Source organism: Stegodyphus dumicola, chromosome X2 (assembly GCF_044657685.1).
Source record: "Stegodyphus dumicola isolate Sdum_Otavi_A_Nest chromosome X2, ASM4465768v1".
Taxonomy (NCBI): domain Eukaryota; kingdom Metazoa; phylum Arthropoda; class Arachnida; order Araneae; family Eresidae; genus Stegodyphus; species Stegodyphus dumicola.
The window spans coordinates 129,388,270-129,905,475 of NC_140781.1; the positions used below are offsets into that span (position 1 = coordinate 129,388,270).

Genomic DNA, 517,206 nt, shown 5'->3' on the forward strand with positions numbered 1-517,206 from the left:
TTGGGTACTGGAATATAGCAAAAGTTACGATGGCTATCTGCCTAAAAGGTTAGGTTATGTTACTTAAACATGGCAAAGCCATGATGGCTTCTTGCCTGAAAGGAGGAGGGCCTTCGTGGAGGATATTCTAATGGAAACTGACTCTTATTCACTCTACACATGAAGAAAATCGCGAAAACCAACCATACGGACAGCTAGTTCACCTGGTTTCGAGCCTAGGATGAACTACTGGCATTCAATAGTTTTAACCACCCGGCCATTGGCGCAACTTCGTAAGTAGACAGTAATCTTCTCATAGTATTTAAATGACTTGCAATTCTCTTTCTACAAGGTTTATGTAAAAGTAAATACGTCCAGTTACAGTGATTGAAATCTCTTCAACCAAGAGAAATATTTCGCTGTTTGAAAAATAGGAAAATGCATAGTGCCTTACTATGCGACATAGTCTACAGCATTACGAAGAGCCCACCAGCGGCCGAGAGGTAAAATCGCTGAACATTGGTAGTTCGGTCCGATGTTCGAAACCCGAGAACGGGCTGGCTGCATGGGCGTTTTCGTGGTTTTCCCCACGTGTAACGTTATAACGAGCCAGTTCCCTTAGAAAGTTCTCCACGAAGGCATCCCTCCTCTTAGGCAGATAGCCCTCGAGGCTTTGCCATTATCACACACACACGCATTACGAAGAATAATAATAGAAAAATTAGAATTTGATGACCTACCGATTCGAAATACGACACGTCGTTCAGTCTGTTTAGGACTATTTAAGTACAGTCTTAGGGTGATTGCAGTTTTTTCCTCAAATGGTCTGTTGTTTGGTTTTCCGTCCTTGTGACGTATGGTCACCTTCTTTCCCCCCTTTACTCAGTTCCTCTTTTGCCATCTGTTATCAACATCCAACTGCCAGGTGCCATTACGGCAAAATTATCAGGAGTCGATAAAGTCGGCTTTACTTGTGACAATTCGGCGATAAAGATATGGATTGGATTGTAGTTTAAAAGGAAATCCTTTCCGTCGAATCGGTTTCTGTAACCACTCCTTGTCACCTTTGCTGAAACGATGTCGTATAGCTATTGTGTCGATGTTTACAGTAACGAATGATATTATCGATTCATAGTAATTCGTAAATCGAGAATGTACTTTTTCTTCTTCATTGGCTCAACATGGACTCTGGCCTTTTCCAGGCGTCACTGCTTTTTGCAACTGTTTCCAGTTTTTGACTTTTAAATTGTTTAGATCATTTTCAACACAATGGATCCCTCTCATCGGGAATCTACACCGAGGTCTACCTATGGGCTTTGCCAGAAAGATTTTTCTTACGATCTTCATGCATTCTGGTCAGATGACTAGCTCATTTAAGTTCCTGTAATTTGCAGAATTTTATTACATCAAGTTGTCTATAGAATCTTGTATAGCTCTAAATTAGATCTTCTTCTCTGCGATCAGTTCATATGGACTCCACCAAGTATGCAACGTAATATCCTTCTTTCAAGAATCTCCAAAGCTTCCTCATCATCTAAAGTCAGCCCCCAAGTTTCCGACACATATGAAGTAATCTAGTTCTCTTATAAGACTCTTATAAAAGGGAGTAATTTAGTTCTCTTATCAGACTCTTGCAAAGTTAAGTAATTTAGTTCTTAACTTGATAAAGTTGGATTTTAAATAGCTCTTCAGGCCATGAAAACATCTATTTGCAGCAGAGATTCTTTCAAGTAATTCAGAAGTTATCTCATTTTAACAATTCATCTCCGCTCCCAGATAAGTAGAACTGTAGATTTTTTTTCAAATTTTTTTAGTTACTAGTTTCTAAATGATTAAGCGGTAAGTCAGATTTTAAACAAGGCATATATTTAATTTTATTTTCATTAACAGAAAGGTGAAATCTAGCACTTTTTACCAATACCATGAAATCCTGTTAGAGCAGGAACAATACGGACAACAATCCAAATATTATTTGCATAAGCCAGTAATTAAATAGTCTTATTAAAAATATTTCCTCTAGTATTGATTCTAGAATATCTAGTTACTTTTTCGGGTGCAATATTAAACAGGATGTATGCCAATACATCCCCCTGTATCACTCCATTTTTGACTGAAGTTGTTCTGTAAGGTCACCTTGTAAACGAATTTGTATCTTGGTTTCTTTAAGAGTCAAAGCCACCAGTGCAGCAATTTTTTCTGGAATATTTAGCCCATGTATGGTCTCAATGAGTAATTCCCTATTAAAACAATCATATGCAGTTATGAAATCGATAAAAAGGTTTAGTGTTTCGACTCCAAAAATCTAGGTGTTTTTTCAAATCTCTGCTTAATAGTCGATTTTCCGTTTCTAAAGCCGCATTAATAATCGCCGATCGCGTTATCAACAGAAAGTAAAAGTCTGTTGAAAAGAATGGCTGAAAGCATTTTATAGGACGCGCACAGAAGACTAACTCCTCTATAATACCTGCAATAAAGTCCGTCTCCCTTTTTGTTTACCAAACAGACTGTACCAAGTTTCCATTCCGTTGGGAGGATTTTATAACCTCAGATAAGTTGAATTAAGTTCTTGATTAGTAGAATGCAGCTAGGTCAAGTAGCTTTTAATAGTTCTAAAGGAATATTGTCTATCCTAGGAGATTTATTGTTTTTTAATTTCTTTATAGCATCATTCGCCTTTCCCAGAGAGGGCATTAATAGGCTCAAAGTTTCTGTTTGTTATTTCACTATTCTCTGTATACAGGTCGGAATTCAGCAGCTCACCCAGGTGTTCCCTTCATCTCTATAGAATGTCATTTTTATTACTTAGGATAGTTGAGGCTTTCCCTCTACAAATTGTTGTTCTAGGTTTAAAATTTCTCCGCCCACTGGTGATTTCATGAAAGAAACCTCTGCTTTCTCCTACTCCTTTAAAATCTCTTAGAATCCAACATCTCTTAGAATTTTTTCATGAAAGTTCCTCTTTAGCACGGTGGATCGTTTTTCAATTTTTTCTAGTACATTTATATTTGCCAACAGCTAATATATCATGCTTTCTAAGCCCATCTTTAAAGTCAGTGGAAGCCCTTGTACAGTACATTTTTGATCAAAACAGTCGTCACTCATTCTTTTTTTTTTCCTTTTTTCTTTTTCTTTTTCTTTTTCTTTTTTTTTTTGTTTTTTTTTGCTCTTTCTAATACTCTGTTGCCCGTTTCAATAGCAGACCTTCTTAACAGATTCCATTTCTAATCGGTACACTCCAGCTCCTCCAAACTGAGGTTTTTAAATTAAATTTCCAATTCATTCTCTTATCTCTGCTTTACGTCTTTCTCTTTTAACAAGATATAGTTAAATTTCTCTAATTTCACACCCTGATTTTTACGGACATTAGAGATTCTTGCTCAGATTTTCATCATTACCAGGTCTGAGTCAAAATTCCCTCAACGATATGACCTGACATCCAATATGTTTGAGGCATGTCTGATGTCAATTAAGCCATGGTCAATCTGACTGATAGTGTCACAATCTGGATATCTCCAAGTCACTTTGTGAATACTTTTATATGAAAAGTAAGTACTTGCCACCACCATATGATGCTCCATAGCCCCCCCCAAAAGCAGTCTCTTCCTATTATCATTTGAGTCGTGATATAGGCTAGACCCACCAATGATAGGTGTGAACCGATTTTTCTTCGTTATCTTGGTGTTTGCATCTCTCAGAACAATCTTGATATCATGTTTGGCTAGCAGAATACAGTGCGCGGACATTTTAGTAAAACGTGTCCTTCTCCTCCTCATCCTTATCTTCATGTACATTAATTAAACTATTATTGAAGAATCTACCTCACAGTCTAATCCTGCATAACATGGGAGACTTCAAAATCGATAATAACATGCCTAATCCTCTTATGCACAATGAAACCCTTGCCAAACACATGTTTCCTAGGAGCACATCTATAAAATATAGTGTAATTTCTGCCATCCTGAATTCCCTGTCCAAGCCATCTCATTTCCTTGAGTGCCATCAAGTGAATTTTGTAATTATCCATTAATTCCATTAAAACAGAAAGCCCCTTGCTTCTATAAAGCGAATACAGATTCCAAGGTCAAAATCTCAAATCCCTAAAATCCTTTCCAAGTCGCCTCCTTCCTTTGAGTTCGTAACAAAACTTTGAGTTTTTACGGGCTGAAGGTTGCTAGTCTCATGTCCAACTCCCAAACTGGTGGACCAGTCCACTGATATGATCCCCAGGGGCAGAGTACCCGGCTATGCCCCCGGACAACTGGGTACCTATTTTAGTAGCCTTTTACAACACGCATAGGCTACGTTGGAACTATTCTTTCACACACCCTTACCACAAGGGTGCGAGAATCTGCTAGACATGAATTTATTTGGTTATTTTAATTCATTATGCTTTTACGTATTGTATAATAAATATCCTAAATATGTTTATTTTTCCTAATGCATAAATGTTAGAATTTACGTAGTGCTGAAATGTATGAGAAAGGCTCATTTTGTAATAAAATCTCTGACTTTATTCATTTCTGAAAAGTGAATGCAGGGTTAAATGTTTCGCAGGAGTTTCACTCAGACATGACGTAATTTTTTACTTAAAATCACAATCCCAGTATGCGAAAGGTAATACTTCTCATCTTCGGATATTATCTTAATGCAGATAAACTCTATTATAGTTAAAGTTAACTTTTGAAGTAGCAAAGAAAAAATGAACATGTTTACCTCTAAAAATAAAACTGACAGAGCGTGAATTGGAAGGACACTCATAATCATAGTAGCAACGGATAAAAACACTAAGCCATTAGCTACAGTTCGTTTACCCGGACGGAATTACCAGCATTTAGCTGTTTTTAACCTTTCGCCATTGGTAAGGCTGTTGTCTTCCCAGAAGTGTTTGGAAACTATCAGCAGAAGTGGTTGATAAGGCTCCTACTAGACTGGATTAGACTCAAAAGAAGTGGAATACACTGAGCTTTTTAAAATATATTTATGTTAATGTTTTGTAATGTTTATTAATACAAGTAATAAGGATTTTAATATCATAATTATAATTTAATATATTAAACCTATGTCATTCATGTCGTTTAGTTTTAGATAGATACGTTTATAGTGCAACTGTATTTATATATGTGGCACAGAAGTATAAATTGGTAGTTATATTTCCTCTGCAAAAATTAAATTTTTAATTTAAATACATTTTAATCTAGAACCATAAGAATTTCTCTCATACAATGAATTCACTTCTTTTATTATAAAAAATCTACTCCTTTATTCTTCTTCATATTAAAATGGAACAGAATCGGTATGTTGTTCAAAATGCAGAAGGATCTCGTTAATAAATGTGAGTGCCTCTGCGAATTCTCCATGCAACTAGTCCTATATGTAGTACAAATATAGGGTTATTTGCTATGATAACTAACTACGGTAATTTTTCGAATTATAGTTAATCTGAAATATTTTTTTCACAAATACGAAAAAGCGATAATGATTTTCACCAAAAGAAAGAACAAATAAAGCAGGTATGACGCAAACTTAAGCTATGTTAAATCAAGCCATTAGAATACTGAAGAAAGCAAGACTGTTTTAGAGTTAACCAATCAGCTATATAACGGTTATTGATGACTTCTGTGTATAATGCCGCTAAACTCACTAAAAAATGCGGAAGTTCATTTATGCCATGTCTCATCAACAGCTGTTAACAAAAGGTCTTCGCGGGTACTGGGAAAAGTAAGATAGAAGCATTTCACAGCGGTCATCCCCGTAAATTCTGAAAGAGACCAATATTTCTTGTAAAATGAACAGATTTAGCACGTCATTGGTAGGCATGTTCTCTTAGGCGATCACCTCTATGCAGAGCAAAGTTGTTTGGAACCACGGGTGGTCGTTTCCGAAATCTTAGCAAATAATTTTTAAGAACAGAAAAAGACAAATAGATGGGAAAATGTAACAGATTCGTGACTCTGTTTTCGATTTATTACTTCTCACTGAAATGGATTGGTGAATGTATTATTGAATTGTGCTAACTGTAATAAACAGTTTTGCTTTATTATTGCTCTTTAATTAGAAAAAGTTTATATTTTCAGACGACTGTGTAGTCACGGAGCAATTGTGACTTCGGAGACTTCATAAATTTTACAGCAGCGAAAACATTCACTAAATTTCTCAGTGCATATTTCTTCCGCTCATGTTTTTATGCAGTTAGAATTTTAATCCTTTTCATAGCCAGCATAACAATTAATGCGGAATTTTTCAACCTGCTGAACTTTTTTGACTATAAAGGCTAAACGTTTGAAATAGCTTTTTTGAGCTTTACTTTTTTGTCCCAATCACTTTTGTAATCGTAGAATTTTATGTGGTGTAAGTGCGATGAAAGTGATGTTTGATAAGCAAAGCTAAAATGAAAAAAATTTAATAATAAAAAGACACTAAAAGCTATGAAAATCATCTCACTAAGAAAACTGAAAATTGATATGATGAACTGAGAGTAAGTAGATTTGGTGCAACTATCAATGTGCGATTGCAGAAAAGAAAAAAAAAAAAAAATCAGCCAAAAACCTCTGCTATATCAACATATATTTTGAATTTAATTAAACCTACATGTATGGAGTTGACTACATAAACAAAAGTTATTAAAAAAGTGCATAAATGGCAAAACTCAAAATATCAAGAAGCGTTTTAATGGCATTTTATTGCAAATTGGTTCCGAAAGAAACATTCATAAACTTGCGAACATTAATGTTTGAAGCAAATGTAAGTGTTGTGTTATTTAATGATGGATTTATAGGTTTGCTTGAAGCATTTTAAAGGTTAGGTATGTGTCCTGAATTTTACACTGAGCAGCGAATTCGAAAACTTGATGATAAAGTGCAAAATCATGACTCCTGGCGGTATTCCACAAGTTTTACAAAAACCCAAAGAAAAAATTACGCTTTGTTCGAAAGAAAAAGTGCAATGTGTGTGAAAGAAAAACAAGATATCAATTACAAAGCAGGGAAATTTTAATTATTAAGGATGCTTCTTTCACTAAGAATTTATTTTATGAATACTTTAACCTTGTTTTCTGAAAAATGTTTTTTTCTGTAAATATTGCCAATGGTAACAGCCATAACTAAAACTTTTATGGATAAAATTAAATGATACTTTCTATGCATGTTTCATATAATCTGATACAGATTTTAGAATTATTAGCGGAAGATTTTAGAAAAATTAATTAGAGGTTGAATTGTTAATTTTAATTTTTAGATTTTGGATGCAATAATAGGAAAATATACAGTAATCATTATATATCTCAAGAATATATGAATATTTCTTAACTTGCTTTATTGCATACAAAACAAGTGTAAACATAAATACAAATAGAAAAAACTGCATATTTATGTATACATTGTTCAAAGTGGTTGTTGCCGTAAAGGCGAAATTTAAGCAAAAATTATCCCTTTTTTTCATTATTTTTCAAAATTAAAATTACTTAGCATTACGTTTTAAGCTGTTTTCACTCATTAATATGCTTATCCTCAAATTAATATGTTTATGGTTTAAATAAAAATCATTTTTTAAAAAAATGGCACCCGAACGAGGTCGGATTTAAGATGAGAAATTAGAATGTTGCTTTCTCACAATCCGTAAATTAACGGTGTGTTTTTTTATTTGATTATAACAAAGCACTCTAGGGCTATTTTCCTAACAGAAGGAAGGTCTTCGTGGAGGTGGCCCACCAGAGGCCTAGCCAAAGTTCCTGAATGTTGGTAGTTCGACTCCAGACGAACGGTTTGGCTGCATGGAGGTTTTCATCGTTTTCTCCATATGTATTGTAGTTATGAGCCAATTTCCTTTCCAAGTCTTCCACAAAGGCATCCCTTCTCTTAGGTAGATAGTCTTCGTAGGCTTTGTCAAAATAAAACAAACCGGCCTTCGTGGAAAGCTTCCTAAGAGACACTGGTTTGTATCGACATTACACATGGGAAAAACAACTAAAACGCACATGTTGCTTGCCCGTTCATAGGGATTAATCAGCAGTGTGAAGATTTCATAGATTCACTTTCACATGTTAAATGACATTACGTAAAATGAAGAATTTTAATAACTGCATAAAAATTTTTGAGTATCTTTGTTATGGTTGTACAAGAACAGCATAAAATATATAACAAGATCATTACTGAAATACTAGTTTGCATACAGCATGAAAACCCCTAAGTAATAGCTGGAGATGATTACCCAAATTTTACAGATATTTGATTCATCCTTGAATTTTATTCTATTGTTAATCGTTATACCAGCACATTGCGTCATATTAGTATTATTGTATAATACCAGTACTTCGAAACTGCAACTGAAAGTAACTAACTGAACCGATCATAATGATAATCAGCTTTCGGAAAAACTTCACTTCTAACTAATAAATTAGTTATCATTCATATCTCATCTACTTCGTTCTAATAATTAAATAATTATTTTTTCTTATTAATTAGAAGTATTTAGGCTGAGAAGTAAGCTATTAAGTGACTTAAAAAGATAAGGAGATCACCTATATCTTCAAAGGATCTTATTTTAGAATATAGCGTTATTTTTTTAAAAATTAGTTTTGTGTTTCCATTGCCTATTCCAAATTTTGAAATACTGATAAGCCAAAAAATAAGCATATTTTGGGCTAGAAGTATACCTGTCTTTGACCATGTAACGGTGAGGACAATGGTCCTGTCATTGGTCACAACGCACGTGCGTTGATAGCACGATTCTGAGCAACTCCATCTCAGTTTCGGTCGCAGACATACCAGAAGAAGAAATCTGATACCGTTTTTTCATGAATTTCTCATGAATAAGTGAAAAATATAAAATGCTTCTAAGTAACTTCGAATTATGTATTTCTATCTATGTTTATTGTTTTTTCGCTTCTTTAGTCTATCCGTTATAAATAAATAATCCCGTACAGTCCCATATGGTTGAGAAATAATCCGTATAGTTATGAAATTATAGAATAATCTTCAAAATAACGTCTAGTTGTCAAATTAAAATAATCCCATTTACACAAAGATGCCATATTAAATATGCAAGGTTAATGCAAATATAAGTAATTAACATAAAAATTTTAAACAATTATAAAGTAAGTTAGTATAAGATCTTTTTCAGAAGTGAAACGTTAAAAAAAGTTACGGCATTCTATGGATTTGAGCATGAAAAAGAAAAAAAGACGTAGATATGTTAGAAGTTATATCTCCTGTTGAGTAAGCTCCGTAAAAACTCGGTAAACCTCAGAAAATTTAAATACGCTTCTTATTAAATTTTCTCAAATGCATTAAACCTTCTTTTGCTCGACCCGCGAGCACGGTTAAAAAGAGCCCCTGCTATTTTTGTTGTTGCCCCCTAAGTTGTTGTTATTCTTTAGAAAGGAAAGAAACTCCATTATTCTATTATTTCAATTTTCTTGCAGCTAAATAGTATTATTTAAAAAAAACTGTCTTACAGTGCTATTTAATATCATGTTGCATTACGCTTAAAGTACACCAATTTATTAATGTTACGCTCTTATTTTACTTTGCAAGAAATTCCGATTTCTGCAATATTTTTTCATTAAATATTTTTGTACAATAATAATAATAATAATAATAATAATACGAAGAAGATTAAGATTACTCAAAAAAGTAATCATAATAAATGAAAATGATCAAATTTTGGCATAAAATGTATTATCAGAGTACTTTTTTTTGTAAAATTTTAACTGAAATTGTAACTTATGATCCATGATGCCTGTAGAATAAACATTTATTTTTGCGCTTCTACAAGAAAACAAAATTAAAAGAAAGACGACGACGAAAAAAATATGTATCTTAAGGCAACTGATGTTACGATAACAAAAAGGAACCTGTAGATGTTTTTGAAAAATAACTCATACGCGCATGAAGTTGTTATTTACCAGTAAAATAAGAAACAGAATTTGGAAGCGGGGGGGGGGGAATGCAGGAGAAAGCATCACGGCTGGAATAAAAACGTCGGAAAAAAGTTTTTATTGATTTTCATACTCATTACACATATTTTTCGGACTTTAATGATCTAGAAAAGTACCTTTATCTTTTTATCCTCCTTTTTTTCGGCATTCGAAATGCCAAAAATATTATCGCGAAGGAAAAAGCGATTTTCTTCGTCGCATTTTTAAAAGAAATATTTTGAAATGGCTTTAACGCACGAAATCGTTTCTATTCATGATATTTTCCACATACTTGCTTTTCTTATTAATTACTAATTTTTTATAACGAAAACTTTATAATTTGAGAAGGGGCAATGTTTTTCCTTTTTTTCACTTTATAAATGAAACATAGAGAGGAAAATAAGAAGCTATATTCATTATTTTTAATGCTGGCTTCAACAGAATGAATAATCACGAAAAACACTGATATTGCTGTACGTTAGTCTCGGTGAACATAAGCGTTATTTTTGACGTTAAAATCTATACTGTTATAAGCATTCGCACTAAATTGTGACTTCTTTAACTGCTTGAGAAATAAACCTTCAAAAGTAGTTTAAAAAGGTTTCACACGCACAAAATATTATTTATTATTTTGTAAAGGAAGCCAATTAAAAAATTACATTTGTTTCCCGAAGAAGCAATGCTTTATAATATGAAAGGTTTGTAGAGACATTAGGCAAATTGGAAAAGCCGGAGAGATGAAAAATTAGCAAACGCCTTCGCCGGGAATCGAACTACGGACCAGCGTGCAGAACCATTAAACCACGAAGGCACGCTAAGGAAGTGGGAGAAATACCATATAGGTTTTAAAAAATTAGCTTTTGGGGAACTGCATATAATACTATTAAAAAATAAAGAACGGTCGAAGGAGTTTACTGGAGGTGCAATTAAATTTCGTTTCTCATATAAGAATAAATATTAAAAATGTGCTATTTCTACCTAATTAATGAATTACTGGGTAGCATGTGCTGAATAATTTTTTTGCAGTTAAGTAAATTAGTCAATAAAATTAGCTTGGAAATTTTACAGAGAATTTCTGCAATAAAATGTTTATATGAGGGAGAACAGACTAACGGTAAGAAATGGGCTTTTACTAACAGTACTAAAATTCTACCTGTACCTCCTTCCCTTGGTAACGAATGTCGAATGTGCAATACAGTATTCAAGGTACCCTAAGATGATATTGCATATTACGTGAATCTTATTGAGTAAATTTACGGTTATGCGTATTTCTACAATTTATAGTTTCATATACATTTGAATTAAAACCTGTTACGCTGTAAAACAATGTAACATTTACCATCATTAGTAATCTGATAAATTTAAGTGTTTTGCTGAAAATGAAATTTTAAGAAGCATTTTTTAAAGCAATATAAGTGTGGATTTTTAATTGAATTCCCAAAAATGATGAAACAACAATGAAAAATTAAATTAGAATTCTAATGAAACGAATATAATTTGAAGTTTTTAATTATTTAAAATATTAATTACTTAAAACATTGTTTAGACAATTTATACGCTTTATCTACGCGGTTGGCAATGCTAAGTTACTTTTATAAAATTAAAAATTATTTTGCAAATTTTGAAGTTTAGGATCTTTTACACATGAAGCCAATTAGTTTAATTGCAGAGCTGTTAAGATATTAATTTACTTCTTTAATCAATTAAAATATTATGCCTTCATCTTGTGTTATTCAGTTACACTTAACTTTGAGATTCAGCTTTCTTCGTAATATATACGCTTCGACAAGAGTTCTTACCCGACCTTTATTTCGCAACTGTTTCTTGTAGCCATTCACTTTCAAATTATAAAATGCTTTCAAGGACGCAAATATTCATGTTTTGGCATCTTTAAGTTAAATAGAAATACCACTTTTGTAAAAAATTAAGAAAAGTACGATTCCCATTCGATAAAAATTGACGAATATATTTCATTTTAAATTTGGAAATCATATTCAGGGGCTGTATACAAACTGAAGAGAGAAATATTTGCATTTAACCAATTTAAAAAAGAAGGTCTGATGTTAATGGATAAAGTGACGAGCATATCTGTGCAGTTTGTTGTGAAAAGTATTGAACAATGCAACTTTTTTTTTAAAAAAAGTAGATCATATTACAGAAACTTATCGAATATTTGTTCTAGAAAAACAATGGCAGGACTCGGTATTGGCGTATAACCAATCGTAACACTTGATTAAATTAAAAATGGAAAATATTTCTAGTTTAATGAATTTTTTGAACGTTTATTAGATTGTGATTCTAAAGTAATAAAACTTCATGAGAATATTAGTAATGTGTCTTATATGTTTGAATACTTATAAATTACTCGTGAAAATTTATTTTGGTATAATAATTATAATGAAATTATAAATTAAAAAATGTTATGCAGTAGTAAATCAAAAAAAGAATATCGATGAATGGCATTTAAAGGGCATTTATTAAATGCAATTACTTTAATTTATTTACTTACCGACTTTATTTACAGGAGTAAAAAGTTTTTTTTTTTTTTTAATTTTTAAAATGAGTATAAAATGTTACTAATTGTTTATGGACCGGATAGATGTATAAAAATTAGATTGTGTAGATTTTTTTTAGTTAAAAGTGCCAAAACATGAATATTTGAGTCATTTAAAGCACCTTGTAATTAAAAAGGTATATCTATCAAAAACAATTACGAAAATAAAGGTTGAAGCCTTTGTACCCATGAGTAAAGAATTTTGTGGACACGGTGTGCATATTTAAATGCACTCATTCACTGTAAACCCTCTGTTAAAAGTATGTCCGTGATTACAAACCAATTCGATCTTCTTTAAAAGTGGTCAAGTTAGAGATGTTAAGTTCAGTACCTATTTTGTTTACATGTTATAAGAATTTTTTTTTTTTTTTTTTTTTATATTTGAGTCTTAAAGCACTTTTGTAATTAAGAGTGTATACCTACGACAACAGTTGCGAAAAAAAGGTTGGGTTAAAGACTTTTGTGGACATGGTGTACATATACATACGCACACACGCTTAATTGTAAACCCGCTATTAAAACGTATGACTGTGGTTAGAAGCGAATTAGGTCTTCTATAAAAGAGATCACTCTAGAGATGTTATGTTCAGTACTTATTTTGTTGACATGTTATAAGAAATGTTTATTTATCTGAACGAACTTCAATTCTAGGATAGGAAAATGTATTCTGTACATTCTTATCATTTGGTAAAAAAAGTGTCACAAGAGTATTTTAGTCAAAATACAAAGTTATAATTACAAAACTTATGTTTGAAATAATCAGTAACACCAAATTTTCTATAAAATACACCTGTAAAATTCAGCTGAATGTAATTTTGAAAACTGAATATTTGAAACTTTTTCCGAAACAGATAAAACAACTGAAGTACAGTCTGCTAAGGCTAAATACATCGTTAATGGCAGAAAATACCTGCTGTTGAAATATATATAAAAAATGAAAGCTATCATTGAATGTTTTCATTAATAAACATATGAATTTTACTTCGAATTTAGTGTATAATATAATAATAATATTAATTAAAACAGAACTCCCGATTCATCTAAAAACAATTTTAAATATGTGCATTGCTATTAAAGTCCCATTCTTAATTTAAAATTCAGGTTTTATTTCTTCATTATTTCGATTTTTACAAATGGTTCATAAAAACTGGAACCTAAGTAACCATCTAAACAGCAAAGAATTTGATTTTTTTACTACATGTTTTTATTGCAAATACGAATATTTTTAATATTCTTAATGTAAGAAAAAAATTATTAAAAAAAAACCGAAACCATGATGATGAGAAATAGCATGATAATGAATGAACTACATGATAATGAGGAAATTATTATATCTGTAAATAATGATTATATTAATTAATGGTGATATTAGGTTCAGAAAGAACTGAACTTATTACTAGAATTAGAATTAACTCTGAAACTAAATTTTAAAGACATACAACGATTGCTAAAATTCGGAAGATAAGAAAACTTGCGAATTACTTTCAATGAAAGGAAATGAAGTTAACAGAAAGTTTTGAATGTTTTGCTCAGTTCACGTTACTTCAGAAGCATTGCAAGTACCTGAGTTGAAGCAAGGAGCCCTCGAGCAAATTTATTTAACTTCGTTTTTTTTCCACTTCTCGTTCGACGCTAACTTCCGCCCAGGATGATAGGATATTATCTGCTCGGTTGAGATATATCATCTCAATTTCATACGGATGTTGGGTTTAGATTAGCAATTGGAATTCTCCATCTGGATACCGAATCTTTGAATTTAAATCTGTTTAAATTAAATCTTGTAGCTATATCATGCTAATATCCCGCTCCATTTTGGTATCCGCTAATAATGCATGACAATATTCAAGGACTGGCTAAAGAATACAAAATCTAAGTTAAAAAGAAAGCTTGCATTAGACTACACAGAATTTTTATTTCAAAAATAAATAATAGAAAAGGTAAAAGAAATATACTGAAATGAAATCAGAAATCTCGCATTTGTAATGCGTTTTGTATATTGCATTTAATAAAAGCTACAGGTAATTGTAATCTTATTCTCTATCGATTTCGAGGGCGGTCAGACAGCTTTTGAATCTGAAGAAGGTATATCTTTTTCAGAAGCAAAAGATTTTGCAAAGCTTAGGGAGCAACAACCATGTTTATGTTGTAATCAATGGGCGAAAACAAAGAGAAAACGAACATAGCGCCATCTATCGAGAAAAACAGTAATAAAACGCTGAAGAGCTCAGATGTTAGAATCTTGAAAGCGCTATAATCTGGGTTGAAAGCTCTTCCAGCGAAACCGAAAAGATGATAGGTTTGAAGACAAACAGTTTAAGATAAAGAAATCTACACCTTTTATAATATAGCAAACGATGTATATCATCAGTTTGGTTTCGATTTTCGCCAGATTTTCTAAGATGTTATTTAAATTATGCTATGATTTTGTAATGGCAATGAAGCTATCTAACTTCGTAGAGGGAAATACAAGTTTGGTGTCTAATTACACTCACGTGCAAAAGTTTAAGACCAGTAGCTGTTTTCCTGTATTTTAACAGATTGCATCATTTCGCTCGTGATTGCGTCATCTTATGCGTTGATTGCATCAGACGCTTTCTACTGCTATAAATATAACGTCTCTGTCTCGTTAATCAGTAGCTCGTTATTGGATTTTGCGTACACAGTGCTATTGTATAATTGTTGAAATGGGTAAAACACCTTCACTAACTATTGAAAAACGGGCAAAAATAGCGGCCTTGCATGAAGTAGACTTTCCTGAACGAACGTGAAATAAACTTGAAGGTAAATGTCAGCAAGACAGGTGTGCATCAATCTATCAGTAAATTCAAAATTTCGGGAAGTTATCCTGATCTTAAGAGAATCGTTCGCCCAAGAAACACTTGTGCACGTGATGATCATGTGATAAAAAGGATGGTCACTCGATGTCCAACAACCTCCTGCAATGAAATTAGAGCTGCTCTGGCTGCAAAGGTTACCAACATCAGTTCGAGTACTATTTCAAGAAGTTTGACTAAAGATTATGGTTTATTTTCATATACACCTGCAAAGAAACCTTGACTTACTCAAAGCATGAAAAAGAAACGACTGACTTTCGCCAGACAATATCAGAATTGGACCGAACAACAGTGGAGTACAGTGTCATTTTCCGATGAGTCAAGTGTGCAGCAATTTTCTGCATGTGCTAAATGTATTCGCCGCCCATTTGGAAAAAGGTAAGATGACAAATATACAATTCCAACAGTGAAACACCCTCCAAGCCAGATGATATGGTGTGCAATGTCTGCGTCTGGTACTGCTGCTCTATATTTCCTTCCACCTAAAAACACGATGAACGGCAATCGGTACCTTAATTTGTTTCGTGACAAATTGAATCTTCGTATGTATGTTCACAGATGTTCTATTTTCATGCATGATGGGGCTCCGTGTTACAGGGCAAGGATTGTTAAGGACTATCTGAGGGCTACTCAAATCCAGGTGCTTGATTGGCCAGGTAACAGCCCAGATTTGAATCCCATGGAGAAGCTGTGGTGTATTGTGAAAAATAAAGTCGCGGAGAACCTACCATCCAGTGCTACATAACTTGTTAGAAGCAATAAAGTATGTGTGATGTACAAAAATTTCTTAAGCTTATTGCCAGTCTCTTGTTCATAGCATGCCTAAAAGGATTGCAGCAGTGATAAAAAATAAAGGAGGTTCAACAAAATACTGACTATACTTCAATAACCTTGTAAGTCTATTTTGTTCATTTATAACATAAGTTTTTTTTGCGGAATTCCAATAAATCTGATTTTTCTATGTGGGGTCTTAAGCCTTTGCAAACGACTGTAATTCCCAGTGTTTTCAAAATGATAACATTCTTTTTTCATGTTTATATTCTTCTACAATCGTTTTCTCTTAGCTTCGCCCATTGGTTTCTGTATAAATATATAGTTATTGAGCCTCCAGTCTTTGCAAAAAATTTTGGTTCTGAAGAAGGGAAGTCCTATGCCTAATCACTATCAAAATAGAAAGTTTTATTCAAAATCTACTCCTATCTAAGGTTGCTCATTTTTCCTACTTTTAAATTCTACATCGACGTGTTTCTCTTCCCGTTAGACGTCTTGCGATAACTAATAGACTTCTTGCGAGAACTCGTATAAGTCAAATACTATAGAAATATTAAGTGATGTTTTAACATTTTACATATGCTAAAAACACATATAAAGTGCGATAAATATGAGCTATTTCATAAAAACTGCTTTGTTTAACCGGAGGAATAAGGGAGATAAAACAGAATGCAATATGCAATGCCCTTCGACTTACGCGAACTAGAAGTTACTCGGATCCTTATTTTCCGTATTTTATTTTACATATCTATGCTTGTAATTAATTGGCATTTGAAACTGCCCGTAATTTAGTAATTAAAACCTTACTCTGCCTATATATATTATAAAATGATAAACAAAACATTACTCTACCTGTATATTGTAACTAACTTTAAAGAAATAATATACACCAAAGAATAATAATACTTTACGCTAAATGATATAACATTTCACGCCCCTTTTCAAAAACTATAATTGTTATAATATATTTAAGCTATAATTGGGCTCACAGGAAATGCAGTTTTTCTACGTTTACGTACACAATGCAGTCACTGTTTTATTCTTTCATACAGAAAGTACATAGTTTATCATTCTTTATTTCCACGACTTTAGTTTATCATTCTTTATTTCCATGACTTTTTTCCCGCTTTATAATCATGAATTAAGTCGCCAGAGGAGTTTATTAAATTTTGTAAAGTCATCGATATTGAAACTCTATTTTATGTTTCACATTTATTTTAATACTCTTTTGTATTCATATGTTCTTCATTACACACTTTTCTTCTGAACAAGTATTTTTCAGACCTCATTCGTAATTAATTAAAGTATATTTATTATTTAATATTTAATTAAAGTAGGATTAAGGGAAAATGTTAAAAATCCGATTTTCGTAAGTCAAACTTACGCGCTTTTCGTCGGTCCCACCTTTCGCGTAACTTCGGGATATTACAGTATTACATACTGCATCTCTGTTATCGCTTTTATGAACTTTTGTCTATAAAATATTGTAAAATACGCTTCCTTAAGCATTATGTTATTAGTTTAAAACAAGGGGAAAATGCATTAATATAATGCAACAATAATTCTAAGAAATGCATTAACATAATGCAATAATAGTTCTAAAAAGTATTAAAATATACAGAAAACTCGATACAAATTAATATCGAAGTTATGGTGTCAAAATTGAGTACCGATGTTTAGAACTTCTGAAACTAATAAAATTATGATACTGGATTTATATGTGGTCAGTTTTAACGTAAATGCGGGAATATTTACACCAGTCTGAAAAAAATCAAACTGGGTTCCTAATGTGAATTTTCCTAAACTACTTCCATATACGGAATCAAACAACATCATCAGTATCACCTAACTACAGAATAAGCTAAATGACATTGTACGTATTTCATTCATTACGAAATCAAATGGATTACGTTCGTTGGGATTCGAACCCTGAACTACACTGCCAGTTTTACCAACTATGCAGTGGCGCCAGCATAAAGTGCGGTGGACGATAATTCGTCGCAACCTATATTTCGCTGAATGGACTAATTATTAATTCCTAATCTCCTTTTAATGGGGGAGAATATAAGGAATTAGTATCTCACCCTGTGCGGAGTTTTCTTAAAGTAACTAAAAGAATGGCTGGCTGGCTGGCTCTCTGATGTTCGAATTCCGGTCAGGGCATAGCTGATCTTTCATGTTTTCGGCTTCGAAAAAAATTAATTGCTCTGCAACTTTAGAGAAAGAAAGATGTGAAATCATATAATAACCACTTTCATTTAATAAACTCTTTCATTTAATAACCACTTTCAGGTTATTAAAAAGAAAACTCACCAGTCTACGAGAAGATAAGGAAAACTAGAGATGAATTATTTGCCACTAGGCATTTTTGTTTTTAAGTGCTATACACAAAATTTTGTTTATGCCATATTGAAGAATAATGCATAGTAAAATTATTTTCTGGTAGTACAAATAATAATAATAACAAAAATAAGCTCACACTGAAGCGCTCAAGCTGAACGATATACGTCTACAACAGAACATAATACTAGAGTACCAAAAATATTGATTGAATGATATCAATACATCGAGAATAACGGCTAAGTTATTATGGTAGAAGAACCAGTATTATTGAATTTTATTTTTGAGATATATCGACAATATTTGCTCATCTCTTAAACCCAGGCGCCTGTTGGACTTAGCGACGACAGAGGCATCTGTTTCAATAAAATAAAACAATTTCGTTCTTGTCATTGTTCCTTTTTCTTCTATACTTATCTTTTATCGTTCTATATAGTGCCTTCGAAATATACACTACGAAAAGAAAAATATATGGATTATTTTCAATTGATTGGATGCTCAAATCCGTCTATCGTTTTTGAAAGACTCCTACTTTTGTCAATTTAATTTCTTACGAATACTAAAACTTTTAAACTGGTTTATAAACATACACATTTATTAAACAGTTAAATTATCTGTGAGCACATCTTTAGCTAAATTTTCATTTCGTGGTACTATTGCTGATCAGATTTGCACTAAGAATACTTTACTTTAAGGAGAATATCAGGAGTATTTCTATTATAGACATGGAAACTTGTAGTGTACTTCATGTTGATTAACCAATTATTATGATTTAAACCAGGGATTCCCAACATTTCTCTTGCATCCCTTTAAATAAACGGTTTTCTTCATTGACCCCCTTACATTTTTCTTTCTGTAACATGCAGCATAAAAGACATAAGCATACAGTATACATATAATAATTATAATGCGAATAATTGCACATAAATAACTTAAAGATAACAATTAGACTTAGAATATGAAAAAAATGGTTTATTAGATTTATGTTTTATTATTTTTTATATTATTGTTATTAATTTTATAATTGTAAAAAAAATTCAGAAACAAAACACAAATTGTAGTTTCACAAGAGTTTGATATTAATTAATGTGTGGTTGCGCTCGATGCACTGATGCAATTTTCTAAATATTTGGCATAAAATTGCTTAACTAAATTCTTAAATCCCCCCGTTCCAAAATATTTGACACTTTTTTGCTTTGTTTTCCGTTGCAAATTATTGATTTGACTAAAGCCTGATTCTACTAGTTTAGGAGAGGGATCAGTGTTGGTTGGTAACAACTTTTATTCTGGGATACTTCTCTCGGATGATTTTTAAATTCTAAAACTTATCGCACCAATGTGCTTTTGATAAGACTTATGCTTGAACATCCTTTTCAATGGAATGCATTTTTCTTGCGCCATAATATCGAGAACAAATTTATCGCAGTTCAGCAGTTCTGTGAGCCATGTTGATTCAAATTTTCATTGCCTTGGAAGCGTAGAGCCAATAGGGTTCTAAGAGTTAAAAATAAGAATTTTTTTTTTGTTGGGCATTTCAGAGAACCGGAATTTCAGAGATTAAAGTGATGGATTCGCACATTTAGGAAACAGTGCCATATTAAAAATATTGATGAGAATGTTCGCACAGAAAGGAAGATCTAATAGGAGAAAGAACTAGCTGCATATAAGAAAATGACAAAGATAATAAAACGCCAAAATAAAACAGGATTTTTTGTTGAAAGAGAAAAATATTATGGAGGATTTCTTCGTCCGGCTAATGGTAAAACACATGTCTCAGAGATGATTGTGAGAGGAGAAGGTAAGATTGATATATGTAATTCTGAGGTTGTTAAAGGTTATTTTATCAGAAACTTTGGCTCTGTGGAAGATGTTTTTCTTTTGGGTGCGGATTTGTTACAAGATGATAGATGTTCTTTGGATGATATGCTGTTTAGTTTGGATGAAACTAGCAATGTGGTTACGAAATTGCGTAATCGGGGCCGGATGGGATCAAGGCTACAATGGTAAAATTTTTATTTTGGAAATATTCTGATTTCTTTATGTTATTATTCATTGAATGTCATGATTTATGCTATTTTCCTAAACTCTGGAAGGTTTCTGGAATTTATTTATTTCAAAGCCTAGTGAGGCGGCAAGATTTATGTTTGTTAAGATTTTACACAAATGTTTTAGATAAGTTACTTACAAATAGAACGGCTACTGCGTTAACCACGAGGACGATTAATATTGGCTAGGAGGGTTTCAGCTCTGTCGTATATTACATTACACTGCTCTATAGCTTATACACTGTATGTAGAATTAAGTCCCTATAAATTTCTTTCAATTTATATTATGTTGTTACCATGCGTGCGCCCAATTTCTTAACTATGTAAGGATTCATTTAGTTTCACTAACCAGTTATTTCATGTTAATTTGCTTTTCTGTCCTTCTCGTTTCCCATTTTACTGCCAGAAGGTAACATTTTAGCTCTCATGCATTCAAATAGGAAGGAAATAGTATTTAAAGGAAGGTTTTACAGGGTATGTATCAGAGCGTGTTCCGCCTGCTGAAGATCACATTGCTAATTTGATCCTCTTTAAAGCTGTATTCTGCGACATTGCCTTATTCTCGCCATTAGCCTAAGCCAATTTGCGCGTTTCGCTATATTTGTAGCCGTTGGGCTAACTAACATTTGCTTAGTTAAGTCAAATTTATTTTTGTTTCAAGCCATAAACGCTGGCTATTCTCTAAGCTTGAGTGGTGTCTTCTGTTAACTTTTAATTGAGTTAAAAAGTGTATTACACCCTTTATCAGGCTTTGTGGTATTTATAAGACATAATGATAATTCATTTAAGGTCTTAGAAGTTTCATGCATTTTTTTGCTATCAAAGAACGCTAGACTTCATAAATAAATTATGTCAAATGAGGAAGGAAGTAGAAACTTTTATTTTTGAAGATATGTGGCTTAAATTTTAAACTATTAGTCATGATGGCTTAAAAGAACAAGCAAGTACTAGTGCTAATAAAATTCATTTGATAAAGGGTGGTGAAGTTAATTGCAATTTTTTTTTTATTTCCCATTAATAAAGGTTTTACGAAAAGTTCTGCACTGGGCTAAACTCACGTATTTATATAATTGGGTCTGATAAACATATGACGAAAATTTCATAGAAAATTAATGCTTGACAATCGAAATTAGATAATCATATTTAATTACAAAGATTAAATATTTGGATATTTTGCGTGGTTGGGAAAAACTTAGAAGACCATTTTACTCTAGTATAGAATATTCGTTTTGAGTTTTCTAGCACTGACATTTGTATTTATCATATCTTATTAAAATTAATACTTATGATCAAATTTATTTCATCTTAAAATATTGAAATTTTTTATCCATTAAAATCTAGTGAAATACACTTTCTTTCCCTAGAAAGTATGAAAGCATTTTTTGTTACATACGTAAAAATAATTTTGTCATTATTATTTTATGAAATCGTATTTTCAGCTACGTCGTTCCAAATTTAAATTTATTTCAGTATGTTGTGCGTGTGGTATCTGAAAAATCTACGTAGTACTAATGAAATTCTGCGGCGTTAAAACAAAATGCTAATTATAGAACGCAGCATTTTTAGAATTCATAGAATATACATGTACTCATTATAACTTAAAAACAAAATTCTGTAAAATAACGAGTATATAAAAGGTGCAAAAATCTGGCTTCTGAAAAATATTTTTAGCATAATGTTTTAAGAATGGACGTCAAAGCAACATATACCTTGGGAAGTCTCCAGACTACTTTCGATCAAATTTAAATTTCCAATAAAGCAGTTAAAACGCTCATCCTGTTAACAGCCTTTGATGTAAAAAATCCCTAACCGCTCAGTAATTTTTTAAACCTAGATTGCGCATACATTGATATCAAAAGCTACCTATTCTTATTAAAATCCGTTTAAGGTGTAAATTTTTTCTTTCCTGTCATTCGAATTTGAAATGGGTTTGAGAAGTATTTTATGTTAATTACCCATTACTTTTTTTATTTGATCTCTACTATCAATTATACTTTTCCTTAGCTCTCAGCAGGATGTAAATAAAATACGTGTATATAATAACAAAGTTCTTGAAAGTTAGCCAGAGAGCTTTAGCTGCGACGCTGACCGTGAATACTAATATTTCCTCACCCAGCTCTGCGGCTAATGTTAGCCGGCGTTGTCCTTTTTGCTAGTCAAATCAATCGCGCGTTTAGTTAGAACTGAGCCGACGCTTGTTAGACTTCAGCGCTGCGAATCTCCAGCATTAATTTTACTTTGAGTTTATTTTCTGTGTTATCAGAAATCCTGCAAGCTGCGGAGGTTTAAACTATATAAGCATAAGCTCTGAATCTGTTAAATTAAACGAGTTTAATTTTAAAAAAGTTGTTTAAACTTTCTCCTTAATCTGTAGTTACTTTCGCAGACGGGTGATAACTCGTCCGGCAGTCTTAGTAAGGTTCAAGAAGTTGCAAGTGTTAGTTAATTGAGGAATGAAACCCTACAAGTTTAGTCTTTTCATCAATTTCTAGTTATTAATAATGTAGAAGAGGAAACATCAAATAAATTTAAAGAGACTGCTTCACAAAAAGTAAAAATAATGAAACATCCCAGAAGAATTATTCTGCAAATAATTCATCAGTTTAAAACTAAATTTGTTCGGTTCCCTCCCACTTTAATTACCAAATCTCGAAACGGTACACACAGACTTATTGCTCCGTCATAACTTCTAAATAAAGTAAGTACAAACTCCGGTAAGGTTTGAAATAAACCTTTTTGTTAACATGTCAGTCTGACAATTTCCTAAAACTTATTATAGTAACATAAAATCAATAAGAAATACACCAGAAACACTTGAAGTAAAATTAAAATATTAAATGCAAAGTAAACCTCACTAGTTTAAGTAAAGTTTCGCTCAAGACTAAGTATTTTCTCGAAGCAATTTCGGTTAGTAAAACTAAAACCGATATTACCGATTGTAATTCATTCAGTTATAGAGAGATGTAACAGTGAATCATTAGGGATGGCTGCCAAAGGCTTTCTTTCAAATTGAAGAACTCTGCTGTAAGTTGACTAATTTGCATCCTGATAGGATTTGATGAAAGTAGAAGTACAGGCAAAATAATAAAATAACTGGTTAATGTACATAAAGCCCTAAAAATTATCGCTTGGTATTGTTAAATACCGTCTGTTTTAGAAAAGATGCAAGTAAACAGGTTTGGAATCCAACGCAATCCTTTTGATATTTCCAATATTTCCAATGCAAATATTGCATATTTTGAAATAAGCTTTCCTACATTCAAAATAAACGATATTATTCATAAAAAGATCCCTTCTTCAAAGCATTACTTGTGAAAAAAAATCAATAAATGAACAATAAGTATGCAAATGTGCAACTATTTGAAAAGTAAAGTCTGTAGCTACGAATGAATATCCACCGGCACAAATTAAAACCTCAACTCTTAAACATCCCCTATATCAGCAATAAACAAATAAACCTGAAAACTGTTGAAAAACAGGTAATGTTCCTCTCATTTCTTTTAGCGGTCACTTTTATGCAGGTGATCCCTTGTACAATATCTCTGCCTTCACGAACAAGGGCAGACTTGCAAAAAGATGGTGCCACCTTTATAACGAGACGCCGTAACGAAGACATTGTAGAGACATTAGGTATTTTTTGGAAGCAGGCAAGATGAAAAATGAGCAATCTCGTTCACCGGGAATCGAACCATGGACCTCTGGAATACCGGCCGAGCGTACAGACCACCACAGCCCGAAGGCATGCTAGGCGGGAGAAATACCTTATAACGTCTCGTCTAAATCTACGCTCAGATGTATTGAAAAAGCAACAAAAAAGGAGATGATATATTTGTACTCATTTTTACGTTTTCATTTTATGTACGTAAACAGATGTTTCTTTTTTATTTTAGGATTCAGAGAAATATTACTGGAAAATATGACATGCCGCCTGTTCCTTATTTTGAAATTACAAGGGAAATACTCCATAGTAGATTTAATATTTTGTTGAACTAGAATTCGAAAAAAAAAAGTTGCATACTATTGACATAATCAATTTTTAAGCAAAAATTGAGAATATATAAATAAAATTGAAAAATTGAGCAAATATATTTTTAAGCAAAAATTGAGAAGAATATTTTAGGAGATGATTAAACTGATAAAAACGACGTAACCAAAAAGAACACAGAACAGAAAACCCAAAGTAAAGAAATCATCACTGATATTTGTAAGCACTTCTTTAAATTAATAATATATATGCAACGATTTCGCGTTTCTTTTCTTTATTATTTTATTTTTCTCATAAGAGCCACAATCAGTAATACTAAGCGATGCTACTGAAATTTGTTTCGCTAAATATTTTAACAAATATGATTGGCTTACTGATATTAGTTCGCTTTATATTGTATTTTAAATGAATTAATATTACGTTCTGGTAATTATCCTAGTAGCATAAATAACGTAATTTCTAGTAAGAACTAGAAGAAATATGTTGAAAAATGATGTTTATATCCGAAAGAAATTAATGAAGCTTGCGAAAAGGATAAAATTCTCCCATCACGGCTGAGAGGACAATTAATGAATGTCAAATGACATAATTCCAACCGCACATTAAGAAAAATGATCACGAAGCTCTAAAAACCCTTCTAAGATAAAAATATTAAACTTAAGTATTTGATATTAAAATATTAAACACGGGGAGCTCTGCATATTAATGAAAAATAGTTCATAAAAAATCAAAGAGTTATACGTAGAGAGGAAAAGAATTATGTTTTTATTATGCTAAAAAATTAAAAACCACTATTTTGCTGGATATTCTGAAATGCTTTACATTCCCACATTCTTCCTTTCTTTGCTCTAGTTTTGCCTGCAACTTTTTTCCATTAGGAAAGTTTTAGCATATTCTTCACTTGAGAGAATCACAACAGTACCATTTACTTTATACCAATTTATTTATGAATTATCTTATTTATACATCCTTATATTTTATTATATACAAGATATTCGAAAAAGATTCCTAAATACTTCGCTTCCTTAAATATTAATCATATATATGAGCTTCTAGTTGAGAAAGTTATTAAAATAGCCTAGAAAAATGTATTAAAAGAGTTTCAACTCTATGGGTGACATAATTTTGAAAATTTAACTTTTATATGATCCTCGCAGAACATAGTAAATCATTCATTACTTTTTAGTAGCCGTAGTCCACATATTTGAATATGAAAGTCGAGGAGATTTTTGCCTAATACGCGATTACTAATCACCCAAACGAGTAACCTTTGTTTTGTAGTTTCTATCTAAATTTTAATAAGAAATAGCCTAGTTATAGGTATTGAACTGTGACCTACGTCAGTAAATAGATTTTCTAATATTTTCTTTAATTTTGCATATAAAGTTATGAAACTTTATGCATTAATTTTATAAATGACCTAATGGACGCTTTCCTGATTTGAAACATTATCTGAGGGGGCATATAAAAATTTAGATTCTGAAGACTGTAGACGACTACTGCGTTAACCCTGCTTTTCAAAACACTTCTTTATCTTATTTCGAGAAACTTTGCAACTGAAAGTATAAAGAAAGAGAAAGTAAGCTACTTTTACTTTCTTAAATAATGATTCTGTACATGTAGTTACAAAGAACAAGGTTTTGTGAAAAACAACTCATTGCTATAGGTAGGACGGTTTCAGAAAAAAAAAAAAAAAAAAATCGGAACTACTTTTATATGCACCTTCAGGTCGCCAAATTTTTCCCCAAACATTTTTGGCGAGAAACTCCACGGTACCTTATTACTATTTAAATTTTGTGTCTATATTTCAAACTTTAAGCCTAAAATGTCTCCAAAAACGCGGTTTTCGCATATGCAAAAACCAACAATTTAAGCTAAAAATCCGAAACAAAAATAAAAAATTTAGATAGCAAAACGTAAAGTTTCTAACCAAAAATATTTGACAAGAATCCATGTACACAGCGATATATTTTAACTTAAAAAAAAAAAAAAATCTACGAATTGCACAATATAGGCAGCAAAGGAATCTACGAACTACGCACACCCCGCTTTAATAAATTAACATGACAACAATTTCAAAGAATACCATGTACGCAACATTCTGGTTAAACTTAAAAAAACATCTACGAATTGCACAATCTAGGCATTGCGCACAAATTACAAATAATTCACGGTGTCATATTACTATCTAAATTTTTTGTCTACATTTCAAACTTTAAGCCTAAAATGTCTCCAAAAACGTGGTTTTCGCACTTGCAAAAACCCCGTTTTGAACTCACAATTTAAGCTAAAAATCCGAAACAAAAACAAAAAATCTAGATAGCAAAAACATAAAGTTTCTAATCAAAAATATTTGACAAGAATCCATGCACACAGCGATATGTTTTAACTTAAAAAACATCTACGAATTGCACAATATAGGCAGCGAAGGAATCTACGAACTACGCACACCTAGCCTTAATAAATTAACATAACAATAATAAATTTCAAAGAATACGATGTACACAGCATTCTGTTTAAAAAAAAAAAAAAAAAAAAAAAAACATCTACGAATTGCACAATCTAGGAATTGCGCACAAATCAACAAAATAAACTAAAATAAATTACAAATAATTCAAAAAACAACAATACCAACAGAAATTCACAGTAAAAAAACAATGAACATAACATTCTACAAAATAAAAACAATAAAATAAAATGTGGATGTTTTTTCGGACAGCAGAACGTAGCTTTAACATGCCGCCACGTACTCTCTATGGTATTTATATGACAGCCAGACTCGCTATCCCCAAAATTCATACTATGGTTCACAAATAAATGTTCAAAACCTTCTTTTCCTAAATCCTTGTAAGATTTCCAGCCATCTAAAAAAATAGTTGTACAAGGCTCAGTCCACTCTTTAATACACTGCATCACCGTTTCCTTACTTCTATCATGCACAGCCACTAAAAATAATCTCCCAAACCCTCTTGCAACCACGTCTCTCATTGCAACATAGGCCATTTCAAAACACGCACTACACGAACCATTGAGCAATTAAACCAGTCCAGCAAAAGAGTTTTCAACGTCAAAAGGGTTGCCATACAACACGCAATCGCACCAAAAACTACCGCAGAACACACATCGCCACATTTGGTGATCTTAGGGCGCATATAAGAGTAGAGACAAAAAATCTAATGTTTTGTATCGTCAAGTTCAGAAAACCTTCAACCTAGAAAAACATTCGTTAAGATTAACAATTTAGTAAAGCTTAACGAAAACCACAAATCTCCATACCTTTACATGAAATGAAATTTCGTAAAAATATGATTAACAAGAACATTTTTCATTTATAGAGGTTAATTATGAATTAAATGACGAATACAGTATTACCTAAGTAAAATGATTAAACGCGAAAATAAGTAGCTTTTATTTCGTAACCGCTTCCTAAATTTTTCCTTAAAGTCTAGAATTTAAAGCTAGTAATAAAAATGAACTAAGTCAATAAACTTGTTCTTGACTGACGCTCTCAAACTGACGAAATGCCGAGTTTGCCACTATATTCCACAGTGTTGGTCCAAGGCATGACACCTGTGGGCATCCTCTAAAGACATTTTTGACATAAATGCCGCTGTCTGATGTTACTTGTACACTTCGATCTTGAAGGTACGAGCGAAGGATGGTAATAATAGCTGTTGGGCACGCCATGTTGTGCAGCAAATTTATTACGTCTGGCCACCAAAGGGAGTCAAAAAGGCTCCCTTGATGTCAATGGCTATTGCCAGTGAGTGCAAATTGTTATCCTTGTTCTGTTTGATAGTGGCCATTAAGTCTTTTATGGCATGTTCAGTTGAGTTGCCCATTCGGAATCCATATTGGTTGGGATGCAGGGCGTTGTTCCTTTGCAGGAAGAAGTCCAATCTGTAAAGAATTACTCTTTCCAATACCTTACCGAGCGCTGGCAGTAAACAGACTGGCCTGTAAGATGTAGGTTCTGCCGGAGTTTTGCCTGATTTCAGGAATAACGCCACTTCTGCCAACTTCATATTTTTAGGAAAGTACTGATGTTTCCAGCAAGCTGAAATGACCGCAAGGAATAGTTTTGGGAATTCCCGGTGTATCTCTCTAATGATGATATTATCAATTCCATCCGGACCTGGAGCTTTTTTGGGTGCCAGAGTACATATGATGTTATCCACTTCCATTTGCGTAGGAGGATGTTCGTCTCTTCTGGTAACTTGGCGAAATTTCATACTGTAGGTTTTTCTCGCTTCCTCTTGCTCCTCTAAGAAATCCTCTTCGTCATCATCAGGAAAAACACTGATTACTTCGATGTTGGATGAGGCAGTGCTATTCACCATAGGCGAAAGGGTCGTAGGACGAAACACCTTCTTACATGTTATCTTTTGAGTAGGTCCAAAGGCTTTAGTGACATTACTAAGTTCTCCATGAGATTAACTTGGCCTCTTTAATTTTTCTTTTATATAAAGCTCTGGCTTTATTGTATGTTATCATTTTGAGTTGCCGTAGATATGGATCTACCGTGGATTGTGCTTTTCTGCGAAGTGCTCGAACTCTGCTCCTCTCTGTGTTAAGCTCTGGTGACCACCAGGATATCGAGTGTTTTGCCTTTACAGATTTCAAACGATATGCTTTGTGGGCGGCTTGCACTATTTTTGTAACTAGTAAGTCGTAGAGATTATCTAAGGAGTTTCTGTCCTGGCAGTTGTTGAAATCTTTGATAAATTTCTCTACATGCGCTCGAATGTGTTCCTGTAAAACGGAATGTCGTCCAAATGCCGTTTTGAATCTTTTCTTTATTATGTAGTCTATAGGAGTATCCAGCCTGTAAGTAATAATTTTGTGATCACTGAGTGACGGCAGGTCACTCACTGTCCAATCTTGTATGTACGGAGTTGTATTGGGAGTTGATATTGTTAGATCTGGCCACCCTCGAGCTCTAGATGTTTCAAAGGTAGGCCGTGAGTCCTGAGCGTTGATGACAATGAAATGCTTACTCTCTAAGAATTCGAGTACCGCAATTCCCCTTCGGTTCTCCGAGTCAGCACCCCATAGTTGACTGGTGGCGTTAAAGTCTCCTGCTATGATACAGTGTGATGCCCTAGTTAGAAGGTTAGAATTAAGTTCCTCTAATAGAGAGGTAATATCTTCTCTCGGGGGTAGATACACAGCAATAATATCAATGCTGCAATTACTAGTGTCTAGTCTGATGGAGACTGTATGCTGTGTGATTTTCATTAGGAGAGGAGAGAGGGCCACTGTAAATAATCGCAGCTAGCTGATTCTTTGAGAGAAACGTTCTGCTGTGTGTTGGAACACTAGGAATCACTCCGTTGTAAACGTATGGCTCTTGGAAGATTCCGACATTGGCAGCAGTATGTGTCATTACTTGCAGCGTATTTATGGTTGCTGCATAGCACTTCTGCAGGTTACACTGTACTTCAAAACTAGAATGCAAACCTAATTGGCACAACCCATCAATGAACATAAGAACTTGGCAGCATATACTCTCTCTAAAGCAAAGATTCCCTGATGCAGTCATTTTGCATACTATGCATTAAGATAGCTTATTTTTTTGTATAAAATATGTAATTATCTTTAAGAAATGAAACAATGAAAAGTCGATTTAGAAAGTTGAAATGACTGGCCTTAGGACTTACTGAGTCAAATTATTTTTCTCCATCTTTTCCGATAAGCTAGATTCCAATTCAAACGAACATCAGTTAAGAGGAGATTTACTGCAATTTGAACTATCAATTAATAATACAATAATTTCGTGGCGCACTTTCTAAGGGAAACTGGCTCGTATACACGTTGCACAAGGGGAAAACCACGAAAACGCTCATGCAGCCAGCCCATTTGTGGGATTCGAACCTCAGACCGAACTACCAGTATTCAGCGACTTTACCGCTCAGCCTCTAGTGAGGCCTTCATTTAGACGGAATTTAGGTTGTGTGCGAATATCAAAATCTACAGAAATTCATTTTTTAATTGATTACCTAACAAGTATCTCTACAAATACTAGGACATCTTAATATGGAAAAAAGGAGAATCAGTTAAGAAAGGATTAAAAGAATTAAGGAGCTTTTATGAATTATATTGCATATATGTATATATAAATTACTACAATGTGCTGAGAATGAATATAGGGAAAACAAATCACACAAACTGGAAACAGAGGGTGAAATAAAAATATGGAAATGCAAAAATGGAAATTCAATGTTGAAGGAAAGCTGGTAATGTAATCTAGAATAGTGATGTATCTCAACCGTCGGCCTGCTATCCGTTATCGGATTCTGGCATTCGTGCCAGCGGGCTGAGAATATTTCAGCTGGAATTAGTCATTTTAGTTTTGTTATCATTTTTCATGAATAAATGGAAATATTCTTTAGAGAATAATACGTTTGTTTTTCCTTCGTAAAACTGTTTTCTTCTGATATGACAATGCTGAATAGATTTTTTTTTAAATTTTCTTTCAGCTACTGCTTTGGTTTATCATAGGATTAATAAGCCACAGACTTAAAAATGTAACAAAAGTATGTCTAACCTAATTAAGATTTTCAAAAATTTAGGTTCAAACGCAATTCAAGAATTAGTTAAGATTAGCTTCACATTTCAATAGGTGATGCGTTAAAGTGCTGCATTTTTTAATCCAAAATTTTAATGTGCTGGAATTAATTCCAAGAACTAAGAAATATTGTTTATTAAATGACATTCTTTGTCGCTCTAAATTTTTGATGTGTATGTGACAAAAAATGTTTCACAGATAAATTCTGATTATCTTTTGAACAGCCGGGCGCTTCATTTAATAGCCATTAGCCTTGCGCCACTATAAGGAGCGGAAGTGGTGGCCATTTCATTATGACAGCACCTAATAGGTAGCAACCGTTGCCTTCTATGAAAGGATGGATAGTTACAGCCCTGCCTTCTCCGGCATTCGAGCCCGGGCCTATGGCTACAGCAGTTAGGATTATTAACCACTATACCGGCTGGGCAGCAGTTTCGATTGTAAAAGTGCGGGTTAAAAGATGCAATATTTTACTTTAGTACTGTGGCTACAAAAATGAAAGGAATTACTTTGCATTTCGTTGAAAAGCGCAAATACTTCGTACCAGTTGGGATATAATAAATCAAATTTTATCGTAGGCGGTTGCGGGTGGAAGGCAAAAAGCTCGACTAGTAACTACATTAAATCCTCCGTACTCAAGTTTCCTTTACTTCGGGCCTCATATATTTAATTGCTGCTTTACGCTGACCGCAACATAACACAAAATGTAAAAATGACCACATATTTTAATGCTATACATGTAAAAAATACACCTTTAATAAATCTAAATGTTTATTTAAAAATTAACATGATTTTTGACATTGGTAAAAATCTTTTTCTATTTTTGACAAATCAAGTTTATATTTGCTACTTGCGACTTAACATATCGTCAAGGTGAGAATTAGTTAAGTTGATTTCAATATAATCTCTTTGCATAATTCATTTTGGAATAGAATGATTCGCAAAGATATGTTGATGCGAAAAGTGTGACCACAATTTTTGTACACTTTTGAACAATCTTGCCCTTTTTTAAGCACTAACTTGCAAAATTCAGCATATTTCTCTCTTATGTATTCTTTAACCTTAAAATTCGTATAATTTTTTAGCTCGATGAACTCTTCAAACAATGCTTTGTAATCGTGTCTGAATGCAACTAATGTAGTTTTCTGCAAATATTTGAATATCCTTTTACTTATCTTTGTTATAGATGGAAAATAATTCAGTATCTGCTTTCGTGTTTCCTCGTAATAAATAGTTAGCCTCCCTTCAAAAACAAAAACTTTGTTTGCCATCTGCGAAATTATTTTATTACCTTTTATAAACTATGATTGAGATTTTTAAGTCTTCTGCGATGTTACGCAGGATTATTACCAGCACTTTTTAAAAATTAGCTATAAACTTTATTAGGTACTTACATATTATCCCTTCAACCAGGAAAGTTGGCCACCACTGAGTCGTGAAAGCTTGCGGAGATTACACCAAAGCTGCGTCAATTGTTCCTGCGGAATTCTGAAATAAATAAATGATGCTTCTTTACTTAATAAGCTATCGGTACCTGCCCCGCTCCGTTTTTGCTCTTTAAAAAAAACGCTTTCGTCCATTTCCACTATTTTGTTAGAAACTCCGGTTTTAACGGAAGGTCTATTTAGAAAGCTATGAGTAGAAACTTTTCACAGGTAATTGTTGCACTCTATTACTGTTTTGTCCGTGATTTGTAGCTGATCAGATTTTGTCCATTAATACACATATTTTTTTAGTGATAGGTTAAACTATCACATTAAACTATAACTTTGAAAACATTTCGCTGCTTGCTGTTTTGTAGAAGGCAGATTCCAAACTTAAATAATTTTCTTTTTCAAAACGCAAGAAAAAATACAGCAATAACAGCTAATTCATATCCTTTGTGCATAAAAGTAAAACGCAGCTTATCGAGAATCAATCTTGCAAAAATAAAAAAAATCTTGGAGTAAGGGAAATAAACGATCAGGAAATTTTTCTTTGCTTAGGCATTGTATGCAAAAGAACGCTGGTTTGCAAAATAACACTGCTATAGTTTCTGTTAATTTCTTCTAACAATTTTAAATTGTCTATAATTCAGTTCTCGTGGAAGGATAAATTTCACTGTTTTTATTACAGTTTTCATCACGGCTTCGAGACACGAGCTGCCAGGTTTTCTTTTTGAATAATGCAATGAAATACTAAGAGATTTGTTACATTACATTCTAGTTTTAATAAGCAAACGAATCCGTTTTCAGATCTCGCCATCGGTAGACATCCAGCTTAGTGCACACATTCTAATTTCTTTATTTTGATATAAATATTATCCAGAAATGTACTAATAAAATCGAGATAATCTTTGCTTCTGGTTTGATTGTTCATCGGAAGAAATAGCAAAATATCTTCAACAATTAAATTATTTTCATTGCGATATCTGATGAAACGGAACACTGTGATATTGCTGAAATTTCGGGGAATGCCAAGCTAAAATATGTACAGCATTTTAAACCTTCTGTGATGACATGAGAAATGTGTTTTGCAGTATTTCCAGTGCGTCTAGCATAGGTAGAATATATATAGGTTCATATTTTTAATTTGTCTATTTATTTGATTTTTATTCCCAAATATATCAAATACTAACAAAGAAGTCTTTCGCAATTTCTGCGGCAGTAAATAGTTTCATATGGTTACCGAGCACTTCAAAAATTTCCTGTAAAGTTCCCGTCATTGCTGAATCTTTTGAAACTGCCACCAAGATTATATTTTGTTGCTGTTACAAATGCTTCTTAAGGAAAATTTAATCTCTTATTAAAGACCCGTGAATAAAAGTTCCCCTGAGTGATTTGTGTTTCGAAATAAATATGACGATTAACGTTATATTGTTATATTTTTTCAATGCCGTATTTTCACGAGAAAGCAAATATGTCGCTGAACTATTTTCATCTTTCACAGAAAAATATTCCTCTTCTCACTTTCCACGATTGATTTGTTTAATTATGGCAAAGTACGCGACGGCTGTCTGCATAAGAAGAGGACGTCTGTCTTCATAGAGGACTTTTTAAGGAAACGTGGCTCGCATCCTCCTTACACGTGAGAAAACCACGAAAGCGTCCAAGCAATTACCGTTCGACTGGTAATGAACCTCTTATCTTGAAATAATATATTTTCTATCAGCAGGTTTTCGTTCTTTTAAGAGTTCCTGCCATTATGGATAGTAAAATTCATGCACTTGAAATTAAAATAATATAAAACCGAAAACGCCACATATCGACATAACTACGGAACTGTAACAAATCGCCCCGAGGAATTACTAGTTCGGGTCATGCATATATGATGGTGAATCTACGATCGTATATTCGATAGCAGTCGGTATTTTAATAATTGTATCAGTGGTGGGACAAACTTCATGCTTTACAAAACATATAAAACCTACATGCGGTTGAGAAGTTTTCAATTTTGCAAAGCGCAAGTAGCATCATTGTTTACTTAGCGTCTTTGTTTGTAAGAGCTACAAATGAATTTCTTTTCGGGCAATATATATATGCTCAATGGGCCATGGGTTGATTATGAATGCTTTAGATAATACATATATGTAGAAAAACCGCACAGTAGATGTGTAGCTGTATTACAGTACAACCGCTCAGACGAGATAGTGAGAGGTGACGCTGACTGTCGTGGTTGAATTCCAGAGAAGACATGGGTATTTGTAAACGTATAGTGTCTGTGCGACAAGAGGACGCTCAAAGTACACAATGAGCTGAAATCCTCTCGAGAGGTGAATGGTAGGGAAAATGGATGGCACCCCTCCCTACCATTAACCTCCCGAGGCTCTCGGCCCGCATCCCTTTCTCGGAATTTCATCCGAGGAGGAAACTTAGCAGTTAGTGAGGCCCGGCGGTACCTAATATGCCTACTTTGAGGCACAAGTTCTGGCTTGCTTCAACCTGTACCTGCATCACGATATATGCAGGGTGACCACCGATATACGAACCTCTAGCGGCCTATCTGCTAAACCAATTCAAATGAAATTTCAAACTTTGTTATTTCAAGGTATGCGCTCGAGATTTTGACGATTTAAAACAAAATAGCTCTCACGGTTTCGGTTACAGAGAAAATATTTCGAAATATTTAAATGGTAACACCCACTTTTCTCCTGCGCAAAACCATCAGCTCATTGAAATATCATAAACAGCGTTGAAACGATACACGTATGACAAAACCTGCTGACATAAAACATTTGAGAAGAGTATTATAAAGGTCCAATGAGAGCACAGGAGAGGAATAAAAGACCTTTTATCATAATTATAAGTTTCCAGCGTCCCCACCTTCGTAGACGATAATGCAATGCATGCGGGAGTAACAGCGGAGGAGTAATCCATATAACTTACATGATGACATATCTCGTGGATTTGGTGTGTACATTTTAGATTCCAGTTAACTCCTGAACCAAAATTCCACTGATATGAGGCCGGGGAATTGCAGTGGCCATGAAGTTGCAATGTTACGGGAGATGACTCGATCTTGAAATGTTGTACATGTCAAAAACGTTTAATTCCCAGCAAATTTCGTCATACCTGTATCGTTCCAATGCCATTTATGGTTTCTCAATGCGCTGATCAATTTTCACAGAAAAATGTGGGTGTTATCATTCTAAAACTTCTAATTTCTTTCATTGTAACCACAACCGTGAGAGTTCTGTGGTTTTAAATGATAACAGTCCTGAACGCATACGTTCAAATAACAATATTTGAAATTTCATTTCAATTTCTTGAGAGAATAGACCACTAGGGCACATATATCGTGGAAGTTTTTTATGATCACTCTGTATATACGCTTGCTTAGCTATGCTACACTCATTTAATTCTGCCTTTAACTGATGGAAGCAATTCCCTTAGATTACTCGAAAAAACGTGTTACCCGAAATGGCAGTGCTCCAGATTATTCTGATAAACGAGGTTCTATTAGAGAACTATTTAAACAGGAAGCTCATTATGCGTCAAAAAAGCTATTGTTAGTCTTACAGAAATGCATTCAAATATTCGATAGAATTTTCTGTCAATCTAAGCGCACACTTAAAGATTTTCGTGACGCAGCTGATACTATATAAACCTCTTCTTGATCTTTATTGTAATTTAGAGGTAAAATATCTTTTTTGAAATGTTCCAGCATCTGTTATAACTTTAAAAAATGCTACTTTGTCATTTCAGAGCAGAAAATAAATAGGACGCAAATCAAATTAGTTTACAGCGCTCCATGAGCTTGATGCTTTTCATTCTTGATTATTCAATCTTATTGATTTTCTAAAGGCTAGATTTGTATGAGGTTGCTAGTGTTTGATATAGTATTAAATAACAATTCAACCTTCTTGTGGCTTCATTAATCTACAAGTCTTAGACCCTTTCTATAACAATCAAATTGATATATGTAGTGTTTTCGTAAAAGCTCTCGGTTCCCCTCTGTCATGAGTGTATATAGTTTTATTGGTTTAAAAAGAAGGTATGACGTATGTTAGGTATGAAGAAAAAAAGAGCGTAATATGCCACTTCTACTTAGCACGTGTTTCATAGACTGCTTCTACAGAAAATGAGCAGAAAGTTCTTTAATATCTTTCACAAACAAACAGTGATATACGAAAACACCGATGGCTCAAAATAGCATTTTGGGCGATGAAAGAAAGTCTCTGTTTGTGAAATTTCGGCTCAAAACGCCTCTTACTAATCTGTGTAAATATAGATCCAACGTCATACCAAGCACCGAGGAGAAAGTAAGAAAATGAAAGAAATAGACGCATCATTGTTTTTTTAAATAATTCAGTAACGTGACCTTACGAGAAACGCAAGCGACATTTGTTGCTGAATACCAGATGTAACATTGAAGCAGAATGCTGTCTACGAAAGAAAGTTATTTAAAAGCTTATGGAAAAGAAATTAATAGCGAGAAGATGCATAGTAAGGCTTAGTTATTTTTTTTTAAATGCTATATTTTGTCTTATCGATATAATTACATTTGAAGAGGTAATTCAATGAGACACAATCTTACAATTACACCGTACATATTGTTTTAAAATGATCGCGCAATTTTCGTCGCAGTTTTGTAGAGTCCTTAGGTTTCTTTCGGAGCAAATGGCACAAAATATCAGCAAAGCTTCTCCCGGACTCGAACTCTGGACTTCCGATTGCTAGGCGGGCTTGCTTTTCGATTACACCACGAAAGTGCACTGTAAAGGAAGAAAACATTTTTTATGTGCATTTCCTATTTAAAGGGCGACTGAGGAAGAGGGAAGCCAGTCGCCAAGTCCTGTGGTAATAAACTATTGCCTGCCATATTTTAGTTCGGGCACCAGTGTAAAAATAAAGAGAAAACTCCGTATATGCATTTCCCACTTAAAGGGCGACTGGGGAAGAAGAGACCCTGTGACAGTCTTGTGCTGACATACTATTGCTTACCCCTTTTTAGTTCGGGCGCTCCTTGTCGAGTCAGATTATTTCGGAGCAGGAAACACAAAAAATGAGCAATATCCTTCGATGGAATTCGAATCTCGAATCTTTCAACTGCTTACCAAATACATTTCGGTGGCAGGAAGTAAGGAAGGAGAAAATTTAGTACAAACTCATAGTTTCAGTTCAAAATTGTATCAGATAAAACGCACTTTTAGACTGAGATTATTTGGATCAAGGGATCCCTTTTAGTATGGATGTGACAACTCTAATTTTTACCCAAACCATCCGGCAAGAAATTTTCATTTAAGAAGTCATTCCCCATTCTACAGAAGCTCTTCTAAAAAAAGTATTTTCTCTAATATTCGTAACTGACCCAAAAAACTGAGAGTAAAGAGAAAACCATTTTTACTTCTTAGATGTAAGTGACACAAACGTTGATTGCAAGGGCCACTTGAAAATTAAATTCTGTTAAACGGAAGATTTCAAATATCAGCATTTCTCCAAACGAGGATCTGAAATCCATGCTTCCGCATCTCCTTTTTTCTTACGTAAAAGTTATATTTATAAATTTTCATTCTTGAAATTTGCAGCTGCTTTTAGCAATATTTATATACAGCTCTCAAGAAATTTAATTAATGATATTCGAAATAATTTTGTTTTTACTAAGTTGAGTTGTTTTTACTAAGTTCATCCAGAAAGTATGTACCCTTTGGGCATTAAAAAAGATTAGCAATTTGTTTTCATTTGTATTTTATTAAAGGAGAACCTACACACCTTAAACTACTTTTCGACATATTCACCATGCGAATTAAGGCATATGTCATATCTTGGCACTAATTGCATCATACCCGTTTCGCAGAATTCGGCCGCATGCGAAAATGAGCCAGTTCTAGACGTTTACTTTATCACTTGCAAATTGCTGGCAGGTAACAAATTTCTTAAGGTCAGAAAGCAAATGAAAGTCGTATAAAGCTAAGTCTGGATTATAAGGAGGGTGATAGAATTGTTCCTAGCTAAATGAATCAAGCAGCGTCGTCGTTACGTGGGCGGTATCCGATAGAGCGTTTTCATGGACGAATACAATACCAGAAGTTAGTAGTCTACGCCTTTTATTCTGTAAAAATGTTTCCAATACTCATTAACTCAGACAACCAAGCAGCCATACTCTCCATCCGAAATGCAGACAGCCGTTCTCACCTGGCCCATGAAATTAATCTCTAAAGATCTCAATACGGAAATACACATAACTTGGAGCAAAAGGCACAGCGGCAACGTTGGCAACGGCACCACCGACAATCTGACAAAAACAGCAGCTCTTTCTGAAGAAGGCGTGTCCCTCAACATCGCGCTTCCGAAATCGCAACTGCGACAAATCGTAAACAAACATCTAAACCAGGAGTGGCAAGAAGAGTGGAATAACGCCCTCAACAGGCTGGCGCATTCACCAGTTCTTCGCCAAAATAGGCACAGAAATCAGAAAGATCTAAAACCTTCCTACCTTGTTATTTCACAGGTCTTGGCCCATACCCAGATTTGTCTGTGAATTGCGTCTATGAAGTTAAAGGAAGTGCAGACCATTACCTATTCTTCTGCCCTCTTACAAATGACCTACACATTCGGAAAACCACCAATCTAAATCTTAACTTTAAGAGCCTGGTTATATCTCAAAGCCGCCTATACCCCAAAATAATCAAAATACACCAAAAGCTCAGTGCTCTAGGACTGGACCTATGCTAAGTCACACCTTAGGACAAAAAATGAAAAAGTAGAAAGAGCAATGACTAGGCTACACCCTCCTAATTGATTTCGAGCAACATTAACAATTTCCATAATGCTTCAAAATACCAAAATATTGAGCTGACCCTATGAACTTTGGACTTTGGACTGAAAGATCTGAGCTCAGTACAGTCTTTATCTGTAACAAATACTCTTAACACAACAAGAATCAGACTCCCAATATATTATCAAAATCAAATCCCATATGTTTAACTACTTACATAAAAATGCAAAAATTACAGTGAACAATCTCCAAATTATCAACTCTATTGTATTTACGTAATTCCAATATTCTAATGAGTCTACTCAACAGTTTGTGTTATACAATATTGTGTAACTTTGCCTAATTTTATGTTATTATCCTCTTATGTTTTAATGTAGCAGCTTCGATGTATAACTCCAGTATTAATTAGGAGAAAAAGCATACAGTCAGTTCCAGTTTTTAATACTCTAGCTGGTTAGTACTGGAGCAACACCTGTTCGATTTTGTAGTGAAGTCTCTGTTGCCCATGTACTTTTATCTGTTTGCCTGTATCATACTTCTTCGATGTCTCACAGTACGCTGTAGCATTGACTGTTGTGCCTCGTTCCATCAAGTCCATAAACAAAATTCCGTGACATTTCGAAAATACAGTGTACATGATTTTTCTTGAAGAAGGAGGTGGCTTTGCGTTCTTGGGTTCTGGAGAACCAATATGCCGCCATTCCAGTGACTCTGATTTTATTTCATATGTCACGTAACAAATCCGTGTTTCGTCACCTGTAACAATCCTTTTAAAAAGTCACTTCTTTCTGTTGCATAACCTTCATAACGTTGCAAAAACTCCGATTCTGCTCCCATGCTTTTCCATTTTCCAACATCCGTTAGTGTTTTCGGTAAGCATCGCGAACACAATTTTTTTAGCGCAAATTTTCACTAGCAATGTCGTCTGCTAAAGATAGTGAAATGTTTCGAAAACACACTGAAAAATTAAAAATTGCGAATCGTCTACTTTAACGAACTTCTCCATCGATGCAGTGTTCGATCATCGAAGAATTGGAGTCAATAATCAAAGACATGTGTCCATTCTGTCCTCGTGGTGGACAGTTTCCCTTCCTTCGTTAAGCACCATTTTCTTACCATACCTTCATTCATCGCGTTCTTTCTGTAAGTTTTACTTATCTGACGATAAATTTTGCAAGGTTGAACATTTCTCGCATTAAAAAACTCGATAATAACTCTTATTCCCCATCTGGCGGCCCGATCGAGTTAGATATATTATAAATTAAAGGGTTATTAAATTATAAATATATAGATTATGAAAAGTGAGTGTATTGCTTTTAAATTGCTCAGTCTGTTATGCAATCCAATTATAATTTATTAACGATCTTGAGTTTCACGAAATGGCAATGTTTTTTACGTTTGGTGGATGAAAAAAGCATGGTAGGGTAATGCAACGTAAAATTACGGTAAAAAATGTGGAAAGATTGTTCTATAAGACTTTTCTAACAGCAGAGTTGAAAGACTAAGTTCTAAAGTAGGTGTGGACAAACTTTCTCTCATTAAGATTTACTATATTAAAATTCAAAAAATCTGAAGAATCGCGAGTAGTTTTATTAAGAGTTAGAACTAGGCATTTATATCAATATAAAAGCAGTAAAAAAATGTTTGGATGTAGTGAATATTCCGAAAATTTAACAATTGCATTGCATTTTATAATAGAAAAAGTTAAGTAGTATGATTATAAATTAATAATTATTGTTACTCCTGTGCAATATTCAGAAAAGTACGAGATATCCCTGCAGCACACATATTTTAAACTTTTATAAAATGTACTGAATATTCCTTTTTATTAGGTAGGAAACCAATATTTTCTCCTTGTTTCAAAATTTTACTTCTGATTTTGATTGCAATTTGTAACTCTTGTGATTTGAATTTAACTTAAAACTGACATTCTAAGTGCTAACTAACAAAGTTGTCTAGCTGGCTTGTCCAGTATCACTCCCTTCCAGTTGTTCAATTGTTAATATAAACACAAATCTAGCTTTAAAATTCTAAAGAAGTATATATTTTCCATTCCTGGTGGTTTTACGAAACTTACAATGATAATACAATCTAAATTGAGTGTTTCTGGTTATAAAGTTATAAACTAGACGACTTGGGCTGGTTGATAAATTTCAAACGATTCCCAAAAATATTCTAATTTCAAAATCCATCATCTGGGTCTTAACTTACCAATCCTACTTATTTCTTACTGTAGTATCACAACGCTAATAAGTTGTAGAAATGACATATAGTTTGATATTGTATAAGGCAGGGGTCCCCAATCTTTTTATCACTAAGAGCACATTCCAGAATATCTGTTGGAAGGCGGGGCCACCATTTACTTATCAAGGTGAATTTATAGTTGGATAGAATTAATATTACCTGCACATAAAAAAGAGATGGGTGGCATTTCGCTTTGAGTTGGTATCTATGTTGGACGCAATTCCTATTTACCGGATTTGAGTGCGTATAAGACGCACTTCTATTTTTCTTTTTCTTTTTCTTTTCTTTTTTTTTTTTTTTTTTTTGAAAACAGGTCTGAAAAACGGGGTGCGTCTTATACGTCGATACTCAGTTTTTGATTACATTCATTTCTGGAAATTTCCTCTATTCGGAGTTATACGATTTTTTTTCCTTGTTTCCTTGCGGAGTGGGGGAATTTTGAAGTAACGCAGAGCTCAGCGAATGCGCATGCGCTGTCATCGACGCTGGCCTCGTTTAAATTTCCGAACTTTTATACACGATACTTATACTCGTAAGTGCGTGAAATTTCTACTGTTCAGTTTTTCTTAAATTTGTTGACAAGTTATGGCTCAAAAACAAAGTCGGCATTGCTATAACATAGCATACGTGTGATTGCGTACGCTAAAAAACATGGAAACAAGGCTGCAAAAGAGGCATTTCGGGCCTCCCCAGCTGAGAAACTCATAAGAACTTGGCGGAATTTTAATGATCAGTAATAAAGATTTTAGCCTTCAAAAATAATGTGTAAAAAAGGGGGTGCGTCTTATAGGCCGGTGTGTCTTATACGCCGGCAAATACGGTAATTAATAATGAGCATTTTATGAAATTTCATAAAAATTCAATCAAAATAAAAAAACTATCATATAGAATTTTATTGAAACCTAAAACATTTTTAATGTGATCTCACAGCGGCAGGCACACGTTAAACGATCGGCGGGCGCCATGGTGCCCGCGGTCATACGGTTGGGAACACCTAAGCATGCCTTCGTAATGTAAAAGTATCACACTCGGAGTTAATTCGAGAGGTCCAGGCTCGGGTCCCGGAGAGGGCATTCCTCATTTTGTCTCCTGCTTTCACATAACCTAATGACGCTACAACTGTACAAAATTATTATGCATGACTTACAGTTTGGAAAATTATATTATGGATTGTTAAAATGTACTTGTCCTAGCATTATTTGTGCTTCGATTTGCAATCATGTTTAAAAAATAAATCTGTTATTTGCTACGACGCGAGCCGCATTTATGAAACCAAAGACCTGTATGTAGCTCGAAAGCCGCGGTGTAACCATGTTTGTTAGAGCACTTTTATTGTCAAACTAAGATTCCCTGGCTTTTGAGCTTTTTTTGTGACAATTTCATATTACACCGTATTTCAGATTTCTTTAGGGATTTTGATCCTCGCATTTATTTACCCGGCTTTCGCTCCCTCTCAGAGGATTTCCTCACAGTGGGTAATGAGTTACAGCTTCTCTTAACAGCTCCAAATAGCTAGCAACAAAGAGCACATTTTCACTCGCTTTATTTAGCTTTAAAATTGCATTATGCCCTAGTTTTTTTTATTATATTCTTATTATAAAGCTAGCTGTTCTCATACTCAGAAGAATGTAATACAGCATCTTTATAATTTCCTCCCACGTCGTAAATCGTAATTATCTCTTTATGCAATTCAGCAGATTTGAAATCTGTACCGAGAAACTCACAGCTCAAAGAAGTGGAAGGTTTTTATGCAGTGTGTTTTGTGTTTTAATATGGTTGTTTAAATCGATATTTATATTCTCATCCCCTTTCATTCGCAAGCTAAATTTTTTCTTTTTACCACAATTTTGAATTTCTATGACTTAAAATCGATATTCCAGCTCTTTCAATCGATCCCAGCATAAACCGCGCAATACTTCTAAGACATATTTGAATTCAGATAAAAGCTCAAAACTCCATATCTAGACATATTTAAACCATATTTTCAGTTTGGAGAAATTATTCTTCTAATGCTGCTTTCAGTAACGAATATTTTTGTTTTGGTCACTTCTACTTTTGAAATCTTTATTATTTTCTTCTTATATCCACAAACTTTCCTTTGGCATTAGACAAAGTAGAACATAATTACTGAGTTAATTAATTCTTAATTTTATTTTTAATTAACTAATTATTAGATTGTATTACATATTTAGAAGAAAATATAATAACTCTGCTAATGTGAAGTCAGTGACATTTGAGCATCAATGACATAGATGACATTTGGGACAAAAATGCCTGAAAATAGCATATTCAACACAAACGCCTCTCTTCTTGCACTAAACGATTAAATTGTGCGTTTAAGCCTTTCTCATACATTTGCTTCCATAAAAGCATGCAAAATACATTTGCTTACATAAATTTATGGGAACAAATGAACACTTTGATTTTCTATTGCACAGAGCTACCAGAATTTTTAATACGAACCCATTTTACTCAGAAAGTCCTCTATGAAGGATGATGAGGTTATTTGAATATGGCAAAACACACGAGAGCTATCTGCCTAAGGGGTGTGATGTCTTCGTGGAGAAGGTTTCAAAAGAAACTGGCTCGTATGGAAAAAACGATGAAAACCAACCATGCAGCCAGCCCGTTCACCCCATCGAACAAATGACAAACTTCCATTATTCAACAGTCTTTTAAAGTTCAGCCACTAGTGACCTCTGTGGATGAATCCCTTTTGCTTAGACTGACAGTCTTAGTGTGTTCTGCTATAATCGAATAATCCAGTGTAGTCCAATCCAGAATTTTCCCTTAAGGCTTCTGATTCAATAAATTCAGAGCTTTTATTTTAATAATATGGTTGATTGATTGATCTTGGCACAGCATAGAAGAGTTAGAAGAGTTACCCATCTTAGGAAGAAAGACTTTCGAAGTGATAATTGCTCGTATTCTCTTTGCACAGTGTAGAGAACTACGAAAATTTTATAAAGCCAACCGTTCACCGAAAAGCAATTTACTAGTAAAGGCCAGCGTTCCTTAGTTTAATACACACTTATTCATTAGTAAACTACTATGTTTGTTTCTACCACCCTGACCGATATAGAGTTTTGCGATGCTGGCTGCCGTATCGATGGGTTCGGGTTCGAATCCCGAATATGTCATGGATGTTTGTAAGTGTACAATGTCTGTATTATCCAGAAGTCATTTTAAAAACCTGGGAAGCCTAAAGTCTTTCGGAGAGGTTTGGTGGTAAAGGAAAAGGAATGGGACAGCCTCGGATTCGTTCCCCGGGGTGTTGTTCTCCTTCAAAATATGAGCGAAGCTTTGCAGTTAATGCGGTGATACTATACCTGTACTATCATTTGTAAAATTCTGTGGCCCCGCCTACTTCTTTCTTCCCTGTCCTATATTTGTTTCCAAATACTATGAAATTTCCTACAAAATGCATCTGCTGGGAAAGCACATTTCGAAATTCCATCTTGTCTTTAAAGAATTCGTTCCTTTAATTCAAATTTATATACGTGAAGTTTTCATCAGAGTCTATATTTGTTCATAGTTATTATGAAAAGCAAAAACTTTTAACTTGAGTAGTATATATGTTTTTAGTGTAACTCAAAGAACCTTTCACCAGTTCTTTGATAAGATTGAAATACTGCTTAGTTAAGTGAATGTTTCTAATTATAAAATTGGGAACGTTTAGATTTTTCATTTCAAACAATGTTTTCATTTTCATTAACAGACTGAAATGGAAAGTTACAGTTATTGATTACATTTTAGCGATAAAATTATAACCTTAAATTTATTTGTAGCTTTTCATAAATTTATATATATTTTTATTCATAGATTTATATACACGAAAAAAAAACAGAATGCCAGTTCTGGTAAATTTAATAGAAAGGAAAATGCTTGAAAATATTTCATTTTGAATACGGTTATTTAAGTAAGATGTCAAATGTTAAATATCAACTTGAAATGGAGTCTAATGAATCCAAAATTTTGGTTAATTCGTACAAAACTGAATTCTGAAAATTCTCAGCAAGGAAAAATATTAATAAATTTTAATTTGCTAATGCTTGTTCATTAATGTAATTTCTTTAATGCTTGTTTGGAATTCGGAAAGAACCCGAAACATTTGTTTTTGTAACACCTAAAATCAGTCATTAATTTTTCTCACTAAGCGAAATCCGTGCTGTAACAAAATAGAAACAGCTGCGACCTCAAAAGTTGTCGCAAGGTTCGTGTGCAAGCATTTTGAACAGTTAATTTTATATACACCATGTCCTCAAAATTCCTTACTATAGATTAATAAAATTTATTAATTTACTTAATAAGATTTTATCAATAAAATGTCTTCCTTTATTTTTGCAACCCTTGGTCGCAAACATAAATTTCCAAATACAAAAGTGTTTTAAATGACGCAAAGGTTCTTGTTTTAGATTTCTAAATTTAAAGAAGCCTGTTTTGTCAAAATTACGAAATATAACTTTGTAATTCTTCTGGTCTCTATACTTATATTCAGGAAAACGTTATACTCTTTTCGAAAAATAAAATACAAAAAGTTTGATGCACGCAAGTCAAAAATTGACCGAGACATTTAATGATGATGTCGAACATCATATTCAGGGGCCGAACACAAATTGAAGATCAAGATATTTACATTTATACGCAACTAAAAATAAAATATCAGTTTAGAAAAGGTTTCTGATGTTAAAGAGATTAAGAGACGAGCATTTCTATGCAGATTGTGGTGAAAATATTAGTCAATGTAATAATTTTTAAAAATGAAGCACTTATTTACAGAATTCGTGTTCTGGAAAGCATTGGCCGGCTTCCGTATTCGCACAAAATAATAAAATGAAGACTTTAGTAAATCCCAAAAGAATATCATTAAATGGCATTTAAAGGGAAACTATCAACTTCGAGTTTTTCTAATTTATTTACTGAGCTCTGAATGCATATAAAAAAGTCAGAAATGATAAATTTTGAAATTAAGTATCTCGGTAAAGGTTTTTCGTGCGGTCAAACTTTTTGTGATTAATTTTTTATAAGGAGTATAAAATTTTCCTAACTGCAAGTACAGGGACTGGAGGAACGTATAAAAAGTTAGGTTTCGTAAGTTTTAAAACTGATGTCTTTAAGTTAAGAAATACCAGAGATGAATCTTTGCTTTATTTAAAATATTCTTGTAACAGGAAACATATATTTACGACAAGCGGTTGCAAAAATAAAGGCCAGATAAAGAATTTTGTGGACATTGTGTAAGACTTTATATTCTGAAATAGTTAATTAGTAGGCTTATCTGATTATTTAACTTTAAAATTATTTTAGGTGTTAAAAACAAATCTCAGTATGATGACCAGATTGGACTTTCTTTACCGTATATGTTAATACGGCACTCCATTCATTTTCGTCATAAGTCCAAGCGCTGTATGAGATGTTATTTCGTCTACTCCAGTCCACTAAGTTTAGTAGTAATAATTTCTATATTTCTTCTAGTCACTAACATAGAAAATGTTGATTACGCTTAAAAGACTTAAGATCTAAATCTTTTCTGAGTAATCAATATTTTCTGGCAGAAAATTTTCATGCTTGCTCATTCCAGTATTGTGTCGATGCATAAGTCCGGCCGTTCTTCATCGGGTTGCCGTTTTTACATTGCTATGATTTGATTAGCATAAAATACACTACAGTACACTACGAAATAATGACATGACGTTGATACGCTACGCCATAAATCAATAATCATTCACTCATTCATTCAGTGATGTAATCATCAGCTTTGTTAACGACCGCCTACCAGCATTCAGGTAGGAGGTCAATGCCCCTCCTGTAGAACTGTTGTGGTTACGAGCAAAACCACGGAAGTTCTTCTACAGGAGACTGATCTATTAGCCGATTGCTAAGAGAAGTTTCATTAAGAAATTCTTGTCCCTCATGCTAAGAGAAGTTACATCAAGAAACTCTTGACTCTTATTATTGTTAGAGAGAACCCGGAAAAATTAGTAATAAGAAGTGCGATTAATATGTCGGAAGTGTTTATTTTTCTGTACTTGAAACTCCATACTGATTAGCCTTGAAAATAGCCAAAACGAGCTGTTTCATACAAGCTCTTGTTCGAAACATTCAAACCCCAAATTGAAGAGGATCAACTGAATAACGTAAAACGAACGCTTTACAATGCAGTCTTGCCAGCCCAATGAAGAATGGCAAGAACGAAGTTAAAAATAGTCTTAAATGAAAATAGCATTCTTTGAGTTTTCAAGTGGGACACAACCTGAACTCTTTAAGCAGCAGCGAAAGTAATTAAAAACGGCTATGTGACTGACCTAAGTCAGAAAGAGCAGCTGATTATGAAATAAAAAATGATGCATTGTTCACTATGAGAAAAACTAAGACTTGATTCTGAAATTATGAGCTAAACAAAAGTCTACTAAAAGATGAAATCATATGAGAATAACGGTGAGTCTACCTCTTACAGTAACTATTATTCACTATTAGTGAGAAGGGATGTAAGAGCAAAATATTTACGCTTAAACGAATCTAAATTAGCAGCTAAAGCAAATGTATTTGCATAGCTTAGAAAGTAAAAAATCTACCTTTGAAATTAATCTTAAGGAATGCTTACGACGTTTAGAAATATTGAATTTTAATAAATAAACTTCAGATTTTTAAAAGATAGTCTGTTGTTATTGTTCTTATGGCTAATCTAAATATAGCAAGTATCCACAGCATATAAGCGTTTTGCCATAGATGAAACGACGTTTGTCACAACTTTATAGTTGATCATGAAAATGTTATTAAGCATCTTCTTTCAGAGAATGTATCGTGTTAATTGTATGAAACTCGTTATTTTTGACCGACTGGAGCATTGTGAATGTTTCGCTAAATGGAATTATTACTCCATGGAGGCCATTAAAAAATGAGTTCCTTTCGCAGAATCCTTTCTACTCACACCGTTAAAGTGATTTGCTTCTCCACATTTTGAAAGAAATATACTGTGACTGGAAGTTAGCTTTATACTTGAAAATTTTAAGCAAAAAATATGCTGTAATTGCTCGAACTCTGTTTCCTTTTCTAGGTCTATGTTAATAAAGCAGCATTCAGAGCTCTTCTCTTTCTCAAAATTTCAGTAATTTCTAGCGGCAATTGAAGCTTTCTGTTTTTTGGAAGAACTGTCGATTTATGGGCTATGCTGAGAAGCGTTAACCCAACGTAGAAGTCAATAGCTGTTAACTTTCAGTCTTTTTCATGGCTATGCTGGAAGTTATTATCTAAAAGAAAGTTTCAAATCGAGACCCCGAATATTCATATCATCACGTTTTTGAGAAATTCTTATTTGAAACATCTTCATTCCATTTTTAAACACTTTCCATTTACATTTTTTGTGTGAAAAGCTATCATTGTTAATTTCTAATCCTCCTGATCTAGATGCGCAGCAGATCAGATGCGCGAATTTTATCATGGCCACGAGGCAAAAGTTGTGTTTGTTGACGGCCTTGTTTTGCTGCGGGCCTTGTGTTTGCCTTAAGCACCATATAAGTGACATTAAGAGTTTGTCCAACTCAGTCCCGATTTCGACGGAGACGGAAGACGGTTCCTAGGATAACCTACCTCTTCTTTTCCTATCATCAATCTCTCAAGAGGACGTTCGGCTCGACAGTGTATTAAGTGCCCTCATAATGCAAATTACCCTATACTCTTATCCCTGCCCTAAAAAAAAAAAAAAAAAAAAAAAAAAAAAAAAACACGCACAATTATTTTTCTATGTAGGTCGTATTAGAAAAGATTGAAGGCAGAAATAAAAACATAACTGTGAGGATGTCAGCTGATTTCAACTGCAACTGAATTATTGAATCATTTCAAAGGACACTAGTGTTATCTGCTTACGGGAATGGACTGCCTTCATGAACTTTCTTAAACTGGCTCCTATTTTACACACGAGGAAATTAGAGGAGAGAAATATATCTGAAAGTCTCAGATGAAAGAAAACAGATGGTAGTAAATGATCAGGATTCAGCTTGAATTCCAAAGACGTTTGAAAAAGTTTTAATCTAAGCAAAGCTGAGTGATAACGAAATTTATATTTCCAAAAACAGAAATATGTCTCACTTCAATAAATTTAATGAAATGTAAAGCCATGCGTATTTTTCCCTCTAATGGCAAATACCGGTTCTGCAAGTGATCGAAAATGATATGTTATAAATGATAAAACCTGAATCTAACGCCCTTGCCCATTATCTGTTAGCTTAGAATGAATAAACAGAATAAAAGAAAAGAATTTTGTGTGTGTGGTTGGGGGAGGGAATAAAATTCCTATTATTTTTCAGTACAGCATTATGGCTTCTAGTCACATTCTCTTCGAAACAATGGCACTGAAGCAAAATCAGAAACATAAATAAAACGATTGTGAATTGATTCCCTGATTCAGTATGGATTACTGAAAACGGAACATTTCTTTATATTGATCTTAACAGGTCCATAATCTGAGGGTAAACATTCTTCAAGACAAAAAGACTTTACTGCACAAATAAATCAGTTGGCCATAAGATGACTAATCTTTTCCCTGGAATGTATTATTATACGGACAACACTTAAAACCTTTTTTATTCTTTCCTGGGTAGATTTTATCCCCTTTAAACCTCTCTTTTATCTGAGATTTAAGTAAATAACTAGTTGAATGAAAAATGGTTCGTAAAATTCTAGCAATTGTTAAGTTAATGCTAACTTACAATGCTTTAAAGATGTTGTAGATGGCTATTTATTGGCTACATAAGAGTTAACAAAAAGAAATAAAAACAAAATAAAATATTTATTAAAATTTATAAAGGTTGATATGGTAAATTAAAATCTCAACTTAAAGTTTCCACTGCATCGTGCATTGTCTAAACAAAAAGGAGAAGGTCATTAACAGAATTACAATAAATTCGTTCTGTTCAATAAGTTTAGAATTTTTCCACTGAGATTTGTAGAGACATTAGGTTGTTTAAGCAGGAGGGATAAAAAATGAGCGATGCCTTGGCCGGGATTCGAACCACCAACCTCTCGAATATGCGCCGAGCGTGCTGACCACTACATCACGAAGGCATGCTAAGAAGGTAGCAGAAATACCTTATATACTCTTTCTTTTAAAGGGAGACTGGAGATTAGGAGACCCCAGTTGCCAAATCCTGGAGAATCATCATCCACCAACCTTTTTTTAGTTCGGGCGCCATTGTAGATACATTAGATTTTTTTTGGGGATACAGAAGATGGGAGAAATGAGCAATGCCATCTCCGGGACTCGAAGCCTGGACCTCTCGAATACGCGCCGAGCGTGCTGACCACTATACCACGAAGGCATGCTAAGAAGGCGTGAGAAGTACATTATAGACTGCTAACTAATGCAAACGCCTGTCGTGAAACTGGTACTGCAAATAATGACACTTGCTAATTTACGTCTATAGGTGCGGTTTAAATGAAGTTATAGTGGTTTGGCTATCTATTTAACTCGCCAACATGCTTATGCAAAGTCGGTACTTTGTACGGAAAAAAATTATTTTTGTACGAAGAAAAATTCTCTGCCTTTGTATATAAAATTTCTACTCATTTTCTAAAATACTTATCACATTTTTATACTTCTACGAAAAGTAGAGTTGAAAATGAGAATAAAAAGATAGGCCAGATAAGATTGCAAGCTGAGACTTCAATCTGAAATTTTAAATTTTAATCTGAAAAATAGGACTTCTTTGTTATCTATGATAGTGGTCTCAAACTGGAGGTCCGCAGGCCTCATTCGGCCCCCGAAACAATTTTATGCACCCCACAAATACATTTCAGTTATGTATTTGTTTTAACTCAGTGTTTTTAGATTTCGATTTAGCACAAATTCATTAGACAGCGTACTGCAGTACAATGCTTATTAAGGAAACAGGAAAGCACTAGCAAACATTTCAGAAGGTATTACATTCCAATTTGGATCGAAGCTCGCATATATAGCAGCTCTTCGACAGAACCCGAAAAGAAACGAAGGGGGGAAAAACCACATTAATCCTCGCATCTCAGGAAATGGCAATTTAAAATATCAATATAAACAACATTAGAAACATATGGAATGTGTTTATATGCCAGATTTCAAGTGAATGAAAATTAAATAGAATGGATGGACTTACGATGTCAATTAAATGAAAAAAATGACAGTCTTTGTGTGCTTGTATACTAGACCGTATGACTAGACTAAGATGTGAAGTCAGTATGATCAATAAATTTATTCTCCGAAAACTTTATTACGTAGACGAAAGTACATAAAACGTTTGTATTCTGGTGTGTCTTTCCTTTTCGTAATGAGGTAGTATTTTACTTTGAGTCAGTCACTAGTTGCTTGAAAATTATCAAGTCTAACAAAAGGGCCCGATTGGCTAAACAGCATCTACCGTCGGGTTGAAAATAGTTTCCAGTAATTTTTCTCCAAGGCTTCAAACGTTATGAAACTCGAAACGTCATCAGGTGTCGAGCTATAGTAAAAAATCAAGAAATGTATGATTATTTACTTAAAAATCATATGTACTTTTTCTGCATGCGTCGATAAAAAAATTTAGTACATAAAGCAAAGAGAATAGTTTTGTAGAGTCATTAGTTTTTTTTTTTTTTTTTTTTTTTTTTTTAAGCAGAGCAGGAGACATGAAAAACGTGCAGCCCCTCGCCACTCAAGTCTCGAATAAGCGTCGAGAATGCTTCCAATTGCACCAAGAAGGCGTGCGGAAATGTGGGAGAAAATACCTTATGAGAGCTATGAACTAGTTTTATGCAACATTGATAGGAAACATTTTTCATTAACAAGCAAAAAGCAAATTATTAATAAAGATTTCAACAAACTTTTCGGGAATGGCGAAATGAATAAATCGTTTGAACTCTGACAGTTCGCTCCAGGTTTGCATCCCGGATTAGGAGTTGGCTGAGCGGCCATGTTTATTGGTCTTCTTATGTATAAAGTGAATGTATGCGAATTTCTAATAGGAATTCAACCGTGATAGCATTGAATCTGTTAGATAGGCTCTCAGATGTTTTGCCATAATCGATAATAAATAAACATACACAAAATTGGCTGTCGTGTTAGATATTGTTTTCTTTAAAATTATTAAATTTCTTCTTCCATTTGCAAATTTTTCTTTAATCTGGAACATTTATTAAAGCATTTCAACTTTCAAAATTGTTTCGCAAAATTGCTTCAAATTAAAAAAGTACCTTAGGAATGTTAAGCTTGGAAAAAATCACCTTTCTTTAAAAAACCTTAGTTACAAATAAATTTTAGCACGGAATCATTTCAAGAGTTTTTTTTTATTCGCAAAGAAAGCCCTTTTTCACGGTAATGTTGCTTTATAATGGACAGCTGAACAAAAGTTTAATTAAATTCAGATATTTTGGATTTTTTCAGTTTCTTATACCGCATATCTTAATGTCATATCATGGTTCGCATGCTTTATGAACTGATATGTACAAAAATTTTCTTGCTTTAAAATAGCTCTTCTAAAACTATATGCTTGTATTCCTACATATCTTTACAGTAAATAGTATATAGTAGAAAAATTTATTAAATAAAAATGAGAGAAAACGTAAGGTAGATGCATTCTACATAAACTAAAGAAATTTTTTTTGTTGCTGTTGTTGTTTAGTTTTGTTACAGGAATGGTTAAAATATCATTTCTTGATCGCTGCAGCTTTATCATGTCGGAGAATAATGTCTGGGTGGCACGTTATAAGGATGTATCATAAATCTGATCATTTTTATCAATCCACAAATGCATCTTCTGAATCCGTTAAAAATGGCATATCCTTCTGATATGATCTCATATCATATGTTCTCTCTTTTAAATATAATTACAATCAAATATCCTATGATTTTAAGCTCGGAGAACGAAAATGCTAAGTAGTGATGAAGTGTCCAGGTAACTGTTGTTTCTTCAGCGCATTCCTCAATGAAAATTGCTTATGCCAAATGCACGGGATCTGTGAAAACTTTGTTCTGATAATCATGTTACCTTGATTTTGCGTCAGTTTCACTTATTTGTTTTCTATCTCAAAATCCTGAACATTTAAAAAGATCATATTTGGGTGACTTGATTTATTAGATTAGATCGAGGGCTATTTACCTAAGGGCGAGACGCCTTTGTGGAGGACTTTCTGAGAAAAGACTCGTATCCAGTTATACATGGGAAAAATCACGAAAACGCCCTTACGTCTGGAACCTAATCCAGGTCAAACTAATGCACTTTTGTCACTTTTGTTTTGCCTGTTTTAGCTGTTGTCAAACAAGAGTCACTTTTGTTTTGTCTGCTCGTGATGCGCCTTAATTTTTAATCATTTCGTTGCAACCTTGTATATGGTATGCATTTAATTTCCATAATCTGTTAATCTAATAGTTTGAAGACTTCTGATATAGTCTTCTATGAATCGGATGTTACCTTCTAACTCCCATATACTCTTAGTTCTCTAAATTAGACGACTAATGCAAATCCTTCTTCTCATAAGAAATCTTGCTGTACTTGTTTTATAGTCTGCCATAATGAATCTTAGCAGGCTACGCTGCAGGCCTCCACAATCGAATAACTGTATCAAAATAAAAGCGTAAAAGGAATATTTTGGTTTTTTCAACGCATACGGAAAGCTATGTTTACTGTATTAAATTATAGGCATTGTAGTCCGCAGAAGAATTACCTTTTTCACTTTGCTGCCATTTCTGCGCTCGTTGAAATACAACTTCTTTCATGAAATTTTCCTCGGGGCGGAACGGGGCAAAGTCGAACTATTACCTACGAGATACTCAAGGGTTTACTAATGACAGACGCAATGCTGAGCTTCTCGTCACTGTTCGTGTTGACGGAACTTGAGATTAAAACTTAGTTAATTGTTGTTCTGACTTATCTCACTTGTTTAGTAACCTCAGGAGAAGTCCGCGAGTTTTATCGTGGCGAGGAGTGCCTGCCTGTGTTTGTGTTCTATCGGTGGCAAGGCCCTTGAGCCCTTACTTTATAGGTGAGAGTAAGAATTTGCCAAGCTTCGTCTCAGTTTTGAAACATAATTTACCTCCCACTTCGGAATAGATCCGAGGATCTTCATCCCCTGAATTTACAACTCAAGCAGCTCTTTATCATGAGAGATCTGGTTTTCTGCTTGTCTCAACGGTCAAGAAGATTTTCTGTCTAGGATTTAATCATTTCTAGCTTTTGATGTACAATAGACGAACTCTTTTCGTTTTGCTGGATCATCTAAAAGCAATTGTTATGCCACTAATAGATTTAATTTCAATATAACGCTTATGCCAGAGTTTGGGACGTTGCGGGAATTAGTAGTCTGCCTAGAAAATTTACAGAAATGTTGTAATAGTCTCATACATAGAGAAACTCATAAAATTAGATGTTTTATTAATAGGCATTATTAATTAACACATTCTGAAGATTTAAACAATAGATTAGTATCGGTAACTGAATAATCACATACCATTTAAATAAAAAAATTAGACGTTAAAAAATAAAAATGAGTGAGTCATGGAACGATTGCTTCATCAGAAGCCATTATCAATTTGAGAGTATGCAACTGTATCAGTCATTTAATAGTCTGAGATAAGAAGTACAGACCCCCAAGTGTGGAAATAGTATAAATGGCAGATTGGCTCTAATCGATTGCCAGAGCGGCAGTATTATCATAAACTTTAAATTTGAAAAAAAAAAAAAAAAAAAAAAAAGCATTATCTGGGAAGCTCATCAAAACAAAGCTCAATAAAATGAAATATCCCTAAATAAAGATAAACGTTTTCTGTTAGTCTTGCTTCTCTATGATCAGTTAATAAAACAGGTATGATTGTCTCACACGTATAGTATCTTAATTAGGGAAAAAGAAAGGACAAGAAAAGAAATAAAAAAAGTTGATACTTGTCATGCTGTTAATATATTTAAAACAGGTACAAAATAGGTAACTTTATGTTATTTGTTACTGTTTCAACTTCAAATAATAGAGAATTAAAATTTTCAGTTTATCCGTAATACTCATCGTCCTTTTTCTACTCCATTTTAAATCCTCTGGCATGAAAATCCCCTATATCTGTAACCTTTTCATGTTCTTCACAACGTGGCCCTCAATCTTTTTTAGACAAAATCGTTAGCTAATAAACAATCAAATGAATGAGCTCTGTGTAATGAATTAAATGAATATTTCCCTTATCCCAATGTTCAATATATATATCCTTTCTCAAATTGTAATTTTAATTTGCTAACACGCACTGTATCTAACTCGCTCGTCAGTTTCGATCTCGTGGTTGTTTAATTAAATCACCATTCAAATTTCGTCTTACAATGCTTCCACTCATTTTACTGGCTCCATCCGGATACAATGATTCCGGATGTGATTAGAATTTGAATAAGCTTTTGGTTAATATAAATGCAATTATGCGGTTTAAATTATGTAAAATCTATCTAATAATTTTCATTTAAATGACATATGATTTTTAATGACATTTAATAGTTTTAAATGATATTTAACACTGGAATGCAAGCACACAAGCGCTGTCAGTGTAAACAGTAGGCGTTGTAATTCAGGTAAACTGGTTTATCAAGTTCCCTATAAATCTAGAAAAATAGTTTAAAAATAGTTAATTGGTAAATCGACATTATTTTGCAGCAGATTCGGTTAAAAAATGCATCATTTTATCTGCATAGGTCTTTCTCATTAGGGTGGTGATATGTGAGAAAAACTCTCATAATAACTATAATATATAGTTTAATCTCATAATAACTATAATATATAATATAAAGTTTACAGACAATGACTGTTTTTCTCATAAAATGTTGGCGTTACAACCGATAAAATTTGTTACCGAAACACTGCTTTGTGAAACTCTAATTTATAGACATCTGACTGAATTACTGAAATTAAAGCCTAACAAACTAACAAATGTAAACGCTGTTTCAAGGAACTAAATTAAGATTGCTTTGAAGCCATCATATAAGATAAAGGCGAACTACTTAATTCAGAGGGTTTTCATTATCCTTTGAACCTGACCTTGTAGAGTCGTTAGGCGTTTTGAAACAGGAAACGTGAAAAATGAGTAATGCCCTGGCCGTGACTCTAACCTGGACCTCTCGAATACGCACCGAGTGTGCTACCGTAACATCACGAAGGCATGCAGAAATACCTTATAACCTCAGAAATTATAATTACGAGTTTTTATAAATGTATTAAAACTACAACTACGATGAAAGCCGAGTGATTAATTAATCACATATGGCGTATACAAGAATGAAGCAGTGGCTAGTGAAATACAAGAAACAACACCTTATACCGACGTCTGTACTTTATAGACGTCTACAATTTTCTAGGCCTTATTATCAGTTATTGTTGCGTTATTATTGAAGTAAAAGTTTTTAATTCCTAACAACGACCAAAGTCACGCATTCCATGAAGTATCAACGCTGTTAAATCAATAAAAGAATAAGTAAATAAGTGAATAAAAAGTGTGATCAAGATTTGAAAAAAGATTTGACTAGTTTTCAGCGAGAAAAATAAGGGGGATGTATTTTAAAATAGCCTGCGATTTTCGAATGACTTCCAGCCGAACAAGTACAGTACCCGAGACAACCTTCTCAGCAGCTAGCTTATGTTGTGCAGACATTAGATATTTTGTAAAGAGTCTACACTTAGGATAAAATATGTTTTTTGTGAGCTCAACTTTTAGAAAGAATTGATGCATAAAACTATTTAATTATATATGTAAATGAATTTTCAGAATTTGTTTAAGTGAATTCTACATTTGTAAATGAATTATTATATGTACATTGCGGGGGGGGAATGGGACAGTTCTATATCTCCCGTTCTACTGGGCCGATTGACAAATTTCAAATTGCGTTCTTCATGTCTCGAAAGCGCTACTTAGGATATATATTAGATTTATATATAACTCTATTCTAACATAGTTATTTTGACACGAAATCCCGACTTTTTCTGAAATAACATACCATTTTTTTTCATATTGCGACTCTACGAATCAAATTATGCCCAAATATTTAATTTTGTAAAATATAATGAGAAATTTACGGAGAACTTCACAAATTTATGTTGGCGCTTTTTTTTTTTCAGTTTGCGCCAAGAATAGTTGGCGAACTTCTTAATGTATGGCAACCTATTTTCCTTTCCCGTGAGAAAGAAAAAAATCACTATGTTCTTTCTTTCAAATAATGTTCTTTATATTATATTTTTATGTTATTATTTTAAATATTTTTTTCTTTTTAGAATTTCATTTTAATTGTTTAAGATTCATGGTTTCTTTCGAATAACTGTTTTAAAATTTTCTGTTTACCCATTCGAACTGCGTAGTTTAAATATAAGGGGCATCGTTTATATTTTTTCAAATAGTTTTCTTTATAATTTATTTTTTTTGTCATAGTTATTATTTTAGGTAATTTTTAAATTTTTAGATTTTCATTTTAATTGTTTGTGTTGCATTCAAATTTCAATTCAAATTTTCTATTTATTCATTCGAACTGAGCATTTTAAATATATTTATTAATATCAATTCTCCAGGATTTAATTTTATTTATTTGAATTGCGTTTCTTTCGGAAGAATACTTTTGTGTCTCAGACTACGATGCATCTGGAAACTGAATATATTAAAAGAGAAAATACAGTAAAGCACAGTTAACACGCCTTTTAATGTTCCGTTCAGAAAAGATATATAAATGAAAAAGGTGTATAACCGACATTTTAACTTAGGATGACTTGCATATATTGCTTTAAATAGCTTTAACATTGTGCTCATTGATTTACACAATTTTATCATCCTACATTTAGTTTCTTAAAATGTTATTCATATTTTAGTAAAATATTTTATTTTGAAATCGCAAGAATCAAACATCATAAGATTAAAAAGTTTTTAACTAAAAAAATACTAAATTTTATGCAAAATTTTTTTTTTCTTCTTAATGGCTTGCTCTTTTTCTTCACGCATTCTGCAAGTATATTAAAAAGCATCCAACTTTTTGAAACATCTTGGTATTTATGACATTCATTTTAAATAAAGTTATCGCCTTCCATTTCATAAAGAGGCCCACCAGCGGCCGAGCGGTAAAGTCACTGAACACTGGTAGTTCGGCCTGAGGTTCGAATCCCGCGAACGGGCATGGGCGTTTTCGTGGTTTTCCCCATGTGTAACGTGTATACGAGCCAGTTCCCCTTAGAAAGTCCCAGCGGCCGAGCGGTAAAGACGCTGAACACTGGTAGTTCGGTCTGAGGTTCGAATCCCGCGAACGGGCTGGCTGCATGGGCGTTTTCGTGGTTTTCCCCATGTGTAACGTGTATACGAGCCAGTTTCCCTTAGAAAGTCCTCCACGAAAGGCACCCCTCCCTTTAGGCAGATAGCCCTCGTGTGCTTTGCCATAAGTAAATACACCAACACCACCTTAGAAAGTCCTCCACGAAGGCATACCTCCCTTTAGGCAGATAGCCCTCGTGTGCTTTGCCATAATTAAATAATCCAATCCAATCCAACCATTTCATAAAGGCCCACAAACAGCCGAGCGGTAAAGTCGCTGAACACTTGTAGTTCGCTCCGGGGTTCCAATCCCAGCGAATGGGCTGGTTGCATGGGCGTCTTTGTGGTTTTGCTCATTGTAACGTGTATGCCAGCTGCTTTCCCTTAGAAAGTTCTTCACGAAGGCATCCCGTCTTTTAGGCAGATAGACCTGCTTTGCCGCAACTTAATAATCTAATTCAATCCATTTCATCAGTACTTGGTCTGAGCCTTTATCAGTCTTTAGAGGCTAAGCATTTTAAGGCATGAGATGAAAGGAAAGACTGGTTTCATCAAGAGGAAAAACGTCTTTAGGTGACATCCACATACATCAGTGGATAAATTCCTGAATATTCAAATAATTTAACTAAGAAATAATGAGATTCTCCGTTTATGATGATATGATGTTTTATAACGTAATTTAAATTTATACAAACATATAGTCGTAAACCAGTCGATTTTCACTTTAATCTGCAATGATATCGTTTTTGTCTTTTCTGTTAGCACAAGTTCAATTGATAGTATTTGCTGGTGTACACGTTCAAGTGTTTTCTCTTTGAACACCCAAATTGCTTGAAGTATTCTGAAAGTATATTCAAAAGCATCCAACTTTTCGAAACACCTTGGTATTTCTGACAGCCAAATTCCCCTTCAAATTTTTGTTTACTTTTCTCCCTAATTTTCTTCTTTCCTTCTACATTTATTTTCAGTGCTCACCACAAGAAAATTAAGATTTTTCGATTATTACACTTCCATAAATTTTTCATTCTTGTCAATTTTTTTAAAATATCAGTTACATCAATTGAGTTTCAGTTGAAGACAGTTTTCCTTTTCTAAGCATTTTAACTATAAATAAAGTTTAAAGCAAAGTCCAAAGGATAAATATTTTAATTAAAAGATTTTTTGCTAAATGACAAAGAAATAAAACAGTTCAGCAGTGTTTATTCTGTACCACTGAGTGACTCGATTATTATGTCGGCTACAAACAGTCTAAATCATATTAAAGATCATGTTTTTTTGTACACGAGAGAAAATTAGCTACTTAAAACATTCTTTCGAAGAGGATTAATATGCAAATTTATACTTATATATATAATTTGTAAAGCTGGGGCATGACCCAAACTGTCAACGTCCTGTTTGCTTAAAAACATTGTGAAAATAAACATCAAACGAACTTTCTCAGTTTTAGACAATTCAATTTAAATGCGGTCAAAATAAAGTAGCAAACGATAATATGGCGAAGGTAAAAATTTACTGTTAGAAATATTAAAAAAAGGGAAGTTCTTTTTTCCTTTTTTTAAAAAAAATTTTAAAAAGTTAAAAATTTTAATAGTATTATCTATAATTTAAAAAAATAGCTTTTCATGTAGTTTAATAAATATTTATTACGCCTCATTGAGGGAAAAATTTTCATATAATTAATTCTCCGTAAAAATTTATTTGAAATTTAAGGTTAAAAATAGCTGTGGCAATTCACTGTAACAAAAATCCATAACCACATTTGGCGTTATTATCGCTCAAAAAAAAAAAAAAAAAAAAAAAGGATGCCAAATTTCAAAATTCGAAAATATGTAGATTCGTGTATATCTTAGAAAATTTTGAATAAAAAATTCTAATCTTTTGCAGGTATGCTTAAAACTACACCTACTTTAAGATGATGGTAAGCATTTTATAGGTTATAGTTCAAAATTGTTTTCGAAAAATTTATAAAAATTATTTAAAAATAGAAACTTTAAAAATAAGACACAATAAATGGGTGAATTTTATTTGGAATGAACCTAAATTTTGAAATGTGAAAGAAAAAATCAAAAAAGTTTAATAAAAAAGAGATATTAATCAATATATGCCAAATTCAATTAACATTGAGGAGCTAAAATTTTGAAAGCTAATTTTTTAAAAACTACTCGTACAATTTTTACAAAACTTGGCAATCTGGCATTATTTGAATCGTAAAATCGAAATATGGGAAAAATTGGTATGTTATTTCAGAAAAAGTCTGATTTTGTGTCAAAATACCTGTGCTAGAATAGTGCTATATATAAATATAATATGTATCGTAAGTCGCGCTTTTGAGACATGAAAATCGCAATTTGAATTTTGTCAATCGGCCCAGTAGAACGGGAGATATATAGAATTGTCCCCCCCTTTTTTTTTCTTTTTTGCGCACTGCACATGTATGAAAGAATCTAGATACTGAAAATAAATATTGATGGCATAGGTGTTAACGATAACTGCCGATGTGTAAAGAAGTAATCAGAGTCATGACCGATTTTAATACTTCTTTATTTTTGGCAACCAATACAGATCAGTGGCACAATAAACGCACCTGTCCTTGAAGAACTACATCGATACTGAAATGAATTCGAAGACAGACAAGTTAGCAGAAGCGAATGCGACGTATCCAAGACGAAAGAGTGGTACAAAACGATTTGGTTTTAGTTCACAATTAATCCCCATTAGCGAATAAACTTTTCGGTTTCCAAATTGAAATTATTATTGGTTGAAACTTTTATGTAAGTGAATGCGTCATTAAAAGTATGCAAGAATTATATGACATAGATTAATTTTGAAATGACGCATTTTCGAGAGCTTTAGTTCAGCTTAGAGAGCAGTTAGGCAGCTTTATTATTTTTTCGGACAGAAAAGAGGAAATAGCCAAATTAAAATGAAGAGTTAAGGGTTTATTGGAAATTAAAGTTCAAATTTTGACTTACATGGATTTTTATCTTATATCCTACGTCATTTTATATATTATATTCAGAATAAAGTTTATTTTCACACACTTTTTTTGGTAATGCTGAAAATTTTGAATAAATCATTTATCTTTTTATTAATTACTTAAATATATTAAAAAAATAAAAAGTAAAATACTGTTAAATTACTATTTATGACTCTAGATTGGATTGGATTATTTAATTATGGCAAAGCACACGAGGGCTATCTGCCTAAAGGGAGGGATGCCTTCGTGGAGGACTTTCTAAGGGAAACTGGCTCGTATACACGTTACACATGGGGAAAACCACGAAAACGCCCATGCAGCCAGCCCGTTCGCGGGATTCGAACCTCGGACCGAACTACCAGTGTTCAGCGTCTTTACTGCTCGGCCGCTGGTGGGCCATTTATGACTCTAAATTGATTAATCTATCAAATCACAGATAACTGAAAAAGGTCAGTAAGCAGGATAAGTTGTGCATATTTAGGCAAAATAAGGGAAGACCATTGAAAAACTAGATTAATCGTTTAGGTTTAAACTTTTTTGTATCGTATTAATTTCACTTGATGCAAACATGAGCTTATAAATTTAATTTTTAAGAAAGTAAATCACACTTCTTTGGTTTCAAATCTACTGTAGATATACATAGTGAGTAGAGTTATAAACCACGTCCCGCAAAAAAGCTTCTTGAAAGAAAAGACAGTTTTATTTGTGATGAATGCTGTGAAGTGCTTTGCGTTTTTTAAATTCAAATAGCTATTCCTAGGTTTGTAATAAGTTAAATATGCAAGTGCATAGTTAAGTAATCGATTCATGTGTTTTTATTTATTTGTAGTCAATTTTACATGAAAGTTTTCGTTTCGGGTTCCTCAAAACTTCATTAAGTAATTGTAAATATTTTTTGAATAATGAAAAAGAAAGAGCGAATTTTATCTGTCAATAGCTTAAAACTCTATTTCTTCAAGATGTTTTCAACTTTTACTAAATTTTTTTTAAAAATCAACCTATCATATAAAGCCTTTGAAAGCACTATTTGATATTTTTCTGCATATGAATTTTATTATAGTAAGTAAGCATAGCTAATTTGTAAGTACAAGTATTCTGTTCAAAATATAAATATCCATCCTTCTGTCTACCTAAACAAATTTCAACCCAAGTCCTGGATACAGAAATTTATAAACCAAAACTTGTTGGAAATTTGTAACAATTAAATTATAGAGCTAGTCAAAGTTAGAACAGATGTGCATTTAAATTCACAATTATAAACTTACAAACCTTATTTATAAACTCAACTTCAAATAAAGTATCTGATGAATCTATCTGTTGTCTCAACCTCAAATAAAGTATCTGAATGATTTTTAAATGCATCTATATTTGTATTTAGAGAACTCTCTTCACCAGATTTTATATCATTTTATAATTATAGAATACGTGTTTATACTGTCATACATTTTCAAAGTTGAAAAGTATGAATCGCATATCTTGGTAAACAAGTATAAATTCAAATGTATAAATCGCTTAATAATAGGAAAAGCGCTATTTATATACTATATTCAGAATAGAAGTGGTCGATTCTGAAGTTATGAAGAATGTACGAATGCATTTTAATTATTAAAAATGCATGTATGCATCAGCATGAGTATTGCTGCTAAATAACACGTTGAACTCATTTATAACTGGGGCATTTTCTTGAATATATTCAACAACAAAATGTTTTAATTTTATATATTCAAGCTAATTTTTTAATTGGTTCTCGTGCCTTTCTCTTTCATAAGCATTATCTGTATTTACATAAAAGTGCTGCCTTAAGTATTTAATCCTTGACATAGCTGAGTTCATGTCTATACTGTCTTACATCCTCGACGTTCAGTTCATCAGTTCTTTCTAATGCAAAATTCCACCCAATATGCTTTCTACCTGCATTTTGTAAAATACAATTAGCCACATGAGAGATAAATAAAAATTTCAGAAATACTTTTGCGAATGTTTTAAATCACGATTGTGATACAATTGGAAGGCGTCTAGCAATCGAAGATTTCGGATCCTAAGTTCGAATACCGGTGAGGGCAGTGGATGATTCTTCATCTTTTTCGGCTTCAAAATAATTCTGAAAAAACGGTACAAATAGTGCCCGAGCTGAAAACATATGTTCCTGCGACAACTTGTAAATGAAAGAAATTCGCGATCTAGAATGCGTCTAGAATTCTTTTCATACCGTTTATTTTTATTTTAGGATCTCGTCAGAGCACATTATATTCTGATGATAACGAACTTTTATTAATAATTTTAATTAAATTCATTTCTTTTCTGGCCCTTTCTTTTGACTTATATTTCTAATATAATTCTCCAAACATAATTCAGAAACTTGGTTCTGTTGAAAATTCTTCGGTTGCTTCTTGAAAAAGCAAAAGAATTTTCAATAATTTGTTGCATTATTTCATTTTGTTACTTTATTGATTTTTTTGTTTTTGTTTCAATTTGTTCTCCCTGTTAAACTATTAAGCCCTTTTTGATTTGATTATTATCTTTTGATTATATATACATATACATATATATATTTCCCTCGACGTTTTTCTAAGCGACACTCACTATGAAATGGCAGCTGTGAGTTTGAATTCACAACAGCTGAAATTGGATGCACAAAATCAAACAAAAAATTTTATTAAATTTTTCTTAAGGAGATGATACCCTAAAAAAGTGCTATTTGAAATATGTTAGTTATTATTGTCGATAATTATCATCTGGCATACTGTACGACTGATTGAAAAAATACATTTTTGCAAAAGATAAACTTGTTGTATACCAACTAACCGCAACGCAGTGATAAATACTAGATGAAGCTTTTAATATTTGAATATTTTTTCTCATATAGTTTTCTCTGCTCATTTTAACTAGAGTTCCAGGAAACTATGTAAACAGATTACGGGGTTTGCTGCTATAAACTCCGAATACAGTTGAACACAGCTTTGTATGAGCAAAATGAATCAATAAATGAAAACAAACATTTTCCAGCAAGAGATTCCGACTCATATCTCTTCCTAATTAGAAAACAAATGCTATCGACAAGAACCTTTTGATAAACATTGTCTTTCCTGTTATTATTGTACGTTTTCATAATTTTTTATATTTTTCTTATATAATCTACCTGGAGAAGACGAATGTTTTCAGCAGTATTATGTTCACCGGTGTATTTAAATTAGCATAATTTTATACTAGTTGGAAGTTTATGTCACGCAACAAAGAGTTTGAGTTTGAAAATATTAATACGAAATGCAAGGTTTGTAAAGAAGAGAAGGATGTTTAGATAAAGGAAACCCTATTTTTACCTTGTTATTACTGCAATCATTTCAATTCTTACTCCATGAATCTTTCCATGTGTCTGCACTATAATTTCCTGTCTCTACCTGTTTTATATAATTGACGTCCTGTTTATACCTTACTTGATTCATATTCAGTGCATTACAATACTTCATTATCTTAATTGATTTAACTGAATTGATTTATCTAAGTAATTTATCTTAAGTAACGGAGATGCGAGCTTATTAACTTTGACACTCTATTTTCTGATGAGAGGGCTAATACAATAAAGTCGCTTTTTTTTGTATTTATGTCAACATTCAATCGGATATTGCACGGATGTAGCTAAGAATCTTCCGTTTCAACCGAATAACAATTTTTTTATGGAATTAAAAAAGAAGAAAGTATCTTTTCATAAAATAGGGTATAGTTATTTTTTCGTAGGGAAGGTGCTCAAAAAAGATAGCTGCAAGCCCTTAAGTTTTGACCCTAGACATGTACTTCCAGTTGCAAAGCCATTTAATACAGCGTTTTATTGAAACAGTATATAACATTGCCCGGAAGGATTCTGTAGAAATAAAATTTAATGCTTTATGTGGTATTTGAAAAGAAGAAATTACAGTAGCAACGTATTTATTATATTTTAATTAATTTAAAAGTGAGGGTTTCACAACTTTTTATGCAAAATCTGGGACGATAGCCTTACTAAATATTTTCAAGTGGTCAGCAATAAATTTAATAAACAATGCTATTTTATCCAAAGCGTAAGCATTAATCTTTAAAATGAGCATTTTTGTTTTTTGTAATCTCTTCTTAAATTTGTCTTGAATTGCGTCAGTAATGGACATAGAAAAGTAACAAGTTAGGAAATTTGTTCTTAAATAGCTTTGAAGATTTTTACCGCTAAATATATGGGATGTTTCGTTGTCAAACGATTGAAAAGATCGAAATTCTCTTCTCTGCGAAGACTATACATAAAAAAAAATTAGATATAGCTTTACAGAAAACTATGACACAAAGGGTTGAAACAGTTTTCATCAGACTAACTACCTTATTTTATCTATAAATGTTTGATGAAGACTATAGTTAAAGGAATAAAGCCTCTTCTTATCTTTCTCGAGCATTCTATAAATTTTTCTAATAAATGAACATGGATCTTCCATCATACACCAGTTTCGACAGAATGGGAAAATGAATAACGAAACGTAAATAAAATACATTTTTCAGCCAACATTTATTCGAACCTGTTGCATTTACGGTAATGTCTTCCAGTTTGCGTGCATCTAAAATATGAACAGAGTTTGAAATTAACCCCCCTGACAGAGCGAAATGTTATATGTACTGTCTGTGTTAGAATTTGATGTATTAATCAAATTTAGATTAAAACCGGCTAAGAAGCGGTTAACAGAATACGTTAAAAGACAACGGTTCTCTCTCTTTTTTTTTTTTTTTTAAAAAAAAAAAAAACCTCAACAAAGATTTCAGATTATGAATTTTGGCGAATTTTATTGCATGAAATAATTAGCTGCAAAAGGAATGAATTACACTGAAATATTTGCAAATAACTCTTAAAGCATATTTTCTGCATTAACTAAAGCAATAAATCTGAACTAATTACTGTAGACACAACGGGAGTTTAGGAACAAGCAGTCCTGAAAATTTTCTTTTGCCCTGGCACGAATCAAGCACGTGATTTCTAGAGTGATAATGTGCTGTTATAGTGCAACTACACAACAAGAGCACATAAGAGGAACGCTTTTCATTCCTTACCTTTATTTCTCTTCTCTTTTCTATCTCAAGGGCGACTGGAAGACAAGAGACGACCTCCTAGTTAATAAAGAATTACCTTCCTCCATACCCCCTTTTTTGACTAGATGTTAGAGATAAGAGTAGAGATGTAGGTACAAGAGGGCAGTGTGGAGCCAGATGTAGAGCTTAGAAGACAGCATTCTTGAAAAACTCATTGTGCCCTCACCCGGTATCGAATGCTTTGTAAGATTCGCATCTTAAATTCTTCAATCCTACTAAGACTGTCAGGCGATTTACTGCCCCGTTTGTGAAGTTACTACAAATTAAGAAAGAAGTTTAAACAACTTTTTTATTTGAGACTTTAAAATGAACTGCAGCAAATGATAATTTACAATAAAAAGATGTTTTAAATTTTCGCGTAGGAGGGGCTCAATTCTAACTAGATGCGCTACTGTATCGGTTAGCAAAATTTCATGCTGGATAACATAAGTATCAGAGCTGTTCAAAGGAATTATCACACCGGTCAGCATCGCTACCAGAGTTCTGTGCTTAACTTACAAGAGTTCTGTTCTTATATATATGTATCTCATTTACATCCTGTGGAGAGCTAACGAAAGGTAGAATGGACAGTACAGTTCAAATAAAAAGATAATGTGTTAAAGAACGTAAACACTCAACAACTTGCTGTCTGTGATGGCCAGTTTGATGTATTAGCTGTTGCACCACAAGAGGAGCCACGATAAAAAAGATTTTAATCTCGCACTGTAAATGTAATTATAATTGAAATAGTTTTAGATGAAATTAGCGCTGCCTCATTTGATTTACTTTGCATCGATGTCGACAGCCGTAAAGATTTCAAATTATGTTACTCTCATTCAATTTAAAAAAATGCAATTTTAATTAAGCTCAGTTAATATGGCATACAGGTAGAAGATTTTCTCAGCTAAATATCAGTAGCACCTAAATGTAGTCTTTGTTTGGCGTGCTATATTGTAAAGTCTGACATATTTTATAATACGTTAGATGTGCTGTCACGATTTTTCAAACGTGTACTTCAGTGCTCTGGAGCAAACGCAATAAATGCAAATAGCTGACGTCGTTGAGTTTCCGGGAGTACTTTTTTATTCCGATACGTCTCTTATAATTGGAATTCAGGCGAATATTGACCTCCCCTCCACACCGTTTCGGCAAAAAGTGCTTCTTTCGACGACACTTTCTTGGATCGTTTCCAAATTTGGAATCACTTTAGTACGCCAGAGAGTTTTCCATATAGTTGATATTATTTCTTGGCTACAATTCAAGAAAGTGTAGATCTGTGGCTCTTCGTCCTTTTATATGCATCCGGGAAAGCCACGACTTATAAATCCCCGAGGGGGAAGTAGAGATAGACAATTCTTACTCTTTTTAAAGAGAGTCAGAATGGGGGTCATACTACCCTTTTTTTTTTTTTCTGAAACTTACGGGTTTCATACCTAAATGTATTTTTTTGGGTGCTAGTAAATACTTACGAATGTGATAGGCCAATACAGAAAGTTAAATTGAATGCTATGTCAGGAGCACAGTGGTGGATTCCCAGGTTATCTGAAGATAGGAAACCTTAATCTTCTGATTCTTTGTGAAAGTAGTATACGAAGTTGAAAATATAAAAAAAAGTAATTTAAGGGAACTTAGAATTAACTAACTAATAAGATTCGTATAATAATTCCAAACATAATCATCTACTATTTTGATAGATATCATGCAAGGAATTGTAGCATTCTCCCGTGCATGCTCTTGCGATACAGGTAACATGTCCAGCTGCTAATTAGAAGATCTACAGTTCGAAACCCTTGCGAGTTCATGGCTGCTTTCTCGCGTTTTCTGCTAAAAAAAGCAAGGAAACCTAATGGATCTACAATATTTTTCGCTCCAAAAAATTTAAAAATTCTTTCCACTGGCACCAGAAATAAAACGCGATGGCTGATAATTCGTCATTTTGTCTTCATTTCCTTTTAAGTGGGGGGAGGAGATTATAAAAATTATCTCGTTACGGCATTCTCCTGTGCAAACTCTCGTGGTGCAGAAAACAGCATGTCCAGCTAGCTCGGTAGTACGAATCCCAGCAAGCGTAGAGCTGCTTTCATACGTTTCATGCTCTAAAAAATTCTAATGTCTCTAACCAATTTTCTCTCTAAAAATTTTGAAATGTCTCGCCAGTGGCGCCGAAACCCAAATGTGGTGGATGATAATTCGATAATTCTTCCGACTTTTATTGTCTAGGTGAGAGCTGTGCCTTTCCTCTGCTTTCCTTTAAGAGGGTGGAGGATGAATGTAAGGAATTATCGCATTCCCGTGCATAATCTAGTGCTACAAGTGGTAGGTAACTCCTCTAACTAGCAGATGAGTGTGAACGGATCTGACTTTCGCTTTGTTGCTATTCTGAACAAAAACTTCAACATCGGGAAATTTCTTAATTATATACTCAGTGAAGGAGACTTACTAAGGTAATTGGCCAGATACTAGTTTTAATCAGTTGTTATAAAATTAAGGACATTTCCTTACCTTCCAGTTTTAGCGCAACGCAATTTCTTAAGGTTATTTTAAAATTTAGATAACAATAAACATCTAAACATACTTTAAGTATATGATGTTAAAATGTTGCTTTGTAGTGAGTGATGCAAGTTGTTTTACCAACAAAATTATTATTCCGATTTGAGAAATGGAATTCCTGTAATTAATAAGTTCTTTCAATAAAACATAAAAATGAGTTACTTTAAACGGCTGTTTGCGAAATCCATTACCTAATTTTCAGTCTATCATACAAAGCTGCGCTGTCCATCCATGAACAGAAGAGCCGTAGTACACGTCTCAAAGATGAGTGAGTTTCTGTGGTTATGGGGATGGGAAGGTTTAGAAATATTTCTTTTTTTTTCTACAGTGCGAATCGAATTTTCCTGGCAACTTTCCAACTGTAGGTCTTATTTTCATGGACGGGCAGTAACTAATGCAATCTTTAAAACCTTTTTATATGGAAATTGTTTCAAAAGGGAGCAAGAGCCTTTATTTACTTTCAGAATTGTTATAAAAAAATAGGAAAATAAGTCATTCATTTTCTGATTGAGTAAAAGAATAAAGGTTTTCCTTCCATGTTTTTATATTCAATAATTAATTATTATCTAAGTATAAGTGTTCCTTATCCTTGCATTGATTGAAGTATGAAAGATAATTATGTGTTGCACCCTTGGCCTCCTAGACATCCAGACCTCATAATTAGGACTCTTCTTTTCATGTAAAGTGTTAAAGGTGAGACCTTTAACGCACATGCCGCTTCTGTCATTCAGATTGAGAACCTGCTATTTTAAAGGAACAAAAATTCATGAAGATCGTGCCAGATCATATAGAATTTCCAGAAACTGGCCCGAAACGGAGCTTTCTCAAGAACACATTTTCACCTGTCCGGCAATATGTGCAACTCTTCAAAGCTTGAAGGAATTTATTTTCCAGGGAGAGCTGAATAGTTAAAAGACTGTGGAACTGGCAAAAGCTATGAAAAGACTGTGGAACTGGCAAAAGCTGTGATTTCCACGTATGGATCAATTTGACTTCTTAAAGGACACAACACCAACCAACCAACCAAATGCACTGAATTTCGAACGCAGCAAACTTTTAGCTCTGTCAGATAATACATAGCACACTTTTGGGTTAAACAAAGTAACAGTTTTGCATATATGTTCATCTGCTCCTTTCTTTTTGAAATACCCTATAATTTGTTTTAAAATATGAGGTTCAATAACTATACTAGTCGAACAACGAAAATAAGAATTGTTTCGAATCCAGTTCAGAATATATTTGTTCCTAAATTATTATACATTCTTGGTTATTAAATTATTAAAACTATGTTATGCTTCACAATTCTGGCATAATTAATTTTTGAATGAAATAGATTGAAGAATTCTTGAGCAAATTTACTTTAATAACATAAGTTGCGAATAGTATACTTTTGTGTGTTCAGTATGTATGCCACTGATTAGGCTGCTATACCAATTACAGAGCATATCAGAAAAATATGTTTTTGCCGGCAATACTTTATTAGGTAGAACGAAATTAATTATATAGTGAATTATAAATATGTATGCTGATTCGCAAACTGGCCAGCAAATTATCATTACAGCTTCAGATTTTTAACACTTTTACATGCATCACTCCAAAACCTCTCCTAACATCCATTCATTAAAATTATTAGCATTCCGTTACTGTAATCACTGGTCATTAACCTCGGATGCTCCCAAGCATGTTTAAAACATAGTTCCAACAAAATTTAAGGAAAGCTACGCTGTAATTAGCGCAGTTTGCAAGAACAAAGCTTAAACTCTTTTGATTCTTCGTTCGGCTTCTGTAAAAGTTCTCAAGCATTTCCGGAGCCAATAGAATATTCAAAAAGGAAATACATTATCTGAAAGCCCTTTGTTTCACTAAAATTCCACGAATTCAACAAGGATGGAAAGAACTTTTGAATTTTGAACTAGCAAGTTCTTGACAAGAATTCTTTTAAAGTCACTAGTTACAATGCTTATTTCCATTTCCGTTCTTCACTTTATGCTTTACATAAGTAAAATATTAGTGTTTAAACCGAAATTTAATATAATTAATTGAACACCCAGAACAAATCTAAAAACTGAAAATATACTTTGAATAACTGTTATTAAAAAATACGACTACAAAATTTAATATTTCCTTTTGTGAAAAATTCCTCAACCATTTTACTCTATGAAATCTTAATACCCCCCGCTCATGTATGTAATTGAGCCAAATAAAATACAATTTATACGCATAAATATTCAGGATTTTTTAAAAGTAACAGATACTAAAAAGAAATTATGCATCTGTGAATGTGCAATGTGTAATAGGAAAATGAACATAAAAATGGAAGAAATTAAGAGCTATTCTGGGGGCGTTCTTCATTCATCAAGGTATTCTTAAAAAATTCAAAATTCAAATTAAGCTTTCTTCATTCATCAGAGCGTTTCTGTAACTAATTTTATTGCATGCATTTTTCAGTTACGGTCATCTCCAGCAGATGACGCTTTATCTGTAACAGGAGCAATAAAGAACAAAATGTTCACGCACGTGTTACAGTTCACAGAGATACCTATGCTGAAATACCAGTTCGAAACCAAACTTATCTACAGCGCCCTATTCGCAGCATGCCCTGATGCTGCCAACAGTGTATCTTAGTTCTATCAACAGTGTATCATATGTTTGTATCTGCAACCACTGTCTTCCACTGCTTTGAAGCTATTCCAAAGAGCCTCCCTCCTAGAAACGTCAAATTTATTATCAACGTCTTCAGTCCTGCAGTAATTACTGATATTTTTGTCCTTTACCACTTCCCATATTCTTAAGTTTATGCAAAGATCTCAAAATTATAGTTGTCTTTTACGTGTTAAATTAATAGTTTCGCAGCATTCTTTATCCTGTAATAACAGCATGAAAGAATATTTCATTGTGGTTTCTAGAATAGCTAACACTTCTATGATACACATCCTAGTACTGCGCCATCTACTGACCTTAACTATAACTAAAATATTTGGTAGTAAAGTTCTTAGAAAAATGAAAGAAGTAATTTTAAGCATCTCTGTGCTAATTTTGTTACTTACTATACATTAAAAATTCATGAAAATCTTTTTTTTTAAATGTATACTGACATTTGAATCTCCCCCTATAAATTTTTATTCACTTTTCGCTCAATCGAACAAATAATAAAATTATTATTAAAAAAGATATCTTAAATGCATACAAAATGACTCTTGTTTGTATGCTGCGGGGCGAAAATCGGCATAGCTAAGAGCAAGTTAACGTATTTCTGGAATGTAACGTTTTCTTCATAATGGGAAGAGTAAAGTTCAGTATTGTGGAAGATTTGGGCTCAGTCCTTCGCGAAAGAATAGATTATTTTTAAAGAAATTTCACTCATATATATACAAAGCGTAGAACATTACATCACGGTATTGGGATACATATAAACGTTACAACACGCTGTTAAAGAACCCGTCTGGCTAATAATCGCAAAAAAAAATGTCACCCTTTTGTAAGACAATGCATTTCCTCGTGTTAGTCGTGAAATAGGAATGGGACCTCTTAAATGGAGATTTATCCTATGCAGTCTAGATCTGTAATCGTGAGATATTTTTCTGGTCTTTGGTCTGCTGAAAATTTCTGAAAAGAATGATACCTCCAACGGACAATAATATAAAAAGAGCTGTGAGTCAGGTTTTTCCATATAGCAGATAACAATCTTTAAAAAAAAAAAAAAAAAAAAAAAAAAAAAAAAAAAAAACAGAAGGCCATCTTTAATCTCGTTCATCAATGAGAGAACTAGCTAAATAGCAGAGTCAATTTATTCAAAACAACAGAACTTATCTGGCGGTGCAGGCTTAAGCGGAAATATTTTAAATATGCTTGTATTTTAAAATATGAGGGATAATTTAATGCTTACTTAAAAAGCAAGGAATTTATGTGTAACAATAATTGAGATGGTAAAAAGTAAGGTTTATTTATTTATTTATTTATTTGGTATTAGCTCAGATTTCAAAAGTATGTTTTCTCAAATTTTGTTATGCAATATTTCTAAATGTAAACCAAAAAAAAACTGACTACTGAATTCTTGCAGTTCTATGTTTGCGATGCAATGTGCATTAATGCCTTTCTAACTGTCCTACGAACGCATTAAGTCGTAAGGTGTCGGGCCGTTTGAAACAGTGAAAAACAGCCTTCGTAGCTACTTCTGACCATTATCTTTTTATTACTGAAACGGTGTATTCATTGAGAAGATTGTCTTCCTGTTCTTTGTTATGTTAAACTACAGAAAGTCCAGCGAATGCATACATTTTCTATTGACCGAAAAACCTTAGTTCATTATAGCCTTTGTCGAAAACCGATTAAAGACCTTGCTAAGGACGAAAACAATAGCTGCGGGAGTTTTAATTACCGCTTCATTACATTGTGCGCTAAGTTACACATGGCCAGTAACAAGTCGTTGAGTTTAAGTTGACTAAAATAACTGTTGTCAGTATTCAAAGAATTTATGAAAAGCATATGACTTTATGAAAGCATCACTTTCTGTTGAATTCGTTTCCTTGCTTTCTCCAAACTACAGCTAATTTATAAAAAAAAATGTCTTCAGAAATGGCTTGAATGAAATGATTACTTCAGTTTGAAGAAAAGCTACTACTACTATAATTTAATTTGCAGTATCTTGAAATGGAAGGCAAAAGCGCAATAACACAAATTCCCGTATGTTGCACCGTTTTTACAGGAGTTTTTGTTCCAAGATCTGAATTTGAATCTTGTAAAATTTATATTTTTAGTTAAGATTGCGATTTTTGTTTTTCAATTTAAAGGTAATGGAATTTAGGACAGATATACTTGCATGAAATTTGTCATTAGAATTTTATATCCGAACATGAGATGTGAAACACGTGCAGTGCCTTCGCCGGGATTCGAACTGATTGCCAAGCGGACATGCTTTCTAATTACACTCCGAAGACACGCGGCAAAGAAGGAGAAAAGCCTTAAAAAGTACTCTTTTGGGTGGTTTAATTATATTGAAAGGTTTACTTGTAGGCATCGTCAGAGAAATGTTGAAATTGGTCTCAGCACACTATTTTCGTCAACATCTGAACAATAAAATTTATTATTTTTCTAAAAATTTTTGTGCTTAGCATACCTCTCACGATAGCACACATCTGTGTAATTTAATCAGATGGATTGTTTCTGTGCAATATTGCAAGGAATTAAAGTCATTCTTTCTATATGCTCTCGTCATGAAACGTTCAAAATACAGATTTGACAAGTCCCACTGCAAGTGAGGGCATGACTAGTTTTTCAGATGACTTATTGACTTCACTCAGTTCGTTTCCGTAATGTTTTTAGAATTTAAAGTACGCGCTTTAAGAGGGTAAATTCTTTTTTGGCTTTAATTTGAAGCATTCATAAAAGAAATTAATCAAATAATTTCATAATGTACTCTTTCAAGCTTGGAAAAACAATTTTATATAACCTGAATTATTTAGTTCTCAAACTTTCTGTCTTTGCTCCTTCCTTTTATCATTGCAGAAGTTTTCACGAGTCCCAGCATGTACTCGAAAATGGTGCTGTTATCTTTGGATATGGAGAGACGAATATATTCATATAACTGTGTATGACTTAATACTACATATTAATATAATAAATACTAAATATAGGATTATAGTATATGAAAACCACTAACGGGATAGTTATTAGAATATAGTAAAGCACACAAGGGCTCTCAGCCTGAAGGGGGAATACCCCAAGTCACTCTAACGGAAATAGCTTTTATTCACGTCGCATTTGCAGAAAGCCACAAAAACGCCCCATGAAGCCAGCCCGTTTGATTGACATCGAACCCGGGGCGAACTTTCAGTATTCATTGGTTCTAAACACATGGCCACTGGTGGGGCCATCACTATAATCTGATTTTTTTAAAGGGGCACTTCAAGGCTGTTGCTACCCTCCCCCACTCGCGATCATAATGCATGCCGTCATCACCGCACAGCACATTTTTATTTTCTCCACTTCATTGTAGACTGTAGTTCTATTTAGCCTTCATCTGTGCGCTTTTTATGAAGGGAAACTTGCTAAAAATGATGTTCGAGGGGGATTAGGCAACTCGAATCATCGGCAGAAATTGTCGTTCCCTTAAGTTATGACGTAAGTCGGAAGCCTGAAATTAACCCTGTAGTTTCAATTTTGAAGTAATAAATTAAAATGTGATAATCGTTAAGAAATGAGTTATAAGTTAAGTAATCGTTAAGAAATGAGTTATAAGTTAAGCAATACGTATCACAGGTTCACACTACCGAAAGTTCTGAGGATTTATCATCTAAGCCATTGTGAGATCTGAAAGTTGAGAGCCAGTTTCCAAAGAATTAGTTTCAAGTGGGAGCTTATTTGTTTCATTGTATAGCTATATAAGTTTATACAAATTTATTAATTAATTCTTCATTATTAACTAATTGTTGATAGTTTTTGTATATATTATATATAGAAGAAACTTCGTAAAAATGTTCTAATAATTTGCTCCTTATATCTTCTTTCTGGAATTGTATTAAGTCAAGTATAGTACATTAAAATTTGGGATGAAATAAATATTAGAATCAAAAATAACAAACAGGAGTAAAATAAATACTGCAGAGGGCGAAAAGTGTTGAAGAGTACAAAATACAATAAAAATCAAGCAAAACGTAGTGTAATATTTCTCGCAACACCTACTCAGGACGTAGAGACATTAGGTCATTTCGAAGCAGGATAGATGAAAAATGAGCAATGCCCTCGCCGGGACTAGAAACCACGGACCTCTCGAATACTCGTCGAGCGTGCTTACCACTACACCACGAAAGCATGCTAAGAAGGCGGGAGAAATACCTTATAAGGAGACTGGCTCGTTGTGAGCTTGAACTTATTCTATTGTTATTATTTTTATTAATATTCTTTTTTGCAGAACTACGCAGTCTTGTAAACGTACCCGACAGATATGTTTTAAAATGAAGTAATACTACGACATAACCTGAATTATCTCATCTGCTTCCCCCCCCAAACACTCTAGTAGGTTACCTAAGCAGATTTAATGGGAAGTTTACGATTTAAAGATTAAAATTTAGTTTTACTCTTGGAAGCGATACCTTTCCTTGGAATTTCTTAATGTTCAGTTTCTCCCAGTAAAGAAGCTAAAGATTAAAGAGTAAGGAAATTTAAGAATGATGAATACTGGTAGTTCGACCCGGATTCGAATCCAGATGAACAGACTGTATACATGGTTGGTTCCCGCTGTTTTTCCACATGTGTAATGTTAATACAAATCAGGTTTCCTTAGAATGTCGTCTACCATTGACATCCTTTCTCTTAAGAAGACAGCCCTCTCGGGCTTTGGAACATTCTGATGACTAACCTCATTGTTCAACATTCAGATAGTTCTATTTTTCTCTTTTCTTAATGAAATATTATCAATTGCATTAGTTTAGAAGTCAGCTAGACGTTGCAAATTTCCAAGAATTTTGTTCATTTCCCGTTCTTGTTTAGATTGTAAAGTTGGTAAGAAAGACATAACTCAGTTGTACTTTTTCAGGCTTTTAATGCATGATCGAATTCTTTATAGACATTTTTTTTTGAGTGAAAGATGTAAAACGTTTTGAATAATTACACCAGAGAAGAATATAACTGCATGTATATAAAAAGAAAAATCGTTAAAAGCTAATTCTTAATGAAAAAATAGCTTTATATCGTATATTTAATTACGACAAAGCACTCGAGGAATATCTGACTAAGGGAAGGGGTGCTTTCGTTGAAGACTTTCTGAGGGAAACTGACTCTTACACATGGGGAAAACAACGAAAACGCCCGTACAGCAAGCTCGTTAGCTGGGATTCGAATCCCGGAACGAGCTTTCAGCGTCTTTACCGCTCGGTCGCTGATGGGCCAAGAAGCATCTTTAACAAATCTGTTTATGCTAAGAACATGGCGTATATCAAAAGCTTCTTAAAATACCACCCTTGCTGCTAAAGGCAAGCTTTTAAATTTAAAAAATACAAACAAGAAAGACATTTTGTGCATCGAACTTCGATGCATCATTAATCTAGAACTTAAACAAGCAAAATTCTGCAACGTTCCATTTCCGAAAAATTTTGCAAAGTAATTCATGTAGCTTGAGTCGAATCAATAACTAGTAGTAAAGTAAAACACGAAATGCAAGCGTATTTAATTATTCTTCTTTTCTTTAGACTAAGTTTTGAGTTTAACGAGAACTTTACATCATTTTCTAAATTCTCTTAATATATCATCTTTTAAAAATTCCCAAAGATGAAGCTGATCGATGTTTGTTTGCATGTATTTTAAGTTTATTGGTGTAAACGTAGAAATGTCTTCTTAGTTAGCCACTTCTATTATAACATGTTAGGGGGAATATCCCCGTAATCATCATATCTATATTGTGGGCTTACTGGGTCTTAAAGGTTAATAACTTTGAGCACACAGTTTTCTCCTGTGTCAGGATAACGACGAAAATGGTGACTATCATATCCTTATCAGCTAATTCCTTTCCTTGTAGGAAAGATATTTCCTCTCAAAGCAGACACAATCCTCGTATGTGTTGCCTAATTAACTGATCATCCAAATCCATGCATAGGGTGCCCTAATTAAACACCTCTTTGTGACAGCTACGATTAAAACAACTGCATAAAAATTATGCTTTCTGCAGTTCATATTTGTAACTCTATGAGAATAACATGCATTTCTTAAGAATTTGGTATCAAAAGCAGAACTATTAGCTGAATTAATTTGAGTTCTTGCGCAACGAAAACCGTTATCTTAGCTTTAAATTTCACATGTGTTGGAGCCCGTTGATATGCATATAGTTTATGTAAGATAGTTTTGACAGTTTCATTTTCTGTTTGGCTAATATTTTTATTCCAGTTAGACTTTAGATTTATAGTCTCGTGTTTCATTTGACTGTTTTCTGGTTAATTTATAAGCGTTCATTTTGAATTAGATTTATAAATAATTAATCTGCCTAAATGGAAGGATACCTTCGTGGATGAGTTTCTTAGGAAATTAAATAATCTTATAATTACGTTACACATTCTGCAACAAATTCTGGAAAGCAACAAATTCTGGTCTATTTATCAAAAGCAGTAGCAATGTATCACAGGGCAAAATAAGAAACAGAGGGAACTTGAAAGTTAAAATTTTTATTCTTAACATCTTACCTTATCTCCCCCGCCTACTGAAGAGTGCGATTATTGATAAGTTATAATATAAATATGATAAAGTGTAATACAGTTACTATTAAAAATGAACTGAGAATAATTACAAACTGCTAGGCGGACTGAATAATATAAAACAGTTCCTTTTTTCACTATAGACTCACCAGTGACCGAGTGATTAAAACCGTTGAAAACCGGTTGTTTTTTCTGAGTTCAAACCCGGCGAATGGGTTGCTTATATAGTTGATTTTCCCCACACGTAATGTGAATGTGAACCAGTTTCCCTTAGAAAGTCCTCCACCCAGTCTTCCTCTCTCTAAGCAGATAACCTATGTGTGCTTTGCTTAACTTTTTTAGTATAAGAAAGTCAGACGAATAAATTTTGCGCGTAAGGTGCATGGTATACACTGGTGTGCAAGATTAAGAGAATTTGGAAGTTATGTCCATTTTTGCAAAAAGTATTGAACCAAAAGCGTTAATTACGCCGCCGAAGAATTATGCAAATATTCAGAATCGAATAAGTAAGCGAAAATGTGCGTGTCTGCGAAGCTGTGACTACGGTTTGGTTTGGTTTAGATAATTACGACAAAGCCTCGAGGGATATATGCTTAAGGGGAGGGATACCTTTGTGGAAGACTTTTTAAGGGAAACTGGTTCATGTACAATTTGTACATGGGGAAAACCACGAAACCACCCATGCGGCCAGCCAGTTCGTTGGATTCGAGCCTCGGATCGAACTACCAATGTTCAGCGCCTTTACCGCTTGGCCGCTGGTGGGCCCTTTGACTATGGAGGGGATATAAGTGCTTGAAAGGTTCTTGAGCAATTTTGTGTGCTCGTACTCTTTCACGACAATTGACTTCTTGCAAGATCCGGGTGTTGACGGCGTGTGTGAAGGTCGTTCCTTTGTTGCTCCGTTTTCTACCCCAGCATTCGCGGAAATACGCAGCGCATCTAGCTAAAATCACCTGCAGTGGATAGCCAACATCTTAAGGAGCACATCGATGCAAAATTTTCAAGATTGGTCCACCGTTTAATTAATTACAGATTAATTGCTTCATCTACGCTTCGAATACCCAAGCAAGCCTTACAACGCGTATTTGAACGCCCGCCCAGCAGTCACCTTTCATCAATGAGCCTGGATTTTCATACTGCTGGACGCTCCACATCTTCACGAGTATTTTGATGGTAATTTCATAGCAGTGAGATAATTATGTGATTATAATTTGATGGTAATTTCATAGCAGTGAGATAATTATGTGATTATAATTTGATTGTAATTTCATAGCAGTGAGATAAGTCGCGAAATTAATTTTTATATGATTTACCACGTTTTAATTTGGTGAACTCTGACCTTTTCCCACTCCGACGGTCAACCGGATGTCATCTACCCCCCCCCGTCGTCCTCGAATTGAAACCAGTCTACAAAGGTAAACAAGAGGTACTGGAGTAATACTAATCAGCTTGCTAATTAAGGCCCTAATTGGCGTAGCATTCTGGAATAAGCGGCATTCTTCAACTCAAGCCCCAGGAGGTGGAAGTTTCAAAATTTGGAGAAAATCCGTCAATAACTTCTGAATTTACTAATTTCTTCAGCAATTTTCGGGACTTAAGAAATTCTTCAATTTTTGCGATATTATACAGTGCAGTGTGAGTGTGTTTACCTATAATTTCTGTGTTTTTCTCAATCGGATTACATTGGATTACCTGCAGTGCAAGCAACAGATGAAAACAGAAGAAACATAACGGCCAAGGTAGGCCTTTTGTTCTTTAAATTTTTAATTAGCAGCAATAATTAATTATCTCGTCTCCCAATTACTGCAAATATCTGCTATAGTATACAGACTTTAAAAAAAAAAAAAGAAAAAAGAAAAAAAAAAAAAAACACCTCTCTAGAGAAACCGGACTATTAGGTTTTCGCTTAAACAAATTAATTAATTATCTGTACTTATCGGTTCTACCAAATTTACTCCAATTTGCTATGTATCTCAGTCCTCCTATTATCTGTACTCAAGTATAATTGCTGTATTTTTCTTGCACTCTGATAACGTTATCAATCACAATGTATTAACTGGCATTTGCGAAAGTAATGATCTAACTTTGGTTATTCAAATTAATTAATTATTTGTGATTATCGGTACCACTTAATTAACATTTATCTTCACTGCACCTTGGTTAGCATATCTACTGTGCTCAACAGTGTTTTCGCTTTTGTGCAATATACAAGGTAGCGAATGACAATAATATATTAAGTGTATAGTGCCACATTAATTCAGTGTTCAAGTAATCAAAATTGTATCTGCACCACAGTAACCTTAGTGATTAGTGTAGTACAAATTGTATACAATTGCTTAAATAGTGTAATTAATTGCTTAAATAGTGTAAATTGCTTAATAATGTAACTGTGTAATAATGCTTAAATAGTGTAACTATGTGCACGATCACCAAGAATAATGTGTAGTGCATAATGCAACACTAATATAGTGCCGAAGTGTTAAAGTGTACAAATGTCATACTGTGATAATATACTGTGCAAGTGTTAGCAAAAGTGTTCCGGGCAATCGGTGTTTAGCACACAGCCCAAGTGTTTATAAAAGTGCTCTGTGTTCAAGTGTATAAGTATTTGCAACAGTGTTCTGCCCAATCTGTGTTTAGCACACAGCTCAAGTGTTCACAATAGTTTTCTCAGCGACAAAGTGATTATAATTTACTTTCTCCTGCAACTAAGCAATTGATGAAATATGCAAGAAAGTGACAACTCCATTTTAGCAAGGGACCTCGCCCTTACAAATCCAGCCCAGAGAGACACCCTAAGCTACTCGGAGAAGATTCATTCACTTGCAGACGAGGCTCTGCGCATCAGCAAAACAAAGTGCGGCAAACGAGCAGTACTTCCAGCTGACTTACGAGACCAAATAAGATTTATAATAGAAGCACTCAGAGAGCTGGCCCTACAGGGTCCAGACAGTGATAACCCTCGGCCTACTACTGAAATAGGTGTGAACACAGAGGAAGAAGTTCTCACAGCACCGATCACCATACAGACGGCAACTCCCAACTGCACACGCGTTAAATCTTACGCACAAGTTGCCGCCCCGAAGCTGAAGCATACTATTCTCATTTATCCAACAGAGAATACAGCAACCTCTAGCAAGGACCTGAAAACAGTCCTCAACGAGAAGTTTCCACTACAAAAGCTGGGAGTCAAAATTAGTACCATCCGGAACCTACAGAAGGGAGGATTAGCAGTAGACTGCGTAACCAAAGAGGACGCAACGAAATTAGTCAACACCCTACAGAGTAAACAGGGGCAAGATCTGGTCAAGACCAGACAACCACAGACCAGATTACCGAGAGTGGCCATACACAGTGTGTCACCTGATGTCCAGCCAGAAGAATTGGAAAAAGCGCTCAGCTCTAAGTTCCATCTATCCAAAGCATCAGCAAAGATCCTCTACCGCCTCAAAGACAGAGAAAATACTGTTAAATGGATCGTGGAGTGCCAGCCAGCAGCTTACCGAAGTCTCCTCCAATCGCCCAAATTGTTCATTGGTTGGCAAAGACACCGCATCGCGGAACACTTCAATACCAAGAGATGTTTCCGATGCTAAGAGTTCGGTCATACTCAACAAGGCTGCACGAATAAAATCTACTGCGCCTTCTGTTCGGGCAACCACAGCATCAAGGACTGCCACGCATGAAAGCCCACCTGTATCAACTGCGCAGATACAAATTTCCGAACACATAGTACAATGCCCTGCAACCATCCAGCATACGACATCCGATGCCCAACCTATGCACGGTATGTTGAGCGAATCCGACGAAGCACAATCTACGAATAACGCACAACGACCAAGTACCTCCGCACCAGCATGGACGCCACACAGAACGGAAAATCCACCCACTGAAGATCGACCAGAAACAAAAGTGGAAACCATCCAGCACCAGACACCCATACGATGCGCTCAAATTAATTTGCAGAGAGCAGAAGCTGCCTCAACCCAAGCCATACAACATGCAATACATCATAATTTAGACTTTCTTCTAATCCAGGAACCATACTGCCGTGAAGGCCAGGTGGCAATTTTTTCCCTGGCATGGAAGATCTTCCAAAGGAAATCCACAGCAGAGCAGGCACCCAGAGCAGCCATTGCCTGCTGTAACCCTACCTGGACACCTTTCCTGGTTACAATGGAACGAGATTTCGTCTCCGTACTAGTTATCTTTAACAATCAACAGTTCATACTAAGCTCCGTTTATTCCTCCCCCAGTGATGACCTCACTGACGCAACTACAGCATATAATCACGTTAGACTGAAATGTCCTACGGTACCACACATCATTGGAGGCGACTTCAACGCCCACAACGTCATCTGGGGCTACCGTGACACGACTCCTAAGGGCCACGAAATGGAAAACTTCATGGCGAGCAATAACCTGCATTTGCATAACAGCCCCCGTGCACAGCCGACATTTGACAACTCGTATCATAAATGCTGGCCCGACTTGACCCTTTCAACATCGGACATTGTCAACATTATTTACTCTTGGACTGTCATGGATGATGAAAGCAATTCCGATCATAAGTACATCCATTTCCTCATTCAAGTAGACACCAGCATTAGCATATTAAAAAGGTTTAAGCTTCCGGGTGGCAAGATTAGGCATCTGCATCGCATTCTCAGCGAAACTCTCAGAAGAGAAGAGATGGAGCTTAATACGCATAATGACCAGTATGATATGAATATCTACACAGATAATCTTCTCACCACTCTCAGGGACACATGCGAGCGAATTCTACCAATCAGGACTGCCAAGAAACTGCAAGGCATTACGTGGTGGACTAGGCAGCTGAGACTAATGCGCCAAAGGTACAGAGCCTTACGTCGCCGTCTCCGAACGGCTGTAGACGGCACAGAAACAGAAAGGTTGCTAACTGCATTCCGACAAGCACGGGCTACTTATAAAAAAGCAATTCTAGAAGCGAAAATAAACAGCTGGCGCAATTTTTGTACCAGCAATAGAAATCCTTACGGAATCCTGCATAAACTGGCCACGCAGAAAATCTTCCAGCCGGCACAAGTGCCAGTGCAGCCAGGGAATCTACCACAAACAATTGACTCAGCAGGGTCCACGGCCACAGCACTGCTTGATGCAATCTTCCCAGCGGATCCAGAACAGGATGACACGACGGCCCAGCGACTTTTGAGAAACGCCACAGAGATCCCAAGAACGCCAGAAGATGTCCCCATTACAATGCAGGAAATCACTCACATCTTCCGCCATCTACCACTGAAGAAGGCACCGGGTCCGGACGGACTTGATTATGCAATCTTAAAGGTCGCCTTCCGAGCACGGCCCACCTTCTTTCGCCTCTACTTCAATAAACTCCTGCACCACAGAGTATTTCCACAAGCTTTCAAGAAGGGACACGTGGTACTTTTTCTCAAAAAAGATAAGAACCCAATAGGCCCCTGCTCCTTTCGACCGATCTGTCTCCTTTCAGCGTTGGGTAAGATCTATGAAAGGATCATAGTTAACAGGCTGAAGTATCATATTCACAAAAAGAACTTCCTCAGTCCCAAGCAATATGGCTTCTGTTCAGGTTGCTCGACCACACATGCCCTTCAACGAATATATGATGAAGTCCAGCTTAATCGCTCACAGAATCTTCAGACTGCATTCATCTCAATAGACCTCCAGAGCGCTTTCGACACCCTTTGGTGGCCCGCCATCAAGCAGGCCCTCAGAGAGGCGCAATGCCCGGAGAACATCTACCAAGTCTTTGAGAATTATCTCACAGATAGGCAATTACTTATGGCAAGCAATAATGGCATTGTTACTAAGACCTAAGTCAGAGGCTGCCCACAAGGGTCCTGTGCAGGGACCTTGCTCTGGAACCTGACATTTAACAAAATCCTCGAAGCGACGTGGCCTGACCACACAACTATCATTGCATATGCTGATGACGCCGCTCTCCTTGTTAAAGGTCGCACACGAGACGAAATTGAAGCCAATGGCAGCGAAGCGTGCGCCAAGTTCGCAAGCCTATGCGAAGACCTTAAGCTGAGGATTTCTATCACCAAGTTTTCTGCACTCCTCATCCCGAGACCGGGCACGAGGCCTGTACGTCGTCCCTGTATCCGATTACTTGGCCGCAACATTAAATTAACGGATACACAGAAGTATCTAGGAGTGGTCTGGGACTCTGGCCTAACATGGGTGCCACATTTGCAGCAACAGAGAGCAAAAACCTCCGCTATAGCCAGAATGACACGGAAATTTCAAGGAAGGAATTGGGGACTAAATCCCCACATTCAAAAAGTGCTTTATAGCACGGTGGTGGAAAAGATTGCGCTGTACGCAGCTGCAATCTGGCCTGAACCGATGACAACGAGGAAAATCAAGCAGTTAACATCACTCCAACGCCCTTTTGTCATAACCATCTTCAGGGCATACTGAACAACAGCCACGAGCTTCGCCCTTACTCTAGCAGGTATAGTCCCTCTACACATCCAGGCCGAGCTAGAGGCGACATATACGAGAGTCCTTCACCTGAGGAAAGACGCCTCCTTCGCAGGTACTCTCTACAGTTCAGCACTTTATGAGCACCCCAAGACACCGCTGCACACACATCCAGCGTATAAAGGACTAGGGGTCCACACCCCCATCATGCAACAGCCCAACAAGGAAATACAGCACATCAGCAACCATACACTTTACACTGATGGTTCTAAACATGCTGAAGGCGTTGGCACTGCTTTCCTGCACTGTTGGCAAGGCCAAGAATTACATCATTGGAAAGGTCACCTAGGTGACAGCAATAGCGTCTTTCAGGCCGAAGTGATAGCAATTACAGCTGCTGTTGAATATCTAATAAGCCGAAAAATCTCAAAAGCTTATCTCTATACGGATAGTATGCCTGCCTTGCTGGCCCTAAGCAAACACAACCATGTTTCCCCGTTGATCATCCGCCTTCAAAAACTCTTAAAAGATAACCCACAGGTACACGTGGACATGACGTGGGTGAAAGCTCACGAAGGCAATGCAGGTAATGAGGCAGCGGACGTGCTCGCCAAAGAGGCAGCCTCAAACATCAGCGCACGTCCTATCGCTGTTCCGACGCCACCTTCCCATCTTAAAAGACTGCTGAAAGGCGCAGCAGTCCAGTGGTGGCAAAGAGTATGGGAACATGGAAACACAGGAAGAAGAGTGTATGGCTTTCTACCGATGGTGACAACGGAGAGACTCATAGCAAACGCTCCACTTACTAACTTTGTAACTGGGCACAGTCCCTTCCCGGACTACTTCAACAGACGCACTATTTCTAACACGGATCGCTGTGCATGCGGGGAAGAGGGGACACCCGATCACTATATCTTCCGGGGCCCACTCACAGAACAGTAGCATTTCCCAGAACCCACGAACATACCTGCCTTCCACAAGTTTGTCCTTAAAAATAAAGCGGCAATCAACACAGTGTGCAAAATCGTTAACATCATTAAGGCCTACGGCCAAGACCTTTGCCTCCCATTATAAAACAGTGCTATTCATAATGGTCTCAGTGACTGCATTCTGCCTTAACAAACTGTGCAACAACACGTACTGCATGCTGTATACCGCTAGTGCTTCACTTGTGGGTATTGCGTACATTCTGCGCAATGTGACTAGTACTGCCACTGTAAAGTACTTTCCCTGAAACTATACTGAACTGCCACTATAACTGTGCACCTTATAAGTAGTTTTATGTGTTTAATGCAATGTGTGTGTTTAACGTATGTTTATATATGTTTTATGCTGTTTAATGTCGTATTGTGTGTACTTTGTATCATTGTACTGTTATGTTTTGTATATTTTGTGTTGAACTGTGTTTTCTCTATGTATATTTATTTGTCATGTATTTCAAATGTGTGTGCTTAATTATGTATCATATTAATGTGTAATGTGTATATGTAATAATGTATGTATATAATGTGTATGTAATTATGTATCATATTGATGTATAAGTAGTATTTTATGTGCAAGCAGTAACCCAAGTGTAAGCAGTAATTTATGAGTAATAATATGTAATGTAATGTATATATTTAAGTATATTAATGTGTAAGGTAATGGGTATATGTAATTATGTATCATATTAATACGTAAGCAGTATTGTCTGTACAAGCAGCAAATCATGTGTAAGCAGGAATATGTGTGAGCAGTAACTTAGGTGCAAGCAGTAACTTACGTGCAAGCAGTAATTAATGAGTATTTTTGTATCACACTAATGTGTAAGGAGTAATTTATGAGTATTTATGTGTCATACTAATGTGTAAGCAGTATTTCATATGTAAACAGTAACTTATGCGTAAGCAGGAACTTATGCATCATCAGTAGGCAGCAATTCCTGTGTACGTAGTAATTTACGTACAGTGCAACTGAATATGTATGTAATCTTATATATGTAATTTATGCATAAGCAGTAACAAGGTGCAAGCAGTAACTTATGCGTAGGCATTAATGTATCATATTAATGTGTAAGCAGTACTTGTATTATATTAATGTGTTATCATGTATCATATTAATGTGTAATGTAATGAGTATATGTAATTATGTATCATTTAAAGTGTAAGTAGCATTCTATATGCAAGCAGTAATTCAAGTGTAAGTAGTAATTTATGTGTAAACAGTAATTTAGGAGTAATAATGTGTAATATAATGCATATATTTATGTGCATATGTAAGTATATTAATGTGTAAGGTAATGTGTATATGTAATCATGTATCATATTAATATGTAAGTAGTATCTTCTGTGCAAGCAGCAAATCATGTGCAAGCAGCTTATGTGTAAGCAGTAATTAATGAGTATCTATGTATCATAATGTGCAAGCAGTATTTCAAATGCAAGCAGTAACTTATATGTAAGGAGTAATTTATGAGTATTTATGTATCATACTAGTCTGTAAGCAGTAACTTATGTGTAAGCAAGAACTTATGTATCATCAGTAGGCAGCAATTCATGAGTACGTAGTAATTTATGTACAATGCAACAGAATATGTATGTAATGCAATGGTATACATAATAATGCAGTGTGTATTGCAGTATGTATAATGCAGTATGTAATGCAATGGTATACATAATAATGCACAATAATGTGGTCCTGATAATGCAGCTATGTAATATAATCCCTGACTGAAACAGCATGCTGTTTCATACTCCGCACTGAATAACCAAATACGTGTAAACTGTGATCCGAATGTTGCCATATGTACAATGCCATATGTACAATGTAATAATGTGACATATTAATGTGTAACCAGAATTTTAAGTGCAAGCAGTAACTTATATAAGTAATAATTTATGTGTCATCAGCAGGCAGTAACTTATGTGTAAAGTAGCAGTTATGTATAGTGCAACAGTATATGTGTGTAACGCAACGGTGCATTGCAACTATGTAGTATATTCTTTAACTGAAACAGCATTTTGTTTCATACTCCGCACTGAATAACCCAATATGAGTGAACTGCGATATGAATGTTGCCATATGTACAATGTATTATGCAATTGTGTATCATATCAATGTGTAAGCAGTATTTGTCAGTATTTGTATCATAATAATGTGTAATTATGTATCAAATTAACGTGTAATGTAGCATGTATATGTAACTGAGCATCATATTAATGCACCATATTAACGTAATCATATTAATGTAAGCAGTATTTCATGTGTAAGCAGTAATTTATGTGTAAGCAGTAATTCAGGTAAAAGCACAAGCAGTAACTTATGTGTATGCGATAATTTACGAATAAGCAGAATTTATATGTTATCAGTAGGCAGTAATTTATGAGTAAGTAGTAATTTATGTTGAAGTATCGATAAACTCCCGGTGCGCCCTTACGGGGCCACAGGGAGTTGTTGCGTCTGGATAGGGGAGGGTGTGGGACATATGCCTGTTTACCTCTGTTAGACGCCAGGCGTCCCCGTCCTCCGTCACCTGTTACCTGCAAGAGCCGGGTAAATTTTATAAGGTATCAGGTAAAATGAATAGCCACGAATTTGGTTCTTTCAGTATGACGACTCAGGGTTGTTACAGATACAGAGCTTTCACGTGAGCTATATGCTGCCACTGGAACCCGAGTTTCATGATCTACAATTACTCAAAGGCTTCATGAGATAGGCCTGTATGCTATAACACCTACCTTTTGAGTCCCGCTCACTATACCACACAAGAGAGAGCGTTTAGCATTGTGCAGGCAACATGTGCCTTGGACCAGACTTCAGAAGAGCATCATGCGTTTTACAGATACAGCCGAGATTCAGCCGGAGCAGTGATTCTCGGTGTATCTGCATCTTGAGACAAAGTGGAACACGATACCATATCTCCTTCTTCAGGAAAAAGGATCATTACGGGGATGAAGGTGTCATGGTTCGGGAAGGCATTAAGTTGAACTGCCGCACACCGCTGCATGTGTTTGAGAAAGGCTCCGTGATTGCTATGAGGTATAGATAAGAGATCTTAGAGCTGTAAATTCGACTTTTCAAAGGCGCAGTTGGTCTTGTGGTCCTGATAATGGACTACTGCGCTCGTCTACATAGGGTTCAGGTCGACGATTACCTGTAGAGTGATGACATTCCCGTAGGAATTGGCCAGCCTGATCACTTGACCTTAATCCTATACAGCATGTCTAAGGCGCTCTTGGGAGGACAATTCCATCTCGCCATCCCCCTCCGAGAACCATTCTGGAGGTAAAAACCGTCTTGCGTCAGAAGTGGAATCGACTGCTACAGGGACGCCTCAGCTGCCTTCTGTAGAGCATGCCGTCACCCTGCGTGAACTGGCTGACTGTGACCAAGGACCATATATCATAGTAGATTCATTTTCAGTTCGATATCCCGACGTGGAATTTGAACATTCCAGCACTATGAGCTTTACTGATGATCATGTGTACATAAAAGGGCTTTTGAATGACATGTCTCTTTCTTTGTTATACATGTACATTCATACGGAATTTCATTAAAATATGTCCATTAGCTTTTCAGAAATTTGACATAATGTGCAAATTCTCTTAATTTTGCATAGTGTATAATTCAGTATTTTGGGCATATTTATATAAAGCAGCGATAACGCATCATAAGCCAAAATAGAAAAAAGCAGCTTTGCAATTAATTAATCTGCCAATTAATGCGCGCTAAGCGAATACGATAAATAGCATAAATAACTACAACTCATTCACATATCAGAGTATATCAGAAATGCGTCGGATATTATAGAATAAAATCACCAGAGTTACAAAATTTATTTTCCTAAGCTTTTATCTAACGAGTAAAATTTTACTGAACTACATTCTGCCATCCTCCCCTCAAAAGGAAAAATCAGTAAATCTATTTTAAAGCATCCTGAAGTGCAATTTCCGTTAACTGGCGACAGTTAAAGAAGATTCTTCGGACTCCGTATCTTCCTTTCATATCAAGATCAGCAGCAATCTAAGTTTTTTTAGTTTGCTCAAAGTAAATGAAAATTAAAGTTCTCTTTCAATTAGATTCTTAGTCTGATCCAATTTAGGTTCCAAATCGGTGAATCTAAGTGAACAAACATTTCCTTCACGATGAGTGAACAAACATTCACTTCAAACGATAAGTCTAGTTTCTGCCTTTCTCAAGCTTTGATTGTCGTTTTTATTAAAACTGCAAGGCGAAAAAAGGAAAAGTAGAAAAAAAAGATCTTTTCAACATTTATTAAAATCTGACGCGACGTATAACAAACACATTCTCATGAAATATTACTTTAATAATTGAAACTAAACCATAAATGAGTAATGCTTAACCATTTTATTGAAGAGTTTGGAGTAAATAATATGAGTGGCTACATCTGTATTGTTTTTTCAATACAATGCTATTATTTTTTATAGAGGACTGTAAAGTACTTATACATTGCAACAGCTATCATTTTTAATCTGTGTTCTTCATTGCTTGTTTGCTTAGTTTATTTTCTCCTTTTTTATTGTGTGCCTTCGTGTTGTAAGTGGTAGCCCATTCGGCTAGCATTCGAAAGGTTTGGTGTTCGAAACTTTTGAGGTCATCGTTAATTTTTTTTGTTTCTTACTTCAGAAATGCCTATCAGACTACAAGCCGAGAATATCAAAGCACATGACAGCTATCTGCCTGTGCTTTTCGTGATGTGAGGGAACGGATGCTTTTCGTGAATGATTTTATAAAAGACTGCCTCTAGCCATGTTACACGTGGAGAAAGGTATGAAAATGTCAATATAGCTAAATTGTTCCCCCAGGTTTAAGCCCGGTAAGAACTACCAGTGTTCAGAGGCCTTACCACTCAGCCACTGGTTGGCCATTAATCCAGTACTTAAACAATGCTGAAAGGTTTCAAACAAATCTATCGCTGCAGACTGGCTGGCTACAAACAATTATGTCTAACTTAAGGGGACTCGTACACCTTAAAACCCATAAGATGTTCGAGTAAGTGACTGTTGGAAGAATTGAGATAATTTATTTATTTTAAAAGCAATTACTACCAACTTTTTACAGTTGACTACATAATATAGCTGCTTTCTGAAAGAGTAATCATAAAGTTTGTGTTGCCACAAATATTTTTATAATTTAATGTTATTTGTGACAACATTTTTCGTAATGTTTCCAACTTGCGCGCACAGTTTAAAACATTCTGTTTCATAATTTAATTCCATATTTAATATACAGCTTTTATAACATTTGGAAACTACTGTGAACCTAACATTCTAAAAATTTCATGTTAAATATTTATTTTATTTGGAGTTAAGTTTATAAAATGTATTTTGTTAAGAAAAATTTTAATGTTTTCCTCCATAAAATTTTTCAGTATTAAAATATTCATCAGATTGTTGGTTCAGTTAGAAAGTAGTGCTCATATAAAGAATTCCATCCAATTTCAAGTATGACCCATTAGCCATTTTTAAAATATCTTGCGCGCAAGGTGGAAACATGGCGAAATATTTTGTCACAAAGAGAATTAAATTACAAAAATATTTGTGGCAACACAAACTTTATGGTTACTATTTTCCAAAGCAGCTATATTATGTAATCAGATGAAAGAAGTTGGAAGTAATTGCTTTTAAAATAAATAAAATATCCCAATTCTTGCAACAGTCACATATTCGAAGATCATAAGGGGTTTAAGGTGTATGAGTCCCCTTAAAGGAATGGGGAAAAAAGTCTTCGCTGAGAATAACCTTTCTTTTAGAGCGAGGAATAATATTTTATTCAATAGCGCTAACTGATTATCAGGCATTAAATGGAGTTTCCTTGCAAAAAAAATGTTAGATAAATTAAAAGGATAAAAATATAAATTAGACAGCGATTTTAAGTAAATTTAATTTGTATGTTGTTATGAAGTGATATAATATAAAAAAATCCCGCCCTATTTTGCTGTGATTGGAGCATATCTGCATTAATTATTACAGCTCAGTTCACTTTTTTTAGTAGCAAGTGTTACTTTTTTTTTTTTTTTTTTTTTTTTTGGAAGGCTATGTCAAACTTTCTTTGTTATAAATCGGTTGCGCTAAAAAGGAAAAAGTCTTCTTTAAAAATTAATAATAAATATATAGCATCTTGACACTGCAAAATATATAACATTTTTTAATAAAAGGAGATCCAATTCAGGCTTGATCAATCGAAAAAAGTGTCCTACTGCTGAAGAATAATGAGTATTATTCATTAGTTCGTTAATGAACAATGTATTAAACTCACCAACGGCCAAGCGATAAAGTCGCTGAACACTGGTAGTTCGGTCCAAGGTTCGAACCCGCTAACGGGCTGGTTGCATGGGCGTTTTCGTGGTTTTCCCCGTGTGTAGCGTGCATACCAGCCAGTTTTTTTTAGAAATCCTCCACGAAAGAATTGCCTTTCCTTAGGCAGATAGCTCTCGAGGCTTTGCCGTAATTTAATAAACCAAAGACCAAATCAATGATGCGTTTCTTGATGCAGTGGGTTTAAAAAGGGAATAAGCCCACCTGGAGCAGAGTAGTAAAGTCATTGAACACTGGAATTTCGGTTCGAAGTTCGAGTCCCTGCGAATGGGCTGGGTGCGGCCATATGTAACGTGTATACAGGCCAATTTTCTCTAGAAAATCCTCCACGAAGGCATACCTTCACTGTAGGCAGATAGCCGTTGATTACTTTACCATAATCAAATAAACTAAACCACAAAATGTGAATACTAAAAAGAGGAATTAAGGAATTACACTGCATAAAATCAATAATATTATTTAATGTCACAAATGCGAGTTGAAAAGATAAAAGCATTTGTTAAAGAAAAACATGTTGCAGCACTATGAGGATTTTTAAAGTCCATAACAATTATGTTTATTTCCTATTTTCAGAAAATTTTGATTACAGCGTACTTTTATTAAAAAAAGGAAACCATATCTAGGGCTCTTCATTTTTCAGATTGGAGGGATTAGGAAATCCATTCATAATAAGTCTGAATTTAATATAATTTTTATGAAACTTAGGTAAAGCATAAAAAAAATAAAGAAATAAAGCAGATATAAACGTATAAATGTTTTAATGGAATTTTTACATTTTTAATAAACAATTTCCTGATCGGTACATTTTGGCAAATAATGTTATTTACTGAGCTTACATACTAAGCTCTTTTTCAATAACACTTTCATAATACGCGTTTCTCGTAATACTGAAACTTTTACTTATATTAATAAATGCGGAGATAATGATTTGTTTTTGAAGACTGGATATTTTTATAAAAATATCCAACCTTCAAAAACAAATCAAACTTTAAAGACTAGATGTCTTTAAAGTTAATCTTGTTATTTACTCTTAATTTTAAATATTGGGAAAACTTTTTAAGCAGCTGAAATAAAATATTGACTCTTTAAATTGTTATAACATTTGTGATGCAGATATAACTATCCTGAGTATTGTTACTGTCAACAAAATAATGTAGTTAAAATATTTATACCATATTTTGAGACATGGGATTGTTCATTTTTTTTGTGATACTTAAATAATTAAAGACTGTGTACCTGTGAAGCAAATATGTAAATTTAATACGTTAAAGGCTTATCAAAATTTCAGAAAAGAATTTCATTAGAAATTTGATTATGGGTGTTAATAAAAACTTGATATTTTTCTTGTATTGCAAACAAAATTTTACTTTTATAGCTTTAGAAGAGAAAATTGGATGGCCTTGAACCATTAAATCTCTAAAATTCCCACTGTATTAAATGAGAAGTGGGATATTAATTGGATGAGCGTAAATCCAATAATTATATGAACAGATCAGAATTTCGTAATTAATTATTTCAAAATAAATGTTTGTAATGGTAGTGAATTGGTAATTGTATCTATTGGGAAAAGATTTAAACATTAAATATGGGTATAAAATAAGTTTTTAAGTTTTCTTAAGTCCTAAAAGATAATTACAGGTGACAAGATTACTTAACACATGATTTCCTAACGTGAGCGTAATCACCTACTGGTCGGAGCTGATGTATATGAATAAGCGTTACTAGTCCGACAGGCAGTAAGAAGGTATTGCGAAATGAGAGAGAGATGATAGAGGCATTGAGAATGTTTCCTGCTCGGGGGAAAAAAAAGACGTTTCGTGCTCTAAAAACGTGTTTGAAAAGTTTGGCTGTTGAAATAATTTTGAAGCAAGCACTAAAATATTCACTTTGTTGCATAAATATTGAAGCCGAGCAATTTTACAAGAGCCATACCCTATTATGACAGTCGATTCCTCATACAAATTGGTTCTAGTAGCATATAGTTTTCTTTTTCTATTCCAAGAGAGAGACAGTTATAAATTGTAAGTCTAATTTTCTAAAAAAATTACAGTAACTTCATTTTTGAGCTTACTGGATATCATTGCAACTTGAGTTTACTGCAGTTATGTGCAGTATGTCCAAGTAATATGTTCTTTCAGTATGTACCACTGCGCATGATGTGGCAAAAATCTTAGCATGTTTTTCAGGTTAGTTACTTTGAATGTTTTGAGAAATCGTAAATCTTCGTCATTCTTCTTTCGTAGTACATGATGAATTTTAATTCATAATTTAGCGCAGTGAAAATGCAATAAATACCTAAAATTTTGCATGTGTTTTCTGTCAGTATCTACAGAATTCATTAAAAAGACATTTAATGTATCATTGTTGCAAAGGTAGGTGACGCTGAGTAAAATAAACATAGAGAAGAAAGTCATTCAGCTAAAAAGCGGTGAGAAAATAGGATTTAATATAAAACTGAAATAGCCTTTTGACATATGATCAACAATACATTTTGAGCTTTCTTTTATTGAAGATTGCGTGTTAGTGACGGATCGCGACGTAGAGGACAGATGTAAGACGAAAGAACTGAAGAGAAGATCTAAAGGCGCTGTATGCGGACGCATAAAAGTAAGACCAGATTAATGCACTTTTATTTTAAGATATCCACCCGGAAAAAAGGAGGGGGAAAAACAAAAATGAAAGACTCACCAAGCAGAAATTATCTAATTGTAATGATATTACGTAAGCGAAAAACCTCCTAATCCAAAACATGCAAATTCTTAAATTTTGACGGCTAGCACACAAATGATTTTTTTTGATTAAATACTGATTTTTAAAATTAAAATAATTGGAGATGCAGAGCCTCGCAAATGAACATCGGGATGGTGTATAAAAGAAGATACATTCTAACTCTAGGGCTCAATTTCCAATCAAATTTAATTCCGTCTACTCATTTGGATCAATGCCTCGCAAAGATCCAAGGTGAGCGAAATGTATGAGTACAAATCACCAGTTAAGAGGAGACTAGTAATCGGTCTAAAAGAAGCAAGGTAGTCAAGACAAAGGACTGTTCGTTTTTTTGGCTCGGAGAAATACCGCCATTCGACGATGTTGGAAAAAATAGTTGAAAGGAGTGGCAGAGGGCAACGTCCATGGCAGAACGCCGTGTCAAGAAATCAGGGAAGTAGATCTATCCCAAGCATGTCAAACTCGCGGAACATGGGCCGCATGTGGCCTTTTACTCATTTTTCTAGGCCTTCGGTCCACCCAAAGGAAAAAGCAATAAATATATAGTTATAATACATTAAAAAATTGAAATTACACACAATATCGACGCGTATATACCACCACGGATGCTAGAACGGAATCTTGAAACGGTACAAAATTATTGTACAAATATTTTTTCTCAACCTGCAATAAGTAAGTGCCAATCCATCTGTAAAGAAGTCATTAGGTTTATTTCGGACGAAGGAACTTGATAAATCTGCAATGCCCTCTCCGTAATTCGAACTCCAACCCTTCTGATTGCTATCTGGACGTGAGTTCCAATTGCATCACGAAGGATTTTAACGAGATTCAGCTTAACCGACTTCTGCAATTTTCCGAGCTTTTCTGAATCGCTTTTCTGAAAATCACTAGTGACAGCAACATGTCTGCAGATATCCTAAAGTTGGTTATAGGAAAAAGATGCCAGGTGTAGGGAAAAGAAACAGGTATCCACCTATATACTATCAATATTTCCTTATATTCCTTCTTAAAAAAAAAAAAAAAAAAAAAAAAAAAAAAACTACAGTATTAGTTAGGATTTCAGGTACTTACTCCTTTTTTAAATACATCATCAAGTATGAAAATGGCATATTTTCCAATTGTGGGCAGGTCTATTGTACACTGATGACGTTTTGGCGCACTTGAGATTTGGATTTTGATATGCCTAGAGAAATGGCAGAGCGATCGTTAGAGCGGCTCTCACAGTACCTAATTCTTCATTATCAATAATGTGCGTTTAGCCGAAACACTAGTGGACTCAAAGACGATTGACAGGCTACCCAATGTCAGCTTTCAAAACGCCAGTTGCCCCGACTACCCGTCATCCATGCACACTGACAGGAGTCTTTGTATTGGCGCCGGGCTCGTTTGACCTGGAATCTCACTGAATGGAGTAGAATTGTCTTTAACGACGAGTCGCGGTTCGTACTGAGCTACTGTGATCAGAGAAGACGTGTCCCGAGACACTCAAGATAACGGTAGGTTACTGACATGACTGTCACCCTTCATACAGTCTAACAATAGGGAGTTATGGTTTGGGGCACGTCGACGATATTATAAACCTCATTGTGTTGTCCTCCCTTTCGAAGCACTGTGGACGTACATTTCAATAGGTAAATATACAGCCGCATACGGCAATATTAGTTTGTAGTTGTCAAACACTTCCCTACTCAGACAGATCGCCTAACTCTCCTCAAAAGAGAATGTTTTGGATTTGGCAATCAGGTGCCTTCAACCACCCAAGGGGTTCTTTGTGAAGACATCTACCCCTTAGCTATATTGTTACACAGGATGAATCTGAGCAAGTGCCCAGAACTTTAGGGGGGATAGAAGGCAGCTATAGGAGCAATATTCATCATAGAATGTATGGTCGGAACGCAAGCCGCTAGGTGACATTTTGAATGGTATAAAAATGGTCGGGCCCCATACCCAACAGCATTTTCTACCGTGGATTTCCGAGAGGATGGCTGGTTATGCAAAGCACGAAATTTCCAGGACGTTGGATTGGTCGAGGTGGTTCCCATAGATTAGCCACTAAGATCACCGAATCTCTCGTATTTGGACTGTAGTGCCATATGAAAAGCCTAATCTATGAGTGACCCATTGAAACCAATATAGATCTAGTCGCCAGGATCGCCGTTGTTGCCAGCGATACTCGGGAAATGCCTGGTGTCTTCGCAAATGTGCGTCAGTCCCTATTCCGCAGGTATGGTGCCTGCATTACAGCTGGAGGAAGGTCTTTTGCGAAGTTTCTCTGAGAACATACATATTCCTGTTAAAATGTTTTCTGAAGTATCTCCTTTCATTCTTACGTTAATTCTTTAAAGTGACGGTGGAGAACTAGCCTTTAACTTCTCACCGCTTGCGTTCCGACCATGCATTCTATGAGGAATATTACTCACATAGCTGCCTTCTGTCACCCCCTTAAAGTTTTGCCCACTTGTTCAGATTCACACTGTATAACATAGGTGTGCTTTGCTTACGTAACTCAACCTAGCCTAACATCAAGATGAGCACAAACACGGAAGGCAACACTAGAACCAGACATCCTTAGCTGCCAGAGGAATTTAAATTCAGTAGATTAGAAACAATATATAGGTTGGAAAATAAACAAATCGGTGGAAATAATATTTTTTATTCCCTTCAAATTATCTAATGAGCTACTGGATAAAAAAATCTTACCATTTGATAATCCTAAATAATAACTCAACCGCAATGGTCATTAAAATTGCAACACCAGGAAGGAATGATCTGACGAACGTGAAAAATCACATGAAAGGAAGATGTTGGGATATGCAAACGATTAGTATTTCAGCGCATTTAGACGAAGTAACAGGGAGAAGAAACATCAGAGGCACTCCATATAAGAAAAGTTGTATAATGGATTTCTCATTCGGAAAGTGCTTTGTAAGGTTGGAGTTTGCTCAAAATAACGTGTTGTGCCTCGAATAATAAGAAGAAATGCTTACCAGTTAAGTTTCGAAATTCGATAGAGGCAGGATCGTTGACTATCGAAAGTGTAGAATATCGTTCCGTGATATCGCTGGTCGCACTGCGTGACATCCAACCACTGTCATGCGAATATAGAATCAATGGATTGCTGAGGGTCATACTAAACAGCATGCGGGATCTCAACCCACTCTTATTACTAACGCCAGAGATGACAGACATAGTCTGAGGTCAGCTCTGCAAAACCGTACGACCACATCACAGACCATTAGCTATGAAATGGGCATGTTTGCAGCACGCGCAGCATCAGCTCGTAAGGTGCGTCGACGTTTGCAGAAATGTGGACTATTAACTGGGTGACCATTACTTCAGCTTCCCTTGGCAGTGCAGCATGGAAACACACAGCGACTCTGGTGCGTCAAACGACAGAGTTATGTACAGGAGTGGCACGTCGCCTTTTCAAACGAGTCCTGGTTCTACGTGTATTATTCTGATGGCCGTATACGTGTGTAGAGTGTTCGAAGAGACCGCACGTAGCCTGCTTGCATTCGATGCCTTGTACCTGGTGTGATGGTTTGAGAAGCCATTGAGTGCATGAGAAGCACATCTCTAGTTAGGATCGAGGGTAATTTGTACGGACATCTTACCTCTAGTGGTTATGCCCTATCTGTGAGGCTTCCAAACGCCTTGTTCCAACAAGGTAATGCAAGACCATATGTTGCACGTCATGTTGCACTACCTTCTTCGATACACAGGGTCTTCGATTGCTGCCTTGGCGTGCACGGTCTCCAGATCTGTCACCCACTAAAACATTTGGTCATGGGTTCCTGATAGACTGGCCCGCCACCACTCTCCAGCTAATACGGTTGATGAAGTGTAGCATAAACTTGAAGCAGAATGGAATGAGTTGTACATTTTTGTCATCCAAGCCTAGTTTTACTCTATGCCTAATGGGATAAGGACTGTTTTAGCTGATAAGGTTTGCAGCTGTTCCTACTGATTTCGCACCCCTGTAAACCTTTAAAATGCTTACAAATTTAATCATTTTGTCTTCATGCCATACTGTTTAAGAGCAATAAATATCTTTTTTGTATTTGCTTTCTTTCGTGGTGTTGCAATTTTAATGACCAGCAGTGTAGCAAAGATAATGCTAGTTTCTTGAACTGGCAGCTAATAATTGTGAATTTCGATACTCTATAATCAAAGTATATCAAAAGTTCTCAAATACATATTCGCAAACATTACTTCAGTATCATAAGTAAAATTTAAAATAAAATTAATTAAATTCTCAAGATGAAGTCTTAATCTAAACGTTTTGAAGGTTTCTTGAAATCAAAGAGCTTTTTTTAAAACATTTTTTATATTTAACTGCACTTTTACATTGTAGCTACTAGGATTAATTTCAATTCATATTAAGACACATCAAATTAAATAAAAAAGTAACACATTATCAAAGAAATTATTTTAACGCCTTTTTTTTTCTCTAAAACAGATTAAGGCTTAAAACTTTTTTAACTGCACTAAAAGAAAAGGGCTTACATATTTGTACTTAATACGATCAGGTCCACGAATATGATGCAAAAATTTAATTACTTCTTCAGAATTAAAAAAAAAGTTTTAGTTGACATAAAAATGAACAGCCAATATTTAATTAAAATGTCGAAGCAAAATTTAAGTACGCACTCTTTTTCCTTCGATGGTTAAAAAATTATATAACATTTCTTTTCTTCAACCAACTAAGAAGGGTCTTAAAATATATCAAAGTTAAATTGTTATCTAATAATTTGTAATCTAACAGAGTTCATGCTTATAACTTCTTGAAGGAACTATCTCGAGGAAATAGGATTTTTTGCTTGAAATAGTTAGCAGAATAGTTCTTTTGACAGAAGCGAAATATCCAGCATATTGCTTCGAGAAGAAAAAGGTTCACTACTTAATGTTTAATATTCTAAGCTGAGTTAATCTCGCCAAGTTCTACAGACTAAAGTTTTAATATTAGCCTAGGCATGTGAGAATTTTAAATAACATAGACAAGATTTCCTAAAAAATAAATATCAGATAACTGACTTCATTATTTTTTAGTTTATGATAGTGCATAACAACTTTCTAAAACGTTAATACAAAATTCAAGGATAACAAGGTTCTGAGGGCAAGATAAATACTATCAGTGCAATATGCTGCTGAAAATTAATCAGTTAAGGAAAATCAGAAATTGAATCAACGATTGCAGCTGAAGAATTGATTATAATTTGAAATTCAATCAGAGATTTATATTTAAAATGAGAGATTATATAAGATATATGTAAAGATTATAAACAATGATTATTAATATGAGAGACTGATTATTGAAACATTTAGTATAAATGTAGTATTTAGTCGTTTTAATATCATAACTAAATGGGAGCTATGAAAAGTTAAACGAGACATCTTATGATTTCAGTTCCTAAGTAATGAAAGAGTAATGTAAAAAGCTTAAGTAATTTAAAAGACGCAACTTGTGACTTAGCACTTAAATATTCAAATTATATGTATGCTGCAGAAGTTGAATCAGAAATTGCCCGCCTTAAAAACACGCTTTTCAATAATTATATACTCTAAATCATTTATATCTTTCATTAATTATTCATAAACACAGCTTGTTCAGTCTTATCCGAATTTGGAAGCAAAGTTAAAAATACTTTTTAAGTTAACAGCTACTTTTTTTTAGTGAAAGAAGCTTTAGCAAACTTAAAATAATAAAAAAATATGCATGACCTTCACTTCGTTGAAAAACGTTCAAGCACGACTATTCTTTGTAAAGAATATCAATTAGGTAATCAAATACATATTGAAAATAGTACCGATGATTTTGCTTCATTAAAAGCAAAAAAAAAAAAAAAAAAAAAATTAAATTCTTAGTATACATGGTATGATATTCTTCTGCAATATTTTTTGTAATAAGTATATTAGTAAATGTATATATTATTTGAATGGCCGCCCAGACGGTATAGTGGTTAGGGGAGCCTGACTGCGATACCGAAGGGCCGGACTCAAATCCCGGAGAAGGCATGGATGTAAAATTATCTATCCCTTCAATAGGAGGTAGCGGTGGCCGCCTGTTATGTGCCTCCACAATAAGATGGCCACCACTTCTGGCTTCATTAGTGGCCAATGCTGTTATAGAGAGGTGCCCGGCATTGAAAAAAATATTATTTGAATGTCATTTGTTATTTATCAAACCTGTAAGTTTTCATATTTTTCCTTTAAACATTATATGTCATTATACGTGTCATTTTGTTGAACAAATAAAACCGCAATTATGATATTATAAGACTGATCTACAATAGCTTCCTTTGTTTAACGTAAAGGTATAGAGATGTAGTCAATTTGATTGTATACAAGGTGCTTTAGCAAATCAGATACAAACTTTTAGGAGAGATAGAGCTCACCTAGACGATGAAATATCACATAGCATTGCATGGTCGGAAACGCACGCCTAACGCGGTACGGTAAAAACACAAAACACAAAAAAGGAAGAAAGGAATTAGGCGAGGAAGCATCTTTATTATGCTTAGTACAGCTGAAATCAAGAAATAAGAACAAAAATAGACAACGGTCGTCATTAAAGAATGTATTCGAAATTACGAGTTCACATGGACGCATGTGAAGTCGTAATTTCGCATGGAAGATCACATGGACGATGCATGAAGCAAGGTCCGGGGTCGTAATTTCGAACACCTTCTTTGATGACGACCATTGTCTGTTTTTGTTCTCATTTCTGCGTTTCTGCTGTACTAAGCATAATAAACATCTTTTTTTATCCTGTTCGTGTCCTTCCTTTCTTGTGATTTGTGTCCTCACTACTGCGCCAGGAAAACGTTGCCGACCATGCATTGCTATATGACTTTCCATCGTATAGGTGTACTCTGTCTTTACTGAAAGTTTGTAACGAATTTGCTGAAACACCCTATATATAGGAGTGCGCATTTACTTCTTTGATTTGGAAGAAAATATATCTAGGAACGGTTCTAGATTTTAAATATTCATTCGCGACTAATTTCAACTTTGCCTGACAGAAAAGTGTCATTCTCCTTTTGTGTCGATGATAGTCTTTTAAAGCTAATGAAAATTAAATCGGGCCAACTCTAGACTTGTAGAACAGAAAGATGGCGTTTCTTCTCTGACAAAATTTCTAAAAGCTGTGGAACTTGATAACTAAAGCAATCCAAATTCATTGAATACAGTTGAATTCTAATATACTAATATGCATTTGAATGCAACCACATTTTAATACCAAAATTTTGCATTATAATAAAGAACAGAACTAAATTCGAATGAAGCTGCGATGGAAACTCAACATGATATACTAAATTTTTAAACTTCATCTATCACACATAATAAACCTGGCGTTTAAGAATCCAACTAATTTTACAGATATTTTGTGTTTTCATAAAACCCCGCTAAGTAACAATCTAATAAAAAAGTTACAGTAGTAAATTTTTAGAAAAGTTTTGTTGTTCATCTTTATACATCCTACTTTGGACAAAGGATGTAAAAAAATACAAAACACAGCTTTTCTATTGATAATGTTTAGGTAAATAAAAATAAAAGATATCTTCATTAGATTCTTTCGAAAAGCATACAGGATTTCTTACTACCAATCTAAGCTTAAATATTTGCTGATTTTGAAATCAAATTTGTCCATTTTTAATATATTAATATTTTAAAAATTATATCTCGTATCTTTTATTCTTATTACGAACTAAGAATATTAATGCAGTGCTAAAACATTCCTCCTGGAATGCTGCAACTTAAAATCCAGTTTTATTTTATTTCATAAAAAGTGTTTAAGGTAGCATTTTAAGGTCAATGGTTTATATCAGTCATTTTTGTTAAAAATATTCAACCAGGTCCAGGTCTGGCGCCGGTGCAATCTCTGTGGATCTCAGATTCTGCGGCCTGGTACCTCCTTAAATTCTAAAACTTTTGCCGCCCCTAAATTCTGCTACGCAGTGCCTTCCGTAAATTCGAAAAATTTTGGTGCTCTGTGCTTTTCTAAATTCGAGAAATTCCGCCGTCCTGTGCGGCTGCACCTGGCGACTGGCACCGGCCCTGACCATGCCTTATTTTGATAAATGGAAAAACATACGCGAGAACATCTTTGTAATTGGTCTTTTGAAACCGGTTTTCAATATTAGCTTTTAAAAAATGAAATGATTAAAATTTTAATAAGAAACTCATACTCATTTCCTCAGACAAGTAAATTGTGTCTATGAGATCAACTTCTTTCATGAACGTCCTATACGTAGTTTGCGATTCCTAGTCTCTCCCCAGATGAAAGCACGTCCAGAATTATTATTTAAATTGATCTTAAACCATGTGTGAAAACTATTTCTGCATTCTATTTTCCTTTCTGCATGCCTTCTTGGTGTAACGGTAGCACAGTCGACGCGTATTCGAGAGGTTCAGGTTCGCGCATTGCAGAGGTGATGAGCGCATTACTCATTTTTCATGTACTCTTGCTTCAAAATAACCTAATGACTGTATAGGATGTTTTCTTAAACGCTGTGCTCTGCAAGACACAGACAGCAGGACGCAAAGCAGTGGTCTTTTTGTTCATATAGGATACGCTTCTGAGTTCTTTGGTAGGCACTAGGGCTGCTTATTCAAACACCAATGGTTTCAGAGAACTCCCAAGAAAATGTTTTAGTTTCAGTGTCAGTTTTTAGATTCTGAAGTCACCCTCGAATGAGCTTAAAAAAGTTTTTTTATTTGAATAACAGTAATATAATATTTGCTTCGGTACAATAAAATTTCTTCTCCAAAACTTCATGCCTTATTAATTTTTTACCATTGTTCAATGAGTCATGAACTGCAAAATCGTTAAAATCTCTGCAATGCAGTGTAGAGAATCTTCGTGTAGCTTTAAAGGAATCATATGGAAAAGCAAACCAAACTTTTCTACGCAAAAAGCCTTTATTACTCAACGAATATCAACTAATCCTCAATAAGTAACAGATGATAATAATTTATTGCAATTTTATAAGCACGAAGGTAGTTTTCTATAAATACTGCAACGTATTGTTATATCAACGATTTTTAAATTTGCCAGTTGATTAACAGCTCATATGATTGTAACAAAAAACTATGCATTCTAGTAAAAGGGCAGAAAGTCTAACTTTGAAGTAAAATGTTGGATAAAGCAAAAAAGAATTAACAGATTAAAGAAACTTGTCTTTTTATTTCTAATCAATATGAAGTGCTTAACAAGAGTGACTGCCATGTTAATCCAATTAAGAAAAAGAGATAACAAGTCATTGTAGGCTATAAATCGAAAAACGTATGTGCTTTGCATTTATTATTTCTAGATATATATTGTTAGTAGTGTATGCACGTTGGAGTGTAGCCACAGGCATCTATTGTTAAATGGACTAGATTACATGTAAAAGCTTTTTCTTGTGATTCAAAAGCTAATTATTCCCATTATGCTCTTCCCTTTTATGATAACGCCTTGAAAGTTACTAATGGTCTTTTTTAAGTGCAGAATTACCAATATTTCGATCAAGTTTCCTCAAGTTATAAATAAAAACGGAAAATTTTCCACAGATGCTGTTTCGTGATTTATCTTGTTTTTTATATGTCTTTTTATACTGTAACAGTAACGAATCATAATAAAAAGCAAATATTGGAGATAATTTTATAGGTGAATTTATTTTTCTGAGTAATATTCCTGGTTCGAGTTTGTAAAAAAATATGAAAAAACTAGAAACTGCGATATATATATATAGAGAGAGATTGGTTAAAAATAAATAAATACGAAAATAAACACAATTGACGTAATATTAAATAACAGTTTATAATTCTTTGGCCACATAGTAATTCGGATAAAGCTGTCAACAAAGCCACATTTCTGAATTGTATCTGAATGTGCTGCAAAAATGCTTTTTCCTTTGAGCATTTGAGCATAACATATTTGTCGAATATGTTATACAAACTTTAAGTATTTAAGCATTTTTAAGAAATAACAAATTTTTAAGTCAGTAATGATGAAACCTGTTACTGTCAATCATTACGATATAACTTGCTCTGACTAGACTCGAATGAAATTAGGAACAAAATATATAAATAAGATTAAAAGTCAAAACATGTATATATATATATATATATGTGTGTGTGTGTGTGTGTGTGTGTGTGCGTGCGCTTGCGTATAACGTGCTTAGTTACATGTATATAGAATTTCAGTTAATTATTTTTATTCCAAGGAAAAAACACATTTTATATCCATATGGATTTGATCATTTCAGTGGCTGCCTTTTCGCCTCAGAGACCAATCTAAAGTAGATAATGGATACCTTCATTAAGTAATTCTAACTGCTTTTTTCATGCATATTTCTTGTATGCACCCATAAATATGAAGGAAATGCAGTTGAACATACGGAACTTTTATATCATAAATTTTATTATTATGAATTTCTACATGCTTTTTGTTTAGAATCATGGAAGCGAGTATTTCGACTTAGTTTCTATACCTTTTCTAAGCAATTACAGTTTAACGCTATCAAAGATTAAAAAATAAAATTCTAATTATGAAACCAAAACTGAAGTCAACGTAATTAGTTTATAACGTCTTGTATGCTTAGCTAACATAAAGTATTCTAGACTTTGAACACTGTTTGGTGAATTTTCATCAAATGCTTTAAAAGTATTATAAAGTTAGAAGGGTGTAAGGAACCCTTTATTAACTCAAATCATGTCTTACAGACAACATCTACTTGAGCTTAAAAAGGCCCAAGCTTTTGGCTCTAATCAAAAGATAATGAATAACTTAAAAATTAATGAAGTTAAGTATACAATAACGGCTTCACAGGCTAACTATCGCGCAAGCTGGCCCTGAGTCGAAAGTCGGTGTAAACAAGCCTAATGGCAAGAATAACTGAACGCCACAGAAATATAATCTCTGGAGAATCAAAGACATTAGTGTGGCCTTGAAGCAGGCAGAACATGCTCTGATGTCACTTTCCAAAACCTTCCTTTAAATACCTCATTTGAATACACGCGCATTAATCAATTTGTAGTGTGGCCAAAAAATATGAGTTGATAGCAAGAACGATAGGAAAGGTGATTGAACATAAAATAAATGTTAAGTAAAGTAAATAAACCCCCACAGGTTTCGATAGAAATCTTTGAAATATCTATAAGATATGAATATTATTTAAGATATTTCGTTTCAGTTTATGTTTTCTTAGTTTTATTGCGTTTGAATTCTGCCTGTACCAGTAGGAAATGTTAATCCGGGCAATACTATACTTGCACTAGTCCTTTCTTAATTATCAGTAATAATCCTTCTCCCTCATACCTGTCAATAAATGAAACTATTTAAGAACGTTAATTGCATCCATCTAGTCGCTAACATTCTGCATCTCATCTATTTGCCATGCGATTACTCCTCTTTACTAGATCAACAATTTTCTTCAAATGGAACTCCAAAATTGAACGGAATATTTTAAATGAGATTGCACGAAATTTTTCTTACTTGGACAACTTCTCTATTTAACCACATTTAACCCATTTCGAATAACCTGCGTTTGAGCTTCAATAGCCTATTCGCTTCATGCTAATACGTCAAGCTTTATATTCATTGTTCAATTAAAGTTACTTATTCTAATATAGCAAAATTACTCAAGATCTAGTACTCATGTCATACATTAAACCCCATTACAGCTATTTATTTATATATCTATTTCTTGTAAATTTTATCTAACTTTGCTTCATTTTTGCCCTGAAGTACAAAAGCTGATATTTAGATTGACTAAAGATGTTTTGTTAACACTTCCATTGAGCTGAATTTCTGTTGTAGCATTTTAATATATCATATCATTCGTAAGATTATTTATACCATTCTGCTATAATAAGTATTCCATTTTATTATTTTATTCGTAACTTTCTATTATAGTTCTTTTATTGCGCTCATACTGAAGAACTTTCTCTGATCTTTGTTAATAACAAATTAATCTTCAAGAAAGTAACTTAAAAAGACATATTTTACTTGAGAAAAATCATAGATTAAATCTTTCGATTATTATGATTAAAGTTATTATATCTCAAACAGCAAGAAATAAAAAATAAGATGTAGAAATAATAACATGATCATGAATATGAAGCACTATTATACTAACGCATAAAACATTTTTTGATTACAGTTTCATTTTAAAATTGAAAACATTCAAAATATCAAACATACATAACGTATGGATGAATTACACGAAGCTTGGAAGAAAGCTTCTCATCATCAAAGTTCCAAAGAAATATGAAATCTCGCGAAATGATATCTTTATGCTTTGAACAATGTTTTAAACCACTGGAATGTACGTATTTTAAAGGGCAAGCTATCGCCCTCCATTTATGTCTGTGCAAGAAGAAAATAATTAGCGTTAATAATTAAAACATAAATGTGTTGGATGGTCAGTCAACTTGCAAGTCACCTTTGTTGCAGCGCAATCCACCAAACTGCATAGGTTTACGTGCTCAAAGACCAGCAACCTAGGTGACGTTATTCAAAAAATGTCGTATAAGACGTTTGCAGTGGTGTGCGATTTACCGAAATTGGAAGATGCAGCCATCAGCCAATGGCTTGGTTTCCGGTGACAGTCGAATTACTCTGCAATCGAATTCTAGATGTCAGATCATCAGACGTAAGAGAGGAAAACACATCGGTATGAAAGTTAACTGGAGGTGATGAGTAGGGAAAGTATTATGTATGAATACTTGAGCTACAGGCAAGCCCACCGGCAGAGGAACGGTAAAGTCGCTGAATACTGGTAGTTCGGTTTGAGGTTCGAATCTCGCAAACGGGCTGGCTGCATGAGCGTTTTCGTAGTTTTCCCAATGTGTAACGTGTATACTAGCCAGTTTCTCTTAGACAGTCCTCCGCGAAGGCATTCCTTCCCTTAGGCAGATAGCCTAATCTCATAAAACCAAACCAACCGAACTGATGCACAGACGCTGGGCAGTGTCACCTTAATTGATGATCATTGTTATCAAGACGTTACAGAATGCCACATTCATTGTTATGTGGTGCCATTGACACCTTTTATGGATGATAATGCCACTCTTCATCAAACGAGCAATGTAGAGTCTCCAGAAAAGTGAAAATTTTCGTTTAATCATTTGACCTGCATGCTACTCAAACTTCAACTTCATCAGCACGCATGGGGCATTATGGAGAGATAAGCTGCAGTTCTCAGTGTTCTGCGGGAAAAAGGCAAGATCTTATCCCTGTTCTAGGAAAGGAATAAAAACATCTATCACAGAAACTCTTAAATAACCTGATAAGAAGTGTGTACCCTATTGTGATTGCCACATGAAAGTTCGAGGTGGGCTTATTCTTTATTAAGAAATCAAATTACTGAAAATTAATTTTCATTTATCCTTCACCTACACCTAACTCTTATGTGCAACGTTTCTGCAAAAGACTTGATACCATTGTTTGGATTTGTTATTTCTAACAAATCTTTATTTACTCTTTTATGCTAAAATAAATAGTTTATCATAAATAATTTGTCATATTTGTGCCTATTCGTGTACAATTTTAGCTAAATACAGGAAAATGGAATTAATTCGTAAATTAAAACTTAATTCGCAAGTCAAAGAAAAAAAAAAAAAAAAAACTAAAATTTTAAAGATATATTTTTTGAAGATTTAACAACTGCAATGAATAATATTGAATAATATTGAAATATGAATAATAGAAATATTGAGGAAGATCATATTTCCTGCTATAATTCCATATTTGCTAGAAAATAAGTCTCTCATCATAAGATAATTCCTTCATTTTAGGATAAATTTTCAGAAATAAAATTGCAGGTGAGTAATTCATTTGGTTCTGATTAGAATGTAAAGTAAACTAATTAATTAAATACAATCATTTACTGTGACATAAAAAGAAAACTGTGGGAAGTTAGTGATACATTGTCAGTTACTTCCTTTCAGGTGCACCGGTGACAAATATAATGAATGCTGGTCTAACCTCGAATCCCTCAGTTAGACGTAGACGTGTCTGTTATAATTTAAGGGAGTTTCATACATAGTTTATGTAAACAATAGCTACCTGTGTGATTTATTTAATATTTAAGCCGTGTAATTAATCTGAATATTATGGTAATTAAAGTCTGCTATTGAATTTATCAAAATACCCATTTATAAGACCTTCCCATATTTTGAACAGAATTATAGAAATAAAGGGATTCTTATTTTCGAATAAATGCAGAATTTGAAGTTATTTTAAAAGTCTAAAAAATTATTAGTGCAGTGTAAGGAGTATGTTAATTTATCTAACAGTTAAAATTTTGAGTTAAAGTTCCTTTCCTGTCTTCCTGAATTTCAACTTACAACTTCCGGCCAGAACGCAGTTTTAGAATCGCGTTTGAATGCAAATGAGAAGTATTTTACTGTGAAATTCTACAGACTTCGAGAGAGAGAACTAGTGATTCTGACTAGCACGCGTTCGTCTTCTTAGGCTATTCTCTCTTAAGACCCTCGATTGTACTTTAGACCTTTGATAGCTTCGCCGTTATTCAGCATTAAGGAGCCAACTCTGTTAGAATCTTGATAGCTTCGGCTATATCTTTTTACTTAAGATTAGTTTAGTTCTTAGTTTCCTAAGTACAAGCCCGAGTGGCAGCTTTACTGTAAAACTCCAAGATGGAGTTCTGTTAAACTGTATTGTAATAATTTAAAGTTGTTTATTGTAATAATTTAAATTTTATTGTAATAATTTAAACTTTATTGTATTTAATAAGGTCAATTAAGTGTTGTTCTCTATCTCACAATCTCAAGCGCTTATTCGCTGATCAGTTCTTAAGATTCTTCAATTTCAACTGTAACTTAAAAGTACACAGCACAGAATCTTGCAGCAGTAAATAATTTATTTGTAAAGAATTAACTTATTTCTCGTAACCCTTTGTATGCAATACCATCTTTTTCATATAGGTTTGGCACTCTGAAACATTCCGATCTACTGTTATTCTAGAAGATACACATTATTTTCTGCTCTCCTAAACTCAAGCTCCTTTTGGTTTCGATATCTTGAATAAAATGTTCAAATATTTTTTTAAAATGATGCATAGAATTTGAGGATTTAAGTTTGTTAGCATTAATATAAGAATTTTTTAAAGGCTAGAATTTGAATAATCTGAAAAGATTTTAATTTCAAGGAATTAGAGCAACAAGTGCGAATTATTTTGTAAAATAATTTAAGCATGTTTAAATATTTTAAAAGAATTTTATCGGAATTTATAATGTATGCATAAAACAAATAATATGGAAAATATATAGAAATAAAATGTAATTATGGATACGAAACATCATTATACATGCACATATATATCAATTTTCATTTGCATATTCCCTAGCCCGAAAACTAATGACTTCTTATTCTTTGATATGCAGGAAATGGAAACAAATTTGAAACCACACTGAAATGATCAGTTCTCATTTTAAGTGATCTCCATTTTTATCTTTTATAATTACAGCCAGACTCTTCACATCTTATTAGTTGTACACGGGCATTTTTAACTTAAGCCGTGTTAGACTTCCATTCTAACGTTTCGCTGGTTATTTATTCTACAAATGCACTTTCTCCTTAATTGCTCATTAAATCGAAAGCTCAGCTTTCTCAAACATATTTTTAAAATTAATGAACAAATTAGGTACCACTTCATCGTTTTCTATATTGTATTTATCCGGCATTTTATCAATAGGAAAGGTTTCCTGTTTTAAAAAAATAATATTCGCTGTTTAGCTTTCACTGCAATGCGAGCAATAAACGTATAGAATGCTCATTACTGATTGAAAAAAAAATTCCCCATCCAGCGTAAAGAACGTCACTGCAGGATTTTCGAAAACTGGATGTTCTTGAGCAATTAGTGGACGTAATTAGCTATTTATGAACATTTGGAGACGTTCCCACAGTTTTGTATAGCTACACATATGCAAAAATTTAAATTATGGTTAGATTAATTATTGGGATTTAGTTGTTAATTTCTAATAATTGCCATTTATACAAACTTCAAAATAAGAAATCGACCAAATTATAAAGCTACGTACATGTAAAAATTTAAATTACGGTTTTAGTTTAATTATTTATATTTAATTGCTAATATCAAATAATTGCCATGTTTACAAACTACAAAGTAAGACATGACTAAATTATAAAAATTCAGCTATGGTTTGACACTTTCAGTTATAGTAAATTTATATAATTGTTACAAATTCCTCTCAAGTTGTTTACTTCCTTTATCCTCAACGTGATGCGAAATTTTTGGCACCCTACAAAATCATACACCTTTTACCCAAAATGCAGAAAATAAATATGTCTTTACATGATACGCAAGATAATCATTACAATCGTAAAGTTAAGATTTTCCGACGAGCAGAATTCAAAATGTTCTATATGCGTTTGAAAATAACATTTTAAAATTTACTATAGGAAATTACTTACTTGTACTGCATTTAAAAACAGGTGAAGCAGCTGCTAAAGATGTAGTGTTACTGATCATACGGGGAATCTCTGATAAACTCAACTGATTAATTCTGAAATAAAATGCAAACTGATTAAAAATATTAGATAACCATTTTAATTTTATTATGATCTCTTGGTATCTTGTACAATTTATTTCACTGTATACAATACAGAGATCTCATTGCCTGGGGTGCGCATGATGGGCTGCTGAAGATTGCGGTGCTGGGGCTTGAAACAAACACAGCTTATAAATCGGAAAATCTCCGTTGCAGTCACTCCTAACTCATACATGAAGATCTGGTGTTTTCTTTACTTTTACCTGTACATGTACTCTGAGTAGTGTAAATTTTATTTCTATGTTTCGAATTACAGACTTCAAAAAAATCATTTCAAACTGAAAAACTTTTGAATAAAAATGAGAAATCGTTTATTTTTTTTCCTCTCAAAAATATTAAAATTTCTATTTACGGATAAAGTGATAATTCAAATTTTTACTAAAATGTGAATTTAAATTTTATTTTATTTTATATTATCAGGTTCAATGTTTCTTCTAACCTTCTTCGGAAACATACAATGACCTGACTAGAACAGAGAGCTTACTAAAGCTATGTTCCCTAATTGTAGTAAGTAGACAGGATACAGACGAAGGGTATACAAAACCCTTTATTTTTTCTTTATATACAATGACTTCCGTACTTCGGAATACAATGACCCTCCACTCGGGGTCTAACTTAAAAGATATCAAAATAACACTAAACTCTAATTTAACTTTAGAATAAGATTGGCCTTATAATAACAGAAAGCGTATGTAGCACAGAGACTGTGAACACTACAATACGTTTAATTTATCAAGAGGATTAAAACCTCTGGCCTGGAAGGCAAAGTAGCAACTGCGTAACTTCTAAGGTAAGCGACCTGCTTCGAACTCACGGCTTCCTCTCTTCTGCTTGGCAAAAAGGCCACACTTAAATACTTGGCGTTCGCCAGACAATTTTGCATAAACTCCTTCACGCTTATAATTCTGGCCGGAAGTAGAAAATAAGAAGTGATAGTAAAGATTTAAAATAAAATAAACGTTAGTAAAACTTAAGATCCTTACAATATGATCTCAGGAAATTTAAAAGTGATAATTTAAATTTTGTACCTAAAGTAATAATTTTGGACAAAATATTTTATCACAATACATAAGTGTTTTCAAGAAATTCAAGTAATTTTGAACATTTAAACAAAATGTATGCAAAACAGAGTAATAAATTTCAAGTAACAGCTTTATTTTGGACCCAAGGAGAATTAGTGACATTTTTAAAAGTATTTTCAAAGGGTCCAATTACAGTTTGCTTTGTTAAGACTGTGGTTCCACTTTCGATATGGGAAAAAGAACAGTAATACAACAATTCATCTGTCTTTGTGAAAGACAATTAAAAAAGGAATATTAAATTCTTGAAATCAACCAAAGCATGTCATTGAAATCGAGATTAAAATAATTTCGCCGCTTGAAAAGGGAAGGGGAGTTGGATGCGTTAGAAATGTTAAATTGCGCAGCGGCCAAAAGCTACTTAAAATAAACCCAAATTCATAAAAAGGAAAGTTATTGAGTAAAAGAACAATATTTTTCATAATAATATAATTATCGGAACTGTCTATGTTCTGTAATCGTTGAAAGATTCAATTTTCATACCTGCTTAACTTCTTAACAGGAAGCACACTGCGTGCTACATATTCAAAAGAAAATTTCATCTGGGGGTGCATCCCACTTTACTGTACATTAATTATTTTATTAGAATGAAGAATGCTGTGAAATGCATTACAATTTAATGCGCTGAAATAACTGCTTTAGTTATCAGAATTTCCTTCTCCAGTTTTATTTCCCTGCGCCGTTTGATCGGATCCTAATTTGTAATTCAATCTTCTTAAATCTCTTAGCAAATATTTCATCTGCTTCGCTGAAGTTCATGTATAGCGGAGAATCAATTACTACTATGGTGTAATGGTTGCATACTCATCTTTTGGCATATAGGTCCGAGGTTCGATTATCACTAGATGGAAATCTTTTTACCTATTTTGAATTCTATTTCGATCGAAAGAGACTGGATTCTCAAAGCTGCAGCTGAATTCAAAGCTACTTTTTCATACTGACATCAGCTTGCGCAATTTATTATAATATAGCTTTATATAATTCTTTTAAAATCCAAATTTGCACAGCATAGTAAAAATAATTATTTTAAAATACTGTTCCTTCCATTTTATTGTTTTTTGTAGTTGCATTAAAGAGAATGAAAGGTTAATTATTATAATCTAATTTATATCGTACGTATTGTTATGGATAGTATGTATGCATGCATATTTGTTTTTTCTGGAACCGCATACAAATACATAGATAGGTGGATAAACAGACAACTTAAAAATTTAATAACAAAGTGTGATGAGATTATAGATCATTTGAAGGATAAAAAATTTAATGAAAGTATAGAATTGCCTTTTGGAAATTTAGGTCCTCGAAATTTCCTGTTTTGAGGCGTTACAAATGCGTGACTTTGTTTAGTTTCTTTACATGCTTGAAAAAAAAAGCAGCAGAAGAAGAAAGTATTCGTTAGTTGTCTTCTTCTCGATTCTATTCCTATATAGATGTTGATGCCCTTCTCGATTCTATTCCTGCACTTAAAAAATTCGTGATACTGATTTTTTTTCTGTGGTTCCTACAGTCAGCTTGCTCATGGTAGCCAGGTTTTTCAGCTGCATCCAATGTTGAGTACTTCCATACTGAAATCCAAATATAACGCGCCGGAAAGTGGGAACTTTTAATCATTTCTGCAGTGATTGTGATGAATTTGATGAATATGTTCCACCTGCTTTAATTATGTACCACCTGCGGGCCAACTCTCCAGGAAAGTGAAAATGGTTACTCCCATAAATTATCGTCTTTGTAATTTCTTCAAGAAAGTTAGGTGAAAATTCACTAAACTAATAAATTTTACTTGAAGAGTAAATATATCTTACTTTGAGTACTCAGGGCATTTTTGATTAGGGCAGTACCAAGTATATAACCCAATTATATTTTTAAATCTCTTACCTAGAAGGAACTAAAAAATAGTAAAATATAATTCCAAGTTGTATAGGAGTAAAAATTAAATGTTTAATGAGCATTTCCAAAGTGGCACAAATTGATCTCTTTGATGTCCCGTTTAATAGGAAACAGCTATGCTCTTAAAATGCAATGTTTATAGTTACGTGTAAAAGTTTTAAGATTCAATCTAATAAAATGAAGGCTTCTGTAATAATCAATGACATCAACGCGGAAATGGCTTTTCTGAGAAGAAGTTATAAGGTATTTTTCCCTTCATAGCATTACCTGAGATCATGAGATTTTTTGTCACCTTATCAGGACTTGTGTTTTTCTTGATTTGCTTTGGAAACATGAATGATCCTGAATAGGAACAGGGAGCTTACTCAAGCTATATTCAGGAAGGTGTGAAGTAGATAACACAAGCAGGAAGGGTATACGAAACCCTTTATTTTCAGTCTTTTATAGGTACATCCGAACTTCGGAATACAGAGACCAACCACTTGTGGTCTGAACGTAAGAATATAAAATCTACTAACTAAAACTCTAACTAAAAAAGCTAATTTTGAATTAGTATACAAATGCCTAGTACTAAGACTGGTCTTTATTAAAAAAAGGTACGTATGTAGTACGCCGAGCTGCTGAAACTACGATACGTCTGCAATATCAAGAGTGCTAAACCTCTGGCCTTAAAGGCAACCAGCAACCGAGTGAAAACTCGTAAAACTACAGTGGCAAGCGGCTTGCTTCCGAAAACTCCTTCTCTCTCTCTCGCTTGGCAAAAAGCCACAATTTAAGGAGATGGGCGTTAGCAAGACAATTTGCATAAACAAAGTTAAAGCATTTAATTCTGGCCGGAAGTAGAAAATAAGAAGTGATAGTACAGTTTTAAAATAAAATAAACGTTAGTAAAACTTGGGATCCTTACAACCTGAAACATACAAACTTATAAATATTTTGCCTTCTTACTTGCGCTTTCCCTCCTTCCAACATGCTTTCGTGGTTTAACGGTGGCACACTCGACGCCTATTCGAGAGATCCAAGTTCGAGTCTCGGCGAGGGCATTGCCCATTTTTTACGTTTCCTGCTTCAAAAAACGCCTGACGACTCTACAAAGTGTCATCAATGCTTCTAAGAAATTTAAAAGAAACTCGTTTTAATAATTCTTTTCTTTTCCTTGATCTTAATTCAAGCTGCAATATTCTTAATGTGCATAGTGCGACTTGTTTTCTCCATAATTTTGTTTTAGTTCTCTCCGTCTTTGCACTATGGTCAGTACTTAAGTGTTCAAAAAAGTTAAACTACTCCGTTTATGTTATTATTGTCAGTATTTAAACTTTAAGTGCTTACTAATTATTTATTACCTCACAGACTACTACTGCAATGAAATATTTTCAAGATGTAAAATGCGAGATCCTTTACACTGTTATCGTTTTTTCTCCAATGATGTAAAGACATAAATGGAAACCAGTACCTAATTAGCGGATTATATACAGAAGCAGCGATTGAATTTCGACTCTCACTTTACTATTGACATATGAAACTATGATAATGTGAGTACCGTTAGGTGCAAACTCATTAATTTCAATTACGTAGAGCGTGATATGAACTAACTCTACAATTCTAAATTATTCTAAATGAATGTTTGTAGCAAGAGGAACTGCATACCATAAACATGTGGTCGAGACTATGGCTCATTATAAATCGGGATAGAATTGTAATTGAATTCCTCTTACGTGCTTCAGCTGCAATTTTAGACTAATATTCTATACCAGACAACGCTCAATCGACTCTCTGTCAACAACTGAAACGCACTTTTTCGATGGTCTTTGTGAATTAGCTGAATTTTCTCTTGTAAATAAAGCTTATTCTTAGATAATGTTGTTCTTACTCCAGTTTTAAAACAAAAATTGGATTAAGTAAAGGCAGTAAAAATTGGATCCATCATTTTGACAAATTTTTATTGAAATGAAATTCTGTGTTAAATTCGGCAGATTTCAGTCAAAGTTCTGTACATTTTCTGTTTGGTGCATAATAACAGCCATAAAATAGCTTTATTTTACTGCTAGTTTCCAACCGTTACTTTCTAAACTAAACACAACGCAAAAGGATGTTATAAAATATATTTTTAAATAATAGTCAAACAAATTTTAAAATAATTTTTTTTCACAAATGCTCATTCAATTTATAAGCCATTTTATGTCAATTAATCAGCTATTGTGAGTTAAAACTACTAATCATACTAAACGAAAAGAGAGATGAAAAGGTTTATAACTTGACTTCTGTAATAATCAGTAACATCAACGCGGAAATGGCTTTTTCTGAGAAGAAGTATTTTCTTCCTCCTTCCAGCATACCTTCGTGTGTGTAACGGTAGCACACTCGAGTCGTATTCGAGTGATCCAGGTTCGAGTTCCGGCCTTACCCATTTTTCACATCTAATTAAAAAAATAAAAAACCTGATGACTCTACAAAGTGTCAGCAATGCTTCTAAGAAATTGAAAAGAAACTGGTTTTAATAATTCTTTTTCTCCTTTCCGTAGTCCTCACCAGAATGCATATTATTTGTTTGTGCGTTTAAGCTGAGTATTTTGAATGTTTAGAAGATTAAAGTTTCTGAGAGACTCTTCTTACTGTTACTTGGTGCAGCCAGCTCTGCCAAATTTTATTCTGGCTTTAGCATTTTGCTAGCCGACGCATAAAAATACTTGCCGTTACTTATCTTCAGCGAGCTTAAAAGGCCTATCTTATGCTTACTCTCCGGTTACGTTAACGACATTTTGAATTTAATTTTATCTTATGTTAATTCAAATACCCACAAGTAGCGAAGGTTCGTCTGTGGCACAAGCTATGACTTTATGTTAACCTTCTTTGTGATTAGTTTGATATTAAACGATAACTCGCTATTAGTCTAGTAGGGTCTGCAGGACTTTGAAACAAGCGTCTAGATACAGTGGAACACTACACATTTAAGAAAATAATGAATAATTTTGTTATCGGTTTCACAATTTGAATTTTTGACGAAAAACGAAGACTCGGTTATCTAGGTCTGACTGGTTGACCTATATCGTCTCATTAAGATGGAACAAAATTTCTCTGAAAATATACATTAAATCTTTATGATGGCAAAAATAAACTTCATCTCATGTCTGACAGATATTGTACTGTTAAACTATAGTTTATTAACTAAGAAATATTTCTTAAATGTAACCAGTCCTGCAGAACATTAATTTGCTTTTGTTTAGTCAGGAAATTCATCTATCTACAAGTACTCGCATTGAATAGCATATTACTTGAAAATAGTTTAGCAATATACCGTTACAAGATATAATTCGGAAATTAGGTACTAGAAATTTTAAGAGTCGTATGATAGAACTACATACAAGAATGAGAAAAGCTTGAAAGTGTTTTTGCATTTTCATTTGACTGGATTTAGATTAGATTTGTTGTGCTGGCAACAAACATAAGGTTTATATGTCTAAGGGGAGGCACGTCTTGTTGAAGGTCTATATAAGCGAAACTGCCTCGTAGTCATGTTAACTGAATTTAAAAAACATCCTATAAATTTGCACATACCTCAGAGCCAGCTCGTCAGGCGGACTGCCGGACTGCGTCCTAAATAAATAATAAAATTCCTCAGAGCCATTCAATTGTTACAAGTTTTATACTTGCTGAGAATCAAAACGCGTCCAAAACTTAAAGATGAATTTGCAAAAGTATAGCGAAGGAAATTTACAAATGAAATAGTGATCTGTATAATTAAATTATTTGTAGTAGAAAGGAAGTTAATGTGTGGATTTCCTATTGCTACTCCTGTGTTTAAATATCCCGGTATTCTTCCAAAGTAGGTAAATAAGAAATTAACACTATCGACGAAATGAATTTGTCAGAAACTTTGAAAAGGAAAGACCAGATCTACAAATATAAAAATTTCGTCATGTCCCAAGGACACCATTTCAGTGTCATTACACGCAGGAATTTGAAAGAAATTAGGATATTTGAAAGAAAGCTTCCCAATCATAAAAATTGCAAAGGAGTTGAAAATGATTAAAGTTGTTTTACTCTTCCTTCAGGATTTCTGCAGCGTTTCAGACAACCGGAATGTGTTCCAGACGCATTTCCTGAAATCTCTCATTTTTCTACAGCTCTACCAGAGGATACATATTTAGCGGTAATAGCTAAACGCAATCAACGCTTCATGGCCAGCCAATTCGTAAGTTGCCTTTCTTGCAGAAAAGGAACAAAATTATAAACTGTTGCACGGCGTTAGAATAACGTATAAGACTAAGTTCCGCAAGACCGAGACCGATTATCTACGTGACACTCTCCAAACAAAATATTAGATGCCGTTTACTTGTTTTCAGATCCATTTTGATAGTGTTGTAATTATTAATGACTATTACCTTTTCTTCGAAGACAGTCGATTCAGACTACATTCGAATTTGAGACGTCAGTTCATCTGGAGTGAAAGGAGTAAGTCACATAACAGAAACTTAATCGAGAAAGGTATCTTTATAATGGTGTAGGGCATTCTTATGACTGATGAATGTACAGGTGTTAACAAGTGGCATCACGACGGGCACCCTTATTATAACCAGCCTGCGCTGCTAAGTATTTCTTGAAGCAGTAGTCTTAGACCCATAATTCAAGTTTGAAAGATGCGTAAAATACTAAATGTTTAGACTAGAAAATTCTGATCACGTAATGCACTTTAGAATTTTTTAAATTAAAAAAACTTAACCTTCTTGCACATGGCCTTCAGAAACAAAAGTTCCACTTAGTGGAACCTACAGGGACCTTACAGAGAACTCCTTAACCTGTAAAGGGTTACAGGGAATTCCTTACCCTGTACAGGTGAGTAAGTGAGTGCACCGCTATGACCGCTTGCCGCATGGAAGGTCCACAATTCCAAACTCGGAAAGGACATAGAACTTTTTTCATGTCTCTTGCTTCGAAGAACCTATATGACTTTACAGTGGTACTTGAACTAAAAGGCGCTGCATGATAATTCTTCATTACCAGGATTTGGCGACGACGCCCCCTTCTTCCCAGGCACCCTTTAAGTGGAAAAGAATGTAAGGTATTTCCTTTCTGCTTTCCTATGCCTCCGTGGGTGATTCGAAAGCACGTCCGACTAGTTATCGGAAGTTTCAAGATTCTGGTCACTGTGAGGGCATATCACATTTTTCACATCCCTTGCTTCGAAAAAACTAGATCACTCTACAAACCCGTGAAGGATCGTTTCAAATATACCTGGTTCTGTAATATTTAAACTGATCGGGAAAACACTGTTAGAATTATGCTTATATTTTGTCTGCTCAGAAAAAGCAGAGAAATGCAGATTTCAAAATCCGTCTAAAACTGATTTAAGCTGCCCAAAAGTTTTTAATTTTAGCATGTCTATAGATGGGAAATATAAACTTCTTACTTTGCTCTTGTTGTTTATTGGTATTTCTCAAGTGTAGTTCTGACGTAAAAACTATTTTTTAAGACATCTACATTTGAAAAAGTACATAACTCTCTTCAACATACATGCATAGCTACATAGTTGTCTTTAATTGTACATAATACTATCTACTAATTGGGTCGGGAGAAAACGAGCAAGTAGCCCAAGACTTTTCAGTTAACTGTTCTTAAGTAGGGCATTTGTTTGAAGTCTTAATACAGATTAAACCTTTCTCTTTTAATCCTCTGGTCGAAATCATTTCGATTCATCCTCTCCGTCTCTCGTTATTTTCCTGCTTTCCCGTTCCAACTTCTTATCGAAAAATCACCTTTAGAGTCAGTGACACTGGATTTTAACAGTTAAAAATGCTTAAGTGAGGAATATCTTACTGTTTTCTCATCGCTTGGGCTCTTGATATCTAATATTTATTTATCACTTTCTTCTGATAATTTATTCTGCTCGTAGTATTGAATATCAAGCATATTCAAAATACGTGTGTCTTAATTATTTTTTGTTATGTAATGCCCATTTTTGGTGTCACTTGCTTTAAAAGCAAAGAAACTATGGTTGTACTCTTTAAAAAAAAAATCCAATATGTAACAAATGTGGCTTTAACGTTAACAGATATGCTTTAATAAAATCGCAGTAAATTCACTTTAAAATGACTAACCTCGGTTCCAGGGGACTGAAATCTACCATGGAAGTGGTAGTCTTAGAAAGGTAATGTTTAATATCGATACTTATTTGTAATCTTAAAAATACTAGTCACTTTTCAATGGTGGCCTCTGTAAAAGGGTTCATTATAATTATTTTCTAAGTGAAAGAATTAATTTAATTTAAGATCAATTAAATGAACGACGTATTATTCTAAAAGTGTACTGTTCTAAAAGAGCTTTAAGTACAGTATAACTGTACAAATGAAATTTTTCTTTCATAGTCAGCTGTTACATAATTTTAAATGTCTTCTTAAAATTATCTTTTTATATTACTGATATGTTTGAAATGCAAAGAAAATTTTAAGTATTAATTTTAACTTTTATATTAATAGATTTAATGCTGTTTTAAGCTAATTATTTAAAGCTATTTTGTTATGAAGTTAAAATTTAAATTACGAAAATTGTGGTTCATTTGATTCCATTTGTAAATTCCTTTACACTTTTTAAAATTTTCAAATATGCTAGTAACATCTGTTAAACAAATAAGGGTGATTCGCAATTTTTTTCACATTAATTCTTGGACTATTTGATCTTGATAGAGTGTTTTTCCTTTGAATGTGAAAGTTTAATGCCATTTATGAATTTCTCCGTGTTTGATATGTTTCTGAAATAGACTTTTTTCTTTATTACATAATAATTTTATTACTGATACATTACAATGGTCTTTAAATGCAATCGATAATAATAGAGAAACGTTTTCCGCTTTAGATGCAGTTCATCCCAAGTAAACCTCCTGATTACCTTATGCCTGTGTCTGTGCATGAAAATTTCAGTCTCAAACCTAAGAATTTCCGTAACAACGCCTAGTCCCAGATCTCGTGCTGGTAATATAATGTATTTATTAGTTCGTTAAAATGGAGTAACTTCGTCATGAAATTTCCTTTTTTCATTTTGTAATGCACACTGAACACTCTTCGACAACTTCCCTAAGACTACCACCTCTGAATGTGACCAGTATTTTTTAAACCATAATATTTAAACCATAAGTGTCAAACATCGCCTTTCTAAGAAGACCATCTCCACAACAGAACAAAATCAACTGAAAAAGTGGGTAGTTGTCTTATAGAGGGCACCCTGTATATCTCTCTCCATCTTAGTCGTGTTAGGCCCATATCACACGGCGTTTGTTCCACACGAACAACTGTTTCGGACATTTTTTCTGCCTGGTTTACTATTGAAAGAAAGACGCGCGACTTTTTCCTTCCTTTCCAAAAAAAATTGCAGGTTGTTCGGTTTCAACCAATCAGCTATCAGCTTCGAATGCTATCAGCTTGTTTGTCATGGAGGTAGGAAGTAAGATGGAGTCGCCCTAAACAAGTTTCTCCGTACCCTGCTCTGAAGCACCGGCGATCCCTACGTGGTGACCAAAACATTGGGTCATTTACCATTGAGTTCTATGGGATTTGACGCGTTCGGGTGTAAATATTTTGTAATTACGTCGCAAATATACATATAAATGTATATATTTTCTTTTTCTACAACACTTCAGAGTCCTAAGTATGTGAAAACAACATATTTTTAAACAACATTTCATTCTGAACGGAATTAAATGCTATTCTTTTCACAGGACAGTTTTCTCAGAATGGTTTAATTTGAATGAAATATTTTCACAAGTTTTCGTTAATTACATTAGAAAAAAAAATTAAGGTAATTCGATTTTATTCGGTTAAGGTACAAAAATAAAGATCAAAGTTTATTGTATTATTAATATTAAAATTATGCATTATTTCTTTTCTATTTATAGAGCTTCTTCCTAAAATACTTTCTTAAATATGACATGATTTTTTGGCTTCTTTTAAATCGAAAAATGTAAGTCAATTTATAATTAATGCTCTATTCGGTTCATTTTAAATTAGAGAATTATTAGGAAATAGCGAAATACTTATTTAAAGTATTTCGCTAATTCCTAATAATTAAATAGGTATTAAATAGTATTTGACTTTCTCTGAACATTTCTGAAAGGGAATAAAATAAGTTTTTTTTTTTTTTTTTTTTTTTTTTTTTTTAAAGTATTATTTAAAACTTGTAACTGAATTATTATAAAATGTAAAGGGAATAATTCTTTTAATTATACTTATCAGATTTTTTTTTACCCTTCATTTCAACAATACATATTCCAAAACTCTTTATTACGTTCTTAAGTGCGCATCTCATAGCATTTGCTTTACAATACCTTTTAACAGATTGCTTTCCAATACGAACAATTCTTGCTTAAATAGTTTTATAACGTATTTGTCAACAGGATTTCAATTTATGTTTACAATTCAATATTAAGGTTATTATATATTTAGATAACATTTATAATCATTATAAATTAGATACATTTAATAAATAGATTTCTTCACAGTACTTTCACAGTTAAGTGAATAAATTCTTCATTTCAAATACATTTATAAATAATTTAATGAATATTTAAGTATTTTGTCAAAGGCAGATACATGATTTTTTCAAGCACATGCATAAATACCCATACATATTTCCTATTTTTCATTTCCGGCATGTGCAAATCTTTAATTTCTGTGCATTCACTATATTTTTCGTTTAAAGTAATTTACACTAATTTAGCATACATCCGAAAGTTTTACATAAAAAATATATATGAATATAATTTGAATGAAAATTATAAGTATTATTTTTAATACCCACTCAAAGGTCAGTTTTTCTTCAAAATTCCTCCACGATGGCATCTCTCTCTTTAGGCAGATAGCCCTTGCATGCGTTACTCTATTTAATAAAAACTTAATCTGACCTATGTGCCTAATTACAAATATTTTAACATACATAATTTTATATTTACATTTAGCCATCAAGTTTCAAACTTTTCAAATCTTCTAGAAAATAAATTTTGGCAGATCTCTTTTAGCAATTTTCTTAAAATCTATGTTTTTGTAGTGCAACAGCTTAGAATTTCATAAAACAAATTCATAATCAAAATCGCTGTTGTTAGTTATCGAAAAATAACCAAGATGTGATTTTTGCGTAAATGTCAGTAAACTATACAAATTGCTATCATACTATGAATGTTTCTTTCATGCGAGAGTGTCCCTTTTTCGATTTCTATGGAACTGTCGTGTGTCGAAATACTATCAGAATCTTGTCAAGCGAGCTTCTGAATGTAAACAAAGAACACCCCGTCTGGTGACCCAAGCTTCAAAGCTGTGCTTCACTTCTAGCGCGGAATGGCCCCTCCTCCCTTTCCTACCTCCATGTTGTTTGTAATGGGGAACCAGTTTCCCCTGTGTTAACCCCAAAGCGATCTGTGGTGATTGGCTGTTGTGACAAAGCAGAAAAATTGTTCCAAACAGTTGTTCTTCCGAAACAAACCGACGTGTGATAGCCAGCCTTATGAATACAACTATGGTTTCTTTTTAGCTATGCAGCATCTTCAAATTTGAATAGTAAAGTTTCGTCGCAGTATCGTTTCGAAAGTTCCAGCGTCAGCTGTCATTTTTGAAATTTCTTTCCATGGACACCATCTGCCTTGGAATATCAGTATTCGATACCGCGTTTGGTTTCATGGCATAAGAAGACAATTTAGAATAATGATGCTTTCCAAATAAATGACATTTTAAGAAGAAGGATATAAAATACAAAAGATTTGGAAAGCAGGCATACTAAAGAGGAAAATGGGGATTGGCAGAAGATGAATCGATGCAATTTTGAGTAGAGGATGAAACGGGAAAAAATTAAATAATGATTCTTCTTTTTGATTTTGAATCATTTTAAGGCTGAACTGTTCCTACTCAGCATTAGTATAATGTTTGTAAAATATTCAGTAAAGGCAGTCGTAGAAAATTACGTATTTCTTTAAATACTGGTCATAGCCATATACCTTCAAAACTTCTTAAAGGTAAATTTAATAACATTAATATCAGCTCTGTGGGTAGAATGATTCCATAAATATAAAAGCGATTTGTTATTTGATCTAAGTAAAGCAAAATTTCAATTAGGAAAATTTTCATTGTCCATTCATATATATAAAAATGCAGAAAGTTTTAAGACTTTACGTGCAAAATTTGCGAAGATGTGTGTAATTAATATTTTCACGCGGTAAACTGCAAAATTAATTAAGAATGCTATTTTGGTTGATAGGAAGCCATTAATCACCAAGGCGAGCAGCTTTTGTTTTGTAGTCTTTTTCAGTTTAAAGCTGGTCAAAACCTAGTCATAATCGCTCAGTATCAGGCACTGAAAAGTTATCTAAATTCATTCTAAAGGCATGTAGAGGTATGATTAAGTTGTTAAAGCATAATGAACTATTTTCTAATTTGAAGGTTAGCCGTAAGGGGCCACATAATAATTTAGATTCATTTGTAAGGTTCTTATGTTAATCCAGCCAGTTGTTATGATTTTGATTTTTACTTTAACTTCCCCTTTTCGTATTCCTCACCAGAATGCAAATTAGCTTGTAATGATTTCAATTTGAGGTTTTCTACATCTTAGTCAGAGAGAGAGAGAGAGAGTTTCTGGCCTTCGCATAATGTTGTCAGGTTTCTGCCTGTTGCAACTAAAGGTAATTATCCCGGCTTTTGCATTCTCTCGTAGCCAATTAAATTTACGCGTAGGTGAATTATTTGAATCAGCTTATTTATTCCCAGTGTAGGCATAGACTAGTGGTCAAGATTTAAATATCTGTTATTGTTTATTTTACATTGGAAAAAGTAGTGGTTATCTGTACCACGAGCCTTGCCTTTTATGTTAAAAGTTGGGTGTAAGAAAAACAATTGCTAAACCTTTGCAGGTCTTTCTCATACTACTTGAGACATAGTGATAATTTCCTACTCTCTAGTAGAGTCAAATCTGTAAGTTCAAATACCTAGCTGAAGTATGCGTCGAGCCTGCTTCATCTTATACCTCAAAGGCATGAGGAGAGGAGGGAAAAATGTCTGATATGCTACCCTTTTTTAAAGGGCGACTGGGGCTGAAGGAATCCAATCTTCAAATCATGGTGGTGACGAATTATCGTCCACCATCTTTTTGGTACGAGAACCACTTGCAGTCTTTCTATAGAACGTCTCGATGTCGGGAAACTGAAGAAATCCACAATGCCTTCGTCGGGATTCGAAGTCCGTACCTCCCGAATATGCGTCGAGAGTCCTTCGAATTACACCACGAAGGCATGCAGAAAGGAGGGAGAAAATACCTTACACACTTTCCACTGATGTTATCGCATAATTTAGAAAGTAAAACTGAGTCATCGCTTGAGAAACAATGCAACTGGAAATAAGTCTAGGATCAATATTTAAAGGAAAAAATCGTGTAGCCTTTTTTTTTTCAAACAGCGCGCATAGTAATCAATGAAAAATGAAGCGCAAGTGGAATTAGGTACCAATTCTTGTACAAATAATGCTTTGTCAAAATTGAAAAAAAAAAAAAAAAAAAAAAAAAGAAAAAAAAAAAAGAAAATCTGAAAGTTTTTAAGATTTTAAATTACGTCCACAGGGGCGTTTTTTTAACATTTGTGTGTTACTTTTATTTATTAAATATTATATTCTACCTACTCCACCTATAAAATTCATTTCAATAGTAATATCGCAAATTAATTTTACAATGAACATATCTTTAGAATTTTCGATTCAGAATCTCGCGTCCTGGAGATAAAAATGTTTTTTTTTTCGTACAATGTTGCCATTGCTCGCTTTGAAATCGTTTAGTTCTTTAATCAAAAATTCGTTGAAGTGTTTCAAAATTTGAAATAGATAATAAAGCAAATTTCAAATTCAAATAAGAGCTTCCACGGGCCCATATTCTATGGAAGATTATGTTATTAAAATTTGGATGGATCTAGGTACCGTTGTTTTATCACAATGCGAGAAACATACATACATTTATGCAGATTCTTCATCATTTAATTTCTTTAAATATAAAACGGGGCGATAATATACGGTGGCAACGATTTGAAAAGTGATAAAGCTTTTTAAAGTTTTCATCGCAAAATGCCAAAACGAAATTAATAGCCCTTCAAGGCAAATTGCCCCTTTGGACTTAAAAAAAAAAAAAAAAAAAAAAAAAAAAAAAAAAAAAAAAAAATTAAATTTTATCTTGCGCTCAAAGGGGCTTTTTTAAACGCTTTGTGTGTTACCTTTATTTATTAAATATCATGTTCTTCGCGCTTAAACCACAAAATTAAATTCAACAGCAATATCGCAAAATAATTTAAAAAGAGCTTTAGAATTTCCGATACACAGTCTCGCTCGCTGGAGATGTTTTTTTTTTCATTCAGTGTTGCAATTTCCCGCTTTGAAATCGTGGATTTTCTTAATCAAAAACTCATAAATGCTTTACAAAATATGAAACATATAATAAAACATATTCCAAATTTGGGCTTCCAGATGCCCACATTCGGGTGGAGGATTACGTTATTCAAAATTTGATTGTTCTAAGTGCCGTTGTTTTATCAAAATACTGGAAACATACATACATTTATGTAAGTTCTTCATTATTTAATTTCTTTAAATATAACACAGGTCGATAATAATTGGTGGCAGCAATTTGAAACGCCACAAAACGCCACAAAATGCCAGAAGGAAATTAATAGCCCTTGTGGGCTAACGGTCTTTGAGCTAAAAAGAACCGAAAGGCGATTTTAATTTTGCACTTTTTTCAAGTTTTTCTAAGCATTTTTAAATTGCTAGATCACAAAAGAAAGTTTTAAATATCAATAAATGTAATTTAAGCCCGAAGGAGTAGGGACATATTTTTGGTCGATATTATTTGCTAGATTGAGGATATCCTTAACTTTTTTTGCTATATTTTAAATATGTGGTGTGGTCAGAATAAAAGCATATTTATAGTTTGTTTAAGTTCATTGCTAACTGAGTTTTAATACTAATACTGGAAGTTTTGATACAAATTTATCAAAAAGCAACTAATTTGTTGTCACTTTGTTGACAGTGAACCTAATATATTTAAGTGGCAAAGTATTATTAAAGGATTTGACTGACAAATTAAGAATTTGAATCGCTTCTTAGTATTATACAACAAGTAAAGATTAAATATCTTAAAAATTTTGAATTTTCACCGGTTCTTTCTTTCTTTTAACTATTCTAATTAGTTTATATTGGAATATGGCAAATCACACGAGGTCTATCAGCCTGAGAGGTAAGATGGCTTTATGGAATACTTTCTAAGGATAACTAGCACATATTCACATGGAACAATTTTGGTACGCTGCGAAAAAAAAAGGGGGGAGGACAGTTCTATATCTCTCGTTCTACTGGGCCGATTGAGAAAATTCAAATTGTATTTTTCCTGTCTCGAAAGCGCGACTTCAGATATACATTAGATTTTTATATAGCATTGTTCTAACATAGGTATGTTGACACAAAATCGGATTTTTTCTAAATAATATACCAATTGTTTTCCATATTTCGAATTTACGACTCAAATTATGCTTAAATATTACATTTTGTAAAATTTGGTGCGAAATTTACGGAGAAATTTAAAAATTTAACTTGATGTATTTTTTTAAGAATAATTCACTTGGCGAACTTCTTAATATATGGCATATATGGCAGCCTATTTTCCTTTCCCTTCCATTGTGTAGGAGTGGAAAAAATGTCACTTCGTTCCTAACTTTTTACATTGCGGATGAGCGGGGGAAAAAGTCACATTATTCTTACTTTCAAAGAATTTTAACAAATTGCGTAAATCACATTTGATGTAATTATCGCTTTCAACAAATATGCCAAATTTCAAAACGCACCAATATATATATATATATGTTCACGTATATCTTCGGAAAGTTTGAATAAAAACCGGTAATGTTTTGCAGGTATGCTTAGAAATACGTCTGCCTTAAGATGATGGTAAAAGTTTTATATATTATAGTATTTCAAAATGTTTTTTGAAAAAATTATAAAAATTATTTTAAAATACAAATTTAAAAAATAAATCATAAAAATTGGGTGAATTTTATTTGGAATGAACCTGAATTTCGAAATGTGAAAGGAAGAATCAAATAAGTTTAATTAAAAAAAGAGAGATTAATAAATATATTCCAAACTCAATTAACATTGAGAAGCTAAAATTTTGAGAGCTAATTTTTTGAAAAACTACTCGTGCGATTTTACAAAACTTGGTAGTTTGGCGTAATTTGAGTCGTAGAATGGAAATATGGCATATTATTTCAGAAAAAGTCCGATTTTGTGTCAAAATACCTATATTAGAACAATGTTATATATAAATCTAATGATATCCTAAGTCGCGCCTTCGAGACATGAAAACGCAAGTTGAATTTCATCAATCGGCCCAGTAGAACGGGAGATATAGAACTGTACCCCCCCCTCAGTCGAACTTGTGTACACGCTATTATTTAATTTCTTTCATTATTCTGAGCAGTATGGTATGGAAACAAAATAGAAGACAATGCTATAATGATATGGGTAATATCTGAGTTCAATTGATTTTTCTGTTCCTTTGCGGTCAGACTATGTTATCGACTGAACTATTCGGAGTTGGCATCCTGCTAGTTTAAAACTTGAAACTGCTCTATTGACGACGTGACTCGATGCACTTGAAACTGATCCCTGATTTTCGTTTCGCAAATCTGATCGAGAATACCATTTTCATTGTTTAAGCTTTTGCGTTCGGAAAGATGTCTTTAAACATATTTTCGTTTCTCAAATGTAACCAAGAATACTCTTTTCATAGTTTATGATCCTACTTCGGGAAAAATGTCTTTAAACATATTTTTTCAATTTATCTAATTTAATAATTTCTGAAGGCTTTTAATGTAAGTGTTTCAGGACACAACTGTAAAGTTCTCTCTTTCGGTAACATTTATATTCCCGGAGCTAGTTTAATGCGCTTTAAATGATTACAATCAGTGCAAGGACTCTTAAGTTAATATTCATTATTTATTCAAATCTGAAATTTTAGGCAATGCCGTTAAAAAACATTACTTGAATTAAAATAAGGAAGACTGTTACCAAAGTAAATTTTCTAGATTTATGCACTTTTTGCTTCGCCAATAAATCTGCGTGAATTCAAAACGCTGTAACTACAAATTAAATTATCACTTAATTAAAATCCGAAATAATTTAGCAGCTTGTGTCAAAAAATCTACATTTTCTGGAAGGAGTTTGTACAGTTTGATTTAGCGTTTTCAAGAGTATGTATTCACATACAAATATTTCTAGATTTAAGAGCGTATGAAATGCTTATTTTAAAAGAAAAAATATTTTAAAAGACGGGAAGATAAATGAGTCTTGAGTTATTAAGTAGACATCGATTAATAAATGTAAATCTGACTTTCTTACGTTTTCTTTGGATAAAAAGGAAACACGCTTTGTCTTTGTCACAGCAGTATCTCCTGCGTAGTTGCGTAGTTCGTGATTATGGCTTTATCAGTGATGATGAGCAAGCATATCCAGTCTATTTTATCACATTTGTGGTTCAAGGCTTATCTCGTTTTCGTTCCTTTCAATATAATGACGTTATCACGTTAACTACCAGCAAGGCGCATGTGAATAAAAAGTACTAAGACGTAAGATTATAATGATTTCAGTGATTGAAATGAATCTATATACCGACATTGACTGACAAATTGTAACAAACACTGAAGAAAATATTGCTGCGGAATGCTTTCATACTGGTAGTAATGATTGTTTTCCTTACTTTTTGCAAGTTTCATTGTACTGCAACTGCGCATTTTCGTGCTTTTCCCCATGTGGAACGTAGGTACGAGGAAATTTAACTTAGAAAGTCCTCCTCGAAAGCATTCCCCTTAGCCAGATAGCCCTTGTGTGCTTATAACCAAATAAACCAAAACCATTTTACTACAGCGAAAAGCAAAAGTGTAGCCAGGTGGCTTCATATACGTTTGTATTTAATTTAAACCTTATAAGGTATCTCTCCCGTCTTCTTAGCATGCCTTCGTAGTGTAGTGGTCAGCACTCTCGACGCGTATTCGAGAGGCCGGTGGTTCGAGTCCAGGCGAAGGCGTTGCTCAATTTTCACATCTCCTACTTCCAAAAAATACCTAATGGTTCTACAACCTAAATTTGAGATTAATAGAAAATCTAGAGAAAACCGGATATTAGTTCTCAAGAAAATTATAAGTGATAGAAATGCTGCTTTTATTTCTTCAAAATTTAAGCATTTTTTGAGAAACTATAGTGTTACTTAACTATTGCTAATAGACCACAAACTAATGGCAAAATGAAAAGAGTTAATAAGTTATAATTAGATTTTAAAATGTAAATTAAATTCTAATGAGGGTAATATCGCAAGGACAAAACTATTGTTTCATAATCCTGAAGAATACAATAATGCAGCAAATTCTGTTACAGAATTTCCAACCTCTTATTTATTTTTTGAGTTATTAACATATGATCCTTTAATCGAATATTAAGATCTGTATCCACCAACTGAAGAAGCTAGAAAAATTGCTCAGAAAAGGCCTGATGTAAACAAAGAAATGTAAATAAAGAAGGATGTGACAAAGTGTAAACAAAGAAGGACATTTTAAAACAAGTAATTTTAAATCTGGTGATTTAATAATGTATGAGAAATTTCAGTAACACTCTAAAACTTTCTCCTCCTTTTCCAGGCCCTTATAAAAAATTTTAACAATATTCTGAACTTACTTTGAAATAAATAAACCAAATTTTCTTACTAAAAGATTTCAGAAATTGTCCATTCTACTAGGCTCAGAACTTTTAACCTAGTAAATGAATTTAAATTAACTGTTAGATATATTAAAATACCTGCTATTAAAAATTAATTTGAGTTTTCAAATTATTCAGTAAAATTGCTTTAAACCTTTAAAAGTATTTGTAACCCAAATATGACTTTTTAATTCGATAATGGCTCTAAATCTGAATATGACAAATTATTCCTGAATTTGACATTTTTTTTCAATCTGGCTTCTTTCCTATCTTACCCCTTTCCTTTTTCCGATAGATCTTTTGTTCAAAATTTGTTATATACGTCCCCCAAAGCCTAGAGAGGAAGAATTCTGAACCACGTTTTGCAATCTGGCCAGAATACCAGATTTTTAAAGCATGAAAGTATATTTAGTTGTGCTCCGAACCGAGAATAATCCTATGTGTATGAATTCTTGCATTTTCTCCTTAGGGAGGAAATAAGCAGTAATAGCACACGCCCGTTGTCCCCCTAGGTACACTCCTAATTTCTAAAATGAATATTTTTTAGGAGTGTTAGCTTTTAGGCTCTGAACTGGCTGAATACTTTACCAGTCACATTCTTCTATCCATAATTTTAGCACAAAATGCTACCAGATGCACACACACACATTACACACATTAATTTTTTTTATATTAATATTGAATGGTAATGTAAAGATTTTCTTCACTAAATTTGTAAGACCTAACTCGAGTATTACAAGTTATTCGTCTTGATTTGATTTTGAATTTTCGTATATTTAAGTTTTTACTACAGTTATATAATTTGAAGAATTGTATGGCCATAAATCATAAATAAAAATTTTACTATATTTATACAATGCTGAAAGCCTTGTATAATGAACGGAGGTTTTTACTTGCTGTTGTATTTAAGCATCGCACAGCGATCAGCGCAGTGTTACGCTGATTCGCTTTTACTGCCCATTTCATCAAAGTTTATTTTGTTATTGTATTGTATTTCGTTACTTTTCTGTGTTATTAATTTCCAAAGTGCATTTCACATTTCTTTACTATAAGGGAATGTGGATTGTTTTATAAAAAGTAAATAATTAATTTCAATAGAATTTCATAAGTATGTAAAAGAAATATTTTGGGTATATATTGACTACAACAGAGTTACAAGAACTGTGAAAATTACATAAATGATATTCAAGCAAAGAGTTTCTAGGACTGCGAATTTTTACAATTACTTCTTGAAAAAATTAAAACTCCAGCTTTAGGACAGTTTTTAAAATATTTGGAGAGAACTTTAAAAATTTATTTCAAGAACTTTAAAAACTTTTTAGAGAAAACGAAGTTACAGACTTTTAAAAATTCTACTTCACATTTAGGTTAGATGTTGTGTAATATTTATTTTAAATTCTTGTGTGTAGTTTTTGTAATAAGTTATGAGAAAGTTCACGAACAAAATAATGAAGCCCAAAAGGTTGTGTCTTTGAAGAAAAACAATTTTTTCCCATTGAAAAAGCACATATTGTTTATATTGTGCAAAATTTATCTTCAATTCTTTTTTTCTAAGAAGGCTTTCTATAGCCAAGCCTTTTTCTCTTTAAAGGAGGGATATGCAAGATATAAAGTATGAAGGAAAACTGCTAACTACAGCAAAAGTCCTTTAATTCTTCATTTTAATTTGGCTACGTCCTCTTCCTGGAATCTAAAATGTGTCATCTGGTAACTAATCCATATTATGTCATTTTATTTATCCCGCAATGCAATAAGCTCCTGTTCAATCTGAGACCAAAATTTCAACAAAGAAGTCAACTCTACAAATAACCCTTGCTAAAATGCGCGCTCACTTTTCCTGTTTTTCTTTTGCTATGTTAAGATGTGCTTTTGCATATCTAGTCTGTGTGTCGTTTATTGTCTGAAACAATGTGATATGCATGAAAAATTGTGAGTTGCTTGTGATGAGTAAAAGAGAATATGCATCCTCTGAATTAGTCATCAAGAAATAAAATTGTGTTTTGTTAATTACTCCAACATCTGCAAGTTTTTCTTCTCTGTTCTTATGCATTTACGCTATGTTTAAATCCTTAAATCAGCTACGCAGAATTATTGTATTGTATTGTACAAAATAAATAAAAATAAATAATGCGCTTAAAATTCATCCCATGTTCAATTTGAAATAAACATGTGAAAAAACCAAAAACCAGAAATACGCTGTCAACCTGCAAGAAAAAGGAGCAAAATTTGTCAAAACCAAAAATGAAGTAAGAAATTTACATCTTTCGATGTATCATCATCAGAGTGGTTGTGCAACGAAAGAAGTAAATAAATTAGCCTTTTTCTGAATCGACAAAGATACAAATGAAAGTTTAAACTCCAAATAATCTCAGAAAAACAATTAAAGCAATATGTATCTTTAATTACTACAACCCCTACAGGCCAAAGGGAGCAGTGTAAAAAATTACAAAATGTTAGTATAAAAACGCAAACAAATTCACAAATTATTATTATTTTGAGCGGACTGAGTCCAAAAAATAAAATAAAGCATGCAAATATAAGCAACATGAAAAAATAAAAGTAAGTTTTGAATCCATACAGGTCGGGTTAAAATCTTTTTTTATATCAACAAAATAATAAACAAACAAAAAAACTTAAATTCTAATAATGATAACTTCAGTTTAAGTGTACCGAGCCCAAAAAACGTGTGAAACAGAAATAATCGAACGTATGAAAATTTGAAATAAAATTTTAAAATAAAAATTTAAAAATAATCTGAAAGGTTTCAGATTTTAAATTACGTCCAGAGGGGAGTTTTTTAACATTTTGTGTGTTACCTTTATTTATTAAATATTATGTTCTTCGCACTTAAACCATAAAATTCAGCTCAAGAGCAATATCGTAAAAGAATTTTAAAATGAGCATATCTTTAGAATTTCTGATACAGTCTCGCGCGCTGGAGATAAAAATATAAAAATGTTTTTTTTCTGTACAACGCGGCCATTTCTCGCTTTAAAATCCTTCAGTTAGTTAATCAAAAATTCGTTAAAGTCTTACAAAATATGAAATCGATAACAAAACAAATTCCAAATTTCAAATTTGGGCTTCCAGATGCCCATATTCGCAGGAGGATTATGTTATTCAAAATTTGATGGCTCTAGGTAGCGTTGTTTTATCATAATGCGAGAAACATACATAAATTTATTCAGGTTCTTCGTTATTTAATTTCTTTAAATAAAATACAGGGGGATAATATTTGGTGGCAACAATTTGAAAAGTGAAACGCTGGTAGTGAATCGACGCAAAATGCCAAAACGAAATTAATAGTCATTCTGGGAAAATTGCCCCTTTGAACTAAAATTTAAAGACAAAAAATAAAAACAGCAGAAAATGAAAGAAAAAGTTTTAAAAAAATAAAAATAACTGTTATTTACTTTGTGTTTATTCTTATACATACATACATTGTATTATTCTGAACCGATACCTTTTCTGAATTGATAATGCTAATTCTAAACGTTATAGAGTACAAAAATTAAATGCAATAGAACAGAGGTGAATTTGCCTAAAAAATTCCTGTTGTTTAGAGTTCACCCTATGCTCCACCAGCTACGGCATTTCCTCAAGCAGCAACCTTGAGACATGCAAATTCTGTAATATCTGCACTACGTTTTTGCTTCTATTTTATTTTTCTGCACTATTTTTGAACTACTTTTTTCAATATTTGGCACCTTTTTATGGATTAGTGAACTTAAGCCTCAATGCAGGAAACACAGTGGTTTATTGTATTTGCCAACAACTTTAATTTTTTTATCCGCGAGTTTCTTGTTCCAGGTTGAATATTTTGGATTTAAATATTTCTAAACATTGCAATATATTACTATCAGTCATTGCAACTCTCAGCGCATAATTGGATAATGGTTTATGAAAAAGACCAAGGGAAAAGTTGGTAATCATTAAAACATACAAGAAAATATAAAAGGCAAAAATATAAGTGAAATAACAATAATAAAACCAATAAATTGTTTGCAAAGGTAATTTAAGTGGAACCGAAAAGAAAGGCAAATGGTACAAAGGTTTTTTTTTGAAAAATAAAAGCCTTGGGCTAAATTTGGGTAGAAGTCATAGCCAAAAAGCTAAAAAATGTAGCATATTACAATGCTTCGTGCTGGTACATCGCATCGTCAGAGATGAGAACAAAACTCGAGCATTTTGATTTGTAACATTTATAAAATACAAACACAAACACACACACAGGTACACATATATATATATCACTTATTTTTGTCAAATCAAGTATATATATGATTTGCGTACTTTTATCTTACATACATATTTATATACCTATATATATATATGTGTGTGTAAGATAAAAATATGCAAATCAAAATTCTAACCTTAATTTCGAATAATCCTTTAACTCATCATTTTAATTTGGCTACTTCTCCTTTCTGTCCTAAAAATAGTAGCTGCTTATAATAAAACTCCCTAAACTGCGTTACTTAAAAATTGATCCATGTCATCTAAATTGTGCGCAACACTAATGAAATAAGCATAAAAGCTTCAGCTAGTATTGATTTCAGTTTGGAAGGGAAACTTTTCAATTAACCAATAGGATTAAATATGAACTGAAACTAAATCACTCCCAACCTCCATTTCATCTGGAACACGTAGCATTACTGCTTTTGCTTGCTGTCCTGCCAACATGTCACCCCTTACCACTTTTTCATCAGTTGTATGATTGACGATGTAAACAAGTACAAATGTGATCAAAAGTGGCTTCGAAGATGCTCTCATTACGATATACAACTCATATTAAGAATTAAAAAGAAATGTTTAATCGTCACGACTGCTAACAGCTTTTTAACAACATCAATTTTCAACCCTCGAAATTATTTCATATATACAGCTATATTCTTCAGAATGCTGTAAATCATTTTACAGGAAAAATGCCCTCAAAAGCACAGAAGCAATTAGTTTCTCTTTTATTGTTAGACAGAAAGCAACAATAAGCTGTTTAGGCTAATAAATGGATACCTACCTAACTCAATTTTCATCCCGAATACTTGAAACGCGTTTCTTTCTATAAAGTATTAAACTGGCTTCGTCGTATTTATTCCCCTGATGATATGAAATGTCTAGACAGCTTAGTAATTTTTAACGGCTTCTCATAGAGGTACTAAAAATTAGAAATTCAACTTTTCTTTTTTATTTTATGTTGGTTTATAATTCTATTTTTCATTCTCCTTGTATATATGCATATATATCTGATTCTGCAACTCTTTCTCTTTTGTTTTCTTTACATATATATATTGGAAAATTTTTATTCATTTTTAAACTCTTTCAACTGTTTCAACTTTAGAGGATTTTCCACTTAACATTTCCATCTTCTATATTTAATTATTTCTGAATGCTTTTTGTTTTTGGTTCTAATTAGCGACATTATTTCTTGCTCTTTTCTCTTCAGAATCTCTTAAGGGAGAGTTACAGAAATTAAACTTAAAGTCTGAAATACATATTTTTCTGCAGCTCCTTAACTTTCATTTATGCGGGAATAATTTTGAAAGTGTCATGAGACAGAGATAATGTAAGAAGGTGCAAAAATTTTAACTTGATCAAAAAGTAATGACTTGAAACTAATAACAAACTAATAACTAATTAAAGAAACTAATAACAAATTTTCCTCTAAGGTGGAAATTAATGAAAACATTTAATCTTATGAAAAATTCTCTCTTCTAGATTTTAATTTTAGCTGTACAGCCGTCTTATCCTTCTTTGTCACAACTTGCTTCCTCTCCATGCCTGTGAATATCATGCATTATACACCGTGTCCGCAAATGCCCTTACTCAGCTTTTATGTTCGAAGCCGTTGGTCGTAGACATATTCTTCAAATCACAAAAATGTTTTAAATAACGCAGAGAATCATATTTTGGAATGTTTTTAATTTAAAGACATCAGTTTTGCAAAAATTATGAAATCTAACATTTTACATTTTCCTCTAGTCTCTATACTTATTTTTAGGAAAATTTTGTACTCACTATATAAATGAAACACAAAATGCTTGTGGAGTCTTACTCTTCTAGGTAATAAGTCAAGACTCTTTAAAAGACGTAAATGACTTTTCCTCACCCAGAAACATAACAAGGATGCAAAAGATCCTTTTATTCAGAACTCAAACAATTGGACAGAAGGCACTTACCTATTGTGCTTACAAAACAAGTCAGCATTCATGGCATAACTCAAAAGGTAGAATTTCAAATTAAAGCTAAGTCGTAAATTAGCCAAAGACTGTAGAGAAATAATTAGCGCCCAAGTTGGCTCAGAACTACCCTGGAATGACAAGCAATACTGGCGAGAATAAAACTGAGCAGAGGACGGAATGCTATCATAGTTGTTCAACTAGAAACGTGGCCTTCAGCAGGCAGAACACGCTCTGAACTAAAAATAAATATCTTTTAAAAAAAGGTTCTTGATTTTCAGAGATTACGTGACAAGCCTTTCTATGCAGATTGTCGTAAAAAATATTGATCAGTATAATTTCGTTCTTCAAAAAGGAAACTTTATTCACAAAATCTTATAGAATTCGTATTCTAGAAAACACAGCAGGCTCTAGTATTGGAGCGTAGGCCACTATAATATTATTTAAAAATTAAAAATGATAAATATTTGCGCTTTAATGAATTTTTAACGACTACAAGATTATGATTCTAAAGTAATAATATATCATGAGATTACTAATAACGTATTTTTGGACTTTAAAAACTTATAAATTACTAGTATGAAAATTCTTTCGCCATATTAACATGTACAGCATTATAAATTAAAGACACTAGTAAATTAGAAAAGAATATCATTGAATAACATTTAAGGGAAAATATCAACCTCGAATGATCGTAATTTATTTATTAACCGAACCCCTTCAACGCAAATTCAAAATGACTTAAAATATCGCAAATTTTGAAATTAAATATCTCTTTCAATTTTTGCCAATCGGAAGTCGAACGTTTTGCATTTTATTTGTTTATGAAATGCAAAAAAGAGCATAAAGATGTTTTTATAAACTACGAAAACAGTACAAAACTTTTCTATACATAAGTGTAGGGACCGGAGAAACATGTAAAAAGTTAGATTTCGTATATACATAAAATAATTTTTTTAATTTATAAATACGAAAACATGAATCTTTGCATCATTTAAAAATATTTCTGTAGTAGGAAGTATATCTACGACCAATGCTTGAGAAACTAACGCTGTCAAAGGACTTAATGTGGACACGGTGTATACAGTGTTTTAGACGCGATATACAGATTGGTTTAAAACACGAAATGTAGTAAAAAAGGACGTAATGACTGTCTTTGTAATCTTCAAAATGTTTCTAATTTAAAAATGAAGTTACAGTAACATAAGATAAGAGTAACATAAGGCAGAGCTGCACGCTAGTAACTAGACTAGGACGCTGACTAGGAGCTGCACGCTAGACTAGGAGAAGTTACTACTGCTACTTAGACTAGGAGAAGTTACTAGGAGAAGTTACTACCACTAGGAGAAGTTACTACTGCACGCTAGTAAACTTCTCCTAGTGTACTAGGAGAAGTTTGATAACATGATGATTTTAGTAAGCACTTTTGTATGGGCATCATAGCAAAAGCCTATCTAATTGTTTTCGTAGACGAATTTGACAAATAAAAACATTTCCCCTTTATTTAATCAAATCTGCTTGTGATATTGTTACCTAAAGGTGTTTGGCACCGTATACAAATATTGGTAAAGTTAGTTCAACTCCTGAGTTTTCGAATGCAGATTTCTAAAATATACATATTACGTCAGAAAAGCATTAGTTCTGAAGCGTTGCTTTCAAATATTTACTTGTACCGTTGCTAATTAGAAATTAGGGAATCTGAGCTGAATGAAATTTTATCTAAAGTTTAAAAACTTTTATCAAACGGAGTTCATTTTTTTTCAATCCCTAATATAGTCTCCTTTTCATCAGATGAAAGCGGTTTAAACCATATAATTTTAATGCCAATTTTTTTATTTTACAGGCCGATATTTTTTCTAAAAGAAATTGATAGGCTATCCTGTATGGATTTTAAAACTTTGCTATCCTCTCTTATTTTCCCTTTCCGACCAGAATAAGCGCGCTTAGTTTTGTTTATGCAAATGAGCTTGCAAACTGTTAAGTATTTAAGATATGGCTTTTAGCGAAAAGAGAGAGTCAGAGAAAGGCCTATCGCTGCCTTATCACGCGCGTACTTTTCAGTCAGTTCCTGTCTGCCTTTAAGGCCAGAACTTAGTTCTCTTTGATACTTGACGTATTGTAGTTTCCTGCATTCTGCTCACTACATACGTGGAATTAAAAGGCCAATCTTCGCGTTACTAGTCTTTGTAAAGTATCTTAGTTTTTACTTCTTATTTGCTACGTTTTAGACCATAAGTGCTGGTCTTTGTTTCTCGAAGTTCGGGAACGGCTGTAAACTGTGAGAAATAAAGGGTAATTTAACATTTCGCATACTTGTCGTATCTTCTACACACACGGGCATAGTTTCAGTAAGCTCCCTGCTCCCATTCAGGATTTGCAGATGTTTCCAAAGGCTATTAGAAGGAACAAAAGTCCTGACAATCTGACAGCAAATTTCTTCGTTGAGACCCATATAAAATTTTAATTTTGCCTCTTTTTATTAATAGGTATCACCTGCCAACACATTTAAAGTTTGAAAGCCTATCTTATTTGAGTGATAATCTGAAGCCATTGATCAACGATCAACAGTACGAAAAATATTGGATGTCCAAGAAATACTGCAGACTTTTTGAAACACTCTTTATATATGTGCTCATATATTTATATGTAATGATAGAAAATGACTGTGGTATATGCTTAAAATTAGAATTTTTTCTAGTTATTCATGTTCAAATTGCTTAAAGTTAGAATTTTATTCTATATATTTATGTTCAAATTTTTTGCGCGTTCCTGAAAGATTACATTAGCAATTCTGGTAAAACACAGTTCATATTAGAATCTTCAACAGACAGAAAATCGAGTAACTCATATATTATCATATATATTGCGAAAACTAAATTCAGAAAAGGGTTTCTTATGCAAATTACAAATTTTAGAAACGACCTTTGGTCCTAAACGTTAATGTTAGAGGTTTCTAGCTTTTTTTGTATTATTATTACACTTGCCTTCATTTGTTTTTATTTTGTTCTCATTATTTCGAAATTTGTAAAAGGCAGTAAAAATGAAAGAAAATATAAATTAGAACTCTCATATTAAAACTTGTGAATAAGTTTTCTAAATTAATATTTCAAATGCTCTAATCATTTGTGAGAGGAACGAATAAATAATATCTAACAGTCGGTAAAATTTTTTTCGGCCTTCAGTTTTAATTTCCTAAGTTCTAATTTTATTGCTTTCTAAGGAGATCAGGCATTTATCGGAGCAGAAAATAGGAAAGGACCGCGATGCATTTTCGACGGGTTTCGAATACCGAACCTCCCGATTGCTAGCTGATCGGGCTTCCGATTACTCCCAAAGCAATGTAAGTAAACATTCATAATGAACTTTTGTCTTCGTTATCTTTATCTTTTCTTCCTCCTATTCGCTTTTTCTTTATTCTTGCATCCAAATCCAAGTTAATGCTTGAAACTACCTTTAAAAAAAATCTCCGATTTACAGGAAGCTATGCCTGCTGGTTAAACTGTTTTAATACTTTAACTATCGTCTTTCCTCTCGTTCTCTTTACACTGTTCAAACGAGCAATTATTTACATCACCTATTTTCATTAAGTTTTCATTCCACTCGTATGTTAAGTAACCTAATTTCCAAATAAATTCTTTATAGAGATTATCTTTCATAACCTTGATGAAGATTTCTTCATCTTTTTATCATTCAATAGTATTTTGTATTATGTTAAATGCTAAAATTTAAATTTGCTTTTACAAATGTATTCAAATATTCCTGAAAAATTTAATCGCCATTACGCTAGAACTTCTATTTGCTTATGCAAAGTTTGTTGTACTGTAAATATTAAAAAAAATCGCTAAATATATAATATTCAATTACAGTTAAATATTTACAACTTTCAGTAGGACTCTAATTATCCAGATCTCAGCTACTCGGATCTCTGACTATGCGAATCCTTTTTTCTTTTTCCTAGGCCAAATAAAGCTAAGCTCATTTATTTATTTATTTATGTGTTTTATCGGAAAGCTTTATTTAGCAGCCTCTTCAGTTTGGACGCAGTTACGTTACGCTGGCATAGCATTTACCATCCATGAAGCGCAATACTGTCATTCCGAGACATAAAATTTTCAGTTTAATGTAACTTGTCAAATAATCAGTTTACAAAGCGCTGCCATTCAACTATCCATAAAAACTCTCAAATTATAATTATTGTGGCATAACAAAACGAGATGTTTAAAAGCAATTAATGCGCTTTTTAAAAAAATTGCCTCCCTTTCGTTTTTCAGTGCAATAGGACCCCGTTTATTTGAACAGAACGGGAAGAAGCAATTTCACAATTCGCCCTCCAATTAGAATTTTTCTAGTTATTCATGTTCAAATTGCTTAAAATTAGAATTTTATTCTATATATTTATGTTCAAATTTTTTGCGCGTTCCTGAAAGATTACATTAGCAATTCTGGTAAAACACAGTTCATATTAGAATCTTCAACAGACAGAAAATCGAGTAACTCATATATTATCATATACATTGCGAAAACTAAATTCAGTAAAGGGTTTCTTATGCAAATTACAAATTTTAGAAACGACCTTTGGTCCTAAACGCTAATGTTAGAGGTTTGTAGCTTTTTTTTAATATTATTACACGATCTTGCTTGACTCACGGTCAAGCTTGCTGTTATAAAAAGTAATAACTGCTTCTTTTTGCAAATTTCAATTTCGCCAATAATATTATTTTTGAAAGTATATAGAAAAATAAACTTCAAGATTACATCTTAATCATCTATTTTGACATCCACCATGGTGCCAGTTTTATTTAATCAGAGAAAGAAAACAATATGCAGCTGGAATTACAAAAAAAAGTTCAGATTTTTTGGCTGTAAAAGTTGAGACTTAGATAAGTGGCACATGGATACTTTCGTTAATTGAGAAAAACTTCTTCGCAGTGCCCAGATTTCTATGGAAACAAAACCTCAATTATCATTGTTTCCAGATTTCTATGGAAACAAACCCTCAATTATCATTGGTACTTATAATTTATCTCGGAACAAAGACTTAACAGTCAATAATTCTTGTATGAAATTAGTGTATAACTATGATAAATTATTTAAATTAAAACACGTATTTATCTTTTATTAACGAAAAAAGGGTAAAAATAATGAAAAAGAGTTGGAAATGACGGTCTTTGTTTACTTAACCGTTTCGGTTAAAATGATTTCGATTAATCTAAACTCGGTTAAACTGTGTTTTATTGTAATATAATTGCTTAGTGTAATTTGTAATATTTGTTAGTAGTACTAATCTGGCATTATTTATTATATAGCTAGCATACATTAGCATACATATACATATATAACATACATTTATCCAAATATATACTATATAACGTTTATGAATAATCACACCAACAATCAGATCATTGTGAAAGATACTCACGTCAATGTAAAATATAAAATTAAGCAAAAGGCATCCTTAGTCAGGATGTAGATTTTTTTCAAGGGTGGGAGAGTCATTTTTCTTGAATTATTATTTAATTAATAAAACATGTTAAATTACATTGTCCATAGTTTTGCTCATCCAAATTGTTATGTATAATCCCAGTCTAATCATTGGCCCGGGGTACACATTTAAATAAAAATAATAGAGTAAATATTTCTCCCAAAAAGAATATTTAGGAATGATATATCAACTTTAGTCCACTATACTTTGTAGTGTTTGCTGGTGTAATAATGTAGTAAAAATAAGTTCATCTTCGGAGAATAGCGGCTTCATTTAAATTATAAAACATGTATTTATTTTTCAATAACGAGAAAAAGGGAAAAGACCTGAAAAATTAAATGTGTCGTCATATGCTAAGTCAGGAGTTCTAGTCTTTAGGTTTTCACTTTTACAAAAATATGCTAAATAAATAATAAGAGAGAAAGTTGCTGGACTGTGTGAAATTTAGAGTTGATCATAATTTGAAAACTGAAACACCTTTTCCAGGGTATTAAGCTAAGTGATGCACAGATTTATTTTTAGTTGCTTACTTTTCGCTTTCCGTTATCCGTGCTGGCCTGTCATCTCCATCAAATAAACGTTATTTTATTTTCAAATAAACTCTTTGCAATATTTTTATTGTATGATTTTGTGTTCCTTTGCTAATGTAAATTAAGAATAGTATAATAATTTTTTTCCAATTGTGGATTAATCATAAATACATTAGATAATTTTAAACAGTTTCGCTAGCGAGAGACGGTAGTGTTCCATGCTAATATTACTTCATTTTACTGATATCTGTATTTCTCAGGTGCAAATGGGCTTCTGCACATTAAATATTCAACTGCATCCTTACATCATCAGATTTTCTTGGAAAATCTAGCATCACCAATCGCAGTAACGTTTAGAAGTAAGCGTTCAACAGTATTCACTTCGATTCCTTTAAAGTTCAAGGCAAGTTCTTAAGCTTGAAAGACTAATAAAGTATACAAATGGATTTGGTCAATGGACTCAACCTTTTCTGAAAAAGATTTCTCGATCGGTCACCCCTACAGCACTTGTTTCAACTTTATAAACTTCGAGTTTAATTCTTATATTCCTACTAATGGAACGTACCTGATTTTTCAAAGCCTTTAAAATCCAGTGATAATTCCTTAGCCATGTCTCGGCATTTTTCATCTGAAGGTAGAGTGTACAAATTTTAGTAGTATTGTGCTTTTAACATGGCTTACGCGCTGGCAACAGAACACATTACAAGAGGAGAAGCGATTTAAAGGGAAAAAATTTCTTATCTTCTCGGCCAGCCAGACACAAGAATCCATATAATCCCACATGACCAAAATTACTTCCATTCTTCTTCCTTCTTTCTAAACTTCTCTTTTCGTGGTTTCTTTTATTCTTTTTATTTTTTTTCCTCGAAAAGCTTTTAAACTTTCCTACAAATAAAGTTGTGGATCATGAAAGAAACTGGGAAAAAAAAATAATGTATCTGATATACCATTTATAAAGGACGTGAGATTTGCAGTTTTAGGAAATTTTTATATTATTTTCGTGATTATATCTAAAGGCAATATACCGTAAATGCTTTTTCTTTGTTTTTAGCAAGCGTATAAATGTTTCATATGAAGAATTTTTTAATGGCCTGGATATCTATTTTTTGAGCTTTTCCCCGCATTTCTTCGATCAAAATTCTTTTTTCATTCATTTTCTTCGCTTCGTCAGAAGGAAATATATAAAAACGAAAGCCTAAAATAATAAAAATATCAAACACATAAGTGTTATATGGCTTCTTCTTCAACTGAAAATGATTGAACTTCTGTATTAAGGTTTTGTTGATATGCATTCTCATCAAACGAATTTTATTATTATGCGTGGGTTGATTTACATATATACTTGTCTTTTAAGGTTTATAATTCGTTTTTCTGTCTTTCCATGCTGTATGTTCTAGCGTTAGTTCATTTTTATACAGCTTGAGGTCATAGCTTATGTTGAATGACGTTCAGAAATTGAACTTCCTCGGAAAAGTCTATTTTTCTAAGCTACTAATGGATCAATATTTAAAAATGAAAAATTTGTTTCCGTTGCAATTTTCTACTAACGAAAGATTTACGTGCTTCATACCCCTTAGTAAGATAGAGCAAACTGAAACTTTGTCTAACCAGCTCACCCGTCAAGCTAACGAAACCATTCTAACTATATCATTCAATTTGTTAAAAGTTATATTAAAAGTGATAAACAGTAGTTCATTGTACGTAATATACGCAATTAATTATCACATTAGGCTTAAATGACATTCGAAGCACTGAACCTAAATTAACCGCTGTATCGCGAACATTTACTGTACCGCCTTTATTAATTTCTCTCTTCTTTGATGACGCCTAAATGAAGATGATTAATATAGTAATATTATTATAATATAGAAATATTATCAGTAGTTGATAACTTAGCAAGAGCTGATTAGAATATCGTCAAGATTTTAGGGTTATTCTTTTGGTTATTAATTTTTTTCTAAAGCAAGCAGCAACATCGTGTATTTGTTTGTCAGCGACATTTTTCGCATGCACGCCATATATATTTAGCGAATATTACGAAACCAGAAATACTCAGTATTATACTTGTAGTTCGGTATATACATTTGTGAGTCATTGAGTTGTAGCAGAAACTTTGACCCTGCACATGTCTAGATTTGAATTTCAGATTTTTTTATTGCCAGACTGATGTGCTGTCTATTGTAACATCCTAAAAGCAAAATACGGATGCCTTAATTCTATATGAGTTTCTCTATTGAATCTCATTTGGCATTAACCTAAAATCAAAACCGTCATAAAATCATCTGTTTAAGAATTTCTAAATGCTTGTTATTGAACCCACATATACACAACTACTAATCCTGTTTCATTCTGTGAATTTTCTTATCTCTTTGAAAATAATTTATATTTGATTTCTATTACTTTCAAATGACAAACTTGAAATTCAGTAAGCAGGTTTCAAATACTAGAAAAAAAATTTTATTAATAAATTTAGCTTTACTTGGTATCGCTGCAGGCAGAATATTACAAAATTTATAATAAATTTCGCTCTCGTAGACTGATGATTCAAACTTTTAAAACAAATAACAGATATTTCAGACTCTTAAAATTATTGATATCTAAAATCTATTCAGTGAACCCGAGCTAAACTTGCCACAAAATGTAATCTAAATCACTAAAAAAGTGGTTTTGAATAATTTTTAAAAAACTGATATTTAAATTGACAAAAGAGTTTTCTGTTTGCCTTTTTTCCTGTTTTTATTCGGTTTTTGTAATCACTCTTAACTCTTAAAACTGAAGTAATTATGAAATATTTCATGTACTAAAGAACTGAGATGAACCACTTCGTTTCCTTCAAACACAGAATGTAAAATTTTCTGAAGTCATTAAAGATCTTTCACTATTTCGAGCTTTCTAATCACTAACTGAGCAAACTACGAAGGCAAAATTTCCATCACAATCTATTTTCTATTCCGCTCACAGAAATTCAGAGAATTTTCAGCAAACTCACTCTAAGCTCAACTCAGAATAATGAAGACAGAAAATCCTTGCAGGTAGATAAGGCTTCCGGGGTCAAATTTAAACTTGCAGGCCAATTTAAATGAGAACGAGCTTATCAGCTTATTGTTAACCTAGCCGCACAATCACCACATGCAAGCTAAAGCCCTTCGGAATTTTGAGACCGGAACACAGAATATAACCGTGTTAAAGGAGTCAATTATAAATAGAAAGGCAAGCATGCGGATCACTGCTTAGTTTCCAGATTTCATTTTATTCTGTGCGTTAAGCTAAACAAGAGTTTCAACCAAATCTTGACTCTCAATTTAGAGTTCCGAAGAGGAATGATGAATTACTTCACAGAGAGGGATTAACTTAATGTAAATTAGCATAATCAAGCTGGTATACAATGTGTAAATGAAGAATGCTGTGCAGCTACCAGAATTATTTGAACAGTGGTCCATTTTAAAGCCCATTTTCATTATTACAGTTAATTTTGCTCTGCACGCTCATATACCTAACAAGCGAAAGGACTGACTGCTGTTGGTGTGTAATTAATATGATTGATAGAATTCATGCAAAGAAAGCTAATTCATGTTCGAATTGTGCCATAGTCTCATCAAAAATTTCATACACTTTGAAAGCAATTATATTTATATGTCTATGGATATTCTACGTTTGCCCAGAGGTCAAATGATGCTAAAGCAACTGAAGAAACGAAAGTCTGTGGGAAATAAAATAGAAAACACAGTGCTAATTATCAATGCAGAATAATGATGAGCTAGATGAAGAGATAAATTCTGGAATTCAAAGAATACTTTATTGCCAAAAATTACGAAAACATAAGTTACAAATATGTTTTTTTACCTCATAAGTAAAATTATTTGCAAAACAAATTGAATTGCCGTTACAATAGAAACAACAATAATATTTTTAGTAGAAAGAAAGAAGTGTTGTGGCAATGGTTAAAAACAATACTTTTAACAGATATGCTTGATTCCATTCGTACATTTGTCAATACGTGTATATTTTGTTTGAATATCTTTCGAATCTTTATTCAACTCCAATAAAAATATATTTAAAATATTTTGCTTACAAAATATCTTTTCTAAGCCGTAAAAATTAATTAAATTTCCATATTTTGATACGTTTGAATGTATAAGGAAATGTTTAGTGATGATATTAATTAAATAACGTTAATTTACTTTAAGTAAAACTGGGATGAAGAGCCTGAGCAACCGCTCTTAGCAACTGATTCCTCTTCTAATTTTGCAGCTAATTCTAATACTTCTTACTTTGCAGGCTTTTTGCTTAAACTATTTTGTTAAGTATTTTCATATAACGGTCTGTTATATGAGGCTATATGTCAGAGGGGCCAATTATCGCCTAGTAACTCTACCAAAAGGAACTTAAATATTTACTGACTAGAATTTTAATACCAAGACTTTTCGTTTGCAGTAGTTTGCAGTAACTTAATAGAATTTGCTCGTGACAAATAAAATGTACAATTAAAATGTAAAAGTTCTAGTTCAACAGAATTAAGTTTGTTAAGATACAGCTGCATTGTGATATTATTTACTCGACTGTAATCTGAGTACCAATACAAGTTCAGGATACGTCACCCTCTGCAATCATCCGTGAAAGCTCTAATTAGTGGATTACTAATTTCACTCGGCAGCAAGAAGGCGGAATACAATTACTTACAGCTACAACTCACTTCATATACGCAGCTGTATCATATCTGTTCCTATGAACTTTATTGCTTTAAATATTTCATATTTTCTTCCGGAGTTTGCTACTATGGCAGCGAAATCGAAATGTACAAGTCAAATCCAAAATTAAATATAGAAAGTTACAGAAATTATATAACTTCAGAATTATCAGAAAGTTATTTCTCTGCTGTAGTTGTGTCTGGAGTTTTCATTTGAGGCTTCAATGACATTTTTAATTTACGATTTTCAGTAATTAAGTGATGAGCTTTAGTAATGAATGCATGTGTTTATATAAAATGAGATGTCTAAAGATGACAATGCGATCAAAATATGAAACTGGCTTTCAAGGCACTTTTTTTGTCTTGAAAAATAGTAACTTCATTTCAGTAATCCCATAGTTTGTCAGGTTTATTATTATAAATTATTTACCAGACAGTACTAGAAAAGAACTCTAAAGTTGTGAGAATATGCGGAATGGCAGTTTTGCGCTTATGAAAGTTTTGCAAGTTTCTTCTCTGAAATTTTCGAAATTTCATAGACTCCTTCTATTTTTCTACCCTGAAGGAGTGCAAAATGGTTTTCTGAGGTGTGTAAGTTGGTAGAGTGTAATTCATAATTTTAATTTAAAAACACCTTTAACTGTATTTGCTTTACAAATTTTCTCTTTGCTATTATTACAAACGACATGTATTACATATCTAACTACTCACTTAAGTGTAGCTGACATGAAACATATATTTTATGTAAGGTATTTTTAAAATGTCTACTTAGGTAATTCTAAATAGGTGTTCCAAGCTTTTATCTAATACCACTAAAAGCCATTTATATCAAAACGATAATAGCAACATTTGAGTTAAACTCCTAGAAAGATTCAGGTATGAGTAAAGACTTAACTATAGCTTCCTTCGTTTGATTTCGAATAAAAGGGTATTTAATTTTGATTGCTGCTAATCATTTAGCGTGATTATGCACCTACATTCAAAACTGATGACTCACGTTTATGTGCTTACTTTTAATAGCCGTAGTTTAATAAATAAAAAAGTGTTGGCAAAGATTGTAGAGTAGTTAAGTTTGTTGAAGTGAGAAACATGGAAAACGAACAAAGCCCTCGCCGGAGTCTGAACTCCGGAAATCCCGATTACTAGCCAGATGGGCTTCCAATCACTTGAAGGCAGGCGGTAAGGAAGGAGAAAACCCTCATACAGAACTGAATAAATGTTAGCAGAATATCGTTTTAAACATAAAAAGGCTAAGTACGACGCATTGTATCCAGGAATACTGATGCAGTGGAATTTCTTTATGACGTAAAAGATATTCGAATGTATTGTCTGACAGCTTTTGCCTTCAAAGATATAAAGAGTAAGCAAAATTCAAAAATAACTGCGCAGATGATTACAAACATGTGATAAAGTAACATGCTACAGGTATGCAAGAATGTCTAAAGATAATTAGATTAGTACAGAAAGAGATATATTTAATCGCACGGCGAAAGATAGTATTAGGCATATCAATAATGTTTTAGGTTTATGAAACATATTTACAAATAGAAATAAGAAACACCATAAAATGTAAAGTTAGAGAAAGTACCTGCGAAGTAAGGTTTAATAATGAGAATTAAAAACAAAGGCTGATTAAGATTTACGCATATCATTAAAAACAAAAGCTTCAAGTGCAATGTAGTATGTATTATGCTATCAATAAGAAATGTTACAGAACTATTTTAAAACTCTCTGAAACCTTTCTTTGAAGGCAAACTAAAAACTTTGGAACTGAAACTAAATTGTCCTCAAGTTCCATATGTGTTCGTAATTTTCGGGCATTTTACAATGCATCAGGCTTATACATTACAAGCTAGTTTGAAAAGCAACTCGCAATCGATGGAGTCTGACATTCACAATTAGCTGTTTTATTTCTAATCTTTTAATTTTTTGCTCCGATACTAATATGTACATAGACATACGAGAAGAAATAACATTGAGAATACATATAAGAAATAATTTCGAGCCCAAACCCATATTTATTTTGCTGTTATCTGAATTAATATCTAGGAAAACTTTTTAAAAAATGTTGCGTATTTTTATGTAGTGAAATTTAATAAGCATTATTTATCCATGTCTTAAGCTAAAAGGAAAACACAATAAGGACTTTTAAAATTACTTTTGTAAAAATACACAGAAAAACATTGAGAACTGTTGAAATTATATTTCCAAAAATGTAGAATTCCTTACGTATGAGAAAACTTTAATCGCCATGGATGATTTTAATGTACTTTAACAATGCAATATGCTAGTGATAAACAACTATTGCATAATAAGTAATTATTGTAATACCGCTATTTACGTAATTCATAGCTTTAACATGTAGCCTTGGCTACTAATGTTTAAAATTAATTTATGACTAGTAACAGCATGAATTATAAACAAATAGCTAAGTTATTGCATTTTATTTTCCAGCTATCGAAATGCGACGCTACGAGCAACGTTTTGAAACCAAAACCTAGCAATCATGAATCAGAACTAGAACTAGTTGCCATTCAGCATAAAGAAATTTAAATATAAATATGAACTACTTATTGCCATTCAGCATAAAAGAAATATAAATATGAATATTAACAGAATATTAAAGTTAATTTTATAAAATAATTAAACACATGAACAAATATATGAAATAAAAAATAATTATTTCTCATGCAATAACTAGACCACTACAAACAAAAACTATGCAGCGAGCAAATAGAAAAAAGTAGTCAGAAAAGAAAAATTTCCAGTCAGTGCAGTGACATCTGGCGGCATAAAAAGTAAATAATTTGCTTAATTATGTGTAGTAGGGTGTTTCAGTTCAGTATTTCTTTGTTTTACCTGAAGTCTCACTTATTTTGGAGGAAATTATAATGCATACCATGAATTCCAGGAATGGTAGACTGAATTCAGAAATTTTAATGTGTTTGCTTATGTATTTAAAAATTATACAATTTGTAGGAAACAAGAGAAGATATTTATATTCTTTTCATGGAATAAAATAAATGTACTTGCGATAAAAATGCTAAATGTCATCGTATTATTTATATTATATTCATAACAGTGCTAAAATTTAAAGGAAAATGAAACCTTCCGTCTGTTTATTATTCCTCCATTATTCTTTATAACTACATCTACAACAACAACTTTACTATAACCAGAGAAATTTTTGAATAATTCACTCTTATCAGCAGTTTTTCATTTATCCGAGCTAGCATCTTCATCTGGCATCCGAGCTGGCATCTTCGTAATATTTAAGAAAACATGTTGTTCTCTAGAGTACCTTAAATTTACATGTTGAATGAAATCACTAATCAAACAGCTATTACACATTAAAATTGATTGATTACTTTTATGCAATTTACAACCTTCTTTTTTTAATTTCTTTCGGAAATAATGCCTTAAAATTTTCTCAGTGAGATATGAAAATCTAAATTTAGATTATTAATACTAAAAATGATAGCACATATACAAAAGAAAAATAATTGCAGAAAAGTTTAAAAAGAAGAGGTAACGCTAAACTGCACTCTATCAATATTAATTGTTAAACGAGCTAGATTAAATTTTACGTAAAGGAAAATATTGCGAGTAATTAGTGACCCTCCAAACGGTCCATGGTTTCAAGTAACTGTATTTTTATGTAACTGAGCAAAAAGGAAACTTGCTGTTTAAAATCATTTATGTTCGCAGTTTCTGCTAAAAAAGTATTTTTATGCCAGTTGTTTGAAGACCATGAAAAAAAGATTACATTTTACTTCACTTGCCACAGCTAAAAATTATAATAACTTACTCTATTCTTCTTCAAGAACAATTGCCCTTCGCTACTTTGAAGGGAAAAAAGAGAGAAAGGAAAAAGAAGAAGAAAAATATAGCAATTTAATAATATTATCCCGCGAAATGTCCTGAAGATCTTTTACTTCTAGAGAGTAGAAACCCAATAAAATCAAGTGGGAATTCAGGGAAAACTAATAGATTCCTGTTCCCTAGAAAACACCCACTTGCATATTAATGAGAAACTTCTCTAATGTGGTCAATTAAATGGAATATAACCCTTTTAATTTGTAAATACGTTTACTATTCATAGTGCTAGCCGTGATCAATGAAAGATTTACTGCGGCGTTAAATTTGCCACTGCATTTAAACCTCAGATTAAACAATTTCAAAACAACGCATTAAATTGTTATTGTCGCATGCTTTAGAAAATTGTAAATCTGCTTACATTTTCTAAACACTGCAGAATTTTTTTAAAGAAAAATAAAACAAGTAGAAAATTTAATGTACTAATGCAAGTTCGTCGCAATTTAATTGTTGCTAAAGAAAATTTAAGTATTAAAATGGTATATTATGTTTCGATGTTACATTTAATAATTATTGTAAGCACCCTTCTTCCTAAACAATTATAATTCTAATCAACTTTCATAAAAAAACTTTTTTTACTATTTACAGAAGTTACTTTAATATAAAGGATTAAAAAATTACTTTGTATAAAGTATTTAAAAGATTACATAAAAATCATCTCTTGAACATTTATGAAAACCAGTTTATGAAAATCATCAGATACTTTTAGACTATGACAGTTTTGCTCACATGATTCGTTTTAGTAGAAATTTGTGAAATTTCAGTTTTTATGTTAGCCACCGTTACAGAAAAAATGTTATCGAGAAAAAAGCACTTACCGTAGCCGAGTTAGTCAAAAAATAAAAGCTCTTTTGATGAAATAAAATTACATACAGTTCCTTGAGAAATATATATACAAAGATTATTAAACATTGCTATGCAAACAAATTTTCGAATGATAATTTCTAAAACATACCTTTCGCTTCAGACAAATATGAATAGATAAATAGGGGATTTGGAAATGACATTTTTAAAAATTATGAAATTCGGTAATTTTTTTATAACATAACTTAATTTATTTACGGTCACTAAAATCGAGGTGGTGCTCCCCTCTCATTGCTAGCCTTTCTTAAGAAACTCTCATAACAATCATACAACTACTGTAATTGTTTCGTGAGACTTTTATAACTGTCTTACGCAAGTTTTGGCATAAATTTGAAGCGATGGAACATTTAAACCAATGTTTTATTCTTTTTTTGATGGTTTAGTGAGATTTAATCTCCTAAGAAAATCTTTGCGTACTTCACTTCTCATAGTTAAGCCGTATATTGAAAGCTACTAATAAAGTGCATTTCCAGTAAACACACCGTAAAATCCTGCTCTATGACATATAGATTTATCATTCCAAAATTTGTCCCAGAGCAGTGCATTGTAATCAGTCTATGAAACAGGGATAGCTCTGAAAGATGTCGAAGAATTCTGCCCGACTGACATCTGAAGTTATCTAGATTTGGGCAATTAAACGCTTGAAAATGCACTTCATTTTTTTAAAAAAAACTTTTACAATGGCGGACACTAGCCGTTATAGGCGTTGGCTACTACTAAGGCCGGAACCGGTGGTCGCTTTATTATGAAGACATATAATTAGCTGTACCACCGTTACCTCCTATGAATTGACAGACAGTTTACATCTATGCTTCTCAGGGATTCGAACGCGGACCCTTCGGTACGGTAATCAGAGTCACTGACTGCTTTTCTGTCTGGGCAGCAGTACGTTTCACTACTCACGAGAATAATTTTGTGCATTTAGTCTGAAAATATGTTTGCTGTAAAAGATTTCCTGTGTTCCCAGTTACATTTATCTGACTTTTGCTCAAAGCACAGTTTTGCAGGGATTAAAATTCAGGTGGAATCCAGCCTTAAGTTCTTAGTGCAGCATGCCATTTTCCTGATATAAAACGAAGGATCTTTTCTGATGTTATCCGTATTTCCAGCATTTTACCTTTCACACATAAATACTAAAGCAATCGACCTATCCGTAAAAATTTATCCATTTTGCGCGATACTCATTTCCAGTGTTACAGTAAAGTCTATAGCTTGACTAGTCTATTTGCAGCAAACGCTTCTTTATGACAACCCACACTAAAATGCAAGTACAATTTTGCATATTTCAAAACTGAGTTTTTCTAAGAAAGATCGAAGAAGTCATTTACTAATTAGGAACTTTCTATGTAAGGGAAATGGAGAAAATTAAAATTTTGTATATTTTTCCTAAGAGATGTCATCTGGACAAAACTATCACATTCTGAAAACATGAACATATTCATTTCTAATGTGGAATCACTAATGCTATTTATAAACGCATCGGATAAAATTTTAGTGATTTTGAAATTAAAATTAGCCCTGTATTTTATACAAATAAAAGTATTTTTCTGCCAGCAGCAAATCATCTATGTATCGGATAAACCAGAAAATACCTGTTATTCTATCTGATAAGAAGTAACGTATCATGGCAAATTGATTTTCTCGATGTAGACCTTTATCTCTGTCTTAGGGGAGAATTCCTGAAAGATTAATATAATTTCGATATCAACTTTCTAATACACTGCTATCATATTTACATTTCCACAGGCTCTATTTTTGCACTAGATTTTTGGACTGTTGATTATGGTGATTATAGTCACTTTACTTAACCTGTTCCGCCAAACTAAGTTAATGGCACTACAGGGTTAGGAAGTCATCCTAGTCATTGCTAGCAATATGACGGTTAGGCTGCCTTTCTACATTTTACATTAATCTGTAGTTTCTTGGATATAATTATTTTCATTCACTTGGTTCATTATCCCTAAGATGCCCTTGTTGCAGTAATAGTCCGTGAACAGTCTATTCACAGGATATGTGATGTAGTCGGAAGGAAAGAACTGCTGTCGAAGGTGCTTTGTCAGAGGGCAGGAGAGCAGGTAATGAAGTGCGTCCGCGTCTTCCCCGCGAAAACCGCAAGAACAGTTGACGTCCCGTTTGAGGAATCGTCTGTAATACGCTGGGAATTTCCCGTGGTTGGTACAGGCTTGGAGGAAGAGTCGGTTGCATTTGAGCCTCTTGAGAGAAGGTATTGGGAAGATGTTGTAAGTAAATCTTTCTGTCTCTTGAATCGCCTGCCATCGTGATGAGCATGTCTCTTGAAATGCTGTCTGTCTTGAGGAGCCTTTTTGCAACTTCTGCGGAAAGCGGAACTTCCTTGTCAATTTCTGGTTTGAGAGCTGCAGTCTTAGTTAGTTCATCCGCTCGTTCGTTGCCTTTCTGCCCGGTATGTCCTTTTATCCAGTTGATCTTTAAAGGTATGGAAGAGCCTAACGTCAAAAGATCTCTCTAAGTGCTGGATGTTTTGGAGGAAAGGAATTCAGCGCATTCAGAACGCTCATGCTATCTGTGAAGAATGAAGTGTGAGCTGCTGGTTGCGTACCTAACCATAGTGCTGCTTCTTTGAGTGCTACGGACTTGGCTTGGAAGACTGAAGCATGATTGCTTAGACGGAATTGTGCTTGATAAATTTCTTCATTGTTCGAAAAGACCGTGAACGCTGCCCCTACTCGTCCTGAAATTTTTGAACCGTCAGAAAAAATCTCTCTTTGTTGTCCTGAGGGTGGCGATTTGCACCAGGAAAGGATGGGTAGATCTGGGTGTAAGTCAGGGGGATCTTGGAAGCTTTCTATGCTGACATAGGATAGATGTAAATCTTCTTTAGTGTGAAGGTCCTCTTTGTAGAAGTCGATAGATTGATCTTTTTAATTCTCCTTTTAGGTCGAGTGGGAGCGTGCCAGCTAAAACCTGAAGTGCTGCGGTTGACGTGGTGCTATACGCACTGGTGATTTTTAACAGGATTACTCGCTGTATTTGATGTAGTTTTTGACATATTCTTGCTGTGCCATTCATCCAGACTGGGCAGCCGTAGAGGATCATGCGTTCAATTGCATTAAGGTATAGATGTTTTAACAGGCGCCCCTTTTGGCTCCACTTGTCTGTGATTATCCTGTTTAGTTTATTGATGATTCGATGCGTCTTATCTCGGACTTCCGTAAGATGTGATACCCACGTGAGCTTCTTATCAAGCGTGAATCCGAGGTATTTAATGGTATCCTGGCGTCGCAGTGGATGCCCTTCCCACTTTATGCGTGGTGGATTCGCGTCTATTTTTGAACCTTTTGGAAAGACTATCATCTGTGTCTGATATCAATACTGAAACACAGTTTGTTGTCTTGACTCCATTTTGTAAGCAATTTGAGTGCTGCGTCTGCTTTACGCTCTATTGTTGTCCTATTGCCTCCGTCCATTATGAGTATAATATCGTAGGCGTAAGCTTGTATCTTGGCATTGTCTCCAAAGTTGATGTTCAGCGCAGAGTCTGCAATTATGTTACACAGGATGGGTCCGATATTAGGCCCCTGTGGGGCTCCTTTGTGGTAATTTCATCGTGATATTTAGGGCGTCTCTTTTGTAGGTCACTTGACGTTCTGTGAGGTAGCTTGTGATCAGTTGGTAAAGTTTCTTTGGACATCGCAGGTCTTTTAGTTTTGTTTTGAGCGCTGGCCACCATAGGTTATTGAATGCTGAAGCTACGTCAAGCGATATTATACACGTATGGAGGTTATTTTGTCTGTTATTTAAGATGATGTCTTGAATTCTCATATTCCCGTATGATCATAAATCGTTTTATAAATTCACTCACAAACGAGTACGTTACTGCTACTGCATTCGCATTTTAGACTTGCTTACTCTTCAACAAAGACTGCCTTGCGATCAGCAAGAAAACTTACTTTAATTTCGTCTTTTAGCTACTTTTCAAGGTGTTAAAGGACAATCTGACCCCTTAAACGCGCAGGATTACTGGGGAAAATGAATAAGGTTTTCAATATCTTAAATGTATAAAACTTTAGCTTACAGTATCTTTTCCTGGTTTTTAATTTAGTCATGAAAAATTACAGTAGCAGAATAAGAGAAGAATTTATAAGTCGGCTAATTGAAGTTAACAAACCCGGGCATGCGCAATAAAGAAGAGCACATAAGCTTATTCTGAACCTTAAAATTTTTTTTCGTCATTAAAAAAAATTTAAAAAGTCAGCTTTACTTTTCAGTGATTCGAGAAATCCGATTGCGAGGCCAAAAAATATATTTCAATCATAGCACAAGGGGGAGAGTTTTAAAAACATTTCATAGATTTTAAAATATCCCCTCAATACTCTATGCTATTATCAATACTTTTAAAGTTATTTTTGAAAGATTGTAGAGTTATTAGGTTTTTTCAAGCAGGAGAAATGAAAAATGAGCAACGCCTTCGCCGGAACTCTAACCTGGACCTCTGGAATACCGCCGAGTATGCTACTGTCTTACCACGGAGTGATCCTGACGGGGAATTAGGGAACCCAATCGCCAAATACTGGTGGTGACGAATTATCGTCCACCACCTTTCAGTTCGGGCTCCACTGTAGAGTCATTAAGGTTTTTTGATGCTGAAACGGTAAAAAATGTGCAATGCCCTGCAATAAGACCTTGCTCCGCTCGCTTCTTCTTTCCTTTGTAAGAATAGTTATGACGTCGAAAGCTGAACCTTATTCTAATTTAAATCATTATTGGATATGTAGTTTTTGGAGAATTTGAAACAATAATGATTTGCCATTTTAAGTAACTAAAGCTACGGAGTTTTAAAAAATGAAATATTTCGGTGTCATCATTTCTGTTGACAGCCACTCAGCCATGTCAGGATTTTGATGCAAAGTTTCATTGATGTGCCCGACTGCCAAAATATCAAATATATATATGTCAGTGCGAGTATGTGCAAGATAAAGAATGTGTACAATAAAATTCTAACTTTAATGTGCAAGCCCCTTAACTCTCCTTTTTAGTACGGTTATTTCCCATTTCTATCCAAGAAAGAGTACTATGCTTGCAATAAACCTTTCTGAACTGCATCATTTCAAAATTAATCCCCCCATATGATTCTTATACAATGTTCGTAACGCATGCACTTACATAACGACGAAAGTGAAAGTAAAATATTTCAACCGATAATAATATTAAAATTTGCAAACTTTAGTCAACAAGCAAAAGTAAATCGGAACTATGAAACACTATCCTGAATCTAACATCTGTATTGTTATCTTTTCTTTCTCTTGACTGTTAAGTCAAAACTTAAGTCAATTCTGTTAAGTAAACTCTGCTAAGCCTCTGCCTTTTCCCTGACTTTCTTTCTTTCCATCAACAGTGAGGCAGCCGATCCACTGGGCAGTTAGCACATTGGCCAGAAAGTTTCGCTGACGGAATTAACTTATTCCACATAACACTTTGGTGCATATTGTGCTCAAGACAAGTGCTGGGGGCGATGCAAACAAATGCTGGGTGAGTCGATAGTGCAGTGATGGAAGAAGGGTGCATTGCGGGTGAGCAGAAGAATTTCAGTTACATATTTACAGAGTTATAGATAGAGGGTTACAATAGGCATCGACGACGTGAACAATAAATGAGTACTAAAAACAATATATGAACAATTAACAGAGTGACTGATAAAACGGTAAAAATAACACAGAAAATAAGGCAAAATACTAATAGCAATACTAAAAATACTAAAAAGTGTGTTTCTTTGACTGTCCAGACGTTGCCCATCGCCTATCTTTTGTATCGTCAATTATGAAGCAAACATACGTAAGCTTGGACGCTATGTTTAAGAGTACGCTTGTACGCCCTGTACACTGCTGGCCATTAAAATTGCAACCCCAGAAAGGAATGATCTGACGAATGTCAAATTCATATGAAAGGTAAAAGAAGTTCGGATATGCAAATGATTAGTATTTAAGCGCATTTAGACGACGCAGGAGGGAGAAACGACATTTGAAGCACTGCATAAAAGAAAAGTTGTGTTGCAGATTTTTCATTCGGAAAGTGCTTTATAATGTTGGAGTTTGCTCAGAATATCGTGTTATGCTTAGAATAAGACGAAAAAATACTTACCAGAAAGTTTCGAAATTTGATACAGGCAGGATCGTTGGCTATCGAAAGTGTAGAACATTATTTTGTGATATCGCTGGTCGCACTGGATGACATCCAACCGCTGTCATGCGAATATAGAATCAATGGATTGTTGAGGGTTATACTGAACGGCATGCAGAATCTCAACGTCCTCTTATTACTAACGTCAGAGAATACAGATATATTCGGAGATCAGCCCTGCAAAACAATACGACCACATCACGGACCATTAGCTACGAAATGGGCATGTTTGCAACACGCCCAGTATCAGGTCGTAAGGTGCGTCGACGTTTGCAGAATCGTGGACTATTAGCAGGGTGACCTTTACTTCGGCTTCCCTTGACAATGCAGCATAGAGGCAGCTGGCGACTCTGGTGCGTCAAACGACAAAGTTGTGTACAGGAAACCAGATCTGGTTCTACGTGCATTATTCTGATGGCCGTATACGTGTCTGGAGTGTCCAAGGAGACCGTAAGTCGCCTGCTTGAATTCGATATCGGCATAGGGGCCGTGTACCTTGTGTGATAGTTGCGGCCGCCAGTGGGTACACGACACGCGCATCTCTAGTTCGGATCGACGGTAATTTGAACACCAGATGGGTACATTTCTGGCATCTTACGTCCAGTGGTTGTGCCCTATTTTCGAGCCCCCAAACGCCATGTTCCAACAAGATAATGCAAGATCACATGTTGCACGTCGTGTTCTGACCTTCCTCGATGCACAGGGTATTCGACTGCTGCCCTGGCCTGCACGGTCTCCAGATCTGTTACCCATTGAAAACATCTGGTCGGGGTTGCTGAGAGACTGGTCAGCCACCCGTCTCTAACTAATACGGTTGATAAAGTGGGGCATAGACTTGAAACAGCATGGAATGAGATGCCCATTTCTGTCATCCAAGCCCAGTTAGTTAGACTCCATGCCTAATGGGTTAAGAACCGTTTTAGCTGCCAGTTGTCGCAGATCTTTTACTAATTTCACACCCCTGTAAACCTCAAAAATGCATACAAATTTAATAATTTTTTCTTCATGCCATACTGTTTACGTTCAATAAATATCTTTTTTGTATTTGCTTTCCTTCATGGTGTTGCAATTTTTATGTCCAGCAGGATATAAGACGAAAGCTTGCAGTTGTGGATTCAACGAGTGCCCTCGTGTCTCTGATTTAGTGTGGTTTCATTGTGTTTCATTAAACGAAATATACTACATGATCTATAACATGATCAGTGACCATAATCTGTGAATTATACATCGAGCATCTACTTCTTCAGCATCTTCTATGTCACACTAAAAATTATCATTAATATATATCCAAATATACATATAACATAAAAACACACATACATATAATTATAGTCTAAAAATGTAATACATTTCGAACAAACTCCGTAAATACAGGAAATGAGAATATAAGTCTCCTTTTAATGAGACTTTTCTCCTAAGACAATGCATATTAAATAATGTGACGTAAATGCATTTTTCTTTGCTAAAAGGAAATGTATTTCAGATGCAAGTAGGACGTTAAAGAACACAAAGCATAAATAAATAAAATTTCCCTACGCCATAATTAGTTGAACTACTTCTCCAGAAGAAACTCTTTATTTTTGAAGTTTGCAAATTAGAAGTTATTTTTTGTATGGGAAGTGGCAGTTAAATATTAAGCTTAATAAATAAGTTGAGGGTTTCATTTTCTCAACATTTAAAAAGATTTTATTATGATTAATTGCAATGATAACCTCCTTATTATAATACGCCATCTTTTAAAATCACACGCTAAATATATTTATCAAACAATAAAAATTTCTTAAGTTAGCAAAAGAAAGAAGCACTGTAAAGGAACAATACTATCCTTTTAAATTTAGAGAACAAGTCTACTTTACTCTGTTCTGAAACAAATGCATTATTTAATTAAAGGAGGAACTTTGCCAATTCTCTTTCTATACTTTTCTAAGCATTTCCTATTTTCCAAAACTTCAGAAATGGAAGCATTTAAAAGAACCCAAAAAGAAAAATTATTTTTCCCTTGGTTAAAAGTGTAACTCATGTTGTAGAACATTCTAAAACGCACGTCAGTTACATTCAAACGTGAAGCAGTAAATCTCACTTTGTTTATACACCAATTTAATGGAATATGGGACAATACATAAATAAGTTTCATTTAACCTTGGGATCAAAGAATGTTAGAATTTTTACCCAGGCATTTTAAAAATTCTTCTTCCCCGCCCCTGAAAATTTCAAATTATAATATATTTATTTTTAGTATATTTTTATCATGCTGTAGATTTATTAGGATTTCTGAATTAGGAAACGCGAAAAATGAGCAATGCCGGGACTTGAACCTAGTCTCCTAGAATACGTGCCAAGTGTGCTACCGTTACGCCACAAAGGCATGCAGATAGTAAGGAGAAAATATCTTATATACTTTCCCTTTTAAAGGGTGACTGGGGATCAAGAGACCCAATCGCTAAAAACAGGAATATTGCCGATTCATATCATCTGAATAGTCAATAAAAGAAGAAATCTGAACTTTTAAAGGGTGACCTGGAGATTAAGGGACCCAATCGCCAAAGACAGGAATATTACCAATTCATGTCATCTGAATAGTCATATGTAAAAGAAGAAATCTGAACTTTTAAAGGGTGACCTGGGGATTAAAGAGTGACCTGGGGATTTGGTCGTATGTAAAAGGAGAAATCTGAACTATATTTGTATCCTTTTACCAGAAATTTTCAAGCTTAAAGCTTCTGAGAAAATTTATTCGTATTCAAGAACGCTTATTGTTTTTGAGCAATTCAGATTAAACAATGATGAAAAAAGATGATTTTGGTTGATAAGAAGTAATTAAAAGTAGCTATTTTTTATCAGTACAAATAAGTGGGAAAGAGGTGGGGAAAAACTGTTCTTATTGTTTACTTCTTATATTATATAATTCATATAGCTCAAGTGATTTTTTCTGAAAGAAGCTGTTAGTTAAAAAAAGAGAAACCGTTTGTGTGCATTAAAAATAAATGTTTTCGGATATCATTTAAGAGATTTAAAATCACTTGGAATATATTAATACGATAAGAAAATGAAATTTTAAGAAAACAGTTAAATAGTTAAAGATCAGGTATAGTATATATCAGTTAAATAGTAGTTTAAATTAAGTATTTTATTCAAATTCAGTATTAAGTTAAATTACTATCCTGTGTTTTTTTTTATGGAATTCCGTTCAATATGATGCAGTCAGTCACACGAATTAAAAATGCTAGTCGAAAAACTGAAAATATTACCCGAAATCGTTTACATTTTAGTGTGGATTCGTATCTATAAATTCTTGTAGTAATTAATAGTCATATGTAATTTTGATTAAGTATTTTATTCAAATTGATAAAATTTTTTTGAAGGTATTTTAATGCGTTAGAGTTAAAACAGACCAATAAATAATTTAGAAATGTAGAAAATGAATTATAAGCATTAATTTTTAATCATTCATAAAGCAAAGAATGAAAGGCTTATTTATTTGGATTAAAATTTTTTGAATGGCAAAGCAAGTATTTTTCAATTTCCTGACAACTCATAGAAATCGTTAAATTAAATAATATTTCCTTGGTTAAATTTCAAGTTTTCTGATTACACGTTTCTGAGCTGTTGACATCAAGAAAAGACATATTAAATCCAGATTACGACAAATTTTATAGTAAACCCAAACTAGTAAAACCACTAAATATTGGAAAATTAAGTGTGAAATGAGTCTACAAGATGAGCTAAAGATACAATTAGTTTTATATTATAACGAAGAATTTGAAATAGTATGATTTGTATTTATACTAACGAAAGAGACACAAATAGAATAGTAATAGTTCTCTTGTTAAAGCTTTTATTTAGAAACATGAAAGATGCTTGAAATCCAATTTTAGACAGAATATATACCTTTTAGTAAACTGTTTATTTCCCATTGAGGCAGGAAATGCGAACGATAAAAATCAAACTGTTCCAGCTACTTATAATGGAGTTCAGACGTTTCAACACTTTCCGCGGCAGCATTAGGCCGAATGTAAATTATTCTAAAGAAGCAGACAGTCCCTGAAGATCAGATGTACACAAGCATCAGAAAATTTTCCACCACACATCAGCTGCTTTTGCGACTGAACCGCTAATCCAATAATAAAAGGCAACTGTCTCATTTTAGCGATTATAATTAGAACGCGGATCAGTTTTGTTAATTAAGTGTGGTTCGAATCCGTGGAAAAGTCGGATAATGGTTCGAAAAGAGACACGCTTCGAGGAGCATTTTAATTTTCCGGGTCAAACTAACTAATGGCTAGCTGATGAGCTTTTGCTTTAGTTGGTGTCATGCGGATAAAATGGAAATGCATGGATTTTGAAAGTGCTTTCAAGATAGCCGCAACCAGATCTTTTTACTATCTTATAAAGAGATTCCACCACAGCTCAATGATTGTACAAAGCATGATACAACAAAATAAATCCCTTGGAATTTAAGGACAAGAAAATAATGAATGCTGTAACTAAGTCTTTTACTGATGCAAAATCTATAATACTGAGATTCATCTTAAAGGTAAATACTTCACGCATAAAATATTACGGAAATTTCATGTAAACACTAGCTAAAAAGCATGTTTTGAGACTGGTAAAGATTTTTTACGTAATGCATAAAGAAGGTTTGCTGAAAGAGACTTCTTATGCAAAACAGTCATGTTCGTGCATTAAGTTTAAGTGTTATATAAGAAGTAAATGATGCATTAATTAAATTGTTTCTTTTAAAAACTACATTGTAGAGTCATTAGTTTAATTGTAAGCAGAAAAGATGAAAAACATGCAACCGCCTTCGCCGGGAATCGAACCACGGACCTCTGGAATACCGACCCAGCGTGCTACCGTTACACCACGAAGGCACCCTAGGGAAGTGGGAGAAATACCTTATATACTCCCCTTTTTAAAGGGCGACTATTGTTTTAGGGGACCTAGTCGCCAAATCCTGGGTGGGGAGAATCATCATCCACAATCCTTTTAGTTCGGGCGCCACTTGTAGAGACATTAGTTTAATTGGAAGCAGAAAAGATGAAAAATATGCAACTGCCTTCGCCGGGAATCGAACCACGGACCTCTGGAATACCGACCCAGCTTGCTACCGTTGCACCACGAAGGCACGCTAGGGAAGTGGGAGAAATACCTTATAACATTACTTACACCTTTTTAAAGTTTTGAAAATTTATGAGAACAATAATTTTAACTGTAGCCAAAGAATGCTTTTTAATTGCCCAATATTATGAGATCTTAAACTAACTAGTTGAATTTTTATTCTTTTTTGTTCTTTCAGTTCTCATTTTTCTGAATTCTCTCACTCTCTCCAGGGAAAGCAAACTGAAGAATTATGAAAGAGAAGACGGGCAGGGTTATAAAGAAGAGTAAAACTTAGTTATCAATTTTGGGCAAAAGCATAAACACCGTACCCAACTTCATTGTCAGAAATGAAGCCTAAGAGTGAGATGTCGTCGGGAGACATTATAGGTATAACTGAAAGAAGTCAAATCAAACATCTGTAAATAATACTTAGATATTTTCCCTTTACATTTATTTATTATTAATAATTCTGTGTTGTTAATTTTTAAAATTATAGAAATCTGAAGCCGGATGATTCTTTCTAAATTATCTCGTATTTTAGTAATAGTCAACTTCCGATAAGCCGGGATCGAATTAACGAGGTCCTGCCAAAAAAAGTGAAATTTAAGAGAGAAGAGGAACTCGCCAAAACAAAACAGCAACCTTATGTTTGGTCTATATTTTAATTAAAACTCTTCGCTTTCGAAGGCGAAAAAGTACGAGTCCCTTTTCGTCAGAAGCAACAAAAATTCTGCAAAGAAGGGAGGAACTACGACCATACTTATACAGAAAATAAAGAACAAAGCGAATACGAGCGTAGAGCCATCCCTTCAGGGAAATATAACGAAACATAAAAACTAAGCTATTAGAATTTTGAAAGTGTTAGAAAGGACTGGATTGGAATTAATGTCATTAACTAAATAAGAGAAATTTTTGTGGACGTCAAAAGCTTCAAGGAATCCCAGTTCATCAACTGATGAAGCTTTATGGATAATTTCTGCAGACTCAAAGACAAAATTGTGATTAAATTATGAACTATGATTAGCTATATGTTATATATGTTATGATAGATATGTTAATTTCTTTTTTTCAGACAGAAGATTCGTGTTCCTTAGCGTACTTTTAGTTTGGTGACATATCTCAAACCATACTGAGAAGATACCCTATAAATTACTCAATAATTAAAGTCAGAGATGATGTCTTTAAAAACCGATCAATGCATTTTATAGATAGGTGAGAAAATACTTTTAGGCTTCTTTTATAGAATCAGTACAATTTTTAACTGATTGAAGGATGAAATGGAATGAAGACAAAATTATTAATGTTATTCCTAGCAGCGAAATGTTTCAACGACTTTACCAATGATCGTGGGAGAAAACCTTCTGTCAATGGCAACTGCTTTCAAATAATTGAGCTTATAAAAAATCAAACATTCTGGGGAGCAACTTTTGTGAGCTCGATATGCATAAGAATAAACAGAAGCTATTTTTTTTGCTTATCATTGTGGTGTGGTGGTGTATTTAATTATGGCAAAGCACACTAGGGCTATCTGCCTAAGGGGAGGGATGCCTTCGTGGAGGACTTTCTAAGGGAAACTGGCTCGTATACATGTTACACATGGGGAAAACCACGAAAGCACCCACGCAGCCAGCCCGTTCGCGGGATTCGAACCTCGGACCGAACTACCAGTGTTCAGCGACTTTACCGCTCGGCCGCTGGTGGGCCTTCTTCTTCTTTTTTTTTTTTTTTTTTTTTTTTTTTTTTTTGCTTATCAGAGTGACATGATTTAGCATGGGGTGGCAAACAAACAGAAAATTGGTTCGCGGTAAACACTAGTGCCGAAATCAAATTCAATATGAATTACTGGAAACGAAGAAAATTGTCAGATTCAATTTCAGTGGTGAACTGAACTTTTAATTAAAAATCTATAACAAACACATGGTTGCTGTTTCACCTAATTTAGAAGAAACGCTAAATTTATTTATTGTGTAGCGGTGAAAAAATTGCTATCACAAACCATCAACGTAAAACAAAATATGCTACGGAAATTACAAAATTGCTTTTAAAAACACATAATGTAAAAGCATTTTAAGTTGCACTTATCCACAACAGCAAGAAATTTTAATTTAGGTAGTCCGGAATATATAAACTTTCTCAGATTACCCGTTAAAAATAAACTCCTTAACAGTAACGGTATGACGAGCGTGCAGTAATTAACCTTCGGTTTCACATTGATTTCTTAAAAATTGTAATAGTTATCTAAACAAAAACATTTTACATTTTTTGAAGTATATATTTAATGCTCTAACATACCTGGCACGATTATATTATTTTATCTTAAAAAAATGTTTTTGTTATTATATATGTATAGTTTTGTTTTAAATACGCATTTGATTTAATGCAACCTAAATAAACATGTTCTTCACATTAAACTTTGTATTTAATATTTTTCTGCTAATTATAATGTGGGTTATTCTCCTTTTCGTGTTTTTGTAACTGTCCTCGTGTTGACCGTGATTTTGAATTAACCGTGGAAGCCATTTCTCATATTACCCCGAGTAATCTGGATTTATGTACCTTTGTATTAACAATTCTAACTATTCAGTGTAAACGTTTCAGCAACTATATCTATGAAAACTATACCTCTACTATTTGCATCACTTCGCTACTTAGCGATATTTATTATTAAAGCTTAGTTTTATAGTCTGTAAATTCCGTACATCGATGCAAAAGCACCATTGCTTATGAATAATCGCCGCTGAATTGAGCAGAACTCGTGGTTATGGTAAACAGTCTAGTAGCAAATTGCTGGGAAGTCATTAGGCCAAGAGCATTAGTCAGAACGTTTCCCCGCATAATATTATAATGTTATAACAATCTCAATAATACTCAACGCAAAGCGTAAGCCCTGTTATTAGCTATTTACTGTGCAGTTTTCAGAAGACTTTATATGCATAATATTAATAAATGTAGATCTCAAAAAATTATTTTCTTCTCAAGAGTCTTATTAATCGAGCAATTAGACGCCTTTTTTAAGTCTGAATGCAGAAACGTTAAGAATGAAACTACATTTGAAAAATATGGAAATAATTAGTAATTAGAAATAAGCACGTTATAATATGTTTTCATTAGAAGGTACATTACAACATAAACAGAAACCTAACGTAAATTATACATCAACAACTTACATGTGAATTAATTCATATCATTATTTTACTATCCATCATATGACACCTGATTAAACTAAGGCAGGGCTTAATTTCTAAAATCAGAGGTGCCGGAGCCGTATGGAAGACTGTCAAGAAAGAGGAAAAAGAATAAATAAATAAAATGACTAATAAAATCATTAATAATTTAAAAAAATTAATTATTAAAACAATTAATAATCTAAATTAATTAATTAATTATTAAAGTAATTAAATCATTAAAATTTAATAAAATGAAGAGATAATTTAAATAAATGATTTTAATATCATTTATTACTAAAAATAATATTTTTGACATTAAAATTCTAGTGAAATTGTTGATCATTTACATAAAAGAAGGGATTCTTATTTAGGGCTCGGGTGTGCTCCGGCTAGAAGTGTAATTTATCCCCAAAACTAAGAAGTACCGGAGCTGAGCTCCGGTGTGCTCCGGCCCAGTTTAAGCTCTGGATTAAGGCATGAAATAGAAGGGTTATCTGCCTAAGGAATGTGGTTTTCAAACTTTTTTGCCCCATGCGTATCTTTCATCATTGCTAGACAATCATTACCCCGCGCCCTCCTTTCCAAAACTCAAAAAATACGCATGCATTTATTTAAGTTTAGATAATTTGTAATGCTTATTATAAATAAAACAAAAAAAGTATAGAAAACCTTGATACATTCCAAAACTTGAATGAAAGCAATTTTTAATATTCATAAACTAAAACTAAATGCTTAACAAGTGAATAAAAGGCTGACCGCATTCGCCCTCCCTGAAACTACGAAATTCACCTAGGGAAGAATTCTCTTCTGGTGTAGAACCCTTGACCTAATAGGGCGGATGCCTTCCTGGGGAGTGACCACCAAGGCAGAGCGATTAAAATCGCTAAACACTGGTAGTTCTGGCCTGAGTTCGATTCCAGGCAAACAGGCTGGCTGCATGAGCGTGGTTTTCCTCATGTGTAACATGTGTACGTGCCGGTGTCCGTTTAACAGTCCTATACGAAGGCATTCCGTCCCTTAGGCAGATAGCCTTGGTGTACTTTCCCAGAATTAACTAAACCAAACTAATAAAAAACCTTCCTGGAGAACGTTTTAAGTAAAACTGTATCATATTGATGTCACATATGGGAAAAAAACTAAAAACGCCCACGCAGCCAGTCCTTTCGCCGGGATCTGAACCCGGGTTAAATTATCAGTACTCAGCAATTTTTCCGCTCGGCCTTCGGTAAGCACAGAATTCGATTCGAACTATCAGTGTTCAGCGATCTCATCCACAAGGCCATATGGAGGACCTTTAATGCATGATTTAAGGACTATCATTTTAGTGGTGAGGAGCATAGGTATTTTATCTAAACATTATCTGTAGTACATCATTAAAATGAAGGAGACCAAGAAACGAATTTAACGTAATAACATTCTATGGTGATTTTTGGTCTACAGTTTACCATGCACATAAATCTCAAGTTAAAAACTACAAGTTTCACTAGGAGTTTTATGTCGGTTCTGATATAGAAAGGTACATTTAAAAAATTTCAGAAATGTAACTGAATGTATTGTACTTTAATACAGCAGCTTGGCAACTTCATATTTCATATTTAACATTGATGGTTGTCAGAAATAACTAATTATGCAATATTAAGAGTGAAGATAATCATAGTTTTTTAACATTCAGCTTATTCAACATTGAAAAATTGCTTCACAAGCTTGAGCAATGTTAACCAATTAACATTAACATTAAGTTGCATAATATTTTATATTAAATAACGTTATTTTTTACATTAAGCTATTAATGATAAAAAAATTATCACTAAATTTATTCTTTTATTTCATTGTAATATTTATCATTAAAACGTAATAGTTATCGTAATATTAATCATAATATTTATCATTAAACATTAAACGGTTTAATTTCATTTTAATTCAAGGCGTTATTAAAGAATTAATCTTAAAACTGAGCTGTTATTAAAGAATTATCGCACAAATACACTAGGCTAGGACTCGAGCCTAAAGAACACATTATTCTAGGAAGGTTAAAAAAATAATACTGAATGTAACAATAACGGCAGATAGTTTCTCATAATTGCTTCGTTGTGATTAGAAGTTGAGCTTTTTTTCTTGAATTTCGATTTGACCGCAGCTAAATGCTCTTTAAAGTATATTTGAAATATCTGTATATTTGAAATTAAACCACCTTCTTGTATTAAGACACAATAACACGCTGAACAAATACTAATTCAGAAGTCACAGTACTGTGAAAATTTGAAAATATAACGCTGATTTTTGTTTTTTGACTTCTGAATCACCTTCTTGTACATTTGAAATTAAACCACAGAGCGTTCCAAAATGTATGGTTTGGTTAATCCTAAATTTTCGAGACTGCTTATCAAGGAGTAATAGCAAGGAAAGACAATCTCTCTTACATGGCTGACATTTGAAGGAGTTAAATTAATTGACCTCTGCTTCATTCAATAAATAAAACTTTCGATTAAAAGTCATTTTATTTGCGTCTGTGAAACTGAAATTTAATTTTGAAATAACAGTTTTTTAACCAGCCTGTTATATATTAAAGTCTTGCAATTATTCTAGGTAAATAACCTTTAAAAGAAACAACAATTTTGATGATGTGATTTCTAAAAGCCATCGCACTAAGTTATTAAGCTCCTCAATACCACACTGAACAATTAAAGTCCTTCCCGAAGTAACATCAATCATTCTACTGAAGTTTACCGCAAACACAATTTGATGCTCCAAACTCTTGCGTTCTGTTCGATAATGATAAGTCTTATATACTATATCGTGTTTATTCAACCATGAGTGTTGCTGGGTATAACATCGAAGATAATTAGGTCGTGCCTCTGTACACTAAGTTTATGGCTCCTGCATTACAATTAAAGTGCTATGAAATGAATCGCTAGCATAAGCTTTGCAGTCTATCAAAACTGAAAAGTTATCGACAGTAGTAGGAGGTAATTTTAGAGCTTCGCTGTCAGAACGGAGTTTTCCATATATGAATTATTCTTATGGCTTAATTTACTGTAACATTTGCATTAATTATGATTTAAAAAGCAAATGCATTTGTTGTAAGCTTTTCCTAGAACTGCATGACGATACGCGTAATGAGTTATTGGTAATTTTTCGTAACTTCGCTTCAAATAGTTTTGAAAGCGGCAACGAATGCGGATTTATGCCATAATCCCCTTTTATCTCTCATTTATCGGAAATGTAATAAATTATCGTTGTGCATAATTTACTTCATGGTGAGAAGTTTAAAACATGAGCACGTGATATTCTAAATATTTCTGTTTATATTTTCAGTGTATTATTAGCGCAACGCGGGTAAGAGCACAAGTGCTTGCAATTAAAATATTTATATTAACATATAAGACGTTATTAATTACTTAACTGATGGTAATATAATTAACGATGATTATTAATAACCTGCCTTTATTCGCTGAAAATTAACAGATTCCAGAAACATTAAACAATTCATAATTTTTTCTCAGTTTCTCATAATATCTTAAACACACACACACACACACATATATATATATATGAAAACTTTCCATATACCATCTCCAAGAAACACAAATTTAATTTAAAACCAATGGAAACATTTTTTACTAGAATTTAAATTATTATTTTAAATAGTATTCTAATCTCCTTGTATAAAAAAAACTGTTAAGAAAAATCTTTAATCGCAGAAAAACCAAAATCAAAAGTAAATTTTAAGTATTGAAAAAGTAGCTATTGTCATTGATCACAAATTAATCGACTTATCAAGGGAAAGAACCAATCTACTATCAATTAACAGCAACTAAATTAATAGAGAGTGTTTCATCTTACTTCCAAGTAAGCACCAAATTATCTGCTAGATAAAAACCATAAGTCACAATTAATACTAAATCCAAATTAATATCCATTTAAGCCAAAAGAATCCTGATAAACAAAAAAACAAATAATCTTAAAATTAAATTTTCTCATTAAGAACACGTTTAATCTGAACGAGATGCTTACTTTCTTTAGAAGACATATCCCTTACACTCTCATTTTCAAACTCAAAAACAGAAGTAAAAATATTAGAACATTAAAAATTAATTCAAAATCAAAAGAAGATAAAAATGCTACAAACTTAAAATTAAATTAATTAATTAAAGTTTAAAACAATTAGTTAATTAGAAATTTAAAGATCAAACTAGTAATTTAAAATTAACAAACTTGTCTTCTAAATTCTAAAACCAAATGGCTGGAAATTCAAGTGTTTAAGTCATGGAAGTAAAAGGGTTGTCGTAAAGATATATAAATACATACATTGCCAAGTAACACTTTTAATTCCTTGTGCAAATTATTTCCTGGTATAGGACAATCTTTTTAAAAAATTATTAAAAATTGTTCATAATTACTATAAATCTATGAGTGTGTGTTATAAGGTTATTCTCTCGTTTTCCTAGCATGCCTTTGTGGTATAGTGGTTCTGCACTCTGAATCGGTATTCCAGAGGTCCGTGGTTCGATTCCCGGCGAAGGCGTTGCTAGTTTTTCATATCTCCTGCCTCCAAAAATTCACCTATTGTCTCTACAGTGGCGCCCGAACTAAACGGATGTTGGATGAGGATTCTCCACACCCAGGATTTGGCGACTAGGTCCTTTAAAACCCTATTCGCCCTTTAAAAAGGGGAGTATATAAGGTTATTCTCCCGCTTTTCTAGCGTGCCTTCGTGGTGTAGTGGTTCTGTACATTGGGCCGGTATCCAGAGACCCGCAGTTCGATTCTCGGCGAAGGCGCTGTTAATTTTTCATCTCTCTTGCTTCCAAAAAGATCCTAATGTCTCTACAGTGTATAATTCCATAATAATACACTATATCAAATATATTACATTACATATATACATATTTTATTCCGTTTGTAATTACTCTAGTTTATTATGGAATTATTACATTCTGTAAAGTTTTTTTTACTTTTAAATTACTGCATTCCTTCATACATTTTATTTTATCCGCGTGCTTATCATTATTACTGATATTATTCATGGCTTCGCACATTTATCTGAATTGTTAAACTGGCTCGGAGTAAGGAAAGCTTACATTAATAAATGCATCCCTTCAGTTTGGAGGAAAAAATTTAAATCTTTATTGATTATTTTATCTTGTTGCAGCTTAAGCTCAGTTTAAAGTTAGTTATGTAATATAATTTATCTTTCATGTTTTGGTTTCATTTTTAAAAGCGTGTGAGTGTGTGCCAGCGTGTATAAATGAGAAATATGTAAGATAAAATTACATTTTTAATTTGTAATAATTTATTTTCTAAATTTGGTTATTTCTCCTTTCTGCCCTAAAATACAGAAAGGCTGAAGTGCGCCATTGCAGAATTATACCCTGTTATATGATTCTTGCATAAACCTAGCAATGCATGCGTTCACATGACGACAAAAGTGAAACTAGTGGTACGAAAAGTATGTAAACCAATAATTTTAGCTAACCAATAAAAAGGAAGCAATAATATAATTTCATTATTCTTAAACTAATGTCAATGATAGTATTTTCGTTTATGTTACGTTTGCTTCTCTGGTAATCTGTTTGAATTTTTTCGCGTTTTCTTCCCTTAACTTCTTCGTTCCTTTCGTTTCATCAAACACAAACGTCGTAATTGTAAAAAAGGCTGGTGCATCCATTGCTGCGCTTGTGTATTGCTTCAATAAGCTTTATCATTATCAATAAGCTTTATCATTAAAATTATTTAAAAAAGAAAGAGAATCAGTGTATATTCATAACTGTCTGTTATAAAAGAGATAATCGCTAACAAAGCGCCAAGTCTAAACATCATTATATTCCACTTCGCCATGAAAAAAAAAAAAAATTGCGGAGTATTTTGAATAGAAAAGAAATGAAACAAAAATTAAAACTAAAAACGAAGCGAAAATTAAAAAAGGAAAAAAATTAAACAAAAGTTATGTAATACGAAAGTGACTTTAAAACTTTCATAAATGCTGCAACAATCTAAAGTATTTAGTAAAGATTTAAACTTCTTACATCAGTTAATTAGTGCATTATTAATACGAGTTTCCCACACCCGCAGTTAAGCTTGAACATTATAAAAATTTTGATTTCGTGCTTGAAAATTATAAAAGTGTGTTAACACGAAAATAAAAATAAATGTACATGAAAAGGTTCAAATACGAAAAATATCATTAAACATGAAAATAAAAATGCACGCGAAAGAAATATTATAGAGGACAAAATGAAAAAACATTCTCAGGAATTCATATTTTCACTATTTTAAATCTTTTGTTACATATTTTTTAGAATTGCTAAACTAGCCGTGGTTGACAGAAACTCACATTATGAAATACATCCTATTTGTTTGGATGAGAAATTTTAAAGACTCCCTTTCTCTCTCTCTTTTTCTTTGTATATATGCACTGTACAATTAAACCCCACTTTGCATGCATTCCCGTGAAGCATTTCGTGAAGAAAGTAACGGGGAAGTTTTTAGAATTTTTATGTCTTCAGGTATTGTCAAATCATAGCAAACAACATTTAAAACCTGAAATAATGGTAAAAAATGCATATGATGAATCAACTTCTAGAACTGGAAAGACAGCTAGCACACTAACACATTTTAAAGATTGAGGTGGTAACGATGGTGTGTTAAGCTAAGTCGTCAGATATTTGACAATAAGAAATATGTACAGCCAACGATGTGTAGGAAAGGGAAGAAGAAATCATCTCTTAATACTTTATCATCATTTGTATTACTCAGGTCACCGCTTCTACAGTTTCTATACTTGTCTAACTCAGTGTCGGAAATCAAAGTTTATAAAACTGTCTGTTTGTTACGAAAGAGTATAAAACAATATGTTTATTTATTCATGTGGAAGCATTGTATCTATTGTACGGCCATGAAGAAATACCTCCTCTTAGGTAGTTCTTGCATGATCTGCTGTAATTGAATAAATGAATAAATAAATAATAGATTAGAATAACACGGAAAAGTAGATTGTTGGAGTTTGAGGAATAGGAATAAAGGGACTTCTGTGACTGTTTGGTCAAACCAAATATAGATTGCACACAAAGTTCTAAAGGAGCGCAAGTATTCGTAGTATACATGCTTGTGGCAAAGAAATAAGAATATTATGTTTCATTTAAAGGGAAACAGTTATATCTTCATTTCTTAAGTCTCTCGAAGTTAACTTCTTCATGCTGTGGATTTTCAGTTTCTTCATTCTCCATACATTGTTCCAGAGTTCTGCCTCAGAACCAAAATTTTCCAAACCGTGTAAACACTGCATTTTCCCCCTAAACTCTTCGTCATCTATGATATAATCAAAGTATAAATAATGATAACAAAATTGCTGATAAATCGTCACTGGAAAGTATCCCCTCCCCCAATTATATCAAGGAATTTATATAAGAAATTAATAGAGATATTTTCTAAAACTTCCTAATTGTCAAATGTTTTCAAACCATAACACACTCTAATTTTCATGAACACACTCTAAAGTTTGGGTTAAAACCCTTCCTTTGTTATTGTTAACATAATCACTAGGTGTAATAACAGCAAATGAAATGCTACTAAATTGTAGCTGGAAAATGTTTACCCCTTGCTGAAGATATTAACGAAGCCAGATAAGAAATTATAAGAGATCTTTTCTAAAATTCATCAGTTTTATATGCTAAAGCATTTGGGAATTATCATTAAACTCTTACAGTCCTTGCTTATTTTTAATACAGTCAGTCCTAACACTTGTATTTTTAGCTGTAGTACAGGCAGACTATAGAATATTCCCGCATAAAATATCTCTTGATTTACAGTATTCTTTTAAGAACATTAAAAGTATCTTTATGTAGTCCGCTCACTGTAACATATTAGATTTCTCTATTATGAAATATTAGCTAAAGGTAATATAAACATGATACAAGTAACATTAATGTCGCACCCACGATTGAAGAATTTTAAGAGCAAAAAGCCAATGATACATGTATTAATCATTATTCTTTGATCGATTATCAAACAGAAATTTACAACATTTAATAAACAATGATTGAATGTTTCTAGTTTAGGGCAACTTCAATAATCTGAACTGGAAGAAAAGCAAATTTTATAGAATTCGTAAATTAAATTTTTCATAAGATTTAAGCAATAGAAGATTCGGTTCAACAATTAGTGCCCTCATGTAAAGGAAGAATTAGTTTTATTGAAATTAGTGCAGATAAGATATTGTTACGTTAATTATTATTGGCTATATTATAATGCCTACTATATATGTTAAAACTAGAGTTTGTTTTAGCGTAGGAAGCTGGATACACAAATGTAAATAAACAGAGGTTTAGAGAAACGCTGCAAGATACTTAAACTCTGAAAATAAAAAATATTAACGCACCAAATTTTGATTTTAGACAGCCTTATGGTGGAAAAAATTATGCAAAAAACATTCTCGATAAAACGTAACACAGCATGTACAGGATTGCATTTTTAGGGCATTTGATGACAGCAAAGCTCAAGAGGATTATCTGCTGATGAAAAGGTATGCCTTCATGAACGTCTTTTTTAAAGGAATCTGGCTGGGACTCCCGTTACGCATGGGAAGAATCTGAAAGCACCTATACAGCTAACTCGTCTTCTCAGATTTCAAGTTGGGTCAAACTATGTAGAGTTTTGTTTTACCTACTTAGCAATGTAAGATCTAAGCAGATGAAGAATTTAAAAACTGGTTCCAGAAGTGAGACATACGTGTAAGTAATTTAAAATTATTTCAAATTTATAACATTTCAACAATAAATCTCCATTTTTATAGATTTATATTTCGACACCAAAAAGCAGAATTTTATTTTACTTGGTTTCTTTATTTACTTGCTTAAATGAAATCTTGCAATTAATTTTTGATCTTCTTCTATCAACGGGATTTTCTTGAACATTTTTCCCACATATATACTTATGACGAAAATGCAATTCGACAGAAATGCTTCAAAATTCAGAATAGACCTTTTTTAAAAAAAATTAGTGTTGAATTTGTCTCACATATCCTTGTTTAATGGTCAAACTAACCATTGCAGATTTTCAATCTTTACACCGTTATATATTAGATTGGAAAATAATATTTCAAATGAAGACTTTTGGAACTTCTGTCATAATTTACGAAATGTTGGAGGTTTTACAAACGATTTTTCGATCTTTTTTAGTTTATTGCACAGTTAAACCTTCACTGTTAGAAGCCCATCGATTTATATGGGAATTTGAATTCTGACAAGCATTTGAATCGGCTATTCATTATGTTAGATTATGTGAAAATAGAATATTTTCCGCATCTTAAAATATCATCAAGATTTTTTTCTTATATTTCATTTGAGTAAAGACTAAGAAAGGCTTTCCTTTGAGTAAAGATGTTAGAGATGAATGTTGCAGATACAAATTTTGAAATAAATAAGCGTTTTTCCAAAGAAGCCGAGAATTAATGTTTACGTTTTAAATTTTTCTTAAAATAATATAGAATTTGATACATGATAAAAAATAGTTGCAACATGAAAAGGAAGTTTTTTCAAATTAAAATTAAAACTGAAGAATCTGAGATGAAATTACAGTTTTTATCTTGCACGCATAGACTTATAAGCAGCCAGATTATATAACAGAGTGTAAAATTTATCTAATCTTCAGCTTCAAACGTTTTTTTTTTTTTCCCACAACCATCAAGTGCTTGCTCCTTTCAAATTTTTCATTTTTGTTGCTGCAATGAAATCGCATGTAGGACCTCAAGCTATTACCAGTATTACTGCTTCAAACGAGTTTTCTAATTTTTATCTAAAACTTTCTTTGGTGGGAACGTGGAAGAAAAATTCTTCATTTTAAATTATTTGCTGCTATTGAGGATGATGATATTAATAATAAAAATAATAATAATAACAATATACATTTAAAAAGTAATAACATTGGCTGTAATACACCAGAAATAAAAAAATCGTTATTAGATTTAGTTTTATAACTTACAATTAACATCAAGAAAGTGTATAATCTTAATTAAATTCATTAAACAGCTTTGCACACTTTATAGCTTTTTTATTCAATGCGAATTAGTCTCGATGGAATGATTTTGACTACGGTAATTATCTAAATGTATACTGAAATAACCAAACTCTGCAGCTGTTCTATGAAGCTCAGTTTTAATAGAATTTCAGCACGCTCAGATTTTTCAATAAATCACGCTGGCCTAAGAAGTACCATATTTCCTCGCGTATTCTTTCCCTTAGCATTTTAGTGCCAGGTTCTTGAAAAATTTTAAAATATCCCAGTTTTCCCTTGCCTCTATTGTACATAGGTTTTTCCACTGAGGGTTAGTTTATTATTAAACTCTACTCCTTTGAATATTTTAATTTTCATTCAGGGTAAATCAGATTTTTGTATGAGTATTTTGTCTATTTTCTCTTGCATTTATTATTTGAAACGTGGTTTATTCAGTTTCTTCGCTAAGCTACTCGGACGTGTTAGGTATTCTCACACTTAAGAAAATGTCTCATGTGATTTCACCTCACTTCTATTATTTACGTTCCTCTCATTGTAGCCTTATTTACATCTGTTCCATCTTTGTTAATCCAGGTCTTTTGTTCGCTCCCCTTCACCTTCTTCCTCCGATGTCCCTTTTGAGAACTGTGATCAGGATTCAATTATGTGAAGTGCCTCTGTTCCTCGATAAGGTCCTTGAGACGGACACGTCGCGCTTTCCTTATCTTTAACATCATAGATTCGATTAAATTTTTTATTTAAGATAAAGAACTCGTAGCTAGAAGGAACTTCTTTTGACGTGCGTTTACTATGAGCACAGAGTACTGTGAATTTTTAGAACCTCGTGGAAAGAAAATATAATAGCTATGTAGCAAAATTTAAATGAATAGCTTTAAAATTCATTGAAGTTAAGTGTTTTAAACTTGCTAGTAGACATTTTTGTGTTCAACCCACTTTAATTCGATACTGTAAGAAACAAAAAGATTCACCGAGGAAGATAAATTCAGTGCAGAGAGCATTTCGGGAGCCCAAAACGGGATTCACTAAGGAAGATAAATTCAGAGCAGAGAGCATTTCGTGAATCGAAAATAGGAAAAATCAACGGAAACTGATAGTGAAGTGTTGAATTATGTCACACAGCACAAAAACAATGACATAATTGTTCAATGGTACAAGTAAAAACGAGTGAGGAAACATATTACAGCCCAACAATTTAAAGCGAGTAAGTGATGGCTCGACCATTTCATGAAAAGAAATGAACTTAGTAAGGAGAAGAGCAAAGCTTGCACAAAAGCTGATATATCGGAAACGTAGATCAAACTCCTGTAATTTTTATATGTTTAATAACACTATAGTTAATCAAAAAGGGGAATCTTCTGTACTATTAAAATCTACACAAGCTGAAAAGATGCTTTCCACGGTAATATTAGTAGAGACATCTGACACTAAAAAAAATGCCGCATTTTGCAGATTTTAAACAAACGATGATGCCGAGTTATAGCTAGAGTACTCGAAAAAGGTTATAGGTCTTCCAGTTAAAGGAAAGAGTGGCTCAAAATTATATGGAATCATCGGCCAGGTGCTTTCCTATGTAAGGAGTCACTGTTAATCTTGGAAAAATTTCCCGGCCATCTCACGGATAATCTAAAAAATGCTGAATCGAACAAACACCATTTCTGCCATTATTCCAGGAGTACTTACATCACTTCTGCACCCACTGGACGTAACAGTGAATAAACCGTTCCAAGCCTATCTCCGAAAGTTTTATAACAAGTGAATACCAGAAAAGACGCACAAGTTTACAAGAGCCGGAAAAAATCAGAGAGCACCCATTGAATTGATTTTCTCGTGGATTTTAAGGATATGATTGATGAAGAAATAATAGTGAAGAGCTTCAAGAAAACGGGGATAAACTATAAAACTTCTGGTTAACCTTGTTCGTCAGAATTTAAGTTCAAGTTGAATTACCCAGAGTTTACCCTCTTCTATCCAATAGATCACTGGTGTAAATTTTGTTTTTGAATTAATTTTGCACATGAGGAAAACCACGAAGCTTCCCAAAAGCAAGGCTAATTGTGGCAAAGGATTAAACTTGCTTAAAACGAAATGACGGTAAGGATCCTCCAATAACGAATTTTGCAAACTGCAAAAGGATTAGGGTGTTTGAGAGAGGTTTTATCATTAAACTAAAAGGGACCACTTAGTTTAGTCTTCATATTCCCAATCGCATAGATTGATAATGCATGGCAATAAAACGAATCATATACAGTGAATCGAAACACATACATTCTGACAACATGCACTCGCTGGATGAGAGGGGGGAAGTTACATAATGCGGTTGATAGACAGCTTGGGAGAACCACACGAACAATTCCAATCGCATCAATTTTTCACAACTCATGTGTTACGGATTTTATACATAAGTAAATAATTTTATTGAAATTATAGTATCTTTTGTATTATGTAACATGACAATCTAAAGGAACGAAACTTTGCCTGAAAACTAACAATACAGGGGTAAGTCTATTTAACATTGTGTAACTGGCTGTCTCGCTAAATTGGCGAGATATAGTCAAGCTGGCGATGTTTTCGGTGACTGATTTTTTTCACCATTTTTGGCGAACAGTCGTCACTCTTGGCGACCATTTGATCTAATTTCTCTATAACTGCAATGGGTATTGTAATTTAATAACTGTCATTGATGCTATATGTAGCTTTAATTTCGAGAAGTTCGAGTTCAATAATTTCGAGAAGTTGAAGGTACTAGAATTCTATCGGCGGCTAGAAGAAAACTATATAAGACGGGGGAGAGCATCAGTTTTTGAACAGTAATCGTTTAGTTCAGCTCGGAATATTGAGATATCTCCGTGTTAGTTTCACTTTTAACATGAATTTGCTTTGAGTTGTGTCTAACGTTCTTCCTAGTTTCAATAGCAGTTTGAAATGTAACTGTTGATTGCACTCTGTGATACTGTGAAGAGTTGTAAGAGCATTTTTGTGGATAAGACAAATAACATAGATAAACAAAGATAAGCCTGTCATCTCGCCGTGTCTCTGACACCAGACGCAGCGGATATCCTTAAATAAGCGGATAAATCTTCCCCCAAACCAAAGGCTAGATTTGAAATCCGGCGCTTTGACGAGGACTGTTTAAAATACTATAGCAGGCTTCAGTTAAAACCTTATCAATAGAAGCCCACGGAAGCACTCCAGGAGTTCTTCGCGGATGTTGAAAGGTTGTCTCATCTCGCCTTTTCGAACTGCTATCAGATACAAGAGACATCCTGTCCCTGCTGCATTTTAGTAATAAAGTTTGGGATCCTGAGACCCAGAAAACCCTGCGGATGACAAGGACTTAAAAAGCGCTTTAGTGCATGACATGAAATTCGAAGCAGCCCAGTAAGCATCTCGTAGAGATTGCCACACAATCAGAGCTGCTCAAGTCCAGGAGCCAGTGGTTCAAATGACTGCTCGTCTAGGTGATTTAACCAGACAAATCAATGCCTTGAGACAGAAGGAATCTTCTTCATGGGACACATTATTGGAGTTCCTTGCAATATGACCATAGATACAGATGCCACTTTTACCATCATTCAAAAAGATTTGGCTCAACAACTGGAAGGTAAACTCATCTGGATGCTGCCCTGCGTTACTCTCCAGACAATGTGCGGGAATAAAATCAACATTTATGGAAAATTAAACGTCAGCATCACTTTTGAAAGTGCCGCCTACCATCACAGGTCACATGTAGCAAATATTACAGAACCTTGCAGAATCAGATTAGACTTTCTATGGAAGTAAAATTTTTCCTTGGTCTTTAAAACTATCGAACTATTCTGCCTCTAAGGACATAACTCTGTTTGGCATTAAAGATGAAGGAGTTAAATCCGTCCACCAGATAATATCTCAAGAGGATATCACATTACTAATAAGAACGTAATTTTTACTTTCTGGATCCATAGCTGGGAACAGAAATTTCCGGTAAGGCATGTGTATAAGACGGAATATCCCAATAACTCTAAGAACCTGAAAGAAGGACTAGTAGTGCTAGTACTCGCCATCCTATCAAAGACCGTCATCCCAGTGAGAGTTGCCAGCATAAGTGATAAAACGAAAGTCACTAGGAAAGGCAAAGTGCTTGAACATATACTTCAGAAACTGGCATTAAACGAACCAGTTGTTCTTCAAAATCTGTGTCTTCGGAGGCCTAACATTACTGCAGAACACACATTTAAGCGATGAAGAGAAGAGTGCAGCCGAACGTGTCATTTAAGAATTTCAAAATGTTTTCTTCCGCACATCTTCTGATGTAGGTCGAACCAGCTTGGCGCAGCGCAAAATTGATCGAACGGATCATCCACCAATCAAGCAACATCCAAGACGTCTTCCGATTGCTAATCAGAAAAAGGTAAGGAAACTTCTAAAGGACATGCAAGAAGGGGACGTTATGGAGTCTTCAGAAAGTCCTTTGGTATCTCGCATCGTCCTTGTCAAAATGAAAGACGATTCAACTAGATTTTGTGTTGAATGTCACCGGTTGAACGAGTTAAGAAGAAACCCAGCTCCTCTCTTCTTATCTTCTTATAACTGACTAATTCTGGGCACTATTCTGGACACTCTTTCTGGAAGCACCGTGGTTTTCGCCTCTTCATTTAAAGAGTGGATATCGGCAGGTAGAGATACACCTTGATGACCTCGAAAAGACAGTATTTGCTACCGGGCAAGGGCTTTAGCAGTTCAAGGTGATGCCGTTTGGATTTTGTAATGCGCCGGCAAGATTAGAACTGGAAGGTCTTTGCTACAAAGCCTGTCATACCAGAATGATATCAACATCGTCGGGAAAATATATGAAGATCATTTAGAAAATATTAAGAACATGCTTTAGAAATCAAAGGAAATCAATGTAAAGTCCTACCAAGTTCAGCTAGGAAGTGACTTACCTCGAACATGTCATTTCTGCCGGTGTGGTAACGGACACAGAGAATTGCAAGCAGTTAAAGATTGGAGACGCCCCGAAAATATCCGTCAGCTAAAAATTTTCTTGGTACTTTGTACCTACTACAGAAGATTTTTTAATTACTTTTCTGCCATCACAAGACCTCTTCACAATCTTATCCTCAGCTCGACAAGCCCTTTAATCTCGTCACAGATGAGAGCAATGTGAGTGTCGGTGCTGTTTAGTCCCGAGAAATAAAAGGGCTAGAACGTGTCATGGCATACTAGACCAAGTGTCTAGCTAAACTGGAGATGAATTCTTGTATCTCCAGAAAAGAATTAATCGTCATATATAAAGCCGTAGAATGTTTCTGTCATTTTCTCTTCTCTATGGAAGAAAATTCCTGCTCCAAACAGAACATGCATCGTTGACCTGGCTTTTAAATTTCAAGAATCATGAAGGCCAATTAGTAAGATACATACATAGGCTCCAGGAATATCACATAACTATCCCTCATCGGAAAGGATCACCACATGGAAACGCCGAAGTCCTTTCTAAAATAACCCAGCACAGAAAGCTACCGATATTCAAAGCGAAATATGAGCTGTTTAATCCTGTCGTATGTCAAGTTATAAATTCAATATCATCTAATCCAGAACCGTGGAGTGACGAAGAAGTCAGGACAGACCAGCTGGAAGACGGCAACATTAAATTTTTAAGACGTAATGGAATCTTCTAATATGAAACCTACCTGGCAGTACATCTCAATCTATATTCCTAAGATGAAACAGTATTTGGCTCGATGAGACTGACTCCTTATTCGAAACGTCATCTTATACTGGAAATTCGAATCAGATGATGAAAAGGCCTTCCGATGCAGCTGATAATTCCAATATCCCGGATTCCACACATCCTTAAAGAACTATATAGCATCCTCACAGGAGGTCACTTCGTAAAAACGATGACTTTGTATAGAGTTTGAGAGTGTTTTACTGGAATATTGCAAGCCTGACCGGAGGAAGCTGCAACTTTGCAATATAGGAGCTCCTTTTGAACGCATCGCCTTTGATATCGTGCGAAGTCTGACACAAACTACTGATGCCAAAAAATGCCTTTTCATTGCAATTGATTACTACACCAAGCGGCTTGAAGCATAGCCTATTCCTGATCAAGAAGCTGTCACGGTAGCAGAAGTAATGATACAGAACTAGATTTCTAGGTTCGGAATGTCGTCAAGTTACGTTCCGATCAAGAAAGGAAATTTATCTCGGCTGAAGTTGAAGAACAGACTAGTCGGCAAACTAGAAGAAACTACTCGGCACAGAAGCAAATTATTTGGCACAGACAAAACCCAATCGGCACCTTTACATCCGAAATCAGACGATATGGTAGAGAAGTTTAATCGAACCATCCTCTGAAACGTCTCTCTGATGGTTTCTAGAAACCAAAAGTATTGAGAACAGAAGTTATCCTTGTTCTCACTGGCCTATCGCAGTCCTGCCCACGAGACTGCCGGTATTCTCAATCCCAGATGTTCTTTGATCGTGATCTTCGTCTGCCTTGTGATCTCCTGTTTGGTAGCTCTCCTAATGAACCTTCATCGCCTGAGGAGTACATCCAAGATCTGGAGGCACGGTTTGAAGTGATGCTCAGCTTTGAATGAGACGAGTTAACTTGGCGACGGCGTAGATGAAGACCAAATACGACACGAAAGCTACAGCATCGATTCAACGAAGATGACAAGATGTAGTTATGGAATCCGATTTGATGGATATGGTATTCTTCTAAACTTGCAGTCACATTGGGACGGTTCTCGCACAGTCCTAAACAGGCTGAACAACGTCTTAGCTGGGATCCTCTAAGTCCTCGAATTCTAAGCCTAAAGTGGCTCATTACGATAGGCTAGCCACTTAGTTTGGCCATAGTACACAGTCCCCATAGTGTATGAATATAATGTATATGATGTAAATAGTATAGTAAGGCCATGGTCCTATTTGCATACGAATTTGTAAAATTCTTGCATTTAATTGTTGTTTAGTATTTGTATGTTGTATGCTGTTTATTGAAATTTTTGTTTTAGTACTGCAGTGATTTTCCTTAGTTGTAAGTATGGCTTGCTGTCCAGGGATTTTACTTCCCGGGACGTGCAGTCCTTGAAAAGGGAGTAATGTTTTTAACATATGACACAATTTTGCACATATGTAAATACTTTTAAGGAAATTATAGTATTTCTTTGTTGTGCAACATGAAATTCTAAATAACCGAAGCTGTGCGGGAAACTAACAATACGCGGCTAAGTCTATTTAATATTGACTAAATGGCTGTCACGGTGAACTGGCGAGATATCGCCAAACTGGCGATGATTTTGGCGATTAATTTTGGTTGCCAATTTTGGCGAGAAATCGCCAAAAGTCGCGAAACGTGGCGACCGTTTGGTCCTGTCTCTGTATAATTGTAATGGATATTATAATTTAATAACTAATTGATCTATATGTAGCTGTAAACAAATACAGCCCTCATGTCTTCCAGTAATATCTAAAAGTTGAAGGTACTAGAAACCTCTCGGGGACTGGGAGCAAACTATATAAGACCGGAGAGAACATCAGTTTCTAAACAGTAGTAGTTTAGTTCATTTTGGAGTATTGAGATATCTCCCTGTTAGCTTCGCTCTTTACATGAGCTTTGCACTGTGTTTAACGTTCTTATTAGTTTCAATATTAGTTTGAAGTGTAACTACTGATTGTATTCTGTGATACTGTGAAGAACTGTACTAGTATTTTTGTGAAAAGTTCCGGAACTGTGAAGTGTTTCTTTTGGTAACATAAATTTTATGAAGCTATCATGGGTTCTGTATACATTCAAGCTATTACAAACACCTACGCACGCAACACATGAATAACAATTTTCTCTCCCCATTTTTTTTTTAACAAGAAGCAGAACAGGCGTAGACTTTTGATCATAATTGTGACATTCCGCCAACTTGGTTCTCGTAAGTTCGGCCAGTCGTTGACAGATTTGTTGCTCCACCAATGAAAAAATCCAGACGAACCCCGAACTTCTCTTACCATGCGGATATATTAAAAGTCAGAGCTTTATTCAGCGAAGAGATGCTATGTTGAAAAGAAGAAACGATATATGGAGAAGATGCGAGAACCTGGAAGCATTAGTCGTTTCGTTACTGTTAAAATTTCCTTAAGAATCAATAGTGCAGCAAATTATGTATGTAAAAACTCGTAACTAATAAAATCCGTGACTGTTAAAAATTTCGATAAGAATCAATAGTGCAGCAAAATATGTACGTAAAAATTTACAAATATTAAAGTCATATGTATTCCAGAAATACCAACTTGTTTCCCTTTCCGGCTAATAACAATGGTCATATGAGGTTGCTTAAAGAAATATGAATATGTCCATTTGAACATTTACAAGAATAGTTGCGGAACGCCAGTACATTTCATCATAGGCCACTTTATTGCTTAGCAGTAAGCAAACAGTATCACTAAACTGTTTCTTGTAATTTCTGTACTCCTATAGGATAGTGTTCAGCTAGTCGCGTCATTCTGAGTCATGCGTGATAGTTTTCGCTAGGCACAGTGGCCCTCTAGATATAGAGCCCATAGCTTACGGAAGACCTTTTTATGAGAACCATAATTTCCCACGCCGAAAATTTGTATTTCGGGAATTGTTTTCTATGAAAGTCACCTGGTCCTTCGTGTCCACCATGCATAAGTTTACATTCCGCCTCTAGTTTTATTTTCATTTTTATTTATTTATTATTGCCATTTCCCTCACAGCAACCTGAGGCCATTTTTAAACAGGGCTATGCCCGGCCACGCACGACTCTGCTCTGTTAAGTCTGTTTCCATAATACTGTTACCCATTTAAGAGCCGTTCGCACTATAATTCACCCCAGCTAATAGAGATATCTGGTGCAACCGACTCTTTGAATGTTATGTGATGCACCTACGCCAATTTCAGAATGTCAAGAAATGACTAATACATTTGCCCATAACCTGGCACGTTACTCCTCAAGACTTTATTCATGTCATTCAACTGGTTTACGCTTTTAAATCACGGCAGATTACAGCTCAAATCCAGGTCTGACACAATACAGCAACGTACTGACTTATTCCCCTTTTGTAGTTGATTTATCTAAGCAAATGGCTTTATTACTCTCCAGATGATCTTCCGTGTGCTTCTATTCCCCATTTTGTTTTTGTGTATGTATGTGTGTGCGTGTGTAAGTGGTGCATAGTAGTTAAATGAGCATAATTGCTAGCATTAATCATTTTCATTACGACGTGAGAAAATCGGAAAAGTACATATTTACGCTTTTTTATACCCGCACATTATTTAAATGTGCAGATTCTGGAAACTTAACCTCTGAATTGGAATATATAATTAAAATATGATTAATATTTGAAACAGTATATCATGATATATATATATCGAATTATTTTATATAATTATATGTAAAATAGAGGGAGTTTTTACGTTACTAGCAATACATAGATTGTACTCATTGTTACCGTGTCTGAATATGTAGTTAGTTAAAGAGGTATACATCAGTAAAAGCTGTATTTCATTTAAAATTAGATTTAAAAAAATCTGTTTTGTCTATAAAATGGCTAAAAATACTTTAAATAAATTACTTTAAATAAATTCTAAAAGTGTAAATCAGCAAAAGGGCTCGAATGAGACTTAAAAATGAACACATGAAACAGGTCTACATACATGAATATAGCGCAGAATTTTAAATTTGAAGATTAACATTTAATCTTAGTTAGTTAGCTGAAGTACTTGTAGAGAGTCTCTTTCGCTTTGTGACTTGTTTGGGTCAAAACCTTTACTTAAACCTAGTTAACTGCAGTGCTGGGAAGTACCGGTACGAAGCAAACAGCGTTACGGCAAGCAATCGATTAGTTTAGAGAGCTGCCCAAAATTGTGTCAAGGTGAAGATGGGATGGTAAGGTCGATATTCTCGAGTGAGGTGATCGGCAGCACACCCCAGCTGCGATTTCCGAATTCGAAGTCACATTTTCATTTCTTCAGGTACAGCTGTGAGAAATTTCGTTTTCTAAGAGAGAAAAAGTAAAAATGTTTCCAGCTTCACAAATTATTACATAACTGCAAATAGCTTAATTATTAGTGTCACCATAATGTTACGTAACTAATTATTTTAAGTAATTAGATATTATTAAATTAATTAAATATTTTTTAAATTCAAAAAAATGTTTAGTTTGCTCTTAGACAAAGTGTCTTTTGAGATGCATGTTCGAGACTTTTTGACATTGAAAAATGTAAGGGCTTTGTTATTTACAACAGTACACTGTTCGAGAGTACTCTGCCTAAGGTGAAATACCATCATGGAGGAATTTCTCATGAAAATTGCCTCACATTTCATGCTTCACATTCTACTTGAGATGAATAGGGAACGCAGTTGGTAACTAGAAGTTTTTCCTACGAAAAGCGGATAGTTTGTCCCATATTGCACGTCATCTCTTCTTTTGAAACGGGACAGATACTGGCCAAGTGATTTGACGTTTAAAGGTGGGGAGGATTCCTGTTTCTCTAAGGATTGATTTTAATTTAAGAACTATTGTAAGTAATTTTTCTTTTTTCCAATAGCTCGGCGGCGGATTACTTGGGCATTAGCCGAACTGTAAAAAAGATTTGCTTCATTTAGAGATTGAACCTGGACTGGACCTTTATGTCTCTAGCAAAGTTCTTTTTTCCAGCTTAGAAATTCCTAGCTGTGGTGCAGCCATATTTGATCAGACCAGGTTTGCTTGTCGCAATGAAATTCTATGTTGCTAAAAAAGATATCACTCATCTGAAAGCGTTTCGTTATGATTACTGGTTTTTAATCAAGTGAACTTGTTTTATTATTTCTTGTAAAGCAGATACTATGCAGTGGTGGATAAAATATGCAGACAATTCATCGGTTGTGAAGCCACTAGATTTTTTTTAAATGGTTAGACGTGAAAAATGAGAAATGCCTTCGCCGGGATTCGAAATCTAGACCTCTCGAATACGTGCCGAGTTGCGCTACCGTTACACCAAGAAGGCATGTAGAAAGGAGGGAGAAAATACCTTACATACTTCCCCTTTTAAAGAAGACTGGGGATTAAAGGACTCAATCGCCAAATCCTGGAGGTGAAGAATTATCATCCATCTACCTTTTAGTTCGGGCGCCACTGTAGAGACATTAGAGTTTTTTAGCACTGGAGAAGTGAAAATTGAGCAATGCCCTCGCCGGGGTTCGAACCTACTCGTCAAGTGTGCTACCGTTACACCACGAAGGCATGTAGAAAGGAAGAAGAAAATACCGGTAAAAGAAATTTACGGATATTGTAGAAAACACTTAAAATATTTCGTTTCTTATTCCTTATCCAAATTCATTTCAAACACTAAACTTTTAACTGTAAGTATTATAAACTATATTCTACGAATCTTAGACAAAGTATAAAAGTACTTCAATAGCAAATTTTAAAGAGAATTCAGGGATCTCGTGATAAGTGAATTTTAGAGGAAAAAGAAGACAAATGCACTTTAGTTTCCCCCTACAATACCGCACGGATATCTTTTCGAAGATCGAAGGAATAATGAGTCACCACAACTGGCCAGGTGACTGAAATCGATTCGAGAGCTAACAGTAACACGATACTCGCAATCACTGCACACTCGGCCTACTTCCATGCACTCATTTCTATCGACTCAGCTTCAGCCGAACTTGGAATGTTAAGCTCCACGGAGATCGTCTCACGAAGCTGCGCCAAAACTAGTACGTGGATTTAAAATATCTCATACAAAGCCTTGCCCAATTTTCGATCAGTTTGAGATTCCAGGACTATTTATAAAAGTGTGTTGTAACTACACTCGTCTTGAATCAATTTGGTGTTCCAAAGGTTTGGAACTGAGAATATGGGAAAACCTTCGTTAAGGTTTTGAAAAATTTGGTTATAATTGAAGGATTTAAAAATCAAAGGAATTTACATGTCTAACAGATAATCAAATAAAAATAACAAATAATAATTAATTAAAGTGTATTGGCGTTAAAGGAAACTTTGTAACAAATACTAATGCGTAGCGGCTCTACAATTATATAGTTATATAGTAACTATCATTTATTTTAATGTAAATGTTATTTAGTAAGAGCAAAATAGGCAAAAGCTATATACTGTATATATAAGTTAAAAAGTAAGTAAATATAAATTATACTATAAATTAGCAGCAGCCCCTTAATTCCACTTTTTAATTTCGGTACTGTCTGTCGCCCAGACGGTATAGTGGTTAGGGGAGCTTTCTACTGTAGCGAAAGGCAAGGGTTTGAATCCCGGGTAAGACAGTATGTTTGTAAATGTATAGTGTCAGTGGGGCATGGTGGCACTCTAAATATGCGGCGAGCCGAAAGTCCTCTCGCGTGGATTGCTGGATGAGGAGAGGGGTGGAGGACCCCGGTTTGCTCCCCCAGGGTGCTCTCCCTCAAAATGGGGGGGGGCGGAAAATAGAAGTCCAAACTCTCTTCGGAGTAGTCTGTGGCAACCATTGTTCCGTGTAATATGGACAAGATAACAACAATTTGGGTGCGTTCCCTCTATATTCCAGAAATTGTAATAATTTTTCTCAAACTTAGTCACATACATTTGCAATGATCCGCAATGCCGTAGAGCTCTTGGCCAACCGTTAAACAAAGCATTCCGATCATATACATACAGTGGTGGCCAAAATTGTGGACACTTTTGAAAATTTTTATGTTTTTGAACTTTGTATGCTTATAGAAACTGTTACGTTTCGCAAAATGCAAATTTGTATATATCATTTTAAAGAGAATTTATTACTGAATTCAATACAAAACACAAAATTCAATTATTTGCAATACAAAAAAAGTTATATGTTCTTTAATATAAATAAAAAACACAGTTATGAAGTGTTTGTAATGTCTAGCTTTCCTGGCCAATCACTGTTCTGAGAACCAATCAAATGTTAGTAACTGCCATCAGTAGAAGCTGACATCATGTTTACACTTGAAACAATTCATTATTTTGCTTTGTTCTGTTCTGTAGAAGGAGGACCTGTTCTTATACACTGCAATTACAAGTAGGAATTTTTGTAAAAATTTTAATATTTAGTCAAGAAGCAATGACATCAAATAAAAGAGTAGATTGGACACCTAGAAAGAGATGTAATATTATTGTGTTACGAGAAAATGGTCTTTCCTATGCTGAAATTGCAAGACAGGTGGGTGGTTCAGTGACTACATCTGGAGTCCGAAAGTTTTGTTTACGATATCAGGAGACAAATTCAATAAAAAACAAAGAAGGAAAAGGCCGAAAAAAGGTGCACCACATCTATTTATGACAGAAGAATAAGAAGACTATGTCTCCAAGATAGAAAAATGTCATCAGCGGCCATCAGAAGTGATCTGAATGATGCTGGTGTTTCTGTCAGTTCAAGAACAATCAGGAGAAGATTAACAGATGTTGGACTGAGAGGTACAATTCCACGAAAAAAGCCTTATCTTAATTTTCAGCAACGAAAAAAAAAGACTACAGTGGGCACAGGAACACATTAATTGGACAGATGATCAGTGGTCACAAGATATATGGAGTGATGAAACTAAGATATCGTTATTCGGTAGTGATGGGCGAAAATATGTAAGACGTAGAATAGGAGACGAGCTACATCCTGACTGCATTCAAGCAAATGTGAAGAACCCAGTTAGTGTTATGATTTGGTCATGCATGTCAGCAGATGGTATTGGTCGCCTTCATGTCATCGATGGGACACTGAATTCCAGAAAATACACTGACACTATTCTAAAACCAAAACTTCTACCTTCCATCAGAGATCTCTTTCCCAACAATGCTTCGTTTATTTTTCACCAGGATTCTGCTCCTTGCCACACGGCCAAATATCGAAAGAGTGGTTTCGTACAAAGAGCATTAAATTATTGTCATGGCCAGGAAACAGTCCTGACCTCAATCCTATCGAAAATTTGGGGCACCGTTTGAAAACTCTTGTCCGAATGAGGCGCCCATCAAATAAAAGGGAACTAATTGAGGCTATAATTGTTTCCTGGCATCATGTAATAACGAAAGAAGAGCTTAAAACTCTTGTCAGCTCAATGAAACGTCGATGTGAAGCTGTAATCAAAAATAAAGGGTACCCTACTAAGTACTGATAACTCACTGCAATCATCACTATCTATTGTATATCGATAACTATTATCGTTTAACTTTTTTTGTATTGCAAATCATTGAATTTGGTGTTTTGTATTGAATTCATTAATAAATACTCTTTAAAATGATATATACAAGTTTGCATTTTGTGAAACGTAACGTTTTCTATAAGCATACAAAGTTCAAAAACATAAAAATTTCCAAAAGTGTCCACAATTTTGGCCACCACTGTATATATAGGCCCTGCTGAAGTGTTACATTCACTTTTTCTCTCTTCCCTTCCCTACCTAACATCGATCTTGTCACTCTGCTGTTTTCATTTATTGTTTAAAGATGTTATAAGCGTATATAAAATTGTGGGGCTCTTATATCACCCATAGTATTGTGTAAACCAAGAAGAGATGTTTTAAGACATGTCCAAGAAATTATTTGCCAAATAAATAAATAAATAAATAAAGTGATGACGGAAATATCAAGTATATGGGCTTTCTAAAGTTCCTGTCATCTAATTCGTAACCTGTATGTACATAAAATTACCATACTAATCAATATAATAGTATACTAGTATAATAGTATATAGTATACTATCAATATAATAGTATTTGTCACGCTGTCTTTATAAGATCTAAAGCTAATGAATAGTAACAAAACAATATAAAATATAAGGTATAATAAATTGAGTAATCTCATTAAAATGAGCTGCTAAGGCTGATTAATTAAAAAAAAAGACATTCCAGTAAATCTTAACTAAAAATGAAAACGAAATTAATATCGACTATCCTTCAGTTCTACTACTGCATTGGAAAAAATTCCGTTTTTCAGTTTAATTTTGGTCGCATGATTTTCCTTGCACATTGCTCTAATGACATTTTTGTAGGACTTGCTCTCCTATTTATTTATCATAAAGTAATTACTGTACCTTTTTATATATTTTGCATAGTAAGCTTTTCACAAAAAAAAAAAAAAAAAAAAAAAAAAAAAAAAAAATTACTTAATAATCTAAAGTTAGCTTTATTTTTTTCTCCTTTCTCCTTTTAAAAAACTTTAAAAATTAATTATTATTATATGGATAATTTTTCATAGTATCATAGTATATGTATGTTTTGTTACATATAGTATTGTACTAATTATGTTTTTGTTACTGTTATACATTATCTGTAGATTACCGTTTATTATACGGCAACAAATAATCTTGAATACATTCTTAAAAGTTTTGGACCTGTACGAAAACGGGTTGAGATACTCCCAGTCGCCTTACTAATTGTTGCCACTGCGTGAAAGTTAATATCAATTTATCTTCGGTCGCTCTGCTGGCATGGAGGTAAGGAGCCTATCGTCTTAGGCCTGTAATAGCCTTGGGTCCGTTATCGCATTCCGGAGAAGTCATAGCTAGTAGTGTCTTTGCAGCATAAGGGACACATAAATGTTGCTGAGCCGAAAGCTCCCTCGAGAGGTTGGTGTCAGAGGCAGAGAGGTAGATTCCGTTCCTGGGGTGTTCTTCATCAAAGCTGGGTCGGAATTTCTCCTTTCTCGAGGGTGTATTTCGATCGCCCCGAGTGGACACATTGGCAACTTTCTTGTGGTGAGACGATTAAATGACCGAAAGATTTTGGCCCTTTCCGATGAATACATTAAATTCCAAGGATCAGGAAATTTGATACGACAGCAATTTCTCAAAGTGTTGCTGTTAGAAAAAACGTAATTTTTTTAATTTAATCTTTCAACATTAGTCATTTTGTAATTCCTTAATAAGTTGCGCGATTTAAAAGTAATAGCAGCACTTTTCAATCATTTATAGCCTAACTTTGTGCCGGTCAGACGGTATAGTGGTTAGATGAGCCTGACTGCGATACCGAAGGGCCTGTGTTTGAATCCCGGAGAAGGCATGGTTGTAACCGGCCGTCCCTTCATAGGAGGAAATGGTGGCCCACCTATTAGGTGCCTCCATAATAAAGAGACCACCACATCTGGCCTTAGTATATATTAATGGACTCTGTTACATGTAACTGTTCACAATTTGCCACTGGGAAAAAAAATCTTAATTTTAGGCCGGTCGCTTTATTTAATAGACATTATCTTTGTGCCTCTACAAAGGCCGGAAGTGTTGCCTATTTAACTATGGAAGCATCTAATAGGCGGTCACCGTTGACTCCTATGAAGAGGACGGATAGTTACAACCATGCTTTCTCCCGGCTTCGAACCCGGACCCCTCGCTAGGGCAGTCAGGGTCACTAGCCACTCTATCGGTTGGGCTGTACAGTCTGGTACAGAATCATTTTTTTTGTTAGTGTTTAAGAAGTGTTATCTATTTTTCAACTGCAATAAAACTATTATAATACTAATAGCAATAAAATTGATAACATTAGTTCTAATTGATGAAGGGATACTAATAAAGAACAAGATAAACTAATAAGAAATAAGATAAAAAATTATGAATTCCATTACTACAGTCTAGAATAAGTGAAAATTTTGTAAACCTAACTGGTCTAATTTTTATAGGACATAATCGAATTTCGTGAAAATTATTGAAATAAAACTTTATGTGGATGTGTGGTTGAAACAGATGGGAAAATACTCTCAAAATATGCATCGGAATAAGAGAAAGGCGTCCCGGATGCGTAAATAATTTGTAACGTAAAGGTCTTGTGACAAGAGTTTTACATTTTTTAAGGTACTTGAGTAATTCTCAGTAGTGTATAAAACGTGGTTCCCAGCAAAGGAGAAAATAATACTTGCTGCAAGTTGAAAACACAAGATTTAATGGATGCTTTCCTTCAGTTTAATAAAGCAGATGAAGCTATCATGTCAGATTAGTAAAACAATTTGATGAATAACAGAAGAATGTACTTAATTGATACAACATAAGTTGAGTCTACTTGACAGTTAATTTAGTTAGGCATTTTTGGCGGCGTAGCAAATTATCAGGGATATTGTACTAGATTCCTGTTACAATCTAGCTATATTCCACTGCTGGTTTTCATGCCTTGAAATCGCCACGCCACTCTGGAATGATTCACGGCTGTTGCCATGTCGGTAAGGCATTCCGGGAGCACACACACAATCTTCACCTATTTCTGGAAGACACTACCATCTTCACCTACATCGGGAGGACACACTGTCATCTCCATTTGTTGGATTCCATTGTGAGATTATACACTTTACCTTATTCGGCTCAGCGCAGCCGCAAAGGAGGAATGTTTCTTAAATTAATAAAGTATTTCCTAGGAAAAAGAGATTACCATTTTCCTTAAGAAGTAAAACAACAAACAAGGAGCCAGTTTTGCCAGCCAGAATAGCACGTGGTGTGAAATTATCAGTGTTTCGTAGTTTTATCTTTTTAGTCACTTGCATGTTTTTAGACAAGTGCAATGAAGGTGTACACTCGTTTCCTGCTAGCGAATGTTTTTAGTCAATAGTAATGAGAAAAATTTACTAAGGTGTCATTTAAACTGAAACCTTAAGGAAACAGTAATAATATTAGATCACTTGCTATTACATATTTATTTAGCTTTTCCTTAATTCTTTGCTTTGAATTATTTTATTATGAAAGAAGAATGCTAAATGTCTGCTGTCTTCCTGAGAGGATTTTCTTTCGTTGAGGACTTTTTGGAGTGGATAGGTAATTAGAACAATAAATCAGGGAATGAGGGTTGTCTTCATGAAGGACTTTTAAGGGAAAGTGAAAACAATCCGATACCACCAGCTCTTTCAACCGGCAGTGGAATCAGAATGTACCTATCAATGACCTTTGTTTTCAGCACACTTTACAACTTCTTAAAACTATATTTGTAGAGACATTAGGAATTTTTTGGAAGCAGGCAAGATGAAAAATGGACAGTCGCCTTCGCCGGGAATCCAACCATGGACCTCTGGAATACCGGCCCAATGTGCAGACCCCCACACCACGAAGGCTCGCCAAGAAGGTGGGAGAAATACCTTATATACTTCCCTTTTAAAGGACGACTGGGGTTTTTAGGGTTCCCAATCACCAAATCCTGGGTGGGAAGAAATTACCATCCACCACCCTTTTAGTTCGGGCGCCAGTGTAGAGACATTAGGTATTATTGGAAGCGAAGCAGGCAAGATGAAAAATGGACAATCGCCTTTGCCGGGATTCGAACCACGGACCCCTGGAATACAGGCCCAGTGTGTAGACCACCACACCACGAAGGCTCGCCAAGAAGGTGGGAGAAATACCTTATATATTAAAGTTTCTAACCTGGTGTGTGAACGCAGCTTATTGTGATGCTCACAATCTGTTTGCAGAATGTGTTGTTCAAAAAACAACTACAAATATGTTGCTCCGTCGCCATAGAAGTTTTCAATGAGTTTAATAATTTTTCATAAATTTTAATAATTCTTTCTAAGTATTATTAAGTATCATCGTATTGCAATAATTGCTGACACTGACAATAACTGCTGACATAATAATTTCATAAGTAATATCGTAAGTAATAATTTTTAATGAATTTGTTGCCCAGTCGCCTCTAAAGTTTCATACTTAATTCTTCCTTATTAAATTGTTTAAATCGGATGTAACTAGGAGTGGAAGGAAGCTGAAATACTAATAATAATTGAAAAAGAGGTGCAATTGGTTTTCTTAAATGTCGTTTCCATATTTTCTAAGTGATGAGAAATACTTCACGTGGGCGTGCGGTTGAAAGTGGCCCAAATATATTTGAAGTTGAGAAAAGTATCACAGTAAACTTAAAAATGAATAGATATTATTTTCTAAGTGGGGTATTAGTATTAATATTTTTGAGACATTTATTACTTTAAGAAATTAATAAAATTCCCATTTCAGAATACTATTATTATGCATTAAATTCTGAATTACTAGATGAATTTTAGAGAATCCTAATTCGATGTATATAGTTCAAGAGTTATCTCCAGAATAGACATCAAATTTCCACCCATTCAGAAAACATTAGGAAATCTAGAAAGGTACTACAATTCCAGTATGTTCTTTCATGCTGTTTGGTGTATATAAATGCACAAACAGCAACAGTAAAAGAAAATTTTTGTAATGAATTTCTAAATCATCACCGTAGTAGTTTTTCATAAATAAAACAAAATTCAGAAAAGAAGTTTTTAAGGCAACATTTTACATTAAAAACTAAATTTATGATGAGAAAATACTAATGATTACTGTCAAAGTGTGTAAAAATAGAGTTACGATTTAAATTTTATGCTTTAAATTTTCCAAAAAAAAAAAAAAAAAAAAAAAAACTAAAAGATACAATTTATTTTGACGATTTATTCTTAAACATATATCGAACAATTCTAAAAGACTAGTCGAGAAATAATAGTTCATAAAAATTTAAGCCATCAGTTGTTCCACAGAAAACTAATTTGTATTCTTATACGGCAGTTAGTGGCATAGTTAGCTCCGCAGTTGATGGTCTAACTAGGGCTGCGAATAATTGCAATCTTCGCGCATATTATGTGAAACAGCTTTTTTTTAAATCAAATTTATTTAAATGCAACTCAAAATCTAACAAGATGTTAGTTAAAAGGTGAGTAAAAATATCTCTAAAACTTAACTTTTACTGCACAAATGTATTAGAGTCACATATTGAGATAATCCGAAGTTTCTTGCGCTTGAGTAGTTGAATCTTTTACAGTATATCTCCGGAAGATAACCCACATTCTAAGCTAAAATGTGACTATTAAACCAAAAAAAATAGCTGACATTAAAAACTAAAACTAAGTTTACTTACCAAAAACTAAAAACTACTTAAAAAACTAAGTTTCAGCTTAAATATTTCTTTGGCACATTTTCCTTCAGTGAAGAAAGTCTTACTCAATGTTCCTTTCATATCGCCTTAAATTCTTACATAAACCCAGTTTTGAACAGCTTCGAAAGGCATTTCTCTGGCATAAAAGTTTTACTTCAAGAAATGCGCTGCGTACGACATAAACTTGCCCTAGAAAATCTCCCGAAATATACGAATGTAAGATTAATCCTTACGTAAAAACATTCGCATTTTTCGGTCGTAAAAAAGAAGTGGTTGCAATGATATATGATCGGTACGCATGAAGTGCATCAAATATTTATCCCAATATCGCTAAAACGTGTTTGGTTCCATCAGTTCAGGGCTTTGAGCTTTCTTAGATGTTGAAATGTAATATTCTCTACTGTTAAATCTTATTATTTCGATAAAACCTTCTGTGATATAATGATGTATCTTTGGGTCAAAGCATAGCTAAATTACTGTCATGAAAGGGTAATTTTTGAAACGTGCTTATTATACTGTTTCCTCGCTGAAGGTTCCATTTTTATATTGGAGAAAATGGCCTCTCTGAAGTTTTTGTTTGCTGCCATTAAATTCTCTTGTTACTTCCAACAAGAGTAGAACTTACTAGGGAAGCTCTGTAATAATGTCAAGTATTCTTTCAACACAAATGAGGTTTTTTTTTTTTTTTTTTTTTTTTTTGTTTTGTTTTGTTTTACATTACATAAAATTCATAAGAGATTGAAATATAGGCGTATATTTCTTGTTTCCGATCAAATATCGCGTTTTTCTTTCAGATTGCAGATTTTTTTCGGCACCCATTAGCAGTAGCGTATCTTTCACTCTGCTGCCATACAGTTTTGTATAAAATATCCGTGTCAGGCACGATAGAAGTAGTATCTCAGTACGAACATTTGGTTTAGAAACGTTAGTTCAGTAAAGAATTTTATTTTTTACTTCATAAAGTGACAATGATTTTACATTATTTCTTTTTGGTTCACCTATTATAGATTTTGATTTTAATGTTATGAATCAAAGGAGAAAACGACATCAGATTCTAAAGGAAGAAGCTACAATAAATCCATTTAAATAGATTAAATTTTATTTTACTGAAAGGAGAATAAGTTTTGGGTGTCATTAATTCTTATTAATCTTTAGAATCTAAATGATAGGCTATTTCAAAAGAAGTTTTCAAACATAAAACATGAGAGCAAAGAAAGCTTAGAACGATCTGACCTTAGAAAAGCGATAAAATGCGAGCAAAAATTAACAGGATACTGCATGTCTCCTCTAAATTTTATTAAACATATGATGTGGCGTTACAAATGCGAAAACGCGAAGAAAAGTAAAAAGCACTGTAACAGGTTTCGGAGCCATAAGAAAAACTGTCTGTCTTCTAAGAGATCTAAGTATCTTCTTTTTCTTGCACACATCATTTAAATCCTATTATCCTTTTTCTTTAATAAAAAATCTGATGTGTACACCACATGACTTCCTTGCACGGAATATTAAATTATACGCATTTTTTCTTGCACATCATTTAAACTTATTGGATTGAATTAAATTTATTTCGTCATTAGCGCATAAACCCACAATAGAATAAATGCATTCTTTAAAAAAAAAATTCACCATATTTGTTTACCACAGCGACACTCTGGCCCTAGGTTCGCTTAACAGCGTTAAATTTCATTCATTTTTCAACTCAGAATGCATAAAAGCTTTATCATCTTAAGAATTATCTAATCGTTGCCACATATTCTATTCAAATACTATAATAAATCTAAAACGATGTATAAAAGAAATTCAGCAAACAACAACAAAAAAAAAGTTTTTCACAGACGATTCAGTATTTCTGATTCAATTAATTCAGCTTTCACTTCGCGACAAGGCAAAAATACATAAAAACTCAAAATATCTGTATTGAAAATTATGAAGTAAATCTTAAACACTTATTTCCTCGAATAAATTCCAGAATGGATTAAGCATGATTTAATTCACAATAATAAAAGAAGGCGTTATCTTTGTTTTTGCAAAGCTTACTTTCTCTAGATTGGCAACAAATCTACTATTCTGCTGTTTCAAATGTAAACAAACATTTCCGCCATTGCAAAAGGCTTAGCGGCACTTAAACAACTTTTAAATTGTTAATATCACATGCAGATTTACTAAAAGCATAGAAACCTTAACCGGAAGATAAGAAAAACGTAATTCAATCATTTTTAAAGCAAAAAGTGCCAAATTTACAAACATATGAGAATAAAGAAACTGAGATTATTGAGCCGAGTAACAGAGTGGATATATATATGTAAATATTTATGTACTTTTGGTGCGGCCGATTGCAACCAAAATACGAGGTGCACATCTACATGCTACAGCAATCCTATATACAAAATTTCAATGAGGCTGCTCGTTTTTGAGTTATGCGAGATACGTACACATGGCGTCACGCACAGACGCCCCGAAAATTCCTCTTCAGAATTCATTTTAAATCAGTTTTATATTTTTTTTGGGGGGAAAGAGTCCTTTATTCTGTCCTTACGTACGGATGTCACGCAAAAATATCGTTAAATTGCATTCGATAGCGGTCAAAATGGATATGTTCGTTGAAATATGATGCCTGAAGTTTCTCGAGATTGCAATACTTCCTTTTTACTTCGTACAAGGAAGTAAAAAGTGAAATTTCATAACATTTACATCTTAAGGAGTACAAATCTTCAAAAACGTAACACGTAATGTTTTCATATCTTTGCAATAAGCATTTAATTCATCTTTGCTACATGCAAACAAATTTTATTGAATATGGTAATCAAATTACTTATTTTTCACTTGTTCTCAAATGTATATCTGTAGTTAGGTTGCTGTAAAATATTGCTCACAGCTTTTCTTATGCATTTTTGGTTTCGTAACTAAATGATAATTTCACTTCTTAAACTATGTAACTGCAGTTGCTTCTGTAATTACAACAAAATAATAGCTGTGTTCTTTGTTCTCTTACTCAGTCTTCCGTCCTGATGAACTTAAGATTTGCTTTTTTTACACGACGGATGATGTTCAACGCCTTTCATCAGATTTGTAGTATTCTTGTTTCTTCTCTTTCTTTTAAATTTAGATTTCTTACAATACTGTATCACAGCTTTTAACAAGTGCCCAGCCTCAGCTTTTCGCATGGTAGACTGAAGCTCATAAATACAAGTAGACTTCAGTGTTATTAGGCATGCACTTTTTTCGACTCATAATCAGTCTCTCGAACAGGAAGCACCATAATACTACAATACTGCTTTTATTTAAAGTACTAATTATCCGCATCTCTTACTCCTTGATCGACACTGTCATTCTTTTTTATCACCTGTTGTTGCGTCTGCCAAAGACACTAGTCCTATAAAGCATGGATCTCGCGGTACACGTGCATGGACTTCAGAAGTCATCAGCTTCATGGTGGAATTGTCCTATTTATACTTTTACTGCATAAAGGTTCATCTCCAATCTGTTTTGATTTCCAAGACAAATAATTTTCCTGTTTTTTTTTTTTTTTTTAGTTACACGTTGAGCATGTGATATTAATGCTACACGAATGTAGCTTTATTTTCCTAAAAGTGTTTTGAAATAGTACCAAGTAACCTAAAACATGATGTTGATATTCTGTTTTTAAACACAGAAAATAATTGGCATAATTTCGCCACATTTTTGCGCATGTCTGGCAGATTATTGTAGATAAGATCCAGTTCAAAATTCTATTATATTATCAAAAGTCATTCAATTTATAAACCTGTAAGGTATTTTCTCCCTCCTTTCTGCAAACCTTCATGGTGCAACAGTGGTACACTCGGCGCGTATTCGAGAGGTCCAGGTTCGAGTCCCAGCGAAGGCTTTGCTCATTTTTCATGTCTCCTCCTTAAAAAATCCTAATGAATGTACAGTGGCGCCCGAATTAAAAGGTAGTGGATGATGATTCTTCACTACCAGGATTTGGCGATTGGGTCCCCTAATCCCCAGTCGCCCTTTAAAAGGAAGAGTACATAAATTAATTTCTCCTTCCTTCCTGCATGCCTTCGTGGTGTAACGGTTAGCAGACTCGGCGGTTATTCGAGAGATCCAGGTTCGAGTCCCGACGAGGGCATTGCTCATTTTTCACATCTCCTGCTTAAAAAATCCTAATGACTCTACAAAGACATACTATTTTACCATAATTATTAAATCATTCAATTTTAACCATTGTATTTTACGATCAAGAGTAAAAACTGTACTGTATAAATTCATTTTCAAAACGAAAGTCTCCAATTGCGTAAAAAGCACTCTGAAACTTACTGTATTATGGGGATTTATAATTGCTACTTATTCCATTATCACATTTTTTCTAATAACATCATTCATTTGGACCTGAGACCTTCAGTGGTACTATAAGGTATTTCTCCCACCTTCTTAGCCAGCCTTCGTGGTGCAGTGGTTTGCACGCTCAGCGCGTAATTGAGAGGTCCGTGGTTCAATTCCCCACGAAGGCATTGCTTATTTTTCATCCCCCTGCTTCCAAAAATATACCTAATGTCTCTACAGTGGCGCCCGAACTAAAAGGGTGGTAGATGATGATTCTTCCCGTAGAGAATTTGGCGTTTGGTCCCCTAAAAAGCCCAGTCGCCCTTTAAAAGGGGGAGTACATAAGGTATTTCTCCCCCCTTCTTAGCGAGCCTTCGTAGTGTAGTGGTCCGCACGCTCAGCGCGTAATTGAGAGGTCCGGGATTCAATCCCCGGCGAAGGCGTTGCGTAGTTTTCATCTTGCCTGTTTCCAAAAATATGCCTACTGTCGCTATAGTACTGCCGACAAATATTAAAAGATTCGGAATACTTTTGTCCTTTCTGAACTTCAATAAATGGTTGCATTATAAATCAGCAAAATGTAACGGGTATATGTGCTCTGCTTTGCTTGTTTCCATAGGCTTCTCAGAGGCCCACCGGCGGCCGAGCGGTAAAGTCTCTGAACACTGGTAGTTCGATCTGATGTTCGAATCTAGCACGGGCTGGTTGCCTGGGCGTTTTCGTGATTTTCCCCATGTGTAACGTATATACGAGCCAGTTTCCTTTAGAAAGTCCTCCACGAAGGCATTCATTCTCTTAAGCAGATAGCTCTAGTGTGCTTAACCTTAGTCTCTAAACCAATCAACCATAGGCTTCTCATAATTGCTGTAAGATACGAAAATGAGATTTTAGAACATTGTGTAAAAACTTTCATAGGATCTTTCAGATTTTATTTAATTTCTATGAAGGATAAACTTCATTGCACTTTGCTTGATTGATTGATGAACAAATTTAAGTGAGAATATTCAGAGGATGTAGTAGCCAATAAAATTCGAATACAGCAATCCTTGATATCTTAGGCAGAGAAACTGCAAAACGTGAGTCTTTTCTAGAATCTTGCAGGATTAAGAAGCGCTTGAACAAAAAAGGAAATTATGTTTTCCAAAAAATTTTGATAATCTTGCAAACAAAATGAGGCATTGAAAAAGCTGCCATATTAAATAGGATAGAGCAGTGGTCTAAACAGCTAACGGGCCAGATCTTATTTTTAACAAAATGAAAGCTTCTCATTTATTAAAACATGCATAACAAAAGAAAAATTCAAACCGATATTAATTTCCTATTGAAATCTAAAGTTTGGTACCTGCACTAACATTTTGGTTGGTCACACGTTGTTATTCAAATATACTGATAGCTAAATATGAAATTTTCGGACTGGCGTTTTTAAAAATAGTTCTGACATGCTTAATTTATCATTAAACAACTTACTTTAATTTAAATAAAAAACAAACAAATTATAAAAACTTTCTTAGTTTTCAAAAGAAAATTTTCCAATTGCGACAAAACTTGAAAATAAATAACGATAACCTATTCTTTTTCTCTTATTTTTAAAATTTTTCTTCAAGGCATAAATAAAAACACACTTTTCTGTGTGAATATTCTTAAACCTTTTCATTTCCTACGACAGCTTGACATTTTATGGCATTTAAATTATGATAAATTTGTAACCTTAGAGAGAAATTATCTTCATCACGGATTGTAGATGCTCATTGATTCATCGGGTTCTTTTCTTATTAATTTTAAACTGCGAAAAAAAGCTGTCCATATATAAATATATTCCCAAACAAAGCGATTATTTTTAATGAAAAAAAATGTATATGAATGTGTTTTTTTTTACAAGTAGGAATAAAAGTTAATAAAAATCTATATAAAATCTGTATCTTAATCTTTGAATGAGGTTTTTATCACAAAGTAAATTAATTAGTTCCGTTTTCAGATTTTTTAATGCCTTATTCATATTTGTTTTTAATTTTAATGAAAATAATGTAAACTCGCACTTCAGTAAGCAATATACTGAAACATGTTGTTCAATATTATGTGTTCGTTAGTTTCTGTCACGTTTTAAGATATTCACTTACCTGTATCATAAACAAGTAGTTCTGAGCATGCGTAAACGGTGTTAACAAATGGAACATAGTCAGATGGGCTTGTAATTAAATAAGGCTTCAAAGTATACAATTCCATGTGAATGCAGATACGCTGAAAAAAGCATACTGATTTGGTTAGTTGTGTTGATCATGTATTTTTAAGTACTTAGTAGTGTATGGTTTCGTTAACCGGTGTTAAAAGTAGTGTACTTTTAGATACTCAGTTGTATACGATTTCATTAGTAGGTGTTAATCCATGTCTTTTTAAGTAATCAATTGTGCATAATTTCATTTAGAGATGTTTAATTATGTCATTTTAGATACTCATTCATAACTCGGTTGTTACTTCAAGAATATATCAAAGCGTAAAATACCATCCTGTCATCAATTTGCTCAAAAAGGAAGTTTTCTGCTTAGCGTCAAAGACTGGATTGTTATAAATATTTTTGTCGTTATTCAGAAAGAGTAATTCATGCGAAGTTCAAATGTAAAGCTTTAATGCGAAAATTTATTGTGCATATGTAGTCTTCGTTTAAAATTTCTTACTCTATGACATAGTGCTTTAATATGAACAAAATTTGGTTGTGAACAATTTATCTTCAATGAGATAAGGCTGCTGTAATCAAAATGCCTTTTAAAATATTTTAATGCAGAACTTAATCACATAATAAAATATTAATGTTTTCATTTTACTGGAATAGACGCAATTATTTGGGAAATTGTAAATTAAGCCCTAATCATATGAGTACACTAGTTTCCGAAATACAAGTTAAATTTAAAATTCTATAGAAGATTAACACGGATGTGAAGTTAAATGGAAAGGAAAAGTACAGAATGAAAAGTACAGAATGATTCATTTCAGCGGAAAACATCCATGATAGCTTTAAGTTTTGAACAGAAATATTCAGTCATTTTATTACATATTTCAAATCTACGACTAACGTATAAATAATCACTGTGGTAATTCGGTTTCCTTAAAAGCCTAAATATGTTCGATAAAAGTCCCCCCCCCATAAATATCAAATTATTTCACGTAAAATAAAAGGTTTTTTTTTCAGTTTTCTGTCTTTTTCCACTATATGTGTCTCCGTCCGAAAGTGTGTAAAAATCCATTAAATAGTCGACGCAACTTCTGCTCTGAAGGGTGTTAATATTCTAAGCAATCTTTTCCAGAGACGTTTCAAGGAAAGCCTCTTCTCTAAGCACTGAGATTTTGCATTACCATCACGTTCCCATCGTTCCCGACTCAAAGCAGCCATTGCAAACTTTGTTAAGCATTAAGAAGTTTTGAGAGAATACCAAACAGGAGGTAATGGAGGATTGTGTCATCACTTGAGACATCATCAGTAACATTTACTGGAGACTGGAGGTGGCTCAACGAATGAATACATTCCACAGACAAACAGAGAAACTGAAAATTGAAATTTAGTTTAAACTGCGTAACACGCATTTTATTTAATAAAATTTATTTTAATAAATTTTATTCATATCAGTATCAAAGTCAATAACTAAATAATTTAGAGCTAAAGTTTGCTATGGCCGCCCAGACGATATAGTGGTCAGTGGAGCCGACTACGATACCAAAGCGCCCGAGTTCGAATCCCGGAGAAGGCATAGTTGTCACTGTGCGTCCGTTCATAGGAGGCAAAGGTGGCCACATATTAGGTACCTCCATAATAAAGTGACCACACTTCTGGCCTTAGTAGTGGCCAAGCCGAAGTCGATTCAGAGCCCGCCATTTGTTATAAAAAAAGGTATTGTAACTACAACTAAGGAGACGAATAGAAGAAGTCAAATTGGTTTGGTTTACTCAATTTCGGCAAAACACGTCAGTCCTATCTGCCTAAGGGGAAGGATTCCTTCGTGGAGGACTTGCTAAGAGAAATAGATTCATATCCACATTACACATCGGGAAAAACCATAAAATGCCCATGCAACCATTCCATTTTCCGAGATTCGAACGCTGACCCGAACTACCAGTGTTTAGCGACTTTACCGCTCGGCCGCTAGTGGGCCCGAAATCAAACTGAAATGAATCATTTATTTGATATTTCACCCGCCTTTTTAACATGCATTGGTGGTGTAATGGTCAGCACACTCGACGCATATTCGAGAGGTCCGAGGTTCGAGTCCCGGAGAGAGCATACCACATTTTTACGACTCCTGCTTCGAAATAACTTACTGACTGTACAGTGGCGCCCGAACTAAAAACACCGTGGTGGATGATGATTCTTTGCCACCAGGATTAGGCGATTGGTTCCCCTAATCCCCAGTTGCCCTTTAAAAAGGGAAATATATAAGGTATTTCTCCCGTCTTCTTAGCATGCCTTCGTGGTATAATGGTCAGTACACTCGGCGCATCTTCGAGAGGTCCGAGGTTCGAGTCCTGGCGAGAGCATTGCTCATTTCTTCGATTTCCTTTTTTCGAAAAATTCTAAAATGATTCTACAAATTGTGGTAAAATTCTGAAGTACTTTTATGGTAATAATAAACTGTATTTTTGCACACATGTGTATCTATAGTACTGAATTACTGTAAAGGTAATGTCCGTTGAGTAGAGTCAGGTTTTTAGAGATTGCAGAAGAAAGGAAGCACTGAAGTTTGTTCAAATTTTTTATGTCATGACACAGCGTCACATATGGGTAGCATTTTTTCTTAGAATGACCGTTAAGCATTGAGTAATACCCACATTAAACCTATCGTGGAGCCCAGTTCAGTTATGATTGATATACGAGTACAAATGAGTATTCTTTTACGAGTACAAATCAGAAATTCTGTAGCGAGTAAAGTAAAACACACCCACAAAGCATTCGGCAGTGGGACAGTTAATAAGGGATTCACTTAATGTTAGGTTCAAAATTTCGTTCAGGAGATTTAAGGCTTCATAAAGGGCCTTACGGCCATCGTCCTTCAGCTATAAATTCGAATCAACCTAAGCATTTAATCAACTCTGATTCATGGAAGACTTTTCAGCTGCTTCAACAGTACTTGGTAATGATAGAAAAAATAAAAAAGCTGGACAAATGAGTATGCGCTTCTCTCTTAAAAAGTAAAGAAAAAAGGATTCTAAGAACTAAGATAACGATAGGAAGAACCCCCAATGTTGGTTACACTATGGTTATTTTCTGCTGCTGTTCACTATTCGTTCCTTCACTAGGTGAAACAATAAACACAGTTTGATGGTCTACTGACATGTGGCTTGGGCAAATATGAATAACATAAGAGTCATTGTGATCAGGATAATTCCCGGCTACATATGATGCAGAAAATCAACTGTATTCAAACAACTTCAGAATTATGCCCCCTCGTCCATAACCTAGTACATTTTCCCAACAGATTATTTCCATTTTTCCGGCACTTGAGCCATTTTCTGCCTCAGCAAAGCTTTCTCAGCGAAAGATCAATTTGTTAGGCAGAGACCCTGATTTCTCCAAATGAGACACAATTCACACAGTAAAGTCTATCAGATTCTTCTAAATAGCAAACGGGAAAAATCATCAATGTCGTCCCCGAAATTTGAAATTCGTTTCTACTAATTTCTAGCTAGACATGCCACTATTTACACCCCGAAGGCACTTAGTAAGGGAGGAGAAAATTCCTCTAAAGCTTGGCACACTCTGGCAACAATGCATTGATTCTTATGGAGATTACTTTGCTTAAAGAGGCGTTTTATAATTATTTTTTTTAATTCTACTCTTTTTCAATCATCCTTAAAATCGGCCATTTCATGTGCAAAAACCCTGTGAGGTTTGTATTATTTTAACTAAGTTATTTTAATTTTTTAATCTTTTGTGTCATTTTTTGTTTCTCTCGCGTTTCCTTGGCTTTTTGGCTTCTTTGGCTGCCAAGTTTGCTGTTTATTATGGGTCAACAACTAGGCAATCATTAATACATCTAAAACTTCTAGTGTGCACGAGTGGGCATGCAAGCTACTTTCTCATTCCTCACAGCGTACCTTCGTGGTGTAACTGGAAGCATGTCCGGCTGGAAATTGAGAGGTCCAGTGTTCGAATCCCGGAGAAGGCACTGGGCTTTTTTCGTGCTCCCTGATCAGAGAAAGCCTGATGACTCTGCAAGTGGAGCCCGAAATAAAAGCCTGGTGGTCGATAATTCGTCCCCACCAGGATGCGGCGACTGCGTCCCGTCCTTTCCAGTCACCTTCAGAAAGGGGAGTATATAACTTATTTTTTTCCTCTTTCCAAAGTTTCTTAGCGTAGTGTAGTTAGAAGCACTTCTGGCTAAAAATCGGGAGGTCCGATAATCGAAGCCCAGAGAAGGCATGGCAAATTTTTCATGTCATGTCATTTCAAATTTTTTGCATATAAAAAAATTATAACTTTCTATCTTTATATATATATATATGTGTGTGTGTGTGTGCGTGCGTGCGTGCGTGTGTGTGTGCATGTAATGCGCAAGTATGCATAAATGTATACATATACGATTTTGTATGTGATTTACATACAAGCGATTCTCAATATGAATTTACATACAAGTTTGATTTGATAGAAGATCACTGATAGTTTAAATAGAAAGGCTATGTCTTTTATTTGATTTTTATAACTTTGTTCATTTGGACTTATAAGGTGTTTCTTCCGTCTTCTTAACATGCCTTCGTAGTGTAGTGGTCAGCACGCTCAACGCGTATTCGAGAGGTCTGTGGTTCGAGTCCCGGCGAGGGCAATGCTCCTTTTTCATTTCTCCTGCTTTCAAAAAATTATAATGTTTCTACAGTGGCGCCCGAACTAAAAGGTGGTGAATGATGATTCTTCACCACCAGGAGTTGGCGATTGGGTCCCCTAGTCCTCAGTCGCCCTTTAAAAGGGGGAGTATATAAGGTATTTCTCCCGCCTTCTTGGCATGCCTTTGTAGTGTAGTGGTCAGCACACTCGACGCGTATTCGAGAGGGCCGTGGTTCGAGTCCCGGTGAGGGCATTGCTCATTTTTCATTTCTTCTGCTTTCAAGAAAGCCTAATGTTTCTACAGACTAACTTTCAGAAGAGACATTTTTGTAATATTAAGCTTTGCTTTTTATTCAATAGCCTTTTTCATTTCTGTATGAATTATCTATTATATCAGCAAGAAGAATTTGAATTTTTATATAAATTAATTAAAATAAATTATTTCTCATTACAAGGCATGTTTCTCAAATATGAAAGATGCTAAATTAATTTTGTGCTTGAATCAAGCACATTAACATACTTTAACGTACTAGAAAAGATTTTATGTATTTATATTCGAATTCTGTAAATGTGCAAAATAAATAATGCTTTCATAAGAAGTATCCTACTGAACATAAACATAAACGTACTAGAAACTTTACTAGTACTATACTTTAACTTACTAGAAAAGATTTTATGTATTTATATTCGAATTCTGTAAATGGGCGAAATAAATAATTCTTCATAAGAAATATCTCACTGAACTTAAATTCTGAGTGATATTTAAATTTCTTTATATGAAAATTTGGTAACAATTCCGAAATTTCTCTGAAGGCAGCCTAGCATTTTACAGTAATGATTGCTTATTGCAGAGGAAAAGCTTGTTTAGCACAGATACGTTTGCTGTAATATTTAGCTTTCGTTTCAGATACTTATAGAGTTTGGTCTTCTTTTAGGGTGCATACACTCCACCAACGGTTCTCAGGCTTTTTTTTTTTTTTGCCTAAGGCGTACCATCTAAACAAAAATTGAAAAACTTTAATACCATCACTACATTTTACAAAAAATAAATACATTTTGCCATTTGCCCAACCTATTGGCTATTTGTGTTAAATATACACACATTAAAATACATTAGATTAAAAATTGGTTACCATTTTAATTATCAAAATTTAAGTTATAATTCTTTAATTCCAAAATTTTGTTTGAAATTTATTTCTGTGATTTCCCTGCTAAATTCATTTAAGGACCTCTCACTTTCAGCATGCCCTTCGGAGACTCTCTAAAGAGCTAGAAAGAACTGTTTTATAATAGTAGTGCTAGTAAATTGTCCTGTATCTAACACCTGTGGATCATCACTTTTCCTCTTAGCTAATCCTGGCCACTTCTCCATTTTGGATATCTAGTTTTGTTTTATTATTTTTCACAAATATTTAGATGCACAATATATTACGAGTTCTTCAAAACAAACGACGATATTCTCAAACCGCGTAGAAAAATAAGGAATACAAAGCAACAAGAAGACAAAATCATTGCTATTAGAGACAGAAAATCGGCGTAAAAAATTATTCTAATTGAAAATAGAGCAATATGAGCCCAGAATTGGCGGCGAAATAAACTGTAGACATGCTAATAAATCGATCAACTCTACGTAAAAGAATTAATGAGATATTATTATCTTTTTATAGGAACTTATTTTTATTTCCTGTTAAATACAACATCCATTTCTATTATTCCTTTTAAAACATCATTTATGATAAATTTTGTTATGTCTATGGCTAAAAGAGTACTTATAAAAATAGAAGCGGAGATTGAACAACGCTCAGATAGCATAAATTTACTAGTGTTAGAGAAAACCTTAAACCTTGTTGGGGTATTTAATTTTTGAATTTAATAATTAAACATACTTTGTTTCTTTGCGTACCACAGGTTGAGAATCGCTGAACTAGACCAAAATTCTGAAAGGAACAATTGGTGAATTATCGCTGTCTTGTAAGTACCACAGAGACAGGGAAATGGTGTAAAGGACACTTTTATTAATCCAAATAACGTTTAACAGATGGTACCAGCTCGTTGTTATAGAAACCAACGCTTTTGGCTTTAAATCAAAGATAATGGATAAGCGAAGTTAATGAAATTTAAGTCTAGTCTAACGGCTTCACAGTTTAAGTAGCGTGAAAACTGGCTCTGACTGAAGTTGACGTAAATAGGCTGAATGGCAAGAATAACTCATCGCAGCAGAATTATAATCGCTAGAGGATCAAACTTAGCAACGTGTCTTTCAAGCAAGAACCAAGCTCTGATTTCAACCTCCAAAATCTTTCTTTAAGTACTTCCTTCTTTCTATCTAATTTGAAAACTGTACGCGCTGGAAGTTTGCATTCTGGCAGGAAAATGAAACGAGACTTGATAGGAAAGGAAGTTAATATAAAATAACGGATTATAAAATTAAAACGAACCTTACATACTGTAAGGATCTTAAGTTTTACTAACGTTTATTTTATTTTAAATCTTTACTATCACTTCTTATTTTCTACTTCCGGCCAGAATTAAAAGCGTTAACTTATTTATGCAAAATTTGTCTGGCGAACGCCAAGTACTTAAGTTATGGCTTTTTGCCAAGCGAGAGAGAGGAAAGAATTAGTCGAAGCAGGCCGCTTACCTTAGAAGTTTTACTCAGTTGCTGGTTGCCTTCCAGGCCAGAGGTTTAATCCTCTTGATAATTTTAAACGTATTGTAGTGTTAACAGTTCTCTGTGCTACATACGCTTCCTGTTATTATAAGGCCAATCTTCCACGTGTATTATTCTAAAGTTAAATTAGAGTTTAGTTTTATTTTTATACTTTTTTACGTTAGACCCCGAGTGGAGGGTCAATGTATTCCGAAGTACGGAAGTTATTGTATATAGAGAAAAATAAAGGGTTTTGTATACCCTTCGTCTGTATCCTGTCTACTTACCACAATTAGTGAACATAGCTTTAGTAAGCTCTCTGTTCCGAGTCAGGTCCTTGTATGTTCCCGAAGAAGGTTAGAAGGAGCATTGAACCTGATAGTGGCGCCCAACGAAGAAGAATAACCATGGCCGAGTTTCAAGAAGAACCTGTGCTGCCTGCAGAAACGGCTCAGAATCCAGAAATGCCAGCTGCCGCCCTGGAAGGGTTCGGTTACATCGTCCAGACCATGCGCGCTTCGATGAAACCAGAAGCAACGTTTAACGGAAACTCACCGGTAACCAGTTTTTTGGAAAAATTGGATGACCACTTCATGCTCTACCCCGTGCACGAGTTTCAAAAAGTTACCTTAGCTACCAGCGCTTTGAGGGGCCAAGCGCTTAACTGGTTCAAATGTATCGGCAGAAGTCTCTTGGGTCAAGCAGGAAGTCCCACCTATACTTACGAAAATTTCAAGACTGCCCTACTAAAAGCCTTCCCTGTTGTAAGGGATCGTGCGAAATTAGAAACGGAACTTTTTAGTATATATCAACAAAGAATCGAAAACCTCTCGAGCTTTATTTTAAGAAAAATTCACGTTTTCAAGCTCTTGTATGGAAACCGTCCGGATCCTGAAATAATTCAAGTGATTTTGCCGAGGTTACTACCCCAAGTGCAAGACTTTATTGAATTAAGAAATCCGACTACACTAGAAAAGTTATTTGAGCTAGCAATCCAGTTTGAAAGTAGAAGAACGGCGGACGTCGAAAGAAGACGCCAATATCAACAGCGAAACCAATTTGGTACGCCAAGACTACAGCAAACTCAAGCATACGGCTACGGAGAAAAAGCGAATCAGTGGGCAAGGAAAGCCGAGCATTCAAAAACAGCCGGCGAACGTCGACAGTTCAATAGCAACCCAGGAAAAAAGTCTCAAGGCCACGGGAAAAAGAAGGAAAGCACGGAAAGGAAAAATAATTTAAACTAAAACGGATTTCTGCTGACGAGAGGGTGCGGAAATCCGAAGGCCACGAAAACCCCTCTTCCTACAAGATAAATACAGTAATGGTGAAAAATTTGACTCTTCCGAAGATTGAAGTCTTGGTGAATAATATCCCGGCCACCGCACTCCTGGATACCGGCGCGCAGTGTTCCTGTGTGGCAGAAATCTTTTTTAGAATGTATTTTCGCAAATACCGCATATATAATGCGGATAATACGACAGTATTAGCGGCGCAAGGAGAACAATGTAAGTGCGTAGGTAAAGTACCTTTGTATATCCGTATCAAGGACGAACAAGTAAAGGTGATGTTTTTTATACTAAAGAATCTGCAACCACATTTGATCTTAGGAATAGACTTTCTTTCAGGCGCACAAGCTACACTGGATTTTAATGAAGCGTCTCTTAAGCTGACAATGAAACCAGTGCGTGTAGAAAAGGTTGAACCGCCAAGGTTAAATCTTGACCACCTGCCTAATGACGAGCAAGATAGAATCCGACAAGTGGTAAGTGAATTTGCTTCGTTATTTAGTGATATTCCAGGATTTACTCAGGTTACTAACCATAGTATTGACACCGGAGATGCATTGCCAGTTCGTCAAAAACCATACCGGTATGATAAGAATAAGGAAAAAATTATAGAATGGCATATTACCGATATGCTACGTAAAAAGATCATAACGCCCATCTCAAGTAGTTATGCTAGCCCGGTGGTTTTATGTAAGAAAAATAATGATTATCCTTTGGAGCATCCAAAAAGGTGGAGATTCGCTATTGATTACCGTAAATTAAATTCCATAACGAAATATCCGGTATATCCGTTACCGATCATAGAAGAAATTTTAAGGAACATAAAATCAACCAAATTTATGACGACTTTAGACTTAACGACTGGTTATTTTCAAATAGGGGTGAGGCCTGAGGACGTGCCTAAGACTGCTTTTATAACCAAGTCTGGCACTTATGCATTTTTGCGTATGCCGTTTGGCCTTTCAGGCGCCCCGGCAACATTTCAGCGATGCATGGACATTGTGTTAAGACCTGTTCTTGGAAAGTCCACATTTATCTATTTAGACGATATCATTATTACTAGTGATAATCTCGACCAACATATACAGGATTTAAGACAGGTGTTTTCTTTATTAAATGAGGCCGGTCTAAAAGTTAATGTCGAAAAGTGCAAATTTGCAGCCCCTGAATTAAAATATTTAGGTTACAAAATATCACAAAAACGGATCGAGACAGATGAATCAAAAATAATCGCTGTACAAAAGTATCCGACTCCAAACACGGCAAAGAAGCTCTCTTCTTTTCTAGGACTTTGTTCATATTATAGGTCCTTTATAAAAGATTTTGCGGCTATCGCTGAGCCATTGTTAAAATTAAAAAGGAAAAAGGCAAGATTCTCGTGGACGGCCGAAGCCAATAGTGCTTTCGAAAAATTAAAACAAGCATTAACGCAAGCCCCTGTGTTAAAATTTCCTGAAAAGGATGAAAATTTAGAAATTTCAGCGGATGCTTCGGATTATGCGGTAGGAGCGGTACTTTCGCAAAATCAGCAGCCCGTGGCATTTTTTAGCCGAACTTTAAATCAAACACAAAGAAACTATTCCGCGACCGAGAGAGAGGCACTTGCAGTTCTGTTAGCAGTGCAAAAGTTCCGAGTCTATTTTGGAAAGGCGCCGATAACAGTATACTCTGATCATGCGGCGGTAACTAGATTGTACTCAGGGAAAAATTTATCCCCAAGGTTAATAAGATGGGCACTCAAGCTGCAAGAATATAATCTGGTAATCAAGCATACCCCCGGAAAGGAAAATATCGTAGCAGATGCCCTATCACGAATTAAATTAGACGAACAGGGTAATACCGTAAAAGTTGCAATGCTTACAGCGTGTACAATAAATTCCCGAGAAACTGTAATAACCGAACTGGGTAAGGATCCTGAGTTTGGAAGTATTTATGAGTATTTGAAGGATCCTGAAAATTTTAGCCACCAAGATATTGTGGCGATAAGAAATAGGGCGGCCCATTACGAACTAATAGATGGTCTATTATTCTACACAAAAACTACGAATTCCAACAACGAATTTCGACCTGTTATCCCAGCTAGTCTTAGATTAAATATCCTGCATGAGCTCCATGACAGCCCTTTAGCTTCTCATGCTGGTATTCGAAAAACTATCCAACGCGTACGCGAGGCAGTCTACTTTCCTGAACTGCAAAAGTTAACAAGGGCGTATGTCCAGTCCTGCCCAACATGTCAAGACGTTAATTATATTAATTTCCGCCCGGCCGGGTTTCTGAATAGTATTAAATCCGAATTTCCAAATGAAATAATTGGCATCGATTTATTGGGCCCTTTCCCAAAAAGTCAGTTAAATAAAAGTCGCTATGTCCTTGTTATGGTTGATCATTTTAGTAAATGGACCGAAATTGTTCCCTTAAAACGAGCCTCCGCGAAATTGGTTACCGATTCTATTTTAAATAAATATATTTTAAAATACGGGGCGCCCCTAAAAGTTATATCGGATAATGGTCCTCAATTTGTAAGTAATATATTTGAAGACATGTGCCAAAAACTGGGCATACGTCATTTAAAAATGGTCCCGTATCGGCCGCAATCAAATATAGCGGAACGGGTCAACAGAAATATAGTGAAAATTATCCGTAGTTATGTTAAAAATTTTCATAAAAGCTGGGATAACTATGTCAATGAATTTGCTTTCGCCCTTAGGACCGCAAAACATGATACAACGGGCAAAACTCCTGCTGAGTTATTTTTAGGTAGAAAGATTATAATGCCGTTAGATAAATTATTTTATGTGCAACAAAGAGCCCCAGAATTTAAAATGGGTGATATAGAAAAACTAATAAAAGAAGCAAAAAAGAATACGGAAGTAGCACAAAGAAAACAGAAATTATATTATGATTTGAAACGACGGGGAGTAACTTATAAAGTAGGGGATGAAGTTTTAAAAATTAAGCATTCACTTTCTTCAGCACCAGAAGATAAAACTGCCAAATTTTTTCCACGATTTGAAGGACCATACGTCATAGAAAAAATAACTCACGCTGTTGTAGTGTTAAAAGCCAGAAATGGTGAAACCTGTTCCGCAAACATTGATCAAATTAAGCCCTACTTCGATCGTAATAAAATGCAAATCTTTTCAGATCTTTTGCAGGATCCGGCACGGCAGACACCGCAGGTACAAGTTCCAGAGGTGGGAAAACGACAAGTACAAGGGCAAGCCAATGAGAGACAGAAACAAGTGAAAAGAAAATTGCCCCGCGGAAAAATTGAATGTAACAAGGAAAAGAAGCCGTTCCACCGTCCAGAAAACAGAGTTCACGAACACCCCCAGAATGAAGAAGGGAGAAGGACGACGTATGTGAAGAGGACCAGGAGAAATGACGGCAACTATAACCCGGCTTTAAAACGGAAGATCGACTCATCCGACAGAACTCTCCGCAGCAAAAGTCGCCGAACTGCGGAAGGGCCATCAGCGGCGGAGGAAAAAGTACAAGAAAAATTTGAACGGCCAACAACGAGGTCCAAGCAGGATCACGACAGAAGTTTCCCGGTTCCGCCAAGACCAGCTGCCATCAAACGGCAAAGACCACAAGCAGAGGAGAAAAGGAAAGTATTCAAGGGTGGCCGTACTGGTGAGAAAAGGAAGCTACCAGAGGAAAGCACTGAAGGGCTAGCCCGTACAAGAAGGAGGATAAACCAAGCTACTATCTCCAGTACCTTTAAAGACTGGGCCCAGAAAAGGATGTCCGAATATTACAAAGATAAGTAAAATTTTATGTTACTTTGCAAACTTAAGTTAATCTTTCATTCTTACTGCAAGTGGCAGATTTCAAGAAGTTTTACCTCATGCGAGGTCTACCTTTATCGCCAAAAGGGCGAGAAATGAGTTGTGACCGATTTTCGTATTATGTTTTTAAATTACTCGTGCGTAAAACTAAAGTTGATGTATAATAGCGTTGTGTAAAGACTTAAATATTGTAAAAAGTTATTGTATAAATTTTATTTAAAACATTCTAGGAAGAAAGAAGTTTTAGTCTGAAAGACTTTTTGAAATGTAGTATTATTTCAATGTAGAAAGAATTGGCACTTGCTTTGAAAAGAATAGAAGTTAACAATGTACTACTAATGTATGTTTTCAAATCTGTAAAATTAACGGCATGTTGATATGTTCTGTTATTTTAAATGTTAAGAAATACCGTGTTATGGTAAAAGTGAAAGTAATGTTAAAAATTTGTTATTCGTGTGACTGTAAAGATTAAATCATGGCGAATATGTGGTAAAGGTTGAATGATGTAGTTAGGCTCTCTGACGCTACACTTTAGAGTTAGCCACTTTTAGAATAGTACCTCAGGGTTTAGAGTTGAATTTAGGGTGTGTTAAGAGGTCTCGTTATGTTGAATTTTAACACGTTAGTGTTTTGATTGTAGGAGGAAGTGTGGCACACGTAGACAGAAACACATTCGTGTTTGGTGTTCTTTTACAACACATGTCAGAGAGCACGGGGAGAGATAATTAAAATAGTCATGAATGAAATAAGAATGTTAAGAGAAGTATATTCTATATGTTATTTTCAATGTCATTGTGTAACATTTCATTAAACTAGTTTTCCTTCCAGATCTCTGGAAGGAACCAGAATTGAATAAAGCTCCTGTTTAGATGCAGTACAGATGAAAAAAAGATTGTTGTATATCCTGGGAGCTGCTATTGTAACAAATTTCTTTCTTTTAAATTTCTAGTTTCTAGGGAAGTTGTGTTTGTAAAAGGTTGGCCTCGCGTTAGATTCTAGAGCTAAAAGTTTTCAACAAGGTCGTTTTAGACCTCAGTTTCAAACTAATTAACTCTGGCAGGAAGTATGTAAGGATCTTAAGTTTTACTAACGTTTATTTTATTTTAAATCTTTACTATCACTTCTTATTTTCTACTTCCGGCCAGAATTTTAAGCGTTAAGGATTTTATGCAAAGTTTGTCTGGCGAACGCCAAGTACTTAAGTTGTGGCTTTTTGCCAAGCAAGAGAGAGAGGAAGCTGTGAGTTCGAAGCAGGCCGCTTACCTTAGAAGTTACGCAGTTGCTATTTGCCTTCCAGGCCAGAGGTTTTAATCCTCTTGATAAATTAAACGTATTGTAGTGTTCACAGTCTCTATGCTACATATGCTTCCTGTTATTATAAGGCCAATCTTCCGCGTGTATTATTCTAAAGTTAAATTAGAGTTTAGTTTTATTTTTATACTTTTTTACGTTAGACCCCGAGTGGAGGTTCAGTGTATTCCGAAGTACGGAAGTTATTGTATATAGAGAAAAATAAAGGGTTTTGTATACCCTTCGTCTGTATCCTGTCTACTTACCACAATTAGTGAATATAGCTTTAGTAAGCTCTCTGTTCCGAGTCAGGTCCTTGTATGTTCCCGAAGAAGGTTAGAAGGAGCATTGAACCTGATAATACTTCTGAAATAAAATTAATTTTCATCTTGCAATAATTCTTCCTTTACATACTATTATATTGTACACAGTAGACTGGCTGTTTGGCTGTTTTTTAGTTATTTTTGTCTTTATTGTTAGCTTTTTAAAATATCTGATGTTTTATTTAAAAAAAAGATTTTCTTCGCTTAAAATGATTTCACATTTTTCCCTCGCTATTTCTCCTTTGTTCTCATATTGAAGTGCTCTCTACCTCTCAGTGGTTTCTACTATTCTTTTTACAAATGTTGTTGCTGTGGTGTAGCTATTTAATTATTTGTCTACCTTTTCCATTGCATTTTATTTAAAATCCCAGTTTTATTCAATGGATTTAAAATTTTACTTATTACAATCAAGATAGTAACATAAAAGATAATATAATAAACATGAAAGCTTCTTTTAAGCACGTAAAGGATTATGTGCTTTCAAATACTTGAAGATGATGCACTTTATCGTTAATTACGGAAATTCTCATGAGATGTATTATTATTCTACTCGTGTTCTCTCTATAAACTCGATTAATAAATAATTTTCATGAAATGGAATTAAATTATTGTATGTTTGTAATTCTTCCAGATTACTTAAATTTCATGGCCTTTACCGTAAACCATTCATTAAACAGGCATTACATTGTTTTGCAGTTCCAAATTAATATTAAGCATTCTTCTCGGGAGTCAGAATTCATTATTTCATAAATCAGGAAAGCCATTAATAATTAAATGAGTTGTCCTCATTTATAACAAGCGTCTTCTAACAAATGTGCACCATGCTGTTCAGTTTGCGAAGGAAAGGCGATATTTGCAATTTTTATCTTTTTCTCTGCACAGTACAATTTCTTGAATTAGTTATTAAGCCTTAATGTAATTTCGAAATGTCGTTGTAAGGCATAAATATAAGATTTAGGACTTTTCGTAACTCCCTTTTGTCAAATATGAACGACATGTTAATCATTTATCCGAAAGATTCTCATGGGATTGAGTTGATCTCGGTAAACAGATCATTTCTGAGAGTAGGTTTTTCTAAGTAGTTTTTGAAGGAAATTATGCATGCCTTTGGAACGGAAGGAAAAAGAGTCGTCTGGAAAGTATTGAAACTGATGTTCCCGCACAGTTGGATGCAGAAAATCATACGAAAAAATTAGTTTGTTCTTTCTTTTATTATTATTATTTATTATTAATTCCTTAGTATTTCCGAATTTCTTACTTGAAGCAATAGTTTAGCTTGATCTATACTTGAGAAAAAATAAAAAATGATGTTTATCTCTTATGAAATATATTTTTTTAATAAAAATGTTCACGAATGCATAAGAAAGGAAACTTTGGGGCTTTCGTTTCATTAGCAGATTAGTTACGAGATATACATCAATGTTCATAAATTTATAAGAAATTTTCGCCTACCCTACCTTTGAGATGTAAGAGCCAAGAAGTCTAGCTAACTTCGTAAACTTAGAAGTTTGAATCCTGGTGAGGACCCAGCTTTTATTTTACGCATTCTCCAGCTTCGAAAAATATAATAACTCTCTAAATTGGGTCCACCTAAACTGTGGTGAACGACAGTTGGTCCCCACCTAAATTTGGCGACTGTGCCTCCTCCCACTCTTTAGTGAGAACAGAACAGAAGACAGCCGTCGGAGTAGGTCCTTGCTTTGACGTAAACCCTACAAAGATGGTTGCCAATCCGGCGATTGTATTCTATATCTAATACAAGTTACATTAGAACGTTAAAATAACATTAGAAGTGCAGACGGTATGCATATATACTCGTATAGATATTATACACAAAGTTATATTATTCAGACATGAAAAAGTTTTCTTTGTATATACTTAGTCTAAGTATATACAAAGAAAGTGCTTTTACAGTTTTGAATACTAGTATGTGGTGAATGTTATAAGAGCAAAACGTATGAGCTGATTTATATTTAGGTACATTTCTTGACGCATTAATCTACATCCTGAGTTTTTAAGTAAAACTACTGTTCGAGGGGTGGAATCGCTTGTCGTAGCACAATAATTTAATTGATAATACAGTTTTGTGAGAGCACAAGGATTAGATTTTGGGTTTTCGCCGATGGTGCTCAGTTCGAAGTACTCGGTTTTGCAATATGCTGTTCTCTTTTATTGATAAAGCAAACGCGTAGCGATCGCGTTGATCTGATGTTTTCTTCTCGAATGGCTTAAGGTACCTGGAAAAAGGCACCTGACTCGTTAAGAACTGTGCCAGAAATTAGTTGCAGCTAAGTAGCTCCATTTTTACTTTTGGACAGAACTGAAACACACATCTTCCCGTGTTTCCAGATGGCCACTCATATTGCCGCTTATTCATAAAGGGCATATGTGCAATGTACTTGAGATACGACAATAGGAGTAGTGGTATATATTCTGTCATAGCTACATAATTGGCGACTTGCTTCGCAAGCTCATTAACAAGTTCATTTCCCTTTCGACTGGTAGTTCAGTCCGAGGTTCAAATCCCGCGAACTGGCTGGCTGCATAGGCGTTTTCGGGGTTTTTCCCCCATGTGTAACGTGTATACGAGCCAGTACCCCTTAAAAATTCATCCACGAAGGCATCCCTCCCCTTAGGCAGATAGCCCTCTAGGCTTTGCCATAATCACACACACACCTGTATTCGAATGTGGATAACTTTTAAGTGAGGTGAACCATTCGATTGCTGTCCGAATGTGCTACTACTTACATGAGTAAAGCACTCAGTGACGTGGCAAAAATTCCTTATGCTCTTCCCAATTTAAAGGAAGAGTATAAGGAAGCTTGAATCCGGGCAAAAGGGGCATACCTGAATTTTCAAGTTTCTCGTTCCGGGAAAAAAAGACTATATGCAAATTTGATATTTTCACGAGGAAGGTTTTTTGAATGAAAAGATAGAGCTGAAGATACTTTAGCATGAAATAAAATCACACTTAACGGAAATGTATAAGCCTAATATGCAGCTTTGCTTTTAATAGAAAAACATTTCTTAGCAAATAAAACATACCACAGTAAATGAATGGAAAAGTTAAATGTAATACTTGGCCCAAATAAAACTGTAATTTCCTTGGAGCTTAGTCCAGCATTATCAAAGGAATATTGTTATGGTATTTTACACAATAAAAATTGTAGTCCTTGGTTTGTAAGTTGTAGTGCATTTTAAGAACAAGACGGATGCGCTCATAAAGGGTTTCTCCACGCCTCTAAAGGGAATGATGGTGGAAATTTCGCCGTTAATGAGATAACTTTGCAGAAAAAGTCTGAAAGCTTTTAAGGAATCACACCTCCCAAATAAGAATAATAACTAAAAAAATCTGGAAGGTTTCAGATTTTTACGGTCGCTCAAAAGGGTTTGTTAAGGTTTTTTACGCTTTCGCTGAACTCGCAGTCTACTAGTTTGCTCTTGCACCCATTCCTGCCAAACCTTTTATTTATTTATTTATTTTTGTCTTTTTAGCTTTATTGTTAAGCATCGTTTTCTTCGTACTTACCCCCCCGTACAGTTCAACAACAAAAACCACAAAATTTTGAAAAGCATATATATAGAGTTCCCGATGCAGTCTTAGTGTTGGCATACACTTTTCTATTTTTTCAATCGTTTTTCACTTATTATAAATATTCAATTTTCTTAATAAGATGGCTAACAGAAATTTTTTTTCTTTTTATCATTAATTTTTAATGTGTTAAATTTATTATTAAATATCACCTTCTTCGCATTTAAAGCCACATAAAATGCAATTCAACAACAAAATCACAAAATATTTAAAAACAGCATATCCTTAAAATTCCCGAGAACGTGTTAGAAATTGCCGTATATTAGACATCTTATGATTTCAATACATGTTTATTTAAATCAGTCACACTAAAAGGTAGAAAAAATATTCTTAAGAACCGTGTTTATTGTTTTTAAATCGTTTATTTTATGACTGAATAACTTTTCGAATTAAATCTGAAAGTAGCTTAGGTTTTATTGACTGGCAATACGCTGCCGCGCGGAAGATAAAAGTATTTTATTTCCGGCCATGGCAACACATTGCTTTCATGAAGCCAAGTTTGTTAATTAAAATTGAAAGATAAATATCTCACACTTTCCCGAATGACAACAGCCTGGCGCGTTGGAGATAAAAATGTTTTATTTAGAATATTGTTGCCACTGCTCGCTTTCAAATCGCGTAGTTTATTAATCAAAATTCATTAAAGTTTTACAGAATATGAAATAAATACTGAAACAAATTCGAAATTCAAAATTAGGGCTTTCAGGGGCACATGTTTGGATGGACGACTAGATTAGTCAAAACTTTATGGCTCTAGGTACCGTCGTTTTTTCACAGGTAGAGGAACATACATATATGCACAATTCTTTATTATATAATTTCTTAAAAAATAATACAGGGCGATACTATTTAGTGGAAGCAACTGGAAAAGTGATACGCCGTTTAGAAAAAACCGACGCAAAATCCCATTTCGAAATTAATAGTCTCTTTTGGTATATCAATAATAATAATTGTCATTCACTATGACAACATAAGACAAAAGTCTGCAATTTAACATTCAAAAATCAACTCTGTCTGCATACCATAGTTCAGCATTCCTACATAACTTGATTTCTACACATCTTAGTAATTGCCAGGCCAACAGGTCAAATATTCATCGTGCTTTCAATAAATCGATCATCAATCATCATCAAGTCATATCAATCTTTCAACAACAGACATTTTCAACAAGTTTCTATTGTTAACGAACGATTTCAGAGGCCTGAAATTTGCACTTTTTTCTCTGACCATTAATTTACGTCAATGTAGTTTGCTATCAAAGAATATCCAAACACGTAAGACAGTACGGAATTTTTAATCTATTTCTAGTAACACGTTGTAAGGACAGCTGCAAAAATATTGCGAACAAATACATCGCGGAGAAAACATTGTTGCGCAAAATGTCGTAGCAGAAAAGAAAGCAAGGAAAAAGCTTCCTAACTTTAGAACATCATGGTATTAAATGAAACAAAGATAAAACTTTCACGGTTTTAAAACATCGCCTTACAAAATATCTGGTTAAAAAAAAAGCTCTGTCCAACTATCCCAGATATGATTCTATTGTAAGTTCGCTAATGCAGTATACAATATTTCGTAAGCGCAAGAAGACATTAGGAAATTTTTCCACCCTTATTAACTTGACTTTTGAATTAACTAAAAACTTTTGCTGAAAAATAAAAAAGGAAAGTTAAGCAGGTGGGTTCCAACCTGTTACAACTAAATGTGTAGGGACCTCGTGAACAGGTAAACGAATATTCACTTTAATTCAGAAACAGATACGTAAAACTCAAGAAGGATTAATTACCCTTTATTTCTCAAAATAAGAATTGAAAAGTCGGCTCCTTCCTCAGAGCGTAAAGCAAAGCCTCCACTTGGGTTTGAACTCAAAGTAATAAGAAATAAAACATAACTAGTTCTTAACAAAAAAAATATAGCCGAAGCTATCAAAATTCGAAGTAGTTGGCCCCTAAATATCAACTAGACTGGTGAAGCTATCAAAGCCCTGAAATAGGCTGAGCATAGTAATAGCTTAGAGAGAGTGTAGACAAAAGGCGAAGGCGCGCTACTCAGAATCTCTGGCTCTCTAACGAAGTCAATGGAACTTTGACTTAAATACCGCTCTTGCTCATTTGCATTAACCGCGATTCTAAAAACACATTCTGGTAGGAAATTGTGAGCTGAAATTAGGAGGGGTAGGAAATAAGCTTTAACTAAAGAAAACTGGATAAACCTTACAAGCACTCTTAATTTGAAAATTAATGAAAGTTACAGCTGCGTATAGCTATTAATAGAATTTAAAATTTATATAATTAGTGATTGAGGGTCATTATTGGATTAATGCTTGTTATAAAGATGTATTAGCAGATTTTCATTAAAAAAACGTTTAAAACATTTTAAAAAAGAAAGTTGAACTGTATATGATTATTTATACTAAAACTGTTCAATTAATTGTCACATTATAAGATCTTTTTGTCCTTTTCGGCGGTTTTTAACCTGATATTCCTTTTGTAAAGATGGCATTTTAATTTATTTCTGCTTATTCATCTTCTTTATGTCAGTCTGAATGCTTAGCTCGCATCGCAGCTGTAATTTAATTAATCATTCATCGTGAGCTTTTTCGTTACAGCGTGCAGCTGATCGTTTGATTATTTATTTGTTAATTACGACGAAAAATTCCTACTTGTCTTTCTGGTACTTTAATATGTGTACGTTGAAGGAAACAGCTTCGTATTTACAACATGGATTGGGAAAACATAATGTTTAATTATTCCCAGAAATTTGACAAACTTTTACAAAAATAGTTAAATTTTCAGAAAGATAACATTTTTTTTAATATCCACATTCATATATGTTTTATATTTAAGTTTACCAAATATTATTCAATTCTTTCGGAACTACTATTTTCTTGGAAGAAATTTTTAAACCATTGCTAACTTTCTGAAAACTATTAGAAACTACTTTAATTAGTGAAAGTCTGCGACTTTGCCCTGTTTTTTAACACAGGATTACGTTCCTCCATAATGGTCTGATGGGAAAGTAGAAGTTAAGACTGTTTGAGGTCTGCTTATATCTTCAAAACTACAAATGTTATTTCAATTTAAATTACATCATTAGATATTTGAAAGAGTATATTAGCAAGCACATCTTTTTTTAACTTGAAAAAAGATATGCGCATAGTAAAGAGTCAAATATAGCGCATTTTGGTGAAGTCAAAGCTACGTGCGCATGCGCGATCGGTTGTCAGTGGCAAAGTCGTCTGGTACAGTCAGTGTGTTTGGGTGGTATTTGCTGTATTTTATTTTATTATTATTTACTAGGAATGTAACTGCAGACAAATTATGTATATTATTTCTCATATCATTGACCAATTTTACATAGGTTAATTTTGAATGAATAAATGTAATAAATAAAAAAATAAAATGTATATGTGTGTGTAAAATCTTTTGTCTGTTTTATCTGTTTTATAACATCCTCACATTTCGATTAGTAATCCTAAGTATTAAACATCAGCGATTCTTTAAACTAAAAGAGAGAGTCTATACTCCATTTATTTTATTCCCCCCCCCCGACATCATTTTTCCTCGCGGCGTTTTCAGGACGTTCGTGTGTGTAATATTTTCAATAACAACTCAAAGTAATAATCAAAGGTTGCTAGCAAGTTTTTTTATTTGAGGATTATTTGATTATTTAATGAATTTTTCCCTGTACAGAGTTATTGTTTCTACATAGAGACAGCTTATGTTACACCTCTGATCAATAAATAATTCCAAATCACTATTTTCTGAAAAACAAATTTAATACTGTAATATACCCACGGGATAAAATTTTTGAAATAAAAATTAATCCAATTCTACTGCCTGCTAAAATCTTTCATTTTAAGAGCATATTTCGTGAATCAATCTTTAAAATTTAAGCCTTATTGTTTGGCTCTCGGAAAAAAAGAGAAAAGTGTACTAACACGATGGTGAAAAGTAATTAAACGAAATTTTCTTTCAGTATCATATATATAACACCGAAGTTAATTATAAAAAAGGGATCAGCTGGAGGAAACCTCCTGCGGTAACTGCCATTAATGGTTTGCCTTTAGCTGTAATTAAACTGGCTGCAAATAAAGGAGCTTGATTTATCAGACTCGACTTAATGCATCGATCTCTCAACTGAAAACCATTTCTTTGAAGCCGTTTATTTAAAATAAGTATTGTTATTCCTGTACGTTTAGTATTTAATCACCATGTAGGCATGAGAGTGAAATAAAAGAAGTAATTTATTTCTCTCTAGATGTAGGTTAAATTCAAAGCAATGTTAACTGGAATAAAATTGCAGATTATATATCTGAGATATTTATTTTATTAATGCAAAGTTATTGCTAATTATTGTTATTAAATGCTACACTGTTTAAGACACAATAACACGCCGAATAAATACTAATTCAGAAGACAAACAACAAAAATCAGCGTTATATTTACAAAATTTTCACAGGACTAGTTTCGATGGTTTTACCAAACCACCATCCTCAGCTTCAAAACCGCAAATGAACAAGATAGTTCTAAAAATAATAATTTTTTCCTATCTTGTTCATTTGCGGTTTTGAAGCTGAGGATGGTGGTTCGGTAAAACCATCGAAACTAGTCCTGTGGAAATTTTGTAAATATAACGCTGATTTTTGTTGTTTCTCTTCTGAATTGCTACACTGTTATTGCATCTATTTTAGAAGGTCGAGCGCCATGTCTGTCATAAATGATCGACGTTAAATTTCAGCTCAGATTGAGTCTGTCATAGGTACTCAGTGACAATAGATAGAAAAAATAGCAACATGATATTCAAATTGTTTATTTAAATAACTGTGAAAATTAGATAATTCTGTGTGATCTACACAACAGAAGGCCTTTGCTTACAACAGTTTAGAGCTTTAAATGAATATCCTATTCAACGTCAGTTCTATGGGCAATGTTGCGCAAAGTTATTCGATGGGAAGTTTACGGAGTTGATCACTCACCGTTTAAAAGCACTTAATGAGTGAGTGGTATCTCCAATTCAGATGAGTGATAGTTATAGATAGATAAACAGGCAGGATAACTTTAATGCTATAGATAGATAAACAGGCAGGATAACTTTAATGCTTTCTAGATCTCCTTTTATGTTACTGCATCTTTAGTCTCGTGAGATTTTTCTTTTGATAAGGTTTTGATAAGGGGGATTCTTTTGATAAGTGTGATGTTATACCTTTTCATCCACAGGAAGTTGTGATAAATTTACCCACAAGTTCTTAATATCTGATGCTGTTATTGGAGGTGTTAATGGCAACAAGAATCTAGGAAAGAATGAGTATAATATTCATAAATGTGAAGGCTAGTTTCGAAGGTTTTAATACAAAACCTTCTTCTTCAGTTTCTTCAGCTGGAGAAGCTCCATATTTTTTATTTAAATTTTCGAAATTAGTTCTGAGAATTTCTGAATATTGCGCTAATTCTTTTTGCCTTAGCACCTCCAATAATCGTTATTCGGGATGTTATTTTTACTCCAGTTTGCTGCTGTTGCTTTCTAGAGAAAAGTAATAACGGAATTTCTCTAGCAGGTTTGTTCATAATTGAGTACCATCTTAATAACGTTCAAATAACTAAATAAGAAACAGAGATTTTATAAGTAAAATTTGGATAGTTTTCTCTTCAAGACATGCAATTTTTGTCATTATATCTTCGCATATTTTTTAAATAAATCCTTTTTAAATCTAAAGGATAATTCATATTGATTACTATTAAACATTATTTTCTACAGACCAGAAAAAGACTTGGTTTACTAAATGATTGCATTAAAGATAATAAGCGATAAAATAATTTAAAAGAACTATTTTTTTAATGTTGGAGTAAGCTGTAGTTCGATGATGTCCGAAGGTTCAAATGGCTTAAAGTGTTATTCGAAAAACAAGCGTATGCTTACACTGGGTGAATAACAGCCGGAGTTAGGTAAAAGGTATATCTGAAAATAAACATCGCTCCTGTCAGAACATGGAGCATAGGTTCTTCCGCATGCTGAGTCAATATATGCTAATCACTGCTACAAAACAGCACATGGAAGGAATGCCTTTACCTCCTTACATCGTCTCATTTAAAGGCAACTAGAAAAGGATCTGGAGAAGACTTGTCGACCAGTTCAGGGCTGATGACAAGTTCTCGTTCACCATTTTATTTTAATTTAGGTTCACCATTTAAATTTAGAAGAAGCCTGGGAGCCAGGAACTCAGTCTTTAGCCCGTAGTCAAGCACAGTATCTCTGAATACAGTATTTCTTATGAAACACCATTGCATTACAAGAGCACATGGGTGGAATGCTTCAAGTTCACTGGAAACCAACATCTAAAATCAATTGGGGAGAGTGGAAGGCCTGCAAGATTTCAGTTCAAGCTGGTAATAAAATATCTCTACCACATTTAACTCACGAGTCATATATATATAAAGAAGAGAAGGCTTGAGAAATGCTTCCAGAACATACTGTGGCTGTTCAGAGTCTGAACATAAAATGCATTTGCCTGGATTCTAACACAACATATTAGATGTGTCGAACCAATATGCCTATCGTACCACTGCAGGATACATGCGAGGAATGTCTTTAATCCTATACCAACTTACAAATCCGAAAGCATATAAAACTGTTTGTGTCTTTGAATTTAAAACTACGAAAGTACCTTTTTTAATTTTAAAGCTATAAGCGTCCTTTTTAACCACCATATAAAGCCAGCATAACTTTCTCTTCTTACCCTTTTAAGTTTAAGTTTAGGATGTATTATTTCCTTAGTTTTTATTTTATTATTTTTTACGTGTAAACAATATTTATTTTTTTATCCTCTTAAATACTAGTATTATGTCTCATAAAATTTCTTTCTTGAATACTGAAATATTGTAATACAGCAATACTGAAATTTCTTCACTTTTGTGAACTTTAGGAATTATGAACGATAAGGTGTGCATTTTTGTACGATTAGCCTAACAGCGGCCGAAAGGTAAAGTCTTTGAACACACTGGTAGTTCAACCTGGGTTCGATTCCAGGAGAACGGGCTGTTTGCATGGGCGTTTTCGTGGTTTTCCAGACGTGTAACCTGGATACGAGCACATTTCTCTTAGAAAGTCCTCCGCGAAGATATCCATTGCCCTAGGCGGATAGCGCTCGTGTGCTTTGCTGAAATCAAATAAGCCGTCTTAATGATATGTGTAAGCTGATTTGATAAATCAATCTACCCTATTAAATGTATCAGTACATTTAAGAGTAATTCAGTCAAAATTGAATGCTCTGTTATTCATACAATCTTCGAAAAGTGAATCCGATTGGGAGAATTGGAAAATCAATCATTTTTTTTTTTTATTTCCAGTGAAACTTCATTTCTGAATAATATCAGTGAACAATATGTAGAAGAACAACATGCTTTCTTGGAAAGTATTTGCAGAACAATTTTTATACGTTAGTTAGTCTTTTACTGTCATGTTATTTCTTTAAGTTTTATGTTAGATTACAAAACCTCTAAGGATAAGGAACGGGGGACGTGGGCACTATGCCTCTACCATACGGTTAATTAGTATAGCAACACGTCCACCATGATCTAGAGAACCCTTAAGACAACACTAATTCAAATATGTGAGTACATAATTAAAAATGAATGATTGATTACAAACAATTGTGGTACACCTTGGCAGTAAAATTGTTGTATTTGTGTAAATAACAAGTTACGATACATTTACCATAATACAATGTAAATACGATGTCATATATGTTATTGCATAAGACTTCTAACAAGTGATATATTATTATACTTAATACGTGACACAGCGCGAGGATAAACTCCTGAGGAGAAGTCAAATATATAACTATAGAGAGATTATAATATGATAAAAATACGGTTCAGTATGATAAAAATCCAGTATAGGATGACAAAAATACAGTAGTTTACAGCAGATTACAGTAATGATTACAGTGCAAAACCTCTAAGGATTATAGCTTCGAGTGATCATTTTTAATAACACCGTCTAGGGATGATTACTATATCTGATTAATATATTATTCCCTTTCGGGGCTCATTAAGGGACATCCAAATTCTAGGCTTATTAATATTAACTGAATTTAACTCATTTTTTTCAATCCTTATAAGCAGTTACTTCGTCACCTGATTCCGTTGCTTTAATGCATAATAAAAACGAAGTATTTCTCCGTCGTTTTAATTTTCTTTTCTTAGCAGCTTGCTGAAGAACTGATTAGAATCTAAATGTATAAAAAAGAATATTTTTTTTAATTGTAGCATCAATTAAATTTCTTAAGTTTATTATACTTTTACATATCCAGTGATTATATGATTTAGATCTTAGTAGTTTGATGTTGAATCATGTGGATAACGATTTCGTGTCATTTGTTTGGATATTTCTCTAAAATGCTGCATGAACACAATGTAGTTGCTCAAAGTAAATAATTTCGCAAGTGGTTAGATTTGGAACAAGATAGATCCGATTGTTCAAACGTTCCTCATGACAAGAGATGAGAAATTAAAATTTCTCAGGTCAAATTCTCTTCCACGAAACCTATCAATGGATTTTTCGGCGGTCTTTTTCAGTAAGAGCTGTCCGCACACACACGGCATAAATTAATCTGGAAGCTTCTGCAGTATCGTTTTTTCAACTCCTGCACAGCGATATGCTGGAGATGCATCTTCATTTTAAGTTTACAACTACAGTTCCTGAAAAAAGTCTGATTGCTCGAAACACAGCCATTCCTGTTGACATGGATCACAATTTAATGCATACAACTCCACTGCCACCATCAGAGAAATCTAGAAAAAAATCGCTCTGGAGAAAAACGATATGAACTTATGCATCAAACTAACTTTTACTTCTTATGGACAAAGTTTAGAATACTAGCTACTAAAAATATTTTTATATAATGAAAAAGTTATAAAACAAAAAATTTAAAATATTATTATATGAAATTAATAAAATGCTAACGTTTGAGTAAGAGAGTCCAAAATTTTGGCTTCACTAAGAATTCAAAATTCACTAAGAAATCCTGATATTAAATGAAAACCAGGCTAAGGCATCCAAAGGATTAAAAAGGATTTCTCTTTTTTGGAGCCATTTCAAGCATCAAAATAATACTTAAACCTGAAACATTTGCCCAAGAAAATTTTTAATTCTTTTACGCACTCTCTAATTATTATTGTGTTTTGGGATTAGAGACCAAACATTATTCATTTCCAATCATTAAGCCGAGATAATTTGAGCCTTCACAAATAACAGAGGATGAGGAAAATTTTCTGAAATCGAGAATAAATTATAGCATTTCATATGCTTCCAAAATTAGCATAACCAATCCTCTTCCAACCTTTCCAAATGAGATCTTAATGACAGATGACGCCATCTTCTGAAACTCTCATTTTTCTCATTAGGGCAGAAAATTTCCAACTTTAAAATTATACTTCAAAAGCGTAAAAACAATTGAAAACAATTAATTTTCTGGTTCAAATTCTTTATAACCCTCTGACAAATGAGATTCATTTATTCATGGGTAAAATATGGGACTTTTTTTTGCGAAATAATGCTTTTTCACGAATTTGGGCTTCATCATTAAAAGGAACTTCTGTGAGTATTCACATGGTATTACGTTTCCAGTTTGATATCATCGTGATTCGTATTGAGTGCTTCTTAGATTACACTTTTTGTAATTCTTTTTTTTTTATTTCCTGTGAAGTAAATGTTTTTCTAGGGAATGAAGCTTTCACAAAAATAATGAATTAATATCAAATTAAAATTATAAACTCCTAGGCTTGGCTTATATTTTGATATCGCATTTGCTTTAAAAATCTTAACGCATCTTTTTAAAATCTTATATCTTCGATATCTATATATCTCTTCGGTATCCTTATATCTTCGATATAGGTGCAAATAAATATCCATATGAGATCTTTATTATTATTATAACAGCAATTGTATAATATCACAGTATATATGATGGTTACACTTGATATAAAATATTATTGTATTTGATTAATTTCTGTATGTACCCTGATCAGTATATGCACATCATCCAAGTTTTGAATTTTGCTTAGAATCTCGCAATGATTCATACCACTAACATCTGAGCTCAAATCGCTTTCCCAGAACAGTGCCGTGATAGCTAAATTGCAGAGCATTTTCAAGCAGCTATAACCATGTCACCATTAAATACCTGAAATTATCTATTTTCTAAGCCTCAACTTAATTACTTAATTTCATTTAATTCAAACTTTAATCGCATCAAGCAGATAAAGGTGTATTAAAGTTTATAGCTAACCGCATATTGATTTATCCTTAAAATTTTATTCATGATATATAATTTTGCACTAACTCCTCAGTAGCGTAGTACCGAAAGCCCGTTTTTAGTTTTAGTATGAAATTTGTATTCTAACAAGATAAGAAATACGCTTAAACTTCGCTAATTTTGTGAGGGAGCTTTAAAATCATACTGTGTTTTTATAGTATAAAATTAAGCAGAAATAAGCCTTCAGTCGTTTTTTGCTTATAGAAAACTATTAATTTCAAACGAATATGGAAAAAATTCCCTGTTCTTTAAAGTGAAAAAATATTCTCTCGGAAATATGGGCAAAATTTTATAAAATAAAATTTTAATCTGCCTTTGAGATAATATTCCATGCATTAACTATTTGTATGATTTGCCCTCAAATCCTATTTCTCTACAATCCCATTTGCAGTTTGCTTATATATGCCTCCCAAACGTTTATGTTAAATTTTCTGAGAAACGCGTACTTATCCCAACTCATTGATTGTTTCTTATAGAACGTGTTACAGGCATCTAGTTTTCTTAGTGTGTAGCTTTTAATCTAATCATCTAATTTTTCAGCGGTCATCAATCATCTAATTCTAAAAATTACGCAATATTCAAAATATTTTTATGTTGTTCGTAGTGTACTCATAAGAAATTGCTCTTACGTGATGTCTGCATTTACGAACCGCATGTTAAGATTCTAAATTCACATACGCTCTGCTTAAAACATTGGAACATTTCTACTCGTTGCATCTATTCTTCTAAGTGCATAAATTGTTAACACAGAAGAGTTTTATTGATTATGACGAAAACATGATGTGATAAATCATTTTGATTCATCTAAAAACTATAGCCTTTACCAAAACTGGGTCAACAGATTTCCACACCTGAAGAAAATTTCAGAATTGAACCTCCTAATTATCTTTCACCACTTTCACTTTAATGCTTTGTAGAGACATTAGGTATTTTTGGAAGCAGGAAACTTGAAAAATTAGCAACGCCTTCGCCAGGAATCGAACCAGGGGTTACAGCCGAAAACATCGCGGCAAAAACATCGCAGACGAAAATGTCGCGGAGAAAACAACGCAAGGCGAAAACGTCGTGCTACAAAACATCGTGGGAGAAAACATCGCAAAGAGAAAACATCGCAGTTCTAAAACATCGTGGTACAAAACATCGTCGTCGAAAATAAAGCGGTTCAAAAAGATCGCAGTTTAAAAACATCGTCGTTGAAAATATCGTGGTAAAAAATAAAGTATCTACAAATCATCACATGACGATAACATCGCAGACATGCTTTTTTCAGGCATGCTTTAATAAGTGTAAATGGATATTCCCATAATGATTTGTGAGCGCAAGATGGAAAGAAGGATAATTTTTACTTTCAAATTTTTTATTAATTAATAAATTTTTGCTGAGAAAATAAAAAGGAAACTTAAACATAAAAAATTAATGCAACTTATAGCACTTAATAGAATTTTAAACCGACACAGTTAACTAACAAAGGCCATTAATAAATCATTTTTATAAAGTTTTACTGGTAATATTTCATGAAAAGTATAATCTATAAGTTGCATTTAATTTTCTATGCATAAGTTTCCTTCTTACGTTTTCAGCAAAAATTTATTAGTTAATAAAATATGTGAAAGTAAAATTTATCCTTCTTTACACCTTGCGCTCACAAATCATTATGGGAATATCCATTTACAATTATTAAAACCTGAAAAAAGCATGTCTGCGATGTTATCGTCATGCGATGATTTGTAGATACTTTATTTTTTACCACGATATTTTCGACGACGATGTTTTTAAACTGCGATCTTTTTGAACCGCTTTATTTTCTACGACGATATTTTGTACCACGTTTTAGAACTGCGATGTTTTCTCCCACGATGTTTTGTAGCACGACGTTTTCACCTTGCGTTGTTTTCTCCGCGACGTTTTCTTCCACGATGTTTTTGCCGCGATGTTATCGGCGGACACTGAACCAGGTACCTCTGGAATACGCGTCCAGCTTGCAGACCACCACACCACAAAGGCATGCTATGAAGGCGGGAGAAATACCTTATATACACCCCCCCCCTTTAAAAGGGCGACTGGGGTTTTTAGGGAACCCAATCGCCAAATCCTGGGTGTCAAGAATCATCATCTACCACCCTTTTAGTTCAGGCGCCACTGTAAAGACATTAGGTATTTTTTGGAAGCAGATGAAATGAAAAATGAGCAACGCCTTCTCCGGGAATCGAAACACGGACCTCTGGAATACGCGCCCAGTGTGCAGACCACCACATCACGAAGGCATGCTAGGAAGGCGGGAGAAATACCTTATAGCTTTGTAGAAACATTTTTGTAAAGTAAGGAATTTTTTGGAAGCAAGAGAGATGGAAAAGTATGCAGCGCCTTCGCCGGGAATCGAACCACGGACCTCTGAAATACCGGCTCAGTTTGCTGACCACTACACCACGAAGACACGCTAGGAAGGCGGGAGAAATTCGTTACAGCTTAACAAAATATATTTAAAATTTGCTTCCCTTCTTGTTCTTTTATCTGGGACAAGTTCCTAATTTTTCACATAGTCCTATTCCTTATGCTGTTTATGTTTGCAAGTCTTTATGCTTTATGTTTTGCAAAGACATTTGTGCTTGCAAAGTAAAAGCTTAATGATGTTTCCTTGTGACTCCAGTTTGTAGGATTATCAGCTGTCTGTATGACATAGATTAGAACATAGGTGAAATGCAGTTCTACTGGATATTTGTTGATCATAATTTTATAATTTCTCTGGCAGGAAATAAATTAACCTTACCACCTAACGGTTATCCACATAAGTTAATTAAATACTTAGCAAATTATTGCCGCTGGTACTGTTTGACTATTAACATAGCATTCAAATTCAAATATAAAATCAAACAGAACTTTATTAATCCCTTGTGGTATGTTTACAAACTTACAATTGTAATGTAAATTAAAGCGAGTTCCTCTCGTACAAAATTTACAAAAATGAGCCAACTTACCTGCACTAAAATGCAGATTATTTAAACATATAACCTATAGTTAAAAGCTTCAAGCCCTTTAGTCGGATTTATTTCAGGTAACTTCTTAAACAACTTACCAAGCGCAGCCACTAACTCTTGGTAGCTCCTTCGCAACTATTATAGACAAACATACTGTGGCAAGGTGGCAATGGGGTAGATTCCAATAAGCTTTATTAACATCATATTTTTTACTTACGGGACTGTAACAATTTGCATAACCGTTCAGGTAGTAAATCGAATATGTTTAATAAACTTTCCAAAACGCACGTTGAGTACATTCGTGGATTACATGTTGGATATCTGTAACACATGCTGGATTCCATAATGTTTTTGGCTTATTTATAAGGCAAAATGCTGAGAAAAATGCAGCGTGAATGCAATGAAGTAAAGGACATTTATGGATATTTATTTTATGATGGATTATGATGGATATTTATTTTATTCTTATCTATTAGTGAAAGTTATATCTTCTTATTATCTTTTCTGTTTATTTACGATTGAAAAGACAATATGTTCAGTTGAAACAATTCGCTTCTGGTATCAAATGTTTAATGCTTTGTAAATTAGGTTTTGGCTGCATACATTTTATCGTAATTTGTATTTTAATACAAATTTTTATATTTACCAGTTTAATGCAAATTGTTATAAAATTTTCATGTCATAAATGTTATATATCATGGACCAACTTCTGTAATAAAATACATTGCTTATTATAATAAATAAGCTTTCTATTCTGTCTAACGTAGCAAATATATTTATCTCTTTCATCTCTAGAGCGCAGTATAAATACGGTTCACGCAATCCGTTCGCTACCGAAGGCTATCCTTCATTCAAAATGTTAGTAAATCGAAATTACTTTCCTCATAAGAATTAATGTAAAACAGGTAAATCAGTTTCGGGACCACACATATTGCTTATTTAAAATGTATTACATTAAATTAAATTAATGTATTTCATTAAATTAAAATGTATTACATAAATTCATAGTAAAAGACCAGTAAAAATCCTTAAATCTGAGATAAAAAAGGGTAAAACCAATATCAAACAGCTAAAATAGTCTAAACTTTAATTCAACTTTACCGTACCTAAGCCAAAACGAAAAGGAAACCATCTTATGGTTTATACAAGCGGTCTCTTTTCATGAAAGTCTTATGTAACTAACAGTCTCTCTGGAGCATTATTTTTTATCTTTCCTTAGTCTGTCAATGCCATTCAACTCTGTTCAACTAGGTTTTAAAAATGTTTCTAAAGTGAGATAAGCCATTATCTTTGAAAATGCTAATGAGGTAGCTTTCTTCTGTTTTATAAGGGTGAAACGTTTTACCTTACTCCATTTTGAAAACATAGGTTCACGTTTTCTTCCTTCCTCTTCTTCTTCTGAAAACATTTTCTCTACGATCACTTTTTATTGCTGCTTCAGAAGTTGCTCCAGCTTCCTACTGCGCTCATTTTTATTGGTCTTCTATTAAATCTTCTATGACTTCATCATTAACGTCCAAGTCCATGGCTTTGCCTTAAATGAGATATTATGACTAGCAAAAGCATCTTCTAAGATCTCAAATTTTCTGCCCCCAACGCAATATGGTTAACATTTCCTCCAAGCCATATTTCAGGTCCTGCAAGTCATTTGCTACGAGGGTCTGTGTATGAGTTAAGCAACAAAAATATCAAAATAAGGTTTCTGGAAGCACCTGAGCGTCAGATCTGCTTCGAGCAAAGTTCAAATCTACTACAACTCAGTCAGAGAGGTGCATCATTATAGCTGCAGCAAAGAAAACTTACAAATGAAAATCTTACCGGTTTTAAACAAGTGAAGTCCGTGTTATAAAGAGGATCGATAAAAGAAAAAACTTCTATTTTTACGTAGTTAATCCTGAGGCGTCAGAAATTAAAATAACTAAAGGCAACAAAGAAAAAAGTAAAATACGTATGGCACCGTAACGCAGTGGAAAGATCTGCCCTAACATGCTAGTACCTAAGAAATCGCTCTCACAACTGGAAGAATGAATGAATCTTTTTTCCTTTTATTATTAATATATTTCTTTGCGGAATTTAAATTAATTTGATGGTACAAGTTATAATACCATTGCATCAAATTGGAACTAATTTGCATTCTGATTGAAAAGTATGTGATATGGCCCCCTGTTTCGAACTAAATGCTAATCACTTATGGCCGATGGAATAAAATGCTTAGAAGCTGTACACTTCATTTTCTTGTGTAGTTGAGAAAAGGACTTTAGATTGTCTAGTCTTTATGTAAAATGCTGTTCATATATACCAAAGTAAAAATTTTTTTATTGCTGAGCATGCTTAGACACTTTTCACGACACGTATTAAAATTTATGATCATTTAGCTATAATTTTATTAACTGCAAGTTGTTCAATGTAGTTATTTTTTGATTGATAAACTAAATGAATTAAACGCACCTTAAAGCATTCTCCTCCATACATAACTAATGCATGAAAATAAGCAAGCATTCTAGGTGAAATTCAATTTATGAAGAAATTGACTTTTGACTCAAAATCATAACTTTCCGCAAATTTTTATCTATTTTTGCTTTAAACCTTAGGAAATTTAACATATTCATTATAAAAACCAGCATCCGAAAGTCTATTATTCAAATTAAGAGCTAAAACTGTAGACTCAAAGTATTTGCAGCCTTCTCTAACATGGCTACAGCACTTCCTAAAAGTAAACACACGATATTATAACTAGACGGGGGGAAAGTTAAACGCAAATCATAAAGAAGGCAAACGAAAGTCGAGTATTCAATTTAATTTTCTAGTCACCTCTAATATAAAGTAAATATAATAATGGTGAAAGTAATCTGATTTGTGAAACAGTCTCTTTCTGATTTTAATTTTTACTTTTGCTTCTGAAGTATTTTAAGTGCTGTGGGATAGCATCAAAATTCTCATTGTGATGACCTTACGGATGAATAAGGCACCATAAGGAAAACGACACCAACATTTATTAAAAAATTAACTTTCAAAGAATAAAGGTAAAAAAATTAACATTTAAAGAATAATGGCAAACTCGGAGCACTACCTCGCTCCTACAACATAATTAATCTACCAACTGCCTCCTCTGAGGCTAACATGCAACTGTTGTCTCTCTCACTTGCTGGGCTCTGCCAGGCAGCTGATTGGCTCACCGCTGCCAGATACATGACACCCCCCCGGTAAGATTGTGCTACGCCAAAGCGAAGCAGAATCTGAAAACTGAACCAGCAAATACAAACTTAAATTGTATACTTCACATACCAAATTAATTCAAAATATATGAACATGTATACATGATGTAATAACATACTTTGAAATAAATGCAATAAACATTCATCTCACAACAGATGAACAGATGGCTTGATACAATACCGGAGTTCTGTAATAAAACATATATGCAATACTATTTCAAAACACACTATTATAATGCAATATTAAATGGAAACCAGTAATTTGATTTTCAAAACAGATGGAAAGTAGCTCTCGGAATTCCGGAACAAAAGAAAGTAACTAATGCAAAGTTTTAAAACATATTAGTTCATACTTAGTTCACACTTATTTTATTCACCAACTAGTCTTGAAAGACCATCTGCATTTTTTAATTGTGCACCAGGGCAATGAGAAATATGAATATTATAGCGCTGAAGTGCCATTGCCCACCTCTGTAATTTGGCTGAATGCGGTGCCGACTTATACAAATATAATAATGGATTATGGTCTGTGATCAGCTCGATATTCGATCCAAACACCCAACACTCGAACTTTTTTAATGACCACACAACGGCATAAGCCTCGCGTTCAATAGTTGACCAGTTCTGCTGAGTTTTCGAAAGTTTTTGACTGGCAAAGCTGATAGGATGCAAACTGCCTTTGCTGTCTCGTTGTGACAAGCAAGCACCAACACCATATGAACTAGCATCACACTGTATGGTGTAAGGTTTTTCTGGTTCTGGAGTGTACAGTTTTGGTGCTTCACACAGTCGACGTTTCAGTTCTTGAAATGTTGATTCCTCAACATCAGTCCATGGAATTCTCTCAGGAATTTTCTTTTTCGTAAGCTCCGTCAATGGGCGAGCTATTTCTGCATAATTCTTTATGTAATCACGATAATAGTTGAATAAGCCTAATGCACTCTTTAGAGCAGTCTTTGTTTTAGGACTTTTTATAATTTCAATGGCTTGTAATTTTTCAGGATCAGGTTGATGTCTTCCAGCTCCTATTATATGTCCTAAATACTTTATCTCCGAACGTGCAAAAACACATTTCTTCACGTTCACCGTAAACCTGAGATCACTTAATGTAGTTAGCACAGCATCTAAATGTTTGAGATGCGAATTCCAATCTGGTGAAAAGATAGCAATATCATCAATATATGCTTTGCAAAAATCACTATGTTTTCTTAAGGCATCATTCATCACTCGCTGAAAAGTAGAAGCTGCATTTTTTAATCCAAAAGGCATCACTTTCCAACGATAATGGGAACGATGTGTCTTGAATGATGTTAAATCACGACTTTCTTCTTCTAAAAGTATTTCCCAGTAACCTTTCAAGACATCTAAACAGGTGATAACATTCGCGTGTCCAATTTTATTGATTAGATCACTCACATTCTCCATTGGAAAATCAACAGGCTTGGTTACTTGATTCAACAACCTGAAATCAATACATAACCTCATACTTCCGTCTTTCTTGGCAACACATACGACCGGGTATGCTATTTCAGCTTCACTTGGCTCAATAAGACCCAAGCTCTCCAATTCCTCGATCTGTTTATCTACTTCAGGTTTCAAAGATTCTGGGATCTTATAGATATATGGTTTTTTTCTTTCAGCTCCAGGTAACAACCGAATTCTATGTTCACCAACGCTGGCTATTTGGATCTCCCCAGAAAATAACGCGATGTGCTTGAGTAAGAGCTCGTGTAATTCCTTTTGTTTGCTACCCTCTAAATGACTAATATCCACCTCGATTTCCCTTCTAGTTGCTGCGCAATCTCCTTTATTTGGAGTTGCATGAATTTCCCCAAACTCAGAATCATCTTCAAATATCACTCCCACAGTTTGTGCTCGAACATAAAATTTTCTTATTTTGTTCACATGAACATGCCTCACACTTCCATCGGGTAATTTAACTTTGTAAGAATGAGGATTTACTCTTTCAACAATTTCACCTGGACCTGTCCACCTAGCATATAGCTTGTTGCTAGAGTCTGGTATAAGTAAATATACTAGATCACCATTTTTAAATTCTTTCAAACTTTTGCGACGGTTAAAATAATATGCATAAGCTTCTTGTTTTTCCGCGGCAGATAAAGAAGCGAGCTCAGATGCTTTCTCTAAATTTATCTTTAATTCTTGTAGATAATCAACTGCTGAATTACTCAGATTAAGAGGTAATGGTATTTCACCGGACCATGATGATTTTAACACAGCTAAGGGACCTCTAGCTTCACGACCGTACATAAGCATAAATGGAGATACACCGGTAGTGCAATTTGGAACTTCACGATACGCAAAAAGTAAATAAGGTATGTGCTTGTCCCAATTAACAGGATCTGTGCGAATTACATGATGTAACATTTGTTTAAATACCCGATTCCATTTTTCCACTGAGCCGTTTGATGCTGGGTAACCAGGTGTCGAAAAACGAGGATGAGTTCCTAACCTTTTTTCGAATTCTTGAGTTAATTGTGAGGTAAAATTAGTGCCTTGATCACTACAAATTATTTCTGGAATACCGGTTCTCATAAAAATATCTAAAAGAGCCTCACAAGTAGCTTTAGCAGAAAGACTTTTTAAAGGTATGACTTCTGGCCATTTTGAATGATTATCTATCAAACACAAACAATATTTATGTTTCCTTCCTGAAGGAGGTGAAATTTCACCAATAATATCTATATTTACCGTATGAAAGGGATATGGCGCGCGAACAATAGGAGTAATCGGAATTTTATCCGATTGTCTTTCCGGACTTTTTAATTAACATCTTTCTTAATACTACAATAATTTTCTACAATAATTTTCTACATCTTTGGATATGTTCGGCCAATAAAATTAAAGCTTAATTCTTTCTTTAGTTTTCCTCATACCTAAATGATTTCCGAATATGGAATCATGAGCTAATTGAAGGACTTTATTTCGATAATTCTCGAGCAAAACTAACTGTTGTATGTTTTCCCCACAAATTTTTTCTTTATGAAATAATAATTCGTCCTGTAAAAAGAAATTATTCTTCCCTACTTCTGCGTCCTTAAAAGAATTTATTAACGTTTGGCAGTTTCTCTGATCGACCATAATTTATTCGATTCCGAATAACTGTTTAGTCTTTCATCATTCTGATTCGCAACTGAGCTATAAAAAAGATTTACATTTGACAGTTCAACGGCGCCAACCTCAAGTTGTTTTTGTTCATGAGTTTCATGTTTCGTTTCAGGGAAGACTGTTGATTCATTCTCGTCTTCAAATATGCGATCCCATACATCTGGTGTAATTAAACATTGGACATTTAGCTTATCTGTCAACGCGAAAAGAGCTTCTACGCGCGAATATAGACAACTGTTTGGTTTTTTGTAATAAATGGGAATAGTTGCTAACGTTGCCTCTATGACGTCGCCAAATGCGGAACTTAAAATGATTTTACCCTTACTTTCTATTTTTAAATCAGGAATTAATGTAGTGTTCAAAATTGGTATTTCCGTACCTGAATCTTTTATAGCTTCTACTTGCTTCCCTGCAATGTAAATAGTAATCTTTTCCAAGGAATAAAAATTAAGTTTTCCGTCGGAACACTCGGGTTTTTGTAAATGTTTAGAATTTACATTTGTAACAACCGCATTGTCCTTCAACTTACTTGAAGTGTTAACTTTCGGTTTGGCCGGGAAATTATCGTTCTGTTTATTGGACCTCTCAAATTTATTTCGCCTGTTCGGGCAATCCTTAGCCAAATGTAAACTGCTACTACACACGTAACATTCTCGCGGTTTAAACGAATGTTTCTGTTCATTTACCACTAAATCTTTTCTTAGCGCTGGTGGAATATATTTAGAGTTTTTGTTGTATGAATCACGAAAATTAGCGCGTTTTTCACCTCTTTGTCAGAAATTATTAAGTTAATTAAAGACTCAAAATCATTGACGTTTCTACTTTTACAATAATGGATCCAACATGATCTTAAACGAGAGGCGAACTGCAAATGAGTTTCCCCCGTCAACCTTTGAGCTTGGCGAAAATTTTCTAAACGTATAATTGGTGATGGTTCATATTCCTTAAGAATTAAAGATTTAATTTTTTCATAATCTTTCAAATCATCATCTTTAATATATACTAGAATATTAGAAGATTTATCACCTATCAGTTTAAGAAAAATTTCAGACTTAAACTCATTTGGTACGTTCTTATGCTTAAAAGCCCTTTCTATGGGATCAAAAAATAAGTTCCATGCTTCACCCTTTTTAGGTACAGAAATCGATAATGCCTGTACAGCTTTCAAAAGCTTATCTAATGAAAGTGTATTTTCTACGTTATTACTAGATTCGTTGCTACTTTCAATTTGCATTAAACGCAATTTCACAATTTCTTCTGACTTTTTCCTTTCTTCAACTGTAGTATTAAGAAATTCAATAACAAAATCTTTATCTTTCAAATATTCTTTAGAACTTAAAAGCTTATCTTTTAATTCTACAACTTCCAAACTAGAATCGGCTTCTTCACCTAGTTCCTTCAACACCTAAATCAAATCACTTTTAACTACTCCTTTAAACATATTTAGAAGAAATTTTGCTTAAAGTTACAACAAAAATTTCTCACCTTTTCTCCAAAATCCAGTCGGCTTCGTTAGCTCTGGTTCTCGAAAGAGAGCGTGCTGTGATGACCTTACAGATGAATAAGGCACCATAAGGAAAACGACACCAACATTTATTAAAAAATTAACTTTCAAAGAATAAAGGTAAAAAAATTAACATTTAAAGAATAATGGCAAACTCGGAGCACTACCTCGCTCCTACAACATAATTAACCTACCACCTGCCTCATCTGAGGCTAACATGCAACTGTTGTCTCTCTCACTTGCTGGGCTCTGCCAGGCAGCTGATTGGCTCACCGCTGCCAGATACATGACACTCATAATAAAACGCTTATAAACATATTAAGAAAGAACTTCTGCGTTCTTTTCGCAAATCCTATAGCGTTTCTTTGCCACATTACGTTTATTTCCATTTGCCATATTTCTTGCAAACAGAAGTATAACAATAATTTCTTTAAGTAAACGCACTTTTTTATTGAAATTCCGAGATGTTACCAATATATAATGCGGAAATGGGTAAAATCTCATCTAATAATTTGTTTTTTGACCTACTGAAGGCAATACAATTTTTCCTTTCATATCTTGTTTAGCTAACTTTGAACTAATGTGCTACATTTGTAGAGTCATTAGGTTTATTTCGTGGTTCTGTCCCACTTGGAAGCAGCAAAGATGAAAAGTATGCAAAGCCTTCATCGGGAATCGAACCGCGGACCTCTGGAATACGCGCCCAACGTGCAAACCACCGCACCACGAAGACATGCCAAGAAGGCGGGAGAAATACTTTATATACACCCCCTTTTAAAGGGAGACTGGGGATTTTAGGGGTAATCGTCGAATTCCGGGTGGGGAGAATCATCATACACCACCCTTTAGTTCGGGCGCCACTTGTAAACGTATTAGGTTTATTTCTGAAGCAAGAGAGATGAAAAATATGCAACGCCTTAGCCGGGAATAGAACCGCAGCAGGAGAAATATCTTATACATTTGCAGAAATTCATGTAGACTAGGTCTCAAATAAATGAAAGCAAAGTAAACTGCATTCATTTGTGACCTATAAAATAATGTACACGTTTTCGTGGTGAAAGACCTGCGGTCTAAGAATGAAGCAAGTAGAATTATTGCTTGACTTGATTGGACTGCAAAATAATTTTATTGAAATAAACTTGCAAACTAATTCAGTCACATAAACTGATTAGCTAAAACATTGTCAATTAATTAGCCTTGCTTACAAATTGATACCGTAGAGCAAATAAAAAGCTTTGAAATTAGATAACTAAAACTTTCTCAAGCAATATTTCGTAACGAAAACTAAGCAAAAATTTCTTATCCGCTTTCAAAAAGCTGGGCCGTTTCTTGATCTTTCCTTATGTAAGGCGAGTACAAGATAGTTTGTCCAATTCAAATCATTCCTGAGAGTATTTCTTCACTTAGGCAGATAAGCTCTCATCTGCTTTGTCATGTTCAGCTAAACTAAGTAAACATACTTAGAGAGAAGTTTAGCAAAATTTAATTCTCTCACTAGCTTACATCAATGGCCTCAAACTTGTGGCTCTCGAAGCAATTTTATGCAGTCCGCGAATACATTTCAGTTACGTATTTGTTGCGAATATGGTGTTGCAAACATTTTAAGATTTGAATTACTTATATTATTCTCATTACCCTTAAAAAGAACATAAATAACGAATAAGAAAATGTATAAATTGTGTAAATTAATCTAGAATGCTATATAACTCTTATTCAAAGGTCTGACAGTTTTGATTTAACTTTCATTCTTTGCCTGTTGAAACCCAAGTAAGCTCAGTTATGAAATTTTATACTAAGAACAAGAACTTTGTTTTCTAATACTAACATAGTATGTGAGCAGTCTTTTTTTCCACAGCTGAAAATCGATAAGAAAAGAACCTGATTAACCGATGAGCATCTATGATTCGTGATGCAGATAATTTCTTTTCTCCATTTTGAATCGAAGCGCTATTAAGTGTCAAGCTGTAGTCAGAAATAAAGAAATTTATAATTATTTACTCACAAATATATGTATTTTAATTCATGTGTCGAAGAAAATTTCATAAATAACACAAAGAGACTACGTTGTCATTTATTCTTTAAGTCGTTGTCATTTGTCATTTTTCTATTATTTATTTTCTCTCACTTGGAAAATTTCCTTTGAAAGCTTAGAGAGGTTTCATAATATTTTGTCTTTTAATTTAAATTAAAGTGAGTTATTGAATGATTAATTATACATATTAGAATACATATTAGAATCGGATATATTAACATTTAGCTGTCAATATGTTTGAATTACGAACCAACAAATGTGTTTTGCTGGTGACAAACTTTAGATTTCAGATGGAAAATAACCATAAATTTTAATTTTTTCCCTTTCTGCTATTATTATTTACGTATTTTTTAATAAATATTTTACAAGCGAAATTTAAAATTTAGTTTATGCTTTATTCTGTTGATAAAAATTTTCAACTTTGGTTAAAAATAAATTATGGACGGTCAGCTGTTTTCAGATTGTTCTTTCAGATTTTATGCAATTTGTGTTTCCGACCACTGGCTTAGCTAGTTACCTTGTTAATAAAACTTAATTAAGCAAACTAAACTTCGGTGAATGAATGTTATATTCATTAAATTTTAAATTCAGCAATAAATATTAATTCTTTAAGTATTCCTCTGTTATTATTGCTTTCTTTCTGATTCAAAATAGATACTTGATGACTAAGAGATGAGTTCAAGTAGCACTTTCTCTAAAATATCCTTCTGGTGGCTTTGTCAGAAATTTTTATCTACCTGTTTTAAGTTCCATATGCTTCTGTTTATCTGCAGCATGCAAAGCATTCATGCAACATGCATTTATATATACTATACTTATATAGCTCACAAAGCATATAATATTGAATCAGAAACGAGTGCATATGCTCCTTGTTTATATCCATGTGATTTGGCGTTTCAGTCCTTCGTCTTGACTTAAGCCACCTATCTCACCATGTTATGAAATTTTTATTTCTGTATATCCTCAGGAATAATCTGTGTTAGATAGGTGAGGTTCGAATTCAGGTATTTCATCATCCTCTGGAAGTATTCTCTTCTAATCATCATTTCTAGATATGTGCATATCAATAAGCTTAAACAACTTACACAAAGTAGAAAGCTGTAGAGAATTTTATGTAAATTAACCAGTTATTTGTAATTTCATCCTTAACTATAGAAAAGTCATTAGGTTATTTTGATGTTGGAATTGTGTAAAATCAACAATCTTGTAAAATCAACAACGTCGGGACTCGAACATGGATCTCTCGAATTCGCGCCGAGTGTGCTACCGTTACACCACGGAGGCATGCAGAAAGGAGGGAGAAAATACCTTATACTATAACTTTCTCTTTCTGTATTCCTCACCATAATGCAATAGGCAGTATTTAAACTGAGGTTTCTGGATTTTAAAACAACATTCTGGCATCGCGTGCATGATATATGTAGTTTCTGGCCAGCTGTGATGGTTGCAATTATTCGACTTCGCATTTGCTCATAATTGACATTTTAATTCCGACCCTCCGGAAGAGTAGTGAGCCAGCTTCTAGTATTAATTGTTTGTGTAGACTTCTGATCCACGTTTAACTAAATTTTAACTATCCCATTTATTTGCTTCACCACGAATTGTGATTATATTATAGCACAAGAGCGTGCCTTTGTGTTCTAAATTCTTTTTCAATAAAAAGGTTTTTTAACCTTCTCACGACTTTGTCGTTATTTTAGGCTTAGCGATAATTCTCTTCACGTCTGTTAGGACTAGTTAGCATTACCGGATCAAGTGTAACCCTACAAAGTATGAGGACATATGAAGATCGTGCAAGCAACAAATTTTTAATTATTTTATATTGTATTGAAATAGCAAAGTTAAGGCGTTAAACTTGAAATAACAAAGTCACAAAGTTAGAGCCTTAACATGTATCGATGAATGTATCAAGATCGTCAGATATCGATAAATAAACGAAAGGTACTAATTTAAAACTAATGTTCTAATTTTGAGGAAATTAATCTAAAACTTGACTAATTTAAATAGAAGACAAAGAACTGTTTTGTTAGAGACAAAACAGAATAAAGTATTTCAACTGTCACTTACAGGAAATTAAGAAATTAATCTTCACAATAATGCTGGTATGAAAAAGGCTTTTCTAATTCAAATGAAAAGTGTGTCTATGTCAAAATTAATAATCTTTCATCAAGCACAGAAACGTAATGCATGTTATTTATTATGATTTAGCATTAAAGGGCTATGCTTTATTAATACGCCTCCATGAAAGGCTTTCTAAGATTAATTATTCCTGCTCTTAATAAAACTACAAAACCTGCAGACACCAACATGTTCAGCTGCCATGAATCAAATAAAGTATGAATGAATTTCCAGCGTACCAGGGGTCTACAAATTGACAAATGTAGCTACGACAAAAGGCACTGAAACATCAAAGCTAATTATGAATGGAAAGTACCTTCTGGCGCACATTCTTTGAAGCAGTAATGATAAATATAAATAAACTCATTTCTTGTTAAAATGCAAATAGAGGAAGAAACGTGTATTTTCCCAAAATGTTTCATTTATTTAAGTAACAAGCCTTTAAGATCCGGTATTAAGTCTATAATACCCACTTTCTATAATACCCACTTCTATAATACCCACTTCGCGCACAGAAATGTAAAATTTTGCTAATTCTTATTTTCTGCCATGTGTGCTTCATTTCCTTCCTATAGATTTTTGAATTAGTGCCGACGCTTTTCATCATCATATTAAAGTTCAATAAGGTTACAATCAAACCTGTATTTACCACTATTCAAAATTATGAAATAATTAGTAATTTTTCTCTCGGATTGGCCTGGATATTTCAAATTTTCTCCTTTATCGTAGTCACTGATGCGAAATAATCGAACTTGTAGAATACTGAACAAAGTAATTACTTTTATTTTCATAAGACATTCGGGCCAGTATGCTTAAAGTTTTCATGGTTTTCAAAGTTTATAAAGATCCTCAAATTTTTTACCTTGAACAGTTCTCTACTCGTATCCATATATTCTTACAGCTTCAGCTAGAAATTGCCGATACTCAACCTTTCTTACATCAACAATAAAAAGAAATATCCCTCTTTACTAAGGAAAAGAAAATCTAATGCTTTCTTCCATTCATAATATCCGTAAGAGGTCATTCTATGCCAGTTTCTAAAAGTTGACCCTTTACGTATCGATTACAGATTTTCAATATTCTTGATGGAAATTCTGTCAGTCGCAAATCTGAATTTCTAGCGGGAAACGACTCAGTAATTTTCTTTTTCGCAAAGTGTATATTAAGCGAGTTGATGGATAGTTTTCTCCAGCTGTATATCTGAACTACCTTGGGTGTAGAATAAGGATTTCGTCTCACAGATTTCATATCTTTAGAAAAACAAAACTGCTATCAAGAAGATAATTTGCAGAGTACAGTTTTCGTAATAAAACTCTAGATTTTTATCCCTGAATAATTTATTTAAGAATTCCAAAGCACTAAACTTTTTCATTCATATAACAATTTGAACTTGATCAGCGTTTTTCTTCACTAAAAGTAAAAAAAGCTTTTTTTCGAGCTATTTCATTACTTAAATTTATTTTAATACTCCTAATATTACGCATAATTTTTTTTTTTTTTTTTTTTTTTTTTTTTTTTTGTAATACTTAAGGAAAATTTTAAGAGTTTATCGATTTTTTTGTTTTTGTTTTTAGAAAAATACACTGGTGTGCAAAAATTAAGGACGAGACGGTTTTTTCAATATAACTTTGTACAAAAGCTTTCCAAATCAACACATTTAATACCGTAAGATCCCCAATACGTAAGGACATGAGTAGTAATGTAAGCAACACTTACTAAAAAAGAAATCAGAGGGATAAAAAGAAGCTTTATTGAAAAAGTACCATGGAGCGCAATGCGACTGAAGGCCGAAACATCCCTGTGATGGGTGTCCAGCAAGAAACATCCGGTCTTTAATAGGGGATATGATCTCCCCTGACTGCTAGGCAGGTTTCACAGCGTCTGTCCATGCTGAGAATGAGGGTGTCAATGAGTTGTTGAGGCATTGCTGCCCATTCGTCTTGCAGTGCCAATCGAAGCTCCGGAATCGTTACTGGTGGTAAGGTACGAGCTGCCAAGCGTCTGCCTAGAAAATCCCATACATGCTCGATGGGATTGAGATCCGGAGATCGTGCCGGCCAATCCATATGTTCAATATCCTCACTCTCTAAGAGCTGTTCGGCAGCTACTGTGCGATGACATGGTGCATTGTCGTCCATGAAAAGGAACTGTGGACCCATAGCGGCTCTAAAAAGACGCACATATGGAAGAAGAATCTCGTTACAATAACGGGTTGCGTTGACTGAACCTGCGTCGAAGATGTGAAGGTCTTTACGACTACCAAGCATGATGCCTCCCCAAACGAGAACACCGCCACCTCCATACCTGTCCCTTTCAATGATGTTCGAGGGATGATTGCGACTTCCCCGCTCTCTCCACATGAGTATGCGATGAGAATCGCTACTCAGACTGAATCTGCTCTCATCTGTAAGGAGATGGGCAGGCGTTAGAGGTACACACCGTACAGGGCGTCGTGCAAACAGGCCACCACCGTGCAGTCTTCTGGCCACGGTAAAATGCGATATTGGTCGTCCAGTCGCCTGTGTCGTGTGTCTAGCGATTTCTCCCGCTGTCTGCCGCCTGTTTCTTCTGGCCTGTAAGGCAATATACCGGTCATCTGCGAGCGTGGTTCCTCGTAGACGATCACTACTAAACCCTCAGATAGCTGTTCCTGTAGTTTGAAATTGTCTCCAAAGTCGTGAAACGATGCTGTGAGCAAATTCCGAACTCTGCAGCCACACTTGTCACACTGCGGCCTTCCTCCAACTTCCCAACGATTCGACCTCGGGTAAAAGCATCCAGATTTTTGTCTAATAGATTGATTATTCGCCATTTCTCGCTGAGGCAGCAACTCGGTGTGATTTTAACTGCTATACGGCGTGCAATCTCTTTGCCAGAAATGCTGATCTTACACCGACAACATGCTTTATACTACTCAGACGCTCCCCCATTACGTCCACCTGCATATCTGCGCATGTGCTACCGTACATCACCTTACTTAATCTCCTGATTGGTCTTTCTGTCCGCTCTGCCTCTTCCTTCAGCTGATATGCTAATTTTTCAACTTCGTCCTTAATTTTTGCACACCAGTGTATATTTTTGACTTTCTCTCTTCCAACGTATTTTAAGCATGAAATTTTATTATTGAAATTTATTTTGACAATCCTAATGTTATGTAAAATTTCCTTTCTTGTAATATTTAAGGAATATTTATTTTAAGAGTTTTTCGGCCGTTTTTTGTTTTCAGAAAAGTTTATTTTTTTACCTCTTTTATCTAACATATTTTATGTATATTCTGTACTCTGCGTATATATAAAAATATGTATAATATAGAACAATTTTCAGAAATCTATTCCTAGAATTATTAAAATATTATTTTAACCTAACATTGAAATGCGTTTTGATAGTAATAACCCCTCTTAAAACGAATAAAGTGAAAACGAATATTCTAAGTATCCATTCAATAAATTCAGTGCAGAAGCGTATTCGCGTTTGAGGCTCAATACTAATCAAGTCTAAAAATCAATACACTTTAATTTTAAATTTGAGTAATTAGAGTTTGGTAGGTTGAACAGATGTAAGACTTGCTCCGTGATTGAGAATGTTATGTAATATTTGATTTGTTACATGATAGACAGCCAGACTTATTACTAGGAAACACTTTATCTATTCACATCTATAAATCTTTGCACCAGTTTTATTACGACAGTTAATGAGACAGTTTTTATATTTATTACGACATTTAATGAGACTTCCTTAAAATAATAACCATTTTCAATTTAAATTTAATTAATCATTTCACAAGTGGTATTTCCTCATTCATTAATATTACCAATTTTTAGCATAGGGGATTTAGATCCGGCTGCTTTGAAGCATACGAAATTTACTTCAAATATTTTTTATTATTCAAGAAATATTTTGCTGTTTTTAAAAAATATAAAAGTATAGTTGTGGTTGTTAGGAAATCTAGTTGCGGTTCTTGAACATTCTTGACTTCTATCATACGGTTCCAACTGGTGTAAAGTTTAGCCATGAGTGATGTATAAGCTTATAAAACGCAGATATTCCGTATGTTCTTCCCCATAACCGATTAAACAAACATATAATTTGTTTATTTCTTATGTGAAATATTTTTATTAAGTCAAAAGAATACAAATCAATATACGAAGTTCTACAGAGGTAGCACAAAAATATGGAAGCACCAAAATAAAAAAAAACGTATTGCTGTGATTAATACAGTGTAGGAAAACCGTTAGCATTCAAAACAGTTTGTAGTCATCCCAGAATGTATAAATCAAGATCCTGTATGGTTTTCTAGGGAATCTTGTACTATTGTAAAACGCTGGCAAGTTCAGTTAACGGTGATGGTGTGGATAGAGCTCACGCAGAATTCTCTCCAAAATAGCCCACAAAGGTTCAATAATATTGATATATAGTGACTATGGTGGCCATGGTAGATGTAAACGTTCATCCTCGTGCTCATAAAAACAGTCCTGGGCCATGGAAGCTGAATGAACAGGAGGTCTGTCGTCTTGGAACATAGCATCACCATTGGGGAAGAAAATTTATACTATGGGTTGTATATGATCAGCAAGATTGATCACATAATCCTTGGAAGTAATGTGACCTTGTACAGTAATGATGGCACCCATAAAATACCACAGTATGGCTGTTCAAACCATGATCGAACCCCCGTTATGTTTCACTCTCGGCAGCAAACAATCTCTATCGTATGCTTGGGATGGCGTTCGCCAGAAATAAACTCGCCCAAAAGTCGGAAATAGTGTGAAGCAAAACTCTTCTGACCAAATGACTGTCTTTCATTGTTCCACAGTTCTTTCCCTCTCCTGAGATTGGCGCCATTTTCTCGTCTTACAAGCATTTTAATCACTGATGAGTGATTTTTAATTTCAGCTCGTCCCGAAGTACCGTGTTTGTGGAGCTCCCTTCACATTATTTTGGTGCTGACAGGGTTTGTGAGCGCGATATTCAGTTCAGCAGTCAATTTTGCGGCTATAGTCCTTTTATTTTTTTATTACAGTCCTCTTCAATGATCATCTGTCATGATCACTCAACATACTTTTCATCCGCTCTGTGATTTAGCAGTTTCGGTTTTTCTAGTTTTCCTATATGAGTTAAAATCTTAGCTATTGTGCCCCTTAAAACACTAAATACTTCAGCTACCTTGGTTATGAAAGCACATACCATACGAGCCCAAACAATCCATCCTACATAGAACACTGTATCGTTAACGAATGACTCTTGCAACGTATTTGATGATGTTGTACAAGATGACGTTAGTGAGCAAACACATCCGCTTCACGAACAGCTTTTGTTAGAATAAACATTTCATTTCCGGCATGCATTTTCATGATGTGTTTCCATATTTTTGTCCTGACCCTGCATATGATTGTATATTAAAATATAATTTCGAAATACTTGCGTAGAACTCTATATTTATTTAACTTTACCTGTCAACAAATAGCTGGCTGTGAAAGGAGTTTTTATAAAGCTGACATTTGAGATTAATAGTGTCTGAAGAATGTCTTTCTGATTTGGCGATGATACCAATAGAAAATAATATTATTAATGCTACAGATACTACAGACCTAATTAAAATATTGCAGAAGCTAAAACTACAAAAATAAAAGTGTAATGAATGGCATAACCATAAGAACTAGTCCCGAATGCTTTGTATTTTATTTTTTGAGGTAGTTGAGAAAATTTATTTGTTTGGTTATTTTTATGTATACATATGTATAACCTGTGTTTAATATGATAAATAAATCGAAATTTTCTGCAGTTTATGATGGTGCTAAAATATAACTTTGCACAAGGGCGCTTCGTAACCACGGAACGGCCCTAATCGTAAAAATAATAAAAATATTTTTATTTAACAGTGAGAAATAAAGCATTATTTTATAAGCGACGTTGTGAAAAATAAATAAGCAAAAACTCACAAAAACTGTACAAAAACCGAAGTAGATGTGATTCTTAAATTAAAGATAACGAAAATATATATAGAATTAATGACCTTAAAATCTGCATGTAGATGCACATTGCCATGCTTGAAGAGAAATTTTAGTTCATACTACTTTATATGAAGGGTAGTTCAAATAAAAAATTCCGACATGCATCTAAAGCAAGAAAAAGTTTCAAAGTACAGCGAAAAGAAAAGAGTATTTTTAGGGATACAAAATGCCAAAAACTAGCAATTCAAATATCACTATTCCAAAACCATCTGTTGCTTGCATAGAAAATAAACTATTTCTAAACCTAAGCGAATAAAATGATCTGTTAAAATATCTGTAAAATCTTTAAATTCCAAAATTTCGAATACCTTAAAAGTCAAGATTTTAAGTCTTTTCTTAGAATTTACTTGTCTTTAACATAAAAGATGAACAAATGTCCTTTCTTTCGTTCCCTGTTCTCTTATTTGTTCTAAAATCCCCTCATACTACAAAAAAGATTCAAACTTATTATGTAAGGAAAATGTCAAATACAGATAGTTGATTCATTAGCTGTTAGTTGATTCATTAGCTGTTAGTTGATTCATAAAATGTAGGTGAGTAAATCAATGAAGGTTTAGCCGAAATACTAATTTTTGAGGTAGTTCTAGTTCATCCAGATATGAAAATAAATTTCTTTAAATATTTATTATGAGTAGCTAAAATTAATCAATAAAAAATTTAAAATTTTTCATTTTTCATTTCATTTTAATGTCCGTATTTCTCTTCTCTCTTCTTTAAAAAACCTCACTTCAAAACTACAGGAGACTTTAGAGATGCTGATTAGAAAAAAAAAATTCTAGTATTTGCAAACAGATTAAGTAACTGCACCGAAAAAGAAATCAATCTCTTCTAGTTCAGTAAAGCTATACTCATACAAAAATTTTAATAAAGTAAAATAAAAAAAGTAAAATCTTTTCCTCTAGAAGAATTCCAATTTCCTGTGGCCTCATGCTCATTTTGATAATGTTCCCTTTCCGTTCAAAACTCCATTACTGACATTTTTTCCCATTTTTCCACGACTTGACTTCCTTCTGTTTCATTCCACCCATTTGACTTATTTCTGCCGTCGAATCTGCCTCTTAAGTTTGTCTCGCTAGAAGTTTAATTGAGCTAGAAAAATGAAAGAGAAACATATGCGGTCAAAGCAGAAGAGCAGGAGTGTATATAAGCGCCATCTATTGCAGACATATCGTAACTCATTCAGCGGAAGTAGCTCCAGCGAAAGACGTAAAATAACTTAGTTCATTCTGTCATCTGCATATTTTCATGCTGTAAATTCATGAATTTGCATCACACAGACCCTTACATTTCGATAAAATAAGCATCATAATTTCCATTTAAAGAAAAAGTTTTGTACGGGTATCTCCACCCACTTCGGGGCTTAAAAATGTAAAAGCAATATCTCGAACTACACTTTGCGCACTAATTCCTTTTATCTGACAGAAAGAATTAGCGTATGTCTGAAGCTGCGATGGCGAATAGACCAGATATAAAAAAGGAACAAACAAAACAAAACAAAACAAAAATATTACATTCGTGAGAAATCGTTTCTTTTAGGTAGCCCGAGGTAAACGTTTATTTTAAAATGAAGTTTATTAATACTGAATAATAATTCCAAGGAGCAAGAACTTACAAAATAATGTTTCATAATTTATGAATTTATACAGAGTTATTTTAGATATTTTCCCCACACAACAAAAGAATACGATTCATGTTTTTTACAGAGTTCAGATTTTAAGGGGTAACCAAAAAATCTTCAAAAAAATGGTGATTTCGGATTTTTGCATTTTCAAATTCTCTGCACTTTTATCTTTCTAAAAATACCATTCTCTAATCTCTATGAAAATTAGAGCTGTAAAAAATCTAGTTTTAGTTTGTCATCGAATGCTTTAAAAAATTAGGATTTTTACATAAAAACGCGTTTTTCTCCAAACGTGATTTTTTTATACTGGATGTACCTTTTCTCAGGAACTACTGCTCACAGGTATCTAAAAATTTTTATGCCTTATTTATTAAATTTCCTAATATTTACTGAAATGAGCTTTTTGTGATAAACTAAGAGAGTGCGAGAAAAGTGCTAAATTTTACTATGCGTAATAAAATATTCTGTAAATTACTCTAAAATTCAAAATGTTTCAGAAGTTCATTTCAGTATAATCAAATAGGTATACTTTAATTAAATAAAAATTTTCAAGCGAGTATCTACAGCAGATTTTGAGAAAAGGTACATCGAAAATGGCTAATTTAACGTTATCGGTATAGGGGTTGCTGATACCCCTTAAAGGAATGGAATTTATTAATTAAATCAAAAGTATAAAATGTAACTAAAAATTAATTGTTTATCAGTTAAGGACATTAATTTATTTTAATATAAATAAACAAATGTAAATAATGTTATTCCTATGAACGTAAAGGTATTTAACATAATGGATAATCATACTGTCTAATGCAACCATCTACGCAAAGGGCCAAAACTTTCGGAAATATGTGAGTGGTCGTTTTGGGGAGTTTCACAGCATATGTAAATTATATTCATGGTAACAGTCGGGTAATTATTTATTAATTAAATTATTAATTAATTAATTATTAATTGATTTATTAATTAAATTTTAACTGTTTATGCTTCAGTTTCATGTATTGGAACCGCGATAGTGAAATTATAATATTTTTAGAGCTTGTACGCAAAATGATAGTAGTAAATATTAATATTAATTAATAGTTAACACAGTTTTGATAAAGTCCAGTTAACAGGCTGTTAACAGTTCTATGCAAGGTAACTTAGAAATAAATAAACTCATAAAAAAGGAGAAAGTGGTCTTATCGCTATTGTGTGAAACTGAATTTTTGTATTCTGTTATCGGAAATTCAATCTAAAGAAATTGTTCATAACTATCGTACGGACATTCAATAAAAATAAAACTGAATTCAAGAAAAAGACATGTTAATGACTAATTGGGCTCTTCAGTCTTTCTCTTCTCTAAATATTTTTTGATAAAAGCATATCTAAATTCAGTTTTTCGATAGGCATACTAGAGTTTAAGTTCATAATTGCTTAATAATATTATACATACTTGGTTTAAAGTTTTGCGTTAGGGAAGTTGGGTAAGAAGAAGAAATTAATGAATTTTCCATTGTTCAGTAATGTTGGGCCTTTTTTAACTATTCTTTAAAATTTAATTTTTCTGAAAAGATAAAAAAATTATTATAATAATTTTATAATTACCAAATATTTTTACACAATGTATCTCAAAATATATAAAGATAAGACAATACAGACAAGGAAAATGTTTCGACGCATTCGTTTTATAATAGAAAGTTCATTTTACTTGCTATGCACGTGATGCTGTCATTTCGTCTGTTACGCATGTAAAATTTTCACATTGTTCTATGTCTTAAAATTAGAAATTCAAGTTAATGGCTTAAAACTGCAATAATATAATTACAGTACAAATAAAAATTACACGAGTGTGTCGGATTTGCGCAATGCTTATGGGGTCCCACAATATTTTCGTAAATATTATGGGGTCCTGGGGGTCGCGAAAAAATATCAGTGATAAAAAAAGGTCGCGACTGAAAAACGTTTAAGAAACCCTGGTGTAGCACATGCAAAGAGCTGGTGAAGTACGATTATCTGAAAGCTTCAGGAAGAATCTTACGCCGAGACCCGTGATGAAAAAAGGTGTTTGCCTAAATCCTGGAAAACACGCTTTTCGAGGGCCTAGAGGAAGATCTTGATTTCCATTACAATTTAACCGTTGTTTCACTCAAAACTGAAAAATGTGCAATTATAGATAAAAAATTAATATTTATTCACAAAACATCTGGCTACAAATACAAAATAAACACTAAAATTACCACCCTAAAACCAATAAATAAATAAATAGATAAAACAATACACATTGTTCCAATAATGCAATAAAAAGGATTTAAATTATTTATAGATATTTAAGTCAATGTCACAGCTTTCTCCTCCTTTCTTCTGTATTTTAACAGACAAAAATGAAGCTAAATGTTATTCCCTTGTTATTATTATCCTTACTATTATTATATACATATTTTTTTATTTTATCTAGATAAATAATCTGTTATTGGAAGAATGGTGTGGATTAGTTTCGCCTTGAACAAAAAATCTGAAGTGGACACCATGTAAATTTCTTGCACCTGTTAAATTATACGCATTTTTTGCTGCATTTTGTTTAAACTTATTTCCTCGAATTATTCTAACTTAATTAACCGATTCTTCAAGGCAAGTTGAAAATGATATAAAAAATTGCAAATTTTGAAATTAAATGTCTCGGTCAACTTTTGTCGTACTGAAGTCAAACTTCTAATTTTATTTTTATATAATGATTATAAAACTTTCCCAAATATAAATACAGAAACCGGTAGACCACATTAAAATTTAGATTTCATTATTTGTTGAAAATTATTTTTTTTAAATTTGACTTTTACAACAGATAAATATTTTTATTATTTAAAATACTTCTGTAATAGGAAGTACATGACTGCGACCAACGATTGTGAAAATAAAGAATGGGTAAGGACTTTTAAGCCATGTAAGGGGGCGTGTACTATGAATACATTTTAAATTAATTTTGGTATACATTTTGTAAAAAAACGGTCCTTTATTCTATCCATACGTAGAGAAATAACGCAAAAAATCGTCCAAATGGATATTTCTTTTGAAATATGACATTCGAAATTTTTTTCGATTGCAATACTTCCTTTACTTCGTACAAGGAAGTAAAAAGTAAGCAGTACCAGTTTTTCGAAATATGTGGAGTTTTCTATTAAGCCCAACTTCATCTTGAAATAGAAATTTGATTAATTTTAAAATTCCTATTACAGCTTTAATTTTTTTTTTTTTGTACGATACACAGTTGGAGCTGCTAAATGTGATCCCGTTTTTCTGTGGCTATTTTGATATCACCCGAATAGCATTAAAATATGAGGGAAATAAATCCTTCAAAAAGCAATGGAATTTAACTAGTTTAATATAAATATAATTATAAGCATATAAGTAGGTACATTTGCAACATTTTAATTAGGAAAATATCATTTATGAGCTGTTCATAAAGTTTCTGGAAATTATTTGATTGATGCTATACTCTAGTCTTAATATTCGGAAAGCATCCCTCACTAAAAGAAAACATGCCAATTTAAAATTTAAAATTACACCAAAATTCAGGGGAAAACAAATTCTGAAAAAAATCTTTTTGTTACTGAAGAAGAAAGATCCGTATTTTATCGCTTTAAGAGTTGATAGATATATTCAAAATCTATGTCAAACTGGGGTTACTTTTTTGCCTAATTTTAAATGGTTGACAGGAATTAAAATCAAACAATCTGGCGACTTAATACTTTACTTGGCGATATTTCTTTGTCACTTGGCAATTTTCGTAATCAATTTTGAACTTAATGAGGAATTTACTTCAGTTTAAAATTTTTATTCTATAATGTTTTGATTATATTAACCGAATTTTTTATCACAATAAGCGAAGTATTTTCTATAATTTCGTATAAGAGCTGCCGGTATTTGGGCAACTGAATAACAATATCCGAATGATAACATTAATCGCGATCACATTAAGCTGCGTCTCGTGTAGTTTCTCTTGTGCAGCACGTTTAGATCAACACTTCTAGAGTTACAAAAAGAATGAAATGATTTTACATCATTCCTCTCCAAGTACCATGGAGAGTCAACAAATTATCTTTTATACGATAATCTTTTGCCAGATCCTTTAGTACAGTGGTTCTCAGCCTGTTTTGTCTTGTGCACTCCTTTCACTACTGCTAGATGATCATCCCCCTCCTCCCCCATCCAATGTGAAAAACTCGAAAACTACATGCACATTTATTTAAATTTGGATCACTTTTAATGCGTTTTATAAATTGAACAACAAATAGTACAGAAAATGTTGATAAATACCAGAACTCGAATAAAAGTAGTTTTTATATTCGTTCACTAAAACAAAATAATTAACAGCTAAATGGCTAGCTGCATTCCTTCCCTAAAACTTCCGCCTCCCTTTGCCCCTGATTGAGAACCCCGTCTTTAGTAGTACGTAAAACAGCTGTTTTCGCTATCTTAAATATCACGAGGCGTCTTCTGTGCTAATTTATTCATAGTAGACAATGGCCCTTCATTCATGAACGCAAAAGACTTCAATAAATATTGTTTGGTTTTACTATCATTGCTTGAATTAAAGCGTACTAGTTTAGTTCAATTAATTTTTCCGTGAATTTTCTATGCGTAAGAATTTCATGCTTGAATACTTCCTGTGAAAATACTTCTTATTCAAATTGTCTATGGCTGTAAAAACCAATTTGATTTAAAAAATTGCTTTAGTTTATTTCTGAATATTAGTTATGAATTGCAAAGGGTAGATATATGATTATTATTAGATAATCAGAAATACCATTCAAAGATGTAATAAAACGACCGAATAGAAGCGGATTCAAACCAAAGATACTGTATGTGCACCGAGTTGCAAGAGAAAAGCGCCATTCAGGTCCAGAAAACTTCCCGTATGTTTCAGTATTCCCAATAAAGCAACACAGCTACCGGAAACTCGATAACTATTAGAAATAATTATACTATAGCTATCTGGGACAAAACATTTGCAAATGACATTTCGTCAGAATAGCACGTGCCATTTGTATATTTTAAACCTGAAGAAGGAGAAGCTGGAAATTTAAAATCTCTTTAAAATGCTGTCAGATGTTTCCCATAAAAATGATCGATGCTCCGCATTAATAGATCTTTATTTATTCAAAATTTGATAATAAATGCGTTATTTATGGATCAGAATGACACTAGTGTCGAAATTTGATGCCCATCATGACAAATGCCTACTTATTTCTATTTCGGTAGCTTCGGAACATCGTCCCTCGTCCATGTGCCAACTCTGTTTTGAATAATTCAAGGCATCGTTGCACCTGAGACTTGAACATTTTGACTCACCTGAGACATTCGAGCGATGCAACAATTGTAAATTCTCTTCAAGCATTTTTTAATATCTTATCTCAAACAAAGACAGTTCTACATTTCCCGTTCTACTGGGCTGATTGACAAAATTCAAATTGCGTTTTTCATGTCTCGAAAGTGCGACTTCAGATATGCATTAGATTTTTATATAGTATTGTTCTAACGTAGGTATTTTGATACAAAATCAGACTTTTTCTGAAATAACATACCAATTGTTTTCCACATTTCGAATCTACGACTCAAATTATGCCTAAATATGGCGCTAAATTTACGGATAAATTCAAAAATTTAACTTGGTGCATCTTTTTAAAATTTCAGCCAAGAATAATTCACTTTGCGAACTTCTTAATATGTGGCAGCCTGTTTTCCTTTCCCTTCCATTGTGCAGGAGTGGAAAAAATGTCGCATCGTTCCTAACGTTTTACATTGTGGATGAACCGGAAAAAAGGTCACATCGTTCCAACTTTCAAAGAATTTTAACAAAGTGCGTAAACTACATTTGATGTAATTATCCCTTGCCAAAAATATGCCAAATTTCAAAACGCGCCAATATATAAATTCGTGTATATCTTCAGAAATTTTGAATAAAAAACTAATTTTTTGCTGTTATGTTTTGCAGGTACACGTCTATTTTTAGATGACGGTAAAAATTTTATAGATTATAATTCAAAGCGTTTTTTGAAAAATTTATAAAAATTATTTAAAAATACAAATTTTAAAAATAAATCATAAAAAATTGGGTGAATTTTATTTGGAATGAACCTAAATTTCGAAATGTGAAAGGAAGAATCAAATAAGTTTAATAAAAAAAGAGAGATTAATAACTATATGTCAAATTCAATTAACATTGAGGAGCTAAAATTTTGAAAGCTAATTTTTTTAAAAACTACTCGTACAATTTTTACAAAACTTGGTAGTTTGGCGTAATTTGAGTCGTAGAATCGAAATGTCGAAAAAACTTGGTATGTTATTTCAGAAAAAGGTCCTATTTTGTGTTAAAATACCTATATTAGAACAATGCTCTATATAAATATAATACATATCCTAAGTCGAGCTTTCGGGACATGAAAAACACAAGTTAAATTTCGTCAATCCATCCAGTACAAGAGATATAGAACTGTCCCCCCCCCTTTTTTTTTTTTTTTTTTTTTTTTTTTTTAAGCGCAGTGTACTTAAGTCTGTTCATTTGTGGAGGAGTACAACTAGTCTGATTTTGGGTTGTGTGGTTGTATGTAAATGAGTGAAATTTAATGACTAGCCTAATGCACTTTAATTGTTTTTCATCTGTGTATTCCGTATCTATGATAATGTGCAAAGAACTGATGACTACAGCTGCTGCCGCTTACATGATCGTTATATCAATTAGAAATAATTTCAAATAAACTTCAAACAAACAAATGGCAATGTTCATTTTTGTATTTATACACATCTAAATAAGTCATATATTTACATACACATAGAGAGAGAGATGCTATTGTTTAGAAGCTGTTGATATATGTTTATTAGTATTAATGTAATGAATAAGATTTATATTAATGAATGTATATATGAATGTATTTCATTATTCATAATAATAAATCCATAAATTCCCATTGTTTCAATATGTAGCATTTATAATAAAAATATAGTTCTTAATGCATTTCATGTTATACATGAAGATAACAGCATACAAATTTAACGTATATCCTCATTATTACGTAATCTATGTTTCCCTTTTTTGCACACCTTATATATTGTTTACAGTATATAGCTGATTATGCAGTTTCAGTTTAAAAGTGGTAAAAGTAATTAGTAAAAGTTATTAGTAAAGTTAGTGGTAAAGTCGCGCATATACAAACAGATTTAAAAAAAATTATTCACCTTAAATTTAATAAAAAAATTCTATTATATAACAATAACATTTCTTTTCACACGATCAGCACGAAATACGACACTTTTGACGACAAATAATTTGCAAACAAATCGTCAGAAATAGCAAGTCATCACCAAGCGCGTCATAAAATACTGGCTACTCCAAAATTTTCACGATTATAAGTTTAATGAATATATAAACATTTTATAAATGACATTTACGGTTATACTACAACAAAATACAGCTTTTTCCGTATTTTTTTAATTAAGTCGGCTTCTATTTCCACCGTTCAGGATCTCACAGTTTCAGCCATCGCCATATTAAAAACTCCCCGTGATCCTTCAGAAGCAGAACTTTCGTCTGATTGGTTGATCTCTACGTGGAACACAGCTGCGAACGAAACATTTTCGGAAAAGTTTCAAATTTGTTCCTCATAGCCGGGTCATACCGTCCTCGGCTATATGGAACATTTCTCGGAAACCTCCCGTTTAAATCAGTGCTACTAGAATCTCGTTTCTCGGAAATGTCCCGCATAGCCTCGCGCGTCGCTAGATATGATAGCCCCTTTAACAGAATGTAGAACAGGCTGGAGGGTAACGAAAATTAAAAGGCTAACCCGTTAATAAAATAAGGCTAACTTAGATATACAACACAAAATCTCTATAAAACTTTGAAATGGTTTGGTAGAATATGTTTTTGTAATTTCAGAACATTCAGGAAAAACATTTACCTGCATTAATCTATGTGTTCACTTAATGACTCTAATGTAGACTTTATGAATAAAAGTTGTACTCTTACAGCAATCAATAGGTTTTATCATTTCTGGATTCATTTGGGGTTCAGAAAATCGTTTCAGCACCGAAGACAAATCTACATTCAGTGTGTAATACTCTTTGATAGCCAAAATATCAAGCGGAAAAAAGGTAGCAAATATTTAATGTTCTCCATAAATCTTTCAGCGTTCATCCCGACAGCTGCCGATCCCTAGAGTTAAGTCTAGTCTCAAAGCGGGAATCAATGCTTTATTTTTGTCACGCTTTTCTTTCCTTCTTTTTCTCTCTTTTCTATCACCTTTTAATACGAGAGCTCATACAACATGTTTCATTTTTTGCAATCGCTTTTATGGCTGTCGTCATCGCTTACAACAGAGTTTTTGACAGCACGTTCTTTCGTTTCTTCGCTTCAACTGGTCCGATTCTTCCTTCAGCCTAACGATATTTTTTATTGTTAGGATTGTTCTCTGTTTTTCACTTCACTCACATCTTCTCGCCATAATTGTACCGCTCTTTCGATGCCTCTTTAGATGCGACATCCACTCAGATTGAGTTGAGATATAGTGTGGGCAACTATTGTAAACAAGTGAGCTTAAGAAATGGAGACTGAAATTTATTCTTTTTTTGGGTTTTATTTCTCCTTAAACAAACTTCTTGAAAAACATTTTCTTTCTAATCGGCTCAGAAAATTTAAGATAACTTCCCATGTTACATTCCTCTTCCATCGTTTTCTAAAATCCATTTACTCTCAAACTGAAATTTATGATTTGATAAAGATTATGTGTTTATATATATCTTATTTTAAAACTCATGTTCGATTAAAGAAGTAGCAAAATTTCCAAATTTGCAAAACTTTTGTAATCTATAAGAATTTCTACATTATTTTATCTTTACATAGTTGAAATAGTTTACATGCTCCTTTTACTTTTTAAAAGAACTGTTTTTTACTTTTTATTCTCATTGTTCCGTTTTCGTTTAATGCGAACCTAGTTACGTAACTCGTTTTGTACTAATTTTACACTTAAATTTCAGTGTTATCCTTTTTCTTTAAAAAATTAGAAGCTGTCAAATTTTAGCGATAATGCCAATTAAACCATTATACTTTTATTTAAACTATACTATTACGTCTACTTTTCTTTAGCTCAGGATGTAAATCAAATACGTGTATATAAGAACAGAGTTCTTGAAAGTTCCCGTCAGCGACGCTGATTGATGTGATATTTTCTCGGCCAGGTTGTTTTTGTTCGGCCAGAACTTACGATATCCGGCTTTACCTTTTTTGTTAGTTGAATCACTGACGCATTTTGGTTAAAATATTGTCAACCCTTATTAGGCTTTTGCATTGGGAATCTCCAGCATTCACTCGAATTTTAATTTACTTTCTGCGTTATCTAAAATTTAGAGGAGATTTAAATTGCAAGAATTGACCGTGCATCTGTTAACTTTAAAGTTTTAAATATAAAGGTTGTTATAACCTTCTTCTGACTCAATAGTTATTTACTCACACGAGGCAATACAGAACGTGGCAGGTTTAGTAGGTGTCTAGAAGTTACTAGTAAAGCACTTCCAAAATTGAGCAGTCTATTTAACCTATAGGATTAGAAGAAACCTATTTTAGAAGTTTTTTATTTAACATACAGGGTGACGTAAAAGTTCTTTCACTTTTGAAAATTCAATAATTTATTTAATAATGTAGGTAGGGAGATAAAAACTAATACGCATGCTTGAAATATCATGGGGCTCTATTGAAAATAAAAAATGTGCTTAAACGGCCACCAGATGGCGCTTCATATAATAGCAAAAGAAATAATTAGCATAATAATTGATTTTTAGCAAAGACTATGTTCTTTACAATAAATGTTCAACATATCGGCCGTCATTCATCAACAATGCTCGTAGTCCAGGGACAATGTTGTGAACAGCACTGTACAGCATATGATGAGAAATTGCCTTCGGATGTTGTCTTTTAGCATACCTAATGAGGTCGAAGATCGCGGATTCAGGTAACCCCACAACCAATAATAACACAAATTGAGATCTGAGGACCTGAGAGGTCAAGCATGACGGAAGTGGCAGCTCAGCACGTGATCCTCACAAAATGATGGGCTCAAGAGTCTTTCACATGTGTAACAATATCGGGTTGAGCACCATCCTGCATAAAAGTCGTACCTACCAACAATTAAGGTGTTTATCAGCCAGGCTAGGAATGATGTGATTCTGTAACATATCAGCGCACCTCGCACCCATCACACTGACAGTCTGAATAGCAGAACCACGCATTTCCTCGAAGAAAAAAGGTCCAATCACGATTGATGTGATAAATCAAATACACATCGCATCGTGACCAACACTCGGAGACAAGGATAGAAAAGTGAAAAAGACAGGAAGGTACTGATTCCCTCTCTCACTACAGCTCATTGCATACACGATTCTTATGCGGTGTCCCTGATATTTTGCTGCCCAATTCCGCATGTTGGCTTTTTTTTTTTTTTATTTTTTGGGCTTTTGTCATCTTTTATTAAAACCTTATGTCATTTCAAGCATGTGTGTCAGTTTTTACCTCTCTACCTACATTATTCCGTGAATTATTGAATTTGCAAATGTTAACGGACTTTGGGGTCAGACTGTGAACTTAGCTTCCCGTATGTTCTTGATATTAACAAAGGGGCCAGTTTCATTTCTTGTTCTTTTAACCCAATTAAGGGGACCACTTCTGCTTTCTTCCCTTCTTTTCTAACTTTTCGTTTTCTTTACTCAAAGAAAGATTTTTAAACTTCCAGCAACACAAACAAACGTTGCATCTCAGGTCTGTGTTCAGATATCCATTACAACCCTTTTACCATGGTATAAATAGGTATGAAATCTTATTCATATCAAGTAAGCTTTCTTCCTTTTTATTCCTTGTTTAATTTTATCTTTTCTGCTTATTTTGATTTTTCGTTTTTCATTATCATTTTTATTTTATGTACGATTCACTGCGTTTACCAAAGATTACCAAGTAATATTTTAGTTATTAAGGGATTGGATTTTAAATAAATAACAACTGATTCTAATTTGTGCATTATTTTTAAGAAGTTGAAGAACAGCCAACAGATTAAATGAAACAAATTACAGTAAGAATCTCAGATTACGTGAGAAACACATTTATTGACTCAATTATAATGTTTTGCACAACATCTGCCGTTTTAATTCAGAAAGCACTTCAAATATTCTAAATATTTCTGAAGCATTTCAAAATCTTTTAGAAAAATCACCATCTTATAGTTAATACCAAACACTTATCCTTATAATCTCTTGATGTCTTTGTTCTAGGATTAAAATTAAACACTTCTTTTTAACCATTCATTAAATTAACTAAGAAAATGATATGTAAAAATTCAAGCTACGTGTTTTCCTATATCCACAAACAATGTTTTAGAGTTATATCTTTCCGAAAGCTATGAATATCAATGAACACCTGAAATCTTAAATAGAGTAAGCTAAGTAAAGTTGCAGAAACAGTTTCAAAATAGTATATTTATGCTTCACTTTAAATTCTCGTGATTACTTACACCTGTATCACTTTAATCTTTGATTTTTGCGATCGCTCTTCATAGATTATCTATATATCCAAATATTATAGCTGATTTTGCCAGATTCTTTCAATCTCTAAACAATATGCGATTAAATCACAGAATACGCTTAAAACATTTATGTCACATTTTCTTGCGTAAGTGGTGCTGTTATTTAAATACCATTCTGTTACTTATTTCATATTAACCTTATTCCGTAATAAATGTTGAAAATGTTCAGTATTTATGCCTTAGTTAAAAATTAATTAGTGTTACTGGTAACGTTAGCACACTTTTTGAACGTATCTCGGATCTAGGGATTTGTGAGGCTTAGGAATCTCACCACTATTCTTGACAGGTGTCCACACTGGTGTACAAAAAAATTCCACATTTGAGGCAGATAAGTTGAACGGTACAAAATCTTTGTCTTATAAACATGCATACAAGTTCTGAGTTTTACATAAAAGGATTTTTTTTGCTATTATTTTGTTCTGTATTTACTTTCACATATTGTTCATATATTTTGAAATATATTATGTTTGCGTGCTACTTGATACTTATTTTACGCACCATTACTTTTACGTGTGCGATGTTTTGCATTTATCGCTATTTAATTCATTTGTAATATTTGATTTGTTGACATGACCATTTTTAAAAGCGTTTGTTCGTTTGAGAGTATTTTTGGAATGAACAGCTGGCAATTTTATTCCATGTTGTTTAGAAATCTTATCAATTCTTATTGATTAGGGTTTTGCGATTTTTTTTTTCATTCCAGATGCCAGAAAAACCAACCGCTTAACACTTCTTCCTAACAGAGGGAACAAGACCTTTCATGGTTTTGATTATTTCTTACGATCATATTTTCTTACTACTTTTACATCTTCTAATTTATAAGTTCTTCTTTTCTTTTGTGGATTTTCTAGTTTTTCTCTTATCTAGCATCAACTGTGTATTTTAAGTTAAATTGTCAAAGATTTTAGCAATTTATTTTTCGCTTTTCTTGAGAAAAGTAGTTTGTTTTCATAACTTCAGTAACTTTTTCCTATCACGCTTTATATATATATGTATATATATGAGAAGAAGATAAATTGTATATATATGTGTATATACATAACTATAATACATTACAGCAGTTCAGTTATATAACTAAACTACATATAGTTTAGTTATACATCGCGTATAATTTATGTATTTGTATAAACTGTGTATTCAGTTCTGCTACTTTCTTGATAATTCCAATCACATGGTTAAAATTAACGGTAAACAAATAACTTGCCTAATAATGTTTTACTGTTTTTGATGTCGAGAGACTTCTAATTGAAGGAATGTTAAAAACAGCATATAGTATGTATTTGAGAAACAGAAGGATGCAAGAAATGGAATGAAATTATTGCTGTGTGTGTTCGATAGTTTTACTGCATGCTTCTTAGATACGTAAAGAAACAACATTTACAAGGCTACCTATTATTAACTGCCAAAACCCCAAGTAGTCTCTTTGGCCCACGAATACACTTCAATTATGCATTTGTTGCAAATACAGTGTTTCAAATATTTAAAGATTTTAGTTATTTAATGTCCTATTTAACATTATTTTCATTACTTTTAAAAACGAACAGGAATAGCGCACCATAATATCTATAAATTGAATTAATTAACTTTTTAATGTGGTATAAATCTTACTCAAAGATTTGAAGGTACAGATTTGATTAATTTGTATTCGTACTTATAAGAAAATAAAGTAAGCTGAAATAAAAATGTTTACCCTGAGAAAAATCTCTTTGTTTTGGAATACATTTACATGTAAAGAAATTCCTTTCACAGTTGAAAAGTAAAAAGAAAAAACTCGATTGACTGACGAGCATCTATAATCCCCATTGAAGATAATTTTTTGTAATTTTTCTCCAAACCTGCAAACATTATTAGACCGAAACGCCATCAAGTGTCAAGCTGTCGTTAGAAATGAAGAAATTTATAATTATTTACATACAAATACGTGTGTTTTCATTTATGAATCGAAGAAAAATTTATTAAATACGAGTAAAAGACTAGCTTGTTATTAAGACACAATAACACGCCGAATAAATACTAATTCAGAAGTCAAACAACAAAAATCAGCGTTAATTTGCAAAATTTTCACAGGACTAGTTTCGATGGTTTTACCGAACCATCATCTTCAGCTGCAAAACCGCAAATGAACAAGATAGGAAATAATGCTTAGATAAGATAAGAAAGCCTGGACAAGAATAAGCAAGTGGCGCCATCTGTTGGCGAAACCAGAACTAAAACATAATTTCTCTAAAAGCCGAAGGCAAATTTGGATTGGAATTAGGATCGTTAACTAGAACAGAAAGATTTTTATGAATGTGAAATGCCTCTAGAAAATCCAGTTCTCCAATGGAAGATGTTTTTTGAATAATTTTGGCAGCAGAAAAATTGAAAGTGTGATTTTCGGACCAACAATGTTGAGCAACAGAAGACTTCTGTGTTTCCTTTTTTCTAACATATGCTTCATGTTCTTTGACACGAAATTTTAAGGCTCTCTTAGTTTGGCCAATGTAAATTAAACCGCACTGGCAAGGAATCCTATAAATACCCCAGGAATTCATATCCGGAATGGGGTCCTTGAGTATAGAAGTTGGAATTTTATTGATGGGAGAGTAAACAACCCGAAAGTTAAATTTCTGCAAAATATGTGCAACTTTATGTTCTAGTTAACGATCCTAATTCCAATCCAAATTTGCCTTCGGCTTTTAGAGAAATTATGTTTTAGTTCTGGTTTCGCCAACAGATGGCGCCACTTGCTTATTCTTGTCCAGGCTTTCTTATCTTATCTAAGCATTATTTCCTATCTTGTTCATTTGCGGTTTTGCAGCTGAAGATGATGGTTCGGTAAAACCATCGAAACTAGTCCTGTGAAAATTTTGCAAATTAACGCTGATTTTTGTTGTTTGACTTCTGAATTAGCTTGTTATTATTTATTCTAAAGCTTTGTTCCTCTTGAAAAGTCTTCGTAATTCGTTAAATTTTAGTTCAGTTTTTAGCAGGTGCCAAACTTTAGATTATGCACTGAAAATAAATATGAATTTTGTTTTCTGTTATTTTCAATTATTATTATTGTTGTTTTTATGTATATTTAATAAAGATTTAGTGAGCAAAATTTAAAATTTAGTTCATTTTTCCTCTTTTGATAAAACTTTTAATTTGTTTAAAAAAAGGAAAGAAGAAAAGAAAATTCTGTTTCCAAGTCTTACAATCGGCGCGTATGCAATGTTTCAGTTTGTAACCACTGTCTTAACCAATAGCTAATATTCTTAATTCTGGAATATGTAAAACACTAGTAAAATATATTTTCTCTATATCCTGCTGTTTTATATTAATCTTTATAAAGCATTATATTAAACTTGAAGAGTCCACTTGATTAACTCCTGTGTGAGAATTGTAAGCGTAGTAGCTTACAGAAGAAGGGTTAAAAATACCCTTTATTAACTCTTTAAAATTTACAATCGCTAACAAACGCTCGACGCTAACAAACTATGTCTCTGCTTGGACGGTAATTGAAATCAAAGTACCAACTAAAGATCTGAAGATATGTACAAGTCGTCGAGCTAAACTACAGGGCTCAGAATAATTCCTGTTTCTTAAACCCTCGTCGAAAACTAGTGGAAGCAAGTAAATACAATTATGCCACGAAAACCCGCCATAACTCTGGGTGCAGATGCGTACGAAACAGAGGTGACAGCAATAGTCTAACTCTCTATCTTTCTTTCCTACTGAACCTCGATTTTTAAACTCTTTCTTCAAGATAGAATTTGCATCCCTTCACGAGCGCTACCAAATTTAAATATTCTTTAATTTTTTTATATCATAGAAACACACTACTTAATACAGAATAAAATCAGTAAGAAACATTTATTTATGTTTATAAATGACTGTTTTTCTATCAATCGGGGCTTCGTCCTGTCCTTAAAGTTTATCAAAGTACCTTTCGGCTCATTTTGAATAGATTTCTCCTTATACGTTTCGAATCCAAGGGATTGTAAGTGATTTATGTTCTTTAGATTTCACTGCTTGTCACATATATAAGCAGTTTACATATTGCTCAAGCAGTGGAATATCTGTTGATATGAAAAAATCACGGAATAGCAAAATTTTGCTTGTTCATGTTTTTAAGTTTTAATTTTGCAAATCCTGGGCTTTAACTGGGGTTTCAAGGTGTTCATTGTTTGCCGACAGCTACAGACACTGAGCTACCGAAGCTGACAACAGTCTTCAAATAAATAATGCTTAAAATAGGAACTGCAACTCAGTGATTAATAGGCGACCAGTATGAGCCAAGGAATACTGTTAACATTTCCTCCTTTTTTTTGGCTGACACGGGAATCGCGCAGTTCAAGTACGAAGCGACTGGAGAGGTCTTCTATTCTTTCAGTTATTTTACTTTACACGGACTTCAAAAGGGACTCGAATCCAATATCTCGTCTCCAATAATAATCTGTGGCTGAGCAAACCAGTTTCTCCGCTTCGAGTAATTTTTTCATGATTGATACAAAGCAGGTTCTGTTTTAAACTTTACCAGTGAGCGAATAAGATCTGTTAGGAAGCATTTTTTACAGCTAGAATGAAATATTTTTCTATTAAAAGTTATCATCTAGAGATAAAACACTGGCTACATAATGTTTTGTCTTCATTATTTTTTCCAAAATAAATTTTAAAACATGCATTCGATTTCAATACTGAGTACAACGTAGTACAACAACAACGTTGTACATAACAATAACGTAGTTACTTATTTTATTATAACTTAAAATATAATAATATAATATTGCGCTTCATGCTTAAATTGCACATTTGAAAAAAAATTACATAAGAAGTATTTAATCTAAAAGAATGAAGTGAGAAAGGTATCGAATTTCAAATTTTTTACTCAAACTGATTCACTTGTTAAAAAATTTTAGGTTTTATAAATTGTTAAATTATGGGAAACACTAAAACAATGGATCTCTCCTTGTTAAAATATTTATTTTTAATGACCGCTGTGATATTTAAAGGCTATTAATATTAAGTTTTAAATAAAAGTTGAGTTATATTAGGAGTTTATTACCGAAACGAAAATGCATTTTTGAATAGAAACAGTTGTAAAGGAATAGAAAATATTCACCAGCTTTAAATGTAAGAATGCTAAGTATCTGAAATAGACAGACAGTTTTATATGCTTATCAAAATTTAAAATTACTTAAAATTAATTTTATTTAAATAAGTTTCGATAACCTGGGAAAACTTTGGTTCCGGATAGAAGTATCTAGAAATTTCTTGTGTTTAAGCTTACTGTCACATACTGATCATTACATAATAATAAACTCGTAGGTAATTTCAATTCCATAGATCACTCTAGTTTCATTCCCAATTTACGTATTTCCGGGACCAAGCGATGACCGAATGGATAAGACCCCTAAAAATTTGCAGTTCAATCTTTATTCAAATTCCATGGTTACATGAACGTTTTCACAGATGGACGTGAATACGACCCGGTTTCCCTTAAGAGCGTTATCCACGAAACCATCCTTCCTTTGGCAGTTACTTTTTGTGTACTCTGCCGTTACCAAAATCAATTAACCAACTCAAATTAATTTCTGTTAAAGTGGGCCGGCAGTTTCGATTTTCTTCCCAAAATGAACATAGGCAGCTAGGAAAAACTTCCATAGTTTATTTAGCGCAAATCCAATCTACTCTGCTTTAGAATTTTGCATGGAAAGTCTTTGGAATGCGGACATGACATTTTAAGTTAAATGAAAAAAGCTTCATAAGCCGATTTCGGGAGTTTACTTGGTTTTCAATTCGTTTTTGAATATTAAATTGACAAAACTGCCTTCTTTGTTTGTCAGATTCATCATTTTGCAATGTTTAAATCAGGGTCCATCATTCAACTTTCCGAAACAATCTCTTGTTTTGCAAAAATTCTTTATTCATATTCGGGGATGGTCGAAAATTGCTTTCAGCACGAACGTGCGGTCAGTACTGATAGATTAAGAATCCTTGAAAGGAGAAATCTTTACTTTTCTTATAGCGCTGGGTATTCTTTTTATAGAACCAACAGTCAATTCAAAATTTAACTTTTAGAGTAAAATAAAATACAGCTTTGCTGTACACAAAGCCATGCTTTTGTGATTGTTAAGAAATGGAAATCAAGCTGCATGTGATATGCTATGAAAATCAGCTCTTATTCAAAATAAATAAAGTATAAGAAAGGCAGAAACCTTACCTGTTTTTGAAGCAATATATGTGAGAAATGGTTTATAATGGTCTTTATTTATAAGTCGCATTCATGTACCTCTGATTGGTTGAATATGCTTAATGGTATAATGTTAAATAACTGATTTATGCTATTTTTTCTTATTTTTAGTTAGTTTCATTTTAATGTTTGCTAACTTTCACTAAAGTAATTGCAAAAATTTCATTTATTAACAATGAAAGCAGAATAGATTTTGTCACCATATAAATTAATGTAGGAGCACGTAAGGTTAGAATTTTCTTCAACTGCTATTCTATTGAATAGTAGTTTCTACTATTGAATAATATTTCTACTATTGAATGTCTACTTTCTTTGTACTGTTGAATAGTAGAAAGATATAACGACATTTAAACACATGAATTTGAAATGTAAACTGAAATTTGAAATCTCACTTCCTTTAATTACGAGTATTCGTAGCTATGTCATGTGTAGGTGACAAAGAATCCCCAAACTTATAATCTTGAAATTGTGATTAAATTATATTAAATTTTAAGTGTTCTTTTGGAATATTACAGAAAAGAACTTCAGCATATTTTTCTGGGCTTTGTTGTGAAGTTTGCCAGTACACAAAACAGAGCTGAATCTTCAGAGGCCCATTGTAATATTTTCATTATGTTGATATCCTTTTTCGCTCTTGAATGCAAATTTCGTGCTTAGAGTCAGAAATAACATTTTTCCTTCCTTCATTCTCGCGTATGAATAATTTGTTTACCTGATTTTTGATATTATCCTGAGATGTAAATACTGAAATCTTGATAGCACAATTTTTAATTCCGCAACCCTTGCAGTTCTTCTAACCAGAGATAAAATTTGTAGCAGCTGAATTTTATCTGTACTAAGATGACAGAGTTGTTGTGAATTTTCATTTCAGTCGTAGCTGAAAGTCTTAGATATAAATGGAAGTCGTCGTTGCGGAGCCAAGAACAAATTTTATGGTCAGTAATGCTTGATGCTGTCCGCGCCAGACGGCTCTTCCTGGCGCCTCTGTTCTTGGTTTCGTCTTATGAACTTCTTAAATAGGCTCTTTGCAATCGAAATTTGAAGCTGCAGTAGCGTTTAATACTTTCGGATGAAAGAAATGCTTTTCAGAGGACCTTTTCCTGGTCTTCAACTACAGTAAAGAATTTAATACAGCCCTTTTTATCCTTAAAAGTGGCAGCCTTTAAATATGCATTCTAATATTCCTTTCTCTTTTCTTTTCCCTTCTTTTTTTCTCTCGAGAATGTGGGATTGTTGTTTTCCTCCGAATTTAACAACTTACGAACCTAACCACAAATATTTACATTGCAGGTAATTAGAAATTTGAAATGATTGGATTGCTTTTTATTATTTAACCGTTAACTTCTTAAAAATTTTCATGCTCTGTTTTTAGACATAAGGCTGTGTCAATAAACAAATGTTACATCCTTTTAGGTTATTTAAATTCAGAATAACTTTTCAAACAATTTTTAAATGATGGTTTTGGGTAATGATGTGGGAGTAAGATTGCTTTGATTTATGAAATGATGTTAGCTATCATCTCAAGTTAGGGAATAAGATTCTAGTTATTAGCTTGCTTTACGTAACAGGCGATAAATAACTTTTCATATTTGTTTCAATTCATGCATAATTGTCTCTAAGTTTTAAATTTTGAATATACATGCATTCATTCATACTAGGCTCAGCTGTTGTATTTTAAATATTCAGAGCCGTATCTTTAACAATACGAATTTAAATTCATATGATTGACTACCAGCCTCAGCTGCTGTATTTTAAATTTGCAAAGCCAGATCTTAACAAACCGAATTTAAATTCATCTGATTATATTATTTTTTAGGTAAAATTCGCTAATCATATTTAATAGCGTTTATTGGGCTGTAACTTAAAGAAAGCTAATTCGGAAAACAGTTAGAACCTTCACAGTAAATAAAAAACTCCAGTACATTTAAATTATATAATAATTTGGAGAAATAAAAATTTATGCTCTTATATTGCAAATATTGCGTGTAGGTTACTCTCCTTCGTATTCTTTATTTGTTTCTACGAGAAATCCTTTTTGTATAGTATATTTGTATGCTCAACAGTTCTTTTATTTCAAAACTTTATGTAGTAATTTAAAACATATTTTATTTGATAGGCTCAGCATTTCTTCAATACAATAATCATTCTTTGATGTGGTCTCATTCTTGTTTTCGTTTAAAGATCCGAATTTTAATCTCTGTTTCTCGTCAATAATTATATTAATTGAGCTGTACAATGGAGAACAGCACGCTGATTATAATGAAAGTAAACAACCTCATACTGTCTTAGTTAATTGGAAAAACTCTTGCAACGCATTGTTAACCATCTACAAATTACTCAACAAGCACAAACGTTGTAAAGAACTTTCTTCTTCATCACTGCATGTTCATTCGAGGTGTAATTGGTAGCACGTCTGGCTAACAATCGGATGGTTCGGATTTCGAGACCCGGAGAGACCATGGCTGATTTTTCCATTTCCTGCTCTGATAAATACACAATCGCTCCTCAGTTTTACTTTATCAGGTTCAATGTTCCGTCTTACTTTCTTTGGGAACATGCAAGGACCTGACTCGGAACAGGGAGCTTACTAAAGCTATGTTCAATAACTGTGGGAAGTAGACAGAACACAAGAAGGGTATACAAAACCCTTTATTTTTCTCTCTTTACAATAATTTCCGTACTTCGGAATACAAAGACCCACTACTTGTGGTCTAAACGTAAGAATATAAAAATAGAACTAAACTCAACTTTGAAATAATAAACGTGGAAGATTGGCCTTATATTAACCGGAAGCCGTATGGAGTACAGAGAATTGTTAACACTACAATACGTTTAAAATTATCAAGAGGATTAAACCTCTGGCCTGGAAGGCAACCAGCAACTGAGTAAAACTTCTAAGGTAAGCGGCCTGCTTCGACTAACTCCTTCCTCTCTCTCGCTTGGCAAAAAGCCACAACTTATGTACTTGACGTTCGCCAGACAAATTTTGCATAAATAAGTTAACGCTTTTAATTCTGGCCGGAAGTAGAAAATAAGAAGTGATAGTAAAGATTTAAAATAAAATAAACGTTAGTAAAACTTAAGATCCTTACATACTTCCCGCCAGAGTTAATTAGTTTGAAACTGAGGTCTAAAACGACCTTGTTGAAAACTTTTAGCTCTAGAATCTAACGCGAGGCCAATCTTTTACAAACATTTCTGACTAGAAACTAGAAATTTAAAAAAAAAGAAATTTTTTTTACAATAGCAGCTCCAAGGACACGCAATTTTTCATCTGTACTGCATCTAAACAGGAGCTTTTATTCAAATCTGGTTCCTTCCAGAGATCTGGAAGGAAAACTAGTTTAATGAAATGTTACACAATGAAATGGCAAGTAACATGCATATTTATATTTCTCTTAACATTCTTATTTCATTCATGACTATTTTAATTATCTCTCCCCGAGCTCTCTGACATGTGTTGTAAAAGAACCCCAAACACGAATGTGTTTATATATACGTGTTCAACACTTCCTCCTACAATCAAAACACTAACGTGTTAAAATTCAACATACCAAGACCTCGTAACACACCCTAACTTCAACTCTGAACCCTGAGGTACTATTCTGAAAGTGGCTAACTCTGAAGTGTAGCGTCAGAGAGCCTAACTACATTCATTCAACCTTTAACACATATTCACCATGATTTGGTCTTTTTACAGTCACACGAATAAAAAAAAAATTTTAACATTACTTTCACTTTTACCATATCACGGTATTTCTTAACATTTAAAATAACAGTTCACATTGTATATAAGAATATATTAACATGCCGTTAATTTTACGCATTTGAAAACATACATTAGTAGTACATTGTTAACTTCTATTCTTTTCAAAGCAAGTGCCAATTCTTTCTACATTGAAATACTACATTTCAAAAAGTCTTTCAGACTAAAACATCTTTCTTGCCAGAATGTTTTAAATAAAATTTATACAATAACTTTTACAATATTTAAGTATTTACACATCGCTATTATACATCAACTTTAGTTTTACGCGCGAGTAATTGAAAAACATAATACCAAAATCGGTAACAACTCATTTCTCGCCCTTTTGGTGATAAAGGTAGACCTCGCATGAGGTAAAACTTCTTGAAATCTGCCACTTGCAGTAAGAATGAAAGATTAACTTAAGTTTGTAAAGTAACATAAAATTTTACTTATCTTTGTGATATTCGGACATTCTTTTCTGAGCCCAGTCCTGGAAGGTAGCACAGATTCTCGTTTGATTTATCCTCCTTCTTGTGCGGGCTCGCCCTTTAGTGCCTTCCTCTAGAAGCTTTCTTTTTTTTCCAGTTCGGTCACCCTTGAATACCTTCTTTTTCGCCTCTGCCTGTGGTCTTGGCCGTTTGATGGCAGCTGGTCTTGGCGGAACCGAGAGACTTCTTTCGCGTTCCTGCTTGGACCTCGTTGCTGGCCGTTCAAATTTTCCTTGTAACTTTTCCTCCGCCGCAGTTCCCTTCCGCAGCCCTTCCGCAGTGAGCCCTTCCGCAGTTCGGCGACATTTGCTGCAGAGAATCCTGTCGGATGAGTAGATCTTCCGTTTTAGAGCCGGGTTATAGTTGCCGTCATTTCTCCTGGCTCTCTTTGCATACGTCGTCCTTCTCCCTTCTTCATCCTGGGGGTGTTCGTGAGCTCTCTTTTCTGGACGGTGGAACGGCTTCTTTTTCTTTTTACCTTCAATTTTCCCGCGGGGAAACTTTCTTTTCACTTGCTCCTGCCTCTTAATGGCTTGCCCTTGTACTTGTCGTTGTTCCAACTCTGGAGCTTGTGCCTGCAGTGTCTGCCGTGCCGGATCCTGCAAAAGATCTATAAATATTTGCATTTTATTACGATCATAGTAGGGTTTGATTTGATCAATGTTTGCGGAGCAGGTTTCACCATTCTTGGCTTTTAACACTACTACAGCGTGAGTTATTTTTTCTATGACATATGGTCCTTCAAATCGTGGAAAAAATTTGGCAGTTTTATCTTCTGGTGCTGAAGAAAGTGAATGCTTAATTTTTAATACTTCATCCCCTACTTTATAAGTTACTCCCCGTCGTTTCAAGTCATAATACAGCTTTTGTTTTATCTGTGCTACTTCAATATTCTTTTTTGCTTCTTTAATTAGTTTTTCTATATCACCCATTTTAAATTCTGGGGCTCTTTGTTGCACATAAAATAATTTATCTAACGGCGTTATAATCTTTCTGCCTAAAAATAACTCAGCAGGAGTTTTGCCCGTTGTATCATGTTTTGCGGTCCTAAGGGCGAAAGCAAATTCATTGACATAGTTATCCCAGCTTTTATGAAAATTGTTAACATAACTACGGATAATTTTCACTATATTTCTATTGATCCGTTCCGCTATATTTGATTGCGGCCGATACGGGACCATTTTTAAATGACGTATGCCCAATTTTTGGCACATGTCTTAAAATACATTACTTACAAATTGAGGACCATTATCCGATATAACTTTTAGGGGCGCCCCGTATTTTAAAATATATTTATTTAAAATAGAATCAGTAACTAATTTCGCGGAGGCTCGTTTTAAGGGAACAATTTCGGTCCACTTACTAAAATGATCAACCATAACAAGGAGATAGCGACTTTTATTTAACTGACTTTTTGGGAAAGGGCCCAATAAATCGATGCCAATTATTTCATTTGGAAATTCGGATTTAATACTATTTAGAAACCCGGCCGGGCGGAAATTAATATAATTAACTGCTTGACATGTTGGGCAGGACTGGACATACGCCCTTGTTAACTTTTGCAGTTCAGGAAAATAGACTGCCTCGCGTACGCGTTGGATAGTTTTTCGAATACCAGCATGAGAAGCTAAAGGGCTATCATGGAGCTCCTGCAGGATATTTAATCTAAGACTAGCTGGGATAACAGGTCGAAATTCGTTGTTGGAATTCGTAGTTTTTGTATAAAATAATAGACCACCTATTAGTTCGTAATGGGCCGCCCTATTTCTTATCGCCACAATATCTTGGTGGCTAAAATTTTCAGGATCCTTTAAATACTCATAAATGCTTCCAAACTCAGGATCCTTACCCAGTTCGGTTATTACAGTTTCTCGGGAATTTATTGTACACGCTGTGAGCATTGCCATCTTTACAGTATTACCTTCTTCATCTATTTTAATTCTGGATAGGGCATCTGCTACGATATTTTCCTTTCCGGGGGTATGCTTGATTACCAGATTATATTCTTGTAGCTTGAGTGCCCATCTTATTAACCTTGGGGATAAGTTTTTCCCTGAGTACAATCTAGTTACCGCCGCATGATCAGAGTACACTGTTATTGGCGCCTTTCCAAAATAGACTCGGAACTTTTGCACTGCTAACATAACTGCAAGTGCCTCTCTCTCGGTCGCGGAATAGTTTCTTTGTGTTTGATTTAAAGTTCGGCTAAAAAATGCCACGGGCTGCTGACTTTGCGAAAGTACCGCTCCTACCGCATAATCCGAAGCATCCGCTGAAATTTCTAAATTCTCATCCTTTTCAGGAAATTTCAACACAGGGGCTTGCGTTAATGCTTGTTTTAATTTTTCGAAAGCACTATTGGCTTCGGCCGTCCACGAGAATCTTGCCTTTTTCCTTTTTAATTTTAATAATGGCTCAGCGATAGCCGCAAAATCTTTTATAAAGGACCTATAATATGAACAAAGTCCTAGAAAAGAAGAGAGCTTCTTCGCCGTGTTTGGAGTCGGATACTTTTGTACAGCGATTATTTTTGATTCGTCTGTCTCGATTCCTTTCTGAGATATTTTGTAACCTAAATATTTTAATTCAGGGGCTGCAAATTTGCACTTTTCGACATTAACTTTTAGACCGGCCTCATTTAATAAAGAAAACACCTGTCTTAAATCCTGTACATGTTGGTCGATATTATCACTAGTAATAATGATATCGTCTAAATAGATAAATGTGGACTTTCCAAGAACAGGTCTTAACACAATGTCCATGCATCGCTGAAATGTTGCCGGGGCCCCTGAAAGGCCAAACGGCATACGCAAAAATGCATAAGTGCCAGACTTGGTTATAAAAGCAGTCTTAGGCACGTCTTCAGGCCTAACCCCTATTTGAAAATAACCAGTCGTTAAGTCTAAAGTCGTTATATATTTGGTAGATGTTATGTTCCTTAGAAGTTCTTCAATAATAGGTAACAGATATACCGGATATTTAGTTATGGAGTTTAATTTACGGTAGTCAATTGCGAATCTCCACCTTTTTGGATGTGTCAAAGGATAGTCATTATTTTTCTTACATAAAACCACCGGGCTAGCATAACTACTTGAGATGGGCGTTATGATCTTTTTACGTAGCATATCGCTGATGTGCCATTCTATAATTTTTTCCTTATTCTTATCATACCGGTATGCTTTGTGGCGAACTGGCATTGAATCTCTGGTGTCAATACTATGGTTAGTAACCTGAGTAAATTCTGGAATATCACTAAATAACGAAGCAAATTCACTTACCACTTGTCGGATTCTTCGTTGCTCTTCATTAGGCAGGTGGTCAAGGTTTAACATCGGCGGTTCAGCCTTTTCTTCACGAACTGGTTTCATTGTCAGCTTAAGGGACGCTTCATTAAAATCTAGCGTTGCTTGTGTCTCTGAAAGAAAATCTATTCCTAAAATAATATGTGCTTGCAGATTCTTTACTATGAAAAACATAACCTTTACTTGTTTGTCCTTCATACGGACATACAGCGGTAATTTACCTATACACTTACATCTTTCTCCTTGCGCCGCTAACACTGTCGTATTATCCGAATTATATATGCGGTATTTCCGAAAATACTTCCTAAAAAAATTTTCTGCCACACAGGAACACTGCGCGCCTGTATCCAGGAGTGCGGTGGCTGGGATATTATTCACCAACACTTCAATCTTCGGAAGAGTCAAATTTTTCACCATTACTGTATTTAACTTGAAGGAAGAGGGGTTTTCGTGGCCTTCGGATTTCCGCACCCTCCCGTCAGCAGAAATCCGTTTTAGTTTAAATTATTTTTCCTTTTCCGTGCTTTCCTTCTTTTTCCACTGGCCTTGAGACTTTTTTCCTGGATTGCTATTGAACTGTCGACGTTCGCCGGCTGTTTTTGAACGCTCGGGTTTCCTTGCCCACTGATTCGCTTTGCTTCCGTAGCCGTGTGCTTGAGTTTGCTGTAGTCTTGGCGCACCAAATTGGTTTCGCTGTTGATATTGGCTTCTTCTTTCAATGTCCGCCGTTCTTCTACTTTCAAACTGGATTGCTAGCTCAAATAACTTTTCCAGTGTAGTCGGATTTCTTAATTCAATAAAGTCTTGCACTTGGGGCAGTAATCTCGGCAAAATCACTTGAATTATCTCAGGATCCGGACGGTTTCCATACAAGAGTTAGAAGACGTGAATTTTTCTTAAAATAAAGCTTGAGAGATTTTCGATTCTTTGCTGATATATACTGAAAAGTTCCGTTTCTAATTTCGCACGATCCCTTACAACAGGGAAGGCTTTTAGTAGGGCAGTCTTGAAATTTTCGTAAGTATGGGTGGGACTTCCTGCTTGACCCAAGAGACTTCTGCCTATACATTTGAACCAATCAAGCGCTTGGCCCCTCAAAGCGCTGGTAGCTAAGATAACTTTTTGAAATTCGTGCACTGGGTAGAGCATGAAGTGGTCATCCAATTTTTCCAAAAATCTGGTTACCGGTGAGTTTCCATTAAATGTTGCTTCTGGTTTCATCGAAGCGCGCATGGTCTGGACGATGTAACCAAATCCTTCCAGGGCGGCAGCTGGCATTTCTGGATTCTGAGCCGCTTCTGCAGGCAGCACAGGTTCTTCTTGAAACTCGGCCATGGTTATTCTTCTTCGTTGGGCGCCACTATCAGGTTCAATGCTCCTTCTAACCTTCTTCGGGAACATACAAGGACCTGACTCGGAACAGAGAGCTTACTAAAGCTATGTTCACTAATTGTGGTAAGTAGACAGGATACAGACGAAGGGTATACAAAACCCTTTATTTTTCTCTATATACAATAACTTCCGTACTTCGGAATACATTGACCCTCCACTCGGGGTCTAACGTAAAAAAGTATAAAAATAAAACTAAACTCTAATTTAACTTTAGAATAATACACGTGGAAGATTGGCCTTATAATAACAGGAAGCGTATGTAGCACAGAGAACTGTTAACACTACAATACGTTTAAAATTATCAAGAGGATTAAACCTCTGGCCTGGAAGGCAACCAGCAACTGAGTAAAACTTCTAAGGTAAGCGGCCTGCTTCGACTAATTCTTTCCTCTCTCTCGCTTGGCAAAAAGCCATAACTTAAGTACTTGGCGTTCGCCAGACAAATTTTGCATAAATAAGTTAACGCTTTTAATTCTGGCTGGAAGTAGAAAATAAGAAGTGATAGTAAAGATTTAAAATAAAATAAACGTTAGTAAAACTTAAGATCCTTACAACTTATCATCATTCTGAGTTATAATATCGAGTTATATGGAGTCCCAATGCTGCATATCCTTCGGCAAGTGTTATTTTTTGTTCCTAGTAATTTATTGCTTAGTTCAAACTTATCATGGAAGGAGACGTACTTACTTTGGGAATTGACTTCCCTAAAATTGAATCTGTTAATAATAAGACAGCAGAGCTTAACTTAGAAAATCACTTCGACGAAAATTTACCTATAAAAGATCTTGAGACCAGAAATAGTCACAGGCAGAAAGCGATTGAAATCGAAGGCGAAATTAACGCATTAGAAATCCTTTTTAAAGAACTGAAAAAAACAAAAGAAAGTACAAGTTGATACTATAATTAAACCAAAATCATCCGCGTAAAAAACGGAAAATAAGGTAATAAAAGATTATTCTGCTAAAGCTAGCGAAAACGGCAAAAAACGAAACATCGCTGACAGTGATGGATTTATATCACCCAGAAATTCGGCCAAAAGATCTCTTGAAACTACTCCCAACGAATTAGAAAATTCTAATAAATACGAAAAACTTGATCAGGATCATCAAATGGAAAGAGATCCAGTTGAAATCATTCCAGAAAAAAGTAAAATGCACGTCCCACCCATTGTGATGGACGATTTCTCAGGCGACTGGGAAGCAATTAAACTCGAACTCGAGAAAAATAATATCACTGATTATTATGGTGAAATCAAAGGAGGCTCACTGACTATACGACATCGAGTCCACGATGGTGAACATTACCGATTCATTACTAGTTACCTCTCAGGAATAGGCGTACAATTCGATAGTTTTAAACCAAATAATGAAAAGCCATGAAAGATGTGATTAAAAAGCTCCCAAATAATACCAATCCGGAACTAATCTTAAAAGAATTACCGGAAAATCAAATTCCAGCTGAAAAAATAAGACAACTCACCTCCTTTAGCGGCGGAAACAAAGTTAATATCCCAATTTTCGTTGTGGATCTTAAAAGATCCATGAGATGAGATATTCATGAGAACTCCATGAGATTTCTAAAGCGTTAATTAAAAGATGCCCTGAGGAGAAGAAGATATATAATTTAGAAACCCTACGAGGATTAAATGTTCTTATTACTTTCTACAAAGCAAAGAAAGAACCCGTGCAGTGCCACAAGTGCCAACGGTACGGGCACTCACGGGAGTTATGCCACTATAAACAGCGTTGTATGAAGTGCGGTCAGTTTCACGAAACTTATACATGTAAACAGAAGAAAAAGAAGACGGTTTATCGGCTAATGTGTGAACTTTTCGGCGATTGGGCATGTTTCTTGTTACAAAGGTTGACTACATTCTGAAGCTTCTGTAATCTTTTAAATTGAGTATCACTAAGAAAACCCCTGACGGGGCAGGCCTAGCGTATGATGTGCCACAGCATGGTCTCGTAGAGGAGTAACGTATTGTCAAGAGAGAGAACGGAGTTTCGGGAAAATAAGCAGGCGAGTTAAATTTTAGAAGCCCGAAACTTGTTAATGATAAATGTGATGTGAGGAATCCATGAAAGTCTTTGGTCTAATATGACACCCAGGTATTTTCCTTGCTTCGTCCGCGGAATAATTGGTATTGTACATGTTGATGCTTACATTGATATTTCTTTGTCTGGTGAAGAGAACTGCTTCAGACTTTTAGACGTTAACTTTTATTTTCCATTTGATGAGCTGGGATTCCAGTGTATGTATATGTCTTGCAGTGATTGCGTGACTAAACGCAGAGACGCATTTTGTGATAAGATCGCAGTATCGTCTGCATACATACATAGTGTAGGGTTAGGTAATTGTGGGATATCCTTCACATAAAATGAAAAGAGAACAGGGCCAAGGAGCGAACCTTGTGGGACGCTCGCAAGGAGTTTCCTCCGTGTAAAATATGTGTTATTACAGCGAATGAAAAAATATCTATCGTAAAGATGAGAATTAATGATGTTAATGATGTAATTTGGGAACCACAGAGTAATTAACCTGTAAGTAAGACCCAGCAGCCATACGACTTTCGATATATCGAGAAAGAGTGCTCCAGTGGTTTCGAGATTTCGAGGTCTTTGTGTAATAAATTCCGTCACCCTGTAAAGTTTGTGAGTCGTGGAGCGTTTCCTTCTGAACCCATGCTGCTGTGGGGTGAGGGTTCTGTTGTCATCTATGAAGCTATTGACACGGTGGAGTATAACTGCTTCAGCGATTTTGCTAAGCGTGGGTAGTAAGTCAATCAGACGATATGCAGCCGTGTCAGCTGGGTTTTTTCGAGGCTTTAAGATCGGGGTAATGATGGCAGTCTTCCAGGTGGTCGGGAAATGTTGATGCTCGATCATAAGGTGGATAATTTTGGTGAACTTGCAAATCATCTTCACACCCATTTCCCTGATCATCTTATTACTGACTTCATCCAGACCCGTACTTTTGCGATATTTTCTCTTTTCGATATATTTAATCACCACCAAGGGCATGTCAACAGTAATTTTATTTTTGTGTGTTTTCGAAAAGAACTGTATATTGAGTAATGACACTGTAGGTTCTGCCTGAGGGTGGGATATGTTGTGAGTACAAATTTGAAATGCGTAGTGACCTGTTGAGACTCAGCTTTCTCAACTTATGCAGGTGTGTGCGATCCCGTTAAAGCCCTTAAGGGGCGGAATATTTGTGTTGCATGTTTTATACTTAGAAACAGCACTCCAGAGAGAACGATTATAGGCTGAATGTGGTTCTAAGTATCTGGTCCAGTCCACTTGTCCTTGTTCTTTGATTGGGGGTCCATACGTCATGATTGAGTCTATTCAAGAATCTTTTGTCTTGCCGACAACGTGATTTTTGCCAAGTTTTCCTAACATGTTTTTTTTAATCAAGTTCTCTTATAGCAGGAATTTATATCGTTTTTCTTCTGCAACATCCTAGCTGTTTTTGGTGAATGCAGCGTGTAACACGTTCGTAAATTATTTAGTAAAATCATCTAACTCATTTCTCGTATGTATATGCGGGAAAGGGTACTGGGTGTTGTCTGGAGTGTTGGGCACATCCTGCTCAGTTAATAATAATGGCTCTTCTATTTGGTGTACATTCAGTGAAGCTTGGGTCTCAGCTGCCTTTGGTAAGAAGCGGCGATAGAAGTTTATCGTGACTAAGAAACGTCTGAGCTCGACAATAGTGGTAGGTTTTGGAAAGTCGGCAATTTTTTTTTTCAGGCAGGGGTTTTACACCTGAATCAGTAATGAAGCAACCTAAAAAGAAAACAGATGGTTTTCCTAGTACGCATTTGTTAGGGTTTAAGGTCAAACCGTGTTTTTTCAAACGATCAAACACTTGACGAAGATGACGGTTGTGCTCTTCTTCACTAGTCGATGCAATAAGGATGTCGTCAAAATAAGGGATGCAAAAATCCAATTCAAATAAAACTTCATGTATAAAACGTTGGAAAGTTTGGCCTGGATTACGTAACCCAAACGGCATACCAAGAATTCAAAAGACCAAAAGGAGTAGTGACGGCCGTTTTCGGAATATCTGCAGGGTTAACAGGGATTTGATGATAGGCACTGGCTAAATCAAGAGTTGAGAATATGTTCTTTCCTGAAAACATTTGAGTGCAATCCTGAATATGGAGTACAGGATAATGATCCGGGATGATAACCGCGTTTAAGCGACGATAATCCCCTCATGGTCGCCTTACGAACCATATGCAGGGGGCTTGCCCAAGGACTTTTTGAAGGCTGAATGATGCCTTTTGATAGGCTAAAGTCAAACTCTTGACGTGCAGCTTGAAGTAATTCTGGTGATAATCTTCTAGGTTTTGAGAAAATAGGGGGGTCCTTGGGGTCCTTTAGTTTCAATGTGATGGGAAATTGTTGACATTGGCGCCCTCTCAAAAGTTTGCGAAGGATTTGTCAAGCTGGGGTAATTGGCAAGAATTTTGAGTTACCCATCAAAATATGAATGCTAGTACTGAGCGGGTTCAGATTGAGAAGTCTACCACAAGAATATAGTTTTGTTTGTCCATCGATTAAACGGTTGTTTTTAACATCTATAAGTAAGTTGAACGTCTTGAGAAAGTCAACACCTATGATGGGTTGATTGACGTCTGCAGGACAAAAAGCCAAGAAAATGAGCGACGTAAGTTTAAATTGATGGTCAAGAGTTTGGTGCCATACGTTGCTATTTTGGTGCCATACGTTGCTATTTTGGTGCCGTTAGCAGGAAAGGGTACGAAGTCAGCTGGGTTTTTGGCGTGCTGACTGTAACTCTTGGGAATGACAGATAAATCGGCTCCGGTGTCAGTTAAAAAGGTGAGTTTTGACGATGGATCGGCCAAAAGAATTCGATTAATGTGGCGCTCGCAACGTTGGCCGACAAGCGATCGCCGATCTAGTTTTCCAACTGCCGGAAATTGCATGGAGAAACACACTTCCGCGCATTGGAACCAAAATTAGTATGGTAGAAACAAATGTTGTTGCACGGTTCTTTATGCTGGCGATAGCGTCCATTGGATCTATTACGCCTTCTATTACATTGGGAATGATTGTCTGTTCGTTCACAGGAACGCTCACGACTGTTTTTGATGGCTAGCAAAAGTTCATTTAATTGCTTTGTCAGCTCTGCAACTTGTTGTTCAATGGGAGAAGTAGATGCCGTAGATGCACTATTTATGTTAGGGAGAGTTGTAAGATCTGTAATTTTATCAGCTACAATTGCGAGTTTTGGGAGCTCATAACTTAAGACAGCAAGAATACTCTGTGTATTTTTCGGGAGACGGGATACCTGTAGAGATTTCAACAAGGGTTCTTCAACGAAGTTTCGCATACGGCAAAGTAATTGGAAGGGCGTTGATCGCCAAGTTCAAGCCCCTGAAGAAGTGTTTGACTCCTCATTTTCAGAATGCAATTCAATTAAGCGTGTTTTTAGTTCATCGTATTTGCCAGTCCCTGGTGGGTGCAAAACGATATCACAAACGCTATTGAGAATATCGGATTCGATTGCAGATATCACATGATTGAATTTCGTGGAGTCAACAGTGATTCCGGTGATATCAAACTGGCCCTCCAGTCGTGGAAACCTTAAAGTGGGATTTACCTTCCAAAATGGGGAGGTTTGACGGAAACACATGAGATATTAAGATCGTTTGCGACGGTTTGTGGTGGAGCCATTATTCACAAAAACATATATATATTGCCAAATGTGAGATAAATAAATACACAAAAATAAGTCACTAATAAGTTCACATACGATACTTGTGCAAAATAGATAAAGTTAATGCAAGCATTAAAGTGAGAAAAACACTTTTTGTAGGTTTGCTATCCGAATATATGCATAAGTTTTAAAATATTACTAACTAAGAATTTGCGGGGCTTACCTCCGAATTATACGAGAAATATTTGCTCAGTCAGCGGTAGATTCAGCATAACACAATTCACTTATAGAATAAGATTCCGAAAAATTTATTTTGTGATATGTAATCACGTTGTAGGATATATATGTAAATCACTTCTAAGCACTTTGACGATTTGCGTGAGGCACATTCACAAGCACGTTGTTAAGGAGACACAACTGTTTTTCACACTATTTTGACGATAACACAAAAATAATGATGGATTACGATATTCGCTTGGGTTAACAGACAATACTTTCACTTCACAGCACTTTATGAGCACAGAAATTGACGATGCAAGCAGGTTCCAGGAGGCACGTGTTCACTAACTTGACGGGTCACGATTTATGGCTTTTGGATGCCATTTCTGGGTTACTGCAGATAAAACGATGATAGCTTGGTTTGAGGATTTTTAACATTTTTATTTAACACTAGAAAAAAAGATATATATTTTAACACATGTTCACTGATACACAGTCACATTGATTACAGTTCGCACGATAAGCATTTTTACAGTTAGCAAGTCCGCGTAGGTGAAAAATCATGAAAGTGAAGCGGAAGAGAGGTGAGCGCGTGCTTCACCGATAGCAGCCAGGTACAGAGTAACCAGTCCAAATTTTTCCCTAGTGGAGAAGAGGGAGAAAGCTGGTGCCTCTCTTGGGCCAGTGGACAAATAATAATAATAATAATAAAGAGTTCTCCACAAGCACTTCACTTAACTTTAAATTTACATCCTGGCGAGAGAATGTGAGGGGAAGTTTGAGAAGTTGAGAACAGGAAAACTTAAAATAAATTTGTTATGCAAATTAAGAAAAACCCTACATACAAGACCAGCAGGAAGGGTTTACTTTACCCTTGCTTTATTCTCTATAAGATCACAGGTGCTCCCGCACTTTGGGATACAGAGACCAACCACTTGTGGTCTGAACGTAAAAATATAAAACTACTAACTAAAATTCTAAATAAGGACCTAACTTTGAATTAGTTTACAAATGCCTAACACTAAGCCTGGCCTTTTAAAAGATTACGTATGTAGTACGCAAACTGCCGAAACTACAATACGTTTTAAATATCAAGAGGACTAAACCTCTGGCCTTAAAGACAAGCAGCAACTGATTGAAAACTCGTACACAATGCAGTGGCAAGGCGGCTCACTTTCCCTCTCTCTCTAACTCTTGGCAAAAAGCCACAACTTAAATACTTGGGCGTTAGCAAGTACAATTTACATAAACAAGTTAAAGCATTTAATTCTGGCCGGAAGTGGAAAGTAAGAAAAGATAGTAAAGTTTTAAAATAAAATAAACGCTAGTAAAACTTAAGATCCTCACAAGAGTACTCAACCCGAATTTTTGGCCTTTTTCAAAAAAACCGGAAATTTTAGCCTTTTTCAGGTCCCTGATGTATGATGAAGAAAAAATAGGAAATTTATGCAAAAGGTTCCACCTAAATGAACGAGAAACTTTAAGGGAGTTTACAGTTTTTAAAGACACTAACGGAAAACAAATAAAATCTTCAGTACGAAAACTCTTGTCATCAATAAACTGCACATCTGTTTCTAGTGCAGAGTGCGAGCGAGGATTTTCGACAATGAATTTAATATGCAATCCGCTAAGCGCGTCTCTTCATGTTAAAACTCTTTCTGATTTAATGTTCATTAGACTAGTCGGCCCTTCACTCAAAAAATTTCAGCTAGCAACTTATGTACGGTCGTGTGTAGCAGCAGATCATCATATCGCAGTGGACAGTCAGTCAAATAGAAGATCGAGATTTGACGGCATTGTGTAAAATATTTCAGTGACCTCCTTCATAAACGATTAGTAAGTGATTGATTAACAGTACTAGAAAAATTAAACTCAAACAAACAATTTGAAACTTATTAGCAACTCAGTTTAATAAAACATCAGCCTAATTTATTTGAAAATCTGAATTCTGACGCTATTAAAAATTTATGTTTTTAATAATATTATCCATTGTTAACTGATATAAAATAGCTGTTTCCATATTACATTTATATTTCATATTTCTAGCATTTATTATTAACAGCAGGAAACAAATTGCTTAATTTGTAATTGTGGGCGAAAACATACACTACATTAATATTCATATTCACATAATGTATATAAATTTTTATTCCCTTTTGTATTTCTGTGTTTTAACTAGTGTAATTTCTCAAAAATATAAAACTAAAAATGTCATTTATGTTTTAATTTATTTCAACAGTTACACATATTTACTTCATTTAACCTTCTTTTGATTTATGCGTTGGGAAAAGATCAGTTTAATCAATTTTCCTATATTGAAAAATGTAAGAATTGTTCTGATAAAGATATATATATAATTTCAAAATTCGAGTTGCTTTTCTGGAAGAAGTAGTATTATATAACATATTTTCTAACAAATGATGCAAATGTTAAATTTTCGATTTTTTTTAAATTTAAAAATAAGTTCTATTGAATAGCAAATTCATTGATGAAATTGAACTTGAGTAATTTAAAACGTATAGGCAATTCAGTTTAACAAACTTGAAATCAATTTATCAGTAAATCCGAACCTTATATTTTTAATTTGCATGTTTTTCCCATGTAGTCATAAGTATTTTTATTTTATTTCCATTTGTGTTATATTCATATATCGTTTTCTGGTATTCATAATTAAAAGCTTAATTACGTTTGCTTAATTAAGAAACTAGTAAAGAGCATTAAAAATCACTCTGTGCATAAACTTTTACATTATCTTTTAAATTTCTGCATATTTTAAATCTTTTAAACGATGTGAAAAACTGAACGTCAATACCATAAGTAACTTTAAGAACGAAGTCAATAATCAAAAAACTGAAGTCGACAAAAGAAGTAAAGTTTCTTCAGAAGTAAAGGTATATTTTTAATTTATTTTCCTCTATGTCATTTTTGCATTCAGTCATTTGCTTCTACCAAGAGGAGAGACAAATTCAAAGACTGCCTAGGCCGACACACTCAGGGTTCGCTCCGGGCGGCAAATGTTCTAGTTATGCCGACATATATATATATCACCTTCAATCTATGACTTATCATTTAAATTGAAGAAATTTACAGAACAGAATATAGCCTTTCTAAGACAATCTTCAACATGTCCAAAGAGATTTGGTTTTCTATGAAGACGATTGTTTAAAAGCAATGCTTTATGTAAATTTTCAGAAAGACTGGTCATTTTAAGAAATGGTCGTTTTAAGTCATTACAGAAAAAATTTGACTATAAAACGATTGAACTATATTTTTATTTTACCGCTCCTACTACTTTTAATCTGGTAAAAATTTTAAAATGTTCGATGCTGAATAGGCAAATCAAAATTCCTAAATAAGACAAGAATGAAAATATTACCAATGCAAAACAGTTACACACACACACACACAAAAAAAAAAAAAAAAAAAAAAAAGATAGCTTTGATTATTAAGCTTCAACTCTCTCTGACAAAAAATTCAATTTTCACCTCCGCGAAAATCCTGCCAAAGGTAGCAAGCAACCTGTAATTCTGACGTCAGAAATCCAGTGCAACGATCAACGCCATCTATTGCCAAAAGGCTGCACTAATGTTTCTCAAAATTTACTCTTAACTTTTCGCTTCATCGGACTTTTCGCCTCTTGGCAGAGTCTGTCACTTAAAGTGTCTCATTACAACTTCAAATGTAAAACTTTCATAGTTGTTTCAGTAACTCGGCACTTACCAAGTAAAGTGATTTCGAAAGTAATGACTAATAATTGCTAAAGGCTTAAATGAGTACCTAAATAAATATAAATTTCTCGAAATTCATTTCATTTCAATTTGCAAATTTTTATTTTATGGGGGGCGTTGAACTACGGCTTTGTACAGAAGCACCTGGTATTCATAGATCTGCCCTGATTTTTGTAATCTGATCTTCTGATATCTTTGAGAAAAGTAACAGAAATGCTTTTTAGGAGGTTTTCTTCAGTAAGTGTACTTTTGCTTCGCATTTTCTCAGTTAAGTAACTAGTTCTTTCTCTTAGAATTGCTTTCCAGAATTTTCCGAAACGTGTATTTTCGATGCCAGTGCTCCTCCCAACTTTGTCGCGTTTAAACAAAGGTACTTTGGAAACTCTTTTGATTCGGCTGCCTTTTTTGAAAGTATCAAGGTACGAGCATTTTAGCCTTCCATAATTTTATTTCATCCCTTTATATTCTCGCTGTCTTTCTTTTATACGAGGTAGTTGGAAAGTCGAAATATAATAAGAAATTTAGATCTTCTTTTACAGAGTAGTAGTCTTTCGATTGTAGAGACTAATTCTTCTTTACCAACTTTTGAGATCCGAAAAGTTTTCCAGTTTAGAAAATACCGACAATTCGCAGTTTGAGTTCCAAATTTTCCGCGTTCGCAGAGAATCATCGAAATGAAAGGAAGAAGTTAAGTTCTTAAAAAAATGGGTAAAATATGTAATTTTAATTCTTTAAGTGACACAAAAATTTACGTTAGCTGTATTCAATAATTTTTGGACGGTTCCTAAAGATCACATCATTCAATAAAGGAAAATTGAGCGGTACTGAAAACTTACCGGTTTCGGGAAAACCAATCGGCATAACAACAGTCACTAAATAGCGACTTCGCAGAAAATGCCATGAATATTTGACAAATTAACGTTCATCTTTAGTAAATGCTGAACATTTAATGAATTATGACGGTTAATTTACTTTTAACGAATTTATTTCATAAAAGTCAGACTTAAATTTCAAATGAAACAGATTGAAAAATTAAAGTAACAAAATGGAACCAACTACTTTAAAAGGATGGCAATATTACGGTAACCGTAGGATTTACTTGATGGGAAGAAAGTAAAAGGAAGAATCCGGCCAACGAGGAATAGATGAGAATCCAAAGTCTAGGCGCTTGTGCTGTGTACTGCAACCGAAAGCAGTATAACTGCAAACTAAAACTTTCAAGCCGTCCTGGCCTTTCGCTTTGTGTTACAAGCAAGGGTCCGGTGGGTGGTGGTTGCTACAGCAACAAAGTTAGTGTGTTTCAGGATGCCACGACAATATTAATACCGCAAGGGATGTGTCAGATTTCACTTGGCTTAATTTTATCCTGTTCCACGGATTGACACGGGAATTTTACCTCATATCCTTCCAGTAAATACAAAGACAGAACATTCAGATAAGTAGAATTTCTTTTCTTTAAACTAAATCAAATATCTGTCACTAAAGTACCTTTAAATTCATTTATTTATTACGCTTATTTTATTATGTTCTGGCATTAAATACTTATGAATTGCTTTAAATCATGTGGTTCTTTTTTTTGGTAACTATTCCGTAAGGACGCTATCCTTACAGTGGCAGAACTAGAACTCTAGGGCTCCTATGCAAAAAAAAAAAAAAAAAAAGAAAAAAAATTCTTGGGCCCCCTCTCCCAATAAATTTACAGTACTAACACTCCCTCCCCCGAAATCGAGGTTTCCAGGAGCCAACATTTTGACAATGATTTTATCAGATCAGGATTTAATAGTTAAAAATATGATATGAACACACATGACTCCCTTATAATTGCCTATTAAATCATACACACTTTTTGCTGCATTTCATTTAAAGTTGCTTCCTCGAATAATGTTAACTTAATTACCCGATCCTTCATGAAATTGACATCAAAAATTGCATATTTTGAATGAAATATCTCGGTCAGCTTTTGTCTTACGGCAGTCAAACGTCTTCTAATTTATTTTTTCATAACGAGTACAAAACTTTCCCAAGTATAACTATAGGAACCGGAAGGCCGAATGAAAAGTTAAATTTCGTTACTTGTTGATAATTATGTTTTTTAAATTTGACATAGCTAAAACATTTTTTCGTCATTTGAAACACGTCTGTAATGGGAAGATATGACTAAGACCAACGATTGTGAAAATAAAAGGCGGGCAAAGGGGTTGATGTATGTTAGGTAATAAATACTGCGCTGGTTCCAAAATAAACTAACTAAGTTAGGCCACGCAACTATTTAATTATTTACATAATGTACAAAGTTGCAAGTTAGGCGCTCTATTAGCACAGACAAAGTGGAACGAGCGAACGCACCATAGGTCCGCTGCGTACATTCTTCAACAACCAACTAAACTAAATTTGGCTCCTCTCACAAGAGGGCGCTGATCCTTGGAGGGCGATATATTAAACTGAACAATGTATATGTATATGTACACTGCCAATTTCAATAAAAAAGAGAAGTTCACAAATGGATATTATAGCAGCTCTGTGTGCTAAGTTTCAACGCTCTACGGCTAATCGTTTTTGAGTTATGCAATGCATATATACATATATGTGCATACATACGTACGTAAATGGGGCCCACCAGCGGCCGAGCGGTAAAGTCGCTGAACACTGGTAGCTCGGTCCGAGGTTCGAATCCCGCGAGCGGGCAGGCTGCATGGGTGCTTTCGTGGCTTTTCCCATGTGCAACATGTATACGAGCCAGTTTCCCTTAGAAAGTCCTCCACGAAGGCATCCCTCCCCTTAGGCAGATAGCCCTAGTGTACTTTGCCCTAATTAAATACACCAACACCGTACGTACATGGGAACATACAAATGTCGAGAAAAAATCCTTTTTGGAAAAAAGAGTCCTTTATTCTGCCTGTACGTACAAACGTCATTCCCCCCCCCCAAAATGGCTTCGGTTCGGTTTGTGCGATTATGGCAAAGCCCCAAGGGTTATCTTCCTAGGGGCAGGAATGCTTTCGGAGAGGTCTTTCTAAGGAAAAATACGGAGGCCCATGCAACAAGGCCGTTCAAGGAATTTGAACCTGGGACCGAACTACCAGTGTTCACTGACTTTTAACGCTCGGCCGCTGGTGGGACCCAGATGGATTCGAGAACGATCAAAATGGATATTTCCTTTGAAATATGATAACCGAACTTTTTCGCGATTACGGTACTTCTTTACTTCGTACAAGGAAATAAAAAAGATAATTTTTAATTTCATCCAAAAGCTTTGTTTTCAAACAAATGCTACCTAAACAATCAATTAACTCATTTTATGTTCCAAAATTCAAATATTTAGCAGTGCGTGAGAGCATATTTAACGTTGTTCTTCACAATGTCATATTCTTCCAATAATTTGGCATCAGACAAAAAATTAGCTATGTATGTAATCATTGTTAGTTTTTGCTAAAATTATCTGGATTTAACCTCTCTAATACTAACTGAAATAGATTTCATCTTTTATAGATTTTTCCAATATTTTATCAATATAGTTATTTGTTTCCCAGTTTTTCTTTTCAATGCAGCTTGTGAAATGATGAGGACTTCTCTCGCGATTTTTTTTTTTGCCTTATGGGTAATGTTTGCCAGTGCTATAGTCCTGCCGACAATATCTGTCCTTATTTGAAATTAAACAACATGGTTCGCAATACTCTTTGTTAAGTTCAAGTGAATTGCAAGCCAAAATCTGTCTCTAAAACGGAGTTATTAATCATTCTAATGAAAAAATAAATGAGAAAATGATCTGCTGTCTCTATTTTGGCGAAAATCGCAATTTAGCAAGCCGTAAATTAGAAGTGAATTAAATTACATTTCATGTTTTTGTTTAAATAAAAGCACAAATAATTTTGCTTCGTAAAACAAAATATGATGTTAATGTTCTCCAGAAATGCCTAATTATACTGCACTAAGCTCCGTACTGCAGTTTTTAACTTTCGCTAGAAACATTTTATCCAATCAGTTATTGGATTAGACAGGAAATAATAATATAAATTTAATACATAATTTATAATATTTTTTTCTATTTAGATAAGTCCTTGAGTTCCTTTATGTTAATTAACTAGTTATTTTATGATTTATACCTTTACTGTCATTCTTTCTTTCCGTTTCCATGCCAGAATGCAAATTAGCTCTCATGTGTTTAAGATGAGGTCTAAGACAGAGCGTGTTCTGCCTATTGAAGTCACATTACCAGGTTGTTAGATTAAATAAGATTTTTGTCTTCGGCCTTCCATGGTAATCGCCGATACTGAATCTCCACGCCGTTTCATTTTTAAATTTTCTTATACTTTGATGCTGAGGAAATCTTACACGATGCTGGGGGAAAGCTTTAATACATGAAAGTGCTTTTAAAATAAAGAAAAAGTTTAATAATTAGAATACATAACATTTATGCGGATAAAAGTTATAATGTACCATATCCGCGATTCAATTCAGCTATAGGTGGCGCTTTCACACATTAGTATGGCGGATAAAAATCGGTATTTTGATTTGTGATCTGACTTCCTACATTCAAAAATGAAGTTGCTTAGATCTTCTGAAATGTTTGATTTTGTTCAAGGAGGCGTAAATTCTCGCTGTATTACTGAAGCAGAGAGAATTTTAAAAAGCTGATCATTTGGTAATGCACGGAATTTTACTTGAAATCCAATGTACAAGTTTTGGCTTTCTATTTAAGGATAAGTTCTATAGCGTCCTGATCGCATGAAATCGAAAAACATTTCATTGTTTAAAAAGGACAAATATATTTTTTTTTTAATTCTTGTTCATGTAAAGGAGGAACTGTAAAGGAGGCTGTTGTAGGAAATTGTTTCGCTGTTTTATTGTATTGTGACAGGTAGCTGATTTTAACGTTCACTGATTGTAAACAAATGATTTCATATGTGTTTTACTTGGGATTTACAGAAAATCTGTGCAGTCAAAAGTGTCTTTTTTTCCCATAAAAATGATATTGAATCATTATATGTATACTAAAAATATATTGATCTATTGTATTTATTATACACATGATAGCACTAATTATCAGATGCAATTTTGAGAATATCAACAAGCAAAGCACTTAAAAATGAAAAACGACACTATTAATATTCTGTATGTATTATAGAAAATACTATTAATATTATAGAACTATTAATATTCTACATGTATTATAGAAAATACATGCAATGAATAATACCTTGACCAAACATTTAAAAAAAAAAGAGCAGATTCAGTATTACCTACCTCAGTACTTGAGAAAGCAATCCTGGCATATAAGATGTAGTTAACTGTTGATTACATGATATTACAAGCATTTTCTTTAGATTTATCCAACGAGTGGTTTAAATAACTCAATACTGGTAGTTTAATCTCAGCTCAAATCCTGGTGAACAATCTTGGTGTGCAGTTTTTATTTATTTATTTATTTTTATTTATTTATTTATTTATTTATTTATTATTTTTTTTTTGCATGTGTTTTGTGAATATAAACCAGTTTCCCCTATGAAGTTCTTCATAAAGGCATTCTTCTTCAGGCTGATAACCAATGTGCTTAGCCATATTCAAATACCCTAATGTAACCTTACCTTTCCTTTAGATTCTATATTCACATGATATATCTTTATCTGTTAAGATTTGTTCATAACAAGATCACCAGGCTTCTACCAATCTGGCAGGAGCATACTCAAAACATGTCAAAACTATGTGATTTATAACAAAATCGATCATGTTGTCCTTGCAAACCTTTATAAATGTTCCAAATTTTCTTAATAATCTTATTATTTAGAAATGTGTTTAATGTTGTTTTTATATGAACAAAAGCATTTAAATATATCAATTTTAAAAATAACTAAAGTGTTCTTTTAATCAGTTTTGCTTTTCTAATGCTGTTTTTAATTATTAACTTTATATCTGAGTTAAAAATTCAAGAATAAGTCTATTAAAAAGGTCTGTGTGATAAGTCTATTAATTAATTCCATTGTATGAACTTCAACATCTTTGAATATGAAACACCGAACTAACACTTTGAATATGAAACATCCTATATGAAAACACCGAGTCCATTCCAATCTAATAGAAGAATAAATTATACTTATCAAAATTCACAGTACGAGCTTCTCCGTATTATATTACACAAAGATTAGAAACCAAGTCTCCACCTAGGAAATCTTACACTGATATGATGGTTTTGCATTGAAACAGAATTGTAGCAACATAGATGATATGAATTACATTATGCCAAAGAATTATTTCATCGTAAATAAATTATAGCATTTAGTTTAACCAAAGACACACAAAACAAAATTTCAGATTTGTTGTAAAATTGGTGTCATGTCTTTCCCTATGCTATAATAACTCCACACATTATCTACATATTTTCTTGTCAGTCAAGAAGATTGATGGAAATATTTTCCTTTCAAAAATTATTCTAACAGATATTTCTTTTTAAGTTACATGATCAACAGAAACTATAGAGATATAGCATATAAAAAAACCTTGAAAAATTATTTGTGGGAATTTGGGAGGAATAGATTTATTTGGTTAGATAATCAACAGATAAAAGTGGTTTATTAAGGATTTCTCAGTGTTATATGAAACCACCGAGAATTTATGAGTACGTTTTGATATCATGCTTATCTATTATTGGGGCTAACGTACATTGTTATCAGTTTTTGTTAGCCAAAAATGTTAGGAGTAAAAACATTAGGAGTTTGAACATAATCATCAATATACCATAATGTATTTGCATAGAAATATAATACCCAACAACCAAAAATAAATTAAACTTATCAAATGAATTTTAGTATGCGATAATGGTTTCATGAGAAAATATAACATACCTCTTAAACAACTACAATCATTATATACAACAAAGGCATTTCATTAAAAAAAAGGCATAAATTATATTAATAAGATAAAATTTGTTGTAAGAGCTTCACTATCTGGTTATAATTCTTAAGCAAACAAAAAGCCATTTCAAGTACCACAATATAATTTTCAGAAGAGCTATCTGCCCAACAGCGGCCGAGTGGTAAAGTCGCTAAACACTGGTAGTTTGGTCCGATGTTCGAATCCCGCGAACGGGCTGGCTGTATGGGCGTTTTCGTGGTTTTCCCCATGTGTATACGAACCAGTTTCCCTTAGAAAGCCCTCCACAAAGGCATCCCTTCCCTTAAGCAGATAGTCCTCGAGGCTTTGCCATAATCACACACATAAGAGCTATCGCAGAATATTAAAAGCGTTTTGGTAGAAACAAGAAATTTTATGGTAATTTTCCAACCGTATTCTAATATTCAGATTGTAGATTTTAAAATTTTATCATTTAAAAAGTACTATTTCAAAGAATGCAAATTTTGGTATTTTTCCGTTTCCCCCTCGCAAATCTCGCCAAGCGGACTCTATTGGCGACAACACACAGTATACACATAAAAAATACAGACAAATGTTAGTTATAAGAATTTTTTATTTTAAAGGTATAAACATTTAAATGTCATTTGAAATTTTGTAAAAAAACCAATAAATTTGCAAAAAGACTTTAATTTAAGAATTTACTATGCTTTCAGGGTAAAACATCCTGATTCGCGGGTTCACATCACGTGACCCCAAGTGATCTCATTTCACGTAAAGTACACTACAAAAATTTAATTCTCTCAGTAATTATCTACATTAATTTCAAGTTAAATCTTAATTTGGAATACAAGTTTAAATGCAAGAATTATTTCAGTATGTACGATTTCAATAGCTTAATCAGAAATTATGTAAAACCACAGTGCTTTACTTTGCTAGTGCATTCTGATTAGAATTAATGAATTTAACCTTTGACTTTGCCTTTTCTATATTTTTGCCATCGGGTGAGCGGTGTGATAGCATCCTAATTCACATAATTACCGCCCGCGAACGCCACCAGCGGCCGAGCGGTAACGTCGCTGAACACTGGTAATTCAGTCCGAGGTTCGAATCCGGCGAACGGAGTGGCTGCATCGGTGTTTTCCCCATGTGTAACATGTATACAAGCCAGTTTTCCTTAAAAAGTCCTCAACGAAGGCATCCCTTCCTTAAGGCAGATAGCCCTCGAGTGCTTTGCCGTAATCTAATAAACCAAACCAAACGCCCGCGAATGACTTTAGGGCATAAAATTGAACTATCTGGTAAAAATTCTATGTAATTGTATGCCAGTATTGAAAGGAACAATCAATCTGATAAGAAATGGCTGCGACTTCTTTTGAAAATGAGATGTAAATAGTTACCAGCGAGGATATTCCGTTTGGCATTGGTTGTACCATTATTGACGACTTTATCGCCTGCGCCGGCAAAACGGAAAAGTACCCACATTTTTTATTCTTTGTTTTTAGGGATAACATTGTATTTGTAAAGAAATCCAACGTTTTCTTTCTTATAAGTACATAGACTCTAGAATTCTATTGTAATTCATTATGATAAAAAAAGTATTTGACAGTGAAATGACGTTTAACTATAAAATATGTAAATCCATTTGTATACGCTGCCTTTGGTCGCATTTGTTCCAAAAATGCATTAAAAAAAAAGAAAGAAAGAAGCCCCAGATGATGCAACTGTCACAATACTGCTGTCATGTCATCTGCAAATAATATTGCATTGCCATCAGTTAGATAATCAAATCTGCCTCTTTCTTTCTTTTTAAGAGCACCATCTGATTCCAGCAGACATTTGTCAATACGATCTTTTCGCACTATACCTGCTGCCTGAAGACCCATTGAAATGAGCTGATCGAGCAGTGAAATACTGATGAAAAAGTTATCAAATACAAAATGATATTGTCCAGATATTCCAAAAAATTCATCGACTTCACATGTTTACAACATATGAAGATCCAACAGATAAGTTTGCCAAGTTGCTTAGGAGAGTCACAACTTGGCAAACTTATCTGTTGGATCTGAATTTGCCTTGTCAGCAACATGTAGATGAGAAAATATAGTTCCAAATTGGTTACGTCTCATGACACCACTAACAAGTATATTATGTGCATCTATTTTTTGCTCCCAGAGTATGCGTTGTCTGGGAACCGAGACATAGCCACTAAAAAATATAATTTTCAAAAAGGACTCAAATTCGGAGTTAGTCAGTAAAGTCAAGATTTATAACCCTTACTTGAAGCATATAGATTAGAGTACAATACAATGAGTTCAATGACTTTGTCATCAAGAAAAAATTCAAGAACCTCTTTAGAGTTTCCACTGTTGTGAAGAAATCGTTTGTTACGTGTGTAACACTTCCCTTTCTGGGCTGTGTATTTAGATCAGCTTTTTTCTATTTATGAATCTTTGAGATTTTTTTCCTCTTTGATGGAGTCAGTTGCTGCACAGTAGATGTGGATGCAATTTCATTCTCAGGAGAATCATCTTCAGGTTTCAATAAAGGATCATCTGGTTCCGAATCAGCATTAGAACCCTCTTGAATAAGAAAAAACGCAGGTGCACGCACAAAGAACCTGGCAGATTATTTATTATTACCCCTTCTTCATCTCCAGAGTCCTCATCAGAAATGGGTGATATAGTATTTTCAGGTGGTTGTATGAGGACTGTTTCAGAACTATTCTGAGCTTGGCATATCACCCGGAATGACTAAATTATCTTTACTGCGTGATAGTAGAAACCTTTACAAGACAGAATAGAAGTGAGATATCAAAGTACATTGGCGACCTTGAGGAATATAGCATATAAATAATTCCAACACAACTACCCTTCCATTAATGAAGTGCTAGGCATAATTGTTTTAAAAAACTAGTCTTTAGTTGATAATCTCGCATACTTAGTTGACAACTGCCTATTTACAACTGATAATGCTATTAAAAACTCATAAAAAGAATTTTTCTTTACCTGTTTTTGTTTTGTAAAACACGTTCAAAACAATTTTAATACATTAATTAATTATAATATTGTTGCGTGCGTACGGGTTTGTAATAGATTGATAATAGTTCGTAAATGATTGCCATTGCACTCAAATACAATGATAGCTTAATTAAATTTATTTTATCAACATAAACACTTCAAAGTTCTGGAATTTTCCCCAGAAATACTCGTACAAGTGTTTAGAATATCACTAAGTATAATCAGTAGTTATGCTTCAATCTAATAAGAACGCTAAACACAACGGAATGCAAAGCGCATCTTAAGAGAAAGTTAACTCAGAAATATCTCCAATCTCACGCTGAACTAACAACTGGCAACAATAACAATTTATATAGCATAAATAATGACATAAAGATAGTGTGGTATAATGTTGATGTTGATGTTGATGTACTTAATTATGGCAAAGCACACTAGGGCTATCTGCCTAAGGGGAGGGATGCCTTCGTGGAGGACTTTCTAAGGGAAACTGGCTCGTATACACGTTACACATGGGGGAAACCACGAAAACACCCATGCAGCCAGCCCGTTCGCGGGATTCGAACCTCGGACCGAACTACCAGTGTTCAGCGACTTTACTGCTCGGTCGCTGGTGGGCCTTGTGTGTGGTATAATGAGATTATTACTTTGAAACCGATGTTTCGAATTGATGCACAAGAAGAACCAATATTTCCCATTCTGCTTCATTGCATATCTTTCAAAAAAGTAAAAAAATCATCCGATTAATTTCCTTTATCATTTTTTTAAATGCGAAAAGTTTGTTTTATAAGCTGTGAAAATGTCGGAAGTTTGTAACCGATATATTTTTAGATATGAAATTTTAAAACACAACGGAGTCAAAAAGTCTAAATATATGAACGATTTTTAAAAATTCTCCCAAAATATTTTTAAAAAAATTACGCTAAAAATTTCAGTTAATTTTTTTTCCTCCACAGTGTATTATCATGCAAACTATAATACTCTGTGATTCTCAGTTTATTTGTTAATATTTTCAAAAAGTTGTTTCAACTTTTGATTTTTAGAGGAATAGATTTTTTTTCAAATTTAAAGCGTGACACCACATCCACAAGCAGTGCATGTACAAAGTTGGAGTTCTGTATCTTATCAGGGAGCAGTTTAAAAATCCATGACCATCACCGACAAGCACCAAGAGTGAACTAAATAACAGCTTATAAAATAATAATAATAATAATTAAAAAGCATATATTTTTCAGGAACCATTACGAAAGTTCAGGTACCAGTTGCGAAAGTACAGATTACAAAATTAACTACAATAAACAACGTTAAAAATGTGTAAACAGTATTAGAAATCTGCCAATTCGGAGACGTGATTGTTCACAGAGGCTTAGGTGTAAAGGGGAAGGAAGAGGGTGGTCTTCTGAACGGGTCCTAAAGACGAAACTCTTTCATGTCTCCTTTTTCTCCTCTTGCTAACGGCAGCTGTGCGAAGGAGCGTTGCATGTGAACGGGGCTTAATTGTGTCGAGAATACCGACTAATTTGTCAATCGAAATTTTTTCGTTTTCAATAACCTCTGTGTCACTTTCTTCACTATCGGAAGCGAATTATAATGACGAGGAATTTGATTTAAATCATATCAAAGACGGAGTACATCGAGATGAAATACTACATTTAGTAAGGAATTATAAGCCAAATAAAATAAAAATATCTGCCCTGAAGATAAGGGTAGTGCTGACAGATCAACTTCCAATTCATTGCGCGCCGCGGCGTCCCCCCCCCCCTCCCCGCCGCAGAGCAGCGTGAAATTGATAAACAGATTTCGGAATGGTTAGATAAACAAAGGATATGCCTTTATCCATTTTTTGCAGCAATTCCACTTTTTGTTTGATGGACATCGAAATATACTTTCGCTTTGTAGATCCTTTGGGAGCTCCAGCATCGGAAATTCTATTTGACATAACCGGAAGTTCAAGCTTACTTTTATAAAATTGCTCTAACAGTCTGCAAAAAATAATAAGCCGGATCCAATTCGAAGATTAAGGAACAACGCAATCTGCAACATTAACTGAAATAGATAATTTTAGCTTATACCGTCCGTTATACATTAAACGCACATGCGTAAACGTATTATGCGCATGCGTCATTGCGACGCATGCGCAGAAAGCAAAGTTTGTAGCTTTGAGGTCCGGATTATAGATCATTCCGTATTATGTGTGTCCAAATTAACGACTTTTGACTGTATTAGGCTCTCTGTTTTGCTTAAAGTTCTGTTTAGAACGCTGTGAGTAAAAACTTTCCACGGGTGATTGTTTCGGTCGGGCGTATCCATCTGTTTTTTTCTGTCTTTCAACAGATGTTAATAATTTCATATCCAGCTGTTATTTTCTCTCTTTTAACTGATGTTAATTATTTCGACTAGCTGTAAATGAACCAGAGTTTGGTCATGAATGTGATTTTGTAGTCCTTAACCCCACCTTTTTTTTTCCAAAATTCAGGGGAAAAATAGCATAACATTTCATTTGTATCATTGTTTTTAAAAACAAAATATGACATATCGAGAACCAGTTGGGATTACATAAAAAAAGTGCGTATGCTATAATTGTGTTGTGATGTTTTTTTGGCTTGTCCATAATTGATGCAAAATCATACTGCTTGGTTACATTTTTAGGTTGGCAGGATAATATGTAAGTATCTGTTATTGTTACTTATATGTGCTTTTAAATTTAGTTTAGAAAATAATAAATCTTTGCTTCTAAGTTTGGGATTATCTTGCATTAATTGCGAAATAAAAAGTAGTTCATTTTTTTTTTTTTTTTTAAGGTTAATACATTGTCACGAGAGGTTACAGCAGAAGTGGAGCAAGTCATGAAAACTGTCTGGTCTGATCCTAATGTATCTAGCATTGTTTTAACATCAGAAAAACAAGGATGCTTCATTGCAGGGCCAGATATTGGGTTTGTTTTCTTATTAGTTTTTTTTTATTTATTTTTATAAATTTCTGTCATTTTCATGTTATTTTGTAAATCAAGGGTTAGCAACATTTATGTTACTTGGGGCTCAATAAAAATTTTAAAAGCAATCAGGGGTTCATAGTTTAATTGTGTGGAAAAAAAATACTAATTAAAATACGATAATAATAAATAAGCAAAATATTCGGATTTCTCTTTATGAAACAAAGATTTTACTTGCATGTAATAACCAGAAAATAAAGATATAAAGTATGTGCATAATCTAACATCAAATTTTAAAATTAAATTGTTGTTATATGCTTAAATTAAATGTGAAACTTGACACTGAAATTTTTCTAATATTGTAATCAAGATTTGCATCTATAAATTTTGTTTTGATATTTTTTTATCTGAAAAAAAAAAAAAAAAAAAAAAAGCATTTGCTGTTTTATGTGGTTGAACAACTTCAGTATTTCTTCAGAGCACATTTTTCTCAAAATAAGATAACTATTCTATAGACCAAGTTGCAAAACATAGTAATATGCTTTCAAAATAGGATAATTTTGCAAGTTTATTATTTCTAATTCTAGGCTGTGATAGTAATTTTTTTATCAAACATGATTTCAATAATGCTAGAGATTTGAATGCATTTACTGAACTCATCATATAAGTGATGTGACAGTTTCCTTGCAATTTTAGATTGCTCTTTTAAACTCCAGCATTGTATCACCTAAAACTCTGAAACTGGTTAATTAATTTTTATTTTCTAGCTGCTCATAAAATTCTCCACATCATGTAATAAACTTTGTTTCTGTTAAAAGAATGACAAACTGCTCCAACATTTTTTAGTATTTGCTCAAGCTATCTTTAGTTTATAAAGAAAAGTCTGTGAAATGAGTGTCTTTACAGTCCAGCTACCAAGAAACCTTCTTGTTTCCTATTTTAGAGGAGAAAAGAATGTTTCTAAGATTTCCTTTCCCATTTAAATAGTGACTTTCCATCTTTATCATTTGATGGAAATATTTTAATCTTTTTTTCTTTTGGCTTGTTGTGTTTTTATTTTTGGTTGCAAGTGCACCATGCCGTATTAAAAGAAAAAAAAAAAAAAAAGAATAGCTAAACATTAAGTAAACCAATGCATCTTGGCAAAACTGGCTGCCCTCTTTTGCAAATGGATAGTTTCTTTCCCACGTTCAGAACCATCAAGAGGGATCAGCTTGACGTCAGTAGACAGTATCTTTCAAAACTAATTTAATAACCCGTGTTGCAGTGTATAAATTACTCCTTTTGAATATATATACACATTTGTCTTTTTTAAAATTTTGAGTTTATTCAGCTAATACGTGTAAGGTATTTATTTGCATGCAACGTTTTAGACTTTAAATTCCAGCTTAACCCTTGTATCAGCTTTTTTTTTTTTTTTTCCTTTTCATTTCATGCCACAAAGAATCTGGTTTACATCGGTTGTGAATAATGATAAATTCTTAAAAATAACAGGTACAGAGATTTTCTTTTAGAAACATGGCAAAAAAAGGAAATATTTTAAAAATAAATCCAAAGTTTCTTTCCTTGCACTTTTTGGTAACTGCTAGTAATGTTATTAATCTAATTGTGCATGTGCAGGATAGAGGGGATTCTGTTTAGGGAAAACCTTACAGCTGAGGATTTTCTTAACAGAATATATATGTATACTTATTTTCTCATTTAAATGAAAAAAATATATATATTGAATGTAAATTTATTGGTGGACATAGTTTTCATACAGAAATGCTATTTTTTTACAAAAGAATCCTTTGCTCTCTGAAAAATTATGTAGGTTAATAATGTGAAAAAAATCCAGACTTAAATGTAAAAACTGGAAATGAAAAAAATTTTAACAAAAGTCAGGTAGATGTGGCTTATAATATGCAAAAAAACTGTGCATGCTATTACTGTATAAGCCACTTCCTCTTTAAAAATCCTTAGGAAGAATGTCTGTGGCAGGAAATGCTCTCCATGAAATTTCTTGGAAGAAAAACCTCAAATTAGATATGCCAACTTAGTATGACAAACCAACTATACTTCTCTGACATAATAAACAGTGGTTGAGAATACATTATATTAGTTTCTACTTAAGCATTGTGTAAAGGGTAAAGAATGAACTTGTCACACAGAAACATTATCTAATAGAGAAACTGAACTATTTTTAAATGGGATATTTGAAGTGAGATATGTGTGTTCTGAAATCAAAGAGACATTCAATATATTGCAACAGAATGAATGAATTCTGCATTTGAGGGCAGGGGGGGTGAATTGTTTGAAATATTTTAGAACATTTTGTTAAAGGATATATATTTTCACAAAAAGTGAATAATTAGATAAATACAGTAGTGAGAAGGAAATCAGCCTGTGTTAATCTGGCAAAAGATGATACAAGCAACACCTCAAATTTATGTGCTCATTTGTATTATTTCTTTCTAACTATTATGGCAAGTATGTTTGTTGTTTTATGAGCACTTGTTTTAAACCTTGCGTGTCTAATTTACAGGAAGGCAACAGTCCTAAACATCTTGATAAACTTACAAAAGAGTTCGGATTTCCAGTGGGAATAGCCGATGAGGTCGGTTTGGATGTTTCAGTTCACATTTCTGAATATTTGTCAAATGTCTTTGGTGAACGATTCATAGGGAAAACAAATTTAAATATCTTAAAAGATATGGTTACAGCTGGTTTCTTAGGTATACTTTTATTTATATTATCCTGAAAATAATTTATTCATAAAATCAAGTGTCTTTTTGTTTTAATATTTTTTATTTTCCCTATTTTGAGACAATAAATTAACTGAAATTTTTATTTCTATGTATAAAAAAAAAAATGTAGGTTGCAAATCTGGAAAAGGATGTTACATTTGCACACCAGGTGTAAAGGAGAGAGAAATTAATCATGAGGCAGAAGATATTCTTAAGAAATACAAAATTAAATCTCCCAAACCGTAAGTATAGTTTATCCTAACTTTTATAATGTTTCAAAATAATATTCAACATTTTAAAGATGATTTTATTCATTGTGGTCAAAGCAATACTTTAAAAGTTAGACTTTCATATATTTGAGAATGCCATAATAATAGACATTCACTGGAAATACAGTCTGTGTTTAAGGCTCACCAGCAACCAAGCAGATTTGTTTAATAATGGTAGTTGCAAACGGGGTAAAATCCTGGTGAACAGATTAGCTGTATGTAAATTTTCATGATTTTCCTACATATTGGGACTATGAGCTAGTTTTTCTAGTCTGCCATTATAGCCCTTGTGTGCTTTGCCTATGTTAATATATTAACTTTATGTGTTTATATTCTGCTATTATTTCTGTATAATGTTGGCCACAAATGCATTAATGTATGTTTAATTATAGGTCTACAGTTGAAGAGCAACAAATGAGACTTGTAACACGTATGGTAAATGAAGCAATTTTATGTTTGCAAGAAGGTATCCTGGCTAATCCTATATTTCTTTTGTTATCCAAAACTTATTCAAGAATGAAAAAATAAATACATATATACTTCTTGCTTGAGTTGTAAAATTCTTTTTCCTTTTAGTTGGAAGGTGATATAGGGGCTGTTGTTTGGCCTAGGATTTCCTCCTTTCCATGGAGGACCATTTTGATATGCTGATACATATGGAGCAAACTCCTTCGGTGGATGGAACAATTTAGTAAATTATATGGTCCTCATTTTACTCCTTGTCAATTGCTTTTAGACCATGCCAGGGATTCTAGCAAAAAATTTCATTCTAAATGATAATTATTAACAATTAAACAGAGAAATTTGTTGAGCCTTCAGAGAGTTCATTTATGTTTCATATATGTCTCATCTTACACATTACAGAGATAAAGTTTACAAACATTTTTTAAATGCAGGAATTCTCAAGTAATTTGTGCAATATTTATCCTTGCAAAATACTCTTTTCATAAATCAAAATGAAAGCAGTATTAAGATGGAAGAGGTAAATTATTTTGGAGTTGTAATTTTATTTTCTTTGTTTTAAAATTACATGCAAACAAATTTGAGCAATGATAAATTATTGTTTGTCTTAAGTTTCTACAATCTATGTTTTAAAATTTTGGCTCTCAAACTAATTTTCAAAAGTGTAAATAGTGTGTTTAAATAGCAAATGAAGTATGTTTATATAATATCTTATAATAGAGCAATATTTTTGTCTTGTTATATATGCGGTAAAATGTTTGTAAAAAAACCCATTGATTATTTAAGCTCTATGCAGATTCAAACTATTGTTCATAAAGAGCTTTCTAACAACTCTCTGAAGAAGCCTGACAAAGTTCACGACCCTTACCCCTGTAATACTGTGTGTTCACACTGCTGTCAACTGATATTCGTATATTCAGGTTAATGCCTCTCTACACAAGAATTTCACTTCTAAAAAAGTAACTCAGTTCCTCTTATCAAATCATAAATTTTAATACTAGTATTTCACAAAGATTACAACTCGCAGCTCTTAATTAATTCAGATAAATATGTAGATGAAGTAAGGAAGTTTCCTTGGAAGATACAAATGAACACATGTAGCAGCATGTAAAGAATGAAATGTTGAAGAACATCTAAAAAAAGAAGCATTAAGTGTAGGTTGCACGAAAGTACAAATAAGATGTTAGTCCTGAATGAAATAAAGTGGTATAGCTAGATTAAAATGAGCATAAATTTGAAACAGCATAGAAGAGTCAGATTGAAACTCATGGGTAAAGACATTTCTGAAATGCGGCTATTGCTGAAGAAGGGACTGCAATATGTAAAGAAGCCGAAAAAGTTATGACAATTGGATCCTCATCTAGTAAATGATAGCATGGTTGGTTTACTTCAAGAACTTTGAATTAATAGAGTGATTAACTAAAAGAAGACATCTTATAAAAAGTACCATAAAAATTAGTGTGAAGTATTTTTGCAGTTATTAAAAATTTGTAATATGTGGTTCACATATTTTTCCACTTTATGTATAAAATCTGTTTCTTGTATTAAAAGATATTCAGTTAAAGTATTTTGGATAACCATGGTAATTTTTTTGCAATAATTGTTACTTATATTTGGAATTAATAATTAAGGGCTATCTGCCTCAGAGAACAGATGCCTTCCGTGAGAGACTTTTTCTAGGAAACTTGCTCGTATTAATGTTATACACAACCCAACATTGGAAAGGCAAAGAAGGAATGGTCAGAAAGTGATGAAAGTCGGCAAACAGAGAGAGAAAGACAACAATGGGCAATAAGTGATCTTTATTTTGAAAAGGTATGCATAATAGAGTAAGAATTTATTTTGAAAAGACGTGCATAATACAGAGTAAGAATTTATTTTGAAAAGGCATGCATAATACAGAGTAAGAATTTGATTTGAAAAAGCATGCATAATACATAATATACAGTGCCAGCTCAGTAGGTTGTAGGACCACCTTGGACGGTGATACACAAAGCAACACATCTAAATAGAGTCAATGAGACTACAGATGGCATCCTGAGGAATGGCTCTCCATTCCCTGTCAACCATTTGCCACAGTTCACCATCTGAACATGGCAGTGTCTGCAAATGGTGCCCTAGCACATCCCAAATGGTGAAAAATCAGGAGAAAATGGTGGTCAGGGAAGCATCTGTACGCCTTGCAGAACAAGTTGGCTCTAGCGAGCAGTGTGTGGTCAGGTGTTACCTGCTGATAAACAGCATTGAGCACTCCCTGAAGGTAGGGCAGTGTCAAAGTCCGCAGCACATTATTCACGTATCCTTGCACCTTGCATTATCTTTGCCCTGAATACGAACTAGATGTCACCTGGAATTATACACAACTGCACCATGATGCAGTGGTGGGGCAGTTCACAACTGCTGCTGGATTGGACCGGTCCTCCACATTGATTCTACACTTGTACGTGGCGACTATCGTTGGAGAAACAGCAGCATGACTTATCCGAGACCACCACCCTGTGCCACTCCGTCATCCCCATTGCTTGAGCCCGGCACCATTTCAAATGTTGGTGTCTATGATGTGGGGTCAATGACAGTCTTAACACATGCCATGAGTGCCAACAATTGACGATAAATAGTTCTGGTCAATAGGGGAACATCCAGGGTGCCTTGAATGTACTGCAGAATGGAGGTAGAAGTGGCTTGCAAGTGCACCACCGCTTCACGGTAGATGCGTTAATCCATGTGTGCTCACATCACTCTGGCTGCACCAGCACCCCTCGAACTTGCCACATTGCCTTGTTCCAACCATCGTCGCCACAGCTGGCTGAGATTTGCTATGTGGACCAGCCTGCCCTTTACCACGCCCCTTGTAAAATCGTCTGTGTGCTGAAACTGCCTGCTTTGATGACAGCCTGGTAATCTCTGCTATTATATGCATCCTCTGAGACAATAACACATTTTCTATGATGATTTCTCAAACAGAAACAATGCATGAAAATTGAACATTCTGCAGGTTCCTTCCCTTATATCATCTTTAACGCATGCTAAGGAAAATGTAATAAATGTATTCATTAAAAATGTACATACATGCAGAGGTAATATAAGCAAGTCTTGAATGTACTCCTCACAAATGTTCGATGCTGGTGATAGCAGCTATGATATGGGCTTTCAAATCAGTCATGGTTGCTAAACCTGGAGGCACATACACGTGATTTTTACAAACCTCTACAGGAAAAAATTGCATGCGGTGAGATCTGAAGATCATGGTGGTGAAGGCACCATGATCTCCAGATCTCACCTCCAGACCATGGTGCATTGTCTGCGGTAGATATGCGACCAATCCACCATTGTGGTAATGTGTTCTTGAGTCTGCACTTCAGTCGTAAAATGTGATGGTGCAGAATAAAGCTGGACATATCCTTTTGTAGCTGTGGCAGAAGCCATAATTTGGGCCATATCAAGGTAAACTTTTCCTACCATAGTGGTTTCAGAAAAAAGAACATACCATAGATAATTTCATGGGGCATTGCACAAAACCCATTAACCTTAGGGGAATCATACTGGTATTGCACTGGTACATGTGGAGGTTCAGTACCCCAAATTACTATGCTTATTTACTAATCCGGAACTGTGAAAAGTTTATTCATCACTGAGTATTAACTTTATCACAAAAATTTATCATTCCCCATGTGCATCAGAAGTGTCCCACAGAAAGATAATGTGGCAGATCTTTGAGTTAAGATGTTACACCAACTGCAAATGATATGGTTTCATTTGCAAATGATATCTAAGAATTCTCCACACAGCTTTCTGGGCTACTTCCTGTTCTCGTCCGGCTTGATAATGATGATTTTTGATAACTTCTCACATAGCTGGTAAGAGTGAGATTATAGGTGCAAAACCAAAGATAATTATTATGCGCCAAACACAAGGTAGGAGGATCTAATTTGATGAAATCGAAACTATTTATTAGTAAATAAGAAACGGTGGACAAATGTACCAAATCCAGAGGATGAAGTCATATAAAAATATGGTAAAAAGCACACAAGTGGTAAAAGCACACATTAAAATACAGTACACAAACTTCAAAACAGATTAGATTAGGTAATAAAAGCCAGTCTCATTTAAGTAATAAAATTAATTACAAGTGACCTCTCTACCGATGAAATGGTCGAGAAGTAAGTTACAGCTATTAAAATATTTCTGACAAAGACTTAAAACATGGACACTCAATTAAAATATGACAGACAGAAAGACAAATATTACAATTTAAACAAATAGGCTCATTTTGAGCTTTCAGAAGATAGTTATGTGTCACTCTCGTGTGACCAATTCTGTGGCAAGTCAAAAGAACTTCCTTCTTATGATTTCTAGGAAAATTCCAATGCTCAATTCTACGATTTATACTTCTCAACTTGTTATGAAGCTAAACATCCCAAAGTTGCTGCCATTTTTATTGGATCTTCTCTTTGATGACACTCACATAGCTAGCTTCAATATGTTCAGTTGTATCTTCTCCTACTGAAAGATGACTTGTTGATTTTCTGTTACAAATGCAGCCTGTCTCTTGAAATTTTGCATACCTACGATGGACTGCCTTATCATCTGGCGCCGTCTGTCAGTATTTTGTCAGTATTTGCTCCGAACTGGCACTGAATGGTGAGAATGGACTTGCTAACATGAAACTGAAGTGCACAAAATGCTTTCTGCTGTTGTGTCACCATTTTATGATGGTGCTGCTTTACTGCCTGTTTTGTTTTCACAGAAACACTGATGACGATTGGACTTTCAGTGCCATCTATTCACAACTATTAAAATATTCCTTATATTACCTCTCCATGTATGTACATTTTTTATGAATACATTTATCACATTTTGCATAGTATAGCTATGAAATTGGGGCATTCATTTTGATTTACCCTGCACATTAATAAATAAATGCGAAATAATGTTAATTGATTATGGCAAAGCAGTTAAGAGCTATTTGCCTAAGATGAGCAATGCTTTTGTGGGAAGTACGAATTAACATAAATTTTCTGAATAAGCAAGATAAAAAATAATAAATGCGTAAGCAGATGAGGTATGAACCATATACGGTAAAAATTCAAATGAACAGCAAAAATAAATTACAGAGTAAGCTAGTTCAACAAAGTGGTTTTTACATATCAACAACATATTGTACAGAAACCTACAGCATGAATTAAACAATTTAAAAACAAACACGAATACACTAGTGAAAATGGTTATTTCTATTTCCCACATAAAGTTTACTGAATTTTGAGTAAATAAATTAGCACATATACTTAAGGCTTATCTGGCAATCAAATCAGTCATTTTTAATTCTAACGCATTAAATGTAATCTTGGCCTGCATATATCATTCACAAAATCTATTTTTTGCACATGAGCTGACTGCGATACCAAAGGGCTCGGGTTCGAGTCCCGGAGATGGTATGGTTGTAACTGTCCGCTCCTTCATAGGAGGCGATGGTGCCTTCATAATAAAATGACCACCACTTCTGGCCTTAGTAGCGGCCAAGCCAAGTCAGCTGAGGGCCCACCATTGCAGGAGATTTTTTGCACACAGAAAGTTCTATTACATGTCGTCTGTTAGTGCTCTGCAGCATAGCAGACTCTGTAACTGTTGCCAAGCATGATATCAACACAAAATGTTTCTACGCTTAATATATAAAAAACTTTTTTGTGCATGCATAAAGCACTAATACATTCATTTTGACAACAATGCACCCTTGTCCCACCTCCTGTGCAAAGAGTTCCCCTCTAGCCCTGAATTCCATTAAAACTTGTTTATTTTACTATAAAAAATAATAGTTGGTATCAGTAATAATTTCTATAATCATTTAAAACTTACTTGTGTATATGGACATAAAAAATTATAAACAAAAAAATCCAAATCCTGCATGAAGTAGGAATTTATTCAAACTATGATATTTTTCAAAGCAAGGCACACAAGCACAATGCAGGCTTTGATGTGCATGTTTTGCGCAGATATTGTGTTTCTCATAGAATTTAAAGGGAATTACACTACACACTTGAGTGTTGGCATAGCTTTAGCTGATGTGGGCACAGCCTGTCTCTGGTACTTCTCAATTTTTGACATAGACCTTAATTTAACCAGAGCTCTTAAATAAGATAGCTCCCGCACTTTGTTTGTGAAACTGAAAATTTTATTTTAATAATAAAGCTGACTTAAAAATAGATTTTAACTTCTGAATGCATAACTGTCTATCTCTGGGGAAAAAACCCTCTCATGATCAAACTGAGAGAAGAGTGCCCACTCATATGTTGAAGGCTTTTCTCCACAAAGTGCGATGAATTTATAACAGCAGGTAAATTTTTCATTCCCAAAAGCACTAAAGTGGAACATTTTGGAAGGATGTAATTAAATATGAAGGATTAAAAATGTCACTCATACCGAATTTTATTGAGTTTACAACTTGGACTTTGGAGGACATTTCTTATTGATAACATTCTGTTTGATGGCTAGAATTACATCAGCTGGAGTCATGTTTAGAAAGTGTAGGACTTTTTTTTCTCTGTTTTTCACACCCACATATTTCCTGTAGCCATGCTCTTTTGCCCCCAAATTCCTCCCCCCTTTTCAGGTGCCCATCAAACCTCTCATGATTCTCTCTCTCCACAAATCACTTCTAACTGTTCCTTCCCCCAATGCAGGAGTCACCCCTCCAATAGTACCTGCTTCCTCACTAGTTCATGAATTGAAATCTACGTGCTTGAAGTTATCTTACAACTTCTTTGCATAAAATATTCTACATAACAAGACAGCATAAATTACAGTATTTTCTATCATACTATTATGTATTGATATGATTATTACCAAACTCTATAAACATAGGCAATATTCTAAAATTTGAAGTTATTTGATAACTACCTACTTATTTAAAGCATTCTTACAACTTAAATATGATGTTTGTTTAACTCATTTATTAGCAATTTACACATTATATTATAATGATAATGGTTTGAAAATATCAAAAATGAAATTTTCCATTGAGGAAAAAATTCAAACAAATCCTGCTATTTATGTGGTAATCTTAGAGACAAGCCACTTTGAAATCTGTTCCTGATAAATTTTCTATGAAACAATAGTTTTTGAGTTCAGTTTCAGATATATTCTGATACAGTAGAATAGTTTCAATTTTAAAGCAATTTATTGCCACAGCATCCTGTGTCTCACAAATTATGATTTGAACTTAAAAAAATTGGTTTTTAATATTAGCTTAAAAGGAAAATGTTATGTGAACTACCAAAAATACTGCAATAACTTATTGGTAGCTCGCAATTGAAGTTTTGTTGAGCCATCTTCTAGATATTACTTAACGTAACTTGAACAAAAAACGTCTTATTATAAAAATTTGAAGTCTAAAGAAACAATTGTGAAGAATGCAATTCTGATTCAATATTTAATATAAAACTGAATTTAAATTGTTATATTTTTGATAGGGCTGTGTTTGGATTAATTGCAGGGCACATAAAAATTATCAGCATAGCAGAAGGGTTGTTTTCACAGAACATTCTTAGCCAAAGACTGACTCATCTTCATATTGTATGTATAGAAGATTCTAAGTAACAAGTCTTTTGGTTAAAAAAGTAACTTTGGAAATTTTTCCAAAACAATGATTTTTTAAGATATTATTGCTTTAAACTCAGACAAGTGGAGAGAAATTCATAACATTGTAATTCATTATTAAGCGATTTAAACAAAATCATAGTATTTGTTTAGTAAAAATAATTTTCTTTCCTTTGCGATATTCATAAATAGTAGACTTGGCAGCTATGTAATGGTAAGGAAACATTCAATACATTTATTTTATCCGAGAACATATATTTATATGCTTAAGACTATGCATGTGAATATATGAGATTTCCCAAAACAGCAGTGTACTGGAAAGCTTCATAATTAAGCACAAATTGAAATACCCTCAAGGTATGTTGCTTTATCATTATAATATGCAATAAACTTGATAAAAGTTACAGGAATGATTTTGGGGGTAACAGTTTCAGTAATATACTGAACATTAAAAAAAAAAAAAAAAAAAAAAAAAAAATCTATGCCAGGGATTTTGAACAAGAGGGGAATTTTTATAGTTTCAATGATGTCAGACTTTTATTTATCTGTTAAGTATTTAGTTTTAATTTATGAAAATAAAAAACTACTCTTATTCAAGTTTTGCTATTTGTCAACATTTCCTACACTTTTTGTTGTTTAGTTTATAAAACATGTTAAAAAATTATCTAAATCTAGATAAATATACATATTTATTTTTTGAGTTTTAGAAAGGAGGGGGGTGGTCTAGCAGTGTTGAAAGGGTAAAAAAGGTTGAGAACCCCTGCTCTATATCATTAACCTATGACACAAATTTATGAAAATAAAATACTACTCTTATTCAAGTTTTGCTATTTGTCAACATTTTCTATACTTTTTGTTGTTTAGTTTATAAAACACGTTAAAAAATTATCTAAATCTAGATAAATATATATATTTATTTTTTGAATTTTAGCAAGGAGGGCGATGGTCTAGCAGTGTTGAAAGGGTAAAAAAGGTTGAGAACCCCTGCTCTATATCATTAACCTATGACATAAATTTAACACTTTGTAGAGAAGAAAATGCATACATATTCTTAATGCATACAGACCATGATAAAATGCATACAGACCTCTAATTTTTAGACTATTAAGGTTTTTCTGCTATAAGATGGATAAGGTAGAACACAATACAAGTGACACATTATTGATATTATTGCCAAATTTTCGTACATGCTTTGTCAGCCTAAGAAATGGAAACTGACATTTCAGTAATGAAAATATTAATTTTGAATAAATGTTTTGTTATCTGAAGTATATTTGAACTGCTAAAACATTTTTCACTTTATCTCTTTTGATAACATCAAGATTTGCATTGATTTATATCCAATAAGTTTTAAATCTAGGTCGAATCACACTTTTTTCCCCTTACCTAATTTGGGAAATGATTATCTTACTTTTGCTTGCAGAGTTATGAGTTGTGAAAGTCTTGAGAGACACATTATGTAGAGTTATGGGACTCTGAGAGGAAATATAAACCAATTAAACCTCTCAGTATCAATACTTTTTAGACCGACTTGTAAAATGTTGTACTTTTAAAGCATTTCTCACATTTATTTGTAGAACTTACTTAACGGTTTCTAGATCATTGCATACTTAGTAGAAAATGTTTTCATGACACAATAAAAGTGGCAAAGTTGCTTGAAGGACTTAAGATAAATTAAAAATTGCACATACTGGCTGCCAAATAATCTCTTTCATGGGCTGAACAATATAAACAAGTAGAATTTTACATTAAATGTAAAGACTACATTATAAAAATAAAATTATATTATTTAATGGGAAAGTCTGATAACAAGGGGAAAACATATTTTGAACTCTTTTCCAGTTATGCAAACATAATGAAAATATTCTTAAAACATCCTTATACATAAAAATGAACACTTAATATACTTCAAAGTATGAAGGAATACTAATATAGTATTTCTTTCACTTTTAAAATTTTTTACCAATTAAAACTTAAACAATAGAAGAAAATTCCTTTAAAACATTTTGCAACTTAAGTGATTTTAGACTTGAAGATTTTCTAAATTCAGAAATGACACTACGGACCTAGAAAAATAAAAGAAAGAATTACATCTTGCAAAAAGCGAGCACATATGGTTAAACAAAGAATGCATATTACATTATTAAATACAAGAATATTAAGAATTCACGGGGGATACTTTTAAGGGTAGTACAGTGCACTACAACCTACATATTTTATGCATGAATGTATCGTGCAAGTGATGCATTGAGGCAAAAACACTAGCAATAAGACAAGAAATTAAAACAAATTGTTAACTTACAACACTGATGAGAAGTGCTTCTCTACAGCAGAGTTTATAGTATCCAGCAACAGTTATATGTGCCTGGCAGCATTGATAGTGTGATTGGCATATAGTTTCAAAGATGTCAGATATTTCTAGAAAGTGTCCAGCTGCAATGGATATTTAAGTGATGAGATCCTCTACAGAGTTCAACAGGACTCTCATAAATAGGATCCCTCAAAATTTTTCATATGAAGCACTTGAAGCTTAACAGATCAGGCATTCAAGGTGGTCAATTGCTTGATCCACCATAGCCAATCCACTGCACACCAAAAAAGGCATACAAAACTGGCACACATCAGTGCTGAGATGGGCTAGTGTTCTACCATACTAAAATCACAATAAATTAACAAAGGTAGTCAGAACATCTTAATTCAATTCAGGTAAAATCTCTTCAAGAAAAGTAAAATAATAGCTGCCACCGAGTCATATTGGTAGTATATACAAAATAATCAGGAAGTCATTCACAATGCCCACCCACACATTCTCATTGAATTGTTCTTTAATGCATATGGATTTGAGATGCCCTTATATGACAACAGTGTACACTGAAAATACTTTACTGTTTCTCACCTGCTGATGTCAAAGGAACCAGTTTCACAAAATTGGCAGTATAACAGCTCAAATTCATATTTTGTAATCCAACATTTGTCCATCGGAAAAGCATTCCTGATACATCCACAGTGCTTCTCTCCCATTACTGTTTGCAGCCGTGGATTCAATATTTGTAAAGTCTTTCATCATGGGTTACAGCACAGTTGCAAATGGCATGTTCTCATACATGCATAATATTGACTAGCAGCAGCATCTACCTGCAACAGTAAAAGCAATTCCTCTGTCCAAGCATGCACTATTACTGTTGTTGGATTCAATTTTCAGAAATTAATTCCTGCATTGCTATATAGAAGAATTTATTGATGGTGGCAAAAGTTAACAACTTATGCTTCCTTTTATGGCTTAATTTTTGTAGTTGTGCCTCAATGAATCACTTGTTTGCATGCCTTCCTATACAAGACATATTTATTCGAATGTGCTATACCAACCCTTAACCTTTCAACTGTCATGCCCGAGATTATCTCGGGCACAGCACTGGTGTTCGAAAATGTCACGCCCGAGTATTTCTCAGGGTAATTTTTTTTTTTTTGAGTGCATCGTATTGTCATACCCGAATATATATCGGCAGATGTTTATTTCGGCTACATTTGGTTTTTCCAATAAAAAAATTTGACAATTTGTGTACCCAAATCATCAAAATAACTTGACAGTTAAAGGGTTAAGTTCATTCTTGCAAAATAAAAGCATACACTTTAATTGGATGTAAAAACTCTGAAATTAAGCAGTTAAATCAATTTTAGACATAAGAATTTGTGGTTATAAATGACAATGTGTCTATGGCTTTTAGCATTAAACTATATCATTTTCTTAAAACACTACTGGAAACTCAAACATACAACTCTGTTTTACAACAATGTTTACAGTTTGCATTCTAAAGATACATATGAAATAAACTTATGCAAGCAATTAAGTGCAACACTTACCAGAGGTGTAAAAAATGCAGTTTCTATAGGTTTTTCAGTGTACCTTTCATACTGATCAAGATTGTCATATAACTTCAAAGTCAATGTGTCATAATTACTCCTCACAACATCCAACACCTAAGGAGAAAAACTGATCACATAAAATTTATAGCAACAATTCAAGACCAAATAATCTCTCATGATAGCAATTTTCCAGTTGATTGGACACAGCACAATGTAGTGCAGCAGTGAAGTTTATGAAAAAATTACAACTATGACATATTCTCAATTAAAAAGAACAATACACTTTGGAAAACTTTACAAAAATATTCAACCTATATGTTAAAATTCAAAAGGTTAGATTTAGACTGAAAATGGTGACCCAAAAGGCTCAGAATGAAAATTAAAAATACATATATATACAGCAAGTAATATGAAAATTTTGCATTTAAAATTTCAACATGCATTTTATTATCATTTTTTCTCCTATTTTTATATCCCCTAATGGTATTAAACTAGCCCATCAATGTCCAAATGGTCCCTCTGATGAATGCTCATGAGTTTTTGTGGTTTTCTCCATATGCATGGATATGAGTCAAGGTACCTTGCAAAGGCCTCCACGCAGGCATCCCTACCCTTGCTATATACCCTTGTGCATGTTGGTGCTATCCAAATAAATACAGGGTTCATAGCCACATTTTAGTTAAAAAAATAAGCACCTATAAGCACTTTTCAAGCACATTTTAAGAAAAAAAATAAGCACCTGTCTAATTACATTATACACAACTGCATAATCTTAAAAGAAAAATTAGACTTGCAATTTAAAATATGAGCAATGCAATATTATTAAGAGAATGAGCATTACCTCAACCATGGAAAACAATTAACTTTTTTTTTTAAATTTTAAATGACAGTTCAATTTACAGAATTAGTTTACAATGAGAGAAAAAAAAAACTATGCAGAACTAAAGTATATTACAAGATTTAATGATGAAATTTCAGTGCAAAATATAGAAAATAAATAATAATAAGCCACATTAATTGTACTCGCTTGGCACCTAATAATAAATACAATTTATTTTCCCACTCATATTAATATATAAATAATTTAACTTAAATCAAAATTCTGAACATTTTCTAAATTTTCATTGCATAACAGTTTTCCCTTAACATACATTCCAAGTAAAGTAATTTAAGTAAAAAAGAAGAACATTTCTGAAATCAGGAGACGGAAAATTGCTTCATGCCGTCATCCTTTAATAGTAAAAGCTTAACTAACCCGCATACTCGGAAATTGCCGAATATTCCATATAATCAAGCGTAACTGGAAAAAGAGGAGGGAGCTGGAGATTGTAGCCGTTCTTTAGATTTCTCGGCTAAATAAATGATTTTGACATTTCGATATGTGCATAATATAAAAATAGACAAACGGAACTGAGAAATATTCCGCTTAGAAAGAGCAGCAAAACTCTTTTAAGTGTTCATAAATAAATCTCAGACTGAACATCAAAATTAATTATCTTTACAAAATACCGCAAACGTTATTGCGCAATACGCGCGGCGTAATTCTTCCATACGTGATATTACATAATCGGAATCGCAATCAACAGCTGCTGGTATTCGGAGAATAAAGAACTAAATAAAGGAAAAGAAAGAGATTTACTAATCTGGGGTGTTTTCGATTCTAATTTTGAACAGACCATCAAATTTCCGGAATAGAATCATTCTTCGCTTGGGTTGGGTAGACCGCAAAACTTTTAGTCCTATTCAGTCCAGATTGGACATTGACAAAAAAAGACAAAAAAAAAAAAAAAAAAAAAAAAAAAAAAAAAAAGAAGCTGCTTCAATAATTAGCGATTTTGCGGAGAAAGGGGAGAACCTCCCAACCTCCGTACTTTATAATGTATTGGGGAAAAAAAAAAAAAAAGAAATTATTCTGAATATTCGATTACTTTCCTTTTATTTAAGCCATTCCGAATATTATTCCTTAGAAAGCTAATCTGTGTAAAAATAAACCCATTTTTGGAAGTTTATCTACACTTCAGCAGCTACTGCAACTATATTATTATAAATATTCAGACATATGCTCATAATATAAGCATAACGAACATAATAAACACGAATATGAACTGACCACACGGAACGAGAATGTAAATTATTAAAATCTTGATAGAAATTCAAACGTGTGTAGTATTTGGGTGGGAGGAAAAGAATACCGAATGTACCGGAATTTTGTACGGTTTTTGCAATTCTTTGACCAATAGAACGACGTGCACCTGTCTGTACACTTGCGCACACCATAGGTTACGTTAATGCAGGAAAAGGGGGAAAAGCTATTTCTGGGAGTATGATTCACCATCTGACATTCCATACAAGGAAGAAAAGTTGTTTATTTAGTTTCGGCTTTGGTACGGGGGGAAATATGCGTGTTCATTAAAAAAAGCACTAAAAGCAAAAAATAAGCACTAAAAACAAAAAAATAAGGGCTTTAAAGAAAAAAAGTAAGCACCTATAAGGGCCATTATATTTTATTTTCAAATATAAGGACTTATAAGCACTTGTAAGGACTGCTACGAACCCTGTAAATAAAAGAAAACCATTACATTCTAGGTCTTTAATTCAGTTCAATAATTATATTGTTTTCAGCAACTGCTACCAAACATAAACTGCATTTCCTTTGCACCACTCATGGTATTTTAACCTAATGAAACCTAAACTTTATTAAAAAAAAATAATATTTCCTCACATAGCAAATACAGTGTTAAGCAGTATGAAACTAATAAATTAAATCCTCTCAGTTTTCTGGTTCATTAAACAGCAGGAAAATATAATGACATTCGACTGTGCCCAGAAAAGTGTTAAGAGCAACATGTCACAAAATGAACAGCCATAAAAACAGCACATACTCTGTTCAAGAAATAAATTCAGTTCTGGTTAATGATCCCAATTCTAACCTTCCTTTTTTGAAAAGAATTAGTTTCATAGCTGCTTTTCCTTTACTTTTCAGTCAATTAGTGGTGCCAGCGACTTGCTTTCTAATATTTAGGTAGAACTCCTTGAATTTTCTCTTTATTGTTCTTACATAAGCATATTTATTTTTCTTCAATTTCACTTTTAAGCAGAGGAGGAAGGTTCAATTTAACCTTCGAAAATGTACAGCCAAACAAATTTACTATAATATGCTGATTATTTTTTCTTAAGATTTTTAACATTTAAGGTGATCAGATATTAAAATTAAGTAATCTGTTATATTAGAAGCTTGTATAAGACAGGCTAGTGAATTACTTAAGCAAAACCACTCTAAGGCTAGTCACACAAAGGAAATGATCTCTTTGTAGAGGACTTTACAAGAGAAACTGGCACACATGGGGCAAATACAGGGAAAAGCATACACTCAGCCAGTTAAGTCACTAGGTATAGAACATGGGCAGCCAAACTTCATGAAAGTAACAGCCCCATTTTAGAATTCAGAAAATTTCAAGAGCTACACGAAAATTTTCTAAAAGCTATATTTATATTGTTTTAAAAGTAGCGAAACAGACTCCAAACACAAAGAAATGTCTGAAGTAAATTAATAAAAATTCCACATGTTCATGTAATTAATGTTATTACATATAAATTAGTAATTCTTATTTCTCCTCTTTTTATTTAAGAATTATTGTATTGTATTGTACTGTATATATTGTAGGAATATATTATTGAATTTGAAACCGCTGTGCAACACAAATGAGAACTTCTTTCAGATTAAAACAAAATGTTCATATGATGAAATCAGAATCAAATTTATGCCCTCAATATCAATTTCATCATGAAAATTATTTTTAGAACAATAAAATCAAAATTTTGAGAGCTATATGTAACTAAATGGAAGAATAGATACAATGGTCAATCAAAATTAGTACAGACTCCACTGGCAAAATATGAATCAGATGATTCAAATCTGTATTTTACCAGCAAATACTTCAGTCGGATATCATAATCCGGCTTTTACTAATCATGGACCTTTTCAAATATATTACAGAACATCGAATATAAAATACTTTACACATCTGTGTTGTAGTAGGTTAGATGACAATGTTACAAATATTAATGTTACATATTCTATATTAATTTGAAATCCACTCTACTTCAAAGCATGTACAGAAACAATCTTCCCGCACTAATATCTAATGATCCCAAGAAACTTCAAAATGTGGGCAATGCAAGAGGAAGGATACTTAGGATAATTAAATACCTGAAAATTTTCAAATGTTACATATTAATTGCAGAATGAAGAATTGCGCTTTTTGTACATGTATTAATTTTTTTCTGTATTTCCATTTTGTTTCCTCTGACATAAACTGGCAGAAAAATTAAAAGAACACTTATAAAAACTCATGAAACTTAAATGATTTTTTGCAGCTAAAAATATGGAACACGCACAAGATCTTTATTTGTCATTACTGACATATACTCAAAATGCAGAAACTCTTATTTCTGCAAAAAATAAATTTAAATATGAGCATAAGAAACGTTTAATAAAATGGATAGTGAAAAGTTGAAATAAGAACATTTCAGAGATAAATATAATGAATTAGTATGGCGTGTGGTTACCTCTGATCTAAACACAAGCTTTACAGCTATGTATTAATTAGATCTTGAGTTCATATGGTAACAAAGTGTATTCATGATGAATGGTTCCTTAAAGCTCCTGGGGTTTCAGTGATGCATATCGGTGTCTTTGTGCATCCCACATTTTTAAATCTGAAGAAAATGCAGGCCGCTATCTGCTGGATCCATTCGCCATCAAGGTAATCGGTCACTGGTGCAAAGTGATGGGGATGAGCATTATTATCAATTAAGAGGAAATTATCAGTAACTGCATTATAAAACACCTAGCATAAGGATCAACAGCCTCATCTCTCAATACTTCAGCATTTATAATTCCATTGGTAAAACTGCATAGGCTAGTGAGGCCATTTAAAATAATGCTCACTCAATGAGTGAGTGATGTTAAAGTCCAGCCATAGGCTCTTTATACACCGTTGATAACTTTCATGGATATTTTCAAACAAGGCACATTATATTCATTTTGCTCCCTTCAGATAATAGCACATTTTGAATCACTCTCCAAGCAAAGACTTCAATAAAAAGAACTCACCTCCAGTCTGTGGTACTTCAGTTAGAATGATCTCTCCACAATTGCAACTGCTGCAGTTTGCAGCCCAAATGACTGCATACAAATAATGTCTTTCTTTGCATACAGCCCTCTTTTATGCAGCCTGTCATTTGTGATATATCTAGAGTCAAATTTCTGAAACTTCAATGAACTCCCTTGCAATCTGGGCTAATGTCAGTTGTTTACTTCTTTCAGCACTCGCTGCCAAATTTACAGTACTGAGAGACTGCTGTCTGCATACATCACCAATATCTTTAAACCATTTCAAGATTCTTAATGTGTGGCTTCTGGCTGCTTGTAGGTCTTTACAGACCTATGTCTGTGTCTGTCCTGCTTCCATTCTTCCTATTGTACACCATTTCTCACAATTCAGCAAGTGCCTTCTGAATGATAAGCTCTACCTTCCACCTGCCAAACTTTTATCCAGTTATTTATTAAGTGTTTGAAATGAGAATTCACAAATGCTGAAAGAACAGACAAAACAATTTGTATATTTCTATGTGGCAAAGGGGGATTCCATGATGACACTGCCCTTGAACTACCAACAAATCACAAACTTTCACTGGACTACACTTAAAGGAATCAACATAAAAGACCTTGTTATAGTTATGTTATAGTTATTCTTTTAATTTTCTCTGCCAGCGTATTATTCATAAGCTATGAGATATGTTTCGATATCAGCCTGTTTGAAATTGAAATGTTCGCGTTCCAGATTTTATGTCTCCACCAAAAATCTCCCAATCAGTTTTGATAGAAGCACTTAGCATTCTCGCTAAGAAGTCAAGTATTAATTTCTAGCAGCATATTTACAACCTACTCAACATCTGTATTATTTGTAGTTGAAGGTCTGAAGTGAAATAAAATATTAACTTGAGTTCTTTAAAGTAAGACCTCTTGAAATGACTTATGTTTAAATTGAAGGTTACAAGCATATGTTTTTTTTTTTTTTTTTTAGAAAGGATTATGGAAAATTCAAGATCATACTTCAAAACTGAAAGTGTACATGGCAAAACTACAACAAAATTTAACACTGCATAATATGATGTTTGTGGTGATGAGGCAGTGGATAGTAGTAGTCTACTGTTGGGATACATTCTACTGTGGACAAGGTGTCAGGGACAGAAGATTAAATACATTAACAAGAAAAGGAAGTGATAGTAGTGGCAGCCAACAAAAGATGATCATCAAGCAACATGACAGAAAATAACACAAGCTACAGTAATTTCACCAATATCAACATACGGTGTTTTGACAAAAGTTTTGCAGAAAAGATAGGCTTATGCCTAATGGGTTTCACACAGATTCATAGTGAAAGTTTTCTGTATCAAATAATCACTATTGGTGAAAAGTGAATTCCAGATTTAGATTGAAATCACTGTCAAGCGAATGGAAATGTCCAACTTTTCTGCAATCTTAAGAATTTTGATATACACAATAATAAGTAAAATAAATGATCATTTCTGCCTAGGATTACTAAAGATTCATCACTAAAAATAACAGTTCCATGTGGGAAAAGTGTGAAGGAGCATATTATTCTGAGTGTTTGCCAAGACTGTGCAGGACAATGAAGCAAAATAACTTGCTTTGGGATGGGCAACTCATTTTCAAAGCTAATGCACATCTATCTGTATATGGGAAGATTGTGATAAATCTGCTGATCAAGTACAAGTAGAAAATTTTACTTCATAAGCAAAATTTTTTTACAAGAATCCATTACAGTCTGAAATAACTTTTGTGCTGTCTCATCAGCATTAACTGCTCATAAACAGCAGACAGTTCAAAATTATAAATTTATTACACACATAATGTCATTTAAGAAACTAAATTATTGATTAATAAACAAGAGTGTTGTTATACAATTTTTCGCTTCAAAATGCAATTTAAAAAAATAAAACTACTGTTGTTGCAAGGCAGTTATGCTTAAGAAGCCAATAGGTGGCATGTGGCTTAAAGGTTGCAGTTTGTCATGCCTGGTACAGAACCTGGAATGAATTACCAGCACTCCATGTTACCTATTTAGTCACCTTTAGCATTTTATAATAAATTAATGTTAATCCTGTTAATAACAACCCTAACTAAATTTTCATTACAATCAGTTCTACTGTACTACTGAAAGACAATCTTTCAGCCCACCAGTGGCCTAGCGGTAAAGTCACTGAACACTGGTAGTTCGGTCCGAGGTTCGAATCCCGCAAATGGGCTGGCTGCATGTGCGTTTTTGTTTTTTGCATACCTGTAATATGTATACGAGGCAATTTTCCTTAGAAAGACCTCCATAAAGGCATCACTTTCATTGGCAGACAGCCTCCGAAGCTTTGTTGTAATCACATACACCAAACCAAACCATAATCTTTCAATATTCCATTTATTTAACACTCTTGTAAACAAACATAAAATAAGATTGTAATCAAATTTTGATACTTGAGTAATTAATCAAAATAATTCTGAAAGTCTGAGAAACGTATGGCATTTAAAGGAACTGGCAAAATTTTACTTGCCTTAAATATTTTGCTTTTTTTCAATAGCTTGTGCAAGCTGTTCACAATAATACTTAACATGACAACCTATCTCATATTCGATGTGGCAATAGATGTATTAAATTAATTAAAACATTTGAAAGATCACTATTTACACTTGCTTTTCCATTTTTGACTAATTTTATTGCATGGAATTTAAAGAGGGGAAAATTACAAGAAAATTTTAATTTCAAAGCATGTGGTTACTATAAGAATGAAATGTTCTCATGAAAAAACTACTTTTAACTAATACAATATTATTTATTTAAAAGGCATCCACATCCAAATAAGTTTGCATAATAATAGTAATATTACCTATAACTAATAAGACATGCTTTCTGTATCTTGAATCTTGTCTACTCTTATTGTTGTCCACTGAGACACCCTAGGTTTCAAACCAATTAATTCTGTTGGAATTTCTGACTGTGTCATCTGCTGGTGATAAACCCGATGACAGATGACAACAGCAATGACTTGCAAACTACAGGCCCTAGGGAGTAGCATCATATAAATTAGGTGAGATTCAAGATATAGAAAGCTCACCAGTGAGTGAGTGGTAAAGTTGCTGAACATTGGTAATTCGAACTGGATTTGAGATGAACAGGCTGGCTTTAGGGCACTTTTGTGGTTTTCTCATGTGTAATGTGGATATCAGCCAGTTCTCTTAGAAATGCATCCACGAAGGCAGACAGCCCTTTGCCATAATCAAACCAAACCGAAACCAATCAAGATATAGGGAAGTAGAAATGAAGATATCTTATTAGACACTCTTATGCTAATATTACTACGTATTGTTCTTGAAATGTGGGCTTCTTTTAAATAAATAATACTGTGATAGTTATCAGTTGTTAATCTATGAATAAGTTATATTTGTTATATTTTTGCTGTAACCCACGTCGTTCAGAAATTATTCGCACAATTTTCCTCTCTTGGTTTTCATGCATAAAATTAGTTAAAAAGAAGGAAAATGTGCAAGTAAATATGGTTAGTAGTTTTAAAATGTAATCAAAATTAAAAATCCCTTTAAAAATTCATTTATTATTTAAAAGGTCACACTGAAAATTTTCATTTTCATTTTATTTTTCTCAGTATCTTCCTATTTCTAAGTCCTATCTTAACTAATTACTATTACAAAGAATAAAAGCAAACTAGCTTAGAATTTTAAAAAAAAAATTAACAAATCTCTTTTAACTTGTTCCAAAGGAAATGTTTTTAGTATTTAAAGAATCACATTTGAAAGAAAGAAGAACAGTACAACGACATTTTTAACTGGATCAAAAGAAGTGGGTTTAGTCAAGACTCAAAACAGAGATCTTACATTATGAAAATCAGCATAAGGTTACACAATATTCGTCTATATTTTTTAAACTTGAATCTGCCCAGTGCTTGCTACAGTAAACTATATAATACATATCTTTAAAGGAAAGAATTTCTTGACACTTGAGTCAATGCTTTTATATCTTGTATGATTTCCCATTTGATATTATTTTGGTATAAATGTGTTTTACAAAATAATAGTTGTAAAAATAACATTATTTCACAGAATATATTTTCTAGAAAACTAATTGTATTATTCATGCATATCTAATTCTATATATACATTAAAGTGCGACAAAAATGGGTCTTTTAAATTAATACTTTTTTTTCAGAAAGCACCAGGGAGCAAAACACATAGCAATGTTACCTGCATGTCACCAATCGATACATGCAGCATGGACATCTATAATAGTTTATCCCCTGAGAATGACAAAATTTTATGATTTAAACATTTTTTAATGTAGTTTATTAGATGGAGCACATGAAAGAGATTCTAGTATTTTAAGCCATTGTGATTGAGATTCTAGTATTTATGCTATTCGTAATTTTATGTTAAAGTACATTCAAATTATACTAATAAAAAAGGTGCATCACCACAATTAATTTGAATTTATGACAACAGCCTGGTTTTAAAAAGACTGTGTAAACATGATGAATATCAACTGGCTAGAATCATTTCATATCAGAGGGATACAGCACTACCTCAAATAATACTGAAATTCAATATGGGTGCCTCAGTGAACATTATCAGGACAGTGAAACTTTCTATTCATTATTTGAAGTTTTGGAATTAGTGCTTAACCAGAATACTTCATAGAAATACCTGATCTGACAATCATGTTTCCAAACCATTTTGGGAAGCTGGAAGAATTTGTGCATGGAGAAAACCAATAAATCCATAGATCCTCTCATGTTAACAGGAGACTGTACAGATTGTAGTGGCTCTGCAATGGTATAGGACATTTTTATCTGGCATTTAAAGGGGAATTGTGGATGTGTACAATCATCTCTGACAGGTATACACCTGTTCATGTTCTACATTCATTCTGAGTAATAGCACCTCTACTAACACATCAGTCACATAAATTTAAAGTTGACAAACTTCATTTAAAGGAACCCTCACCTCAATTAAGTCTTCCCATGGCTACCTAAATCATGAAATGTGAAACTATTCTGCAGCAACTATAGTACTGACTGCATACTATAGTTGCTCCCATATACTAGTCAAGCTTATGTTTTTGCTGTGCTATGATCTCATGAAGGCTTGTTCAACTAAATCCTTCCCCTTCATACACATAATAATGTACAACAGATAAAAAATTTTACAGGAGGAAAAGCAAATTTAAATCAGTGATTTCTTTCTCACATAAAGCCAGTACAGAAATTTAACAACAGTGATAAAAAGCATAGAAGCAGTTTACATAAGAGAAAATGTTGAAACTGGATTACTGTAAACCAAATATCATTGGAAAAATAAAGACACGGGTTGAAAACTGATCAGCCTTTGTTATTATGCTTCAGAAGTGTTGCATATTTTAACCTTTCAACGCATTTTAGAAGTCTTCTATAATGGCCATGTTGCAAAATTTCATCAAGCAAATACACGTCAGAAAAAATAAAAGTAACGGGATTAAAAGACAATGAAATATTAGTGGAAATTTGAAGCTTTAACTTTTATTCAGAAATTTAAAACATTGCACATAGCTGAGCCAATTAGATGGAGCCGTTGCTTTCACCAGTGTAGGTAATAATGAATTTCTGCTTGGTCTTCATTTCAAACTATCAACTGAAGACAGTAAACCAACTATGTATACATTTAATCTAACTACAAAATGCAAAAGCCAATTATATATTTCTCCTACTGTTTGATTTATATAATCCAAAATCTTTCATGGGTAGCTCATATAAAATCATAAATTATGCAAATCTTTACAATTATGGCAGGTACTATATTTTCTAAACTTTTTAAATAATCATTTACTTATTTCTTACAATCACAGGTTATCAGTGAAATCCTAAATCCATTTTAAAATCCAGTTAATTTTTTAAATATGGGTGAGGAATTATCACGTCTGCATGTTCCCTTTATAAATTTGCTACAATATGCTTTCAATACTGTTTTCTTATTTGTTTAGTCTCCCTCTTGGATGGAAGAGGAGGATTAACAAATAAAAACAAAAAACACATATGCAAGTGATACTTTGACTATTGTAACTCACTTTCTTGTACACTGAAAATACTTTTTTATTACTTTAACACTTTTTAATTTTATAAATTTCTTGATCAAATATTTTTAAAACTAAACATCAGCAAATGAAAATAAGCACTGTCAACTGCTGAAATGAGATTTCCAACTTTCTTGAATCACTGCACCAATTAGATCGGCCACATCATTATACTGATCTCACATAATCACAAAATAGAAACTAAAATTTAAGCTTTGAGTATCATTTTATCCTTACCTGGTCTTCTGTTAAGGCAGATAGCCCATTATCTGCTAGCACTGAGTCAATCTTGGGGGTAAAATGGTTAATAATAGCCCTAAGATGGAAAGAAAATATCATCAGTTTTTTTAAAAAATCAAATGACTTATTTTTATGTATGAATAAGGTGTATTTACATAAAAATATCAGGACCATTAAATCACATGATTGTTGGAGGTAGGAAGCTGTCACTTTTAAGTTCAGCAGGTGCCTGGACTGGCATGGATATCAGGGTGGAGATGCTGCTGAGTTACAGGTTGCAAGAAAAAACTCACAAGTTTACCTGTACCTTGTATTAAGTTGGCTGAGTTCAGTTAATGCTCCATATTTATTATGGCACAATGTAGCATAAATTTCATAAGAAGGTACCCAAAGCAGTTAAAGCTGACTTGCTTCTTTTGTGCACTGCTACAGGGAATGAATTCTTCTGCCACTAGAACAACACTAAATCTACTTGAAAAAGCATGCGATGAAAATCCTAAGGATCTCTTCAACAGAAGTACGGGTCAAACACATACTCACTTTAATTATTATGAGCAACTACTCACCAAGTCAGGCTATAAGGGCCCATAATAAATATAAAAAGATACCTGAGCTAAACGGCAAATCATAAGGTAAAGAGCAATCCAACTTGTCCCATTACCAGAACCTGGAGCCTAAAAACTAACTTGAACTCCACTTTCACTCTAGTGACTTTGAAAATAATGGTGTCTATCACATGGTAGATAATCTTCCTTTTGATAATCATATGATTTAGCACATGGGACTAACTTCAAATTTACTACCCTTTATAATTTTTGCAACAGTTATCGAATTTCAACTTCATGCAGAAGAATTAACATTATGTATTTAAAATCCACATCATGAACGAAATAAAATTTGACAGCAAAATAAATTACTTCATATATTTAACTTACCATATATTCCGTCATATGGCGTACACTTTTAATACAAAGTACAAGATCCAAAGTAAGGGGTGCACATTATATGATGGATATATAAATGATAGATTTATAAATAAGGAAAAGATGAGCATACAAAAATTATATTTCGACATGTATCTAAGAGTTGTTTGTTTAAAAGAAATGACATTCTGAAAAAACTTTAAAGTTTTCCTTATCTGATAAAGATGAAAAGTTCCTCATATTCATATTCAGTTATATCCTCAGGCACATTATCGAATTCTGTTTCATCTTCCCCATCACTGTTATTCTGATCCATAAATAAATAATCATCTTGTTTCATTTAGATTGTTAGATATACTACATTTTTAATGACTTTTGATTAACATTGGGTTTATTTTCACTCCATGCTTTTATTATCCACTCGCATACTATTGCTAGACTGGCATGACACATTAGGCCTCCTTTTCCTTCCTTGCCTTCAATGTTCACTTTAAAATCACAGCTTCAATGACTACAGAAACATAAAATATCTAATTGGTTATTCAGCAAATTCCTTCAGATCGAAAGTGCATTTTTACCTCAAATAATGTCCCCACTTTCTCAAAACTCTAGAATAACATTCTTGTGCACATCTGCTTTGAATACAAAGCACCCTCTTTGTAGAATTATTTTTCCCCTGAAGCATTTTCCCTACACACATATTCTTCCTCTTATGGCTTTGTCAGTTCAGAATACCATTGTTTGAAAGCCTGGGAAAAATCTCTAAATGAAAGACTTCAGAAGATAAGAGCATTGTATCTTTCAGGCTTCTTAGTAAAGAAAAGTGTGTGTTTGTTATACACGAATATACCTAAAAACTACAAAACATAATTTGAAATTATAGGTGCCTATTATACACAGGAATATACAGTATATAAAACACACACATGCAAATGAACATACACACAGTTGAACCCCAATTACGACATAATACTGATTGCAGTCAATCTTGGCTACATATAAATAACATAAAGATTATTCCAGGAGAATTGAAAATAGCTGAAAACTTTAAAACAGTGTCTTTGAAGCTTTAAGACACATACACATATTTATTCTAAGAGAGAGAATTATTAAAATGAATTAGTAACTGTACATGATTAATAATTAGCATGAAATAAAATACATAATTACATAACAAGGTTAAAGAAACTTTAAGGTTTATAGAAACACACAAAAGTTGTTGGAGCGTACATTAAATTCTTTCTATAATTATTAAATACAATGTAATTATTAATGTGTATGAAGAAGTAATAAGAGACATTCTCCAAAAATTGGCTTGTGTTTATACACGAGAAAACCACAGAAATGCCATGCAACAGCCAGCAATGATTTAGGTGCACGTTCAGAGTCTCAGTGATGTGTGGTTAGTTGGCATAAGGGAATTGTCACTTTAGAATTTTTTTCACAAATATTGAATTAATTTTTATAGCTCATAGATTTAGCTTCCCATGGTTTGAAAATGTAGTTCTCGTAATATATTTGTAGAATCAGTCATTTTCACAAAGCAAATGATCTAGATTTATGTAAAAGTAAAGATGTTAATGCTAACATTCAAACCTGGTAACATGAATGGGCATGGAGGTCACATATTTATATTTTGCTACTGTCTCCATTGTTTCCTTTCCTTCCAGCACGCAGTTCATTAGTTGCTAAGTGTACATTTTCAAACCATGGGAAGCTAAATCTATGAGCTATAAAAATTAATTCAATATTTGTGAAAAAAATTCTAAAGTGACAATTCCCTTATGCCAACTAACCACACATCACTGAGACTCTGAATGTGCACCTAAATCATTGCTAGCTGTTGCATGGCATTTCTGTGGTTTTCTCGTGTATAAACACAAGCCAATTTTTGGAGAATGTCTTTTATGAAAGAATCCCTAGCCTTAGACAGAAAGCCCTTGTATGCTTTGCAATATTAAACTAAAAAATATAAAGATATGACTATTAGGGTACAAAATGGAATGAGATCCACCAAGCATGAAAGTGCATGAGAATTTTTCATTTGTCTCAGCTTGCTTTGTTTACTAAGCATTATTACTTGAAAGGATTAAAATGCTCCAAATAATTAGTGAAGTCTAAAAATTTTAAGGAGTGGCTTTAGAGCAGTGAGAATCATGGTTAGCACAAAAAGAACAACTACTAAGCAAAATCATTACTAAGCACAGTTTTGGAAAAATCAGAAAGAAGTGCTGTTTCATAATCACATGAAAAGGCTTGAAGTTCAATAGATACTCATATCTGTAGCTCTAAAATTGCAAATGTTCTGCACAGCCATTTGCAGATACACATTTGGATACATTATCATACAAAATCAAATTTCGAGAACTGAAAGATGGGGACTCATCAGTACTTGATTGATCTATAGAGACGCTCTTGAAATGAATGGAAAGAGAACATGATTGATCATAGAACATTTATTAGCATATTCAAATGGTGTGTCAGCTTCTAGGGACTGGATTTATCATTTTGCATTATGTTAATACAGCTATGCATTCCAGTTCTTGTGCACTGACTGTAACACTAAATAACTCATATACACAAAGTTAGCTATTGTTCAATAAAAGCCTTAAGTAAAGGATAATAATATTTTAAATAAAAATGAATGTAGCTCATGGAAAGAATTTAAGCAAAGGTGTAGTTTTGCTTAACAACTATTCCAGAAGGTTAAAACTTTTTATTGCATTTTTGTTCATGTTTTGGACTTAAGCTCGCACATCACATAGGTTGACTAGCAAAATAAGCTTAGCATTTAAGGTGTTAAATAAGATGCATTTTCAGGTCTGCAGGACTGTAAACACACATATTCAAGGTATTAAAAATTTCTATGGTATGCCAAACTATACCTGTAGTCAGAAAGTTAATCATAAGGTAGGTTTTATTACAATCTTACTAATCTGCTAAATTTTCTTTGGGGAAGCAAGAATGAGAACATAGGCCAATGACTTCCATGATAATTACAGCAATATCTGGAAGTACAGCTAGTTATTCCAAACCTGTAACAGCACGATTATCTTAATATCTTACAGATTATCTTAATAGTCTTTTTCCATGTTTGTGATTATGCATAAAAGCAACTGTTCCAGAATACATCTCATAAAGACTGGTGAAAGTTGGTTAGCTGGTTTATCCAGCAAAACATGCACATGCTATCTATTTAGTTAGAAAGATGATATTGTAAAGAATTTTCTAAGAGAATATAGTTCACATACATGTTATGTTACACATGCCAAAACCATGAAAATATCCCCCTGGGATTTGAAGTTGGGTCAGATTTACTGTGTTCAAAAGTCTTATCCACTTATACATTAGAGCACTTTGGTGCAACAATGGAGCACGGTATTTTGGACCTGTGGTAGTGTAATTACTGCAAAAATAATTCATTAAGGATATGTAAATCAGTAACAGATTTTCATTAACCTTCCGCGTATGGCCCTGGTGATTTCCATGGGATACAAAATCTGTCTTGTAATACAGGTTGTGTGAAAAATAGCACGCGTAAGTTTATTTCACTTAATTTAAACCTTTTTCCGGGGGCTGGGACATGTGTGTCCTGAAGTAAGTATACCTCAACTGGGGGCTCGGGACAGATTGTCCTTGGTGGCAGGGGTAGGAATTCTAACACATGAGGCTTGATGACTATTTTATGACACCCCGTCTGCTAATGGATTAGGAAAAATTGTCCGTGTTTTGAATTCACATGTGTAGTTGGCAAATTCGGTATCTTCAAGGAAATATTTTGTTGAGAGGAGAAAATAAAAAGAACAATTTGTTACTTCGATTCACACGCCTTTACAGGTTTTTTTCCTGTGCAAATACAGCTTGGAGGTCAAGTATCAAAGAAATTTTATTTTCGGAAGTTCGTCTGCTAAAATTCTTTGGAAATTATTTTAAAAGCTTGAATGTAGTTAAAAACGCAAATTTTTTTTCAGTTATTTCTGATTAAATTCTTTTTAATTTGTCTTTGTTTCATTCTTTTCATAAGTGTTTTTACCACTTTATTCCATTTTTAATAGGCATGTTAAGGCAGTGTAAATAAATATAAATGTTTCATGTGATGAAAATTAACTTTAATGTTATTTCTAAACGACATACGTTCCACGACTACTGCTTACTTGAGTGAAATTTTGGTTTGTTATGTTCTACATGAAAACTAGCGGTCGAACGGATAATATTTCTTTAAGTCTGATAATTTAACTTGGATTCAAATTCCGATGAATGGATTGACTGCATGAACTTTTCTTGTTCTCTCACATATAATTAAGGTATACCAACCAATTTCCTTTGAAGGCGCTAAACAATAGCCCCTTTCACTTAGGTAGCTAACACTTCCTTTAAGCCGACAAATAAAAATAAAATTATATTCAAAATAAGAAAGCTAAACTTATGAGCATTTCCTTTTATGAATAATTTTGATGACAAAATGAAGTTTAATTGTGTGACAAATGAAATACAAATTTTTACTATTACTAAGCAATTGGAACATTTTCTAATTCAAAAAAGTTTCAAAACTTATTAATTTATCGGTTGTTATATGTTTGCATCTATAATGTCATATCTATATCAATATATCAATTCATTCAGAAATTAGTCACCGTTTAGGTTAATTTAATATGGAAAAGTGCACAAAGGCTGCCTACCTAAAGAAAAAGATGCCTTCGTGGAGATCATTTAGAGGAAATTGGCTCGTATTCACGTTTCACGTGGGGGAAACAACAAAAACCGACCATGCGGCCAGCTCGATCACCTGACGTCGAACTAACAGCATTCAGCGGCCTTAACCACTCAGTTGCTAGTAGTGTTCAGAAAGTAATTAATTTTATATGAGAATTGTGTTTTGGAGGGAATCAAATTTAGATATTGAAATACTAAGCATGTATTCACGAATTCAGATGTGTACCACTTTTTAGTTCAACGAATTTAATCCTCAGTGCGAATCTTCATTAATATTCATCAACTCAGTACAAATCTTCATTCCCATCTTCATTACTCCCAAAGAAACGAAGTGTAAATAGCCTGAGATCTGAAAATTTTGCATAACAGTTTGATACCTCAAAGGTGATTTTAGCATTCTGAAAATATAAATCATAAAAAACTGAACAAATATTTCGCTATTCGACAAAGATGTTTACTTTCTGAAATATCAATGCGTTCCTGTATACGCAGTTTTGCATTCAAAGAAAAAAAATGATGTAGCAATATAAATTATCGAACAATTAGCATACAAAATAATATCTATCAACAAAGTAATATCTTATATTGCTAAGTGATAAAACTAAATTTTTGTTACTGAATACATTAAAACTCAACAAGGATTTTATTTTCTTAAGCTCCAGGGTTTGCATCTGCATTTCTTTCTTGAACCAAAAACTATGAAGCGGTTAAAAAAAAATTAAACATCTTATATGCCTTATGTAAAGGCAGATCAACTCTGGGATCGCTATTTGCAATGCCATATGGAAGAAAAATAAATAAAAAAATTCTTGGCTCATGCATTGTAACTTTTTAGTACATTACAAACACAGTGACCAATTTCTATTTCTCCAGAAGTGAATATTACCAGAGGTGTAAAAGTAATAACACTCATTTTGGAATCCGGAAAGGCTTTTTAGTAAAGTTTTTAGTTTCTTTGTAGTAAATAAACTCTATTTAATTTGCTCTTCAACATCAGAATAATAATGTTATTAAAAATGAAAATGTATATATTGTTTGCAGGAAATGTTTGAATATTTTAACTCACTGAATTTTCGATACGATGACAAGTGAATATATTTAATTCCAACTGCTTCGCTTATTTTTTAGTACATAATCTACGAGCAAGTTTAAAAAACTATTTTAATCATAAAATGGAACACTTTTTAGAACAAAATTTTATAGCTGTAGCATACATTTCATCTGAAGATAAAATAATATTTTTCCCCTTCGAAAAACTGCATTCATCTACCTGCAGTGTGAAAGCGATTAGTGCATCCTGCATTCTAACACGTAGGGCATTGGAACTGGATTGAAAGGAAATCATGACAGTTTCCTTGCCCACCCGACAAAAGAGCACTAATCACCTAGTCGTCAAGACTTGATTCGATAATTTTCCCCCTTTGCATAATCGCGAGCTAAGACCCCCCAGTGAAGGTACACAAATGTTTTTTGAGCCCACGCGAAAAGGTTAATACGGATCCCGCCTTTTCCTTTGTGTAGGTTGAGAATATTGTAATATTCCTATTTCACGTTTTGTTTTGCACCTAGATGGCACTACAGGTTTATATCATTGTAAGGCAGTACTATTGTTTCTTCACAGCCGAACACATTTAACGCTGTTGCTTCTTTCATTGTGAAATGATAAGAAAATAGTAAAAATAATTCATTAAGGATATGCAAATCAGTAACAGATTTTCACTAACCCTCTGTGTACTGGTCCCCCCAGGACTTCCTCGGGATACAAAACCCATCTCGTAACGTGGGTCACGTGAAAATAGCGTGCATAAGTTTATTTCTCTTATTTTTAATAAGGATCCCGCTTTTTCTCCGCATAGGCCGAGATTATTGTAATATTCATATTTCCCATTTCTTTCATCACCTAGAAGGCACTACAAGATTATATCATTGTAAGGAAGTAATATTGTTTCTTCACAGTCCAGCACGTTCAATGCTGTTGCTTCTTTCATTGTGAAATGATAAGAAAACAGTTCATGATGCATCATCTGCATCAACTTATTCAGGGACGACAAAAGAAAAACTAAAGCAAAAAGTGATTTATGATTATAACTTTAGAATGGGTGGTGTCAACATATGCGATCAGAAGATGTTGTACTACCCTAATAATATTACAAGTAATGTTACATTGCTTCATAAATATTAAAAGAAAATATTTTTCCATATATTGGATCAAGCAATGTGTAATTCGTACATAATATACAGAAAAATTACACACACGAAGAAAATCCCTTCTTGATTTCAATCTTGCTCTGATCGAGGAAATATTTGACAAATAATCTTCTGCTATATGCTCATTAATATGGTCTAGTGATGATAGTATTAACTTTATTTGCTTGTAGGGAGGCATTTTGCAACCCACATACCAACAAATTCTATAAAAAAAGGAACTGAGAAGGCAATGTGCTGTGTGTTGCACCAAAAAAGGCAACAATGGGAAAAAAATATGTAAAGAGAGTGGCATTTGGTGTGAAGAACATAAAGTGGATTATGTTTAGAGCCATGTTTCAAAGTTTACCACACTAAAAAGAAATTGTATAATAATAAGTGAGTACAAGTAATATTATTAGCTGTACAAATTAGTTAGCATGCATATTTATCAAAATCAAAAATATCCTGTGTATTTTTATATTTTTATTCCATGCACGCTAAAATTGTATGAGCCGTACTTTTTTTTTTTTTTTATTAAAAAACTACTAAAATTCCTGCATTATAATAATTTTGTTTATAAAGATGTGAATAGTAATATATGAAGATAGAGAAAATAAAACAAAAATGCCCTGTATTTCAGTACTAGAAAGTATCAAGCAGTATACGAAGGGTTAATATGGCTCAGCATCTACTAGATCTTGATAATTCAATTGATCTGAAGGATAGCATTAAAGAACACTCTCAAAAACTCAACTCGATAAAAAAATCCTTTTCCTGGAAGGGGATTACAATAAAGAAGATAAGATGCAATAAGTATTACAGTTGAATTTAAAGAAGTAAGGTAATGAAAAATATAAATTTTAGTGTTATTTTAAATTGAAATGCAATTCAGACTGTAAATAATTATTAAACATACACTCTCAACAGTTTACTAATAAAATGTTAATGTGTTTTACAAGTAAAAAATAAATATAACAATATGCGAATTTGCAATAGCAAATTTTTGCTTTATTTTACATTTTAGATTTAAAGGATGGAAGTGCAGTTACACTTCTGTATCTGCTGATTCAATATTCTTGATTTCAGTTGCAGCGAGGGGGGGGAGTGAGAGAGAGAGAAGGTATGATATTAAAGTTTCTAGCATTCTTCTTTCTCATGAGTACTATATTAACCATGCCAGTATTTTTGTTGCTTTGATAAAAAAAGGGGGGGTTATTTCTGTCAGCTCTACATTACAGTAGAAAAACTTAATTTCTTCATTTCTGATTCATCTTTTGTGAATTAGGCTAAAATACCCAAATCAATTATTTTTATACACAATGCTGAGTCTACAACACATTTTGCACTATTTTATTTAATAATATGTCATGAAATGCAGTCTAATGCACTGCATTTTCCTTTACTACTTTAGTCAATGTTATTAATATCTTCCAATGCATAATTTACCAACTAATCTTGATCTTGTGATGTACATTATACAAATATTCTATTTTACATAGCATTAGCTATTTATTACTTGTGAATATGGTAGTAGATCTGTATTAGATGTTAAGCAACATGCTACACGCAGAAAGCTGGTTTTATGTAGGGTGGCCCAAGATACACTTAAAACCAGGCAGGTGAAAAACACATGAACTGTAAGGCAATATCATAAAAGTACATAAAAGGTAAACTTAATGTGCATCACAATTTCCTGCATGGCATTTAAAATGCTATCATTTGTTGCCATGTCAAATAGATTAAAACTTTTCAGTTTCTCTTCTCCCCTGTCGATTTTGGTTTATTACAGACCATCTTGCAATATATTTTAGGAATTAAATGCAAAAATTATAGCAGATGTGAAAAATAGAGATACATTTCTTAAATATTAGAAACATATTTTACTATTTACATTTGGCCAGATAGCTATATTTCCTGGTTCATTACAATAAAATTAAATATAATAAAATTTTTATTTACTATAGCTAATTCTCATGGATTACCAAATGCAAAGAAAAGTGCACTATAATTCAAATAATTATCATATAATATTGAATTTTTTAAATGATTATTTACCTAATATTAACAAGACTGTTCATCAGTTTTGCAGCAAACTCTTTCCACTCACCATCACATGTACTATACTTTAGAGCTATTATTAAAAAATAAAATTTACTGCAGGACAAGAAAACATGAGGGAAAAAAAGGAAATTTAAATAAAATAGGAAATCAACAAAATTTACAGTACACATGCTTAAAAGTTAAGGATATACACTGGTGTGCAAAAATTAAGGACGAGACGGTTTTTTCAATATAACTTTGTACAAAAGCTTTCCAAATCAACACATTTAATACCGTAAGATCCCCAATACGTAAGGACATGAGTAATGTAAGCAACACTTACTAAAAGAGAAATCAGAGGGATAAAAAGAAGCTTTATTGAAAAAGTAGCATGGAGCGGAATGCGACTGAAGGCCGAAACATCCCTGTGATGGGTGTCCAGCAAGAAACATCCGGTCTTTAATAGGGGATATGATCTCCCCTGACTGCTAGGCAGGTTTCACAGCATCTGCCCATGCTGAGAATGAGGGTGTCAATGAGTTGTTGAGGCATTGCTGCCCATTCGTCTTGCAGTGCCAATCGAAGCTCCGGAATCGTTACTGGTGGTAAGGTACGAGCTGCCAAGCGTCTGCCTAGAAAATCCCATACATGCTCGATGGGATTGAGATCCGGAGATCGTGCCGGCCAATCCATATGTTCAATATCCTCACTCTCTAAGAGCTGTTCGGCAGCTACTGTGCGATGACATGGTGCATTGTCGTCCATGAAAAGGAACTGTGGACCCATAGCGGCTCTAAAAAGACACACATATGGAAGAAGAATCTTGTTACAATAACGGGTTGCGTTGACTGAACCTGCGTCAAAGATGTGAAGGTCTTTACGACTACCAAGCATGATGCCTCCCCAAACGAGAACACCGCCACCTCCATACCTGTCCCTTTCAATGATGTTCGAGGGATGATTGCGACTTCCCCGCTCTCTCCACATGAGTATGCGATGAGAATCGCTACTCAGACTGAATCTGCTCTCATCTGTAAAGAGTACTCGTCCCCATTCATTGTCTCTCCAATTCCGGTGTTCCAAGAGTACTCGTCCCCATTCATTGTCTCTCCAATTCCGGTGTTCCCGGCACCACAGAGAACACCTTCTCCGATGGGCAGGCATTAGAGGTACACACCATACAGGACGTCGTGCAAACAGACCACCACCAAGCAGTCTTCTGGCCACGGTAAAATGCGATATTGGTCGTCCAGTCGCCTGTGTCGTGTGTCTAGCGATTTCTCCCGCTGTCTGCCGCCTGTTTCTTCTGGCCTGTAAGGCAATATACCGGTCATCTGCGAGCGTGGTTCCTCGTAGACGATCACTACTAAACCCTCGGATAGCTGTTCCTGTAGTTTGAAATTGTCTCCAAAGTCGTGAAACGATGCTGTGAGCAATTCCGAACTCTGCAGCCACACTTGTCACACTGCGGCCTTCCTCCAACTTCCCAATGATTCGACCTCGGGTAAAAGCATCCAGATGTCATCTAACAGATTGATTATTCGCCATTTCTCGCTGAGGCAGCAACTCGGTGTGATTTTAACTGCTATACGGCGTGCAATGTCTTTGCCAGAAATACTGATCTTACACCCACAACATGCTTTATACTACTCAGACACTCCCCCATTACGTCTACCTGCATATCTGCGCATGTGCTACCGTACATCACCTTACTTAATCTCCTGATTGGTCTTTCTGTCCGCTCTGCCTCTTCGTTCAGCTGATATGCTAATTTTTCGACTTCGTCCTTAATTTTTGCACACCAGTGTATATCAAATGAAAATTAATCATGAAAACTAACCAGTGTTTCTTTTGAAATGTCTAAGAGCCATCTCATGTTTCTGGCGCCAAAGGAAATTGATGCCAGAAACATGATATGTGCAAATTAACATCTGGAAGCATAAAAATCAGCATGCACATAGAATAGAGGATGTGTCATGCATTTTAGCTATATGCTTCCACAAATCTATACTGATAACTGCTATATGTAACAAAATCTTCAGATCAGTGTTTAAGAAAACATTATGTCTACAAAATGATGTTTCAAGGGTATGACAAATGTTCTATCATAATATAAAAGTGTTTTACTTACAGCATAGGATGCCACACAACCCTACCAATTGTCATTTTATGTCACTGACAAATAATAAAACAGGTAGAGTATAATAAGGAAACTCAACAGATATCATTCAGCTGCAGCTAAGAACTATTGTTTCTATTCATACTACTACATGTAGCAGTGATTGAATAAGTATGGTCTATATGCCACAATACGCAGCCAGTCACCTTAAGCTAATGAAACAGGCATGCACCCAGGCTTAGAGGACATCATGTTTCAACTGACCATGCACAGACTGTGCTTTGTTTACTGATGAATCAAGGTTTAGTTTGGACAGTAATTCTTGCTGTACTTTCATCCGGAGAACATTTAACTCGAGAGGGTTACAACATGGTCAATTAGCATCATTTTAGTGGTGATGGTATCCTCAGTGTAGGTTGATTTCACACACATTCTTTCATGCATTCACGTAAGGAATTATGAAAACCAAGATATTCCAAATATGCTTATAGTGCTTGTTGCAAGATATCATTCTGCACTGTCTCTTCAGGAATGCAATCAAATATGCTTAGCATCTATAGCATTTTTCTTACCATCCTAAGATACAAAAGCTGAAATTTACAATATCGTCAATCTTTGAGATTGTCTGCATTTTAAAACATATGGATTAAGTGCATCAAACATATCTGAAACAATGTAAAAGAAAAAAAAAAGCTGTTTTTTATGCCTTATAAAGCTTGCTTACATGTAAAATATAAGGAAATTTTATAATAAATCAAAGATATCAACTTATTTAATTATCAGATAAAAATTTAAGATTATATCTTTAAATAAGCAGTATAAGAAAAACCATTCTTTCCTGCATATGCTAGAATAAGTACATTTCATGTGCAATAATCAGAAAATTAATACAATACACTTTATGCTATAAAGTGAAAAATATACAACTGAGCATGGTTGAAACATAAAATATTGGCATATTCTTTGCAAATTTCCTCCTAGAGTATGATGCTATTTGATTTTTTTTTTCATTTTATTACTAGCTTATATAATTTTTTATGGTATAAAATATACTGGTCTACAAAATTACAGGAGCATCCTTGTTAAATAATTTTACCCAAATCAGCTGAGTAAAATGTTATTAAACTATCAGTTTGAAATTCAGATTAGTTGGCATGTCTCCAGATTTGAATCTCACGGAACATGCATGAACACATAGAAACATGTTGCTGCTAGACTGCAACCTTCTCTGATATACCTTCAATTTGAAAAATTCTCTTCTCAAACAGTGAGGAAGAATCCTCCAAAACCTCATTAACTACATGATTAATTCAATGCCTCAGAGGTGAGAAGCTGTCTTGCACTACTCAAGTGACCAAACATCTCATTATACAAATGAGTGTCTTAATTATCTCATTATACAGTCAACAAAATGAAATGCTTACTTTTTCATCTCCAGAGGATATAGGGAGCAATGATCTTTTAATGGCACCAGGTGCATTTCTGGTGCCATTAATCTTAATATAAATAAAGCTATTTTATTTACATTAAGATTTCTCACAGTCTGAGTGTTTCCCTTTAAAAAATATAGTTTTATGCTGTGCTAGATATTTTCAAGCAGCTGACAGTTCTTGTTAGATTATCTCCTCCCTTAATTGTGCTGAGCACTATATTAAAATTTACAAAACTGATATAATAACTCAGTATACCATAAAACAGTATATTGTATACAGTGAAAAGTCATTAATCTGGACGCCCATAATCCGGACCTCAAAGTTACAAACTTTCTGCACATGCGTCAACGCATAATGCCTTCACGCATGCGCATATGCGTTTATGCAATCGCGTAATACCTATACGCATGCGCATAATACGTGTACACATGCGCGTTTAATATATAACGGACGGTATAAGCTAAGCTAAAATTATCTAATTATCGATTTCAGTTAATGTTGCAGATTGCGTTGTTTCTTAATCTTCGAATTGGATATGGCTTATTTTTTGCAGACTGTTAGAGCAATTTTATAAAAGTAAGCTCGAACTTTTGATTATGTCAAAAAGATTTTTTCCGATTCTGGAGCTGCCAAAGGATCTACAAAGCGAAAGCATGTTGCAATGTCCATCAAAAAAAAAGTGGAATTGCTGCAAAAAAAATGGATAAAGGGATATCCTTTGATTCTCTAATCATTCCGAAATATGTTTATCAATTTCACGCTGCTCCGCGCGGGGGGGGGGATGACGACGGGGCGCGCAATGAACTGGAAGTAGATCTGTCAGCACTATCCTTATCTTCAGGGCAGATGTTTTTATTTTATTCAGCTTATAATACCTTACTAAATGTAGTATTTTATCTCGATGTGCTCCGTCTTTGATATGATTTAAATCAAATTCCTCGTCATTATAAATATCACGAATACACATCAAATAGTTTTCTGGTTGCAATTTTCTAATTTCGTAATGTATGCTTTACGTGTGTGCGCATTGAAAGAAATGCTTAATAAAGTAAACAAATAAATATTAAGCTTTTTTTTTTGTAAATTTTGATACCCTTTAGATTATAATTCTTTATTTCATAAATTACGGTTTCATATTTTTAATTTTATAATTTCTGCATGCCATCTTACCAGATTTAAACTGATGATCTATAATCCGGAAAAAGCGATAATCCGGAATCGCCGAAGTCCCGACGAGTCCGGATTAAAGACTTTTGACTGTACATCTTGCTACCTGATCATCCATTTCTGCAAAATATTTCCTAATAATACGGTGAAGCTCTATAATATGTTAATTTCATCTCCCATATTTTCAGAGATAGTACTGCTACTTCCACATTTTTTCAAAATGCATTATTGATGGTCTCATTTTGCAAAGCAGGATCTCTTTAATATACAAATCCTTCACTTCCATAGTTGTAATACACATTATTCAAAATTTACAAGGGTGACTTACTTTAGAGGACATGCAACATATTGCAATAAATATAGCTATTAAATATCTCATGTTTTACTGAATTTAATGCAAGTATACTTTTAATATCTTATACTAAAGGTTTTCTGGTATTGAAGACAAAAATCATTAAAAGCTTACTTAGTGAATACAAGTTGTCAAATACATAGTTCATCCGTACAATTTCATAATAAAGCTCATCATAGCATGAAGGAGAAGGAAGGAAAGTATCACCAAAGGTTATGAATAAGTTAAGTACATTCATCACCTAGAAAACAATAAATATCTAAGATAAATCTGACATATAATGGAACAAATTCAGACGCTAGAATGAAATCATAATAATTTTATATTATTCATATTGCCATAGAATTTTAACTTATTGTGAATACTGGAAGAAATGCTTATAATCAATAACATTATTTGCACAAATATTATATCTACAATTCAATATATATTTCTCAACACAACTCCAAAGATCTTCATATCTAATTGAAATATTTCTAATCAGGCCTGGTACCAGCATGTTTGGTGCTAAAAAACTTCAAGATTCAAAACTTTTAATCATGCAGATCATTTAATAAATTTCCTTTGTACATCCTTAATATATATATATATATATACATATATTTTTTAAATCTCTGCTCTTAAATTTGTTTCTCATTGAACATTTGATTTCAGATTTTACTTTAATTAGAAGTTTTTAATGTTAAGTTTATTATTATTACTATCTTATGAAGGCTAAAAGAAATTTGACATTCAAGCACCCTTCAGGATTTGGATTCATGAATACTTGGGCGTTTTCTAGTATTTTAAAACTCAGCTAACATACTGTCATTCTCGAGATAAGCCTGGTTAGCATGCTCTGTAAATCAGTGCTATAGGCACCTGCCAATGTCATCTATATGTTTATGCACGCACTGACTATAATTCACGCTTGGGAACATATAACTATATGAAAATGCCATATAACAGGAAAATTCCTTATACATCTGTAAAATTCAGGAATCCTCACACTAGAGAGTTCAATACTCTCTAAATAAAACATTTGCTAGAAAATTTCTCTACAAGGTTGAAATTCTTCCTATGATAATTGAATTTAAAAAAAAAAAAAAAAAAAAAAAAAAAGGAAAGAACACACACAAAATACAAAAAACTGTAAGAAACCTGAATTCACTTTGATGAAAATTTATATTAAAATGTAACCAAATATTTTTATTACAGCAACATATATATTTCATTTGAGTTCAAAAATGAACTGAATTTTTATGGCAATTGAATATGAAATAGTTGCAGTAGGTATGTGTTCAATCTTCAGAATGTACATCAAATTTGCAACTCCAGAAATGCAAATTTGTAATTGCAGAATATGATGAATCAACTTGATATGACATGCATAGTTAAAATATGTTCAGTATCAATCCAAACACATAAACCATTTCCTTAAACTATTAATGCATACTTTTAAATTAAGAAGTATGTTTTAATAAATGACAATATGTCTCCTGTTTTGGATTAAGTTCACAATTTCTAACGAAAAGGGACATATGCTTTCCCCGAAATGCTATGAACATCGCTTTAATTAATATAAAAAACGTGACACAATGTAATATAAAACATTTTAGCATTTATTAAAGTTGACATCAAATCAAAATTATTTTGTACATCATTACAAAAATTATGAATGCATATATACACCTACCTGTATAGAAAGATGAAATATATTACAATTTTTTGCAAGCAAACTTTCTTGTGTTATTAAAAATTTTACCAAACTGATCAAGGCTGAAAGAGAATACAATTTATAAAAGCTTTGTACTTAATAAAATTAACCACAGTATAACAAAAAAAGTCCAACACCATGCACAAATCTAAACAATGATGTCAAATTAAAATAACTATTTTGCGGCAAAAAATCAATACACTAAATCACAAAATTAACAAAATATTGGAGAACACAACATTTATTTTTATGTTTGAACAGAAATAATAATTCAACTCAATTGCAAGTTTGCTGATTGATGGGTTTTGCTCTCTCAAGCATTCTTTTAATTTTCTTCAAATACTGGGAAGTAGGAAAACTAGTAAATTAGATTTACCTGAAACCTTTTACTTTTACCAAAATTTAATACTTTAGTTACTGATATGAAATCTAATCATCATTTAACACACAGCTGGGGCAACACAGCTGTATTAGAGACAATGTAACTAGAATGCATGCCCACAGTGCTTGCTTAAGATGAAATAAGATACATGCAGAGAACACACATATTCAGAAAATTATTAGGGAACAGATAGACTCAGAAAATCATATTATCTGATAATATCAAAGATAAACAAAGATCTAGTTTTGCTTATAAACTTTTCTCCACATCATAATTCTAGTTCTTAAACAGAGTTATTTTATAAACCATCATTTGTGAAATCCGTATACAAATCCTTCACTTCCAAGTCATTTACAAGAAGTACAAAAAAAGGCACAGCAAACACTATCCACAACAAAAGGGATATAAATAATAAAAGCAGAAAAATGATCTTTTAGTTACAGGAAATTATAGCTTTTAACTATCAACAAGCATATGTAGAAGCTTGTTTAAAGTAGGATTTATGCATCCTATCCTTAAAGGTGAATGGGCTGGCTGCATGGGCATTTCGTAGTTTTCCCCAAGTGTAATGTGTACAAGTGCCAGTTTAACATAGAAAATTATCCTTGAAGGTATTCCCCTCTTATGAAGATAGCCCTTGAGTGCCTTATCATAATCAAATAAACAAAAATCATCTTTAAAGTACAATATTCAAAAAGTACTTGCTTAAAAAATGAGCAATGAATGTGAACAAAACCAGCAAAAAAATTCTTCCAGTAGGAAACACAAGGTTTTTTTTTTTTTTTTTTTTTTTTAAAAAAAACCTCAGGTGGCCCTTGAGTTTAGTGCCCTTCTCATACTCACCGAGAATGTTATAAAATGTTAAAGCACTTGGAAATTAATCAAACACTATGTTTATTTCTGAATCAAAACTTTTAATTCCAACATTCTAAATGCTATTTTTCTTGTTTTGCTGCTAGCTGTTGATAATTTCATTATTCATTTGCACACCTACAAAAGTCTATTAAATTACTCAACTGTAGTTCTGGATATAGAATGCAAGATTTTATAAGCATGGGGGGGTCTTATTTATAGATTGTAAGCAATGCAGAATCAACTCTGAAAATTCCATTCACTACTACTAACAGTTAACTACATTTATGAGAAAAATCCAGTTATGGTTCAACAGTCAGAACTGGGCTGTAGAAAATATTTTTAAAAACAAACTGTAGAAGTTCAAAGCAACTTTTTTTATGATGCCTTTGCTTTCACTTCCATAGCAGCAATAGAAATAAAACTCTGAAGTCTTTCAATTTCTTCTCTTTTTCTTTCAATGAGAAATTCTTTTTTTATTAATATAAGTTTGCTGACAACCACATTTATAATTCAATAGATCTGACGAGTAAAGAAGACAAAGAATGAACAGCTTTTCAAATCTCATGACAGTTTTTGAAGCACTAGACTCAATTCAAAAATATTTCTCTTATTAATTCAATTTTATATGACAAGTTAGCATCCGAACTTTTATTTACTTGCAGTTTATTTATCCCTTTTCCTACAAACTCCATTTCCCTTCACATTAACATTACTTTCTTTGTGAATAAATATATTAAAAAAAATATGACAATTTTGTATTCAATAAATTCTTAAGATCAGAGTATCTTTTGGGTAATTATTTATATGCAAACAATCAACATTCAACATAAAAATTAGAATAAGAAAAATATAAACACAACTCAGAAAGTCTAACTTAAGAATAGAAAAAATTCCCTAATCTACACAAATGGTGGTTCCAAGCCATACATATCATTGGAATTCTAGGATAATATTATATACATATAACTAATTATTGGCTTTCCTGCCTCGTTCAACTTAACAACACTACAGGTCCACTCTCCCTTTAGGACAAGTCGCATAGGTTCAACCTCCGCTATTGCCCCTCCAGGAGAGCGGCATACCACCTGGCTTTTGCCAGGCAGCACTGGTTGTTTGATTTACTACCTGCCAGTCACTCGGGCTGCCCATCGCAGTGGGTCATTAACCAGCAAACTGGGAGGGCGCTACCCACCCGGCTACTAGATTTGCCAGACTTGCTAGACCCCGGGGCCAGCCAATAAGTGGCCTTTCCCAGGGCCTTCAGAACCACCAAGTTCATAAATTTTATACCCCCACGGCAAAGACTACCTAGGCACAGATCCTAGCCAGCAGCTTTGCAGAATTCTCTACGTCGAGGGGGAGATATATAAGGATTTCAATTAATAAAATGTTCATAAAAAAATAGAATTTTTTAATTTAATTGTTTTCATGTAATTCTTCAGATGCTGATAAAAGCATTACACAGGAAGTCTTGCATATTGAGTAAGCTCGAAACTGATTAATAAATTATCATAACTGATTATGATAATTTATTTACCAACTTCCAAATGTACTTAAGGTTTCCTCTGAAATTTTAATACAGCTGGATATTTAGATAATTCTATTTTCATTCAGAAGTAAATCATTAATATAAAAGTACCTAAAAAAAGCTCTTAAATGAAATTAAACAAAAAACTGGGGTAAGTGTGAGAGAGAAAGAAAGACAAGAATGTTTCATTAATCATGACATAATTACTTCCTGAAACTGGATGAAAAGCTGAATATATTAATTTTTTACAATTTTCAGTTTGCCCAGTATTTTCTTGTAGTAAATACACGCAAGTGTGCATGAATGAGCAACACTTTTCTGTTAAAGCTATTCCATGCAGTTAGGTTCATTCATTTACCCATGCCTTTAGCTTTACACAAGACAAAATGGAATGACCAGAAACAGCAACAAAACATTTTCTGTCTTCACTAAAAAATTCTCTAAAAAGCCACTGAGAGAAAAAACAAACCTATGTAGCTTTTTTTCTTTCTGTGGATAAGTTTGCATCAATTTCTACAATTTTGTAGTGTCCACTGATTTTAATCTTAGGACAAGATAACAAAGATTTAGCACATACCTTTCTCATGCAGCTGAAAGTTATTAAACACTGGTAGTTTAACCCAGATTCGAATCCCGGCAAATGGGCTGACTGCATGGGTGTTTTTATAGTTTTCACAATGTGCAACACAGATACGAGCCAGTTTCCCTTAGAAAGTCCCCCACAAAGGTACCCCTTCCCACAGCCAGATAGCTCTCATGTTATTTGCCATTAAACCAAACAAGGTTCTCTCATATAAATATTCCCAGCAACTATTGTGATTCCTATGAAAGGAGCTTTGGTTCAAGAAATTCAGCAGAAATTAACTAATGACACCATAACTAAATGAACTGGTGATAATGAAAAGAATGTTTGATCAAAGAAATCCTGTTTGTGTTTAGACATCCTTTTATCCCAATAGGGACAAATGCATAATAATCATTTTGGCTTCATATTTTAATTTCATGAGGTTGTTACTCAAAAGTAATCTTCTTTGTGAAGACTTATCTGTTTTTTGAAGAAGCAGTACAGCTGCTTGTTCATCTCTTGGCAAATATTTAAGTCATAAAATCCACTGTACTACATAGTCATTCAAATGATGGTCATACCATAATAAAAGGCAATTATCACCAAGAAAGAAGCTAAAACAAATATGCACTGAGGAAATATGCCAAAGCAAAATCATTTAAAGAAAATTTAAAGGAAAAGTACTGAAATAACCTATTTTCATACAACATACCACTTTCCCACTCTCTCCCTATGTATACTTATCTGTATCTGTGTGCTTACATGTACAGACATAAACAAGCCCACAGTATATAAAATCATCACCTTAGTCCATTTTTTGTTACCTATAACAAAGAATGCAGTTACATATACAGGGTATCTCAAAATGACCCCATAAACTCTGCACAGCTAGATTCCTCGTTGGGAGTACATAAAAACTGCCCAAAGAAGCATACTTGTATGATCCATAGTTTAAGAGAAAATACAAAAAACAATGTATGACGTCACTGCCGGTGCAAGAAAAAAAACCACTTTATTGGACATATCAACAACAGTATTGGCATATCTTTCTAGACGATGTAATGTATTTTGCAGTAATTGACAAAACAGATAATCTTCTTAGTAGAACATAAATTTTATTTTTATTTTACGGAGATAGATAATTTGAAGAAAATTATTTTGTGGCAAAAATTTCATACAACTAATAGCTGGAAAAAACTTCAGAATACTAATCTTAAAAACAATTTCTTATGTTGCTGAGCAATGGTTACATAATACAAATATGGCATTGCCACTTCAACAATAAATATAGTTATTTGATAAATAACAAAATATTACAATGATAATGTTTAACGTTCGCTGCGGTGTATCGCTACGGTGCATGCAGACGAGCATTGGTGTGACAACACCAATGCTCGTCTGCATGCTGCTTGTACTTTGGTGGACCCCACGATGCTGCAACATGTGATGACAGCCATTCCACGCCATGCTCAAGCCTGCCTCGACATGCACGGCAGACACTTTGAACATCTGCTTTAAATTGTGCATATACTGCTGTTGATATGTTCAATAAAGTGTTTTTTCTTGCACAGGCAGTGACAGCATACTTGTTTTTCGCATTTTTCTCGTAAACTATGGATCATACAGGAACGCTGCTTTGGGCATTCCTGTACGATCCATAGTTTTGGATTATCAATAACCAGAAAAATTTCAAAAAACTATCAAATTGTTTGGGAAAAGTATTAATTATAATTATGTGTTATTTTCAAAATATGCTATACTTAATAAAATATATTCCTTTCAAAATTTAAATATAGGGTATGGGAAAACTGAATAACATGATAAAAAAAACAATGCCAAGCGCATATTCCAGCAAAATGTATACAGCAATTCGGCATTGAGCAATTGTCATGGAAGCAACAGGCAATGTCTGTGGCATTTTTTTTAAATCAATGATTTAAATATTTAGACAAGACAGGAATTTAGGCAGCTTGACATTTATAAGAAGAAATTGAGTACTGACAAAGTGGAATGGTAGCCATTATAATTACTATACTATCTACAAATAAGTATTTACACATCCCTGCAAATGACGAGGCGAGCGGTGATAGTCGGAATGCACCCTGAGTGAGCAGACCCATGAAACTGGGAGACACCGACCAATAGGTGAAGTCCCAAGAAATTTGGAAGAACCACAGTCAACTGATGGCCCACATACTGCAAGAGTTACAACAGGCATCCAGGAGTGTTGCTTTGATGAATACCATCCGTAAAGAAGCACACCTGCTTGGTTTTCATGGTCGTGCCGCCACCCATAACACACAGTGCTGTTGGATTCTGATCACGAGGTCCAACCACGGTGCTCACTTAATGTGGTGCAAAGCACATCAACAGTGTACCCTAGATTAGTGGAAATCGGTTCTCTGGAGCAGTGAATCAAGATTCACCCTCTAACTTTTGGATGGCAGGCTCTGGGTCTGGCGTCTGCATGAAGAAAGTAGCTTACTAGAATGCACAGTAACCACAGCAAAGGTAGAATTATGGTCTAGGGGTGTTTCTCCTGGCATGGATTGAAATCCCTGGTACAGATTCATAGTAAGCTCAACCCCAATGCTTACTACACTATTTTGGATGACAGCGTGCTTCCTACATTGCAGCAGTTTTACGGGTTGAACCCATGTTACTTTCAAGATGAGAACACCAGCTGTCATGTTACAAAGTCCACCATGGATTGGCATGAGGATAGTGGGGTTAACTGAATGGACTAGTCTGCTCACAGCACAGACCTGAATCCCATTGAGAACCTCTGGGACAAGTTGGATCACCAAAGTAAGGGGTGCAACAACATTAACATCGGTGAAGGAACTTAGATGTCTTTTCCAAGCTAAGTGTATGAAAATATCAACAGCCGTCACCTAGCTTGTGGAAAGCATGGCCCGGAGTGTTGCGACTGTAATTATAGCTCGTGGAGGCTCTACAAACAATTGAATATGAATAAATTTTGTTTTTCTTTTCTATCACAGGTGTCCAAATCCTTATTGGTACACAGGGTATTCTGCAAATTGCAGTGGAAATGGTACAGAAGAAAGATGACTCCATGTAAACAGAACTGTTTCCAGAATAATGAAGTTGATGCCACAGATGTTATCAGTAACAACTAGTTATTGAATGGAATGCTTTTCTAGAGACTTCACAAACTTGTAATTATTAAATACATTAACAATAATTTTGTGCATTTTGCATAGTTAATTATTTAATTAAATTGTTATCTTCCACACCTGGTGAATTATGCTGTGTTGAAGAACATAATAAATTTAGAAACTCCTACCTGTCCACAGTTCTTTCCAATTATATTGTAATCTTACACGACTTTTCTTTTGATGGCAAAGAATCCGATGTATAACACCTAAACAAAGGCTATATGGGGGAAAAAGAGGAATTAAAAAAATCATTATTATCATATTTGAAGCCCTGGTGAAGCAATGAGTAATTAAAATTACAAATCAATATCTCTAATTAAAAAATTACATTTTTAATGTGAATGTAAAATGAAATGTTCATTTCAAAACTAATCTAACTGAAAAAGGTATTCCTTCTGATCTAATAAGCAACACTAGAGTATATAAAAATGTATCCTCAATTTACTTTACCAGAGTGCATATAAGACTGTTAAACTATAGTAACATAATGAGTGAACAAGAAAGTAGTAAAAAACAAACTGTAGTGCTGTTCACAGATTGCCTGGTTATTGTAAAAATGAAAACCAATTCTCATTTTACTAAAAATGTAATGAAATCTAGAAGAAAAATTTTAACAAGCCTTTATAGTCATAATACTGACTGATCAAAGTAGAAGTGGGATATAATATTCCGAGAGGGAATAACAGGAAGCACATATCAATCTTCATTATAGATTTTTCACATGATCTAACTAATAAGAGTTTGATATTTACCTCATAAATTTTACAGCTCGAAAATCGCTAAAACTGTATATTTGCTTCACTTTTATAAATATCCATAATCAGACAACAAAAATAGTAATTAAATAAAATATAAAAAGAAACTGAAATGGTTCAGATATTTACATGCCTGAAAGGACTCATTTTCCCTGCAGTATCCGCTCTTCTTCTCACAAAAGACATATGAATTATTTTCTAGGTCGTTTCGTTTTTTTAGACCAATATTCTTCATTATTCCAATTTCATTTGTTATCATGTAACTTTGTCAGTCACTTTTCACATGATAAAAATTCACCCTCTTCAGTTAACTAACATTGTGACATCCCTTTATCTGAAATGTGATACGAATAACAAAAGTGATATGATGCAAAAGAAACAATGAGTACAAACGGAAAAATTCAGATTTGAGACCAATAGCCCTTTCACCCTAAATAGCAGGCAATAAGGGCTCCATAAGATGAAACTGCATTTAAAGAAATTAACAAAAGTGGTAGCTCAAAACAAATATTTTTTGTAGACAACTTCCTACAATTCACTTAACTATGCAGCACAATTCGGAAAACCATCTAGTAATGTGTTCAGAAATTCACCATGAATGATGAATGATTTGACAAGAAACAATCATGAACATCATCCTTCAGTATTGGGAGAAGCCAAAAATCAATTAAGCTGTGACATCAGATCTGTACAAGGCATACAAAAGCAACTTTGATGTTGCTGTCACTAAAAAACATCTGACCAAGAGCATTCTGATGAGATGCAGCATTACTTTGATGAAACAGCATACCTGCACTTTTTTCAAAAAACGTCTGACCAAGAGCATTCTGATTTTGATGAAACAGCATACCTGCGCTTAAAAAAAAAAAAAAAAAAAAAAAAAAAAAAAAAAAAAATTCTAGAACTAAAACACTAAAGAAATAGCACAGCAAAAAACAGGAAGATTTAAATGGAATTACTAACAAAAGCAGAACTACATCTTTTTAAACAACAGCATTGTGAAACATTGTCTCCTAATGGCATTATTCGCTGTTACCAGAACTTATTAACTAAATTACATACTATTATTTGCTTTCTTTTTTAAAACATACTTAACACTTCCCCCTTGTGAATAAAAAAAGAATAATAATAAACTAGAAGAAAAAGTCACACAAGCTCCATCTCGTCACAAAGAATCAACAGTCGCGGTTTAAATAGAGGTTTAGTCATAATGTCAGCAGCTTGTTCCTCTGTAGTTACTTGCTGCAAAATAATTTGCTTTTCTAGAACTTTGTCCTGTATAAAAAAAGTGCTTGATAGTGATGTGTTTCATAAATTGATGAAATTCAGGATTTTGTGAGTCTCACTCACTATCTACTTGAATTACTTGGAACTTCATGTAACTTGATAACATCACTAAATAGTTGCTTTAACCAAATTACTTCTCTAGAACATTTATTAACTGCAATTTTCTCTGCTTCTGTTGACAAAGTTGCAACAACTGGCTGCCTTTGGCTAATCCATAATATAACTCCACCACTATATATTATCACTACGCTATCTGTAGGTTTTCCTCGTTCTTCACATCCTCTGAAATCTGCATAACACTCTAGTATAGTTTGTATTTATTCTTGTATGTAACACCTTTAGTAAGAGAACCTGTTATATATCTGAATACATATTTCAGTTTGATCCAGTTGTCTTTTGAAGGACTTTCAGGAAGACATGAAAGAATGCCGATACAATAAGCTAAATCCGGTCTTCCTAACACATCCTACAGCTCCTGAAACTCCTACAGCTTCTCTACAAGAGAAAATTTCTGTGTTTCCCTAATCTTCCTTTTTCTTTTCAGTTAAACTTTCCTTCAAGATAGATGTTAACATTGGTTTACAATCTTCCCTTCCTAATTTCTGAAGAATTTTTCTTGCATAAGCTTGTTGACTAACTTTGATACTTCCACCTTCAAGATGCTTGATTTCAGGTTCAAGAAAGTATACTGCCTGTTTAATTGTGACTCTGAACTTCGACTTCAATTCTCTAAGAAATTTTTCAAATTCCTGTAGACCTGTTGATGATACCAAACCATCATCTACATATAAGCATATGATTAGCTTTTTGCTACTTTTCTTTCTTATATGTATGCACAGATCTGCCTCACTTGTCTTGAAGCAAAGTTGCGACATAAAGTCTCCAAAATATTGATTCCAAAAATGTAATGTGCGTTTTCATTATATAAATTATGTTTCAGCCTAAGACTTTGTCAGAAACATCACTATATCCTTCTGGTTACTGCATATATACAGGTTCTTCAAGTGTTCTATATAAGAATGCTGAATAGACATCAAAATGAGAAAGATGCATTTTCTTGTTGGCTGTATACCGAGAATTGAATTAATAGTTCCTAACTTTGTTAGTGGACTATATGTTTCATTGTAATTAACTTCAAAACACTGAGTAAACGATTTGGCAACAAGTCTAACCTTGAATTTATCAACAGATCCATCAGGGTTCTTTTTCTATTACAAACTCACTCATATGGCATAGCTTTAGCATCCTTTGTTAATTTTTCTAAAGTCAAGATTCATTTTCTGTCAGTGATGTCATCTCAGAATACATAGCTTCTTTCCATTGTAAACTTTGTTTACAGCTGATCGCTTCTTCATAAGTAATAGGCTCTTCAGAACGAGCAATAAAAATTTCATCTATCATTATATAATTTTCAAAACACTTTAGCTTCCTTAATTCAGCTCTACTTCCCAGGTATCGTGATTGAGCATTATTTTGCAAATTTATATCTTCACATTATTGTTCTTTGAAATTCGATATATTTCTTCATTGTATTCTTTTTCTGAATTACCTTTTTCACTAAAAAGCTTTTCTGAATATTCCTGATACTCAGAACTAAAAATTAGTCTGCCTTGATCTTGAATAAACAACTATACGCTTTCTTCACAATTTCTGAGCTGCTCACTGAATATAACATCACGTGAACAGACAATACTTTTGGCTTCTTTAATACTTAGGGAGTATCTTTTGTTTCCATCATACCCAATTAAATAAGCTTTTGCAGCTTCATTATCCATTTTCTTTCGTCTTTGCTAAGAAATATGAGCATAATAAACAGATCCTATTATGCACAGATGCTTAATTCACCGTTTCTTTTTAATAATTAGCTCAAAAGGACTCTCAACCTAGTCCTTTTGAGCAAATTATTAATTACAAAATTAGCAAATCATCAGTTGAAGGCCTGATGCTGTCAACTGATGATTTGCAAGTTCTGTTTAGTACATACATGACTGTGTTAATTAGTTCAGCCCACATTGCTGCAGGAAAATGAGCTTCTGAATTCGAGCACTCAAACGTTCTTGCCATCTTCATTATTGCACGCATATGTTGTTCACTGAAGCCATTTTGCTTTGGAAAATAAAGTGCTCTTAGAGTTTGAATTATTTCTTTAGAATGCAAAATCACATGCACTTTGTCACTGTTAAACTCATCTCTGTTGTTGCTGAGAAATTCTTGGACTGTATGTTGCAAATTTTTAGCATGTGTAAGCACATGCTTTAACATACTTGCAACTTCAGACTTTTCCTTGGCAAAATAAATATACCACAACATTGTATACCTGTCTTTAAACACAACTAAGTCTCTTTTTTGCTGGAAAGATTCATCAAAAGGTCCACAAAACATTAACTGAAATTAATTCACCTGGCTTGCTCTCTTTCTTTCTTACGTCAAATAATAAATTATGGACTTTGCCAAAAATACATAGTTGACTCAACATTCCTTCATATGGCACTTTAATGCCTCTTTCTCAAGTGTGTTCTTGGTATGACGTTTATCTTGATGCCTCTGTCTTTGATGATATAACTCGAACAAGGGTCTGCTTTGGCTGCATGCACTTATATAATTTTCTCAGTCATAACTGGTTCAACAGGTACCCTTGTTAAAGTACCATATACAGGGTTATTAAAAAAAGAAAGCGCAGATTTCAAACATTTATTTCTTCCAAACTACAAAAGATGGAAACATGATTCTAAAATTAATGGATAGAGAAAAGTTTACAATTATGGTATGCATTCAATGTATGCATTCAATAACTGCAGTTTGTATGGTTTCATGTGCAGATGATATTTTAGAACTCACCATACCATTGGTTGAGAAATTTTAAGTTCTCTGCTTGCTTGCGATGTGGATTTCTTTGGGCTCCTTTCATAAAGTGTATGAATATGCTTGACATTCTCGTTCAAAGTGCATGGACGTCTCGTGCTTTTCCCTTTGCAGATGCAACCATCTTCTACGAATTTTCGATGCCACTCATAAATTTGCTTATGACATGGTGGTTGTTTTATTAAATTGACAGCGAAATGCTTGCTGAACTGCAACAATGGACTCTAGTTTTGCCAATTGTAGAACACAAAAAGACTTCTGCTGTGGTGTCGCTGCCATTTCACTACAGACTACAAACCGACAATACCAGAAGAAACAACAGCACCAATGCGGCCACAATTGGAACTTTCACCCGTACTAAATTGTACACTTTTCTCTATCCATTAACGTTAGAATCATGTTTCTATCTTTTGTATTTTGGAAGAAATACATGTTTGCAATCTGCTCTTTCTTTTTGAATAACCCTGTATAATGTGAGTACCGATCAGCCCTACTTGATCATTAACATTTAACCAGCATTCTGTAGGTGTTGCAATGAATTTACTATTCTGAATTTACTATTCTGATTATTTACTATTCTGATTTCTTGTTCTGAGCAGCAAGTAAAGAAAATAAATTTCTGTTTGCCTCAGGTACATATAAAACGACCACCTTCAGATTTTTTATGTATAATCGAGAATTGTGAAATAGTGCCAACCAAAATAGATCAAACAATTACATCTTTGCAGTTTTGCCATTGTGAAGATAACTGCTGAATACTGATAACTGATGCTGGAACAGCTACAGCTTGGTGTGTACCGAGAGTAAGAGGTGAGAAGAGTAAGAGGTCTACAAGGGCGAGAAGATACATCCTTTTCAAAAAATTTATCCATTAGAAGTATCAGCAAAAAATGATATTGATGTCTTGAAAGCTTCTAGAAAATGTGACATATCTGTCAGAACTATTCCCGACACTTCCATAGAGAACACTGAAGTGAGACACCCTCCCAAAAGTAAACCAGGAAAAACAATAACAATTCCTCATCGAATGGATTTATGAACATTGTTTTTTTTCCCCAACTCTTGCAGTTGTACAGGACATAAGGTTTACATTCACAAATTTGAAAATTATGCTTGTTCTAAATTTGAACTGCAAAATTCAATTAGTAAATTTCACTTTGCAAGGTGAGAGTATGTTAAGGATTGTACAATAAAAAGTAACAGTATTTAAACTTAGCTACTACTTCACCTATTATTTTTAAGTTATGTTTTGTTATTAATTGTCCTGTTGTTGATTGGCAATCATTATTATCATTGAGAAAAATATTCTTTTTCCTTAGAATGCAGTGTTCTCAGCTTTTTTTATGTTGTTTCTATTAGCAATGTTAATTTAAGGCTGCCTTTTCACTGAATAAATAGTTGCTAATTTTTAAAAGTATCATATTCATTCATCTGGAGAACTTGTTTGAGTTCTTTTGAGTGATTTAAAAGCTGTCCGTAACTTTTTTGTTTGCAGTTGTTTTTTGCAATATTATCATTCTCATTCCATTTGAATTGAAGAAACCATATGCATATATTATACAGGTGATTTTCAGAAAATGCTTTAAGTAACTTATGTAATTCCAATCACACTTTTCTAGCAGTCTGAAACCTCATAACGTTTTGAAGTTTCTTCTCTCATACAGTTTGTTAATACCATCATAGCATTTATATTTGCGTTTTGAAACTTTTTAATAGCTTCATTATATTTCTCTCATTGCACAACTGAAACATCTACGGGAAGATTTTCTGGTTTCACTGAAGTTCCTTCCACAATTTTTAAAAATAAATTTCCCCCTGTACTTCCATATAAGTCAATCACTTTTGCCTGATAAAGGCTTTACTTTGACCTTAGATAATTGCATTCTTTGATTTTGAAACAACTTTTAATTGCTATGATGAAAAAAACACGAAACACTTATTAGATTAGGCTTAATGAGTTTCGTTTTACTCTTATCAATTCACTTGACGCAGTATGGAAGCTTGGTTGACCCATAACAAAAACAGTGTTTCTAGAATTAAAACAGTAAAAAAATAGCAAAGTCAAAATTAGGGAGTTTAAATTGGAATTACTAAGTAAAGTCCAATTACACTTTTTGAACAAAAGCATTGAGAAGTGCATTCTCCTAAATACAACAACACTCATTGTTGCCGGAACTTATAAACTAAATTGTACATTATTTACTTTCTTGTTTTTTCAATTATACTTTAACATTTTCAGACTATTTTACTCGTGATGGGGGGCGACCTTAACTAACTTTTCAAAAACATTTTTAATCACTGTGGTGCCCACAGTCAATCAGCATCACTCATATGTTGAACTTACACAATTATGTGGTCCTTTTATTTTCTGTTTTTTGCTGGTTGAAATACTGGTTTTGAACAGTTTTAGCAGCAGCTGCACATTTTTACTATCTATCATTTCATTACCACAAGTCTCAGTCAACTGACTGTGAATTTTGACAGGCTTCATAGCAGAGAAGTGGGAAAAATTAACAATATGCTATTCTTTGACTGTAAATATCACCTACAATGCTACTACTATGAGACAGGAGCCTGAGGTTTCTGTAAGCCAGATTAGTTGAATCATCTGGGTTATTTAATATGCCCAATGATTTAAAAAATAATTTTCATATTTCTATATGCTTTCATTCCCAAAGGAAAAGAAGTTAAACTTATAACATGAATTCATGTTATGGAAACTGCTCCCTTCTTCTCTTCTTCGGTGCACCAGTGGCCGTGCAGTTAAAGACTGCTGAACACTAGTAGTTCATTCCCGGTTTGAACCTAGACAAATGGGCATACTGCATGGTCGTGATTGGTTTTCATCCTTTTCTCCATTAAGCCTTTTGACGTGCGGTGGTCACGCCTTGAAACCACCATTTTAAAATTTTTTTTCTCCTCTTCCTTCGGAAATTTTCAAGTGAAAAATCAATTGATTACTGATCTTTGACCTCTAAATAACACAAAATGACTACAGAATCATACATGTTTTAGGTCTTAGTACTTCAAATCAGATGCCTTTTAAAATTCGTTTTCAATGAGACAAAATAACTTCCTTTTATTAATATAAACAACTTTAAATTTCAAAAGTTATTCATCGCACATTATGATTTCTATCATAAACAATAACAAATAGCAATAATTAAACTACATATATAAAAAAAACCTCTATATGTATGGCATTTGCTTTGTGGTTTCAGGGTGCCACCACTGCCCCATTAGAGCATTTTGTAGAGACTTGGTGGTCGCACCTTGAAACCACTGCTCTTCACAATGGCATTTGCTTGCTTCTGAAATAGGAATGTTTATTTTTACCCGGATATAAATAAGGGGTTTTGAAATCACAGAGTTATTTTATTACTAAACAATACACACACCTGCCCAGTAAAAAGGTCTTTCTTTGCCAGAGACTTTTCTCTGACTTCAACACACTTGTTCCCCAAGCTAGTATTGTGATTTTATAAATTATTTCCTGTCGTTTAAATTTAATGTAAGTATACTATGCTATAATTAAAAATAGAAATTGCATAAAATTTTATTTAAATTAAAAATATTTTCTGAATATTTTGAGACGAAATACGAATAAAATAAGTATGAATGGGAAACGAATGATACATACCAAAGTCAAAAAGACCGAACCTTCCCCCCATTAACATAAAAAACGACAAATGTCGTGCCGGATGAAAAGAAACTAAATAACGTACATATACTGATGAAATTTATATCCAATCAGTGTACATTTTGTAGCACAAGGAAGAAACATCATAGAAGAAGATACATGTGCGAAACATGCAATGTGGGTCTATGCATGTACGAAAAAGACAAAACATGCTTTGAACAGTGTCACAAAAAATAGTTGTTCTTTGAAATTAAAAAAAAAAAAAAAAAAAAAAAAAAAAAAAAAAAAAACACAGAGTCTTTTTTTTTATCCTTATTTTACTGAGTTTTTTAATCCATATAGCCAAATGTCCTTATTATGTAGGTACTTATACTTTCACTGCTATAGAAAAATTACATAAATGTTTATTTTTTAATTTTTTCTGACGATTTAGTTTGTAAAATAATGTAAAATATATATATTATGCAATTCTTACATGCATTTTTTAAAAAAAATTAGTAAACTTCGTCATTTATTGGAAACATGCATGGAAAAAGGTAAGTTCCCCCCCCCCATTACCTAGGTAAGTTGGTAAGTTTACGCAATTTCTATTTTTAATTATAGCAAAGTATACTTACATTAAATTTAAACCACAGGAAATAATTTATAAAATCACAATACTAGCTTGGGGAGCAAAGGTGTTGAAGTCAGAGAGAAGTCTCTGGCAAAGAAAGACCTTTTTACTGGGCAGGTGTGTGTATTGTTTAGTAATAAAATAACTCTGTGATTTCAAAACCCCTTTATTTATATCCGGGTAAAAATAAACATTCCTATTTCAGAAGCAAGCAAATGCCATTGTGAAGAGCAGTGGTTTCAAGGTGCGACCACCAAGTCTCTACACAATGCTCTAGTGGGGCAATGGTCGCACCCTGAAACCACAAAGCAAATGCCATACATATAGAGGGTATTTTTATATATGTAGTTTAATTATTGCTATTTTTTATTTAAGTCCTAGATGCGCGATGGTTTCACAGTGCGACCACCACCCACAAAACAATGGGCAAGAGTAGATTTTTTTTAAATTCATATATTATTTGTCTCTAGGATCATAATATTCAATTTCTAGAGTTTTTAGTTAAAAAAATTATAAAAATAATATTGCGCGCATCAAAGGGTTAATACCAGGCATTTGTCTATTAAAAGCCATCCATGAAGGCATTCATCCCCTTAGGCAGATAGCCCTTGTGTGCTTTGCCATATTTAAACAACTACCATTCATTTTCTTTCTTTCACACACATCACAATGATTTTAATTTTAAAGCTGTCAATATAAAGTTTTTAGAAAATAATGCATACCAAATAATGTGTAACTAAATAATGATTTTGCATTAGTGATGAACACATATAAAGACATATTATTTGATTAAATTGTAACAAATATAAGTATGAAAGAAATGTCATATGTAAAGTAAAATTAACTAATTAAACTCTAATAAACTTCAAAGGACCAGAAGTTTGGTGGTGGCTCACTATTTTATTGCATCAAGCTAAACACAAAAAAATAATATACTATTTTACTTCAAATGGATCTGGCAATTATTTAACTACTTAAACACTAATAAAGTATTTGATAAAAATATATGCTCTTACTAATATAACTCAAATGGTAAACACTTTGTCATGTGACTCAAAATAAATTCCACCATTAGATCTAACAATGGACAAGCCAGAGGACGATAAGGACTGTTTCGACCAGATGCAACTTTTCTGTGTCTCATTGGCTATAATAGCAATGCAAAAAACACTCTATAATAACAACACAAACCCACAATGTTTTTATTGCACATTACAGCACACAAATTATAAAAGACATCAGAAATGAATGAGAATGTTCACAATAAAGATTACTTAAAAGTTGACCATAAAACATTGTATTAAGTAATGTGTTAAGCATTATATTAAGTAATTCAATGAAAAGAATTTTAGTATTTTTAAAGTACTTAGATATCTTAGAATTAATAAAAACCCTTCAATACACTGCAGTTTTTTTTTAAGGTTAATTGCAATGCTTCCACCCATATCAGCTTTAAAAATAATCTTCCAAATTTTTCTTTCAAAAAAATTTTAAGATTTTAAAATTATTTGATATTTAAAATGTTAAAATCTCTATCTTAAGTTTTTTTAATTACACAATTAGCCATTGTTTTTATGAGTATGCCCGTCTAGTAATCCTTCCCTATTAGGAGATCATCAACACACATTTTAAATTCAGTTGCAGACTCTTAAACGATAGGTAATTTACCATCATGAGATATCAAAGGGCAGTCAGGCTAAAGAAAAGTGCTTTCTGATATATAATTTTTATGAGAAACTTGGGAGACCCAATCCAATGCTTGCATCATGAAGCAGTTCAAACATCGGAAACTGTAACATGACAGATCTCTGCAATAGCAGTGCGGTATTTAACTGCCAATGTAGCTGATCCAGGATTGAATCCCAAGGTCATTTAATGCTATCAAAGACATCTGGGACTAGTATACTGCACTTCCTCCCAAAACTAATAGAGGGTCACACGAGCAAGCAACAGCAGACCAAGAAGCACAAGCAAGCCTTACACCTTAGGACTGCCAACAATAACTGCCATGTGGTAGATCCATAACTGAATTCCAAGGTCATTTAACATCAATAAGGGCATTGGGAACTCATATGCTGCACTTCCCAACAGTGCTAATATGGTGACATGAGCAGGCAACAACAGACCATGAAGCACAAACGAGCCTCTCACCTCGGTACTGCCCCAACACAATGGGGAAAACACAAAATTGCTCAGGTAGCTAACCTATTTTTTCGCAATACTCAAATCTGAAGTAAAACCATAAATATGATTTAACTTATCCATTTGAACACAAGTGGCTGCAGTATCTAAAAGGGCTGAAAAATGAAGATATTTTATTGATACCTTTCTTATTTAAATTAACCATACTGCATATAACAGCATACATACAGTACAGAACATAAACAAGGAGTATAAATTGTTGTTATCATTATACATACAGTATTCATCAAATACAATGTAGATATATAGCACAAGACTGTTCCTAAAGATTTTAACATCTTAGAACTCAAAAGATGAGTACCCTAAATATTTTTATCATTTTTACACTGATGTTTAATGATAAGTTCCCTTCTTTTTCATACCTTGACAGCCATTCTCAAGAAAGCTCTGAACTGAACAGACAACAATGCATATCATTATTCACAGTGAATATAACCCAGCAATTCATCAACATAAAATCATGCAAGTTCTGAAGTATAAAAATTAGGTACTTACGTATTATCGCAACCAGGTTGACGCTATTCGTAAGTTTTGACGCTATTTGTAAGTTTGAGTAAAAAAGTATGAATAGAAAGAAAATGTACATTTATTAATTACAGATAATTTTTTATACAGTTTTTATATTACTTGCTTTTAAAATATAAAATAGCAATTAAACCCTTCCGGTTTCGAATTTGAATAAGTTGCAGAATTATTTTTTCGGCGGAAATCTTTTGACTATTGCTTTTAGCACTGATTAAAAACCGCATTCGCCATAACCATGTACACGTCGACTTATTTTTACTTAAAAAAAATCCCAGAATTGCACAAAAATGGCATTGCACACACTTTTCACTTTATCCATGTACACTATTTTCTCATAAATTACAAAAATTTGCACGAAAATGCAGGAAAATTTTGTGAATCTTCATATGCTCTTTTTACAAAACACGTAGGGTTGCCGTAAGTAGGGTTGCCAAATTTCGCAATTTATGCGAATCTTGACCTGGTTGCGATAATACGTAAGTACCAAAAATTATTATACCTATCTTATACCTGTCCTAGGTAAAGATTAACAATCTTATTTGAAAAAGGTTTTACAGGATCAACTGACATCTGAAAATAAACATGTTTCGGTCATTATAAGGACCTTTTTTGCATGTTTTTTTCTCAAACAACAAAACCTTCTACTCAACAGATACCTGCACACATCATCCATTCCACTTAACACAAGTTCTAGTTCCTAGATTTCCCATGTTTTATCATCTTAATACTTTTTTTGAATGCTACTTTTAAAAATACTTTCTCTTATACTGTACAATATACCTAGCATCATAAAAATTGTACATATTTATTCATATCCCAAAGCTGCTACATTTAGTATCAAGACTGGAAACTGATTCTACATTTCACATGTATAAAAAAAAAATATTTCAGAAAACAGTTTACCATGGTGCCATACTTTTGTGAGTTTACTGATGTTATCAAGCAATGCACAAATCTGGCATGTAAGCATATTACTTTTATTTTATAGATCACATAACTGCTTTAATTTTAGATATTAAACAAAGTAGAAATTATGCATAGCTTAATTAAAAATTAATGAAAAAACAAGAATGTCACATGAACAAAGAAACTTACCATTCTGTGCAAATGAACTTTGTAGACTAAATTAACATCATGAATTATGGAATTTGCATACTGATCCTAAAATATTAAGAGAAATTTTTTAAAAAAATTAATGTTTAGAACACAGACACTTTTTATTTAAATTTTGCATTTACTGAGAAAATTAATTAAACCATATGATGATCAGTTTATTAAAATGTTAAATATTTTATGATAGTAATAATTATACAAACCCTACAGTGTTTCTGTTCATAATATTTTTTCTATTAGATATTCCTATCTGTTAAAACTGCAACACCATGAAGGTAACATCAGAGCTGAATGAAATTAATTCCATATACAATCCATTGTAATAAATTTGGTCAAGCTGACACATGTTGCATTACAAAGATGTACTTACCATAGAACTGAATCAAACATATTTTGAAATACTTCAAGAATAGGATTCCATACTCTTTCCATGTCAGCATAAACCTCATGCATACTGATTACGGGACAAGTGTCATAGCTGAACTCATGCTCCATAAAATCTCAAATGTGTTCAATAACTGACATGTCTGGCAAATGGACAGGACAAGGAGAAGTAGTATCTGGCAAGCTAAGAAGAACTGAAAATTTTTAACAATATATGGGTAGGCACTGCCTTCCTGAAATAAACCACCAAAAATGTGTTGAAAAAGGCTAAAATTTCAGGCTCCATAATTTTAATATAGTAGTTTAAGGTGAGAGCATCTTCAGTTCTTATCGAATAAGATAGATCATTATACCCACTGATACCCCCCGACCATCCCATTTGACAACTGTTCAATATGATGCTGAGTGCACTCTGCAAGATGGCATTCATTCTCTTGACCATCATTATATTCCAAATTGATGTGCGATTCCTCAGAAAAGGAAATTTGCTGCTAATCAACAAGCTACTTGCTGTGTTGATGAGCCCTCCATAGCCAAAGGCATTGATGATTTTACATCAAAGCCCTCCTCCATGAAGGGATGTATACACACAATCAACAGCACAGCAAATGCCAACAACTGGTTGAAGCTGACAAAGGCATACTTGTAGTGGCGCTCCAGTGTTGTGCCAGCTGTCATGATATAGCAACATGGTTTATCACTGTCATGAGGAAGAAGTGTCTGTCATTCTGTGTTGCAGTAACACTTGTAGAGACATTAGGTATTTTTTGGAAGCAGGTAAAATGAAAAATTTGCGCCTTCGCCAAGAATTGAACCACGGACTTCGAGAACATGTGCCCAGCGTGCAGACCACCACACCACAAAGGCAGGAGAAATATCTTATATACTCCCCGTTTTAAAGGGCAATTGGGGTTTTTAGGGGACCCAATTGCCAAATGCTGGGTGTGAAGAATCATCATCCAACACCCTTTTAGTTTGCACACCACTATAGAGATATTAGGTAATTTTTGGAAGCAGGAAAGATGAAAAATTTGCAATGCGTTCGCTGGGAATCGAACACGGACCTCTCGAATACGCGACCATTGTGCAGACCACCACACCATGAAGGTATACCCAAGAAGCCAGCAGAAATACCTTATACACTTCATGATTCACTGCCAGCTTTGTGATTTTTCCAATTATCTTAAGCCCACTACTTCCAAGGTGGATTACAGATGAAGTATTATGCCCCATAAAAGCTGTGATTTCACATTAAAAAAATTCTTGGTCTCATAAATTAATCATTGTTTCCATTCAAACACTATAGCTTGGGTTCTATTCCTGCCGTCAGGTGGGAGACCATTCCACTTCTATGATTCATTTTTCTCTGGAATCTGGTGTCAGGAAGAAGGGAGAAAATGTTCTAAGGCATCATTATTGTGATGGCCCCTTTCATTGCTGAGCAGCAATTATTTTTTGACAATTTTGCTATTTTTTCCTGAAATGTTTCAAGTTTTTTTCTGGTAAATATTGTATTAATAAAGTGCTTGTACCAGTAAGGACTGTAACATGACTGATGATTCAGAACAATGCCAGTAAAAATGAGACCTGTCAAATTTATGAGAAGAAATGTTAATAAATTACTAATGTTTTTTGATTGATTGCATAAATGAATGAAATATATTCTATATTTATGAAGATGTTTATTTAAACAATGTTACACTTTAAGCAGATATGTTTTATACTGATGAAATGTTTTATAATATTGAATAGAATATATTCTGTATTTATGAAGATCTTTATTAAAACAAAGTTGAATTTTGAGTACATATATTTTATACTGATGAAATGTTTTACAATATTAAATAGAATTATTTTCTACAAGTTAAGATTTTTTTCTAAATAATCTGAAGTTAGGGAAGAATGATATTTATCTTATCTGAATTTATGGCATTGTGTTTTCATTTAGTATACTTCCGATTTATGAATATTTGTTTAGGGAAATAAGTCTGGATCAGCTAATTAAATTGTGAGGCTCTTGCCAAGGTACTTTTACAAAATTTGCAGAAAAGGTGCGGGTATTTTTTAAATTAGAAGCCACTGACATTGATTCGGGTGCCGGATTTTTGGAATTTGAGGAAATTCTTAATATGTTACAGACCGATGATAATTGTTCTAAAAATATGCTGGATGATGAAATCTAAAGTACGGACAAGTACAGCAGTACATTTATTGATTTTAACCCTCTGAGCGTTACGGGTTTAGCCTTGAAATTTCAAACTTCCTCAAAATGTCATGAATAAGTGATATTTTCTTGATTTTAATTAAAAAATGACTCATTCATTTTGTACCTTGATTCCTTTTCTTCCAATATACATCCAAACTGAAATCAGATACATTAAAAGCTAGCAGAAATTTTCATGTATAATGAATGTGGAAGGCAACCTTCTGTATGGAATTTTCCGGCCTTAACGCTGAGAGTGTTAAAATGGAACTTCAATGACGATTAAATTCATTGAGAGATTCGAATGGAATACAGATTGAAAGGGAAACTAATTCTAAAAGAAATTCTAAAATGCCAAAGATTGAATAACAAAATTTAGATGGGAACTTAAAGCATCGACTTTCATTTTCGGAGGTAGACAAATTTCAGTATCCCCTCCAGTCTACTTAAAAGGGTTCAAGAGTTTCCTGTAACAGCTGACAATTATCAATATGCTGTTGGGTGTTTACACATGTTTTGGCAGAGAAATGTTCTTGTTTATGTCAGGGAATTGCATAAATTGCTTGCAATGAATCTAAAGTATTACTAAGCACAAGGTAAAAAACATTAGCTACCTATAGTGAAACTTAATGACAGATTAGAGACACAATTAAGATCCCTGAAAATACTTGGCATTGCTAGTGACAGGTATGCATCAATGTTGTACTCCTTAGTCAAATCTAGTCTACCAGTTGAGCTTTTATGCATATGGGTAAGGCACATAAATTCTGTTTGTCTTGAATCTGATAATAAAACTTTCAATAAATTAGAAACATTGATGCAATTTTTACACAGTGAAATTTAAGGGGATAAAAGAATTAATCAGTCTCTAAGTGGTTTGGGGTTGAAAAACAAAACAAAGAAATCTTTTGAAAATAAATCTAGATATTTTTCTAATCAAAATAAAGCAGTCACAACGGGTATGGAACTTTTAACCTCATTCCAGGGTAAACAGAGTAGAGAGCATAAATGTGTATTCTGCAATATCGCAAAGTATAGAAAGGTAGCATATTTAGCTTACAAACATAGAAAGCAATGCCTTATAAAACAAGGAGGCTGTTTTGAATGCTTTAAATTAAACTATATTTCTAGTTTGTTCAAAAGTAATTAACTGCACCATTTGTGGAAAATCCCAACATGGCATTCTCTGCAAAAACAATCAGAAATGAACTCCAAATACACAAAGTGTTAGGAGCAACAAAGCTGCTTCTGAGCAAGAGGAGACCTTAGCTAAAGTTTCTTCATTTCCAAGTGTTCTGTGGCAAACCCTCACTGTTGTTTTGGGAGGTGACAGCTAGAGTTAAAAAATCCGTGCTATAATCGACTCTATCTCCCAAAGATTTTATCTACAGGAAAGAACTGCAAAAAAAGTCAAAGAGAAGGGGAAAATTGAAACATTCAGATGTCAGTGACAACTACTGTTGTAATTTTGATGTTCTTTTCTAACTACAATTTGTCAAACTATGCCAATGGTTACACAACACTGTGAAGATGATTTGCCCGATATGGGTTATATTTAAAAGATTGCCTTGGCTCTGTAAAACTTCTTGTAGGTTCAGATGTAGCCAGTAAGCTAATGACAGGGAAATTGAAAAGATATAAATACAGCCTTTCTGCTGTGGAAACAAAATTAGGTTGAAGAGTTTTGAGCCATATGGAGGAATGTTCAGAGCAAACTGAAAACCTTAGTTACTTTGATGTCAGTTCCAGATATACAATTGCACACCTGTGGGAGTCAGATAGTCTTAGAATTAATGATCCTGCTTAAAAGCAATTAGAACTTGAAGAGGCATCCATTAAACATTTTGTAAAGACTCTAAAAAGATATGATGATAGCCGATACATGATCTCATTGTCATGGATAGAAGGACACTAGGTTCTCTCAAATAGCAAAGTTGGTGCTGCATGACTGGAAAGCAGTTTTTTATGGTTTTACTTCCCTTCACCTCAGGCATCAACTACGTAGAGTTTTGATCTGACCGATCAAATTTGCCGCATTAGAACGGCCATTCGCAGTTGTGAAAAAATAAGGGCATGTAATTTTACATGCCGCCGCCTGAAAATTCTACAAAGTGGTTCTTCCCACACTTCCAGCATCTCCCTGCGTTTGTACATAACTGCTGTGTGTGTCCCCATTCTTGGCACCTATAACATTGAATAGGTTGCTTCTTCGGTGCAAACTTTTCAATTCAGACATTGACACTGAACATACAGTTCAGGTTATGTATGGCATATCCTGATTTCTTTTTCTCAAGCTCCAGCAAGAAGATGGGCAGTTTTTCGAAATTATTTTTCTTACTTCTTTGGAACTGCTTTACTTTCAGGATTAGGAACTTCCTCCTCTCTAGGTCCTTGTATATTTCTTCAGTTATATTATCCAGGATGTTTTCCAGTACCAATTTCAGTGGTTTTTCCGCATTCAATTGGAAGGTATGGAAAGATATGTTCCTTTCTTTCAGCAGTTTTGTAGTATTCCTGTAATCATCTACAGTCTTCACAAAGATTGATTTTACCTTTGTATCAACTTGGAATTTCTCCTCGCATGATTATAATAGTTCCTCAACATTCAGCCAATCCATTGTGTTACTCTGAAGTACTATTGGTGTGGGGGGGGTCTCCTGCTGGGCAGCTCCTTCTTTAGACTCCTTCTCATTTATCTTTTAAAGTGACCGGAATCTGTTACTGTTTACAATTTCCATCAGCTCTGGCTTATCAGGAATTTTTACTGTCTTTTTTAGAGATATCCATGGTCCATCATTTCCGGTCAGTTCTGTAGATTTTTCTTTGGTAGGTTTTCCTTCAGTGCGGGGCTTTTTAGCTCCTTTTCCTCCATCAATGTATCCACATGCTTTAAGCGTGGTAACCGCTTCATCAATTCCCATGCCTTTGATAATTCCTTTGATGAAATTGATTTGGCCTTCATCAGTTTCTTTACTCATCAACTGTTCTATCTGCTCTTCTGATTTGGTTCTCTGTGTCCTTTTCTCCTTTCCTTCGGGCTTCTCAAGAACTCTTCTCTTCTTGAAATAACCGGCTGCGATACTGTTGACCTTTCCGAGTCTGCATAGTCACTGTAGTCATCGTTGTTAAAATCAGGTGTCTTAAAGAAAGACATTTTGTTACACTAAGGTAACACCAATCACAAAAATTATGCTATCAATATGTTCAGTACAACTTCGTTGACCACCTACGGTCAAACACTGAACACCTTGATGTGTGTTAATTATGTTAATATGTGGAAAGCAGTGAGCATAACGGTTGTATTTATACTCCACAGTAATGTGAATTGAGAAGATAGTGCCATCTATCGGTAAAAATATTCACAAAATTCAAACATTAAGTTAATAAATTTTTAAAATCATTAGGAAAGTGTGGATTGGGCTTAAAGTCATTAACTAAACAAGATAAATATTTGCGCAAAGATTTACCAGATAAGTTAAAGATAAACCAAAAGTTGTTAAAATTAATGTAATTAAAATTATTAAAGTTCTTTAAAAGTGCAATAAGTGAAAATTTTTAGAAGCCTTTTTAATTAGTCATCAAGATATAATTAGCTCTGATATGATCGTCCCCCAAAATTTAAAATTACTGCAAAAATAAGCATTATAAAAGAGTTCTTGAGTAAGAAATCAGAATAACCATTGGGTAAACCAAAAGCAATAAGCTAAATAAATATTAATTAAATTTCGAACCAAACATAAAGCATAATTTTTAAAAAAACCTTACAAATCAAAAGTAACTATTGTAAAAAAAAAAAATAAATAAAAAAAAAAAATAATAATAATTTCAAGTCAAAAACTTTGTTTTTTGGAAACTAATTTATTTAGAAGAAATTAACTAAAAGGAAAATAAGTAATAATTTAAAATATTAATTAATACTGAAAAGTTTCCCAATGAAGAGAAAAGAAAAATATAAAAATGGAAGGCTTATAGCTTAGAATCAGGGAAAAGGAATAATAATTAAAAATTAAAAAGGCAATATGCCTAAAACTGAAAAAATAAATAAAACTGAATTGATCAATTCAATTAATTTGAACAGAATTTGAAAAATAAAATAAAACCCGAATAAAGATAAACATCCACAAGAATTGAGTTGAAGCCACCTGTTTACAACTGAAGTTTCATCTAAAGTTTCACTTTATATAATTGACAGCTTACAGTTTTTCACCTGTAAATGACTAGGTGCTAATAACTTCTAAACCTCTCATCTCAAATCACATGACAGAGCAGTTGAAGTCATAATGAAATCATGCACAATCAGCAGAAGACAAATAAAGGTCCTTATTTTATAGATGAGCCCAAATACTGGACACAGAGTACTGCCATGTGCAATCTGACATTTTAAGAAAAATTAACTTGTTATCAGCTCTATAATATACGTCAAAGAGGCTGGCTATTAATTACAAATGCTACATGATTATTTGGGGAAGCATTCTTTTAAGTGAAATAACTCTTTTGGTGCTGACAGTTTGTGAACCTCAGAAGGTATTCTGAATATTCATATATGTCTTTGTGCCAGTCCAATACGCAAAGCATTCATATTAAAAGATAATATTTCCCAGCTACACTGGGCTACTAGTAGGGCAGAATTTAAGAGATACCATCACTTTAACAGCTAAAGCCAAAGGCAGGTAAGATGGACTAGGCAGTACTAAGAACTTATACTTGCTTTCAATGAAAACTAGTTATACTTCCTATACAGCTGTCTCACATCATCATAAGCAATACAAAATAATACTACATAGCCATCAGACGCTGCATTCTAAAATAGTTCTTTTCCCATCATACTGTTGTTTGATGAAAAAGGTTTATATATATATATATATATATATATATATATATAAAACATCTTACAGCACACACATTACCCATATTAAGTGAAACTTATTCATGTAGTTTTTTTACCACTAATTTTTTACGGGTGCTTAATTTATGGAAAGCAAATCAAGAATAATGAAAATCAACATCTATTGATTTCAGTTACATTTTTAAGATAGTGCTAATACTACAGTAATAGTGCTAATTTTCTATACACATATTTTTGATGTTACTATATTTATATTCTCAATATAAAACAATACTATAAATTATAAAATACATTTTATATACACAAACATACAAGCAATAGCAAATGATTCAATATTACACAGTTAAACAATAAAAAATTTTAATGGACTTATTATTTAAAACTCAACAAATATATTAGGCATATATATTTTTTAAATGAACAAAAATATTTTACAATACACTCACCTCTGTTATGCAAGTTAAAATAATAAAGCACAGTTTGCATGTGTTCATATTAGATTCATCTAAGAAGAAACTGAAGTTAGTATGCAAAATCCTAAATCATGACATACAGCAATTTATATTAAAACTTGATTAATTTAACACTTCCTTTTTATTTACAGAAAATAAGGTTTTCATGACACTATTAATTTATTTCATGTTAGTTCATTTTAACCATGCAACCTTAAAGATACAATCTTCCTACAGCAAAAGACAATTTTTACATTCTGCAAATTTAATAAACAATTTAAGCAATATTACTGAATAATTTATTTAAATTGGAAAAACATAAGGCAAAGATCAATTTGTAGAAATGCATTTATAATTTTTTAGGAAGAATTTCTTCATTCTTATTAGAGAATGAAGCAAGGCATAGAAAGTTACAGCTTAGAAAGTTACAGAATAAAATATAAATTGCAACAATTAATAAAATTCATAAAATTGCAACCATATAATAATTGCCTTGAATGATACAAATGGTTAGAAAGGCAGAGTGCCAGAACAAACTTTAGGGTACAACTTTGATTTCCGTGTAAGTTGTGGTTGTGTGTGTCTTTCCCTCTTTTTGCAGGTGTAATATTAATCTACCCTGCATTGCAGCCTGGGCAAAACTCTCAATGAAACTGGCTAAATGATCAAAGGGTTTGGCCAATCCCGAAAAATGCTTGAGAAACAAATGCTCTGCCATATGAAACAAAAACTACACAATCACAGATATTTGCCATTTTTGATATGAAAAAATTAAACATATACAGTACAAAGTTTGAAGGACCTTCAGACTCTAAGTAATTCTTTTCCTTCACAAACACCACGAGTGGAGTATGTAATACTTAAGACATGCAGGGATACTGTAAAATGAAATTTTCTCCAGACTAACAAAGATTCTTGCATGTCACTGGCAAACGCCTGCTTGCTAAGCAAATCACACCATAGCCAATGAAAATACATTGACTGATGTTGACCATGATCACAACTTTTGGCTTTTGAGTGATCGTGGGGAGTTAGCATTTTTCTGCCTCACCAAAATTGTAACACATATTCATTTGGAGTGGGAATGTTGCGTTCTCCCCTTTTTTTTGGCAAAGCAGCAAGGAAGAGAGGGAAAAAATTCTGAAGATCTGATGGTCAGTTTTAATGCAGCAAACTGTGCTCTTCCTTTCATTTCTGATTTGATCTAGCTTGTTATTTTTGGCACTTATCAAAACCAAAGTCTGAATTTTCAAATATGTTGAAATGAGTTTCTAATTTCAGCAAGATCTACAAATAGAATGTTTCAGTGTCAGCTTAGCAGAAAGAAAAGGATGGGGAAAAAAAAAAGACAAAGGAATATTTGTTTCAAAATTATGCAAGAAGTATGGCACTGGAAATTCAACTGCATATAATGTAAAAATCATAAAAAGGAACTTTTTGTGGAGCCTGTCACCCCCCTTATAACGAACAGCTGAAAAATCATTCACTGAGATAAAAGTTACAATCCTGACATGATTGAATGGATGAGAAAGCATTGCAGCGAAGATGTGAATGGGTGAGGCAGCAACGCAGTGAGGGTGTGCTACTGTGGCTGGGCTATCTAAGTCTCAAATCAAAATATTTAATAAGGAAGTAAGGCTTAAAAACTTAGTATACATATTCAACAGGTTGGTTAACCTAATCTTAAAATTGCCATGGTATAAGACAGTTAAAAATTTCAGGCTTAAAAATCTTCAGCTCATACTGAAATAACTGAATAATATATAGATTAAATTTCAAACTCACTAACAATGAAAAGTTACCTCCACAGCAAATTTTGTTATTGAAAAATACGCGATCTCAGAAATTTAAAAGAGTAAATACTTTTTTCGTCAGATACCATTCAAGTAAGGAACGTGTATGACACAAGCATTAATCACTGACTAGCATGAAAATCGTTTCATACTCAGTAACATATGAAATCATATGGTTTATTGAATGAAGCAAAAATTGTCATGAGAAGAGACAATTGTTTGGCTTATTCATCACTTAAATACAACGCTTTTGTGTCATTCTTTGCTCCCTGTATATTAATCATTCAGCCAATGGATGGCAGAATGCTGCGCACACTTAAATGCATGCAACACTTCTTGTCCAATTAATAAGGATATAACTATATTTAAATAAATGCTTGACATAATTTATAGCCAGCTACTATATTTCATGATTATAATGATGATAGCTACAAAATTTGAGATATCATCAGCAAAAGAATAAATTTTCAAGGATAAAATTTCATTTTCCCATCAACCATCAAAGCTGGTGGAAATCCCACCAAAACAGCACCACTGACTCCGGTGGAAGCTTGTTGTATATTTAGTTAAATAAAAGATATTGCATTAGGTTTAGTAAAATACTAGATATCAGATGTCAATATGCCATATAAAAAAAGAAAACTACCAGCTCAGTTTCTGAGGTTATGCAAGAAAGGAATTCATTTAAATTAGCACTGAATATTCAAACAGCGAAATATCCTTAATGGAATATAAAATAATAACAAAACTGCCATCTTTATAAACTGTGTAGAGATACTAGGATTTTATGGAAGCAGGCAAAATGAAAAACTAGCAACGCCTTCACCGGGAATCAAACCACGGACCTCCGGAATACCGGCCTAGCATGCAGACCACCACACCACGAAGGCACGCCAAGAAGGTGGCAGAAATACCTTATATACTCCCCTTTTAAAGGGCAACTGGGGTTTTCAGGGGACCCAATCACCAAATCCTGGGTGTGGAAAATCATCATCCACCACCCTTTTAGTTCAGGCACCACTGTAGAGACATTAGGTTAATTGGAAAAGCAGGAGAGATGAAAAATGAGCAAACGCCTTCGCCAGGAATCAAACCACAGACCTCTGAAATACCGGCCCAGTGTGCAAACCACTACACCACGAAAGCTTGCTAAGGTGGTGGGAAAATACCTTATATACTCCCCCTCTTTTAAAGGGCAATTGGAGTTTTTAGGGGACCTAATCGCCTAATCATGTGTGGGGAGAAATCATCATCCACCACCCTTTCAGTTTGGCCGCCACTGTAGAGACATTAGGGTTTTTTTTTTTTTTTTTTTTTTTTTTTTTTTTGGAAGCAGGCAAGATGAAAAATGTGCAATGCCTTCACTGGGAATCAAACCATGGACCTCTGGAATACCTGCCCAGCGTGCAGACCACCACACCATGAAGGCATGCCAAGAAGGTGGGAGAAATACCTTATGACTCAACAGTGCATCCTTTCATTTAAATATGCATCTAAGCAGTGTTGTGCTGTTCAGCAATGTCTTTTATTGATCTATTTTGTCAAATTCTGCAGTCTTCTATAGTTCTGTGTATATGCATCAGTATAACCAGTCCTGCAACTTTGAAACTTCTTGCTGCTCTGCAGAATGCAAGTCCCAGATCAATCCTTTTATCAAAATGCAATTGAAAAACAGACAAAAAGCAGTTAATGTATAACTTCCATACAAAATCTAGCCTGGTAAATGAAAGTGAAGTTTTTATCAAGGCCTCTAATAGGTAAGAATAGATGCATTCTGCCAATTTTAAGCTAAGCACAACTCCTTAGATGTCTTGGTATTGCACAATCTTTGTTGTGAACTTTTTTACTGACCACATTTATTGCTTACGTTATTGTTACATAAGTCATACTAATTTAGGACAAAAATGATTTTAAATTTTTTGGAGAATATAGCTTGAAGTTTTAATAAAATTAAATTTGCATGTATTTTGAAAAAAAATCAAACTACTGCCATACTTACTTTAATATCTAAGCCCCCCCCACCTACTGACTTGCACTGCACTGTACATACCACAGTTAAGAAATTCAATGATGCATATTATGCAGCTTATAAAAAACACAAAAAATAGCACATTCTCCCACTTATGACCTTAAAAATTACAGCAAGTGCCTACAGTTCTCTTAGAGAGGCACCAGTTCTTATCAGTGTGCTGTGATGTCATGCTTATCTATTACTGGCAATAAATTGCACTGTTTGGCAATACTTGGAGGAAATAGTTGGCGGCAAAAATGAAATTTGTTAATAGGAAGATGCAATAATAAATGAAGATGATATAGTAAAAATCTTCCATTGTAGTGATAATGCCTCAGTCATAAAAAACCAACTAACCGAAGAAAAAATCTGTATTATGGTTTTATCCAGAAAATATTGCTACTGATAGTTAAGAGAAAGATAAAGAGATGCTGAGAATGGCAACATTTTGACTGACAGTTCTTTATATGGCACTCTCAGAACTCAAATACTAGAACACTGAATAAAAAATTATTTTTATTGAAATATCAGTACAAATAAGAAACAACTTGTATTGAAAGAAATATTAGATAACTGTTAAAACAAGAAAACTGTTGAGCTGTTTTTATATATTCTGACTCCATGGCTATAAATGGTTCAATATTTCACAAACTATATGATATTTTTAATTTTATAATTTCAAATACCATCTCAGATTTGAATTGATCTAGAAACTTCTGGAATCTAGAATTGCCAAAGTCCCAATGATTTGGACTTTGTATGGAATTAATATTTGTCTACACCATTGGGAATAAAAATATTCTCTTTATAGCTTCAATCAGTTAAATTTGTTATTAAATCTGATTAGTTAAATAAGCATACATTTTAAACAGTATGGTTTTTTGCATATTATAGGCATGATCTTGTTACATATGCTAAGGTTGCTATGCATGTAGAGTCATACACTGAATTTCAAGAAAATTAGAAAGAAAATTTGCTAAAATGTTAATGTAATGTTCCTAAAACTTTTCTATGGCACATTATAGTAAATATACTTTCTATTTGTGCCATGCTATTTCATATTCTTTATTATAATGTACATACTTTTGTTCTTGCAATAACACAATGTGCAAACAGTTTGAAAATTCTTAATCTGTAGAATCAGCAATCAGTGGAGATTCATATCAAAATTTAACTATCAAAATCGCAGGCCAGCAAAAATTTTGGAGGTAACTACCTCTCTCTCACCACAGAAATCACAATTCACAACAATGAAGAACTAATTCCAGGCTTCATCTATCTTTCAAAGTTTTGCACATAAATTTACTGAAACATTTCTCAACATGCATGAAATTTTATACAAAACAGAATAAAGTGATGAAACATTTACAAACCTCGGGTATTAAGCATAATAATAGACGAAAATTCAAGAAAAGTAACAAGCAGATTGGAAGGTGGAAGGTCACTCTCTACCTGCAGTGCAGCTGCAAAATATAAATGTTAATCACAGCAGCCTTCACAGACAACAAACTACATAAAAAACTGGACATCATTAAAAAATACACATACACTTTTAGATATTTAGATTTCAAAACATAGCAAATGAAAATATAGTTAATTCTTTTTTGTCTTTATTTTGAATCATAGATTAACATATAAAATAAATCCCGATTTACTTTCATTAGTCTTTAGTAAATGCTCTTAAGGGATATGGGGAATAAAATTAATAATCAATAAACACTTTATGATAATTTTTATACTATTACAATCTGTTTTAATAAATGTAATGTACTAATGCATTCTATTGAAACTGCCTTAGTAAAACTAATCAAAAAATAGTAAAATATTTTGGCTTTGACTGCGATTTTCTGTTCTTAAATCAAAATATTCAATATAATATTCATCTCACAGACTTCCAAAGAGGTTATATATAAACCATATTCAGAGAGAATAGCAGGACCAGAAGGGATAGGTGATGTCAACCAGTGCTTTAGATCAGCAGTTTTGGCTGCATCATTAAAATCCGTGATGATTCTTTGGTTAAAAGAAATTTGAAAAACACTACAAATTTACACTTATGCTAAACTAACCTTTTACTGCTACAGGTGCCAAACAAAAGTAAAAATGAAATAAAGTAATAACCTCTTACTGTGGGGAAGTGAAAGTAATGCAATCTAGATCCAAAATAATTATTAGTTACATAACTTTAAAACAAAGTAAATTAATTTAAAATTTAAATTCAGACTCATTAAATCTACAACCTGAAAATCATGAGGAATAAATCTTCTCTGGTGCCTTGGTATGAAATTAAAAATAAAGAACCTATCTTCCCTCGATTTACACCTGTAGATTTTATTCCAGATGCAAACGAGCACATACAAGGTTGAAAACATTTCAATCGACAAATTATAGGTTGTTAGAAATCTATTTTATTTTGATGCTGATGGTATAAAACAAACTGTTATAAAAAATAGTTAAAAAGTTCAGGTAAATGACTTTTTAAATGATAAACATGCACTACCACTAAGCATGAATTTCGTTAGTCGGCAACAGCTACAATTTGCCATAGCCAGGATTTTATTGTGAAATGAAAAATATTAGTACTTAAGGTTTCCCTTCAATATATGCAGACCAAAAGGCATATAAAAAAGGAAATAATTGCAATTAAAAACAAAAATTACTTGGATAGAGATAGTAAATGGCTGATGATACTAAATATTACACTGAATACTGTGAAACAAAAGTTACTTGGAGAAAGCAGAGAAAATGTCACCACAATGCTTAATTTTTTAATAAAAATAAAGGCACTTGTCATGGTTAAACAGTGATTCACGACATTAAAAAATAGGCTTACAGAGTAATACCTCCTTTTCTGTTCAAAAGCATAATGTACACTGCTCAAAAAAAAAAAAAAAAATGGGACAGTGCTATATCTCCCGTTCTACTGGGGCGATTCACGAAATTCAAATTGCGTTCTTCATGTCTCGAAAGCGCGACTTAGGATATATATTAGATTTATATATAGCACTATTCTAACGTAGGTATTTTGACACAAAATCGGACTTTTTCTGAAATAACATACCAATTTTTTTACATATTTCGATTCTACGACTCAAATTATGCCAGAATACCAAGATTTGTAAAAATCGTACGAGTAGTTTTTGAAATATTAGCTCTCAAAATTTTAGCTCCTCAATGTTAATTGAATTTGGCAAATATTTATTTATATCTCTTTTTTTATTAAACTTTTTTGATTTTTTCTCTCACATTTCGAAATTTACGTTCATTCCAAATAAAATTTACCCATTTTTTGTGTTTTATTTTTTAAATTTATATTTTTAAATAATTTTTATAAATTTTTCGAAAAAAATTTTGAATTATAACCTATAAAATTTTTACCATCATCTTAAAGTAGGTATATTTTTAAGCATATCTGCAAAAAATTAGACTTTTTTATTCAAAGTTTTCTAAGATATACACAAATTTACATATTTTCGCGTTTTGAAATTTGGCATCTTATTTTTGAGCGATAATAACGCCAAATGTGGTCTACGGATTTTTGTTACACTGTATTGCCACAGCTATTTTTAACCTTAAATTTCAAGTAAAATTTTACGGAGAATTAATTATATGACATTTTTCCCCCTCAATGATGCGTAATAAATATTTATTAATACTATATGAAAAGCTATTTTTATAAATAAATTTTTAATATTTTTTAAAATTTCTCTCTATCTTTTTTTTCTTTTTTTTTTCTTTTCTTTTCTTTTTTTTTTTTAATAAGAGTAAATTCTTGTAAGAGTAAATTTTTACCTTCGGCGTTTTATCGTCTGCTACTTTACTTCATTTAAATCGAATTGTCTAAAACTGAGAATTTTCGTTTGATGTTTATTTGAATTTTATGACATTAACTGCACAATTTATTTCTAAACAAACTGATGCTTTTGAAGTGGCTGAAAGAGCGGCTGGTACTATCATCCATATTTTTAAAGCACAGTATATTTTTATAGAAACATAAGATTTAGAATAATCATTTTTATAAAAGTCAAATAATGATATAAATATACAACCCTCTAGAGACTGAATTAATGGAAGTTCAATGGTTATGTAGAAATGATCTGCAGCTGGATAAGTCAGCAGATTCCGTGGACAAGTAAGAATAATTATATAAACGACACCCAACATTCTGAATTCAATTAACAACGAGGATACGATGTTTATTAAATGAATTCAAGAAGTTTTAAAACATAAAAAATCAACTCATTTTTTATCCTAAAATGTATTTTTGTGTGTAGCGTATTTTCATTATTCTAATTTAAAATTCTAATAATTCTTAAAATTCTAATTTAGAATGTAATTGTCAAGAACTGATTCCTAATCATCAGTAATATAATAAGTTATTATTACGGTTATTAATAAATCCTTCTTATAAAGTAATTGCAAATATTTCAAAAAACGTTCTGTCTGAATGCAAATATTTTTCTGTGCAAATATTTTTAATTTTATATTAATAAAGATTGCACACAATATTATATATTTGCACTTCAATTCTTAACGTCAGTTCTAGTAGAAGTTACAAATCAATTATATTTAATTAAGGATTGGATTGGATTGAAATGTATTATTTAATTATGGTAAAGCACACGAGGGCTATCTGCCTAAAGGGAGGACTTTCTAAGGGAAACTGGCTCGTATACACGTTACACATTGGGAAAACCACGAAAACATCCATGCAACCAGCCTGTTCGCGGGATTCGAACCTCGGACCGAACTACCAGTGATCAGCGTCTTTACCGCTCGGCCGTTTGTGGGCCTTTATGAAATGGAAGGCGATAATTTTATTTAAAATGATTGTCAGAAATACCAAAATGTTTCGAAAAGTTGGATACTTTTTAATATACTTTCAGAATGCTTAAAGAAAAAGAGAAGAAAAATAAATTTTTTCGTAAAATTTAGTATTTGTATTTTTTTAATTTAAAACTTTTCAATGTTATGATATTTGATTCTTGCGATTTCAAAAATAAAATATTTGACTAAAATATGAATAACATTTTAAGAAACCAAATGTAGGATAAAATTGTGTAAAGCAATGGGCACAATGATAAAACTGTTTAAAGCAGTGTATGCAAGTCATCCTAAGTTAAAATGTCGGTTATACATCTCTCTTATTTATATATATCTTTTCTGAATGGAACATTGAAAGGCGTGTTAACTGTGCTTTACTGTATTTTCACTTTTAATATATGCAGTTTTCAAACGCATCGTAGTCTGCGTTACAAAGTATTCTTCCGAAAGAAACGCAATTCAAAGAAATAAAATCAAATTCTGGAAAATTTATATTAATAAATATATTTAAAATGCTCAGTTCGAAGGAATAAATAGAAAATTTTTAAATAATCACCTGAAGAGACAATGTAACACTAACAATTAAAATAATAGTCTAAAAAAATGTCGGTTATACATCTCTCTTATTTATATATATCTTTTCTGAACAGAACATTGAAAGGCGTGTAAAACTGTGCTTTACTGTATTTTCTCTTTTACAGAGTACCTGACACAAGCAATTAAAATAAAAGTATAAAAATTTAAAAATTACCTAAAATAATAACTATGACGAAAGATATATATAAAGAAAACTATTTGAAAAAAAATAAACGCTGCACCTTTATTTACGCAGTTCGAATAGGTAAATAGAAATTTTTAAAACAGTTATTCGAAAAAAAAAAAAAAAAAAAAAAAACGTGCAACTTAAACAATTAAAATGAAATTCGAAAAAGAAAAAATTACTTAAAATAATAAGTTATAATTAAAAATATAATATAGAGAATATTATTTGGAAAAAAGGAATGATGGTGACTTTTTTCCCTCTCACCGGAAAGGAAACTAGGTTGCCATATATTAAGAAGTTAGCCAAGTGAAGTATTCTTGGCGCAAACAAAAAAGTGCCAACATAAATTTGTGAATTTCTCCGTAAATTTCGCTCCAAATTTTAAAAAATTTCATATTTAGGCGTAATTTGAGTCATAGAATCGAAATATGTAAAAAAATTGGTATGTTATTTCAGAAAAAGTCCGATTTTGTGTCAAAATACCTATGTTAGAATAGTGCTATATATAAATCTAATATATATCCTAAGTCGCGCTTTCGAGACATGAAGAACGCAATTTGAATTTTGTCAATCGGCCCAGTAGATCAGGAGATATAGGACTGTCCCTTTTTTTTTTTTTTTTTGAGCAGTGTACATGTTTCCCAAACAATATGTTGCCGAGTTTAATATGATGAATGCATATGGTATGCATTTTGGCTTATAATAAACTATTTTTATTGTAAATGAATAAAAGCATAACATCAATATTACATTTAAGTATTTTTATATCAACAAGCCAGTTAAAAGATGATGTAAATAAATTAGCAGTAAACTTACTTTTAAGCTGCCTCAATAAAGGAAGAAACAATCAGAATAAATAGATTTCCAAATTATTACCACTCACATATACAGTACCAGCCGCATGTTAAACACATTGGTTAATAAATTCAACTACATATTATGTTCATATTCCCAGGAACAAAGCAAATATATACAAATTGCCATTGATTAAACTCATCTCCACTGCTTTTAAAACTCAAACTGGTAAATGATTGATTCTTTTTAAGTCCAGAATTAAATGTTTGTGGCTGATCAAAGCTGTTTGTAGTTCATGCATTTATCATTCAATTATGTAGTGCTTCAATAAAACTGATTTATCAGAAATTTTAACCAGTGCAGTTAGAACCAATTACCCTGTAGATTTTGGTTACTCTTCCCTATTCCCCGTCAGACACTCTTTTTAAATCTATTTGTCAGGACTAAAGCTAAGAGCGACAATGCCTTTATCTTATGATACAAAAGCAGTCCTCTAGAGGCATTGGAAACAAGTTCTTCGATTGTAGATGAGTGAGTACCAGGAATAAAATAAAAGCAATCCTTAAGTGAGCACAACTTTCCTTTCTCAAACACCAGTTAATAGAAAATGCAAGTGCAGATACACAATAAATTTGCAGAAAACATCATGAAATGCTTCCCTGCATTATCATACATTACCCACCAGTGCCGGAGCAGTAAAGTCAATGAACACTGGTTTGGTCTGAGCTTCAAACCTGGAAAATAAGCTGGCTGCATGGGCGTTTTCCTGTTTTTCCCCATGTGTAACCCTTATATGAGCCAGTTTCCTTTAGAAAGTCCTCCATGAAGGCACCCTTCCCTTAGGCAGAAAGCCCTCAAGAGCTTTACCATAATCAATGGAACCAAAATTATTGTACATTATCAACCTATGATTGGAAAAGCGAAGTGGGCATAGTAAGGCGAAGAAATCGACTTGACACACAAAATGCAATCTTTCTTTTGGCTAGAAATGGAAATTTTGGATTTGAATAGACTACTGGAAGAAATATTTATTTTATCTGTTGTGCATATGATTTGTAACATGCTGATAATGCCTTAACGAAACGATTTAAGCCTGAGAGAAAAGGATAAATTGCTGAGTGCAAGTTATATAAACAAAGAAATTGATAAAAGAAATTGAAATTGATAAAGAACTAGTGACAAATGCAAATGACTCAAGGAAGCTCAAAAGGGATGGAAAATCGAGAGATGCTGAAAATGCTCTTCTAGAACGGTTTCAAGTTTTGAGACTAAAAAGTATTTTATTTTTCCAGAGCTGTAGAATTAATTAAAATGCTAGGAGAAAACTTTTTGCCAACTGATGGATGACTCACAAGACGGAAAGGTTTGGTTTGGTTTTGGCGAAATACTCAAAGGCTATCTAGCCAAAGGGGAGGGATGCCTCTGTGGAGGACTTTCTAAGGGACACTGGTTGGTTACACATGGGAAACCACAAAAATGTCCATACAGACAAGCCCACTTGATGGGATTAGAACCCCAAATCAAAATTCCAATGTTATGTAACTTTACCACTTGATAATAGACATTTCACCCAAGCATCTGAAAGAATACAAACCACACGGAATTTTTAACACGTATGAAACTATTATCTTTTACAAAGCATTATTGGAGCATACATTAATGCCTAAAAGTGAAACAGCAACTGGTTTCAAGAAATTAAAATGACGAATTATTGTGTTTTTAACATGCAATACAAACACAATAATTAAGAAAACATCGTTGGTTATTGGAAAAAGTAGAAAACGTGAATGTTTAAGAAAACTAAAGAATTTACCTTTAACTTATAATAACAAGAATTCATGGGTGACAAGCAGTATTTTGACAGATTTTTTTTAAAAGTGACACAAAACTGAAAAACAAACAAACAAACAAACAAAACAAAAAAAAAAAAAAAAAAAAAAAAAGGCTTAATTGTTAGAAAACTGCGCTGCATACTGTTGTGATAAATGTTAAATTAATGTTTATTCCTACAAATACAACTTCAGTCATTTAGCCTTTAGCCTAAGATGTAAAAGCTTTACATCATCATGAAAAACTTGTACTCAGAAAAAGATTTATAAGCATTAATCTTAGGAAAATGCAAACACTTTGAAGTAGATAACTGAGTTACTATCTTTGCTAGAGACTATGCTTATTATATAGTCAATGCATGGAAAGCAGTATCCCAAATCACAGTCAGAAATTGATATAAAATATGTGGTTTTTATTTAGAAGGGCACAGTAGAATTAGAGCCCATTTCTAATATTTGAGACATTAGAGAGGGAAAATATGAAGATTCACTTTTAGAATACATTGCAATTGATAATATTTAGATAGCATGAGAAAATAGTGACTATGATATAGAATATGTTAAAAGCTGCAAAAACAATAACTGACTGTGAAAGTGACTGCATGCCAAACTCAGTTGAATCCTGAAAAGCACTGCAAACTCTAAGATATCTTGAACTGAAAGGTAGAAAACAGAAAAGCTACCTCAGTTTGAAAAATTTGAAAATACAATTGAAAGACTGTTGATGAACAATGCAAAACAAATATGGATAGAGCACTTCTTTGTAAAAGTTTAAAATTTCATCAATTATGTAATTATAAAAAAAATAAATAAATAAAAGATAATTTTTTTCAAATTTCACAAATAATTTAATTTTAGCATTAATTTTTCATTAATAATTTAGGTATTTAATTATTAGATCAATTGTTAGTTTCTGCCTTACTAAAGCTCAAAAGTGATACCGTAACATCATTTTTGGTGGGCTCCATCCTTTTTGCATTTATTCTGGTAATTTCACCAAGTTCTTCTAGAAGTGCATACACTTTACTGCTTAAGACTTCTGTTTCTGAAATATATGCTTAGTTTGTTTTTGCATGCTTTATATTGAGAATCATAAATGTTTTATTTTCCGGTGCTGAGGTAAGCCAAACGGGCAATGTCTGTTTCCATTTGAACTTTCAAGCGAAGTGCTGCTCTTTGCATCACTGTTCTATCTTTTGGCCTGTTGAAAATTTGGATTTTCAGGTACATCAAACTTTTATACCTTCTGCCAGCTGGATACTGCTTAGAACTCTGTTTTTAAGTGTGGTTAATGTTTTTGTGTTTTAATATGTTTTAGAGAGTTTTGCTCGGATTTTTAAAGAAAAAGGAACATATTTTCCTTGCTTCTACCACTGAGCATTGATATAGATGCTTTAATTTAGGTTTTAATTGTCCCTAAGCCATTGTGATTAAACTCTGAAATTTAAATATGGAGACTTTTACAGAAAAACAACTGCAAACGTTATAAAAGTTACAAGTCCAGGCAAAGGTGAAAAAGAGGATTCCATTATTTTTAAGATTATTAAGGGTACATAGGATATAATTGATGTTTCGAAGGAAAAAAATATTGCCAGAAATCTTATAGACGAGTTGAGTATTGGCACTGACCTTACATCTGACTGGGTAGCAAAAAGAATCTTATGGAACTCGATCTAAGGAAAGAGATGATTTTATAATGAATTTAGGTTTTAACTGTCCCTAAGCCATTGTGATTGAACTCTGAAATTTAAATATGGAGACTTTTACAGAAAAACAACTGCAAACGTTATAAAAGTTACAAGTCCAGGCAAAGGTGAAAAAGAGGATTCCATTATTTTTAAGATTATTAAGGGTACATAGGATATAATTGATGTTTCGAAGGAAAAAAGGATTGCCAGAAATCTTATAGACGAGTTGAGTATTGGCACCGACCTTACAGCTGACTGGGTAGCAAAAAGAATCTTGAAGATTATGGAACTCGAAAGATCTAAGAAAAAAGATAATTTTAAAATGATTATGAAGGAAATTTGAGGAACTAGGAATTTTATTGAGCAAGATATCGATGACCCCAGGGAGGGATTGCAACATCTTGATAAATGGAATAAGGGATTGAAGGTAATGCAGAGTGAGGATCTGAGAAAGGACAGAATTAAGAAAAGAAGCCAATGAAAATTGCATTGAAACCGCATTCTCCAGGAAAAACAGTGATTTAGTAGTCAGATTAAATGATAAAAATGAAGTACGAATTTTGGAATGAGCAGTGTGGCAGGAAGAGAGAAAAAATACTATTAAACCCAAGAAATGCAAATTTATCCAGTCAAAAATTATAATATATATGTTACCAGACTCCGAAATTATTTTCTACCAGACTTCAGTGAGAGAAGTCAAATCTTCCGAGCTACTTAATTTTACATTAGTCAAAGCTAATTTTACATCAGCTTAGTGAACACTTAGATTGGTATACTGAGAATCATCTAGTATCCTTCCTGCCATTTTTAGGCAGAAGAATGCAAAGAATTGTGATATTCCTTTTATATGCTTTTGTGCTTGTATAACGATTAGCACACTGATTTAGTAGTTTTAAGGTCCCAAGTTTGATTCCAACAACAAGGGTACAACTAATTTTTCAAGAATTCCTTTTCCAGTTCTCCTTGTATCGTCACACTTTTGTAGATGAGATTTCCCTTGATTTTACTTATCTGTATAATTCTCTCTTTCTGTTTTGCCTTTTCCCTCCCATCTATATCTTTGTCAATATCGACATTTATTTAATTCCTTCTGAAAGATAAACAACCTATAAATATACTTACCTATATTTTAAACTTTGGGTTTCATGAAAAGCTATCAGTACTTATGCATCACTTACTGTTATGACTATAATTTTTTTTAAAATTAAAATTTGTATTTATCTATTTCCTCCCTGAAATTCTATTTTAGTTTCATTAAGTTATTTACAATTTTTCTGAACAGCAGCTTAAAACCCGGTTCATATTTTCCCTTGGTGAAGATGAATTAAGTTTTGATTTAACTTGCAATATTATATTTCTGCAACTTGCAATTTTTTATCCACTGCAGTTATTTGACAGTTCCATATTTTATCTTCAATTTATATATTTTGAAATTTAATTAACTGAAATATGATCAACAGTTTCCTTATTTAACAAAGACAAATTATTGAAGCTCACACAAACTAATAAATACAAGAACACATACAGTTTTTTATATCCAGTAATTCCATTTGGGATGGTGATGTAAAAGGCCCTGAGCCATCCATTTGACACTGAAAAAGTAAATTACATTTAGCTGTTATGGAACGATACTAAAATATATTACAAAATGTTACTCAGAGTTGCCAAGATTATTCTATGTGCATTATATTTTAAAATTAAATGATATAAAACAGCATGGATAGTCTCCATATCAGTATTTTTATAGGAGGCCTGGCCAACTCATCAATCACAAGCAATAAGTTAATCACAATATACTTAAGAAATGATCATAAGCTATCCATTCTATTATGTTATCATTTTACATTTTCTCCAAGTTACAATGCCTGTAGGGAAAACATACCTCATGAAAAAGGTTGTTGTAGGTGACGATACTTCAGAAACAAAAGTTTGTCTACTGAAGATAATAAGTGTTCTGGAACAAATTCAACTAGTATAAGTCCAGAAAATGCAATGCACAAACTCATTATGAAGGCAGAATAAAAACAATTCATGGTGTCTGCTACATTATGGAGAACATGCTAGCACATTATGTCAAAAGCAACTCAACATGAACACTTCAACAAAAACCATGTCATCAAGTTGCTAAGCAATAAATTAAATTCCTCTTTCACTGCTGCACTGCAGAGAACTTTAGATGATGGTAAAATGATCGAACGTTAATTCCTGAAGTCAAAACTATTCATGACAGGTATATTTATATTGCTAAACTAAGCAGCAACTTCCAGAAGAAAGAAATGCCTTTTCCCATAGCAGTTGTTGCTCAATTTCAGCATCATAACAATAAATATTTTAATATTATTAAGAGTGTGTACCAGGTCTGCAAGAAAGAATTTTTGGTGGATGCAAGAGGAAGGAAAGATAGTGATCATAAAATCTATGTTCCACCTAATGAACACCAGCAATACAAATTTTTATAACAACTTTGAAACACCTAAAAGAGAAGGACAGGCATGAGCAACCCAACACATAACATAATAACAATTAGTTGTAGCATAATGCATCAACTGCAAAAAATCCAAGCAATAGTTTTTAGCTTTCAGAAAAATAATGCCTACTTTTTATTCACTTGAATTTTCAGACTCCCGTGACTTTGTTTTGTTTTCAATGACAAAACTACAACTTGGAAAGTTTTTTAAGTCCTATACGATAACTATAAGTGCAACAGGATTACAGAAACATCAGAATCAAATATATCTACAGAAAGATGCTGCTTTTAAGCATTTCAGGAATTTTAAGCAATCTGTCATCTATAGATATGAATTATTTTTTATGTATTTAGTGGATGCTACTAATTAATACAACCACAGTAGAAATCCTTGAACCAAAAGTAATTCTACATAGTTTCAATTATTTGAATTGCTCCTCTATTCTGAGTTCAAAGATTTAAAAAAAAAAAAAAAAAAAAAAAAAAAAAAAAAAAAAAATCAGTTCCATGCTTATTGTAACACAATTTATATTGTGTTACAATATAAATTGTGTTACAATACATTTTATTACAATACTTCATTTCAATATAAAACTGATTTACAAATTACTGTTCCATACTCCATACAATGAGGAAATATGAGTATGATAATTGGAACACATATAATAATAACAAAAAAGGTCATTTGACATAAATTATATTCATTTCTTATAAACATCGATAACTAGTAATAACATTTTTCAATATCATGAAATGTAACTGAAGTTAAACATATTCAAATCTAACTTCATAATGAATGGGAAGCAATTTCTTTAACATTATAAAAATACTGATGAATATTTAGCTCAGGGTTCTTAAATAAAGCAAATTCCTTTAAATATACACTCAATAATTATCTAAAAAATATATTCAAAAATATTGAAAACCTTCAAAAAAGTAAATAATTAATATTTGGTTTTAAATTACCTTTATTATTATTGAAACCATAATTACCCATACAGCAACAGGTAAATTTACATCAAAAGAAAGTGCAACAAATCAGATTTTAGAGATATATGATTTAAAAAACAGCAATAAATCATACAGTAAATGAATAAAATTTATTACTATAGATTTATTTTGATATATAACAAATTAACAAATGACTACTTTATTTTATTTTAAGATTATCAAAATACAAAATAAAAGACACACTCAAAAATTGTTATTGAAATATTGCCAGTTGAAGCCAGGTCCTTTCCTAGCTTTGCCTCAAACTGTATATGCAGGTAAGGCCATTAAGGATAAGCATTACATTAAAAAATGCAGGTAGATTATTCACCTAGACCAAAAAAGACATTTTTATTTAAACTATGAATATTAGAGAGCACAATGGTATATGTACTTGTATAGTTCCCCCCCTTTCTTTTACATATTTTGTCTCTTGAAATCTGAAAGAAAATTACATGGCATACATAATTTTTGAAAGGAAGGCTTAAATGAAGAAAAAACATTAAAATGAATAATTGAATAGAAATACTAATATTACTGTATTTCACAGTAGTGAATTATGGTTATTTGTTTCAATAATCCTTTTATTTAGATAGCATAGTTATTCCTTTATCTGTACATACATTTTATACTGCTAACACAAATCAATAATTTCAAAATCATATGCTAAAAATACTGAGGAGAAATAAATGAAGGGAATATGTGAGTAAATATGTTATTTATGTTTATATATACTCAGTTAAAAATAACCACAAAAAAAGCATCTCTTTTGGTACAGAGCTAGACAAATAGATACTGAAAATATATAATCCTCCTGAATAATTAAAATACATAAGTTTGAGATATTTGCACATTGTACATTATTTTATAAAAATTGAAAGTCACATGAAAGAATAATACAATGAAGAGCATATAAAATGAGTTCTTGAATTCTAGAAATGCAAGATGTGAAAAAGTTATAAAATTCAAGATTTTTTTTTTTTTTGGTGGGTGGAGGGGAAGAACAAAACAGAAAATGTGTTTACGCACTTCAGATGCTAATTAATTTTTATTCTGGACATTTTAACACACAGAATTTGTATCTAGCACATTTGTAGCACATGAAGCACTTTCTTAGCACATCTTGCAAATCAAAGTAGGTTTGAAAGTTTGATTATAAGTTACATTTAAAATGTATACATTTAACTACTTTGTTTTAAATAAGTATATTTCCTCAGAGTTAAATTTAGCTGGAAACTTTTATGTCGGCAGAATTTAAATTTTATTTCCATCAAAACAAGACATAAAAAAAGATAACTGAATTCTGCATGCCTAATTCTGTTAATTTAATGAATGTTATATTTACTTGTTGCAGAAATACCAATTTCCAATATACCACTAATTATTCAGATATTATTTCACAATGATAAAAGATCTCTATAAAATATGTGACCTGAAATAGAAAAACAAAATTTTAAACAAGAAGAAAAGGAAACTTACGTGTGTAAGAGTTATAAGGAAATTTCGGTTCAAGTGGACAGCCTCATATAATGCTAATAACACTGCATTATTTGCCCTATTTAAAATATTAAAGTAAGAACTTCCAGAGTTGCATAGAATAGGAACACAAAAGTTTTAAACAACACAAAACTATAACATAAATTAAGACACAGGAATGTAGTAAAATGTAAATAAAAAGCAGCCTAATGATCATGCATTTATTTTATTGAGATTCAAAGAAACTTAACTCTACCATTCAGAAATACAAAACATTAAGAGTAATACACATTAATATTTATCATCTTACTAATGCCTATTATAATGGATTATAAAAACTTTCACTTCAGAACAAAATAATGGGAAAATTTTATGATATAATACCTAGAATACAGTGCTAAGTTTATTTATTGATCATAAAGAATAACTGTTCAGCTTCTTCCAATACATAAACTGGTGTGCAAAACTTAAGGAACAATGTAAAAATTTAGTAGATAGCCATGAAATTGCAGAAAAGGAGGTCTGGAGATCAGTACAATGAACACATAAGTCAGTAGAAATGTCATGCGTATGCAAATATCAGGAACGAAACGTCAGAGGCGACATGAGCGTACACAAAATGCGTGATGTTGGCGCGTGCAGCTCAACAGTAGAATAAAAGGAAGGACGGAGACACAATTCAACATATTTGCTGCAAGTGCCAGTGAGTCAGTTCATGAAATATGGCTAGAAGAAATCACCTGGACGACTTCACATGTGGAAGAATGATCGGAAAGCTGGAGGAGGAGCATACTGTCACCAGTGTAGCTGCAGAGTTCGGAATCAACAAAAGTGTAATTTCACGAGCTCGGAAAGCGTTCCAAACCACAGGTACAGCTGTTAGAAAGGCTGGTGGTGGTCGCCCGAGGACAACTGCAGGGGATGACCAATATATCATCCTGCAGGCGAAAAGAGGCCGACAGCAGTTAGCAAGCGCCATTGCTCAGCAACTTTGTACAGCAACGGGGCGACAAGTGTCGCAGTTTACTGAGGCCAGATGCCTTCACAAAGGGGGCCTATTCGCCCGCCGTCCTGAACGCTGCCTCCTGTTGAAAGTTGGCCACTGACGCCACCGTTTACAGTGGTGCAGAGAGCACAAAAACTGGACAACTGATCAATGAAGTCGTGTCCTCTTTACGGATGAGAGTCGGTTCAGTACCAGAAGTGATTCTCAACACGTTTTGATTTGGAGAGAGGTCGAGACGCGGTTTTATCCCAGTAACATCAGGGAAAGACACCGTAATGGTGGTCCTGGAGTTCTAGACTGGGGAGGCATTATGTTCAACGGGAGAACTGAGCTCCACGTTTTCGACAGAGGGTCTGTAACCAGGGATCGCTATTGTGAGAAGATACTCCTTCCCCATGTGCTTCTGTTCCGAGGTGCCATTGGCCCAGACTTTATTTTTATGAATGACAATGCACGGCCACATCGACTCTTGCTGTTAAGGAGCTACTGGAAAGTGAAGATATCACTCGAATGTATTGGCCAGCGTACTCCTTAGATTTAAATCCCATCGAACATGTGCGGAATGCTTTGGGAAGACACATTGCAGCTCGCTTACATCCTCCAGAGAACACCCAACAACTCAAACAAATGCTGATTGAGGAATGGGCACTCCTACCGCAAGAAATGTTGCACCAGCTGGTTCTGAGTATGTGGAGATGGTGCGAAGCAACCATTGCAGTGAGGGTAGGGCATATCCCATATTAAGGAACATCTGCTTGTTGTTCTTCCTCTTGGATAGACAATCATGAGTCACGATGCTATGCATTCAATAAAGCTTGCTTTTGTTTGATTCCATACCGTACGCATTATATTCCTTTTTCAGCTCCGATGCTTTCATCATCCTTTACGTACATAATACTCTCCTTCATTTCTGCATTTCATGTCTCTCAGTTGATTTCTCGTGAGCTAAGGCAAAAAACCCTGCTGTTGCTTAAGTTTTGCACACCAGTGTATAAATACAAATCCCCCCCCCCAGCTAGACTGAGGAGTGGCAGTGTTCATTTGTTGCAACGCATATTTCAGTCAAACTTTCATTTGCAGAAATAGGTCCATATTCAGTGCTCATAATGATATACCAAGTTAAGATTATTTTAGACAAAAACATAGATACTTCTAAGCAATTTATTTAAGTACCTAGCCTATGAAAATTATTAAATTTTAGAAGTTTAAAATTAATTTACTCATTATAAGAAAAATTTCATCAGAAAGACAATACCTTGATTAAAAAGGAGAGATCTGCAGTTAGCTAATTTAGTTAGATGCATAAATAATTCTACTTGAAAATATGTAATACAATGATCATGAGGAAAAAATTACTGCCACTAAAGTATACTCGACAGAATATAACAGAACACTCAACTAGGCAAAGCAAGAACCTTGCATTTGGCATAGATTTTAACGAAGATTCTATGAACGTTGGGGGCAAAGGTCCTTCTTCATCAGGAGCAAAGAAATTTTGCAATGAAGGTAGAAGCCACAGAAATATTTATACCAAAAGCAAACTAGAAGGTAGCACCATCTGTCCAAAGAAATCATAAGATGGAAAATTAAGTTAATATAATGTTAAAAGCATTAGGGAGAACTAAAATGGAATTAAAATCATTAACTAAACAAAATAAATTTTTGTGAATGTGAAAAGCTTCAAGGAAATCCAGTTCAGGTAATATGGCTGTGGCTCCTCTCTACATTGCAGAATTTCTTTGTTCTTGATGATGAAGGATCTCTACCAGTTGGCCATCAAAATTAGTAGACTCTTGCTTAAAAACTACACTAAACACAAGATTACTGCTTTGATTAATTGTATATTTTACTTTGGCATGTTTATCGTCCCTCTAGAACAGAGCAGAATTTTGCTGTAGCTACAAAAAGAATCATGAGATTCTGGAGAATTCTTTTAAGTAGCAGCCATGCCCAAAGATGACGGAATAAGTTCTCTCCCTTTCATCTAGTAAGGGAGATACTTTGTGACTGACCCTTGACATTTCAACTCTGGCAGCCTTTAATGAAGCACCAAACTGTCCTCACTCTATTTATGCAATACCAGCTGGGATTCCTGTCTGTGATTATTTTTTGATTGCATTGAGCGACTTGTATTTGATGTTTATTTTTGTTATCGGTGTATATGTGCTTAACTAATATATTTTATAATTTAATTAAAGTAGTAGAAGTAAAAATAGACATAAGACACATCTCTGCAGTAGACACTGGGCCAGGGAGAAGAGGCACCTAGACCCAGCTTATAAATGAAGCCATACACAGTTAAATGTCCCAACCCAGGAGGCCATTCGAGGAGGCTAACCCCCCCCAATCAACCACGGGAGAATAGAAATGTGCAAAGTCTGGGTAAATATAATGCTAACTAAGTCACACATTCGTCAACAAGATAACACAAGTGAAGGAGTCTGCCACTGCAGTGCTGGCCAACAGAATGATGACTCTAGAGTTTGAATTTCTCATGTCAAAAGACATAATTAGTCTTTCAAAAAGTCTTCGGGCAGGTTCCCCTGCATATGGTTTGGAAAGCAAATTGTTACTGGTGGCCTCGCGGCGATTATTGCTGCTTAAATGCCATCACAATTCCCGATGGTCATGAGCCTCCCCCCCCCACATTCAAGACTGTTACTCGAATTTTTCTCCAACAAATCCATATTTTCAACCTTTGATTAACCCTGCGCTTATCTTCAGATGCTTGTTAACCCTGATCACAACCCAAAAAACTGCTGTCGCCACAACTTTTAGTCCTTTTGAATTTCTGGCCATGTCATTGAGTTTATGTAACTCAGGCCAGAGTTGCCAATGTTTTATACACAAAGTTTTATTTTGATTGGATTTTTGTATCACATATTTTGATGATATCCTTATTGCATCAGCTAGCAAAAAACATACCAATCTCTGTCAAGTACATAGTCGTTCGAATAAACACAGTCTAACTTTGAATCTTAACAAATGCATACTCAGAAAGCCATCAGCTTTCTTCTTAGCCTACCTTTTCACAGTCTCTGGACTAAAACCCCTGTAAAAGAAAATGAAAAACAAACACTGATTTCCCAAAACCTACTACCATAATCAAGCTTAGATGGTCTTTAGCTATCATAAACTAAGCTGAGAGCCTAGCTTCTTTGCTCTATTCAGACAAAAATGAGAAAGCTGGTGTTCCTTGGAACAACCAACTTAATAAAGCATTTGAAAAATGTAACCATGATCTTATTAGTGCTGCAGCTTTGAGTTATTAGTTAAAAGTTCAGTGTTATGGTCAAAGCTTTTACACCTCCATCAGAGCTGTCTTAAATGTTCAACACACTTAACAACAAGTCTTTCTCATTTTTCTCATAAAAGCTCTCTCCCACTGAACAAAAAAAACAGTACATATGACAGTAACTCACCATTGACACATCTACAAAATATTTCAGATAAAACCTCAAAGTCAATCTTTCACTAAATTTACTGACTACAGACCCCTAACTTATGCATTCACTTCAAATCAAATTCTGCTTCCCCACAACAAATTAGGCATTTAAATTACATAGTTCAATTAAGTACAGACATCTGGCATATTATCTGGTTCTGGCAATGTTGTCGCAGATACTCTCTCATGTATTCAAAATACTGATGTGAATATGTCACTGGATTTCACTCTTATTACTTACTCACAAGCCATGTATAATGAGTTGAAATGCCTTTATGAAGACTTAAACTGCTCATTGAAATTTCAGTCATTACAACTTACTCCAAATTTTCAAATAATACGTAACACTTCTAATATCAAATTTTGACCTTGCGTACCACCTGAATGTATAAAAAATTGTTTAATCTTACCAAAATATATTGCCTTAAGTATGCGGGCTTAAGCTCATACATGGAAGATTTGTCTGGTTATTCATGCTAAGGACCATTACAAACTAGACTTGTTCCTGCATCACATACTAATGTTCCAAAATCCCCCAGCCCATTGAAAACAAAATCAAAAAGACATCTGAGTGATTTAACCATAGTCATATACACACTGTCAGTCTGGATAATACTACACATCAAGAGGATAAAATTTACTGTAGAGCATGGAGTTGCAAACCATATTTAGTGAGTGAAAATTGCAAATGTTTCAGTGGTAGAAAAAATTTATTTGACATAAAGCAGGATTGCAGTGCATCACAGTTCAATGTCAGAAAAGAGATAACAGGACAGTTTTATAGGAATTGTTTGAAGCTGTGGCTGTGAGCATCATTGCACAGCCAACATCGATGGATAAAGGATTGCCGGAAGTATTTGAACATACTCGGTGTGCTAGGAATGTCTTCTGAAGCAAGTCTGATCCATGCGGTCAGATCCTCCAGTGTATGCAAAGGTGTCTGATAAACAACCGACTACAGGTGGCCCCTTAAGGAATGAGGTCAGGGTAGTATGGAGGCCAAGCAATAGGTCCGCCGTGTCCAATCCACTTCTTGGGATATGTAGCATCGAGGAGATTATGCACCACAATCACGACATATGCTGGTGCACAATTATGCATGAACCACATTTTCATGCCAGTATTGTGCCATTCTGGCTCCTGTAATCATCATTTGTTGTTCGTGAAGGTGGCGTGTGGGCAATGGCTCCTCAGGTTACTGCTTTTGGCACATCCTCTGTGCTAGGCATCCGCTGCCATCTGCTCAGCCGTTAATCAGATGCATATCTGCATATTCCTCATTCATACACTCTGACAAGTTATTTGCAAATGAAGTTTAACACCCTTGAATTCTGCAATGTCCACTAATTAATACTTGCTGGTTGCTTTTATTTTTCCCATACACATAGAAAATTTGCATACGAGAGGGTTTCTTCTTTTCGACTGCTGCTGTTATTTTTCGCACACGCATTGGAAGTCTGCATATGAAAATGTTTCTTCTTCCCAGCCCGAGCGATTGTAATCTTCACATTTGTTTGGCCTTTCTCTTTGTGAGACTCACTGTCCTCTCGACATCTATTTTTGCAATTTTCAAATACTAAATATGGTTTGCAACTCCATGTTCTACAGTTATTTTATATCCTCTTGATGTATACTTTCATTTTTCTGAATTTGCTGGTTGAATTCGGAAACACACTGTATAACAGAACAAATTTAGCTCAATGCAAAAACAATTATCACGGGCACCCAAAAAAAAAAAAAAAAAACTCTTCCATCACTGTATTTTTCATGTCATTTACTGAATTATTAATAACACTAGTTATAAGCATTATACTGCTTTTTGTCATGCAAAAAACTTTTATATGCTCACAGAAAGAAATATGCATTTGACAAAGCACTTTAATGTTGATTGCAGATTTCTATCTGCTAGTCATGTGGTCATATTTTAGTGTATTATTAAATGCAATAATTTTTTTTACAATTATAAATTACCAATACGATCTTTTAAAACAGCCATAAAATGCTCTTAACTACATTCATATCTTTATAATGCAATGTACAAAAAGTAAACATGTGAGCTAGTAATTGAAAAATATATGTTAACTACCTGCAAATACATAGCATACCTGATTCTACTTGAAAATTAATGCCATCAAGCTATGTACATTGTAAATGTACTTATATTGATCTAAAACATAATTCCTAGTGATGTCTCCAGTAGATTATTATGAATTCAGCCATATAAAATTTATTTTTAAAAGTGTTGAAATTTAAAAACCAGGAAATTCAGTGATCTTCGAAGAACAGAATATGTGAAGAAAAATTGGGAGAGTTCGCAGCTATGTAATACTAATAGCATATCATATTAATAATCTTAATTTCTCTATAAATCTAAAATAGAATTAAATGACTTCTTAGATTTAAGGATCCATACTTGATATTAAACCTATCAGATTCACTTTCTTCTGACACAAACATACTTTCAACCTAAAAGAAAGAAAAAAGAAACAAAAATTACCATTATTAATGAAACAAAAACAAACTCTCCCTCCCTCTCATACAAACACACAAAAATATATATTGTGCACCCTGGTTATAATAAGCCAAGTCCATGTAAATTATTAAATCTAAAATGTTGCATGTCAAGAAAGAAACATTAAGAAACTAACATGTCCGCAGATGCCCTTATGCAGCCTTATTTTCACAACTATTAGCCTTAGATGCATGCTTCCACTTACAGAAATATTTTTAATAAGACAACTGTTCATGTTTCGATATATTTAAAATAAAAAAGTCAATTTTGTAAAGATTATGATGCTTAACTTTTCATATGATCCCCTTCTAGTATAGTTTTATTTAGTAAGCATTTATTTTCATTCTAAAAAAAAAAAAAAAAAAAAAAAATGAAACAGGAAAAGTTAACTGCCGTCTGACAAAAATCAATCAAGGTACTTAACTTTAAAGTATGAGTTTATATTTCAAGAAAATTTAGGACTCGTACACAAACTGAAGATCTAAATATTTAAATCTGCATGTAGCTAAAAATGAAATATCACTTTAAGAAAAGGTTTCTTATGTTGACAGATTAAGTAACAGACACTAATATACAGACTGCCATGAAACATTTCAATCAATGGAATTTTTTCAAAGTGGAGATTTCATAGAATCTTACAGAATTCATATTCTGCAAAACAGTGGCAGGCATCCAGTATTGGCACATAACATAGTTCGGATGAATTAAAAAACATTTCATGTACAACGACTTTCTTGTATGACAGTTAAACCCTAATAGTAATAAAACTACATGTGAGTATTATTAACATTTAAAACAAATCATTTGTATGAAAGTTCTTTTGGCATACTACATTCAGCAAATCTAAAAATTACATCAAAATGAATATTACTTAGAAAAAAAAAAAAAGAACTTCAAATTACCTTTTATTTTTTAACAAATCCATCAAGAAAAGTGATGGCAATTAATTTCTTGCACTAAAAAAATCCCTCTTTCTCAAAAAAAAAAAAAAAAAAAAAAAAAAAAAGCAAACTTTGGGATTAACTACCTCAGACAATTTTTGTCACAAGAAAATTAATCGAAATGAGAGGGACAAGATGACTGCAAAAATGTTATATTTGTAATTTAAAAAGAATTATTTTATCATCTGGGATCGATTTAAACAACTTTTGGTTACTATCTTTATATTCAAGGGATAAAATAACTAAATTAATCAAATGAATGTTGAGTGGAACACAAACAGGAAAGAATAACAATACGCAAATACAAGATGTTGTCACTTAGCACACAGAAATATGTAATAAAGAAAGGGAAAGAAATAATATAGTAAAGCCTGGTACCTTTTTGTAGAATACTATACTAGCTAAATTCTAAACAAGTAATGATGCACTAACATCATCTATTCCCGACCATTAACAGAAGAAAGAGAAACTGGTAAACTTTCCCATTCTTGATTAATTCAATAATGTGATTGTTGTTCTTCTTGCCATGTGAGATAACAGCAGAATGCAATTTCCCCATTCTCTAGTTACTCATGTGGCAGAATTGTCTTTCCCCTTCCAGTACAAAGACAGTGGTAAAGGGAGTTGATTGGATTAATTAGATTACTTGATTTCGGCAAAGTATAAGTGGGCTCTATGTCTGAGCTCCATCCTAATTTTGATTGAAGGTCTCCACAGAATAGGAAAACAGAAGGAAGTTTTAAAAAAGTACAAAAATTAAGCCATCTTCTAACAATATTTTCTTTGGTTCCATTTGGGGAAGAGGAATTAAGGCTCCTTTCAAGTAGATTTAAAATTTAGTGTTTTAAAAAATCATCCAAATTCTCCAAAAGTATTGCAGTCAAGTTAACAAAACTAAAGGGAATATGAATTATTTCATTAAATGGTATGAGGTGCAGACAAGGAGATGCTGATAAATTCCTGGCTTTGATTCCTTCTAGTTGAAATCAAAAAACAAGTTTCAGCTCATTTAAAAGTCTGAAATCTTAGTATTTCTGTATTTTCATTATAATCACCATACTGAACCTCCACACCGGTTATGTTGAGCCAACTCCTTGTTCAACGAAACTGCACAGCCTTCAGCTACTATATTATTTAATTTAAATTTTACATATGAAAGAATGTTATTTTAAGTTGTATTACGACAAGGGGCTGTCTGATTTGTAAGCACCAAGTGTGCTTCCTGTTCTTAATAGTTTTTAATAACAGGGTCTTTTACAGCATTTTGAAGTTTCAGTTGTTATTTTAGACTTAGCGATAATTCATTGCCAGTCTCTTTAAAGTTAAGCTACAGTTTAATGATTGCAAAGAATAGTTCTATACTTTATAGTGGTACCTGAACAAACGTAAGGGCCATACCTCAAGAAAATTCAACTTTAAGTCCTGCCCCCTCAACATCACAGGATCCAATGCACCAGTAAGTGCCAGGCAGGGATTTCGATGTACCGTGGACACAATGCGACCATCAGTGAAACCTACAGTAATTTTTGTTGGCAGAAATTCCACAATGATATTTTTAGAACAAATTTACTCACATTTCCTGCTTCATCAATTTGAGAAAATACAAAGGTCACCAGAGCAAACACCACACTTCAAGAAATGAAACCATAACTCAAAAATAAATTAAAGGTAAGAAATGTATAGCTTCTGTGCTGTTTAGAGACATTTTCAAAAAATTTTCCGCTCCCTTCTTACTTAAAAACTATCCAACAAGTACTTGTACCCAAACTGATGGGATCTGTATTTGGCAGAATGCCAAGAAAAATCCATTCATGCTGAAGGGGAAATATGTCAGAGTTCGTTATTGCGAGGCAGGTGGAGTCGTGTCCGCCTTTGAAAAAAATTGCAGAAAAGGCAGGGGTGGGGAGAGGATGGGTCCTGGAAGATTCATCGAATAGCAGAGGAGAGAGACTATTCAAACTGATGAGAACGTTGATTTGAAAGGGGAAAGAATGTTATTGTTCTACTCGTATTTAGGGTGAATAAGGCATATAGGTCCGTTCAAGAGAAAGAATGTAAACAAAATAACGTTCGCAAAAAGCAACTGAGTGGTCTTTTGTGTGGGAACAGCACCAGTCTATGCACAATGACAAGGCCATCCAAACTATGTACAATGGCCATCATTGGAAATATTTTATTTTTAGTGCACCTAAATGCCGCACCCGCTGAAAATTTAAGTTTTAAACACGTAAACGCTGCGGCGTTTCTTCCGGAAATTATGGTAGGCGTTTTCTCTTCTAAATAAAACAGGATTAAAAATAAATGCATCAAAATATAAATTTTTAGCCAAGGAACTATAAAATACCTACGAAATTGAGCCAGAAGATTCCAAAATAGCCGGAATAAAAAAAAAAGGCCCACCACCATATGCTGCAAAAACGTTGTCCTCATTTTGGAGATTGTTTCCTGTTATGGAACTTTCAGCAGACTTTGCACACATAACAGAACTGCTGTTAAATTTTTAAAATAATAAAGCCAGATTTACTTGGTCTGCTGAAGCAAACACAGTTTAACTTAAAACAGCGTTAGTTCAAGCGCCAGTTTTGAGATTTCTTGACGGCTATAGGAAGTTAGAAATTGCTGCATTTGTTTCAGATCATGCAGTTAGCACCATGCTGATGCAAAACAGACAGCCAGTGGGTTATTTCAGTAAGGCTCTTAATTCGACTCAAAAGAATTATACGACTATAGAAAGCGAAGCATTAGCAGTTCTTTTAGTCATTGAGAAATTCCAAGTGCATTTTGGGAAGGCAACAGTTACAATTTACTCAGATCATGCTGCTGCGGGTCATTTGTATTCTGGGAGCAATTTTCTCATATCGACCCTTAAACTGCAAGAATATAATTTAATTATTAAGCATACTGGAAAATTTAACACTGTGGCCAATGCTCTATCAAGAATACAATTAGATGAAGAGGCAATGAAATTAAGCGTCCAATGCTAACTTCGAAAATTTTGTATTCTCGCGAGACTATTTTTTCTGATATTTATGCTTTATGCTTATCCTGACAATTTCGAGCACCAGGAGACCATTATAATCTTATAATTTGCAGCTATCAACAATACAGCCACAAATTATTAGATTATTGATAATTTTTTGTTTTAGGCAAAAGCAACAAATGAAAACAATGAATTAAGTGCCATTATCCCAGCCAGTTTAAAGTTGAACATTTTGCAGAAATTGCATGATTCGACTATTTCAGACTATCCTGGCATAAGAAAAATGATATGGCAAGTTCGCGAAGCAATTTTCCCCATAGCTACAAAAGCTTCTTACTGATATGTCAAGTTGTGCCATGTTTGCAAATTCAGTAATGATGTTAATTATAGCATACCATGTATCTGAATAGCTCAAAAGCCACTTTCCCAAACAAATTAATTGGAACTGATTTATTAGACCCATACCGATGTAGTGAAGTTAATAAGAACAGGTATTTACTTATCACAGGTCATTTTTCAAAGTCGTTACAAATATCTCAGCTAAAAGCCACCTTCACTAAAATTGTGTTATGATTTGTTTCTAAATAGATTTATTTTAAAATATGGAGCTCAATTAAAAGTAATTTCAGACAATGACAAACAGTTTGTTAGTCAAATCTTTGGGGATTTATGTGTAGGGCTTGACATGCAACATTACAAAATGGTTCCTCTTTGGCTGCAGTCAAATATGGGAGAGTGGACAAAGTACAACAGCCTAATATCTATCCCTCTGGGAAGAGTTTTTTTTTTTTTTTTTTTTTTTTTTTTCTTGGGCCAAATGGATAAGTGACTACCAGCTAAGCAAAAGATAAGTGTCCAAGATGTGAATTTCCCAGCTTATGAAATGTTCTTTGATAAGGCCACATTCAAATAGAGATGGTATACTCAATCAGCACAATGTGCATTTATGAGGTCAACAGAAGCCCCTTCCCCCCAGCGCACAGCACATTGTTTCTCAGTAAATGTGTGGGCATGTTTGTCCAGCGACCGCTTAGTCAGATGGTACCTTTCACCATCCTATATGACTACTGTGAATTATCGGATCTTTCTGGAGCAGGTTCTTCCCCGCTTACCTGACATTGTTCCAGCAAATGTAAAGTGTAACATGTGGTTCCTGCATGATGGGGCACCTGCTAATTTTGAACTGGCTTTTAGTGTATGCATTTAATAGGTCATTCACACATTGATGAATTGAGTGTGGTACCCTGGTTCCCTGCCCCCCCCACATACTTACCTGATTTATCGAGCCTTGATTTCTTTCTGTGTGTAGTCCTGAAAGTTATCAGGCACTACTGCTATAATCAAAGAAACTTGTGTTTGATCGTGTCTGGCAGTCATTGTTCTCTCATTGTCAGGTATATGTCTTGGTGTCTGATGGTGCAAACTTGGAGCATTTTGTTGTAACCTTAGAGCTGTATTCATTTCATATGCCATTTATACCCATGATAAATAAATAAATGTTTCAAATTAATCTCTTGTGTCCTTTCCGATCTTCTACCTCTGTTTCCACTTACTCCTGACATTTCCAGTTACGGGTTGCCATGCAATTCTCAATCCTTATGATGTGCCACCCTACCTTCCCTGAAAGTCTGTTGCTACATTTTTAGACACCCTGTGTATATACTTTTACTTAGTTAGTTACTTTATATACTTAGTTTTCTGACTAATGTTTCTTATTTTAAAATAATGTTCCATAGTAAACTATATTTATTGTTTTTGTATGTATTGTCTTATAATGCATTGGGGATTTTTTTCACATTAATTGAAAATCAAGGATTTAAAATCAAAACTTATTACATTGCATTTTTTAAATTTTTGCTTACGAATTCTGTTAAAAAACGTGACAGATGAAATGCGACTGAACTGAATTGTTGGTGATTTTATAGAGATTAATTCCCCTTGAAAAGTAAAGATCTTTCTATGCAATCGGCAACAATTTTTCTTATAAAATATTATTGTATTTTAAATTTTTCATTAAATCACATATTGGGAGTACAAATAGGTATCCACTATTTGAAAAAATTTGTGCCACCAGTAAGTTATGTTTAAAATTATCTGATGTAAAACCTCATATCATAATGCCGGACATCTGCTAACAACATATAACCTTGAAATAGTAGGTATTTTGTATCAGCATCATAATTTTGTTTCAGGAGAAAATGTCAAGTTTGTAGCCAAATGACCATCATTTGCAAGAAATTTTGATTTACTTTTTTTAATGTAAAAAAAAAAAAAAAAAAAACTGCAGCTGAGGTGCATTGAATGCTTGTAGAAGCATATGGAGACGCTGCCTTAAGTGAGAGAAGTTGTGGTGACGGGTTTCAAAAGTTTAAGATTAAAACTGTGTTAAGACATAGAACTAAACGCATTATTGGATGAAGATTCGTGCCATATGCAAGAACTTGCATTTACATTAGGAGTGACTCAACAAGCAATTTCACATCGTTTTAGATCACTGGGACTAATTTAAAAGCACGGAGATTGGGTTCCATATGAACTGAAGGCAAGAAACATTGAACACTGATTTTTTATACATGAAATACTGCTTGCCAGGCATAAACAAAAGGGTTTTTTGCATCATACAGTCATCGGTGATGAAAAATGGATTTACTAGAAACCTCAAAGAATAAGAAATCATGCAGACCACCTGGCCATGCTTCAACATCAACAGCCAAGCCAAACATTCATGGAAAAAAAATCATGTTGTGTATAGATGGGATCAACTTGGTGTCATGCATTGTGAGTTGCTCAAAACAATTACTGGAGCTCTCTACCAAACACGATTGATGAGAATGAGCTGAGCACCCAAAGAAAAATGTGACCATCACTCCAGATATGACAAAATTATTCTCCTGCATAACGCTCATCAACATGTTGCAACACTGTCAAAACCTACTCAGAAATATTCAAATGAGAAATTTCCACCCTCCAACTATATTTACCAGATATTGCTCCTCTATTTACTACTTGTTTTGATTGATGACACATGGTCTGTCTGAGCAGCACTTTGTGTCACATGAAGATACCAAAAATTGGGTTGATTTGTGACTAACCTCATAAAATGAAACGTTCTTCCGATGCAGTACCTGTATGTTGCCAGAATGATAGCGAGTAGTGGCTAGTGATGGACATTCTTTGAATAAAACATAACATACTATTCTTTCACAATAAATGTCCAATTTTTCATAAAAAATGATACAGACTTATTTGTACTCTTGACACATACAGTACAAAATTTGAAATCTGGACTCGTCAAGACTTCGGCGATTTCGGATTTAGGACTTTTCTGGATATTAGATCATCAGTTTAAATCTAATAAGATGGCATGTAGAAATTATAAAATTAAAAATATGAAATCATGATTTATGAAATAATAAAGTATTAATGATCTAAAGGGTATCAAAATTTACAAAAAAAGTTTAATATTTGTTTACCTTATTAAACATTTCTTTCAATGTAAGTTGTTGAAGTTGCTTCATTTTTCATACATATTTGGCTATGCATCATGAGCTTGGTGACTAACGACAAGTTCTTCCATTAAATTTTATCTTGCTTCTACGCGCACTGAGACAATTAAGCCTGAATTGTATTAATTTAGTTATTTTTTATACTTACGTCTATTTCTTGCACATGCTTAAGGCTTATCAGAGTTCTGAATAAATAAATTCCCAAATATACTTAAGCTTTATTGAGGGCTGGCGCTAGATATCTTACTGCTTGATGCAGTCTCATTGGGTCCTAAATTCCACAACTCGGTGCGGCCATACAAGCCCTGGCGCTGGTTCTGGGTTTATGTGCATAACAAATCAGTTATTCTTAATGCAAATAGCCCTAAATGTAATCTTTGGTTCTATGAGTATCATCAACAAAATCTATTTTTAGCATATGGAAAGTAATTTTCAGTAAATTTTTCCTAGTCAATACTTTTAGCACATTTAACTTAAATCTGTAATCATTGCCACACGTAATATCAACATAAAAGGTTATTATACTACCTTGTTAAATTATTACCATAAAAAATTGTTTAGGCATCGCTACATGAGTCATTACTCAAGTTGTCATGTTTTGATAAACATGCGGTGATGAAAGGAAAGTATAATAAATAATGATTCGCTCCAGATTAAATATTATGTAATTGGCTTTAGATTAAATATGTATCGATGTGGAATGTTTCCGTCTGAGATTTGTGTCAAGCAGATATGAAGCAACGAAGCCAAATTACTGATCATACAAATTTATGCTAAAATGATTGTTTCTTCAATAACAAGATATTTTATTTAGTGTCGGAGTAAAATTAAGAATCGAGACTCTCCAAATATTTTATTATGCACAAAGGGGGGATTAAATGTGCATGCGTAAAGCACACAAGATTTTGAGGTCCGGATTTTAGATCATTTTGGATAATGTATGTTCGTATTTTAGACTTTGTACTGTATTACGCATTTTGCTCTCCCCAATATGTAAAATATTTAAGTTTTCACTTTTAAAAATCTCCCATTTCATTAGCATTTCACCTTAAAAACATATCCTATTACATCAGTTTTTTATCAGTATCTAGATGATAATCAAATTGAAATTAATTGTCAAAAAGTACACACACACATATAGTAAAACTTACAAATGTTGTAATGGAAGACAGGAAACTACTGCGAGGTTCAATTTCTTCTTGGCAAAATTTTCTAAACACAGTGAGAAAAACATATTATTTTATACATCTGTAAATATATTTCATGGTCCATAGAGAATTTGCAATTAAACATACACACCTACTCAAACAACATAACATTCATAACTACTGTATTGTATTTAAAGTGTTAATCCACACAATAAATCAGATTTTTCTCAAATAATGTTTTACACAAAAATCTATACATAAGATAAAATTCAGACTGTAGACAATACAATACATACACACACTATAGAGACACACAAAATAAAATTCTCACTACACAGGATAACTTAAGATAAAATTTTTTAACTAGAATAACTAAAGATAGATTTCTCCCTATAAAAATACTTTTAAATGAATTTGATAGAAATGAATTAAAAATGGCAAAAATAAAATTGAGATTAAAAAGTACAATTTTAAAACTAATTAATATATTTAGTACGAGTTTACAGAGAACTAATTTAAAAAAATATTTTATGCTAATATTTAAAAAAACAATACAGGATGATGCGAAACTAATGTGCGAAAATTTAAGGGGTGTTAGAAAGCACCTAAAGAAGCAATTTTCAGCATACAATACATGGGCGGAGAGCAAGTGGTGCACGGCTAGATGGCACTGTAATAGAAAGCGTAAGGAATGAGTTTTCTTACACAGTCATTCCTAGCATGCACTTCGGAAGGCATGTTGATGTACAGTAATCAGGAAAACGTGGGCATGCATTTTATGTGTCATCTTGTGAATTGGAATGCTCTAGAAGTCGAAAGACTGTACAGGCAGTGTAATCCCAGGAGATCTGGAACCGACCATTTATGGAAGGAGACCCGGGGTTCTCCCAGACCACTGGCTGGACTTGTGTCCTGCCAGCTTCGATTTGTTGGGTATATAATCAGACTTCACAGGACTAGAACCATAGGTCCATCCTATGGTAGGCACGGGCTTGGCAGGGGCCATACTGGTACTGTCGTGTGCATTGCCTTCGCTGTGGGGACGCTCTCATGTACAGCCCTCAGTGTGATGGACTGTGGCGATGAACATGAGAAATCCCTGCGGGCTGTTCGGTGGGTTGGCGCCCCACCAGCACAGTCAACTGAGGAAGACCTCTGTATCATGTTAAGGTGCTCTAGAAGCTGCCAGGTAATGTTGCTCGACTTTAGAGTTAATGTACAGGCAGTGTTTTCCAAGACACGTGCCAGACTGAAAAATGATCGAGCGATTGCATCGAAGCTTGTTGAAACGGAATCCTTTGTTACCACCATGCCTGGAGTGTGTGGATGCCACAAGTTGAAGAAGCCATTCTGCAAAGAGTGGAAGATCACCAGGACATTAGCCTGCAAGAGGTTTCCTGTGCCATAAATGTTCCCCACTCAATTGTTTCACGAGTACTATGAAACGAACATGTACAGAAAGTGAAAGCCTTGAAACTTGGCAGATTATGCACCACGTGTCGAGTTTGCACCTTGGATTTTGCAACAGCTAGCAGTGAAGCCTGATTTCAGTGCACATATGTTATTCATGGATGAATGCACCTTTACTCAGGAAAGCACCTCTATTAGAAATGCATGTGCGGGCATTTAGCAATCTGCATGAACACGTCCTCACGCATATCAGGGGCATTTCAACATAAATGTTTGAGCTAGAATTGTGGGAGACCATTTGATCAGCCCATGCTTCAGACTGGACTGCAGAACATACCTCACATTTGTAAAACAGGTATTCCCAAAGTTACTTCCAACTGTTGCAGCCAACATACAACATATGTATGTGGTTCCGGCACAATGAAGCACCATCCCATTTCAAATTGGATGTGCGGAGCACTTTCGACACTAAATTCCAAGGCTGATGGATTGGTTGGGGTGGGCTCACACCTTGGCACCATTCTCACTCGATCTCTCCTGCCTGAATTTTTTCCTGTGTGGCCATTTGAAAAGTCTTGCCTATGAAAGCCCCACTGATTCTGACAAGGACCTAGTTGCCAGGATCTATGTTGTGGCTAGCACTATCCGAGAAATGCAAGGTGTGTTTGGAAAAATGTGCTGCTCGCTACGTCCACTTTTTTTGAGCAGCTTCTGTAATTTTGCCACACATGCTGTCAAGAAAATTATTTAGTACCTCATCTATCCATTTGGTCTTTTGTTCTTTCATGTTACAGCAATGGATACCTTTTAGCAGTTCACTGTTTGCTCTCTGCCCATACATTGTGTGGCGAAAACTGCTTGTTTAGATGTTTTCTATCACCTCTCAAATTTGTGCCCATGAGTCTTGAAAAACCCTGTATATATTGCTCAAAATATGCCATAAAAAAGGATAAGTGTTATAAATTTTTACAATATAATAACATTATACAAAATAAAGCCCAGAATTATTATACATGTCACTTCACAGGACTTTAAGTTTCTCAGATTTTGAAATATTAATATCTAGTTTAAGCACAAAATCAAATGAGGATGTTAAGGTATTACACACAAGTGAAAAAAATAAGGAGCAATTTGTTTGGAAAATTCTTTTTAAAAACATTGAAATTTATTTCATAAACAAAATATGCTCAAATTACAAGTACACTGAATTTAATATAATTCCTCTCCAATTATGATGCTGTTGCTTCATTGTGATTATAATTCAATTATAACCTGAATGCAAACAATAATTTCATCAAGCTATAACCACTAATAACATGAATATGACTAAATTTTAACATTAAAAAAGCAAGATGTGGTTTCTTGAAGTATCATTTTATGAAAACTGAAATAACAGCATTTGTTTACCCAAATACATGAAACAATTAGCAACAGTTCATGAAACTAATTACTGCCACCACCTGCAGTAAATTCAGCTACATTCATGCCTTTAACATCTTAATAACTATGATGTTAAAGGCACGAACTTGGCTGAAAATACATATCTGAAAAAATGCTAATTCAGCCTTTTATCATTTTTTTCTACAGGAAAACTTGTTCTGAAAGTACGCAATGATCTATTCTTTCAGTAATAACTTATATGGGTTAATTATAGCTAAAAAAGCTCTTTTAAGGTTATTATAATTACTCTTTTACATGCTTTTTAAAACGGTACAGTTCTGATAAATTTTTAATCATAATGAGAAGGAACTGCATAAACAGTACAACACTCTTTACTGACACACACTTTCCTGACAAATAAGACTTCTGTGGGCTTTTAAAAAAACAGCTTTCCTCTCTTCAACCAGTTTTTAAAAAAATTAAAGGCTAAAATATAAACTTCCTAAAACAAACACTTTTCAATTATAATTTTAATAAAGCATAACAGAGATACAAATTACTTATATATGTTTTTAAATTAATGTATTCTTAGGTATATATGATGTTTAATTATCAAATGTGTTCTGAAAATAAAATACAACACAAATGTACATATCCAAAACATAATTTCAACACACATATCCATAAAATGTGAAGTCTTTATTCACGAAATTAACATAGATAATTTTTCAGTAATTAGAAGACACAGATGAATAATTACCATAAAATTATCATAATTATTTGGAAATGCTTTACATAAACTTCAGTTTTAAACAACAAATAACTACCAAAAAAAAAAAGGCTAACCTGTTGAAGTCAGATAAGGCAAGAGAAACAACTTGACCAAAACCCTAGTAAAAACCAACAAAAAACAAGTTTAAAAATCTAAAATTAAACTATAAAACTTTACATAATTTTCCTAAAATTATTCCTTGCGTTTGTTTTCATTCAAACATTTTTTCATTGGGTTAAACCACAAAGTAAAGTGAAGTAAAATGAAAATTTTAACAATTATTCAGAGACAAAATTAAATTTTCAACATGAATAATACGCCAAAGAACAAAATATATATCCTTTAAAATACTAATAAAATTAAGTTTGCTAGCATTCATTTACATACAGAGTAAAGTCATGCTCCTAAAAAGAAAAAATATATAATATTAACCCTATGCATTGGCAGAAAAAATGTAAGAGCACACAAAATCATTGGCTCTGACCATATTTTAAAACAAAGGTTTTCTTCATTTTTTTAACAATGTAAGATAAACTATCAAGTGTAAAACTATTAAGATGAAAAATGTCAATGTTGCCTTTTTCAGATTTGGAAAAAATACAGTCAAAAGTCTTTAATCCGGACGTCCATAATTCGGAATGATCTATAATCCGGACCTCAAGGCTACAAACTTTCTGCGCATGCGTAAACGCATAATGCGTCTACGCATGCACTAATACCTTTACGCATGCGCATAATATGTTTACACATGCGCGTTTAATGTATAACGGACAGTATAAGCTAAGCTAAAATTATCTAATTATCTATTTCAGTTAATGTTGCAGATTGTGTTGTTCCTTAAACTTCTAACTGGATCCGGCTTATTATTTTTTGCAGACTGTTAGAACAATTTTATAAATGTAAGCTTGAACTTTCGATTATGTCAAAAAGAATTTCGGATTCTGGAGCTGCCAAAGGATCTACAAAGCGAAAGCATGTTTCGATGTCCATCAAACAAAAAGTGAAATTGCTGCAAAAAAATGGATAAAGGCATACCCTTTGTTTCTCTAACCATTCCGAAATCTGCTTATCAATTTCATGCTGCTCTGCGGGGGGGGGGGGGGGGCGTCGCGGCGCGCAATGAACTGGAAGTTGATCTGTCAGCACTATCCTTATCTTCAGGCAGATGTTTTTATTTTATTCGGCTTATAATTCCTTACTAAATGTAGTATTTCATCTTGATGTACTACATCTTTGATATGATTTAAATCAAATTCCTCATCATTATAAATATCACGAATACACATCAAATAGTTTTCTGGGTGCAATTTTCTAATTGCGACTATGCATAATGTATGCTTTACGCATGCGCGCGTTGAAAGAAATGTTTAATAAAATACTAAATAAATAACTATTTTTTTTTTTTTTGTAAATTTTGATACCCTTTAGATCATGATCGTTCTTTATTTCATAAATTATGCTTTCATATTTTTAATTTTATAATTTCTGCATGCCATCTTACCAGATTTAAACTGATAATCTATAATCCAGAAAAACCGATAATCCAGAATCGCCGAAGTCGGATTAAAGACTTTTGACTGTATTTATTTTCATTAAATACTAGGAAAGAATTCTTGTACATAAAAGCAAGGAAGAAAGTTGAGAATCAGCTGTGAATTAAAACCCTAACCCATCATAACTGTGCCTGCATATGAGAAAATAGAGTGGAACAATAAAATGAATAAACATGTTCTCTTAAATACTTTTTCAACTTCATCTTTTCATCCAGAAACTAAAAGAGATTATTTCTAAAAAATCTCATCACTAAGATTGGATTAGATATTGATAAATTACTAAAAGTAATCTGCCTATGCCTTAATAGAGGACTTTTAAGGTAAACTACCTCATATTCATGTTACATATAAGGAAAAACAAGAAAACTCCCATGCTCACAGCTCATTCACTAGTTTTACTGTTGACTATTAGTGAGTTCTCTTTTTTAGAGTTATATACCTTTTCTTATAGATTTCTTTATCATATATTCGTTTCCAAAGCTATTGAACCTTACTGGAGATTTGTTGATCACGAACTAATGTATTAACAGCATACTATGAGGAACAAACTCTTTAAATTTATTTTATTAATGAAAGAGCAGAAGTAAAAAAAATGATAACATATTATTTTTGGGGAAAAAAAAAGAAAAAAAAAAAAACCTAATGTTTTCTTTTTATTTGAAATTCTTTTACTGCTGCCACTTGAGCAAAAAGAAAATTGCAACGTGAATAGTTTGACAGATTCAGTACTGCAAATGATGTTGCTATCTACCCCATTTCCAGTGATAGCATTTATACCTCATAGTTTTTCAGATATGCAAGAAATCTCACTTGATTCACAATTCTTGCATTTCTAGGGTTAGTGTTTTTGGGTTGGTTTGATCTGGTTTATTTAATTACGGCAAAGCACTAGAGGGTTATCTACCTAAGGGGAGGGATGTCTTCCTGGAGGACTTTCTAAGGGAAACTGGCTTGTAAACATGTTACACATGGGGAAAATGACGAAAACGTACATTCAGACAGCCCGTTCACGAGGTTTCAAGCCCAGAGCAAACTATCTGTGTTCAGCTGGTAGGCTTGAGAATCTTTAGAAGGATCATTGTTACTAGGAAGAGGTTGCGAGATTTCGGTCATCAGCTTCTTTAGATTTGTTGTAACTTCATTTTTGAGTTTGAAACATGGTTTCAGTATATCTATCAATAGTCTTTTAATTTTTAATGAAACTACCACATCAAACAAATTTCTCGAAATATTGTCTAACTAAATATGATCCAAGATAGGCTGGTTGAAGAAAAGATGAAATTATGTTATTAAAGATGAATGTATGTGAACAATTTAATAAGTCCTTGAGTATGAGAAAAATTTTTCCCCATGGCTGGTTGTTGGAGTTGTTTTAGATTTTGGACAATGTTTTGCAATTTTTGTATAAAATCTAAATGCATGGCAGATGGGGATTTGCTGAAAAATTCTAAAGGCAAAGAGACTGGTGTGCCATACACAAGTTCAGCAGAAGAGCAATGCAAATCATCTTTAATGGCAGATCAAATGCCAAGGAGAATTAAGGGTAAAACACCAGTCCATGAATCTGACATTTGAAGGTGAGATTTCAGGCTGTTTTTCAAAGTTTGATGAAACTAATAGCGATAAGCTGTAGTGGTGTTAGCTTTGAAACCTAGGTATTTGCTCAAGAATTAGAAGAGTTGGCTTTCAAACTTTCAACTTTAGTCTGATGTCTTTGGTATTTCAAATCTGGAAATCCAAGTTGCAACAAAGACATTTGTAATGGAATCTGCAGTTTTGTCTTCTATAGGAACAACTTCGATACACCAAGTAAATCTACCAATGAAAGTTAGCAGATATATAAAACCTTTGCAGGATTGTAAAGGGTCAACAATATCAATGTTAAGGTACTTGAAATGTTGATTTGGATTTTTGAATTTGGCAACTGGAGCATGGGTATGTTGTAAACTCTGGTTCACTGGCATGCTTTAGTCGACAGTTAACAGTCTTTATTTATGCTATGCCAAATGAATCTTTTTGTTACCAGCTTCATTGTTGCACAAATTTCAAGATGGGATAAATTATGTATAGAGAAAATTATACTTTTGTCAAATTCTTTAGGGATGCACAACTGGTTAAAACTAGTGGAGGTATCCCAATAAATTTCCTTACTGCTCTCTGGAATAGGAATTTCTACTGTTTCTAAATTGAAATATGATTTAAGAATCTTGAGGTCTTCATACTCCTGGCAATCTCTAATAACTGTATGATCAACTGGAGGTAGAGAAGCAATGGTTTTTAGTTCTCAACAGTGTCTGCTATGATGTTTTCTTCTCAGAAATGTACCAAATGTGAATTCAGCAATGTAGTTCAACAGCAGGACTTGAAAGCCAAGGATTCAGTTTTCCTGTTTTGAAACCTGATATGTGCATGGCAGTATGCACTTGTAAGCTTTCGTGCCAAAATGTTGGTAAAAGCAAGTTATTTGTGTCATGTTATTTTTCGGAAGGATTTCTTGAATTCAATCTATATCTTTGTTTTTATGGACTGGAATCATTGCATCTGCTCATTTCAGATATCTGCAGTGCTAAGTTTGATATTTATTTGCACAAATCTTCAGTGATATTCAGAGCTTAAATTGTGCTGGAGTCCAACGGAGTACAGCTATGGTATGTCTCAGTTTCTGAGGTAAATCGCAGTTTCAACCCAGAGCTTACCAGAATTCTTATATAAAAAAGCTCCAGCTCTTTTTTTATGTAAGTGCAACATACTTTCAGCACATAAATTTTAAAAATAAATATGGCTTAAATCTATTATTAACTTCCTAATGTATGTCTTTAACACTTTTAAGGAAAGTCAAGTCTCCATCCACATGTCAAAGGCTTATTCTCTGGGGTAGTGCAATGCATTTATGAGGGCAGGTAAAATGTTTTGTTCCCGAAAGCATTAAAAGTGATTACCTTGTCATGCAAGTCTACAGCTAATGTCCTTTCACTGCAGAGCTCCTGCAGACTTGAACTATATAACCAAATGCGAACAAAAATTGTCATTTGAGCAGACCTTATGTTTGATTTTATATTGTTATCGGATTGGATTCGGGGAATTTTTTTTTTTTTTTTTTTTTTTTTTTTTTTTTGCCTAGCCGCATTCTGCTTCACAACTAGAAGTACAATGGGAAGGCATCATGGTCAAAAAGCATTGGACTCTTCTTTCTTTTCAAAACAACATTTCTCCATTAAAATTTCCTTCCATACTCTTGTACAGTTTTTAGCATTTTCTCTGTTCTAATTGGACTTTAGTCAGAATCTGTTCTAATTGGACTAATTTAATTAATTCTAATTATCACTTTAATCATTTTACTTTTTTTCATTGGTGTGCTGGAAAAGAATGATTTTTGTTTCTCTAATCACTTGATTAGTACATTATATTGTATATTCAAAGCTTAAATTCAGTTGGAGGCCAGCTGAGCTATTTCTTAGTTTTTTAATGAAATTGTAATTCCAGCTGGAGCTCCAAATAAGACAAGATCTCATATTTATTTCATTTATTTAAGTATTTATCATAAATTTAATAATTTATTAAATGTTTATTTACGTCTTTGTATTTTATTGAATTTTAATACAGTCAAATACCGAAAATACGCCGACCTGAAATCCACATTGCCTCTCAAAATATAAACATTCAGTTTGTAGGTTCCGGAAACCGCAATATTGAGGACGAAATATCGAAGAAAAAATACTTACCGAATAATGGCGAGTCATAACAGAAATACTAAATTATTGACATAAAAAAAGTTTTAAAAAATAAAAGTTTTTTCCCTCTAATATCTGCATCGAGTTAAAAAAGCAGCCGATTCACTCAACTCTTCGTTCAAGTTCACGATTCCACCTTTGATGTATTTTCTGAGCTTTGTTATTTCATGAGATTGTTTAGTGTTGCCTTTTTTTTATCCTGATATTTTGTGGATAAATTAAGAATATTTTTAATTTCGGCCTTTTTTAATACAATGACAGATAAGAAACTCACTCATGATTTTACTGCTTGCAATGTTGAAAAACGTAAACATGTTGCTTTGACGGTAACGTAAAAAGTGCTGGAAATTCTGCAAAAGATAGAGGCAGGTGCTACTCCTCGATTTATAGCAAAATAGTATGGAATTGCGACACGATTCTGTATGATATATGGAAAAATAAAAAAAGCTGTCGAAATTTTACAGCCACAGTGACACTAACACCAAAAATCTTTGCATGAGGCGAAATCGACAAACCTCGATGCTGTGTACATATAATACAATGAATAATATAATCAATTTATATATGTAATAATAATTTAATGCATATAATAAATTATTGCAATAATGTATATAATAATTTAATTAAATGTATCTAATATGCCTTATTTATTTTGCACTTTTAATCTGAATATTATGCTTTATCTTTTCTGTCCCGAAATCCACAAAATCCTAAAATCCACACCTCTGGTCCCAAGCTTTGCGGATTTCTGGACTTCTACTGTATAATTATTTTTAACATTGTTATTTTATTAGTTATTTTTCATTTCTTCCTGATTGCATTCCATTAAGATTCCAGCATTTCTGATTTAGAAATTAAGCCCTGGCGATAGTGTTATCAGATGGTGGAGAAACAATGCAAGCGACCTTACGTGGATTGGAATTTAATTCCCATATATTGTCAACCATTGTCGACAGTTTGTGCAAATCATCACTGCTTACAGAAAATGCTCCGCATATTAAGTAGTAGTCATTGAATCCATAAGGTTTTCAAAAATCCATCCAGCACTTGCTCTGTTGCCAAGTTGCATATTTCCTAGAGAAGTTGGGATGGATTTCTGTCACCCAGTTCCAATTCATTTAGAAATTTCTGAGTTTTCTGCAATTCCAAATAGGCAAAAATTCCAACAAGCCTCTTTTTAATAGTCAGATATTTCCCATCATCTGGTGGTTTGATGAAGATATCAGTGACTTGTGACAATATCCCTGCTTTGTTTGAACTGACTACATAATCATATTTTGTTTAATCAGGCATTATTTCATGTTGCACAATGGTGATTTGATCTGAAGAAACCATATTTTGGTGTGTTTTTCCAAAAAGAAGGAATTTGTAAACTTACCCTGGCAACTGTTTATCTCTCAAATGCTATTTCAACATTTTTATTAGTAGACATTTAATTGCAATGAATCAATCATGAATGCAGTCACCAACTGGGAATTTGTTGATCAAGGACAAATGTTTTAACAGTATACTACTTGTATAAAGAAAAAACTCTAAAACAATTTTTAATAATGAAAGAGCAGGAGTAAAACAAATGATAAGTTTTTTGAAAAACTATGTTTTATTTTTATTCAAAATTCTTTTACTGCTGCCACTTCAGCAAAAAGAAAATTGGAGTTCCACAGATGGTGCTTCAGTACTGCAAATGATGTTTCCACACTTACCTTTCCATTTCCTGTTTTATTCCCTATCACTTAGTCCAGCATTTTGCAACTTTCCAAGCCTAAGAACCATTTTTATGTTTTATATGTGTAAAAAATAAACACAGAAAGTTAAATTCCAGTGTTTATTTCCTTTGACATTAATACAAATTATGAAATATAAAATGCATTAATTTATAATGTCAGTGTGAAGCATGATGTTTGAAACTGCAATGAGTGAATGTTGAGATATTAACTTTGCATTCTAATTCCTATAGTTTTAGTGACTATAAATGTGCAGAATATGATTTCATATGCATTAGGATCATTTGTTATTTACAACAGAGTACTTGAGGAGCTTCTATATAAGGGAAATGTCTTTATGGAATGTGTTACAAGAGAGGTGGATCACATCAACATTTGTTAAGTCAAAAAATTAACTATCTTTGAATACAATAATTCAAACTTCCTGTTAATTAACTGAACCTACTGGTGTCATCACATAAAAACCATTCTATAGTTTACACAAAATAATAATTACTTCAATAACTATCTCAAGGTCAGTATCAAATAGGTAAAATTCCTTAATAAACTCACCACATTAGGATGTTATATTATCGAATTTAATTCGATAACACAACGTTCAGTTCATATGAAGTTCCTTGTTTCTAGAATCTTTCATGTCAAACATAGAAAGATGAGACTACCAGTCCAATAAACAAACACTAATTTACATTTTAAACAAATTTATTAATTTTATCTCGGTTAACATATCATTACAGCAGGGATAACTGGTCAGGACCTTAGAGAATCTTTCTCATAAATTAAATTACAGTCATTTCTATACAGCGACATATAACTTTTAATACACTGTAGATTGCTAATCACATTATAGCAGTAAAAATTTAAATTACTAGTTTTGCTTACAAGATACTTAAAATTACATGCTCGTTTCCTTTTAAAATTTAAATTAACATTTGAATTTTCTTTCAAGTAATTAAAATTCATTTGAAAAATAATATGGGATTAATCTGAAAAATAATCTTCATCTTAAGAGATGATAAACAAATTGAGAAATCATGATAGACAGTTAAAAGCACATATGAAGACATTAATATGCAATTAATACAATTTTAGACAAATAATCTAACTCAGTGAACATAATTGAATGTAGAGAGACACCATTTTAAAATTTCCTAAAAATGATTCATTTGCACCTACAGTGCATAGCTTGGCATAATCCTATAACTAAACCATGCATTCTAGATTTGAAAGTTTTGTCTATTTAAAAAAAAATACAGGAATTAATCCAGCTGCTTAGTATTCAATACAAAAACTCCATTCCAGTTGACAGTCCAGGGAATGTCCAAATATGACATAAGCCATGCACTGCTGCTGGAAACCAACCATGGATGTTAAACTGGTCCACCTGAAGCATCGAGTATGAGTCAGCATGCTGTAAGCATGTAAGTAACTGTTGCCTTGTTACTCTTCAGCTCTTATGGAGGTCCTGCTTAATGATATCCTGCCTGGGCCCACAAATAGGGCTTCATCGGGCTATGGGGACAACTGCAGATAGCATCTGAATACTTCTCAGGCAATGGAAGATGAAGCATTAGACCTTATTATTGTTATTTTTCCAAAGGCTGATAAAGCTGAGACTATCTTGCCAGGGAAATGACTCATTGGCAAATGCATTGGAAGAGATATGGAGAAGAAGTAATCTCCACAAAATCAAGCTCTTAGTCGAGGCAAATGTGGGACCTAACCAGCTTGCACAAAAAATCCAATAGTAAGAAAGCTTCCATCCTCTTTTTTTTTCCATTTCTTAACTATTCAAAAACCAAATCAAATCTGAAAATGCACCACTAAGCAACCCATAAGGAAAACTCACCTTCTCCACCCTCACCCCAAATATTATAGGCTGCCTATTAAACTATTAAAAATTCCTCTACAATTCTAGTTAGAAAATTTCCTCTTCAACCAATTGAACAAAAGTTGCTGTCAACAATGACTCCATCTGCGATGACTCACTAACACCTGTGAAGAAATTTGAAAGCTCTTGTTATCTTTTGAAAAGGAGAAATCCTTTGCAAAGAGGGAATATCAATCCTGTTTTTAATTGTGCTAGAAAAGGAAAAACTTGATGCCTTTCAATTTGAAAAAAGTGGAATTTATATATCAAATCTGACCACTTAAAGAAGCAGCAAGAAGAAAGAACAACTTCCATTGGGGCACACTGACTAGGTAATTTATCCTTTCTACCTCAAAACGGATGTTCAGAGAAACATCCTGTTCTCTGGCTCTCCCAACTTTCCTTCTGTGAGAAATATTAAATACAGAAACATATTGCTAACCTTAACTAAAAAATTACTTTTAAGTAAAAAAAAGAAGTAAAATTGTTAATTATTAAATTCAGTTCATTGCAATAATATTAAATTTGTGACATTTGCAACCCAAGTCATTCACACACAAGAAAAACTATGAATCCTTCACATAGTCAAATTATTTAGCCACATGGAACTAAAGTGAGGCAAATTATCAGCATTAATTAGCCATGAATGTAAGTGAACCGTAAATAAGTGAATAACACAAATGACTACAATGAATGTGTCAAGCAAATATTACATAGGAACTCTGCAACTATGTGAACAGCACATATGATGTACATGAGTATACCCAGTTAATACTGTTCAGTATAATGCATAAGAATAACTTCTTATATCCAAGTTACCACTGACTTGTAAAGTAAACATTCTCTATAAACTTGCAATCACAATGTATAAAAACATTGCTAACATCCTCATTCAGCACAGTCAGAGTCTTGGCAGGGTCTCTTTAATAACCACAGGTCACAAATACCTATCTTCCAATGTAACTTTATAAATTCCCCAACAAATTTTAATATTCTACAGAAATTTTTGGCTAGGCCTAGCGATAATAAAATGCTCACCCATTGAGAGCAAATGCTGATAGTCATATAACAGGCAGTACAGCAACTCAGCTGGCATTAAGTAAGTATTAATTAGCCAAGGCTGATATTAAGGTAGTTATAAATTCGACTTTTCATTCTGAGCTGTGTTTGCCTTGGAAACTAAAACAAAATTACTCAAGAAATGATTATCAGAACTTTGTTTCACACAATATTTTACTCTATAGATATGAATCAGTTCAAAGTGGAAATTTTTATTATTTTATACTATTACTACATACACAACACAGAACCAAGGAACAAGTTTTTAAAGAAATATACTAATATAATTAGTCAACAGAATAATAGAAAGTAAAAAATAAATAAATAAATAAATGAAATTTCATATCTTTAAGTTCTGTTAAATAATGATTGAAAATACTTACATTAAGGGCCATTTCATTATCAATAATGGAAAGCTTTACAATATATGGATTTGCAGCCTGAAAATTTAAGAAAAAATTATATACATAAAAAAACAAAAATTTCTTCATAAATTAAAGTGATGAACTGAATTATTTTTAACAGAATACTAATTCACTGCTGCCAAAAAAGAACACCATCTTCTATGACTGGCAAAATAATTTATAAAAAAACTAATATAGTGTTTTGTTGAAAAAGAAAAGGAACATTTTAAATCTGATTTAAAAAATAAATGATCATATACAAGAAAACAAATAGCATAAGTTAAGAGATACACTGAAATACTAACCCAGAAACTTAAAAAATTTCTCTAGACTCTGAAAATAACTATACAAATAACTATACTGCTGAATAAATAAAATGCTTCCATAACCCGATATGAATATCAAATTTTTTACTCTTCTAATGAGTTTTTATACATAATTTATTGACTATTTTCATTCATGTTTTAAAAAGAAGTGGTTACTTGAAACCATTAAAAGGTTAGTTTTTGTTTAGCAGATAGATTACTTAACCATGAACTTCAATAACACATTAGCAATGTTTACAATCAGGAAATGAAAACAAACTAAAAATGACTGCACTCTGATTGAAAATCACGAATTTTAATTAAAAAAATCTGATGTGGACACCACATAACTTTTATGACCTATTAAATTACACACATTTTTGGTGCATTTCATTTAAACTTATTTCCTCCAATTATTCTAACTTGAATAACCGATTGTACAATGAAGTACAAACTAACATCAGTTTCATTTAACAGCATGAAAGGTTTTAGTGGGGTAGAGGTATATGGGGCACGTCTTTTCACAGTCTTTGTACAGATTCTTACAAAAATTCTAAGGCTAACAGAATAATACTGGGATTTCTTTTAAAACATATTCCACCATTTTAAGAGTTTTAAATTGTTATTTTAACAGGAAGATGGAATTACCTGTAGTTACTACAGCAGATTCCATAAATAAAGGAAAAGTTGAAAAAGATTGCTTTAATACACCAAAAAATAAATCAGTATCAAATCTGTTATGTAAGCACAGACATATCAATTATCTGTACTCTTTCCATATCAGTCCAGATATTGGATACACTGCCCTCCAAAAGTTAAAGAACAGCATCTTTATTGTATCTAATTTGAAAATGAAGGAACGTAGAAACAAGAAATTTACAGGACATGGCCCACTAAACAGTTCTTTAATGAACGCGACATAGAATGTTTCTAAAGTTCAACAGAAACATGAATTACAACAAAAAATGGCACTTGCCAGAGAAATCTAGTCTTGACGAAACAGTTTATCACAGTTTATTTTTAGGAAAAGTAGGATGGTAACATAACAAAAATGTCTTCTAATTAAAGAATATGTCTACCCCTAGCTTCAATACATTGGAGGCAGCGACATTCAATACTGTCAATTCAGTTATCGGTCAGTGAAATGGGAAGCAACTACCAGACACGGAAGCAGTCCTTGTTCAAGCTCATCTAACGACCTTGAAGGAGGACTTAAAGCAGCAACCTGTCTCCCAAGGTAGTCCCAAAGATGCTCTATGAGGACTGAGCTGGCCATTCCATCCACTAAATACTGTGACCCTCAAAATACTCTTCATCAACCCGAGCTCGGTGTATTTGCACTTTGTCGTCCATCAGAAGAAACCCAGGACCAATAGCAGTGGCATATGGGAGGACATATTGACCAAGGATCTTGTCTCGATATCTCACACCTGTCAAAGTTCCTCCATGAAACACAAGCAGGTCAGTGTAACCACCGAGAAAGATCCCAGCCTAAACCATTAATCTACCACCTCTGTAACTGTCTTTCCACAATGTGGGATTGGTTGTATCTGGTGCCTTGTTCTCTCCAGATCAGCTAACAACCTGAATCTCTCTCCAATGTGAACATGGACTCATCTGTGAAGAGAACAGATAGCCATTCTTGACTGGTCAAGGAGATGCCTCTTGCCCAAAATAAATGGGCACCTCTGTATCCTTGGGTCAAGGGGATGCAAACTACTAGTCATCCTGCATACAGACATGTGTTGTGCAGGCGTCTGTACATTGTAGTAACTGAGATTCCTGTTTCCACTAAATGACCTGCCATGAGCTGAGGCACAGTAATGTTGCTCCTTTTTTGGGCTGAAAGAGCTAAATAACGGTCTCCTGCAGGTGTTGTAACTCTACGTTTGCCATGAACATGTCTTCTAGACACAGAATCCTGGGATTCAAACTGATTCCATAGTCAGTGATTCACACTACAAGAGACACTTAGATGTCTAGCAGCATCAGCTCGTGACATCCTCATTTCCATTCATCCGATCATCCACCATCTCAAAGAACTGGGCAAACGACTTCTCCTGGACAATTGATACATTCTCCTGGATATTGTCCATGAAACTCTAATAACAATTGAAGATCAACACTTGTGAATAAACATTACAATTTTTGCATTTTTTTCTCCAATTCCTATATAAGTATATTCATTTCTATAAAATAAAAAGTGTCAGCTATTGTTTTTGCATATATTTTCTTAGACTTCATTACTGTCATACATATGAACTGTGAATTTAAACATTACAGACATTTTTGTAATGGTGAGCTTTTAAAAACTTGCTGTTCCTTAACTTTTGGAGGGCAGTGTATATGAGTGCTATCCAGTATAGAGAATCTAGTATGTGCTAACACCCCAGAAACTAATCTCAAAATAAAAGTTAAGATAAAGGTTACATGAATGTTTGGAATGGCATTCCACTAGGTGAATGCATAAACCTTAATGTGACAACAAATACGAACTTCAGTGCTTGTACATTTAGACACAACATTATGGAAATAGAAAACATATAACTTGCATGAACGCTTTTATATAGATCATTAGTAGAAATATTCGCATTACAAGTTGAAACCTCTTATCAATGTCAAGTTCAACAAGTGTAAAATATACTTGCAAAATAAGACTACTGTGCACAGAAGCTGACCAGCACATTTTCATTGCTAAATAAATGTTGGGCATTCTAGGGAGACATACCACTATCAAGAAATTGGCCCAACAGAATAATATATCTACAAATTTATGCAATATCGGTTCCTGTTGCCACTAAATGATTAACCTGAATACTATGTATTGTTTACCTCACAGCACCTTGAAGTTCACTGGATAAAATCTAAAGTATTATTAGTATACTATACAGAACAAACTTCTTTAAGCGATTTTATTAACGAGAGAACAGGATTGAAAATAATAAGTAGCCTTTTGGAAACGAAAATCCAATGAATGTTTATCTTTCGAAACAGTTTTTTGTTGTTGTTGTTGCCACATCGGTGAAAGAAAAGTCACATGCAAAGAGTTTCACAGAAGGCACTTCCAGTATGGCAAATGATGTTGCCACAAACCCCCTTCACAGTGATAGTTTACAGCTCAAGTCTTTCAGGTATGCAGGAAATCACACTCTTCACCCAGCTTTTGTGTTTCTGGGATGAATGTCTTTGGAAGGATCATTGTTCCCTAGGAAGTGGTGGTGAGATTTTGGAGTTTCACATGCCTGAAGATTTGTTGTAGTTTCATCTTTTAGTATGAAACATGGTTTCAGTCTAGCTATCGATATTCTTTTAATTTTATATTACCTGAAACTTCCACATCAAAAAATTACTCAAAACATTACTTAACTAAATATCGTCCAAGATAGGGTGACTGAAGAAAAGATGAAATTAAGTTATTAAAGATGAATGTATGTGAACAATTTGCTAAGTCCTTGAGTATAAAAACTTTTTCCATGGTTAGTTGTCGGTGTGGTTTTAGGTTTTGGATGTGACTTTGCAATTTTTCTTTAAAATCTGAATCCATGACACTTGGGGATTAACTGAAAAATTCTCCACGTAATCAGATTGGTGTGGTACACAAGTTCAACCTTGATCAGACGTTATTTTCTCCGGGATTCCAAATCTTGAAATCCATGTCGCGATGAGGGCATTTGCGATAGAATCTGCAGTTTGGTCATGCAAAGATACAGCTACGATCCACCAAGTGAAATTATGGATGATGGTATGCAGATACCTAAAATCTTTGCAAGATGGTAAAGGGCTGACAATATTCATGTTAAGGTGCTTGAGACGCGGTCATTGCGTACAGCACACCAACCTGCTTGTCTGAAGAATTTTTCAGTAAATCCCTAACAGTCATGTATTCAGATTTTATACAAAAATTGCAGTGACATCAAAACAACCAGCCATGGAAGAAAAAAAAAAAAACAGTTTTTGTACAAAAGGAATTAGCAAATTGTTCACAAGTATTCATCTACAATAACATAATTTCCTCTTCTCATCAACCACACTATCTTGGACCATATTTAGAAATGGTACTGGGTTACCATCTAGTACACTTTCTTCACTAAGGCCACGGTAATCAGAGCAGGGTCTCCAAATTTTTTTTAAAGTGAGGTGTAATGGACTTGAGCAGCTGCTTTTGGACAGTCTGCAGAGACCTTCTTGCAGCATATAATCTAATTCCTTTCATGCAGCAATCCACTTTTCTTCAGAAAGTCTTCTGACTTTACCCCCTTCTTGGTCAGATTTTTTTTCGAGGTTCTGACCCCCAAAAAGCATTTTTTTTATTGCTGAAAATTAATATTATATCCTAAATTCGAAAATGCAAAATATTTTTGACAGTAAGTAGTTTTTGATGGATCTATGGGTGGTCAAATATCTGATATCCCGTCCCCTGATCACCAGTTTTCCTTGCAATGCACCCAGGTTTTAAACTTAAAAAATACAAAAATGTGATAATACATTTATTAACTCTATTGTTTTGATGTGTTTAATATAAATATCTACATAAAAATAATTATTAAAATTACATAAAAAAATGATTTAGAAAACTGATTTCCAACCTTACCATTAAAACAGCTTTACAAACTGCCTTGCACATGAGAACATAAAATCCACATTTATCACAAAATCATTTATTTAATAATAAATAAATTTGTTTGCTTACTTTATCAAAAAAAGGCTATAAATATAAAAAAGTCTTTAGTTTTTTTTTTAGTCGAAATTCTAACAGATATCATGCAGATATTCAAGGCGGGAAATCTCAGAGCGAAAATTTATGAAAAAAACTACACCTAGACATGCTCTCTTAGCAATATTCAGAAATACAAAAATAATCGCGACATTTAAAGCAACATATGAGTAGTGCTGAATTCAGTTTCAACGATGGAAATTTTCACTATGCCGAATGTGTGATATGCAACGCTGACCAAGAAGGGGTTGTTAAAGGATATGGGGTTACCTCTGATTTCAACGTAATACTGCATATCATGTTCTTTAATTTCATAATTTCTTATATTGGTTTTAAGTAAGTTAGGAAAATTACTTACAATGGCCCTATATGGGTTTTAAAAAGTGTTGGCAATGAATTTAGGAGTGAAGCTATTGTTACACGAAGTACCTTTAGTCATCAAAGGGGTCATCGTCGATTAATTTTCAATTTTTACTATCAACTAACAAATTGAAATGTGAAAGATAGTATATTCCATTGATAGGTTTATAGACATCCGCAATGATAAAACGCCAGTTGAAAGATCTGCATAGTCCTAAATTCAGTTCTCATAATTTTTTACTATGTTTTGATGGTTGTACTGTTAGCAGCAAATAGCTCAAGCTTAGCCACAGTTCTTTTTTCCACTGGTGATGGTAGGATAACCGATATTTCTGCTCCTGTGCTAAATTAAAAAATGGGTTGCTGATACATTGTCATGAATATACAGATGACTCAGCTAGATCCCCTTGACCTTCAGTTGTCGTTGAAAGCTTGGATTCAGGTTTCCTGTTTTGAAGCTTGGTATTTGCATGGTGGGATGCATTTGTAAGCTCTCTTGCCAAAGCATTGATGAAAATAAATTATCTGGGTCACAGCTATTTTTTTAAACAATATCTTGAATTTGATATGTATTTTTACCATTGTGGACTGGAATTTCTATGCCTATTCATTTCTGCTATCTGCAGATCTTGGGCTTTAATGTTATCAGATAGTGGAGAAACAAACACAAATTACCTGGGGTTTATTGGGATTTAATTCCCATATTTTATCAGCCACTGTAGATAGTTTGGACAAAACATCACTGCTTACAGATAAAATGCTCTGCATATTAAGTGGAAGTCATTCCATCCACAATGTTCTCAAAAATTCAACCGATACTTGTTCAGTCGCCAAGTTGCGCATTTCACAGAGAAGTTGGGATGGTTTTTATTACCCAGTTCTAATTTGGTCAGATGTCTATGAGTTTTCTATGTTTCAGAATTGGCAAAAATTTTAATAAGCCTTTTTTCAATGGCCGGATAGTTGCTGCTGTCTGGTAGTTTGTTGAGAATATCAGGGATTTGTTACAATGTCTCTGCTTCAATCGAACTCACTATATAAACGTATTTTGTTTGATCAGCCATAATTCAAGCATTGCAGAATTGGACTTTGAACTGAAGAAATGATATTTTGATGTCAGGTTTCCAAAAAGGAGGAATTTTTAGACTTACTTTGGCAATTTATGATTTCTCTGATGCAGTTTCGGCATTCATAGACATATTTTCTCATTTGTTGAATAAAATCCAAAGTATTATTAGTATACCAGAAAGAACAAAGAAAGAACAAAATTCTTTAAGCGATTTTATTAAGGAGAAAACAGGATTGAAACAAATGATACGTAGCCTTTTTGAAACCAACAATCCAATGAATGTCTATCTCTCGAACAGCCCTTTTTTGTTACAACTTCAGCGAAAGAAAAATTGCACATGAAGAGTTTCACAGAAGGCGTTTTAGTATGGAAAATGATGTCGCCACATACCTAATTTTTGTACTCAGTGAGCCATTCTTTTAATGAAAAATATTTCTTGTATAAAATGCTTTTATTCTATGATAAAATTCATTAAATCATATTCTTAAATATTTCATCAAAATCCTTCAGCATTTTATTCAATATAATTTTCCCTTAAGTTAAGGAAGCATAATATATACTTTAACAATGACGTAAAAGAAAAGGAGAACTTTAACACAAAACTACTTTATATTTAAATGCATTGTTCTCCTTCTCTATAATCAATCACTTAACTAAATCATTTATAGATTTGTAAAATATTAGATTACCTTGATAACATTTTTCTATTTAGAACTTGATCACAAACAAGTTTTGGATAAATGAAACAACAATATAATTGGGCTAAAATGAATTATTAATAAAATGAATTAATTAATGCACTATTAAAAAGAAATCAGTGGATTTAAAATTTCAGGTAGGATGAAGTTTAAAATAAATAACACAATTTTAGGTTAAATCTGCAATCCTAATAAGTACTACTGGAAAGCAAAACAATGTGAAATTTATTTATCCCAATACCTCATGCTTTCGGTAATTGACTAGTATTGTCAAAAGCAACACTGCATCATATCCATGATGTTGTCTTGATTTTGTATCTTTCAGTAACTGCAAAATAAATAATAAAATAAAAAATATGCACAACATTCTTAAATGCTTGCCATGAACAGGAAAAAAAACTAGTAAAATGATCAAAAGAAGAAAACGTTTTTGCAAATGTAAGTAAAATTTAAACAATGTCATCGATATAAGCCATAAAATAATATTGCTTAGTTCTTGTTTGCATGCTTTTAGAGGCAAAGAAAATAATTAAATAAAAAAAAATTAAGCTTCAGAAAAATACTACAGAATATAATTCAGTGTTTTCCATATAATATCCACATGAACTGTTAAATAAATGTAATTAAAATAAATTAAGATCTTTCATTTCTAAAACTTTAAAAGAGGGTTTCTTAAACTGTGGGTATGCGGGACCTGCAGCAGGGGGTCACCAAAAATTTTAACAGTTTTGATATTTCTTTAACTTATAATAATTTTATAATTACCAAATATTACACAATGTATCTGAAAGTAGATAAAGATAAGACAATATAGACAAAGAAAAAAGCCAAATGTTTCAACACATTTTTTTTATAATACTTGTATAAATGTTCCTTTTCCTTGCTTTGCACATGACACTGTCATTTTGTGTGTTACTTATGTTCTATGTTTTAAAATTAGAAATTAAAGTTAATGACCTAAAACTGCAATAGTATATTACAGTACAAGTGAAAAAAATTGACAGTTTCACTCACACGTGTTTCGGATTTGCACAGTACTTATGAGGTCCCACAAAATGTTTGTAAATATTATAGGGTCCTGGGGGGTGACGAAAAAATCTCAGTGATAAAAGGGGGTTGCGACTGAAAAAAGTTTAAGAAACCCTGCTTTAAAACAAAAAAGAGAGTTAAAAACTCCATGTTATATAACACTGCCTGATATAGTGGGGTTTCATATATTATACAAGTAATGCCTAAAACCAGATATATATATATATATATATATATATATCTTTCAAATAATAAATTAATAATTGCCACTTCCATTTTCATTCTATAAATAACACGGAATAAGTTTTCTAACTAAACTCCCTGCAATTTTGACGTGTACTTATCGATGAAACTTTAATCCAACATCTGGACATTTATCTGTCATTTGATCTGAAATGGAATCTGGTATAAAAGTTTAATGGCGTCACAGCTCCCTTGTTTCTTCTCTCTTGCTTCGTTTCACTGCTTTGCTTTGCTGCTAACAACATAGAGCATACTTTTCTAAATTTTGTCCATTCTTTAAGAAATATAAGCAGTAAAATTGCGGGGTGCACAGTGTACCCATATTGATGATTTGCATTATCAAGTAATTATCAAGGAATAAAATCATGTGTGGAAGTTACCACCAAGTAATCTTTCTAATTACATGGTTACTTTCTAATGATAATCCGTTGCAACTTTCTTTCTTCAAGTCATCTTATTACAATAATGGAGCAGTCATATCACACACACACACACATATATATATATATATACATACATACATTAATTTGTGATATGGTTGGGGATGCCAGGCGCTTCGTTGATTAATGTATGCTTACCCGGAGTGCAAGAAAGAAATATAGAAAGAATTTTAAGGAAGATTTTAAAAGGAACTATTCAAATTTGAAAATTTTTGCAGAGACAATAATGAAGATTATAAATATGAACAAAGATAGATGGACTCAGATTTTGAACTTCCCCCCCTCCTTATATATATATATATATATATATATATATATTTCTGGCCAGTCCCATTTTTTGATCATACGGGCAGCTTGTGCTGGCTAGGAGGATTGGGGCTGTGCCCTTACAATAATAATAATAATATACATACACATATACACTGGGCATCAGAACAGAAGGATAATGAGAAAAAATATGGTCACTAAGTTAATATTGCAACCAATGCCCAATGCTGTAATTATTTATGTTAATTAAATACAACTGAACATAAAATTGCACTACCATGCATACATTAGTATCAGAAGTATACAAATTTGATAATTGACAATGTGCTGTGCAATGGATGCATGCTGGAATTTCAGTCTGTAGTGCTGTTTAAGTGAATGTGTTTTCTAAGAGTGATCAGTATTCTGTAGTTATGGCTCAAAAGCATCATTTAAGTGAATCAAAAGTGGCAAAAAATTGTAGAATAGATGGAGGTCAAAGTCATCTAAGTTTTGAATATCCCTCAAAGTGTCATATCAAGAGTTTGGAACCATTTTTTAACCACTGTATCAGTTGATAGCTAGCCTGTTCAAGGGTGACCAAAGGGAACAACTGCATCCGAAGACCATTTTCTGTTGGGGGCTTGAAGAAACTGAAGCGACTACAAGAGATTTGGTTTTAGACCTTCAGGCTGCCACAGGAACTTGAATTTGCCATTCTACTGCTGCACGAAGGCTTAACGAGGGTGGACTGTATGCGAGAAAACCAATGGTTTGTGTCTCACTCCCTCCAGCTTCCAGAGGGGCTCATTTACACTGGCACCAACTGGGCTCAAGTACTGTTTACTGACGAGTCCTGATATAGTTTGAACAATGATTCTAGATGCGTTTTGATCTGGAGAGAGATAAGAGCACACAACTTGCCTTCCCTGGTCTGTGAAATAACCGATTTCTGCGACTGCAATTTAATTGTTTGGGGAGGAACCACGAGAAATGGCCACTCCGAGCTGCATATCTTTAAAGGAGGTTCTGTAATCAGAGATATGTGGACGAGATATTGAAACCCCAGGTTAGACTGTTTAGGGTTGCTGTTGGCTCAGAATTTTTGCAAATGGACAACAATGCTCGGCCTCATCAAGCACATGTGGTGTCAGAATGCTTGCAAACAGAAGATATCCCTTGAATGGATTGGCCACCTTACAACTGAGCATGTGTGGGTGCCTTAAGGTGATTAATTTCAGTGCACCAAATTCCTCCCCGAACCCTTCAGAAGCTAGCTTCAGAAGATTGCACTTTTAGAAGATGAAGGCATGCAATTCCACAAGACTTTTGGCAAAGTCTATGAAATCAAGATAAGAGGTATGCATATCTCTCTGAGGTGACCATACACCATATTAAAGAGAAAAAATTTCCAAAAGAGATGACTTAGTTTTTCCATCATTTTCCAGTTTCCATCAATTTGGTTTTAATTTCAATATTTTGGGAATAATCAATTGCCAAACATTGCAATTTATGTTAACTAATGCTTTTTTACTAATTTCTATTTATAATTTTTAATTAAGTATCAGTTAGTGCCTTTTTATTCCTCAATTTTAAATTTCTTTTGAATTCCAATAGGACTTTACTAATCAAATGAGTCAATGAAAAACAGAAATTAAGAAGTTTGCCTAAAAATACACAGACATTTCAAGAGAACCTGAAAGAATGCTATGTGAAAATTAACATGTGCAGAAAGCTATTGACATGTTGGTGGAGTACCTTGAAGTTCAAAACAATAATTCCATTATAACCACACAATTTTCCGATATCAAATGTTTCATTTTAGAGGAAAAAATTAAAGCTAAACAGGCAGAAAAATATGGAAGTCTTGAAATAAAATGTAATTTTTATGAAAATGACATTTGTATATTAAATGTGCTTTAACTAAGTAAATGTAAATATAAATGCACAAGATGGGAAATTAATTTAGAAATTCATAAATCCACTTCACAACATCAGCAATCATTGATATGAGAACTTGATTTCCTCCCTATCATATGCGGAGTGGAGCATAACATTATGCATAAGCAAAATAGAACACACACTTCATGCACGCAGACAGATTTCTGGTAACCTAACAATGAAAATCAATTGATGGAAATGGTGGGAAAAAATTCATTCCAAAGCATTCTAACAATAGATACATAGCTAGCACACATGAATCTATCAGCCAAGTGGTTCCAATCCCTGCTAAGTTCCTAGACTTAAATTTTACTTGAAATTCCCTGAGATATCTGGATTAGTAGTTTTAATTTTATATTGCTGAGCAAAGTTGAAATCAAAGGTACAACATGTGTAATTGGAAATATACTAGCAACTCTCCAGCAATGCATGGAATTAATGCTGTAGTATGTTACTGAGCTGTTTATTAGATAATAAAGAATAAAAATATTATGGAAAAATGTGAGGGCTATCTAATGAAAACATCCTACCTATTAAAATGTAGTTATGTTAGCATAACCTATTATTCACTTTTGAGTAAGAAAAGATTTCAAATAAGTAAAATGCTACATTTAAATACTTATAGAAAAAAGTAAAGAAGTTCAGTGTAATAATTTCCACAAAAAAGCCAAATAAAATTTATTGCTGACAGCAGTTTCTTTCGAGCTTAATTAAACATTATCAAAGTGCTTGACATGGAAGTTTCATGCTTGGTCAAAAGAAAATAGGTGGGGTTAAGAATAAGCTTTTTTTTTTTTTTTTTTTTTTTTTTTTACTCTTCTGGCAGGAATGGAGTAGAAGTTATAATAACATTAACAAAATAGTTCTTCAAGAAAATTTCTGAAGCTTCTGAGAAATTCAAATTGATGAGGACAGTAAAATGAGGAATGATCCCTACTATTCAACAAATAGATACTTTTTTGAAAATTAATTTTTGATTACAACATCAACATAAATTACTTCAAAGTTCATGCTATAAAATGCACAATTAGACAATATATGTAAATTTACTTGTATAATAGCTTCAAATGCACTGTTCATCATCAGATATTCCAGCAACATGTTCTGGCTAACATTTTCAGTTGCCTAGAAGTATGTTACAAGTATAAATTAAATTCATAGATAAAATTTAAAGAAACACAGTTTTGCCTTTATCAGAAAGATAATTCACTTTGGTATATTACAATTAATAATCATAAAAGTTTTTCCAGAACACCACTTTAATTTTTAACAAATGTTTTTACAATCACAATAATAAATGCAAATTTAGTGTGATTCCTCTTTGATAATATATTACAAATCCATCATCCATTTCTTAAAAGCAAGAAAGTTTAAACAGGTAGAAAGAAATTCATTGGTAAATTATTAAAATGCACAGAGAAAACTATTAAATTCAGTGACAGAAAAGGTAACTAAGAATAGAAAATTGCACACAATGATAACAAAGCGGGCATCTATCTTTAGTGATTGATGCTTTGGTGTATTCAGTTGAAGAGAAATTTGCCAATGATGATGATACAGCATGATGTCACTCTCCCTGCATTTTCCAGATGTTTTATGCTTACCTCTCCTAAATTTTGACATGAAAATTAAATTCTTACAAACTGAGTTGGATGCTGAATATGCTTTCAGAAACAGCATTAACTAAAATGGCTGCATATATAGATATAATGGCTAGCTAAAATGGCATATATATATATATATAGATTCAGGAACAGCATAAACTAAAATGCCTGCATAGTACTTACATGTAAAAGTTACTTATCAGGATTTTCGTGAATTTTTTTAGAAAAGTTCCTAAACTAAGAATATTTATTGTTAAGTTTGCAGATAATATCATGATATTGAAAGAAAATTTACTTAAAGCAATATAAAATGCAAATTTTTATTATCAAACATGATACACAAAAAAAAAAAAAAAAAAAAAAAAAAAAAAAAAAAAAAAAAAAAAACCTCTTTGGCATATCTTTCAGTTCATTTTTGTGTTACTCTTCTTCCCAAGAATGCAGTGATCTGTTTTCACCTAAAAAAAAACATCAGAGAATGACACAGATTTGGTATCGCATAAACCCTGGACTGTGCAACAACTGTCTACTAAATGCATTTCCTCAATGTTCCCTTTACAGATCTTATTAGCACAATTCTGTATTCCTGCACAAATTTTACTGCAGCTTCTTCCCTTGCTGGCAAATTCTATAAGTGCATATTTTAAAATTTTAAAATTTGGCAACATCTACCAAGGAAGTTGTGATAGCACATAAGTACTAACATGATTATTTTATTTTTTAACTAACATGACCTAAACACCAAAATTTTTCACCATTTTTGCTTCTGTCACTTGCCTGCAAATAACATACATTTTATCCACAGGAAATATTTTTAAAAATACGATAAATTTTTATAAAATACATTTGACAATTATTATTTATCAAAGCAATCAAACAAATTATACCCCATTTTATTTTTCAAAATGAAGCTATTTGTACTCAGATCTCATAATCGCATTAAAAGGCATCTTAATATCAGCCAGGAATTCATATTAAATTTTTTTGCTGCAGAGTTGAATAATACCATTATGAAGATCTGATGTATGAGCAAGAACAGTCTTGCTAACGAGTGACAATCTGCACTAAAATGATGTACAAAAATTATGGACAAGGCAGAAAAATTAGCATAAATGGGAAATAAAGCAACAAAATGAAATGAAAGGCCAATTAAAAAATAGATTTGGGACCTGTAAAGTATGGCACATGACATTAAGGTAGGAGTGTTTCAAGGGATATCACACATGGTGGTATCATCTCTGCAATTCAATGAAAGCCATTTCATGGTGTAGAGCGATTTCAGTGATACTGAGTTGCTACTACAATGTGACACGGCCAACAGGTAAGCCAGGAGATGTCATCCAGATGACTTTACCAAAGCTCGCACCACTGAAAAGTTGGAAGGACATCAAAATGTGACAAGCATAGCGGAGGAGCTCTGGATCACTCACAGCATCATTTCATGTGCCTGGAGACTATTTCAAATGGCAGGAATAGCTGTTCGAGCATTCAACAGAGATCACCCAAGTGTAACTATGGTGATAGATAATTCATATACTGCTTTACAAACAAGAAGAAACAAGCAGCAGACAGCAAGAGAAATTGCAAGACATATGAAACAGACTAATACATATCTAATATCACATTTTGACATGGTCAGGAGGCTGAACAAACACCATCTATATGCACAACCAGTATAGTGTGTTCTTTAATGCTTGCTCATGGGAGATGTCGGTTTCTGTAATGCTGGGAACACAAGGAGTGGGGTGATGTGCTCTTTATGGATGAGAGCCAATTTAGTCTGACTAGTGATTCTAGGCATACATGCATCTGGACAGAGAAGTGAACATGCAATCACCCTTTCATCATCATCAAAAGGGACCATTTTGGAGGTGTTGGGATACATGTTTGGAGTGGTATCGTGCTTGGTTGCCTCACTCACCTTCATATTTTCCAAGAAGGTTTAGTTACTGATGACCACTATTGGAACCAGATTCTCTTGCCCCATGGGAATCTGCTAAAAAGGTGCTGTGGGTCCAGACTTTCTCTTCATGGATGATAATGCTACATCTCATAATACAATAGCTGTCATACAGCTCTTAGGGAGTGAAGGTATTCAATGTGTGGAATGGCCTGCAAAGTTCCTGGACCTAAATCCCATAGAACATGCGTGGGGCCTTCTCAGGAGACGTTTGGCAGCACATAACTAGACACTAGCAACAATTCTGCAGCTGAAATAAGCACTATGAGAGGAATGGGCCATGATGCTTCAACAGCTTAACCATCTTGTTCTTAGCATACACTATAATTCTTCTATAATTCTTGTAATGCAATCAGGGGTGATCATATCCCCTTCTAAAGACTAGATTTTCTTGCCAGGGGCCTATCACATGTATGTTGCTGAATTCTCTCCACTTGTGTTCAGAGCTACTTTTTCAATAAAGTACCTTTTTAACCTTTTCATTTCTTATTTGGATGGGTCACATTTTCACATCTTGGAGATCTTATGGTATGATCTGGATCGATATAGAACATTTCTGCATGATGTTACTTTCAAAAAGCCATCTTAAACTTTGCAAACCTGTGTATGATTTACATGCATATGTGCTGCTCTTTGCGTTTTTACTGTTGAGAATACTTTAATAGTCTTTGATGACAGACATGGAGTGTCCCTGAATAAGCCTAGAAATTCTGAATTTTCAGTTCATATGATACACAGCAAGACAAATTTCGCCCCCGTTTCACCATCAGTTGAAATTCTAGTATGAAAATGGAAGCCTCCAACAAAAATTCATGCAGTGACTAGTTGAAGTGAGCCAAGAACTGATCCTTCCAACTTTCCTATCTCATTTTGTACCTCATCTTTTCTCATGTACAAAATAACACTTTATACAAGCCCGTAACTTTGTATCTAAAGAAACTTACAGAAATGGCTTTAAAATTCATAACACTAAGCAGTTTTCATAGATAAACACTAGAAACAATATACTGGATATATATTGAAATCTACAATTACACTAAATGCTTTATTACAGAGATGTCCAATCTTTAGCTTCCCTGAGGCACATTGGGAGAACATATTTTGGGCCATACGAATTATTTCTAACACCAGTAGCAGCTCATGACCTCTATAATAAGTGAAACACACAATTCCACAAATTGTTTGGGTTTGCTCAGGTTTGACCACTGAAAGAATTTTTGAATTTCACCTCTAGGAGAGAAATGTGCAGGTTCATTAGTTCAAATGTGCTGAGTGTGCGCATATGCATAAAGAAAGTGCATATGCATAAAAAGATTGACTGAATCAGCAATTCACTGAATTTACATGGCAAGTAACCACTGTCTTAACATTAACAATGGCTGATGAAATACAAAACATATTTAAGTAATTTTAACTTTATTCATTTTTTTTCAATGAAATGACAACAATATCGAATTATGTTCACATCATGCTTGAAATTTTATACATAGTATTTCATAATAAATTTGATTTATAATTATAAAGATGAGAAGAAATCATAAAAGTAATGTGATATCTGGCTTTGAATTCGAGAAACTTATGTATCAATATCTCGTTTGATTGCAGAGTTGCAGTTCTCAGTAAATTCTCAACGTGTTTACCTAGTATTCTGGTTCTAATTTTTCTCTTAAGAGTGCTTCACTTTTGAAAACAGTTGTTCATAAATGCACATTCTACCAAATGATGAAGATGCAGGCATTTTTTTTTTTTTGGTTCTTTATATATTTTGAAACAGTACAGCTTCTATTTCTTAAGACTAGTTTCTTTAAAGATTTGTCCTTTTGTCTTTTCATTCATTTTTTCAAATTTCAAATAATGAATATCTGAATTTTCTAAATGATAAATAAATAAAAATTTTATTTTGCTGAATCTACCTTCATCTGGAAGAATAAACAACTTTGCATGTGTAAAAATATTTTGTCTATTCTAATTGATGTTTTATGCAAGGAGGTTTTAATTTCAAACATTCCGATTTAATCACTTTTACTTCTGTTCGGTACTTTTTACTGCTGTTAGTCAATTTCTTTACCAACATTTACCTTCATACAGACAGACACACATTACACAGGGATAATCTTTTCTTTCACCATAATTCAAAAAGCTAGAAAGGTACAGAAGACTTTAAGATAGGTCTCACTGTTACATACACTTAATATTGTTTTGCAAAAGAAAACTGCAAAATAATATGAGATTAAAAATATTCATAGAATTTCCTCAATACATGCGTATGAGAAGAAATCAATAATATTTTTTAATAAAGATTATAACCACAAGGTAGCACAAGTCAATTAAATAGCTACATGCATATGAGAAGAAATCAATAACATTTTTTAATAAAGAGTATAACCACAAGGTAGCTGACCAGTATAAATTACAAAAAAAAAAAAAAAAAAAAAAAAAAAAAAAAAAAAAAATCCTCTATAAAACTTAATTATGAATACTTACTGTAACTAATATAAGAAGAAATTTCAGAACTAATGATTTCAGAGCTGGAGGGTAATCATGACAAAGGAAATCAGATAACTGTTCAATTAATACCTATAAAAACACTATTTTATATTATCATTAATTTTATAGTTTTGGCGCAACACTCACAACTTTTCTTATTAGACAGATAACACTTAATTAATTATTTCTCTAATAGTGCACACTGAGATATTTTACATGCAATATTAATACAGAAGTATGTAAAATTGTAATTTAATACAGATGTAAGTACTTGCTGCAAGTTCTGTGAAAATACATTCTCTGTTGTTTGCTGTATTACTCACTTATCCCTCAAACACTGTAGCTTTTTAATGCAACTAGGTAATAATTAATTACCTTAGCTAATTACTGATCCCTTTAGTTGATGGTTTATATATATGAATCTTCTCCATTAGGGGAACAAAATGATATTAAAAATTTCTAAACATAAGAAACACGTTCCTGATTAAATATGTCAATATTCAAAGAACTAAAACAGAAACATTTTATTGATACTACTATACTGCAAACAAAATATTATTATAAGAGATATGAATAACATATTTAATTTAATGCTGATTATGCAAGACACATTATAATGGGAAGGATCCATATATATGGCTATGTGACTAAGGAGAGGGCTACTTTTAAAGAGGACTTCTTATGGGAAACTAGCTTGTACTCATATTATTATGCACAGGAAAAACATGAACACATTCATGCAGCCAGACTGTTCAGTGGGATATGAACAAAGGTCAAACTACCAGTGTTCAGCAGTCCTGCAGTTAAGTCATTCACAGGAAAATTCATATATGATATAAATCAGAATTATGCCAAGTTTGAATCTCAGTCAGTGTTGGCTGCATGGGTGTTTCCTTGTCCTTTTCTCATACATAACATAAATAATAAACCAGTTCCCCTTAGAAAGACCTCTGCAAAGGTATCCCTCCACTTTGTCAGGTACTTTTTATGTATTTTACTTTATTTTAGCAAACAAAATAAAAACAAAAAAACATAGAAAACCTGATTTAAGGCATCCTTCCTTATGTAAATAACCTTAAAGTGCTTATTAAAATAATTAATCTAATCTAACTCGATTGTAATAAAAGAACAAAACTAACCTTAAATAAAAAAATTAGCTTTGAAACTGATGTTTACAATAAAAAAGTCATAAATGAAGATATATAACCACATCAATACTAACCACAGCACTGAGTTCACTGATTACAAGAGAGAAATAGCCACATAAATTTTTGGAGAAAAAAGGATCTACTAATATGCCTTATATGTTAGACTTAACCATAATTAAAAAAAAAAGATTTAATATAGTTTTTTTCTCTTACCTGCATTAGGTGTTCAGCAGAAGAAAAGCCAATTAAAAGATTTATGACATCAAAACCATAATCGGTATGAGTCTTTCCATAAATGCCTTGAACCAAAGCACACATAGTCTACAAAATGTTAACATGGATTTTATCTCTTGATGCACAAATAATAAGTTACATATACAAGCTAACTTGAGCAGAAATTATTACAAGAAATTTGTGCTTCATTACTAATGACCAATAATATCAGTAGCAAAAATAAAAAAAAGTACCCATTCTCATTAAAAAAAAACACTTCGTTTTCCTATTTTCCAACAGGACAGATTAAAAAATACTTTACTAGTCCATTCAACAATACTGCAATATCTTTGCCGCTTCATAAATGCAGAACACTTTTTTAAAAAATTTCTACATTACTAATTATTCCAAATGTCACTAAAAATAAGAACATTGCCTATTATTAAAAACAAATTAATTTTAATGCATTACATTTTTATCCAATTTATATGAGCAAATGCATAGCATCATAAAATTTACAGCAGTTTAGTACCATAGCAATTTTTACCAACATTTATTATTCCAGATTTAATTAATTGAAAAGATGTAAGAAAATAATTTACAATTAATTAGGTAATGTTTTACCAAAACAATTCACTGCAATATGCAATGCATAGTGTTGTGCATTATAACACTACAACAATCGATTTCTTTCATTGTAGTAGGAGGCAAACATATCATTTGGATTTCTAAAAAGACCTAACACATTATAAATGAAAGCATAAAGTGTGTTACATATTAATGAAACAACCTTGGAGCAATCTAATGATTTTTTATGATAAAATATAAATTATTGGATACAAGCTGGCAGTTTTCACATTTTTTTTTTAATATTCCCAGACTATCAATGTTTATCGCATGATCAACATATCAAAAGAAAATAGACTTCAGTAATTTTAAATACAATTTTTATTTATTAAATAAGGACTATATAATACAGGACAAAATGGAACTTTCTGATTATTCTCACCTCCATAAAAGTAATGAGGCAATGCACAATGCCGCCACAACAGATAACCCATGGAATTGATAAAAATGCATTTATGAGGCAAAGCAACTATGCATATATGCCCACACAGTCATTACTGCCTTATTCTGTAGTTGCATTGACATTGGCCATTAGTGTTCTAGTTACAGTCAGTGCACATTTTTTACTTGGGAAATTATAATGGGACTATGGAATTTGCAGCTAAAAAAAAATAGTTGCATTTTTTTCAAAAATATGAGATTTTGGCTAACAGTAGAAAATGCAGAAATTCGCATTCCATGATACTGCATTTCATAAATAAGTCAATTTTTTTATCAAAATTTGTGTACCATCACCAAATTTCAGAAATTCTCTTGATTTTTTTTAAAGCAAAAACTGATTGCTATGTACACGAAAAAATTACAGCAATACCAAATTTAACAGTTCTCTGTTTTTTTTTTTTTTTTTTTTTAAAGAGAAAACTACTCGCTGTGTATATAAAGAGAATGACAGTGTGCACAGTGTTAAGTTGTGCTTGATACTGCTCTTCTGCAATTCTGAATTTTTTTAAAGCTAAAACAGATTGCTATGTACATGGGGAGAATAATGCAAAAAAAGTGTTTCATTATGGATGTTTCTTTTGTTTTTAATTTTGTTAATTGGTTGCTTTTTTATGTAATTCTTAGCATTTGACCATTTCCGAAAATAGCTGTTGCCTACCTCATCTTGGGGAAAAAATTATTTGTCAACATTAGTGACTTTTCAGAGCAGTGTTGCAAATAATCAGAAACTATCAAAAAACAAAACACATTTTTGTGAAATTCTTCTGTAATTTTTTCGCATTGTTCCTTTTGCCATGCACATAGGGGCTAATTTTTGCTTAAAAAGAACCCAGAGAGTTGTACAAACTCAGTACTGCATACTGGCTATTTACTTTTATCATTGTTCCCTTTAAAGATATTGCAGCAAACTACTGTGTTACATTTGTGCAGAAATTTTACCATTTTTGCCAACTGTTAGCAAATTTTACAAGTGTATATTTTAAAACTGAGTTTGAAACAAAAAATATCACAATTAGTTATAAAGACTATTAGAGCCTGGAATACAACAAAAAGAATGCATATGAAAGTGGTGACAAAGTTTGACTGAACAACTGATATAAGTATGATTGTCTGAAGAATGGTTAAGCACATGGCTGCTAGAGTTCAGCATCTTCTCAAAATTTGCTCACTTTTACTAAGACAGAACTAACACCAAATTTTTCTATTGTATGGCAGAGCTTAAAACAGAAAAACTTGGCAATCTTACTGTTGCAATAATAATACATACGAACCAAAATTTTTATTTGCATGTAGAAATAAATTTAAAATACGCTCTTAGTAGCAGACATGTAAATGATGCTCACAATATATACAATAGGAAAACATATTTAAAAAATATTTGTAAAATGCTTGAGGTGAAAAAGGTTAAAGCAATTTCTACATCATTTAAAAGCCTTCTTTAGTTAAAGCATCTGCAATATGAGGTAATAATTTTAAATGAAATTTTGTTTTTATTTCCCTTATATCTAAAATTTATTAGAAATCATGCCCAGTTCTAATACTGAAAGCTTTGCAAACGGAGCTGTTAATAATATTACCCTCTTTTGAAATTTTCTTCACCATGTTATCTTCACTTAATTTTTAAAGCTTGTGTATATATATATATATATATATCACACACACAGTGATAAAAAAAAAGAAATGCCATCTTTCTAGAAACATTAACAACAAACAACTCCAACTTCCATTTTGATTTTACTTTGATATCTTGCACAGCCCTAAAAATATTTTGAAAACATAACAAAGAACATAAAATAATAACAACATACATAAAAATAATATGAACTAGAAAAAATAGCACCCACTTCAGACAGGAGGTCTACATCACAGCACTCTGAATGAGACAGGAAAGCTTTTGTTTATACTTTACAAACATATACTCTTATTAAAAAGAAAAGAAAATGTAAAATAAAAAAGTAAACAAAATGATATAAATAGTTCAGGATCTTAAATTGAAAGAATACATGACATTAAATGTAGTGGATGATGAATACAAAATATTACTGACATGAAAATGAGCAGAAGCATACAAACATGCCTGCCCTTTAACAGTAGGACTTCTTTCACTACTCATATATAGTAATCGCTTCTTGTTTGGATTTCCACATATCTGTGGCAGTGGTCTTTAGACAATTAAAAGAAAATCAAAAATTACACACCATATCAATTTTAAACAAAAGGCACTTGAGAAGCTTCTAAACAACCCAATTTCTTAAACAAAAATAGCCTCAATGGTTATAACAGTATGAGAACAAATATCTGCACAACTTGGATCCTGAGAATGTGCAGATTTTGGTTTTTCTAATTTCATGTCATAAATAAAAACTCAGTTCTGGACTAAAAACGGCAGAACAGATGCTTAAAAAAATTATCAAAAGCACGAAAAAGCAGTCAGTCTCTGTACCTAAGTGTTATCGCATACACCTTAGAAGCTACCAAATTCTCAGAATGTGCCAAATCTGGTAACCATGTGCATAACTCTTGGCTGAGAATATGGCGTCAAACTCATGAAGCCATGAACCCTGTACGGCAGATTGGAATTGTACAAGGCCATGGTGGTTTAATCATGGTCTGGGACATTTTTTCTTGGCAGTGTTTGGAATCATTGGCACTTATACCAACCTCCCTCAATATGATTCAGTACATAGAGTTGCTGGGCGATCATCTCCATCCATTTATGTTGTCCTGTCATTCACATGAAAATGAAGTATCCCAGCAAGATAACTGCACCTCTCACAGGTCCCAGTTGGCTACTGCCTGGTTGGACAAGTGTTCTAACTTCTCTGTCATAAATTGGCTACTTAACCACTTGTGCTAAAAAGACGTGCCACACACGTCGAGATGCTTTTGTCTCAAACCGCGAACGACGTGAACACCACATTGGTAGGCATTTATCGCAAAAATGAAAATAACATGGTGCACACATCGCCTAACGAGATTGCTTATTTCTCAAGCTACAGCTCTGGATTGCACTCGCAGATGCGGAGCGGCGTAAATGAGACACTTTACCGCTTGTTATATTGTAGCGTATGGCACCGCAACCGTGAAGTTTAGTCGTAGCGCAAGTGGTTAAAAGACCTGATTTAAATTCTACTGAGCCACTTTCGGACATTTTGGAGAAAAGTTTGAAACCTCATCACACAACACTAGAGACTCTTCCTAAATTATAGACAGCTCTATCCGATGTTTAGCATGACATTCCCGTAAAATGTTTCCAGAAAATTATTGAATCTATGCTTTGTCGTTTGGCAGCCATTATAAAGACCAGAAGAGGCCCAACTCGTTATTGACTAGTTGAATAAATCAGTGGCATTACTGACTAATTCAGTGGCACTTCAGTGAAATTTTTTGCATTAAAAGCAGTTTTAAAATTACGTGCCTGTGGAATTTACCAGCAGGAAACTGCAGTAAAATTTCTGTATGAATACAATGTGTTGCCACAAAAATCATTAATAGGAACAATTGTTTTGAATCTGTTGTTAAAGCAATCAAAATAAAAGTTAAAATTTTCACTACCTCCCAATTAATGGGATAGCACTCAACATCAAACATAAATGTTGGTGTGAAATGCAGCCTAAAACATTTATGGCAATCATTGTGAAAAAGTCGAGATGCATCCCTGTGCATCGTATATGAATACTTGAGAAAAAACAGTTTTGTGAAATGACTATTTCCATCAAACCAATTTTGAGGTCATAGTTCTTTTTTCTCTCGGCTGCAGCACTATTTTGATGCTGCATTAGCACTAATAACTCATTTTGTGGTTACCTGAACAAAGTTTTTTAACTATGGATAATTTTTTTTTTCCTGTAAGAATTGAATGGAAGACTTTTCTATCACCTGACAAATGATAAGTCATAAAATCCATTTCGATTCTTTATTGTATATTGCATAAGAATCAAAACACGAGAGTCACATTTTTTAGCATAGTTCAAGCTACAAGTTTGCTAGCACTGGTCTACTTGTAGATATTTTGGCTGCTGCTCTGTTAACAGAATATGTTCAATGACAGTTATAAAAATGATAATAAATAGAAAACAGTCGCTTGTTGAAATGCTGAATGAGAAACTTGTTGTAAAATACTCACCAAAACCGTCAAATGTTATTCAACATATGACAGGCTGCGTGGATTTAAGGTATTGGTGCATTTTTTTTCCCCCTTTTACTGCATATTTTAAAAGTCAAAAAATATTTTCATGAAATTACCAAACATAGGTTTGACAAAGTCCAGAAACATTTCATATAACTATGAACAGAACATTTAGTCATTCACAGTGTAAAGTCTGCAACTGACAAATAATTTATGAAGTTACAATTTCTAATTTTATTAAAACAACGACATATGAATTATTCAAAAAAGTGTCAAATAACAATAACCAGATTACTATACCACATTGCATAAAGCAAAAGATAACTTACCTGGATAGAATTCATTGCACGTATTTGATTGCCATCTTTTAATATACGAATACAATGATAGAACAGATTGTTTATAGTTTCCTATAAAAAAGGAAAAAATTCATAATTCTACCACATGCATAAAAAATATCAGTTTGTAAAAGAAAATACATTAACTTCATGAAATATGAGTTTTAAGCATGATAAAAAGTGAGTATATATAAATATGAGTTGTATGATAAAAAGCACAATTTCATAAGCAGCATTTATTCACAAGATATTGAGAGTTAAAATAGAGTACTTGCATATTATCCCATCAACTGCAAAAGTGTCACCAGACAGCATGATTCGCCACCGATTATGGATAAGTTTGACATCACAATACACTCCTACTATCTGCACTTTCATTACATGCAGCCGCAAAAAAACAATACTGATGCAATGTAAAAAATTGTAACAAGAGCATATCCATTTGAAAAGGAACATGATTCAAAGGCTGTAGAATTATATTTGTGATTGCACTCTGGTTGATTTACAGCTAGTCGAGAGAATTTACACCTTTTGAACGGGAAAAAGTACAATTGAATATGGACAAAAACTGTAATAATTTGGAATAATTATCTGCAAGAAGTTTTTATTCATAGTCTTCTAAACAGAACTTCAAATAAAACTGGAGGGCCTAGCAAAATAATATGTGAAAGCCTTTTTTTTAAACAAGTGCAAAACCAAAGCAAGTCAAATAATACCAAGCATGGCTATTTAGTACATTTGGCCGAGAGACTGTCAAATGTTTTATTTTAAAAACTGCAAACAGAAATGCGGCTTAGAATTCTGCAGAAATGACTGGCCAGAACTCTGGCAGGAGTAATGCCAACATTCATGGTCAAGAAGATAATGCATAAATACCCAAAAAAAATTTCAATTCAGTAACAGTAGCACTTTTAAACCATAAAGGTTAAGAAAGCATAACTCTTCCCATAAACTACCAAAAAACATTTAAAATGAGTGATTTTTTTTTTTTTTTTTCAGAAATGGTCTTTTATTAATTTCTTACTATCAACTATATCCCCCCCTTTTTTTACAGTTATGCTTTACAGTGTGTATACAGGGTGTTTCATCTAGATGTAAACAAACTTCTCGGATGGACAGGTTGCATAAAGAAAAATCATTCCGATTTGTCTTTACTATTATAGTAGTAATGTGCAGTATGCAGATGCTAATTACAATACTAAAAATTTTAAATGCTTTTAAAAAATATGGCCACAAAAGCAATATAAAATGTGGCATTTCGTGAGTAATGAAACTTATTCTTAATTAAAAATTTTAAAATTATGTTACATTTATTCTTCAAAATAATGTGAATCAGTACACTATAAAGAACAATTTTTCTTACTGATGAATTGAAATCATGTTTCCCTGGAAACATATCCGGCTAATCTTTTTAATACATTTTTTAATTAAAATTTCACACGTAAGTAAGCTTTTAAACATTGCAATGGTATTCCACGTGTAAACACGGAAAAAATAAAAAGAAAAAGAAGAAAGCATATTCAGATCTTTTCAACAGGATTTTGCTTATGATTATTTTCTTAAGCAATACTGGTAAACATACAAATTAATAAAATATATATAATAACATTACATCATTTTAAAACCAAAATACACTGCAATAAATGTTTTCCTTTGGCCAGAATTCAGAATGTACAAAAATGACTAGCCTTTCATATTCCCGTCTTGTATTACTCTTCCTAATTAAGAAAAACTATTAGAATTTTTAGAAGTATACTCAGTACCTTAAGACTAGAAATTTCTTCATATGTCATTTCTCTAAATTTTGATTCCAGAAATGTAAGATTTGCCTAAAATAAAAATTAGTTACAGATTATAAGAAAAGTTAAAAACTACTACGTTACATATCAATTTAATGCATGAAAATGATAGCAATCCATTAAACACAAAACAAAAAAAGTAGACAGTGTGTAAAACAAAAACTGCTCTTAAAATATAAAATTCAAGAATTAAATAAAAGGAAGATAATATTGCTCCTATTTGGTTAAAAATATGCTTATGTTTTCAAGATATAACTACCGATTACTAGCACTGCATGAACTCGAAAACTTAATGAAAGATTTTACATATTTTCTTGTCTACTATAAAAACAATCACATAAAATTAATTGCATAAACATATTCCCAAGGTAAATAATGCTGTAAAATAAGAAACATATTTCATTTTAAAGACTTATTTCCAGTTTATTGCATTTTATATTTATAACAGCAAATCTTCTTTTATGCTTGATACAGGGTTCATAGCCACATTTTAGTTTAAAAAATAAGCACCTATAAGCACTTTTCAAGCACATTTTAAGAAAAAAAATAAGCACCTGTCTAATTACATCATACACAACTGCATAACCTTAAAAATTAGACTCGTAATTTAAAATATGAGAAATGAAGTACTTATTAAGAGAGAATAAGGATTACCTCAACCATGGAAAATAATTACTTTTTTGTTTTCGTTTTTAATTTTAAATAATAGTTCAATTTACAGAACTAGTTTACAATGAGAGAAAAAAAAACTATGAAGAACTAAACTATATTACAAGATTTAATGATGAAATTTCAGTTCAAAATAGAGAAAATAAAAAATAATAAGGCATATTTATTGTAGTCGCTTGGAACCTAATAATAAATACAGTTTATTTTTCCACTCATATTGATATTTAAATAATTTAAATCTAAATTCTGAACATTTTCTAAATTTTCATTGTACAGTCAAAAGTCGTTAATCCGGACTCGTCGGGACTTCGGCGATTCCGGATTATCGATTTTTCCGGATTATAGATCATCAGTTTAAATCTCGTAAGATGGCATGCAGAAATTCTAAAATTAAAAATATGAAACCGTAATTTATGAAATAAAGAACAATTATGATCTAAAGGGTATCAAAATTTACAAAAAAAAAAAAAAAAAAAGCTTAATATTTATTTGCTTACTTTATTAAACATATTCTTTCAATGTAAGTTGTTTAAGTTGCTTCGTTTTATGTGATAATATTTTCCCTTTAATTCTATAAACAGACATAATTTCTTGTTCAGTTACAAAGTTCCGCTGTTCAAGTCCCGTTAATTGCTGTGCCGAGAATACCGACTAACTTGTCAATCGAAATTTTTTCGTTTTCACTAACCTCTCTGTCACATTCTTCATGTCTTTATCCATTTTTTGCAGCAATTGCACTTTTTGTTTGTTGGACATCGAAACATACTTTCGTTTTGTAGATCCTTTGGAAGTTCCAGCATCGGAAATTCTATTTGACATAATCGAAAGTTCAAGTTTACTTTTATAAAATTGCTCCTACAGTCTGCAAAAAATAATAAGCGGTATCCAATTCGAAGATTAAGGAACAACATAATCATTAACATTAATTGAAATAGACAATTATATATTTTTAGCTTACACCGTCCGTTATACATTAAACGCGCAGGTGAAAACGTATTCTACACTTGCGCACACGCATATGTGCAGTAGTCAAGGTCTTACGCGCACGCGTGAAACGGCTGTGCGCATGTGCCAATGCGGCACATGCGCAGAAAGTTTTTAGCTTTGAGGTCCGGATTATAGATCATTCCGGATTATGGGTGTCCGAATTAACGACTTTTGACTGCATATCAGTTTTCTCTTAACAGATATTGCAAGCAAAATAATTTAAGTAAAAAAGAGGGACATTTCCGAAATCAGAAGACAGAAATTTGCTTCATGCAGTCATCTTTAACAGTAAAAGCTTAACTAACCCGCATACTTGGAAATTGGCGAATATTCGAACAGACGAGCGTAACTTGAAGGAGCGGGGGGGGGGTAAACTGTAGCCGCTCTTTAGATTTTTCCGCTAAATAAATGCTTTTGACATTTCAATATGTGCATCATATAAAAATAAGCCAACGGAACTAAAAAATATTCTGCTTAGCAAGCACAGTAAAACTCTTTTAAGTTTTCATAAACAAATCTCGGACTGAACATCAAATTAATTATCTTTGTAAAATATCTCAAAAGTTATTGCGCAATACGTGCGCCGTAATTCTTCCCTACGTGATATTACGCAATCGGAATCAACAACTGCCGTTATTGGGAGAATAAAGAACTAAATAACTGGGGTGTTTTTCATTCTAATTTTCAACAGACGGCATTAAATTTCAGGAATAGAATCATTCTTCGCTTGGGCTGGTAGACCGCAGAACTTTTAGTCCTATTCAATCCAGAATTAGATTACTTTCCCTTTATTTAAGCCATTCCGAATATTATTCCTTAGAAAGCTAATCTGTGTTAAAACACAACCATTTTTGGAAGTTTACTATACTTTAGCAGTTACTGCAACTATGTTATTATAAACATTCATACATATGCTCATAATATAAGCATAACGATCATAATAAACACGAATATGAACTGACCAAGCGGAACGAGAATGCAAATTATTAAGATCTTGATAGAAATTCAAACGTGTGTAGTATTTGGGTGGGAGGAAAAGAATGCCGAATGTAGCGGAATTTTCTACTGCTTTCACAATTCCTTGACCAATAGAACGACGAGCACCTGTCTGTACTCTTCGTGCACACCAAAGGTTATGTTAATGCAGAGAAAGGGGGAAAAGCTATTTCCGGGAGTATGACTCACCATCTGACATTCCATATTAGGAAGAAAAGTTGTTTATTTAGTTTCGGCTTTGGTACGGGGAAAAATAGCGCATTTATTTTTAAAAAAAAAGCACTACAAGCAAAAAATAAGCACTAAAAACAAAACAAACAAAAAAAAAACAAAAAAAAACAGGGCTTTAAAGAAAACGTAAGCACCTATAAGGGCCTTTATATTTTATTTTCAAATATAAGGACTTATAAGCACTTATAAGGACTGCTACGAACCCTGTTGATATGTTCAAGTCTTTTTATCATACTTAATACAAATAATCAAGATGTATTAAAATCCATTTAATACAGAAATCTGAAATACAATTAAAATTTAATTACTAAATTATAGGGGATATAAGTTATAGCAACAACTGTTCTTTATTTGCTATATATATACACTCAAGATCACTGAAAATAGTGCACGGAGAAGAAAAAAAGGTACAATCATGAAACTTTGTACATTAAGTACAGTGAGATCCACTATGCAAATGATTCAAGTTTGGTACCAAAGCCCATGACAAAACACCCTGCAGTGACACTGCAACCATGAAGTGGGCCCTTATAAACTGGCACATAGATGAAAATTAATACACGGGACGATTACATTCTGATTCTAGGAGGACTTATGTAAGCGAAAAATGCCAGACAGACATGCGAAAAAACATTTCTCACAGTTTGAGAGAAGCCTAATCATTGTCATGAAAACTGCAGGCTGGTTAACACATCATGTTGCTTGTCAAGTTGATAGTTTGGAGTGTGCCATCAGAAAATGTTGGGAGTAGTGGACACGAAATGGTATCCACGTGTGGAAGAATGGGTATAGAGTGACCAGAAAGATGACGAAGCAAGAGAATTGAAGGACTGTGTAAGCTCTTGTGAATCCCACGGTTACTCGTTCCATGACACAATTAGATGTAGGTGTGCCAACTGTTCCACAAACCATTTCCAGAGCCTTGCAGAAGTGAATCTGAAATCCAAGTACCCAAACAACAAAATATCGGTGACTCAATACAGTCAAAAGTCTTTAATCCGGACGTCCATAATCCGGACCTCAAAGCTACAAACTTTCTGCACATGCATAAACGTATTGCATTCGCATGCGCGTTTAATGTATAACGGACAGTATAAGCTAAGCTAAAATTATTTAATTATCTATTTCAGTTAATGTTGCAGATTGCGTTGTTCCTTAATCTTCTAATTGGATCCAGCTTATTATTTTTTTGCAGATTGTTAGAGCAATTTTATAAAAGTAAGCTTGAACTTTCGATTATGTCAAAAAAAATTCCAATTCTGGAGCTGCCACAAAGCGAAAGCATGTTTCAATGTCCATCAAACCAAAAGTGGAATTGCTGCAAAAAATGGATAAAGGCATATCCTTTGTTTCTTTAACCATTCTGAAATCTGTTTATCAATTTCACACTGCTCTGCGGCGGGGAAGGGGGGGGACGTCGCGGCTCACAATGAACTGGAAGTTAGCACTATCCTTATCTTCAGGGCAGATGTTTTTATTTTATTCCGCTTATAATTCCTTACTAAATGTAGTAGTTCATCTCAATGTACTCCACCTTTGATATGATTTAAATCAAATTCCTCGTCATTATAAATATCCCGAATACACATCAAATAGTTTTCTGGTTGTAATTTTCTAATTTCGACTATGCGCAATGTATGCTTTACGCATGCGCGCGTTGATAGAAATGTTTAATAAAATACTAAATAAATAAATATTAAGTTTTTTTTTGTAAATTTTGATACCCTTTAGATCATAATTGTTCTTCATTTCATAAATTATGCTTTCATAGTTTTAATTTTATAATTTATGCATGCCATCTTACCAGATTTAAACTGATGATCTATAATCTGGAATCGCCGAAGTCTCGACGAGTCTGGATTAAAGACTTTTGACTGTATATAGTGGTTCCAAGCCAGAGCAATGTTAAATGCTATAGATTGGCAAAATGTTCTGTTTACTGATAATCCTGGTTCATTTGGGGGACAGATGATAATTGTGCATGGGTTATGGCTCCTTGTGAATGGTACAATTCCAACCAAACTGTTGCACAACATACTGCCTGCACAGCAGGTGTAATGGTCATAGCCTATGATACCACAGTCCACCCTGACTGTGGTACATCGAATCTTAATTAGCCAGCATTATAATGATGACATTCTTTGATCCCATGTGAGACCTTTCCTAAATGAGTAAGTTCCAAGGCCAGTTCTCCAGCAAGATAATACTCATCCACATATAGTTTGAGCTGCTAAAGACTTCCTACATCATGTTCAGACTTTTCACGGCAGGCCTGCTCCCGGGAGTTGCCCTTTATAGAGTATGTGCGAGACCAGCTGAAATAGCAGATGTTGCCGTGTCACTCTGTACATGATATGGAGGTGGCTGTTCAAGATTTATGGGCCCGTCAGCCTCAGAACAACATCAGATGTCTTATCAACTCAATGCTGGACAATGTTGCAGCATGTATTGCAGTAGGAGGTGGTCCGACATGCTACTCAAGTTGCACTGTGTTTGTCTACACACTGTATTTGTTTGTCTTGATTTTGGGATCAAGTTACATCATTATGTGTGTTAAATTTCATTTCAATCTGATGCTCCCTTCACAGTGCACTATTTTGAATGTTCTTGAGGTGTATAGTCAATGGCCAAAATATTAGAGACACCTCCTCACCTTCAGCTTTGATCACAACAGAAACTCTTCTGGTTGCATACTTAAAAAGATGCTATCTTTTCTCAGCTAACATAAGAGCAGCTCTCATTTTATTGGGATTGGATAATGCATTTAAAAGCTGTGAAGTGATCTTTTCTTCATCGCATGAATGCTGAATAGGACTGAGCTGGCCATGGAAGCAACACGAACTCTAAATGTTACTGAGGTAAGCTGAATTGTTCAGAACTGCTTTTAGACACACCAAAAGATCCACCACTCTACAGGAAAATATTCCCAAGATTACAAGTCCATACCCAACCCCTCTGAAGTGTTGTCATTAGGCAAGAGCATACAGGGTGGTTAAAATTAAAGTGACCCTATTCAGACCCCAGTAAAACCCGTTCTGCATATCGGATTTTTATGAAACTTAGTATATATGTTATATTGACTACAAGGAAAAGATTTTTGCGATAAAAGAATGGTTCAAATTTTGACCACCAGATGAAAATTTAAAAAATTTCTTATACAAATTAGTCAAACCTATAAAGAAACTTGCAGTTAGAACCAGAAAGTCTTTCTGAGTGCCTTTTTCATTGTTAATCATGCCCTTAGAAAGATCAAGCTTTACTGGCAAAACTGTTTTATCAGAGCATTGCTGCATGAACTGTTGCATGAATATCGTCATTTAAAGGGATTGCAGAAAGGGCCCATGTCGAAGCATGGTTTGAAGATGATTATGAAATTTGAAGAGACTGGAGCCTTGGGTGTGATGCCAGGAAGAGATGAAACTGTTAAAGAAGTCACAACTACTGTGGTTGGGAAAGAGCCTCCAGTTCCCACTATTCTTCAGCAAGTGCTCAATCAGTGTTACGTGAGTTGGCGATTCCTTGGTTGACAGTACGAAAAATTCTGCAGTCCATTTTAAAATGGTATCCATATAAGATCCACTTGATGGAAATGCTGCAACCTCAAGACACTTAGAAAACATCAGAGAATTGCTGAATTTTGGCACTGTTTACAGCCTTTGCTTTGCGCACATGAAACATTATGTATATTAATTACATTAAAACTAATTTTTCTTTTCATGAAACATTACATATCATTAGGGTTGCTGCCATTTAGTTAGATTTGGTGCCAATGTGCATGTTTGGCACCCATTAACATAAAAGTAATGACTAATGTAAAGAGAGTTAAAATAAAAATTTTCACTTATTAACATTCACGAATTTAGTCTCTATATAAAGTTCACTTGCATTTTAACACATTATCATGATTTCATAAAGACAATTACAGAAGTTTTCTATCAATTTTATCAAATGTGTAAATTAAAACACTGTTATATATTAGACATATTAATATATTATTATCAGAAACAAAAAGTTACTCTGCATTTTGAAGAAATCACTAATAAAATTAAAGCATTTTGTGACACCACAATTATTATAATTTGGTATAATGATTATCCTTTTTTTTAAGTTCACAGAAGGAAATTGTTTGAATAATATACGAGGGTGGATCAAATATAAACGAGCCTTTTGTTTAAACAAAATTTATTTTATAGGAAACATCTACATTTCTAAAAATTATTTTTTTAAAATAATCTTCTCCTTTTATGATACATTTTTCACGATGATTTGGTAATTTTTCCATTCCGTTCTGGTAGCATGAAGTTGGACAGGTATCTAACCAGTTGCGCACACATGTTTCTACTTGATTTTTGGCCTCCAATTGCTTTCCTCCAAGTGCTTCTTTGAGGGATCCAAACATGTGAAAATCACATGGTGATAAAACTGGGCTGTAAGGTGATGGTCAAGTGTTTTTTAGTGCATTTCAACCAGTTTCTACTATGCTACACCTGCTGTGGGGAGCCTAACGTTGTCATAGAGGATCAACACCTCGCGGATTGGACAATCTCATCTTTTGCATCGATACTGAAGTCTAACTTGATCCAAGACAACACAATAGCAGATTGCATCAGTGCAAGAAATCCACCAGTAGAATCTCCCTTTAGTCTCAATAAGCCATGGCTAACACTTTCTCGCGACAATCGAGTTTCGGCTTTTACTGGTTTCCTTCTCCACTCCATCCTTGCCCGTTTTGATGGGGGAGGGGGTGTAATGATGAACCCATATCTCATTACAGGTGACAATATTCACTCTTGACCATGAAAGGGTAGCTTCCCCAAAACTGGGCAAGTAGTCTGTGGTAAATTTCGGCTGGTTTCACGTTTTAACAGACGAGGAACTTTATAATTATGCATTGCTCAACAAAGATGAGCACACTCCTCTCACTCAACGTAAGGGCTACTAACTTAAGCACTGGACAAGTCGGCTGATGTGGTTTCCCTACTCTAAGTATCCCCACCTAACAACTACAAATGCCCAATCACACACAAATACTCTTCCCTACTCTCAGCCACTAAAAGCTCCTTTATATTTGATTGGCCTACGTACATAAATATTCAACTGAAAGTTTTAAAAATATGTCTATATTAAAAAATTAACTAAACAAAACTTACCCTCAAAAGGAAGAATTCATCCCAAAAGTTCTTATTATCTAAAGATGGGTCTTTACCCTAAAAAAAAGAGAGAAACAAAAGGACGATTACTTACCATTTAATACAAAGCTGTACCATTAGTATAAATGTTTGCAGGGACAGTGTACAATAAGTGTACATATTTCTAGAATAATGCTTTGACAAGATGAATACACTGTGAAACATTCTTTTTCATCTTCCTCTTACCTTTTACAAAACTGCATTTATGTTTATTGAAAAATAAATAAATGACTTATAAATAAAAAAATTGCAATTATAAATAACTAAATATTAAAATTTAAAATAAGTATTAATTAAAGGAATCAATTATGGCCAAAAGTATTGCAAAATCAAAAATTTGTTTGTCATTCCTTTACTAGTTATTTTAAGTGGTACACCAAAAGTTACGTGACTTTTTAAGCATTCATAAAAAATTACTACTGCCATAGAAGAATGAAGTTTGGACCAAAATTTAAGTTCACAACTTTACCTTTTTTCAATTGCCCAAAAAAAAAAAGGAAAAAAAAAAAGTCAACATGTCACTGACAGGTGGCTCTACAACTTAGGAAGCACAGGAATGTGAAAGAGACTATTTTGAAAGGTGCTGTCAACCTGCAATACTTCAGTTTTTTGCAACTGGTTTATATTCAGTCTTTAATGGTGAGTTAATACGAGTTTGGCTGACAAGTACGGATATAATTATTCTGAGTGGGAAATCAGCTGTTTTAGCTTTATAACAGTTTTGCACAAGAAGCCAAGGCAAGGGCCAGAACTAGGCATATTGTCACTTGTTGCAATATCAACAGGTCTTAAACGTTGCTACTTAGTGCCTCTCTTTATTAAAAATTATATATATATTCCACCCACAAATTCCTGTTTAGTGCCTATACCTAAATTTTAAAAATTTAGTCATCTCTAAGTTTTGCTGCTTGATATCTCTCTAAATCCTAAAAATTTTGCCACCTTAAACCCTGTCATCTGGTGTGGCCATACCAGCTCTGGCTATGACCCTGGCTGAGGCCAATGACTGTCACAGTATTAAATCATCTTCTGCAACAATTTGAGGAAACAGGGAGTTTGGCAGATTAAGGTGATAGTGGCAGACTATCATTGGCTGAATACTATAAAAACCATGAGGTAATCCACATGGAAACTCCAGCAGCAAAATCGCAGAATAGCTGTAAGAACCATGAGTCCACCATTAGTCAGTGATATAGGTCTTTCAAGGTGAGTCCCAACTGTATCTCTACAAGCTGCAATTGTTGTTTCAACTGTAACCAAATGATATTCAGAGGTAGGAAAAATTCACCACATAGACATTGCAAAAAGTTGCTGATGATCCATTAATAAATTCATTTTTTTTTTCCTTTTCTTTTTTATGACCAGATAATATAGCCATTTAACCACCTCTTCACTGTGAAAATTGCCCAAGGGGCCACTAATTTTATATCAATAAGAAAGGGAAGCACTGTCCCACTTTTAATGAACACCACTCCAATGGATGAAGCCAAGGGTCTCCTACTCCTTTTTCCCTATTATCAACCTTTTGAGATGTCTTTCAGCCTAACAGTAGTTCATGTGCTCCCATGCCTTCTTTTGGAATCAAACATAGATGACAGCCAGTCTCCCATATAACTATGCAAATAAGGTGGCACAAATGGATTGTGAACAGTTAAACAAGTAAATTAGATTGAGAACAGATAAAGCATATTTTGTACTTTGTTGGTAGTGCAAAATCTAACTAGAGAGTGGCAACCCTAAAAAGACATAAGACTCCATAAAAATTGAAACTGCAATAAAAATAATGTATTATATAATTTAAATAATGTTTAATGTGCAAAACGCCAGTCTGTGCAATCCTAAATAATATTTTATTCAGTAAAAACAGATAACTGTGTATATGGAAAGTACGGTTGTTTTCCCCATGAGTACAGCAATTTGTTTTTGCTTACAAAAAACCAGAGAATTACACAAATTTGACATCATGCATAGACCTGGCATTGCACATATTAAACATTGCACAGCTATTCATGATGAATTAGACAGGCTGTCAGATGTGATGCTTTGATGTATGTTTGGTGACTGATGCTTCCTTAACAGAAAAGTACTGCATACTTTTTGTTGTACAGAAGTGTTAATACTATAATTGTCAAATATACGCAAGGCCAATCTCTTCCCAGATAAATTTATCCACAAAAGTGTCATTACACTTGCTATGAACCATGATGTGGTAATGATATATAGTCTGAAGCCACTGATTAGTTGCTTATGGCTTGTACCTAGATCCCTTGACTGCCAGAATTTGCCACAAAGTAACTTTTATGGACACAGTTATTTTTAGTGCATTGGTAGATGATGCAATCTCACAAAATGTAATTCCATAATGTGGAGCTACATTGAATATTTGGTAAAGTGAAGCATTACAGGGTGAAGGAATTGTATAATATTTAAGCAAACTGTTTTGTTTGTTCATCTGAAAATAGTATGATAGTACAACATCAGCTATGAGTAAAATTTTTAATTATTTTTTCTTGGGGGGGGGAAACAAAAATTGACTTCATAAAATGAATTTTGGTAGAAACTGCTTTTTTACTTGTTATTTAGAAATTTTTAAAAGCTTAGACTTCTGGAGCACTCAATACAAAACTTTTAAAAACTAAGCAGACTTATGACTGATAAGTTACTTTTGTGAGTAACAGCAATTTTTGTACCCGAAGTAAAGCAATGTTTTTATAGATAAGAAAATTACAGAATCAGAACAGAAAATTATAGAGGAAAGCATTATACAACATTTTCCTTCATTAACTATATTAATTCTTTCAGGTTAAAACTCAACTAATTCCATACATAAATCAGCATCTATTTCCTGCTATCATACTTTGTAATTAACATATCTTTTAATTTCATAATTTTGGAAATTCCAATTTTTTTGCCAATAAGTACTGGTGGCGATTTTCACTTTGATTTTTGAAAGGCAGAATATCTATGTCAATTCTTTTTACATACTTTTTAAATCTAACAGTTTATTCCCATGCAGGGCCAGCAGCAGTGCTGGTGGAATTGCAGCAAGCAGCAGAATTTATAGAATTTAAGGAGACACTGGATAACAGAACCTAGAAATAGGAGAGATTGCATCAGGTGATGAAAAAGCTAATTCTTTTTTAGGATATCTCTATGCCAATCAATGTTTAAGGCATCTGAATGAATTGAATTATAAACTTTCCATACCTTTATCTGACATTGCATTAAATATAAGGATACATTGCATGAAATCCTTATATAAATTGCAGCATATAAATCTTATTCAAGATAAAATAATATGACATCATGTGTTCCACTGTATACTCCTAAATTGTCAAAGAAGCATTACATGCTAGAAATTCGGGTATGTCTTTGTTATAGTGGCCTCCAACAATATTTGGCAATTTTAGATTTGCCCCAAGATCTCAGTTATAATTTTGCTAAGCCAGTGAAGCATGAATGCAAAAATAACCAACACAATATATAATAATAATACTCACATGTCATTTCCTGAGAATATTTTTAAGAATGCTTATTCTTATATCTTTATTATTATTATTTTATCGTATGTAATTGTTCCAGTCAACTGCAGCACTTTCACACATATTAAGCTGTTTGTTACACCATTTCATGTACATCAACTCTTCTGCTCAAGAATACATAATAGCAGAGACAAATGATATTCTGGAACTGCTAAACCAATTTCTGATGTGGAGGGCTTTTTCATTGTTAACATAATGTTTCATGTTGTAGCCATTTTCGCATACTCATTTATCAGGTAAACAACAACTTTCTTGAGAAAATGATATAGCATCATCATTACTTGGTAAATTAAATATTGTTAATGTGATAGTCACAAAAAATCAATGAATATATTTTTAAATAAACAATATGAATTGGAAAATCTCATCAAAAATAAATAAAAGAACACACAGTGACAGCAAAAGTACTACATGAGGCTATTAGACGATTATGGAGTGAGGTATACGAACATGGAGCTAGTGTTAATATTCAACCAAGCAGAGAAGTATAAGAACACTCAGCCAGATTTTGGTGAAATATCTTGGTTAATTGCTGATTCAATTTCGAGGCCTGCTATAATAAAGAAGTACTGAAAATTGGCTTTCAATCATCAAAACTGATCTGTCAGTCATTCAGAGCCTATGCATGACATCAGATAATGTATAACAAACATTTCTTTATTGATCATTGAGAAATGATCGTTTCACTAAGACTTCAATAAGACCCAAATTTTCCTAAACTGTGATGAGAATGAGGTGTTTTCTTGATTTTAATGCCAAAATGCACCTGGTACTTTATGCATGGATTTATGTACTTTTAATACAGTGCCTTAATTTCTTAGATGTATTTCAAGATGCATGCTTATATAGGTACTTTCATAAAGATATAATAAAAAATATTCTAGGTCCTATATTCTAAGCCTTGCCAGTCACAGCATTAATGTAGATATTTTCCTAGGTTTTAACTTGTGTAAACCAGGACTAGCAGCATTCTAAAAACAGATTTGTTGTCTTCTAATACTTACACAAAATTCTTCACATAACTATACAAAATGTGTTTTGCCCGCCTGTTCAGATTCACCATATATAAAAATTCTTCAGGTAACCAGGCTCATAACGGTCAAGCAAAGTCACCATTTTTGTATGCGTTGCTTTCATTGTGTAGCTGCAACAGCTTTCATAGACAAAACATTATATTTTTTACTTCAGTTTTCAAACATTGCTTATAAAGTTCTGATAGGAGTGGAAGAAACTGCGTTCAAATTTCTATAGAAATACAGTATTTTGCCACAAAAGGGAACAATGATGAGATGTGTTTGGTAGGTAACTGATGTGCAATGCTCTTATGTTTTTTAAATGCAGAAATAGATTGCTGGGCGCACAAGAAGAAGAACAGCACTAAACAGATACAGAAATATTTCACACACATGGAAAAAAAAAAAAAAAATTTTTAATGTATCACATAACCATAACTTAAAAATTTTAATTTGTATTTAAAATCTTTGAACTTTTTTTTTTTTTTTTGATACGCTGATAATGCTTGCAATAAATTGCAATAAATATCGATAGTTTGACAAAGACTAAAAAAAGTTGAGAAAACCACTAACTTGCACCTGATAAGTAATTTTACATCTAAATCTTTCTTAACTTGGTCAGTTCATGCAAGAGTGGTTGCATTAATACATAAGTACCAAAAAAAACATATCAGGTACGTGCAGCATTGTAAAGTGCAGATGGAAAATAAGAATAAATGTAGGAAATTAATTTGAAGGAAGTTGAATTTTATTTAAAACAACTCCATGAGTAGCCGAGAGGTTCAAACTGTTAAATACTGATAGTTAAACTTCAGGCAAACAGGCTGGTTGTATGGCTGTTTTTGTGTTCGCCGCCCTTGAATAATGTGGATTGAAGCCAGTTTGGCTCGGAAAATCCCCCATTTATGTGCTTTATCATACCCAAATAACTTAATCATTTACATGTGTACTGTGGTGGATTGGCCAAAGAAATCGGCCCTGGCAGGAAAAATATGCCAGCCCTAAGGCCCTACATGAAGTGTCATTATACATATAAGTTATCATTACAATCATCACTATAAAAAATAATTTTATAAAATAAAGATATACCTTTGCAGAAAAGTAATACTTTATTCATATATATATGTAAACAAATTATAAACAATAACAGTGACTAAATAATTATATAAACAACACAGCGGTTGATTTATAATTAGCCATTTAAATACTTTTTAAATTCAGGTGCCTCGGCAAATATTTTCACCGCTATATCTTCAATTTGTGCTTTAGCCAAAATATCCTTCTCTATGTTTATCAATAGCAATGACTCCAAATTAGCTTGCTTCATAGTACTCTTTAATCTACTTTTTACAATTCTTAATTTTGGAAAAGCTCTTTTGCATTCAATTTGCATTATAGATAGGGCGAGTACAAATTTATACAGAAAAAAGACACTCGCATACCCATTGCAATGTAAATTATATTTCAAGAGTCAAAAATTGCATTTAGCTTTGGATGATTGCTCCTTATTAGATAGAGCACTCTCTCCTTCTGACTCGGTATCAGATTCAAAATAATGATTTCAATTGAACTTTTTAGTATTTGTCTTTTACTTACGAGATCCTGATACTCATCCTTAAGATTATCTACTGTTACACCTACGTAGTGCCCTAATAATATAGATAAATAGTCAAAAGAGTTTGGCGACAATGACTTCGAAAAGCTTTTGGGATCGAGAGGAGATATGTCTTCATGTTATGCTACTCCATCTATCTTGATGATCAGCATGTTTCTTTATAATATTAATATGCTTCTGAAGAACAGGTTCGTATTTTGAAAGTAGTACTATCATTTCCAGGAAATTTCCATGATCAACATTAACATGTGTTAAGCTTCAAGCATTTTCATTCCTATGACTTTGGAAAGCAATTCCTCTTTTTCTGATGAATTGAACAACATCAATAATTACTTCCAACACTCGCTTTCATTCTATTGCATTTCTTTTTTCAGGAATCATCGACATTTCTGAGAAAAGTACTATGCATGTCTTTTCCTTTTACATTCATATGTGCTTCTGTAAATTTTTTACTCGCTTCATGTTCATTCATGCATCGTATTACCTGGGGCTAATCTCTCATTCCACTATCAACAAAAGTACTTTCACAACAGCAGTCGGAATAAACTGAACAAATAAAGCATAATAATCCATTTGTCTCTTTGCAGAAACTCAACTATTTTCTATTACCATAATTTTGGGTAGATAAGCTGCGGATTATACATGTTTAAAAGTTAAAAATTTAGGTCTGCAGTGTATCTGGGAGAATTTTATTTTTCCTCTGTCCTTAAAACTTCGCTAGTTCAGATCTTAAGTAATGCAGAAGCGAAACAGTAAGAATTCGCTGCAATATTTCACGGCTGTGGAATCGGTAGGTAAAATGACCGACTCCGACTCCTGAAATTTTAATGACTCCGACTCCCTCATACATATATATATATATGTAAAAATATACAAATGGGTTACAGCTTATTTTTTTAATATAAAAGAAGTAATAGATGCTACAGAAAAAAAAATTGATGGCATAGCAAATTATTTATATTAATTAGATTTATTATGAAATGGAAAAACTGGCATTAGTTATTTCTAAGAAACAGTATAGCTTTGGCAAGATTTTCTTTGTTGGAGGGCCATATATCTGATTTGATAGACTTCAGAGCTGAGAAGAGCCTTTCCACACTAACTTGAGTAGGAGGAAGAGCTTTTACTGTTAGGGATACTTCTTTTAACTTTTCAGGATAGATTTTTATAAGTTCTAAAAGAGGTGTCTTGCAAGCGCAATAATATTTCTCTATTTCTTCATAGGCCGTGTAGAAACCTTGTTTGTATTTTTTCATTTTTATATCTAAAGGCTCTTGTTTTTTATTTTCATTCGCTTTGTCTTAGCCTTTTCAATATTAACCAAAAATATTTCTCAAAATCTAATTCATCAATGGAAAAGAATGATAGAGACTCAATTGCAATGTCTGCAGTTTGACTGTCCTGATTCGAATTCTCCAATTGTTTTCAGAATAATTTCATTCTTAATGAAAATTCATAGATGACTTTTTTTTCCTTTTTAATTTATTCGTCATCCAAGAAAATTCGGTGTTTCAGATCTCCATATGTTGAACCCAGCAAGATCGCATTGTCTAGCAAACTAGTTTCTCTTTTCGTCATTGAAGAAATTATTCCTTCTGCAATAAACCCTTCATTTCAGAAAGAACAAACATTCTCGCCTCCTGTCAATTATTCAGATTGCAGCTTTTTTGTGGCTATATACAGTATAGAAAGAAGAGTTTCCAATTCTGAAAGATCATTCCACAGTCTTTCTGTTAGTGAACATTAGGGTTATCTACATCTTCTAAAAAAGTTCTTAATTCTAAAAAAAAACTCTTTATCAGCAAATATTAACTTTCTTATTGTATTGCTTTATCAATAATTGTTCTTTTTCCTGCTCGCTTCCTAAGAACGACATCAATTTTAGGAGTTCTTGCTGCTATTGCTGCTTACCTAAATTTACCAGTGAGATTTGTAACTACATGAATCAGTTTAATCACTAATAGCAAATATCACATCCATCCTCCTCCCTCATATTACTTATTAATAGGTCAATAAATAATAGGAAAATAACTATTTATACAGTTCATAAATAAAAATAATAACTCAGCTCGTCATTAATTTTTTTTTCAATTCATTTTAATTTCATTTCAAATTCAAACTGTCCATGGAGTCGAAGTCAGAGTTGACCTGTTTTTAGCGACTCCAGCTCCGACTCCTTTTACCCCAAAATCTGTCCGACTCCGTCTCCACAGCCCTGCAATATTCTAACCTCAGATTGCGCTAAGGCAGTGCAATAAGTCCAAACTTTCCTAACTAAGGTAGGTGGTTCTCTCTGTAAAAGACATACTTTCTCCTAAACTCCTGGTATTTTTCCGCATTTTTCTATAACTTTTCATTTTAATGGAAACAGTTATGTTTTCTTGCCAAGTGCTGTGTTCATTCTTTTACATTTTTACTGCTTTGTAGCTTGCTTTTTGTTTGCCTTAGCATTCACACTTTAAAAATATTATTATTATTATGGCTCCTACTCAAACAAAAAGTTATACAGCTGCTTTTAAGCTTTCGACAGTGAAGAAAGCGACCAAAATTGGAAATTGCACTGCGGCTGAAGAATTTCAAGTTGACGAGCGATGCCTTCGGTGGTAAAAGTCCGAGCAAGAAGAATTAGAGGAAATGCCTAAGAATAAAAGATCTCGTCAAACTGGTTTCATAGCCTGGCCTGTTTTGGAAGACTATTAAGAGTTGTTATTTATCAATATCAACAGTTCCAACTGTTGATATTTATCAATATCAACAGTTGGAATTCACCTTCAAGCAAAGGTAACTGATCGACAAATGGACATTAAAAATTTTGTTGGAGGACCCAATGGGTGTTCACTTCCAAGTTCGTGAAGCGAAAGAAATTATCTGTCAGGACCAAAACAACAGTTGGACAAAAGCTTCCTGTGGACTGGCTTGGAAAAAATACAGCTTTTTGGGAGTACACATCTAAGAAAATTAAAGAACAAAATTTGAAAAATAGGGCAAATAATTAATATGGATGAAGTGCCTGTTACTTTTGACTATCCTCCAAGCAGAATTGTTCAAAAGGTGAAAAAACTATTTCAGTGATAACAGCCTTGAATTAAAATACTTCTTTTACCTGTGTTTTTGGGTTGTGCTGCCAGAGGAGAGAAGTTAACCCCTTTGATAATTTTCAAAAGAAAAACAATTCTGAAAGAAAACTTCCCTAAAGGAGTTATTATTTGTGCCAATGAAAAAAGGATGGATGTGCAAAGAAGTGATGTTGTTTTGGCTGAGAGAAATTTATCAAAAAAGGAAAGGGGCTTTTTTCCAACCCTGAGGACTCATTGTTCTTGATTCAATGCGATCCCATTTATCGGATACGGTTAGATCTGAAGCAAAAAGCCTTAGCACCAATGTCCCAGTTATACCAGGTGTTCTTACAAAACTTTTACAGCCCCTGGATCTCACTATCAATAGAATTTTCAAGCATGAACTATGAAAGCAGCAGGAGGAATGGATGCAACGCGGACAACATTACTTCACAAAATTCCAGACGAATGAAAAGTTTTATATGATAATGCTGTCTTATAGGTCGATAAAGCATGGCAATCAATCCAAGCTGATGCAATCATATCAGCTTTCATTAAACTGGAAATCATTGAAAAAGAAAATGAAAGTGAAGATAGTGACGTTGAAAGAAGTGATTTAGAACAGAATGATGAAGTTGATCTTGATGGTCATTTGTTAAATTTTTTTAAATCTGACATTAGTGAGACAGATTTTGAAAGTTTTGTATAAATAAATGTAGTTTAATTTAATTAGAAAATTCTGTTTGTTTATCTAATTTATGTATTCTTTTTCATAATATGGTAATTTATGGTGATAACCGAAGTTTGCCGAACGTGTAAAAATAATATCTATTAGAAATCATTAGAGTTCATTTTTGGCAAGTTCAAGGTAAGATATTTCTTCCTCATTTATTTATATATTACTGAGTATATTTATGTTGAAAATGTTATAAAATATCTGAAATTGCAGTACTTCCATTAGGATGACAGAACACTAGATGAGGAAGAAAATGCAAATGTTTTGAAGTTGAAAGCTAGCTGGATGTTTGCTAATATAATCCTGTCAATCTTTAGCTGCTGTCAGTCATTCAAAATAGAAAGTCGACAAATATGAAATGGACGATGATGATGCGCTTGCTGTTGCTATGGTAATATTTTCTATACTGGTTGTGTCTGTTATTTAGAAGCACTGAATTGTCTTCACATGTGTTTGATATTTCAGCTTCAAATGTTTTTTAAGTTGTGGCCTTCTCTTCTTTTGTTTGCATGGTTATTGCCGTAGGAAAAGGTGCTGGTTTTGAAAATCCAGGATACAAATATTTGATTTTTGAGCAATGTTTTGCTTAATCCTTCATTAGTCTTTGTCTCTTTTCTCGAAGTTTCTGTGTACCCTTTTTTTTTTTTTTTTTTTATTTTTCGTTTAACTATTCCATGTACCTAAAAAGTGATGTAAAAAATTTAACTGCAATATTTTTTGTCATCAACTTACATTATTCAATGACACAGTAAAATTCGCTAGCGTGTTTTTTAATTACAGTAATAACGCAATACTTTAAATTTCACAATTAACTTCAAATGTGACTGCACTGTATTTCTATAAATCTACTTTACGTCTGTCAACTATTAGGCTTTACTCTACCCCATCCTACAGCTACTGTATCTCATGCAAGTTTGAGTGCAACAAGCAGTCTCGCCAAGTCATCTATGTCGATTTGATCATTTGAGTTCCTTGATTGGCCTGAAACCACTTTGGCCCACCAAGCATCTGCCCGGTCGTCCACTGGCCCTATCCACCACTGGATGTGTATGATTTATTAACCAATGGTGAAAGATATTAGTTTGGGAGTGTAGTGCAGATCAACAACTTCTCTGTTAGTACACAATCAATATGTCGGGTATAAAATAGGTTTTAATCCTATGCAGGAACCTTAAAAAAATTATAATTTAATCAGATTCTTACCCTTTTGATTATTAGCCCAGTCCTTCTGCCTGGCATGAAGTCGAACTATGTAGTACTGTCATGTAAGACTTGTGGAATATGATGGTATCAGTCCTATAGAATATTAATCTAATGCTGGTGTTGGGGCTGTGCTGATTATATATATGTTGATTCTACAGCACATTGACGTAATTGCTTGTATCATTTCTGTCCAGTGCTGGTTCTGTGCTCATATTGATGCCATACTGTATTTAAGGCATACTGTGATTGATCCTACACATTGTCTATTGTATACTTACGGCAATTACTATGTGCAAGTGACAAATGTGCACTAATCTTTTTACTCATTATCACATCATTCTCAAAATTTCATTTTTATCAAGACTATTCAGTGCAAGTAACAAAAAAATAGCAGTCCTTAATACTTTCTGATTATCCACACCCCCACAAAAATGTAGCCAAATCACTGGCGACTTGGGAAAGCATTTGTGAACTAGATGGTGACTTTGGTGAAAAACGTTTTTTTGACTTTCTTTAAGTCGATTTCAACAATGTATCCAGTGCTATCTATCTTGTTTACATTCTTTTTTTATTCCCATGCAATATATACGCACTTCTCAGTTTTTTCATTGCATTGTTGTTCTTTCCAAGTTCACCGTCCCCCGGGGAATGCGATTAATACAGTAGATTATACTTTCTATGAGCTTTGGAAACATTGTCTCTTGAACATTAAGCCAGTTTGATACATCAACTTGAGAAGGTGTGGGGGGGAATTCAGTACGGAAGGAGTAATTATCAACTTGTGATCCTGTATGCTTCCTGTGCAGAATTACACCTTGTTGTGGTCTGCGGGCTACATAGAAAGAAGATCTAATGTAATTCCACAAGCCCAGTAGCAAGTCCGGTGAGAACCCCAGGGTACCGGATTTGTGAAAAGCAGTTACCACATAAGTTGGGCACCTAATGGTTCATGCAGTAGTCCCTTAGGATTAGGTTTTTGTTACACAATCAATGTACGCAGTACAGGCACAATGTACAATGGCTGCTAAAAGATCCTCAGCATCTAACAGACCCTTGAGTCCTGATGACGAAAGGCTACTGGAGAAGACAAAAGATTGATCCATGGAATTCAAACAGACCTGTAGGTCCTGATAATGAAAGGTTATCAGAGAAGACTCCACAAACAGATAGGGCACATAAACAGCTAGGTTCACATTTGGTCTCCATGCTTTCAGCAGTTGATCCTACAGATCCATCTACAATGCAAGAGGCACATAATTGCTTAATAAACTTATAAGGGCTTTTGGCCAAAGAGGCTATTGCCAAAAAGTTAGCTCATAAGATTAGAGAAGAGTTTTTAGGATTATTGAACTCAGTCACCAAACAAAATCGCCCAACTAGAAGGTCAGATAGAACAAACCCATAATTCAGAGGATTATGTTCAGGGACTTCTTTCAGTCAAAGATGTATGCAGGGGATACAAGATTCAGATTGTCAAATGGGAGAAGGTCAACATCCAGACAACCAGTATCTAAAAAATGCAACAAAGGACAGATGCACATACTCTTAGTGTACCCGAAGCAGGATATTGAGTGCACCTCAGATGAATTTAAGACTAAGTTAGTCCAACTTATTTAAACGTCTAAACTTAAGATCGATGTTAAAAACATAAAGAAAATCAGCAAAGGAAGAGTACTCATAGAAGTTACAAAAAAAGATGAACTTCCAATCCTTGATGAGGCTATCAAAGAGAATAGAAAAACTCAAGATCTTATGGAGACAAAGTTACCCAAAAAGAGGAACTCCAAAGTGATAATATATAATGTTACCAAAGACGTACAGAGAGAGAATTTGGTTAAGCTAATCAGAAAACAAATGAAGGCTACAAAACTCGGATTTGGAAGTTCTCTTCCCAATTAACGCTCGATATTAAAAATACTGGGTCCTCTCTGTCAACCAGCTACCTTAAACTACACAGTAGCAAAAAGTTAAACATCCAATGGTCGCATTACAATGTCAAGGAATTCCTGAAAATATCCCACTGCATGAAGTGCCTGGGGTTCAACCACAGCACCAAGAATTGCACCGCCAAAAAGAATCTGTGCAGAATGTGGAGAAGATAACCACGAAATAAAAGATTACGAGTCCTCCGAAAAGAAATATATCAACTGCCTAGCTGCGAATAGTAAATTGAATACGGGGCATAACCCCCATCATTATTCTAGAAGCAATAGATGGCCATGCTACATTAGAGAACCTAACCAATCAATTAGCAGAACAAACTATGAACTGCGAAATCTTACAAATCAGCGTTCAGCACTCCAGGAGTGCAACAGAGAATCTTAAGTTTACTTTATCACAGAATAATCTATTAAAGATAGCATGTGTGCAGGAGCCATACGTCGTCAAGGGCAAAATGTATGGTCTTCACATCAATTACAGAAAAGTTTTATTACGAGAAAAATGCCAAGGCGGCAGTCTTAATTACTGCCAACAAACTTCCAGTTTGTCAGGTTCATAGCGTAGCAATTAGAATCGAAACAGAAACTTTGTTCTTGATAATATCAGCTTACTGTCCTCCCTTGCAAGAAATGGAAGACATCCTCATGACACTTCAGAAGATCACAAGGGAAATTGACATCTCAACGATAATGTGTGGCGACCTGAACGCAATACACCCAAACTGGAGCCCCACTCCAGCTGATCCCAGAGGCTACAAGGTCTGCAAATTCCTCACAGCTACCAGTTTTTCAGTCATAAACGACAATAAAACAACTCCTACCTTCGCAGGTGCCCAAGGCAATATGCGGGTTGATGTCACCCTGTTTAAGCAAAAAGACGAAGGTCTCAAAATCTCACAATGGAGAATACCAGACTCAAGCGATCATAACAGTATTTAATTCTAAATTAACACTGGCATCACTGTCAATAAGGCTAATCCAAGAATTTATATAGACAGGACCGATTGGTTGGACTTCAAAAAGATCTCTTGTGGGTACAGACCAGATACGATTAAGACCATAGAAGATATAGATAGGCATATCGAGCAAGCAACTTCTTTCTTACAAGAGACCTATGAAGATACACGACACCAAAAGAACTCTAATAGAAATTGCACGAGACACACCCCATGGTGGATGTCAGAGATCAGTCATGCCTGAAAATTGGTTAAAACCCTAAAGAAAAGATCCCAGAAGACCTCAGGAGATGTAAGAACATATTATACACATAAATACTAATTCCAAGCCACCAAGTATAAAAGGCTTATTTACAAAGCTAAAAGAAAATTTTGGGAAGAATACTGGGTGCAGATTACCACCAACTCTCCCTTCGGTACCTATTTTGACATTGTAAAAATTAACAATATGGGTCTGCTTCAACTAAGCGTGATCCAAAAAGATGACCCTTCCAGCACTGTCACAATAGAGGATGCTATAAAAGAGATTATCCACCATCACTTTGCACAGGACAATCCCTAGGAAGACGATGTACACACTCAACTTCACACAGATGTTGAGTTCCCGCCCAATACTCTGGAACGATCCTCCTTTCATTATGATGGAAATTAAGAACACAATAGCCGCAGTTAAGAGAAGGAAAGCTCCCGGTCTAGATAACCTCATGATAGGAGCAGTCGTGGAGCTCCACCTAGCGAATGAGTCCCAATTCCAGGATCTGCTAAACAGAGGTTACTTTCCTGACATGTGGAAAAATGTCAGGCTGATGCTTTTTTCAAAAGACAGCAAGGATAAGACTTATTTGACTGCTCTCTGCCTGCGGCAAGATCTTAGACAAGCTAATCACTCAAAAGATCACCTTTCATCTGGAGCATAACAACTTATTATGCGCAAATCAGTATGGCTTCCGAAAAGGAAAAAGCACAATTGATGCAGTAGATAACCTCCAAAGAAACATCATCCAACATAAACAGGCGCATCTTCATACATGCACCAACCATCTCTGGATGTAGCCTCAGCATTTAAGCAACTTTGGTGACCAGGCTTGATGACGAGGCTCAAAGAGCTCCAGTGTCCCAGAAATCTCTTTAAGATAATAGATTGTTACTTGACAGACAGAAAAGTTACATATAAAAGAGATGGAGTTATTACAGAAGCTATCAAAAAGGAGTGCCCGAAGGCTCTAACATCAGGCCTGTGCTTTAGAATATTATAGCATACACGGCACTACAAATAGACTTTGAAGGCATAGTATGCCGATGGTTTTATTCTCATCATAGAAGAAAGGAATCGTACAATTATGGAAAGACATGCCGCCAAAGCCCTAGACAAGATCACTAAGTAGAGCGAACGCTTCAAACTCAAGTTTAGCATTGCTAAAACACAAATGATTCTTTTTCCTAAAGGGTCCAAAATCAAATCCAACTCTCCATGTATAAAATGGAACAACATTCCTCTTAGACAACAGGGCCATCAAGACAACAGAGCCAAATATTAAAACTACAAAGCCAGGCACTATTCAAAGACTTCAATTAAATGTAACGCATGGTTTACATGACAGTTTTTTAAGTATAAGCCTTATAACGGAAAACCTTTCATGAGTTCTTTTTAACATCGCCTCAGTGAATTTTGCAGTTTGTCCATTTCAGAAGCCACTCCCATAGTTGCGATAACAATGTGCACTTTGGAAATTCGCCTCTGGAAAAACATTGATAGGAGATTTTATGAAGAAAATTTATTGTCCTCTATAACGGAACAAAAATTCACTCTGCGCAGCGTTTAGAAAATTATAATCGTAATCTTTATTTTAAAAAAAAATTTTAAATGTATAAATTATGCAATCATCTCAGCTCACGACAAGACAAAGAAAGAAGATTTTTGTGACCAAATCTGAAATCAACAATTTTCCTGTAAACGAAATAAGTTTGTGAAATCTCTTAAATGATCATTCATCATATTACAGATTTAAAGTGTATATAAAGTGGGAGATTTATCTACTTGATAGGGGCAGAAGGAATGAAGAATACAATCTGATGTAATATAAGATTTTTATGTCTATAAATTTTTATTGTTTGATTATTAGAATTTCTACATATAATAAAAGAAAGAGTCTGTCTGTGTGTGTGTGTGTGCCTTTCGTTCGTGCTGTGCGTAAGCTAATAGACCCATGGCTACGAAATTTGGTACATAGGTGCATCTAGACAAGAGCCAGTGCACCTCGAAGCGATTTTTTCGACATTCGAATTAGAATTTTTTTATTTTATGTTTTGTGACGAAATCGCGTCATTCTGAGACATAATGGGCTATAGAAAAGCAAGATTTTACACTACACACTCCATTTTCACATCATCATGAAACATAGGCACCTAGCTATTTTACGAACTTAAAATAAATTTCATGTTTCAATAAATCGATTAAATACGAATTTATTTAACAAAGGGAGCATAACCACATCTACAAAGACATAATAAAGACGTCTTTGCAACGGTTGCAAAACGGTGGATGTTCACGGACATCTGGGTGTCTTAAAGAAGACATATTGCAAAGTTTTTACGACATCCACAACGAGTTTGCAACATCGTTACGATGTTGCTGTGCAACTTGGGCATGTAATAAGATATTAGAAAAATACAAGGAATACATTAATAATAATGCACATTCTGTATTATGTTGTCTTTTGTACAGTACGCAGAAAAGATTAATGATTTTAAAGTGCATGAAATGTACGATCGAAAAAATAGTGTTGCTGTGCAACTTGGATATGTAATAACATATTAGAAAAATACAAGGAATATATTAAAATTAATAATAATGCACATTCTGTATTATGTTGTCTTTTGTACAGTACGCAGAAAAGATTAATGATTTTAAAGTGCATGAAATGTACAATCGAATAAATAGTGTTGCTGTGCAACTTGGGTATGTAATAACATATTAGAAAAATACAAGGAATACATTAAAATTAATAATAATGCTCATTCTATATTATGTTGTCTTTTGTACAGTATGCAGAAAAGGTTAATAATTTTAAAGTATATGAAATGTATGATCGAAAAAAATAGTGTTAAGGAAACATTTACATTATTATGAAATATTTTAATCTATAATCATGTGATATTTAATAGTGTAATATTAAAAAAACACTAAATATTTTTTATTGATTGCAAATTGCAGTTTTATTACGTTTCGTTTAATATCTATTCTTCCAAACACTGTGTAATTTGCATTTTTTTTTTAATATTGCCGTTATGTATGTTTATTAGATTATCTCAATAAATGAATGTTGGAAATTAGGTTTTATTTTTTATTAAATTTAACTATATTCTATTTTCTTCTCTTACTTTTTGTGCTTGTGATAACAAAGAAATTCATAATAAATAGAAAAAAAAAAGTTTCATCGTGTGCTATTTAACGAAGATCTTAATTAGGTTACTATCGTATACTATATTATTTAAATTATTTCTATACAGTAACAAAAGGGAAAGTTATGGACTATATAAAGTACATGAAATAATCATTGTAATCTACCACTATTCTAAAATGTAGAAACTAAAAATAAGTATATACATTAATATATGATCGAAAGAAATAGTGTTAAAAACATCAGCGTTATTAGTAAATACTGCAATTTATAATTATTGCACTTTTAATTGCTTACTATTTAAAAAGCACGAATAATTTTTTATTAATTGGAAATTTTAGTTCTGTTACCTTCCTTCTGCTTATTTATATTTTCAAACACTGCTAGTTCATGTTTTTCTTAAATAGTGCTGTCATGTATGTAGTTTGTTAGGTTATTATTTCATTTTAGATATGAATATGGGAAGTTTTTTTTTTTTTTTTTTTAGATTTAGATCTATTTTTGTATGAAATACCTTTGATCACATTTCTTAACTACTTTATACAGTACTTTGTTTGAATATCTTGGAAATATAGAAGTTAATGGTTATTTTTTTTTTTACTATAAAATGCGAATAAATCTATACTTGAGTTCAGGTAAAATACTGATTATGCTACCTTAAGAACCGCTTCCTAATTTATCATGATGGGGGCAATTTTCAATGTCTCTGAGATTTAACAGAAATAAATGCGATAATGCTGTTATAATCAGAAATGCTCCTTTTTTTACCCACATATATGTCTTTACTTTTATTTATGTCTGATTGAGTTTTATTTACTTAAAACCTACTATTAATGTTATATATTTATAATAATCACTTTCATAATTATTCTCACTTACATACTAAAGGATTAAGGGGGAAAAATGATGAAATCTTAAATAATCTTGACTTGGAATTTTAAGTTATTTAAAAAATATAGTGAAAATAATTAAAGCTATTATTAATTATGCATATTTATTCTAAAGACAAAAAATTGTATTATCTTCTGGTTTTCAGGAAATGATAAAATATTTAAACTTAAGAAAAATACAAAGAATACAAAATTTTAAAAAAGAAGAAAAATACATTAAGCTTATTTTTCTGCATAATCAATATGTAACACAACGACATAATAACGACGTTTTCACAATTGTTGCAAAAAGGTCAAATTCTGTGAACATTTAGGCGTCATTAAGACGTTGTGATATGATGCTTTCACAACTAATATATAACCTAATAAAGACGCAATAACGACGTCTGTGCGACAAAAACCTCATCTGCAAGGACGTAAAAGACGTTTTTAGCAATGGTTGCAAAACAGTGGAGTTCCGCAGATATTTGGACGTCTTAAAGACGACATATTGCAATAATGAGATCCGCGACGAGGTTGCATCATCACTACGACGTTGCCGTGCTACTTGGGGACTTTTTAGTCTCACACCACATCGATATTGCCAAGCTCACCGAAACGTATGCTACGCCGAACACGAGTTTAAAAATACCAAATTTTAGGAGTTACAGATGCGACTGGTTAAGTCATAGGGGTGAGAGACTATTTATGTTATGAACACCCTCCAGTCTTGTTTCATTAATGACTAACGAAGCAACGGGCAAGAGCTCGTCACTGTTTCTCTTCTCTTACCATATTATGAAGTTTTTTATTTCACTTCATTCTACAATCCTCGGCACCCGTTAGAGGATAACATATTGCAATATTTTTGCAATGAGATCCGCGACGAGGTTGCATCATCGCTATGACGTTGCCGTGCTACTTGGGATATTCAAAATTTTATGTTTTTTTGAGTAATTTTATTTTGTAATTTCCTTACAATTTTAAACTGAGAACATCTTGAGTAGGGAAAAAAAGCTTTAATTTATCAAAGTAATTTTTAACACACTAAAAATAAAATTCATATAGTACATACTACTGTGGATAAACTTAGCCATATATACCATATATAGATTAACATAAAAATAAACACAAATATTTATAAAATTTTTTGTTGAATCTTCATATAAAGTTCTATAAATGTTTATAGTAGATTAAGATAATTCAGATCAGATAAAATTTTAATAAGAAAAATTATGCTGAAGTTCACTAGGGGTGGGGGAACTTAAACCATGCAAATTTTAATTTCATTTAAACAATTTAATTTTATTGCTGAAAACAATTCAATTAGTAAAGGTAAAATTTAAGGGTAGAGTAGACATTAAGGTACCCCTTGTATTATGGCGAAGCTGTTGTTTCATTTATCGTAGCCTGAGTAGTTGAATGTTATGGAAACCCTATTGTGACGTAATCGGGTGCATGATTCTGAGAAATTTTGAATCATGGGATGTTTTGTAAGCATTTTTGTGGTGTGTGTTGGTTTGATTCTTTAGACAGTAGAATGGCCGAATGTAGTAAGATTAATTTGAAGTTTCTGTACAATCTGGAGCGAAAGGGGAAAAGAGCTTTAATTAACTGGTGTGTAAATGAAGGTTTACTTAGTAGCCATTATAAGTGTCCTGTATGTAGGAAGAATATGTGTCTAGTCGAACGTAAAAACCATTTACATGGATTTGCAGGAAGAAAGGTTCAGATGGTCACTATGTGAAGCGTTCGATCAGAAAGAGTACCTGGTTTGAAAAAAAGTCATTTGAGTATGATTGATATTTTGATTTTTACGTGGCTCTGGGTGTACGAAGCGAATTCGAAAATCATGGTAAGTAATTATTTGCTTTTGGTAGTGCTTAAATGTATAACATGTTTTTCCTTTTTATGTTATTTTATTGTTTGGTTTAAAATGCACATTTTATTGAGATTATGTATTTTTTGTTTGCCTATATTGTAGAATTTGGTGCTTTTTGACTGTTTAAGTGAAAATATATCGTTGTGTACATGGACAAAGTAAAGAAAGTGCACAATGAAAGTTTGTGCAATTCTGGGATTTTTTTTAAGTGAAAATAGGTCGACGTGTACATGGATAAAGTTAAAAGAGTGCATAATGCCATTTTTGTGCAATTCGGAGATTATTTTTAAAGTAAAAATAGGTTGACTTGTACATGGATAAAGTCGAAATGCCATTTTTGTGCAATTCGAAGATTTTTTTTTGAAGTGAAAATAAGTCAATGTGTACATGGATACCGAGTTTGTGCAATTGTTTGTCTTATTATTTTTGCGCCAAAAACCGCCACTTCACAAGCCAAAATAACAAGTCAAAGAATTGCACTAAATCGGTATCCATGTACCGCCAAAAATTGCCAAGGAGTACCCTAAACTATACTTTTACCAAAATTAAAAATCGGGAGTTTCATGATGTACCAACAAACCAAGAGATATGTCCCGAAATTGGAAGAGTTGACAGCTGTGGTAATAAAAGAAAATATTTAGAAGAAAAGTTGTATTATACAATTACCTGGAAAAAAGCCTCATAAATCTGGACAATTTTTTCTTTAAATGGTCTCCTTGATCCTTCACTTTTTGCCATTTCCCCACTACAACAATACAACACATTAAACAAATATAATATATAAGTAATGAAACAAGCCACATACTGAGTTTTTATTATTAGAATCAATGCATAATTAGTCTTAGACAGTTAGGAAAACAGATAAAGAGAATATTGCGCTATCCAAAAAATTATGTGGTTTGAAGATGATAAATTATGTGGTTTGGGGATGATAAATTCAAATGAAGCAAAGCTAAAGCTTGGGAAAGTTTCATTGAATCACATAAGCACCATTTTATTCTGCCTTTCTGAAACCTCTCATGTGGATGGAAAATTCCTTTTTTAAAAAAGTGGGTACTCTTCTATTATCGGGACCAAACTCCAAAATGTATATATGTATGAATGTGTGTTTGTGCATATACATCTGTGTGTATACATAAACATGTACCTGCAGTGAATGCACACAACCATACAAACATGCTTACATAGTTACATTTCTTAATCTTGTCCCAATAACAGAAGAGTACCAAAAATCATTAGGTTATTATTAAAGAAGTTATCAACATGATAGTCTCCAAAGAAGAAAACTCCAAGTCAGAAAAATTTGATCTGGCATAAAGAGATGAAAATCCCAAAAGGAGTCGGTACTCTTCTATTATCGGGACTGGAATCCAAAATGTATGTATGTATGGACGTGTGTTTGTGTGTATACATCTATACGGTTGATCTTTACAATATGGTAACTGGTAGTTTGGTGACATTTTGGAGGCGATAAAGGTTACTACCTGGGACTTTGGTAATAATGTGAGCAGTACTCAGTTCCGATTACGCATTATTTTGTGTGAGGGAAATGAGAGATCATTGGATATGTCATGTGATATTAATGGACGAATTACGGTTCTTGAATCGGAAAAGGGGGGAAATCGGGAAAAAATCTGGAAATTTTGTATTTGGTTTATTCTGTGTTGTGTGAAACAGTGTTCGTGAATTTTTGGATCCCATGGCCGTAACTAAAGAAAAGTTTATCGGACACGTAATCAAGATTCTGAAGAAGATTAGGTAAGTTAGTATTTTTAATTATTTGAGGATATTATTTTTATGCATTGTTCTAAATGTAAGGTGGAAAGGAATTTTGTATTATTGGGAAAATTGTTATTAGCAATGATTTAGTTTAAAGTAATTAGGATTGTAAGGTAATTTTTATTAATTTAATGTATGTGCTCATTTATATTTTAAGTAGTGTTTTTGAATTTAATTATATTTTAATGAAATGATAGTTATTTTGTGAATTTTATGTTTGTAGGAATTTGGTATACGTTTAAGTTGAAATAAACGTGCATGGAAATAATTTAAATATTTGATATTAAGTATTTGTAATGCTTGCAGTATGAATTCGTTGGTGACGTGTATAATGTAATAGATGATTTAGAGGTAAAAGTTTTTGGATATTTTATTTATTTTATATGTGGAAATGTTCATATTTGTAAAGGGTAAATACTTTTTCGCGATCAGGTAATTTCATATATGTTCTTTTTACCGGGTTTAAAGATTGAGAAAATTGTCATGTATTTTTGTGAAATTTTTCTAATTTATGAGAAAAAAGCAGTGTACATGGATATAGTGAAGAGTGTGCGCAATGCCATTTTTGTGCAATTGTGGGATGTTTTTTTAAGTAAAAATAAGTCGCTGTGTACATGGTTTATGTGTATGTGTTATTTTGAAAAACGCGTAAGGAGTATGGTATTATGCACTTTTTCCCAATTTTGCAGTGAATATTTGTCATGATTAAGCAGTTTTGTTTGATAAAATTTCTAGCATAAGTGTAATTCGGCTACTAGATTGTTGGAAGAAGTGTTCAGTAGATAAAAAGAAAAGAAACATGTCTTTACTTCGTGAAGACAAAATGGCGGCGGGGAAAAAAATAGAGGGTTGCTGTAGGAGAGTTGGTCGCCAAATTTTCGCCAAAAAAACGCCAAGTTACCATAATGTAAAGATCAACCATATATACATATATGTCTAATGAATATGAGAGTGACAAAAAAAAATAACTCGGCCATATTCAATGTGTTTTTGTCTGACATTCATTAAAATCTGGTTTCGAGCAATGTCATGATGGAAGACCCTCGAAGACTGATCTGCTTTAGGCCCTTTCCTTTAGTAACTGCTTTTAAAACTGTCACTGAAGAACAGTACTGTTCTGAATTTGTCTTATTTGGTCTATTCATAATATTCCTTTCAATACTCTTTGTAGTACACAAACCATTACTTTTTTGGGGATGTAGACACCCTTTCGATTTTACTACAAAGAGGTCATTTTAAAATTACCCCATCTTTTTTATGTAGCACTTCTCATATCCAATAATGAGCCATTTTTAAAAGATGGAGCTCTTTTATTTTAAAGGATTGGTTGGAAAAACTCAAACAAGCATATTCTGCTCTTAAAGCATGAAGCACCAACACGTGGTAGCAACTTACATACCCATAGTCTTCTTCAAATAATCATGTACCATACATTTTGGAATATTTATTCTGTTTGATAGTTCCTGAATCATACAACGTGGATTTTTAGTGATAGCTGCAGATCCTTTTTTACAAAGGATGGTTGTCCAGAGTCGGCATCAACTTTGAGGCTGAAATTTCCATGTTTAAACTCTTCAAACCACCTTCACACTGTTTTATCATAAACAGTACTTTTCCCACATATAAGGCAAATTTTATGAGCAGTCTGACTAACATTTGAATTTTGGAGTTCTCTATTCTTAAAGCTGCACTGAAACAAAAATGATGCCACAACGCATGGTAGAATCATGCAACATCAACAGAAATGATCATATTTAAACATCTGCTTCAATTAAGATCACTTTGTATCAGCAGTAAAAAAATAATTAAAAAAACATGCTTTGATTTGAAAAACCACAGAGCTTTTGAAATGACTCAATAAAAGTTTCTTTATACAAAATTATTCCCAAAAGCAGACTATAAACAGAACTGTCTATTTACATTCTCCCATTGCTAAATGTTTTTAACTACTTTATTTTGCATTTTAGAATAATTTTCCGCTAAAATTACTTTTCTGACTACAAACACCCAAACAAGCAGCAGAAGTGTTTACGAATAAAAAATTACTGAGAATAAACACAAGACACTTGGTAAGTAAAAAATATGGTTCAAGTCAGATTTGATGTTAAACGGCAATGAGATAAAAGCTATCGACAGTCACTGCTTTCTGAAATCTTATACATAAAACTATTCAAGATTTCACATTTTGCATTATAGAGAGTACTCATCTAACAGAAACAATGTAATAATGGTTATATTTCCTTTTATCACTTATATAATTCAATGGTATTATCATAGACTTAACTCTTAAAACAAACTCTCACTTGTTGCATACATCAATACAGTAAATTCAGGAGGCTCATTTTTCTAAATTTGTGTTTTTAACTGACAAAAAAAATTTTTTTTTTTTTAATCATAAACTTTGAAATTTAATGACCTTCAGCTTCAGAGGCACAATTTGTACTTTTAAATCTACGAAAAGCAGTTTCATCTGTACGAGTCGAAGTCTTTCTTTAGAAAACTTAATCTTACCTAAAATTTTAAAGCATAAAACACTTCTCTTTGTTGATAAAAATAAGCCACAATATTTAAATCCCAGAATTACACTGATTTAATAGTTTTATTAGATTAAAAAATCTAACAAAAGGAAACAAGTGTTTAGAACTACAGTATATGCAAAGGCTACTCTTTCAAGTTGAAATGTAATATATTTACTGCCTCAAAATATACATACTGATAAAATAAAGTATTTTTTAAGTAAAATTTCTTTAGTTTACTACTACTCTAAACATATGAATTCAGAAAATTTTTGCAGAATTCATTACCATTTTTAACAACATTATATTTAAATCAATCGATTTCAAACTCTGGTTATTACCATTTCAAGTTTTATCAGAACGGGATTTATGCTTCAAAAAGTTTTGCGATTTGGATGTCAGTTTTAACAAATATATATATATATATATATTTAGAGGCACATAAATTAATTATAACTCTAAAAAGTGCCTGGAATTTTAAAATAATGAATCAAAATATTAAAATTTTCTACATTAGTTTTCAAAACATTAAAATATACTCCATTATTTAATTTTATAAATGCTTACAGTTGTTATTTATCACGATAAGGTTGATAACATTTGGAGATATCGAGTTTTTTAGTTGAAGCACTGATTACATAGTTAGTTACCCTTCCCAACAAAACGTTTGCGAATTTTATAACTATAAACAGAGTTCGACCCGGCACGCACGATTCAACGTAGTTTCGGGAAGAAAAATACTCATTTCATTTTACATACAACAAAATATTAAGTAAATTTTAGAAGACAAATATAATGACCCACCAAATTATTAATATGCTAAATGAACATATACATTTATTTTAGAAATGATTTTAAGTTAGCAGATGACACTTCACAGTTTGCGTAAACAAAATTAAACAATCCGCTGCCATACAATGTTGAAAAGTTTGTTTTCCAATGAGGAAAAAAAGTAAAGTGTCTAAGCATCCGACTGCTAACATCCGATGGGTAGTCAGACAGGTAGACAAAGTAGACAGATGTCTTGTTTTGCACCCGCTACGTCTTTTTGCCGCTTGGACGAAAAATCAAGCTTAGGTGCGAATTCATTAATTTAGACCTTTCACCAGAAACTCACCTTATTCGTGAACTGATAGCGTCCACTTGACATTTACTTTCGTCTCATTTTGTCCATACTACTTACTCATTTTGGTTTACCAATTGTCTTCACCAGATGCAGAGTAAAACGACGCACTGCTTTCTGAAACTCTAATTTTCTATATGTTCGTAGTAAATAAAGGTATATAGAAAGAGGGGCAATTTTCGTGTTTCAGTAGAAAAGTACTTCGTACATTTTATACGAGCTCAAAAGGCCAGGAAAAGATGGGAGAAAATGAAATGGAAAATAAAATGGAAGAAAAATTAATAAAATGGAAGAAAAGATGGGACAAAATAAAATTTAAATAAATGGCCCAAACATAATAGAGGGAAAAAGAAGGCCCTGTAGAAAGAAAAGGAAAAGAAGTAGAAAATTTGCTAAAATACGATTGTGTCCATGCGTGTAGTCAAAAGAGGAGGAGGTTGTGTTTGTTTACAATAAATAGTGTCTCCCAAATGTGTATAGTGAGTGTGTTTGACAAAGCTGACTAGATATGATGATGGGAGGGGGAATTAAAAAATATCTCGGATCCAGTTACATATAACAATTTAAGTTTAATTTATAAGTCAAAAACAAAAATCAGCGTTGTATGTTCAAATTTTTACAGGACTAGTTTCGATGCTTTTAGCGAACCATAATCCTCAGCTGCAAAAGCGCAAATGAACGAGATGAAATATAGTGATGAGATAAGATAAGATAAGAAAGACTGGACATGAGTTAAGCTACTGGCGCCATCTGTTGATGAAATGAGAACTAAAGTATAATTTTCTTAAAGGCTGAATGCAAAGATGGATTGGGATTAGGGTCGTTAACTAGAACCGAAAGAATTTTTGAATGTGAAATGCCTCTAGAAAATTATGCTTATTACATGTTTTAGCTCTCGTTTCATCAACAGATGGCGCCAGTAACTTAACTCCTGTCTTGTCTTTCTTATCTTAATTTATCTAATCACTGTATCTTACCTCGTTCATTTACGCTTTTGAAGCTGAGAGCGATGGTTCTGTAAAACCATCCAAATTAGTCCTGTGAAAATTTCAAAATATAACGCTGATTTTTGTTGTTTGACTCTAAATTAATACTTTTTCGGCGTGTTACTGTATCTTAGTTTAAGTCTACTTAAGAAGCTAACTTTAGCTAAGAAAGGAAAGTAAAAATAAATGTAGTTAATCATTAAAAAAAAAAAAGCAAGTCCTAGCATGGAAAGCACGGTAATATGTTTGCTTTCCCCTTGAGACACAACAAAAAGAGACATAACACCAGACAAAAGTATATATCATTTTTTTAACTAAAGTAACATTAATTATTACTGTTCCCAGCATATTCATACATTTATCAGAAAACAGCATCAGACAAAATCAAAAATCCATACACAGTGCGAGAGCACATCGGCAAAAATAGATAAATAAATAAATTACACAGTTTCTTTTATTATTAATTAATTTTTATATTAATTAAACATAATATTTATTTATTAAATTAACAGCCATAATTTATTATGTTAGTGCTTGTTTAACAAACTGAGGCACACTGTATTTATATTAGCTCGTATTTCTAAAAGATACATTCAAGGTAATATAGAATTATCCACATATCTTACTTGCGAACTGAAAAAAAGTCGAAGATGAAAGAAGCAAATCGCGCGATCTAGTTAAACAGGTCGCTGTCCAAGATCTCCATTTTCCCTCTCAAGGAATTACTCAAAACATGTAAGAGGAAGGGGTGCGCAAAAGGGAAAGTGCTGATTGACGAGAACTGATAAGGGAGGTAGCCGTCAGTTCACAGAAGTTACGAGAAAGGAACCATATAATTATACTATAGTTTAATGTTGAAAACTTTTAAAACTAAAAAATGAATGAATTTAAAGACACTTTAGTAATAGAGATTTGATTTAGTTTCGAGAAAAGAAGGACACTTATCTGAATCTTCCGTATCAAGCTTTGTCTTGGTAAACCTACAGTTTGGGAAACCTTCATTTTCATGAACGCGACAAACCTTCAGTTTCATGGACGAGACACTGTAGAGGAAAAGCTCGAAAAACTTATTTAGGGGGATGAGGATTTACTGAAACACACATTTAAAAATTTCGGAGCTCTGCTGAAATGCTGCCTCTATCGTTCGTGATCGCAGCGCCCATCACCTTTATATTCAAACAATTTCCGGTGGGTAGCGTGAGCGGGATCAATTTAACGCTTGTTAAATTACAGTTACCATACCCAGGGGGATATGAGTTCAGCCTATTAATTAAAATCTTACTGATACAATTTACACAGCCAGAAGATGCCGCTCAATATCAGTCAACTAAAAGGAAGTTTATTTAATATGTTGCAACTATTGATACCTAACTCTTATAATATAATCATATTATACTCATAAAAATGCATAAAAATTATAGCAATAAGTTTCAGTCTTTAATCAAATTTCGGTCACTTGTGCTGTACTACAAACGCTACAGAGTAACTTCATTTACACAACTCATGAATACTATTTCTTTATTCGTGGAATTTGCTTTAAAATGGACAGTTGGTTTAATAAGCACCAATAGCGTTACGTGACTGAGTTACATTTCCCTATCATTAATCATTTTACTGACCCCCATACAAAGACGTCTCTTCGCTTTAAATCTCTGCATCTCTGCATCATCTACCGACGGAGACTATTTTTGGCGACCAATGTTTTACCCCAACAAATTAAAAGTTTTGTGTTTATTCATTAATCACTCTGGTTTTTTTTTTCTTTCATCTGTGCTAATGTTCTCCTTTTCGTTATGGTTTGTGATAATTTTCTAGCCTTTGTTTTTATGATAGACAATGGAATCAATATGGAAAATTTGTAGGATACTCATGTGAAATGAGTAATATGCAGAAACATTTAAGACAAAAAAAATTAAAAGGGAAAACGAAATGTGCTAGTACTTGCATTTTATATACGGTGTTGCGCATTAAAATCAAAAATTGCTCGTTTCACAGAATGTTCGACTTCATGCTTTAGCACTGAAAATTACGTAGAGCATTTACTTTCTCATCACCAAATAGTATTTACACATGGAAAAAGCTTTCTTAAATTCTCTTTCTTAGGCTTTTCTCTACATGAGATATGTTGCTTTTTTCTTAAGATCAGGTGATTTAAATTTAGTGGCCGATTTAACACAGCCGATCATCATGGCTGCCATCAGACTGGCATTGTATAGTGTTCAGAGATGAGTCCCGCTTCACTCTTGAAGCAGACGATCACCGTGTTCGTGTCTGGAGAGGACGGAGCCAGCGGTCCCAATCAGCCTTTGTTTTACAAAGGCATACAGCCATAACCCCTGGTACGATGGTGTGTGGCGCTATTTCTTATGACAGCGGGTCATCTTTAGTCGTCTTCCGTACATCGTTAACAGCTCAACGATATGCTGATACCGGTTGTATTACACTTCATGGCACGTCATCCTAGGGCCATTTAAAAATATGCATTTTACATATTTATAAGGTATTTTCTCTTTCCTTCCTGGTGTAACGGCCTTCGTGGTGTAAAGGCAGCACACTCGGCACTTATTCGAGAGTTCCAGGGTCGAGTCCAGGCGAGAATAATGCTCTTTTTTTTTCTGTCTCCTGCTTCAAAAAGTAATCTAATGACTCTACATACTTATCAAAGATTTTGACTTGCCACTGCGCATAAGATAAAAGACTACTCGTATATTTAAACGACTTTATTCCCCGACTTTAATTTAATTTCTTTTAGCATCTATTATTTGTTTTACAGACAGAATTTTTTTCTACTTTCTGAAAATAGAAAAAATTCTTCTATCTATAAAAGCCCCACAAACTGAACCAGTTGAAAAACTAGCAAAGTGTCGAGCGTTTGGGGAGGGGAGTGAATAAAACAAGTCTGTTTTGTTTACCTTTATGATCCCAACTCTTCTCAGCAGTTTATTTTTTCTTTTCTTTAATTTCTAAGTATTTGATTTCTTTCATTAAGGCATTTTACTTGTTCTAGAAAATGACCTTAGTACAAACTAATTTTGTTTTGTATACCATTAACATTCGAATATTCTGATGCAATGAAAACTGTCTGGGCTTTCTCTAATTTTTTAGGCCCACCAGCGGCCGAGCGGTAAAGTCGCTGAACACTGGTAGTTCGGTCCGAGGTTCGAATCCCGCGAACGGGCTGGCTGCATGGGTGTTTTCGTGGTTTTCCCCATGTGTAACGTGTATACGAGCCAGTTTCGCTTAGAAAGTCCTCCACGAAGGCATCCCTCCTCTTAGGCAGATAGCCCTCGAGGCTTTGCCATAATCACACACACACACACACTCTAATTTTTTATAATTAAATTGACCATTTTCATCTTTTCTTTACAAAAGTGTTTATATATTGACCATTTTCATCTTTCCTTCACAAAAGTGTTTTCTTACACACACACACACACATATATATAGATAATAGTATTATATATATATATATATATATATATTATATATGTTAAATATATATATATATACATATACAGGGTGTCCCAAAACGACCGCATAAACTGAGCACAGCTAGATTCCTCGTTGAGAGTACCTAAAAACTGTCCAAAGAAGCGCTCCTGTACGATCCATAGTTTACGAGAAAAATACGAAAAACAAAGTATGACATCACTTCCGGCGTAAGAACAAAACACTTTATTGGACATATCAACAACAGTATTGGCGTATCTTTTCAGACGATAATGGTTTAAAATGTTCGCAGCACATATCGCGTCATGCATGCGCGCACGCCGTGGAATGACGTTAAGCCGCCGTTGAACTGGTATTTAAAATGCTGCAGCTACCGGTAGTCTTCGTATGGTGGCCATGTATTCCGTTCGTGACTACTGCGACATGTACTTTATGTACGGCCGATGTAATGGAAATGCCTTACGAACTGCTAGGGAGTACGCTCGTCGATATCTGTCCCGATCCTGTTCTTTGAAACAGTTTTTACGGTACTATACTTTATAAAGCTAGCTTAAAGTTTTTTTTTACCCTACTTAGACTCACAAATGAGTTATCGCTCCGTCTATGAAATTACCACAAATTCCTAAGATGGTTTTAAATAACCATTTTATTTCAAACTTGAACTTAACAATTGTACAAATTGTGGGTATAAATTAAACTCCGCCACTTGTGGGTATAAATTAAACTCCGCTACTTGTGGGTATTAAATAACAGAAAAAGATTTCTTAACTGAGCAGTGGTTCAAATTTCTAAATGCGCGATTTAACTTCAGCTATCGAAATGACTGTTGCTGGAATACTAACATAGCAGAGTTGAGTGAGAGAAAGAACAATTGTTAGCGTCACTGCCAAAAGCAATATACCTAAAATATTAAAGAATTTCGACTTAAATAGTCATTGCTCATTTACATTCTGGTGAGAGCTAACGAAAAAAAAAATTATAGTATAGCTCCAAGTCACAATAAAATGGGTTAATCAACATAAATTGGATAAATTTAAAGTTTCTTTAAACTGATATCTAACCAATTTTTAAAACAATTTCAAATGGGGAAAAAAAAACTGACTTCTGATTTGAAAAAAATTCTATAGCAATTTATCCAAAATATAATTCTTTTATCTGCTTTGCATTTAATTATTTGAATGAAAGCACTTATGAGAATGGTAAATATTTTAAATAAATATTTCTAAGGCCTATATTTTTACATTTATACAGCACAAGATCAAAAAGAAAGATACTTACGGTTTGTATATGTGTATATACATGCTATTTAACTGTGAGCATTTAACATTTGTATACGAGCCAGTTACCGTTAGAAAGTCCTCCACGAAGGCATCCCCCATTAGGCAGATAGCCCTAGTGTGCTTTGCCATAATTAAGTACACCACCACACCACTAAGAAAAAGTTGCATTTAACATTTAAAAAATTTTTATCTAACGATATTAATTAATTAAATTATTATACTTGTTTACAACCTAATTTATAAATAAAGTAATGAGTTGTAAGGGTCTGAAAAGTCCCCCAGAATATGTAATGGAATCTAGAAAGATATTTTATAAATGAAAATTAAATCATAACTTCTTGAGTTTTAGACGAGTGCTTTTATCACTGAGCTTTTAAAGCCATTTCTCCCCTCCTAAATTGTGTGCTGTATTTCGTACACCAGGTACTGTTATAGCTCATATCTAAGTCTGCACTTATTTATTTCAAATTAAATTAAAATTCTGTATGTATTTAGCTTCTTCGAGGTTTACAGCCTTTAGATCCAGATATGAATTGGTACAATTAATTCGTTTTTTAAGGCAAATAAGGTTTATTGAACTCTTTAAACGAGGTTTCTTTCTGATTTCTTAATCTAAAAAATTAGAGAGAACTGAAGCATCATGAAAATTTCAATCCCGAAATTTTGAAAAATGTACATATTTTTCCCAACCTTGATCCGAATTTGAACTATTTTTTTTTCTGTTAAAGCTACGTAAACGGGTGTGTGTGAATCTGAGATGCAGAAAATAATTATGCATAGGGAATAGCTCAGAAGCTATATAGAAACAACTCCTGATTCGCATAAAATATGTTAGCCATAATTATAAGCTAACATACTTTTAAAGTACGTACTTAATAAATGGAAGAAGTAGTTCTCTTGAAATAAGTGCCTGATACTTAAAACTTTAAACAATGTGTGAACTATCTCATTTTCTGTTAAAAATCGGATATAAAACACAAATTACCATTTACATTTAGTCCTTGAAACAGAATTCAATAAAATAGTTATTTTACTGAAGTGGTTTTTCTAGCTTCAAACTTAACAGCGATAACTTTTGAAATCTGTTAAAAAAATGGAAAAATAATAGAAAATTTCAACTATCTGAACGTATGCATATATTCTGAGGATAACTAAAACTATGTTTTAATGTGCAGTGTTTTGAAATTCAGGTAGGTAGAATTTGATTCTTTAATTATATTATTAAAGAAGTGTACAACATTTAAAAAGAAGAAATAAAATCTCCAGTTTTTAAGACTTCTTTCAAAGTGGACTTAATCATGAGTTAAGTTTATTAAAAAATCGACATGCACAGTAAGAAGTTACGTCTAAAATGGGAATTTATGATTTGATTAACAACAAGCTAACACTTAAAGTTAATTAGACGAGTCAAAAACACGAAGGTAAACAAATAAATAACTTGTAATGTTGCGCGCTCCCAACCTGCACGCAACAATAGTGGTGACTGCTATAAACTGGAAAGTACACAAAGTCTTGAGAAGGGTTTAAATCCCTTTTTATTCAACTTTAGAAATTACAGATGCGTGCTCTTGACGCTCACAAACTACGCCGATCCGGCGGTAAAATAAAAATAAGAAACTAAAAATGAATAATAACAAGTGACTACCTACGAGGCTCTCTAACGTAACTAACCTACCCGCGTTCTAAAATACCGCTGATAATTCAGCAAACTTCTGAATATTACGTTGAAAGATTTAACTATCTGCCGAGGCAAGCACACAGGCCGAAACGCGCGGTTCTTCAATTTCTAACTAGCCACCTCCACGCTCGTGAAGCAAGAAAGCACACTTTCGAACTCGTTTCCCTTCTAGTTAACTCAGAATACTTCCGCTGACTATTTTGAATATTTTACGCGTTCTACTAAAATTTATATACTCTGGCATTGGCAATTCCAGGGGAAAGTAAGGCTTGACAGGAAAGATAGTTTAAACTTAAAATAAATGTTAGTTAAAATAAATATAAACCCTACAAACTTAACAGACCGACGAAAACTGAAGGAATAATTTCAAATGTTAAATGCTCAACGAGTGCTTTGTTACTTTTTTCTTGAATACTTGACTGATTTTTGGTTATTTTCATAAAAAGTGTAATATAAATCGAGCTTCGAAGAATACCTTAGCTTGGAAACTGGACATTTATTGCCGATTCGACGGCTTCTCCCTGCAGTATAAATGACCCATAATATCCTTCGGACTTTCTTCCTCGCGAGCAGTTGAGAATGGAATGCGATCCTTTCGCTTATTGCATCCCAAAGGGCCAGGAGAGGTAAAAAGTATGCAAGTGTCAAGAGTTAATTTGGTGGCAAGTGACAGACTTCGCATATTAATGGAAAATTTGTAGTTTGCGTGGAGTGTGGGTGACAGGTCATTACAGACGCCTCTGCTGCCTGAGTTCACCTGTTAGAAAGTACCTGGCGCGGCTGTAATTCATAAAAGCGCTTCCTTTCAGCGGCTTCCTTGGAGTGTGAGGAAACCGGACAATGCCTCTCACGTAGGAACGTGACACTCCGTCCCTGACTTCCCAAGGCGCTTACTCTTTCACTCGCCAGCAACTAAATCGCCCTCGCGTTATTATATGGTGCGCAGTAAGGTTAACCCTTCTTCTGGAAAGGGCTAGAGAGGCGGCATTAAAAAAAAAAAAAAAAAAAAAAAAAAAACACCACCGGACTTGTTGAAATCTCTTGAAAGATTTAAATGTGATATTACTGCTGCCGTGTCAGTACTGTGCATTTTTTCTTTAATTATAGAGACTTTTCGTTTTTTTTTTTTTTTTTTTTTTCTTTCTTTTTTATAAAACCTTATGAATTTTTTTCCGATTTGCGGATGACAAATAGCGAGATAAAATTTTTCTTTGCTGTAATCTTGACGTAAAAACCACTGGTGTAGCTTTATTGTTAGGCTTAATGGGAATTAATAATTAATTTTCTTCTTTTTCAGACATATTTAAGTAAACCAGAGTATTTAATAACTATGTATTTTCAAAGATCATGAAGTTTGCTAAAATTTAAAATCTTTTTACTGTGATAAAATTTCCCAGTGAGGCCTCTCCCCAACTGATCTTCGCCACAGATCCATCTCTGTTGAATTTTATAACTAACTTATTCTGTCATAAAATGCTGCGGGTGTATTAGTAATAAATGTTGTTTTCTTTAAAGAATGTGATAAAGGGTGTATTCAAAACTGAAATAACGTTGCAAAGAAAATGCAGACGTTTTATGTAAACTGTTTTGGTTATTAAGAAGCATTTTCATTGGATATAAGAAATATAACTTAAATCAACAAAATTTGAAACGGTAATGTCTTAACCTTTCGGGATGCAAGAAACATCAGTCGGTTATCTTTTGCGGGTTTATTTAAAAACTTAACAATTAAATTTCATGTCAAACATCTCGGGAATAGAATTATAGTATTTTTAGAGAAAGAAAACTCTTCACAGACGCTCTAACGCGTCTCTTTTTGCCAGCTCTCAAAATATTCTCTGCACCTTATCTTTTCTGCTCTCTAACGAGTAAACAAAAACAGGAGAGAAGTCAAGTCCAAGCTCCAATTTTCGAAACTTTCTCTTCCCGGCAGGATGATCCCCAACAGGGTTGACCAAACAGCTGAGATCTTTCTCATGGAAAAAAACCGTTAAGTGGAAACACATGCTATAATGGTACATTGCATTAAGATTTAAGGTAACAAAGGAAAACTACCTTATGATCACCATGCTATATCGTATAAGCTTGTGACTGAGAGTAAACAAGAGTTATGAAAAATAAAGATGCCTACAGCAAGAATAGAAATAGAATGATGAATATCATTCATCCATCTGAAAGTTTCCATTGTTACCATCTCCCTTTTCTAAATAAATGACTAAAGTAGGAGGAAGGATAAGTCATCTAAAGTATGCGTCATAGGTTATAACACCAAGGAAATGGATTTTTTAATGCTGATATAAAAGGAATAATTAAAGACAAGTGAAGCACATACTTATACCTGACCAAAAATTTATACTAGAAAGTTTTCTTAATTCGAATCACATCTCATTGTTTTATGGAGGATGGCAGAAGCAAGGTTCATATTTTCCTTTTCTTTTACTAGAAAAATATCAACAAGATATGCCGACGGCTCATAATTTCGAATTTAGAAAAGAGGATGAAAAAGAATTTGTATTCATTTTTAACGGCTAAAATAACAATATTTTTCACGAAATTAGGTACGTATAAAGCAATAACTAATATTCTTATTGTTAAAAAGGAGGAGAAAGACAGGAAGGCAAAGTTTTATCGAAAGAAATGCAAAATTTAAAAAGTGATTGCAAAAACGTATAAATGATCACAACGTAAAGCTCGAAACAATTTTATGGTAAAATTAAAGAAAAATTATAACCCAACTTTGCTATGGGACTCTTTTGTTGTTTGAAGCGCATCTAACTGATGCTCAATTTCAGTCTAAGTGCTCTCAAAATTCATTGAGGAACTATCTTAACTGTCTCAATTATTTGTATTTTGAGCTCTGCAGTGTGCTGCTCCCACGCGATACGTATACTTCATCTTTGACATACTTCCCTTCCCACGCAAAAAAAAATCAGAGGATATGATGTCTGAAGAACCAGAGAAATTAAACATTTATTTTTAATTGTTTGCATAATATTACTGAGTTGTTATATTTTTATGAAGAAATTCTCAAAGTAAACTTGACATTTGGCTGTCTATGACTATGTGATTATTAATCTATTTTAGTAGAATATTTCTTTTTTGATAGTATCGTGCAACCTTAAACCAGTGAAGCGTTTCTGCGTTTTGATGCCAAAAGACGTGTAGATGCAGAACACAAATTGAAGCAACGCCATATTTTTCTCGTACCCTAATAAACTTCCTTTATAGCAAATTTAGTAAAAAAAAGGGGGCACAGCAAGAGAAGAAAAACTTTAGTAATTGTAGGACAATTACTGTGACCTTTATGTACTTGTTGTCAGTACATTTTCCCCCGTTATTATTTAAAAGTGTCAGAGAATTCCCTTTATATTTAAAAAATATTTTAACTGAGAAAGTCAAACTAAAATACAAGGTCTAGGTAAATAAATGCTCCGCAAAGTCATGGAGTGGACGACCTTTGTCAATTAAAATAAATTTTATATAATTTGAGAAAGCAATACGAATTCAAAACTAATCCAGATGATAAGCACACAAGAATATTTTCTTCTGTAGATGACAAAATCCATCTTTTTATTGTCATTTGAACTGTAAAAATAAAATACTGCCAAATCTTTGTAATTAAAGTATATCGTCACTTAGGAAGAAAACCAGAGAAATTAAACATTTATTTTTAATTGTTTGCATAATATTACTGAGTTGTTATATTTTTATGAAGAAATTCTCAAAGTAAACTTGACATTTGGCTGTCTATGACTATGTGATTAGAAAACACAGAAAAATTTTCAGACTTTCTCCTTAACTCTTTTACATTTTGACTAAGACAAAACAAGTGAGAGTTATCTTCCCAAGGGAAGGAGTTCTTCATGAGCGGGATCTTAGGTTCAAATGAATCGCGTTTACGATACACACCGGAAAAAAATCTATGCAGACTGTCCCGTTCGCCGGAATTTTTTTATGATTGGATAAATTTAGTCAATTTTTTTACGCTGTTGTAACCTGAAACTGTACATATACCGACAAAATGATTGCGGCAAAACGCTGGATAAATTAATAAAGGAAAAAGTTAAACTCAGTATGCTCTAGTACTATAAGATCCGAGGAAAATTAAAAATAGCAGTATATAATTCAAATGGTTTAAACTTTTCTATAAACGCATTCTGTTATTTAGGACGAAATTTTATATCGAATTTTTTAAACCTTTTTCCAGCTTTATAACACAAATAGATATACAGTCTTCTTCTATAATATACAGTATAACTCCAATTATTCGAACGCTGACTATAAGAACGCTGACCAAAGTCCTTGATTATCGGAATCGCTTTCAGAATTTTTCAGAATCAACTGAAAAAGAGAATGAAAAGGAGAAAAAGGAAAAAGAAGCTCAAGAAAAGGAAAGGGAAGAGACAGGAGAAGAGGAGGATGACGTGTCGCTCGAGGAATTAAGAAACATTCTTTTGAAATTCCTGGATGTTCAGAATTTAGTGCTGAGGATACAGCAGAATGGATGGTGTGTGATTCGTGAGAGCCTGGGTTTCAAATTCTAAATGATTGTGAATTTATTGAAAGTATGAGAAAAGAAAGTATCGAGGAGGAAGATGACCTTAATGTCGAATATGAAGCAGTCACGGGACCATCAGATGGTGAAGTGCTTGCCGGCCTTGAAACTGTGTTGAAGTGAATGGAGCGTCAGCCCGAGTGTGACCACACGCAACTTCTGATTGTCAAACGGACGCGAGACTTGGCTGCCCGAAAATGGATGAAGACAGTCAAACAGCTTATTTTGGCTGAGATGTTCAGCAAGCAATGACTTTCAGCACTTGTAAGTACTGTACAGTACGCTATATAACATGTACGTAAAAGTGTTGCCTTTTAATTTTAATTATTTAAAACATCTCTTTCTTTAAAAATAGTTTTTTCTCCCGTAATTAAAATAATGCTTTTTTTGAACGTGTAGTTTTTCTTATGTTAAGTCATACTAAAATGCGTTAAAATTTTTTTAATTGCTGACTGTGTTAGATCATTATATGGAGTTTCTGTCAATATTACCTATTATGTACGATATTTGTGAGGGATTTTATTTGCTATCTATGAGAAGTTAAATGACAAAAAAGCTGTAAGAGTTCATTATTAAGGAATGTCAATTTGAAATGCGTACGTAACTTAGAATGTGTTAAAACTTTTAAGTTAAGTTGGATTATTATTTGGAATTCATGTCAATATTATATGTTATGTACGATGCTTATGAATAATTTTATTTGCTATCCACGAGAAGTTAAATTTTAAATGTTCTCAAAGAGCTTCAAGACCTCAGTGTTAAAAAATTAATGTCAGTTTGGAAATTTCGATCTTAAAATGACTGTGTTAAATCTTTTAATTACTATGTTAGATCATTGTTTGGAACTTTACTCAATATTGCGTGTAATGTATCATAACTACGTAGGAGTTTATATGCCAGGTATGATAAATAAAAATTTCTTTCTCAAAAGGTTGTAAGAGTTCAGTGCCAAATAAAATATTGCCAGTGTGAGATATGGGTATCTTTTAGTTAAGTTACAATGAATGCGTTAAAAAGCTATGAGACTCGGCAAAAAAATAATGATCATATTTACTGGTTGAAAAAATTATTCCAAGTTAAGAAAGTTTTAGATTCCAAGTTGGGGGAAAAAGGCGACAAAGTTTCATTTCCATGGCTGAAAATTAATTCTGTGTGTATTATAGTTAAAAATAATACTAGTAGGGTCGAAAGGGTGGCCTTGTGGTTAACGTTCAGGTGTCTCATGCAAGAGATGGCGGACTCGAATCCCGTACTTGGGGGTTCTTTTTAAAATTCAGGTAAAACTATATTAAAATTCAATTAAAAATTAATTAAAGGTAGTAATTAAAATAATGACGTACTAAATAATTGAAATTAATAATGTATATAAATATTTAAAAAGAGTAAATAATTAAAAAATAATTATGTATTAAGTAACTAAAAAGATTAAATTAAAACTGATGTCATTCCAAGCCATTCACTTTGAAAAAATACGGTCGTTGCCACAAAAAATAAAAACTTTGAAAAATAGGTTCATTGCTACGCAATAAAAACGAAACTATACATAACGTCATTCCATATACTTCCGGTTGTCACGTGATCCAGGATGGCAGATGCCACGCCCCTTTTCTGTGACGTAACTTCCGCCAGTTGAATACCATGGCTTACTACTATTATATCATGTAGATAAATAAAAGTACACTTTTCTAAGACAAGGTCTTAGTATAATATCCACGGCCTTCTGAAACGTGATGGGAACTCTGCATAAGCCAAAGGCATTCACTGAAGGGTTCTATATCTCTAAAATGAATAAATGCCTGACTTTGTTTTTAAACGCACTTTTTCTACATCTTTTGGTTTTATACATATTTGAAAGTGTCTCGAAGTACGAATTAGCATCGTCATGTGATTCGTTGATTTAATCTATCTAATTATTTCTTCGATTACAGGCAGTGGACAAACGGGATATTTGTAATGATATCTAATTTTTGGCAACCCATGCAAAACGTTCCGCATTATGGTCCATCGGTGGGAGATTATTCATTTAAGGGCATAGTACTACCGGGCTACCGTAAGGGCTGCTTATGGGATTTATGACCTTGTTATTTTCGCGATTTATTTTTCAATTATTTGCTTTTTATAATAGCGGTTGGACTTTGCTCTACAGAGGGGAGGGGACATTTGCTGTGTCGCTATCACTTGCATTCGTTTGCTTGTTTGCCGGACATTTGCATCCGAATGATGCTGTGGTTTACAATTTGGGTTAAGCCTGGTTCCGCATAAAACAAATGAGCAAAATTTCTTACCAGCTCTTCCAGCATGAATCTTTCTTGTGGCTCTAACTGCATCAATTTCAGGGCCAATGGCTGCACTTGTTTTTCTTCCAGCTAGTTCATCTTGAGTTGTACCGTGGTTCCCTGAATATTAATTATAGTTCCCGCCGCCTTTAAAATATCCATTTCCAAAATTACTGGAACCTGTAGATTTTTTACAACGAAGAAAACTACTTTCTGCTTCTCATTTTTTATTTGGATGTGTAATGTGACTTTTCCTAGACATGTATACTGCTTTCCTTGAACGGCAATAATTTTTGTTCCTTCAGCCTCAAACGTTCTATACCGCCAAAAATTTTTTTTTTTTTTTAATTCCGCTAAGAAATTCCTTTGTGCCCTTGTGTCTAATAGTGCATCTGTTGGCATATTATTTAACAATATTTGTTTTACAGGCAAAGACAAGGTTTTTATAACGACCGTATTCAATTGAATTCTAGGGGGATTGTCTTGCCTTCGTGGTAGCTGTACCCTCTTACTCTCAGTACCCTTATTAGTTTAAATTCTTATTACTTCCTTACCCCTATTTCCTCTTTTGCGATAAATTTTGGCGATCGCCAATAGTGGGTGAAAATTTCGTTTTTCTTACAAAAATCTTATTACGATCAAACCATTGCCTTGCTTCCATTACAGGGCTATAAAACTGCCCATTCAACATCTGGCCATATTCTGATGTACGCGCATTTCTGAAGCCTTCTTACTTTCAAGCTTCACCGCGAGCTCAAACAAACTCTAGAGCGTATCGGTTTTCTGAACTCAAAATAATCCTGAATTTGTGGTAATAATTTGAATCACCTCGGCATCCGGTCTTTCCTCACACAAGAAACTTACCAACTGTATTTTTTAATGTAAATTTTTCGACCTTAATTTGGTGTCATTTAAATAATTCAGCTTTCTATTTCACCGTAGCTTTCGCCACGGGAAAAGCTTTTATCAATGCGGTTTCAAATACTTCGAATTTATAATTCTCGCTAACTTGTTCTAATAATAAAAATTTACTGATGCATTTGAACCAAATTAGTGGCTGTCCTCGAAGTGCGGAGACTGCTATACTGACTTTTGCACTTCGCCAGCTGGATAAAGCAGGATATGAGAGTCCAGTTTTTCCAAAAATGAGAGTACGAGATTTAAAAGTAAAGTCATTGCATTTTTCACGGACGCTTGTGTCCACGATGTATCCGAAAACCTGCATGAAACTTGCTGGTGCTAGTAACGCCTGCTATATTGAGGGGGGGGGGGCCAGACTTAATGTCGAGTTTTCTTGAGACATGGTCCTTACTTTTGATTGGGCGCATTGCAACGTTTGGTCTGGTTTGAAATCAATGACCGAACTCTTGGTAGAGGCTAAGCGAATTATCGCTAAGTCTAAACAATTAAAACTTGACCCTTTATTTAAAACTAAAAAGGAGCAGAAGACACACTTGGTGCTTACAACTCAACCAGCCACTTGTGGCGAAGTAACTTAAAGTAACAGTAAGTCAATTGAAAATTTTAATAAGCTAGTAGCCAGGGGCAACACAGATCAATTAACGCGAAGTTAGCTTAAAACGTAAATGGGGTAACTATCGGTAATTATAATGCGAGGACGAAGATTGCAAATCTTATTTGATCTAGCCACCTAGTTATGTGGCCTCAAGAGGCAGGCTGTGTCTTACAGTCAGAAGCCTCATGTTAAATACACGCGAATTAATTTGTGTTTTGGCGAGAAACGGAAGGGAGAAGTGATACTAAATTTCCCAAACATAAAATAACTGATTAATTAACATAAAGGAACGTTACACGTTATGTTTAATTTGCGAAAACGTTTTTTTCAAATGGAACCATGAAACCTTTTAGACTACAAGAATATTTGAATAAAATACACGCTGTTAAAAATACAATGACTGAAAAAGAAATATTTTAAGCACCCACCTATATCAAAATGTTTTGCATCGTCTCTAAACAACAAGATAATGGACTATGAGCCTCACATTGTATTTCACGGTTAATCGCAAAGACGGACAATCTACACGCAGTTAATATTTGACAATCCTGTTTAAAATATTTAAGGGAGTCAGTTTGCGATTCTAAGGTTATAAGGTATTTCTCTCGCCTTCTTAGCGTGCCTTCGTGGTGTAGTGGTCTCGAATTCGCGTCGAGCGTGCTGGCCACTACACCACGAAGGCTTGCTAAGAAGGCGGGAGAAATACCTTATATACTCTCCCTTTTAAAAGGCAACTGGAGTTTTAAGGGACCCAATCGCCAAATCCTGGTGGTGAAGAATCATCATTTACCGCCTTTTATTTCAGGCGCCACTTTAGAGACGTGAAAATGAACAATGCCCTCACCGGGACTCGAATCACGGACCTCTCGAATACGCGTCGAGCGTGCTGGCTACTACACCACGAAGGCATGCTAAGAAGGCGGGGAAAATACTTTATAACCTTATACTCCAATTTGCATTTGAGACACAACAGCTGTATTTGCCTTTTTGGAAGCAACAATGCTTTGAAAATGATGGAGTAGTTCCATGTGGAGTCAGCGATATTTTCATCTTTGTGCTAATTTTAATATGGAACTTATAATATACTTTATGCTAATTAACCAGTAATTGCGATTTTGATCTTAACTATGACATCTTCCTTTCGTATTCTTCACCAGAACTCAACTTAACTTTTAGTATATATAAACTGACGGTTTTGAATCTTACAGAAAGAGAGCTTCTGGCACTCACGTAGCGCTATTAGAAGTTTGCGAACTCTGTCTAAAAGTAATTATCCTGGCTTTGCGTTCCCTCGCAGCCGCTACTTTAAGCTTATGCGTCGTTAAAATAATGAGAGAGCTTATAGTTTAGATATTTGACTGTATAATCTTAGACTACTTTACCAACGTTTACGTTTATTTGACTGTTATTATTTAATTTGCATCGCCAGGAGCAGTGATTCTTTTCTGTAGCACAAATCTTGCCTTTTATGTTGCGAGTTAGAAATTAAATTATAAAGGTTTTTTAAAACCTTTGCAAATCTTTGGCATACTAGTATTTCAGACATAGCGATAACTCTCTAACCTGCCTAGTAGGGGTTTCGAGTGTGTAACTGAACACACATAAAATTTGGAACAGGAATTACAAAGTTCAATGTTGATGCCAACTTAGAATAAAAATTTCGTCTCTTGGCGCGTTTTGAAATTATCCGTTGTCAAGAGTAGGAATTTCTATCATAGAAGCTTGTTGCTTAGTAATTGGAATTAAGCAAAAGCATAATTCTTGTTAAGCTTTAGTATTTTTCTGGATTTATAAATTACATTTAAACACTTTCTGGAATCCTAATGAAATTTATTAAGAAAGTAATTAAAAAACGATATCTAACCTAGTAATGTTATGAAAAGATTAAACCTATCTTTCATGCATTCATGATATCCATAGCTTTTGGAAAAGAATATTTTATGCTTTTATTTATCAATTATTCATATTTAAATGCAGGAAATTAGAAATTTTTATTAAGTAAAAAAGGTAGATATTTATTACGATTAATATTTAGAATAAATTACATATTAGGTTACTTTTTGATTAATTCAGAGGTTTTTTTAATAATAAAAAACTGTGAAGAGATAAGTCATTATTCTTTCTGCTCTAATCGAATTATAATCCTTCTTTATATTCCATACTTTTAAAATTGCTAATCATTAACACTATTGTCAACTGACTTTCCAAATAAAAAATTGCTCACTTTCACCAAAATTCTAAGCCACTCTCCAAAGAAAATACAAGTTACAAGGTAAGTGTTCGAATAAAACTTATTTTATGTTTATGTTTTAATCACAAATTTCTGTCATTATCAGTAGTATAAAAGCAATTGAAAGATTCTGCAAAATAATGTCATTTTTCGTTTCTAAACTGACTGCCTTCGCATTCGCGTGGGCTTGTAATAGATACCTGTAATCGTAGCTTCACTGTGGCAAGCGTACCGCTGAGGAGAAGCAAAAAAGCCATTAATAAATGTCGCGTCAATTGCAGGCGTCAAATCAAATGACGAGAACGAGACACGTGAGACACGTGACACGTGAATGAACGTGAATGAACTCTGAGAGCGGGAGACATGAACACTATCCCTTTACCAAACGGTTAATCAGTATTGCACCACGTCCACCACTATATAACGGGCGACTAAAACCCGCCGGGAACGAAGAAATCCAACCAATCAGAATAAGCCACCGCCGGAGACTGATTTTGGCGACCAATTTTTACGCCAGCAATTGAAGGTTTTGTTTTGGATTTATTCTCCGCTCATATTCCTCTTTTCGTATCTTTTGATGACGTCTTTTTCGCATCAATTTATAATAATTTTCTAACTTTTATTTCTATAAAAGACAACGGAGTGAATACGGAAAATTCGGTGGATTCTTAAGTGAAATGTGTAATAAAATTTGTCCCCGCAAGAAAAAAGGTGCACGGTGTTGTATCGCAAAAATTGCATGCTAAATTGGACATTTCACTTTATTTTGTAGCGCTGAAAATTACAACGAGAATTTACTTTTTGATCGCCAAGTAAAAAATGCACATGAGAAAGGCTTTCTCAAGTTGTCCTGTGCGGAAGATGTGTTGCTTTTTTCTTTTCTTATATATATATGTATTTATATGTATTTACTAGGTACCAAAATTTAGCCAACAAAGCCACATGCTTATATATATATATATTAGAAGATTCCTAAATACTAACAAATTATAATTTGATTGAACTTTTTCTAAAAATGCATTGCCTTTTTGTGTGATATTTGTTTTATAAGAAATGTAACACGTTGAATAAATTGATAGTAAAAATATCAAATATACTTAATAAAATCTAGAATTCTTTCCCAATTTCAACACAGAAGAAATGTACATAAATATGTTAGGAAAGAAGGATGTGTGAAGGATTAATGCATGTAACAAATAGATTTTTTAGAAAAATTGTCAGTAGCATAACATGAGAAATGTAAAATGTGAAGATCTTTATAATGTAATATAATGCAGTTTATAATCATCTGAAAAGAGCCCATGAGTGGTAAAACTGCTGAGCACTGATAGTTAGGTTTATATCCCAACTATATATTTGGACACATTTTGCTTAGCTTATCTGGTCTGATGATCTCTATAAAATGGTAAATGAAAAACAAAGTATTTGTACCCAATATTATGTCTGATCTGCAAACAAGATTACTGTGGCTGTGGAAACCTACATGCCAGTGAAATTGTTATGTGTCATGTAGATATAACACAAACACATCAGCTAGAGTACTCTATCAAGCAGTATGGGGACAATTGCCATATAACCAAATATGTACATATCAAAATTTGTAATTTTGTATTTTAAAGGTATAGGCTTCCAATACAATTAGAATTTATATTTCTGTAATACTTATTGTATTTCAAGCCTATAACTTCTTCTCTGTAACAGTCTTCTGTGAAACATACTTATTTTGCTTAAATATATTTTTAAAGTACTTTATTTTGATACAACCCATGGTTTAGAAAAATTAATGTTTCTGACATTCAAGAGCAAATAAAAGTATGTCATACTTAACTGACAAAAACATGTAAAATTAAAGTAAGGCAAAAATAGCAGCTTAACATAAAATCTTGTATCAGTTTTAAGAAATAACTGACATAGGTCCCTCTTCTTCAGTAAAATTGAAAAAAGGTTTTTATTCCTGGCTTTTTGAAGAGCATATATCAGATAACACTCAAAATTAATAAAAATTATACAAATTCTGCATCAGTCTAAGCCTTTTTAATTTATTTTAATCTTTAAATTCATGACCTGCCAAATTATGAATTTTGTGACAACTATATATTTTTGAGAACCTGGGATCACAGGTGGATTTGTTCGAACAGCACTCCAAGTTCTTCGATTACATGCCTGCAATGACTCTGCATGAAAAATCTACAAATTCGTCAAAAGCTTTAGAAAGTGAAATCTAATGCACTCAGTAAGTTTGTTCTTTCTGTGTGAGGAAATCAGCTTTTTCATTGCCATCAGTTTTACAATGGAAATGAGGCTGCTTGGCAATTACTCTGAGTTGAAAGTGTTTTGAAATTTCTAAAGATGTCTGCAAATATAGCTTTGATATATATACAAGTGAAATCTATTCAGCCTATTCTTAGTATCAGTAATATTAGGTTTTTGTAACATTAAATGGGGTACAAAAAGTCCATTATGATATCTTCAGTGATGAAATATACGAAGTTTGCACGCGTCCTTTGCTCAGTTTGTCGTGCAGTTGCAACCCCCATGTTCTTTTTGTTTGCTTATTACTTATTCCAGGGAAAAACGTCTTGCATGTTGTAACCATACTTTAACAAACATCAAATTTTACATTAAAGCATGAAATATAAATAAATTATTTTAGGATTTCCATTGAGACAGTTTTATCATGAAAACTGCATAATGGAATTCCTAATAGTGTAAAGAAAGGTATAGTTATTGTGAAGTCTATTAGTATTAATAGAGGTGAAGCTAAGCAGGCATTAAGCTTGATGAAAAGTGTTTCCACAAAAAGACCTTCTTTGACTCACAATACGTTTTAGATTTAAAGACAATGCTAAATGGGGAAACCTTTAGCAGAATGTAAAATCGTTTTGAAAAATCTCTGCTGGTTCTTAAAACCTTCCAAATGATCAACTGAGGTGAGAATTAAACAGAAAAAAGCAACTTCTGGCACAAATCGTGCACATCATGAAATTTATTTGCTATTTTATGTAATTTCCATGATATTTCTTATTTCATTTTTTTTTCATGCACAGTTATTTGTTTTCCGTTTTTGTAAAAATTAAACATAATGTGGTATTTTGATTTTATAAAATAAAGTGTGTGCTCTTTGCTAATATTTTAATAGCTCACCACTAGATTACAAAACTGATATAATACTGATACTGATATAATACTGATACTGATACAATACTGATACTTCGTGGTGTAGTGGTCTGCACGCTGGGCGCATATTCAAGAGGTCCGTGGTTCGATACCCGGCGAAGGCGTTGCTCATTTTTCACTTCTTCCTGCTTCCAAAATACCTACTACAGTGGCGTCCGAATTAAAAGGGTGGTGGATGATAATTCTCCACACCCAGAATTTGGCTATTGGGTCCCCTAAAAGAAGACCCAGTCGCCCTTTAAAAGGGGGAGTATATAAGGTATTTCTTTCGCCTTATTAGCGTGCTTTCGTGGTGTAGTGGTCTGCATGCTGGGCGCATATCCAGAGGTCCGTGGTTCGATTCCCGCTGAAGGCGTTACACATTTTTCATGACTCTTGCTTCCAAAAAATACCTGATGTCTTTACAGTGGGGGCCCGAACTAAAAGGGTTTTGAATGATGATTTTCCACCACAAGGATTTAAGGATTGGTTCCCTTAATCCCCAGACGCCCTTTAAAAGGGGGCGTATATAAGGCATTTCTCCCACCTTCTTAGCGTGCTTCCGTGGTGTAGCGGTCTGCACGCTGGGCGCGTATTCCAGAGGTCTGTGTTTTTTCCGGCGAAGGGGTTGCTGATTTTTCACTTCTTACTGTTTCAAAAATAACTTAATGACTCTATACCTTTATATTACTGTTACATTAGTGATGCAAATATGACTGATACACTACTGTTACAAGACTGATATAATACTGATACTGATAATGATGCAAGACTTCACTGATTTAAGATTGTTACATTACTGCTACAAATATGCGTACACAATGCTTATTGTTTGTTTGTTGGTCTGTAATTTTGTGTTTGATGTGCTTACTTATTTTTGATTTAGTATTTTTGTTTGTTGTTTGGGGGTGGCTGGGTTGCTGGCTGCCCTCGTTTGTGGAGATACAGGGCCCCTTCTTTTGAGCTATGGGGACACTCGTGTCCAGGTGGGCTGAAGGGAGCCTCCAATTCTTACACAATGCTTAACTGATACAGCACTTTACTGATATTAATATTGATACAATACTGATTAATACTGATATAATACTTTACTGATATATAAGACTGTTGTATTACTGAAACGAATATGCATGGCAGTAAGAGAATTATGGCACTAGGAGAATTCTGACATAAGTCCATGCGCCAGGGCAAACAGTTTTTTCTTATTAGCTTGACAATCTTTTTTTAATCAGATGTCTCTGCTTAATGATAAATTTGCAGAAAGCCTGCCTGTTTGGTAGTTGCCAGCTGAATGTGAAGAGCAGTTGTCAATGGACAGGTGGCCAGGTTATGCTCTGGGGACCCAATATCTCTGTAGCAGCAGAGCTCAGTATGGCTGAGCCCGCGTTTTGCAAAATATTGCGGAAATGAACCATGGCCAATAATGAATCGGACGAGATGAGGGTTGGAAATAATTCGGTCAGTGTCTACATACGGTATAGGATACTGCATTCGTTGACCAGTTGAACCCGGGTCCCATTCCCCTTGCCACCGTCCAATGGTCTTCAATCTCAGGCATTTCTTTAGGTATGAATGGCATGTGTGTCTGCATTGCATGAAGCTGCCTCTTTGGCTAGACTGTCTGCCATTTCATTTCCGAAATGTCTAGCATGGGCTTTGATCCACTCAAGTTTAAATTGATGAGAGAAGTGCTCTCTTAGATCCAACGCCTTTATATGATGAATGGGTATGAAAATCATGAACCAGTATTTCATACTCTTCTGGAAGAAAATAGTCATCAGAGAAGAAAGCTGGTCGTCGTAACCGTTTGATGAGTTGCCTGATAGCCTCTTCTTCAACTCGTATGCGGAGGGGTAATAACCCTGCTAAAACATTGATTGCATCAGACGCTGTTGTGCGATACGCACGAGTTCTATTTAGGACAAAGGGTCTCTGGATTGCTGCCAGATGTCTAATCTTACGACCCTACATAGGAAATGCCTATATAGCTGCTGCATACGTAATAATCTTTTCAATCACTGCCTTGAATAAAACTTTCTGAATATGTGGGTTAAGGCCTCATTTTGTGACTCTGCAGCTGTTTCAACCGCCTGGCAGTGGACGATGTTCTGGTCTTGAGATCAATTACATGAGGTATCCAGGCCATTTTTTCATCAAAAATAAGACCCAGATGCCTCAGTCCTTTAACAATTTGAATCCTTTGTTCATTGGGTATAATACGTGGTCTTCGCACCAGTGACCCTCCCTTTTTTAACAATAAGCAGAACTTTAAATTTTTGTTCGGCTATAGCTTTAAGGATGTACATAGAGAGTGGAAGAACGTGCATGCTTCATTGCAATTCTTCGAGAGATTTTCCTCTCATTATCAAGGCCGTATAATCAGAATATGCATAAATATTTGTATGTGCTGGCCACTCTGCTGTTGAAACGCTGTTGAATGTTAGATTCCACAAATGAGGGCCAGCATAATAACCTTGTGGACAGCCCATAGTTTGTTGACGTTCTGTATAACCATTCTTACGTACAACTAAGATCTTGCGATCAGAGAGGTAATGACATAAAGTCCAATAGATGTTAACTGGACAGTCAGCATCCCTGAGCGCTTTTTTGACAACTGGCCACCAAAGGTTATCGAAAGTACTCTTGAGATTCAAATGCTAGCCATTGTTTTCATTCTCTAGAATAGACTCTCGTATATCATATAGCCCATGTGTGGTTGAAAAGCCAGTCCTAAAGCCATATTGTCTAGGAAAGCACATTATGACTACGCAGCTGGCAACGGAGTCTGTTCATTTGTAGAGACATTAGGTAATTTTTAAAGCAGGAGTGATGAAAAATGTGTAACGCCTTCACCGGGAATTGAAACGCGGACCTCTGGAATAAGCGCCCAGCGTGCAGATCACCATACCACGAAGGCACGCCAAGAAGGCGGGAGAAGTACCTTATATTCTCCCCTTTTTAAAGGGCAACTGGGGTTTAAAAGGACCCAATCGCCAAATTCTGGGTGGGGAGAATCATCATCCAAAACCCTTTTAGTTCGGGAGCCACTGTGGAGATATTAGGTAATTTTTAAAGCAGAAGTGATGAAAAATGAGCAAACGCGTTCGCCGGGAATAGAATAGTTGACCTCTGGAATACACGCCTAGCGTGCAGACCAGCTCACGAAGAAGGCGGGAGAAATACCTTATACATTAAGAGGTTTTCAAAAATTTTGCCCATGCTGATAATAAACAGATAGGACAGAAAGAACTTGGATCTTACGGATCCCGATTCTTTTTCAAAAATAAAACAACCTGTTCTGCCTTGAAGTGCTTAGGAAAGGTGTCCGTGGTAAAACGTTTATTGAAATAGAGGACAAAGAATGACGGAGCTTTTACTATTGCTTAATCTACGCCATGTGGCCCTGGCGCTTTTCTAAGTGGTAAACGTCTGAGCACTTGTAGGAGTTCTTGTTGCTTAAAATCCAAATCTGGAGGGGCATCTTTCGTTGTGCAATCATTCCTAACTAAAGTATGATTTGTTGTGTCATCATTAACAGAGTCCTGACTAAAGACAGAGTCTAAGAATTGTTGGATGGTTTCTTCTGTGTAATTAGTAATGGCGGAGAAAGTAGTGGGGATATGAACATGCGCAGCCTTGAGTAGCTTCCCCGTAATTATTTTATGATAGATACTATAAATTTCCTTATTGTCAGTATAGAATTGCTTCCACGAATTGATTTTGGCCTCTATAATCATTTTCTTAGAAATAGCCCGCTCTCGTTAAAAGCATTGTATTGTGTCTGTTTGTAAATTGAGTCTTCTGACTTGTTTTAATTTTTGGCGAAGGGCTCGACATTTGCGTGTTGCGTACGGAAAGCTCCCATCCACCAATTAACTGTATGTTGTTTGGTACTACGTAGTGGAAGAGATTCATCGCATGGCTGCTTGATAATGTTCTGTAGTGAATCTGTAAATACTTCCAGATCTTCCTGGGATTCAACCTTCATTAACTTAATTATTTGAAAAGACTGCGAATCTTACTGATGAAGGAATTGATCATCTGTCTTGGTAGTTTATAACGTTTGATAATTGGTACTTATGTAATCTTGGCTATTGTGAAAGTAATAAATTTGTGATCTGATAAACTTATTGCGTCTTCAACCTTCCAGTCTTGAATAAGGTCTGTTGCATGAGCTGTAAACGTGAGGTCTGTCCAATTGGTGAGCATCAATTCTATCGTACTATGGAGGAGCACGCTCAGTGTTCTGCAGAACCAAATTATTTGATGAAAGAAAATTTTCTAAATCTCTTCCTTTAGGATTTGTTACAGCATTACCCCATGTTGTGTTGTCTCCAGCGAAAACCATGTTGGAGATATGGATACGTTGTAGTAAGTTTTGATTTGATTGTGTGATCAGGTTTAAGTCCTAAGAATGGGGGTGAATATTGGAATACTAGTATCAGTGTCAGAGACTATAAATAAAGGAGGATGGCAGAACTATCCCTTTCCATAGTAATAACTGAGGAAGACCAATCGGTGTTGGAGCATATAATGATAGAGCGTGGCGGATGATCAGTATCTATGTTTTGGTAAATATTCCTGTGCAAGGGGAATCCCATTGTCATCCCATTTCGCGTATACGGTTCCTGTGCAAAAATGGTGTCAATTGCATTTTCAATAGCAAATTGTGTTGCTTGGGCTGTTACAGCCTTAGCGTGTTGCAAGTTAATTTGCAAACACTTGATTGGCTGGGCTGATTTTCTTTGTGATTTATTAAATTTCGTATTGGGGTAACCGAATGGTGAAAGTTTGTTGCTGTAGGAGATCCATTGATAGCTGTTTGTTGATTAAAGCCAATGTTATCTCTGATATTTTGAATATAGCAGTGGTAAACTAGGTATTCTGGGTGATATACGGCATTTGGTAATTGTGGTTAGAACAGTATCGATTATTGGAATCACCACAGTTGATGCAATTTGGCTGTTCTGCTATGCAATATCGAACTTAGCGACAACCGGCGCAGAAGGCGCAGTATGTCTTTTTACTAGTGCAGGTCTCCTGAGTATAGCCGAATTGTTGTCATCTTTAATAGCGTCGGATACCCAGGAATTCCGTGATGGTGTGTTCCTGCTAACCAGTAAATATTCTTCGGATTTTGATCGCCGCATAGAAACCTGGTGAGTGACACTCTAGGATCCATTTGACTTGCTTGCGATGTCTCTCTTTGAGTCTGTATTCGTATCTTGTAAGAGTTGGCTGAGACCACTGGCATAGCACTGAGTTCAGCGACGATAACCTCTGGCCTGACGTCGCTTGGGACATTATAAGTTGAGCATCGTGGTCTGCGCCTTTATCGTCCTTTAATTTCATCTTGGACCTCTGCACGGGTAAGATTATCGACATCTTTGGATGTTCTTCGGATCTTCGAACGTAGACCTCAATTCCTCCTTGAGGAGCCGGAGTTATTCCTTCAACTTGAACTGGAATATTTCTTAGTTTAACTTTCTCTTGCAGCTCCTTCTTCAATTCTACTGAGGATTTTTTCCTCTTCTGGTTTAATTAATAGACTAGGCTTCTTGGCTTGTCGTAAGACCTCCGCAAAGGTGGGTATATGAGGAAATGGGGAAATTGGATTTGGCAGTTCAACCAAAGAAGCGATGGTATTTTCTATGGCACCGTATGTAATTGAAGCGATATTTTGGATGTTAATCTTATCTATATTTGTTGCAGAGTGCACTACCTTCATGGGATTCCAGAGGGAAATGTTTACTGCCAAGTTTTTAAAGGCAACTAAAGTATTGATGAGATGCTTCCGTAGACTTCGTAGTAATACATGTTTGCCGCTCCGTATGGAATTTGCTATTGCAACACTCTCATCAAAAAGAGCGTTGATCTTATCTATGTTCACTAGAAGGCACAGGAGATGGTATATTCAGTCCATTAGTGCAATTAGATGTGTCTGAATCTGTCGCTGACATGGTGAATGAAAAGTTCAAGTTTAAGAACAGAGTTCAAAGGATAGTTGAAATACTCGATACAATTGAAAATCATTGAATCAGAGAGTAATTCAAATGGTAAGCTGAGGCATGTGGTAATAAATGCAATAATATAATTGTACGAAAACCAAGTACAGTAGAAATATTTGTTCAATGCTATTAAAACAACTTGTACGCGGGCTTTCCGCAATACTACTAACCCTGCTGTGAAATCATTTTATAGGTAAATAAGAACATAAGCTCGAATACTTAGTATAATGAAAAAGTAGTTCCGGTTGTAGCAAAAAGAAGCAATAAAAGTGTTTTAAAAATTTATAAAATTTTAAAATTGAAATTTTGACAAATCCCCCGACAAGTCTTTCGGTATTATTAAATTATATCAAAGACAATTACTACCTAAACTATAGCACAATTAGAAATATATGAACATTTGGCACAAATTCATAGGATTTACATTAATGGAACCAACTGATAGAGATATACTGAAATCAAATACAATAGTAAGCTGGTATAAAGTGAACAATAAATATACTTTACTGAGTATAATATGCAGAAGAAATGCAAATATAATACAGGGTATAATACAGAATCAGTGAAAACGCTATTAAAACTTCAAATAAGGCCACTGTGACTTTGAAGTATTACAAGAAATAATATTCAATTGACTATCATGTTAGAGTAGGCGGTCTCCAAACTTTTCAGCCCGCGGGCCATGTTGGCTCTTTCACAAGGCTTCAAGGACCAAGATCCAGTTAATTCATCATACCATGGCGATGCAACTATGATGAACAGCATACAAGTTTTAAAACGAGGCAGTGAGATTTCTGCGACTGTATCTATACCCTATGTGTATTACCCTTATTTTTTAGATTTACATGCAGTTTCAGGTAGCATAAATTTCTTAAAGCTGTTTCTAAACATCCGCAGAAATGTATTTTTGTCCCAGAATATTAGAGATTTCTTCGGTTTATTACATACTTTACTTTTCAATCGATTTATCAGCCCATTTTGTTTACATTTTCATCAGGTGCAAACTTTCGGTCATAAGTATTTTATATTTTAAGCAAGTTTTTGTGTCAAAAGAACATCTACAAAATAAAAATAAATTACAACATATATAGAACAAAAATTAAGATTTAAATAAAATCACTACTGAAAATTTCTATGAACCAACTTAGAATACTACTATGAAAGTAAAAAATATAATACATGAAACCTTTATTAAACCTTAAAAGTAAAATGAGAATTTTTTACTTCCTTGTACGAAGTAAGGGAAATATTGTAACCACGAAAAATTTTGGATATAATATTTCAACGAAAATATCCATTTTGACCGCTGTCGTATCCATTTGAACGATTTTTTTTTTTTTTTTTTTTTTTTTTTTTTTTTTTTTGCGTGACATCTGTACGTACGGACAGAATGAAGAATCTTTTTTCCAAAATGGATTTAAAATGGATTCAGGTGGGACTTTTCGTAACGTCTGCACGTACGTATGCATGTATCTCTCATAACTCGAAAACAAGTAGCCTCAAAACGTTGAAATTTTGTATATGGGACTGTTATAACGTGTAGTTATGCACCTCCCTTTTTGGCTGCAATCGGTTGCATCCGAAGTCTATATATATATCTAAACACTCTGTTACCAGACTCAGGTGTGCTGTTTTTTTATTCTTATGTGTTTGTAAATTGTACGAGTCAGAGTTACGCAAAATTTGTAAATAGGCTTACGATACTATAACAAGAACCCCTTAATATAACAGAACAATACACAGTTGATATATAGATAGAACAAAATTTGCCTACCTTGGCCGTGATGAGTGCAGATCACCAGAACGGGGTAATCCAAAGATATTAATTTTCACAAATTAACTACTACATTCTGAACTTAAAAAATTTTCGAAGCACTTACATACATTTACATAACACAGTAGAATGTTGAAGCATGCCGAAGGACGCTGACATGCACAGCGCTGCTACACAAAGTACAATTCAAGAAAACACTAATGACTTGAGAACCACTGCACGCACAAACACAAAACTTGTATCGAGCTACTCCTAAGGTATTCACGCGCACTTTAAAAAAATTAGAACATTATGACAAAAATTCTGCTAATTATCGTTGTTAATTGCGGAGCTCCCGATCACACATCTTTTCTCTCTCGCGGACTCGTCTCGACCGAACGAGACACGTGTAAATGTGATATATATTCGATAACTGCCGTCCCCAGCTTGATAGTACGATCCCGCCTCCGACATTATGAGGAAGTCTCACAATTGGCGGTTTATCTCCTATTTTGGAAGTCCTCCGAAATGAAACATTACCTTTGCAAGCGGAAGCAAACAGTAATAAAAGGGGGAAAGACTTTTGAGAGTTGACGGAGCATATGATAGAAGCCGTTAAAAAACTGATGACTCATCTTCCGGGACTCCCCATAACGTCCGGTGCTACCAAAAAGGGAAATAACAATAACCTTACAGGAGGGGGAGAGCTGAGTGTTTTTCGTGTTTCAGTGACGGGTGGTCGGAATCTGTATCAGGGTTGGAACATCGAGGGTATGAATAAAAGGCGTAGTCGCGAACGTAGGTAGAAAGAGAAACTAATGGATCGCCCAATGAGGGGAGGATGCCGCCTCTGACGCAGGGGGTTGGCGACCAATGACATCAATGGGCGGAGAGTGGGTTGTAGTACGAGGCCGTCGCCGCGGGATCTTCGAGTGAGTCTGCCACGTTCATCCGATCTGAAAGGCAGGGTAAACGAAAACGTTATCTGAAAGGCAGGGTAAACGAAAACGTTTCAAGTTGGATTGCGGAGAAGATAGTGCACTCGGCTGTGTGAGGCCCTCGATGAGTGTCCCAGGCCGGACAGACGGCAGGGCCGCACCTCGCTCCTCCGAGGCCTGGCCGGGGCCCGGAGGTTTGGCCCGGGCGCCAGTGCCTACTGGCGTTCTGGCCGCTTCAGGGCAGCCGACCCCGGGGCTGCTCCTGCGGTCAGCCGAGCGCTACCAAAGGACGCCGAAATGCGCCCGCTGCAGGAACCACGGGGTGGTGTCGGCACTGAAGGGCCACAAAAGATACTGTCGCTGGCGAGACTGCGTTTGCGCGAAATGCACGCTCATCGCGGAGCGACAGCGTGTGATGGCCGCACAGGTGGCCCTCCGCCGCCAACAGGCCCAGGAGGAGAACGAGGCGCGGGAACTGAGTCTGCTCTACGGGTGTCATGAGGGCCTCCTCGCTATGCACCGAGCCGGGTTCACTTTCTCAGCCGCGATGGCCCACATGCTCAGCGGGAGGAAATCAGGCCCTGATACTACAGCAACTGCCACCTCCACCTCATCCACAGGTGAGAAAAATCTTTTTCTCCCTTATTATCTTAAAAAAAACTTACCATTGTCTGGGTAGAGCTTTTGCAATAACAACAGCAACAACAACAAAAAAAGACTAAATTTTGTTAGTACATGGGCATTGAATTTTAAATTTATTGCATAAATGCAAAGGGATTTCCAAGAAATCGAAATTAGTATTGCTTTTTAAACAACAGAAGCAAATATAAAATTGTTTCTCAATAAATAAGCAGAGTTGATATAAATCATATGTATATATAGACAGAGAGACAAAAATAAACTAGCACACTAAGAACAGTTTCAGAAACAGAAGAAAAGTGCCTAAAAAGTAGAAACTAATAATCTAAAATATATTATGCTGTTTACCAGAAAAGAAATATATAAAATCTAATTTATCAGCATGAATCATAAAATATAGTGATTACAGCTTAAAAAATTGAGGATAAAACTTTTAAAAGTTTCGATGCAGCTAAATAATTATCTATTACTTCTGCCCCTAAGAACACAACTTTGCTTTTAAACTCAAAACATTATTATAAAATTATTAACAACAAAAACAACAAGATGATAATAATAATAATAAACACCAAAACGGTGATGAATTTTTTGAATCTATTGATTTTATTTTTATGCGTGTATAATTAGAAAATATTCATGCTAATTTATACAGTTTTCAAGATACTATCTGTTTGAAAGTTTTCCCGTGATTGAAATGTCTGTAAATTTTTCAATAGTTAGAAACCTGACATAAGCAAGGTTTAAAGATTATAGTTTCGTTAGAAAATTATTGCATATAAATTATTGAGGAAATGAAAAAAATCATTAATGAATCATAATTTACCGTGCAACAAAGACGAGTTCGATTTTCAGAAATCATATAATTTATTCCCTTCAGTTTTCTAAAAAAAATAGATGTGTATTAATGTTAAGTATTTATTTTATTTTTCTGTTACAGGTATTAGCATTTTTATCTGAAACCTAAGACATTTTTAAATTTACTTCAAGGATTTCTATACTTAATGTCTACTTTTAAATGAATGTATCAATGTAAGAAACGTTTTTAGTATTAATATTCTAATTATCTTAATGAATCTAAGAAGTATACTGTAGTTAGAGTCTGTGTGCCTGTAGTTTCGATATGTTGCATTTCAGGTTAACATGCTCATAATTTCACTCACACTGATGCGTCAGCCAATATTATGAAACAGTTTTATTAGTTATTGCATAAGAATTCTGTTTTTTTTTAAAAGCAAATTTTGTCACATTTTGTTCAGATGCCTGGATCTGCCTGTCCAATTTTTTGGCTTGGCCAGAAAGGAAAATTTGTGCATTTTGACTGATTGGTTTGCTTGTATTATAACTCATTAAATGTGTGGTTTAATTTACTATTGCTGCAGATAGTAATTTCCAGGAAAATTTTACACTGATATTAATATTACAACAAATATGCAGATCAATTAGACTGAAATGAAATTTCATATACTGTTAAGAGTACAGTTAAACGAACTAAATACTTCACATTGTAAGCTACAGTAAAAAAGTCCAAAAGCCCTTTAAGTCCAATTTAAAAGACTAAATATGTTTGATATGACAATATGAATACAGTGATACTAAGATGACACAGCATGGTTTCAAGTGGTTTTAATCTTCGTTGGAAGTTCCGTTAGAGAATATCCTTACTGATAAAGTTTTCTTCCATAGAACTGTATTTTCAGATGTACTGATCAATTTCAGAAGTGGTCGTCTTATGGAGATGGTCATAGTAAGATGTTTTGGTGTATACAAATTCATACATACATATTTTGAAATATTCAAAACTATTGCTAACTACTCTGTATTAAGGACTACTAATCTATTAAGGAAACATTTATATCCTTAGATTAATAGTATAAGGTATTATTCAACATCTGGAGAATGTAGCCAGAAGAACAGCAGAAAAGTCAAATATGCCACTTATTTATCTACAGATTACAGAGTTTCGCAGCTACCGGCTTGCGTCCTTTTTCAAAGATCTCAGGAATATTTTATTGTTAGTCTAAAGCGGCATTTTGGCCAGAAAGACTATTCATTTTGACATTTTGCGTTGAATCACTACAAGCGTTGTTTCACTTTCAGATTGTTGCCACCAAATATTATTGTCCTGTATTATATTTAAAGAAATTAAATAATGAAGAATCTGCATAAATGTATGAGTGTTTCTCGCATTGTGATAAAACAGCGGTACCTAGAGCCATCAAAATTTGAATAAAGTAATCCTCCTGCGAATATGGGCATTTGGAAGCCCAAATTTGAAATTTGGAATTTGTTTTATTATCGATTTCGTATTTTGTAAAACTTTAACGAATTTTTCATTAACAAACTTTCATTAACAAAGGATTTCAAAGCGAGAAATGGCAACGTTGTACACAAAAAACACTTTTACCAGACTGTGTATCGGAAATTTTAAAGATATGCTCATTTTAAAAATATTTTCGATATTGCTCTTGAAATGAATTTATGGTTTAAGTGCGAAGAACATGATATTTAATAAATAAAGGTAACACACTGTTAGGTAAATTAACATAATCCTTACAACTTAAGAAAACGTTCCTTTGGACGTAATTTAAAATCTGAAATCTTTCAGATTTTTTTCCTTTATTATTAATTTTTTTTCCCCTCAGAGCATCCTATATACTATTTTTATTCAAAGGAAGGTTTTTACATATTTAATTGCTGTATGAAGTTAGCGAATGGAAAATAAATGTTTTTAATGTCATAAGGTATTTCTCCTGCCTTCTTGGCAAGCCTTCGTGGTGTAGTGGTCTGCACGTAACTGAGAGGTACGCGGTTCGATTCCTGGCAAAGGCGTTGCTAGTTTTTCATCTCTCCGGCCTCCAAAAAAATCCCAATGTCTCTACAAGGTGTTTAATTAATAATAATTTTCAAAGACATCTTTCGTTTAAAAAGGTAGTTTGTCAAGAATAAAATAATCTTTTGTTAAGGGTGTAACTCGTCCAAATACTGCAGCGCACTGCTGACACTTTTCTCCATATTTTAGAAAGGAGACCTATAACTTTTTAAATAATTCAAACATATTCTATTATATAATCTAGAGTAAAGTATTTTTTAAAAGTCAACAGCATCATTTTTGGACGTACTGAAAGTGCTTTTCGTGTAATTTCGCAACATTTAGAAAAGAGGATCAAATGGTTTTTCCAAAAATCGTTTTAATTTTTTTGAGCATGTGATCCAAGCCTCGTACAGAAGGAAGAAAACCTTGATAATATCTTAATGAATATTGAGTTTAAAAAGTGCTTAATAAAAATATGTTGCTTGCGGAGATCAGTTGAAAAGGATAATTTCTATTGCATCTAGCTCTGTTAGATGATCTAGCGGAAAAGTAGCACCTTTCTTTCGCAACAGATTTACCTGCTTTCGGAAAACTATAGTTTTATGCAATATAGAAAAATTCCCCAATATACTGGTCTCTGTTGGTTAAGAAGATTTAAATGCTATTGGAATCTTAATGGAAATTACTGGTCAAGTATATCGATAAAACATCGCTAAAGGAATAAAATTGGAGTGTGAAATATCCTGTTTCTCTGCGAGAAATTTGAAAGAAATTCTCATTCACATGTACTTCAAAACGGAATATTTAAATATATCAACAATTTTGCACGGAACTCGAAGAAATGCATACATGACGGGATTGCTTTGCGATGCAAAAAGCTTCACATTATGACAGAAATATATGTTGTGTACCTAGCTGGTTTAATTTACTAGAATTATTGATAAATTTGATTTATTGAAGTCTACATAAGAGTTGCTTCAAATATAGGCTGATAGAGCAAAAATGAGGGGGGAAATAAACGAAATCCGAAAAAATAGAAATTTTTAAGGGAATATTATGTCCCTATTCTGACAGAAGAAATTTTTTACTGTGGTGTTTAGTAAATTATAAATTAGGTGTAGGTTTCTATGATTTTAAGAACATTAATCACAGTGCTTTCACGAGAATTATTTCTTTACATTTCCCCCTTGAACAACTTTACATTTTCCCCCTTGAATCCACTTTATCTCTAGACAGTGTAAAAATTAAAATATTATTATGCTTGACTTGGTAGGATCCCTGATCAAAATATTTTTTTGATTGCTTAAAATAATTTGCATAAGATAATTTTTTTTTCAGGTATTGATTTTCTGTAACATTTGGTATAATGGAAGAGAAGGCTAAACAGCACTTTACAGCTTGTCACTCAAAAAATTCTGATTCCGAATCATATCTAGGGCAAGCTTGTTTCCACAGACTGTCTATGTGCATTAAAATTTGTGTCTTTTTAAGTAGCTGTCATGGAGAAAAACAATATAGGTTGATAAACCAATTTAAAATGAGTAATTTTTTAACAAAGCCTATACATGTATGTATGGACATACTTTTATGATCAATTGTATTTTTTTGAATGAACAATATTAAACTGAATATTGTATTTTAATTTAAAACATACTTCTAGGAATATGCTATTTGTAGAAAAATTTGAATTTTTTTTTTTTGAAGAGGTGTCATGAAAAATGTGCAGTGCCCTCCCCGGGACTCGAACCACGGACCTTTCGAATACGCGCCGAGTGTGCTGACCATTACACACGAAGACATGCTAAGAAGGCGGGAGAAATACTTTATATACTTCTCCTTTTAAAGGGCGACTGGGGATTAGGGGATCCAACCGCAAAATCCTGGTGGTGGAGAATCATCATCCACAACCTTTTTTAGTTCGGGCACCTCTGTAGAGTCATTAGAGTTTTTGATGCTGAGAGACGTGAAATATAAGCAATGCTCTTGCTGGGATTCGAACCTCGGACCTCTCGATACACGCCGAGTGTGCTGGACATTACACCAAGAAGGCATGCTAAGAAGGTGGGGGAAATACCTTATACATTAAGCAAAATTTGCCTTCATTTAAATTTTTCAGCTAGCTATAGGTAATGCTACTGTTACTAAACGTAATAGACGTTTCATATTCTTTAAATCTGACCTTTAAAATATCAAAATTTCAAAATCCAAATTTGGTTCACTGATTATTTGTTCTCACTTGTGAATATTTTCATTACCGAAGAACATATTTAGCTATTGTTAAAATTACAGCTTCAGTTTTTGAAAAAATAGATTATTTATAAGTTGCCATTAATCATCTTTGTTATGTTAAATTTATAAAATAGCTCACTTTTTTCCAGTTCCTAGACTCATATTCTAAATACCTCCCGCAGTGCTTAATGAAAAGTCTTTTTTCTATATTTTCTTTAATTACAGCTATTCAGCTAATGCTTTCTGGAAAACTCCAAGAGGTAATTTATAAGTTGCTATGAATATGTATTCATTTAAAAAGGAGAAATCATTAGGAATTTCGGAAGGGAAGAACAATGTAAATTCAACTATGAGAATTTTGTTATTCCCCCCCCTTTATCTTTAACTGGCATCACGAAAACATATTGTGTATAAATGGTACGGTTAGTTCCTATGGACTCATAAATAAAATTGCACTTTTTTATAATTACTTTCAAATGT

The 517,206-nt window shown here is 33.6% G+C and overlaps 3 protein-coding genes across 6 annotated transcripts in view; 2 read left to right on the forward strand and 1 right to left on the reverse strand.

The window, feature by feature from the left end:
* The first annotated feature begins 36,790 nt into the window (after positions 1–36,790).
* Positions 36,791–306,805, forward strand: LOC118190039 (trifunctional enzyme subunit alpha, mitochondrial-like). The gene is made up of 5 exons (XM_085809499.1): positions 36,791–36,913; positions 303,152–303,285; positions 305,807–305,996; positions 306,139–306,250; positions 306,670–306,805. Exons 2-5 carry the CDS (start codon positions 303,259–303,261, stop codon positions 306,803–306,805), a joined length of 465 nt encoding a protein of 154 aa, XP_085665625.1. The 5' UTR covers positions 36,791–36,913; positions 303,152–303,258.
* A 5,830-nt stretch (positions 306,806–312,635) lies between these two features.
* On the reverse strand, positions 312,636–481,080 carry LOC118190041 (armadillo-like helical domain-containing protein 3). Of its 3 annotated transcripts, none has more exons than XR_004758349.2 (26): positions 480,902–481,080; positions 476,469–476,547; positions 455,551–455,607; positions 447,482–447,547; positions 445,710–445,790; positions 440,184–440,291; positions 438,820–438,912; positions 433,822–433,896; positions 429,114–429,200; positions 421,706–421,762; positions 411,460–411,503; positions 407,827–407,887; positions 399,150–399,202; positions 392,289–392,364; positions 388,878–388,944; positions 378,827–378,916; positions 373,644–373,702; positions 365,747–365,812; positions 362,941–363,071; positions 352,896–352,984; positions 346,238–346,320; positions 344,677–344,803; positions 339,507–339,582; positions 329,626–329,704; positions 318,194–318,323; positions 312,636–316,398 (listed from the first exon to the last, which is right to left on the reverse strand). XR_004758349.2 is itself a non-coding variant. In XM_035360729.2 (26 exons), exons 2-26 carry the CDS (start codon positions 476,538–476,540, stop codon positions 316,306–316,308), a joined length of 2,007 nt encoding a protein of 668 aa, XP_035216620.1. In that variant the 5' UTR covers positions 476,541–476,547; positions 480,902–481,077; the 3' UTR covers positions 312,636–316,305. The 3 variants fall into 3 exon arrangements, 2 of the variants coding, with proteins under 2 accessions (XP_035216620.1, XP_035216621.1); XM_035360729.2 differs by having other exon boundaries at positions 318,194–318,310; positions 480,902–481,077; XM_035360730.2 differs by lacking the exon at positions 480,902–481,080 and adding an exon at positions 480,665–480,777 and having other exon boundaries at positions 318,194–318,310.
* A 30,007-nt stretch (positions 481,081–511,087) lies between these two features.
* Positions 511,088–517,206, forward strand: part of LOC118190040 (doublesex- and mab-3-related transcription factor A2-like) — a 76,334-nt gene continuing 70,215 nt past the window's right edge. For both annotated transcript variants that reach the window (XM_085808768.1, XM_035360728.2), the window contains exon 1: positions 511,088–511,666. In XM_085808768.1, the coding sequence (XP_085664894.1) occupies positions 511,171–511,666 (496 nt within the window). In that variant the 5' untranslated portion in view covers positions 511,088–511,170. The remainder of the gene's footprint in view (positions 511,667–517,206) is intronic.

Coding starts and splice junctions, on each gene's coding strand:
- LOC118190039 (XM_085809499.1), top strand. CDS start 303,259: ATGCTTCATTGCAGGGCCAGATATTGG. Junction 303,286..305,806: donor ATTGCAGGGCCAGATATTGG/GTTTGTTTTCTT, acceptor TCTAATTTACAG/GAAGGCAACAGTCCTAAACA. Junction 306,251..306,669: donor AAAATTAAATCTCCCAAACC/GTAAGTATAGTT, acceptor GTTTAATTATAG/GTCTACAGTTGAAGAGCAAC.
- LOC118190041 (XM_035360729.2), bottom strand. CDS start 476,540: ATGGCAAAAAGTGAAGGATCAAGGAGACCATTTAAAGAAAAAATTGTC. Junction 433,897..438,819: donor TTCTTCTTATATTAGTTACA/GTAAGTATTCAT, acceptor ACATACTTCTAG/GCAACTGAAAATGTTAGCCA. Junction 344,804..346,237: donor TATTTCATCTTTCTATACAG/GTAGGTGTATAT, acceptor ATTGTTTTCTAG/GTGATGAATGTACTTAACTT.